Source organism: Stegostoma tigrinum, chromosome 21 (assembly GCF_030684315.1).
Source record: "Stegostoma tigrinum isolate sSteTig4 chromosome 21, sSteTig4.hap1, whole genome shotgun sequence".
NCBI classification, from domain to species: Eukaryota; Metazoa; Chordata; class Chondrichthyes; order Orectolobiformes; family Stegostomatidae; genus Stegostoma; species Stegostoma tigrinum.
The window spans coordinates 8,702,388-9,279,103 of NC_081374.1; the positions used below are offsets into that span (position 1 = coordinate 8,702,388).

Sequence of the window (576,716 nt, forward strand, 5' to 3'; positions counted from 1 at the left end):
GGAGCCATCAGAGAGATGGTGAGCTTTAGGAAGGGAATTCCAGACCATTGGCCCATGTTGGTTGAAGGGAGACATCAGTTCTCAGTCTCTCTATTGCTCCCTGCCCACCCCCCCCACCCCCAACCTAAGAAAGAGGTGGCATTGTGCTCAGTGGTTAGCACTGCTGCCTCACAGTGACAGGGACCCAGGTTCAGTCTCAGCATTGGGTGACTGTCTGTGTGGAGTTTGTACATTCTCCCCGTGCCTGTGTGGGTTTCTTTTCCAGTTTCCTCCCACAGTCTAAAGATGTGTAGGTTCAGTGGACTGGTCATGCTAAATTGTCCATAGTGTCTGGGGATGTGCATGCTAGGTGGTTTTTGCCATGGGGAATACAGAGTTAGTGGATAGGATACAGGGCTGGGTCTGGCTGGGATGCTCTTCAGAGGGTCAGAATGGATTGAATCACCTGCTTCTGCACTGTAGAGGTTCGATGAAACTCCTTTAAAAATACTATCTCTTTGAACTATATTTTGCCCACCTAACCTAATATCTCTCTACATAGATTTTGTTTTACAATGCTCCTGTGAAACACCAAGGGATAGCTTGTCGCAATAAAAGTGTTACATAAATGCATGTATTTGCTGTGGTTATTGTTGAGATTTGAAGAACTGGCCAATCATTCTTCCCTTCAAGTAGCCAATGAACAGATCTAGTGTTCCAAAGACAGATGATCTATTGAGATAACACAGTGAAGCATAGAATTCTAAACCCTGCCAGAGATGATGAAAGTGATATTTGTTCTCCCCAAGGTCATGGTTCTTAAAATGCAGAGATATGTCTGCACCAGTTACAGATCTACTTCGCTGATACTTGTAAAACTGTTAAGAATATCCTTGGTAGTAACTGACGAGAAAGTCCTCTTCAAATGGTTCAGAGTGAGCATCTTGAGAGATTACAGTCAAAGAGTCAGTTTTCAGGATATTATTGAGCTGGAAAGGGTTCAGAAGTGATTTACCAGGGTGTCACCCGGTATGGAAGGTTTGAGTTATACAGAAAGTCTGAATTGGCTGGGACTTTTTCCACTGGAGCGTAGGAGTTTGAGCAGTGACCTTATAGAAGTTTATAAAATCATGAGAGGTATCGATAGGGGTTAGGATGGGGCAATTTCGAGACTAGGGGGCAGACTTTTAAAGTGAGAGGAGAGAGATTTAAAAAATACATTGGGGAAAACTTTTTTATACAGGGTGTGATTCGTGGGCAGAATGAATTTCTTGAGGGAGTGATGGATGTGGGTACAGTAATAACGTTTAAAAGAGATTTAGATAAGCACATGAATAGGAAACATTGCGAGGTATGTGGGTCAGCAACAGGCAGGTGGGACTAGTTTAGTTTGAGATTATGGTTAGCACAGGCTGGTTGGACCGAAGGGTCTGTTTCCATGCTGTAAGGCCGACTCTATGACTGAAGCCTGTCCTGTTATTCAATAAGATCATGACTAATCTGTATGATAATTCCATCCGCTCTTCTTGCTTCGGAAACATGCCAAACAAAAATCTGTCAACCTCAGTTGTAAGGTTTTCAGGTAATCCTCAGGCTGAGCTGCTTTTCTGGAGGAGAAAATTCTAGGCTTCAATTCACCCTTTTGAAGAGAAACATTTCCTAATATCACCTCTGAACAGCCCAGCTCCGATTTTAAATTTATCGGTTCTGCTTCTGAGCTTTGCTGCAATTGCACCTTAAACTCAGATTCAATTCACTGCTGAGAGTTAGAACTGGCACTTAACAGTGCAAGGTACTCATTTAAAGATGCTATAGTTATCAATGAACTGTCAGTTATCCTCTCTGGCCAGAAAAAAAAGGATATTTTTAAACTGTTGAGCCCTATTTTTGCACATTGTACTTTCTCAGTGATTTAGAAATATTACATTTTAAGTCAATTTATAATTTTTGTTCTTACATTTCCTTGCGAACACATTTTTTCCTCTCTTAATCCAATCTATTTCTTTTTCTGTGCCTAATTTGTCTCTAAAGCATTCCCCCCATATTTTTTCTTTCTCCTGTTTCTTTCTTCTTCTTTTAACTCTCTTTGGCTGAGGAGGTAGGCCCTTGGTCCCATTGTACAGCAAGTGTCCAGCTGACCATTGCACTGCGCTGTTATTACTGTGTACTGCAAGCAATTCTCAGGATAAAATATTTTCGAGACAAATCATGTGGCACAACGTCTAACTAATGCAAGCAATAAATGCTGGAGATCACAGTGAGTCAGGCAACATCCATGGAGAGAGAGCAAGCTAAGATTTTGAGTCGTCTAGACTCGAAGTGTTAGCTTGCTCTCTCCCTGTGGAGGCTGTCTGACTCACTGTGATTTCCAGCGCTTGTCATTTTTAAAACAGATTCCAGCGCCTGCAGTAATTTGATCTTACATCTAACTAATGGAACTTGCCTCAGGGTGCCTTGTGATGGCAATGTTTGGGACAATGGCTTACACTTTTGGATCCACTCACACTGCCCAAGATCTGACCTGATAACAGCACCACCCAGCAGCATGACATTAATACCTTCTTGGAAAGTAAGGGAGGCAATGGCCTCGTGACATTGTATCAAGGCTATTGATCCAGGCAATGGTCTGGGGACCTGTGTTCGAATCCTGCCAATGACAGATGGTGGAATTTGAATTCAATGAAAGTCTGGAGTCCAGTGATGAGCATGAAACTGTTGTTGATTGTTGGAGCAGACCCAGCCTGAAGATAATATCTATTAGGGAATGAGATTGCTGGCCTTACCTGGTCTGGTCTATATATGTCTCCAGACCCATAGCAACATAGTTGAACGCCAGCTGGGAATGTGGAGAATAAGCGGAGGGGGAGACACAGTTACTGATCCTGCTAGGAGTGTGGGGAATAAATGTTGGCCTAACCAGAGACACCCACATCCTGTGAATGAATACAAACTGCTTTCATTGGAAACTCATGTCTTCAGCATCTTCAAACTCTTAAAAGATAATGGAGAAAATACTGCATGTGATGAACCTAGATATGAATCATTAATAGATAACAAGGTGTGGAGCTGGATGAACACAGCAGGCCAAGCAGCATCTTAGGAGCCGGAAGACTGAATTTTCAGGTCTAGACCCTTCATCAGAAAGACCATCATCTGAAGAAGGGTCTAGGCCCGAAACGTCAGCTTTTGTGCTCCTAAGATGCTGCTTGTCCTGCTGTGTTCATCCAGCTCCACACCTTGTTATCTCGGATTCTCCAGCATCTGCAGTTCCCATTATCTCTGAATCATGAAGCTGCTTTGTTTTGGAGCAAGTGAACTCACAAACAAGTTATAATTGAATCTCAATCAGTGTAACTTGTCTTCCACAGAAATGAATGCACAACTTTTCTTCGCATTAGTCAACTGGGATGTTTGACTTTGACAAATTCATTTCTAATTGGTCTCTACGCACTCTAATTCTCTTGCAGCCCCTTTGAAAATTCAGGCATCTCATAGTTTCATATTTCAACAGCCTAGGTTATTTGGCCTGAATTTCCTCTATCAGTTGTCAGGCTGGAATCAAAGCCAATGTTTGGGAGTGTGGCTGACAAATTCTTATAGTTTCATGAGACAGCGATAAGAGTAGGAACTCCAGAGCATAGTCTAAGGATATTGGGGTGGACCATTTAGGACTGAGATGAGAAGAAATTTCTTCACCCAGAGAGTGGTGAGACTGTGGAATTCTCTGCTACAGAAAGCAGTCAAGACCAAATCATTTCTGATGAAGGGTCTAGGCCAGAAACATCAGCTTTTGTGTTCCTAAGATGCTGGTTGGCCTGCTGTGTTCATCCAGCTCCACACTTTGTTATCTCAGACCAAATCATTGAATGTTTTCAAGAAGGAAGTAGATATAGGTCTTGGGGCTGAAGGGATCAAAGGGTGTGGGGAGAAAGCCATGATCATATTAAATGATGGAGCTGGCTGGAAGGGCCGAATGTCCTATTCTTGCTCCTATATTCCACATTTCTGTGGAACTTTAAGGGCATATGAGCCAAAAGACTTCTGTGAATAAACATTGCTTTATAAACCTGAAATTTTTAAAGTAAAACCATTTTTCTTGTGAAAATATGGACAAAAGTATCTGGAAATTTGACAGTGGTCAGCTTGTATGTCTTCCTGTTCACTCAAAAGATCACTCGACCTGAAACATCAACTCTGATTTCTCTCCACAGATGCCGCCAGGCCTGCTGAGCTTTTCTAGCAATTTCTGTCTTTGTATTTCTTCAGCTTGATTTAGTTAATGACAGCATTATAGATTGAACCATCAACTTTTTAAAACCTATTTATGTGTTGTGGATATTGCAATGTGAGGCAATATTTGTTACCCACCCCCAAATGCCCTGGACAATCTGGTGGAAAACTGCCGACCTGGACTGCTGCAGTCCTAGCTCTGGGGAAGCAACATTAACCCAGTTTATTCTATGATGTTGGATAGTATGTAAAATGAGCATTTGGCTCTGGTTTGCAGTCCTTGAAAGTGGTTGAGTCATTAGAAGTTTATTACCTTGTGGGAAGTACATGACACTAGGACGGCCAGCATTTATGGCCCACCCCTAATTTGCCTTGATCTAAGTGGTGTGCTTGGCCATTTCAGAGGGGAGTTAAGAGCCAACCACGTTAGTTTTGTGTCTGGAGCCACCGAGACCAGGTAAGGATGGCAGATCTCCTTCCCTAAAGGACATCAGTGAAACAGATGGATATTGCTCGGACTAGCTCTAAATTCCAGAATTATTCATTGAATTTCATTCCACCAATGAGATTTAAACCACTGTTAGAGGTGGGGACCAATAGACTCACCAAACACACATGTGCGTGGACGATAGAGAATACTTAATGTGTTAACAAAAAGGATAGACTTCTCAAACTGTCTGTCTGTAGGAAATGATCTGAATTGAAAATATTTGTAAGCTGTGCTAAACATTGTTGACTGAGTTATGTGGTTCATATCCACTTGGAGACCCCACAGTCTACATTTATAGGTATTGATGATTATAATGACCTTTGGCTGTCATTATAGGTGATCATAGAATGCTAGAGTGCTGAGGAGGCCATTCAGCCCCATTATGCCTGCACCATTCTATTACTTCTGCCAATCTTCTATCTTTTCCTCATATTTTGGCAAAGCTTTTCTATCCAAAGAATCATCTAATGCCCAATTAAATACCTCAACTGAATGCACATCCCTCCAATTCCAGGCAGTATGTTCTTACTGAGCAACGCCTAGATGTTAATTAAGGCGTTGTTAAATGCCTTGTTGATGGTTCAACTAAGCTCATTAATATTCAGTTTACTATCTTACCAAATGGGCCAAACAAGCTGAACATTGAGAAAAATCACCATGGAAACCAGAACAAGTGCCTGGCAGATTCAGGGCACCATTTGCTCTGAATGACCTCCATGTTAGTCAATTGGCACCAAAATCTCAGGGCACATTTTATGGGTCTAGGCCACACGTGTTCCACATCCGCAGACATTGGCATCTGATATGTGCCAGTCTCTAAAAACCCTTATGCCACTTAGATGACACTTTTGCACTTCAGTACTACACTCAGGGCTGGCCCGGCAACTCTCACGGACATGTTACAGCAAGGACATTGTGTGCTCGAGTACACTCACCCAGCTCATTGACTGCACAAGCATTTCTAACACACATTGCCTTACCTTTTTGTGCTTTTGCTCCTCATCAGAAAAGCCTGGCTCACATTCCTCCTGCCTTGCCCTGCTGTTTAGTGCAGACACAAAGGAAGCAGGCATCAGTCAACTCATTGCTCAGCAGTGTTCCATCTCAATAAGTCAAGGCCAGCCCCTGGTACCAGGCTAGGGAGCAGGGAGACACATAGAGAGACACACACTGGGCTGAGAGACACATGAGTTTGGAAGAGCAAGGTGAGGACTGATGAGGGACAGTCAGTGTGGCTTTGTGAATGGGAAACCCAGTGTAACAACTTTTGTTGAGATTTTTGAAGAGGTGATCAAGAAGATGGATGAAGGCAGAGCAGTAGATGCTGCCTACATGGACTTTAGCAAGGTCTATGACAAGGTTCTACATTGTGAACTGGTTACTACAATTAGACCACATGGGGTCCGGGAAGAACTAGCCAGTTGTGTGGTGGTAAAGGGTTGTTGTTCAGACTGGAGGTCTATGACCAGCAGTGTGCCACAAGGATCAGTGCTGGGTTCACTGTTGTTCATCATTTCTATCAACAATTTGGATGTAAAATAGGAGGCATGGTTAATAAGCTTGCGGATGACACCAAAATTGGTTGTATAGTAGACAGTGAAGAAAGTTATCTAAGAGTGCAATGGCATGTTGATCAGCCAACAGGCTGAGGAATGGTAGTTTAATTCAGGTAAATGCAAGGCGTTGTATTTTGGTAAGACAAACCAGGGCAGGACATACAAAGTTAACGGTAGGGTCTCGGGAAGTGTTGTTGAACACTCTAGGGGTGCTGGGATGTAGTTCCTTGAAAGTGGCATCACAGGTAGACATGGTGGCGATGAAAGCATTTGGCCTTCATGGGTCAGAGCATTAGTACATGAGTATGAGTTTGATGTTATGGTTATACAAGACATTGGTAAGGCCACATTTGTAACACTGTGTACAGTTCTGGTCACCTGCTAATACATGAGATGTTATTAAACTGAAAAGTGTGCAAAAAGATTCACAGGACTGGAGGGTCTGAGTTATATGGAGAGGCTGGATAGACAGGGACATTCTTCCCTGGAGCATTGGAGACTGCAGGGTTACCTTACAGAAGTTTATAAAATGATACGGATAAGGTGAACTGCCAATGTCTTTTCCCAGGGGTTGGGGGAATCCAAAACGAGAGGGCATAGGTTTAAGCTGAGGGGTGAAAGATTTAAAAGGGACCTGAGGGGCAACATTTTCAAACTGAGGGTGGTCTGCGTATGGAATAAGCTGCCAGAGGAGGCTGGTACAATTACAACATTTAAAAGGCAGTTAGACATTTAGACAGATACATGAATAGGGAGGGTTTAGTGGGACACACACACGCATGCGCGCACTCACATGCAAGCACACACACACACACACATATGCAAACAGAGAGACAGATGAGTCCTAAGAAACAATGAAGTCCTGTGTTAGCATCACCCTGACCAGGACCTCTGCGCCCATGCCCACAGAGCAGGGCATTGATCTCCCTCAGCTTTCCATGTCAAGAGTTGAGCTTGGCTATCTCTGAATAGTGTGGAACAGTGCGCACTAAAGTGGTGTTGGAAGCCAAAGCGTGCAACATCATTGGGGCGGGGTATGTAATTAATAAAGCAAATTTGGTAAAATATAGAGAAGAAACTCACAGGTTTCGTGGTGGAAATCCTTCCTAAATAAAAAGGCTGTACACAACTTGGGCTTGTGCAAAAATATAAGATTCAACCTTAAAATATTAAGTTGTCCCCTTGTGAAATCAGCCACCTTGAAGCATCGGTCAGAATAAAGAACAAAGTGAACCAGACTCAGACTAGTGATGCGTTTGAAGAACAATATGCTTTTATTTTATGTTTAGTTTGTTCCTATACAAAAACAGTCAGTTTTATTTTTACAGTTTTCCCAGAGGAAACAGTATATCTGGATGGCTTAGCTATTACGACCTCCCATGCAGTCAGTTTAAATAGCCATGTTTATTAGCCTCACCTACACATTCTATGACCATCTCATGTTAACTCTACATTATTGTCTTAGATGCAATCTGTGGGAATGTCAGTTTTCGAGCAATATCTTATTCAGGGAATATATTAATATCTTTATAAACAGGAAAGGAAAACTGTGCAATTTAACCCACATTACACTGTTTGCACAATGTCACACAGATCAAGTTTATTAGAGAGACAGCATTTTTGGTTCATGCCTGTGGGTTAGTCAAACCAAACACAGAAAAAAGAAATCTCCTTACAGAGACAGCATCTTTAATGTGAGTTGATAAAGATGATATCCATTACTGTTTGATGATTCTTCATGGAAGTTACATTTCTCTGGTCCCCTCTGAATGCAGTGGCTGAATGCAGCACAGGAAAGGGACATTCAGCCCATCAAATTTGCCACTGATCCTTGCTAAAGGAATCCAAAGCTAATATCACTGCCCTGCTTTCACATCGCAGGCCTGCTCTTGGTTCAGAGGTTTAGCCGTTCCATGCTCAAATGAAGCAGTGGTCAGTTCTTTTTTGGACTGATGCCCTCAATGATAAAACATCACAAGCTCAAACAACTCCACATGAAGATGTTTTTCCACAGTCCCTTGGTTACAGCTTTAAACTGATGATTCCCCCCTTGGCTTTGGCTTCCCAAGCATGGGAATTGGAATCTCTTTGTTAAGTAGTTAATAAAGGATTCCATGGTACCACATCATTGAACCCAAGCCTGTATCAACATCCCACTTTCAATACTTTACAGGAGACCAGCTAATAGAGACCCATCAATGCACACCACAAACAATGCATTGCCAATTGGAGTATAGAGTTGAGACACACATGATATGGATCGGTATTTTAAGTGCTAGACATGCACAGCAGGGTGGTCTGCACTTGAAAGACTAAGATCAACACGTGAGAAGTTGTGAGAAGTGTGTAAAGCAGTTGTGATTTAAGGAGGTAGGTTTCAACTTTAAAACCAATATTTACTGATATGTGCAGTTCTCACTGAGGCAGAGCAAAGCAGGAGACAGGAAAGTGGAGGGGATGGGGCAGGGGCGATGCTGTCTCTTTTGGAGAGATTCCCGTTTAAAGAAAACATGTTGTTTTATTGCCATTTCCCTGGATTTTAGTGCAGTAAACATTTTACTTAAGGGCAAGAAGAAAGCTCAACTATAACAAACAACTTAATGCAAATCAACTACATGGCCTATCTATAATGACCCCATACATCCGCCCAATGTGGATGAACGGTCAGATCAGTTAATGCAAGGCTGGTGATCTCTTGAAAGAGGGTGTTTGTCCTGCTATAATGATATCTTTAATATACCTGGTTATTGTACCTTCAGGATAAGCTTGAAGGAAACATTCAAGTAAAATGTGGGCAATCCTTAACACAAGTATATATCAATTGAGTCATCGCATTTATTGCCTTGTAAATCTTTAATGCACGTTTCATTAATCTTTAGTCAGCTGTCAAGGCCAAAATCATTATTATCCTCAGGACTTGCATCAGCTTTGCAGTTTCTAATGGCAATGCACAGCAAGAGAACAATTCAACCCTTTTCTCCAGTGAAGAATCAATCACTAAGTGAATACCCCTGTATCTTGGAAAATGAAACAGAAATTGCTAGAGAAACTCAGCAGGTTTGGCAGAATCTGTGAACAGAAAGCAGACTTAGCGTTTCAGGTTCAGTGACCCTTCTTCAGAATCCCTGTTATCTGCATTTATTGGTGGCGTGAAGGTTCAATATTTACCTTGACAGACACATTTACATTCTGCTGATCCATCACCTAGATGTCACGTGTGCTGCCATGTTCTCTAATATACTATTTATGCCACCAGTCATCTCCAGTTGCCAACTGACAAGGCTTTACTCTCAAACTTCTTATCTCAAATCCCTCCATAGCCTCACTGCTCCCTATCTCTCCAACCTCCTCCGGGCCCACTAATCACTATTTTACTTCATTGGTGACTGTGCATTCATGTTACCACATCCTGTAAAATCCCTACAATACAGAGGCCATTCGGGCTAACAAGGCTACACTAACCCTCTGAAGAGGAGCAACCCCCCCCCCCATCCTATCCTATCCCCGTGCCATGGCTTATCCACTTAGGACGTCCATCCCTGGACACTACGACAATTTTTAAACACGGCGCATCTTTGGGTGGTGGGAGCAAGCCACAGCATTTGGCGGAAACCCTTGCAGACACGCGGCAAACATACAAACTGCACACAAGCAGTCACCCGAGGTGGGAATCGAACCCAGGTCCCTGGTGCTGTGAGGCAGCAGTGTTAACCACTGAGCCACTGTACCATTCAAGATTCCAGCGCCCTAAGCGCTGGAGTTCCCTCTCTAAAGATCTGCATCATTCCAAAATCTCTTTTACAATTATCCTCAAAGCTTGTTTCTTTGATTGGTTAACTGGATGATCCCTAGTATGGCGAGATTGTCTCACAAACAAAGGCTAACCAGGCTGGGAACCCTATTCACTGGAGTTTAGAACAATGAGAGGAGGTCTCATTCTAACGTATAGGATTCTTGAGGGAGTTGACAGAGTAAATGCTGACAGGATGTTGTCCCTCATGGGAGAGTCCAGAACCAAAGGGCGTAGTCTCAAAATAAAGTGGCACCAAAATCAGACTGAGATGGGGAGGTATTTTTTCAGTCAGAGGTTTGAGAGTCTTTGGAACTCCTTGCCACAGAGAGCTGTGGGGGCAGAGTCCTTGTGTATGTTTAAGGCTCAGACAGATTGATTCTTGATATGTAAGGGAATAAGGTTAGTGGGGAAAATGCAAGAAAATGGACAGGAGGAAGGCTGGTTCAGCCATGATCTTATTGAATGGCAGAGCAGACACGAGGGGCTGAATGGCCTACTCCTATATTAGATTAGATTAGATTCCCTACAGTGTGGAAACAGGCCCTTCAGCCCAACAAGTCCACACCACCACTTGAAGCATCCCACCCAGACCCATCCCCCTATAACCCACACACCCCTGAACACCACGGGCAATTTAGCATGGCCAGTCCACCTAGCCTGCACATCTTTGGACTGTGGGAGGAAACCGGAGCACCCAGAGGAAACCCACGCAGACACGGGGAGAATGTGCAAACTCCACACAGACAGTTGCCCGAGGCTGGAATCGAACCCGGGTCCCTGGCGTTGTGAGGCTGCAGTGCTAACCACTGAGCCACCGTGCCGCCCCTAAACTCCTGTTTCTTATGGTTTTTTAGCTCATGCCTTCAATCAGCACTTCTAATATCATTGAATGCGAGCACTCCTGCGAGGCACAAAGACACATTTTATTATGTGATAGTTGCTATAAAAATGACGGTGTTTTTTGATTGGAAGAACTGCTTCTAACTACAATGTTGTAGCCATTACGGAAACTTGGTTGAAGGGAGAACAGGGCAGGCAGCTCAACATTTCAGGGTTTAAATGTATCAGGATGAAATAGAGGGATGTAAAAGGGGTGGAGAAGTCACATTACTGATTACGGGGAATGTCACACACGTACTGAGAGCGGTCTTGGAGGCTTATCCAGTGAGGCAATATGGGTAGAGCTTAGGAATAACTTAAGGGTTCTACTATAAACCTGACGATAGCCAGTGGGAGATACAGGAACAGATATGAATGCAGATCATGGAAAGATGTAAAAATAACAGTGTTGTTGTAGGCGGTGACTTTAACTTCCCCAATATTGACTGGGACTTCCTTGGTGACAGGGGGGTTAGAGGTGGCAGGATTTGTTCAATGTGTCCAGGAGTGTTTGTTGAAACAATATGTTGATCATCCAACTAAGGAAGGGGACATTCTATTTGGTTTTAAATGATCTCACCTGTGGCTAGAGAGGATACAAGGTTCTCTTTCAAGTCCCGAGTAATCTCCTCCCTTGCCTCCTTCACAGTCCTGGGATTGATCCCATCAGGACCTGGGGACTTATCAATCTTAATGCGCATCAAGACACTACCACCTCATCATCAAGACTGGAGAATAGCTAGTGTTGTTCCTTTGGTTAAGAAGGGCAACAGGAATAATTCACAAAATTATGGGCCAATCAGCCTTAGATCAGTGATAGGAAAAGTATTGGAGAAGATTCTTAGGGACAGGATTTACTTGCATTTGGAAGGATATGGACTTAATAGGGATAGTCAGCATGGTTTGTGCACAGGAGGTCTTGTCTCATAAATTTGAGTTTTTTTTGAGGAAGTGACAAAGATGATTGGTGAGGTTAGGGTACATAGTTATTTGAAAGTTGTGTCACAGGTAGACAGGGTGGGTAAGAAGGTGTTCAACACGCTTGCCTTCATAACTGAGATCACTTAGTGTCGGAGTTGGAACAGTGTGTTGAAGTTGTGCAGGACATGGATGAGGCCACTTTTGCAGTACAGTGTGCTGTCCTGGTTGCCCTGCTATACGAAACACACTAATAAATTGAAGACAGCTCTGTATGTTTTGGAGAGAGGGTTTGGAGGGAGGAGAGGCTGGATAGGCTGGGACTTTTTCACGAGAGCATAGGGAGGTTGAGGGGGTGACCTTCTAGAGGTTTCTAAAATCATGATGGCCATGGATAACGTGAATAGCGTAGGTCTGTTCCCGAGGATAGTGGAGTTCAAGACTAAGGGCCATATTTTTAAGGTGTGAGGAGAAAGATTTAAAAGGCACCTGAGGGGCAACGTTTTCACACAGAGATTGGTTTGTGCGTGGAATGCACTGCCAGAGGAAGTGGTAGATGCAGGCACCGCTACAACATTTAAAAGGCATTTAGACAGGTACATGAATAGGAAAGGTTTGGAGGGATATGGGCCAAAGACAGGCGAGTGGGACTAGATTAGTTTAGTCAGCATGGAAGAGGGCCTACTTCCATGCTGAATGACTCTATAACTTTACTAAAGCATTTGACATAGTCTGTCAAGGTAGGCTGGTCCAGAAGATTAAGCTATTTGGGATCCACAGCGAGTTGGTACGTTGAGTGTAAAATGAAACAGAGGGTAGACATGAAGGGGTATTTTTCTGACTGGAGATCTGTGACCTGTGGTGTTCTGCAAGGATCAGTACTGGGGCCCCTGTTGTCTTTAAAATATATAAATGATTTGGATGAAAATGTAGGAGGTCCGATTAATAAGTTTACAGGTGTTATGAAAATTGGTGGAGTTGTGGATAGTGAGGATGGTTGTCAAAGGGCACAGTGGGATATAGATCACTTGGAAAGCTGGGAGGAGAAATGACAGAGGGAGTTTAATCCAGGCAGGTGTGAGGTGGTGCATTTTTGAAGGTCAAACGCATGAGGAAAGCTGAGAATAAATGGCAGGACCCTTGGAAGCATTGATAAACAGAAGGATCATGGGGTGCTCGTCCATAACCCTCTGAAAGTGGCAACACAAGTGGATAAGGTGGTAAAGAAGGTGTACAACATGCTTGCTCTCATTGGTCAGGGTATTAAGTATAAAAGCGGGCAATTCATGATGCAGCTCTGTAAGGCTTTCATATATAACTCTATAAACTATAGACAGAGGTTGGACAAACTTGAATTGTTTTCACTACAGCATCAGAAGTGACCTGATAGAAGTATATAAGATCATGAGTGAATAGTTGGAGTCTTTTTCAGTGTGGAAATGTTAAATACTAGGGGACATAGTTTTGAGAGGAGCAGGGGTAAATTTAAGGGAGATGGGCAAGATAAGTTTTTTTACACAGGATGGTAGGTGCCTGGAATGCACTGCCAAGGAAGGTGATAGAAACAGATATGTTAGCAATGTTTAAGGGGCATTTAAACTGACACATGAACAGGCTGGGAATAGGGAGATATGCACCATGTGCAGGCATACAGGATTAGATTGAATAGTATCGAGGTCAGCACAGCCCTGATGAGTCGAAGGCCCAGGTACTGTGCTGCACTGTTCTATGGTTGTAAGCGTAACAGGTAAAACTGTACTGGGCCCAACAAATCCTGTGTGCCCCTTAAGGTACAAAAGACCTTATCATAGGGGCGAGCTTTGACATGTACGGACGCCACCTATTATGGAAATATCGGTAAGGCAGCAAGAAAGAGATGGGACGGGGTTTCTGGATCAGGGCTGCAGATCTGAGGTTTGCCTGGCTACTGCTAAGAACAGGAGGAAGCCATTCAGCCCCTCAAGCCTGTTCCATCATTCAACAGGATCATGACTGATGTGGATTTTAATTTCATCCGGCAAGCATAGCTTGAAATTCTATCAAATGCTTGGCTGGCGAAAATCCATTAATCTTAGATTTGAAATGATTAATTGAGTTCGAGTTCATTGCTCTTGCGATGAGAATTTACCATGCTGATATTGCCTTCATCACTAGTTGCACTGTATTTTATTCTCTCTATTCTTTCGTGGGATGTAGACAGCCAGCATCTGTTGGCCATCCCTGACTGTCTTTCAACAGAATGGTTTGCTGGGCCTTTTTATATTCAATCACATTGCAGTGATCTGGGTCTGGAGTCACACGTGGGCCAGAGCAGGTAAGGATGGGAGGTTTCCTCCCCTAAAGGGATATTAGCAAACTAGATTTGCTTCTACAATAATTATTATATGGTGATTAGGCATTAAATTTCAGATTTATTAGTTGAATTTAAATTCCAGAAGATGTTACAGTGAATTGGGACCAGTGCCCACAGCATCAACTGAAATCTCTAGATTATAAGCCCAGTGACATTAGCACTATGCCACTGCCACTCTGTACTCTTACAACTCTCCCTGCACAATTATTAGAAGGTCTGGTAAAGTGCATCAACCTTCTCCCTGAGACACATTTAAATGACTAGTGGACTGAAAACACCACCAAACAATACATACTCATTTTATTCTCTGTCACTAAATTGCTTCCACAAGGGTTTAATCGTTATTAACTTGGTAAAGCCAATTAGCAAAAAAAAAAATTGGCATGCGTACAGTGAAATATGGCACCTCAGAATATGGGGCAGTCTGTTCAGGATGAAGATGAGGAGGAACATCTTCATTCAAGGGATTTGCATTTCCCTACCTTAGAGGGCTGTGGAGTTGAATCTGTTCAAGGCTGAGATTGATATATTTCTGCATATTAAAAATATTAAGAGATATGGGACTGTGCAGAAAAACGTTGTTAAAATAGATTAGTCATGACCTCACTAAATGGTTGAATAAGATTGATGGAGCTGAATGGCTTTCTCTTGCTACTTCTTCCAATGCCCTCTTGTGTCTGTTATTTGCTGTGGAATATCTTCCTAACCTGAAGCTCGTTAATAACTGACTATATATTTATCAATATCTCTATCTGCGCTCTGTTTTCCACCCCGCCAACCCCCTCCAATGCCCCTACCTCCACCTCAATCCTCAACGACCAGCATTGAAAGTCCTGTGGATAATCCACCGCTGAAATCTCATTAGCTTGGGGAGTGAATGTCTAATGACCAATGCTTGCTGGAGTAAACTTACAAGCAAGGTTCACCAATGAGGTGTGTTGAAAAAGGATTAAAAAATATGCACCTCAATGTGAAAAGCATTGTCTGTGAAACTGTAGACAGAGCTTGATTATCGTTCACGGATTCATACTAACTCATCTCCTGGTGTTTGATTTTCCTTACTTGTTGTCATATACAGCGCTTGTGGTCACAACACACAGACTACGTCAATGGTGCAAAATGTTTCATGGTTATGGTGACATGAATTAGAACAAGAGGTGTTAAGGATAAAGGGTGTAAAGACAAGAATAAATAAAGCACAGTGCATCCTGATATGGTCATGTGCACAATCGGTGCAGCAAAATACATCAAAACAAAATACAATGCGCACATATTTTCTACTACTTGCCTTGTGTTCTGCAGAAACATTCGTTATCACAGAAAGGAGATGAGGAAGAGGTATTTGGGGTAAGGGAACTGTGTGATACAGTCAATGAGAAAGGCATGCTGTTCCCGTGATGAAAGAGCTAGCATTTATTTGTTTAGCATTGCATATTGGTGAAAAGCAGAGAAACACACTTTCAATGTAAAAGGTGCACATCTCTGGGAGGTGGTGGTTGGTAGGCCAAGCCTGGTATATGTGCTAGTCCACAGTCAGTGTGTACTGGACCTGCCCCTGGTATCGCACTATATCTTCAATGCCAATCGTATTTACAAACACAAGCTCTTTTGTTTAATCTGCTGTATCGATCTCTCATCAAATGAATCTGAGAAGAGGTGGGAAGTGGGGATAAGAGGTGGGAGTTGCTTCAGGATAGCTACTGTAAATACTTTCACTCAGACGAAAGTCAAATTTCAGTTGGGGAAGAGTTGATGTTGGAGGAAAGGGAAGGGAGTTCAGCAAAGGGGTACAAATCCCTTACGGTGTATGGGTTAGCTCCTGGCAATGTATTTGTTTCTTAATGAAATGTTTTACAAAGCAAAGAGTTAGTAATCTCTTGAAGGAGGGGCAAGTAATATTTGTTCCATTTAACATGTACAGGTCTAACACTGAAAGGAGGAAGAAGGCATTAATGGGCCATATTAAAGTGTATGTAACTAGATAGATCAACTGGTCCATTGGGAATACACCACTGATCTCAGTACCACACTGGATTCAATCCCTTTTCTAGCATTTAGGCATATAAGAGTTCATTTTATGTGAAGTCACCCAATGGAAAACTGATAGGATCAGTTTGAAAGCTGACATGATTTTAGCCACCATTATAATCAGCAAAGAATAATATTGGTCATATGTAAAACAAACATTCCACCTTATTTCTATTGGATATTCCAACATAGAAAGTTCAATTCCCTCCACCGGACTAACCCCACGCATCTTGCTCCATACTATACTGGTAATGTCTTGAGGTTGGATTTCTAAATGGGAGCATGAGAAATTGACATCCTGCTTTTTAGATTATTCACAGATAAGGTCATCGTGTATGTTTTTGGGAACCCAAACTCTTCAAGTCTCAAAGAGCATTTAAACATCCTTTCCAGGCCTATTTTGCAAAATACAAATCCCAAATGATTTTTCATTATTGTAAATTGAGTCTGATTGATTCATATGTTTAAGTCTAGATACCTCTCTCCTATCCTGCCCGAAGTCAGATTGTAAATGCTCTTTGACCATCCTCCCATCCCTTCTCCCCCACTGTGTCCAGGGAAACTTCCAATCGTTGTCTGGCATTGCTTCCTTGTCTACTACAAGGACATAACATATGGGATAATGGGAACTGCAGATGCTGGAGAATCCGAGATAGCAAAGCACGGAGCTGAATGAACACATCAGGCCAAGCAGCATCTTTGGAGCAGAAAAGCTGACATTTCGTGCCTGGACTCTTCATCAGAAAAAAGGGGAACAGAGGGGAAGTGAGACTCCCTCTCGCATCCCCCAATCAACGCACTACCCTACATGTTATCAGCACTGCCCCAGCATCAGAGGAAGGTAACAGTACATCCAGCATAGGGCCTAGTAGGCCCCAAACCTTTTAGTGAAGGACTGGGTCTAGTGAAGACCCATGCTACTATCAAATTTAGCCTTCAGAATGAACCTCAGTCCCACAATTTAGGCATGGTACACTCTCCAGGGGTATTTTAGGATTTCTCCAAGTCTCCACAGTAACAGGAACCTAACAGTGAGCCCCCTCTGTATGTCGTGATCCTGACACAAGTAAATTGGCTAGGGTCATGACAAAATCAGAGGGATGCTCTGATATCCAACCACATCACCATGCTGTCTCAAAAATCTGAGAAAACTTGATTTTATGTCCTAATATTTTAAACCTGGCAGTTTAAAACTGGTAAAAGCAGAATGTTACTAAAATGCACAGGTGGTGACTCGGTTAAGACAAACAGGTGGAGTGTAGTGTGGTTAACAAAGGCAGGAGGCAGCTTGAGGTTTCACTTTGTTTTGATAAATAGTGACTGCACGTTTTTAACCAGGATGGTTGAGGAATTTAGGAAAAATAAATGTTCTAGGAAATGGGCATCACTGGCAAGGCCAGCATTTATTGTCCATGTCTAAGTTCCCTTGAAAAAGTAGATACTAGTTTCCTTCTTGAGCTGCTGCATTTAGGTGTGTAGGTACACCCAAAGCATTGTTAAAGAGGGATTTCAGCCTGACAACAGTGAGATAATTCCAGGTTAGGATATTGAGTGGTTTAGACAGGAACTGGTGATGCTCCTATGTATCAGCTGCCCTTGTCCTTCTAGATGGTACAAGTCATGTGTTTGGAAGGTGCTTGGTGAGTCACTGCAGCACATTCTGCAGACGGTACACACTGCTGTCGCTGTGTGCCAGTGGTGGAGGCAGTGACTGTTTGATATTATGGATAGAGAGCCAATCAAGTGGGCTGCTTTGGCTTGAATGGTGTTGAACTTAAATATTATTGGGCCTGCAGATGTCCAGGCAAGTGAAGAATGTTTCGTCACACTGACGTGTAGCGAAAGTGACTAGGTTGGAACTGGAAGCTGTTATTTTGAAAATATCTATACACAAACTTGGAGCAGAAACTGGTTTTAAGTGAACATTAGGCATTATTACGTAAAGAACAAAGAAACTCGTCAGGATATGTAGTATCCATGATATATATAGTAGCAATGTGGCTTCGATGGAAAGGAAATATAGTTTTGACTTTCAATAGGGTAATTGAACTTGGCACTGAAATAATTTTTGTCTTGAAATCTCCAAAAGTACCACATTAAGCAAGATTGAGAGCTTAACTAAAGGCCACAACCTAAAGATTAAGACCATGTAAGTCCTGATGTTATTATTGTTTCATTCATTTTGAGTTTTCAGATTTACGTTAAAACTTGTCAACGTTCCTTGTCCCACTTGGAGGTATGTTAGACAAAACTAAATAGCGAGTTTTGTGTTATCATGTGGGGCTTCAGCCTGAAGAAGCTATGGTTGTTGGTTAGCATCGAAGCTGCTATTAATTCGAGAAAATCAACAGTTTACTAGAGAACATATAAGGTCTAGGGTTGATCAGTGGAACAGGTGAGGCATGAGGGTCAATACCCAGAACAGCTAAAGGATGTAGACAAATATTTTTGAAGACTGAATATTGAAAGTTGAGGTTGCGTGGAAAGGAACTGGGTAGAGGCAGGAGGAGGGTAGAAAGCTTACTTTAAAAACATAACAAACATCACTTGGATCTGGTACACATAAGCCAATTATCACAGGACTGCTAACAGTGCAGCTGCTGGAAGTAGAATTTCACTCTTCTGAATTGTTCATGTAAATTGCAAGTGGCATAATGTAAGGTGCCTGCACAGTCCTGGTGCCTCTCCCTGGTCTCAATCTATTAAAGGCCATCTCCGTCGAGAGCAGAGGATTCTAAACTGTCACTGAAAGATGAGAACAAGATATTCTGTTCTGGTCATCGGGGCGGGAAATGGAATTAATTATTCAGCAAACGGAAAAGTGCATCAATCACGATGTCAAAGAATTCATCACAATTTTTTTTACAAAATCGTAGCACCAGGTCTTAACCTGTCAAATGGCACCTTGTCAGAAATGACTTACTTGATTATGCATAACATTTAAGCAGCTCCTTAGGCACTAAAAGCTTGTTTTGCTCTGACTAATCATTGCTCCAACTATATTGGCAACGTTGGCCAGTTTGACAGCTGTCTAACCCTTAATGTTAAGAAGCATATAATTTAAAATAAGGGAGGTCGAAGAGGCACCAGTCAACATAATGACATTTCTCTTACATCATATTAATTATGTTTCACCTTAAAATTAAATACTGTTCAAAAACAAAGCATAATGACAAAAATCTTTGAGTCATATTCATCCTGTGTAGAACTGTGGCCTTATGATATCTGGGGACAAGAGCAGGACTTGCAATTGGAATAAAAGGAATCCCTAGGTAGTATTATCTATACACAATGTTAGAAATTATGTCCAAAATTGTGTCACTTGCAATCTAAAATGGATGGGAAGAAAAATAGCAATATCCAGATTTTTTTCTCACTCTTGAGAAACAGGCTATTGAGCTCATCAGCAATGCATGGAGGCTTGGGAGATCTAGGGCTATGTTTCTCTAAAACCTGATAAATCACTCTACCTTCCACATTGCCCCTTTCATTAATTCTCTTCAAATGTCACCTCTTGCTGGCTTTGCCGCTTGGCCCCTCACGTTTGTCAAAACACACTTTGTTTCAGTTTTCCATATGCATGGATATTGGTGGATAAATCAAATGTAGTTACTGTCTTCGTAGCACCTGTGCCCATACGCTTCGAGTTTTGGGTTTTGTCTTACTTTTCACATTTGTGCCAAGGAATAGGCAGGATTGACTGGGGATGTAGCTTCGGAGCTGTCATTACCCTCAGTCTCCTCTTTGTCCTTCTTGACCGTGTACTGTCCGATGAAGGAGCCGTCCTCACCGAAACGAGAATTACCATCCCCGTCACCGTAGATGACTATGCTGTCATCGCTCTCCTCCTGCTTCACTGTCCCGTCCACTGAAGACTGACTGCCTTGAGGCTTCTTGCTGTCTTCATTATCACTGGATCAGTACAAAAAAAAGGATCCATATTAATAATGGAAAAGGACCTCCCAGCCTCCCTCCTTCCCATCTTGCCGAAATATCACACAATATGCACTTCAGCAATTTACCGTTAGAATTTTTTCCCAAATCGACACAATCAGTGATGCCGCTGGAGCAGGTGGGACTTGAATCCAGGCCTCCTGGTTCAGGGGATGGAGCATTACCACTGATCCCTTAACCCTTACTAAAGAATATGACATGGTATTTGTTAAGTGGATCTACATTTGGTACACTTTGGGCTTTCCTGAACAGTCACCCTTATTGGCCAGCTTAGGTCCGTAATGCAGCCCTGACTTTTACAATGAAACCAGTGTTAGTCTGGTAAACCAGCGCATGGAATAGCTTGCACAACTCAAAGCCAAACATTCCAAAAATACTTCATAAATAACAGCTCTCCTTACCTTTCTAGAGATCTGTGTTTCCCATTAGTGGAATATGTAAAGCACAAAAAGGATGATGGGGGCATGGACAAGGCAAACAGAACAAAAAAAAATTGATTAGTACTTCAGTATTTAGGCCCCGGAATCCATTTTACACTCACTTCCTTCTTTTAGAGATTCAAGAGCTGAAGGATTCCCAGAGTTTGAGAAACAACAAATGATTGGTGGCCGTTGATCACAATCCTGACTTAGGAAAAGTAGAAGTCCACTCTAATTCTAATTCAAATTTAATGCTAATTCTAAACATAAAACACTCAGCCCTGGTCACAGTTAGAACTGTTTAGATTTCCACTGCAAATATGACAGAAATTGATTTTGCTTCAATTTAACCTCAAAGTATTACAGCCCTCAACTTTTCCCATTCTTGAAAGCAGAATCTCAGACATTGAACTGCTTTCCAAATCCTTGCTCTAATCACAGCCCCTTACAAAGCCAGTTCAATCAGGCAATCAAAATGAAAAATCAAGACAGAAATGTCTGCAATACGTAATGACAAATCAACATTCTAACAACAAATCATAAGCTAAATTTTACACCAATGCAAATTTAAGAAAGTACTTTGAAGTCAAATCCATCGCTACAGAACCTCGGCCATTTTGAGCTGTTCATCTAGACTGACAGGAACACAGGAACAGGAGGAGGCCATTCAGCGCATTGATCCTGCTCCATCATTCAGCAACATCAATGACCCAACTCCATAGCTTTGCCCCATTTACTTATGATGAACAAAAATTGATTCATCTGAGATTTATAATTAACAAGTTTCCATTGGCAGAAGAGAATTCCAAACTTCCCCACCCTTTGCATGAAGAAGTGATGACTAATAACCATACTGAAAGGTCAGGCCCTCATCTTTGGTTATGCTCACTAGTTCTTGACTCCCCAGACTGCAAAAATAATTTATTTCCCCAAAATATTCCCATGATATTCATTTAACACCTTAAAACCTTTAGCAGATATGATGAATAGACCTTCAATTGTGAGGAAACCTTCTCTCTGGCAACAAAACCATGGTTTTCATAAATCTTAGCTCCTAACCCTCAGAAGGTACACAGGCACCCCCGAAGATTTCCATGCAAGAAGGTTAAGTGCTCTATTTCTGACTCAATGAACGAATCCAAATCACTTAATGTTAAGAAAAGCGTAAATGAGTTTGGATTTCTTTTGCAAATCAATCATCTTGTCACTCAAGATGGTAGATTCTCATTGCCATTTTAATTCTAGATGCACTTCAACATAAGTTAAACCATTACACTGAGATCTGGGCTCCTCTTTGCATACATAAGCCTGCACCTGAATGGGAATACATACATCATTTGACTTGCTCCAAGCTTCTGAACGTAAAGCTAGAATTTATTTTTATTAAAGACACAGTTTTGTAGTTTTGCACATTTTCTAATTTGGTCTCTCCAGCCCAAAAATTCAGTCCAGAAATCCAAACCAATTACATCATCTTAACTCGGCATTTTCAATGAATAACATGCTTTTATATAATTGCATTGGAAAACAAAGGGGGGCTGCTTCATGCATGGGTACTTATGAACAGAAAACGGTCAATGATTTGGAACAATCAGGAAGTAAACAAAATGTGAACGATGTGATAAAAATCTCTGGGACAACCACGAGGCGCTTAGCATCTAGAAACTAGGTGGTGTTTGTCCTTAATGGGTACCAAGACCACAGTGTTAATTTGGCCCAGATCAGTTTAGTCTGTGATCATTGCCATGGAGACTGCACATGCTTCAATGCTTAGGTACTGCTATGACCATTATCTCCTGAAATCCAAGATCAAGAATGGAATATTATGTGGGGAGTGATTGATTAGGGAAGGACTTCATTTGTTGATAATCCCTCTACATGAATGGGTATTACCAGGATACATTTGCTGATCTCTCACCAGTTATGCTTGTGCAATGTCCTGCTGAGTACTTTATTCAAACTGTTTAGAATAATTTACTTAAAATAGATTTCCTCCTGATTAAAAATCAGCATAGTCACTCTGAAATGTAGGACCACATGATAGAGATCCATCCAAGCTATAAGTGGGTAATAAACTGCAGCTTCTCTCTCCATCAACTCCCTTCCACCTCACACCAAGTCTACTTTTAGTAATAATTTGGAATTAGGAACATTGCTATTTACATGTCAAGATTTCCTCCTTAATTTAAGGACAATATGAATGGACAATCACCCCAAATAAGAAAATAAAGAATAGATTAGATTCCCTACAGTGTGGAAACAGGCCCTTTGGCCCAATAAGTCCACACTGCCCCTTGCAGCATCCCACCCAGACCCATCCCCTTATTACCCACACACCCCTGAACACCACGGGCAATTTAGCATGACCAATCCACCTAGCCTGCACATCTTTGGACTGTGGGAGAAAACCAGAGCACCCAGAGGAAGCCCACACAGACACAGAGGGAAAATGCAAACTCTGCACGGTCAGTTGCCCAAGGGTGGAATCGAACCTGGGTCCCTAGTGCTGTGAGGCTGCAGTGCTAACCACTGAGCCACCATGCCGCGCAAAACTTTTCCCTATGCTCACAGCATTCAGTATTATGATTAATTTGCTACATCAAGTATTGTTAAATCTTCCTTGCTATACTTTGTTGTCTTTCAGGAGTCACCTACACTGTACAAATCCCAACTTGAGAGTCTTTATAAAATGACTGTCAATAAAATTCCCATGCCAATACATTACATTGAATATTCTTTTAACCCTCATAGAGGAACAGCAGGCCTTTCAGCCCCTTAAATTACATGAGGATCAATGGTCGGCACAACATTGTGGGCTGAAGGGCCTGTTCTGTGCTGTACTGTTCTATGTTCTATGTTCTAAATCTGTTTAACTGTTCAACTGGGTCATGGGATATTTTAATCTTAAGTCCATCTGCCCACCTTCATTCCCCAATCCTTTACAGCCTTACATACTGCTCTGACAATCTCAGTGTTGAAATTATCAATTGACTCCTAGCCTCAATGGTTTTGCAAGGGAGAAGGCTCTAGATATATCACTGCTTTTGACAGAAAAGACTTTCCTGGCCCAGCTCTTATTTTAGGGTTAGTCTCACTTTCTCTTACGTCCTTCACCAGCAGAAATAGTTTCTTTCAAGCTACCTCATCAACTACTTTGATATACTTGAACACTTCAATTGGATCACTCTTTATCTTTCATACTGAAAGCATTGTGTGTTTTGTCTATGTCATCCTATTATTATAATTTAATAATTATTAATTATTTAATCTGCAGTATCATTCTGGAAGTGCATGCTGTCCAAGAAATTTCCTTGCCAATACATTAACCTGTGTGGGCATTGACTGGTACAGCTGGCATGGGAAATGGCCAGTGCAATATTTAGCCACAGAGTTGACAAGTTGAGATTTGAAAGGAAAAATCTTGGGATCTTCCTGTGTGGACTTTCAGACCCATAAACTAGAAAATAAATAGTTTTATTCAGCTTCCACCTCAGCAAAGAGAGGCCTTACCCCTGCTTTGCATCAGTGGACGTTCCCTGTGAAAGCAATTCGCTGACAGGGTGTTCCTGCTGCTGTCTGTAGCTATGTGATTGGGTTTTGTAAGTAATACCATTTCTCTCAAACCCCCCAACATCCTGACCTCACTCAATTCATTTTCGAGATGTCAACATCATGGGTAGGGATTGTATTTGTGGCCCATCCTTCTACGGCCTTTGGTAAGCTGGTGGTGTGTTGCCTTCTTGATTTGCTGCTGTGTGGTCAAGGGGTGGCTGCACTGTGATTAGGCACAGAATTGCAAACACTTGTCTTGATGATCATGAAAGAATGACTGACTGATCTCCTACTCGGGAAGGTGTGATACTTCAGAACAAAATCTGGAGGCAGTGGTACTTTCACAGGGAGTTTGGAATAAACAGAAATATGTGTACACACAGTCAAAATTAGAGAAATATTCACTGTGTAGAACTTAGTTACGATAGGCAGTTCATTAGATAGTAAGGCTCATGTTGAAAACTGTGGTGAGCCCCAGAATTAGGGCTTTCAATGGACTACACAGCCTGTTACAATTCAAATGAGATCATGTTGATGTGAGCTAGTTACTCCCTTCTATTGTAATGGACACCATTTAACTTTGAGCACCTTCAAATTCTTTAATCTCCTTCCCATTTCTCACTGAGCAACTTCAAAATTCCATCTTTCGCATTTGAAATAAATCAGGACAAATGTTATATATGTGTCCCTGCTATTCATAAATGAAAGTACTTCATAATTGACCACTACCCACACAATATCTCATGTGTAAGTTATGAAAAAAACCTTTAGTTTGGAATTTATGAACAGGAAAGGCAACTGGCTTGTATAATTCTAAAGATCACAGTAATACCTCTTGTCCAGCCTGGGTCTAGGGAGCGATGAATAAAGAAACATAAAGGCATTGGTGAGTGTTAACATGCACTGAGACACCTTTACAACAGAACAAGATCGGGGCGATAAACGAGGAATTACAACTGCCAGGACATGGAACACAGTAGACAGAGTGGAATGGAAATGGGAACTGGATGGAAATTGGGGTCTCACCATTTCTTTCTGTGGTGGTAGTGGGGAGGGGAGTTGCGAGCGGAGCAACAGAAATCAAATGGGTTTTGAGTGTAACATCACAATCCCGCGCACCCCCCCTGCAACCCCAAACACAGTCCAACCTCTGCTAGAGAGTCCATGAGTAAATGAACAGAGTGAACCAGGAACAGTCGAACCTCATCTGTTGGTTCATGTTGACTCACACACTGATCTCAGTTGGGATATAACTGGGATTGGTCGTGACAGTCCCAGATTTGATAGGAAGTGTAGAAAAGGAGTGTATCAATTTTTGACCTCACTTCCAATTGTTGTATGAGGACCTGTGCTTGGGTCAGTTCTGTGAGAATATGTGTTTCTGAGGGCATTTTGAAAGATTTGACATTGAGAATTAAGTGGCTCTCAGCTTCCCTTTAAAACGACTGCCTTGCAGAAATAAATACATAGCTTTGAACTGTCTTTTGATGTGTGTTGGGTGCAGTATCAAAATGGCCCTGTTATTGCAAAAACGGATTGTTCTTTTTTCCTTGCTGATATAAATAGCCTGTCTACTGCCATATCTCTCACCTCTTTCTACAACCTTGTGTTCACACAAACTCTTGTAAGTTAGAAATACAGTCAACTGTAATTCCCTTTTACTATTTTAAACACGAAGTGTTGTTAGGTGTAAAACAAAAAATAGAAAATGCTGGAGAAACAGAGTTAGCGTTTTGAGTACAATATGACTTCTTCAGAACCTTCCATTTTGTCTCTCCACAGATGCTGCTAGACCTGCTGAGTTTCTCCAGCATTTCCTCTTTTTAGTTCAGAGTCCCAGAATCAACAGTAGTTTTCTTTTATTATAAGCATTGTCAAGTAGCGGTTTAATATTAAGATTGCTTCTCTAAAGGTTTAGCACTTAAGATTTATTCCTCATCTAGCCAAATCAGAAAAAAGTCTTTTAACATCTAAGTGTTATTATATTAGAACTCTTGTTGTCCTGAAGATTCTGGGTGATGTCTTTAACTATAAAAACAGAAAACAAATTTGTGCAGAAAATAAAACATCTACTCAGACTGAAATAATCAGAGGAGGGAGACCCAAGGCTGTGACTGAACACAGAGCTTGCTGCACCTATTACTTTCAACTAAATTGATGCTTTTCACATGCCAACATTTATTGCTTATCCCTAATTAACGTCCAATCAAGTTTGACAGAATCAACAGAAATGCTGAAAGTTTCTTTGGGATTATCAGAAAGAGTTTCTGTACGTATCTGCTCAACATTAGCTGGACAGTCAGTTCTGAGTTTATTTGGAGGGATGAATGGATAAGAACAAGTCCAGTGACTAATATCTGGTTTGCGTGAGCTGGGAGGTTGCTGGAGGAGGATGGTGTGAAGGTGAGAACAACATAAGATTTGGGATGTGGTTAAGATTACATGGTAGCCCAATCTCTAACATAAACCAGGACTAATAAACAGGCAGGCTGAAAGGACAGTGATAATGGGAACTGCAGATGCTGGAGAATCCAAGATAATAAAGTGTGAAGCTGGATGAACACAGCAGGCCAAGCAGCATCTCAGGAGCACAAAAGCTGACGTTTCGGGCCTAGGCCCTTCATCAGAGAGGGGGATGGGGAGAGGGTTCTGGAATAAATAGGGAGAGAGGGAGAGGTGAACCGAAGATGGAGAGAAAAGAAGACAGGTAGAGAGGAGAGTATAGGTGGGGAGGGGATAGATCAGTCCAGGGAAGACGGACAGGTCAAGGGGGCGGGGTGAGATTAGTAGGTAGGAAATGGAGGTGCAGCTTGAGGTGGGAGGAAGGGATGGGTGAGAGGAAGAACAGGTTAGGGAAGCGGAGACAGGCTGGACTGGTTTTGGGATGCAGTGGGTGGAGGGGACGAACTGGGCTGGTTTTGGGATGCAGTGGGGGGAGGGGATGAGCTGGGCTGGTTGTGTGATGCAGTGGGGGGAGGGGACGAACTGGGCTGGTTTTGGGATGCGGTGGGGAAAGGGGAGATTTTGAAGCTGGTGAAGTCCACATTGATACCATTGGGCTGCAGGGTTCCCAAGCGGAATATGAGTTGCTGTTCCTGCAACCTTCAGGTGGCATCATTGTGGCACTGCAGGAAGCCGAGGATGGACATGCCGTCTGAGGAACGGGAGGGGGAGTTAAAATGGTTCGCGACTGAGAGGATGAAAGGACAATTGGCTTTTTTGGTGGCAACAGGGCAGGACAAGGCGAGAGGGAGAAACATGACTCTAAAATAAGGCTTAAGATGGCAAGGCATAAGGGGCTCCTTCTGTGCAGTATCCTGCTTTAACTTTATGATGATCCCAATGCTGTGGGTCAAACAGCACCGATTATGGAACATAATGTGGAAAAATATGAAGTTATGCATTTTGGCAGGAAGAACAAAAGAGATGAATATTTTTTGAATGGAAAAAATTGCAGGAAGTTGCAGCACAGAGAGATCCAGAGGTCATTATGTATGAATCACAAAAAGCTAGCATCTACATCCAACAGGAGGGGTTCTTGTGGTGCAGTGATAGTGTCCTTACCTCGAGGCCAGGAGACCTGGATTTAATTCCTACCTGCTCCAGAGATGTGTTATAAACTGTCTGAATGGGTTGGCTAAAAATAAGTCTACAAGTTCAGCAGATAATAGGGAAGGCAAGTGGACTTTTGGCTTTTATTTCAAAGGGAATGGAGTGCAAGAATAGTGAGGTCCTGCCAAAATGATACAAGGTATTTGCCCTCAGAATCCTGTGAACAATTTTGGTTGCTTTATTTAAAAAAAATACTGTCACTGGAGGTGGTCCAGAGAAGGTTCACCAGGCTGATATGGTTATGGAGGAGTATTTTACTTGGATTGGTTGAATAGATTGGGCCTGTGCTTTTGGAGTTTAGCAGAATGAGAGGCAACCTAATTGAAACATATAGGATTCTCAGGGGTCTTGACAGGGTAGATGCTGAAAGGTTGTGTCTCCTTGTGGGAGAGTCTAGGAGCAGAAGGCATCCTCTCAGAGTAAAGAGTTATTTAAGACAGAGGTGAGCAAGAATTTCTTTTTCAGACGGCAGTGAACCTGTGGAATTCTTTACCACACAGGTTGGTTCATTAAGTACATTGAATGCTGAGATAGATTTTTAACATGTATGGGAATTGAAGATTATGGGGTAAAAGGCAGGAAAGTGGAGTTATGGACTAGCAGATCAGCCATGATCTCAATGAACAGTGGATCGGCCAAATGGCCTACTTCTGCTTCTACTTCTTTATGGTCCTATGGGCTTATTAACCTTTAACATGTGAGGCACGACTGGGCTGGGCCCTTTAAATTTATACACTAGAATCAGTGAGTAAAGAGAGCTCTATGTTTGAATGCCTCTTAAACAGATGAGCACTGACACTGTTGGCCAAGCAGCATCTTAGAAGCTTTTGTGCTCTTAATATGCTGCTTGGCCTGCTGTGTTCATCCAGCTCTACACTTTGTTATCTCAGATTCTCCAGCATCTGCACCTCCCATTATCTCTAACACTGACACTGTTAGTGCCTTATATTTTATGGATATTTTTTAACTATCTATTTGTACCTCGTGTTAATGTCCTGCCTTCATTTCTGATAAACTTTAGTTGAGAGATTCTGAGTATTTTGTGGGGTACTTTGCAGTACCACTCGAGGCTCAGGTACATTCTGGTTAAGTTGCAGACACTTGAAGTCACTGCTGCTAACAAACCTTGCTGTTCTGATTTCGAATATATCCCTCATTAAGATGACAGCGCTAACCGGACTAATGATCCAATTTTTGTGGGTGGGCCATTGACCAAGATTGAGCAAACTCACTTCACAGTTGGTAAGTGAATGTCGTCTGCAGTACTTCCCCCTCCCCCTTCTCCTTGCCAACGTGTGGGAATACTGACTTTTCTGCAGGATGATGTGGAGTTTTGGGGTCGAGATTATACACATGTGAGTATAATGTCTGCAGCTCCTGATGTCTCACTTTTCCTGTATGGTCCCATACCTCAGGCAGATCTTAAAGTATGTTTTTGATGGGTTCCAATGCTTTGAGACACAGGGAGAAGGGCTGAGCTCATAGGGACATTCTAGGAGAGCAGATAGAATGCAATTTTTGGATTTGGCGGATTGAGTTATCATGGGCCCCTGTGGAATAAGTTCAAGGATCAGTGGCCGTTGGTGAGGTGTGTCCCTCTGAGGGAGGGAGGAAAAGGACCACAGTGTGGACTGGGGTCTCAATTCTAAAAAAGAATTCTAACAATTAGATAAAAGCAATAACCTACAGGTATCCATTGTCGTCTTGCGAGGGCCTGTTTTCTTCTGTCGTCTTAACTGAAAGGAGGAGAGGAAAACAAAAGGTGTAAATATGTTAAGAACAGCAAAGAGAAGGCGGAACCTGCACTTTGATAGCATCTTTTTGCAATCGCAGGACATCGCAAAGCACGTTAGAACCAAGTAAGGACTTTTAAAATGTAGACCTTGTTCTAATATTGGAAACACGTGGCAGCCAATTTACACCCAGCAAGCCCACACAAACTGTGATGTGACAGTGACCAGGAAATCTAAAATTTTTTTGTGATATTTGTCCAACAGGTAAGTATTGACAAAGGTACCAGGGAGGTCTCACTAGTTTCTCTTCAATTGCTGCAAATGAAATCTTTTAGATTCACAGCAGCAGTGCATTCCTGTGAGAATGAAGGATAGGTATCGCAAGTTACGTGAACCTTGGATGACCAGGGATATAATGACCTTGGTCAGAAACAGAAAGGAAGCAGACGTAAGGTCTCGGAGGATAGGAATTGACAAAGCCCTTGAAATATATAAGGAAAGTAGGAAAGAACTTTAACAAGGAATTAGAAGGGCTAAAAGGGGTCATGAAAAGTCAGTAGCAAGCAGGATGAAGGAAAATCCCAAAGGATTTTTATACAAAAAGAAGGAACCAGATAGCTAGGGAAAAGGTTGGCCCACTCAAGGACAAAGTAGCGAATCTATGTGTGGAGCCAGAAGAGGTAGGTGAGGTCCTAAATGAACACTTTGTGTCAGCATTCACCAAAGAGAAGGAATTGGTGGAGGATGATCTCAGAGAAGGGAATGTTGAATTTCTAAGCCAAGTTGCTGTTGAAAAATAAAAAGTATTCTGCGTCTTAAAAAGTATTGAGGTGGATAAGCCCCTAGGTTCTGATGGGATCTATCTCAGGATATTGAGAGAAGCAAAAGAACAAATTGCTGGAGCATTGGTGGACATCTTTGTATCCTCTTTGGCCACAGGTGAGTTCCTGGAGGAGAGGAGAATAGCCAATGTTGTGCCATTGTTTAAGAAGGGTAACAGGGATAATCCAGAAAATTACAGGCTTGTGAGTCTTCTGTCAGTGGGAGGGAAATTATTGGAAAAGATTCTCAGGGACAAGATCTATGTGCATTTAGAAGCAAATGGAATTATTAGCAATTGACAGCATGGTTTTGTGTGGGACAAGTCGTGCCTCACTAACTTGATTGAGCTTTTTGAGAAGGTGACGAAGATGGCTGATGATGGAAAAGCACTTGATGTTGTCTACACGGACTTCTGTAAAGCCTTTGACAAGGTGCCTCATGGCAGACTGGCACAAAAGGTAAATTTATGTGATGTCAGGAGTGAGCTGGTAAGATGGATATGGAACTGGTTTAGTCATAGGAGACAGAGGGTAACAGTGGAAGGCTGTTTCTCGGAATGGAGGGCTGTGGCTAGTGGTGTTCCAATGGGAACAATACTGGGACCTCTGCTGTTTGTGATCTACGTAAGTGATGTGGAGGAAAATGTAGCTGGTCTAATTAGTAAGTTTGTGGATGATACAAAGATTTGTGGATTTGTGGATAGTGAGGAGGAATGTCAGAGGATACAGCAAGATATGGATCAGGTGGAAATGTGGGCAGAAAATTGGCAGATGGAGTTTAATCCAGACAAATGTGAGGTCTCAAAGTGTGAAGCTGGATGAACACAGCAGGCCAAGCAGCATCTCAGGAGCACAAAAGCTGACATTTTGGGCTGAGACCCTTCATCAGACAGGGGAGTGGGGAGAGGGAACTGGAATACATAGGGAGAGAGGGGGAGGTGGACCGAAGATGGAGAGAAAAGAAGATAGGTGGAGAGGAGAGAATAGGTGGGGAAGGGATAGGTCAGTCCAGGGAAGACGGACAGGTCAAGGGGGCGGGATGAGGAAATGGAGGTGCGGCTTGAGGTGGGAGGAAGGGATGGGTGAGAGGAAGAACAGGTTAGGGAAGCGGAGACAGGCTGGGCTGGTTTTGGGATGCAGTGGGGGGAGGGGGCGAGCTGGGCTGGTTTTGGGATGCATTGGGGGGAAGGGGAGATTTTGAAGCTTGTGAAGTCCACATTGATACCATTGGGCTGCAGGGTTCCCAAGCGGAATATGAGTTGCTGTTCTTGCAACCTTCGGGTGGCAACATTGTGGCACTGCAGGAGGTCCATGATGGACATGTCATCTGAGGAATGGGAGGGGGAGTTAAAATGTTCGCGACTGGGAGGTGCAGTTGTTTATTGCAAACCGAGCGGAGGTGTTCTGCAAAGTGGTCCCCAAGCCTCCGCTTGGTTTCCGCAATGTAGAGGAAGCCACACCGGGTACAATGGATATAGTATACCACATTGGCAGATGTGCAGGTGAACATCTGCTTAATATGGAAGGTCACCTTGGGGCCTGGGATGGGGGTGAAGGAGGAGGTGTCGGGGCAAGTGTAGCACTTCCTGTGGTTGCAGGGGAAGATGCCGGGTGTGGTGGGGTTGGAGGGGAGTGTGAAGCGGACAAGGGAGTCACGGAGAGAGTGGGGTGGTATGTGAGAATGAGGGGGATCCTCTTGGGGCGGCTGTGGCGGGGGCGGGGTGTGAGGGTTGTGTTGCGGGAAATGCGGGAGACGCAGTCAAGGGCGTTCTTGGCCACTGCAGGGGGAAAGTTGCAGTCCTGGAAGAACGTGGACATCTGGGATGTGCAGGAGTGGAATGCCTCATCCTGGGAGCAGATGCGGCGGAGACGGAGGAATTGGGAATAGGGGATGGAATTTTTGCAGGAGGGTGGGTGGGAGGAGGTGTATTCTAGGTAGCTGTGGGAGTCAGTGGGCTTGAAATGGACATCAGTTTCTAGCTGGTTACCTGAGATGGAGACTGAGAGGTCCAGGAAGGTGAGGGATGTATTGGAGATGGCCCAGGTGAACTTGAGGTTGGGGTGGAAGGTGTTGGTGAAGTGGATGAACTGTTCGAGCTCCTCTGGGGAGCAAGAGGCGGCGCCGATACAGTCATCAATGTACCGGAGGAAGAGGTGGGGTTTGGGGCCTGTGTAGGTGCAGAAGAGGGACTGTTAAATGTGAAGTGATAGATTTTGGAAGATCAAGTACAGGTGGAAATGATACAGTAAATGGCCAAACACTTAGTAGTATTGATATGCAGAAGGATCTGGGTGTGCAAGTCCCCAGATCACTGAAGGTAGCAACACAGGTAGATAAGGTAGTAAAAAAGGCCTATGGCATGCATGCTTTTATTGGAAGGGGCACAGCTTTATCGAATTTCGTTAGGCCACACTTGGAATATTGCCAACATTTCTGGTCACCACACTACCAGAAGGAATGTGGTTGCTTTGGAGAGGGTGCAGAAACCTTTTACCAGGATGTTGCGTGGTGTGGGGGATTTTAGTGATGAAGAAAAGTTGGATAGAGTTTTGGTTTTGTTTTCACTGGAATGCAGGAAGTTGACCAGTGATCAAGTAGAAGTTTATAAGATTGTGAATGGCATGGATACAGTGGAAAGTATGAGGTTTTTTTCCCAGAGTTGGGGGGGGTCAATTACTAGGAGACACAGGTTCAAGGTGCAGGAGGGAGAAAGTTTAAAAGAGGTGTGCGAGGCAGGTTTTGCACACAGAGTGTGGTGAGTGCCTGGAACACATTGCCAGAGGAGATGGTGAAAGCAGGCACAATAGCAGCATTTAAGAAGCACCTGGACGAATACATGGATAGGAAGGGAATAGAAGGATCCGGTTCACATTAAGCGAAAGCAGTTTTAGTATGGAAGGGCAAAGTGAGGCGGCGCAAGCTTGGAGGGCCAAAGGGCCTGTCCCTGTGCTGCACTGTTCTTTGCTCTTTGTTCACTGGAAGCAGCAGAATCTTCATGTAAAGGTTCATTGAGAACAGGACGCCTCCAACATGGCATCTCACCCTCATGTCCCAGGCTTGGGATTGGAAATGAGCACCACCAACTGAGCCACAGGTTAACACTTGCAATCAAGGTGGGAGAGAAGAAGGGGGATAAGATTACTTCCCCGACACACATTCCTCTCACCATCATACCCAGCCCACCCAAATATGACCGCAAGCCCCCCAAATTTTCAGCTGGGCAAAAGTCAGGCAGGGCACACCCAATATGGGCTATACCTGACCCAGTAGAAGGTCACCTGACTATCAGGTACCATGGTCACCAGCCCAGACAAGGCTGTTTCAATATGGAGGCCACCTATTCAGGACGGAAAGGAGGAGACATTTCTTCACTGAAAGAGGGGTGAGCCTGTGGAATTCACTACCACAGGAAGTAGTTGATGCCAAAACATTGAATGTGTTCAAGAGGCGGCTAGATACAGCACTTGGGGCAAATGGGATGGAAGGTTATGGGGAGAGAGCAGGATTAGGCTGTTGAGTTGGACGATCAGCCATGATCGTGAAGAATGGTGGAACAGGCTCGAAGGGCCGAATGGCTTCCTCCTGCTCCTGTCTTCTATGTTGCTATGTTTCCCTGTGAGGGCTTGAGTCCAAGGTCATTCCTGGAATGTTCTGCTGGCTTTGACAGTTTCATCCAACTGTCTCTCCTCCTGAAAAGAGAACAGACAGTTGGGCATCCCCATCTCCAATGCTCCCACCTTTTGGAATTCTCCATTCCAAAGCATCGGAGTGCCCAACCTGAGAGCTTTGCTTGGATACTAAGGGATTAGAAAAAAAAGTGTGGGAAAGTGAAGGTAGTAATCAGCCATCGTCTAATTGAACAGCGGAGCAGGCTTGAGGGTCCGAATGGTCAAATCCTGGTCCTATTTTCTTATGTTCAGCCTCTTTACTTCATTCCCATGGATAGACTGAGAAAATTAGGCTGTTTTTCTTGAAGAAGAAGCGATTTGATAGAGGTGTGCTTGTAAACGATGTACTTAGAATAAAGAGGGAGAAGCTATTTCCATTTGGTCATTACTAAATACAGTTGCAATTCTCCCTTTTGGATTATTGCTTTGTAGATTGTCCTTTGGTATGTTCTTAGATTCTAAGATCCTATATTTAAACTGCTTGAGTACTGCTTTTCATCATGGACTAATCAGGCCAAATACCAAATTCCAAACAAACAGTACACATCAACTTACACAACAGGATAAAATTAGTTGACTCTAATTGGTTGCAGTGTTGCTACAAAGAAAGTAGCTCCATGGCAACATGTCCACCAATCAGGGTCAGCTTACCAACCATCGATGTACCTATTCCTTTGCGATATAAATTGTTGTGATCATATGAAACATGGCACTTGCATTTGTCCAGATGAAGAGAAGGTGAAAAGTTTCAGCAACATGTCTGTCTTCAGCAAGATTAAATGTGCAAGTGCTTTTCCTTTCATGATGAAGATGGTGACCCTATTGAGTGTGGGCCCCCAGTCAGGGGAAAGAGGGGCAGCATTGTTCTAGAGCACTTCTCCTACTGCTTTCCCATCTGGAACTAGCTGGTGTTATACTGAATAGGTGCCACTGCTCAGAAACACCACTTTTTCCCAACACAGATGTCCAATGACCATTTATTGCCTGTGGGCAGATTCTCGTCAAGAGCTCCCACCTTCACAGACCTGATCCCATTACTAATTCTCCATCAGACTGACCAAATGGGCATTGGAGGAAGCCCACATTTGACTTTATTTAACATTGGGATCCTTCACTGTCTGCATGATCTTGACTTGTTGCTGGCCAGATTGCGATCACATGACCAACGATGCTGACAATGATACATCCCTCACAACCTTGTTCCACCCTCAGAGCCAGTGAGATGGACAGTCTTCCTTTGACTTTTCTGCTGTCAAGGAATCTTTGGACCGTGCTTTGTCTGGCATGGCACCCTCTCTCCCTGAAGTACCAGGGGCATGGGGGCTTGCTTAAGGGATTGCTGTACTACAAAACCACATCACATGGTCAATCCATGAAGCGACAATGATGGCATGGATGGGGAATCAGAGGGTACTGATTTAAGGTTATCAACAGAAGTGATAACAACATGAAGAAAAGATTTTTTTACTGCAACATTGGTGTCGTTAGGCTCTGGAATGCAGTGCCTGAGAGGGTGGTGCTGTGTTGTGGGGGAGGGGGTGGGTTGCAGTCAGTTAGCTCAGTCAGCTGGATGGCAGGTTTACAATGCAGTGTGATGGCAACAGCATGGGTTCAATTCGCACACCAGCTGAGGTTACATGAAGGTCCCACTTTCTCAACCTCTCCCCTCAACTAAGGCATGGGTGGCCCTCAAGTTAAACCACGACCAGTCATCTCTCTCCAGTGGGAGAGAGCAGCCCTGTAGTCTGTGGTCCTTTGTGGCTATGGTGACTTTAGGTCAAGACAGGTTCAATCTTGGCTTCTGAAGAAGGCACCCAGATAATTATTTGAAGATAAAAGACTGTTCAGGAAAAGAAAGTAGAGGAATGGCAGTAGCTGAGCTGCAAAACTGAGAGCTGGTATGAACAGAGTGGGTTGAATGGTCACCTTCTGGACAGTAACATTTGCTGATTCCACACATTTGTAGGTTGCACACTCTCCAATGATGTAGAGGACTGGAGGCCCCAGTGAATGAGATAAACAATACAAGATGATGCTCCTCATTCCTGTCCCTTCGAAACCCATGGTTGCATGCCAGACATTACCAATGCCTGTGCCTAGCACTCACCTCATGTAGGTGTTGGAAATAACCATAAAAACATTCAGGTTGATGGCCTTAAGGCAAGGATCAAACTCTAAATTTTGCATCCAGATGTAAGTGTAATCTGAATGCAAAATCATTAATTACCCCTCTCATCACTCCTCCAAATTCTCCACCGAGTTCCGCACCAAACCTTTCAAATTTGACTGCATCCTTCACTTTAGTTTTCAAATCATTGACACTTTCTTCACCAAATTCGACCCGAAGAGGCTGCGTCAATGTCGTGTGGGACTATGGTCACTCCTCGGTTAGTTCAGAGAATGTGGGCTCAGGTTTCCGAGCGGGCTCACTAGCCATTGGCCGTCGATGGGAGGGGCGCGATGAGACGGCCCATTGGCTTCCCAATCTGCCCCTCCCTTTGTATCCACTCCCACCCCACCCACCCCAAAGGTGGTCATGTCATGGCACATCACAAGGTTATGGCTGGGAGGTGAGGGCACCAAGTCTGTGTTGGTTTGTCGTCAGGACACGGGGAGATATTGTTGAAGGGGTGTTGTCACTGGGAGTAGTAAACAAGGATCCTAAGTCCCTGTGTTCAAATAATAGAATCTAAATTCAATTAAGAAGCCTGGAATAAAAAGCTGGTGGTTAGTGATGGTGACCATGTCAACTGTTATTTATTGCCATAAAAAACCTGTCTGGTTCGCTAATGTCCTTAAGGGAAGGAGATCTGCCATCCTTACCTGGTCTGGCCTACATGTGACTTCTAGCAACATATTTGACTCTTAATTGTCCTTTGCCAATGGCCTGAGCCTTAATCTGTTCCAGGGCAATTATAGTTAAACAACAGGTGCTGGCCTCGTCAACACCAACACACCTCCCATTAAAAAATAATTTGACATGGTAAAAGGCTTAAAACTTTGCAGTTTAACCCAAACCCTGACACTAACCTGAGCCCTGACCCTAACCTTAACCCTGACTCTAACCTTAACCCTACACTGGGGCCAGTCTGAATGGGAGAGTGGTTCTCTTCCAACTGGGAATCCCTGGCCCTCTTTAACTGGGAACACTAGGTCGTCTCCCACTGGGACCACCACACCCTCTCCCACTGGGATCACTACATCCTCTTCAACTGGGACCACCACACCCTCTCCCTCTGGGACCACCACATCCACTCCCATTGGGGCTATGACATCCTCTTTAACTGGGACCACCACACCCTGTCCCACTGAGACCACTACATCCTCTTCAACTGGGACCACCACACCATCTCCCTCTGGGACCACCACATCCACTCCCATTGGGACTACGACATCCTCTTTACCTGGGACCACCACACCCTGTCCCACTGAGACCACTACATCCTCTTCAACTGGGACCACCACACCCTCTCCCACTGCAACCACCACATCCACTCCCATTGGGACCACCACACGCTCTCCCAATGGGACTACCACACCGTCTCCCACTGGGACCACCATAACCTCTCCCACTGGGACTACCATACCCTCTCCCAATGGGACCACTACATCCTCTCCCACTGGGATCACCACATCCTCTTCAACTGGGACCACCACACCCTCTCCCACTGCAACCACCACACCCTCTCCCAATGGGACCACCACACCCTCTCCCAATGGGACCACCAGGTCCTCTCTCACAGGGAACAGCAGGGGTCTCTCACTGGGAATCCTAGGTCTTTTTCCACTGGAAACACCAGACCATCTCTCACAGGGAACAGCAGGGCCTCTCTCACTGGGAATCCCAGGGCTTCTGGTGCAGGTCCACCCTCCGTTTCACATTGAGCCTCTTACCTGGGTATTTGCCTCCTCTGCTCCTCTTTATGAAGCACACAATCAGCAGAATTAGCACCAGGAGCGCCACAGCACACATCAGGCCAATGAACCATCCCTGCGTTGCGATGTCCACATGACTATTGGTGAAAGCTGCAAGAAAGTAATACCAGGACATATTTATATCGGAGAACCTGCTTCAACCACATGGGCCGAGCTTACCTGAGAAACAACACCAGCCCAATGTGCAGTTATATTTGTCACTCAATGCTTTTTGCATGTTTTGATGAAGTTTGAAAGAGTTGCAAAATCATGTTTGCTAAAATTCAACTTCTACCTAAGTATTCCTTTTGTTTTCTTAAATGTCACTCTTTCATAGTCTGTCCCTCCCTAATTAATCCCGATCTTATACAATTTAGTCAGCTGCTTCCACACTGTGGTCTGTGTCTGGCTGTTGGACGTGTTGGGCGTTTGGGTGGAGGGTTCTACCTGAAACTTGCCCACATTATTTTTGGAGTGGGAGCACTGGACCTTTGTTCATACATTTCCCCCACTGAGGTGGAGATGAGGAATTTCCTCCAGCAATTTTCCTGCCATAATGTCCTCCATGAATTACATTGTACCCCATTGCCCAGAGGGAGCATTGCCAACAAGGTTAGGTCCTCCAGCGTCATGAAACCCTCTAACAACATGAGGTTCTCCAGTGGAATGAGGTCCTCCAGAACCATACGGTCCGAGATTAAGCAGGTCCTCCAATACAATGAGGATCTCCAATGCCATGGAGTCCTCCAGCACCACGCGATCTACCAAGACAGTGTAGCATCTCAAGCAGTGGCCCATTTGAGCTCAGCTTACTACATTGAGACACAGAGCTTGCGTGTGGAGTCCCTTGATTGAAATAACTCTGTCAACATTTGCTTTATCGACTGGAACATCAGGGGAGCTTAAAGTTCAACATCTACCACATTTATTCTGATTTCACAAGAGAATTGCAACAATGATTAGGTCAACACTGGCAGTGCTAGGCCTAACTAAATTCCACCCTAAATATACTATCAACACAAACAATCTGCCACACAACAGCCAATCTTGTTGTTGATGAGAGATAATGGGAACTGCAGATGCTGGAGAATCCAAGATAATAAAGTGTGAAGCTGGATGAACACAGCAGGCCAAGCAGCATCTCAGGAGCACAAAAGCTGACGTTTCGGGATTGCTGGTTTCATGTCAAACTATAAGTGCAACGTATACTGAAAACACCGGATGGCGGTAGTGTACAGAAGCGGGAATAAAATTGTCCCAGCAATTCTAACAGCCAACATCGGGGGGAGCAGTTTGTTGTAATGCAAAATACGTTAGATATCAGTAAGAAGTATCCTGTCCTTGCAGTTCCAGTAACTCCCTTAGATATGGCTGTGTACTATATTCCATAAAAACATACAGGCATTAACAAATGTGATGCGCCTTTTGCAAAGAAAATTCAGTAAATTTGAAAAATATTGGTGATCGAGGTGCCAGACAGCGATTGTTTGATCTTGCAAACCAGATCAAGTCAGGAAATCATGTTATAAAGCCTCTAGCAGAACATCCAACATGATTGGCAACCCTAGCTGGACAATGGGGTTGCGGAACCCAAATATGCAGTACACAAACAAGATATTTGTTTGCAGCAAGAGAATGGGGTGGGGGTGTCAAATGTAGGGGTCAATGGCCAACACACAGCAATCTGCAGCTCCAGAGCCACATGCATGCACACACACATAAACACTCACACAAAGACACAGAACATGTGCAATGCACAATCACATAATGCATGCATAATATATACACAGTGAACACCCGCCCCGTGTGAAGTAGCATTCCAAGTGCAAAAGGTCCAAAGCTAGCTGTGGGAACACCCTCGATCTCATTCTTGCAATTAGAGAGCAGCAGCAACATTCAGCAGGAACTAAGTCAGTGTAAGAAATGTTTCTCGCAAAGTAGCATTTGCTTTAGGATCTGGTACATAATGAAGTAGCCACAGCCCCACACCAGTTTGGCTGTTAGAAAGTGCTGAGTAATTGCTACTGGTGTGGAATAAGGATGGCATCACCTCAGTCGAAATCAGGTGATCAGTGCTGAGGAGAGAAACGGTGATAATGGGAACTGCAGATTCTGGAGAATCCAAGATAACAAAGTGTGGAGCTGGATGAACACAGCAGGCCAAGCAGCATCTCAGGAGCACAAAAGCTGACGTTTCGGGCCTAGACCCTTCATCAGAGAGGGGGATGGGGAGAGGGAACTGGAATAAATAGGGAGAGAGGGGGAGGCAGACCGAAGATGGAGAAAAGAAGATAGGTGGAGAGGAGAGAATAGGTGTGGAGGTAGGGAGGGGATAGGTCAGTCCAGGGAAGATGGATAGGTCAAGGAGGCGGGATGAGGTGGTAGGTAAGAAATGGAGGTGCGGCTTGAGGTGGGAGGAAGGGATGGGTGAGAGGAAGAACAAGTTAGGGAAGCAGAGACAGGCTGGGCTGGTTCTGGGATGCAGTGGGGGGAGGGGACGAGCTGGGCTAGTTGTGTGATGCACTGGGGGGAGGGGAAGAACAGGGCTAGTTTTGGGATGCAGTGATAGAAGGGGAGATTTTGAAGCTTGTGAAGTCCCTACTGCATCCCAAAACCAGCCCAGCCTGTCTCTGCTTCCCTAACCTGTTCTTCCTCTCACCCATCCCTTCCTTCCACCTCAAGCCGCACCTCCATTTTCTACCTACCACCTCATCCCGCCTCCTTGACCTGTCCATATTCCCTGGACTGACCTATCCCCTCCCTACCTCCTCACCTATACTCTCCTCTCTACCTATCTTGTTTTCTCTCCATCTTTGGTCCGCCTCCCCCTCTCTCCCTATTTATTCCAGTTCCCTTTCCCCATCCCCCTTTCTGATGAAGGGTCTCGGCTCGAAAGGTCAGCTTTTGTGCTCCTGAGATGCTGCTTGGCCTGCTGTGTTCATGCAGCTCCACACTTTGTTATCTTGAGGAGAGAAACATGTTGCTGAAGCTCTGCATTTTGCACTCATTGGGACAAATGCCAAATTTCAAACCGCCCCAGCACTTTATACTACTGGAGCGAAGATTGGCAACTGGGAGCAAGAAGAGCAAGGGAATGGAATTTGCTGAGTTGCTCTTACACAGATAGAGTATTGACTTGATGGGTGCAATAATCTCAGCTTGTGAGGTAACAGCACCATGATTCCAGGCGGGGAGACCTAATCTGCCGTTATAGAGAGGATTCCTCCTTAGGTCCAGCATCAACCTGTGCCAACTCTGGCTGGATCTCCCAGTAATCCATCAACTGATTACACAGCCTTGACTGCCAATGCAATTGACATTCCAGTTGCAGAGGCACAGGTGGGGATCTCAAGCACAAAAATCTGGGTGTCTCTACAGAAACAAAGACCAGGGGAGACTTTCAGCTCATCTGTGCATTGTTCTGTTGGATCCCATTCACAAGGCCAACAGCTACATGAATGGGCTGCCTGCCTCGGTGAACACCCTATAATGTTGCCATGGAGAGCGACTCTAAGCAGCCCAATAACATTCAGACATGGGAGACAGGCAATTTTCTACATTAAAAGAAAACACCAAGAGGCCATGCACAGTTAACTGAGTGCAACAGCATGCAAACTTTGTGGATGAATGGCGGGCTCATCCTGATTCCCAGGCTTGACAGCTCCAGCAGCCAAAAAAAGTTACAGGATGCAGTTGAAGACAGATGTGTTAATGCTGACATGCATCTGGAGTAGCACTCCAGCCTCACCTGGGGGTGTCTCAATGGTGCTGGTGTTGCTGGTAACTGTTGGGAACTGGGTGGAAAACACCCTGATTTTGTACAGCGTGCCAGGTGCTAGACCCACGAGTCGGACAAAATTCTGACCTGCTTTGACATGTTCTTGCTTCACCGTGCCATTGCCTGTGGGAAGTGTATGAGGTAGACAAGAATGTGGGTCAACCTTTTGGAAACAAGCTCAGCAGGCATGGAACGCTACAACCTGACAAATATATCAGTGTCCTGGGTGGCAGTGCCAAGGATCTCAGGTATAATGGGGATAAGAGACAGAGCCGAGCTCCCTTGACTCTACGCCAATCCGGGGGCAACATTCATTGCACCAGTGTAACACACCAGCCACCTTGAGTGGGTGTATTTCTGTGAAAACTGAGTTCAAGGGGGTGGGTGGTAGTGAAAATTGGAAGGACGAGGAACGGAGATGTTGTTTGTGAGGTCTCCCAATACTCATGGTTGTTACTCACAATGGAGAGTGTAAGCTCATACTCCCATGAATGAAAAGCAGATGAGCGTGGTGGGCTGTTGGTCAGGGCAGCATGGAGCAAGGCTGTCTGAAACCATCTCATGCCACACTCTCTTCCTGTGGTCAGATGTGGGATTGGGGAGACCATCCCTTTCCGTATGGGCCACAATGAGGATCTGGGAAGCTGGCAGTCCATGGAAGCCTGTGTGAACCAGATATTAGCCCGAATGGTCTTCATGTCCTGACCCCCTCTGTCCAGCTGGTCCTTCTGTGCTGGACACACGAGAAGCAAGGAGCTGAAATTCCAGCCAAAGGGAAGGCTGTTTTCCTGAGGGAGGAGGGCACACATTGTAGATGGTGGGGGAGCACAGTTGCTCTAAGCTCGAACTGACAAGTATACACACGTGTACACTGGGTTTTCTGGTGCAAACGTAATCAATAACTTCAGAGATTTACAGACACTGTACTCCAGTCCAGCGTTTCCCAGTCTCAACCCTTCCTCAGATTTCTACTCCCTTCTCTTTCCAAGGGACCCTTTTCCTCTTCAGTTTCCAGCCCACTCTAGTGTAACCCTCGGTCCTAACCTTACCCTTTTCCAACCTCCTACTCCCTTGTAATAATCCTGTCCTGAGTCCATTTCTCCCATCCTCTCCATCAAACTCTTCCTATCCAGTATCTCCCACATTCCTGATCAGCCCTTCTTGCTCCTCTCCCTCATCCCGTATCTGCTCTGGTCCTGTTCTCCCTCATAATGCTACTACCCATCACCCACTGTGCCCCCTCACCAGCTCCAGGCGCAGTAACCCTGATCTCTGGAGACACCTCACTCTGCACCAACGACAACCCCCACCACCCACATAGAGGGAGACTGTGAACTTCTGAATGAGCCTTAAACTGTCTACCCCCACTATCTCAAATGAAGACAATCAATGGAGCAGGAAGAGAAGGGCTGAAACCTTTGGCACCTCTCTGGATGGACAATGTCCATTTTCTGATCCCTGATCTCAGTTATACAATGGCTACGCCGGCTGACAGCTATTGGGGCATGTAACGAGTTTTCTGACACAAGTGTTTTCGATACATTCAGAGCTTCACACACAAAGCGCTCCACTTCAGCCTGCCCCCACCCCGTGTCACCCCTTCCCTAGACACTGCTTCTCCTCCTTCCAAAAGTTACTTTTACCCTACAATCTCTTGCCCTCCAGTGTAAGCGTAACGTCTATGCTTAACCTTCTGATCCTCTCCTGAGTCTGTCCTATCCCTCCCCTCACCTGATGTGAACTCGACATTATATCAGTGCTTACTGTGAATGTATTCAACTGTAAACATTGCCATTTCCCTCGGGAAGGTGTGACTCCACGTGATATTGACGGAGTCATTGCCTGCTGACGTAGTGAGATTCCATATTCTACCGTGAGCTTCCACTAAGTAGGCATCAAAAAGAAAGTTACTGGGAGCCCAGTGAAGATACAACAGGGGATGCAACAATCGTTTGGTCCCCAACACCCACCCACTTTGAACATCCTTTCCAATCCATTTCCCCCGGTAGGCAGTCACCGCGTACTCTGGGACGATCACCACTCGAGCAGCAATGAAGACTGTGATAACAAGGTGCGGGGCCTGCTGTGTTCATCCAGCTTGTTATCTCAGACTCCAGCATTGGCAGTTCCTATTATCTCTGAATGAAGACTGATACATGCCTTTATCCTTGGCGAAGTATTTTAAGCATTCAACCACAAAGGGCCTTGTAGTGCGTGGCGGCTCACTTAGAGCATCCAAGTTGCTTTGGCAATGTGCATTTTTACCTGGGCCTATTGACAGTGATAGTAGAGACTCCAACTGCTTCACAAAACACAGCTAACCAGGAATCACTCCCACTGTTACACACTTCCATTTGCAAATGTTAGATGGATTTACAAATTCATAATCAGCCTGTTTGGCTGCATCGTGAGGCAGTTCAGAGAAGGGTCACTAGCATGTACTTGCTATGGACAGATTGCCTTATGAGCAAAGGCTAAACAGGTTGGGACTCTACTCATTGGAGTTTAGAAGAATGAGAGATAATCTCACTGAAACAGATAGGATGACAGGGTAAATGCTGAGAGGATGTTTCCCCTAGACCACAGAGCGTATAGTCTCAGAATGAAGGGGTGCCAATTTAAGATTGAGACGAGCAGACATTGCTACTCTTGGAGGGTTGAAAGTCTTTGGAACTCTGTGCCACAGAGAGCTTGGTGGGGGGAGATAGATTCCTGATCAGGAGGAGAATTAAGGATTACAGGGAAAGGGCAGGAAAGTGGACATTAGGAATGTTGGATCAGCTATGGAATGGCGGTGAAGGCTTGAAGAGCTGAATGGCCTACTCCTGTTCCTATTTCTTTTAGCAGGTCTGTGTCTTGACCATCAAATCCTCGGGGGGATCTGGGTCTCGATGGGAAGACACAATCCATTGTGCCAAGGCCTGCGGTGTATGTGGCTTTGAAATCACTTATTAATTAGACCCATTACCTCTTGGTTACCCTGTAGCTCTGCAATTATTTTAATGCATGCTCTATTCTCCAGTATTGGATCCAACCCTTTTAAGACTCCAGTTGGGGAGAATACAAGGCTATGAGCCACAAACCGATAACAAGATGAGAACAGATAGGTGGCAGGAACTGCCAACGCTGGAGAATCTGATATAACACGTTGTGAAGCTGGATGAACACAGCAGGCCGAGCAGCATTAGAGGACGAGGAAAGCTTGACGTTTCGGATTGGGACCCTTCTCCAGAAAGAATAGATACAGAATAGATAGGTGCTTGATGCCTGGCATTGACACAATGATCCAAAGTGGCTTTGTCCATGCTGTAACAATTCCATGATTCTGTGAGATCAGAACACCTGTGAGGTCTATAAAATCACGAGAGGCATAGATAAGGTAGATAGCCAACAGCTTTTCCCCAGGATATAAGGGTCTAAAACTTGAAGGGGGTAGGTTTAAGGAGACGGAAGTGTAGTGACCCTCAGGCCACAAATGGCCACTTCTCCCTTTAATGGGAGATCAGCCCTGAACAGTGACTTTATTTATATTCAATGTGTTGGTCTATCATGAAACGTGGGTGAAATCTTGTGTCCTGACCTGAAGCAGAAGGTCACTGAATCAGGTGGGGACCACATCAGCATTCTGCCTCCATCACTGTAGCAGTTTATTTCTCCTTTCCACACAAACGGGTAGTTAGTGGCTGAAGAGATAATGGGAACTGTAGATGCTGGAGAATCCAAGATAACCAAGTGTGAAGCTGGATGACCACAGCAGGTCAAGCAGCATCTCAGGAGCACAAAAGCTGATGTTTCGGGCCTCTGATGAAGGGTCTAGGCCCGAAACATCAGCTTTTGTGCTCCTGAGATGCTGCTTGGCCTGCTGTGTTCATCCAGCTTCACAGTTAGTGGCTGGAGGTGACTCGTGCAAATGCCCTCAGCTATAATCAAGGGAGCCTTGGTGGGAGGGTGGGGTGGCAGCTGAGAGCCACTTGCCGCCTCCCTCTGCTGCTGCCACCCACCCCCCAACTCTTTTCCTGTCATCACTCATTCATGCCTGGGTACCTGCTTGATTCTGGGCCCTGGAGTGTGTGTAGTTCTGTAAGCAACTGTTGCGTTCCCAGTCCCACTTCTGAGCTCAAAAGAACTCTGATTGTCATTAGCTTTTGGCAGGAAGGACAGTGCTACCTCTTTTCTACCTCTCCAAATGCCGGGAAAGGTATGCTATTGGTCAATTAAGTGCCTAATTGATACAAAATGCAATTGTCTTTCCTGTAAACAGTTAACACAGTGGATCTCTGAGATAACAAGGTGTAGAGCTGGATGGGCACTTCAGGCTAGGCAGCATCAGAGGAGCAGGAAAGCTGACGTTTTGGGTCTGGACCCTTCTTCTGAAGGGTCAGCTTTCCTGCTCCGCTGATGCTGCCTGGCCTGCTGTGTTCATCCAGCTCCACACCTTGATATGTCAGACTCCAGGATAGGCACTTCCTCACTATCACGCAGTGGCTGTTTGCTGCGTTGTGCACCACAAAACTACCATTAAAACCATTTGGGTCACTAATGTCCTTTGTAGCCTCAAACAGCGTCCCTGAAGTGGCTGAGTAGTTGTAAGGCATTTCAAATATAATTTAGATGGACAATTAATACTGGGCTTGCCAGCATCACACATCTTGGGAACTTCTGAAACGTGGTTTTGAAGCTGAGTTAATAATCTCCAGAACATTCCATCTTTCCTCACAAAAGGAATGCAAGTCAGCAGGGCAACATTTGGCTCTATGATGGAATAGCTTTCTGGTGATTTTTAACTGCTCATTCCTTTATTCTGTCTTATGATGGCTTTCAACATTAGTTAAGGGCATAATGTACCAAAGATTCTACAAAAGAAGTGAGCTGTGGCATTTAACTGATGGAATCCATGTCAGGATTCATGGTGTTGTAGCACTTTTAGGAATAATATCACATTACATTCTGGCTACTGAGAACAGAGAACTCTATACTAGTGCCTGAATTAGGAATTGAGCCATTCAATCATATCAAAACACATTACAATGATCACAATTGGACAGATTAAACAGTGAAGATCATAGCTTGCCTTCAGTTAGGAGGATCAGGAACTGATTTTGTTTTGCTTGGGCGAAACAAATGGTTGTAAATGCTTTCGCTTTCAATTTGCAGACATTCTGGTTGAAGGTACTAGGAGAAATTAACTGGTTAAGAAAAGGTAGGAATTTATAACCTCAGTATGAGCATATTAGCTTGAAAGTTACAGACCAGAAGTGTTCGGTTTGAATATTGCCAAGGTTATTTGAAGCTGAGAAATTTTAAGCTCTGTTGTGTATATATTCAGTGAATAGGTGACCATACTTTCAAGATAGAGAATTGAAAGCATCAGTTAAGTCAAACTTATGGTAAAGAAGGGGAATTTTCTCTGGTGTTTCAGTACTATACAGGGGTGCTGTTGGAATAGGTGGAATATTGTACTTTTAAGGTGGGCTTTGAAATCTTTCAAATTGTGTTACATGTAAATGAATTCATTTGTTTAATTTTATCTTTTCTTGCGCATAATAGATTTCTATTTTATTGTTAAAACAAGATCTGCAGCACTGTGAGCGTAAAAGACCACGCTGTTAAATAAATAAACATGCAATATGATCCATCAACCTAGATTTCTGTCTGAGATCTGATTGTCCAGTAATAACATCCGTTGGGAGTTTACATAACTTACTGTGGGTTGTGAAAATGGCTAGCCAGCACCTTTGAAGAGATAACTTGGGAAGGACAATAATGAAAGCCTTGCCAGCAACATTCGCATCTGCGACATTTTCTGAAGAATTGTTTTAAAGGTCTATACATGCTACAGGTATCCCCCCAGTCTCTGTTGTCAGTTCTGGAAGATAGTGCGATATATATGTTGAATGAGGAGGAGAGCGGTGTGGTTGAAATGATGGAAGCAGCAGAGCTAAGAGTGGGATAGTTTCATAGGCCAAATGGACTCAATCTGGTCTTGCAATTTCCATGATTCTAGAATTAAACCTAATTATTGCTGAAAAGTGACATATCTTGTCAGATATTTTTGTCTTACTTTCTTCAGGACAATTTGCAAGAATACCAATTGAAGGGCAAAAACAACATTTACAGGAAAGTGGGTTCTGATTGGTAGAGGCATTGCCATGGTAAATACACCCATTAATTTTGATTGATGGCCAACTGCCAAATAACTAGGTAGGCTGATTCTGATTGGTCAGGACATTGCCCCCTGAGAAATGAATCAGCAAATATCAATCACTCAATTTTTGGAGTTGAAATAGGCACAGTGTGGGTACATGTTCTTTCTGTTTGCAGAGAACAGAGTGCTGTGCATTAGTAAGTTAGTCCAATTAAAACATATTAACAGAGCTGAAAAGGTCAAATTAGGGACAGTCCCAGTTAACAAGGTACATGGACAAAACAGAGTGTTGCATCCCCCAGGCATTTTCATCAATATCAAATTAATATTACAGCATATTTGAGTGCAAAAGGCAAACAGTTAAAAAACAATTCAGAGTAACAGTGAGTGGAAGAAGCCATGGTATAAATTAACTGTTAGAAAGGAGAAGAGATATTATAAAACACTGGACTCAAAGGCACATTACCCCAGCTCCCTCCACATTCCATGACCCACGGTGTTAACCAGGTACCTCGCTGTATTTTCCATGGTAATTAGCCAAAACATTGCATTGACAATTGGGTTAGCCTAGATTACTGTTGCCACATTCACAACAAGAGAGTGGCAATAAGGTTTGCGAGAGAGTCTTCCGATCTCAACCTCTCCCTTTAATGACAGAGGAACTGGGACAGACATTGAGATGCAGAAGAACATTGGAATCTTTCCTCACAGATGGTAGGCTCCAATTTCCAAGGGAAACGGGAAGGTGGTAGCATGGTGGTTCAAATCACTGAATTTGTAATCCAGAGCTCCGGGTCAATGTTCGGGAAAAATTCTGAGGAAGAGTCACTGGGCCAAAACGCTCACTCAAATTTCTCTCCACTGATGCTGCCAGAGCTGCTGAGCTTTTCCAGAAATTTCTGTTTTTGTTTCTAATGTTCTGGGGACATGGATTTGAATCCTACCTTGGTAGGTGCTGAAATTTGAATTCAATATAAATCTGGAATAAAAAGATAGCTTCAAGGTGATGCAAAAATCCCTCTGATTCATGAATGTCCTTTAGGGAAGGAAATATGTCAATCCTGGCTGGTCTGGTCAACACGGTGGCACAGTGGTTTGCACTGTTGTGTCATAGCACCAGGGACCCAGGTTCGCTTCCAGCCTCGGGCGACTGTCTCTGTGGGGTTTGCACATTTTCCTCATAGCTGCATTGGTTTCCTCCCACAGTCAAAGATGTGCAGGTTAGGTGGATTGCCATATAAGATTATGAAGGGAATAGATAAGGTGAAGGCAGGGAGGTTGTTTCCACTAGCAGGTGAAACTGGGACTAGAGGGCATAGCCTCAAAATAAAGGGAAGCAGATGTAGGACTTAGGTCAGAGGAACTTCTTCACCCAAAGGGATGTGAATCTGTGGAATTCCCTGCCCAGTGAAGTGGTTGAAACTACCTTGCTGAATGTTTTTAAGGCAAGGCTAGATAAATTTTTGAACAGTAAAGGAATTAAGGGTTATAGTGAGTGGGCGGGTAAGTGGCGCTGAGTCTCAAAAAGATCAGCCATGATCTTACTAAATGGCAGGGCAGGCTCGAGGGGCCGGATGGCCTACTCCTGCTCCTAGTTCTTGTGTTCTTATGTTCTTATTCTACATAGCCCACACCATAAAGGGAGTTTTTAATTCATTCACTTGAGGTACATGGGCATTACTGCCTGGGCCCAGCATTTCTCACCCATCCTTAGTTGCCCTTGAGAAGGTGGTGGTGAGCTGCCTTCTAGAACCACTACAGTCCACATGCAGCGGATAAACCCATAGTGCCCTTAGGGGGAGAATTCCAGAATTTTAACCCAGCAACACTGGAGGTACGGTGATATATTTCCAAGTCAGGATGCTGAGTGGCTTGGCATGGAACTTGCAGGGAGTGGTGTTCCCATGCATCTGCTCACTTTGTCCTTCTAGATGGTAGTGTTCGTGGGTTTGGAGGGTGCTGTCTGAGGACCTTTAGAGAATTTGGTGGGTGAGGGTGGGGATGTGGTCAAATGTGACTGCAGTCAAACTGCACCCTTTGCTTTCAACTTGCCAGGATGAACTGCAGATTGAATGTACTCAGCAAGTCAGCCAGAAACATCAATAAAATACTTTTCATCATCCGGGTCAAATTTGCTCCAACAGGTTAGGTGGCATGGGCAAGTATTGGCATGGTTATGGTGGAGTGAATGCCTCAGTTTAACTTTCCCTGGTTTAGGGAGCCCCTGCCAGGAAGCAAACAGAATTCCCTGGCTTAACTCCAGCTAAAACCAGCACAGAAATACATTTCCCTGGGAGATGAAGGTGAGCCGGAGACAATAAAGAATTGAAAGAGCGTTACAATGATTCAGAGGCTTCCTTCCAACATTCTGCCCCAAGAATGTGCAGCCAATGGTGAAGATCTTCTACAAATACAATAATTTGTAAACTCAAAAATCACCAATAAAGCGACTTTATACACTTGAAGCTCAGAGTTAAACAAAAGTCAGTTAATGTTTCCTTGTGTTTGCTGAACAGCGCAGTCTTAAGAGTAATGCTAGACTAGAATATCAACCTGATACCCAATTGTACAAACATTGCATAAAGGTACGGCTGGTGTTAACGATGACACTTGATTAATGTTGACACATAAACAGCAATCCCCAGAAGTCTATTTCAATTACATTAAACAATAAACCTTTAAAAACAGCATTTTGTAGTGAATTGGTTCCCTTACACAATCGCGTCCCACATGGCTCCGTTTCTTTCGGACATTTTGATCAGCTGTGAATATCACTAAAGGAAGATTTTTAATATTTAAAAATGCAACCGATTTGTTGGTGTGCCAATAACTCAGTGGCTCTTTACAATCATCACAGTTAGAAATCTTAGAAGATCCAGGAAAGATTTGATACCATATATATGGGTGCTCGTGACAGCTGGTTGGGCAGACTCAGTGATGATGACAGTCGGGGGAGCAGTGCTGGTTGTGGTAGATACGGTAGTTATGGCGGTGGTCACAGTAGGAGTAGTTGGGACGGGTATGACTCTTGACACGACTAAGAGGAGGGAAAAAGAAAGACAACAGAAATGAACCACCCTAATGCAGGTGGGTTCAGAGAGCCACCGCATCTTCACAGCATTCTCTCCCCTGCCTTCCCCCGATTCCCAGATGCACTGATGGTCCTTAACAATCCTTTGGAGACGGGTAGAGCTGTTGGACACTGTTCAGTTCAGTGATGCAGTGCACTGGAATACCAATGAAAGGTGATGTGGCCATGGGGATGAAAGGAGGAAAACAGGGAAGGACAAATGAAAGAACAATTGATAATCTGCCTCTATATACCGCCTTTCACAAATCTCACAGCAAAGTTCCACAAACAGCAGTAACTGGAGGTTAAATTTGCCAACCCTGCCTCTGGACGTCATGTCTTCCTCTGGCTAACTAGGAAAGAAACACCCTCTTTGTTACACGATTGGATTAATTCTGATTTTCAGTCAGTCCTTCCCCCATATCTCTACCTGGATAGTGAAAGTAAATGAAAAGTACATCATTTGAAAAAAAATGTTCTCCTCAACTTTTGTGCACAGCCACTTTTTGACTGGAAGATTAATCTTCATTTACTGGCGATTACACGGCAATCCTGGATTTAGGATATTTTTTCCGCAGAGGTTCCAAGGTGGGCCCACTGATGGAACTAAACTAAGCTGGCAAAAAAAACTCTCCTAGTTGTGCAAAAACATTGAATGGAGCTGGTGGGCGAAGGAGGACTCAGGCAGCAAATGAAGGAGATAGGCAACATGCTTAGGCTTCAGTCAGTGTTCAAAGCATCCTTACTGAGTGCACACTGCTCTCAACACTGTGTCCCCAGTCCCATTCAAACAATAAGTCACATGAGTGCATCTCGATTTGATTACCGGCTGTTTAGAATCATCACTGCATCGACAACGTGCTCAAAAAAGGGAGATCTGTAACTGCAGATTACAAAATCACTTTGAAGAGGCAGCATCCTTTGCAAGACTCCACACTCAGGTTAAGTTGCACATATTTGTTTGAATGGCTTCAATCTTAATGTAATAATCACTTTGTTCCATTATAGTATAGTGGAGGAGCAATATTGCATACCTCAGACAGAGTTGCAAAATAACCAACCCCAGAACTATATAAGTATGTTATTTTCTTCAAATTAAATGCTCCAATCAAATTTTAAAACATTTCTGTTCAAAGTTGTGATAATTGCCTGCCTTTCTGAAGTTTTTACAAAGGATGCATGTCCCTTTAATTGTTAAAGTTTAATTAAATCCCCTCAAAAAAAACATTGTCCACATCCTGCAAACAGAAGTCTTTTCATATATCAGCAACAGCATGACTGAATTTAGAAATCTTGAGCATGCAGATGAGAGTCAAACATGAATGAGGATAGAAATAGGGTGGAAGGGAGCTTTCAGCAAATCAACTGAGCAATTAACAAAGATTTTTTTTAAAAATCAGGTCATTCCGCAGCCAAAGTGCTGCCATGCCACAGCTTGAAGCCAGACTTTCACTTGTATTTCATCAACACAGCTTTTAAAACAGTGCAGCCAGCTCCTGCCTTATCACCAAGGCTTAGTGTGTAGACATGCACTTGGTCTCTCACACACACACACACACACACACACACATAAGCATAGACAGAATAAAGAAGCCAAATCTTTCACAAGCCAGTGGAAAAAAACACAAGCAGCTTCTGGTTGCTCAGACAAGAGGAAAGTAAATCTATCCAGTTTTTGTTGGGGTCCTCACAAACTGTTCCTCTCTGCCTGGACCCTATAATCAGGGTTCCAGTGATAGCTTTGCAACTGAGGTTAATTATTGTGAGATTGTGATGACATATAACAGTTAGAAACCCAGTCCAACTCATAATGTGCTCCTGCTTTTGCTTTTGCCGACGTTACTGAAATGCTGAGACCTGCCTGCATTTATGTTGGGTAACTGTAAACTTTTTTACTTGTCAAGTTTGGTTACTGGATGTCGCAACAGGACATTGTGAGTGCATCTCGACACTCAGTCCAGTTACACATTTTGGGGCTGGCTTATTCATTAAAGACAGGTCCCAGAGTAAATGACTCATGGGGCTTCAATCAATCTCCAGGAGGAAGCCCCGCCTCACAGAGCTGTCGGCCAATCGAAGGTCAATAGCTCTGTGCTGCCATCAGGAGCAGTGGTTGCTGCCAGTACTGCAGGGGGCTCAGGAGGATAAACGACTGCGGGAAATCTGGAACTCGGGCGTCTGGGATCTTGCGGGGCTTACGTAAGGCCTTGGGGAATATGTGAAGTGGAATAAAGGGGAAGAATTGTGGTCGTGGGGTTTAAGGAGCTGGAAGAAAAAGGGGTAGGCATGAGCTTTCAGTAGGGCAGAGGGAAAGGTGAGGCAGTATATCCCCTCCTCCATTTCACTGGCCTGTACTCTCAGGATCAAACCTGTCAGCACAGGTCTCTCCTGCAAACCCCCCAAAATATATGGCTACATTGTATTACTAACATCCCCCAGACTGGTCCACAAACTTCAGACCAAAGGAATAGTGCTGGAGCACTCAGTCCCAAGTTTTGCACACACACACACACACACACACACACACACGTGCACACACAAATGCATACACGCGTGCACACACATACTCACGTCGACGCATATACACACACTCACACACAAGTGCTTGCACACACACATACATTGACACATACACACTCATGCACTCACACACACACACACACACACGCTCACACACACACACACAGTCAGTGGTTGGTGACTGGTGACGTTGTTTGTCCATTTCTGGTCAAAGTGAGTTGACGTCCCCATTATGAATGTGCCATGCTTTTCATCCCCAACCCATTCTTATGAATCATGAAGTGTAATGGAGGAACAGTCAGTGTACTTAGTGTGTTTAACTTCAGACCCTCTGGTTCTCTAATTGTAACAGACACCACAAGCCAATTTTTATAAAGAAATACTCTTATTTTCTGCAAGTCTTTGGGGTAAGAATGGTGGAATGGGGTGTGGAGGTAGCAGTTACCAAGGAGCCAGTCACGTTGTCCTCTTGACAGCTACTGCAGCTGGCATATTTTACTCTTTCTATTCCATTTAATGAGGGTCTAGGATCTGGTGGCGCACCGGTGTAGCATCCCTATCTCAGAGTCAGGAGATCCAAATTCAAATCCCACCTGCTCCAGAGATGCACAATAACATCACTGATCACATTGTTTAGAAAATATCCATTTTATGAGTGTCTAAAGAAACCAGATCATTCTGTGACTAGTTCTGTTTGTGATAACCAGTGCCCCATGTAGTTCCAATATGAATGCAGAATTGTACAAAGACTGGACCATGTCAGTGGACTTTAGATAAAGTTCAGATGCATAGCTCAATGGATGGGTCTGTGACTATCAAGCAAACAAGAAAGGCTACCCAGTTCCTGGAATATTTTAATGGGAACATGACCAGGCAGAATCGTCGCTGTGAAACTGGGCCTGTAATATTTTGGGTCAATCATAGAACATAGAACTACACAGCACAGAACAGGCCCTTCGGCCCTTCATGTTGTGCTGACTTATTATCCTACTAAGATCAAACTACCCTGCACACCCTACATTAAACTATCACCCATGTGACATCTCAGGTCAGACAATGCATTTTAGGTGTGAGGCCTTGTTTAGAATCTGTGATTTAACTTGCAGACAGACTAGTTTTATGTCCAAAGTAGAAATGTATAAAATGCCTCCCAATCTCGAACCTTGTTCGCAAACAATTCACTGCCTGTACCTCCCGACTGTACTTTACTTCCTCCACCATTAACTACTTAAACTTCTGCTGCTGCTTGGGATCACGTTCGCTCCCTTGTTGAAAATATAGGCGTTTAATGCATGGAGCTGTTGTTGTAAGATGTCTTTCTGTGTGACTGTGTTAAGGTCATCTCTTCAAATAGAAGGAAACCACAAGAATTATAGCAATAAAAACATGGTGAGGGAATGGTGGGGCCAACATTTGGTGCTGACATCAAAAAGCAGTTGTGATGGTCTCCTTACTGAATGCCTGCAGGCTAATCAATTCTAAATGGGCACAGACCCAACACTGCTGTAATCTCGAACTTGCTCAGTGATCGCAGACAGACCACGAGATGGCTGATGTGGGGAATGTAACAGAAGGGCAGGCACGATGGATCAGATACTCTGTTTCCTTCTGTTGTTCCCTTAAGGTCAAAAATGCCACTGGGAGGCATTATATAAATTCCTACTTTGGAAATAAAACTAGTCAGACTCCAAGTTGAATCACAGATTCTAAACAAGGCTCACATCTAAAATGCATTGTCTGACCTGAGATGTCACCTCTGATACACTAATAAAGCCTTTTGTTAACTCCGGGCAGCGACTTGAAAGAAATTTGGGCATTTGCATATTAATCAATTGAAATCTGCATGTTCTTTCTAACCGATTAAAGATTTAACAGCCATCTTATGTTTGTTTGGCACATTTGCATCAGCTGTAAATGAAACCAGATGGATCCAACACACCACGCTTCTACGGACTACCAAAAATTCACAAACCAGGAGCCCCCCTCAGACCCATAGTGTCGCTACCTGGAACACCAACCGACAGATTAGCCAAGGAACTACACCAAAGACTAAAACACCTAGTAGAAGACTCCCACCACTTCATTCGCTCCACCCAAGAATTCCTGAACACCAAAGATACCAAGATAGAAGAGGATGAAATAATGGTCTCCTTTGACGTAACAGCCCTGGACACGTCCATCAAGATCAACCTGGCCAAAGAAACACTGACTACACTATTAGAAGAACAGAAGACACACGCGCCAGACACCACCAACCTCACCAGCAAGGACAACATCATCAAGCCAGTGGACCTATGCCTCACCACCCACTTCACTTTCAATAACAAAACCTACAGACAAACCAACGGTAGACCCATGGGATCTCCGATATCAGGGTTCTTAGCAGAGGCAGTAATGCAGAGACTGGAACAAACAGCTCTGCCAATCATCCAACCCAAACTTTGGGACCGCTATGTGGATGACACCTTTGTCATCACTAAACAAAACAAATTAGAGGAAACATTCAAGACCATCAATAATACCCTTACTGGCATAACATTCACAAAAGAGGAGGAAAACAACAACAAACTGCCATTCCTAGATGTCACAGTAGAGCGAACAGTCAATGGGGAACTTCAAACCAGCGTCTACAGGAAAACAACACATACGGACCAAATACTGAACTACAGGAGCAACCATCCCAACACCCACAAACGAAGCTGCATTAGAACATTATTCCAATGAGCCACCACACACTGCAGCACAGAGGAACTACGCAGAGCAGAGGAAAATCACCTATACAGCATATTCAAAAAGAATGGGTACCCTATGAACACAGTCTGCCGATTTCTCAGCAATAAACCCAAACAGACAAAATGGGCTCAGAAACCAGAACCACTCTCCCCTACATCAAAGACATTTCCGAAATGACTGCCAGACTACTCGGGCCTCTTGGCATCAGGGTAGCCCACAATCCCACCAACACACTAAAACAGCAGCTAATGAACTTAAAAGACCGTATACAGACAACAAATAAAACGAACGTCATCTACAAAATACCTTGCAAGATCTGTGACAAACACTACATTGGACAAACTGGCAGGAAGCTACCCACCAGGATACATGAACATTAACTAGCCACAAAACGACATGACCCACTATCACTCGTATCCTTACACACAGATGAGGAAGGACACCACTTTGATTGGGACAACACATCCATCCCAGGACAAGCCAAACAGAGACACGCACGAGAATTCCTAGAAGCATGGCATTCCAACCGGAACTCCATCAACAAACATTGATTTGGAGCCAATCTACCATCCCCTGAGAAAAAGAACAGGAAATGACATCACCAACACAGGAAATGATATCACCAACCCAAGGAAACCTAACCAGATAAATAGAAAGCGGGACATAACACCAGCGTTTCGTCGGAGGCTCACTAATGATGTTACCTGGAATGGTGACAAAACATCTGGGAACAAACCTTCCAGCTCAGTGAACCAGCTTACATCTCGAACACAATAAAGACCCACTCTCTTGTGGACCGAGAGGACGAGAGTGCTGTCTTGGTGGTGAAAGGAGGACGTCGGGTTGGCTGTGCACCCTTGCGACCAGTGGATCTTAATGCTGGCTTCGGCCTAACGCTGGTTCAGAGGAGCAGCCAACCTGCAACGATGGCTGCGGCAAGTGCTCGTGCCCCAGGTCAGGGGGTCCGGAACACCATCCGTGTTTCTGTAAAGAAGGTGGATGAAGGTGCACCTGTGGACCGCACCTTCTTCGTGAAGAGGGTCCTGTTGGACTGTTGTGGGTTTGCTGCTGCGGACATTTACTGCCTGCAGGATTTCCCCGGAGGAGGTTTTTACGATGTGACCTTCCGGAGTGCCAAGCTTTGCGAGCGCTTCCTGGAGGTTTTCAAGGAGAAAGGAGGTGAGGGCCCCCTCTCTGTATTGACCGCTGTCCCACTGTTTGTGATGCCAGCACAGAGGAGCCGTATGGTGACTGTACACATGTACAACCCGCATGTGCCAGCAGTTGATGTCCTGACCTTCCTCGGAAGGTATGTGAAGGTGGAAGGGGACCTAACTGACATCGTGGACCCCTTTGGCATCTGGACGAGTAAGAGGCAGGTCAAGGTGACGCTGAGGATGGGCGCAGACGGGAATGTCGCACACCCACCGTCCAGCTTCGCGATTGGCGGGAGCAGGGGCTACCTGACCTATGCAGGGCAACCTAAAGTCTGCCATGCCTGTGGTAGGTCAGGTCACATGGCGGCCGACTGCAAAGCCACCATCTGCAGGAACTGCAGGGAGGAGGGACACCTTGCAAAGGATTGCCCACGAGAGAGAAGCTGCAACCTTTGTGGGGAAGCGGGCCACCTCTATAGGGCATGCCCGCGGCGGGGTGCCACCTACGCCCAGGTCGCCGGCAGGGGAAATGCGGGGCCAGCCCCCCCGGAGGAGAGGAAGGCACCAGGGCCCAGCAAGGACCCCACTAATGTGCAGGAGGGCCCAGCCCTGCAGGATGGGCCCGAGGCCAGCAAAGCGTCCCTGCAGGCTCCGATCCCCCCCGACAACCCGGAGCCAATGGAGGCGGCGACAGGTGACCCAGGGGAGTGGACAACAGTCCGGAAAGCGAGGAGGAAGGTGCGTCAACGGGCCCAGGAACCGCAACAATCAGGCGGGAAGAGGCAGCTACAGGGGGGCTATAAGAGCTCCTCTGTCGAGGAGGATTCGGAGAGGGCCCACCCGAAGCAGAAGTTAAAGGTCTCGAGGGGGAAGGAAAGCAGCACCCCGCTTCCAGGTGATGGGAGGCGTCCTGAGGCTCCCTCCGACACCCAGTCAAGTGCCGCTGGAGCACTGGAGGGCCTCCCGGAACTTCCAGGCGGGAAGGAGGAAACAGCACGTCCCCAGCCTGACCCAGAGCCGGACCCTCCTGCCTCCGCACCCCTGACGGGGGGGTGCCACCCGGAAGGCAGCACGGACGGTTTCCTGAGCCCAGAGAGTGTCCAGCAGTTAGCCCGGGCAATGGGCATGAAGGGACAGATGGAGGGGCTGGACCTTGGACTTGGGGAGGGTACTGCGGTCACTGCCCACAATGGGAGTACGAGTTGCGAGCATTAATGTGCGCAGCGTCAAGTCAACCGCGAGATGTGTGTCCACGTTGGCCTACCTGACCACCGTCAAGTCGGACCTCCTGTTTCTGCAGGAGTGCGGGATACCGCACCTCGGCAGTTACGGGAAATGGTCCGGCGCCTGGACCTGTGGGCCTTCGATCTGGTCGGGGGGTAACGACTGTCGCTCCTCGGGCCTGGCTATTCTGCTGCGGGGGCACAACTTCACCATCTCTCAAGTTCAGGAGGTGGTGGGGAGGCGCCTCCTAGTGGCTGACATCACCTACAGGAATGCTCCCCTGAGGCTGATCAACGTGTGCGCCCCAGCGGTACGGAGTGAGCGGTTGGCTGTCCTGCAGCGGCTTCCACCCCTGCTGGCTACGTCCAGGCCGGTCATCCTAGGCGGAGACTTCAACTGCATCATCGATGCAGATGGAAGATCCGGCGTGGGGACAGCTGCTGGGGGGTGTCAACTGGACGTCACGTCCAGATTCCTGATGGGCACGGTGAAGGACGCCAAGCTGCTCGATGCCTTCAGCAACCCTGCAGATGGAGCGCAGCAGAGGTACACCTGGTCGCGGCCAGACGGGTCTATCCGCTCAAGGATAGACTTCCTGTTTGTGTCACGGACGTTCTCGGTCAGGTCCACCAGCGTCGAGCCGGTGTTCTTCTCTGACCACTGCCTCCTGTTGGCTGACTGTCACTTACAGGACGACCAGCCGGCCGGCAAGGGGACGCGGAAGCTCAACACGACTCTGTTGACCCCAGAGAACGCCGAGGAGCTTAAGAGGGAGTACGCCGGTTGGAGAACCGTGAAACCCCTCTTTGAGTCTCCAGGCGACTGGTGGGAGATGGTGAAGGAGAACATCAAGAGGTTCTTTGTCCTCAAGGGTGTTCAGAAGGCAAGAGAGAGGCGGGGAAAGCTGTCGCGACTCCAGAAAAGGGTGCAGAACCTGCTCCTTCTGCAGTTGATGGGGGTCGATGTCACGGAGGACCTCCGCGAGGTGAGGGGCCAGCAAGCCTCGCTCTTCGCCGCGGAGGCCTCCAGGATAATCTTCCAGTCCAGGGTCCGCTCTGTGGAGCAGGACGAGACGAGCTCGCGTTTCTTCTTTCAGAAGGTGCACAAAGAGAGCTCTGTGCTTAGCTGGCTGAAGGAGGACGACGGCTCGGTGACGTCGTCTCGGCCCGACGTTTTGAGGATCAGCAGATCCTTCTATGCCGGACTGTACGACACGAAGCCCACGGACAGCACGGCCTCCGAGTCGTTCCTGTCGTCTATCACGGAGGTCTTAGACGACGGCACGAGGGAGTGGCTGGACCGGCCGATATCCCTGGACGAGCTGGCCAGAGCCCTCAAGGCCTTGCAGAGGAATAGGACTCCCGGAAGTGACGGCTTACCGGTCGAGCTGTATTCTGCTCTGTGGGGCCTGGTCGGCCAGGACCTGCTGGAGGTGTACGATAGTGCGCTTCGGGCAGGGGAAACGCGCAAGTCCATGAGGAAGGGCATCATCACCCTCATTTACAAGATGAAGGGGGAGAGGGAAGAAATTAAGAATTGGCGTCCCATTTCACTTTTGAACGTGGACTACAAAATCCTGGCCAAGGTCATTGCCAACCGGGTCAGGTCTGTCCTGGAGTCAGTGATTCACCCTGACCAAACCTGTGCTGTGCCGGGCAGGAAGATCGCTGAGAGCCTCGCGCTAATCAGGGATATGATTGCCTACGTACAGGACAGGCGGGTGGACACCTGCCTCGTCAGCCTGGACCAGGAGAAGGCCTTCGACAGGGTCTCTCATGCTTACATGAGGGATGTCCTCTCCAAATTGGGGTTCGGGGAGGGCATCCGCAATTGGATCCGGCTGCTCTACGCCAACATCGTTAGCGCAGTCTCGATCAACGGGTGGGAATCAGACAGTTTTCCTGTTAGATCTGGAGTCAGGCAGGGCTGTCCGCTCTCTCCTGCCTTGTTCGTGTGCTGTGTGGAGCCCTTCGCCGCCTCCATCAGGAAGGACGTGAGCCTGAAGGGCGTGACTATCCCAGGCAGCGGAGGCCTTCAGGTCAAGACCTCCCTGTACATGGATGATGTCGCCGTCTTCTGCACCGATCGTCGGTCGGTGAGTAGGCTGTTGGACATCTGCGGCCAGTTTGAACTGGCCTCGGGTGCCAAAATCAATAGGGGTAAGAGCGAGGTCATGTTCTTCGGGAACTGGGACGACCGCTCCTTCATCCCCTTCACCGTCAGGATAGACTACCTGAAGGTGCTGGGTGTTTGGTTTGGTGGAGCTGGGGCATGCACTAAGACTTGGGAGGAGTGTATCGCCAAATTTAAGCAGAAGCTGGGCAGGTGGACGCTCCGGTCCCTCTCCATCGCGGGTAAGAACCTGGTTGTCAGGTGCGAGGGGCTTTCGGTACTGTTGTATGTGGCGCAGGCCTGGCCTATTACCTGGACCTGCGCCGCTGCAGTCACCCGGGCCATCTTCCACTTCATTTGGGGGTCGAGGATGGACCGGGTCCGCAGAGACACCATGTACAAAGACCTGGAAAATGGGGGAAAGGACGTACCGAACGCCACCCTCGCCCTGATGGCTACCTTTCTGTGTGGCTGCCTCAAGCTGTGCGTAGATCCTCAGTACGCAAACACCAAGTGTCACTACTTACTGAGGTTCTACCTGTCCCCGGTGTTGCGAAGGATGGGCCTGGCCTCGTTGCCGCGGAACGCTCCGAGTAGTTGGACCATTCCGTACCACCTGTCCTTCGTGGAGAAATTTTTGAAAGGAAACACCTTTGACCACAAGGCCGTCAGGCAGTGGTCAGCACGTAGTATCCTCAGGACCCTTCGGGAAAAGGAGAGGGTGGATCCCGTCGTGTGGTTCCCCATGCAGACTGCCAAAGTCGTTTGGCAGAATGCCTCATCGCCAAAACTTTCAAACAAGCACAAGGACATTGCTTGGCTGGCGGTGAGAGGGGCTCTGCCAGTGAGATCCTTTATGCATGCCCGGAATCTCTGCACCACCGCACGCTGCCCTCGAGGTGGCTGCGGGGGGGACGAGACTGTTGATCGCCTCCTTCTGGAGTGTGCCTATGCGCAGGAGGTCTGGAGGGGGATGCAGTGGTATTTGTCGAGGTTCGTCCCGAGCAGCTCCGTGACGCGGGACTCCGTGCTCTACGGGCTGTTTCCGGGGACGCACACCGAGACCAACATCAACTGCGCCTGGAGGACCATCAATGCGGTGAAAGACACTCTTTGGTCTGCCCACAACTTGCTGGTCTGCCAGCTGAAAGAACTGACCCCGACCGAGTGTTGCAGACTGGCGCACTCCAAGGTCCAGGGCTACGTGCTGAGGGACGCGCTAAAGCTTGGGGCAGCCGCCGCCAAGGCGCGGTGGGGAAAGACCACCGTATGAGCCCCCTCGTCCAGAAAAGGGAAAAGAATCCTATCTGGTAACTGGGCCCAGCTGGCGCCTTCCCCAACTGGTCAGGGGGCCAACTGGGACTGTGCGGGGTGACGACTGCCGGGGCGGTTTCTTTGCTTTGTTTTTTTTCTTTTTTTCTCTGTTTTGTTTTTTTTTTCCTTTTGTTGGTGTACGTACCCCCTGGGTAACCCGGAGTGGCTTGCATGACTGGGTAGGTGTATAAATGTTTTATTTTTTGTACATTCTACGAATAAAGTATATTTTTTCAAATTAAAATAAAAGTGACGAAACGTCTGAAAACTAACCTTCCAGCTTAGCGAGCAAACTCACATCCAGAACCTCAACCTGAGCTACAAACCTTCTCAAAACTCGCTAGCATCAGCTGTAAGCCCCTTTCATCTTTTACTTATAAATTCTGTGTCTGATGTGTCCTCTCTCACTAACAGCTGGGAGTAGGAGCGAGCCTCTGCAAGCTTGTGTTTTTAAATAAACCCGTTGGACAATAACCTGGAATCGTGTGATTTTTGACCATGTCTACCCCAGTCCAACACTGGCACCTCTACACATTGTTCCTTTGGGGCATTCCTCTGAGGTGGGATTGATGAGCGATTGTGGAGGTAGCAGAGAGAATCGCTGAACCTGACCTGGGGACTCTTGGTGTTAACATTGGACACGCGGTGTGTAAAATCCTTCCCTTATCATCGGTCACAGTCCTTCACCTTGAACTACTCAGACAGAGCCACTCAAATTATCAATCACATGCAATCCCTGCTGCAGATCCATCCCTCCGGGAACTTCAGCATGAAGAAAATCTTGTGACAAAGAACTCCTAGAAACCTCCAGGTCCCTGTGCTGACAAGGAGTTCTTACAGACTTTCCTATCACCCAATGTTACTGCATAGCCTTTCCTCACAGAACTGTACTAAGTCTACACTAGCTGCAGTCCATGTGGACAGATTGGCATTTTTGTTGCTCTTTTACTGAAGGGAGGATTAGGGCGAATCGTGAACAGATATTTTTTAATTGACTAGCTCAGAGATATTATTATACACCTCGAGAGGAGATGGGATTTGAACCCAGGCCTGCTGGCTCAGAGGTTAGGGTACTACCAATGCACCAAGTGGACTTGCATAATGTTTAATGAAGACAGGGTATATATAATGAAGCTGGGGCAAGCAATGATGATGTACATACAGAGCTTGAGCATAGACAGTCAGTGTAGCCCAGTTATAATATACACTGTGTAGGCAATCCCCTGGAATTTATTCTCTGCTCTTGGAAGGTAACACTGCTGCACAAAAAATGTCAAGTCTTTCTCTTGCAAATGTGATGCAAGGGGGGCCAACAGGATTTCGAAAGCCGAATGTTTACCAACCACATAGAAAATTGCTTACAGTATATATTATAACATAGATAGCAGATACTGAGAAGTGAGTTTAAGGCTCTAATCAAACACAAGACCTCAAACATTATTGACAAGTCTGGGTGAACTTTATTTGTCTTGATTCCCAAATGCCGCACTCTCAGTTTAGAGCCTTGCACTCTGTACTTTCTCCGGTATCCGTTTCTCTAGTAATGAACACAGTGCTCATTTTAACTTATAAGCGGTCTCCTTTATCTCCCCCATCCCATTCTCCCATTACCTCCAATTGTTATTGCAATCTCAGGAGTAGGAGTGACTTCAGAGAGAAAGGCAAAGAGGGAAGAAAGGAAGGAAAAAATAGAAGACTACAGATTAAAAAGATAACAAGCACATACAGTCATGGAAACGAAAGGTGAAGATTGAATCATTATCTTGCCAATAGCTCAGTATTTATTCACCTCATTGTAATGGACGTTCACTGCACTGTATTTTGCAAACCCACAGTATTATATAACATTTGCTTTGACTGATATTTCCCATAACCAATTGTAAATGGCCAATCAATATATTTTCAGTGATCGTTTCAGAGTCCTTCAGGGTATATGCGCAACACTGATTATCACCACGAACAGAAATACTAGACCAGGAATGCAGTACCAGCATCCCAAACACGTATCACAAAAATAGCCTGTGTATTTTACAGTAAGTCCTGGTGCTCATTGGGAGAGCTGGTGCAGATGTATGGGCTGAATGGCCTCCTTCTGTACCTTCTGTGAAATCTAATCATGTTAGACAGATTTTATCACAACTATGATATGCTTTTACAGTTTGCTTATCCAAAAACCCTGCTTAGATTGAAGGCAGTAACACAGTTTCAAGTCCTTTATACTACACATGAATTTTCCGAATTGCTTGATTGGATTCCAGCCAGGATTTCTGTCATTCTACAGTTAAAACATCTGAATTAGGTTCACTCATAGTCTTTAATTTATTACCAGATATTGATTAAATAGTGCTACAATCATTGGTATTGGAGATTGCTGAACATTTCTAATTCCTCTACCAGCTCTGAGGAGGCTAAAATGACCAAAAGTTGATATTCATGCTCTAGACGGGTTTGAAAGTCTACATCTAACCTGCTCCAAACTGGATTCAATCTCAGCAACTTCTTGGAGATGGCTATAACATAGACATGCTGACCTCACTTAGTAACTGTCAACTGGCCTGGTAAGAGGTGAAATCTTTGTGGCCCTTACACGGCTGGGGTCAGAGGATGGTGTTGAATACAGAAAGGCATCACTCCATGCTTGTCCTGCCAAGACTGGAGGCCAATATCATATGAGTTAGATGTGGCTGGTCCCCAGAAGGACACAAACAGCTCTACTGTAGCATTTGTAAAATCAGGAAAATCGGAACTCGAACAAATACTATAATAGACATGGGAGCACTCAAATGGCACAGAGGTAGTGCTCCTACCTCTAGATCAAGAAGCCACGTGCCTCCAGAGGTGCATCATAACATTCCTGAACAGGTTGATTAGAAAATATCTACTCTCTGGCATCCGGTAATAGAAACAGCTCTTGTAGCATGGAGGTAGCGTCCCTCCCTCTGAATCAGAAGGTGTGAACTCAAATCCTACCTGTTCCGTGGGTGTACCATAATATGTCTTAACAGGTTGATTAGAATTGCCTATAACATACCGGGCGATATTGGCACAGGACTAACAACACGAGATAAATAGATCAAAGACCCAACTGGTTCTTTTTGACTGGTGCAGACTCGATGAGCCTTTTTCTTAGTTATAGGTTCTATGGCGCTATGAAAGAAGCCAAACTGGAATTGCTGATCTCAATCCACATGCCTTGGTGCCATTTGAAATCTGTTTAATCCTGTTCAAACTGACACAAAGCTGTTTTTATTTACATCAGTAAAACGGGACCCTTAATAAAAGCAGGATGGACATCTTTATTGGGATAAAAGGAAGGATGTAAGTCCATCGGATTTTGGGATCACAAAAGCTCTCTGAAAATTACTTGGCGAATGGTCACATTCTGCATTAACTGTACAGTAAAAGGCAATATTGTTTTATCTGTTACACCAGTTTACTCCGTACATCCACATTAATATACATGGAGCAACACACAGGCTGTACAGAACTAACTGAGAGTGAACCCTTTTCTCCCTCACCTGGACAGATGTACATAGTTACTCACTTGAATGACTGGTCCCTGTGCCCTGACAGGTTGTAGTCAGTCAGCTGAGTAAAACCAGATTTGAAGCCCGAGAAGTTTCAAATGTTAGCTCCACCAGTGTTTCTTTTAAAATTAATGTTACCTTTAGTGCGGGTCACAGTCACAAACCAGCAGGGCTGAAATCTAAATAGAAAAGGCAATTCTAGAGTTACAGAATGTGATCCTAAAACCTGCTGTTCTTATTAGAAAGTCTCGAAGCAATAACTTAGTAACTACGGGTAGGGAGGGACCATGCCATTGCACATAGCGTACAAAGCACGAAGTACAAAAGGTCCATTTAAAATGTGGGACAGGTCAGAGCTGTGTATGTGTGGATGGATTGTAACAGCACAAATGGAGCACAGTACCCCATTGTTTGGGCTGTCTGGCGTTATCGGGACTTTTTCTGTTTCTGCCTTACTACAAACTAGTTTTGGATTAAAGATGTGACCAGCTTCTTGCACAAGACTCAATCTGCTATCGCTCAGACAAAATCTGCTTTTTTGTTTGCTCAGGAAGCGTACCCTTTCAGAATCTCTTGCGATTTTGGACCGTGGCCCGATCAATGTGAAGCATTCTCCCCCACCCCCTCTTACCTTCGTTTTCAAAGTCAGGCGAATCCAGTACAATCGCTTCTCCGAGTCCTTGGCGGGTTTGAGCGAAGACATAGAACCTGTATTTGGTGTTTGCATCAACCCTCTCCAACGTGTAACTGGTCACATCAGGCCCAAGCCTGGGAATGGTGGAATTGCGTCTTGACCGTGAACCAGTCACTTTGGGAGAAAATAAAAGAAACTATGTTAAATTCAAAGTCCAGATCAAAAGACAACTGCTAGAGCAGAAGACTCAAGAGCAGAAGGAGGCCATTTTGCTGCACCATGCAATGAGGTCAAAGCTGATTGGATAATCCTCAATGCCACTTTCCTGCCTTTTCATCATAACCCTCCATTCCCTTTCTGAATAAAAATCTGGCTGCCTTGACCTTGAATATTGTTGATGACTGCTCTCTGCAGTAAATAATTCTACAGATTCACTACCATTTGAAAGAAGGAATTCTTTCCCATCTTTTATTTAAATGTGTGATCTTTTATTCTGAGATGATGGCTCTGGTCCAAGACTTACTCACAAGGGGGAACCAACTCTTCAAACACTAACTCATTCCTATTGATATCACGGTGAAGTGGATCATCAGCGCCTCCTTATCACCTCAGGTCAAGGCCCTGAGCACCAGCTTGTGCAAGCTCCCCTCCAAGCCACGCCCAGTCTGACCCACCAAATTCCAGGTTCTGAGGAAGGGTCACCGGGCCTGAAACGTTAACTCTGTTTTCTCCTTCACAGATGCTGTCAGACCTGCTGAGCTTTTCCAGCAACTTTTTGTTCCTGATTTACAGCATCCACAGTTCTTTTGTTTTTTATTTAGTATTTACCTCTCTATCAGATTCCAGTCCCACATCAATGTGGTTGATTCTTAAAGGCCACCTAAAATGGCCTGACACCTTCACTGATTTCAATCAAACTTTCTCAGGACTACTGCGGATGGAGAACAGTGGTCAGCATGGCTGATGATGGCGACACCCTGACAATATATTTGAAAATTCATGTCTATTCCATTATTTTGATTTGGAGCTATGTCACCACTAACACTAACCCTTCACTTTCAAAATCCTGGAATTGCCTTGCCATTAGTGCTATGGTACGCTACAGATTCTGTGAATTCAAGAGAAGTCTCAAGGGTAATTAGTGAAGGGCGGCACGGTGGCTCAGTGGTTAGCACTGCAGCCTCACAGCATCAGGGACCCGGGTTCGATTCCAGCCTCAGGCAACTGTCTGTGCGGAGTTTGCACATTCTCCCCGTGTCTGCGTGGGTTTACTCTGGGTTCTCCGGTTTCCTCCCACAGTCCAAAGACGTGCAGGCTGGGTGATTGACCACATTAAATAGCCTGTAGTGTTCAGGGGTGTGTGGGTTATAGGGGAATGGGTCTGGGTGGGAAGCTCCAAAGGGCGGTGTGGACTTGTTGGGCCAAAGGGCCTGTTTCCACAGTGTAGGGAATCTAATCTAAGGGCAGCTGGCCTTACTGGTGATGTTCATCCATGAACGCATGAAGAAACCCTCACACCAAATTTGCTACACATCAGCATTGTGCCATGATGAAAGAAAGGACAAACAACTTCAATCACATTTTCATGACGCATCTCAAAGTGCTTTGCATCCAACGATGTACTTTTTGAAGTGATGTCACTTTTTGTCATATAGGAGATGAAGCAGCCAATTTATGCACAGCATGTGCCCTTGGTCCTGTCGCCAATGTTACACGTCAATACTTGTTGCTTGTTTAGCGGCTCTCCTCCTATTTGCTGCTATGGCATTTGACTCACTGCTTGCACTGCCGTTACAAAATCAATGCCATCACATCGTCTGTCCCCACTGCCACTACCTATTAATGCCGATTGATGCTGTACTGTTCCCACTCACCATTCTTTTGATGCTAGCTGTCTGCGTTCTAAATCCAGCCTGTACAATCGGCACTATGAGAACAGAGGTATCCCAGCCAAGGACAAAACTGCAGTATTGCTAAATTCTTCCGCGGACTCCATATCTCTCACCCTCTCGGGGTCTTCTCTTTCAGCTTCTCCAATTGACCCTACTGTCCAAAGCTGAACATCAACAGTTGAGACAGATTTAGAGATTACTGTAATGGAGATGAAAGGAACTCTCCTTCATGGATGATCGCTCTGTCTTGTTTCCAAGGCAGCAAATAGATCACCGCACTCTGACACCCACTAGTGACAGCTAACATTCTATAGTGCGTAGCCTCTGTAATTAAATTGTGTGTGTTGTGTGTTAAAGCTCTGTCCACAATATGATGACAACTTTGTGACAATGAAGGCCAGGATATTCATTCATTCAGCTTTACATTGCTGGATCAGGCAGTCCTCACGATACATACATGGGTGGTACATGATCACATAGCCGGTGATGATTCCGTTTGGATCACGGGGAGGACCCCACTGCAATGTAATGCTCTCCAAGTCTGGCTGTCGGATTCTGAGGTGACTCGGTTTTCCAGGAACTGTGAGAGAAAGAGGACAGGTAATGGCAATTCAGGATGCATTTGTGACAAACATAACTATCACTAAAAGAGGAACTGTTACTGCAAACATCCAGTGTTGTCAGCAAAAATCAGAAAAAACTCTTGCATTCTTGTGCTAATATTCACAAGTCTCTATGACTGGACACTTAAGATCAGTGAAAGAAGACTGGCAGCCCTTTGCAGTTAATTCCTCCTGGCACATTTCAGACATTGTTCTGTCATTTTTATTGCTTCACAGTGGATTAAAGATTCAAAAGTTCCCTTTGAAAGATGCATGAGTTAAAAATAACAGAGTTGAACTACCTTGTGATAAACTTTTGTTCTCCCTATTGGAATGATAAGTAGGGAAAGTAGCTTAAATTCACAGGATGGTGATCAATCAGGTTTGGTTTCTTTCCTGGGTAATATAACTGGCCCAGACTTTGCTGGAACAATAATGGTGAGTTTAATTGTGTATGTCAATATTCATGTGTAACTAACACAGACAGCTGTGATCAGTTAGATGTGGCCCACAAATCACAACTCACTACGATTTGCGAGGCAGGTCATCTTTGCTCAATGATGGACCTTGTGAAAATGGGAATTCAACCTCATTCTGTCATCCTGCCCAAATGAGTGCCAGGAAATTTGTAGCATTAAATAAAACTCACTATAGAAAGTTAGGACTGGTATTTAATAGCACAAAGGGTATTTTCTAAAAGAAAGTAATTTATATTTCAGGAAGTTCCCCATCTCAAAAGGGAATGATGAAAATGTGAATGGTCATGTCATCAAGTAATATATCATTCCTAGGTTTATTTCGCTCTCACTCACACAATTTCTCTCTTCCTTTATCTAATTTGACTCGAATTCAGCTTGTTTCTTCTTCCCTATTCTTTCTCGTATCCTGAGATTCATGGATTAAGGAATTGGCTGTTGGATTCTGTCATTTGAAAGAGTTCCCGATGTTCCATGCTGGCAAAGCCAGTGTAACCAAACAATACGATCGTGACTGTTCTTCCAATTCAGCAATCTGTTCCTGCTTCCTCCCCAAACCCTCTTAGCCCTTATCCCAAGAAATACGTCAAACTCCTTCTTGAAAACAGTCAATGGTTTGGCCTCAACCACATTTCTCTGGCAGGTAATTCCACAGGCTCACTACTCTCCGAGCGAAGAAATTTCTCCTTATCTCAATCCTAAATGGCCTACCCAGTGGGCTCAGAGTGTGTGAACACTGGTTCTGGACTCCCACTCATCAGGAACATCCTTCCTCTGCTTAGCCTGTCTAGTTCTGCTACAATTCTATAGACGTTCATGAGAACTCCGATGAGAGTGAAGGAAGTAATGAACCAGTGCTGTGTGATTATATTTGTTTTTGCAGTTCCCTACCTTTACAGTCTGGCACCATTTAGGATTGAAATTTGGTTTATTTTGTTACAAAATGCAATGAAAGGTGTTTTAGAGTGTCGCAACTCTCCGGTGCCATTTTAAAACACAGCAAATTTTTAAAAAATTATAGAAAATAAAGGTAAAGAGTAAAGAAATAAAGAAATGGTGTTCAAATTTATAGTCCTTCCTGTTGGGTGCTCCACTATGGCCGCCACTGGTCTGCTCGACACTGCACTGGGCCCACTTACTGACAGACACTAGTCTGCTCGAGTCCGCACTGGGCCTACTTACTGTCCGACAGTAGCCTGCTCGAGTCCGCACTGGGCCTACTTACTGACAGACACGAGTCTGCTCGATACCACACTGGGCCTACTTACTGACCGACACTAGTCTGCTCGAGTCCGCATTGGGCCGACTTACTGACCGACACTGGTCTGCTCGATACCGCACTGGGCCTACTTACTGACCGACACTAGCCTGCTCGGGTCCGCACTGGGCCTACTTACTGACAGACACGAGTCTGCTTGATACCGCACTGGGCCTACTTACTGACCAACACTAGTCAGTTCGAGTCCGCACTGGGCCTACTTACTGACCGACACTAGTCTGCTCGAGTCTGCACTAGGCCGACTTACTGACCGACACTAGTCTGCTCGAGTCCGCACTGGGCCTACTTACTGACCAACACTAGTCTGCTCAACTCTGCACTGGGCTTACTTACTGACCGACACTAGTCTGCTCGAGTCCGCACTGGGCCTACTTACTGACCGACACTAGTCTGCTCAACTCTGCACTGGGCTTACTTACTGACCGACACCAGTCTGCTCGAGTCCGCACTGGGCGGACTTACTGACCGACTCTCATCTGCTCGAGTCCGCATTGGGCCGACTTACTGACCGACACTAGTCTGCTCGATACCGCACTGGGCCTACTTACTGGCCGACACTAGCCTGCTCGGGTCCGCACTGGGCCTACTTACTGACAGACACGAGTCTGCTTGATACCGCACTGGGCCTACTTACTGACCAACACTAGTCAGTTCGAGTCCGCACTGGGCCTACTTACTGACCGACACTAGTCTGCTCGAGTCTGCACTAGGCCGACTTACTGACCGACACTAGTCTGCTCGAGTCCGCACTGGGCCTACTTACTGACCAACACTAGTCTGCTCAACTCTGCACTGGGCTTACTTACTGACCGACACTAGTCTGCTCGAGTCCGCACTGGGCCTACTTACTGACCGACACTAGTCTGCTCAACTCTGCACTGGGCTTACTTACTGACCGACACCAGTCTGCTCGAGTCCGCACTGGGCGGACTTACTGACTGACACTAGTCTGCTCGACTCCGTACTGGGCCTACTTACTGACCGACACTAGTCTGCTCGAGACCGCACTGGGCCTACTTACTGACTGACAATACTGTCTCTGCGAACAAACTCTTCAAGAAGAGATAAGTAAAATGGAAGAAAAAGAAAGGAAAAAAAGAGAGGGCAGTAAAAGGGAAACAAAATAGAAACATGGATAAGGGGGCCAAGCCCAGTTCAGAAGCCCGACTCCAGCACCACCTTACCAGAAGGATAACTATCTCCAACCACACCAACCTTTTCTGCCATCACAAATATTTTCAAAACAAGTAAGCTTTCAAAGAAAATATTAAAGCAACACACATGCAATTTTCATTGATTATCTCTGGGATTTTTACCCTCAGTTGCTCACAATCGTGACCACTGATGCATTTTTCAATCCTGGAGATTCCCGCTCTATCCTGAAGGTCCCCAGGTCTGGCTGTCTCATTTTGGAGCCCTCATCACCGATTCGCATGCAGCGATGATTCAGTACAAATTAAAGCTTTCCTCAGGAACAGGCCTCAGACCTCAGGAGAGGATTTCTCACCATTTCACCGTATCCCACTTTCATTTCTGCACATTTTAGGGTGACCATATTTACCGCCAAATTATTAATACTTTGCCGAGTACTGAGGGATAATGCCGGAGAGAACCAATTCTTATTCCATCATTCTGAGAGAATATAGGAAAGAGGAGCAGGGGTAGGCCTTTTACTTGGATTTTCAGGAAGCCTTTCACAAGGTGCCACACAGGAAGCTGCGAAATAAAATAAGAACCCACGATGTTAGATGCAAGGTACTGGCGTGGATAGAGGATTGGCCAAAGGGCAGAAAGTAGAGAGTTGGAATAAAGGGGTCTTTTTCAGGATGGCAGCTGGTGACTAGCGGAGATCCGCAAGTGTTAGTACTAGGGACCACAATTAGTCACATTGTGTATTAATGATCTGGACAAAGGAACTGAGGGCATTATTGTAAAGTTTGCAGATTATAAAAAAGATAGGTGGAAGTTTGGGTCGTGCTGAGGAAGCAGGGAGACTGCTGAAGGTCTTGGACAGGCTAGAAGAGTGGGCAAAGAAGTGGCAGATGGAACACAATGTGGGCAAATGTCAAGTTATGCACTTTGGTAGGAAGAAGAGATATGGACTATTTCCTCGGCATCAGAAATCTTAAGCACAAAGGACCTTCGGAGGCCTACTTCAGGATTTTCTTAAGGTTGGCACATAGGTTCAGTTATCAGCTGGGAGGGCAAATTTATGGTCAGCATTGGCATCAAGAGGACCTGAGTATAAAGGAAAAGGGATGTACTGGTGAGGCTGTACAAGGCTCTGGTCAGACCACATTTGGGATATTATGAGCAGTTTTGGGTCCTGTATCTAAGAGAGGATATGCTAGCATTGGAGGGGGTCCAGAGGAGGCTCACAAGAATGATTCTGGAGATGAAGGATTTGTCATATGGCAGCAATCAAGGACTCTGGGTCTGTATTCGATAGATTTTAGAAGGATGAGGGGGAATCTGATTGAGAGTTACAGAATACTGAGAGGCCTGGATAGAAAGTGAATGGAGAAGATGTTTCCACTAGTCGGACAGACTAGAACCTGAGGACATAGTGTAATAGTGAAGGCACGACCCTTTGGAACTGAGCTGAGGGTGAATTCCTTCAGCCAGACTGTGATGAATCTGTGGAATTCATTGCTGCAGCAAGCTGTGGAAGCCTAGACAGTGAGCGCATTTAAGACAGAGATGGATAGGTTCTTGATTATTAAGGGGGTCAAGTGGGGAAAAGGCAGGAGAACAAAGTTGAGAAACATATCAGCCGTGACTGAATGAGATAACAAGGTGTGGAGCTGGATGAACACAGCAGGCAAAGCAGCATCAGAGGAGCAGGAAGGCTGACATTTCGGGCCTAGACCTTTCTTCATAAATGGGGGAGAGGAAAGGAGTTCTGAAATAAATAGGGAGAGGGGAGAGGCGGATAGAGGAGAAGATAGGTGGAGAGGAGACAGACAGGTCAAAGAGGCAGGGGTGGAGCCAGTAAAGGTGAGTGTAGGTGGGGAGTTAGGGAGGGGATTGGTCATCCAGGGAAGACGGACAGGTCAAGGGGGCAGGATGAGGCCAGTATGTAGGCGATAGAGGTGGGGCTTGAGGTGGGAGGAGGGGATAGGTGAGATGAAGAACAGGTTAGGGAGCGAAGCTGGGCTGGTTTTGGGACGTGGTAGGGGGAGGAAAGATTTTGAAGCTTGTAAAGTCCACATTGATACCACTGGGCTGCATGTTCCCAAGCGGAATATGAGGTGCTGTTCCTGCAACCTACGGGTGGCATCATTATGGCACTGCAGGAGGCCCAGGATAGACATGTCGTCCAAGGAATGGGAGGGGGAGTTGAAATGGTTCGCGACTGGGAGGTGCAGTTGTTTATTACGAACCAAGGTAGGTGTTCTGCAAAGCGGTCCTCAAGCCTCTGCTTGGTTTCCCCGATGTAGAGGAAGCCGCAGCGGGTACAGTGGATACAGTATATCACATTAGCAGATGTGCAGGTGAGCATCTGCTTGATGTGGAAAGTCATGTTGGGACCTGGGATGGGGGTGAGGTGTGGGGGCAAGTGCAGCATTTCCTGCAGTTCCAGGTCAAAGTGCCAGGTGTGGTGGGCCTGAAGGGGAGTGTGGAGTGGACAAGGGAGTCTCAGAGAGAGTGGTCTCTCCGGAAAGCAGCTCAGGGTGGGGATGGAAAAATGTCTTTGGTGGTGGGGTCGGTTTGCAGATGGCGGAAGTGTCAGTGGATGATGCGTTGGATCCGGAGGTGGGTGGGGTGGTATGTGAGGACGAGGGGGATTCTGTTTTGGGTGTTATTGTGGGGTGGGGGTGTGAGGGATGAGTTGCAGGAGACATGGTCGAGGGCGTTCTCAACCACTGCAGGTGTGAAGTTGTAGTAATGAAAATTGAGGACATCTGAGATGTTCGGGAGTGGAATGCCTCATCCTGGGAGCAGATGCGGCAGAGGCAAAGGAATTGGGAATAGGGGATGGAATTTTTGTAGGAAGGTGGGTAGGAGGTGGTGCATTCTAGGTAGTTGGGGGAGTCGGTGGGCTTGAAATGGATATCGGTTTCCAGGTGGTTGCCAGAGATGGAAACGGAGCGGTCCAGGAAGGTGAGGAAGGTGTCAGAGATGGCCCAGGTGAGCTTGAGGTTAGGGTGGAATGTGTTAGTGAAGTGGATGAACTGTTCGAGCTCCTCGTGGGAGCACGAGGTGGCACTGATACAGTCATCAATGTAACGGAGGAAGAGGTGGCGTTTAGGGCCAGAGTAGCTATGGAAGACGGATTGTTTCACGTAACCTATAAAGAGGCAGGCATAGCTTGGGCCCATGCGGGCACCTATGACCACCCCCTTTGCTATAGGAAGCCTCAGCCCACCTCCTTGACTGGCCCATCCTCCCTGGTCTAACCAATCCCCTCCCTAACTCAAACCTACACTCACCTTTACTGGTTCCATCCCCGCCTCTTTGACCACTCTGTCTTCTCTCCAGCTATCTTCTCCTCTATCCATCTTCTATCCACCTCCCCCTCTCTCCCTATTTATTTCAGAACCCCCTTCCCCTTCCCCAATTCTGAAGAAACATCATCTTTCCTGCTCCTCTGATGCTGCTTGGCCTGCTGTGTTCATTCAGCTCCACACCTTGTTATCTCAGATTCTCCAGCATCTGCATTTCCTACTATGTCTGAAGCCATGATTGAATGATGGAATAGACCGGATGGGGTGAATGGCTTAATTCTGCTCGTACATCTTATGGTCTTATTCAGCCCCTTAAGCCTACTGGACCATTCAAAAGGTAACAGCTGATCAGATTGTGCTCTTTATTGTACTTCTGTGCCTGTTGCCTCCATATTGTTTGATTCTTTATTTGATCAAAATCAACTTAAATGGATTCAATGACTCAGCTGCCACTGATCTCCCAGCAAGAAAACTCCAAATACAAGCACCCCTTATTATTTCCTTTCGAGCTTTTAGTCATGTTACATGGGGTCACCACAACAATGTTTGGTACCAGCAATGACTTCGCAATTTGTCAGTTGGTTTTCTCCTTAATGTCCTCCCTATCATCACCAACAGGGAAACCCTTCCACTCTTACCAACTACCTTGGGGGTGCTGGGAGGATTTACACATTGACAATCAACCTGATGGATCACATTACAAACACCCTTTCATTTTTGAGTTCCAGAATTGAACTCAAACCAGGGGCTTCTCGCTTAGAGGCAGAGATGCTACCACAAAACCTCCTCCAAATACTGATACACCTTTGAGAAAAGGAATCCCTCCTCATTTCCTTGTTAAGTTGGAGGCTCCTTGACCTGAAACTGACCCTGCTGGTTTTAGGCCCACTAACAAACAGAAATAACCTCACAATATCTACCTTGTCAAGCTCCCCCCTCAGAATCTTACATAAGGTCTGATTCAATGTCAGAAAAAAGGGGTGTTAATGTGTGGTTACTCACATTGTTAGGTTTGCCAATGTCTTTGTCTAACGTTAAGGAGAATCAGGGGGTGTCCATTGATGGCATGAGAATAGACATACATAGATAAAGTACCTGTGTTGTTACATTGTAAAAAGGAGCTTTGTGACTGAGTTGTCAATAAACTCTATCCACAAGAGAAATGTCCCTTTCTACTTCACCAAGAAGTTTAGATCTGAATTGGCAGAGACAGCATGAACTGAGCTCTTTCTACATAATGTGCTGTTGCTTGGTCTATGGATGGGGAGCAATTTGGGGTTGATTTGCCCACTTACCTCCTTCTGTGGTGTTTATCGCAAACTCCTCACTCCAGGGTCCACGTCCTCTGCCATTGACTGCTGCCACCTGTAGCTTATAGGCATGATATGGCTGCAAGCCTGATACTATGGCACGCGGACGCTGGCCAGGAGACTCCATGACCTGAACACGTGACCTGTATTGGTTGATCTTCAGCAGACTTCCCTCATTCCAATACTGAATCTGAGCAAGAGAAGAGACTCAATCAGTCTGTCTGCTATCACCGTGACGGAATGAAGATGACAAAAAGAAAGCTCAGAGCAGTCAATCCCACTCATACAAACTTGAATCTCGCTGAAAAGGGGCACATGTTACTGAAGCTTCTTGCCTTGTCAGGACACATAAGAATATAAGAACTAGGAGCAGGAGTAGGCCATCCGGCCCCTCGAGCCTGCCCTGCCGTTTAATAAGATCATGGCTGATCTTTTTGAGACTCAGGTCCACTTACCCGCCCACTCACCACAATCCTTAAGGCCTTTACTGTTCAAAAATTTATCTAGCCTTGCAAGATGCAAGAATACCAAATTTCAAATGATCACAATGATTTATACAACAGGAGAAAACAGTGCTGATTGGTTGGCATGCTGACTTTGAATGGCTGTGCTATCGTCATGGAGAAAGCTACCCCACCCCGCACGGTTCCCCCCTCTCCTCTCCTCTCCCCTCCCCCAGCACCACTACCCCTGCAGTGGAAATGCTCAAATCTCTGCACATTGGATCAAATGGTTATACGTGAGGAATGGGATAATGTTGGCCTCCAGAAATTGGAATTTTCTCGGCCTTATGATATGGAGCACCAGGTGATAAATTTGAATCTTGCCTGTCTGATGCTCTATTTGAATTCAAGGACTTTAATCTAATGATATTGTCACCAGAAAGTATTTGTAAGTTTCAGTTCTATGTTCAGAACACAAATGAGGAATAAATTTCGAACTGAACTCTGGACACTGTCAGTAGAAATAATATCATGGAATGTGCGGTGTTAACATTTTGATTTGGTCTTCATGATGCTAATATAGACCATAAAAGACTAGGATTAGTCAACATACAGGGCATAGCCCTAATGCCACTGGACAAGTAATCCAGATGCCCTTGGCTAATGTTTTGGGCACATGGGTTCTACCATACCAGCTCAGAGAATTTGAATTCCAATAATGAAAAGGAAAATGGAATTGAAAGCTACTCTCAGGGGTAATGACCATGACTATATCACTGATTGTTATGAAAACCCATCTGGTTCACTACTGCCCTTTAGGGAAGAAAATCTATCATCCTTGCCCAGTCTGGCCTACATGTGACTCCATGCTCATAATAATGTGACTGACTCTTAACTGCACTCTGAAATATCCCTCACAAGCCTCTCAGTTCAAGGGAAGTTAGGGAAGAGCAACAAATACTGGTATTTAATAAACAAAAACAATGCTCAGATGTTGTATACATGCACAAATATATACATAAGCCCACAAATTATTCAGTCTCTCTCTCGCTCTCTCATGCACATACTCGTGGCTATACACATACACAGAGGTACATGTACACAAATATACATGGTCACATGCACATGCGTGCATGGGTGCACACAAGCGTGCACACACACACACACAGGACACACATATGTATAAATACACACCTACACACACATGAATACATGTAGACATTGCAGCAAGAAATCTATACTGTAATCTGCACTGTATTCATGGTTACATTGTGCATACAGTAATCAATCATGTTTGATTGTAGAATCAAGATCTTGCAGCTACTTACTCTGTGGCCAATGAGATATCCTTGAATCGTGTCTGGTGGCAATGACCTCCACTGGAGTAGAATGGCTGTGCTGTTAACAATCCTTCCAGAAAGGCTTGTGGGTGCTGCAATTGGAACTAAACACAGCCAGAAAACAAGTTCATAAGACAGACAGTGGGACATTGCTGAATTTTATCTACTTATCCGAGACAGTGTCATGTTCTTTTTAATTTCAGTAAAAGGCAATGGTTCATAACTTTGGATTTGGAAGTCTCAGTCATCTGCTACTATCCAGCTCCCTTTCTTACAGTGCCTTGATTGTAAAATTCTTATCCCCATTTCAAATCCCTGCAAAGATTCACATTACCCCTCCAGCCCCATAATCCTTTGAAATCTCTGAACTCTTCCCATTCTGTTCTCAGAATGCAACTTGGATTTTATCTTTAGTGACTGTCCTTTCAGATGCTTAGGCCTGAAGTTCTGCAATTCCCCCACTGCACCTCTGCACCTGTCTATCCCAGCTTTCCTCCATGAACCACTCCTGAAAACCTAACCCTTTGTCCGAACTTTTGGCCACCTGACCTAATGTCTCCACATGCAATTTTTATTTGATAATGACTCCTATAAAACACGATTATTTACAATGCTAATGGGTGCTATATAAATACAATTTTACAACTGCTGATTATCTGCCTGCCTTTATGCTGCCTGCAAAATTCAGACTTCTGAGACTGAAATTTTCCACATTTGCTGCACATCATTTGGAGTCTTAACCTGGACTATTTTGCTCTTAATATTCAAAGCACCCACTCCAATAACACTGAAGAGAAAGGCTTGCCTTTATATAACACTTCATCATGACTTCTGTGTTACCCAAAGTACTATGCGAATATGCAAATTTAGAGGGGTGAACCATTCAGCTTATAGAGCCAGCTCCATCATAAGACCATAAGACCATAACACATAGGAGTGGAAGTAAGGCCATTAGGCCCATCAGGTCCACTCCACCATTTAAATCATGGCTGATGGGCATTTCAACACCACTTCCCTGAATTCTCCCCGTAGCCCTTGATTCCTTTTGAGATCAAGAATTTGTCGATCTCTGCCTTAGAGAACATAGAACATTACAGCACAGTACAGGCCCTTCAGCCCTCGATGTTGTGCCGACCTGTCATACCGATCTCGAGCCCATCTAACCTACACTATTCCATGTACGGCCATATGCTTGTCCAATGACGACTTAAATGTACCTAAAGTTGGGGAATCTACTACCGTTGCAGGCAAAGCGTTCCATTCCCTTACTACTCTCTGAGTAAAGAAACTACCTCTGACATCTGTCCTATATCTTTCAACCCTCAATTTAAAGCTATGCCCCCTCGTGCTCGCCGTCACCTTCCTAGGAAAAAGGCTCTCCCTATCCACCCTATCTAACCCTCTGATTATTTTATATGTTTCAATTAAGTCACCTCTCAACCTTCTTCTCTCTAATGAAAACAGCCTCAAGTCCCTCAGCCTTTCCTCGTAAGACCTTCCCTCCATTCCAGGCAACATCCTAGTAAATCTCCTCTGCACCCTTTCCAAAGCTTCCACATCCTTCTTATAATGCGGTGACCAGAACTGTACACAATACTCCAAGTGCGGCCGCACCAGAATTTTGTACAGCTTCACCATAACCTCTTGGTTCCGGAACTCAATCCCTCTATTAATAAAAGCTAAAACACTGTATGCCTTCTTAACAGCCCTGTCAACCGAGGTGGTAACTTTCAAGGATCTGTGTACGTGGACATCGAGATCTCTCTGCTCATCTACACTCCTAAGAATCTTACCATTAGCCCTGTACTTTGCCTTCCAGTTACTCCTACCAAAGTGCATCACCTCACACTTGTCTGCATTAATCCATTGCCACCTCTCAGCCCAGCTCTGCTGCTTAACTATGTCTTGCTGCAACCTACAGCATCCTTTGTCACTATCCACAACTCCACCGACCTTAGTGTTGTCTGCAAATTTACTAACCCATCCTTCTACGCCCTCATCCAGGTCATTTATAAAAATGACAAACAGCAGTGGACCCAACACCGACCCTTGTGGTACACCACTAGTAACTGGTCTCCAGGATGAACATTTCCCATCAACTACCACCCTCTGTCTTCTTTCAGCAAGCCAATTTCCGATCCAAACTGCTATATCTCCCACAATTCCATTCCTCCGCATTTTGTACAATAGCCTAATGTGGGGGACCTTATCGAACGCCTTGCTGAAATCCAAATACACCACGTCAACTGGTTTACTCTCATCTACCTGTTTGGTCATCTTCTCAAAGAACTCAATAAGGTTTGTGAGGCACGACCTTCCCTTCACAAAACCATGCTGACTATCCCTAATCAATTTATTCTTTTCTAGATGATTATAAATCCTATCCCTTATAACCTTTTCCAACACTTTACCAACAACTGAGGTAAGGCTCACTGGTCTATAATTACCAGGGTTGTCTCTACTCCCCTTCTTGAACAGGGGAACCACATTTGCTATCCTCCAGTCATCTGGCACTATTCCTGTAGACAATGACGAGTTAAAGATCAATGCCAAAGGCTCGGAAATCTCCTCCCTGGCTTCCCAGAGGATCCTAGGATAAATCCCATCCGGCCCAGGGGACTTATCTATCTTCAACTTCTGAAGGATTTCTAATATCTCTTCCTTGTGAACCTCAATCCCACCTAGTCTAGTAGCCTGTATCTCAGTATTCTCCTCGACAACATTGTCGTTTTATAGAGTGAATACTGTTGAAAAATATTCATTTAGCGCTTCCCCTATCTCATCTGACTCCACACACAACTTCCCACTACTATCCTTGATTGGGCCTAATCTTACTTTTGTCATTCTTTTATTCCTTAAATACCTATAGAAAGCCTTAGGGTTTACCCTGATCCTATCCGCCAACTTCTCATGTCTCCTCCTGGCTCTTCTGAGCGCTCTCTTTAGGTCTTTCCTGGCTACCTCGTAGCCCTCAAGTGCCCTAACTGAGCCTTCACATCTCATCCTAACATAAGCCGCCTTCTTCCTCTTGACCAGAGATTCCACCTCCTTCGTAAACCATGGCTCCCGGACTCTACAGCTTCCTCCCTGCCTGACAGGTACATATTTATCTAGGACACACAGGAGCTTTTCCTTGAATAAGCTCCACATTTCAAATGTGCCTATCCCCTGCAGTTTCCTTCCCCATTCTATGCTCCCTAAATCTTGCCTAATCTCATTGTAATTGCCTTTCCCCCAGCTCTCACTCTTGCCCAGTGGTATGCACCTATCCCTTTCTATCACTAAAGTAAACACAACAGAATTGCGATCGCTATCACCAAAGTGCTCACCTACTTCCAAATCTAACACCTGGCCGGGCTCATTACCCAGTACCAAATCTAATGTGGCTTCGCCCCTTGTTGGCCGATCTACATACTGGGTCAGGAAGCCCTCCTGCACACTCTGGACAAAAACTGACCCATCTATAGTACTCGAACTATAGTGTTCCCAGTCAATATTTGGAAAGTTGAAGTCCCCCATGACAACTACCCTGTCTCTCTCACTACTATCGAGAATCATCTTTGCTATCCTTTCCTCTACATCTCTAGAACTATTTGGAGGCCTATAGAAAACTCCCAACAGGGTGACCTCTCCTTTCCTGTTTCTAACCTCAGCCCATACTACCTCAGTTGACGAGTCCCCAAACATCCTTTCTGCAACTGTAATACTGTCCTTGACCAACAATGCCACACCTCCGCCCCTTTTACCATCTTCTCTGTTCTTACTGAAACATCTAAATCCCGGAACCTGCAACAACCATTCCTGTCCCTGCTCTATCCATGTCTCCGAAATGGCCACAACATCGAAGTCCCAGGTACTAACCCATGCTGCAAGTTCACCCACCTTATTCCAGACGCTCCTGGCATTGAAGTAGACACACTTCAATCCAACTTCTTGCTTGCCATGCCATCTTGCTTCCCTGAAACTTTATTTCGGACCACCCTACTCTCAACCTTTTCTATAGTCAAACTACAATTTTGGTGCCCATCCCCCTGCTGAATTAGTTTAAACCCACCCAAACAGCCTTCGCAAATTTCCCCCCCAGGATATTGGTACCCCTCTGGTTCAGGTGAAGACCATCTTGCTTGTAGAGGTCCCAGCTACCCCAGAAAGAGCCCCAATTATCCAAGAATCCAAAACCCTCCCTCCTGCACCATCCCTGCAGCCAAGTGTTCAATTCCTCTCTCTCCCTATTCCTCGCCTCACTAGCACGTGGCACGGGCAACAAACCAGAGACAACAATTCTGTTCGTCCTAGCTCTCTGCTTCCATCCTAGCTCCCTGAATTTCTGCCTTAAATCCCCACCTCTCGTCCTACCTATGTCATTGGTGCATATGTGGACCACAACTTGGGGTGGCTCCCCCTCCCCCTTAAGGATCCCAAAAACACGATCAGAGACATCACGCACCCTGGCACCTGGGAGGCAACACACCAACCGTGAGTCTCTCTCGTCCCCACAGAACCTCCTATCTGTCCCCCTAACTATGGAGTCCCCAATGACTAATGCTCTGCTCCTTTTCCCCGTTCCCTTCTGAGCAGCAGGGACAGGCTCTGTGCCAGAGACCTGTGCCCCACTGCTTTCCCCTGGTAAGTCTTGCCCCCAACAGTATCCAAAACAGTATACTTATTGTTGAGGGGAATGGCCACAGGGAATCCCTGCACTGCCCACCGGTTCCCTTTCCATCCCCTGACCGTAACCCATCTGCCTTGTTCCTGTACTTGAGGAGTGACTACCTCCCTGTAACTCTTCTCAATTGATGGGTGGGAGACGCTATCCGGGTAGTGTTTCGGGTAACGCAACCACACAAATATATTACCTCACTCACTCACCAGTCCCGTGTCGGCTCCTGCTCAGCGTCCCTCTGCCCATTCATGAGGTAAGCTCTTTAACGATTCAAAAACAGTGACTCACCAGCTTCCCGTCAGGCTCCTGCTCCAAGCTCCCGCTTGCGCTGCATCCAACATCCCGCCCTCCACTGCACTCTGCAGCAATGAATTCCACAAACCCACCACTCTCTGGCTGAAGAAATGTCTCATTTCAGTTTTAAATTTACCCCCTCTAATTTTAAGGCTGTGCCCACGGGTCCTGGTCTCCCCGTCTAACGGAAACAACTTCCTAGCATCCACCCCTTCTAAACCATACATTATCTTGTAAGTTTCTGTTAGATCTTCCCTCAACCTTCTAAACTCTAATGAGTACAATCCCAGGATCCTTAGCCGATAATCATGCATTAAACCTACCATTCCAAGGATCCACCGTGTGAATCTCCGCTGGGCACGCTCCAGGGCTAGTATGTCCTTCCTGAGGTGTGGGGCCCAAAATTGGACACAGTATTCTAAATGGGGCCTAACTAGAGCCTTATAAAGTCTCAGAAGCACATCGCTGCTTTTATATAGAACGTATAGAACATAGAACATTACAGCACAGTACAGGCCCTTCAGCCCTCGAAGTTGTGCCGATCTGTGAAACCAATCTGAAGCCCATCTAACCTACACTATTCCATTATCATCCATATGTTTTTCCAATGACCATTCCAACCCTCTTGAGATAAAACGACAACATTACATTCGCTTTCTTAATTACAGACTCTACCTGCAAGTTAACCTTTAGAGAATCCTGGACCAACACTCCCAGATCCCTTTGCACTTCTGACTTGCGAATTTTCTCACTGTTTAGAAAATAGTCCAGGCCTGTATTCTTTTTTCCAAAGTGCAAAACCTCACATTTACTCACATTGAATTTCATCAGCCATTTCCTGGACCACTCTCCTAAACTGTCTGAATCTTTCTGCAGCTTCCCCACCTTTTCACTACCTGCCTGTCCACCGATCTTCGTATCATTGGCAAACTTCACCAGAATGCCCCCAGTCCCTTCATCCAGATCATTAATATATAAGGTGAACAGCTGTGGCCCCAACACTGAGCCCTGCGGGACACCACTCGTCACCAGTTGCCATTCCAAAAAAGAGCATTTTATCCCAACTCTCTACCTTCTGTCAGACAGCCAATCCTCAATCCAAGCCATCCGATAAGATTTGTGGCTGATCTGACTGTGGCCTCAACCCCACTTTCCCGTGCGCCTCTGATTACAATCAACTCCCTTGTTTGTCAAAAAACTGCCTTAAAATAGTCAAACCAGCTTGGTAATATAAAACGTAAACCTTGGTAAAAAGGAGATAAAATGTCATAACTTCTTGACTCACAGTCATCATCCCGTTGACCATTCACAGCAGGCAAGATGCTGATCATGCTCAACTAGCCTGTGTTTACAACCCTCAGAATATTATATAAACCATTAGCTAGGATGCTACGGCTGAGTGCCATTTACTCAATAATCCAGACTGTGCTGAGAATTACATCGGGAGCCAGGTTAAGATCATTCATCAGGCTTTCAGCTTGAAGCACCTGTAAGTGTCTATGTTATGCAGGCAAAAGGGGTCTGTACTACACTGCACTTTTCCCATTGGAAAAAGGGGTAATGGAGACTGTTCCATTCCCATAGCAATGCCCTGACCAGTCAGTGTCAAACAACCTGCCCTGAGAGATAAGATTGACAGTTAACTGGCCCTGTTAAATGTCCATTCCAGCAATGACCCAGGCAATCACTAAACTCTTTTCATGCTGTCTAAGTTGGTGTGCCCCTTTCTCCAGGCTGTTTCTTGAACTAGAAACTCAATGAGTGCAAGATGAAAAGCTTTGACTTTGTGTCTCCTTCTGACAATATTCCACACAATACTGACAACAAAAATTATGCAGTTATTGCATGTAGCCATTCTTATAAAATTGGAAACACTGCAGCTAGTTTCCACACAAACAAACATGTGATACTGGCCAGAAAATTGTCTTTTTCAGTTGAGGGGTAAATATTGTGCAGGACACCAGGCTTCCCTGTTCATCCAATAGTGCCATTGGATTTTATATGTGAAAGGCTGAATGAGCTCCGTTTGGTGTCTTTTTCTGAAGCTCGGACCTCCATCAGGTGTAATGCTCCCTCAAGCCCCATACTGGAATTTCACCTTGGATCATTGGTTCAATTGAGAACTTAAGTTTACCCAAATGTTGTAGCCTAGAGTTGAGAGTGGTTTCCACTGAGCTGAGGCTGAGAGCTATGCAAAATAAGAAAATCACATCATCAACTCACAGACAGACAACTAGAATTCTGTCATTTATGTGTTTAGTGTGTTTAACATGGCAGTCAATAGTTTCTGGATCTGGCTTGCTCCTCTTGATATACTTACAGTCTTCACCCGAGTATCCAATTACAATTCTTGGTTCAGGACCTACTCCAAAGTCATTCACTGCCTGTACTTTAATTTCGTAGGGTGTAAAGAAGGGTGTTGGTGAGACAATGTAACTGGCTCTGGGGACCGTGACTGTTGACCACTCCCCACCCACATCCTTTTGTCTCCAGCTGACTATATACTTGAGATTGGGGCCACTGATTTGCGTTCCATTCAAAGGCTGAAAAACAGAACATAATATCCAGAATAGAAAGGTAGAAAAATAAATACAGTATACAAGCAAGCAAAACCACAATTGTAGAATCACTACAGCATGGAAACAGGGCATTCAGCCCACACAGATGCTGCAAACAGCATCCCAAATAGACCCACACCCTTACCCTATCCCTGTAAACCGTGCATTTCCCATGGCTAATCCACTTAACCTGCACATCCCTGAACACTATGGGACAACTTAGCATGGCCAATCCACCTAGTCTGCGTATCTTTGGACTGTGGATGAAACCACAGCACCCGGAGGAAACCCCCACAGACACACGGAGAATGTGCAAATTCCACGTAGACAGTCACCCGCTCATCACTGTGCGCGCCATGTCACCCAATGATGGCGACTACAACTAGACTTCAGAAAATAGTTCATATTTTGTTTCCCTTCAACCGCAAGTTAAGTCAAACTTTGTAACTGATCTCTCTTTTCGACTGATTTGCTCTCTTTAGCATTCTTTCTCTTTTTGTTTCTTTTCTTTGTCTCATGGCAGACATTCTGATGGCACACATACATTGTTTCCCTTGGGAATGACGTTAACGAATTCTGGTGAGGGAATATGGTATAGTGAATCATGGGAAGAAAGCTTCAATTCTACGGATCATCAGAAAATTTTAAGGAATATCAGTTTGATTTATTTTGGTGTTGTGTTCTTATTGTCTCATTGACTATTGTAAATGCACTGCAATAGGTTTTAGAGTTAGATTTTTGTGAAGATTCATCTTCCTCAATGTTAATTATTCATATAAATGTGATTTTTAATGAACAATCAATTCACCCTCTAAGAATTTCCAAATGAACAAAAGCATATGAATTGAATTGAACCTTCAGCTGCTCTAAATGCTACACAAACAATAGATGTGGGCAAGAGAAATCCATTGTTCCCAGCCTATGTTGCTGGACAGTTAGCAATCTCCGAATGAACTTCCTAGTTAAGTTATGTAACTCTTCTTTGACATCTCAGTTCACAATTCACCAACTTCCTTCACAGCATTCCTGAGTCAGTGGTTAACGAGAGGCTTTTTCAGAGGTGCGTGAAATAACAGGACAAACTGTACTCACCGTCCAACTGATTTGCATGCTTGATTTTGATATTCCTGCCCCTCTAACATCAGATGGATTGATTTCAGGAGCTAGAAAATATAAAATGTTGTTACAAGCCATTTCACTGACTGCAGAGAATAAAAACAGTGAGGTTTTATATCTACAGTGCTGATTAATGCAAAGGTCTTGACACCTTTACAAAGGATATAAGGTGGGTGAGCTTTATATTGCTGTATTAAGGCAAATTATATCAACTCTTCTATAGCTTCAATATTAAATTGCGCTGCAATATGCATTTCTCTCAATATCACCGATCATTTTTTCTTGAGGAGTAATTAGTTTGTTGGTTAGTGTTGACTCCCAAAATCAGAAGAAGCAGGATTCACAGCCTATCTGGATCGATATTGGAGCTCCTGCTCCAATTTCAGGCCCGACATCAAGTGAGATAGTTGAGCCTTCATAGCTTGTAAAAGCCCATAAAATCTCTCACTATTGAATAAATGATGAAATTGCAGAGTATTTGGAAGTGCATGGTAAAACAGGGTTGAGTCAGCACGGCTTCATCAAGGGGAGGGATCCAGAGAAGGTTTGCAAGAATGACCCTGGGGATGAAGGACTTGTCATATGAGGAGTGGGTTGAGGACACTGGCTCTGTGCTCGAAGGATGAGGGGCAGGTCTGATTGAAACTTACAGAAAACCAAGAGGCCTGAATACAGTGGATATGGAGAAGATGCTTCCACTATCAGGAGGGATCCAAGGGCACAGCCTCAGAGTGGAGGGATGACCCCTCAGAACTGAGATGAGGACGGATTTCTGCAGCCAGAGGGTGGTTCATCTGGGGAACTCATTGCCACAGAAGGTTGTAAAGGACAAGTCATTAAGTGTATTTAAGACGAAAATACATAAATTCTTGATTAGCAAGGACATTAAAGGTTACGTGGAGACGGCAGGAGAACAGGGTTGAGAAAAATGTCAATCATAATGAAATGGCACAGTAGATTTGTTGGGTTCAAATGGCCTAATTCTGCTCCTGTATCTTATGGTCTAAAGGTTGTGCCATCAGACAAACCACCAGAGAATGTGAGTTCAAATCCCATGGCAGGTTGACAATTTGAATTCAGTGTGGATACTTAATTAGACTGATATAAACTGAGGTGGTGATTGTCTAAATGCCAAAGAGTGGGAAGAGTTACTGCAAGAGTATAAAAAAAGAGATGGGACAAGACCGTGAAGTCACCATAGAAGTCAACCATTCACAGTGTGCAAAGAGAGAGGGTGAAGTGTGTTAAAGATCGGCCACTCATTCTATTTCTGATCTTCTGATTTGAGATTAACCCCCCATACTGCACTGGTACAAATAAGGAGCATGTTTGTATTGTCCTGTCAGACTGTTCCTCAGCCTGCAGGAAATTTCACACCCTGTCTGAAAGGAGGAGTATGAAGATACAAAACCAATGGCCTTTCTCCTTCTACTGCTCAGCCTACGACCTTCTGCCTTTTGCCTGTTTGCTAGTGCCTAGTTTTGATCCTGCAAATTTTCTCTGGCACTATTATTGCTCATTTCCCTGTCCATGGTGCTGAAGTTGCAGCTGTGGTGAATTTGCAATCAGAGCAAAACATTTGAACCGTTCAGGTTAATGTGGAACTCTCAATGCCGAACACTTGGAGTTGGACAAAATGTCAACAAACTTCCAGCTCAGATTACAAGTGCTGTTTAATATTCTCAAATAGTAGTCAGTGTCAGCCCTGAACTTCCTTGCCACTCACTTACAGGGTCTACCAGAGAACTGATATGAGGAAAGGACTGGTGAACTTCAAAATCTAAAACACAGAATCACTGCCCACAAGAAATCCGCTCTCTAATTAATATGGGGCCATGTGAGGAATTAGAATTGCTAAGCCTCTCGACCTGCCCTGCAGTCTTCAGGGATTTAAGGTTGACATTTTAAACATTGCTTTGGACACGACCCAGGAGAGAAAAATAATCATAGGAACATGAAGAAATGCCTCTATTTCATTCACTTTGAATTGTGCTTGGTAGTGACAAACTTATCACCTCTGTGGATAATAAGGCAATCTGTCCATTGACAGTTGTGAAATTCAGTCGTTATCAAAGCCAGAATTTTCCAATCTCAGCTGCTCCCACCTTTCTCGATGGGGTTGCTGAGGCTGAGATACACACCTTCAGGACCTTTTGACACCCTTCATTGGACTGCTGGACACTGGTAGCCAAATGAGGAAATTTCCCATGGCAAAATCAGCCAAGGCAGACCCTCTGCCTACAGGTGCTGGGTTTTGACCCACCTTTCAGCCCAATGACCAGGTCCTAAAGTCCACAGTGAAATTTAACCACACCTCTTTTCACTGGAAGGGGTTGAAGGTGGGAAAGTGGTTCTAATGACAGACTGGACATACTGGCCAACCAATGACGACGGCTCACGGCAAATAGGAAGACAAAGGTTATATAGTTTGATCTCTCTGAATACATCCAACACAGAATTGGCAAACCTAACAAGGAGTCTGTCTGACTCAAACATGTCTCATTACATTGAGCAAACAAGGCTGAGGGGAGGGATTCCCAATTGGGAGAGTTTGCTTGATGCCAGCCTCATATGTATTCAATCTACACTTCCTTGTGATATAGCAATACAATTTTCCCAAGTGAAATAAAGAGGAGTAATGCATTAAAACAATAAAGATGTTCGCAACTGAATATTCACCTGGGATTTGATCCATGCACAGGGCAGATCCTACAGCCAGATTAAGATCACCACAGTCTTACTAGGGCAGCTGTCTCATCAGAGAGAAAGAGAGAGATGACAAGTGGTAGTTTAACCTGATGATCATTGTGCTTCAGGCAAGGGGAGAGATTGAGAAGGTGGGTCCTTAATGGTAACCTCAGGAATTGAATCCTCACTGCTGGTGTAACTTTCCATTGAAAGCTCACCACCCAGCTGACTAAAACTCTAACAAGTCTATGCAGGCCAAGTGAAGGGAGGATGTTTCCCTGGCTGGGGTGTTTAGAACCAGGGCTCACAATCTTAGGATCCAGGACAGGCCATTTAGGGTTTAGGAAATATGTCTTCACTCTGAAGATGGTAAGACTTTGCAATTCACTATTGTAGGAGGGTGTGAAGGCTGGGCCGCTGAATATATTCAAGAAAGAGGGGCAACAAAGGGTATAGAGAGAAAGCAGGAATCTGACATTGAGACAGAATACCAGCCATGATCATACTGAATGATGGAACAGGCTCAAAGGGCTGAATGGCCTACTCCTGCTCCTAGTTTCTATGTCACATTTTAAAGGCTTTGAGCTACATCGTTGAAAACACAAGACAGAAAAGTCAAGTTAAGACCATCACCTGTTCCAGTTGTTTGATAACGTTCAGAAGGTAAACTGGGGGCTCCTTCTCCAACTTCATTCACTGCTATCACCCGGAACTGGTAATTAACATACGGAGAGAGCTGTAATACTGCAGAGTTGATGTTGCCTGGGATTCGGGTCAAATTGTGCCACTTTCTGGGCTGAAATTTGTTCTCTTCGAACTGCACAATGAACTCTGTAAAAATGGAGAAATGACAAGACTACCTCTACTACTGGTTCCAATAATACATTCAATAAAGAGCAAAGCTGCGCCATTTTAACTCCATTGCATCCTCGGTAAGACAGTTTTTTTATTATCTGAGACAGAAAATGAGACTCCCGAGCCAGGGTACAGTGCAGCAAGGGTATATCTCCTGCCAGGACTCTGAAGCTAGGCATAGATATCTCACTCTGCCAGAAATCAGAGAATTCTAGTCAGGACTAGGAGGAGGATCTTTTATCTGGTAAACCACATCAAGCATGTGCAGGGAAGTTTAAGGGGACTTCCTAAAGTACTCTATGAATTCTGCCAAAGCTGTTCTCATTTGCCCCAGTAGAATTACTGTTTGGTTTACTGCTGGTAGAAGTTCCAACAACAGTAATGATTATAGTCTGGAGTCAAGATGCAGGAAAGCCACATGAGAAGGAATTTTCAAAATTGTCCCCTAACTTCCTCAGCAATTGGATTTGTATGGTTATAAAAGTTGTGCCTTTCAATCTTTTCCCAGGCAGCAGTTACAGGATGAAAGATGTTCGTTCCAGCGTTGACTTGAAGTCTCCTTTACTGAGGGAAAACTAGATTGAGGTATATAAGGTTGTAATGGGGTTTAGACAAAATAGTCAAAAAAAATGCTGCTCTATTCAGTCGATTGTGCAGGAGGGCTACAGGATAGATTTAAGACTTTGGGTAAGAGATGTCAGGAAAATACGGGGAAGAATTGTTTTACATATTGACTATTAATGACCAGGAACTCAGACAACAAGGGATAGTGTCAATGAATTCAAAAAGAAATGGGATGGACACTTGAGGGAAATTATTTCCACAGCTCTGCAAGGTAGGACAGGGAAATGGGATGGACCAGATTGGTCTACAGAGAGCCAGCATTGAGTTGATGGTCAGATTGGACTTCTTCCAAGTTGCAACAACTCCATAAATCTCTGAGAACCACTCTCAGAATTTCAGGGCATTAGGCAAAAGCATGATAATGCTGGAAGCTACTAGTTACTCAATAATTCAACGTTTGTATGCTGTGAAGAGGGGTAGCTATTGAATCAAAAATAGGTGAGAGTCAGGAACATTCAAGACAACTATACTTTTCACTTGTTTTAGGTATTGTACAAAATGATAAGGAGGAACATCAAAATCATTCTTGTAGTCTGTTTACACAGATGCTCATTTTGTACCTGTAATTGGACTGTTGTTGTCATCACCAGGAATCCATGTCAATCTTACACTTCGATCTGCTGGATCCGTTAGTTCCAGATCTCGGGGAGGATCAGGACGATCTAGAATAAGTCATGTCAAAAAGCTTAACCAAAGCAAAGTATTTCAACCAAATCTCTGAAGTTAATTTCCCAAACGAATCAAACAGCATCAACCCTGGTGAATTAGCCCAACATTTAAAAAAAACAAACCAAATCAAGCCATGTCAAGTCAACACGAGTGTCCAAGAGTCAAAACAGGTCAGCCAAGCTTCCTGCATGAAACCAAAACTCAATCTCTTCAATGGAAAGTTATATCAAACTTTTAAAACCAAAGCTAAATATTACCATCCAATGCAAACTAACAATAGAAAATTCTGGAAACATTCAGTGTGTCAGCAAACTCCAATGAAGCCACAAACAGCTATTAGATGCAGGCACTTTTATAAAACTCAATGGGAGTGAAATTCCTCTTGCTGGGTACCATATGCTAGACAGAGAAATGGCAGCTTTTTGTACACTCCCATTTCCTGTTTGATGGAAAATAAATTTATGTAGAGTGAGCTGGCCTGCCAATATGTCTCTCACTATCCACTGCCAGTCCCAAGCCAAATTTTGTTCCATTTTTAAAAAAATGAATTAAGCCCAACCTTGTATAACCAAATGAATTGAAGCATCCTTCAGCCTTCACAAGCCCAAACTAACTTGTGCTAAAGGAAGTGATCCCACCCTAATATCTTTGCTTTCCCATTTCCTCCCAATCTATTGTCCCATGGGGATACAGATGGATATTTGTTTCTGCACAATCTGTAGACACAGTATACATGTTGCTTTAATCTGAGGGCAAGTTTACTTTCAAAAAATACGTAAAAATGACATACCCTTGGAATTTCAGGACTAAAGTGCAAGAAAACCAACTTTAGAATGGAAGGATCAATGCAATGGCATCAAAACAGAATGCTGATTGCTTGGATTAAGGCTAACATGAAAATCCAGCAGGAACTGTTAACTCTTTTAGTTACCTGATAAAATTCAGATGTGGCTCAAACATTGCTCTTTCCTTGCTAAAGTTGTTTTTCTTGCACATCAATTCTGATGTGTGTAAGATGAAAAGTTTTGACTTCACGCCTGTTTTCACTAATATTTAGGTTCAGTGCTACCAAGCATTTATGTCTGCTTTACCATTTACCTGGAGGAAAGCTTATATAAAGTTATAGAATCACACAATCACAAAGTCATACAGCATGGTAACAGACCCATTGGTCCAACTCGTCCATGTCGACCAGATATCCTATATAAATCTAATCCCATTTGTTAGCATTTGGCCCATATCACTCTAAATCCTTCCTAGTCAAATACCTTTTAAATGTTGTAATTGTACCATTTACCCTGGCAGATCATTCCATACATGAATCCACCTCTGCACGAAAACGTTGCCCTTTAGGTCCCTTTTAAATCTTTCCCCTCTCACCTTAAACCTATGTCCTCTAGTTTTGGACTCCCCCACCCCGGGGAAGAGACCTTGTCTATTTACTCTATCCATACCCCTCATGATTTTGTAAACCTCCATAGGGTAAACCCTTCACCCTCCGACGCTCCAGGTTAATAGCGCCAGCCTACTCAGCCGCTCCCTGTAGCTCAAACCCTCCAACCCTGGCAACATCCTTGTAAATCTTTTCCGAACCCTTTCAAGTTTGACAACAACATCCCTATAGCAGGGAGACCAGAAGTGCACATGGTATTCCCAGAGTAGCCTAACCAATGTACAGTCACAACATGACCTCCCAATTCCTATACTCAATACACTGACCAATAAAGGAAAGCATATCAAATGCCTTCTTCATTATCCTATCTACTTGCAACTCCACTTTCAAGGAACTATATACCTGCACTCCACAGTCTCTTTGTTCTTCAACAATCCCCAGGACCTCACCATTAAGTGTATAAGTCATGCCCTGTCTTGCCTTTCCAAAATGCAGCATCTCATATTTATCTGAATTAAACTCCATCTGCTACTCCTTGGGCCAGTGGCCCATCTGATCAAGATCCTATTGCACTGAGAGGTAACCTTCTTCGCTGTCCACTACACCTTCAATTTGGTGTCATCTATAAACTTGCTAACCGTACCTTCTATGTTCACATCTAAATCATTTACATAAGTGATATAAAGTAGTGGACCTAGCATCTGTCCTTGTGGCACACCAGTGGTCACAGGCCTCCAGTCTGACAAGCCATTCTTCACCGCCACACTTTGCCTTCTACCATCAAGCCAGTTTTTTTATTCAGATGGTGAGTTCTCCCTGTATTCCATGTGATCTAACCTTGCTAACCAGTCCATCAAAAGGAACCCTGTTGAATGCTTTACTGAAGTCTATGTAGATCACGTTCACCACTCTGCCCTCATCAATCCTCTTAAAAAACACAATCAAGTTAGTGAGACAAGATTTCCCACGCACAAAGCCACGTTGACTATTCCTAATCAGTTCTTGTCTTTCCAAATACACGTAAATCCTGTTTGTCAGGACTCCCTCCAACAACTTGCCCACCACTGATGTCAGGCTCACCGGCCTACAGTTCTTTGGCTTTCCCTTACCACCTTTTGTAAGTAGTGGCACTACGTTAGCCAACCTCCAGCTTCTAGCACCTCGATGGTGGCTATTGATGATACAAATGCCTTAGCAAGATGCCTAGCAATCACTTCCCTGCTAAGGTCTGGGGAACACCTGATCAGATCCCAGGGATTTATCCACCTTTATGCATTTTAAGGCATCTAGCTCCTCCTTCTCTGTAATATGGACATTGTTCAAGATGCCACTATTTATTTTCATATCCTTCCATATCCTTCTCCATAGTAAACAATGATGCAAAATACTCATTTCGTATCTCCCTCATCTCCTGCAGTTCAACACATAGGCGGCCTTGCTGATCTTTAAGGGGCCCTGCTTTCTTCCTAGTTACCTTTTGTCCTTAATTTATTTATAAATTCCCTTTGGATTATCCTTAACTCTATTTGCTAAAGCTATTTCATGTCCCCTTTTTGTCCTCCTGATTTCCCTCTGAAGTATACTCCAACTGCCTTTATACTCTTCTAAGGATTCACTTGATCCCTGACATCGATATCTGATATATGCTTCATTCTTTTTCTTGACCAAACCTCAGTTTCTCTCCTCATCCAGCGTTCCCTACACCTACCAGCCTTGCCCTTCACCTTAATAGGAACATACTGTCTCTGGACTCTCGTTACCTCAATTTTGAAGGACTCCCATTTTCTAGCCATCCCTTTATCTGAAAACATCCATCCCTCCAACCCCTTCTACTTTTGCAAGTTCTTGCCTGATGCCATTAAAAGTGGTTTTCCTCCAATTTAGAACTTTAACTTTTTGACCCTGTCTATCCTTTTCCATCACTATTTAAAAACTAATAGAATTATGGTTGCTGGTCCCGAAGTGAATTCCCATCGACACAGGCACCTGCCCTGCCTTATTTCCCGAGTGTAGGCCAGGTTTTGAACCTTCTCTAGTAGGTACATCCACAAACTGAATCAGAAAAATTTCTTGTACACATTTAAATTCCTCTCCATCCAAGCCTTTACACTATGCCAGTACCAGTATATGTTCGGAAAGTTAAAATCCTTTACCATAATCACCCTATTATTCTTACAGATAATTGACACCTCCTTAAAATTTCTTTCTTAATTTCCCATTGGCTACTGGGGTTCTATAGTACAATCCCAATAAGCTGATCATCCCTTTCTTATTCTCAGTTCAAACTCAAATAACTTCCCTGGACGTATTCCTAGGAATATCTTCCTTAAGTACAGATGTAATTTTATCTCTAATCAAAGATGCCATTCCCCGTCCTCTCTTGCTTCCCTTTCCATCTTCCTTTGACATCTATACCCTGGAACATTAAGCTGCTAGTCCTGTCCATCCATGAGCCACATCTCTGCAATTGCTATGATATCCCAGTCCCATGTTCCCAACCATTCCCTGAGTTCATCTGCCTTACCTTTAGGCCTCTTACATTGAAATAAACGTAGTTTAATTTCTCAGTCCTACCTCATTCTTTGCTTTGTTCCTGCCTGCCCTGACTGTTTGGCTTGCTCCTTTTCCCAGTGTCAGACTAATCTCTTTCTTCACTATCTCCCTGGGTCCCACTCCAGCCCCCATCCCCTTACTAGTTTAAATCCTCCCAAGCAGCTTTAGCAAATCTCCCCATTAGTATAGTGGTCCCTTTCCAATTCAGGTGCAATCTGTAATTCTTATGCAGGCCACTTCTACCTCAGAAGAGATACCAATGATCCAAAAATGTGAATCCTTCTCCCCTGCGCCAGCTCCTCAGCCATACATTTATCTGCTTTAGCCTCTTATTCCTACCCTCACTAGATCATGGCATTGGCAGTAATCCAGATATTACTACCCTTGAGGACCTCCTTTTTCATTTCCTGCCTAAATTCCTATATTGTCTCCTCAAAGTCTCATCTTTTTCTCTTCCTATGTGTTAGTTCCAAATAACAACATTCTGTTGGTCTCTCTCCCCTTTAAGAATATTCTGCACCCTCTCTGAGATATCTTTGGTCCTGGTACCAGGCAGGCAACACACCATTCTGATGTCTCGCTGTCAGCAGCAGAAACATATCTCTGTGCCTCTGATGAGAGTCCCCTATCACAATTGATCACTTGGGACCTGGCGCATTCCTCAGCACAATAGAGCTATTGTTGGTACCAGAAACCTGGCTGTCTGTGCTACATTTGCCTAAGAGTCCTTCACCCCCTTCATTTTCCAAATCAGCATACTTATTTGAGATGGGGACAGTCACAGGAGACTTCTGCATGACCTGCCTCCCTCTCTTTTTTTTAGAATCCCTACAGTGTGGAAACAGGCCCTTCGGCCCAACCAGTCCACACCGAAACTCAAAGCACCCCTAGCCAGATCCATCCTGCTATAATCCACCTAATCTACACATCTCTGAACAGTACGGGCAATTTAGCATGGCCAATCCAACCAGCATGCACATCTTTGGACTGTGGGAGGAAACCAGAGCACCTGGAGGAAACCCACGCAGACACAGGGAGAATGTGCAAACTCCACACAGACAGTCGTCCAAGGGTGGAATCAAACCCGGGTCCCTGGGGCTGTGAGGCTGCAGTGCTAACCACTGAGCCACCGTGCCACCCCTCTCCTACCTTTCCTGGTGGTAACCCATCTATCTGCAGGTCTTCTCTTTTCCTACAACCACCATCCATCATAACCCTTAGCTCCTGTAAATTCCTCATTGCCTCGAACGGCCGCTCCAACTGATTCATGCGACCCAATAGGATTTGCAACCAAACACACTTCCTGCAGACATAATTATCACAAACATGGAAACTCTCCCTAATCTCCCACATCCAGCAGGAAGGGCACATCACTCTACTAAAGGCCATCTTTGCACCTTAACAATCTACAGATCCAGAAAACTGCACAGTCTCACTGCTCTGAAAAACACCGCTCCAGGCTACTTAGTACTTAGGTTTTATGTTTTTAAAATTTAATCAAGAGACAGATCTCAGTAAAACATACAATCAAAAAACAACCCACTATACTCATGTGGTAGATTTACAAAAGAAAAAAATAGTAAGGTTACACTTAGAATCTATCCACTTAGCTGCACCCCATGCTGTGAGGTCTCCCACATAGATTTCTCCAAGGTCAGCTGTCAATTTTGCTGTTTATTTATTTGTCTGAGATGAGCTGCAGTGGCCAGAGATACTTTAAACCAGACAGCAAAGGGAATAGCTGCAAAGGTTCATTACTGGGTCAGACAATGTGCAGGTTCTTTTCTCTGTGGGTTCACTTCTCACCATGTGGTCACTGCCTTTGTTTCACTTCCTCCTTTTCTAACATAGAACATAGAACATTACAGCACAGTACAGGCCCTTTGGCCCTCGATGTTGTGCCGACCTGTCATACCGATCTCAAGTCCATCTAACCTACACTATTCCATGTACGGCCATATGCTTATCCAATGGCGACTTAAATATACCTAAAGTTGGTGAATCTACTATCGTTGCAGGTAGTTCCATTCCCTTACTACTCTCTGAGTAAAGAAACTACCTCTGACATCTGTCCTATATCCTTCACCCCTCAATTTAAAGCTATGCCCCCTCGTGCTGCCGTCACCATGCAAGGAAAAAGGCTCTCCCCATCCACCCTATCTAACCCTCTGATTATTTTACATGTTTCAATTAAGTCACCTCTCAACCTTCTTCTCTCTAATGAAAACAGCTTCAAGTCCCTCAGCCTTTCCTCGTAAGACCTTCCCTCCATACCAGGCAACATCCTAGTAAAGGGGTAATGGGAGCTGCAGATGCTGGAGAATTCTAAGATAATAAAATGTGAGGCTGGATGAACACAGCAGGCCAAGCAGCATCTCAGGAGCACAAAAGCTGACGTTTCGGGCCTAGACCCTTCATCAGAGAGGATCTGATGAAGGGTCTAGGCCCAAAACGTCAGCTTTTGTGCTCCTGAGATGCTGCTTGGCCTGCTGTGTTCATCCAGCCTCACATTTTATTATCAACATCCTAGTAAATCTCCTCTGCACCCTTTCCAAAGCTTCCACATCCTTCTTATAATGCGGTGACCAGAACTGTACACAATACTCCAAGTGCAGCCGCACCAGAGTTTTGTACAGCTTCACCATAACCTCTTGGTTCCGGAACTCGATCCCTCTATTAATAAAAGCTAAAACACTGTATGCCTTCTTAACAGCCCTGTCAACCTGGGTGGCAACTTTCAAGGATCTGTGTACATGGACACCGAGATCTCTCTGCTCATCTACACTACTAAAAATCTTACCACTAGCCCTGTACTTTGCCTTCCAGTTACTCCTACCAAAGTGCATCACCTCACACTTGTCTGCATTAAACTCCATTTGCCACCTCTCAGCCCAGCTCTGCAGCTTATCTATGTCTCTCTGCAACCTACAGCATCCTTCGTCACTATCCACAACTCCACCGACCTTAGTGTCGTCTGCAAATTTACTAACCCATCCTTCTACGCCCTCATCCAGGTCATTTATAAAAATGACAAACAGCAGTGGACCCAACACCGACCCTTGCGGTACACCACTAGTAACTGGTCTCCAGGATGAACATTTCCCATCAACTACCACCCTCTGTGATCTTTCAGCAAGCCAATTTCCGATGCAATCCAATTCTAAAGTGATGTTGTTTTGATTTTTTTTTCCCAAAGTTCCCAAAGAGTGCAATGGCTTATAAAACAGTAATTCTTGCTACTAGAATTCAAGCAAATTAGCTCCAACACTGAAAGCACCTCAAAAAAGGAGCAACACTTACAGCCATGATTTTTTTTCCTGTCTTCCATCTGGGATTACCCAGAATCCTTCACAGATTTGCTAAATAAATAAACTTGTCATCCAAGGAATTTTTAGATAGCGTTCAGAGGCACCTTATACAATGCAATGAGACCATCATATCAAAGAAGTTAATGAGTTATTATTGGGTTTTCCTTCACAGAACACACCTACGTCAATGTGTAAGTTAAACCACGGGTAAATGCCAGAAATTTGGTCATGTTCTTTCAACAAGTTAACTTGCAAGATGAACATGTAAGAGGAGAGACAAAAATTGCTGGAAAAAACTTAGTAGGTCTGGCAGCATCTGTGGAAAGAAATCAGAGTCTAGTGACCCTTCTTCAGAACTGATGGCACCTAGGAAAATGTTTTTATGCAGGAGACAGATTTGGGGGGGCTGCTGGACTACGTAAGTAATAACTGATAGATGGGGATAATGCCCAAATAGAGAGCAAAACAGTTGGACAGACAAAAGAATGGATAACGATTTGGCTGGGATAATGAATGGCTGCTAATGGGGACTATTAGTGGCTGACAATGGGTTGTGCGCAATAGCAGATCATGAGATAACAAGGCCTGATAATGTAGGGTTGGAGGAATGTGTGGGGAAGGTGCATAAGCTTTAATTGTTGAACCCGATATTGAGTACAGAAGACTGTAGAGTTCCCAAACTGAAAATGAGGTGCTGTTCTTCCAGTTTGTGCTGAGCTTCACTGGAGCACTGCAGGAAGCCTGAAATGGTGTCAGGCTTTGTCAGATGCTCTCTTTGATCTCAAGCTCTGAACTCACAACTGGACTGCCAAGGCTGAACATACTGGACATTCTTGGCAGTCTCTCAGATGCTGTCATCCAGAGGAAGCGTCTGTGTTTCCTATGCCATAGAGTTGGCAATAATCTTAGAGAGAACCCTAGGCTGATATTCAGGAAACTTGGGTTTGAATCCCACCATAGTAAATGATGAAATTTAATTCAACTAAAAAATCCTGGATTTAAAATTAAGCCTATTGCTGACCATATAAACTGTACTGATTGAGATAAAACCCATTAGGTTCATTAATTTTCTTTAGGTTCTTACCTGGTCTAGTCTATACGGGACAAAAACAATGTGACTAACTCCTAACTGCCCTCTGAAATGGCTTGGCAAACTACTTAATTCAAGGGCAGATAAAGAGGGGTAACAGTGCCTTGCAGTGATGCCAATATCCTATGAATGCAAGTGTAGAAAGGGAGCCCTACAGGATGTGTGTTACACCACAGACCTCAATGTATCAGGGATTGATATTATGGTTAGTGAATATGCTAGGTTGTTAGGTAGAGACATTGATGAGTTCTCAATATGAAGCTGTTAATCAGGCAGCTGCAGAGAGGCTAAGCACGTTCCATAATGACTAGATTCCCTACAGTGTGGAAACATACCCTTCGGCCCAACAAGTCTACACCACCCCTTGCAGCATCCCACCCAGACCCATCCTCCTATAACCCACACACCCCTGAACACTACGGGCAATTTAGCATGGCCGATCCACCTAGCCTGCACATCTTTGGACTGTGGGAGGAAACCGACGCAGACACGGGGAGTACGTGCAAACTCCGCACAGACAGTCGCCCGAGGCTGGAACCGAACCCGCATTCCTGGTGCCGTGAGGCTGCAGTGCTAACCACTGAGCCACCGTGCTGCCAGTGATGGCATCACTGTCTACATCAGACAACCAATGTGACATTACTCTACCTCTTTAGTTGTCATGTTAGCTGAGAATGAAGGGTGCTGATACTTTGCATCATGGGCCAGATGGGTTTGGGTTAGATCTGGCTATCTTGACATAATATTTTCAAGTAAGGATAAATTCCCCATTTTTTATGCATGCATGGAGAACAAAAAATTCCAACAAACTTTATTTAATGTTACATTTTAAAGGCTAAGAGAGTCTCTCAACTATTTCAGATGGTGATCTTGATGTTTAAGGTAGCTAGCAGACAGCTTACAGCATAGGTCCTTGTGGTACTGGCTTACTGCACCTTCTTTATCCCTCCAATTACCCTGAAATAATTCATTCCTGATCCAGCTTTGTCGCTGTACGGAAGTGAACTCAGTTCCAAGCCTGTTATTTGCATGACCAAATTGGAAGAGAATCCATTCTCTTAACCCTCAGTTTATGCGTACTGTTTGTGGATAAGGAAGAAATGAAGTGCAAATGTGTGTTCAGTTTGGTGATAGTAATTTTAAAAAAAATCATTATTCTTTCTCAGTCCAATATTAATGCCAAGTTATCCCGAAATGGGGCTCTTCAAAACTTGTGTCAGTAATGTCAGAGATAGTAGGAACCACAGATACTGGAGAGTCTGAGATAGCAACATGTAGAGCTGGATAACACAGCAGGCCAAGCAGCCTCCCTGCTCCTCTGATGCTGCTTGGTCTGCTGCGTTCATCCAGCTCTACACCTTGTTATCTCAGTAATGTCAGTGTTGAGAAAAGGTTCACTTGGCAAAATTTGCACTTGGTGTTAATTTTAGCTGCATCCCTGGTTAAGGGTAACAATGGCTCGGAACAGAGTAACATTGTTTTTACCTTCACGTTGACCCCACAACCTGTCTTAGTTCCAATCTCAGAAAAGTATAACCTGTTTTAAAAAGCTGACATCTCCATGCTCAACACCAATGAATCTTTGTGGCCTGAAATAGACTCATTGGTTTGTACAGCACAGAAACAGACTTTATGGTCCAACTTGTCCATGCTGACCAGCTATCCTAAATTTAATCCTGTCCTATTTGTCAGCATTTGGCCAATATCCCTCTAAACTGTTCCTGTTCATGTACCCATCCAGATGCCTTTTAAATATTATAATTATACCCACCTCCTCTGCCAGCTCATTTTATAATTATGACGGAGACTGGCAAGTTTCACCTTTCCCCATTGGAGTCAAAATACATTCAGATTGCAGAACTTAAAGAAACTTGGTCTCAAAGCATTTTAAAACCAGACAGCACAGAAGGAGGCCATTCAGCCTGTTGTGTCCATGCTGGCTCTTTGATTAAATGAATGCATTTTTGCACCAGTTACCTGCTCTTTCTTCATAGCCTGTATTTTCTTTTATTCTCCCTTCAAGTATTTAACCAGTTCTCAAATGTTGCTGTTGAACCTGCTTTAGTCACTGTTTTCAGCCAATTTTGGACCACAATTTGTTGTATAAAAACCTTTCCAGACTGCGTGGTTGGCCCTTGAGTCGCTGAGCAAAGCAATTCAGTTCTACAAACAAGACAGTCCAACTCCTATCCCTTCAGGGTAACTAGAGATGGATAATAAATGCTAGCATCACCCACATCCCTGGAACAAACAAAATGAGTTTTCTCCACCTCTGCTGCCCCATCCTTACCCCAGAACGATGTTAAGAATAACATCTGTAAATAGTGAGAGTTGTCCGTGCTACTTCTGATCTGATTTCAATAATGCATAGGCTAAAACTTGCCCTCAAAATACCAAGGGTGCTGTTGAGAATGTAGGCCCTGTCTTGGTTAAGATGTTAGGTTATGGTTCACATCCAGGTTTGCTCTCTGACCTCTGGACCACTGATGTTGCTTGCGGTGCTTGACTTCCAGGGCAGAATGTTAATAGATGTGAAGGAGTTAGTAAGCGGATTACCTTTCAGCACAGCAGCAAGCGGGGTAATTTGGGTGGAGGGGACAACTGTGGAGGTAAAAGGAAAGTTGAGAGAGTTTAGTTTCACATTAAACCCTAAAAACAAAACAGTTAAAATTGACACTCCCAATGGAATTGAACAAGAACAATCAAAAGATGCAGTGGGTTACGGCAGGAACAAAATGCAAAGTGACTGATAAACTAGACCCTTGTTCAATGAACAGAACACTTATCCCTTCGATATTCATTCAGAGTTTCTGCTCAGTCTAGGATCTTTCTAATTATTTGTGGTACAGGATAGAGCACTGGTGGCTTGCATGATAGCAACAGGTTCATTTTTCATTAATGTGCTTGGTATAATTGTTAAGAATTGTCAGGATCAGTACAGATTCCAACTGCTCCCTTTGGCTTCATGTCAGAACTCAATTGCCTCTGGCTGAAGACCTGTGACACGAGCAAATTGGCAACACTCAATGTAACTTAAACATTAACTCACTCAGAACAATTACGTATTGCAACATTCTCCCACCAAGCTATTTAACTAATTAATGTATCTGACACTGTTACATTTACCACTATGCATTTCCTTCACCTCCAAGTCTCTGACTTCAAACATAATAGAATCATAGACCACAGAATCCCTACAGTGTGGAAGCAGGCCCTTAAGCCCAACAAGTCCACACCAACACTTGAAGCATCCCACGCAGACCCATCCCGCTAATCTACGCAACCCTAAACAGGACAGGCAATTTAGCATGGCCAATCCTCCTAGCCTGCACATCTTTGGACTGTGGGAGGAAACTGGAGCACCCGGAGGAAACCCACACAGACACGGGGAGAATGTGCAAACTCCACACAGACAATTGACCGAGGGTGGAATCAAACCTGGGTCCCTGGTGCTGTGAGGCTGCAGTGCTAACCACTGAGCCACCGTGCCACTGAGGCAGCCTAGGCTTTTCACAATGTTCCCACAACACACTCTCCTCAGACTTGAAAGAATGGTAGGGCTTAAGCTTGAGGTCTGTTGGCCTTGATTCTGGTTTGTGGATCAGATCTCCACTGGAGGATGTTTCATCCCTTGGATATCCTCCGTGGATAATGTTGTTTCCTGGTAGCCCCAGTCTTTGATCCATTACTTTATCTGAAAGATCTTTAAACTGCTGCACTTTTTTCTGAAGAGAAATTCTTCCTTGCTGACTCAGGTAGCCACTGTATAACAGTATGAGGGGGCATTTAATCTCAAGCATATCTGCAATTGAAAACTATCGCCCTTGTTGAATGAAGTTATTTCTTCATTGCTGTAGCCTGAATTTCTGAAAGAGGCAGTTGTTATTTTGATTTGAATAGGTATTCTTTCTTTGGCAGTTGCCTCGATTTTAAGATCAGGCAATTTATTCTTTTTGAAGATGTCCTGAATCTATGAATATTTATCTGTTTTCCATAGAGACTGACAACACTACGTAATTGTAGATTTCACAACAAGTAGGTTTAAGACTTTTCACCTCCATCGAAATCTTTGGCTACTACTTGGCTGACTGAGCTCTGGTAGCACTCCTCGCAATTCCTGAGGGTTCTCTTTCCAAGAAAACTTCCCACAGGTAAGCTGGAATAACTAGCTTTCCGGCAAGATTTAGAAAGCCATCTATAATTGTGAAATGCTCAAAGTATGTATTCTTAGTCAACTTTCTGGATTGTTGGCGTGTCCAGTGAAGTTTCACTAGTTTGGTACTGGGTATAGAGAGAGAGTGCAAATTATGTAGGCATCTTCAGCTCTCTCACTTTCCTTGTGTTGTGACATAATGTGTACCTTATCTGTGATTTTGACAGTTTTTTTCAGCTGCACCACCGTCTGATCTTTGTACGCTGTAACTTCCGATTCTTCGGTGATGGGATCTGGTCTGACAGGTTAGTCACATTCGTAGATGTATCATCTTAAAACATAACAGGATGTCCAGTGACATCTGTGAAACCTGAGTTGTGGGATCTCAGATTCCTCCTCCTGGTTATCTGATTCAAAGGGGATACCCTTGATCATATTGACCTGTTCATGTGCGTAGCCTTTCCCTTCACTGGAGCTTTGTGAACAAGCACAATCTCTCTTGCTAGTTCTTCGCATGATATTTATTTATTATTTTATCCGTAAAGTTGTTTTAAATCAATGGCATTTCAATACCATTTGCAATCTGTTGTTTTCTCAGCATGTCTTCCTGCATTCATCAATGCTGATTTCGGTTTTGTTTGCTGAAGCTTGTTAGACTCTCGTCACAGCAACATGTCAGTAACTTCTTTGCTAATTCTTTTTAAAAATCTGTGTTACCATAATAATGTATGAAATTCTTCAATAAAGATTTAAACAATATTAACTTGTTGTTCTGCAGTGATTTGCTCCTTTCAAACTTATAAATTCTGTTTCACAGCAATTCTGTCTGTCCATGGTTTTCCATCTTATTAAAGGTTTTCTTGTTACTTTACAGGGAAGCTGGATAGTTTACTGCTTTTAACAGTCCAGAATACAGCATACTTCCTCCTGCATTTCTGAAGAAGGGTCCCAAACCTAAGCGTCAGCTTTCCTGCTCCTCTGATGCTGTCTGGCCTTCTGTGTTCATCCAGCTCCATGCTGTGTTATCTCTACAATTCCTCCTGCATACTGCATTTAAAATTAAGTTCTTTTGGTAGTGCTTTTTTTAAATAAATTTTTGTAATAAAATTGTGGCTTAATTATTGAATAAATCTTTTTTAAGTCTTAAGTTTCTTCGGTATTGTCTTCTTGAGACTGTTTTGGCTAAATTCTGAGGTTTTCCCGATTCTGCATCTCCAGCACTGATTACTTTCCCAGCGTTTTCACTGTCCTTTGAAGTTGTGTCTTGTGGACACTATTCACAGTAGCAGGATGGCTTGTATTTTTACCAAGGGGCTGTGTTATTATGGTTCAAAACATTCTGACACCCTTCATTGACATTAAAGCAATGAGATTTGATGGACCAAAGTATCTTTTTCATACTCATAACATTTTCTCCCACTCTGTTTGTATTTCTTCATTTGTGAGATTGTGTCTTCAGGCACAGTTGGTAGCATCCTTGTTTCTCAACTAGAGGTTCAAAGAATGAGTCTCACACCTAGACGTGATAGGCATGGAAAGTGTAGATTGACTGGCAACTTGCAAGCCCTTCCAATGACCTAATGGAGGCAATAACAGAGGGACTCCAAGACTTGATGAGTAGTGACACCTCTCTAACCTCTCCTCTGGTATCGGGCTACCAACCTATTCCGCAAGAGCTAATATGTAAACGCATGCTTCATCAAACACCTTTAGTTGCAGGAAGGCTAAGAGGACGAATGTGAGCATTCTGGCTTTATAGTACTTGCCTGACATGAATAACGTGAAAACATGTCATTTATGGCAGACACTCTGTTGATAACATGGCTGCCACAACCAACCCTGCATCAATAAGAGTGAACATGTACCATGTAGGGGCTGCACAAGTTGGAGACCACCAAGGTAAAACATTTTAAAAGCACATTCACCAGGTGATCCCTCTGTCCAAGCACACGGTTGTTAGTTTTGAGGTTCTAGGATTAAATAAAAGTAGCCATATCGCACAGGAAATTGTGCTACCGTCTCAGAGGGAAACATGTTGGGAAGGATACTCATTCCACCACAATTTTCCTCCATGGGGCAAACAAAACAGTAAAAGAAAGGGCAAGAGAGATACATCTGATTTCTGTGTCAAAAGCAATGCCATTATTTTCTCAATCTATGGCTTGGAGAAGCAATAAGAACATGAAAGTTACCTAGAACAGTGAGGCGTGCCTTGGCTGAGTCACTGTCCAGTTCTGTGCTGGCTACGCATGTGTAGATGCCTTCATCTCGTTCAGACACGTTAATGATTGTTAAAGAGTCCTCATCCTTCTTCATCCTGAAATCAAAGGTAGTTTTAAATAACTCTTCGCTTTTCTTTGCCTTTCCTCCCATTTTACCCCCTCTCTCCATTTGGGAGCTACTGATCAATGCTGGTGAGGTACTGCCCTTCATTAATGAGACACTGGAATATCCTGATGAACAACTAGCCCATGTTGGTGAGTGACTGGCCCACTGTTATTAAGGGAATGGCCCATGTTAGTGAGGGACTGATCCATTGTTAGTGACGGACTGGCCCATGTTAGTGAGGGACTGGCCCATGTTAGTGAGGGACTGGCCCACTGTTAGTGAGGGACTGGCCCAGTGTTAGTGAGGGAATGGCCCGTGTTAGTGAGGGACTGACCTATTGTTAATGAGGGAATGGCCCATGTTATTGAGGGGCTGGCCTATTGTTAATGAGGGAATGGCCCATGTTAGTGAGGGACTGGCCTACTGTTAATGAGGGAATGGCCCATGTTAGTGAGGGACTGGCCTATTGTTGATGAGGGAATGGCCCATGTTAGTGAGGGACTGGCCTATTATTAATGAGGGAACGGCCCATGTTAGTGAGGGACTGGCTTATTGTTAGTGAGGGACTGGCCTATTGTTAGTAAGGGACTGGGCCATTGTCAGTGAAGGAATGGCCCATATTAGTGCGGGACTGGCCTATTGTTAATGAGGGAATGGCCCATGTTAATCAGGAATTGGTTCATGTTAATGAGGGAGTGGTCTATGCTATCAACATTTGAAAGTATGACTGCTCTCTAATAATTCATCATATTTTCTTGAGTCTATTGAAATTGCACTTGATTTTCTAAACTTACATCAATGGATGAAGATTTGCCATCAGCACACGGTCAACATTTACTCCCTTGAGCATTGATTCATGCTAATACATTGCAATAACCTACTTAGGCTCCTTAAATAGAACCTTTTAAACCTTCACCACCTTGAGGCAAGTAGAAGGTGGTTCACAGTAACACTGCAAATGCAAATTTGCCTCTAAGCCACATACCGTATTGACATGGAACTAAACTGCCATTCCTTCATTGTGGCTTGGTCAAAACTCTGCTATCTCCTTCTCAACAACACGGTGGGTCTACATACAGCATGCGGACTGCAGCAGTTCAAGAAGGCAGCTCACCACAGAAATAACTCCACAGATGCTGGTATCTCACCACCATTTATTCACATACAAGCAATCCATGACTATAGTACTGCCTCGTACAGAATCAGGCACCAGAGTGTCAGTGTCCTTGACACTCACTCTTTTTATACGTCAACCAGAGCTCCCTGATTGGACAAGATTACCAGCCCCAATCGGGGAACTCATAATCTATGGGGTCCACTTGGATGACCTCGTTACAACCACTACCTTCTCAAGGGCAACTAGGGATGAATGAAAATGAAACAGAACTTCCAGAGAAAGTAACTTTAGCAAGAATAGGGGAAACACACTGAGGAGATGATGAAGCAGTAAACAGAAGGAACACTCACCTCCATGGCAAATACAGAACTTTGTCATCTTTGAGCCAGGTCACCGTCACTCTTAATGTTGGGTCGTGCCTCACTTTACATTCAAACTTTGCAGCAAGTGACCTCTTCACTGTGATAGATTCTGGAGCCCTGATGATCCTTGTAGGGTCTGCATTAATGGCATGGGAAATTGTAAAAGGGTGAGAATTGTTATCATTTGAGCAGCTCAAGTAACTGTATGTCAATTAGAGTCTCATCGCCTAGCTGTCAGCCTCCATGATTCCTATGGTAAAACTCAGAAGGCAATGTGAAAACATCAGAATTCTATCCCAAGGTGGTCTGCTGTCTCATATTTTAAAGGATTGTGCCACAGCCCCACAGCAATCCATTTCGCTCTTAAACTGGCCCCTGAAAGTGCCCTCGGAAGTCACTCGGTTCAAGAACAAATAGGAGTGAAGTGCTGGTCATGCCAGAGATGTTTAAATCCCATGAGGAAGTAAAATAAATATGCCCTTCGAGCACTTTCTCATGCTATTCCAAACTTCCAGCATCTGCAAAGTTTACTTTGGTCGAGAAAAGCTGAAATGGTTTTCCCGTTCAAAACTAAAAATTGAGGGAGCAGTTGTCTCCAGCAACGAATGGCAGCTTTCACTTTGGACATGAATCCAAATCCCAGTTTTCCGGGCTCTACAAATCACGTCCAGCCCATAAAGTGTTGTAAATCTCATTTCTTGGCATAAAGAAAGTTACCTTTGACCTCCAGTCGCACCCTGTTCTCAGCCTTGCCCAGTATGTTGGTTGCTACACAGGTATAGGTTCCCTCATCAACCTTCCGTGCTCGTCGCAATTCCAAAGTCCCGTTGTCATGGATAATATAGTTTCCTCCATAAAGGTTATTGCCCTGCCCATCCTTAAACCTCAAGACACAAAAGAACAGAATCAGAGAAAGGATGGGACGTCAGTTCCAATAAATGATAAGCAGTGATACCCTCATCCCCTGAATGTATAGTAAAAACACTGAATGAATTTATGGTACGTTAAGACGGGAACTATTTTCTACTTTGTGACACGATCCCATTTTATTCAAACTTCAAGCTCCATATTGTATTAGTGCTTCCCTACATTTATCTGCTAGGATGTGCTCACACAATATAATGCCTCAGAAACTTGCCACTTACCATCGCAGGGTAGGGATTGGTGAACCGAAGAACTGACAATTGAGCCTTGTTCGGTTATTTTCTATCACTTTGACTATTTGGTTTCGTCGGGACAATATTCGAGGCTGAACATCTGTGAACAAAGAAGATTCTATCAGTTGCAAAGAGGTACTAAAATACTAAAGTCACCATGGTCCCACTGGACTGCTCTATCATTAGACAGTCATCAAACCTCAAGGTCAGTGCAGAGGTCGAGAAGAAGAGTCCCTCGTGTTAATATCAGCTGGTATAGAAATTGGATCCACACTGTTGGGGTTATGCTGCAATGCAAACCATCAGGCGAACTAACTTTCTTCTCAAAATGCTAATAAATAGCAGAGTCTTTTTGCCAGAGGCAATACAGACATCATTCACTGGTACCAATGGCCTTCACAACCCCTGAACTGTATCTCAAGTGTAATTACTGATAGCTTGCAGGCAACATGCACACAGCTAAGTCCTTTAAGTGATCATGAGTGAAATATAAATTAAAATGGTTTGGATTTCATTGTAAACAGGACAATTGCCTATGCTTCTTTGGAAAACAAAGCTACCTTAGGAATCTTCTAAAGATGGTAAGAACTGCAGATGCTGGAGTCAGAGGTAACACAGTGTGGAGCTGGAGGAACACAGCAGGCCAGGCAGTATCAGAGCAGCAGGAAAGTTGACATTTCGGATCGGGGCCCTTCTTCCGAAATGACCCAAAATGTCAACTTTCCTGCTCTTCTGATGCTGCCTAGCCTGCTGTGTCCGTCCAGATCCACACCGTGTTATCTTAGAAACCTTCTATATATCCCACTTTAACATTTCACCTGATTGACAGCATCTCCGCTTGTGAAGCACTGACAAAAGATTTAGCCAAGTTTATATGCTCAAAGTTATGCAGTGGGAGAAGACTGAGAGGCATCCACGGAGACAAGGCTGACATGAGGACCTGGTAGACAGGTGATAAAATTATCATAACCATGTTCCTTTTGTGGTTAGCTCAGTTGGCTGAATGGCTAGTTTACAATATAGAGTGACGCCAACAGTGTGTGTTCCATTCCTGCACTTGATGAGGTAAACATGAAGGATTCTCCTTCTCAACCTCTCCCCTCGCCTGAGGGACCCTCAGGTTAAACCTCTCTGATGAGACATCAGCCCTATGGCCTGGGTGAACTTTTCCTTTACTTAGGATCAATGGTCAGTACAACACTGTGGGCTGAAGGGCCTGTTCTGTGCTGTACTGTTCTATGTTCTATGTTCTATGTTCTATTATCATGTAACTTGACAAGGTGTAAGCACTCTAACAGAAGATTTGGAAGAAGAATAGTTTTTGTTCCTGTTAAACACTGATCCCTCAGTGGCTGGCTCAGATGTTTTGCTGGTGCTTTTCTTTGGGAGAACTAAACTGATAGACAGTGCAAAGGCCAAACTGCTAATATCGTTTCACGAGTCTCTGACTGAACCGCTTTAATGGCACCTCAATCTTGTTTTGAATACAAGGCAGAGAATTGGGAAAAGACAATTCTGTCGAACTCATCCTCACAGTCATCCTCTGACTTTTGCCCTACCTGTTCCTCATGCACCACCCATCCTGACCTCTGATGTCTTTAACTTCTGGCGGAGAAAAAAAAAAGTAACTTTTGGAAAAAAAAATCCTTAACTCCCTAAATCCAAAAAAAAAATTCAAAAGACCATATTTACCTGCACATCATACTCTATTTAACGGATTCCCTCCTGTAGTATTTAGAGTATTTGCTAAAATTTATTGCATATTTTTAAAAAAAGTCATGAGGTACAATTTCAAGCGAATCAATGTGAAATCTAAATAATTGCCATTATCATTTTGAATTTAATGAGGAAACATTGGGTAATTATCAAAGTCATACTCTCATTTACAGTGGAAGTGTTCTGAGGAAGTGTCACCGGACCCAAAATGTTAACTCTTTTTTCTCCTCCACAGATGCTGCCAGACCTGCTGAGCTTTTCCAGAAACTTTGTTTTTGTCTCTCATTTACGGAATGGTTCCCACAATGGACACCAGACAGTCCAGTTATGATAAAATATACCTATGCACGTCACATTAGTGATGAGTGGACAAGGTCTTAATGCAGCATTTCAGATTAATGTGCTACAAGAGTTTTCATTCAATGTGCCCAGATTTGGCAGAATAGTCTCATAAATTCCTGAATCGAAAGAGCAGCATTTCATTCATTCAGTCAGCGACAGCACAGTGAACTTATCATCGACATACAGATTTAAAGGAGGAAGTTGAAGACTTCCTCTCACTTAATCTCTCTTAGTCTCTCACCCTCAGATGTTCAGGCTACCTGTTCCTGATTTGCTTTAAAATTTATCAATGAGATCAGCTCAAAGTTTTGTCCAAGCACCAGCATCCCAGGCACCATCACTATTTTCAAACATCAGGCGTGCAAACTCAATTAAGACCACAAGACCATAAAACATAGAGCAGAATTAGGCCATTTAGCCCATTCAATCTGCTCTGCATTTAATGAGGTCATGGCTGATCTAATACTCCTCAACTCCACTTTTGTGCCTTTTCTGCATAACCCTTCATTCCCTGATTGATTATAAAATCTACCTCAGCCTTGAATATACATAATGAGCCAGTTAAAAAACCATTTTCCCTGTCAAATCCCCAAAGAATCTCATATATTCTAATAAGGTTGCCTCTCATTTCTAAATTCCAATAAGTACAGGCCCAATCTATTCCACATTTCCTAAGGGGCCAATTTCTCTATACCTGGATCAGCCTAGTGAACCTTCTGTGGATTCCCTCCAATTCCAGTATACCTTTCCTTAGGTAAGGGGCACAAAACTTTTCACAGTCTTCCATTATCTACCCCCACTTTGGATATCATTGAGATTGAAACTCAAGGTTGTATCTCAATGAGTTAAGATATCGTGGACTCATGGACAAGTTAACACTTCCAGTTCAACATTAACCATCAAGGAGAAGGAGGCTGTATCTAAACTTACCAAGGATACTGACAAACGCATTGGCGAGTAAGTACCCGTGCTCATTCGAGGCATTGCATTGATACACGGCACTGCTTCCTATCTGTGCCTCTCGGAAGATAATTGTATCACCATCAATTTCACGGCTTGGACTCTGACGGACCTCTTCAGAGAAAGAAGGAGACAGTCAACTAATCATTGTTTGATTAACAGTATTCTTGAATGTTGTCCTGTTAGATATTAATAGACAGGTGCGCGCGCGCGCACACACACAAACTCTGACACAGACACACACATGCATGCACGCAAACACGCGCACACACACATGCACACGCGCACACACACGCACACACACACCCACACACACACACACACACACACATGCACAAACACAGGCACAAACACACACACGCTCAACACACACAGACACACACACACACACACACACACACAGACACACACACACACACACACACACACACACACACACACACACACATACAATGGGGATAAATTTTAATTTGAATAATAGTGTAAAGTCTATGACATCAAATTGATAATCTATTGCAGCAGTGGTCAGCAACCTGCAGCTTTGGAGCCACCTGAGATTCTTCAATATCTTACTCCCACATCAAAGCCCTTTCCAACTGGATTGCGTGATGATGAAAGAAGCCAAAGAAAATAAAGCAAGTAAGATTTTGCATATGGGGTGAAAACTGAATAATTATTGTAACAACCATATCCTTTTATTTTTGTGCTTTTGAAAATTATGGACTGAAATAAGAAAGAATGTTTTTAAAAATTGCGTTTCTCAGAGTTTCTGCATGTATAGAAAAACAAGTCATCTGGCACTCGTGGCAAGCATTGTTTAAACAGCTGTTTGAACAAATACTAATTGAAAATTAGTTGCAGGCCAACTGTAACTGAGGGTTTCTGTAATCAGATGGAGGTTTGTCTGGTAATAAGGTGCTGATTAGTCAATGGGCTAGTGACAAATTGTCAAAGACCAAAGCCTTTTTCCTGCAAGCAACCATGTGTCTGAATCTCAGGTAGGCGAACAGTTCTGAGCTAGGAACAAGATGTAGAGAAGTGTTCAGAGCTTCACCAGGTTAGGGGTTGTCTCTCAGTCTACTGCAGTTAAAACCAATTTTAAACCTGAAGAAAACTGGATTAACTTCTCTTCAACAGTTGCTGTAAGTTGAAAATTTTGTATTGAATAGGGAGAGGTGATGGCTGAGTGGTATTATTACTGGGCTGTTAATCCAGAGACCCACGTAATGTTATGGGAATCTGGGTTTGAGTCCTGCCACAGCAGATGGTGGAATTTGAATCAAATAAAGATCTGGAATTACGAGTCTTACAATGACCATGTCGGAAAAGCCCATCTGGTTTGCTAATGTCCTTTAGGGAAGGAAACCTCCATCCTTACCTGATCTGGCCGACATGTGACTCCAGACCCACAGCAATGTAGTGGGCTCTTAACTGCCCTCTGGGCAATTATGGATGGGCGTTAATGCTGCCCTAGCCAGTGATGTACACGTCCCATGAACAAATAAAAAATAAAATCGATAAATCAGGGAGCTTTTATAAGTGAACCAGTCACTGTGTGCATTGTGGAAGTATTGTGAAAAGGCTTCCTTTTCTCAGTAGAGAGGAGCAAGAACTAACATTACAGATTTTGTCAACAAACATCACTGAGCTGATTTTCTCATTTTTCCTCCCTCCATGTAATTCATTTCCTCCATGTTCATGTCCTGTATCAAGAGTCTAATTACTTGTAGCACAATGTGATTCTAGTGATTAAATACTGAAATCTGGTCTGTGCTTGCTATGTCTGAAAAAATAACACAGATAAATTAGGAATCTTGTGCAATTATTTTAAAGTCTTTCACTTTTCTGATGACTCTGGGTATACAGAGGCTTGATTTCCATTGTGTGCCTCAGTGAGTCTTGAACATTACGCTGTTCCACATGAATTCAAGTGGCATTTTAAACCATTATTATGCTTTAAGTAAATGAGTAGTACAGCTACACCATGATTTTAGTTAATGGACATCTGTCTTGATCTTACTGAATGTAGAGCAGACTCCATTGACCAAATGGCCTACTTCTGATCCTTAAGTTCAAATAATATCTAATGCTTGAAGAACTGGTTTCCTGGTTGGGACCATTACTGTTACTACAGTTCAGTTGATAAATTATTGTGAATGCATTATTAGAAGCAATTTCTTGTCAAGAAAATCATTGGCTAGAAACTGGTTTTGTAGAAACACATCTTAAGCTAATATTTGTTTCAAAGATGACTTTGCTGATTATTGTTGAAACAGACTCAACTTACTGCAAGTCCTGTTATAAAAACACAAAGATATGTATGATTATTTTCAATATTATATGTGAATTTCTTATTACTTTTCCATTCTTAACTACGGACATACTGTTTTTCCAGAAAATTAATATGGTTGACCACTCTTACATTTTCATTTGAATGTGATTGTCCGTAATTCATGCAAATTTATGTGTAAAATCTGAGCATGCATATACTAGAGAAGCAAAAAAAAAGAAATTAAAAAGACACAGCAAATGTTATGACATTTAATAACTCAGAGTTAGTTTTGTCTTAATTTGATTTTTCCTTCCAGGTGATAGACCATTTTATTATACAGATTATAATTATCATGGCACAGATCGATAGACTTTAGAATTGCCAAGTTTTCTTCTTATGGCTCCCAAAAGCTTTTATTTTCATTTATTTTTTTCAAAAGCTCTTCAAGACTCAACAGGTTACTAAAGCTTGCGTTAGATATTACACCCACTCGCAATTCAGTCAGCTTTAGTAGGGAAATTACAATAATGAAATCCAACAAGACACACAGAAGTAATGTCACGGTCATTGTTTACTCACTTTCTATGGGTTCCCCGTTCACCAGCCACTGGATGTCAGGTTTGGGATTTCCATTAGCTTGACACACCAATCTGCCATATTCCCCAGGAGCCAGCACTAAATTTTGCGGCTCATTCAGCCAATATGGAGCAGCTTTGAGAATGAAAATTAAACACAAAATAATTGTCAACTTAACACAACATGGAATGCAGAAGTTTCATTTCACACAGGTACAGCATGTTTGGATTACTCTAATGTATTATTTGGGCTAAATCTCAATCGGTGCTATCTGGTGGGTCAGGCTGCAGCCAAACATATTAAAGATCATATCAAAGACTTCTACTTCACTACATGCTGAAAACAGCATTCAATCCAAGAATGAAATTTCCCCTCAGGATGTGACATTGATGGGACTCCAGCGATCTCACTTAGTAAAGAACAGACAAGAAAGTTTAGGATTTTTGATGATCCATCTCCCTCAGTTCTTGATAAGCATTTGTTTAACATGGATATGATGTTACACTGCTACTGTTCCCTCTGAACACTCACTTAACAACTCTATTCTTGGTTGTCCCAACTGCCCCTGTCTATCCCCTGTGAGTAATGCTCATGAACACTTGCATTTGTCAAATGAAGGTTCTCAGCCTGTTTTAAACGGGGGTGGAAATCATCTTTTACCTGGTAACATCAACCTCATGTTAATTGGATCACATAACAGGGGCGATGTGCATCCGAGAGGAAGTTTCTAAATTTCTGTCTCCGAAACACCCAACCCTCCAAAGTGGCCTGGGATCATATCTCATTTTTCATTTCACTCAGTAGATTACATCACTCCCAAGTGTGACAGTAAGTATTTATATTATATATGCGTGTGCATACACATATATTAGTCATTGCCATTATATGGGTTAAGTTAGATGAACCAGCAAATTTTCTTCTGTTTTTCATAGGTGAGAAGGCAGTGTCTGAAAAAAGTAAGTACTTAAAACTCCTCAAACTTCCCAGTTCTTCAGAAATTCTGAAGTTATTGCTAAGACATTGAATACAGCTGACAGAAATGTGCTCAAGGTCCAAAAGCATCCACTCCCTCCATCACTAATGCTCAGTAACAGCAGTGCATGCTATCTACAAGATGCACTGAGGAAATTCACCAAGGATCCTCAGATAGTACCTTCCAAACCCAGGACTACTTCAATTTAGTAGGACAAAGGCAACAAAAGTATGGGCAGACCACCACCTGCAAGTTCCCCTCCAAGCCATTCACCATCCTGGCTTGGAAATATATTGCTGATCCTTCACTATCACAGGTTCAAAATCTGAAATTCCTTCTCTTAAGGGCATCCCAGACAGACTACAGCAGTTCAAGAAGGCAGCTTACCTCCATTTTCTCAAGAGCAGCTAGGGATAGGCAATAAATGCTAGCATAGTGGCTCAGTGGGTGGAATCAAGGACCTGGATTCAATTCCAACCTCAGGCGACTGTCTGTGTGGAGTTTGTACATTCTCCCCGTGTCTGTGTGGGTTTCCTCTGGGTGCTCAGGTTTCTTCCCACAGTCCAAAGATGTGCAGTTGAGGTGGACTGGCCATGATAAATTGCCCGTAGTGTTCAGGGATGCGCAGGCTAGGCAGATTAGCCATGGAAAATGCAGAGTTACAGGAACGGAGTAGGTTTGGGTGAGATACTGTTCGGAGGGTCATTGTGGGCCAAATGGCTTGTCTCCACACTGTAGAGATCCTATACTTCTATCCAATGTATTTCAAATAAGTAAACTCCTACTTCTGTGTGAAAAGGCGTTGCCTGATCTTATGATTATTGCCCCGGTTCGCGGATTCCCCAAAATTTAGCAATTGAATCACCCTCGATCAAGTTACCTGTCAGATCTAAAGTCTCACTGAAATGTATAAAACTCACTGATGTAAATTGGGATAAACGGTTAAAGGTACTAACACCTCTCTTTAGGGGTGACACTCTCAGAATAAAGGATTGATATTTTAGGACCAATTTGAGGAAAACTTTCTTCACTGAGTTGTTGTATATGTCGGATCCTGAAGGGATTAACTGTCATCACAGGATAAGTTCCACCCACCCAGATACAAAAAGCTGTTCATCAATTCCTAAGCTGTTGCCCTTTGTTTTCATGGCACATCCCTGAATAGTCATGTCCACGTGGTCTTAAGTTGAATATGAGTCTTGCAAACACAATCCTGCGTCATATGTAATTGAACAATATTTAATACGCCTGTTTGCAGTTCATTAAGATTGTGCCTATCTTCTTCTGGCTGTTCAACTTTAGAAGAATGAGAGGTGACTGCATTGAAACATACAAGATTCTAAGGGGCTTACACAGCAGAAGCAGAAAGGTTGTATCCCCTTAAGGGTGGGTCCAGGACTACAGGCCATAACCTCACAGTAAAAGGGTCTCACACTTAAATCAGAGTTGAGGAGGATTTTTTTTCTCTCTGAGGGTAGTGAATTTATAGAATTCCTTACCACAAGGGCTGGGTCATTGAGTATATTCAAGGCTGAGGTAGATGGATTTTTAACCAGTAAGGAAATCAAGGGTTATGGGAAAACGGTTGAAAAGTGGGCTTGAGGATTGTATCCATGATCTTATAGAATAAAAGAGCAGACATAAGAGGTTAAATGGCCTTACTCTGCTCCGTTATCTTATGACCTACTGTTTAAGATTCTTTTGAGTGCAGCATCAGGAGCCTAGACGAATACCAGCGAGAAGGATCAGTGGGTGTGACTCCACAACATATTATAACTTGGCGACAGCTGTGAGGATTTCACCAATTACAAACTCAGTGGATTAAAAAAAATTTAGAATTCTCTACATCAGATAGTAGTGGGTTCTGTAATTGACTGTATTCAAAGTAGTAAATGTTTAGATATCTCGAACATGGGGATAAAATGGGAAAGTGAAATTCAGAGAGAATTTCAACTGTTTAATGAAACGACAGAGTAGGATTGAGTGGCCATTTGGCTATTTTGACAGATGAAAATATTCAATGCGACAAAAGGCAGTGAGCAGGTGAACTGGAGAATGTAAGGATCTGAATAGATTATTTTACCTTTTACTCTCACTGCGATCGTGTGCCGTATGCTTCCCATTTTATTGGATGCCAAGCAAAAATACTCGCCGGAGTTCTCTTCAGAAACATCAGTGATTCTCAATGTTTTGTTGTAGTTTTCAATTCGCACCTTTGGCCACGGCAGTTCACCACCTTTCTTGTACCAAATTATATCTGGTGTGGGTCTGAAAATCAAAGGAATTATTTCAATGACGTAGATTTAAGTACAATGGATGCACTGTGAAGAAATATGCAGTTCAAAGATGGTTCGGTCACAGCTCTCTTGTCCCTGAGTTGGAAGATTGTGGCTTGAAGTCAAGTAGCATTATAAAAATACATTAAAGCATGGAAATCTAGCGTGATACACCAATGTAGAGCTCCGAAACTGCTACACTGTCCCCAAAAGAAACCTCAACCCATACATGAATTTTCACAGCAATACTGAGATTAAATGAATATTCTTGTAAATTTTTTGGTAAGTATCTGAATTGAGTTTACTGAGGGTGAAAGTCCAAAGTGTGTAAAGCAATGCAATTTAAAGAACTTGATCCAAGTTATAAATATCTGAGTTAATGACACTTTTATCATCTTTTAAATAATTGATTGTTTAAGATAGGTGTATTTATTAGTATTTGTGTTCTTTGATTTCTGAGTTGCAAAATTTAAAATGTGAACATCGTGTCTTAATCCTTTTAATAAATATCGGGATTTTCAAGCTCTAAAAATGTTTCAAAGCATCACTGGTCTGTGGCAACAATGAGTTGCTACCAAGAGGTCTTTTGGCACAATGGGTCATGTTCCTACCTGTGAGTCAGAAGCTCCCAGTTCAAGTCTCACCTCAGGATTGATAGTTTTGGAATGTGTATCATAATATGGTCAGAAAGGTTACTTTCCAGCCTGTCCATCCCATGCACCTATGGCAGGCAGCAGGAGTGGAATAGCCTTGTGATTGCTCAAACACAATAGCCTCCCCGGCAACAGGCATCTAAAGACATCGCGCACATTTTTTTTGCCATGAGCAAGTGTTATCCTTATTCCGAGACACTACTCTACCCAGGCACAACACCTACCCAGAGATAACAAGGCATGATGAAGGGTCTAGGCACGAAACATCAGCCTTCCTGCTCCTATGATGCTGCTTGGCCTGCTGTGTTCATCCAGCTCTACACCTTGTTATCTTACATTCTCCAGCATCTGCAGTTCCTACTATCTCTGAAACAACACCTACCCAGCTCGATCTCTGCCGCAGTGTGAAATGTTCATCCAAAATTCCAACTTATCCCAAAGCTCCCCAGGGGAAAGGTTGTGATACACCACAATGAATGTGTACATGAACATGAATGTATGATTACTGAGAATACCCAGAACACTGAGAGAGGGAAGGGAGGGAGTTGCTGGGGTCTTGCGAGAAATCTTTGTATCTCTCCTGTAGCCAGTGGGGGTCCCAGAGGATTTGAGGATAAATAGTGTTGTTCCTTTGTTTAAGAAGAGTGGCAGGCACAATCCAGCTAATTACAGGCCAGTAAGCCTTATATCAGTGGTAGGGAATTTATTGGAGAGGATTTTTTGAGACAGGATTTATTCCAATGGGAAATAAGTGGGCGTATTAGCGAGAGGCAATATGGTTTTGTGAAGGGGAAGATCGTGCCTCATTAACTTGGTTGAGTATTTGAGTAAGTGACAAAGATGATCAATGAGGGTGGGGCAGTGAATATTGTCTACATGGACTTCAGTAAAGCCTTTGACAAGGTCCCTCGTGGCAGACTGATACAGAAGGTAAAGTCACATGGGATGAGAGGTGAGCTTGCAAGATGGAAAAAAACTGGCTCAGTCATAGAAGACAGAGGGTAGCAGTGGAAGGGTGCGTTTCTGAATGGAGGGCTGTGGCTAGTGGCATTCCTCAGGGATCAGTGTTGGGACCTTTGCTATTTCTAATATATATAAGTGATTTGAAGGAAAATGTAACTGGTCTGATTAGTAAGTTTGCTGATGACACAAAGTTTGGTGGAATTGCAGATAGGGATGAGGGCTGGTTAAATGATACTGCTGGATATAGACTGCCTAGTGATTTGGACAGAGAAGAGGCAGATGGAATTTAAACCGGAAAATGAGAGAGAATGTATTTTGGAAGGTTTTATCCAGATGGAATATATACAGTAAATGGCAGAACCCTTAAGAGTATTGATAGGCAGAGGGATCTGGGTGTACAGATACACAGGTCACTGAAAGTGGCAACACAGGCAGAGAAGGTAGTCAAGAAGGCATATGGCATGCTTGCCTTCAGCTGCCGGGGTGCTGAGATTAAAATTTGGCGGGTAATGTTGCAGCTTTACAGAACCTTAGTTAGGCTGCATTTGGAATATTGTGATCAATTCTGGTTGCCACATTACCAGAAGGATGTGGTGGCTACGGAGAGGGTACAAAAAAGATTTACCAGGATGTTGCCCGGCATGGAGGGCATTAGCTATAAGGAGAGGTTGGAGAAACTTGAGTTGTTCTCAGTGGAATGACAAAGGTTGAGGGGTGACCTGATTGAGGTCTGCAAGATTACGAAGGGCACGGGCAGACTGGACAGTCAGAAGCTTTCTCCCGGGGTGGAACAGTTATGGGTTTAGGCAATGGGCAATGTTTAAAGGTGATGTATGAGGCAAGTTTTTTACACAGAGGGTGGTGGGTGCCTGGAACCCGCTGCCGGGGGAGGCAGTGGAAGCAGATACAATAGTGACGTTTAAAGGCAGTCTTGACAAATACATGATTCGGATGGGAATAGGGGGTTTTAGTTGTGATGGCCAGTGCAGGCTTGGAGGGCCGAAGGGCCTGTTCCTGTGCTGTAATTCTCTTTGTTCTACGTGCTTCAGACACATGCACATACACAAGCCTGTTTCAGCAATCATAGGCATGAAGTTCATGGGTTGGTACAAAAAACTAGTTTGCCAATATCTTAGATAATGGGACCTGCAGATGCTGGAGAATTCCAAGATAATAAAATGTGAGGCTGGATGAACACAGCAGGCCAAGCAGCATCTCAGGAGCACAAAAGCTGATGTTTCGGGCCTAGACCCTTCATCAGGATGAAGGGTCTAGGCCCGAAACGTCAGCTTTTGTGCTCCTGAGATGCTGCTTGGCCTGCTGTGTTCATCCAGCCTCACATTTTATTATCGCCAATATCTTATCCCGTTTGGTCCATCTCTGACTCCAACTCTCAAAACAGTGTGGTTCTTTCCGAAGTGAGCTCTGAAGTGGCATTCAGTTGTAGCGAGCAAATAGCCAGAACTGTTTGTCCATCTGCTACCTCTGCCACCTTTTCAGGGCACCAACATCCTGCTCTTGCCCCCCCCAAGCCCACACCCCAATACTGACGGGAAGCACAGTTGGAACTCCAGTTTGACATACATTCCTGAAGCGATGCATTCCAGTAACAGGTCTTCCCCTCGCAGAATGATTCTGCTGCTGGAGGTCCCCGTTGGTGACATGAACTTCGGAATCTGCTCCATGATTGGTCGAGCTGCAAACAAATACACACAGCTGTAAGTTAGAAGATGGCAAACAAAGGAAAAGAATAGCCGTGGAGAACAAAAACACAATGAACTATCTTAGATATAATCACTGGTAAATACAGTCATGGAAATATATTTCAAAACCTGAGGCCCAATGTTTGAAATTTCTGCTTGGTTGATAGTTTGTCAACAGATAGGGAGATAAACTCATCCTTGACTCATCTGTCAATTCTGAATGGGCTGAATGGTAGGCAACATAGTGAGTTTTCACATTAGTGAAGGTAGTGTGTTGGCTGAATGAGCATCCCTTACTCAGAAATAGTATGGGATCATCCCACCCCTTATATTCTTAAAAGGTTAGGCGTGCAGGCCATCAGATCGAGGGGAGGCCAATGGAAGAACTGTTCAAGTCTTCCCCTCAGTTTTCACAGAGCGGATGGATATTGTAAATATCAATGGACTGAAGATGAGTGTGCAGCTGGCAGTCGGATTATTATGGTAAGTTAGTAAATGGCATTACTCGAGTATAAGGTAGGCAGATTGCCAGAAAGCTGGCCATTCACATTGCAAAGTACCCAGGAAAGAGAATTTAAGAAGTCTATGGAAAAGGAAAACATAGTAAGAACCAGTGACCAGAGATGGGGGGTGGGGAAGTGTGGGTGTGTGGGTATCTATTGTCCATCAGGTGTTTCAAACTAGTGACAGGAATAAGCCTGGACATTGTGAGTTTCATAGCCTTGCAGAGTTTGTTACTGATTTCCTGGTGCTCAAGGTCTAGCCCTGCACGGGACAGAGAGCTGGCAACAGTCAACATTTGTGTTGGAACCTGCACCCAGTGGGTGGCACGGTGGCTCAGTGCTCAGCATTGCTGCCTCACAGTGCCACGGAGCCGGGTTCATTTCCAGCCTCGGGTGATTGTTTGTGATCCCCCTGTGCCTGTGTGGGTTTCCTCCCACAGTGCAAAGACGTGTAGATTAGGAGGATTGGCTATGCTAAATTGTCCGCAGGCTATGTCGATTAACTATGGTGAATGTAGGGTTACAAGGATAGGTTGGGAGCGTCAGTGCAGACTCAGTGGGCCAAATGGCATCTGTCTGCACTGTATGGATTCTATCTTCCTGTTGATCAGCCAATTTCAAACTAGGTGAATGAGATTGACAAATCTCAACATTTTGTGAGATGGTACCATATTCACTTTGCTTGATCTTGAGATACATGGGTGTATAAGCTTACTCAAAAGTGGTTCGAGCAAGATGTGACTGATAAGTAAGCACAGAATGATTTTGATTTAGAACTGGGTAGCTTTTTCTAAAGAACAGTCATAGACAGCAATGGCCTGCCTGAAAACCCTGCTTTCTAAAACTGCTTCTCACTATGGTAAAGTTTGCTGTGTTGGCAGTTTTAGCAAGGCTGAGCACTGCAGAAAACCAGAAAAGGTTCAGCTTACATTCAGAAAATACTCTCTTGATAGAGTGAGAATGTGGTGTCACAGGATTAAGGTTAACAATCTACCTGTGCAATGGTAATACCTCTTTAGCAGGAAGATGTTTTAAATGCCCTTGGTTTAGCAGAAATAGCCCAAGTCGGCAGTCCTGTCATTTTGAAGCCGAAGTGTCAGTGCTGTGGAAAACCAGCTGAATGCTAGAAAAATTGTAACTACCGGTGATTTCAGTGGGATTCCAGCAATATTTAATTTCTAATCACTACAGCTAATGTAACAAATGGGCACAGAAACCCACTCCATCATCCTTTCTTATTTTGTAGTGTTTGAAGCTCCAATGATGGTGGTGCAGATAGTTTAAGACCCCAAGAAAGTCTGGGTAATTAGATTTAGGGTTAAGCTTAAATGTGGAAACAGTACCTCACAGTTAATTCCACAGAGGATCTGCAGAGAGGCTGCAATGGTTACTGTGTTTAAAACCAGGAGACAACAAGCGACAATTTGCTCTTAGCAAGAAACAAATTGAGAAATCCGCCATGATTCAAAAGTTTCCGAGACAAATATCTAGAGTAAATGTTTTTCTTACGAGGAAATTGGCATGGAATTCAGAGGGTTGGTGTGGACTTGATAGGCCAAATAGACCGCTTCGACACTGTAGGGATTCTATGATTCTATGAAAGGTTGGACACACTAGAGTTTAGAAGAGTAAGAGTGGACTAGATCAATAAGTACAAGATTCTGAGCGGCTAGTTATGGTTAGAGCAGCACAGTGGTATAGTGGTTAGCACTGCTGCCTCACAGCAAGAGGGAGCTGGGTTCAGTTTTATCCTCAGGTGACTGACTGTGTGGAATTTTCACATTTTCCCTGTGTCTGCGTGGGTTTCCTTCAGGTGGTCTGGTTTCCTCCCACAGTTCAAAGATGTGCAGGTTCAGCAGATTGGCCATGCTAAGTTATCTATTTGCTCCACATCTGGAGTATTGTGTCCAGTTCTGGTCACCTCATTACAGGAAAGATGTGGAAGCATTAGAAAAGGTGCAGAGGAGATTTACCAGGATGTTGCCTGGAATGGAGGGAAGGTCTTACAAGGAAAGGTTGAGAGAGCTAGCGCTTTTCTCTTTAGAATGACGATGCATGAGAGGTGGCTTGATAGAGGCGTACAAATTGATCAGCGGTATAGATAAGATAGATAGCCAGGGACTTTGTCCGAGAGTCAAGGTAGCTTTTACGAGGCGACATAGTTTTAAAGTGAAAGGAGGTAGATATTAGGGAGATGTCAGAGGTAGGTTCTTTACTCAGACGGAGGTAGTGAGTCGGCCTCATTCGGGGCATTTATGCAGCTATTAGATAGGCATATGGATGATAGCATAAGGTAGGGGTGGAGGTTAGATAAACCTTAGGTTCAGGGTAAAAGTTCGGCACAATATCGTGGGCTGAAGGGCCGGTACTGTCCTGTACAGTTCTATGTTCTATCTATTTTATCCAGGGATGTGCACGTACGGTGGGATAGGCATTGGAACTGCAGGGATGGGGTAGATACTTGGGCCTGAGTGGGGTGCTCTTAGTGGGTCAGCATGGACTTGATGAGTCAATTGTCCTGCTCCCACAGCACAGGGGTTGTATGATTATAGAGAAGAGGTTTCCTCTGGAGAATCTAGAAGTAGGGGTCGCTGCATAAAAATCAGTGGTTGCCCACTTAAAACAGATGAGTCTGAGAATTTGTTTTTCTCTCAGAGGGTCACAAGTCTTTGGAAATAGTAAGAACTGCATATGCCAGAGTCAGAGAGAGCACAGTGTGGAGCTGCTGGAGGAACACAGCAGGCCAGGCAGCATCCTGCTCCTCTGAGAGCTGTGAAAACTGATTAGGTCTGGATGCAGGGAGAAACAGAGTTAATGCCTTGACTTCAACAACTTTTTGTAAGTGCCTCAGTTTCTCCAGCATTTTCTTACACCATCCATCCCACCCTCAACATATCCGGAAGAGCTTCAAAGCCAATTACCTGCTTTTGAATTGTCACGGCTATTGTAATTCATGCAAATTCTTTCAAAAGGGGTCAAATAAGAGTGGTCCTGAGGGTGGAAACCATGGTGATACTTCATTCCGCCCAACCCACAACACCCCCCCACCCCCCCAATTACTCTGTAGCTACAGCCCACTTTCACTGCCTGACAGAAAAAGCAACATCATCACAGTCAGTGGTTGAAGAAACTATAAGGAAATTATGCGTGTCACAATGTTCCTGTAGCATTACTGAGATACTGCGTTACACAGGGAACAGTAACCAAGGAGCACTTGCACCGAGTTACAGTATTAGTATGTTAGTGAGTTATTGGGCTAACAGTGAGCAGATCCACATAAATTGTACAATTAAATAAAATCTTTAAACATTTAACTAGCACCATGATCAACATTCTGGGGGTTACCCTGACCAGAAACTGATCTAGACTCACTATATCATTACAGGAGCTACAAGAGAAAGTCAGAGGCTAAGAATTGTGCCATGAGTGTCTGTCTCCTGGCTCGTCACAGCTGGTCTGTCATATACGAGGCACAAATCAGGATTGTGATGGAATTCATTTGCCAGGATGGGCCAGCTCCAACAAAACATGAAGCTTAAAACCATCCAGGGCAAAGCAGCCCACTTGACAGACACCTCATGTACAAACGTCCACTTCCTTCACTGCAAACATTCATCGAAGATCCTTGCACAGCACCTTCCAAACTCACAACCAATTCCAAGTAGAAGGGCTAGAGCAGCAGGGATAATGGAACCCACCACCTTCAAGTTCCCCTCTACGTCACTCCCCATCCTGACTTGGAAATAGATCAGCATTGTTTCAGTGTCACTGTGTCAAAATCCTGGAATTCCCTCCCTCAGGGAACAGTGGGTCTACCTACAACATTTGGATGGCAGCAATTTAAGAAGGGAGCTCACCATCGCCTTCTCAAGGGCAGTTAGCAATGGACAATAAACGCTGACCCAGCCAGCGACACCCATGTCCCACAAATAAACAAAAGAAGTAGGATTTGAAAAGGCATAATAACTTGCGAGCAAAGGTGAAGACCATGGGAACAATAGTCATTAACAGAACCCAAGTCTGATGGTGAAATCCAAAATAAGACATGACTGTTTTCCTTCACAGTAGGTCTGTTCACAGGATGGAGACCTGACAGATCTCTGCCTGCTGTCTGTCAAACCAATGTCCCTGCTGTTTCATTACATACTCTTTTGTGCAAACAATAATCAAAGTAACTAACTTACTGGTCTTTTGAAGGGCAAAAATGTCTTTTTATGCACTTACTTGAAAACCAAATAAAAATTAAATCAATTAAGCCAAATGAGAAGTTAACAACTCCTGAAAATTGCATTATAATTATGACAGGAGTTCAGTGAGCCTTCAAAGTTTTTATTAAAACTTTGTAGATTGAGATAAAGCACTCTAATGGCGCCCACTGCTGGTGAAGGTCACAAGTGAGCCAGTGGACACCGTGTAATCCCTCTCCAAGGCTGCCTGGGTACCAGACATCACCATGGAGCTGAAGCAGGCAGGTTCTTGGGCCTAACAGACCCCTCCACAACCCACAGTCTCAAAGTATTGTTGGCCACCTTGGCATAAGTCCTCCAATCTGCTCACTGCACCCCCACCCCTCTGCCTTCTTTTACACTTTGTATGTGATCCAACTTCTTAAATCAGACAATTCCCATCACTTGACTATCTTTAACAACATGATCAAAAGAACCATTGACGAGGACAGTGAGTATGAGATCGTCTGAGTAGCAATAGATAGGCAGTAGTGATGCAAGGCAGATTTCTGGACTGGCAAGAAGTATGCTGTGAGGTTACCTAGGTAGGAACAGGACCACAATTTTCTTAGCCTGTGTGATTGACATGGGCTCGGGTGCAGTGGGCGACATTTCATTATTTGCAGTGGAAACAAGACTTGGAAATGCTGTGAAATATGAGGGGGGCGTGGTGACAGATGTTGAGAGAATGTAGACAGGCTAGTGGAATAGGCAGACACATGGCAAATGAAAAATTGCTTCTGAAAGTGGTTATAAAGGTTTACAGGATCTTGGGTTTTATAAAGACAGCATGACATTGTTGTGGCTTTAAGAGGTTATTTTGTCCTGGTTTCTTTGAAAGTGAGGTTTTGAGACAGAGGTGCTGAGTTGTCTAGCTGGAAATCCAATAAACAACTTGTGAAGCCCTAGAACAAAAAATGCAGCCTGGGTGGCTGTGGTCAAGCTCCCACAGAACCAGCATCTTCAGGTTTAACTTTTGGCAGAAACTGCCATGATTGTGAAAAACTGGTACATTTTTCTTAGAGATTGCTGGAATTCTCTCTCAGAATTGTCTTTTGATGTTCTTTCCTCGTGTAAGACAATCTGTGTTCTGAATTTGCTTTTTTTGCCAAGGGGTGTGTTTAGGGGATGTTACTATATTGGAACAGTTATGTTTAGTAGCAAGATAATCCATTACTCTGTTAAATTTTCCAACAGAGTTGTTATTCCAAGTTCCTCTTTCTTTTGTTGTAGTGTTACCTGTCGTGTTTAAACAAAGTGTTTTGCTTAACATCGAGTAGTTTGACCAATTGAATTGCACCTAGAACCCAACACCTGACATTTATCTTTAAAATTAAAGTAAAAGTTAAGGTCTAAACGCCTAAAATATTTTGAGCAGGTCTGGTGTCCTTTATTCATTCATGGGATGACAGCACCACTGACTAGGCAGCATTCTTTGTCCAGAGGGCAGTTATGAGTCAATCACATTGCTGTGGATCTGGAGTCACATGTAGGCCAGACCAGGTAAGGATGGCAGTTTCCTTCCCTAAAGGACATTAGTGAGCGAGATGGGTTTTTCCCAACAATTGGCAATGGATTCATAGTCATCATTAGATTCTTAATTCCAGATATTTATTGAATTCAAATTTCACCATTTGCTGTGGCAGGATTTGAACCCAGGTCTCCAGAACACTGTCTGGGTCTCTGGATTAACAGTCCAGCGATAATACTATGAGACCATCACCTCCCAGGGTCATAACAAGAAATATAATAGACAAAACGGAAGGAAGTTATCATAAGTTTTCATTGAGCACTATTTCAGCCTCGAATGGAACATTGAGCATAAACCTGAGTGTTGTATTTTCAGAAGGTGTGCTGACAGTAGAGAACATGCAGACAGCATGTTTCCAGAGATTTCAGTGACATGAGTGGATTGAACAAGCTGAGGTTGTTTTCTTTAGAATCGTTTCAGGGGAGCTTTAATTGAGCAGTTCCAAACACTCAGAAGTTTCTCAAGAGCAGATGGAGAGAAACCGTTCCTCATCGATGGAAAATCAGAAGCCACTGATTTAAGGTCAATGGCAAAAGAACTATTGCTTGTATGAAGAAAACCTTGTTATATGGTAAGTGGTTTGAATCTGGAATGCACTGTCTGTGAGGGTTAGGATTTACTCATGGATTTCAAATGAATATTGGTTATGCAGCTGAAAGGAAAAGATTTGAGAGGTAATGGGGAAAGGGTTGGCAAGGGGACATGCTAAATTGCTGTTGTAAAGAATAGAATCTGATCTGATCAGCCTAATTACCTCTTTCTGTGCTATAGCTATTCTGTGATTCAATAACCCCATGGTTAGGCCATGGCAGAAAGAAGATTCTCTCTTCATCCCAGACCTTGTGCACAGTTCTGTTGAGCACTGACATTGTCTGGGATAGTGGGTCTTATAATTACCCTGCAGACAATGAGCAACCCTACTGGGATTCTTGATTACAGGCAGATTCACCAGCTGATATGTTTCAATCTCAGAAATCGATGGGAAGTAAGGGCTGCAGAATTCCATCATTTCCTGATCAGTCACCTCAATGCATGCCCATGCCATTGGCAGTGAACCTTGAAAATCTCACTTGATGCATTCAAATGCTGAAGTGATTTCAAGGTGATCAGCACAGGAAACCATAGAGAGCAAGCTAAGAGGAGGGAGGATGCCATTCTGCTGTCTACCAAACAGTGAGGTCATGGCTGATTTATACTCAAACTGCATTGAATACCCCATCCATATCCTTTTATATCTCCACCTGGCAAAGCCACTTCCTATTGGACACTTTTGATTAAAACAGTAACTAATGTTTTCTTCAGAAAATTGCAAACTTCCAATTAACTGCTCATGGAGAAGTATTTTGTGATAACGCGCCCTGTTCATTCACAAGACATGGCTATCACTGGCTGAGGCCGGAATTTGTGGTGAATCCTTGAGAAGGTGGTGGTGAGCTGCCTTCTTCAACTGCTGCAGTGCATTTGTCATAGGTACATGCACAATGCCATTGGAGAAAGAATTCCAGGATTCGCACCCAGCGACACTGAAGGAATGGCAGGACGGTGAGTGGCTTGCAATGGTTACTTGCAGGGACTGGTGTTCCCTGGTACCTGCTGACCTTGTCCTTCTAGATGAAAGTGGTCATGGTTCTACCTAACCAGTCTCAGTGAATTTTTGCAGAGCATCTTGTACATAGTCCACACTGTTGCCACTAAGCATCGGTGGTAGAAGGAGTGGATGTGGTGTTAATCAATGGGTTGCTTTGTCCTGAATGGTGTCACATTTCTTGCACTTTGTTGGAGCTGTGCTCATCCAGGCAAGTGGGTATAGTCAATGCCTGGTATTTGTGTGACTTATTATTTTCTGCTTGTCAGTCCACATGTGGATATAGTGCAGGTTCTTGGTGCTTTTGAACATGGATTGCTTTACTATCTGAGAAGTTGCAAATGGTGTTGAGCATTGTGCAAATATGGCCAAACATCCCCACTTCTGACCTTATGATGAAGGTAAGGTCAATCTTGAAGCAGCTGAAAATGTTTGGGCCTAGGACACTACCCTGAGGAACTCCTGCAGAAATGTCCTGGAGCTGAGATGACTGACCTTCAACAACCTTAAGTATCTTCCTATCTGCCAGGTATGACTCCAATCAGTGGAGAGCTGTCCTCGATTCAAATTAACTGCAGTTTTGCTAGGGTTCTTTGATAACACACTCAGTCAAATGCTGCCTTAATGTCAAGAGCAGTCACTGTTCCCAACTTGCCTCTGAAATCCAATACTTTTGTCCATTTGTTAGTCACTAGACCATTTGGTTTGCTCATTGCTTTCCAGGAAAGGAAGCTGTTTTCTTTATATGTTCTAGTCTCCATGTTTCTGCAACCGACAGCAATGTGGCTGACTCTTAAATGCCTATGGGGGAATTTGTGGAGCCTCTTCTTTCAGTGAGTTGTGTAACTGTCCACTACCATTCACGAGTGGATGCGGCAGGACTGAAGAGCTTAGATCCGATCAGTTGGATGTGGAATTGCTTCACTCAATCACTTACATGCTGCTTATGCTGTTTGGCAGCAAGTACTGTGTTTCTTAGGTTCACCAGATTAACATCATAGGTAGGCCTGGTGTGGGTCTTGACTTGGCCTCCTGTATTTCTCATTGAACTAGTGTTGATCCCCTGATAATGGTAGAGTGGGGGGTATGGTGGGCCGTAAAGTTGCAGACCGTGTTGGGATATGATTCTGCTGCCGCAGTGATCCATAATATCTCATAGACGCCCATGTTGCTATATCTGTTTGAAGTCTATTGTGGCGACAGTGCCGTACAACACCATGGAGGGTACTGTCAATGTGAAAACAATGTGAATGATTAGGCTCTGATTCTCAGGTTATGTCTCGTCACAGACTCCTTCATCATATGGAAAACCTCTCCTTATCCACCCTATCAATTTCGCAAACACATGGAAGCTACTTCTTAATTGTTTGTATTCTAGAGTAGTCAGCTGAAAACCTGAGTATCATTGGGTTTCACTTATAAGGAAATAGGCATTGTAAATAACCATTTCAAAAATAAGTAACCCTTTCAGTAATGGCAAACTCTAAATGAATCCTCATCATTTTATTCACATGCATCATCTGTTTCCTCAGGGCTGTGAGTCCTATAGCCTTCAGCTGATGATAAGCCCCAAATAACCCGGGCAAATGAGATGGTTGTTTCATAGAAACAGAAAAGGCTGGAGAATCTCAGCAGGTCTGGTGCCATCTGTGGTGGGAGAAACAAAGTTAATGTTTTGGGTCCAATGGCTTTGCTTCAGGATTTCCAGACAAAGGACTGGAAGCATTAACTCTATCTCTCTCTGCAAATCACAGAATCCCTACAGTGTGGAAGCAGGCCATCTGGCCCATCAAGTCCTCACCAACCCCCAGACCCAACCCCCTACCTTATCCCTGCATTTCCCATGGCCAATCCACCTAACCTGCACATCTTTGGACTGTGGGAGGAAACCGGAGCACCCGGAGGAAACCCGCGCAGACACAGGGAGAAAGTGCAAACCCCATAGTCACCCGAGGCTGGAATTGAGCCGGGGTCCCTGATGCTGAGAGGCAGCAGGGCTAACCACTGAGCCACCATGTTGACAGACACTGCCAGACCTCCTGAGTTCCTCCAGCATTTTCAGGTTTTATGTCAGATTTTCATAATCAACAGAACTTTTTCTTTAATTTAACGTATTTTTCTATCAACCTGTTCAGAGATGTTATTACACACTTCTAGAGCAGATGGGGCTTGAACCTGAGCCTCCTGTTCCAGGAGTAGGGATAATACCACTTCACCATATTTTGCTTTTATTAAAATAGTTGTTCTTTCCTATCTTATTTAAAAAAAACACTTGTGTTCCTAATAGCCCTTGAGATGAATTTTTTTTTATGAATCTTGTCAATTGTGCTCAAAGATGTTAATTCCTGGAACGGCAGCAAAAACAGTTACAGATAAAACAGTGTAGAGTTAAATGAACACAGCAGGCCACGCAGCATCAGAGGAGCAGGAAAGCTGATGTTTCAGGTCGGAACCCTTCTTCGGAAATCATCTTAAAAAATCATTTCTGAGGATGGCTCCCGACCTGAAACATCAACTTTCCTGCTCCTCTGATGCTGCCTGGCCTGCTGTGTTCATCCAACTCCACACCGTGTTAGTGTTATCTCTGACTCCAGCAACTGCAGTGCTTGCTATCTCGAAAACAGTTATGGTGTGGCTTCATTGAAGATAGAGCCACTCTCTCTCTATTACACAGTCCCCAAAAAGGCATCTTATTCTCAATTGTATTGATTCGTCCTTACTGCACCTTTTGTTTTAAACATATTAATTTACTTCTGTTGGCGGACGGCTGGTTTGCTATAGAGTCATGCCAACAGCATAGTTCAATTCCCGCACTAGCCGAGGTTACCATAAAAGCCCCACCTTCTCAATTTCTCCCCCTCAGGTTAAACCACCATCAGTCGTCCCTCTCCCTAATGAGACAGCAGCCCCTTATAATCTTTACTGTTGTTGTTACTGGGCAATTGGGACTATTCTGATGTTGGATGTTTGCTGCTGGGCTCAAGCGATCTCACGTCAGGTTAAAGTTGACTGTTGGAAGAGTGAAGCTCCCTTTATTTAGCCTCAAAAATGTGTTTTTGAAAAAGCATCCCTTACAATGTCCCTTTTCTCTATTCTTAAAACAGCAAGCATCAACAGTTCCAAAGGCGGCACTGCAACAGAGTCAACAGAAGGTCAACAGAAGTTATCAAGTCAAAAATAACATTGTGTGGTGTGATGATGATGACGATGATGTACACCAACCCCAGTGGTGTCTATCAGCATCTAAAGGCCTGAATTGTGCCAACAGACACTGCACACAACCTCTCTAAGGAGTGTGGACATGACTGCAGAAAAGAGGGAGGTAATCGGGCACAATGAACCCCTTCACTCCCTCGACCTATCAATGGCTGCTGTGGCCGAGCCCTGGAGAATGCCCTCTGAATTGCCCACCCCTACCCATACAGGGTACCCATAGATCAGGAGCATGTGCAGAAGTGTAACCGGAAGTTTAAGAGCAGCCCTTTCAAAGAAACTAAAGAGGGGAGTTGCAAACGAAAATATTCATGATTAAATGCGAGAATTTGCTTCCTTGCCTAGGTCACACTGTTTGTCCCCAGACATCTTTGACAATCAACTTATGGCAAAGTAGTGTCGATTTCAGGACCCATGCACAACAGGAGTTTGATTGAAGTAGTTCAATCTCATCTCACACAGGATTTACAGCTGACCACAGGATTGCCAACTCTGATTAGATATTTCCTTAAGTTTTAATCATATGCCTCCCCCGCCTCTAACCTCCCCAACTAGTCAAACAGCCATTTCTCACAGCTCTGGTTTATTCATTGGTATTAAAAATGTTTCCAAAGAAAAGTGAAGTTTTTTTTAACCTTATCCCCCGATGCTTTTCTCTCCTGTTTGTTCCTGGAGACTCCAGCAGAGGCAGAATGGGATTTTCATTCCAAAAGTCAGAGTGTGGAATTTGAAAGGCAAAAACATCCCACGCCTAATCCACCATTTCTAGATTCACGTGGCTTCACAGAGTAGGATTGCTGGTCAGTGCTGACAGTGCAAATTTCTCTGGTGTAGATTTCCAACGATTAAGGATATCCAGCCCCAACTCAATCCAATTGGAATCACTTTGGCAAGAGGCAACAATATTCCATTAGATGGGATCAAATTTCAGCCCAAACCCCAGTGAAAGGCCAGTAACTGGTTTCTGGCATATTGGGTGACAAAAACTGCACGCCATACTCCAAGCCAACCTTCAAAGACCATTTGCCTTAATCCGTCCACCTGAAAAGACAGCCAGAGTCTTTTCATGTGAAGGACAGAGCATCTTCAACAATGAAGCACTCCCTCTGCACCGGGTCCGTCCAGATTTTTATTTCTGGATTGCTACAGAAACCCCAAAGTTCCTTCAGAATCAAGAGCACTACCGACTGACACACAGCTGACAGCAACGCGGTAGAATATTCGAAAGTAATAATAAAATGATGTTCACTGCCAGAATCTATCATTCCATTTTAAGCAACATTGTGAAACTGTTTAATGTACAGGAGCATATGAACAGGTTTAATTACTTGCCCAAATAACTTCAAGATGATTGAAAGAATTTCTACAAGCAAATTTTAGATAGCGACTGTATTACTCTTCAGAAGAAACTAAGACTATAAGAAATAGGGGCATAATTAAGCCATTTGGGCAGTTGAGTCTCCTCTGCCATGTGATCATGGCTGATATGTTCCTGAACCCTATTCTCCTATTTTCTCTCTGTAACCACTGATCCCTTATCAATCAAGAATCTATTGATTTCTATCCTAAATACATATAATGACTTTGCCTCCACAGCCCTCTACAGCAATGAATTCCATAGATTAACTTTCCTTCCATCTCATTGCAGTCCTTCCATCTCATCGTAGTTCTCAAGGATCTTTCTTCAGTCTGAGACTGCTCCATCAGGTCCTAGTCTCTGCTACTAGTGGAAACATATTCTCCGTATTCACTCCATACAGGCCTTTCAGTATACCGTAAGTTTCAATCTGACTCACCCTCAATATTCTAAACTCCATCGAGTACAGACTCAGAGTTCACAACCACTCCTCATATGACAAGCTCTTCATCATTGGGATCATTCTTGTAAACCTCCACAGTATCCATTCCAACACCAGCAGTGATCCTTAGATACATGACTTAAAACTGCTCACACTATTCCAAATGCTATAGTCTTATACATCCCTGCTCTTGTATTCTAGTCCTCTTGGAATGAATGCTGACATAGCATTTTCCTTCCTACGCGCCACTTGAACCTGCATATTAACCTTAAGAGGATCCAGAACTAGGACCCTGAGCCCCTTTATGCTTCAGAGCCTTTCTCCACTTAGAAAATCGTCTACAGCTCTATTCTCCCTACCACCGTGCATAACGTCACATTTTCCAACATTGTATTCCATCTGCCACTTTACTGCCCACTTTTCTAGCCTGTCCAACTACTTCTGCAGCAACCCCCCCGCAGCCCACAACCCCACTTCTTTAACAGTACCTGTACCTCCACCTATCTTTCCGTCATCTTCAAACTTAGCAATCATTTTGAGTTCAGCTCAAGGTTGTTAATAAGACCATGTGAAACATCGGTCCGCTTGGCCATTTATTCCTATCCCACCATTCAAAGAGATCACAGTGGATCATCTATTTTGCGGCATTCCAGCTTCCTGTCCTATGCCCATATCTGCAATTCTCTGAGTAGCAGCATTCTCTCTAAGCTGTGCTGGCATGATTTCATTTAGAATTTAGAACATTACAGCACAGTGCAGGCCCTTCGGCCCTCGATGTTGTGCCGACCTGTCATACTGATCTGAAGCCCATCTAACCTACACTATTCCATGTATGTCATTATGCTTATCCAATGACGACTTAAATGTACCTAAAGTTGGCGAAGCGTTCCATTCCCTTACTACTCTCTGAGTAAAGAAACTACCTCTGACATCTGTCCTATATCTTTCACCCCTCAATTTAAAGCTATGCCCCCTCGTGCTCGCTGGCACCATCCAAGGAAAAAGGCTCTCCCTATCCACCCTATCTAACCCTCTGATTATTTTATATGTTTCAATTAAGTCACCTCTCAACCTTCTTCTCTCTAATGAAAACCGCCTCAAGTCCCTCAGCCTTTCCTCATAAGACCTTCCCTCCATACCAGGCAACATCCTAGTAAATCTCCTCTGTACCCTTTCCAAAGCTTCCACATCCTTCTTATAATGCGGTTACCAGAACTGTACTCAATGCTCCAAGTGCGGCCACACCAGAGTTTTGTACAGTTTCACCATAACGTCTTGGTTCCGGAGCTCGATCCCTCCATTAATAAAAGCTACAACACTGTATGTAACAGTTCTGAGGTTTTGTGCACGCTCCTCGGTTTCGGAAGATACTGCCACACACTGACCTAGGAGGTCCGTGCATTGAAATAATAATGAGTGTATTAATTAATATCTGACAAGCTCTGCCTGAATATATTCTAGAATTGAACATCTACAGATCCTTGGGGGAGAGAAAAATCAAGAAATGACTTCAGAGCCTTACAACCAGTGAAGCACTGTCGAAACGTAGTCACTAGTGTCATGCAGGAAACTCACAACAACTTTGTGCACAGCAAGCAGCCAAAAATGGCTATACTGTAATAGTCCATCCTTTTGATGTTGATTTTTAAATAAATGCCATGTTCCAAAGATTCACAATCAAGCTGCCACTATAATGAAACAAAACAGAAGCTGGAGAAACAAGGAGGAATCTGGGCTGGCTCAGAATCTCAAAGTTCCGTGCAGTTCCGATGTCACATGCCTTTAATGTTTCCAAAGCCACCTTAAATAAATCCTGAATGTACAATCCAAACCCTTTCTACTCAATATCCTCTTGTTCAATGTTAATTTTTGATTGGCTTTAGTTTCTTTTCCCATGCTAGATCCTCTCCTATGGATGGCAAGAGAGACAAATGACCAACTCTTCAGGATTGGCTGGAATCTCTGGGATCTAAAAATTAAACACTTAGCCATCATTTCAAGTAAATCACATGAAGGAAAATCATTTTGGAAAAGTATGTTTTCTTTCTATTTGCTTTGAACATTTTTCTTTCTTTTAATTCTCTCACAGGCTGTGAGGTTCGCTGAAGACAAATTAACACCTTACTGAGATGTGGAGAAATATTTTCGCTCAGAGAATGGGGAGCCTGTGTGATTCTCTGCCACAGAAAGCGGTTGAGGTCAAAACATTGAATGTTTTCAAAATGGAGTTAGATTTAGTTCTTCAGGCTAAAGAGATCAAAGGGCATAAGGAGAAAACGGGAACAGTCATAATCACATTGAATGATAGAACAGGTTTGAATGGCTGGATGGCCTACTCCTGCTCCTATTTCCTCTGCTTTCCCCAGTAGCTTCTCAAATGACATCAAATCAGCTGGTGTAAACAAGATTTTTCTCATCTCTTTGACAGTACTAGTCACTACCAGGTCCATAACACCATAAGAAACAGGAAGAGGATTAGGTGTTCAGGGCCTCAAGCTTTCTCTGTCATTATTAGGACAATGGCTGATTGGCAGTCCTCATGTCCACTTTCCTGCCCTTTTCCCGTACCCCTTGAATTCCTGATGGATTACGGTTCTATCTATCTCACTGCTAAATATACACAAGTACTCTGCTCCCTCAAGGTGTCTATGACAAGGTGCTCCAAAGTCGCTCAACTCTCTGAGAGAAGAAATTCCTCCTCAGCTCGGTCTTAAATTGGCCACTTAATTCTGAGACTTTGCCCTCTGGTCCCAGACCATCCCATGAAGCAACATTTACCCTGTCAAGCCCCTTCAGAATTCTGTATGTTTCAATGAAGTGACTACTCCCTCACTCATCCTGACCATCCAGGGCTGACTGGCTTGCATTTTTGACCAATCCTTTTGGGGATCGACAAATTAATAAAATCCAAACTTGGGGGTTGTCCTACATGCTGCTCTTACATTCACACATCTGTAGCAGTGGCGTCCCAAGAGTTCAAATCCCACCAAGAGAATCTGTAAAAATGATTTATAGTAATTTCAAGGGCTGGCAGCAAAAAAAAACATGATTAATGAAATAAGCTGTTTCAGAGATAGTAGGAACTGCAGATGCTGGAGAATGTGAGATAACAAGGTGCAGAGCTGGATGAACACAGCAGGCCAAGCAGCATCAGCTTGGCTGAGCTTTCCTGCTCCTATGATGCTACTTGGCCTGCTGTGTTCATCCAGCTCTACACCTTGTTATCTCAGGTTCTCCAGCATCTGCAGTTCCTACTATCTCTAATTAATGTAATAAGCTGCTTGGTTTACTGATGCCTTTCAGAGAAAGTTCCTAGCCTTCTAGTTAGTGAGCATAATATGTAACTCAGTAATCTGACCTGGTACTTTTGTTATTCATCCATAGGATGTGGGTGTCAATAACAAAGCCTGGAATATTGGCCATCCTCACTATCATGAAGACAATGAAGATGAGTTACTTCCTTGAACCGCTGCAGTCCATGTCATTTATTGAAAGCACTCTCAACACAGTTTGGACTGGGCTGTAAATATTGCATTGTCCACATTCAAAACATAGAGATATACAACCCCATTACTTCAAAGGTTTGAGACCAATAGCCCTGTTCTGCTCCACAACACTGTTTGTCTCCTTATGCCTCTCAAATGCCACTGACTACACAGGCTACATGCATCCTCTGAATTATCAGAATATACACAGAGAATGTTGGAGAAACTCAGCAGATCTGGCAGCATCCGCGGAGCGAGAAACAGGGTTAACATTTTGGGCCTGTATGACTCTTCTTCAGAACTAAAAGGGGTTGGGAAATGATTTTTGTTATAATTCTGACAGACACAGAGGAGCAGCAAGGGAACAGATTATCTGCAGACCCAGATTGATGTGCTGAAGAGAAGCTGTAAACTCAACAAGCGTTTCAGCAGTATCCTCCAATAACTGCAATGTTTCATTTTTACTCTGAATTCCTGACAATTTCTTATCTTCCAAGCATTCATCCTGATACTCAGAGGGTCTTTAAATCCACCTGGTCAGTCACTTCTTTAACATGCTTTGTAACTTTGCTCCGACACCAGAATATTTTTGCTTCCTCCCTCAATCCCTGCTGCACTTGTGTCCTCTCCCCAGGGAATACATTACACAGTGGAATAAAAATCGAAACCGGAATAATTTCGGTTAGATCTCAGATTGGTTCAAGGCTATTGCATGAGATAGAAGCATTTGTGGACCATTTCCATTCATGAGCTGGAAGACACGACACAAATGCACCATATTCCCAAAAGTTCTCCTGCGCATTTTCCATCAGATACACCTCTCAGAGTTTCACTGCAGTCTGGGACGTTAGGTTAAAACACAGTTCGGTTGAGTAAGGGATTAGAAGGTTAAAACACATGAAGTTCTCCAGAAGACGCATAACTCACCACCAGACAATTCAGTTTCATTCAGAATAGTTGGCACTGATTCATAACTGGTATCCACTGTAACAAATAAAACAACATGAGCGTGCAAAACTAGGCAGGAGAACTGTGGGATCAGGGAAAGGGGAGAGGGGACTAAATGGAAAAGAGAGGGCCCAGGCAAGTGTCTGCAAGCAAGTTATGGGGATGAGGGTCATGCAGCGTGAAAGGGCTGTATGGTAGAGTAGATGGTAGGTAAGACAGACAGAATGATAGCAAGAATGGGCACAAAGGGGAAGGGGAAGAGGGAGGAGAGGGAAATAGTGAGAAGCATTTCAAGTACAGAAAAATATTCAAGGAGAGTTGAGGAGAGGAGGTTGTGTCCGGTAAAGGTGGGCAAGATGTGTAAAGAAGCAAATAGAAATGCATCGGAAAAAGCAACTGCTCAGTTATACATTACTGCTCGGTGAGCTGAATATCAAATACCAAACACAGGTCACATTGAAACGGAACAGGTTAGCGGCAATATTTCAGGATGTGTGATTAAAAACTGTATTAAAAAAACTCAAAACAGCAGCGTGACTAAGCAAAGCTAGCTCCTTGACAAAGAATTCAGATTAAATGATGAGGAACGCATCCCAAATCTTTCAGGGAAAGTTGGCAGAGGTGAATGTGGAATGAGTCTTCTGTCTCTAAAAGATTTGAAGGGAAACCAACTCAGAGAATTGCGGGAGGGAGTTCGAAGAAGGCATCTCCTCAACAACACCCCATCACCAGCCCACCCTCCATGACGGTGAACCCTTCCCTAATGTGACAAGTAATGTTTCATTTGATCCAGCCTTCTACCTATTCTAGATAAGAGGAAGCTTCAATCAAAACTCCATGGAAAAAATCTGAAGATACATAATAGAACATAGACCTTCCAGTTACGCAGTTGCCTGTCAATGAAGTTGGGTAGTGGATAATGTTCAGCATCTTGAGGATCACCAACGGGCTACTAGAAAACTGGACTAAAGGTTGAGAGTTTCAAACACTATCCCTTGCACATTTCAGTTCTTCTGATTGGTGCAAACTTTCTCTACATGTTTTATTTTTCCAGTGTTCCTGGCGATCTTCTTCCTAAGTCACTGAGGGAAAATTCCTGAGGAAATTCCTGACAGTTAGGTTTCAGTTCAGGAGCAAGAAGGAGCCAGGAATTGTTATACCTTATTGCAATTCACAACAACAAAGTACATGGATGGGGTAACTTCTGCTGGAATTCCACACAATAGCAGAAAGAGGCTCAAAGTATTCAAAATCTAAAGAACTGCAATGAGGTCACTCCACTGAAAGCCTCCTGTAAGGCTAATGGATTTCATTGTTCGAAGTTCATATCATGAAGTCAATGGAAAATGACCTGGAGAGTTTGTATTCTTTTTCAATGGGGAATGAACAGAAAATGGTTTAACCATTGAAACTTAATAAAATGAAAATGAATACACTCTGGGTACAAGGTTCCCGCTAGTGTTAAGAAATATTGTTTAGATAACTCATTATGTTACTTGTACGAGTTACATTTACATAGCGCCTTTACTGGGGTAAAACATCCAAGGCACCCTGGAAAAGGAATTAAAAATAAGGATACTGAACCAGAAAAGACAAGATTAGGGTCACATGACCAAAAGTTTGCTAAAAGAAGTTACTGCAAGGAGTAACTTAAAGGAGAAGAGTGAGAGAGTGAGAGAAACAGAGAGCTGTTGTGAGGGTATGGTGGGGCTTGGCAAACCATCAATGGCGGATCGATTAAAATTGGGGATGCTCAGGAGGGTAGAACAGGCGGAGGTAAGTTATTTCAGAAGGTTATGAAGCTGGAGAGATTACAGAGATAGGCAGAGGTGAAGCCATGGAGGGACTTGATGATATGTACAAGGAGATTTATGTAGCCGATGGCCCTGAAAGTGCGCGAGTGTTGATAGTAGTTGTGGGGAGAGGGTGGAATTAGGCGAATAGGGCTTGCTGCAAGCTAAGGAATGGGCTGCAACATTTTGGAATAAACTTGAGTTTACGAAGGATAGAGTTGTGGGGGTCTGCAGATAAGAGTGTGTTGAACTTCAGCAGCAGATGAACTGTGTCATGGGGCTGAAGCTGAACGGGAATAAGGAATTGGAAATGGTCATTCTTAGCCACGAAGCAAATGTGGGGTCAGAGTTTACCTGAGGATCAAATGTAGTGGCTGTAGCACACTAGATTACTAACTGCTGGCTAATGTCCCACACCAATAACACAAAATTAAACACCACTGTTTTATGTTCAAGCTTTTAATCTTAAAAGAAAAGTCAAGCATTCTGATTGCAAGTTCTAGGCTGAAAGGGACAGTGCGTCATATGCAAACAGACCAAATGAGCCCAACAATTGGAAATTTATTATTTTGGAATTACTTACTGTGATCAAGAGATTTAAAGTTTTTCAGTTTACCTCCTCAAAATAAGTAGGAAGTGTGATCCTGTTGAAGTTCTGACCCAGATCTACTCAAAACAAACATTCACTGACCACTGGGTTACTGCATTCATTGCTGTGGGGGATTAAGGCCTACGGAGCTCTCCCCTTGACAACACAAATTGGAAAAATGTTGCCCAGAATCTCAGGTGATCCCTTAGCCACGCTGTGTCAACAAACTGTGCCACATCAGCAAAGACAGAGCTGGCATTTTCTGGTAAGTTCAGCAACTAATGAGTTTGGCAGAAATGAAGGTAGTGGGGCAAATTCAGGTTGGTTCCCTCGGTTGACAATGCAACTGCATTGTATGTCAGGGAAGTACCAGCTACAGGTGAACAATATGGGAACAGCAGGATGCTTTGTGCTGTTACTGTGTGAATCTATTTATGTTGGAATCAACCCCAAAAGGAAAGGGGGTATGTGGACATTTGTGCCTTTTTACCTGAAATTTAAAATAATTCTGCCACCTACTCCTGAAACATCTGCATCACACTAGTTCCAAGGGTTCAATCTAAAACCTCTGGTCAAATAAATCATTCTCTCGTCACTTACCTGGATAGCTCGAATAAGCATACAGTTCAATAACTGTGCTTGAATAAAGCTGATCCTGTCCTCACAAATCCTTCCCACAGCAGGTCACTGAATTGGTGAACATGAGTGGGAATCGTAGGAGGCAGAATTTTATTTCTCTCTCATCTAGCCTGAGATTCACTAATTCCCACAACTAATGCCTTGAGAAGAGATCAGTCTGGTGATTTAGAATGGTGATTCAGTCACTAAGCTGTGTTCTGTCCTTGAGCAGTGAAGCATTCATCGAACAGTTCCAGTGACACAAGCCTTTTGGATTCCCTGTTTTAAAGCCTGGGATGCGTTGTTGAGATTTTACAGATAAATGGTGTATGCAATCATGAATTAATGCAGGACAGATGGAGGTTAGAGCTTTGTTCCCAAGCCAGCTCTTTGAAAGAACTATCAATTAGCCACACTCCCCTGACACTTCTAGGGGGCCCTGCAAATCTCTCCCACTTCTGGTGTTTATTCCATTCCCTTATAAGTATTATCATTGAATTTGTTTCTGCTGTCTTTTCAAGCAGTGGATTCCAAACAGTGCACATTCATTGCATTAACATGTCTCTCCTCATCAACCTCTCTGGTTCTTGTCCAAAAATTGTCCTTAAGTCTGAGTCCTTTACTCACTGAACATTCTGCTTATCAAAAGATTCCACATGGGAACATAGCAATGGGAGTGCGCCGTTCAGCCTATTGAACCTGCTCCACCATTCAGATAGATCATGATCGATCATTTGCCTCCACATGCTTCCCTACACTATCTCCTGTCCCTTAATATCATTAGGCTCCATTCTCTATTGCTGTTTCTCTTAAATATGCTTGATGATCGAACTTCTGCAGCCCTCAAGTATTCACCAAATTCTGAATGAAAAAATGCCTCCTCATCTCAGACTTAGTTTTGTTTTCAAATATTCCGTCATGGGATGTGGGTTCCTCTGGCTGGGGTGCCATTTATTGTCTATTCCCCTTTTTACCCCAGAGAAGGTGGTGGTGAACTATCTTCTTGAACCACTGCGGTCCATGTACTGTAGTGAAACAATGTTGCTCGGGAGAGACTTCCAAGATTTTGATCCAGTGACACTGAAGGAACAATAATACATTTCCAAGTCAGGATGGCATGTGGTTTGGAGGGGAACTTGCAGATGGTCACATATCTACTGCCTTCCTCTCTCAAGACGGAAGTGACCTAAAGTGATCCTGAGATTATATCCTTTTATGTAATTTAACAAAACCTTCAACGATTTTGAACACATCCCAACTCTCCCCATAACCTTCTCAAACTGTAACTGGACAGCGTAGCTAGGGTGAAACTGTACCCTCTCATAAAACAAAAGGGCAGATTTAAAGTGATTTGCGAAAGTGGAAAACACGAAAGGAAAATAAACTTTTAACCTAAGTGGTTAAGGTTTGGAATGCACTTTGGAAGTGAGGTGGAGGGATTCATGAGGGAGTAAGGTATTATCTGAACAGAAACAATTTGCAACGGGAAAAACCAAGAGAGGGACAGAATGCTCATTTGGAGAGCCAGTGGTGACAGGATGAGCTGAATGGCCTCCTTGTATGCTGTAACATGTCTGTGACTCTATGAATCTCCCTGGTGTCCCAATATAATTGATGACCCTCATCCCTGGTATCAGTCCAGTAGATCTCTAGTGTGGCACATTGGTCAGCACTACTGCCTTACACAGCCAGGAATCAGCATTCAATTCCACCCTTGGGAGACTGTGTAGGTTTGCTCCAGTTTCCTCCTGTAGTCCAAAGATATACAGGTCAGGAGCATTGCCCACATTGAGCAGGAGTATGCAACTTAGGTGGATTAGCCATGGTTCACATAGGGATAGGGTAGGTCTGGATGGGATCATCTTTGGAGGGTCAGTATGGGCCAAATGGACTGCTTCCACACTGTAGGGCTCCAATGAAATCCTCTGCACTTTCTCTGATGAAAATATCAACCCCCTGAAACTGCACATTTGTGCACCATTGAAAATAACTTTATCTGCAATCTCTATCAGAAATGTTTAGGCTGTGATTGTGAGCAGTATGCTCAGTGTTGAGAAACTAGAGAACAGTTCAAATTTGCTGCTGAAAACACCCCTTCACTGTGCCTGAAATCCCTGTGGCCCAGTGTCACACTGAGCTGCTGGGCTAGGGATTCCTTGGCATCATATTCTTCAAGTTCAACTCATACTCAGCAAGTGAGAAAGTTACATCATTAAACGTTGATCTACAACTGCCTACCTTTTGGTGCCCAATGAACATTATTGTGAGTGAAAGCTGTTAGAGGAAGAGTTAGAGGGTGGTCCCTTGATACTTACTGGTCATCACCTTGATGGTGATGGGATTTTTCTGTTGAATGGTGTGTGTGAAGAGGAACCGGGCATTACAGATGTAATCAAAGCGAGCATCGCTACGCACCACATTGGAGAAGTACAGGTCTCCATTCAGGCCCTGAGACACACGTTTATTCTGAGGGATCGAATCCATCACTAAAAAGAGACAAGAGATCTTAAGTTCAGGAAAGGTACTTCATGTCCTCACACATTTTATATACCAATACAATTTTATTTTTGCCACCTAGCCATTTCTAAATAATTATTAAAGTCATACAATCATATAGTGCTGAAACAGGCCCTTCGGCCCAACCAGTCCATGCTGACCGTAATCCCAAACTAAACTAGTCCCACCTGCCTGCGCTTGGCCCATATCCTTCCAAACCTTTCCTGTTCATGTACTTATCCAAATGTTTTTTACATGTTGTAATTGTACCCACATCCACCACTTCCTCAGGAAGTTCATTCTACACACGGAGCACTCTCTGTGTAAAAAAAAAATTGTCCCTCATTTTTAAAAAAAAAATCTTTCACCTCTCACCATAAAAATATTGTCCCTAATTTTGAAATCCCCCATCCCAGGGAAAACCTGCTATTCACCTTATCTATACCCCTCATTTCTGCAATATAGTTATCTCCCCAGGAACTCCATGAGTACAGTGTGACCCCACTCTCTTCTGCCCACTCCAAGTCCCACACAATACTGTTGGATGGAGTTGCCTGAGTGACTAAAACAAGTAACATTTTTTGATATGTTTCTCATTATTCACTGTATATTCCTGCTGCTGATCTTTGCTAAAAGGTTCAACCTATGTCCCTCCTGCAGTTCAGCATTTTCCATTGCAGGTTAGTACAGGTCCCTCACCTCAGCTCCTTCCTTCTGGTGCACGCACTAGAGTTCCACACCTTGTGATGCATGGCTACTTTCATGCCTCTCTAAAATGGACGTAATACCACAGACGTTGGAGATTGTAGATGCTTTTTTTAAGAGGTGGCATTAACTGGACAAAGGATGGATGCAGGTTATCAGTTCCCCCATCCTGGCCAGGTGAAAATCCAGGCCACAGTGTTCAATTGAGCTGTGTTTGATTATGCAAGTCTGATAGCTGATCTATACTCACCGTACTTGAACGATTAAGTCTGGGTATAGACTTGGAGCTGAAGCAAGTGAAGAAGCTACTAGAGGTTAGAGCTGGCATTAACATGAGTACAGAGATTTAGCGAGTGCAGAGATTTATGGCACATAAGCAGCTGTGCAATTAGAAATGAGTATCTCCTCGAGATTGAAAAATATAAACTATACAGCAGAAATGGCAGTCAAAGCAACAGGAAGCCAGTGAAATAATCTTGGCCACTAGCATTGAACACAATTATGGTGAACTGCATGTTTTGCATTGATATTAAATGTGCTGTAGGTTCAATATAGTGTTGCACAAGCATTTATTATAGACAATTAATATCTTTTACATCATTGATGAAGACCAACTTGACTAATTTGTTTTATTAATTTGTTGGTCATGGGCATTGCTGGCTGGGCTAGCATTTATTGCCGTCCCTAGTTGCCCTTTGAGAAGGTGGTGGTGAGCTGCCTTCTTGAACCACTGCAATCCATATGTTGTAGGTAGACCCATAACGCCCTTAAGGAGGGAATCCCAGTGACAGTGATGGAACAGTGATATATTTCCCAGTCAGGGTGGTGAGTGGCTCAGAGGGGAACCTGAAGGAGGTGGTGTGCCCATGTATCTGCTGTCCTTGTCCTTCTAGGTGGAAATGGTCATGGGTTTGTTCTGAGATCTTCAGTGAATTTCTGCAGTGCATCTTGTAGATAGTACACACTGCTGCTACTGAGCGTTGGTGGTGGACGGAGTGGATGCTTGTGGATGTGAATATTGTCTTAAAGAGACAAGAGAGGAAACGGGAAGGAGGCAGAGAGCTGAAGAAAGGTAGTCTGACATACCAAGCCATGAAAACACAAGATAACTAATGAACTAAACAAATGGCTATGTGATGCTCATGTTTATGCAGGGAAGTGGAGTTGAAATGCCCATCAACCATGATTAAATGGCAGAGTGGACTCGATGGGCCGAACGGCCTTACTTCCACTCCTATGTGTTATGGTCTTATGGTCTTATTGTTAGTTGATCTACAATTGATTGTGTTGGCCTGTTGTTCATTGATTACAATATTTCTAAACAACTTGTTTAGAGATGTTATTACACACATCTGCAGCAGCGAGGATTTAAAGCTGGGCCTACTGGCTCAGAGATAAGGACACTAGCTCTGCACCAGACAGTCCCTCCTGTTCATTAACTTTTATTTTACATATCCAGGTGTACTCTTGCACACAACTCCGTATGTTTTATTTCTCCATGACCAAATCACCTGTGGTTTTATTTTCATCTATTACCCACCACTACCTTCGGTCTGCCTCCCCCTCTCTCCCTATTTATTCCAGAACCCTCTCCCCATCCCCCTCTCTGATGAAGGGTCCATGCCCGAAACATCAGCTTTTGTGCTCCTGAGATGCTGCTTGGCCTGCTGTGTTCATCCAGCTTCACACTTTATTAACTAGTAAAACACTTATGTTTTTCAATTTATTAAGTTACACACAAATCCCATTAAGGGCAGTGCAGACCCCGCAAAAGTGAGGAAGAGGGAGGGAGTTCAAACAAAATGGAATTGGAAGGGGAAAGACCTGCATTGTTATAGCACCTTTCTGTTCGACATAGTTTCTCAATCAACCTGTTCCGACATACCTCTGGAGTAGGTAGGACTTGAAACTAGGCCTCCTGGTTCAGAGGTAGGAACACCGCCATTGTGTCGCAAAAGCCCTCCTGCTTTCACTTGTTTATTTTCTTAAAACCATTGGCCCTCCTTCTACAAAGACACCTTCTGTCCCGCAAGATTCAACATCTCCTGCAACCCTCTCCCACCATCCCCAACTGCTGGCTGAGCCCCGGCGAACTGCTCAGATTCCTTTGCTCTTTTTCTGCCAGTGCTTTTTGAGACATTTTCTAACTAATCCATTCAGAGAAATCATTAAACACCTCTACAGCAGGCGGGACTTGAACTCAGGGCTCCTAGCTCAAAGGCAGGGACACTACACAGTTCCACAAGAGGCCCCACTCATTGCACTGTGTAATTGTCCTCAATCACTTAAAATTGTGGGTGGAGCTAAAGGGTCAACTGATTGACTCCACATAAAGAGTAAATTGAAGGCAGAAGATTCCAGAAAAGACCATAGTATTTCCTGAAACAACTGCAAGTTTGAAGATGTTAAAAGTTCTGCAAATAAACATAGAAGAACTAAATTCATCTTCACATTTCTCCAAGAAAAATTAGAAAAACGATAGATATAGCAACCTAGTTGGAAGTTGGTGACAAGTCAACACCACAAGTGGTAACGAGGATACACAATGTCGTTAATCCTAAGGAATTAAGTATTTACAGCATTTAAAAGCCTCAAGCAGAAACTTGGCCAAACTTACTGCTGTCCATCCAGAAGATGACAGGAGGAGGAAGTCCAGCAGGGGGCTGGCATGGAAGAATCAACGATGCTCCTTCCTGAACCTGGAAAGGGTCCAAGACCTCCTTACGCCACAGCGGTGCTTCTACAGGTTACGCAGAACACAGAGAGGCAGAGAGAGGGACTGTCAGTGATAGTGGATCACAACAAGTTCAGATGCATCCAGGAACAAACAGCAGCGGCTACAAACAAACTGCGAACCGTTTGCTCGGAATCAAACATCTCCAGAGAGACAATCGTGGGGGACGACAGCAGTAAGGGAGAAAGCAGCATAATGGAAAAGGAGATAAAGTTGAAACACCGTTAACAGGAACATTTACGAACATTCACTACCTGAGGCAGGAGGGAGGGGCATTGGTAGTAAAGATAAATCACAAAATTCTGGAAATACTGCAGGACTGACAGCATCCGTGGGGATCAAAACAATGGGCTGGATTCACGGAGGCAATGCAGTTCTCCAGTTTTAGAGCCTCACATTGCCTCTTTAAGGGACATTTTACTGTGTTATGTGTCATTGGACACACTGGACAGTGCCGAGTCTCTCCTAGGACGAAGGACCTGCAGGGGTGTGAAGCAGACCCCCTGAGAGCTGCTGGCCAATCAAAGGCCTTACTGCACAGTACACCCACTGGCAAGTATTGTTACTGGATTCCCACGCCATTGGATCAATGAGGGATTTGGAGAGGATTCAACCGCAAAGGTAATCATTTGATTCCCAGCGAGACTCCTCGGGTCAAGCGCAGAATGCCTTCGTACACGTGGAATACCCATCTGTGATCCAACAGGGAGCCCACGTGGCATGGTACGGATGTCTGCCTGTCCTGCTGCCCTCATGGCGGGTCGCTGGCCAACTGCTGCGTAACTTTCAGCAGCGACGGCATGAAATCCAAATGAAGGACTTCAGATAATGGGCCAATGAGAGCAGGAAGCTGTCACTCTGAGTCTCCTGCTCATGATTTACTCCTGGTGGAGGCAAACTCTCCACTAACCACCCTTAAAGTGTGGAAGCAGGAGTTTCAGCCCTCTGAAGAGCATTCCACCCAGACCCACCCTATTCCTGCAACCTTGTATTTCCCATGGCTACTCCACCCAGCCTGCACATCCCTGGACACCATGGCTCATTTTGCATGGCCAATCCGCCTAACCTGCACACCTATGAACAGTGGGAAGAAACCAAAGCAGCTGGCAGAAACCCACACGACATGGGGAGAATGTGCAAACTCCACATAGACGATCGCCCGAGGCTGGAATCAAGCCCAGGTCGGTGGTGCTCTGAGGCAGCAGTGCTAAGCACTGCATTATGGTACCGCCCCCAGCCTGATTAAATGCTCCTCACCACAAAATCCAGCAAAGTGAAGGGCGTTAGATGACATCTCTTCTTTCGGACCAATGTATCAGAACTGGGAAAGATTTGAAAAAGCAAGGGAAATGTAATCTTGCATTTTCCCTCCTCATTTCAGATTTCCAGCCTCTGTGGAAACTCAGGGCTCGTTGTCTTTTCTCTCTGTTGAGTCGGCAACTCAGAACAACCCCTGGCCAAACCAGTGAACCAGATGTGGATCTTGGAAAGGTCTTTAAAAGAGATTAAAAAAAAACTTCCCTTCCCAGACTGTCATTCATGCCTCAGGATTCCTAAAGAGCTTTATAGCTGATGTAACACTTCCAAAGTATAGTCAGTGTTATATTGTAGGAAATGTGGCAATTGACTTCTGCAAAGCAAGTTCCCACAAATATCAGTGTGAAAATGGCCAGATCATCTGTTTTAATGAGGTCGACTGAGCAAAAAGTATTAACCTGGATATTGGGATAGTGCTAGCGATGACTCACCTACATTCCTTTGAAATAAAGATGTGGATCTTTACATTTCGTGGAAACAGGGAAAGTGGGAGAGATTTAAGGAGAGAACTCCAGAGGAGTTGTGGATGGTTAGAAAAGAACAATTAATTCAAGAGGGCCCAGTTAGCTTAAGGAAAAAGACAGACGAGAGGACTTATGCCAAGGCAGGGTCAGAGAGTTCAGGGATGTGTTGGCAAGGTGAAAGATTTCATGTTCAGGGAGACAATGAAGGATTGGGCAACATTTACAGCATATCCTTGATATAGTTTAATGTTATTAAGTCTCACTTAGAGAATGTGGACAACACAGCATGGTATCATTTGATCATGCAAGCCCATGCAAAAGCCACCATTGCCAAGGACAACATCTGCTGCTAGTTTCCTAGAATGGAGTGTGTTGACAGGCCAATTCAGAGATCAATTTGGACGGAGAGTGGAGTGCCATATGGATGCGAATGGGCAAAGTTGCCAGATTTCTTTAATGAAAAGTGTATTCACAGGATGCAGGTAGTCGCTGGAAAGTTCATCATTTATTGCCCAACCCTAATTGCCCTTAAACTAATTGGCTTGCTAGCCCATTTCAGAGGGCAGTCAAGAGTCAAACACATTGCTGTTCGTCTGGAGTCAAACGTAGGTCAGACCAGGTAAGGATGGAAGATTTCTTTCCATACGGTGAGCCAGGGGAAATTTACAATAACAAATGACAGTTTAATGGTCATCATTTACTGTGACTAGCTTCTTAGTTCCAGATTTATTCACAAAATGTATTATTTTCTTTTTAAATTCCAGCAGTTCCTGTGATGGAATTTGAGCCCCTCCCTTATCCATAACATTAAACCTGGGATTTTGGATTGTTGGACAGGTAGCTTCACAATGACACTGCGATCTTGCCCGTTTAGTCTTACTGCTGTTGGCTCCTTTTTCTAAACTGAATTCAAATTGTCAAACATCCAAAGTGAGATTGAAGTTCACCTTCTCTGGATTATCAATCCAGAAACATCATCAAAACAAAAGTCCCACCCTGATACAAGATAATAAAGTGTGAAGCTGGATGAACACAGCAGGCCAAGCAGCATCTTAGGAGCACAAAAGCGGACGTTTCGGGCTTAGACCCTTCTTTGATGAAGGGTCTAGGCCCGAAACATCAGCTTTTGTGCTCCTGAGATGCTGCTTGGCCTGCTGTGTTCATCCAGCCCCACACTTGGTTATCTTGGATTCTCCAGCATCTGCAGTTCCCATTATCTCTCTCCCATCCTAATACAGTCTGTACCAAAGAGAGTCACTATTTCAAACTGTAACAGGTTCATCTTACTGGAGACTCGAAGGAATATTTTGTGGGAGAGTGCGGTTCCATAGTCATTTCTGGCTGAGCACTGGTATTCCCCCTCATAGTCCTCTGCGCGGCCACTGTAACGAAAATCCATCGTGAGGGTCCCTGACCGCGATCGCATCGAAACTCTGGAATCTTTTGCGACGTTGAAAAACTTTCCATTTCGAGTCCACGAGAAGCTGCAGAAACATCGTCAGCCAATTGGGGCACCATTAACCTGTCTTAACCAAGTCATCCAGGACAAACATTACACTTCCCATCCTTTTGAGAAATTTGCAGGTGTTAATCCCATTTGCCTGGGCTGATTAGGTCTTGTGGGCCTTACTCTAAACACGGAGCTTTCTCCGAATGCAGGTGCTGATACATTTCTGAAGGCCTGGCTGCAGAAACATGAACTTTCCCCGGGGGCCCTTTACAAACACACATATGGAGATATGAAACAGCGTCAGGCGTAGGGACCCTCAAGCCTGCTCTACCATTCAAAACACAAGCAGATCAGTCATTATCTTTTGAATTCCACATCCCAATTTAAATCTGATGACCTTTGGTATATTTTCCAGTGTGTGGACCGCCAAAGATCCATGCGCGACAGTGTCTTCCAGAATTAGAATTCCAATCAGCATGCACAAAACCGAGTAGCCAAGCAGTTTGGAGAGATGCTGGCTGGAGGGTTAATTATTTTAAGCATGTCTTTGGGCTCACTTCATTTCTTAATGGGGAATAGCTGGGGAATAACTGGGAGGTCATGGGATGATTCCTGGGTCAGCCTAACAAAGTGCATTGTGAACTCGGCTTCTCAGAACAAGGGGTTCTGGTAAGGACTTGAATCTGGAGCTCCTGGCCCAGAGGTAGGGATGCTACCCACTGCACCATAAGACACGCTGGGACCGCAACTATTCGAAATGTATGGGAATGATTTGGAGGAAGGAAGTGTAGTGTACTGTACTGTAGCCAAATTTGCAGATGACATAAAAATAGGTGGAAAGGCAAGTTGCCAGAGGAACAGAGGGATCTTGGTGTGCAGATACATAGATCCCTTAAAATGGCCACCCAAGTGGACAGGGTTGTTAAGAAAGCATATGGTGTTTTGGCTTTCATTAACAGGGGGATTGAGTTTAAGAGTCGTGAGATCTTGTTGCAGCTCTATAAAACTTTGGTTAGACCGCACTTGGAATACTGCGTCCAGTTCTGGTCACCCTATTATAGGAAAGATGTGGATGCTTTGGAGACGGTTCAGAGGAGGTTTACCAGGATGCTGCCTGGACTGGAGGGCTTATCTTATGAAGAGAGGTTGACTGAGCTCGGTCTCTTTTCATTGGAGAAAAGGAGGAGGAGAGGGGACCTAATTGAGGTATACAAGATAATGAGAGGCATAGATAGAGTTGATAGCCAGAGACTATTTCCCAGGGCAGAAATGGCTAACATGAGGGGTTATAGTTTTAAGCTGGTTGGAGGAAAGTATAGAGGGGATGTCAGAGGCGGGTTCTTCACACAGAGAGTTGTGAGAGCATGGAATGCGTTGCCAGCAGCAGTTGTGGAAGCAAGGTCATTGGGGTCATTTAAGACACTGCTGGACATGCATATGGTCACAGAAATTTGAGGGTGCATACATGAGGATCAATGGTCGGCACAACATTGTGGGCTGAAGGGCCTGTTCTGTGCTGTACTGTTCTATGTTCTATGTTCTATGAATGCAAACAGTTTTCAGAGAGATCCGAAACAACTGCTGATGCTGTAGATCAGAAACAAAACCAGAAATTTCTGGAAAAGCTCAGCAGGCCTGGCAGCATCTGTGGAGAGGAATCACAGAGTTCATGTTTCACATTGAGTCATTCTTTCTTAGGTTCTGGAGGTCACAGTGAATATTGACAGGTTAAGGAACAGGGCAAGAAGTTGGCAAATGAAGTAGAATATAAATTTATTCATTTTGGAAGGGAGAACAAAAATCACAGAGCCTTATTTAGATGGAGAAAACCTGCAGAAAGCTGCAACGCAAAGGGACTTGGGGGGGGATTTGTGCATGAAAAGGCAATCAGGAAGGAAATTGGAATATTGGCCTTTATTTCAAGAGGGTTAGAGTTTCAGAGTAGGAAAGACTTATTGGAACTTGAAAAGATGCTGGTGAGACTACATCTAGAGCACTGTGCACAGTTTTAGTCCTAAGAAAAGGTATTATTTCATTGGAGGAGTTCAGAGAAAGTTCACTTGGATGATTCTTGGTATGGAAGCTGGTACTCTACTCTCTGGAGTTTAAAAGAATGAGAGGTGATCTCATTGAAATGTACAGGATTCTTAAAGGGCTTTATGGGGTAAATGCTGACAGGGTGTTTCCCCTCCAGGGAGAGTCTGGGACCACAGGGCACAGTCTCAGAATAAAGTTGCACCATTTTATGACTGAGATGAGGAGGTATTTCTTCTCTCAGACAGTTCAGAGTCTTTCGAACACTTTGCCACAGAGAACTCTGGGGCAGAGTCCTTGCGTACATTTAGGGCTGAGGAAGATAGATTCTCAATGATTCGGGGAATCAAGGGTGACAGGGAAAAGCAGGGAAGTGGGCATGAGGAATGTCGGTCAGCTACGTTTTTATTGAATGGTGGAGCAGGCTCTAGGGGGTGAATGGCCTACTCCTTTTCCTATTTCTGATGGTCTTATGGAAGGTCAGTAACTAAAGGACTCAGATTTAAGGTGGAAAATGAGTGAGAAAGGTGCAATGAGGTGCTTTTTTTAGCGCAGTGAATTTTCCATCTGGAACTAACACCCTAAAAAGGTGGTGGAAGAGGATTATATAACAACACACAAACAGGAACTGGATGAGCACTTGAAAAGGAAATAATTTTCCAGTGTACAGCGAAAGACAAGGGGAGTGGCACTGATCAGTAGCAGGTTCAAAAGGTCAGCAGTGGGGCTGGATGAACACAGCAGGCCAAGCAGCATCTTAGGAGCACAAAAACTGACGTTTCGAGCCTAGACCCTTCATCAGAGAAAAAGGAAGTGCTAATTCCACATTGCTCAGAGGTGGCCATCAGTGGATGACAGTGTTCATTGCAGTACACAGGACATGTCCCCAAATTCTGTGCCCCCATTCCCCTCCATCCACCCCCTTCATCTCCTCATCCCAGGGTGATATGGCATTCCCCTCATGGTAAATGTAAAGAAAGGATTACATACGCAGGAGTTGGGTTACCCTTCCCTTCACAGTAAATAATAACGTTATCTCGTGGATCTACGATGTAATCCTTTGGACTCTGCTTGGTGATGGTTGGAGGCTGGGCCACTGCAAGAAACAAATAAAGACAAGAAATAATGATAATGATCAACATGTCAGTGCTTACAGACAGAACAGCAGTGTAACCTCCTCTCTCTTCCCTCAACACCAAGTTGCTCTGTCAAGTTGCTACCCAAGTTGGAAATTAAGACTCATCTCACTCTGCCCAGCTTGAGCATTTTTTTTGTCTTCAGGTTAAGCTGTGGAATTCATCTGTATTTCCTCCTGCTTCACAAAATTGAAAAAAGTTACCTAGTTGCTTTGTTTAGTTGGGTGGAAGACAATGAATGCGGTGCACGATGGCACTAATGGTGTGAGTTCAATCCTGTACAGTTCACGTACTTCAAGGAGGACTGTCTCCTTGTCTTGCCCTGTATTTGATATTAAGAAGTGCCCACCAAGCTATTCAATTACATGTCTGTCTCCTTCTCAGAGAAAGATGTCTATGGACCCTCATGAACAATGGTTAATTAACAGCATTTTACCTCATAAATGCCTCTACTTTCCCAAACCCTCTCAGCCCATGGACTCATGGAAACATAGAAAATAGGAGTGTCAGTCAACCATTCGGCTCTTTGAGCATACTCTGCCATTCAGTATGATCATTGCTAATCTTTCAACTCAACCACTCTTCCTGCTTTCTCCCTATTTCCTTTTATATAACTCGTGGAGTCGATAAAGGGTGGTCAATGGACATGTTTTAATTGGACTTTCAAGAGGCTTTCAATAATGCTCTAGGGAAGTGATTAGCATGTAAAATTAAAGCACATGGTATCAGAAGTAAAATGCTGACATGGATAGAGAACTACTTAATTAAATCCGAAAGAACTGTGGATGCTGTAAATCAGGAACAAAAACAAAAGTTGCTGGAAAAGCTCAGCAGGTCTGGCAGCATCTGTGAGAACAGAGTTCTGAGGGCTGCTGGGCCTGAACCATTTAACTCTGAGTTTTCTCTTCACAGATACTGCCAGATGTGCTGAGCTTTTCCAGCAACTTCTGTTTTTGTCTGTGGATAGAGAACTGATTGGCAAACAGGAAACAAAGAGAGGGATTAAATTAGTCTTTTTCCAAGAGGCAGCCAGTGTCTGGTGGGCTAGCGCAGGGATCAGAGCTTGGACTCCAGCTATTCAAAATATACGTTCATGGTTTAGATGAGAAAACTAGATGTAATATCTCCAAGTCTGCAGGCAACACAAAGCTTGGTGGGAGAGTGAGCTGTGAAGACAATGCAGACATGCTTCAGTGTGAATTGGAGAGGTTTAGTGATTGGCCAAATGCTTGCAGAAGAGGTAGAATGACGGTAAATGTGAGGTAATCTACTTTGGGAGCAAAACCAGAAGGCAGATTATTACCTGAATGGCAAAAGATTGGGAATGGAGAAAAGAATTAGGTGCCCTTCTGCACCAGTCACTGAAAGTAGGCAATGCAGGTGCAGCGGGCAGTGAGGAAGGCAAATTATATGTCGGCCTTCACAGCAAGAGATCTTGAGTAAGGATATCTTGCTGCAATTGCTCAGTGCTTTGGTGAAACCACATCTTGAGTGCTGTGTACAGTTTTATTCAGGTAAGGAGTTGAAATTTTAACTGTATCTCCCTCCACAGGTGCAGCCAAACTGCTGAGCTTCTTCAGTAATTTCTTAATGGGTAACTATGCACACAGGAATGGTAAGGTGACCGGGGCCACTAGAATGGTATCAAGAGAACAGGAAGGGAAAAGATAAGAGAAAGGGGAGAGTGAGGAGATAAACAGAAATTAACTTTCTCTACTTCCTTCGCCTAGTTCAACATAGAAATAAAACAGGAACTAATATCCACTCCAAGGGAAATGTATCCAGACACTGTGACGCTGCGTGTGTAGCAGTGCAGTCATAGATCCTGAGGCTTTATCTAGAAGCAGCTTTTGATATCAAGAGCTGTATTAAATATGACGCACAGACCATGCACATATAACACCATGGACTCTGAGTTAAGAGCAAGGAGACAAACTGAACAGAAAGGAGATCCAGGTTTAACCAGTGTACAGATGAATCCAGTAACACTGTGCATGGGAATGAGACTCAGCTGTAAACAAGCAGATGGACGGAACAGCAGATTGAAAGGGGACCCAGGTGATAGACAATGCCTAGAAGCAAATGTAGACAGAAGCCAATCCTCACAAGATCTCACTCAGCTCGACAGGCAGGAGTTAATGGAAGACATGAAAATGCACACAAGAGAGACCAAACAGCCTCGTTCGGATTAAACACGGGATGAGGTGGGAGTTAAACTCTCACTGAGATCAAGGACCAACTATAACAGTACAGTTACAGGGCCTCCCCTGGCTACAGTCTCATGCCATAAGCAGCCACTTGAATTTTATATTTGTGATAATAAAGCAATCTTAACGAGATTAATTCAGGATGCACTGATGCAGCAGCAAGCTTTCAACAAACCGCAACTCCACAGAAATAGCTAAGATAAAGAAAAACGGCAGTCCAGGTTGTGGACACAAACGTTTCGAGGAGATATCATTCCATCAAATGTGACCTGACGCTGAGTCCTACGATGCTGACTCCAGGGCCAAAAGGTCAGTACACTGTCATGCCTCTACACTGTGGTCTTCAATATGGTGTCAGCCATGGGCATTTGGCAGGACTCTGACCTCGAAGCCAGAAGGCAGTGGGTACACACCTCACTCCAGAGGCATGAACAGATAATCTAGGTTTAGACTTTGGTGCAGTACTGAGGGAGCGCTGCACTGTCAGATGGTCAGTACTGAGGAAGTGCCGCACTGTCGGAGGGTCAGTACTGAGGAAGTGCTGCACTGTCAGAGGATCTGTACTGAGGGAGTGCTGCACTGTCAGAGGGTCAGTACTGAGGAAGTGCTGCACTGTCGGTGGGTCAGTGCTGAGGGAGTGCCGCACTGCCGGAGGATCAGTACTGAGGGAGCGCCGCACTGTCGGAGGGTCAGTACTGGGGGAGTGCTGCACTGTCAGAGGGTCAGTACTGAGGGAGTGCTGCACTGTCAGAGGGTCAGTACTGAGGGAGTGCTGCACTGTCGGAGGCTCAGTACTGAGGAAGTGCTGCACTGTTGGAGGGTCAGTGCTGAGGGAGTGCTGCACTGTTGGAGGGTCAGTGCTGAGGGAGTGCCGCACTGCCGGAGGATCAGTACTGAGGGAGCGCCGCACTGTCGGAGGGTCAGTACTGGGGGAGTGCTGCACTGTCAGAGGGTCAGTACTGAGGGAGTGCTGCACTGTCAGAGGGTCAGTACTGAGGGAGTGCTGCACTGTCGGAGGCTCAGTACTGAGGAAGTGCTGCACTGTCGGAGGCTCAGTACTGAGGAAGTGCTGCACTGTTGGAGGGTCAGTGCTGAGGGAGTGCCGCACTGTCGGAGGGTCAGTACTGAGGGAGTGCCGCACTGTCAGAGGATCAGTACTGAGGGAGTGCCGCACTGTCAGAGGGTCAGTACTGAGGGAGTGCTGCACTGTCAGAGGATCAGTACTGAGGGAGTGCCGCACTGTCAGACGGTCAGTACTGAGGGAGTGCTGCACTGTCAGAGGATCAGTACTGAGGGAGTGCCGCACTGTCAGAGGGTCAGTACTGAGGGAGTGCCGCATTGTCCGAGGGTCAGTGCTGGGGGAGCGACGCACTGTCAGACGGTCAGTACTGAAGGAGTGCCGCACTGTCGGAGGATCAGTACTGAGGAAGTGCTGCACTGTTGGAGGGTCAGTGCTGAGGGAGTGCCGCACTGTCGGAGGATCAGTACTGAGGAAGTGCCGCACTGTCGGTGGGTCAGTACTGAGGAAGTGCTGCACTGTCGGAGGGTCAGTACTGAGGGAGTGCCGCACTGTCGGAGGATCAGTACTGAGGAAGTGCCGCACTGTCGGAGGGTCAGTGCTGAGGGAGGGCTGCACTGTCAGAGGGTCAGTACTGAGGGAGTGCTGCACTGTCAGAGGGTCAGTACTGAGGGAGTGCTGCACTGTTGGAGGGTCAGTGCTGAGGGAGTGCTGCACTGTCGGAGGATCAGTACTGAAGGAGCGCCGCACTGTCGGAGGGTCAGTACTGAGGGAGTGCTGCACTGTCAGAGGGTCAGTACTGAGGGAGTGCTGCACTGTCGGAGGATCAGTACTGAAGGAGTGCCGCACTGTCGGAGGGTCAGTACTGAGGGAGCGCCGCACTGTTGGAGGTCAGTACTGAGGGAGTGCCGCACTGTCGGAGGGTCAGTACTGGGGGAGCGGCGCACTGTCGGAGGTCAGTACTGAGGGTGTGCCGCATTGTTGGCGGGTCAGTGCTGAGGGAGTGCTGCTCTGTCGCAGGGTCAGTACTGAGGGAATGCCGCACTGTCAGAAGTGCTGGCTTTTGGGTAAAAAGTTAAACTGAGGACCTATCTGCCTTTTCGGGTGGGTATGTAAAATTCAGGGCCACTATTTCCAAAGAGAAGAAAGAAGTTGTCCCAGCTTTCTTGGTCAATATTTATTGTTTAGGTAACACTAAAACAGATTACTTGATCACCAGAGATAATAGGAACGGCAGATGCAGGAGGAATCGAGATAACAAGATGTAGAGCTGGATGAACACAGCAGGCCAAGCAGCATCTTAGGAGCAGGAAAGCTGGCATTTCGGGCCTAGACCCTTCACCTGAAGTGGAGAGAGTTGCAGCGGGAGAGAGTTCCCCTGAGGTTGGTCCGGAGGGAGGAGGGTAACTTCTTCAGGGTAGGCATCCTTAGAAGAGGCTTCGCAGTGAGGTTAACAATGTATCGGTGATAATAGGAACTGCAGATGCTGGAGAATCTGAGATAGCAAGTCATAGAGCTGGATGAACACAACAGGCCGAGCAGCATCTTAGGAGCAGGAAAGCTGATGTTTTGGGCCTAGACCCTTCATCAGAGATGGTGATGAAGGGTCTAGGCCCGAAACGTCAGCCTTCCAGCTCCTCAGATGCTGCTTGGCCTGCTGTGTTCATCCACCTCTACGCCTTGTTACTTGATCACTATCTATTTGGTGTTTGTGAGATCGCAGTATGTACTAAATTGGCCACTGTGTTTGCTATGTTACTACAGTGCCTACACCTCTAATCATCAGTGAAGCACTTTGGGACATCCTGAAATAGCTAAGTAGCTATTTAAATTCTAATGTTTCTTTATCTTTTATCAGAGTTGGACAGTTCATTGGGACCCCATGTTAAGGAAGAATAAAGTTTTACAGTACAAAAATACAGTCGAATTTAGTCGAATTGTTAAAGCTGCCAAGTCGGTCTCTTTTCCTTATAAATGTATAGCAACACAGTCTACCAGAACTTGCTTTGTCCAAATTAGAATGGCAGGGGATACATCCTACAGAAACAGACCAGGTGGATCATTTCTTCTATGCTGACATTTACCCAACAGACTGTGGACTTTATTGCTCTGTAGAATTCTCTTCCCAGAGCATGCCGGAGGCAGGGCCATTGAACATTTTTAAGGATTAAATCAATAGATTCCAGACCAACAAGGGAATTGAAGGAACAGCTACAAGATGCATTGCAACAGTTCACCAAGACTCCTTCAGCAGCACCATCCAAATCTGAAGCCACTTCCATCTAGAAGGACAGGGGCAGCAGATACGTGGGAACACCACCTCCTGCAAATTCCCCGCCAAGCCACTCACCATCCTGACTTGGAAATATATCACCATCCCTTCATTGGACACTGGGTCAAAATCCTGGAATTCTCTCCCCAGTGGCATTGTGGCTCTACGTACAGCAGGTGGGCTGCAACCCAAGAAGGCAGCTCACCCCCACGTTCTCAAGGGCAACTAGGAACAGGTAATAAATGCTGGATCAGCCAGCCATGCCACAGTCCATGAACGGATGAAGGAAAATGAGTCTTAGGCAGGAGATGAGATAAAAGAAGATTGCAATAGTTTTTTTATGTATATAAAAAGCAAGTGAGAGGAAACAGTGGCCATTGGACCACCAGAAAACGAGGCTGGTGAAGCAGTAATGAGCAGCAAAGAAACGGCAGAGGAACTGAATAGGTACATTGCATCAGTTTTCACAGTGGAATGTTCCAAGAACATACCACAACTTCTAGATAGTCAGGGGCAGAGGTGAGTGTAACGGCCATCATGAAGGAGGAATACCATGAAAGCTGAAAGGTCTGAGGGTGGATAAACACCCAGACCAGATGGACAACACCCCAGAGTTCTGAAGGAGATACCTGAGGAGATTGTATAGACATTGGTGGAGATCTTTCAGAAATCACTGAAGTCAAGGAACGTCCCAGAGGAAAGGAAAATAATACCCATATTTTAAAAGGGATGGCACGCAGAAGACAGGAATCTATAGGTCAGTAAGTTGGTGAGATTTTAGAATTTATTATGAAGAACAAGATCGCAGAATGCATGGAAGTGTATGGTAAACTATAGCTGGGTCAGCACGGCTTTGTTAAGGGGAGGTCATGCCTGTCAAATCTGTTAAAATTCTATGAGGAGGTAACGAGCAAGTTAGACACAGGAGAGCCAGTGATTGTGACGATCTATTTGGATTTTCAGAAAGCATTTGACCAAGTGCTACACAGGAGGCTGCGAAATAAGATAAGAGCCTGTTGTCTTAGGGGCAAGATAGAGGATTGGACTGACTGGCAGAAAGCAGAGAATAGGGGTAAAGGGGTGTTTCTCAGGGCTGCAGTTGGTGAGTAGTGGAGTTCCACAAGGGTCTGTATTGGGACCACAACTAATTACATTGTACATTAATGATCTGGATGAAGGAGCTAAGATCATTGTTGCTAAGTCTGCAGATGACGCAAAGACAGGTGGAGGGACAGGTAGCGTTGAGGAAGTGGGGAGGCTGCAGAAGGACTTGGTCATGCCGCGGGAGGATAAAGATGTGGCAGATAGAATACAATATGAGAGAGTGTGAGGTTATGCACTTTGGAAGGAAGAAAACAGGCGAGACTATTTCCTAAATGGGGAAAGGGTTTGGAAATCTGAAGCACAAATGGACTTGCGGTCCTGGTTTAGGATTCTGGTATGGTTGACATGCAGGTTCAGTTTGCTGTTAGGGAGGCATTAGCATTCACTTCATGAGGGCTAGAATATAAGAGTAGAGAGGTACTGCTGAAGCCGAACAATGCTCTGGTCAGACTGCATGTGGAATATTGAGAGCAGTTTTGAGTCTCGTATCGAAGGAATGATGTGCTGGCATTGGAGGGGGTCCCAAGGAGGTTCACAAGATGTGATCCTGGGAGTGAAAGACTTGACATGAGGAGCGGCTGAGGTTGATGGAGTTTAGAAGTGTGAGGGAATATTTGATTGAGAGTTACAGAATACTGAGAGGCCTAGGTAGAGCGGACATGGAGAAGATGTTTCCACTATTAGGAGAGACTAGGACCTGAGAGCACAGCCTCAGAGTAAAGGAACAATTGTTTAGAACTGAGATGAGAAGGAATTCCTTTAGCCACAGGATGGTTAATCTATTGGAACTCACTGCTGCAGAATGCTGCAGACGCCAAGTCACTGAATGTATTTAAGACGGAAATTGATGGATTGGGGTTAGGGTTGATTGTTAAGGGGATGAAGGGTTATGAAGAGAAGGCAGGAGAATGGAGTTGAGAAACATATCAGCCACAATCAAAAGGCAGAGCAAATTCAATAGGCTGAATGGCCTCATTCTGCTCCTATATCTAGTGGTCTTGCAATCTACTCTGATGAGCCAGGCTCTTATTAAGTGGCACAGCAAGTTTGAGGGACTTAACTCTCAAGCATGTTTATTTTCTCTCATATGTGCCATTGAGCATATCTTTCTGTTCCTTTTTCTCTGATGTACTGGTCTTCTGTCCTTTTCAGAAGAACCTCAGTGTGCTTCATGGAGACCCCTACATTCTTAATGCTCTCTCAGGCAATAAATTGATCCCCCTTTTGACAATAGATTTAATAGCAAATTGTGGTTTTACATTCAAGGAAAAGGATGGAAGTTCAAGACAGTGATACAATGTTTAAGCTTCTGGGAAAACAGAAAGTAGAATGGAGGGAGTTACAAATTCAGTTTTACAGTAAGGAGCAAGGGGAAGAGTTGGGAAGGTAGAAGGGTAGGACAGGCATGTTCAAAGGAATTCTGAAGGTCGAGGAATGTTTAGAGGATTTCCCAGGACCTGGGTAGCCCTGGCTTCGGGCTCCGGGACTTTTCCCTAGCCCTGTGCATTTCCAAAGCTTTGGAGCTTGATTCAATAACACTGCTTCTGTGTTGTCTGCCTCAAACCCAATGACCCTCTCTCTCTCTGCACAGCTGAAGGAAGGACAGTAAGTGCCCTCCACAGGACACTTATGAGTTTCAGACATAATGAGAAATGGTAAGAACTTACACTCTCTCCGAAGGTTTGCTTTAGTCCCATTGTTGGCAAATTGAAGGGGCATAAGAGGTGAGGAAATAAATAGGTTAGTAACACAAGCTATGACCATGACCACACACAGACTATTAATACACATTCTTTATTAATACACACAGTTTATTAATATTCCTTTCACATTAATTACACTGCTTGTTAATAAAATTTGTTTGTTAACACATGGTCTATTAAGGCTCTACCCTTGTTAATAAACTCTGCATATCACACATTTATTGACACACACTAATTAGTGTTTATGAATAGAAAATGCTTGTTAACACACCCTGATAATTAACACAGTGATTATTAACAAAAACTATACATTAATATTAATAGCTTGTTAATTTACCTTGCTTATTAATACACACTGATATAAACAGGCAGCTGAGTCAGTGAGGAAAAATGAACTTTGGAGTTTTCCAACCTAACTCTCAGCGTAATCACATTGGTTGCTGCAATGACACGCTTACTATTTTACTATCTCACTGTCTTGTGGTACTTACGATCTAGGGGGACTTCAATGGATGTAACGAGGTGGCACAGTGACACAATAAACACCAAGCCAGTGTTCAGGAGAAATCTGTCCCTTAGCAACATTTCGGGATGTTAAACGTCCCACAAGTGTACAGCAAATCCAACTGCTCCCAGGGTCTGAGTATTTTGTGTCTCACCTGCTGGCAAAAAAAATGGCAAAGAACGTAAAATCAAACAACGCAAAGTGATTTACTCCCACTGTGGAAATCCTCGAACCAGCACTGACGACCGACTGATGCTCCCCCCAAACTCTCAACCCCACATGTCCAGCAAGAATAACTGGGCCAATAAATGTCGCGAATCATCTGGAGGGTTTATACAGGAACACAGCCAGGTGAAAACAGGCTCTGTGCCAAAGAGATAATGGGAACTGCAGATGCTGGAGAATCCAAGATAATAAAGCGTGGAGCTGGATGAACACAGCAGGAAAATGTTACAGGAGGGAGAGCGATGGAGATGTAGGGAGGGAATTTTAGAGTTAGAGGCTATGTGATTGAGAACAGGATGACCAACAGGTGGCTTGAATGGCATGCTGGGGCTGGATTAGCAAGAGGCCAGGATTGGAGAATTCCCAGAGGATTATCAGGCTTGTAATGTGGGGAATGGAAGGGGGGCGTGGTGTCTCGTTTGGTAAAAGTAGAAGAAATTATACAAAAGCAGAAATTGCTGGAGTAACTCAGCAGGTCTGGCAGCATCTGTAGAGAAAATAAAAGAATGAACGTTTTGAGTCCAGTGACTGTTCTTTAGAACTGAAGGTATAGAATAGTGTGGGAAGCAGATCATTCAGCCCTATCGAGTCATACAGACCCTTTGAATAGCATCCCATCCTTCCCTATCCCAGTGATCCTGCATTTCCCATGGCCAATCCAACTAACCTGCACATCTTTGGACTATGGGACAAAACCGGAGATCCCGCAGGAAACCCACACAGACACGGGGAGAATGTGCCAACTCCCCACAGCCACCTAAGGGTGGAACTGAACCCGGGTCCCTAGCACTGAGAGACAGCAGTGCTAACCACTGAGCCACTTTGTCTTCTGAGGGAGAGTCACTGAACTCGAACCATTAACTCTCTTTTTCTTTCCACAGAGGATGTCAGACCAGCTGAGTTCCTCCAGCAATTTCTGTTTTCCGTTTCAGATCATCATTTTGGCAGAAACGACAGGTTGGCAGAGATCAAATTAAACTCAGGCAGTTCAAAGAGCAGCTGTATGCAAACACTATCGTGTGTGTGACTAACAATCAATAGTCCAAATGACCTTTAATTACCCCTGACTTATTTGTACCTTCTTTAGACAAGGCTCGCGATTAAAGCTGCCTGCAGCATCCCTCCGTGTGAAGAGTCAATCCCTGGTCCAAGCCACAAGCCAGGTGCTGTGGTTCATTAACTTTGTGAATGGGTTGACCTTTGGCCTGTGGCTCCTGTGACCTATTCTTTGGAAAGGGTTGCAGCCTGAGCTTTTGTTTGCTCATTTCCCCCTTCCTTCCTCCATCATGCTCAGTGCACAGCATGACCCATCGCCCTGACAACAAAAGACAGGCAGATGGAAGAGACAGGCAGCTGCCTCAGGGTCAACACTTGAACGATAAGCGGGCTTTAGCCTCATTCGGGGAAGGCTGGTGTCAGCACCTCATTGACCCAGCTGTTCAAAGTCATTCCAAGCCCTTTACAGATCAGGGCTTGGATTTTAATAAACATTGATAATATCCCAGCTAGCAGTAAGTCTGTGCCGATTGCTCTCAGCGTTAAGCTCCAGCTGTGGTTCAATGATGGCACAATTGGAATGGTTCTTGATTCAAGTCCAGCTCCGGCAAAGGAGTTAGAACATGACGATTCTGATGAGATACTGCACTGTCAGAGATGTCATCTTTTGTTGGAAATATCAGAAAGTTTGTGTACAACACGAAGATTGAGCAAGCTGCAGATAGTGAGGAGGATTGCCAGAGGATACAGCATGATATAGATAGGCTGGAGGCTTGGGTGGAGAATTGGCAGATTGACTTTAATCCGGACAAAGGCGAGGTGTGGGTTTTGGAAGGTCTAATGCAGGGCAGAAGTATACAGTAAATGGCAGAACGCTCAGAAGCATTAATATACAGAGGGATTGGGTGTACAGGTCCACAGTTCCCTGAAAATGACAACACGGCAGGGTAAAGGGTCTAGAAGGGATATGGTATACTTGCCTTCATTGGTCAGGGCAGACAGCATAAAAAGTGGCGAGTCAGTTGCAGCTGCATTTAGTTAGTGATAGTAGGAACTGCAGATGCTGGAGAATCTGAGATAACCAGGTGCAGAGCTGGATGAACACAGCAGGCCAAGCAGCATCAGAGGAGCAGGAAGGCTGATGTTTCGGGCCTAGGCCCTTCTTCAGAAATGATTTCCTGCTCCTCTGACGCTACTTGGCCTGCTGTGTTCATTCAGCTCCACATCTTGAATGTTAGTTAAATCATATTCGGATTATTGTGTACAGTTGTATTCACCACACGACTAGGAGGATGTGGAAGCTTTGGACAGGGTGCGGGAACGGTTTACCAGGATGTTGCCTACTTTGGAGCGTATTAGCTATGGAGAGAGTTTGGACAAAATTTGCTTTGTTTTCACTCCAACGTGGGAGGCTGCAGGGAAACCCTGATAGAAGTTTACACAAGTACGAAGGCATGCATAGAATGGCTAGATGCAGTCTTTTTCCTTGGGTAGAAATGTCAATTCATAAGGGACATAGGTTTAAGGTAAAAGGGATAAGATTAAAGGAGATGTGAGAGGCAGGGTTTTCACATGAAGGTGATAAGTGCCTGGAAGATGCTGCCAGAGGAAGTGGTAGAAGTGGGTACAACAGCAACATTTAAGAATCACTGAGTCAGATACATGAATGAGCATCAACTAGGGGGATATAAACCACACAGTGCCAAGAAGTTTTTAGCTTAGAAAGGCACCGTGTGTTGGCACAGCCTTGGTGAACCTAAGGACCTGTTCCTGTGCAGTACTGTTCCTGTTCTTTAATGCTCCAAACTCCCTCCCCAGTAGGTTTAATGGATCTGAAAGCACTATTTCAGAAACCAGATCTGAACGTCTCCAGTGTCCCTATCAACATTCATCGTTCTCCAAGTTAAGACCAAGGTAATCTCCCTCACCACCCACGCTATTCATATTGGATTTCCAATATTAACCAGTGATCACACTTTAAAAGTACTTTGTTGGTGCTAAAATACTTTGGAAAGTCCTACATTTCAAAAGAGGCTAGGTAAGTGAATGAGGATGAGGGGAAGTGGGTTATGCCAACAGAGGTAACTGAGGAAGGAGATTGGAGCATTGTACAAATGTCAGCGTGAATGGGAAAGGTTGATTGACTCGTTATTCTCTGAGGTTATGCACGACACTTTAGCAACCTATGTTACTCTTTCTACAGCATCGGTTAAGTTCATATTGACTGAAGCTTTTGAGTCAAGGCCTTTGGAGCCAGACAATAAGTGGAAGATTAGACCATATTCAGATCAGCCAAGACGTTATTGAATGGTACAGCACATTCAAAGGGCCAAACATTCAGCACCTGCTCCTAAATCTGATGCTCCAAGCCAGTTGTGGATTGTGGATCCAGTCACACAGCACAGAAATAGACTTTTCGGTCCAACTTGTCCATGACAACCAAGGTTCCCAAATTGAACGTGTCCCGCTTGCCTGCATTTGGCCAACGTGCCTCAAAACCTTTTCTATTCATGTACCTGTCCAAATGGCTTTTAAATGCTGTAACTGTACTTGCATCTACCACTTCCTCTGGCAGTTCATGCCACACACGAACCACCCTGTGTGTGGAAAGGTTACCCCTCGGTTCCCTTTTAAATCTTTCTCCTCTCACCCTAAAATTACGCCCTCTCATTCCTGATCTTCCACACCTTGACTTTGCTATTCGCCTTATCTATGACCGTCATGATTCTATAAACGTTTACTCAATCCCCTATGCTGTAGGGGAAAAGTCTCGGCCCATCCAGCCTCTTCTTGCAACTCAGACCTTCCTGGCAACATCCTTGTAAATCTTCTGGACGCTTTCCAATTTAATAATATCCTTCCTATAACAAGACAACCAGAACTGTAAACAGTACTCCAAAAATGGCCTCACCAACATCCTGTAAAACCAATGAAGAAATCTGAGTCTACAGCACAGAAAAAGACCCCTTTCCATCCATCATGGTGAGGGCCTCAGTGAGAGTTCTGGTGGAATTGTGTGGCGTTGAGCCAAAGCAGGAAAGAGACTGCCCTTATTTGCAGAGCATTGCAGCGCAGTCCGTTTTGTAACGTGATAAGACAACTCATGCACAGGAAGATCCCACAGACTGCAGTGTGAATTGAATGCACGACACAGACCCCAGTGCTAAATGCGATGGCCCTGAAAATATAAAATGATTGGAAGCGACCTGATGCAGCAGAAATTGGCGCAAGCTGAAAAAAAAAGAACGTTTGGTCTGGTGACAGCAGCTTCAGCTGGGGGCTGAAGCCTCTGTGGATGGTTGTAGGGAGGGGATGAGGGCATCATGGGTGGTCGCTGGGGTAGGGTAAAGCTGAGCCAGCTGCTTGGGTGACCCAGAATCACCAGAATTAAATATTCACGTCCTCATAAACTGGAGGAAAAAAATTCCACATTGTATTAACCCATTGCGATCTGCATCTGACACAGTCAGAAATCAGGAGATACTAGTGGGTTGTGTTCAGGTCTCGATTCTGACCAAACACATATCAAGAACAACTAAATCATATAAAACAAAGGACTGCAGATTCTGGGGATTTGAAACACACAAAATAAAACCGCAATAACAACTGGTAAACTTTGATGTGATAATGGGAACTGCAGATGCTGAAGAATCCAAGATAATAAAATGTGAGGCTGGATGAACACAGCAGGCCCAGCAGCATCTCAGGAGCACAAAAGCTGACGTTTCGGGCCTAGACCCTTCATCAGAGAGCGGGTCTAGGCCCGAAACGTCAGCTTTTGTGCTCCTGAGATGCTGCTGGGTCTGCTGTGTTCATCCAGCCTCACATTTTATTATCTTGGTAAACTTTGATGATGGGTTCTGTTGCGAAGATTAATGAGATTCCAGTATAGCTCTTCATTCACGCATTCCAGACTGATCAAACACAGCTCCAACTGTTAAATGATGAGTTAGTGTGCCTCACTTCCTGTGATGATACATACCAGACTATTTACATATTCAGCAATATGTAAATCAATATAACAAATTGCATGCATGCTGATAAAAGCAAAATACTGAGGTGATGCTGGAAATCTGAAAAAAAATGGAGAATGCTGGAGAAACTCAGCAGCTCTGGTAGTGTCTGTGGAAAGAGGAACAGAGTTAACGTTTCAAGTCCAGTGACACTCCTTCAGAACTGGAAGGAGTTCGAAAATAGGTATTTTTTTACATACTTTTGACAGAGGCAGAGGAATAACAAGAGGGTAGATGCTACAGAGGCCCAGTGCAAAAGACAAAGAGATTATCAAGACATCTGTAAAATGTGTAAATTAAGGTGTGAAGGGGATGTAATTGGTCCTTTTTAAAACTAAATAGAAAGGAAACAAGTTGCAAACACAACATGCCTGTGAGAGAGATAATGGGAACTGCAGATGCTGGAGAATCCAAGACAACAAAATGTGAGGCTGGATGAACACAGCAGGCCAAGCAGCATCTCAGGAGCACAAAAGCTGACGTTTCGGGCCTAGACCCTTCATCAGAGAGGGGGATGGGGTGAGGGTTCTGGAATAAATAGGGAGAGAGGGGGAGGCGGACCGAAGATGGAGAGAAAAGAAGATAGGTGGAGAGAGTATAGGTGGGGAGGTAGGGAGGGGATAGGTCAGTCCAGGGAAGACGGACAGGTCAAGGAGGTGGGATGAGGTTAGTAGGTAGATGGGGGTGCGGCTTGGGGTGGGAGGAAGGGATGGGTGAGAGGAAGAACAGGTAGGACTGGTTTTGGGATGCAGTGGGTGGAGTGGAAGAGCTGGGCTGGTTGTGTGGTGCAGTGGGGGGAGAGGACGAACTGGGCTGGTTTAGGGATGCAGTTGGGGAACGGGAGATTTTGAAACTGGTGAAGTCCACATTGATACCATTAGGCTGCAGGGTTCCCAGGCAGAATATGAGTTGCTGTTCCTGCAACCTTCGGGTGGCATCATTGTGGCACTGCAGGAGGCCCATGACGGACATGTCATCTAAAGAATGGGAGGGGGAGTGGAAATGGTTTGCGACTGGGAGGTGCAGTAGTTTGTTGCGAACTGAGCGGAGGTGTTCTGCAAAGCGGTCTCCAAGTTGGCCCCCAACACCTCATCTTCACCATGGACGTCCAGTCCCTATACACCTGCATTCCACATGCAGATGGCCTCAAGGCCCTCCGCTTCTTCCTGTCCCGCAGGCCCAACCAGTCCCCCTCCACCGACACCCTCATCCGCCTAGCCGAACTCGTCCTCACCTTCAACAACTGTTGAGCTGTTCTTGAACCTGTGGTACATTTTCAAACTTCTACCTTCTGCCTGATGGGAGAGGATGGAAGAGAGTATAACCAGGCTGGGTCTTTAATTTCCCAAGGCACCGAGAAGTATAGATGGAGTCAATGGGTCGAAAGGTGGTTTGTGCGATGGAATGGGCTGCCTTCACAACTCTTTGTAATTTCTTGTAGTCTTGGGCAGAGCAGTTACTAAGCTGTAATGCATCCGTACAGCATGCTTTCTATGGGGCATCTACAAAATTTGGGAAGAGAAATTGTGGACATGCTGAATTTCCTTGGCATGCTGAGGTAGTCCAGACGATGTGTTTTCTTGACTGTAATGACAGTGTGGATGGACCAGGGTAGACCGTTATTTATTGCTAGGAACCTGAAGATGAAGAAGGGTCACTGGAATGTTAACTTTGCTTTTTCTCCACAAGATGCTGCCAGAACTGCTGAGTTTCTCCAGCAATTTCCATTGTAAGTTTTGGTTAGAGCACATTGTGTTATGGCTCCAGTGCAGCCAGGCACCGTACCTTTAAAGTAGTTAGAATCACACAGTCATACAGATCTACAGCTCACAAAGGGCTCTTCAGCCCAGTGTGTTTGTGCAGACATAAACAGCCACCTATTCTAATTATTTTAACTATTCTAATCCCAGTTATATGGTGTCATGACATGTGACTCTGATGTGAAAGGTCTTAGCTTTGAGTCACACAGGAAGGATGTTCCCAGTGACTGGGAAGTCCAGAGCCAGGATGTCACAGAAAAGGACATTGGGTGGGCTATTTAACTGAGATGATTGGGAAATTTCTTCCATCAGAAAGTGGGGAGCCAATAGAATTCTCTGCCATAGAAAGCAGTTGAGGCCAAAACATTGAATGTTTTCAAGAAGGAGTTAAGATATAGTTCTTGGGGCTAAAGCGATGGGAGGGTATGGGGGGAAAGCAGGAACAGGGGACTGAGTTGGATGATCAAGTCGAATGATGGAGCAGGCTCGAAGGGCTGAATGACCTATTCCTGCATCTGATTTCTTTGTCTTCATGGTGCTTTCTGGCAATGGATTCATTACCATGCGCTCAGTCAGTCACTTGTACATATATGTATTAATGATATAACTTTGTCTCTATATATTGATGAGGAGGGACTGAAGGCCTTTGGCTCTGGCTGAAGTGCCAGTGCATTAATGGGCAGGGCACAACATGGCAAAGCAGAGGAAGGGAAAGTAAAGCATGGATGTTGAGAGCAGGCTCTAAGTAAGCAAGCATTGAGAGATGCAGCCTGATCCAATGCATTAGCTGGGTGTTTGGCCCTGCCCACTAACCATCTCACAGCAAAATTACAAAGATATGTGCTGGTGCACCCTGAAAGCTTTCCTCCCATTCCAATCCTTCTCCTATGTGAGTGTGTAAAGCTGCAAATACATACACCTGATGGTAAAGGACTCAGTGCCTGACAAGCTCAGGGGCTACTGACAAATGTGATAGCAGAGGGATAATCACTCATACCAAAAGCATTTCCTGAACCAGAAGATGAGTATTGACTGGCACCATCTGGCTTGTGGGCACTGATGCCAAGCTTTCTTTCTGATGCCAGGAGCACAGGAGCTGCTGCAGCTGCATACAGAATGCTGTGCCAATCAAGAAGCTGGCACAGAAGGGCAGCTGGGGCATTTCTCTCTCTCTATCACACACACACACACACACACACACACAAACCATCTCATCTGCCCGGGGAGCTCTCGTACAGATAATATCCTTTTCAGTCCTGTACAAATAAACAAACTCAAACAGAGACATTAAAAAAGACACTAAGAGGGAGACTCACAGAGACACAGACACACACACACACTGACATAAAAAAGACACACACAGTCATGCACAGAAATGCAGAGAGAGGCACGCACACTAAGACAGGCACGCAGAGACACACACACACTAAAACAGGAACACACACACACACACACACACACACACACACACACACACACACACACTTACACACACACACACACACACATTTACACACACTTACACACACACATACACACACTAAAACAGGAACACACACACACACACACACACACACACACACACACACACACACACTTACACACACACACACACACACACACTAAAACAGGAACACACACACACACACACATTTACACACACTTACACACACACATACACACACTAAAACAGGAACACACACACACACACACACACACACACACACACACATTTACACACACTTACACAGTCACTCAAAGGAACATGCCGAGTCTCACATAGACACACATAGGGATTGGACATCCATAGTGAAAATGAGGTGTTAGGGACTGGGAAATTGGAAGTTCTGGAGGAGGTGGAGGGCGTGGGTGGTGTCACAGACATAGATGGGGAGTTCCTGGACCAAGGGGGAGAAGATGGAGTTGAGATAGGTGGAGATGAGTTCGGTAGGGCAGGAGCAGGAGGAGACAATGGGTCGGCCAGGGCAGGCAGGTTTGTGGATTTTGGGAAGGAGATAGAAGCGGGCCGTGCGGGGTTGGGGAACGATGAGGTTGGAGGCTGTGGGTGGGAGGTCACCTGAGGTGATGAGGTTGTGGATGGTTTGGGAGATGATGGTTTGGTGCTCGGGGGTGGGGCCATGTTCCAGGGGGCGGTAGGAGGTGGTGTCAGAGAGTTGGCGTCTGGCATCAGCAATGAACTTCCAAATCCCCGGTCCCCAACATCTCATTTTTATTACGAACATCCAGTCATAATACACCTGCATTCCCCATGCAGATGGCCTAAAGACCCTCCGCTTCTTCATGTCCCGCAGGCCTGGCGAGTCCCCCTCCACCAACACCCTCATCCGCCTAGCTGAACTCGTCCTCAGCCTCAACAACTTCTCTTTCGATTCCTCCCACTTCCTACAGACAAAAGGGGTGGCCATGGGCACCCGCATGGGCCCCAGCTATGCCTGCCTCTTTGTAGGTTACGTGGAACAGTCCCTCTTCCGCACCTACACAGGCCCCAAACCCCACCTCTTCCTCCATTACATTGACGACTGTTTCGGCGCCGCCTCATGCTCCCACGAGGAGCTTGAACAGTTCATCCACTTCAACAACGCCTTCCACCCCAACCTTAAGTTCACCTGGGCCATTTCTAACACCTCCTTCACCTTCCAGGATCTCTCTCGGGCCCGAAACCTATATCCATTTCAAGCCCACCGACTCTCACAGCTACTGAGAATACACCTACTCCCACCCACCTTCCTGCAAAAATTCCATCCCCTATTGCCAATACCTTCACCTCTGCTGGATCTGCTCCCAGTATGAGGCATTCCACTTCCGCACATCTCAGGTGTCCTTGTTTTTCAAGGATCGCAACTTCTCCCCCGCAGTGGTCGGGAACGCCCTCGACCGTGTTTCCCGCATTTCCCGCAACTCATTCCTCACACCCCGCCCCCGCAATAACCGCCCTAAGAGGATCCCCCTCGTCCTCACATACCACCCCACCAACCTCCGGATATAACGCATCATCCTCCGACACTTCTGCCATCCACAATCCGACCCCACCACCAAAGACATTTTTCCCTCCCCACCCTTGTCTGCTTTCCGGAGAGACCACTCTCTCAGTGACTCCCTTGTTCGCTCCACACTCCCCTCCAACCCCACCACCTTCCCCTGCAACCGCAGGAAGTGCTACACTTGCCCCCACACCTCCTCCCTCACCCCTATCCCAGGCCCCAAGAACACTTTCCACATCAAGCAGATGTTCACCTGCACATCTGCTAATGTGGTATACTGCATCCACTGTACCCGGTGTGGCTTCCTCTACACTGGGGAAACCAAACGGAGGCTTGGGGACCACCTTGCAGAACATCTCCGCCCGGTTCGCAATAAACAACTGCACCTCCCATTCGCGAACCATTTCAACTCCCCCTCCCATTCCTCAGACGACATGTCCATCCTGGTTGACCTGCAGTGGCAAAACGATGCTACCCAAAGGTTGCAGGAACAGCAACTCATAATCCACTTGGGAACCCTGCAGCCCAATGGTCCGTCCTCCCTGGACTGACCTATCCCCTCTCTACCTCCTGACCTACAGTCACCTCTACGGGCTCCATCCAGTTGACTTTGACTCATCTGTCTCCTCTCCACCTATCGTCTCCTCTATCCATCTTCGATCCGCCTCCCCTCTCTCCCTATTTATTTAAGAATCCCCTTCCCCTTCCCCATTTCTGAAGAAGGGTCTCGGCCCGAAACGTCAGCTTTCCTGCTCCTCTGATGCTGCTTGGCTTGCTGTGTTCATCCAGCTCTACACCTTGTTATCTCGGATTCTCCAGCATCTGCAGTTCCTGTTATCTCCAGTGCCAAGACCGATCTTGCTTTGACAGCAGAGGGCAGCTCCGTTATACACAATGCTGTTGTGCAAAACAGCAAAACTGTTGGCCAAGATTTGGAGCAGAGTTTCAGACTAAACAGCTAAAGCAAAAGGAGTTTTAATCGTTCACATTCCACGCTGAGTCGATATGATAGCGCAGAATCGTTCTCTTTGTAATTTTTTTGTTGTTTGAGCAGCTGCTCCTGCCCCCACGCTGAGTAAATCACTGAGGAGAGAGTGCGGTATTCCAGGAGGAGAAATTCAATTAAGGGATTAATGTAATCCAACTTGGACTGACAGTGGGAGGTGATCACAGCCTCTGTTCCACAGCCAGTTTTAAGAAAGGAGCCTGTTCAAATCAGTGGCTGAGTTTCTAGGACAGGTTCAAAATGGGGAAGTGCCACTTTGACATTCTCACTGAGACTAGCATTGTCACTGCAACTGTGCCTGAGTCAGAGACCATTGGAGGTGATTATTGCAGTGAAATAAGATCACAGAATCGTCACACAGGCCAAGGCCAGTCAGCCCATCGTGTCTGTGCCGGCTCTCAAACCTGGCACACTTCTGAAATCCTGTACCACCAGATTAAGCTGGTGCATGGGAGGAAATCCGATTTAGCAAGGGTGGTTCCTTGGAATGTTCCTGAGGTGCTGGATGGCCAGAGGATGGCGTGGGATTGGGAATGCAGAGAAAATCCACTCACCCAAATGAAAATTCAGCCCCTCAAGTCCAAACAACCAGATAATCATTAGGAACACTGCAATCCAATCACAGTCTCTCTGTGCAAAGCAAGATAAAAAAATTATAATCAGGAGTCTGAGTACCGTCGAGTAAAGCTCCCCGTTGACTGTAGCATCAATGCCAATAATGTTAAAGTCTGAGTGTTATATATCAGCCCACGTGGTTTACAGCATAAAGGCTGGGTTCTTGTTGAGACAGATGTCTTGATGTTTATTAGTGACACTGACTACTTACACTGCTATGATACCACACGTTTGCACATCATCTGGGCCTGGTGCTTACTTACGCTACGGTATATTTCATACTTACAACAGATTGAAAACACTACACTAACTCCATTGTACCATGAGAATGACCGAAGATGAGATGAGTACCTTTATAATGCGATGTTACATGTTAGTAAGTGTCAAAGGCTCGTGTGATCTGGAATCCATACAATAACACAGCAGGACCTGTAGGCCCGAAGCATCAGCTCTTGTGCTCCTAAGATGCTGCTTGGCCTGCTGTGTTCATCCAGCTCTACACTTTGTTGTCATCAGGACCTGTTCTTGGTTCTGGTGGGGCTTGGGGTGCAGACAAAATCTCCTGCCCCTGCCCCTACCCCCTAGACTATGGCATTCTGGATGCTACAGGCAGCCTTGTAGAATCCGACAACAAATGGTAAAAATGGTGACAGGCTCCACTTCCTTGGATTAACATCCCTTCCCCTGACCAAGAAAGAACTTGCTTTAAGTCGTCAAGAAAGCAGGGAGGAGAAGGAACAAAACTTGCATTTATGTTGAATCTTGCACTTCAGGAGGTCGGACAGCACTTTCCAGTGAAGTATTTCTGACATTTCATTGTAGCAATGTAGGAAATGTGGTAGTCAATTTACGCACAGCAAGTGTACATCGATAGCATTTTGATAGTGACCCGAGAGTCTGATTTTGGGAACTATGGTTGAAGGATGAATGGTGCTTAGGGATAAATGAATATTCAAACCCTTCAGTCCAATGCTCAAAATGCACAGGGATGCTGTACAAGTAAACCCAGAAAAAGCCTCCAAAACCCTTTGGAAAACTCAGTCTTGGGATGACCCTGTAAATAGAATGGGCAGAAACAGCTAGCTGCAGCTCCTCCAATCACAGGCAGGTACTCCCTTGCATTTGCTGCTGATAGGCCCATAACAGCCCAGAGAAGCAACCTGTGGCCAGAGTAGCATAGACGATATGAGCAGGCTGTCGTGATGGGAATGAGGTCAGAATATGAGTTCCCTGATTGGGGCTTTTAACCTGATCCAATCAGGGAGCCCTGCCTGACAGATGTAAACTGGACTGTCGGGGGGTTTCTGCTCACTCTAGAAGCTGGTTCTGAGCTATGCACATGTATGTAAAGGGTGACTTGGTGATAGGATACTGACCTTCATGGGAGCGAGTCTGGATGTAGTGGGTGGGAGGTATGGGGTGGTTGCGAGTATAAATCTGGCCAGACTGGGGCCCAGTGGTTGAGGTTAGGTGCCTGGGGGATAGTGAGGCTGAGAAGGGGAGCGGGACTGAAAAAAGGATTGTGGGAATGTTGGAACGGTTCAGAGATTACAAGATAATCAAACACAGGCACAAAGGCAGACTATTCAGCCTATTGAATCTGCTACATCATTCAACGAGATCGCAGCTGATTTGATAAGCTTCAATTCCACGTTCTTCCGTTTACCCCATAACTCTTGATTACCTTACTGTCTAAAAAAGTTGTGAGTCTCAGCTTTCAATATACTTAAAGACTCAAAGGAGACCTGAGACTGTAGAGAGGGAAAAACGATTGCGAAGGGGAAGTGGCTGCTTTTAGGAAAGGAGATGAACTTGTGGAGAGGGGTTTCAGTGAGGAGGCTGAAAAGGTGGAGGAGAAGGGGACGATTAGCTCAGTTGACTGGGCAAATGATTTGTGACACACAGTGACAAACAACAATGTAGGTTCAATTCCTGCACTGATTGGGGTTGCCATGAAGGATTCTCTTTCTCCACCTCTTCCCTCGCCTGAGGCATTACTATCAGTTGTCTCTGTCTAAAGAGAGAGTAGGACTATGGTCGCTTTTATTTATTATTGATTGTTTTATTCATTCACTGGATGAGGGCGTCGCTGGCTAGGCAACATTTATTGATCTTCCCCAATTACCCAGAGGGCAGTTGAATGTCAACCACATTGCTGTGGGTCACAAGTAGGCCAGACCAGGTAAGGATGGCAGTTTCTTTCCCTAATGGACAATAGTGAACCAGATGGGTTTTTCCGACAATCAAAAGTAGATTCATGATTAGATTCTTAATTCCAGGCTTTTTTTTAAAATTCAAATTTCACCAGCTGCCGTGGCAGGATTTGAGCCTGGGTCCCCAGAACCTTATCTGGGTCTGTGGATTAATAGCCCAGCGATAATACCACTAGGCAATTGCCTCCCCAATTGTGTTGGAGGCAAATACAAAGCCACGTCACTGGCATAAGACCATAATGTGTAGGAGACCAAGTGGGCCATTCAGCCCATCATTTCTGCTTTGCCATTCAATGTGATGATGGCTGATCTGATAACCCTCAGCCCACTGGTGATGGCTTTTTCTGTATTGAAGTATATGTCAGTTATTTTTTTAAAAACATTTCTTGCTAACTTATGCCCATGATTCTAAAGTACTATGTTATCTCTATATTTAATGTCTCCCATTCTGTTTTAGTTTTAGATCTATTGGAATGGGAATGATAATACAGAATACTGAAGAAGTCTGCCGAATTTACTCCAAAGTGAGTCCAAATATTCCACATAGCAATACAAATATAGAAGACATGTCAATGCATCACATTCTAAAGGTGTTAATGAGAACAAAAATGTAGGTCCCGAACATCTCTTGTCCTTGACAAAATCCTCAAAAGGAGTTCAGACAATTGCTTTAATTCTTCAGCTTCAGTTCTATCGATTGTTTGAAGAATCAACGTTCAGTGCATGGCTCAATAACTATCCAGGAGAGCACAGGCACTCGGATTACGGAATCAGCTTCAATGATTCAAAGAACATTGTGAACACAGCAGAAGTGGGAAGTGATTCATTAGAATCTTTGACATTCTTCAAATCAACTCCAACTTGTTCGTGAGTGAGGCCAGATGACTCCCACGGCAATGCGCAAAGCGAATACATCTTCCCATGCCAAACATTCTCCCCTGGTCAATACAAATACCATTCAGAAAAGAATGATGTGCAACTCTGCAAATACTGGGCGTTAGTCACTATTCCATAGTATTGTCAGCCTGGTCAGTTGCTATTCATGGCTCAGTTGGTAACGTAATCATCTCTGTGATAACTGAGGGTTATCAGATCAGCCAGGATCACATTGAATGGCAAAGCAGAAATGATGGGTTGAATGACCTACTCATGCTCCTACACCTTATGGTCTTATGCCATAAGGCTGTTGTGGCATTAAAGTTCCACTCGTGGACTTGAGCAGAAAGAAAAGGTGCTGCTCCATGCAATTCTGAGGGTCTGCTGGGGATGTGGTCTTTTGCATGAGATTTTGACATTTTTTTGCTCCGTCAGTTGCGTACACTGAACTCCAGAACACTACTTCAAAGTAGAGCAGGACGGTCCTGCTCATTATCCAGAGAGAATACTTACCTGTCAGATGCTGGTGCATAATCTGCTCACTGACACAGTGCTGTTTGTGACAGTTTCCTGTCTGTGCACTGTTTCTGTGTCTTCTGGTTTACAATAACAACCATACTTCATAAAGTAACTTGCTGGCTGTAAAGTATTTCCAGGCATCCAGTGGTTGTGAAAGGCAATGTATAATTGTAAGTGTTACTTTTATTTGCAATGGTATTTGTAAATAGCTGATTTAGAGTTACAGAAGTCGACGAACCTCACATGAGTTGTTAATGGAAGGGATTTTAACAGCACAACAGAGTCAGGATGTCATAGGTCTTTGATCAGTTATTGTTGGTCTTTGTTGCTTGTGCTGGTTTAAAGCTGTCCCTCTGTCTAGACCTGCCATTGTTATCGTCAAAGCTGTTCAGTCTCTCCCAGGCAGCCATATGGTGCCAGCTGTCAATCAAGCGAAGCTTGTCCATCTTCATCATCACCGTCCCCTTGTTCAGAAAAAAAAATGACTATCAATTAGTCATGGCACATCTGCCAAACCAACTCTACACACGGAGCTTCGGTCTGGTGTTCCTTTCCTGCTGAAACGAGTTCTGACACGCCCCTCATTCTTCCAAGCTCCGGCGAAAACAAGCCCAGTCTGTCCAACCTTTCCTCATCATTGTGTTGTCTTCATTGAAGTGTACAGGATCTGGAACAGCCTTGACAAGGGAAAGGACGTTTCCTCTTGTGGGTGAATCCAGGATGTGGGGGCACTGTTTTGAAATCCGGAGTAACCCCTTCACGACAGAAGTGAGGAAAGGCTCGCGTGGCAGGAAACTCTCTGCTGCAGAAGGTGACGGAGTTGGGGGTCACTGACTATTTTTAAAGTGGAGGTAGATAAGCTTTTGTGAGGCAAGGGAATTAAATATTGTCAGGATTAGGTGGGAATGTGGAACTTGGAATATGAATACATCAGCCATGATTTTATTGAGCAGTAGAGCAAGTTTGAGCAGCTGATTGGCCTAATTTGTATTTCTGTAGTCAGCCTGTTCTGGAAAAAAGTTACAAATCCTATTTGGAATAAGAAAAGCACAGGGGTTTCAGTCAACATCCTGAAATAATACCAAAGCAACAACACACATTGTTAAATCATTGTTCATTTTATTGCGCTTTTGTGAGGCTTCATTGTCAGCATTCGACGATGATCACAAATGCTACAAGTGCCACTCAAAAGAAGCCATTTGTTGTCTGCAATGATTTAAATTGTGTTGAAGGTGACTGCTCTGCCCTGGGCCAAAAGAAGTGCCAGAGAATCGTGAACACAACCCAATCGATCATGCAAACCAGCCTTCCATCCATTGACTTCATCTACACTTCCTACTGTATCAGGAAAGCAAGCAACATAATGAAAGACCCCTCCCACCCCAGTAATACTCTCTTCCACCCTCTTCAGTCAGGCAGAAGATATGGAAGTTTAAAAAGGCATACCAACAGATTCAAGAACAGCATCTGTTACCAGATTTTTTTATACGGACCTCTCAAATGATCCTTCTCCCTGCACCTTCTCTGCTGCTGAAACAGTGTAGTTTGCACTCTGTTCTGCTATCCGAATGCTCTTTGTATGATCTGATCTGCTTGTAAAGCACGCAAAACAATGCATTTCACTGTATCACAGTGCATGTTACAACAAGATACTTTATAAGGGCGGAAACTGCTTTCAATAAGGCTTTCAAGGAGCAGCAGAACTGGTGCGTTGGTTCACAAATCTTTAAAGGTGGCAGGGTACCTGTTAATGAGACATATCAGAGCCAGGACTTTATAAGTAGAGCCATAAAATAGTGAAAATCAACAGAGTTACAGTGAAACTTGAATAAAATGCTCAGTTGGACAACTGAGCCAAATTCTGGGAATTTTAGGAAGCATGTGAAGATATTTTCAGGGTCTGGGTTTCTCAATATGCTTCCCTATTTAAGAAGTATGTAAGAAAATTTTAAGTGAGACGAGGCCAACTTTATGATTTTATTGATAGAAATTAGGAAGCAATTCAGTTGAAGGTTGGTGAGAATGTTATCCATGGATAACGGTCTTCAGGTAAAAGGCTGGATTTGAGAAGCTGGAACAGTTCTCCTTAGTGAGGGCTGAGAAGAGATCTGGTCAGAGTTGTGAAAGACTACGAGCCTTCTGGACAGAGTAGATAGTAAGCAACTGTTTCCAACAGTTGAAAGGTTGACAGCCAGAGGGATGTTGTCTTACGGTGATTGGCAAAAGGAATCAGAGGTGGCATGAGGAAGTAGCGAAATGAATTGTAGCTTTTAACTCTTAGTCAGCGATAATTTGGAACTGGAGTATTTCCCTGATGATTTCTGTCCACAATGTTCATGCCAGTCATCCCCACAAACACATTGGCATGGGTCTATTGGATGAACATCATCATCCCACAAGGGAAGAAAGTAAATGAGAATGCTAGATTGGCTGGAAGTGTGGTGGGGGAAAGTTCAATCGAGTCTTTCAAGAGGATACCGGATGGCTATTTGGATAGAAAATAGGGAGCAAGGATATTGCAGGAGATTGGCATGAGAACACATTCAGGCGTGATGGACCAAATGGATGGCTGCCTCCTGCACCCTACGAATTCTGTGATTCTGTGATAATATTACCTTCCCTCAAACAGCCTGTTTAAAAATTTAATAGACTTTAGCTATGTCCCAGGTATTTTCAAGGTCTGGATTTGTCAACATACTTCCCACCTTTAGGAGTATATAAGAAAATCTTAAATGAGATGAGACTCATTTTACAGTTTTAGTAATAGAAATTAGAAAGCAATTCAGTTTAAGTAGATAAACAAACTGCTATGCCAAACAACTATCAAAAGATTTTTAAGCTTTTCTGGGGTAGTATGCTGCAAATCAAGTCCTGTAGTCATTGTGGAAGGTAAAGATTTTAAAAGCATGCAGACTTACCCAATCGAGCTGTATTTGAGACTCAGTTTGACAGAAAGCACAGACTGGGTCTATACTTAAAAGGAATTACTATTTATTACAAATAAATTGATTCTAGTTACAGATAAGCAATTATGTGCTGTTAACATATAGCTGTAATAGTTCAAATTCTAACCCACCGAGACATTCCCCATCACACACGCATAGAGACAGAAGACACAAAACAAATGGATACTTCTGATGGAAGAAAAGACTGGGAAGGCAGTTCAGGTGGTCCCTGTTCTCAGGGTTTGCTGATCCTTTTGGTGATCAGATCTCCAAGCTAACTGTTACCTCAGACAGACTGCACCAAATCCCACTGGGATATCAGTGTGTCCTCAATTGGTTACCAATTTTCTGTCTGGGATTTTTATCATTTCCTCAGCTGTGACTAAATACTTGACAGAATCTTGTTCCTGCACTTCAACAACATCTTGCATTTCACACAGCAACTTTACCAGAGTAAACCATCATCTGGAAATTCCCATGGACTCAATTTGAGAGGGGCTGACATTGGAGCGAAGGAGAAGGAGATATTCGGACAAGTGATGAATAGTTTGTTCAGAGTTAAGGGTAACAAGGTGCTTTGGAGGAGAAGAAAGAGATGGAGACAGAGAGAACGTTCAAGAATTTAGATTCTTGGCAGCTGAAGGTACAGCCACTAAGGGAGAGAAGAATTATGCTCTTTGTACACAGGGCGGGGGCATTACTGGCTAGACCACCTTTTATTGCCCATCACTAATTGCTCTGGAGAAGGAAGTGGTGCACTGCCTTCTTGAATTGTTGCAGTATGTGTGATGAAGGGATACCCATAATGCTGAGTTCCAGGGTTTTAACCCAGTGACAGTAAAAGAACAGTGAGCTATTTCCAAGTCAGAATAGTCTGTGTGTCTTGGCGGGGAACTTGCAGGCCTATAGTTTCCCCATGCATCTCCTGCTCTTTTCCTTCGGGTGGTAGACGTTGAGGTTTGGAAGGTACTGTTGTAGAAGACTTGGTGAGTTGATGCAGCACTTTTTGTGGAAGGTTTGCTGTGCGCTGCGGAAGGCCTAGAGGTTTAAAGTAGTGGACTGGGTACTAATCAAGTGGGCTGCTTTATCCTGGATGGCGTGAAGCTTATTGAGTGTTGTTGGAGATGCATCCACCCAGGAAAGAGAGAAGTATTCTATCAGACTTGCACTTTGCAAATGGTGGACACGCTCTGGGGAGACGGGGCTGAGCTACTTCACTGGAGGTGCACTGACAATGTTACCCAGCTGGGTGACAAAATGTCTGGAATCAAACACACCACCTCGACAAGCAAGTCTGTAACCTCATCCACAACCTGATCTACAAATCTTCCCAAAAAAACTGGAAAGGTGAGTTACTCATTGAAGAATTCTTAGCTTCTGTTCTCTCATATACAGCTGGTCAAATTCAGTTTCTAGTCAATGGTAATACCCTGGACGTTGATTATTGAAGATTCTGTGATATCAAGTCTTTGCATAGCAAGGGAAGATGGTTAGATTTTTGCCTGTTGAAGATAATCATTGCCAGGCTCTTGTGTGGCTTGAACACTGGCACTCAAAAGGGTGGAACTAGAGAATCACAGAGTTCTTAAAGTGTAATAGAGAAAAGTCGTAGGGTTGTGCAAGTTTCTCAGGTTGGTGAAGTTGAAGGGATTTGAGCACAGGCTGAGAAATTTAAATAGCACTGAATGTCAAACAAAGACCTAAATCAGCTCTTAATGCTGAAGTGAAGCCTGTTCAGAGGATATCAAGAGGTTTAGAGCAAGTGGGATTTGTTACAGTTTGGCATGGGTTCTAAGACACAAAGCATCATCCAATTGGCAAGGAAGTCTAGGCAGTAAAGAAAAGCACTGGCTCATGCAGCAGCAATAGAAAGCCACAACACGACTGCTCACAGGCCAGCTCTTAAAGAAGTTGTATTCATTAATTAGTGCTGCTGGCAGAAAATTCATTGAGTTGGTTCTGCCAACATGTTGCTGGTTCAGTAGACGATAACATTTAAACTGCAGTGCACTGAGGGAGTGGGACAACTGTACAGCCAGCAAGTGCGAAGCTGAAATGGTTTATTAACACATCTTAAATGCCAACTTCTGTAACCAGCTTTGAGCATTCTTGAGGCTGCCAAATGGTTATTATTTTCTCAATTATAATAGACATGTCGTATTTTTTGTCATCTTGAATTGCTGGCACTGAGAGGAGGAGTGGAATATTCAGCAAGAAATAAGTTATTATGCCGGCACTGAGTTAACAGGTATATGATATCGTACAATATGAAATCTGATTATTATAACAGCATGCAATAAAATCAAATTAACTACTAACCGTGTGTTGGCTAGTCCAGTTTGCTGGACAGTTAGTGTGCAATGCAGTGTGATGCAAACAGTGTGGCTTTAATTCCTGCACTGGTTGAGGTTACCATGAAAGTCCTGCCTTCTTGAGCCTTCCCCTTGCCTGAGGTGTGGTGACCCTCAGGTTAAAATCACCACCTGTTGCCCCTCTCCTATTTCAGAGTTGGACTATGGTGGTTTTGACGTTACTTTTAACTATAGTATTAGGTCTGATTTCTGATCCCATGCCTTAAATGAGTAAACGGAGATCTCACAGAGGATTAATGATTCCGTATTGAGCAGTCAACTCCACTTAAAATTGGCGCACCCTGTGACATTTTTCAGACTGCATGGGTGAGTGAATTGTTTTAATTTTTAACTATTTTACACATCACATGGGCGTAGTAACTTAGAGGATCTGACTGGTGTGCTGCTTGCACAGGACCGTTTGGGTTTCTGGGGCCACTCAGGAGTATTGTTCTCAATGAGCCTAAAACAAGCACACCTCTTCACCACCAATCCTAGGCCTACCAGGAGTCCAAGACTAGAACTATCTCTCCTTTAACTGTTTTCTCCTAGCTTCCCCCTTCCCAGTGTGGTTTTACCAGCTCTCACCTAATGCACTTTCTGTATGTGTGAGGCCCGAGTCTGAGTCTCGGCAGAGATATTCCTTCCATGAACAGCTCTAGCTAGCCAGTCTTGTTCACCAAGTTAGAATCTTCAGCGGAAAACGATGATAATTAATGGCTCATGCTGCAAATCAGAAACAAAAGAACAGAAATTGCTGGAAAAGCTCAGCAAGTCTGGCAGCATCTGTGGAGAAAGTTAATGTTTCAGGTCGCTTGACCCTTCCTCAGAATGCCATTCTTCCAAAGAGTTTTTCCAGCAATTTCTTTAATTAATGGCACATTAACTATATTACTGAAATACACAGGCAAAAGGGCATTGTTTACGTATTTCCCTGAGACACTTACAAACAAAGATTGTTGGGGTATTTGCAAGTCAAAGCCATGGAACGGGTCATTATAAATGACAATAAACTTTTCCTCCATAGTTACATCCTCAGAAGGGGGTCCTTGGAGAAAGCAATGTGGTGCACACTGTTCTGAATCTTAAATCTACCTCACTGCCTTGTTTCTGTACCCCTGTCTAACCAAATTGTAGGCCTTGATTCTTGTGGTCAAGTCCTGAAATGGGACTTAGCCACACAGCCTTATGCTTTAGAGATGGCAGACCAAGTACCAACACTACCACAGTAAAATGTGACGTTCCCACTCGTCAGATAGCAGTTGGGGCTGGGGTTAATTGAAAATTTCTAATTGGAGATTGCCTTGTTGGGCAACAGTATAGAAACAATACAGTTAGATAGTGCTAATACAGAACAGGCACAATCTATCTAAATGGTAGGACAGGCTGAAGAGGGTGAATGGCCTACTTCTGTTTCTATGTTCCCTTAGATACCTCACACTTAATCACATGGTGTGATGAACTGCTCTTTCTGTTTTTCACTGTTGTCGCCCATAGACTTCAGCATCTGACCGCGTTGCTGGCTGCTGTTTTGCTTTGATTAAATGTTTTGAATACCCAAGTCCACTGAAACACCTAGATCTTGATCAACTTCATCCTCAGCAGTTTCACCTCATTTATGGAGTCTGTGTATTGTGTTTCTTTTCTTCCACTGTGGAGGACTGGACATTGTATCTGTTGATTTGCATCCGACACTGCCTTGCTCCTACTGTGTGGAAGCAGGCCATTCAGCCCATCAAGTCCACACTGACCCTCTGAAGATAATCCCATCCGGACTCACCTCCCTACCCTATCCCTGTAATCCTGCATTTCACATGACAAATCCACCTAGCCTGCACAACCCAGCACGGGGCTAATCCACCTAACCTGCACATCTTTGGACTGTGAGAGGAAACCCACACAGTCACCCGAGGGTGGAATCAAACCCGGGTGCCTGGCGCTGTGAGGCAGCTGTGCTAACCACTGAGCCACCTTGGTATCCAGTAGCTTCCACTGCACTTCTCCAGCTATAGTGCCTTTTCCATTTGAGTGCTAACAATAATTCCGACCATTTTTGCACAGGATTCATGACTCCCCAAGTCATTAATCTAAATGTGAAGCAGTAGTGCTCCCCTGCAACATTCCTGCTAAATTGTTTTGCACTGCACAGGCCCCTGAGGTCCATACGCCACAGTGAATTTCACCTACAAAGGTCAGTGCTGCTACTAACCAATCTGCACGTGGGGGTCTCCCACTGCGTATGCAGTCGCATGGCTTTGAGCAATGTTGGACCTAATATTAAGGCATCCAAATTTGCTAACACTTCTCTCTCTGACATTGTGAATGGTGTAAAACAACAGTTGCAATCACCCTGCGGCCAGAGTGAAGCCAAAAGAGTACAAGGCTACTTGCAACTTCATTATTGGCTAAAATTTGTGCAGAGTTGCGTTGGAAATTTTTTATCAAAGCTCTATCATCTGAAGGTAAAATTAAAAATTACATTGGTATATACATTTACTTAATTCACAGAGCATGTGCAGGTGCAGCAAAATCCTAGTCTATGGTTTGATTGTCATGTCCATTGACTTTCCATTTAAAATGGGATTTCCAAAGTCTCCAAAATGTATTGAGTCATATTAAGAACACAATTAGAGCAGCATTAGACCATTCAGCCCCTTGTGCCTGTTCTGCTATTCAATTTGGTCATGACTCATTTTTGAACCTCATCTCTGCCGTCCTGCCCAACACCCAGAACAAGACTCTGCATTGTCTGTGATTCTTCGATGACAAACTCCTCTTGGACACAGTACATGTCATTATGACCAATTTTCAGATTGCTTTTGCATTCAAATATATTGTAGGTTGACATGAAGTGCCAACAGCTCTCCACTCCTGTAACACTGTACATGCTGTTTAATGACAATGAAATCAATTTTAGTGACATCCTTGCCTTTCCAGCAACCCAATCACCTCACAATTATAAGTAGGGGTTAAATTGAAGCCTGGTGATCCAGGTTGCCATCAGCAGGGAAGTGGCTGGTGAGCCTGGGCTGGACCTAGCCCAGCGCAGGGGAGGGCATGCCCAGAATAGGGAAGAGTGAGCCCAGCATTGGTGGGGGAGAGTGAGCCATGTGTTTGGGGGGGGGGTGCACAGTGAGCCCAGTGTTGGTGGGGGAGTGAGCCAGCATTTGGGGGACAGTGAGCCATGCGTTCCGTGGGTTGGGGGGGCGGCGGTGAGCCCAGCGTTGCTGGGGGTAGTGGGAAGTGAGCCCAGCCTTGGGGGTGGGGGTGGGGAGTGAGTCCAATGTTGTGGGGAGAGTGAGTCCAGTGCTCAGGGCAAAGAGTGAGCCCAGCATTGTGGGGAGAGTGAGCCCAGTGTTGGAGGGGAGTGAGAGCCCAGTGATTGGGGGGGATTGAGCCCAGCGTTGGTGGGGTGGGGGTGGAAAAAGAGTGTGCCCAGCATTGGGGAGCGGGGGGGGTGCAGAGTGAGCCCAGTGTTGGGGTTGGTGGTGAGGAGTGAGCCCACTGTGGGTGAAAACATGCCCAGCATGGGGGAGAACAAGTCCTCGCAGGGAAAGCCCAGCGTGGAGCGTCTGGAAGCCCATGGCTGAAAAAGGACTGAAATGTTTAACTTTTAACTTTATTTCTTTGCAGTTTTTCTTACCATAAAGTAGAAACATAATGTTGAACTTTTTAACTTATATCTTTTTATTTCCATTTTTGCACCTAAGATTTTGTACCTGGGTCCCTTGCACCTAAGATGGTACTGGGAATAGTAACGTTGTACACTATCCACTGTACTCCTCTACCTCTGTACCTGAGTAAATGGGACAATAAAACCTATTCCTAATTCTAATGAAAGATTCAACAGCATTTGAGACCAGCAAACTGGGAGTGAATGGTTTTATGTTTTCCCTCCACCCCTGCATTGCCACCAGCCAGCAGAATGGCTGACAGTTTTTGCATCAGGCACTGCACAAAGCAGGAGGATGTAACTGGAAGTTACTCCTTCAATACCGACATCCAGCTACACGTACTGAAACATTAACATCAAGTTGCTGCAAATCTGTTCTCGTGTTGTGGTGGGAATTTTGTCAAAACAATAACTGGATTGTGTGAAATCGAGCTGGTTCCCACATCAACATTTAAAAGCAAGAGGCTCTGGTCCTGGGTGCTTTCACAAATAAAGGAATACTTCTCTCTGAGTAAAAAAGTATCTCATCCCTCGCCTGCTCCTGACCAAGAGCAACCTAGTGAGTGACCTTAACTCGACTGAATGACCAACAACTCTGTAAGATTACACAGTGAGTGACCGTGACCCTGCTGAATGATCAACAAATCTGTAAAACTGCAGTGTGACACCAAACTTTCAGTCACATGTGGAATGCAGGCACAGTGGTAGCTTTTGGACGAAGTGTGTAACCAATGGCCTGCCTGACTTTTTAGACAGACTGGGAGAAGCCAATGATTCTGTCTCCAAGAGCACAATATCAGATGGTCCAGTCAGGTTACTGAACAAATGAACATTCAACTTGAAAGTTACATGAAGACTTGCCTGATCCATTAGGACTACCCACCTCACCAGGATGCCTCGACGTTCCAGCGGAACATTTACTTTCTCTGCTCACCTGCCAAAACTCCTCACTACTTTCCTCTGCCAAATCACACAAACGCCTCTCCCCAGAGCCAGGAAATTTCTTTGTTTCATGGGCCTTTTGCTCTGTAAGGTTTAGCTGCTGGATTTCCTGTGCTGCAATATTGTACAACATTCTTAATTGGCTATAAAACACTGGAAATGCCTGAAGTTCAAGAAAGGCACGATATAAATGCAAGTGCATACCTTCCACAAGTTTTGAAATTGTACATGCAGGGTTGGGGGAATCCAAGTTACAATTTTAAAATTAGAACTTCTAATTTAATGGTAATTTTCTATTTTGAGTTAAATATTTAGTTTCTTGCCCTTTATTGCTGGGAGGACGCAGGATCAGGACTAGGCCATTTAGCCCTGAAGCCTGCTCTAACCCCCCAGAAAGGTCACTATCTCTGCTCATAGGATACACAGCCCCTCATCTACCAACAACCTATCTAACTCAGTCTTCAATAAGGTCAATGACTCAGCCTACACAGTGTCCTGGATAGAAGAGTTTCCAAAGGCTAATTAATCTGTTAGCGAAATTTTCCCCTCCTCATCCTTATAATAGAGGTGAGACCTCCAATCCTTAACCGTGTCCCCTAAACTTAGCCTTTTCAACAAGGGTAAACAACCTCTCAATCCTCTCAGGGTCTTATAAGGATCAATAAGATCACCTCTCATTCTGCTAAACTCTAATGGATAACCTGTTCAGGCTTTTTCCATAAAGTAATCCTTCATTCAAGGGACGAGACAGGTAAACGTTCTCTGAACTGCTTCTAATGCAATTATATTCTTTTTAAAACATTACATTTTCTAATGTATTTTTGATTTTCTCAGAAAATGGAACACGGAAAAGCCATTCAGCCCATCAAGTTCCAACCCACCTTCCTTACTCACCCCATCCACATAATCCTGTACATCACTGCTAATCAAAAACCTATCAATCTCTACCTTACGCACGCACAAATGTCTTGTCATATTCATTAGCAGGATGTGGGTGTCACTGGCTGGGCCAGCATTTATTGCCCAGATAACAGTTGAGAGTCAACCGTGTTGCTGTGGGTCTGGAGTCACATGTAGACTAGGATGGCATTTTTCCTCCCTTAGGGCATTAGTGAACCAGATGGGTTCTGTTCCTGACAAGGGATTCATGGCCCTCATTAAACTTATAATTCCATCACCTGCCATGGCAGGATTCGAGCCTGGGTCCCTAGAACATTTCCTGGGTCTCTGGCTTAATAACCCAGTGATAATTCTAAGGCTCTGAGGTTCCACAGTGTCCACACTAGAGAATTCCAAATGTTCACAACCTTTTGAGTAAAATCATTTCTCCACATCCTGCTCCTTATTGGCAGTCCTCTCAGTTTTCTGAAGAAGGGTCTAGGCCCAAAACATCAGCCTTCCTGCTCCACTGATGCTGCTTGGCTTGCTGTGTTCATCCAGCTCTACACCTTGTTACTTTAAATTGTGTGCCTGGTTTTAGACTCCCCCATGAGAGAGATATCTAACCAGCTATAACCCTGTATCTCCCTTTAAGCATTTTGTTGGTTTCAATGACCGACAAAACTGAATATTAATCTCTTGGACATTGCTTTAAGTGAGGAAATATGTCCAGGCTAGGGTGGACTGGCCATGCTAAGCTGCCCATAGTGTCCAGGGATGTGCAGGCTAGATGGGTTCACCTAGGAAAATGTGAGGTCGGAGGGTCTGGAGGGGAGAGAGGGGAATGGCGTTCAGTGGGTTTGAGCGGGGTGCTCTTCAGACGGTCAGTGTGGGCCTGATGGGCCGAAAGGCCTGTTTCCACGCTGCAGAAATAAATCAATCTTGTTCACTTTCTGATGGCCTTGTGAACACAGGCAGCTTGTTGTTTTAAATGGCCAGCAACAAGAGGCTAATGGCAGAAGGCCATGCGACGTGGCCCTCCAGATATTGATTCAGGCAGAGGTGGCAACCCAAACGTGCGCGAAACTGCCCTGCCTTGCTTCTGCCTCTTTACACCCCATGGCCAATCATATTGCCATGCCAGCACGGGATGCCCACAAGGTGCCTTTGAGAGAGGATTTAATTGCATGACACCACTGACATCTGACATTCTGATGACCACTTTGTCTGACAATGATGTTTTGTTTGGTGTCAGAACAACAGGTTACTACTGTGTTGATGTTCAAAGTCGTAACAAAGGTTCTGTCTTTGGCATTTATATTTTGAAGGATTCAGGAAAAAGAAAGCGCTGCTTTTATTTTGACTGAATACAAAACCAGTTTTATTTGGCTCCTGAAATCTTTCCTTTTCCTTCCTTTATCCTCTGGATGGCTTCATTGCAAATGTAAGGCTCAGAAACATACCATTCAGCCCAACTTGATCATGCTGGTAAAACTGCGCAATACTTGCAATAGACTTGTACAGGAGCAGCATTTTCTTCAATGGCCTCCTAAATTAATCCAGTCCCATTTGGCCCATATCCCTCTGAACCCTTCCTATTCATATTCCCATCCAGGTGCCTTTTAAATGTTGTAATTGTACCAGCCTTCACCACTTCCTCTGGCAGCTCATTCCATACACGCACCACCCTCTGCATGAAAAAGATGCCCCTCGGGTCCCTTTTCAATCTTCCCCCTCTCACCTTAAACCCAAACCCTCTAGTTTTGGGCTCCCCCACCCTGGGAAAAAGGCCATGACTGTTTATCCTGATGTGCCCCTCAAGATTTTATAAAGCTCTATAAGGCCACCCCTCAGCCTCTGGCGCTTCAGCAAAAATAGCCCCAGCCTACTCAGTCCCTCCCTGTAGGTCAAACCCTCCATCCCCAGCAACCTTTTTGTAAATCTTTTCTAAACCCTTTCAAGTTTCACAACAAAGTGTGGAGCTGGATGAACAAGCAGCATCTTAGGAGCACAAAAGCTGACGTTTCGGGCCTTCATCAGAGAGCTTATTTTTGTTTAGGGAGAGAGGGGGAGGTGGACCGAAGATGGATAGAGGAGAAGGTAGGTGGAGAGGAGAGTGTAGTTGGGGAGGTGGGGAGGGGATAGGTCAGTCCGGGGAGAACGGACAGGTCAAGGAGGCGGGATGAGGTTAGTAGGTAGGAAATGGAGGTGCGGCTTGAGGTGGGAGGAGGGGATAGGTGAGAGGAAGAACAGGTTAGGGAGGCGGGGACGAGCTGGGCTGGTTTTGGGATGCAGTGGGGGGAGGGGAAGAGATGGGCTTGTTTTGGGATGTTGAAGGGTCTAGTCCCGAAGCGTCAGCTTTTCGGCTCCTAAGATGCTGCTTGGCCTGCTGTGTTCATCCAGCCGCACACTTTGTTATCTCGGATTCTCCAGCATCTGCAGCTCCCATTATCATTGATCACAAGTTTCACAACATCCTTCCTGTAGCAGGGAGACCAGAATTGCACGCAATATTCCAAAAGCGGCCTCACAATATCCAGCAATTCACTCAGTTCAAGGGCAATTAGGGATCAGCAACAAATGCCTTACCGGCAACACTCACATCCCATTAAAAAAATCCAGAAGGGAAATTCTGGATTGTGGGACAGGCAGTAGATAGGGGAGCGGAGACACTTTGACTCCTCCAGGATCACTTCACTCATCCTGTCCATGTTCTGGAAGACAGTGGCTTGGACAACATGCTCAAATGCATCCCCTAGATATTTTGCATTTAAAAAAGAAAAGTCTGTGATCTGCACCATACTGGCCACCATAGCCTCATGCAAACATTTGCCACCAATTGTCTCAGTTTTCATTTTCTCCCCAGAGAAACGCTCAAGTCAAAAGAAAAAGAACAGAGAAGCAGATAAATCTTCATTCTCCGTTTCAGAGGTGACATGGGAGAAATGAGGACCCATGCTGCCTGGGGGGGGGGGGTATTCTCAGAAACACTGATCACAAAGTCCCAGAAGAATTGAGCAAAACTGAATTTGCCAGAAAATGAAGGAATGCTGCAGACACCATAGGGATTTCTGAAGATAACATTAGGTGGGTTGGCCTTGTTAGATTGCCCATGGTATAAAGGAATGCGCAGGTTTGGTGGATTATCCATGGGAAATGCAAGGTTATGGGTCTGGGTGGGATGGTTCAGTGTGGAGTCAATGGGTCGAATGGCCTACTTCCACATTGTGGGGGTCCTATGATTTTATGATGCGCATGTTTATACAGAAAGGGAAAATGCTTATCAGAATGATGTAGCCTTCTGAGAAATATTCACGAAATGGGTCTGTCCAATGGCATTACTTTCTCTTAAATTCATTCTTGAGATTTGGGCAATTCTGACATTTATTGTGTATCCGGAGTTGCCCGTGAGAACATGACGGTTCTTGGTTTTAGGTGCTGGAAGAGAGGGACCTCCAGAACTTCCACCCGTGTCAACAGAGGAATGGACATTATGGTTCTGAAACTGGAGGAGGTGTAACTGGATAGACAATCTGGTGATCATGATCTGTCCAGTGGCTGCTACTGCCTCACCTTTCAGCTGTTGACTATGATCAGCTTAAGTTTTTGTCACTGGGTAGTACAGAACTTGAGTACTGCCACACTTCCCTGCAGCTTTGGGTCTTGCACTCATCTGGGCATTCGCAAGAAACACCAATGCTAAGGCAAACAATACACTTATTCGACTTGAGAAGAGCACATGAAGGGGGCCAAGGTCCAGATGAAGTGGGGCAATAGGAGCAGTGGTTAGCTGACAGACGGATGGGTGGGCAACAGGCAGCTGCAAGGAGGGTTGGGGACAGCAACATGGGGCAGCAGTGGGGAGACAGGCCAGCAGGCTCTGTCACAGTTGTGCAATGCCCTCTGTGCATGCCCTTATATTGGCAACACACACTCCATTTGCCACATCCAGCTTCCACTGCCCTCCCCCCTCTCCTCCCACCCAACCTCACAACAGAAGGTGCCTGATATTTTGTGAGGTTGATTGAGGGATAACTGTTAGGTAGGTCACAGAGACAGCTTCGCTTCTTTGAAACCAGGCCAAAGAAGCCTTCCTTCACCTGGCTGTCCTTGTCTCACTTTGACCAACTTCTCCTGTAACCTTTTTCACTTTCTACAGGTCAAGCTTGTGGCAAATGGGAACTCGCATCTGGCCCAGTTATGCCTGTCTCTTTGCGGACATTCATTGTTCCAGTCCTACATGGGCCACCACTCACAACTCTTTCTCTAATTTATTTGCGATATCTGCAGTGCTAATTATGGCTTTCATCCCAAATTGGGAAAGTGCATCAGCTTTGCTTCCAATTTCCATCCTTCTGTCACCTTCAGCTAGCCCATCTGACTCTTCCCTTCCCTTCCTGGTTCACTGTTTCCACTTCTGAGGATAAACTGCCCGCCAATATTCATTACCAGCCCATTGACTCCCACAGTTATCTGGATTATACATCGTCACACCTTATTTCCCGTAAGGATTCCATTCCATTCTCCCAGTTTCTTTCTCTTGCTCTCTCTCTCTCATACATTTGCTCTGATGATGCCACTTTCCACCCAGCTGCCTCTAGCACAGCCTCTTTTTCCACAACTGCTCGATAAGACAGAGATCGCTAGATTTCTAGATATTAAATATAGTGAGGGTTATGGTTAGTTTAGGTAAAATAGTGTCAGCAATGATCATATTGAATGGTAGTGCAGGCTCCAAGAGCCTACTCCTGCTCCTATTCCTTATGAGTATCAACTCGTCAGAACATTTTGTATATTCCAACAATAATCGTGCTTCAAAAATACTGCTTTAGCTGTGAAGAAGATTGAGAAACCCTGTGGACGTGCAAGTCGCCACTGAAATGCAATTTTTTTTATCTCTAGCCATTTACACAATCTATCCCGCTGATGACAAGCAAAAGCATGGAACCCTGCAATACAGTGAAATTATTATATATTCTTTCAACAGAAGGAAAAGATGTTTTAAAGAGAATCTTCCAGAGTCTTGAATCTCTTCCTGCATCTTACCAGGGTTGCTGTGTTGATCTATAACCATCCGATAAGTGGCAAGTCCCATTATGAACACCAAAAAGCATACTCCTGCCTTTCTCGGGATTTGTCACACTCCCTTCACTCTCGCTCCAGATCAAATGTAATTAGCTGTTTGACAGATTTATGATTAAGCCACAAGAATCAGAATGCTAGCTTATCTTCTACCTCCCCATCCTCCATCCCTCCTCGTTCCCCATGACTGTTACCAGCATTATTGATGCTCCCCAGCACCATTCACCATCACTTCCATGTGATAATTAACTCTCGTGCTTCCTTTGTCTGGTGTGTGTCACAGACAATGCCTCTGGGAGCGATGGGTGTTGCTGAGTGCCAAGTCTCTGCTGTTAATCACCTGCTTTACCCACATCTTTACTAAAGGCTTCCCTGAGACTCATTACTTTTGTTCACTTCAGACCATTAAAAGCAGCAAAACAAAAATTCTGTTCATAACCATTTGAGTGTTGAGTGCAGTGCAGTTAATTGTTATTAGCATTATTTCATGAGCAGCCACTTAACTGATAATAAACTAACTAGCTGTTAGCTTTGATGAGTAGAAATCGCTATGCATTCTCTAGATTACACATTCTGACAACATCCATCATCAATACAGTCAAAATAAAGCTAAACAAATGAAATGTGGAAGATATGTACGAGAGTAACAATACACAAGGGAGAGATTTCAAGGTTTGAATCTCATTTAAAGGTTCTAATGACAGAAACCATCTTGAATTTTGCTATCACTATTTAAATCATTGTCCAAATCTGACTTAGGCCTGCATTCATTGTTAAGTATTCATACTTCTATATTGAAACCATTTGAAGCCCTCAAGTCATTCTAGCCAATAACTACTGGTAATTCATAATTTGATCTCAATTACATCCAAGCCTCTCAGTTAGATTGCAATCAGTCGACCATTGTTATATAGTTGTTACTTTATGAAAATAAATTAGCCATATATGCACAGTGATTCAGACTTGGAGTAGAGCCCCTGTATAAATATCAGGAGATGTGCACCTCAAGCCAAACCCACACTTGCACATGAAACCACAAACACACTTGCATTTTCCTCTAAATTTACAACTCTGTGGTCAGTTGTAGCTCAGTACGGTCACACTCTCCCCGGGTCAGTTGTGTGTTGCAGTCTCTCTTCAGAGCAGGAGTGCCCAGGGTTGACACTCATGCTGCGTTGAAGGTCCCTTCAGTTAATGAGACATTTAACTGAGGCCCCATTTGCCTTCTCAGTTGGATGTAGAAGACCCGAATGTGCCGTTTCAAAGCAAGACCAGGGAAACTTCCCATCGTACATAAACAAAATTGCTGGAAAGGCTCAGCAGGTCTGGCAGCATCTGTGAAGGAAAAAACAGAGTTAATGTTTCAGGTCCGGCGACCCGAAACCTGACCTCTGCTTTTTCCTTCACAGATACTGCCAGACCTGCTGAGCTTTTCCAGCAATTTTGTTTTTGTTCCTGATTCACAGTATCCGCAGTTCTTTCAGTTTTTATTGAGCATTCCATCATATCCTGGTCAATATTTATCCTTCAACCAATGTCATTCAACTAGATTAAAATAAAGAACCGCAGACGGTGAATATTTGGAGCAAAAATATTGACTTTGCTTTCTCTCCACAGATGCTGTCAGATGCTCTGAGTTTCTTCAGCAATTTCTGTTTTTGTTTCATTAACCCAGATTATCTGCTTATAAAACACATAGCTACTTGTGAGAGCATGGTGTGTGCAACTGATACTTACCTTTTGATTGTGAATACTATATGCTTCAAAGAGGTTTTGCTGTAAACATTCTGAGGCTGTCACAGCTCTACAGAAATATAAGAAGTTTCATTATGCCTGTGGCTATTAGGAAGGACTGTAATGTTAACTTTCAACTTTATTTCTGTATTATTCTACTTATACTAAGAACAACGATAACTCTTTATTTTTAACTTTGTTTGTCTGTTACTAATCATACCTGAGTTTTTGTGCCTAGGTACTCCGTACTTAAGATAGTGCTGTGTGGCGACGTAGTATATTTTTCACTGTACTTCTGTACCCCAGTACTTGAGTATATATGACAATAAATTTTAAATCAAAACCACATGCAGCCCAAACTGAATGTAAACTTAATAATAGCATCCCTTCAGTGCAGAAAGAGACCATTTGACCTATTGAATCTGCACTGACCTGCCAAAGCCCCAGCACCCCACCATATCTCTAAAACCCCATATTTAGTATGGGTAATCCACCTAGACTGCACATTACTGGATACAACAGGGCAATTTAGCATGGCCAATCCACATCACCTACACATCTTTGGATCTTAACCCAACACTTGAGTTAATACTTGCAGCAATTTAGGATTGAAATTCTAAAAGAAAATCACAAAGAAAATTCAGTTTTTGGAAATCCACATTCACTGCAGTGTTTGTGAATTGCTGGTGTCCATGTTTGTCTGCAAAAGATATTCATGGCCAGTCAAGGGCCATTTAACGTTTGGGGACTTAGAAAATGCACATGTTAAAAGGTAGAATATTTACAAATTTACTGAAATTATTAACACAATTAACAGGCAAAGAAAATGAATGGGAATGAGCAGGATAGAATGAATATGAAAGGCATTAAGAGAGTAAGAGGCAAGTGATTGAGAGCGTGTATGAGAGAAAAGCAGAAAATTCCAAAGCCTCCTTGCTGGAGTGAACATTATCATAATTATCATTAATGAGAAGGAAACTGAAGCCCACTCTAACAGACTAAGAATTAATCAGTAGCTAATTCACAGCTACCTAGATTAGGAACTCAGACAACAGCAGTAAACATGAGGGAAAAGCAACAATAATTTGCACAAAAATGCATCAATCCTGACATTCTGATTTTTTTTCATATCACTGGCTCCTACTGGTTAATTTCATTCCAGTTTCCTTCTCTTTTACAGTAATGGTGTTGATTAATGTTAGAAGATGATTCCCACAGATGCCAACAGCCCTGCAGCATTTCCACTTGGTATCCATCCACACATGTGAGAACAGAGAATGGGGGTTTGCAGGTTACTTATTTTAATCAGAAATAACAGATGAACATTTATAGGCCATTTGTCAAAATTTCAAAAATGCATTTTACCAAACCAAAATCATGCCCAGGATGTGAACATGATTGATAATTTATTCCCCAGCTTCAAGCCTTGGTTATAGTACAGTTGATAGGACTGTCACCACTAAGCCATGGAGTAAAAGCCACATTTCCAAGGCCTGAGTACTGACTGACTCAAGGATAGTTAGCTCTGCTGGCTGGTCTGCAATGCAGCATGAGACAAACAACACAGGTTCAATTCCTGCACTAGCTGAGGTTACTACCCAAGTTCCACCTGCTCAACTTCACCTGAGGTATGGTGATCTCATATTAAACTCACCATCATAGAATCCTTACAGTATGTGGAAGCAGGCCATTTGGCCCATCAAACCCACACAATTCCCCCAAACATCCTCCCACACAGACTCACTACCCTACCGCATCCCTGTAACCCTGTATATAACATGGGTGACCCACCTAGCCCAGGCACCCCTGAGCACTAAGGGCAACTTAGCACAGCCAATCCACCTAACTGGCATGCCTTTGGACTGTGTGAGGAAACTGGAGCACCCAGAGGAAACCCCCACAGACACAGGGAGAACATGCAAACTCCACACAGGCAGTCACCCGAGGCTGGAATCGAACCGGGTCCCTGGCGCTGTCAGGTAGCAGTGCTAATCGCTGAGCCAGTAGTTATCCCTGTCTAACATTAAAGTAGTCCTCTAGGATTATGGCTACTTTACCTTTACTGAGAGAGTGTTGTACTGCACAGAGTGCTGTCTGTTCAATGAAATGGTGAACTGAGGAACCATTTGTCTGCTCGGGCAGATATAAAAGATTACATGGCAGATTTCAAGGTAGAACGGGAGGAGATTCTTGATGCTTCTGGCCAGTTTTTATTACTCAATCAATATGACATAAAAAGATAATCTGGTCATTGCTGTTTGTAGGAGCTTGCTGTGTACAAATTGGCCACCACAGTTCCCTTATGGCAGAAATGACCATACTTCATAACTATTCATGGGATGAGAAGTGCCTTGAGGCATCCAAAGGTGTGCAAGATAGATGGACTGGCCATGCTAAATTACCTGTAGTGTCCAGGGATGTGTAGGTTCGATGGATTCGCCATGGGAAATGCTGAGTTATAGGTCTGGGTGGGATGGTCTTCAGAGGGTCATCGCAAACTCAGGTGGCCAAATGGCCTCTTTCTGCTCTGTAGGGATTCCATGACTCTATGATTCTATTTTCAGTGATCATGAAAAGTGCAATTACAAGTCTTTATTTCATACCTTCAGCCATTCTCCAGAAGGAGCTGGTGAGTATTTTATAACAGTCAGTGTGGTCAAGACCATAGCGGGGTTAACTCCAGGCTGAAGGAGTGTTTAAAGGAGCAATTAATACTTATGCACATCCATTAGGCCCTCTTGGAATCAGAAAGACATGAGGTATTTTCCTTGGGGATGGGGATTGTTAAATTTGCAGACTCACTGTGCTTCTTTTTAGCGATCGGAAATCAGAGCGTACTTTTTTCCTCATCGACTCAACAGTCCTCAGGCAAATTCCTACCACAGTACTGCTCCTATGTAAAATAAAACATATTATAGTGTCCCTACCTCTAAGCCAGGAGGTCCAAATTCAAACCTCACCTGCTCCAGACATATCTGAACAGGCTGATTAGAAAATATCTGCAAGATGAAACATGGGCTACAGATCAAATAGGCTGAGAGTTGACCTTCTAGTTTTTTTGACTTTACACAAGGCAGAAATTCCACCTCTATTTCATTCTGACACTATTTTGCACCATGAGGTTGTCCAGCCAGAATCCCTCTTGTCCACAGGAAAACTGAAAAGTACAATCATCGAGTCATACAGCACAGAAACAGAACCTTTAGTCGAACTCATCCCTGCTAACCAAGTATACAAAACTAAACTAGCCCAATTTGCCTGTCTTTGGCCCATGTCCCTCTAAACCTTTCCTACTCATGTAACTGTTCAAAAGTCATTTACATGTTGTAATTTTACTTGCATCGACCACTTCTTCTGGCAGTTCATTCCACATATGAACAAACCTGCATTTGGAGAAGTTGCCCCTCAGGTCCCTTTTAAATCATGATTTTATAAACCTCTATAAGGTCAGCCTTCAACCTCCTATGCTCCAGTAATAAAAGTCCCAGCCTCTTCTTATAACTCAAAACCTATCGTCCCAGGAATATCCTTGTAAATCTTTTCTGCACCTTCTTCAACTCAATGTTAAATATGTACATTGTTCGGTGTCCTCTGGCTCTGCTCCTGACCAGTTTGGTCAAATGGAGAATCCATGACTACTCACCCACTCAAGCCTCAAGTTTAAAGCAGCAAATTGGATTGGTCATATTCAGTATGAAGTGTCATTTGGTGTTCTGATTTGGGCTCCACATTTTCGGAAAGACATTGAGGACTCAGAGGAGTTGGAGAAGAGGTTTACAAGGATGGTGCAGGATTAAGGACTTCAGTTATGACCAGAGATCTGCGAAGTTTATCTTAAGTGTTCAGAAGGTTGAACAATAGATTTGATAGGTGTGTTCAAAGTCATGAACCACTTTGACAGGGGAAGTAAGGGGAGCTCTTTCCACTGGCAGAAGAGTTCAAAACATAAAAAAACATACACAATTTTCAGGCAGTCAATGAAAGGAACAGATGCAACATGAAGAAACCACCAGAAACAGATGGGCCGAAGGGCCTCTTTTGTACCGTACGATTCTAATGATGGTGGTACAGTAGTATTATCATTGAACTAATTATCCAGACGCCAAACCAATGTTCTGGGGCATGGTTGAAATCCGAGCAAGTGGGCCTCTGGAATTTAGACTTGAATATTAAATCTGGACTTGAAAACATTAGTAATTAAAAATGGTGATAATAACATTATCACCAGTTGTTTGAATGAACTCATGTGGCTCTCCTTAGGGAAAGAAACTGTCACCCTAAACTGGTCTGGCCTACATTTGACTCCAGACCCATAGCAATGGCACTGCTTTTAACCACGCTGTGAAATGGTTGAATAAGCCACTCAGTTCAAGGGTAATTGAGGATCAGCAACAAATTCTAATCTTCCCAGTGATGCTCACACCCATGAAGAATAATGAAAGGGAGCTTTATTTTAATGCAGTTAGGTTTCTTTGTGCAATCTGCAACTCACTGCTTGACAAGCTGGTAGGAACAGCTTCAATGGTAAGTCTCAATGGAGAATTGGATAAGTAATTGATCAGCCACAGAGAAAGAGATTGATTAGGCAGCTGTATCAAAGAGCTGATACATTCATGGTGGGCCAAATGGCCTCTTCCTGTGGTATGTCATTCTATGATTTGAGGAGGACCTCACCAACTCAAAACTGGAGTTGGCCAAATTTGAGGCAGATAATGGTTATGTGGGTTGCCTCATTCCATTCGATGTATTGTACCCCTAGCTGGTATCTGCCTGGGATAGTGAGAGTTAACACTGACCCCACACTCTCTTGTGATATATATCTAAGAACAGCCTAATGTTCCATCAACTTGCCCAAGCAAAACAGTTGAGATGGGCACGTAAGCTGGCGATTGGTAAATCCATCCTAGGAGAGACAGCTCTTCCTCTCTCGGGCAGCTGGAAGTCTCTCAAACATTTTGCCAGTTGTTTCGGTGAGTATTGATTCTGGGCATCACCTTCTGGACGGAGCTCATTCCAAGCCACTCCCCAGCCTGCTCCTTCAGTATCTTTGGTTAGAAATGGGTAATAAATATATAAATAAATAGCCTCTGACCTGCTCTTTCATTTGAATGGCTGGCCCAGTCCAGTTTCTGCCTGGCATTTTTGTACTTTGTAAGGATTTATTTCCTTTGAGTTATTTGCTTTTGAAGCTTCTTCCTTTTTCCATTAAGCGGAATTACAATAAAAATCATAAAACCAACTCTGGGACTTAACCTCAGGGCAGAAGTTCAAAAACACTTCATTGACAAGTCTTTGTGCAGGTTCTGCCAAAAATGACCATTTGCATCTGGCAATTAAGTCACAGGCACCAAAAAAACTTTCCTTTTGAGATTACTGACAGCCCAACTGCCCATTGTATCCCTGATTTTTTGTGCATTTTTGATAACTTTCCAACAATCTCATGATAGGTAAAAAAAAACACTAGTGGGAACAACTGGGGAGGGGGATTGCAGAGCTAGTCAGTGGTGATCACCTACGTTGGAAGTTTTCTGTTCCTGTTCCTCATCAGCAGTTTTCAGTTTTCACAAGGCATTTACTCTGAAAGGTGTGCTCCTGACTGAGAAAACAGGCTGCATTACCAAAGATTCTGAGGATCATTGTTCTATTGGTAGCTGGGCTCCTGTTTAAAATGCTGATTGTATTGAATTTCGGACCTTAATTTGATCAATATCAAAGCTGAAACCAAAATACAATCATTATGCACAAATTTGGATTTTATGTCAATCAATAATCTGTTCAGAATTGATTCCTGACCTGATCAATACCCAATTATTGCATACAGTTCTGGTCACCGCATTGTAAGAAGCATGTGGAAGCTTTGGAAAGGGTGCAGAGGAGATTTACTAGGATGTTGCCTGGTATGGAGGGAAGGTCTTATGAGGAAAGGCTGAGGGACTTGAGGCTGTTTTCATTAGAAAGAAGAAGGTTGAGAGGTGACTTAATAGAAACATATAAAATAATCAGAGGGTTAGATAGGGTGGATAGGGAGAGCCTTTTTCCTAGGATGGTGACGGCGAGCATGAGGGGGCATAGCTTTAAATTGAGGGGTGAAAGATATAGGACAGATGTCAGAGGTAGTTTCTTTACTCAGAGAGTAGTAAGGGAATGGAACTACCTGCAACGGTAGTAGATTCACCAACTTTAGGTACATTTAAGTCGTCATTGGATAAGCATATGGACATACATGGAATAGTGTAGGTTAGATGGGCTTCAGATCGGTATCAGAGATAATGGGAACTGCAGATGCTGGAGAATTCCAAGATAATAAAATGTGAGGCTGGATGAACACAGCAGGCCAAGCAGCATCTCAGGAGCACAAAAGCTGACGTTTCGGGCCTGGACCCTTCCTGGCCCGAAACGTCAGCTTTTGTGCTCCTGAGATGCTGCTTGGCCTGCTGTGTTCATCCAGCTTCACATTTTATTATCTTCAGATCGGTATGACAGGTCGACACAACATCGAGGGCCGAAGGGCCTGTACTGTGCTGTAATGTTCTATGTTCTATGTTCTATTATACATTTTTAAACTAGCTGAAGCCAATTTAAAAGGCATTAAGGAGGAATTTGGATGTTGTGATTTTGCTCCTGTATTAAAACTTCAGAGGTCTAGACTCAGAATGTGTTCACATTGCATTTTTGCAGTCTGTGTATCTGAATTCAGTTTAAAACCTTGGAAGTAAAACAAAATTTTGACATCTGTAAAAATGATCGTGGAATTGTCTGAAAAATCTCACGACTCCAATAAAAGCAAATAAGTATGAATGCTGGAAATCTGAAATAAAAACAAAAATTTTGAAGAACCTCAGCTGTTCTGAAAAAAGGAATCCTAAATCAGGGCAACTCATAGAATGCCTACAATGTGGAAACAAGTCCTTCAGCCCAACAGGTCCACACTGACCAAGAGAGCATTGCACCCAGACCCATTCCCTTATAACCCACAGATCCCTGAACACTATGGGCAATTTAGCATGGCCAATCCACCTACGCTGCACATCTTTGGACTGCAGGAGGTCACCAGAGCAAACCCACACAGACACAGGGAGAATGTGTAAACTCCACGCAGACAGTTGCCCACGGGTGGAATTGAGCCTGGGTCCCTGGCACTGTGAGGTAGCAGTGTTAACCACTGAGCCATCATGCCACCCTTCAATATGGGTAGCTACACTTCCGCTAATGAGTCTGCGATTTCATCTTTAGAGCTCTCCACATTTTCCTCCTCCTTTGCAATGTTCTTTCAAACTTAACTCCTTCACTAAATGTTTTGAGCACCTGACAAAATATCATCTTTCGAAGAAGAGTCATTGGACTCAAAATGTAAATTCTATGTAATTTTTTTTACTCATTCACAGCATGAGGGTGCCACCATTTATTGCCCATCCCCAACTGCCCAGAGAGTCACCCACATTGCTGTGGGTCTGGAGTCACATGTAGGCCAGACCAGGTAAGGCTAATAACTTTCTTCCCTAAAGGACATTATTGAACCAGATGAGCCTTTCCCTAACAATCGATTCACAGACATCATTAGACTTTTAATTCCAAATTTTTATTTAATTCAATTCCACTAAGGCTGGATTCAAACTTGGGTCCCCAGAACTTTATCCGGGTCTCTGGATTAACAGTCTAGCAATAATACCACTAGGCCATTTCCTTCCCTGTGCTGCCAGTCTTGTTACATTTCTCCAGCGCTCTCTTTTTATCCCACTCACTGAAGTCCTTTACTGAAACATAACCAAATGATTTCACCCAGTGTGGTCCATATGTAACTCCTGTCCGAATGCCAATAGAATTCGTGCTCTCTGCCCTGACCTAACAAGTGGCCCTGTTATATCAAACAAGCACAGTGTCAAGGAAGTAATCAATAAGTGCTATTCTCACTGCTGATGCCCAAGTCCCAAGAATGATTTTTTTAAAACTTGTGCATTGACTGATTTTGCTCCATGTCTTAGTGAGTTCAGTGAAGTAGAACATTTCAAACTCTGACAACTACAGTGACGCTGCTGAATGGTATAATCCTACGTTTGTGATGCCCCTCCGAACACATTCTAAATGCTAACAGTTACCGCTATGTGTTGACTACTGGGAGGTGGTGGGGGGAGGAATCAGCTTCAGGGCCTCTGACACTGATCCATGGCTCTGAGACTTAAAATACTTCATTGCTCACAATCGGAACAACTGCGTAATTTAACAAAATGCATTGTTTTAGACATTTACAGACAAGATTTAAATAAATTCACAGTCTAAGAAGGCAAACTCACAATGAAATATGCAAAAATGCAAATCAAAAGCGCTGCAGAATTCATTTCAGCAATAGTTAGAGATCACTGATTCCCTTAGATAATGAAGGAACTCACATTCACAGGGTGATATCGTTATGGTTATAATCCTTGAGCTACTTTTTTCTGCAAGATGCATGAACATGAATTGACTCAGTTCACAAAATCACACGATATATGATGAAATCTATATTGAAGAGGACAAATCAATTGGTATTCAACTGAGCAATCAACACCATCCAATTATATCCACCTATCAGGAGCGCAGAGGAGGTGGGTAATGGTCTTGAATCAGTACTGAGGCACTTTTGTTCATTTGCGAAATGGTATGTGGAAGATCACTTTAACAGTAATCTGACTGCCCACATTCTACAGCTGGTCGGCGACTGACAGAGCAACAAAAACAAATTATGTGCCGGTACATGAGTGAGCCTCTGATGAATAGAACCAAATAAGAAGAACTCAAGCGACATTTTGTTGCTTCTTAACGGTTAACAAAAGATTTCATTAGACAAGAACTTATGCCGGGCAGGTGAAAGATCTAATTGCAATTGCTTTGTTGATTTGGATCTGTCAAGAACAATACATCAGCTTTGCATTTAGATTGTGACTTTAGTGTAAGGGAACATCCCCAAAGACTTCACAAGAGTGTTTTCTGATAGATGATACTTTAACCTCTTAGAATTTAAGTGAGGATTGAGAACTGGAGGACACCAATTTAAGGCAAAAGAAACAATGGCATTTACGCAAAATATGGTAGTAATCTGGAATGCACTGACTGAGAAAGAGTGGTAGATTGAGGCCTTCAAAAAATAATTGGATCATTATCTTAAGAGAATAAATTTCAGGACGGCAAGGGTCAGAGAGAGTTGGTGTTGGGTTGAGGGACTCAGCCCTGAAGCGAGCTAATATAGACACGAAGGGATGAATATAGGCAATGAGCACAAATGTAGGCAATGGTCGAGTGGTATTACGACTAGACTATTAGTCCAGAGACCCAGTTAATGTTCTGGGCTTTGAATCCATGGAAGTTAATGGAATTTGAATTCACTCTTTCTTTGCAATTTCCAACTCAGTGACCTACATGTTGCGGGCATTTAAGTTAGGTGACAAGTTTGCAAGATTAAAAGGAAGCCATGGCAATACTGATTGTTGCCTAATGTTTAGGGGTCCAGAGCTTGTTTAGAACTTATTGGGAATGCCCCTAAAATCATTTTATGATAGGTGATGATCTACATTTACTGATGACTAGCATTGAGCATCCAGGACCCACTTGCCCTGGCTTGCTTCACCTAGAGTTTCCATTTTGAACAAATGTGGAGTGTCCATCAGATCTTCAGTTTTACCATGATTAATCAACATCATCTTAAACATTCAGCCACCCCCTTCACAACTGATACAGCACAGCACTGGTATATACCATCTTCAGGATACATTCATTAAGGACCTTCCACCCTCCAAGGCATTACTATCTGGAAGAACAAGAGCAGTTGATACATGGGAGTATCACCATCTGAAAAATCCATGCCAAGCAATACACCATCCAAACTTGAAATTATTTCATTGTCTCTTCCCTATTGCTGTCTCCAAGCCTGGGACTTCCATTTTGAATGCACTGTGAATATACCAACAGCACATATACTGCAAAGGGTGAAGATCAAAGCTCACCACCGCCTTCCTTCTGAGAACAATTAGCAATGGGAAACAAATTCTGGCCTTGCAAATGATGCCCACATCTCGTGCATGAACAAAAACAACTATTCTAGACAAAAATCAGCAGCAAAACATTCTTCAGGAGGATTCAAGAGTAAGGATGCCACAATGGTTCATCCTTCAGGTAGAATCGTCAGCTTTAGTTGACTACATTTTTGAGTGTTTTGACATGTAGCCTCCTGCTTCCAACTGCCCCAAGGTTGGTCACCTGGCATGTCCATCTTCAGCGGTGATCTGCCTCTTGTGGCCAACTGAGAGGCAGACAGGCTCTTTATTAGCCGACTGGTAGATTTTTAAAAAATCATTCACAGGTCATGGATGTCTCCGGCTAGGCCAATATTTATTGCCATTTCCAAATGCCCAGAGGGCACTTAATAGTCAACCACATTGCTGTGGGTCTGAAGTAACATGAAGGCCAGACCAGGTGAAGTTGGTAGATTTCTTTCCCCACAGGTCTTTGGTGAGACATATGGGTTTCTCTAATAGTTGGCAACAATTTCATTGCCATCCTTGGACTCTTAATTCCAGATATTACTTTTAAAAACATTGATCTCAAATTCTACCATTTGCCACGGTGGAATTTAAACTCAGATCCTCAGAACATTACCTGGGTTGCTGAATTAACAACTTAGGGATAATACCACTAGGCCATCAGCTCCCTGATACTTGATGGCTACTCAAACTGCTTTACTACTCCATCTTCAGTATTTGTATAACAAATAAATATATTCCAAGAAAATTTAAAAATATTAATTAACAAGTTGAACAATAGCTTGGGCCACAATAGCTTCCTGGCATATTTTCAGAGTTGACTTAATTAGTATCTAGCTCTCATGTCGTACAAATTGTTAGTCCCTTTAAAAATTTGGAAATCTTATGTCTGTTCTGCCAATTGCAAGCTTCTACAGCACGTCCTTGCCCAAAAGTACCAAAAACAAGTTGATTTGACAGTGTCGCAATGATTTTTCTCCAGAGCTTTGATCACTAAAATGGCCTGAAGATTAATCTTCAATTCCTGGGAAGTCAAGCCTATCATGCAGCATTGCTAAGCCCCCTCCCGCAAGACACCAGCTTCCAACCTCCTCACGAGACCAGCCTGAGCAAGACCACCAAGATACAGGTTATCAAAATAATTCTACAGATGCTGGAAAGGTTAGGCAGCCTTAATTGAATAATGGATGCCAGACAGTGATTATAAAACATACAATCTATTCTCCAGCTATTTCAGATGTCACTTGGCACCTCAATTATAGCCTGTAACTCGAGGGTACCCATTATTCTGTCTGCAAATCTTCCAAATGCTCCAATTAGTTTCAAGTCTGAAACCTACTTCAGGCCTTTCATTAAAATCTATATGAGCCATCTTATCTCAATTAGTTTTGAATGTGCAATCCAGACCGAGGTATCTACAAGCTTAAATATAAATTTAAATCCATTATTCACATTCCAGCACACAACAAACCCCATCTCCATTAGATACAAAATATATTCTATGGACTGTGTCCTCTCACTTTCTATATGTAAACACATCTATCAGATTCTAGCCTGCAAACAACCCCTCAGATATCCACTAATCTACACATACTGAACTAGCCAGATTCCTTCCAGCTTGTGCGTTACTTCTAGATTTCATTATTCTGCACATTAATCTATCTAGATCCTTCAAATAGATTATATGTATTAACCTATACATTGACCATTCAAATATCTGGATGAGATTCCAAACTAACGATCTATAAATCACTCCCAGTTATCTATTATTCAACATAATAAACGATCTGAATTGCTTCAATAGATTCAAGCTTTTAACACAGTCCTAGATCACTGAGTGTATTTATTTGAAAATCCACAGAGGTAAGGAACAGCTTTCTGAAATTCTTCTCTTGCTGCAATTCCGAGGTTTGATTTTAAAAACTGCCTTCAGCGTGTAATGGCCCTCGCTTCCGTCTGCACTGTCAATATCATCCCCGCTTTCATTCCATGTATTCTTAAGCAGAATTCGCACGGTCCACACAAAGTGCTCCAAATAATCGAGGATTAGTCAACATTAAGGGAAACCAGGAACAGGCTTGCTCGCTTCAACCTTTCATACTTAGTACCTGCTGCAACACTGGAGCATCTTTCTTTACGCGTTTGTTATTAAAAATTAATGCGTCCCCCTCAGCAGTCTTTGTACGCAAAACAACAGTAAACAGCAAGGACAGTACCTGGGATTTAAAATCTTCTCTCAGTGGAGTCCTTCATACGATTTCCCGTGAAATTTTCCTTCTGCGTTGTTTCCCTTCTTTCTTCCAAACCGAGTCTATCTCAGCTCCAGATCACCGTCCCAGCTACGACTGGTAAAGTACAGACAATATAATGTTTTATTGCATGACAGCTGTCCCCTGGTTTACACTCTCAGTCCCACCCTCAGCTCTCTCTGTCTTGCTCTCAGCTGCCTCCTGAATAATTCATCAACCGCAATCCTCTGCACAAAAGGAGTCCGTGCCTTACCACATCAGGCATATATCAGCTGTGCTCAGAGCCCCTCCAACACCGAGCCAGTGATGTGCCTGGGTGCAACCAAAAGATAGCCCCACTGTACCTCCCAGGACTGCCTGCAGGCAACTATCTCACTCCAAACCCTATCCCAGCTGATTACACAGTGAGAGAGACAGAATCCCAACAGTGCAGAAAGAGGCCATTCGGCCCAAAGAGTCTGAACCAACCTTCCAAACTCAGATCTATCCCCTAACCCATCCCCGTAACCCTGCATTTCCCATGGCTAATCCGTCCAGCCTGCACATCCCTGGGCAATTTACCACGGCCAATCCACCCTAACCTGCACATCTTTGGACTGTGGGAGGAAACCAGAGCACCAAGAGGGAACCCGCATAGACATGGGGAGAATGTGCAAACTCCACACAGACAGTCACTCGAGGCTGGAATTGAGCCCCCGGATCCCTGGTGCTGAGAGGTAGCAGCGCTAACCATTGGGCCACCTTGCAGCCCAAATGATTGGCTTACCGGTGATAGGCGCTGCTAAACCAACACGTCTCTTCATGTTCTGTGCTGTGCCCACTCCAGAGAGCAAAGCACACAAAATCTAGGGTTGTCCCTCTCCAGTGCTGCGCTGAAGGAGTGTTGCAATGTCCTCGATGTCGCTGCATAACCCTGAGAAGGTCCCTGGCAAATCTCTAATTAATCTCATCAGAGATTTGTTGAGTATGAGTTCCCTGGTAACAGGTAATGGAGCTCATCACCTGAGCCCTTTATAAAGTAGACCCAGATGCCCCTGTGTCCTTCCACCTCGCAAACAGGCATTTTTGTACAAGCTGCTGCTTAACACCATCCACCTTGACTCTTTCATTTACACACAGCAGTGGGGATCCCCAGGGGGAGGGAGCTCTACATGGGAGTCCTCCCATTTTCCCTCAGTGACACGGGGTGGAGGATGTCGCATGTATCAGGCCTGGATAACTGCAGATTGCTTTGGCTCACAAGCTCCAGGCCATCTGTTTATTTTGTGTTGCTGTTGAACATAGAACGTAGAACATAGAAAAGTACAGCACAGTACAGGCCCTTCGGCCCACGATGTTGTACCGTGGATTAATCCTAATCCAAAAATAAAACAATCTAACCTACATTCCCCTCAATTCACTGCTGTCCATGTGCATGTCCAGCAGTCGCTTAAATGTCACTAATGACTCTGCTTCCACGACTACCACTGGTAAACTGTTCCATGCGCTCACAACTCTCTGGGTGAAGAACCTCCCCCTGACGTTTCGTCTATACCTTCCTCCTAACACCTTAAAACTGTGACCCCTCGTGGCAGTCAATCCTGCCCTGGGGAAATGTCTCTGGCTATCGATTCTATCTATGCCTCTCATTACCTTCTACACCTCGATCAGGTCACCTCTCTTCCTCCTTCTCTCCAGAGAGAAAAGTCCGAGCTCAGTCAACCTCTCCTCATAAGACAAGCCGTCCAGTCCAGGTAGCATCCTGGTAAACCTCCTTTGCACCCTCTCCAAAGCCTCCACATCTTTCCTATAATAGGGTGACCAGAACTGGACACAATATTCCAAGTGTGGTCTCACCAGGGTTTTGTAGAGCTGCAGCAAAACCTTGTGGCTCTTAAACTCGATCCCCCTGTTAATGAAAGCCAAAACACCATATGCTTTCTTAACAACCTTATCCACTTGGGTGGCAACTTTGAGGGAGCTATGCACTTGAACACCAAGATCCCGCTGTTCCTCCACACTGCCGAGAATCCTGTCTTTGATCCTATATTAAGTGCGACCTTCCAAAATGCATAACTTCGCATTTATCCAGGTTGAACTCCATCTGCCATTTCTCAGCTCAGCTCTGCATACTGTCAATGTTTCGATGAAGCTGCAAAAGTCCTCGATACTATCAACGGCACCTCCAACCTTTGTGTCATCAGCAAACATACTAACCCACCCCTCAACCTCCTCATCCAAGTCATTTATAAAAACTACAAAAAGCAGAGGCCCAAGAACACAGCCCTGCGGGACACCACTCAGCACGGACCTCCAGGCAGAATACTTACCATCTACAACCACACTCTGCCTCCTGTCAGCCAACCAATTCTGAATCCAGGCAGCCAAATCACCCTGTATCCCATACCTCCTGACTTTATGAATGAGCCTGCCATGGCGATCCTTATCAAATGCCTTGCTGAAGTCCATGTACACCACATCCACTGCTCGACCCTCGTCAACCTGTCTTGTGATGTCCTCAAAGAACTCAATAAGATTTGTGAGGCATGACCTGCCCCTCACAAAGCCATGCTGACTCCCTTTAATCACGCTATGCTTTTCCAAATAGTCATAATTCCTATCCCTCAGAATTCTTTCCAAAACCTTGCTGACCACAGACGTAAGACTGACTGGTCTGTAATTTCCAGGGATTTCCCTATTCCCTTTCTTGAAAAGAGGAACAACATTTGCCTCCCTCCAATGTTCCGGTATGACTCCCATCGAGAGTGAGGAAGCAAAGATCTTCGCCAGTGGCTTAGCAACCTGCTTTCTCACTTCCCGGAGCGACCTAGGAAAAATCTTCATCAGAGAGGTCTGATGAAGGGTCTAGGCCTGAAACATCAGCTTTTGTGCTCCTGAGTTGCTGCTGGGCCTGCTGTGTTCATCCAGCCTCACATTTTATTATTTTAGATTCTCCAGCATCTGCAGTTCCTATTATCACTAGGATAAATCTGGTCTGGCCCTGGGGACTTATCAATCTATAATGTTTGCCAAAGTTGAGTTTGTGGATCATGAATGCATTGGTTGTGGGCGATTACACTCCCCTTTTAGTTATGGGAAGAAGCTTTTTTTATGTTTTTGGTTGTATTTTAGACCCACACTCCTGATTTTTGGGCACCTGGTGCGGAGGGATGTGAGAAAACTGGAAGGCCTCTTTGTGAGTATGATCCAGGGCCTGGACAGGTTGGCTATAAACAGGTCTAGGTGGCCAGTTGCAGAGGGTGTCATCTCTGCCGACAGCCTGCCCCTTTTCCACCGTTATGTTTCCGCACGGGTGTATTTGGAGAGAGGGCAGGTGGTGTCTATCAATGCTCTCAATGCCGTTAGAGAGAGATGGGCACCACAAAGGATTCAAGGCATTATTTTCACTTCCAAAACAGACAGAAACAGAAACAGACAGAAACGGACACACACAGAAACAAAGACAGAAATAGACACACAGAAAAACAGAGACAGAAACAGACATAAAGAGCAGCAAACAAAGAGACACAAACACAGGCGCACACAGGAACAAACGCACACAGAAACAGGCGCACACAGAAACAGGCGCACACAGAAACAAACGCACACAGAAACAGGCGCACACAGAAACAGGCGCACATAGAAACAGGCGCACACAGAAACAGGCGCACACAGGAACAAACGCACACAGGAACAGGTGCACACAGAAACAGGCACACACAGAAACAGGTGCACAGAAACAGGCGCACACAGAAACAGGCGCACACAGAAACAGGCGCACACAGGAACAAACGCACACAGGAACAGGCGCACACAGAAACAGGCACACACAGAAACAGGTGCACAGAAACAGGCGCACACAGAAACAGGCACACACAGAAACAGGTGCACACAGGAACAAACGCACACAGAAACAGGTGCACAGAAACAGGCACACACAGAAACAGGCGCACACAGAAACAGGCACACACAGAAACAGGTGCACAGAAACAGGCTCACACAGAAACAGGCACACACAGAAACGGGTGCACACAGGAACAAACGCACACAGAAACAGGTGCACACAGAAACAGGCACACACAGAAACAGGTGCACACAGAAACAGGCACACACAGAAACGGGTGCACACAGGAACAGGTGCACACAGGAACAAACGCACACAGGAACAGGCGCACACAGAAACAGGCGCACACAGAAACAGGCACACACAGAAACGGGTGCACACAGGAACAAACGCACACAGAAACAGGCACACACAGAAACAGGCACACACAGAAACAGGCACACACAGAAACAAAAAGGCATGAACACACAGACAGACGCAAACACACCCCCATAAATGGGCACAGACCTACTTGACAGACACAATCCCACAATGTAGTCATACAAATGAGGAATTTCTTCATTCCGAGAGTAGTTAAACTGTAGAATTTAGGTGTATTCAAGACTGAGATAGACTGACTTTAAATTAGTGAGGGAAAAGGCAGGAAGGTGAAGTTGAGAATTCTCAGATCAGCCATGGTCTCATTAATCTCATGAAGCACACTTGGTGGGTAGGATGGCCTTCTTCACCTCCTACATCTTACAGTCTTAAGATCTAAACCAGACAACGCTAGGGGTGACTAACCTTCCTTCATGTAAACCAAATGTTCACTGCCCCTAGTCAACACTAATCAGCTCAGACAGCTCTGGATCTTTATAACAGTGAAAGGAATCTCTGCAAGGGGAAAAAAAACGTGATAGAAATATAAAGATGGAATTACAGAATTTACAGCACAAAAACAGTCCATATGGTCCAATGGTCCAAAATGCTACTGATATCCCACTCGAGTCTTCTCAGTTACTCTGTAGCTGCAGCACATCCTTCTATTCCTTTATCCACAATACACTCTTACAGATTTCCTTCGTGTGGGTCCATGCTGTTTTTCCCAAAACAAATAACATTTCTGACTTCAGAGTGAAGAGTAAGAAGTTATGTATAATCTCAGAGTGTGAGCTAAACGGGCTCAATCTGACTCTGGTATTTTGCTTTGTTGTGAGGCAGTAAGGATTCTGGCAATGCTCCAGAAGAACACACACCTGTTTAACCAAGGTTTTTTAAGAGAAACAGATCCTGGGGCTTCATATGATAAGAGGCTAGTTGTTTAAAGAAAAAGACAGAGCTGGCGGAGTTAAAAATCAGCTGAATAAACAGGACGGTCTGTACATTTTCTTACATGTTGCTGAAATGTTGCTGATCATTTTCATCTGGCACTCATCAGGACACCAGTAAGAATGCCAAATTTCAAACAATCACAACAATTTCTACTATAGGAGAAAAGGGAGCTGATTGGCTGGTAAGTCAATTCTGATTGGCTGATCAGAAGTGTGAAAGGCACCCCAATCTAACAGGAAAATTACAAAAGGCTCCTCTTATTTTGTACAGAATTCTCCCCAGATGCATACGATGAAATCTGCTTCAAAATATTAAACCTTCAAAGCATAACATTTAAACCAATATTTGGGCTGCCTACACTTCAGCTGGTAAAACCCATGCCTCAGAGACAAAAGATTGCAGTGCAGCATATTGTGTGTAATCCAACCGTTCAATGCTATTTCATCGTTAGCACGATGGCTCAGTAGTTAGCATCACTGTCTCACAGCGCCAGGCACCTAGGTATATTTCATCCTTGGGTGACTGTATGGGGTTTGATTGTTCTCCCCAAGCCCAAAGACGTGGAGGTGAGATGGATTGGCCATGCTAAATGAGGGATTACAGGATAGGGCAGAACTGTAGGTGGGATGCTCTAGAGAGGGTTGGTGCAGGCTGAAATGGGCCAAATGGCTTCTTTCTACAGTATAGGAATTCTATGATGGATGTGAGAATTGAAATGAATTATTTGCCTTCTCTCTCTGGTGGAGATAAAATACAACATTTATCACAACAATATTTGGTAGAACATCAAGAGATTTCTCCCCCAGTTCCCTGCCCAAGACTAATCAATTAATCAATACCATCCTTTTATTTAAAAGTCTGGTCAATATCTGTGGGATCTTCCTCTGTGGAAATTGACTACCACATAATCTTATAAACACTTCAAAAATATCTAAAGCACTTTGAATATTCAAAGACCATGAAAGACCATCAAAAGATGGATTACTTCCCTTTTTTATTCAAATGGTGTGTTTTAAAATTCATTTTAAAATATGGGCATCACTGACTGAGACAGCATTTATTGCCTCATACCTAGCTGCCCTTGAGATGGTGGTGCACTGCCTTCTTGAATAGCTGCAGTCCATGTGCTGTAGGTAGAACCACAATGCCCTTAGGAAGGGAATTCCAGGATTTTGAGCCGGTGACACTGAAGGAACAGTGATACATTTCCAAGTCAGGATGGTGAGTGGCTGAGAGGGGAACTTGCAGGCAATGTTCCCATGTATCTGCTATTGTCCATCTAAACGGAAGTGGTTGTGGGTTTGGAAGGTGCTTACTAAAGAGATTTGGAGAATTTCTGCAGTGCATCTTGTAGATAGTACACACTGCTGCGAATGAGTGCCAGTAGTGGGGGGCGTGAATGTTTGAGGATCCAGTAAAAATATTGAACATTAGGCCAAAGGATTTATTGAATTTAGTGATTTGTCACTGCTTGTTCAACTTTCTGCCTTTAATGGGTTACAATTTTCCCCAGCTAGAAGTTAGGAAGGTCAAAGTCAATCCCTTTTCCCCCAATGAATGTCTGTGTCCCTGAAAATGACTTCAATCTCCTTTTTGCCAGTGTCTCAAGCTAAACATAATTATTCACAACCCTGGCTTCCTATTTGACCATGAGCTAAGCTTGTTGTGCTCATACAAAACAAAAGCAGAGACATGCTGGAGAAACTCAGCCGGTCTGGCAGCATCTGGCAGATGGATAAAAGTACAGAGCTAAGGTTCTGAGTCCAGCATGAGCCTTTGTCAGATCTGAGGGAAGAAAGCAGGTACTGTCAAAGGACTTGGCTCACAATCTCCAGCATTTTTCATCCTGTGCCATTGACATGACCTGACTGGGTCTTGCATTGACAAGGAAGTGAGTCACAGAGAAAGGTGTCATAAATGCAATTTTTTCCTCTTCTTTCCTTTTATTACATCAATATGCATATGCACCAAGTGCGTAAAATCTCAGTTCAGAGGTTGAGTCATATTGGGCTCTAAACGTTAACTCTGTTTCTCTCTCCAAAGATGCTTCCAGGCTTGCTGCGTTTCTCCAGCATTTTCTGTCTTGGCTTCTGATTTCCAGCAACCGCAGTATTTTGTCTTCATCCAACTCCTGATCCTAATCCCTTCCCCATCACAAGATTGTCCATAGCATCATTGCTCCATCTTTGTCCCAGTCATATCACTGTTACTGTCAGCCCTCACCATTCCAAAACTCTTCTGCCTTGCCTAGTATCTCTCATCCATTTGTAAACTTCAACTCAGCCAGAACTTTGTTCCTCACTGTGATATTCCCAAATTCTGTTATTCCGAATGTATGAAAAAATAAATAAGGAGTAGTAGTAGGCCACTCAACCCCACCAGCCTGCACTACTATTCAAAAGACAATGGCTGATCTGACTGTAAGCTCAAATCTACATTCCCTTCATTTTCTTTGCACACCCCCCCCTCCATGTTTAATAAAAATCTATTCACCACTACCTGTCAAATACTTGAGGACTCTGCTTTCACTACCTTTTCTGAAAGAGAGTTCCAAAGTTCAAGATCCTCTCAAAAAAAGCCTAACGCCTGTTTTAAATGGAATGGCCCCCAATATTTAGACAGTAACTATTAGTTTTAGATTCTCTCCCATAATCGACTCTGTTAAGATTCGTCCCTGTCTTCACTGATCTATCTTGGCTCTCAGTCACCCTAGTCTCTCAATTCATGACCATGGTCATTACTTTGTGATCTATCCATGGTCTGTCCCCTCCCCATCTCTGAAACCTTCCTCTATCCCTTCGAATCCCTGCATATTGCTCCCCAGCCCCCCATCCGGCCACTGTTTCTACGGCTCCTCCAACTCAAGCTTCTAGAGTGTACAGCTAGAGCAAACTCCCATTCAATGTAATCATTGGTGGGGTGCAGTAAGATCGGGCTTGGGTTGTTGATAAAAAGGCCCTTTTGTGGCACAGTGGTTATGTCCCTCCTCCTGGACTGGGAGGCCCAGGTTCCAGTTCCACCTGCCCCAGAGGTAGGTAATAACATCTCTGAACAGTTTGCTTAGAAAAGAGGTAGCAGGCAGTCACATCCATATCAGTTGCTCCGATGAAGGGTCTAGGCCCGAAACGTCAGCTTTTGTGCTCCTGAGATGCTGCTTGGCCTGCTATGTTCATCCAGCTCCTCACTTTGTAACCTTTTAAGTAAGATAACTGTGCATAAGGGATGGTAAAAGAGGACTTATTTCTGGAACTGCACAGACTTCTGTCCAGTTTTAAATGTGACCTGAAGTCATTATGATAGAGGACTTACACAATTAATGTTAAGGCCCTGGGTAGTGTATTAGAACACAGAGACCTAGGGGTTCGGGTACATAATGCTTAGAAATTTGCACCATAGGTAGACAGGGTGGTTAAGAAGGTAATGAACACATTTGCCTTCATTCCTCAGACCTTTGAGTATAGCAGTTGAGGCGTAATGTTAAGGTTGTACAGGACATTGGTGAGTCCAGTTCTGGTCACCCTGTTACAGGAAGGATCTTATCAAACTGGAGAGGGTTCAGAAAATATTTACCAGGATGTTGCCCGGAATGGAGGGTTTGAGTTATGAAAATAAGCTGGGACTTTTTTCGATGGAGAATAGGAGGTTGAGGTCTGACCTTTCAGATGTTTATAAAATCATGAGGGGCACAGACAAGGTGAACAGCTAGGGTCTTTTCCTCAGGGTTGGGGGGAGGGGGGAGTTCAAAACTAGGGAGCGTCTACAAGGTGAGAGGAGAAAGTTTTAGAAAGGACATGGGAGGGGCAACTTTTTTTTACACAGAGAGTGGTTATTGTGTGGAATGAACTACCAGAGGAAGTGTTGAAAGCAAATATATAGTTATAACATTTAAAAGAATCTGGATAAGGACATGAATAGGAAAGGTTTGCAGGGGATATGGGCCAAATGCAGGCAGGCTGGGCTAGTTCAGTTTGGGAACGTGGTCAGTATGGACTAATTGAACTGAAGGGTCTATTTCCATGCTGTTGGATTCTATGACTCTGTTTGCTCAGTAGATATTCTACCCTCCATAATCTATTTCAAAATGCCCCACTTCAATCAAACTCCTTCTTTGTTCTTGCCTCCTTATTTTGCTATTGATTGTGTCTCAAGTCGGAAATACCTTGGGATATTTTTCCAATACTAAACACACCCCTACAAATGCATGTTGCTGTTGTTTTTGCTCAAGACCTTCATCACCTACTGGGCTTTTCCTGCAATCTAGACGTAATTGGGCAGAAAATAGGACCACATGTGGTACATTGAAAGCCTCACAAGACACTTGACAACACAGAATATCAGAAGGAATGGAATCACATGGCGTATTGATGAGCCAATGTTGTGAAACGGAAGACATCTACATTCAATGTTGGAACATGCAAATCAGGCGCAGGCAGATTTCTGGATATAGACAGCCCAGGCTTAATAAAACCCTTAGCTTTCTACCCGGACTCAAGATCTAAATGAAACTTTCGGTGGATGAGATGTGCTTTCTGCTTCCATTTTGGGGCATGATCCACATTTGAGTATCTCACTGCTGAATGGGTCCATATCCAATTCACAATTAACAGCCTCGACATCTTAATGTACAGTTGTCCCTGTTAATGTGCACCATGTACAATACTGCAGATACAGTCAAAAATTCACAGTTATAGCAATATATTTAATCAAGAAGTGCTTTAGTGCTTAACAAACTCAGGCAAAGCTGTATTGTTGACTTTATCTTTGATGTTTAATGAAATAAATGTCATTAGCAAAGTAATTGCTTCACTCCTCACTAGACACTCAATTAAATCACAGTGATGAGGCCTTCATTTATTTTCCTACTTCACCAGATCAGGGGCATTTTGTCCTTATGTATTTAGGCCACTTTGGTTACCATGACATTTTCCTCAAGAATTGTGGGTAATTGCTGCACAAGAGGACTTTGAACTCCTGTGGAAAACTAACCATCCCCCCACTTCTTCCCACCGTGACAGTTTCTCTGGTTAAATGGAAATGATCCCCTGGAGGGGGTGGGAAGAGGAGGAAGGGTTCAGAGATTGTGGAGATAGACCATAATTCATAGCAAACAGCCACCCAGAGCAAAACAGGTGACCAATGGGAATCAACCATTTCCATGATAACTGGAACACGTGTGCATCCGACTGCACTTTAATGAAACAAAATTGTTCTTCCTTTTCCTCTGGTCTGTTCCTGCTGATTGCCAGCACTGTGCATATACCACAGCCTGGCCTCTCACACACAGTCTGGTCTCTCTGTTTCTTGCACTTTCTGAGACTTCTACACTCCTTCTCTGTGTGGGAGTGATTCACCATATTTGTATAAGATAAAATTGTGAAAATGCAGTGAGCTAAATGTACACCACAATGAGGCCGGTGTAATATGGCAGCCTGGAGTCATAAGCCTCTGTCATAAGATCCCTAAAATGTGGAAAGTGGCCAGTCGGCCCATCAAATCAGCAACGACCCTCTGAACAGCATCCCACCCCTTCACCCTGTCCTCACATTTACTGTGGCTAATCTATCTGCCTGCACACCCCTGAACACTATGGGCAATTTAGCATGACCAATCCACCTAACCTGCACATCTTTGGACTGTGGGAGGAAACCGGAGCACCTGGAGGAATCCCACGCAGACTCGGGGAGAACGTGCAAACTCCGCACAGACAGTAACCCGAGGCTAGAATCGAACCTGGTTCCCTGGCGCTGTGAGGCTGCAGTGCTAACCACTGAGCTACCATGCCGCTCTGAGGTTAGGTTAGATCTTTTAATGCAAAATTTTTATTTAAATTCAAATATCACACTCTGCCTTGGGATTCAAACCCATGCCCCCAGAATATAATGCTAGTAATTGGTGGCTCAGTGGTTAGCACTGCTGCCAGGGTTGTATAGTCACAACACGTCATCCTAACTCCTGACCATCAAAGGCAAGCGCGTCAAACACCTTCTTCACTATTCTGTCTACCTGTGACTCCACTTTTAAAGGAACAATGAACCTGCACCCCTAGGTCTCTTTGTTTGGCCAAACACCTCAGAACCTCACCATTAAGTGTATAAGTCTTGTCCTGATTCACCTTAACATGATGCAAAGCCAATGCATTACATTTGAAAGGAGTAATTCGTTTTGTAACAAGAGGGCAAGATTGACGTATGAGGAGAGGCTGGATCTGACACATTCACTTGATTTCAGAAGAATGAGGAGGGTTCTCACAGAAGGCTATAAAATTTTAACCATACTAAAATGCCGGGCCATAGCTAGCTATGAACCAAGTGCAGGTAACTGGGATTAGTGTAGTTTGGTGTTTTTTGGTTGGCATAGACATGATGGAGTGAAGGGCATGTTTCTATGCAGTATGACTCCACTAGACAGGGTTAATGCAGGAAGGATATTCCAGATGAGTGAGGTGGTCACAGTGTAAGAATACATGATATACCAGTTAGGACTTTGACAAGAAACTGCAACAGCAATGAATCTTACAGTAATCTGCAAACCATGCTGCAGAAATTAATGAGACAAATACGTTCATAGGAATCAATACTAATGACTGCAAGGAATCTCTGAGTACCCCCAAGCAGCAGGTAAATTAAAGGACAGCAGGTCCTTTGTCGTTATGAGAACACACCTCTTCATGACTCCTAACACATAGATTTAGGGCTTTACAAGCCGCCTGAAGACAAATAAAAAATAATTACTTGTTACTTGTGTTACTTAGAGTCGGTTATGATTTTTTGGATAGCACAATCGCCATTCAGAAAGCCCCAGCTTTTTAGATCCATCTCACAGATATGATCAACGTTGATGCTCCCAGGATCGAAGGAATCTGACTTCGTCCAATTGATAAAATCTTGTTCAAGAAAGAGAGGGGGGATTCTCCCTCACATGTTCTGGTCACTAGTTACCCCCTCAATCAATATCCTAAAGCAGATCACCTGGCTATGATCAAATTGCTGTTTGTGAGATTCTGCTGTGCACAAATTAGCCACCATGTTTCCCACATTACAACAGTAATTATACTGAAGAAAGGAAGTATTTCATCCGTTGTAAAGTGTTTTGGGATTGTAGATGGATCAGAGGATCCCAAACTATTTCACACTCTGACCCGTACTGAGGCTTGGCAACTGTTCCAACCTCTCAGTGAGAATGGTGGAATATGGGGGGCTGCAAGGCAAAGGGCCCTTCAAAGCAGAACCACAGCTGTTATGATGTAGTCAAGCTCCAAGGCAATGATTGTTGCTGCCTCCATGACTGGGCCCTCAGGATTACAGTATGTGACACTACTTGGCATCCTGACATCAACTTTAGAAAGCCCGGAGATAGATAGGAGAGCGTTTACTACACTCGCCCTTGGGAGCAGTCCAAACTACTCAAATAAATATCAGCTTTGTCAGAAATACCACATTCCGGCAGCACGCAATCTGATGAAATACACAGATTTAGAATGCAGGACACAAATATTCCAACCCATCTTTCTTTAAATAGCCAGCAAAAGGTACTGCAATGGCGCCTACAGATGGAGTCACCATGTAGTTTCCCCGCCTGCCTCAATCCCCAACAGTTTGTCTGCCGATGTAACAGGTCCACAGTGGACAGCACTTCTCCACTCCTGCACTCATCCCTGGAACATCTGGAGAGCAAGGATCTCTACGTCAGACTCCTGTGCATCAACGACAGCTCCGCCTTCAACACCATCATCCCCTACAGACTGATCTCCCAAATTCCAAGACCTAGGTCTTGGTTCTGTCCTCTGCAACTGGATCCTCAGCTTCCTGACCCATAGAGCGCAATCAGTGAAGATAGACCTGCACCTCCTCCACAGTAACACTTAACACTGGAGTTCCCCAAAGATGCGTTCTCAGCCCCCTACTGTACGTTCTCTACACCCATGACTGTGCTGCCAATTTCTGAACAAATGCCATGTACGTGTTTGCTGACAACACTACTGTAATAGGACAGAAATCAAACAACGGTGAGCCAGAATACAGGAAGGAGATAGAAGGCTTGGTGAGCTGGTGCAATGATATCAACCTCTCTCTCAATGTCAGCAAAACCAAAGAACTGATCATTGACTTGGGAAAGAAAGGAAGAGAACACATCCTCATCTACATCAACAGAGTGGAGGTTGAGAGGGCTGGGAGCATCAGGTTCCTTGGAGTGGTGATAACCAACAATCTGTCCTGGGACTTTCCATGCAGATGTGACAGTCAAGAAGGCATAATGCCTTATCTTCCTCAGGTGGCTCAGGAAATTTGGCATGTCCATAAGGTCCCTCATCAACCTTTACAGATACACAACATTGAAAGCACACTGTCCAGTGTATAATGGCCTGGTACAGCAACTGCTCTGCCCAGGACTGTAAGAAACTACAGAAGGTGGTGTGCACAGCCCAGACCCTCACGGAAGCCAACCTTCCACCCATGGACTCCACTTGCACGGCTCGTTGCCATGGAAAGGGTGCCAACATCATCAAAGACCAAACCTACCCCGGTAATGCTCTCCTACAACCTCTCCCGTCAGGCACAAGATACAGAAGGTTGAATACACACACCAGCAGGTTCAAGAATTGTTAATGTTAATCTTACCTAGTGCACATCCTGTGTGATATAATCTGTATGCCTCTGTCCAAGTTTCTTCTTCACCCTATGATCTGCATGTCCTTGCTTGCTACGATCTGCCCGTACTGCTCATAAACAAAGCTTTTCACTGTACTTAGGTACACATGAAAATAAAGCAAACAAACAATCGAGTATCCCTTCCAACATTTTGTTGCCATTACACTGACAGTATTCCCCCCTCTCCTTTGACCATGAATATTCTAAAGAATCTCTTACACATTCAATAAGGCACATTTCTAACCCTGCGCACAAACGTGTAAAATAGTCCTGGAAATGAAAATGACTCTTATGGAGCTGCGATACAAATAACCACGTTATCACAGAACTGCAGAACAGGTTGAAGAGGCTCAGTGACCAATGTTCTTAAGTTCCCATTTCACTACCACTCAGTCTGCCTTGGTTGCCAATAGTTCCATTATACCCAGAGATGGGGATTGAGTTTGATGATACAATTAGATCAGTGTTCATCAGTCAAATGCGACACAGCTTCATGTTACGTCCAGCTGAGCAGTGACAAGTCGCAAATTAAAGTTAACTTTGTCCTAAAGAGCATCATGAATGGATCATTACCCACCTGGAGGCCAAACAAACTGAGTGTGTGTCGAAAACATGGGCTGAAAGGTCATTAATTTTACAGGGACATATTCCTTTCGTGACAGTCACCCTTTAACAGGAAGCACTATTCAGCTCAGTCAGAGATTTGCAGTTCCATAAGGCCAGTTAATAAGGTTGAGTTTATTTTTAGAGCTGCTCGCAACCAAGCTCAAGCTCCACGTGTCAGGCTAAATAATCCGCAGCTGGGGGTTAATTCTTCATCCATCCAAAGGGTCTCTCAGCTGGTTCCTGGGATAAGGGGCTCGTCACAAGAGGAAAAGGAACATCTAACGGATGTAGAAGAACAAGAAGTGATCTCATTGAAAGATAACTCCTGGGAATGCCGATGAGATGTTCCCCCATCTGGGGAATGGAAAGCTAGTGAACCTGGTTGAAAAAATAAGAGGCCGGCCATTGTTGCAAATCCCTAATTGCTGTTGAACAGAGTGGCTTGCTTGGCCATCCATGAGGGTAGTTAAGAGCTAACAATGAGGAGGACCTCTCCCTCAGCCTGTTACAACAGCCGTGGTACTATTACCCTGCCACCCTTTGAGCCAGACAGCCTGCACCTCCACTATGAACTGCTACCACCCAGCCTCAATCAACACAATCTAGAAGATGGCTCCACAGGAGGCAGATAGCAGGGTCTAATCAATCCGACTTTAATATGTTACCTACCTCCCCTAAAGCATGTGTCTCATACGCAGCTGAGGATTTGAATATATTGCTTAGTCAGGCAAAACTTAGTTGAGAAAGGAAGCTCAGTTCTGGCCTCTTAATGAGCGAGCACAACATGCGAATGCATGTTAAAAAAAGGGTTCCTGATGGCTAGTTGAATCCACCTTCAAATTTCTGAAAACTTAATCGCAAAAGTTCACCTTGCCATTGGGAACCTGATTTTTGGCCTGTTGAGCAATTAAAGTCCCTCACCAGCTTTGCTTCCCACTCCCAGGAGCGACATAACGTTCTGGCTTATGCAGTTCCCACTGTTTGCTACGGCTCTCTCTTCCAGGGCAGCGACGGCTCTAAAACGATTATGAAACTTTCTCTGGGTTCCCAGATGACAACAGAGAGGTCTCCACCACGTACACCTCAACTAAGCAAAGTTTACAAAGTTAAAAAAAATGACTGAGCAAGAAGTCTCACTGACTAAGGCAAACCAACTAATCACATGGTATAACCAGTGAACAGCAGTAAAATTGTAAATATGGGAATCACCGTATCATTTTTAAAAACTAGACTTTTCTTACTCTGCATTTAGACATCAAAGCCTAACACTTTCACACATTTTGTGACTGACAGCAGCAAATTACATTTTTTATAGCACCCTTAATATAGTAAAATCTGAGATGCTTCACAGGAATTTAATGACACCAAGCTAAAGAAAGTTAATATTAGAACAGATCATCAAAACCTTGGTTGAAAAGGTGTGTTTTTAGAGCGAAAAGCATTGCAGAAACTCAACAGGTCTGGCAGCATCTCTGGAGAGAGAAATACAGTTAATATTTCGAGTCCAGTGACCCTTCTTCTTGATGAAGAAGAGTTGTATCAGACTCGAAATGTTAACTGGATTTTGAGGAGCTTCCTATAGAAGGAGGGAGAGTTACAGAGGTTTGGGGAAGGAATTCTGGAGTTCTGGGCCGAGAAAACCAAAGGTCAATGAACAAAGGATGCTTGGAATGTACAGGAGGACTGAATTGGAGAGGTGAAGGGTTGTCAATCTCAAGGTAAGGGTTTCAAATCAGGAAAAATAGCAACAGCTAAGGATCACCTGCACAACCTCCTTTCCAAACACTCCAAAGCAGTGCCTATGATTGGAGTTCCTCATCATTCAACTGGAAAATACATGAGTACCTCAAACATCCACAGTTACATTTCACTGAAATGGAGTGGAACCAGAGTGCAATGGTAATCCAGCAAAAATCATATTTCAAGACTTTTTTAATGGGTTCAAGGATATGATTTTCATCCTGAGTAAAAACAAAGACAATTGTTCTCACAGTTCAGTCTCTGCAGTTGTGATGCTAGCAACAGAAATAACCCTCGTTCATTAAGGAAAACATTATGAAAGGAAAACTAAACTTCAAAGAACAGCATCATCATGTGCTGACACATTGTCATCTTGTGCAATGCCAGATTAGTATTTCATTTGCCAGTTTACTCACACTAATTAGCGAATCTGAGCAAATAGGAGGAGGTTGAAAACACAATCCTGCAAATTCACCACCTCATTTCAACCTGTATTACTTCAAGAGTGCTCAAGATATGTTGCTGAAATTGTTTGATTGCTTTTTATTAAAGTTAAAGATTCACCCATTGTTCTCCGCACCCAGTCTAGTGAGTTTGCTATTTAATGGTATATTGTCTGTAGTTTATAAGATAACCTTTTTTCAGGCATTCCAAGTGAAGAAACCACAAACTTTTAGCTTAGCTACATATTGGCATAGTTTCCCACAAACTTATTAACCACATAAAAAAATGGAAAGAGAGAAAATTGAAAGTATGGGATTTGCATTTAAGCTCTTTTAAGAAAACTTCAGAACGTTCCAACATGCCTTATAGTGAAGAAAAAACTTTAGTGCAGTTTCTCATGTGATGTAGGAAACTGCATTGCCTCCTGTTGTGCTTTAAGCCAATATTGCTACCTGTACATTGAGATCCTGGTCCGAACATCTGTGGGCTACAGGTGTTCACAAACAAACTTCTATCCAGGGTGTTGTGGTGGCTCAGTGGTTAGCATGGCTCCCTCACAGCCATGACCAGGGTTCAATTCCAGCCTCGGGCAACTGTCTGTGTGGAGTCAGCACATTCTCCCCATGTCTGTGTGGGTTTCCTCTGAGTGCTTTGGTTTCCTCTCACAGTCCAAAGATGTGCAGGTTAGGTGGACTGGCCATGCTAAATTGCTCACAGTGTTCAGGGGTGTGTAGGCTAGGTGGGTTACAGGGGGATGGGTCTGGGTGGGATGCTCCAAGGGTCAGTATGGACTCGTTGGGCCAAAGGGCCTGTTTCCATACTGTAGGGATTCTATGATTCTATCATTGATGTGTCTAAAGGTAATCATTCTATCAGAAAGTTGGCATTCCTCACTTAGCGTAAGGCCTCTGCTCTCTAGTACCTTTAACACATTTCGTCACTTTGCTTAAGGATGATTGAGGATGTCATTCATATGGTGAATGGTTTCCTGTTTCTACTCCAGGATTCTAGAGATTGCCTTTTGAAAAAATCTCTGGTGCAGAGAAGGTCTTAAGTGGTGGGTTGATGAAACAATACCACCCAAAAGATATGATAAATGCAGTCCTGACTCTTAGTCACCGGTTATCTGCTAGGGCTCATTTTGGCACCCAGTTTTACCAAAAACTCGTTTGTTACTAATTTGGCCAATCTATCATCAACATGTGAAATAAGATGGGTTTCCCTCTTAACTCCTTTGTAACACAGAGTGAGATCCACACACAATCTCAGTTCTCGATCTGCCTTGGGAGCAGTTACCAGCCTTCAGCATCACTGCATTGGTTCTGTCACTGGTGACAATCATGCCACTTTCAATCATGCCATCAAACTGAGATTTCAGTTTTCCCATCAGAGGATGATGAATTTTGCTGGGAGGGTACAAACAGATGGGTTTAGCATCTTTTTTGCATAGTAATGTGATCTTTCTACTTCAATTTGTTTGAACTTTGAATAGCTTTGGAATTCTCTACTGAAATGTTCTCCAGCTTTCTTTCTGAAATACTGTATCCACTTTCGTCAAGAACCCAGACACAGATCTGAATTTCTGCTCCACAGCGAGTTATTCTGATTCGTCAGTATATATAACCTTTCACTGATATTTCATCCACTGTGATAAAGCTTCTTGCTGATTTGCTTACACACCTGAATGTCTGAGCATCCTGGACTTGGAGTTTTTATTATTTCTGATTTGACTCTTACAGTCTTCAACCAAAACAAATTGTCTATCAGATGGTCAGCTGGTCATGTGCATTGATTTAATATCACTGAATAAATCTCTTTTGGACCTAAATTACATATCGAATGCTTTAATCAACATGTCACACTCTATTGCATTTTCTTCTATGTTTTGTCTTACTAGGATATCATCAGTTCTTGGACTTACAGCATGTAAAAACAGGCTGACCTGATGGTGCTGCACCTATGTGGAGATGTGTCACGCCATTCTAATTCTCTGACTGCCACTTCCAGAGCGTTTAATTAGACATCACTGTGAATCTTTGGCATTATCAGGTGGTTAAGGTAATGATGAGACCTCTACTGGAATTACCATCTCTATGGGTTGTTACCTATTAACAACCCCTGCTCTACCACCAACCCCGATTATTTCTCCCTGCCTTTGAGTAGCAGATTCCTGTCACATCTGCCCTATTAATGGGAGTGGCTCACACCTATTTTGATCTGGAGTGACACCTCGCTGATATCCTAGAGCAAATGCAAACACTTGAAAATGTACAGGGAATATCACACATCAGAGCTGCCTGGTATTAAGTGAAAGATTTCATTTTATTCTTTATTTGCAGCATCCCCTTACCATCTGATCCCTTTGTAATGGATAGCGTTCACTCCTACCTTGAACTAGACAATGAAGTACACAAGTCTATTATTATTCCTTTATCCCTTTCAAAAAGCCTTGCTGTGTAATTCAATTCCACTTGAGAGTTTATTCTTCACCGTGTGCCATATGTTACATTACTCGTCAATTATTAGCACATTCTGTATTAAAATTAATCTCCAGTTCTTTTTGCCCAATTATAACCTCAGCTCCATTCCTCTGCACATTGCTGTCAAAATTGGCTGCTGTGATTGCTCACTACATCTACATCGTCTCTCAGCAGGTGGTATATACGCTTGTTTATTTATAATTACAACATTGTATGAATGAACGGAGGGGAGGGGCAGCTGAATGGGAGATATTGTCAGTCCCAGGTAACAGGGGTCTGTCTAATATTTATACAAGTTATCTTAACCAATCCCTGCAGTGTTGAGTTCCACATTCTCACTGCAACCTGAGTAAAGAAGGTTATTCTGAATTCCCCTAGCTAGGAGAAGGTTCAGAAAAGATTTACCAGGTTGTTGCTGGGAATGGAGGGTTTGAGTTATAAGGAGAGGCTAGAAAGCCTGGGACTTTTCTCACTGGCGTGTAGGAGGTTGAGGTGTGATCTTATAGAGGTTTATAAAATCTTGAGGGATACAGATAAGGTGAGTGGCAGGAGTCTTTTCCCTGGCATGGGGGATTTCAAGATGAAGGGGCATACTTTTAAGGTGAAAGGAGAATGATTTAAAAAGGAAATGAGAGCAACATTTTTTAAATGGAGAGTGGTTCATTTGTGGAATAGACTGTCAGAAGAAGTATGGATACAGGTACAGTTACGACATTTAAGAGACATTTGGATTCGTACATGAATAAGAAATGTTTGGAGGGATTTTGGCCAAGTGCAGGACATTGGGACTAGTTTAGTTTCGGACTATGGTCAGCATGAACCGGTTGGAGCAAAGGATGCGTTTCTGTGCTATTTGACTCTATGACTTCTAAAATTCATTGATGTGATGTGGGCGTCACGGGCCAGGCCAGAACTTATTGCCCATCACAAGTTGCCTTTGAGATGGTGGTGGGGAGCTGCTTTCTTGAACTGCTGCAGTCCATGTGCTAGATAGATCCACAGTGACTTTCAAGAGGGAATTTCAGGATTTAAAGTAACAGCAATATATTTCCAAGTCAAGATAGCAAGTAGCTTGGAGGGGAACTTGTAGTGACTTGTGTTCCGATGCATTTCCTCCCTTTGGCCTTCTAGATGGAAACTGTCACGGGTTTGGATGGTGTTTTCTAAGGAGTATATATGTATTGATGCAGTGCATCCTGAAGATGATACACACTGCTGCTACTGAGAATTTGTGAATCTTGAATGTGGTGCCAATCAGACAGGCTGCATTACCCTGGATGGTGTCAAGCTTCTTGAGTGTTGTTGGAGCTGCAACCATCCAGGCAAGTGGGGAGTATTCCATCCCACTCCTGACTTGTTCTTCGTAGATGGTGGGACAGGCTGTGGGGAGACAGAAGGGGTTTACATGCCATCAGTTCTTTTGTGTGTGTGTGTGCCTTGAGAAACTGTTGAAGGAACTGAAATGTTTCTCACTGGCCTACTTGAAAAGATGGTTAAAAGTGAATCATTTTATTGTGGGACTGGAGTCACATGCAAGCAATGTATTTTTTAAAATGCTGATACAAGATAAGAAGAATCAATCGTTCAGTAACAAAATGTCATTTTCTTATGTATATCGTATTTTCTTGGCCTAAATGTAGCAAAATCATTTAGTCCATTTCTAAAACATACTTCTTCTTCTGCCTTTGAGGAACCAAATCCTCTAAAACCAAACTAAAAGTGCATCATATCACACACCAATGCACCATAATTCATTTCTGATGAAGATCACTGGACACAAAACATTAACTCTGTTTCTCTCTCCACAGATGCTGTCAGACCTGCTGAGTTTCTCTAGCAATTTCTGTTATTACTCTGTAATTTGTTATTCCATGCTGAAGAGAGGTCTGTCACACACTTGGTTATCTGGGATCTTTTCTGTTCAGTTATGAAAATAATTTTCCTAAAGCATTCCACCTCTTCTCCTCAGTCCTTAAAATCTACCCCCCCGCCCCCGACCAAACTTCTGGTTTTCCTTCTCATACCACCTCATGCGGCAAATTCTTGCTCAATAACATTACTGTGAGTTGCTCAGGGTTGCTCTGCTACTTTCAGAGTTCTTTATGAATGGAGAGTGTTACTGCAATGGACGACACAGCCTGTGGATCCTGACCCTACACCTCAAACTCAAGTTTGAATGGAAAATTATAAGTGTTCATTGTAAAGATCCAAGGCTGTTTGTGTACATCTGCCCACAGCCGAACAAAAGGCAGTTAACCCTCATGTCAACCCCTGCCAAAAGTGGCCGAATCAGGTGTGCACTGGGCTTTCTGAGAGCAGGCTCAGGCACATACATCACCAATCCATCTGCCATTCAGTAACACAGGCAGTTACTCAGCTTTGCCCCATTCAGACCTGCAGCTCTGCGCAGGAATTTTCAACATGAAGCCAACTGTCTGCTTGCAGTCTGGCTGGGCACATGAATAGAAAATGATTAAACAGCAGAGATTTCGGATTTCCAAAGGCCAGCGTGTGCGGTATTAATTGGAAAACACTCACATCGCCTCCCATCCGAACAAGTCTTCTAAGCAATTTACTCTTCATTCAATTTTAATTCACCCTGTGCTCCATTGCCCTGCCATCCAATACTCAGCCAAAAACACAGCAGATGGGCTCTCGTGGTGTAGTGGTAGTGTCCCTGCCTCTGACCTGAGGAGGTCTGAGTTCAAATCCTAAATAAAACACCGAAAGAACTGCCGATGCTGTAAATCAGGAACAAAAGCAATGTTGCTGGAAAAGCTCAGCAAGTCTGGCAGCATCTGTGAAGGAAAAAACAGAGTTAACGTTTCAGGTCTGGTGACCCTTCCTCAGAACCGGACCCGAAACGTTAACTCTGTTTTTCCCTTCTCAGATGCTGCCAGACTTGCTGAGCTTTTCCAGCAACTTTGCTTTTGTTCCTGAGTTCAAATCCTTCCTGCTCCACATAATATCTCTGAACATACTGCGTCCAGTTCTGGTCGCCCTATTATAGGAAAGATGTGGATGCTTTGGAGACGGTTCAGAGGAGGTTTACCAGGATGCTGCCTGGACTGGAGGGCTTATCTTATGAAGAGAGGTTGACTGAGCTCGGTCTCTTTTCATTGGAGAAAAGGAGGAGGAGAGGGGACCTAATTGAAGTATACAAGACAATGAGAGGCATAGATAGAGTTGATAGCCAGAGACTATTTCCCAGGGCAGAAATGGCTAGCACGAGGGGTCATAGTTTTAAGCTGGTTGGAGGAAAGTATAGAGGGGATGTCAGAGGTGGGTTCTTTACACAGAGAGTTGTGAGAGCATGGAATGCATTGCCAGCAGCAGTTGTGGAAGCAAGGTCATTGGGGTCATTTAAGAGACTGCTGGACATGCATATGGTCACAGAAATTTGAGGGTGCATACATGAGGATCAATGGTCGGCACAACATTGTGGGCTGACGGGCCTGTTCTGTGCTGTACTGTTCTATGTTCTATGTTCTGAGTTGATTAGAAAATATCCTCAGATAAGTTATTTTGTGTCCATTTGGCCTGGAGCCACAAGAAGAAATAGAACAGAGGATGGAAAATCAAAGGTTTGGCCTAAGATGTTGTTTTTAAAGGGCATCTGAACTTCAGTAGAAAGGTAGAGAGTTGGAGACGTTTAGGGAGGGATGTCCAGTGCTCAGGATGTGCAGTGAAGGCACAAACACCAAGCATGAAGCAAGGGAAACGTGGGACTTGCAAGAAGCCAGACTTGGAGGAACTCTGAGCTGTGACAGAGGAAGGGAGGTGTGAGAACATAGGAGATTTCAATACAAAGATGATAATTTTAAAATGGAAGCATTGCCATAGGTCAAAGCCAACACGTGTGATGGGTGCACAGGACTTGCTGCATGCCAGGACCAGGCAGCAGAGTTCTGGATACACTCATGTTCCTAGAGAGTGTTAATTGAGGATTCAGTTGAGAGAACATCAGAATAGTTGGGTCTCAGAGTAGCAAAGGCATGGATAAAGGTTTCAGGAGATGAGTTGAAATTGAGTTGGAGATGGATAACATTATCGTGATGGACGCTTGTGATTTAATGACGTGTACACGTATTTGAGCTAACAATTCTACCTGCTCATGGCAAGACCTGGTGTGAAGAGTCTTTTAACATGGGAAGCTGTAATATTGCAGGCACCCTACTCCGGTTGCTGACCAGCAAACTCTCCTGTTCTCATTGCCTACTTTGGGAAGGATTTACAAGTTGTTAATGAGCTGGTTCGGTGTAGTTGCAGCACTCCTTTCATGGCCAGGGGTGGGATCTGAACTTGCAGCTCCTGCCCCAGAGTTAGTAATACTATCACTGCTCCACAGGACCTCCTCCATGACTTTGGAAAGAGACTCGGTGATTTTGGTCAGAAGCTGAGCTCCAGAGTTCGCATCTCACCATTCCAGCCATAGTCTCTGCTCCCCCAACCACCCACACAACCCCCAGTGTTGGGAATCACTGCAGGCATTCAAGTGCTTCATACGCAACAGTCAAGAGGCAAACAGGGCCCTGGGGCTGTTTATAAATGACAGCTATGTCAGTCCATCAAGCGTTGAGGTTTCCCAAGGAATAAGAAAAAGCCATCAAGACTACTCTGTTTTTCAAAATGCCCATGGCTGATCCTCCAACACAGCGCCCTGTTTCTGCATTCACCCCTTTAGTACTAAAAACTATTCATTTATTCATTCAATCACAGAATGAGGGCATCACTGGCTAAACCAGCATTTATGGCCCATCCCTAATTGTCTCGAGGACAGTTAAGGTTGCTGTGAGTTTGGAGTCACATGTAAGCCAGATTAGGTAAGGGTGGCAGTTTCCTTCCCTCAAGGGCATGAGTGAACTGGATGGGTTTTTCCAACAATTGATAGTGGATTCATAGTCATCATTAGACTCTTAATTAGAGATGTTTATTAAATGCAAATTCCACAATTTGCTATGGCAGGATTCGAACCTGGTTTCCCAGGATATTACTTTGGTTTTGGGATTAACAGTCCAGTGATAATACCACAGGGACCTTGCCTCCTCTGTACGTAACACTTTCTTGAAAACGTTTTTGGCTTCAACCGCTTTCTGTAGTAAAGAATTCCACAGGCTCACCAACTCTATTGGTGAAGAAATTTCTCCCAATCTCAGTCCTAAATGGACTAACCTATATTCTTAAAATGTGGCCCTTGGTTCCGGCCTCCCTGGCCATTAGGAACATCCTTCCCTACTTTACCTTGTCTCGCTAGCTGTGTTAGAATGTTCAAGATTTCTGATGTGTTGGGATAAAGGCAGGCAGGTTGTGCTGTTTCAAAAATAAAGTAGAAAATGCCAGAGAAACTCAGCAGGTCTGGCAGCATCTGTGGAGAGAAATCACAGTTAGTGATCTTTCTCCAGAACTGAAGTTGTGCTGTTTCAGAAGAGACCAAGGGGTTTCCTCTACTAAGGTGCTGTTTCATGTTGAAACTCTGATGCCAAGATTTTGTACCTGGTACTTGACCTATTTCTTTGAAAGAGTGTTAATTGTGTTAAATGTCACACAAAAGAATTTTATGTCAGGACATCAAAACAGAGAGATGCCAGCAGCCAAATTACACCCACCCGTCTCCCTCCCCTCCCCCACTTGAGATAGTCAAAACCAAGGATAAACAGAAAGACAAAGAGATACTGTGTGCAGATGATTCATTCACATTTGAAAATTATACTGTTGAGTGTTGGAGGATTGTGACAGAGACAGAACACTAAATACTGACACGCTCACCCTCTCAACAGTGCCAAACACCTGCACCAAAAGGGTTTCGTTCACTAATCATGACAAAAATGCGTCATTAAGATGCTTCTAATTTGCAGCGCTGAAGGTGGTTACATGTTGAACGGGCTGCGAGGGGTACCAGTCACCGCAGGATGATGGGCGGCAGCACAGAATGGCACAGGGTGGTACAGAATTGGGGGAGGTGGGGTGGAGTGGGTTGCACCATACACAAGGATGCTTCGTAATCATCCCTGGCTAAAATTTAGTGCTCAATATGACAACTGCCTATTATTTGTCTTAAACTGCCAAAATAGTCCTTTTTTTTCCCCCACATGCACACACACACACATTGCAGTTATGATGAATGCAGCTGTGGTGGGGGAGGGAGAGACTGGTCAGAGTAGGAGTTTTATTACAGGCAATTCATTCATTTTTTAAGCAGAGAACATTCCTATGAATAAGGTGTGTGGGCTTCATTTTAAAACACAACACAGAGTCGCTATCCCAGCAAAATCAAATGATAACTTTCTCAACGCTCCGGCTTGAAACTCAATTTACTTTATTTCATGTTGTTTTTATTGATAATTAAAAACATGCTAATTTGGTAGACACTGGGTAAAAGTTCTATACCACTTCTGGTTCACAGCTTGAATTCTAAAGGTCACGTTATTTCTCCCCATCACTCTGTGGTAGAATCATGGAATCACAGAAACCCCACGGCACAGATAGAGGTTATTTGGCCTATCAAGTCAGCTCTGATCCTCTGAACAGCATCCCACCCAGACCCAGGCCCCAACTCTATCCCTGTGACCCTGCATTTCCCATGGCTAACCCACCTACCCTATGCATCCTCAGACATTACGGACAATTTAGCATGGCCTTTCCACATCTTTGGCCTAAGGGAGGAAACCAGGTCACCTAGAGTAAATCCGCACAAACACAGGGAGAATGTGCAAACACCACACAGTCACCTGAGATAGTAGGAACTGCAGATGCTGGAGAACCTGAGACAGCAAGGTGCAGAGCTGGACGAACACAGCAGGCCAAGCAGCATCAGAGGAGCAGGAAGGCTCACGTTTCGGGCCTAGAAGAAGGTCTAGGCCCGAAATGTTAGCCTTCCTGCTCCTCTGATGCTGCTTGGCCTGCTGTGTTCATCCAGCTCTGCACCTTGTTCACACAGTCACCTGAGGCTGTTCTACTCTTTTGGATTATCGGGCCTGTCATTTTCTTCTTATATTTCCTTGTGTCTACACGTCTGTTCTCCTTTCTTGTTCACTCTGTCTGCCATTCTAGATAATCTCTTCAGTCTTGGTGTTTCTCATTTCTCATCTCTCTGAGGTGTTCCCTTTTTTTCTTCCTCTGTATTTCTCTCTCACACTCTTTTTTTTCTGTCCCTATAATACCTCTGTCATTCCTGTCATACTTTCATTCTCAAGTCCGACATGCAAATGCTGACAACTTGACCTCCAAGTGACAAATTACAATCCAAACCTTTGAAAATATCATGGAACAGCGTAGGTAGAAATTCACACTTAATTAGATGCTTACCCAGTCAACTCGCTCAGAGTTGTTATTACACCACTCAGGAACAGGCAGGCCTTGAACCTGGGCCTCCTAGCTTTCTGACAATAACCCCCCGTCTCACAATATAGAAGCAGCAGTGGGCCATTCAGCCCCTCAAAACTGGTCTATCATTCAATTAGATCACAACTGATTTCCATCTTAATTCCATTTTCCCACCTTGGTGCCTGAATCTAAATGCACCTTGGCCTAAAGATAACTGTTCATTTCAGTTTTAAAATATTCAGTCGACCCCCCCCCCCCCCAGGACTCTACAGCTCTATGAGGCAGGAAACTGCAGATTTCCATCACCTGTATGAAGGAATTGCTTGCTGACATCCCCCTGAATGAGCTGACTCTGAGCTTCAGCGCAGATACGTTTCAAATCAATCTGAACAGAGATGTTATGACAAACCCTTGGAGCAGGTGGGACTAGAACTTGGAAGTCCTGGCTCAGAGGCAGGGACATGATCATTCTTTGTTCTGAAATCATCCCAAAGCCGGAAATAGTTTCACCCTATCAACTCATGGAATCACCTCAAACACTCTTTATCATCAATCCTTAAGGGAACACAGATATAGTTTATGCAGCCCAGTTGAACCCTTCAACCTAATATTTTTCTCGTGAAGATGTATACCAGCAACAAGATGACGGCAGAATACCATTGGTCTGAAAATCTTAAATGAAAACAGAAAATGCTGGACATGGTAAGTCAAGCTTTAATCAAGAGATCGAGTAACTAATAAGAATCATTTTTCCAAATGATGTATTCAATGGAAGGTATTGATTTTTCTTTCTTTATTCATTTATGGGATGAGGACATCGTTGGCTAGGCCAGTATTTATTGTCTATCCTTAACTATGAGTCAATCACATTGTTGGCAATAACTGAGACTGGTAAAAGAATGAGAGACAACAGGTTTGAGAGCTTTTTTTGAATGCAGCAAGTTGTAAGGGTCTGGAATAGTGCCTCAGAGGGCAGGATGGAAGCAGATTCAACCGTAACTTTCTAAAGAAAATCAGACAAATACTCGTAAAGGAGAATGTCTATACCGAAAAGGCACATGAATAGGACAAATTAAATAACTATTTTGAAAATCCAGCATAGGTATGGGAGGCCAAATGGCCTGCTTCAAAGTTGTATTGTCCGATGATTCTATCTGGTTTGGATCTGTTGGTGTTAAGTCTCTATAGGCTAACCCTCTCTCCAGATCGACGTTTCCAGTGTCTATATTTTTTTTTAATCAGTATTTTGTTGATGAAATGGTCGATTGATATGGGTTGAATGAATAGGATAATGTAAAAACTGGAACAGGGAATATCATGAAAACACTGCTGCACTGTGTCAGAGAGACAGAGCAGGAAGGTTTAAAAATGAACTATGACTGCCTTGGTCCCATAATGCTCTGCAGTGTAATAATTGTACAAATAGTGCAGGGTCTGCTTCTGCTGATCACAAATTGAATTCCTTGGGCCCTGGAGAAAGGGCCTAGTTGCTGGTTGCCATGGTTTTGCAAATTAAAAATGCCAATGCAGTGACCTCACACCTCCTCCATCATCCCTGGCTCCCACCCCCTCCATTTCTGTTTAACTCCTGAGGAATAACACTGGAATCTGTTTGAAATGTGCCCATTCATAAAAATAAATGTACCTGCAAAACACTAGATCCGAACTACTTTGTACTTCTTTTCTTTTTTTTTAATTTGTGTTTGTCAGCAGGTTGTGTTTGTGTTACAGAATTAGTTCAAATCCCAGGATGGACCTTTGAATAGTTGGAAATCAATTCAAGAAGAATTGGAAATAAAAGTATTGTATGATTTCAAAATGTGCCCATGAAGATATCGACTTCTGGCTGAGTAATGGATTCCAAGGGAAAAACACGACTGTTACCCTCACTTTTCAGTACTGCCCCCCAGCCAGCATGCGCGCGCGTGCACACATGCACACACACACACACACACACACACACACAAAACTTTGAACACAGGCTACTAGTCGGCAATCAATAATGCAAAAGGAACACTATTGGGTCACATTCAATAAACCATGGCTCTTCTTCAAACACAACACAATTTCTACCCCCTCCCCACTTGCCCATATCCTGTGATTTCCTTCACCCCCCAAAACCATCCATCTCAGCTTTGAACAAAGCCATTGGCTGAGTACCCACAACCTTCCGCATCAGAAAATTCTAAAGGTTCACAATCCTTCGAGCGAAGAAACCTCTCCTCATCTCAATCCTAAACGGGCAATCTATCCTGTCACTGTGATCCCCATGTACCAGGCATCATATCCCATGTAACAAACTCCTAGTGCCTGTTCTGTTATGTCACACCATCAAAATGTCAGTGAACCTTTAAGGAAAACATTCATGATATCATCACTACATCTGAAGATATAAAGATCTCATACTCCACCTCACCTCAGATCACTTGAAGCATGGCTCTTTACTGGAAGCATGCCCCTCTGTTGTAATTTAATAGAGTTATATTAGCCCAGACACTTATGTGCCTGAAGAATGTCATATTAATACACAATAGTTTGTTGCAATACATGCCTGCTGGATTCTTAAATGCCCCAATGGATACAAAATTAGACAGATAAATACATGGCTCATTGAGGTACGGGAAAAATGGGTTCTGGTTCATGGGGTGTTGCAAAACCGGGAAAGTGGGATCTGTACTGATGGGATTGTCTCTATCTGAACTGTGTTGGGGCTGGTGTCCTTGCTGACTGCATTACCTGAGAAGTACTGTGGATTTTAAAGTAAACTAGGGCAGAGAGGGGGATGGATGGGTCAAGATTGGGGAGATGCGGTAAATCAAATCAAATTATAGTGCCAAGGCCAAAGAGAAGGATTATGACACCTGAAATGAGAAACAGACCATGACAGGAAGGGATAGAGAATACGAATCTGGGGGTCAAGCAACAGATAAAATTAGAATCTGTAAGTTGACCAAAAAGATAACAATAAAGTTCTGTACCTAAATGCTTGTAGTATTCAAAGCTAAACAAATGAACTGAGAGCACAAACTGAAGTGAACAAACATAAGATGATCTGATAGCTGTCACAGAATCATGAATGACATTGATTGGGAACTGAAACTTGAAATAGATAGGACATTTAGGAATGTCAAGAAAATAGGAAAAGGGCAGAAGGTGGTTCTGTTAGTTGGTAATGGTTTTAGTACAAGAGAGAGGGTTACCCCTGAAAGTTCAGGAAACCGAGATACAGAAATAGTTTGGACAGAAATGCCAATTCATTTGTGGGAGTAGTGCTCAGGCCCCTGAAAAACAATCACATCTAGGGTGCAGTATAAAGGAATCAAGAATGTTGAAAGGCATTGTGGAAATCATAGGAGGTTATAATCTACATGCAGACAGGAAAAGTCAGATGGATGAAGGTAATGAAGAGTTCATAGAATATTTGCAGGATAATTTCTTGCAAATGCTCCACAGCAGACCATACTGCATCTGGTATTGTGCAATTAGATAAGATTAATTAATGATCTCATTGCAAAGTGGTCTTAAGTAGCCATGATCATTACATGGTTGAATTTAGCATTCAGTCTGAGGGAGAGATGAATAGGTGGGAGACTGTTTTGTTAAATTTGAATAAGAGAATTATGAAAGCATGAAAACAGGGCTGACTAAAGTGAATGAGAAAATTAAATTAAATGACTCTTCAACAGTAATGCAGCGGCAGATGTTTTATTTCTTAATACAGAGAATAGAAAGAAAGAAGCATATAGTTACGTCAGGAAAGCAATGAGTGATCAAAAAATAAGGGGAATGATATTTTTATTCATCTATGGGAGGAGGATGTTGCTGACCAGGCAGCATTTATTGTCTATCCCCAATTGCCCAGAGGACAATTATGAGTCAACCACATTGCAATTGGTCTGGAGTCACATGCAGGCCTAACCAGTTTCCTTCCCAATAGGACATTAGTGAACCAAATAGGCTTTTCCCAACAATCAGCAAGGGGTTCATGGTCATCATTAGATTCTTGTTTCCAGATATTTTATTGAATTCAAATTCTACCATCTGCCATGGATGGATTTGAACCCAGGTCCCCAAATGTTATTTGGGTCTCTAGATTAATAGTCCAGCAATAAGACCACTAGGCCATTGCCTCCCCGATCTTTGGATTGTGGGAGGAAACCGGAGCACCCAATGGAAACCATCTTTAACAGGCTGATCAGGAAAGAGATATTGTGTGTAATAGTACTTCTCATTGTAAAAACTCAAGGGCAATTGAGTTAGCACTGATTGAAGGATCCATCAAATGCAGCACTTAACTAATTGAGTTATTCTGGGGGTCCAAGACTCAAACATCCCAGCTCGTGAATGGGACACAGCTTTGTAATGTCCCCAACTCCAATGTAATTGCCCCCACCAATCCCTCAGCCCCATTCCCCCGCACAGCCGAAGAGGCAAAACAATTCCTTCTAGAAGGCCGCAGGACCTCACGTAGTCTCCATGGTGTCGCGGCTGTTGTTGGTTTGATGACATAAGGAACAGCTGGCAGCTTGCATTAGATTTTGCGTCAGGTTGGGGAGGGTGTGCAGGCCTTTGCAGGCAATTTAACAAGCAGCAACCCATCTGCATCCCGTGTACGTTAGCAGCTGCTTCAGGATCGATAGCCATCTACAGAGAAAATTAGCTGACTCCACAGTGCAGTTACCATGGGTCACTGAAGCTGGAGAAGGGAAAGTTTAATCACACACAAGATTCAAATGACAATAAGCAGTCTTAGCACATGTACGCAAATAGTCACAATCCAGCTGGTGTCACATGCCATTTGTTCTGGAACTAATTAACAGCACCATGGGCTGGAAGACTTCTGACTCCTGCACTCTCAGTCACTAGTAGAGTCACCAACCCTCTCAAGTCAGACCTGGAGCCTCCAGAAATTAAAGGTTTACTTCTATCAACACCACTTGAAATGATATTCGCATCAGAGTTTAAAACTGTTCATTTTCCTTGGACTCAGTGGGGAAAGGAGTGGAAATGGGAGGACATAGCTGCACGACTGGACAGGACACAGGAAATCAGAGGATCAACTGACTAGACCCAAACACTGGCCAGAAGCCATCCATTGCTGTTATTTCCAAACTTGGGTTTCCCATCATTTGGAGTACAATGTGAGAAAATGTAAAGTTGTTCATTTTGGGAGAGAGACCAAAAGGACAGAATATTATTTAAGTGGAGAAAAACTGCAACACAAAGGGGCTTAGGGGAACTTGTGCATGAAACATAGAAAGCTAGCACACAGGTGCAGCAGATAATCAGGAAGGCTAATGGGATGTTGGCCCTTACTTCAAGGGAGTTGGAGTACAGAAGTGAGGAAATCTGGGGAAGTTTTACTGCAAATGCACAAAGTGTTGGTGATCCCACATCTGGATTACTGTGAACAGTTTTGGCCCCCTTATTTTAAAAAAAGTTATATTATTTCATTGCAGGCAGACCAGGGAAAGTTCACTCGGATAATCCCCAGCATAGAGGGATTGTTTTATGAGCAAAGGCTAAACAGATTGGGACTCTACTCATTGGAATTTAGAAAATGGAGACATAATCTCATTGAAACATGTATGATTCTTGAGAGGCTTGACAGGGTAAATGCTGAGAGGATATTTCCCCTCTTGGGAGAGTCTAAGACCAGACGGCATAGTTTCAGTGTTAAAGGATGCCAATTTAAATCTGAAATGAGGAAGAATTTCTTCTCTCAGAGGGTTGAGAGTTTTTGAAACTCCTTGCCACAGAGAGCTGTGGGGTCAGAGTTGTTATGTAAATTGAAGGCTGAGATAGATGCTTAATCAGTCAGGGAATCCAGGGTTATGAAGAAAGTGTGGGAAAGGGAGTGTTGGCTCAGCCATGATCCTATTGAATGGTGGAACAGGATCGAGGGGCTGAATGGCTGACCCTTGTTCCTATTTTTATTGTTTTTATGGTTTAAATTTACTTTCAAATACCAGCCTTTGATTGCTAGGAACAATAGCAATAATAATGAATTCAGATGCATCCCACAATGAGGAAGCAATGGATGAGTATTATTGCTAGACCTAATTATCCAGAAACCGAGCTATTGGTCTGGGGACACAGGTTTAAATCCTGCCACAGCAGATGCCGCAATATGAATCCAACTTTAAAAAAAATCTGGATTTAAGAATCTACTGATAACTGTGGAAACCATTGCTGATTGTCAAAACAAAGATCTGGCTCACCACTGTCCTTCAGGGAAGGAAATCTGCCATCCTCATTTAGTCTGACCCACACGTGTTTCCAGACACACAGCAAAATGTGGCTGAGTCTGAGCTGCACTCTGAAACTCAGTCCAAGGGCTGCTAGGGACAGGCAATAAATGCTGGCCAGCCAGTAACTGTTACATCCCGTGGGTGAGTGAAAGAATTTGTAAAGCACCTTTTGCCCTGTAAAATGTCTTAAAGCACACTCTCACCAAAGATGGTGGTCTGTTATGGTTCAGTCATTGAGTCTGAGTTGGCAAAACAGCATGTGCTTTTATGTGCATGTTGTAATCTGGTGCTATGGATATAGAAGGTGGCAGGGCCAATCTTAGCGAGCAGGAGTCACTCCTGTTCTTGCTACTGCCTCCTGTTTGGGAGAATTTGCAGGCTGATATGGAATACGTTTGATCACGTTACGGATGATCTCCCTTTTCCGTCCTGTCCTTGGTTTTGGACTTGACTCTGCAGCTTCTGGTTTCGAGGCAGGGACATTACCCACTGCACCTTCTCAGTGGGTAGTGTCGTGTTAGTAGGAAAATTAGAAATGGCACAGCTCTGAAATACTAACTCTGTATCCCTCTGCGCAGATGATGATAGACCTACTGGGTATTTGCAGCATTTTCTACTTTTCACTCATATTTAAAAAGATTGGCTGAATAACGAGAAGCAACACAAGGAATGTCTCCCTTAGACAGTAAAGGTTTAGAATGTGGAACACACACTGTTGTGTGCAGATCCAGTGACAGCCCTCAAAAGAAAATTAAATAAGTTGTTTAAGGGGAAAATAAATAAAGGAGGATTGAAAAAGAGCAAAGAGTGGGATCAAAGAAATTGCACTGTGAAAGAAAAGGTGCAGATATGATGGCATGAATGGCCTCCCTCTGTGTAATATATACACTAAATTATATAAATTAACATGTAAAACTCCTTGGCTTTATAAATGCTGATGTTCCTTCTTGACGTGCGAGGGCAGGGGGCAAATTTCGTCTGGTCTTCCTACATTCCATTATTGCTTTGTTTATACGTGTGAACGCACTGTTCATTGAGTTTATGCAATAGATGGGGACATTAGGTGTACACAGTGATCAGAGGCACAGACAGAGTGGATAGACAGATTTTTTTCCTAGGGTGGAGGTAGCTATTACGAAGGGGCATAGTTTTAAAGTGAGTGGAGGTAGATATGGGGGAGACATCAGAGGTAGGTTCTTTACGCAAAGAATGGTCGGGGCGTGGAATGCATTGCCGGAGAGGGTAGTGGAGTTGGCCTCATTAGGGGCATTTAAGCGGCTATTAGATAGGCCTACGGATGATAGTAAAAGGTAGGGGTGGAGGTTAGATAGACCTTAGGTTAGGGTAAGAGTTTTACACAACATCGTGGGCCGAAACACCTGTACTGTGCTGTACAGTTCTATGCTCTGTGTTCTATTAATCTTATGGTGACCTACATACTGATACAAAGGTATATTTTAATCTCGTTCGACAGGAGCGAAGGATTCTGGGCAGACCGAATGGAGTAAGACATTGGAAGGCTCACTGGACACACTCAGGATGTTACCAGCAGGTTCCTTTGAGGCATTTTCTCACCCCTCACCTGTGGCATATTCGCTCTCAGGTTAAACACCTTCAGTCTCTCTCTAATGAAGAAACTGCATATAGTCCTCTGGAACAATGGTGACTTTCACTTTCATATTAAAATATATATGATCTCACTTTATTACATCAGTCTTGGGACAAAGATTTACAATTCTCTCTTTGCATATGTTATTGCTCATTTGATCACATTTCCCTAATTTGCTTTGACAATCTAGTATCATCGTGAAAGGTCCCAAAGTGCCACATAGGAAAAACAGTCAAGAATTGACCCTGAGCTACACAAGGTGATATTAAGACAGGTGTCCAAATCCTGGGCACAGGGATAGGTTTCAAAGAATATCTTAAAGAAGGGGAGAGAAAAGACACTGAAAAGTCGAGAGGCAGAAAGGTTTAGGGGATGAATTCTACAACCTCAGGCCCAACTGTTAAAACCTGACCACGAACAGAGGATGATTAAAACTGGAGATTGGATTAAAATTGTTCAAGAGGTTGGGCTTAATAAGGTGGCATTGGTTAGGCCACTTTTGGAATACTGGTCTCCCTCCTATTGATAGGATGTTGTGAAACTTGAATTGGTTCAGAAAAGTTTTACAAGGATGTTGCCAGCCTTGGAGGGTTTGAGCTATAGGGGGAGGCTGTATGGGCTGGGGCTATTTTTCTTGGAGCATCAGAGGCTGAGGGGTGACCTTATAGAGGTTTATAAAATTATGAGGGGCACGGATAGGGTAAATGGACAAAGTCTTTTCCCCAGGGTGGGGGGAGTCAAAAACTAAAAGGCGTAGATTTAAGGTGAGAGGGAAAAGATTTAAAAGGGACTTGGGGGGCAACTTTTTCACACAAAGGGTGGTGCGTATATGGAATGAGCTGTCAGAGGAAGTGGTGGAGGCTGGTGTTATTATAACATTTAAAAAGCGTCTGAATGGGTACACGAATAGGAGGGGTTTACAGGGATATGGGCAGAATGCTGGCAAATGGGACTTTGATTAATTTAGGATATCTGATTTGTATGGACAAGTTGGACTGTAGGGTCTGTTTCCAAATCATACAGCTATATGGCTCTAAGGTGCACTGATCAAAGAGGTCATTAGTTTCAACATGTGTAACAGGTTTTATTCACAATGCTTTAACACATCTACTCCATTTTTCACCTCCGACTGACAACAACTTATCAAATTTGCTTAATTTTTCTCCGAGCCCATATCCAGGCTTGGGTAATCAAGCATCAACAGTAAACAAACTCACATAATAAACACAAGGCAAGCAAACACTGCAGTCGTAAGAGTGGAGACATTTAGAGAAAAGGATGCACACACACACACACACACACACACACACACACACACACACACACATACAATGTACATATGCATGCACAGACACACACACACACTGTTATGTACATACACATACATCTGAAATGTTTTGTTGCTAAATGTCGGATGTGAGTTTTGAACAGGCAGCTTTCAGACATGGAGGTGAGATTGCTTGAGCCATGGCTCAGGAGTTAACATAAATGTACAGACCACCACAAAACATGGATAAATACACACAGGAATTCAAAAAATAAGTTTAGAAAGACAAGGAAGTGACAGAGTGGAAATTATGAGAGAAAACAGAAGAATAAAGTCAGAAACAAAAATAAGTCAAACACGAACACGCACACAGGTATCGAATAAGGCAGCAACACAATCACAAAGAGGGACAGACAGAAACCCGAGAACATGAATCAAGTGACAGGAGCTGAGAATGCATGGAACCGTGGACCAGTCTAATCACTGTGTAGGTGCAGAGACTGCATCAAGTGACGTCCGGGAGAAAATTCAATACCTAAAAAAACTAGGCCACAAGATTACACATTGGGCAGCAACCACTTCAGTGACACATTTTAACAAACAAGGTTTCAACACAAGAGGCTGGCTGAGGCACACATCAACACATTTATGTTAACTCCTGAGCCATGGCTCAAGCAATCTCACCTCCATGTCTGAAAGCTGTCTGTTCAAAACTCACATCTGACATTTAGCAACAAAACATTTCAGATTTGACCCTCTAGTCCAGTAGAACTGGTGGGGTAACTTGACAATCTGAGGTGCTTCTTCCAAATGCCACAATAAACTGAAGCCCAATCCCCTCACGGAGGGAGGTACAAGATCCCACAGAGCTATCTCAAAGCCAAGCACTGAACTTCACCCAGAACACCCGACCAATATTTATCCCTCAATCAACATCACAAAATCAGAATATCAGGTCATTAGAGATAACGGGAATTGCAGATGCTGGAGAATCCAAGATAACAAAGTGCGGCGCTGGGTGAACACAGCAGGTCAAGCAGCATCTCAGGAGCACAGGTCATTACTGATTTATCACTTTTCAGATCTTGCTCTGTGCAAACTGGCTACCGAGTTTCCTAACTTGCAACTTCAGTGGCTGTAAAGTGGTCATGAAAGGGGTTCCAAAAATGCATGTGATAACAAAGTGTGGAGTTGGAGAAACACAGAATGCCAGGCAGCATCAGAGGAACAGGAAAGCTGATGTTTTGGAATTTGACCCGAAACGCCAACTCTCCAGTGCTCCACATTTTGTTATCTCTGACTCCAGCATCTGCAGTTCTTGCTATCTCTCTAAAAATGCATGACTTTTTTTTGTCAGTAGTAAAACATCCCAAGGTACTTGGATAACCTGAGTTTACCAACAACCACAGATCTGGCACTGGTGGCAATCTGCTGTTGTATGTGCAATCTCGACCATTGTTCATCATGTTCATAAAATTATTGAGTTGTAGAGTCATACAAGGACAGAAACAGACTCTTCAGTCTAACCAGTCCATGTCAAACATAATCCAAAACTAAACTAGTCCCACCCACCTGCTCCTAACCCATATCCCTCCAAACCTTTCATGTAAATGTTGAAACTGTGCCCACTTCCACCGGTTTGTTGGGAAATTCATTCCACATGCGAACCACCCTTTGTGTAAAAGATTTGCCCCACGTGTCTTTTTATAAATCTCTCTGCTTTCACGTTAAAAATGTGTCCCCAGTCTTAAAATCCCTCATCCTAGGGAAAAGACATCTACCATTAACCCAATCTATAGATTAGATTTGGTTCCCTACAGCATGGAAACAGGCCCTTTGGCCCAACAAGTCCACACTGGACCTTCCAGCATCCCACCCAGACCCATTCCCCTATAACCCACATACCCCTGAACACTACAGGCAATTTAGCATGGCCAATCCACCTAACCTGCACACCTTTGGACTGTGGGAGGAAACTGGAGGAAACCCATGCAGACACGGGGAGAACTTGTAAACTCCACACAGATAGTTGCCCAAGGCTGGAATTGAACCTGGGTCCCTGGCGCTGTGAGGTTGCAGTGCTAACCATTGAGCCACTGTGCCACCCCATATTCCTCATGACCTTCTAAACATCTGTAAGGTTACTTTTCAACCTCTTATAATCCAGGGAAAAAAATTTCTGTCTTTCTTGATAACTCAAACCTTCAATTCCCAGAAACATCCTGGTAAGTCTCTTCTGAACCATCTCTAGTTTAATAATATCCTTCCTATAACTGGGTGACCCGAACAGCGCACTAGGAGAGGCCTTATTCATAATTCAACATAAGGTAGATTTAGCTGCCATCCTCTTTCCTGCTAAGGGTCTGAAGAGCTTGCTTGGTCTTGAGTGCTTGAGGAACACCATTTGCTAGTCTAATGTAAAGAGACTCTAATCTTCAACAAGATGTAGTTAATTACAGGACAGCAATATTGTACAAGTTATCCTAACATGAGGATAACACAAGGGGAAGGTGACGCAAAGAGAAAACTGATGGGACAAGTTGTAATGTTTCAAGCTCCAGCTGCTCCAGAAGGCAGAGAGATGAAAGCACCCTGACCCACAGTGCTACAAGTGAAGTTACATTCAATGCCAAATACCCGTCATTCAATCAACTCTTGCACTAAAGGGATTACATTAAACTGGTGCCTTTCAGGATGGCCCCGATCTTCTCACAGCGAGAAACTGTTGTCATTGTTGTCATATACAAAATGTGACGGCCAAAAAAGTACACAGCAAGGCCTCATAAATAATAACGTGACCAGTTAATCTGCTCTTTTAGAAAGAAAAAAGTGATGCTGGAGGGGCTGAAAATTGACCAGGATAACCGGGAACCTCCCGTGCTCTTCTTCAAAGGAGTGTCATAGGACCATTTGGATATTACGCTCTAAAAGTTCTAAAAAAGAAACATTTCAGAGTTTTTAAACAGAATTCAAGTCTGCATCTTTACATGAGAGTTCTATTTCAGTTAGTCATGCTTCATAAAATTCACATCCCATTGACTACTCACACCCCGTATTTATATGAATAATTGAAACCCAATTAACTCTCCATTAATATATCCATCATCTATTGCCTCAATCCATGAGGTTCCAGGTATTACCACTGATTGCATTAGATGATAACATCGGTCTAGCTAAGAGGCAGTGGGCAGGTGTTCCTGGTTTAATGCCTCATCTGAGTGATGGCACCCAGCATTCAGTTCTGAGGCAGGGTCACCGGACCCGAAACATTAACTCTGTTTTCTCCTTCACAGATGCTGCCAGACCTGCTGAGCTTCTCCAGCAACTTTGTTTTTGTTCCAGATTTACAACAACCGCAGTTCTTTTGGTTTTTACCCAGTATCAGAGCTTGATTTTGGAGTGGATTAACACCTTAAGTGTCAAACTCACAATCTGCAGTGTTTGGTCCAGCCTGGCATGATCCTGTCTTGTCCTGATGTGTGCAGAAGGCTATTATCTAGCAGAGATAGAGCTGGAGCAAAGTACGAAGACACTCGAGTCAAATGAAGTACTGGTATAATTCTGATGACCAATATTCATGCTGTAAATTCTATGCAAATAAATGCATTCCCCATACATGCAAACTCAGAGAAACTGCTGCCAGCATACACAATGATAAACAATGCCAAATAAATCCCTCTGAGCTCCTCATTTCATGACTCCATTCATTAACCTGACCTCCTCCTGAAAATATCTGATCCTGAAATTGCGATTCTGGCATTTACTGAACAAACTGGAACCTCATGCCTGATCACTACAAACAGACACTGACAAAAGTGAGGACCAAATCCATCTTGACAAGTGGTGGGTTCAGAACCCAATTAAAACACAACCTGAAGCTGATTAATCTATTGGCTCTGCAGATCCATTTTACAGGCAGATAAACCCAACAGGCAGCAGCTGACAGTTCAAAAAAATATTGACATTACTTCAAGACCTGTAAAAGATGACTCTTGTTCAAGCAGCAGTGTATGTCTCAATATTCTATTTCTGTTTCTCTTCTTCCTCCCTTTTCTCTCTCACCCTTCCTCCTTGCTCCCTCTCACACTTCAATCTTCCTAGCACCTTTCACACTGACCCTCTCTCCCTTAAGAGTCATGCAGTCATACAGCTGTACAGCACAAAATCAGACTCCTTGGTCCAGCTTGTCCATGCTGACCAGATACCCTAAATTAATCTATTCTCATTTGCCAGCATTTGGTACATATCCCTCTAAACACTTCCCATTCACATACCCATCCAGGTGCCTTTTAAATGACCAGCCTCCACCACTTCCTTTGGCAGCTCATTCCATACACACACCACCCTCTGCATGAAAAAGTTGCCCCTTAGGTCCTTTATGAATATTTCCCCTCTCATCTTAAACCTACTCCCTTTGGTTCTGCACTCCCCCTACCCTGGGGAAAAGTCTTTGCCTATTTACCCTATCCGTGCCCCTCATGATTTTATAAACCTCTATACGGTCACCCCTCAGCCTCCAATGCTCCAGGGAGAAAAGCCTAAGCCTGTTCAGCTTCTCCCCACAGCTCAAACCCTCCAGTTCCAGTGACATCCTTATAAATCTTTCCTGCATCCTTTCAAGTTTCACAACATCTTTCCTTCGGCAGGAAGACCTGAATTGAATGCAGTACTATAAATGTGGCCTAATGTCCTGGACAGCCACAACACGACCTCTCACCTCCTATACTCAATGACCAATAAAGGCGAGCATGCCAAAAGCTTTCATCACCACACTGGCTACTTTCAACTGCACCTGCACTCCAAGGTCCCTTTGTTTGGCAACACTCCCAGGGCCCTATCATTAACTGTGTAAGTCCTGCCCTGATTTTCCTTCGCAAAATGCAACACCTCAGAATTATCTAAATTAAACTCCAACCATTACTTCTCAGCCTATGGGTGTATCGGGTCCGGGTCCCAGTGACCTCTTTGCTGTCCACTACAACATCAATTTTGATGTCATCTGCAAACTACCTAACCATACGTTCAAATCATTTATATAAATGCTGAAAAGCAGGGGAGGCGATGGCCGTGTGGTATTATTGCTGGACTGCTAATCCAGAGACCCAGATAACGTTCTGGGGACAAGGGTTTGAAACCAGTCATGGCAGATAGTGGAATTTGAATTTAATAAATGTCTGGATTTCAGGATCTAATGGTGACCACGCATCCATTGTCAATTGTCAGAAAAACCCGCCTGGTTCACTAATGCCATTTCGGGAAGGAAGCCATCTTCACCCGGTCTGGCCTACATGTGATTCTAGGCCCACAGCAAAGTGGTTGACTCTGAACTGCCCTCTGGGTAATTAGGGATGGGCAATAAATGCTGCCGAGTTAGAGGTGCCTTCAATAAAAAAAAACACAACACCAATCCTTACGGCACACCATTGGTCACAGGCCTCTAGTCCGATAAACAACCTTTTTTTGCAATACACAGCCTCCCAGAAATGTTGGTCACAAATAAGAGACCATCTTTTACCCACAGTGAATTTGAGTGTTTAAGAAAGAACAAAGAACAAAGAAAATTACAGCACAAGAACAGGCCTTTTGGCACTCCAAGCCCGCGCCGATTGAGACCCTCTGTCTAAACCTGTCATCTATTTTCTAAGGGTCTGTATCCCTGCCCATCCACGTACCCGTCCAGATACATCTTAAAAGACACTAACATGCCTGCGTCTACCACCTCCGCTGGCAACGCGTTCCAGGCACCCACCACCCTCTGCGTAAAGAACTTTCCATGCATATCTCCCTTAAACTTTCCTCCTCTCACTTTGAACTCATGACCCCCAGTAATTGAGTCCCCCCAGTCTGGGAAAAAGCTTCTTGCTATCCACCCTGTCTATACCCCTCTTACTGCACCTTTCCTATTTCTGAGTTCTACCCGTACTGCCTCACTGCTTGAGTCCTCCATGGGGCCCTCCTTTAGTGCGGCTGTGATATCGTCTTTGACCATTACTGCAACTCCTTCACCCCTTTTACCTCCCTGTCTATCCCGCCTGAAGCATCGATATCCTGGGACAACTAGTTGCCACTCATGCCCTTCCCTCAACCAAGTCTCAGTATTTAACAGTAATAATCAACTTTCATAAAGTTGAATAGGATTCGGCACATATGACAGCTCCATACTATCCAATGACCTGGCAGAAAGAGCATGCAAAGCTTTGAAGGCAAGCTTCAAGAGACAACCTCCAGCTTTGCTAGATACCAAACTATCCTGGTTCCTACTTGATTATAGGGCCACACCTCATGCAACTACAGGTATAGCTCCAGCACAGTTGCTGATGGGGAGAAGACTCCCCACCAGGTCAAATCTGATCTTCCCAGACCTGGTGGGGAGGGTGAAACAGTGTTAGGAAAGTCAGGACCGAATGCCAGGCTCTGTCAAGCGAGAGAGGCAGTTTACAACAGATGGCAAAGTTTGGTGTAGGAATCACGGAAATGGCCCTTGTTGGGTAAGGGGCTTAGTTGATGCAAGGTCAGGACCAGTGACATATCTATTAAGAGGGGTATAGACAGGGTGGATAGCAAGAAGCTTTTTCCCAGACTGGGGGGACTCAATTACTGGGGGTCATGAGTTCAAAGTGAGAGGAGGAAAGTTTAAGGGAGATATGCGTGGAAAGTTCTTTACGCAGAGGGTGGTGGGTGCCTGGAACGCGTTGCCAGCGGAGGTGGTAGACGCAGGCATGTTAGTGTCTTTTAAGATGTATCTGGACAGGTACATGGGTGGGCAGGGAGCAAAGGGATACAGACCCTTAGAAAATAGATGGAGCGACGGTTATGAACAAGCACATGGATGATATGAAAGCTGTGAACTCGCAAATGGCGTTGGAGCAAAGTGTGTCCTGTCCCTTAGAACAGTTGGAAAGGCTGCGGAACCCATGGGGATCTCCCTCTCCTACAAGCGTTGAAATCCTCAGAATCCGAGACGAACATGGAAGATCTCGCCATCTCAAAATCTTTGCCACCAGAAGAGTGAATTTTTTTTCCAAGACACACTGAGTGCTGCTTGCATGTGCCACTGAGTTGGAGGAACCTGATCTGGTGCTAAATTGGCCCCTGAGGCATAGTAAGAGAAAGGGCCTGCCTATGTCCATGGACTCAGAGGTTGATAGATTTAGAGGCTGTAATGAGGGCAGGCAGGTGGACCTCATAGAATATGAGTCCACTGATTGACATTGTTAATCCAGTCCAATCAGAGAGTCCTGGCTGACAGATAAAAGGAGGAATGTCAGACGTTCTGATACTTTAAGAGGTGGATCAGTGTCCAGGACTTTCCACTTGTAAATAAATAGTGACAGCATAATGGCCTCTGTAGAGTTATTTCAGCCCTTGCATGAGCTGGGCTGTACAGTTTATGCACAACGTACAGCTCCACCCCACCCAAGACCAAATCCTGCTTCCCAAACTGGGCCATTATTGAATCAATCATGAGGCAAAGCCCATTCATTTCTTTCCATTCATACCTGAGATGTTGTTGGCTGGATCAACATTAATTGCCAGTCCCTGGTTTCCCTTGGGAAGGTATTTGACGGCAGCCTTCTTGAACCACTGCAGTGCCACAGAGTTGTTAAGAAGGCACTTCAAAGGTTTTGACCCAGTGGTACTGAAGGAACAATGATAAATTGCCAGTTCAGGATGGTGAGTGGTTTGGAGCTGAACTTGCAGATTATGTTGTTTCTGTGTATCTGCTATCCTTGTCCCTCTAGATGGTGATGGTCTGTAGTTTGGAAGGTGCTGTCTAAAAGGCCTTGGTGTGTTGTTGCAATGTATCTTGTGGAAAGCACACGCTGCTGTGACTGAGTGCCAGTGGTGGAGACAATGAATATATATGTGGATGTGGTGCCAATCAAGCGGGCCGCTTTGCCCTGGAAGGTGTCAAGCTTCTTTAGTGTTGATGGTGCTGCACTCATCCAGGCAAGTGGGGAGTGTTCCATCACACTCCTGGCTTAAGCCTCGAAGATGATGGACAGGCTTTGGGGAGTCAGGAGGTGACCTAGTTTTTGAAGGATACCTAACCTACAACTGCTCTTGTAGCCATCATATTAATATGGTTAGTTCAGTTCAGTTTCTGGTTAACAATCTCCAGGAAGTTGATAGTGAAATGTTCAGTGATGATAATGATAATTATCAAGGGTGATAGTGAGATTATCATGTGTTGGAGATAGTCATTGCCAAGTATGTGAGTGGTGTAAATGTTACTTGCCACTTGTCACCCCAAGGCTGTCCAGGTCTGGCTGTCTTTGGCCATGAACTGCTTCTGTACCTGAGGAGTGGTAAATGCTGTCGGCCGTTGTGCAATCATTGGCAAACATCCCCATTTCTGACCTTATGATTGTGGGAAGGTTATTGACGTGGCTAAAAATGGATGGGCCGAGGACACTACCCTGAGGACCTCCTGCAGAGATGTCCTGGAGCTAAGAAGACTGACCTCCAACAAACACGACCATCTTCCTATGTGTCAGGTATGAATCCGACCAATGGAGTTTTACTCCTCTGACTCCCAGTGAGTTGAGTTTTGCCAGAGCTCTGAGATGTCACGCTCATTCAAATGCAGCCTTGATGTCAAGAGCTGTCACTTTCACTTCCCCTCTGGAATTCAGCTCTATTGTCCTTGCTTGAACCAAGGCTGTAATGAGGACAGGAGCTGAGTGATAAAATGTGAGGCTGGATGAACACAGCAGGCCAAGCAGCATCTCAGGAGCACAAAAGCTGACGTTTCGGGCCTAGACCCTTCTGAGATGCTGCTTGGCCTGCTGTGTTCATCCAGCCTCACATTTTATTATCTTGGAATTCTCCAGCATCTGCAGTTCCCATTATCTCAGGAGCTGAGTGAACCTGGCAGAACCCAAACTGGGCATCACTGAGCAGGTGTGGCTTGATAGCACTGTTGATCCTTTCCATCACTTTACTGATGATCGAGAGGTGACTGATGGGGTGTAATTGGGTGGAATTTTCAATGTTTGTGTGTTGTGAAGGCTGTCTAATATTCTGGCATGTTCTGTGTATCTGGCACCTACGTCATCATTTTGTGACCTCTGGTCATGATACAAAAATCCCCGCTCACATTTACTCAGCAAACCCCAAGCACTGGAAACGCACCAGAGGCAAACAAATGTACATGGAAACAAAACTGTAGCATGAGTTGTATCTTCTGGGATTGTTTCTGTTAGCAACAATGAGCAGGATTATGGGTAAAAACGCTCTAGAGAGATTAGCACCAAGCCAAAGTGATTCGAAATCTGATACAGAATATGATGGGCTGAATGGCTTCCATCTTCTCAGTGAGAATTCTGTGATTCTATAATTATGAGGGGAAACTGTGGTATAAATTGCAGATAAAATTAGAAGGCATTCCTTGTCTGTTAAAATTGCTGATTTATGCTTCTCTCAGTCTGGGGTGGGTGCATGGGCAGAAGGGAAGAAATATTAAAACTGGTCTCAGTGTGTCTGCAGTATGACGGAGCATGGTTCTGGTCTAATTTAGTTGAAACTTTTCTCGCTAATTGCCAGGGTACAACACCCCATGCTGGTACCCAATCCAGTCTATCTCTTTCCTCCTTGGATATTTAATTGTCACTACTCCTTATGGGAAATATGTTGGCTTATATCAGCTGAGGCACAGCTATAGCACGTTCACCTCTGAGTCAGATGGTATTGATTCAAGTCTTGATACAACAACTAAAAACATAATACTCTATCCTGAAATTCTAGTGCAGGACAGAGGAGGCGCTGTCTTTCAGATGAGATGTTAAACTAGTTCAACTGTTGACCCTCCAAACTGAAAGTAAAATTGCAGAAAATCCTCTAAAGGGGGTCTCGCCAATATTTACACCAGACAACATCGCTAAAACAAAAAATAAATCAGATCAGCTGATTGTTGTTACATTTGCTGTTTGCTGAAGCAAATTAGCAGCTGTATTTCCTCCAAACAGTGATTACAATTCTAATGTAATTAATTAAGCAGATTTGCAACATTGACGTTGTGAGGGTGACTACATAAATGCAAGTCTTCCTGGTGGCTTTACGTAACAACATTGCAACACGTCCTTCCCAGAAGCCGATGATGTTGCGACACAGGCCACCTTTGTTAATTGGAATTACTGTTTGAGGCATGTACAAAAACTAAAATTGAATTGATCTTTCTCCCATTCATGGGTCATGGGCATCACTCGCTGGGTCAGCATTTACTGCCTGTTCCTAGTTGCCCATTGCGAAGGTGGCAGTGAGCTGCCTTTTTGAATCAATGCTGTCTGCGTGCTGTAGGTAGACCCACAATGCCCTTAGGGTGGGAATTCTAGGATTCTGACCTGGTGACCAAGAAGAAATGGTGATATATTCCCAAGGCAGGACGGGTCACGCAAGGAGAGCAGTTCTCTGACTTGTCTTTGGCTTTATCTGGTTTCAGGCCTTCTGTAGGTAGCAGACGTCTGATGTAACTGATCTCACCCATCCCAGTCTTGCATTTACCCTGTTCAATTTCAAATTGATGCCCCTGATTCTGTATGGAAGTTGCCTCTGTCTCTTGGCATGTTGTTCCATGTTTTCTCCCCATCCATAATGCTTACAATTCCTTCCTGGCCTTCTCTTGAAAAATGCACTTCTCTGGAGCTGTTGATTTGGCTCTCTTCATAGTCCCTTAACCCTGTACCTTCCCGCTGGTGTTCTGAAGGTGCAGGAGTTTGGGGCTTTCATCATTAAACCATAGTTTGCATCTAACACTGAAGACTTTTGCATCTGGCTTCACCACCAGCAGTTCTTCCATGGTGTGTAAAGGATAGGCTTGGTTGCTCTGTTTAAAGTCTTGGGGGTCAGATGCATATTTTAACTTTGTTGGGTTTCACAAAATTTATCATCCTGCTAACCCAGTCTGTGATCCCACTCTGCTTCAAAATTACACTGATATCCTTCCCAGCAGGTTCACTCATGCTGCTGGGAGCCTTGAAACTAATTTGGCAGGGGAACAGGGCACTGTGTCGAATGACTACTCACCTGGGTCTCTGATCTAAAAGAAGCATTTAAAGCAACTAATCCTGGATAAGTGGTTCTGATATTGAAGATGATAAATAGTTTTATAAACATTACAATTTGAGTTGGAAAATGGAATGATGTCTAAGAAAGAGCACAGTGACATAATAGATACCAAGGTGTAGAGCTGGATGAGCACAGCAGGCCAAGCAGCATCAGAGGAGCAGGAAAGATGACATTTCTTTAGAAATGAAGAAGGGTCCAGGCTCGAAATGTCAGCTTTCCTGCTCCTCTGATGCTGCTTGGCCTGTTGCGTTCATCCAGCGCTACACTTTGTTAACTCAGATTCTCCAGCATCAGCAGTTGCTACTATCTCTCTCCCACAGTGATATAATACATGGACAATCTTTGGCTTGCCTTGGAAGCTATTAAAGAATACTGTATATCCTTGTGCAGCTGGATGCAGCTGGTTTTAAAACCACTCTAAGTAAAAATGGAGGTTTCCTGCAGTCACATAAGACACATTAGGCTATCAAGGCAAGATAGGTCAATGAGGTTATTTAATTTTGTAGGGGCCTTTATGAAGAACTTTGTCAAATCACTGCACCCCAACAAGAATTGACAAAAGGACATGTGCTAAAGGGGCTGTATCCATTGTAATTCATTAAGCATTAAATCTTCAGACAATACCAAGAATGAATACACACATTTTAAAGTCCTACAACAGTAACTAGTTCTGAAGGGAACATTCCAGTACGAATTTGGAGTATTTTGCATTGTGAAATGTCTGAAGTAATTTAGTAAGTTTTTTGTTTTACTTTTGGAAACCTGAGATACCTAACAGTAAAACACTTATTTAACAAGAACTGTTAGTGTCTCAGATTATAGGAGTTCGCAGGTCATGTTGCTGCTGTACAGGACATTGGGCCACTTTTGAAATACTGCATCCAATTCTGGTCTTCCTCCTATTGGAAAGATGTTGTTAAACTTGAAAGTGTGCAGGAAAGACTTACAAAAAGATAATTCATTATCAGCTATAGATTCTGGAGTAAATGAGAAGTAAAAATCTCTCATCTCATCGGAGATTATTTGGACCTTAGTAAATTCAAGAGGAAGTCCACCTGTGAAAAACCCATAGATGGCAGCATCCATTAAGTAGAGCATACAGTCATGTTGTAGTTGGATTATATTGAATTACACAGAATGAACAGCACAGAAAAAGGCCATTTGGTTAATGCCAGTCTGTATGCCCTCCCTAAGCCACAACATATCCTTCTCTTCCTACCTGTAAATCTTTCTATCCCTTTCTTCCCCGTGCGTTTATCCAGGGATGTGTAGGTGGATTAGCCATGATAAATGTGGGGTTACAGGGATAGTGCAGGGGAACTGTGTCCGTGTAGGATGTTCTTTGGAGGGTCAGGCCTGACTTTATGGGCTGAATGGCCTCTTTTTGCGCTGTAGGAATTCTATGATTCTAAGTGGGAGATGTTGGAATGCATGTCCACAGGATCTTCAAGATGGCAGGAGAGATTTGTAAGGTGGTAAAGAAAGCACATGGGATGCTTTCCTTCATCAGGTGAGTTATTCAGCGTGTGATGTACATGCAGGGATGCAATGCTGGAACTAAGTTTAAAAAAAAACTGGTTAGACCACAAATAGAATTTTTTGTCCAATTCTGGTCCACCACATTACAGGAACAGGTCTAGAGAGAATACTGAGAAGCTTTATTAAAATGTTTACAGGGTTTGAAATTTGCTGTTCTGAGGAAGGATTGGATAGACCAGGGTTGCTTTCCTTACAATGCAACAGGCTGAAGGTTAACTTAACTGAGTTGTGCAGGATGATGAAGGGATGGATAGAGCGAAAATGGGAAATCTCCTTTCCCCCAAGTAAGGAGGATAATTACCCGTAGGTGCAGATTTAAGGTGACTGTCAGAAGACGGGAAATGAGGAATATCTTTATTACCCAGAAGGTGGGGGTGTCTGGAATTTGATGCCTACTTTGGTAGCTGAAACAGAAATCTTCAACTCATTTAAAAGGATCCTAGATCTGCACTTGAAGCTCTGTAACTTACCAGGTTGCAAATCAGATGCTGAGAAGTGGGATTAAAATGGCTAGTTTATTCAGCCAGCAGAGGATGGCTTCTCTCTGTGCTGTACTTTTACCATGCTTTGTTGGTCCTGTGGGTCCAGTTCCCATGCACTGTAGCTGACCCTTAACTGACCTCTGAATTACATCACTTAGGTGTATCAGAAACCAGAAATTCTGTGTCGAGGACTGGCTTCTGGAGTTCTGATAGCCTATCCACCATCGACAAGACACAAGTAAGGAGTGTAATAGAAAACTCTCCTTTTATCTGCACAAGTGCAGCTCCAATGGCCCTCAAAAAATTGAGCATAATGCAAGATAAAGGCACCTAGCTGGCTGGCACCCCAACTAAAACCATCAATGTTTGCTCTCTGTAACACACAGAGGCAAAAGTGTGTACCATCCACAAGATGCAGTATGGAAACTCACCAATGTTCCTTTGATGACACCTTCCAAAACCATAGCCTCTCCTTAGAAGGAGAAAGAGCAACAGACTAATGGGAACATGCCTCCAGCAAGCTCCCTTCAGAGACAAACATATCTTGACTAAGAACCGTATCACCAATCCTCACCATTACTGGGTCAAAATCCTGTAACACCCTCTTTAATGGCATTGCGGGTCTACCACCACAAGATGGACTGCAGTGGTTCAAAGCAGCTCACCACCACCCTCTCAAGATCAATTAGGTATGGGCAATAAAAGCTGGCCCAGCCAGAGAAAATCATCTTCCAAGAACAAATTTTTAGAAGCTCCACTGCCTTCTCAGGGGTGACTCAGGTTGGTCATAAGCCTAGTCAATGGTGTCCATATCCCAGGAATGAATAACAGATGATAAAAACCCTTCATGTTATTTTTGTTTAAAAGGAAGAAAATTCTCAGTACAGTCAAAGTGAGGTTGGTAGTCTTGAAACAAAAAGCAAAAGGCACATTGCCTTGACCTGACGGGACAGAGGTGACATCAGTGAATCACAGACCATTGAACATGAGACAACACTCTGGAGATTATACAGAAATGAGAAAGACTGTATCATCTCCCTGTGCAAATAGAAGACACTGCAAGATTATAACCTTTAACTTAGAAAACTCCGCTATGGTATCTGTCAGACCACAGCCGTAAGAAAACCTGTCGCTCATGGGCTGATGAATATGTGCCTGATTTGTGGCTGCAAGGACCAGTTTTATAAGCTCAATCTGACAGCACCGTCACTACCTATACATCAATGTCTAATGCGTGTCTTTGGTGCTGCAATGATTTTACATTGTAACAGTGCTGCATTTAATTTAACCCACTCGAAATTCACACTCAAAACAGGAAGGAACCCATTTCCTGACCAAATCCATTCTTAATCCCTGTGTCTACAGGATTTGAAGACACATGAGACCAGGTCATAGTCCAGCAGGTTTATTTGAAATCACAAGCTTCCGGAGCACTGGTCCTTTGTCGGGTGAAGTGTTGCTTCTGGAATTTGATGGAGCACCCCAGTCCTACACAGCACCTCCAAATAATGACTGTATAATTTGGAAAGCTTTCTTTTGGAGACAAGGTCTGTGGTCGGGGGAATCATACATTAAGCACAAACCCTCTGTATGTTTCAATTTCCTTCACTCATTCTGACAACCTCTGCAAATCAGACATGAAAGCAAAACTGAGAACTGTGCAGACTCATGTAATTAATCATCAGGGAGAGGGATTTTATGAATAGTCGCCAAGTAAATTTAGCCCAACTTTTTTAAAATCCTTGGAGTGAATTACTGTTTGCAACGGAGCAGAGAAATGGGGTTATTTCATGCCCAGGCCACTCAGAAGTCCATAACAGTGAGGGACAGTTTCTTTAACAAAAGAAAGCCACAAGTAATTACAATAAACTCTCTAATGCTTTATAATGGTGGGTTCGCATCATCCTCACAATCACTCGTGAATGAGTTTGCTTCTCCCAAAGCAATGTCACTCTACTCAAAGGCTGTGCTGGAAGATGGTTTCATGAGGGATAATCAGGACAGCATTGTCAATTGAAATGGGAGGGGAAGGAAGAAGATAAAGTACAAATGTGTCATGAATTCTAATGGGTTCCAATCCTATTCCCAACACACAAAATTCTATATAGGGAAAAGGTTTGGAAGGAACTGATTTTGTTTTTTAAATTCAATCCACTTTCGGGATGGGGTGACACTGAAAACAACAAGTTGATTAAAAAAATGAATTATTTCATTTATGTAGAGCTCTTCTCAATCCCAAGATGTACCAAAGTGTTTTATGAAGGGCTTTGAGGTATCATTCCACAGGAAATGGGGCAGGAAGCTTCCAAAAACAGCCGTGTCATTATGACCTTTGGTGACATTGATATTCTGTTATTAATAGTTCCTTTACACATTAACATCGCCTGGAGATAAAGTGCTTTGAGGAGAGAGTGGTGCTAATTAAATAGCTTTTACAAAGAACTTGATGGGCTGCATTGTATATGGACTCATAAGTGTTCACAACATGGAGAACGCCATTCAGCCCATCATGTGATCACTAGTCAACAAAAATCTGATTACACTAATCCTACTTTCTGACTCTTGGCCCATAACCCTTGAGATTCTCGCCAAACAAATTAATTTCTAAATACTGCTTAAATGTTTGAGAGTTTCTGACTCAACCACACTTTCAGCCAATGACTTCTACATTCCCGCCACCCTCTGGGTGAAAATATTTCTCCTCAACTCCCCTCTTAGCCTCTACCTCTTACCTCAAATTTATTTTTCCTGGTTATTGGCTTCTCTACCAGCAGAAAATAATACATTCCCATCCATCCTATTTATACTCCTTATAATCTTATACACCTCTATCAGAACCCCTCTCATCTTTGCTGTTTTAAGGTAAACAATCCTAGCTTATCCAATCTTTCCCCATAGCTCAGAGCCTCCAGCACAGGCAAATCCTAGTAAATCTCCTCTGCACCCTCTCTAGTGTAATCACATCCCTCCTGTGATGTGGTGACCAGAACTGTACATAATATTCCAGCTGTGGCCTAATCAGTGTTTTATACCATTCCAGCCTAACCTCCCTATTCTGGCTAATGCAGTTAAGTATCCCACATGCCTTGTTAACTACCATGGTAGGATGGCTTTTTAAAATGCAAAAGGCTGACAGAGAGCATGCTCGAAAGTTGTTAAACTCACCATTGAGTCCTAGAAGCTGTAAAGTGCATAATCAGAAAATGAGGTGTTGTTGCTCCGGCTTGTGATGAGATACATTAGCACACTGCAGCAGTTCCAAGTTCGAAAACCATGAAGAAATCCAGGAGGGCACAGCGGCTCAGTGGTTAGCACTACTGCCTCACAGAGCCAGGGACCCGGGTTCGATTCCACCCTTGGGTGACTGCTAATCTGGGTTTGCTTTGGGTTCTCCAGTTTCCCCCAACAGCCCAAAGATGTGTAGAGTAGGTGGATTAGCCATGGGATGTATGGGGTTACAAGGATATGGTGGGGGCGGAGTGGGTCTGGGTGGAACGATCTTCAGAGGGTTGCCAAATGGCCTGTTTCCATGCTGTAGGGATTCTATGAAATCCATACTGACTGTGCCTGCTTAATCTGTGTCTCTTCAGCTGCAGATATATTGTGTCCCTCAGAATTCTCTCCAAGAGCTTCCTTACCACAGAGATTAGACCAACTGACCTGTAATTTCCCTGTCTACCATCTCCTCCATTTTCTAGTAATGCGTCAATGTTAACCGGCAGAATGCCAGTCCTCTGGCACCGTACCCATGGCACTAATGTTTCATCTTTTTGATTCAGCACAAAACATTTTTTCTTTTAAAAACTCAATCACAGGGCGTGGATATCACTGTCATGTTCGATGCCCATCCCCGAAAGAAAGTGGCAGTGACAAGGGCAGCATGGTGGCGCAGTGGTTAACAATGCTGCCTCACGGTGCCAGGGGCCTGGGTTTGATTCCAGCCTGAAGCGACTGACTGTGTGGAGTTTGCATGTTCTCTCAAAACCAATGTCTCCTCCAGGTGCTCTGAACATAGTACAGGCCCTTTGGCCCATGATGTTGTGCCAATCTATTATCCTAATCTCAGATCAAACTACCCTACATTTTACTGTCCCCCATGTGCCTATCCAAGAATCACTTAAAAGTCTCTAAAGTATCTGACTCCACTACCACTGCCGGCAGCACATTCTACACGCTCACCACTCTCTGCGTGAAGAGCCTACCTCTGACATCTCCCCAAACCTTCCTCCAATCACCTTCCTGTAATAATCATTTCGGCCCATAGTCCAAAGGTGTACATGTTAGGTGGTTTGGCCATGCTAACATGCCTGCAGCCTAAATTGATTAGCTATGGGCAATGCAGGACTGCAGGGATAGGGTGGGGAGTTGGCTTAGATGGGATGCTCTTCAGAGGAGTGGTGAGGACTTGATGAGCCAAATGGCCCTCTTGTGTTGTAAGAATTCTATAAAGTGAATGGCCATTTCAGAAGGCAGTTTAGAGTCAATCATATTGCTCTGGTCTAGAGTCTCTCATTAGAGAGTGATGACTGGTGGTGGTTTAACCTGAGAGGTTGAGAAGGAGAGTCCTGCATGGTAACCTCACTCAGACTGAGGATTAAACCCACACTGTTGGGATCATTGTGCCAATGCAAACCAGCCATCCAACCACCTGAGCTAACTAATCCTTATTACATTAGTGGTGCTATTGCAAGTACTCATTGTTGTTTGTAAGGTTACCATGACCACAAGAAAGTACTGATTCAAGGAGAAGATTCACCATCACTTATTTCAGATAGCTAAGGATGGGCAATATATCCCAGTCTGGCCAACGGTGCCCACATCCTGAGAGCAAATAAAAGGAAGAATTTTCCAACTTTATACCTAAATGTGAATCAGTGCTGTCCTCCAACACTTCACCCAGCCCTCTCCCCTCATTCCACCACACTTCAAAATCATGCTGTGCCGTAAACTGGAAGAGACGAATGTGATAATGAGAACTGTCACAGGATTGTATCAGTGATAATGGGAACTGCAGATGCTGGAGAATCCAAGATAACAAAGTGTGAAGCTGGATGAACACAGCAGGCCAAGCAGCATCTCAGGAGCACAAAAGCTGACGTTTCGGGCCTAGACCCTTCATCAGAGAGGGGGATGGGGAGAGGGTTCTGGAATAAATAGGGAGAGAGGGGGAGGTGGACCGAAAATTAAGAGAAAAGAAGATAGGTGGAGAGGAGAGTATAGATGGGGAGGTAGGGAGGGGATAGGTCAGTCCGGGGAAGACGGACAGGTCAAGGAGGCGGGATGAGGTAGTAGGTAGGAAATGGTGGTGTGGCTTGAGGTGGGAGGAAGGGATGGGTGAGAGGAAGAAGAGGTTACGGAAGCAGAGACAGGCTGGGCTGGTTTTGGGATGCAGTGAGGGGAGGGGACAAGCTGGGCTAGTTATGTGATGCGGCGGGGGGAGGGGAAGAACTGGGCTGGTTTTGGGATGCAGTGGGGGAAGGGGAGATTTTGAAGCTTGTGAAGTCCACATTGATACCATTGGGCTGCAGGGTTCCCAAGCGGAATATGAGTTGCTGTTCCTGCAACCTTTGGGTGGCATCATTGTGGCACTGCAGGAGGCCCATGATGGACATGTCAGCTAAAGAATGGGAGGGGGAGTGGAAATGGTTTGCGACTGGGAGGTGCAGTTGTTTATTGCAAACCGAGCGGAGGTGTTCTGCAAAGCAGTCCGCAAGCCTCCACTTGGTTTCCCCAATGTAGAGGAAGCCGCACCGGGTACAGTGGATGCAGGATACCACATTGGCAGATGTGCAGGTGAACCTCTGCTTAATGTGGAATGTCATCTTGGGGCCTGGGATAGGGGTGAGGGAGGTGGTGTGGGGGCAAGTGTAGCATTTCCTGCGGTTGCAGGGGAAGGTGCCGGGTGTGGTGGGGTTGGAGGGGAGTGTGGAGCGGACAAGGGTGTCACAGAGAGAGTGGTCTCTCTGGAAAGCAGACAGGGGTGGGGATGGAAAAATGTCTTGGGTGGTGGGGTCGGATTGTAGATGGCGGAAGTGTCGGAGGGAAAACCAGACCAGTTCTTCCCCTCCACCCACTGCATCCCAAAACCAGCACAGCCTGTCTCTGCCTCCCTAACCTGTTCTTCCTCTCACCCATCCCTTCCTCCCACCCCAAGCCGCATGTCCATTTCCTACTTACTAACCTCATCCCGCCTCTTTGACCTGTCCGTCGTACCCGGACTGACCTATCCCCTCCCTACCTCCCCACCTACACCCTCCTCTCCACCTATCTTCTTTACTCTCCATCTTCGGTCCGCCTCCCCCTCTCTCCCTATTTATTCCAGTTCCCTCTCCTCATCCCCCTCTCTGATGAAGGGTCTAGGCCCAAAACGTCAGCTTTTGTGCTCCTGAGATGCTGCTTGGCCTGCTGTGTTCGTCCAGCTCCACACTTCGTTATCTCTGTCACAGGATTGCACTGGTAAACCCAGCAAGTGAAGAATCGTTGGCATATCTCATCTTCATTGTGTGCCTTTGGTGCTACGTTTGCAATGAGTGGTTGGTGACTCCATCTAATTAATTAATCGATTTACAAAGGTTCAGGATAGTATCTGCTCTCATTCACTGCAGAGGGGAACCAAATGAGATGCTATTGGTTGGCCAATTAGCTGGTCACAGAGAATTAACATGCTAAAGCTGTCAGATTCAGGGAATAGTGCATCAATAGCACATGTCATGTAAAAATTAATAATAACAGTGCAATAAAATAATGTTAAACACTAAAGCAGGTGACAGTCTGCATGATATGATAAGCACGACCATCAGCAATCTTAGAACAGAGTGACATAGGTCAGAGAAACCTTATAGTGCAGATAGAGACCACTTGGCCCAAGAGCATTTTGTTAATCTCACGCTTACCATGGCTAATCACCAAGTCTACACATCCCAGGACACTATAGGTGATTTAGCATGTCCAATCCACCAAACCTGTGCATCTCTGGATTGTGGGAGGTAACCCACACAGACACAAGGAGAATGTGCAAACTCCACGCAGACTAGAATGAAACCTGGGTCCCCTGCACTGAGAGGCAGCAGTGTTAACTATTGAGACACCCTTAATATTGTCAAGCCAATAATCTGGTGAGACTGGACACAGGCATTAACCGGAGTAAACCATGCAATCCTACCCTTAACCTTGGTTCTGTGCGCTTTTATGATGGAGGATGATGCTTCCACAAAAAATATTCACTCCAAGTTAATGAAATTCGCTGTCATTCTGTCACCTCCCTTTCTGGGCTGACAGCAGCAACCACGGATGTTAACAGAGAAAGGGGTTTTGGGGGTACAGCAACGAGGATGCTCATCGTTAATTCATTACAAGAAAGAGATTTTTGCTTTCCTGTTGTGACTACAAGATGTCTTATTTCAAGTACATTTAGTTACTGACAGAAAATAGGAATCAGAACAGTCAATTTACACTTGGCAAGCTCCCACAATCAATAAATGCAACAATAACTAGACGATTTGTTATAACGATGTTGCTGATGGATAAATACCACAAGACACCAGAGTTAATGCCTCTACCCTCCTCTAGAAGATTCTCTGGGATCTTTAACAAAAATCCAAGCAAGCAGACAAGGTCATGTTTAACATTTAACCCAAACGCTGGATTGCTGACAGTGCAGTACTTCCTCAGCCTTGTGCTGGTGTCAATCTAGAGTACTACCACTGAGTATGTTTCACCCCAGTGAGAGCGTTATAGGAGTCAGTTCAACACTAGAACAACAACCAGCATTTATATAGTTCCTTCAATGTAGTAAAACACACTGTCACACTTAGAACGAAAAACAAAGAAAATTACAGCTCAGGAACAGGCCCTTCAGCCCTCCAAACCTGCGCCAATCGAGATCCTCTGTCTAAACCTGTCACCTATTTTCTAAGGATCTGTATCCCTGCCCATCCATGTACCTGTCCAGATACATCTTAAAAGACACTATCGTGTCTGCATCTACCACCTCCGTTGGCAACGCGTTCCAGGCAGCTATCACCCTCTGCGTAAAGAACTTTCCACCCATATCCCCCACTTGTTGTCAAATACTTTACAAAAAGCCACAGCAGAAATATAAGTTCAGAATCATGCTACAGTTATGGATAGGTGAACAAAGAAAATGCTAATTTTTAGGAATTATCTTAAAGAAGGAGATGGAGTAAAGAGATGAGCAAGGATATTCTAAGGCCCAGGCAGCAGCACATGATACCAGAATTAGTTTATGCAAGATAATCATGCAGATGTCTGAAGCAAAGGAAGAAAGAACTTGTATAGCACCTTTTACAGCTTCAGCAAATCCCAAAACATTTCCCAAAGAATGAATCACAGAATGAATTACTTTCGATGTGTAGTCACTGATTCTGGGAAAGGACAATTCAGGAAAATTGATAATTGTAGGAAGTTGCAACCTCTCATGTTAGTTCGGGGATAAATGTTGGCTATAGCGTTAGAGAAAGCTCCTTTTCTCTTCTTCACAGCAGTACTAGGGGATCTTTCACATCCACTTGTATGGGGAAAACAGGACCTCAGTTTAATAAAATGTGAGGCTGGATGAACACAGCAGGCCAACAGCATCTCAGGAGCACAAAAGCTGACGTTTCGGGCCTAGACCCTTCATCAGAGAGCTTTTGTCGAGCGGTTTCATGGCCGAAGAGATAGCAAGAGAGTTGCAATGGGAGAGAGATTCCCTGAGGTTGGTCCGGAGGGAGGAGGGTAACTTCTTCAGGTTAGGCATCCCTGGAAGAGGCTTCGCAGTTTAATGCCTCTTCTGAAAGGCAGTAACTCTGACAGTGCAACACTCCCTCAACACTTAAATGGAGCATAGCCTGAATGTTGTACTCTAATCTCAGAAACTGAGATCACAGAAACATAGAATCCCTACGGTGTGGAAGCACACCATTTAACCCATTGATCCCATCGACCCTCCAAAGAGCACCCCACACAGACCCACCCCTCACAACCTATCCCCGTAACTCTGCAGTTCCCATGGCTATCCACCTAGACCCAGGCCCACACATCCTTGGATACTGCGGGCAATTTACTGTGGCCAATCCACCTAAGCTGCACATCTTTGGACTATGGAAAGAAACCAGAGCAGCGAGAGAAAACCCACGTAGACACAACATGAATATGCAAACTCCACATGACAGCCACCTGAGGCTGGAGTCGAACACAAGTCCCTAGTGGCGTGAGCCACTGTGCTGCCCAGTGGAAGCTATTTTCCCAAGAAAACAAGACAGATTTCAACAGAACCAAGACTAACACCTGGATAGTGTTGTAAGAGGCAGTTGGGATCTGAAAAGGTTAACTGGCATTGCAAAATAAGCATCAGGAGGAGGTAATTAGTTCTCCACGTGCTGTAGCAGTCTCCTGTGTGTGCTGCAGTGATTGTTCTCTGTGTGAATAGTATGTGGCTAAAGTTGTAATGTAAACTTACTCAAGTTAAGTGTGACAATCGTGCATCATACATGTAATTAGCCACTAAGTAATATAAAATAAACCTATTTACTATTTATCAAGTTAGAGCCTATCTTCTCTTAAAGATGTCACTTGGACATCCTTCACCACACAGCATCAATAACTTAGGCTAATACCAGCAAGAAAGATTGATGGTGGAGAATCCACCCAAGATACCCTCGTCCTATTGATCTTATCAGTGGGTGATAGCAGGAGGCCTTTGCTATAATAATATGATGGTACAGGAGGATCCACCATCTCCCAGTAGAAGACATATCGTCACACAGATACAGGCATGCTTTGTCTCCATCTCTGTGAGAGCTAGGAATTATTTTTCAATTTCACAAAACATCAATGCTGCACCTTCTCTAGCTCTGATCCTGTCCTTACCAGCCAGGTACTGCTTAACTGGATAAAACAGAAATATATCAACAGTTACCACGACAGTGATACAATTATCCTTCCAATTTTGGACTCTGATCACATTATTGGAAGACAGCAAGGTGTAGGCAACGAAGCAAGAACAGTTCCCAAGGCAATATGCTCATTGCACTCATTTTATCTTTTGTTGTGTAAGTCAAGTCTCACAGGATCATTTTTGATCCATTTCAAACCTAGGAATATAATTTACAATGGATGGTTCAATACTTCTGCAAGAAAAAGATTTGAATATTCAAATAAATTAAATGAAGCAGTACAGCCAACACACTAAGACAGAAATACAATGAGAAAATGCTGAAAATACTTAGTGGAGATTTGGCAACACTTTTAGAGAAAAACAGAGTGAACATTTCTGACCTTCCATCAGAAGCAGCCTCATCAATATACGATCTCTGATGAAGGGTCACAGATGTCAATGTTAAACTTCAACTGTTTCAATTTCACACCCTGACTTGCTGAGTATTTCCAGCATTTTTGGTTTATTTCAAATTTTCAGCATCTGTAGTATTTTACTTTTGTCCTGCAGTAAGATAGGAATTTAGTACAAAGTAATGAGTTATCAGATAATTTGAATTAATTTAGCATTCTTCCATCTGGCAGGCAGGGTTGTGAATTTAAGTGCCACTCCAGAGATTTGAGTGTACAATCCAGTTTGATTAGTCTGACGCAGGACTGAGGAAGTGCTGCACAGTAGGAAGCGTGGTCTTTCATTTGAGACCTTGAAAAACCAAGGTTTTGTCTTCTCTCTCACGTAGACAGTACAAGTCAGTAGCTTTCCCATCATTGTCAGTGGTCATTCGGTATTGGGTAGGATTGTTCACCTAGGATGTTCCACACCACTGGTCATGGGCTCTGTGAGGTTTTATGTAGCTGATAAATCTGATCCTGGAGCCTCATTCCGTGTCTGCACACTGTGCTTCAGTGACTAAGGAGAAATAATGGCCTAGTGCTATTATCACTGGACTATCAATCCAGAGACCCACATAATGTTCTGTGGACCCAGGTTTGAATCCCCCCACAGGCAGGTGTTGAAATTTGAATTTAATATTCTTTAAAAAAAAATCTGAATTAAGAGTCTAGTGATGATCATGAATCTATTGTCGACTGTCAAAAAAACACTCCCTGGTTCACCACTGTCCTCTGGTAAAGGAAACTGGTCTGCATGTGACTCCAGACCCACAGCAAGGCGGTTGACTCTTAAGTGCCCTCTGGGCAATAAATTCTGGTTATCCACCAGCGACCTCATCCCATGAATGAACAAAAACTTGTGACTTCTATTTTCAGACTGTGGTTAGATGAGCCCACTGCATGTGGTTTTTGCAGCCAGGTTAGCAATCCATAGGTTAGGAATATGGCAGATGGCCTCGGTGTTCTGGCCAATATTTATCCCTCAGTGAACGTCAAGAAAAGATCAATAGATCCAGCACTCAAAAGGTTGTTATAGTATCAGAGATAATGGGAACTGCAGATGCTGGAGATTCCAATATAATAAAATGTGAGGCTGGATGAACACAGCAGGCCGAGCAGCATCTCAGGAGCACAAAAGCTTTGTGCTCCTGAGATGCTGCTTGGCCTGCTGTGTTCATCCAGCCTCACATTTTATTATCTCAAAAGGTTGTTACCACTTGTGCACAACTTGGCTACTCCTTGTAGTGTTTAATTGCTCTGTACTTCATTATGTGACTCCAGTTCTGTTGATGATTACTGTGCTTCATTGATTAAGTCTGATTGTGAGTAGAGAGAAAAATAAACTGGTAAGAGCCAGATGCCTGAATTAGCAGCATGAAGCAGACATTTTAAAATATAGTGAATAAAACCTGTTACTTGTCAGGAATCTAGTGTCATTTCTACATAGCTCTGAGGTTTCAAAACATACAATACTGTAAGTCACAAATTAGAATAGTGGCTATACTTCAGAAGCAGTTATAAGACTATCCTGAGGTTGTGCAAGGATAATGAAATGCAGAAAGACAAGTCCTTTGCTATAAACTTCATCCTGACATTTAACTCTGGATTTATTCCTGCAGGAGAGTGGTATTGCTTCAACAAATTAAATTTGCTGTTGAGAAATACAAGTCTAGTGTTAATTGCCTTCCAGTGTCACCAGGACAGAGATTATCACAAATGTCACACATTTAAAATGTTCTTCTGTTCACAGCCTCACTTGACAGGACAGAATTGGACTGGTGCTGCTGCAGATTAAAATCTCTGATCATGCGAACTTCACATGCTCACTCGCAATTAACGTTTTAAGATTGAACAGTCTTCCACAGCCTTGCACAGCAATCCCCCTCATTCCCAGGGCTTCTGTCAAACTGATGTCAACGAGCAGACACAAGCTACTCACACTAAGTCACCGCAAATCCATTTCCTGAGTATTGACATTAATGTTTGAAATAGAAGGCGTTCAGGGTCTGTGACCCACCGAATAGAAAAGGAAGAGAACAATTTAAGCGTTCAGTTACAAGGGGGTAATGAATGTCATGATGATAATAGCTTGCCCTTTTCAAACTGCATGCTTGGGAAAAAACACTGAAGGGGAAAACATAGCAAATTCAAGCAGTGGCAGGGGCCCTGTTATTTGACTATCACGTATTGGGAAGCTCTGTACAAAGATAAAATAAAAATAGCAAGTGTTCTCACAAAACGTATCCATTAAAAGGAACAGCACTGCCCTTCATATAAACATATACTTCCTGAAAGTGCTGACTGCACCTCATTAACATAGGCATTTCCTTTTGTGTGTGAATTTCTGAAAGAGTTTATTTTTCAATTGCTGTAATTGAACACTATTATAGATACAGAGCTGCCAACTCTGATAAGGCATATGGCCGGTGACATGACCTTCCTATGTCCAATAAACTGCTCCCACTCTATCACCCAATGCAACCACATCCATAGTGCAGGGGTTGGTTGACTCAGTGGTCTAGATGGCTGGTATATAGTACCAACAATGTGGGTTCAATTCTTGCTCCTTCTCAACCATTCCCCTTGCCTGAGGCATGGTGACCCTCCGGTTGAGCTACCGCCAGACACCTCTCTCTAATACGAGAGCAACCCTCTGGTCTTTTCGGACTATGGTGACTTTTACTTATGGCACGACATCTCCCTGCAACAATTGTAAAGCAAATATACACTGCCTTCACCTGTAGGACAATTGACAACCTGTTCCATTCCTGTCCGAACCACGGGTGGCCATTCAGCCCATTGTGTCTGCCCAAAATCACATCACTTTGGTTTCTTTTGCCATTACTTTCAACCTGTGCCTCTTGTTTTTAATCATTTTTCCCCATGATTGAGTGCAGTCTCTCCTTACCAACTTTATCCATATCCATCATATTTCCATTTACTTTTTAATAAAAAAGGATGAGTGCATCATGTTAATGTTATTGCATTAGTAAGGCAGAGACCTGGAACATTTCATAGGGTAATGGTGTAGAAAGAGTTAATACTGATATTGCAGTAAGCCCCACCTTATTGGATGATGTATTTGGGAGAGAGCTGGGTAATCTAGCACAGTATCTCTAGCTCCTATAAATCTTACATAATTTTGTCTAACCAATCAATGTAAGTTGTACCCATTACTACCATGTTATGTGAGACAAGTCTTTTTCAAAATACTCTCCTGTGATCTATTCTGCACTGATGATAATTAGACAAGCCTTACTAAGACTCAGAACAGAGAGGAGGATTGGTGCCAGATCTTTACCACAGTCATTCAAAGCCCAATATGGAAAAAACTAATGCTCTATAGAGCTCAGTTCAAATGCCATCATTGCAACCGGGGGAATTTAGTTCCAATGAATAAATCGGGAATAAAATGTTTATTCTGTAGCCATTATTAAGGGGGCTACATTGTTAATTGATTAATGAGGTAACAGTTTGTTGTTAAAGCAGGTAAGGTTCCCTAATGTCTTCAGAAGAAGAAACCTACCATCCTTATTGAGCCTGGACTATAGAGGTTAGTCCATACTTGGAGCAGTCTGGTTGCCTTTGAGCCATCCTGTGAGATGGCTGAGCAACCAATTACCTGGAAGAAACTGGTCTGGGAACAGGCACTGTCGGGTGTAGTAACTCGACGAAGCGTAGACGGTGCTGGTTCACCATAATTTTCCAAAGGGCAATGAGGGACAGGCAATAAGTGTTGCCAATTGACCTTCCACACCCATGGGATGATAAATAAAATGGTAAACTTGCCATAGGCTTGCCAGGCAATGGGGCTGCTCTCTCATTACAGAGAGAGGTGTCTTGTTGGTCGGGGGCGGGGGTGGCTAACCTGAGGGTCACTATATCCCAGGTGAGGGGAGAGGTTGAGAAGAAATCCTTACTGGTTATCTCAGCTGCTACAAGAATTAAACCCGTGCTGTTGACATCATTAACCAGTCAACTAAGCGAACTTACCTTCCACTGTGTAGCACTAGTGGGTAAACATTGATAAGCATATGAGACGTTTGATATTTTAAAGGAGGTGTTTGGCCAGCATTGACTTTACACTGGATACAACTACTTAAATACATCCCACTTCTCTACTTGAACAACACTGAATGTGAAACGGGTTTGGGGTTTGTTTCAAGTCAGTTCTTGTGATAACAAAGTCTCACTCCAGAAATGTGAGCGCAGAATCCAGGGTTAACATTGCAGCATAGGGACTTTCAGAAGCAGTCTTTTAGATGAAATGTCACACTGAGACTCCTTCTGTCCCCTCGGGTAAATATTAAAGATTCTGTGTCACTATCTCAAAGAACAGCATGTGAGTTCTCCTGGGGTCTATGTTAATATGTTAACCAACATCCCTATCAACAACATTATCTGATCATTAACACACTACTGTTTAGGGAGGCTTGCTGGGCAAATGTTGACTGCAGTGTTTCCTAACAGCAGTGAGAAGGTAGTGAATGTAACTCCTTTATTCAAAAAGACAGTGGGATAGAAACCAGGGAAAGCTAGTTGAATAACAAAGTGTGGAGCTGGATGAACACAGCAGGCCAAGCAGCATCTCAGGAGCACAAAAGCTGACGTTTCGGGCCTAGACCCTTCATCAGAGGAGAGGGAACTGGAATAAATAGGGAGAGAGGGGGAGGTGGACCGAAGATGGCGAGAAAAGAAGATAGGTAGAGAGGAGAGTATAGGTGAGGAGGTAGGGAGGGGATAGGTCAGTCCAGGGAAGACGGACAGGTCAAGGAGGTGGGATGAGGCAGTAGGTAGGAAATGGAGGTGCGGCTTGAGGTGGGAGGAAGGGATGGGTGAGAGGAAGAACAGGTTAGGGAAGCGGAGACAGGCTGGACTGGTTTTGGGATGCAGTGGGGGGAGGGGTCGAGCTGGGCTGGTTGTGTGGTGCAGTGGGGAGAGGGGTCGAGCTGGGCTGGTTTTGTGATGTGGTGGGGGAAGGGGAGGTTTTGAAGCTTGTGAAGTCCACATTGATACCATTGGGCTGCAGGGTTCCCAAGCGGAATATGAGTTACTGTTCTTCCAACCTTCGGGTGGGATCATTGTAGCACTGCAGGAGGCCCATGATGGACATGTCGTCTGAGGAATGGGAGGGGGAATTAAAATGGTTCGCGACTGGGAGGTGCAGTTGTTTGTTGCAAACCGAGCGGAGGTGTTCTGCAAAGCGGTCCCCAAGCCTCCACTTGGTTTCCCCAGTGTAGAGAATTGACTGGGGCTGTTAATCTGATCTAATCAGCAAACTCATTCTATGAGGTCCAGCTGGCTGACTTTGTTACAATCACTACAAGGGAATACCCATTCTGAAACTGGGAGAGAACCCTGACAGCCTGATGTCTTCCCCAGGCAGCACACCACCAACAGCTCCTTCCCTGTTGCTATTAGACTTCTGAATGGATCTCTCAAATTTTAAATTTAGTGTTGATCTTGTTCTCTGTGCACCTTCTCTGCAGCCTAACATTGTATTCTTTGCTCTGTTCTATTACCCTAGTGCACTTTGTACAGTATGATCTGCCTGCATTGGGTGCAAAACAAAAGTTTTCGCTGCACCTGGGTATATGTGACAATAATAATTCAAATCAAATCATCGTCAACTGTGATATTCCGTGCTGACTGACCAGGTCCACCTATTTCTATCTTGAATGTATTATTTCAAACCAGATGGTGAAGAATAAAAGTAGACATTAATACTTCCTTTATTTATAGAATTCAGCATTACATGTGTCTACTTCCTACCTCCCAATAATGCAGTGTCCAAGCTGCTGTTTACTTTAAGGTATCTTCTAATCAACCTGTTATGACACATCTCTGGAGCAGTGGGACTTGAACCCAAGCCTGCTAGCCTGGAAGAAAGGATACTACAATTGCACCACAACAGGCCCTCTGGGAAAAAAAACACTAGAACAAACTGAAATATACTTTTAATATTTCTAAGCAACCTGTTTAGACATATCATGATCCACATCTGTGGGAAGTGAGACCTGAACCTGTACACATGTTTAAACAATCAAGGGGGATGTGAAGACTTAGTGGTATTATCACTAGACTATTAATCCAGAGATCCAGGTGCTGTTCTGGGGACCCAGGTTCGAATCCTGCCACGGCAGCTGATGGAATTGGAATGCAATAAAAATATGGAATTAAGGGTCCTAATGATGACCATGAATCCATTCCTCCATCTGGTTCACGAGTATCCTTCAGAGATTGTTTCTGGATGGTAGCTTCAATCTGGCCTACATGTGACTCCAGATGCACTGCAATGCGGTGGACCCTCAACTGCCCTCCAGGCAACTAGAGATGGGTAATAAATGTTGGTCTAGCTAGTGTTGCCAATGTCTTGTGAATGAATAATAAAAAAAATACCCTCCACCTGTGTATCTTTACAATATAATTAATGTACCATAAACATGTTATGCTATCTGGCAACTTTCACTGAAACTCTTTTCACATCTTTGTTACCTCTGGGCTGGACTATTCCAACTCACTGAGGCTGGTCTCCTACCTTCTTCAAGTCATCAGATGGTCTGCTAGCCATGTCTATTCTCGGGCTAAATTCCACTTACCCATCATCTCTCTGTGCTCACTGACCTGCGCTGTTATTGAGTGGAGAACAACTCAATTGTAAAACTGTCAGCCTTTCAAATACTCCCACGATCTTGCCCAGTCCTATCCCCATTATGATCTGCGCCCATACATCCCTGCAAGGCCTCGGTGCTCCTCCATGTCAAACCTCCTGACTCTTCCCAAGTTTTCATTACTCCATCATTGGCACCATTGCCTGGGCCCTGAGCTCTAGTATTCTCTCCCTGAAAATTCTCCTCTCTTGCTCTTTTTCCTTCTTTAGAGGTGCTTTTTAAAAGCTAACCCTTTAATTAATCTTTATTCATCTGCTCAATTACTTCCCTATGTGCCTTCTTGTTAAACATTGTTAAATAACGTTCCTGTGGAGCATCTTAGGAACAGAGGGATTAGGAGCGGGAGGAGGCAATTCAGCCCTTCGAACCCGCTCCACCATTTATCATGATCATGGCTGGTCTTATCCTGGTCTCAACTCCACTCTCCCACCTGCTCCCCATAGCCCTTTATCTAGCTTCTCATCAGAAACATATTGATTTATTTCTTGAATCCGTTGATTGATTCTGCCTCTGCTGCACTCTGGGGCAGTGAATTCTATAGATGCACAACCTTCTGCGAGAAGTAGTTTCTCCTCATCTCAGTTTTGAACCTATCTCCCCTCAATCTGCATCTATAACCTCTTGTTTGAGACTGTTCCATAACGATGTAATATCCACCCTATCAATCCCCTTTAGCATTTTATACATACCAATCAGATCCTTTCACTATGTTAAGGCAATATATAAATAGAGTATGCTGTTGCTAAGAGCAGATTTACTGTATAATTCTCTCTGCCCTCAACTGCACCTACCCAGCTTTACTTTAAAACAATCTGTTTGGACATGATGTGGCACATCACATACTGGAACTTGAACTCAGACCCTACGAATCCAACAGAAGGCCCAGCCGTATAAGATTAAATATTTTAAATCACCCCATTCAGACATGTTATGAGACATCTGTGTGATCTTCCTGATGTGGGATTTGAACCTGAATTGTCTGATCTAGAGGGCTTGACCCGAACACTGTGCTACAAGAACCCCTCCTTCCCCGATATTGGATGCAATGCCCAAGCAGTCTCATGGAATTTACCGACGAAGATGATGATACTTTTGGAGATGTTTCTGTTTTGGTGACTGTCACATACCTTACTACGCCTTCTAATGTATCCTATTTCACCTACTTTCACCAACTTTTACAGATGCACCATAGAAACTATTCCACCTGGATGCAGCTTGGCTTGGTATGGCAACGGCTCTGCCCAGGACTGTAAGAAATTGCAGAAAGTTGTGAACACAGCCTGGGCTATCACACAAGCTGACCTTCCATCCGCTGACCTTCCATCCACTGACCCCATCTACACTTCTTGCTGCCTCCAAAGGCAGCCATCAACATCAAAGACCCCTCCCAACCTCTTCCATTAGAGAAGGTACAAAAGCTAAAAAAAGTGTACCAACTGGGTCAAGAACGGCTCTTCCTCACTGTTATTAGATTTCTGAATCGACCTCTCAAATTTCGAATCTAATGTCGATATTTCAATTATTTCGCATCTTCTTTGCAGCCATAACTTCATATTGCTCACTCTGTTGTGTTACCATATGATGTTTGTCTGGTATGATCAGCCTGTACTGCACCGAAAACAAAATATTTCACTGTACTTAGGTACACGTGACAATAATAAATCAAATCAAATATTTGGAACTTGTTACTGTACAGTATGGTTAAAGAAACAGCATGGATAAGTTTTTAAAAGGGAATTATATTAACCCTTAAGGGAGAAAGCAATGGAAGATTATATCTGAAATAAAAGCAAAATACTGTGCATGTTGGAACTCTGAGATAAACACAGAAAATGCTGGAGAAACTCCACAAGTTCAGCAAGTTCCCCGCCAAGCCACTCACCATCCTGTCTTGGAAATACATCACTGCTCCTTCAGTGTCACCAGGTCAAAATCCTGGAATTTCTTCCCTAGTGACATTGAGGGTCTACTTACAGCACAGAGGCTGCAGTGTTTATAGAAGGCAGCTCACTACCACTTTCTCATCCGCAACTAAAGATGTGCAATAAATACTAACCCAGCCAGTGATGCCCACATCACACAAGTAACCAAACAAGAACGTCAAGTATTCAACAACTTCAATAAATTGAGAAGAGGAATTGGAGGAATAATATTCAGCAATAGATATACCGCCATTGATCCAGCCTAGTGATGTCGCCATGAGAGTGGATTCATTAGCCCCTTTAGCGACAGTGTCATCTCTTTGTCATTTGCCTGACTTGCTCACTATATGAGTAAAAAGATCAATCATGGACTTTAAAACAAATGTCAAAAAAATCAATAGAAAAAATTAAAATTATTTAGACGTTATTTTCATCAGACAATTGGAGCTTTTCTTCATTAAAGAGGTATTTCATCAAATCAGCCCTTGTAGTGGGGTTAACAGTGCTCTAAAATGGAAGGAATAAATCAATGAAGCAGTGAATTATTACAAGGAGGTCACTGGGAACCGATTACTGTACAGCTCCCTATTCATCATTGTCTGATTGTAATGATAACATCGGTTTGTGTCATTCAATGTTCCAGGCCTGTTGTGGAGTTGAGCTCCCAGTCTGTTAAACAGCAACTCGAGGATGAGAGAGTCAATGGGGATTTCACAAATGTGTTTTTTGACACAGAGTAAACAATGAAGTATAATGTGCTGTCACAGATGCAAGAATCACGGAAAGCATTCTAATGTTCAGCTAAGATTTCTCACTGAATCAGAGACACAGTAGCCTGGTACACCAGAGACAATTATCTTTCCTCCCCCATCCATGCTCATTCACCACCACTGTCTCTCCCCATAATCCCATCTAATGTCGTTGAGGCCTGATGGTATTCTGGGATGCCACTATAGTGTCAAACAATCGTATCATCCCCAGTAAAAAAGAAGACAAAAAATAAATCAGATACAATCAGGGACCTGTAATCATTGAATATTGTATTCATCCCTTCAACTCAATGAGGTGCAGTTTTCCATCCCATCCAGGCATAACTGACATTATAAGGAACAATTATCATGTAAAAAGTATTAACCATCCTGACTTGTAAATATATTACTGTTCCCTCACTGTCGATGGGTCAAAATCCAGGAATTTGCTCCCTAATAACATTGTGGGTCAACCCACAGCAGGAGGACTGCAACGGTTCAAGAGGGCAGCTCACCACCACCTTGTCAAGGGCGACTAGGGATGGGCAAGAAATGCTGACCAGCCAGTGACACCCACATCCCACAAATGAATGGAAAAGAATAGCACTTTTCACTACTTCAGGATGCTACAAGGAGCTTTCAGCTAACAGTTACTTTTGTAGTCTGACACACGAGTGCTTACGCCATAATGTATATGTAGGAAAAGTTTGTTAATATCCCAATGTATGTAACACTGTTTTGTTAATGTACTTCGTAAGGTAATCCATGCAAAGAGTCTACACATATATGATCTACAGCGTTTATCATCAAACTGTGTGAATTAATGATGTGGACGTGCCAGTATTCTCTGATAGCTTGTGTTTTCAAATAAACCTGTCAGACTATAAGCTGGTGACATGTGATTTATGATTTAAATGTAGAATATAAGTTAAGCCTAAGTTTCAGAAGTTCACACAATATCACAAGTACATTAAAAATCAGCCTCAATACTTATCTATACATATATAAGTGACTGTTGTAAGAAACATATCAAACTGCCTCGCAAAATTATTTACAACAGTCATGTAGCACTGAGCAATAAGCTTGCAGAAACCAAAATCAAAATTTCATATATTGTCTCAGAGATAGTAGGAACTGCCAATGCTGGAGTCTGAGATAACAAGGTATACGACTGGATGAACACAGCAGGCCAGGCAGCATCACAGGAGCAGGAAAGCTGACATTTTGGGTCTGGACCTTTCTTCAGAAATCTGAATCTTTTTGAATACGGGTCCAGACCTGAAACGTCAGCTTTCCTGCTCATCTGATGCTGCCTGGCCTGCTGTGTTCATCCAGCTCTACACCTTCATATCTTGTCTAATGGGTCTGGAATGCTTACTATTGCGCTATAATCTTCCACAGAGGCAAAGAGGTCTCCAAGAAAATACCATGCACAATAAAACTAGAACTTATTCATGTTAATGATCATCCTCCTAGCAGACAGACAGTTGGTTACTTGCAATCCAGGCCTTTGTCTCAATGGTAACCATCCCTTTGACATTTAAAAAGGATTGGTCACATGACTTCCAAAGTACTGAGCCCAACTGCCTTACAGCAGCGTAGCTTTGAAAAAGCAGGCAGCTAGGAATCAACTCTGCTCTGTACAATGTCTCCTGGTAATCCTTCCACAGCCCTTATATTGAGTCTGGCCTAGAGGTTGGGACATTATCAACTGCACCAAAAGACCCCCATGCTCCCGTTTATAGGAGTGAATGTGAATGTAAAATTTGCCTACCACCTGACTAGAACTAAACACTCAGTTAATACACAACTACACTACCGTGGTGGTTAATAGATAAAGAAAAAATACCACAGGTGATTTGGTGAGAGGGAGAAAGACATTTTTTCCTCCCCTTTATTCATTCACAGGATGAGGGCATCAATGACCAGGCAGCATTTATTGCCCATCCTGAGTTGTCTGGAGGGCAGTTCAGAGTCAACCACACTGTCGTGGGTCTGGAGTCACACATAGGCCAGACTAGGTAAGGTTGGCAGCTTCCATCCCTAAAGGACATCAGTCAACCAGATGGGTTTTCCCCCAACAATCGGCTAGATTTTTAATTCCAATATATTTTATGATATTCAAATTCCACCATTCACTGCAGGATTCGAACTCGGGTCTCCAGAACTTTGTCTGGGTCTCTGGATTAACAGTTCAGTGATAATACCACTAGGCCAGGTTTGGATGTGTGTAAGAGTACTTCTGAATATAAAAAGAAATGACACTCTTCTGGAGGAGACATAAACCCTGCCTGCCTTCCCAGGTAGACATAAAAGATCCCACTTAACTATTTCAAGCAGGCAAGTTCTTCTGCTGCACTGGGTCGATACACACACGGCATGAAGTCGATTATCTAGTCATGACCATATTGTCATCATGAGGTCTTGATGCACTGAAGTTACCTGCCATGTTTCCCTGGAACTTAAAATCTTGACTCATTTGCAGTGTTACTATTGCTACATTCTTCATTTATTGTGGAGCTGACAGAGCTGCAAAACAATTTTGATAACTGCAGAAAATGATGCATTTTGTTGAAGCTTTTTGCCTGCACTCAACAGAACAAGTCACAACGAATCACAATGTAAAATGAAGACAACATTTGTATTATATGTGAGGAGGGTGCCATTTGTTTGGCTGTCTTTGGCAAAGGCATTGCTATAGAGAATCTATCAGTTGACAATGCCAGACAGTTAACAGCCAAGCTTACATGAAATTTCAGGTAGGTTGACTCTGATTGGTATGAGAAATTGACCAAAAAATGGCTGTCACCTATTTTGATGAGTTCAAACAGTGTATATGTTATTCTCTCTGAAAAAAACAAGGCCCCATCTATTAATATATCAAAAGTCATATGACACCAGGTTATAGTCCAATAGGTGTATTTAAAATCACAAGCTTTTGAAGGGCTCCTCCTTCATCAGGTGAAGTGACTTCACCTGATGTGAAGGAGCAGCGCTCTGAAAGCTTGTTATTTCAAATAAACCTGTTGAACTATAACCTGGTGTCATGTGACTGCTGACTTTGTCCACCCCAGTCCAACATCGGCACCTCCACATCATTATTAACATATGTAGCTTATCATGCATGCATTCTGCAACCCTGAGTGACAATCCTGAATTGGTTGTCAGTGTAATTCTTCACACACTCAGGATTGTTTAGGAAATGTTGTCCAATCATAGGCTTCCACCTAATGTTGGACATCATGCTGTGAGCTGGTTGGGTACTGCCGACGCTTGCAAATTAAAGCAAAATGTTGCCAAAGCTGGAAAACAAAAACTGCGACAGAAACTCAGCATGCCTGGCAGCATCTGTGGACAGAGAAACCGGGTTAATGTTTTAAATCTGAAATTACTCTGACTCTTCTTCAGAAGATGTTATATTGGATTCAAACACACTGCTTCTCTTGGACAGGCAGTGGCTCAGTGGCAATGTCATCGGATTAGCAATCCAGAATCACAAGGCCAAAGTTCTGGGTACAGGAGTTTGAATCCCACCACAGCAAATGGTGAAGCTTCAACTTTCAAAAAAGAATCTAAATATAAAAAATATGTAGTCTAATGGTCACCATGTAACCATTGTCGATTGCTGTAAAGAACCACCAGGTTCCTTACCTGGTCTCGTCTATATCTGACTCCAGACCCACAGCAATGTGGTAGACTCTTGACTACAGCTGAGAAATTAGAGATGGCCAATAAATCCTGTTCCAGCCAGCGATGCTCACATTTCATTACCCAATAAAAAAATTGATGCTCTCAGATCTGATGAGTTTCTCCAACATCTTCTGTTATATCACTATCAGTACATTGCTTAATGTGAACAAATGAAGGGATGTGTTGTAATCCATCACTCTTTGGGGGCACAATGGATCCAAAAATAGCATCACACCAGCACCGAAATCCACGTATCTAAGTTGAATTCATTGAACTGGATCCTGGGCATGTGAATCTGCTGAAAATTTTGCCTGAAAATGCCTTGAAGTAAATATGGATAGAATGTGGGATTTGAGTAACTAACTCTACCCACACAAATCGAGCCATACTAGACCACAAACCTCCGTCTCACATCATGTTAAAATGATTATTCAGCACCATCATCAGTTCAGCAACAACCAAAGGCAGGCAGGAATAAAGCTGAAACAAATGGGGGCCAGAATTTCAAGGAAAAATTTTCTTCACAGACCCTAATTGTATCAAATCTCATCATCATGAATATTTACACGATCTTGCACCTTGATCAGTGCCCATAAGTCAGTAAGGCTTGAGATAGCCATGGATAAGGCCAAAGCTAAAGCAAAAATAAAGGCTCTGAACTTGGGGAAGGCTGATTTTAACACAATAAAACATGACTTAGCCAACACCTCCCAGTCGCGAACCATTTCAACTCCCCCTCCCATTCCTCAGACCACATGTCCATCATGGGCCTCCTGCAGTGCCAAAGGTTGCAAGAACAGCAACTCATATTCCGCTTGGGAACTCTGCAGCCCAATGGTATCAATGTGGACTTCACAAGATTCAAAATCTCCCCTTCCCCCACTGCATCCCAAAACCAGTCCAGCCTGTCTCTGCTTCCCTAACCTGTTCTTCCTCTCACCCATCCCTTCCTCCCACCTCAAGCCGCACCTCCATTTCCTACCTACCACCTTATCCCGCCTCCTTGACCTGTCCATCTTCCCTGGACTGACCTATCCCCTCCCTACCTCCTCACCTATACTCGCCTCTCTACCTATCTTCTTTTCTCTCCATCTTCAGTCTGCCTCCCCCCCCTCCCTATTTATTCCAGTTTCCTCTCCCCATCCCTCTCTCTGATGAAGGGTCTAGGCCCGAAACGTCAGCTTTTGTGCTCCTGAGATGCTGCTTGGCCTGCTGTGTTCATCCAGCTCCATACTTATTTATCTTGGATTCTCCAGCATCTGCAGTTCCCATTATCAATGACTTAGCCAATGTTGCCTGGGAACAGCTATATGTAGGAAGATCTACATTGGAGCAGTGGGAGCTCATTCAAGAAGGAAATAGTGTAAGTGCAGGACATGTTCCTATAAAGGTGAAGGGCATGAGCAAGAAGTCCAGGGAACCCTGGATGTCAAGGAATGTGCAAGATTGGAATAAGTGAAATAGGGGAGCTTATGGTAGATACTGGGAGCTCAAAACACTGGATGCCTCAGGGCAGACTGAAAATAAAGCTTTAAAATGAAATTAGAGAAGTGAAGTCAGGCCGTGAAAAAGTAACTATGTGCAAAATAAGGGAAAATCCAACAGCATTTTATAAGCTTATTAAGGGCAAGAGGATAACCAGGGAAAGTGTTGGGCCCATCAGGGACCAAATCTGTATGGAGCTGCAAGACATAGCTGGGGATTTAAATGAGTATTTTTCAACTGGACTCACTACAGAAAAGGATAATGTAAGTTTAAAAATGAGAGAGAAGAACTATGTGAATACCTGAATGAACTAGCATTGACAGAGACATGACGTATTAGGAGGTGGTATGGGATGAGATCGCAGGGGCCCTTATATTAATTTTCAAATACTCTCTAACAAAGAAGAGGTGCCAGAGGACTGGGACAGTTAAAGTGGCCCCACTATTCAAGAAGGGTGGTAGAGATAACATAGGAAACTATAGGTCAGTGAGTTGAACATCTTTTATTTTCTGTGGCCTATTTGTACGCGAATTATACATATATGGGATACAAAGCTATTGCAGAGGATCAGAGAGAGGGGCAGTTGGGGCAGCAGATCAGTGATTATGAGAGAAGTAATAAATAAATAATATAGAATACAACTCAGCCTGCCTAGAAATACAGGGAAGGGAAGGTAGCAAAAGAAAGTATTGGAAAATTTCTGAGGGTCAGAATAGATCTCCACTTGGAGCAGCAAGGATTAATCAAGGGCAGTCAGCGTATATTTGGAGATCACGGAAACACAGGGGCGTGGGGGGAGATCATGTCTGACAGGTTTGATTGAGTTTTTGAGGTGGTGCTGACTCAGCACGTAGATGAAGGCTTATGTCGTTCACAAGGACTTCGGTCAGGCTTTCAACAAAGTATTAGAACATAGAACATAGAACATAGAACATTACAGCACAGTACAGGCCCTTCGGCCCTCGATGTTGTGCCGGCCTATCATAACGATCTCAAGCCCATCTAACCTACACTATTCCATGTACATCCATATGCTTATCCAATGACGACTTAAAGGTACCTAAAGTTGGCGAATCTACTACCGTTGCAGGCAAAGCGTTCCATTCCTTTACTACTCTCTGAGTAAAGAAACTACCTCTGACATCTGTCCTATATCTTTCACCCCTCAATTTAAAGCTATGCCCCCTCATGCTCGCCGTTACCATCCTAGGAATAAGGCTCTCCCTATCCACCCTATCTAACCCTCTGATTATTTTATATTTCAATTAAGTCACCTCTCAACCTTCTTCTCTCTAATGAAAACAGCCTCAAGTCCCTCAGCCTTTCCTCGTAAGGCCTTTCCTCGTAAAACCTTCCGTACATACCAGGCAACATCCTAGTAAATCTCCTCTGCACCCTTTACAAAGCTTCCACATCCTTCTTATAATGCGGTGACCAGAACTGTACACAATACTCCAAGTGCGGCCGCACCAGAGTTTTGTCCAGCTACACCATAACCTCTTGGTTCCGGAACTCGATCCCTCTATTAATAAAAGCTAAAACACACTATGCCTTTTTAACAGCCCTGTCAACCTGGGTAGCAACTTTCAAGGATCTGTGTACATGGACACTGAGATCTCTCTGCTCATCTACACTACTAAGAATCTTACCATTAGCCCTGTACTTTGCCTTCTGATTACTCCTACCAAAATGCATCACAAAGTATTGTTGAAGTCTAGTCAAAAAAGAAAGATGGGAATGAGGGCAATTTGGCAAACTGAATCCAAAATTGGCTTAGATACAGGAAATGACAGTTAAAGGTTGTTTCTGTGACTGCAAGCCTGTGTCTAATGGCATTCCACAGGATTCGGTGCTGGGTCCCTGGCTGTTAGTTGTATGCAATAATGAACTAAACATGAATATAGGAGATTGGATCGGTAAGTTTGCAGATGACATGAAAATGATTGACGAGTGAATAGTGAGGAGGAAAGCTTTAGACTACAGGGCGATTTGATGGGCTGAGCAGTAACAAGTAGAATTTAATGTGAAAAAGTGAGTGGCAATGCATTTTGGGAAGACTAACAAGGCTAGGCAGTATGTGATGAATAAAAGGGACTGAGGAACTACAGAGAAGTAGAGGAACCACAGTGTGCATGTCCACAGATCCTTGAAGGAGACAGAACAAGTAGATGAGGTGTTTAAGAAGGCATGTGGACATTGCCTTTATTAGTTCGGGCACAAGAATATAACAGCAAGGAGATTATGATGGAGCTGTTTAAAATGTTAGTTAGGCCATAGTTAGTCACCACACTATGGGATGGATATGATCACACTAAGAGAGGGTGCAGGGGAGATTCATCAAGATGCTGGGCTAGAGAGATTCAGCTATGAAGACAGACCAGGTAGGCTGGGATCAGAGATAATGGGAACTGCAGATGCTGGAGAATCCAAGGCAACAAAGTGTGAGGCTGGATGAACACAGCAGGCCAAGCAGCATCTCAGGAGCACAAAAGCTGATGTTTCAGGCCTGGATGAAGGGTCCAGGCCCGAAACGTCAGCTTTTGTGCTCCTGAGATGCTGCTTGGCCTGCTGTGTTTATCCAGCTTCACACTTTGTTATCCAGGTAGGCTGGGGTTGTTTCCTTTATTACTGTTCTCTTCTCACTATCACTGATCTCTTGTCTCCAACTGTCCTATTCTCTGATCCTCTGCACTGCCAAAAGCTTTCTATCCCATCTCCATTATATATAAAACACATAATTAACATCAAAATAGGTCACTGATTATAAAAGTAAAGATAGCTATACGCACACCCATGGTGCTTCTCCTGAGTTGTTGAAGGGCACTACCCTGGTTTTATTCACTCAAGGGACATTGGTGCCACTGGCAAGGTCCCTCACTGCCCTTGAGAAGATGGCGTTGAGTTGCCTTCTTGAACTACTGTAGTCCATGCTACAGAGGTCGACTGACAATGCCGTGATCCTGGAATCTTGTAATTGTAATGCTTTGAATCTGTAATTCCTTGAGAAGGTACGAAACTAACAAGAACAGAATGCAACCCTCAGAGCGACTTCTCAGAATTATACAGCATAGGACATGGCCCTCTTCAACAAGGGCCAGCATTTGGTGCCCTTCTCAGGTGCCCCTGAACAGAGTGGCCTACTTAGCCTTTGCAAAGGCCTTAATGACAGTGTACTGTACTACACTCATAGTTATGGTCATTCAACATGTTTTAAGACGAACAAACTCATAGTTGCCTTATTCTCAATGAAATGAAAACAACTCTGTATTAAAACGGAATTCACAGATGCGGCCATTAAAAGCCTTCTACAGAATATCAAAGTTAGAGAATTTCATTTTCACACTCAAACAGCCTGTACTGTCCGCCCAGTTATCAGTGTAGACAGGTTTTATTGGACTGCAAGGCTGGGTTCACAGTTTCTGAATTGACAACTGCTTTGCTGTTGATTATGTCATGGAAACTCTCAATAACCACTCAGCTCCAGCAATCCGGGAGACATGGAAATAAATGTAAGAAATAAGTTGAAGTTGATCAGATCAGTCTTGATCAAATTGAATGGCAGAGTATATTTGATGGACTGCATGGTCTACTTCTGGTCCTACATTGTACGGTGTTTTTACTGAAAACTGGATAACATTTTGAAAGGTTGGGAAGAGCTCATTCAAAATTCGGACTGTCCATTCTAAATGTGTTCTCAAGAGCCTGTTTGGAGGCGTCATTATACACCTCTGGAGCAGGTGGGACTTGAACACAGGCCTCCTGGCCCAGAGGTAAGGAATTGGATTTATTTGACCTAGACTCACACTGGGGTTGTTCTCCATACAGCTGGGAAGGTCAGGAGGAGATTTGGCAGAGTTGTTCAAAATCATGAATGGCCTTGATCATGGAATCCATTCACTTTGGAAGCAGGCCATTCGGCCCATTGTGCCCACACTGACCCTCTGAAAGACATCTCATCCCATTCCTGTAACCCTACACATCCCTAGACACTATGCGGAATTTAGCATCGCCAAGTCAAACTAACCTGTACATCTTTGGACTGTCACCTGATGCTCACATTGAACCCGGGTCCCTGGTGCTGTGAGACCGCAGTGCGAGCCACTGAGCTACCGTGCCAGCCCACTAAGAAAGCTGAGAAGACACTCCTTCCAATAGGGGAAGTTCCATTAACCAGAGTAAACAGGATTGTGAAAAAAGAACTCGAGGCAGCATGAGGGAATTTTCTTTTTAAGCATTATGATTTGTGATCTGCAATGCACTGCTTGAAAGAGCAGTGGAAGTAGATCCAATAGTAACTTGCAAAAGAAAATATAATGCATGCTTCAAGGTGAAAATTATGCAGGCCAGCAAAGAGCCCAGCAATGAGATTAATTAGATAAAGTGTTGAAAGAAGGGAATTGATATATACTATAATTTTGGAAGATGCATTTTAGATAGAGGTGTTGAATGTGGTTCATTTCTATGGAAGTTTTTTTCAATGTAAAATTAAGGAGAAAGTCTTATAAAACAATGACTTTATGAAAGCATTTTTCAAAAAGTAAATGGATAGAGACATGTGTTATGAAAATGATCTATACTGTGGTGGTTTTATGATTGTTGAGTAAACATTGAAGTTTCTTTCCTGTTCAGAATCATCAAGGATTTATTTTAGTTCAGAGACCCAGAGATTGAAAGATTTTAGGATGGTTTGGAGGAAACCTGACAGTGATCACCCGAAAATTTAGTTCGGATAGTCCTCTGAAAACACAATCACCTCAGTTGAAAATTTTAGTTTGTGCAGCTTCCAAACCAGGAGAGTTTGTTTAGTAATCTTCAGATTATTATGAAGCTGGTAAAAAATTAAACTGTTGTGAGTATTCATGTAAGAGATTCCATAGTTCATAGGAAAGAAACTAAGGCAATTCAGTTAAACAGAATTTAAATATTTGAAATGGAGGGGTAATTTCTCTGAACTTGAATCTCTGTAAATTGATAGTATTGGTAGGCAGATTAAAACATTTGTTCTGCTGTGTGCTTTACGATTTTTTTTTAAACTGCCTCCTATAACTAGATCACTAATATTTTTCTTTTGGTTTGTCATTTCTATAATAAACTTCTGTCCGGGTGTTAAAGAAACTACAACTTCATGTGATGTTGTTTCAAGTGGCTACCAATAGTGTTAATTGCAAATTTAAAAATTATCTATCGGGCCAGGTTTCATTCAGAAATCTAACTTGTCCAGTAGTACTACCGTCAGCTAGAATAATAACAATCAAGACACCAAAGAGCTGGCACAGGCCTGATGGACTGAATGGCTCTTCTCTGTGCTGTATTGTCATTTGAATCTGTATAAACTGTAAAATTCTAGTCTTGAACTTGGACAAATCCCCTGTTCTCAAGTGCACTGGTAACACCAGAGTTAGCATGTGCCATTGTCCCTATTACACTGAGTACACTCAGATCTAATGTAAATGTAAATTGTCTGAGATCAAGGGAAAGTTTGAATGTCAGCCACAGATGCAGACTGATTCTCTTAGCTTCATATGAACCTCAACTCAGCCACAGTACCCTCAGTTGTCATAAAAACCTATCTGGTTCACTTCACCTATTGGGTCTTAAATAGTTAACTGACATCAATGATAAGCTCTGCCCATCATCAAAGACTAATCATAACGCATGTCAGAAGGAGTTTGTTAAGAATCCCACAGGGTACCAGGAAATGGTCATAATGGACCATTATGTGACAAGTTGGACCACTGTCCCGTTCACATGTTTTACTAGTTTTTCCTTTTGAGGCTGCTGAGGTCCAGTGACTGTTATTAATGTTCACAGCATGTAGCTAAAGCAGTAATATGTTAGCGCTCTTACAATGAGCCCAGTGTCTCACCAGGGATAATCATGTATCCAAGACAATCACATAACATAACTGGCTATTTATGTGGTGAACTCACTTACTGTTCATCAAATTGTACCTAACGTCTGCCTTGTGTATTGTCGAGGTATCCTTACCCAGGGTAGATCAGTAGCCCACACGAATACAAAGAAGAAAGGTAGGTACAGGTGAATCTATCCAAGATACCCCAGATCACAGCCACTACTGTAGTCCTACAGGACCATTAGACAGAAAGAGACAGAGACAGAGAGAAGTGAGAAAGTGAGACCATCATGTCTCCCATTGTAAGATGCCGGCCATGATAATCCCTGAAGTTACTGATGCCTTAAAGATGGGAAATCTGCCGTCCTTTCTCAATCCAACGGAAATGTGACACCAGATCCAATGTGACTGGATCTTAACTGTCCTCAGAAATGGCCTCAGCAAGCCAGTTAGGGATGGGCAAGAAATGCTAGCCTTGTACTGGTGCCTACATCCCAAATTAACACGTGCTTACAGAACAAAATAAACAACACTGCAACAACATAATCTCAACTGACACGCCTGGCGGCCGAGCTGATTTTCAGCTGCATTTCTCCTGGTACTTAATGGCTCAGACTTTAAGGTGATCCTCCACTCTTCTCGGACCCCATTGTGAGCCGCCCTGAAAGGAGCGTAAATAAACGATATCACTTCTCCCAGACCCATCCTGCCCCTCTCTCTCAAACATCAGAAAAAACTGACCCACCAAAGAAATTGCACACGTGTGTGAAAACCAAACAGGTGGAACATGCAAACACTGGATTGTTTGCAAATCGAGCACATAAACCAATCGCGTAAAATCTAATGTAAAATATATTGCATTTACTTCGCCTACTGCTGTCCGCCAGGATTTGAAGGCAGTGTAATAGTTCCGCCGGATGTTAATGCCTGAATTTAATAAACTTTGCGACAAACGTGTTTTCTGAATAAACAGCCCAAGAACACACCGCCTCCCTCTCTGTTTAACTGAGCAAAACAAATTAATGAATTAAACAAGTGCACCGGGCCAGGCTCTGTAGCTCTGACGCTCAGGACATTGTGATCCACCGCAGTTGAAACACTGACCCTCCCCTTGTGGTAACTCGGCCGTCGCTGGCGGAATATTGCTGGCCTGCGCTCATTTCGTTCTTTAGAGGGCTCCGGGACCCACGGGATCCCCAAAACTCACACGCATCTGTCCTCTACTCCATGAGGAGGGGCCTTTACCATGCCCTTTACTGCTACCTACCCCAGGTCCACTGACAGTCACCCACCCCAGTTGCCCACACACCCCCAGTCACCCACCCACTCAGTGTCACCCACCCCCTCACACCGTCACAGCCACTCAGTGTCACCCATGCCCTCACACCATCACCCACCCCCAGTCAGCCACCCCCTCACACAGTCACCCACCCAGTCACCCACCCACTCAGTGTCACCCACTCAATCAGTGTCACCCACCCCCTCACACCGTCACCCACCACAGTTGCCCACCCACCCCCTCACACCATCACCCACCTCCTCAGTGTCACCCACTCAATCACAGTGTCACCCACCCACCGTGTCACCCACCCCTCACATGGTCACCTACCCACACCATCACCCAGCCACTCAGTGTCACCCACCCCCTCACACCGTCACCCAGCCAGAGTCACCCACCCGCTCAGTGTCACCCACCCAATCACAGTGTCACCCTGTCAGTGTCACCCACTCACAGTGTCACCTACCCCCTCATACTGTCACCCAGCCACTCAGTGTCAGCCAGCCACCCAAATAGTGTCACCCTCTCAGTGTCACCCAGCCCCTCACGCCGTCACCTGCCCACACCATCACCCAGCCACTCAGTGTCACCCAGTCACCCAATCACTGTGTCACCCTCTCAGTGTCACCCACCACCCACAGCGTCACCCACTCCTTCACACCGTCACCTACCCACACCATTTCCTTGCCACATTGTCACCCAGCCACTCAGTGTCACCCACCAATGTCATCCACACACTCACAGTCACCCAGCCACAGCCATCCAGCTACTCAGTGTCACCCACCCACTCACCCTATCACCACTCAGTGTCACCCACCCTGTCAAACTGTCACCCCCTCAAACTGTCACCCACCCACTCAGTGTCATGCGCACACCCACTCACAGCGTCACCCACCAGCCCATAGTCACCCACCCCTCACACCGTCACCCAGCCACAGTCACCCACCCGCTCACACCATCACCCAGCCTGTACAGTCCCCCACCCTCTCACCCACCCCCTCACACCATCACCCACCGATAGCCACCCAACCAGTCACCGATCCACCCATACCGTCACCCAACCACAGTCATCCATCCCCTCACACCATCACCCATCCACCCACACCGTCACCCAGCCGCAGTCACCCACCAACTCACTGTTAACCCCATAGTCCCACTCACTGGGAGCCAGGATTCAAGTTAAAACAGGCTATGCCACCAGAAGGTTCCCAAAAGGACTCACTGTATTCTGACTCTCTCTCCTCCCTCCAGCCCACGACACCCCCTAATGCCCACTTGTGGAGGGGTCTCTAACCCAACACATCGGGAAGCCCAGGAGGCCAACTGGAGATTACAGGTGTTCGATACCCTTATCTCCACATGAAGGTGTCTGGTCTCAATGCAGGCCCAGGGGGTATCCTCACACAATGAGCTCCATGTCCCCATGTGCCAGCCCCTCAGGGGGTGGGGGAGGGCGAAGGAATGTTTCTCATCATTTTAATGGGAATCCAATCACCAGATTAAAGGGATCCTGAGGCCAACACTGGGTGAAGGTGGGGAATGAGTGGGGTTGGGGTTCCTAACCTCATATCAGTGAGAATGTATCACAAACCCCTTATGGTAAGGATCCCCAGGAACCCTGCCCAAGGGGCGGGGCGGGAGGCAGAAACCACATCCTCATGTACAAGAGATTCCTCTATCCATCCTGGTAGAGGCACCCTCCTTTACTGTCTCTTCCTGCCCCCACCCACCCCATGCTGAAAGTGTCTCCATCCGTATTTTAACGTTGATATCCAAACTCCCCCAGCCCCTGTCAGAGGGGATCTCCGCATCTCCTTGTTAAAGGGGTCCCCCCCTTTCTCTCTCTATTTCCCTGTGAAACGGGTCCCTCTCTCTACCTCCTTGTGAAAGGAGTCCCTCTGTCAGAGAGGTCTCTCTCCGCATCCTCCTGTTAAAGGGTTCCCTCTCTCTATCCCCCTGTTCAAGGACGTCTCTTTCTGTCCGCCTCTCTGTTGAAGGGGTCTCTCTCTCTCTCTCTCTCTGCTCGTCCTGTTGAAGGGGTCTCTCTAATCCCAGGTTAAAGGGGCCAGGAGCCTTATTGAAGGAATTCCTGACATGTCAAATACAGAGCTCTGTCTGCCTACACACACCCATCCAAGCTCCCAATGCCATAAGGGCCTCTCCTCCTCCTCCTCCAATTCCTCTATTTACAGAAGCTCGGGACTTACCCACGTCAAGCTAGCTCTGCCTCCGACAGACATTACTCCCACCCCGTCCCCAGGTCCCCAATGCTGGGGGTCCCGGCATCGCCGCTACTGCAGGATGCGCAGCACCAAGTCCCGCAGTTAGTGTGTCTCGGACCCCGACTCCCCACAGCGGTGTCCCCCTTCCCTGGCTCTCGCTCTCACCTGGATCCCTTTCGCTTCTCCTCTTCCAGCTGCTGCAGCAGTCAAGCTGCTTTCTCCTGCTTTTTTTAAAATCGTTTCTCTTTCCTCTTCTATTTCTGGTGCATTTCACTGAGGCGCCGCATTACAGCTAACAAACCCCACAATACACATCACCGTGCGCGCCCGCGGGTCCCCTGCGCGCTCCCGCTAGCCCATACGCGCACCCGACAGCCAGCAAGCGCATTGCGTGGGGAGGGAAAAGTCAGCGTGTGCTCGCCCCCGATAGCAGCATTGCATAAAAAGGGGGCCTAGGAGTGAGCTCTTGCTGGCTGAGGAATCTGTTTCTTTAGAAATTATTCTTGGCTGCATTTCTCCTGAAGGTGTAAAGCATAGAAATAATATACCATCCACACCTGTTCTTCACAACAGAGGATTCTGCCAGCGGTCTTCTGAATCCACTGATCCCTGGCACCAAGAGCCAAGTTCAGAACAGCTTTTGACAGTTTCTAGTTTGACCCACCTTTCTCAATATCTGGGCATTCCAAAATGCTTGACCACCTGTGAAAGACTTGTTCTGAAGAAGCAACGACAGAAGTCACAGGAAAAGCTCAGCAGGTCTGGCAGCATCTCTGTGGAGAGAAATCAGAGTTAACTTTTCAGGGCAAGTGACCCTTCCTCAGAACTGATGGTAGCTCTGAATCTGTCAATTTGTATGCAGTAGATTAGGGTGGGCGTGGTGAGGGCTTAAGGAGTAACTGATAAGTGGGGCTGGAGCCCACTGTTAAATATGATTTCTCTTCACAGTTGCTGCCAGACCTGCTGAGGTTTTCCAGTAACTTCTGTTTTGGTTTCTGATTTACAGCGTCTGCAGTTCTTTCGGTTTTTGTTCTGAAGAAGGGTCACTGGGCCTGAAACATAAACTCAGTTTTTCTCTCCAAAGGTGCTGCGAGACCTGCTGAGCTTCTCCAGCAATTTCTGATTTTGTTTCTGATTTCCAGCATCTGCAGCTCATTGTGCTTTTACATTAAATAGTTACTGTAAAGTGGGAGAAGTGCAATGAAAATTGTGCACAGCAAGCTCCCACAGTGTAATGATGTCTGGTCATCTGCTTTGAGTGAAGAGATTGTATTGACCAGGGCACTGAGGAGTTTTCCCTTGGGCTTCTACAGTGCCATGCTTTTAGAGGGCATATTTTTGATTCATTCATGGAACGTAGGCATCGCTAGCTGTCGCTCATGTCTTTACACTCGTGAGAAGGTGGTGGTGAGCTGTCTTTTTACATTTTGCTAGACAATGCAGTGTAGGGATATCCACAGCACAGCACCATTAGAGAGGAAATTCCAGGTGTTTGATACTGAAGGAATGACAATGAATTTCCAGGTGAGGGTTGAATGAAATATGAGCTGTGAATGGATAAAATATGAATGATTTTATTGTCACATGTATTTTACAGTGAGACAAACAGTAAACTGCAGTGAAAGCTTTTCTAATGTTTTCTAAAGCTTTTCTCTTTGTATAAAACCTAGGTTCAGCCACATCTGGAATACTGCATACAGTTCTGCTCGCCACATTAACAAAAGGATGCGGATGCTTTGGAGAGGGTGCAAAGGAGGTTCACCAGGATGTTGCCTGGTATGGAGGGCGTTAGCTATGAAGAAAGGTTGAGCAGATTAGGATTATTTTCATTAGAAAGACGGAGATTGAGGGGGGACCTGATTGAGGTCTACAAAATCATGAGGGGTATAGACAGGGTGGATAGCCAAAAGCTTTTTCCCAGAGTGGGGGACTCAATTACTAGGGGTCATGAGTTCAAAGTGAGAGGAGGAAGGTTTATGGGAGGGTGGTGGGTGCCCAGACGCGTTGCCAGCGGAGGTGGTAGACGCAGACACAATAGTGTCTTTTAAGATGTATCTGGACAGGTACATGGATGGGCAGGGAGTAAAGGGATACAAATCCTTAGAAAATTGGTGACAGGTTTAGACAGAGGATCTCGATCGGAGCAGGCTTGGAGGGCCGAAGGGCCTGTTCCTGTGCTGTAATTTTCTTAGTTCTTGGTTCTTTGTTCTAATGTTGCTATGATTCAGTGCCACATTGAATTGTTTCAATGGATTTTTTTTTTAAAATAGAAAGATGTCTCTTAAAGAGAGTCTATCAGGTGGTTCTCCCATTTATCTACTGCCCTTGTTATTTGAGATGGAAGAGGCTGGGGTTTTGGAAGTCATTTTGGAAGGAGCCTTGGTGAGTTGCTGCTGTGCATGTTATAAATGGCACACACTGCAGTAACTGGAGTGTAAGTGATGAAGGGTGCAAATGTAGAAAGTGGTAGATAAGATGCCAGTCAGGTTGGTTGCTTTGTCCTGGAAATAGAGTATTGTTAATTTCTCATCCAAAGCACTGTATCTCTGCCTGTGTTGAATCTGTTCTGCCCAGAATGTTTCCCAGATTCCTTTGTTTCTCTGAAAAAAGACATGATTCTTTCTGGGGCCATAGGTATTCTTAGTTAATAAGTAATAAAGAGTAGGGATAAATGGGTAATTTTCAGGTTGGCAAGCTCTAACTAGTGGAGTGTAATTCCAAAAATTCAGTAGTGGTTTCAATCATTTGCGGCCTATTCAATAACTCACATGTATGGTTGCTAAATTTTTTTCGATGACACGAAGATAAATAAAAAATGTAAGTTGTGAAGATGACAGAAACAGTTTGCAAAAGGATATGTTACACAACCAGGGCTTATAATCTCAGTGTAAGGGATATGTCATTCAAAACTGAGATGAGGATGAGTTGCACTATTCAGAGTCGCACAGCGTGGAAACAGACCCCTGGGTCCACCGGTCCATGCCAAAGACAAACCCAAACTAAACTAGTCTCACCGCCTGCTCCTGGCCGTTATCTCTCCAAACCCTTCATGTTTGTGTACCTATCCAAAAGTCTTTTAAATGTTGCAGTTGTGCGCACATTTACCACTTCATCAGGATGTTCATTCCACACGTGAACCACTCTCAGTGTAAAAAAAATTGTCCCTCATATCTTCTATAAAGCTTTCTCCAGTCACCTTAAAAAATGTGCCCTCTAATCTTGAAATCCCCCATCCTAGGGAAAAGACAACTATCGTTAACTTTATCTACACCTCGCTTTATTTAATAAACTTCTATCAGGTCACCTCTCAAACTCAAGTTAAAAAAGTCCCAGCCTATCCAGCCTTTCCCTATCACATGAGATAATGGGAACTGCAGAGGCTGGAGAATCCGAGACAACAAAGTGTGAGGCTGGATGAACACAGCAGGACAAGCAGCATCTCAGGAGCACAAAAGCTGACGTTTCTGACCTGGACCCTTCACCAGAAAAGGAAAAGTTTTGCAGGAAGGTGGGTGGGAGGAGGTACCATACTCCTCCTCCCACACACCTTCCTGCAAATGTTCCATCCTCTATTCCCAGTACCTTTGCCTCCGCAGCATCTGCTCCCAGGATGACGCATTCCACTCCCGTACATCTCAGATGTCCTCGTTATTCAAGGGCCACAACTCCCCCCCGCCCCCCGCAGTGGTCGAGAACGCTCTCGACCGTGTCTCCCATATTTCCTGCAACACATCCCTCTCACCCCGCCCCCGCAATAGCTGCCCTAAGAGAAGCCCCCTCGTCCTCACGTACCACCCCACCAACATCCGGATACAACGCATCATCCTCCGACACTTCCGCCATCTGCAATCCGACCCCACCACCAAAGACATTTTTCCATCCCCATCCCTGTCTGCTTTCCGGAGGGATCACTCTCTCCATGACTCCCTTGTCCACTCCACACTCCCCTCCAATCCCACACCCAGCACCTGCCCCTGCAACCACAGAAAGTGCTGCACCTGCCCCCACACCTCCTCCCTCACCCCCATCCCAGGCCCAGGAAGACTTTCCACATCAAGAAGATGTTCACCTGCACATCTGCCAAAGTGGTATACTGCATCCGCTGTACCCGTTGTGGCCTCCTCTACATTTGGGAAACCGAGCGGAGGCTTGGGGACCACGTTGCAGGACACCTCAGCTCGGTTCGCAATAAACAACTGCACCTCCCAGTCGCAAACCATTTCAACTCCCCCTCCCATTCCTCAGACGACATGTCCATCCTGGGCCTCCTACAGTGTCACAACGGTGCCACCCAAAGGTTACAGGAACAGCAACTCATATTTTGCTTGGGAAACCTGCAGCCCAATGGTATCGATGTGAACTTCACAAGCTTCAAAATCTCCCCTTCTCCTCCTGCATTCCAAAACCAGCCCAGCTCATCCCCGCCTCCCTAACCTGTCCTTCATCTCACCAGTCCCCTCCGCTCACCTCAAGCCGCACCATCATTTCCTACCCAATAACCTCATCCCGCCACCTTGACCTGTCCATCCTCCCCGGAGTGACCTATCCCCTTCCTACACCCCCATCCCCACCTCTTTAACTTGCCTGTGTCCTCTCCAACCTATCTTCTCCTCTCTCCATCTTCGATCTGCCTCCCCCTTTCTCCCTATTTATTTCAGAACCCTCTTCCCATCCCCCTTTTCTGATGTAGGGTCTCAGCCCGAAACGTCAGCTTTTGTGTTCCAAGGGTGCTGCTTGGCCTGCTGTGTTCACCCAGATCCACACTTTGTTTTCTTTATCACACAACCCTTTCATTCCTGGCAACATCCTGGTAAATCTCTTCTGAGCTCTTTCCAGTTTAATAATATCCTTCCTATAATGGGGCAACCAGAACTGGACACAGTATTCCAGAAGATGCCTCACCAATATCCTGCGCAACCTCAACATGACTTCCCAACTCCTAGACTCAAAGGACTGAGCAATGAAGGTAAGCATGCCAAACACCCTGACTATATGTGACACAAACATCAAAGAATTAAGTACCTGCACCCCTTGGTCCCTCTGTTCTAGAACACTACCCAAGGCCCTACCACTAATTGTATAAGCTCTACTCTTGCTTGTTGTGCCAAAATCAATACCTCACATTTATCCAAATCGAACACCACCTCACATCATTGAGCTTGTTCAAGATAGAAATTGACAGAGAGATTTGCATTCATGGACCTGGTCAGCTATGAGCTAATTGTCTGATGGCCCAGGCTCCACGACAGAATAACCTACTCCAGTTCCCATGTAAAACAAAGGTTTTGAATCGACACAAGCTTGTAGAAGGAGGATAATACATAAAAATGTAAGCTCGACCTCATTGGCAGGAAGAATGAAAAGTTGCATGTTATTTAAATAGTCAGCAATTACAGCATTGTGTGGTCAAAGGAGTTTGGGTTACCTGGTACATGAATGGCAAAAACGTTAGCATGCACTTACAGTAAGTGATTAGGAGGGGAAATAGAATCTTGTTTATTGCGAGGGGAGTCAAGAGTAAAACCAGTGAAGTTTTACAACAGCTGCACAGGGTATTGGTGAGACCAAATCTGGACGACTGTGTACAGTTTTGGCCTCCTCAATGAAAAAAGGATGTATTAGCATTAGAAGCATTTCAGAAAATGTTCATCCATCTGGTATCTAGGACAAAAGGGTTATCTGTTGGGGAGCTTTTGGATAGGTTGGGCCTGTATCCATTGAAGTTCAGATGAAATAAGAGGCAACTTACTGAAAGATGAGTGATCCTGAAGGGAATTGAGAGTGTGGATGCTGAGAAGGACGTTTTTGCTAATGGAAGAATCTAGAGCCAGGAGACATAGTTTAAAAATAAGGGGTTACAGCTGGAGATGATAGAAAACATTTTCTCTCAGAGGGTTGTTTGTATGTGAAATTCTCCTCCCTGGAAAGCAATAAATCCAGAAACACTGAATAACTTGTAGGCTGAGTTAGATATATTCTTAATGGAAAAAGGAGCAGTAGAGTACAGGAAAGTACAGTTGATGCCACAATCAAACCAACTATGTCCTTATTGAATGGTGGAACAGTCTCAAGGGGCTGAATGGCCTACTCTTCCTCCTATTTCCTATGACCTTATAACATTCCACTGACCAATGTACGAAATAGAATATCAAGAATGGACTTTTTATTGGTCTCCCCATTTCTTTGGAATGAAGTTGTTTGATTGGGTCCTACAAAGACAAACAGGTGCGATGGATTGAAAGGCCACATTCAGTGCTGTATTGTTCTATGAGAATATAAAGAGGAGGTAGGCTATTCAGCTCCTTCAGGCTGTTTCGCTTTTCAAATATATCACAGCTAATCTCTATTGCAGAGATAATGGGAACTGCAGATGCTGGAGAATCCAAGATAGTAAAATGTGAGGCTGGATGAACACAGCAGGCCAAGCAGCATCCCAGGAGCACAAAAGCTGACGTTTCGGGCCTAGACCCATCATCAGAGAGGGGGATGGGGTGAGGGTTCTGGAATAAATAGGGAGAGAGGCAGAGGCGGACCGAAGATGGAGAGAAAAGAAGATAGGTGGAGAGAGTATATGTGGGGAGGTAGGGAGGGGATAGGTCAGTCCAGGGAAGACGGACAGGTCAAGGAGGTGGGATGAGGTTAGTAGGTAGCTGGGGGTGCGGCTTGGGGTGGGAGGAAGGGATGGGTGAGAGGAAGAACAGGTTAGGGAGGCAGAGACAGGTTGGACTGGTTTTGGGATGCAGTGGGTGGAGGGAAAGAGCTGGGCTGGTTGTGTGGTGCAGTGGGGGGAGGGGACGAACTGGGCTGGTTTAGGGATGCAGTAGGGGAAGGGGAGATTTTGAAACTGGTGAAGTCCACATTGATACCATTGGGCTGCAGGGTTCCCAGGCGGAATATGAGTTGCTGTTCCTGCAACCTTCGGGTGGCATCATTGTGGCACTGCAGGAGGCCCATGATGGACATGTCATCAAGAGAATGGGAGGGGGAGTGGAAATGGTTTGCGACTGGGAGGTGCAGTTGTTTGTTGCGAACTGAGCGGAGGTGTTCTGCAAAGTGGTCTCCAAGCCTCCGCTTGGTTTCCCCAATGTAGAGGAAGCCACACCGGGTACAGTGGGTGCAGTATACCACATTGGCAGATGTGCAGGTGAACCTCTGCTTAATGTGGAATGTCATCTTGGGGCCTGGGATAGGGGTGAGGGAGCAGGTGTGGGGGCAAGTGTAGCATTTCCTGCGGTTGCAGGGGAAGGTGCCGGGTATGGTGGGGTTGGAGGGCAGTGTGGAGCGAACAAGGGAGTCACGGAGAGAGTGGTCTCTCCGGAAAGCAGACAGGGGTGGGGATGGAAAAATGTCTTGGGTGGTGGGGTCGGATTGTAGATGGCGGAAGTGTCGGAGGATGATGCATTGTATCCGGAGGTTGGTGGGGTGGTGTGTGAGAACGAGGAGGATCCTCTTTGGTCGGTTGTGGCGGGGGCGGGGTGTGAGGGATGTGTTGTGGGAAATACGGGAGACGCGGTCAAGGGCGTTCTCGATCACTGTGGGGGGAAAGTTGCGGTCCTTGAAGAACTTGGACATCTGGGATGTGCGGGAGTGGAATGTCTTATCATGGGAGCAGATGCGGCGGAGGCGGAGGAATTGGGAATAGGGGATGGAATTTTTGCAGGAGGGTGGGTGGGAGGAGGTGTATTAAACCAGCCCAGTTTGTCCCCTCCCCCCACTGCACCACACAACCAGCCCAGCTCTTCCCCTCCACCCACTGCATCCCAAAACCAGTCCAACCTGTCTCTGCCTCCCTAACCTGTTCTTCCTCTCACCCATCCCTTCCTCCCACCCCAAGCCACACCTCCATCTACCTACTAACCTCATCCCACCTCCTTGACCTGTCCGTCTTCCCTGGACTGACCTATCCCCTCCCTACCTCCCCACCTATACACTCTCCACCTATCTTCTTTTCTCTCCATCTTCGGTCCACCTCCCCCTCTCTCCCTATTTATTCCAGAACCCTCACCCCATCCCCCTCTCTGATGAAGGGTCTAGGCCCGAAACGTCAGCTTTTGTGCTCCTGGGATGCTGCTTGGCCTGCTGTGTTCATCCAGCCTCACATTTTATAACCTCTATTGCACTTCCCTTTATTTCAAATTTATTCCACTTGCCTTTATTTCAAATTTCTTCATTCCCTTATTAAACAGGTGCAAACTTCCAGCCCAGAATTGACTTAGCTTGAGTCCTCAAGTTCTGCATTTCCCTACTGGAGGATTTGGGCTGCAGGGTTTTCTGCTCCTAAGATGCTGCTTGGACTGCTGTGTTCATCCAGATATACACTTTGTTATCTCGGATTCTCCAGCATCTGCAGTTCCCATCATCTCTTCTATACATATAATTGTTTTAGTGTTTCAAATGCCTCAGATAAACTGCCCCTTAATCTTCCAAATTTTCAGAAGTACAAGCTAGGTTTAACATCATAATTTACCCCTTTAGGACGTAAATATAATTATGCAAAGGAACTGACTTACTTTGAGTGTGTGGGCTTGTAAATGTTTGAAGAATAGTGGACAATTTTGCATGTGCATGCGTGTGCGCAAAATCTCTACATGTCCATATATGTGTCTGCTCAAACCACTTGCAAATGTGTGCCAAGTATAACAGAGAACACGTGTCCTGTCTCTGATGTGAAACCCCATTCCTTGAGTGTGAGCCTTCATGACTTCTGCCAGCGTGCATTTAGGGACAGCATTAAGATAAAATTAAAACTGAAATAAGCGCGAATCCACAGGGCGTTAAAGTTTAATGGTGATTTAATTTGTCTGTTTAATTTGGAGTGCAAACATGAATCCTGGGACTGCCTCCTCATTTAAGCTTGCTGCAGCAAGTCTAACATAGCTTCAACTCTGTGATGCGGCTGTGTGATTGCCTTTAGTAGATTGTCCCCTGGAGGTGATAATATGATATGCAGTTATTAATCAGGAAGGTACATTAGCCATACACAAATGTTCGTCATTTTCAGGAGTCCTGCAGAATTCTCTCCTTGATCCAGGCTCATTTAAACTAATTGTTAAATTTAAAATCTGATGGATGCTGGGAGCCTCCCAAGGATGTGAAAAGAATGAAAAAATTCCCCCTTTCTTTACTTTCTCTGCAAGAATGACACTTAGAGCAGAGCATGAGGAAAGTAAGAGCCCCAGAAAATCAAATTGTCTTTCCTCTTTTCCCCAGTTCTAATAAATAACACTTGGGCAGTATGCATAATTACAAAACTATGCTGTGTCATATTAATAAGGCACAGAATCCCCAGGCAAAGATTTTGAATGAAGTGACATTTTCAAAGTACAACTATGAGTGTAGCTCAGTGATTTGAAGTGCATCTAGTGAATGTGATCTTTATGTTTCTTGTTTCACATTGAAGCATTTTGAGGAGGCAGTGGGAGGAGTAACATTATAGAACAGAGAACATTACAGCACAGTGCAGGCCCTTCGGCCCTCGATGTTGTGCCAACCTGTCATACCGATCTCAAGTCCATCTAACCTACACTATTCCATGTACGTCCATATGCTTATCCAATGACGACTTAAATGTACCTAAAGTTGGCGAATCTACTACCGTTGCAGGCAAAGCGTTCCGTTCCCTTACTACTCTCTGAGTAAAGAAACTACCTCTGACATCTGTCCTATATCTTTCACCCCTCAATTTAAAGCTATGCCCCCTCGTGCTCGCCGTCACCATCCTAGGAAAAAGGGTCTCCCTATCCACCCTATCTAACCCTCTGATTATTTTATATGTTTCAATTAAGTCACCTCTCAACCTTCTTCTCTCTAATGAAAACAGCCTCAAGTCCCTCAGCCTTTCCTTGTAAGACCTTCCCTTCATACCATGCAACATCCTAGTAAATCTCCTCTGCACCCTTTCCAAAGCTTCCACATCCTTCTTATAATGCAGTGACCAGAACTGTACACAATACTCCAAGTGCAGCCGCACCACAGTTTTGTACAGCTGCAGCATAACCTCTTGGTTCCGGAACTCGATCCCTCTATTAATAAAAGCTAAAACACTGTATGCCTTCTTAACAGCCCTGTCAACCTGGGTGGCAATTTTCAATGATCTGTGTACATGGACACCGAGATCTCTCTGCTCATCTACAGTACGAAGAATCTTACCATTAGCCCAGTACTTTGCCTTCCGGTTACTCCTACCAAAGTGTATCGCCTCACACTTGCCTGCATTAAACTCCATTTGCCACCTCTCAGCCCAGCTCTGAAGCTTGTCTATGTCTCTCTGCAACCTACAGCATCCTTTGTCACTGTCCACAACTCCACCGACCTTAGTGTCGTCTGCAAATTTACTAACCCATCCTTCTACGCCCTCACCCAGGTCATTTATAAAAATGACAAACAGCAGTGGACCCAACACCAACGCTTGTGATACGCCACTAGTAACTGGTCTCCAGGATGAACATTTCCCATCAACTACCACCCTCTGTCTTCTTTCAGCAAGCCAATTTCTGATCCAAACTGCTATATCTCCCACAATTCCATTCCCCCGCATTTTGTACAATAGCCTATTGTGGGGAACCTTATCGAATGCCTTGCTGAAATCCATATACACCACATCAACCGGTTTACTCTCATCTACCTGTTTGGTCACCTTCTCAAAGAACTCAATAAGGTTTGTGAGGCATGACCTTCCCTTCACAAAACTGTGCTGACTATCCCTAATCAATTTATTCTTTCCTAGATGATTATAAATCCTAACCCTTATAACTTTTTCCAACACTTTACCAACAACTGAGGTAAGGCTCACTGGCCGATAATTACCAGGGTTGTCTCTACTCCCCTTCTTGAACAGGGGAACCACATTTGCTATCCTCCAGTCATCCGGCACTATTCCTGTAGACAATGACGAGTTAAAGATCAATGCCAAAGGCTCGGCAGTCTCCTCCCTGGCTTCCCAGAGGATCCGAGGATAAATCCCATCCGGCCAAGGGGACTTATCTATCTTCACCCTCTGAAGGATTTCTAATACCTCTTCCTGTGAACCTCAATCCCACCTAGTCTAGTAGCCTGTATCTCAGTATTCTCCTCGAAAACATTGTCGTTTTATAGAGTGAATACTGTTGAAAAATATTCATTTAGTGCTTCCCCTATCTCCTCTGACTCCACACACAAAACTTTTACTTCCCTGACCGGGAATCGAACCCAGGCCGCGGCGGTGAGAGCACCGAATCCTAACCACTAGTCCACCAGGGAACTGTACTAAACAAGGGCTGACCCCATCAGTGAGCTCGCATGATGCCGAAACCCGGGATTGAACCAGGGACCTTTAGATCTTCAGTCTAATGCTCTCCCAACTGAGCTACTTTGGCTAGCTAAGAAATAGGCTGCCACGGGACTTGAACTCCGAGCCCAGCATTCACAAACCCACATGCTCACCACTACGCCACGGCCACCATGGCTAATTACTGGACTTTGAGCTGGAGGAACGTTCCAGCAACGTTGTGAAGTTCTTGTGTAGACACAGAATGTTTTCTTTCACAGCTTTGGGTACCATCTGACGTCAGGTGCGGCCTTATCACATTTATATCTTTCATCTGAAACTATGGTTCAGATTTGCAACTGGTTAGAGGGTTGAGATTCTAATGTAGATGAGAGTTGCGTACAGGGACTCTGAGGAATCTCCATTGTAATACAGTCCACAGGAATTGCCTGACAAATTGAAGATTCTGATGATCAATTTCTCTAAACTTGGGAATCTGGGAACCTCTGAACATCTCCTTTGAATCAGAAAATTTGGATGATTCTGACAAAATTAATGAAAGTGTTACTCAGGTAATGTTAGATATTAAATACCTACACTAACTCCTGAGTAAATATTAAACAGATCTCATCCTTACCTCACAAACACCACCCTCACAGTATACCTGCCCTAGACCCTTATACAGCCCGATCCTGATCTGACACACATCCCAACACCTGATAACCCCCACATCCCCCCACCACCAGAACCAACCCCACTCCCTTTCCCTGGCTCCCAGCCTGACCTCGCTTCACTGTTGCCCCTCCCCAGTCAGAGGAAAACAGCAACCCCCCAGCTCCCCAAATTGGTTCTCCTTCCTGGTGTCAGATTAGGCCTGATCTGATTTGCTGTTGGAGCTAACACAGTCAGCACCCAAACCGCACTCCCCCCAAATATCCCAGCTCGGCAGATCTGTCCCAGCCGCTCCTATCCCACTGACCTCAATTCTACCCCTACCCAACAGATCAGTGACTCCAGACCAATAACCTACACTCCCCAGCACCACTCATCCACACCTACATTAAATACATCATCGGTTACCTGCCCCTTTGCCATTTTGCACCCTGGCATTCTGCCTACTTGGCACCTACTCCCTTCCCAACTGGCATCTCACCTACACCCCTGCCAACCCAGCAATGTACTTACCTGCAACTCTACCCAACGTATCTGACTCCTAACCCTCCTGGCACCCTTTCCCTCACACTTCCCATCCGCCCCCTATCGTTTGACAGCAGCTATCAACCTGGCTGCCCGGACCTTTACATTTCAGAACACAGCAGCTCAGTGCTATGTTGTGGATTTGGTTTTCCTTCCTCTGACCATTCTGCATTTCAAAAGGAGCTCTGATTGGAATCATCTCTCAGAAAATGTGGCGCTCCCTTCATTTCATCTAAAAAAAGAAGGGCAATTTGTGTCAGATTTCCATTCCTTGCAAACTCTATTCAACTGAGATATTGGAATCAGATTCAATGTTCACAAATGGTGATTTTAGTGCTATGGAAAATGATAAGCCTTGTGTGATGATGTGTGAACCACAGTGCTTTTTGATCCTACTGTGACAGTCACAACAAGTCATTGAAGGTCAAATGCGTTGATGCTTTTTACTCTGATCAGAGCATTTAATAAGCACTTTATCTCCTGGCATTAGCTGCCAATCCCTAAAGTGAATGTTTCACTCTGCATTTACTTTCTTTTAATCCTCTTGTTCTCATTCACTTTCACAGATTTATTGACTATCAGCTCTTGGAGTAGTCTAGGCTGGCAGAGAGGTAAGACCACCAGAGTCTTTCCAGACGATAGTGCTGCTGTCTCATTAGAGAGAGATGACTGGTGTTGGTTTTGCCTGAGGGTCACCATATGTCAGGGAAAGAGAGAGGTTGAGAGGGAGAAAGGATGTGTAAGGAAGAGTGTAGCTAGAAGATTTTCAGTCACTGAGTGAGGTGTCATTCAATAATTGTGAAGAAAGTGACTCAAAACTTGCTTCCATGACTCTGCTACCAACTGTAGCTGTATTTATCACTAAACATACATTTCACAAGTCCTCCATTGACTCCTCAGCAACACAGTTGGACTTTTCTACATATGGAACCTAAGTAGTTCACAAACATACGAGACTCATTGAGTGGCTAAGGGGGATGTCCATTGTCACTTTTCATCTCTTGGGGGACACTAAACATGGCAAACATCTGGTCAATCTTTGGTTTGACAGCTTTCATAATTGAAGTTGATGTAACTATTCCCGTGATTGGGAATCTGCTGTAGTCATTGGTAATGACAAGTAGTGCTCATAGCTTGGGCATCTTGAAAAATCATACTGATTTGATTCTGTGGTTGCTTGATATATCAAACACACATTGATGTGTGCTCTACTATGTCATCAAGGGCAACCCTCTTTTCTAATGGATTCTTTGGTACTAACAATGTCCTTGTGACCTTCATGGGTTCTATTAACAATGCATTCACTCAATGGCATTGGGATGACATGAGATCTGATACATCTATAATGGTGAGCTCATTTCAAACATTATGGGATTGTATGGTGTGTGTGTGATTTCCTTTCTGAATGTTCCATTCACAGCTTAGCGATTCCATAGCTGCCATACACAGTTGCAACACCTCACCTGGTTTTATTGCTAACTTCAAGTCAACTGGCTTTACAAGTCAGCACTACATTTAGGTGCATGTTGTCATGATAAGTAGGTCTGACTTTGGCATTGGATGCTATGAGAGGTAATCCCTTGACTTCAATGCGCCTGCCTGAAACTCAGTGTAGAACGTGTACTCTAGTAATGTGACTGCATGATTTTCTAAGTGAACTATTGGACAAGGTTACTAATGGTTTGTGATCAGTTAGTATGTTAAATTTGTTCACAAATAAGTAGAAATAAAAGTGTACCACAGCCCATGTGACTGTGAATGCCTGTCTTTGTCTCTCTGGTTGTGAATAACAATGCTTTACATGGTGTTAGAAATTCGCTTCTACAACTGATGGGTCATTTGTCTCCTTCCTACATGAGAACTTCACCCAAGCCACCTGGGCTTGCATTCTCAATTAGCTGACGTGTTTTCTCAGGTTCAAAATAGGTATTAGTGCAACTTACTGACAACTTCTGAGTTGAAGTAATTGTTAAAGACTTTTGGTATTTCTTCCAAATTTACTGTTATTCTTTAATCCCTTGGCGAGCTGAAATATCGCTAGCCATCCTCCCAATTGTGTAAATTTACTTGTTCAGCTTCTGAGTTACCATCTAAATTAGAAGCTATTCTGTATTTCAGAAACTGTTTTCTCCAGAAAGTCAAATTCCATGCTCTGCTCAATCTGAAATTAAATCACCCTGGCAGTATTAATTCTAATACCATGTCTTTCTAATTTGGTTATACACTTTTCTTGCTTAAAATGTTTTTATATTGGAGTGATAGTAGTTTGTTGTTCTTTACTGCAGTACTGGAAGCTTTTCCTGTGTTTTACAGCTTCAATTACGGATTTCTATCCTTTCACAGCAGAGATGGAGGATTTTCTTCTATCACAGCTTAATTGTATGACTTTAATCATGGCTTTAATAAAATGATTCCTGCATTAATCATGGTTTCACTGAGTGATCTCTACTTCTTGCAATTTAAATTAATGATTCCCACATTTCCAATGACCTGAATAAAGTCTTTCAAATCTCTGTCCCTGTTAGATTCGATGTGATCTCCTTAAGCTTTTAATCTGTCCAAAGTTATCACTTCAGTTACTAGGTGCACAATGTCCCCAGAGTCTGTGATCTAGGATTATTTTTTTTCCATAAACCTTTATTTCCCTTTCTCTGGCCATGCCACTCAAATTGCGGTGATGCTTGATCTGAGCTGTAAGTAATTTTTAACTTCTTACCTGCCAGACTGGATTACTGTGCTATTGTAAAGTTTTTCCTGGTGCACTGGGGACTTTAAACATGATTTGCAGAGTCTCCAATGCCTGTTTGTTCACCACTGAGCTCTGACTTGGACAACCCTCATAGACCATTGTCTTACCATGCAGTCTGTTCCTGCATTGAAGTTACTAATGCAATTTCTTCAGCGAAATGTTAACCATCTTGGTGAAGTGTTTCTCTTAACAGGTCTGAAATGCATTTACCATTCTCTGGAGTATTCTTCATTGTCGAGAATAGCCATGAGGATTTATTCTGTTGTATTCTTAAATCTTAAGTTGTTCCCTGCTTCTGACTGTGCTGTTTGATCGATAACCTGAGCTGAGTCTGAAGATCTGGCAACACTGTTCACCATCTGTTGTACGAGCAAATATTTCCAAACTGTTGCCTACTATGTGTCTTATTGACATGTCCAGCTCATTGTACTGTATGGGCTACTGGTCCTGATGAAAGTTGGGGTCACTATCCTTTTTAACTGCAGAAAACTACAGGAATTACTTTGTCTGGTGTGATAGGGAAACTTACTTCCTGGTTTAACTAGAAGAGTTCTCTGTTGGTTAACATGATGGAGCTTATTGCCCATTACCAATTAGTTACTGGTTACATTGCTAAGATAGATATTGTTACAGAGATTTTGAGGAGGACTTGATGTTAGGTCTCACTCCTGAGTTGTTCTGCCCATAAGTTGAGATCTCACCATCATTGAAATCTCACTTATGGGACGCCTCAGAATTAACCCTTTCAGACCCATATACAACAGGTGCCAGTAATGTGATCAGCATGCAGTTTGAGAATTATGTTAGTGTGTGTAGGGGCCACACAAGCGACTATATTCGTCAACAAATATATTGCTAAGTGTAACCTTTTGGCACTCATAGGATAGCGAGTAATATATTGGCATGAATTAAGGCTTTGATAATATCAGTAAAGTTTGATCACATGGGATACAAGGTGAACTTGCCAAACAGATACAAATTGGCTTTACAGGTAGGAGACAGACGGTGGTGTTGGAGTGTTGTTTTCTGGACTGGAGGCCTGTGACTAGCGGTGTTCCACAGAATGTATTGTGTCCACTTTTGCTTGTCATTTATATAAATGATTTGGATAAGAATACAACAGGCATGGTTAGTAAGTTTGGGGACGACACCAAAATTGGTGGCATGGCAGACAGCGCAGACAGTTATCTAAGATTACAAAGAGATCTTGGTCAAATGGGTCAATGGGCTGAGGAGTGCCAGATGAAGTTTAATATGGATAGATGCAAGGTATCACATTTTGGTAAAACAAACAAAGCTAGGACTTATACAATTGATAGTAGGTTCTGCGTAGTGTTGTAGAACAGAGAAACACAGGAGGTCAGGTACATAATTCTTTGAAATTTGCATCACAGGTAGACTGGATGGTCAAAAAGGCTGAAAGAAGAGTTGATGCCGAAATCAGAAACAAAAATAGAAATTGCTGGAAAAGAACAGCAGGTCTGATAGCATCTATGGAGAGAAATCAGAGTTAATGTTGTGGTTGGTTGGCTTGCCGAGATGGTTCATTGTTGTTCATTACCCTGCTGGGTAACATCATCAGTGCAGCCTCCGATGAAGTGTCGGTGTGTTTTCCCACCTGTTATTTAAACTCTGGAGTCCGTTGAGCTGGATTACCTCACTTGCGGTTTTCCTTGGCAATGGAGTGTATAAGGGGCCGAGTTCTATGTGTGTGTTGATGGCTTTCTTCGTGCAGTACCAGGCTTCTAGGAATTCCTGTGCCTGTCTCTGATCAATTCTGGGGAAGGGTCACTAGACCTGAAATGTCAACTCTGATTTCTCTCCACAAATGCTGCCAGACTTGCTGAGCATTTCCAGCAATTTCTATTTTTGTTTGCGGTTAAGGCATTTAACTCAGTTTCTTTGATTGCTCAGGCCTTCGTATAGGAGTCGGGACATCATGGTGTGGTTGTACAGGATGTTGGTGAGGTCTCTTCTGGAGTACTGTGTGCAACTCCAGTCACCCTGATATAGGAATAATGTTAAAGTGGAGAGTGTTCAGAAAAAAGTTACCAAGATGTTGCCGGGGATGGAGGGTTTGAATTATTAAAATAGACTGGATACGCTGGGACCTTTTTTGACTGGAGTGTAGGAGGTTGAGAGGTGACCTTATAGATATTAATAAAGTCATGAAGGGCATAGATAATAACAATAGAATAATAGAATAGCAAAAGTCTTTCCCCTAAGTTGGGGGAGTTCAAAACTAGAGGGCTTATTTTTAAGGTGAGGAGTGATAGATTTAAAAAGGACATGAGAAGCAACTTTTTTACACAGAGAGAGGATAGTGCGTACAATGAATTGCCAGAGGAAGTGTTGGATGTCGCTACAGGTTTCAAAGACATTTCTGTAAGTATGTGTACAGGGAAGTTTTGGAGATTGGAGGGATATGGGCCAAATGCAGACAGGTGGGACTGGTTTAGTTTGGGAATGTGGCCAGCACGGACGAGTTGGACCAAAGGATCTGTTTCCAAGCTGCATGACTCTATGACAACATGACTCTGTGGCTAGGCAGGGGAGAAACAGAGAAGTTGCTACTCTTTGCTGGTTGGCCTAAAACCATACAATACTTTCAGAGCAAGAGCAAGCCATTTAGGACTGAGATGAGGAGGAATTTCTTCACTCAGAAGGTGGTGGATGATGTACACTGATGTTAACAACACTGCATTAGGCATTGTAACTAATGGGGTTAAAGAGACAGTGGTAACACAGATGGTATCACATCTCACAGGAGTAGTATGCAGGAAATCAAACTCTACTATTCCTAGAATCATTACAAAAGCTAAAGATTTCTAAAAAGATTATGCAAAATTCTCAATTGCCATGATTTTTAGGTGAGCCGGGCTGATAAACAGGGACCAGGTTTTGGACTGAACAAGAAATGCTAATTATTACAAGTAATGGAAAATCAGGAAAAACAGTTCAGTGATTCCCATTCACAATAGTTGCTGAGATAATTCTTATGATTCTTGTGCTCATCAAAATGCTGCCTCTCAGCCCTCATTCTCCACTTGCTCCCATTGGCTTGTACAAGGCACAGGCTGGCTGATTCACTAATAAAAGGTTTCTGACTTAATTATTAAAAGTCACAGATTACTGCTGAAGGAAAGATAAATTGGTTTTCTTCAGTCTAAGAGTGGCTTGCTGCAGGGAACCACGAGAAAGAAACAAAGAGCTCCTGAGCTGTGGTGGTCCAAAGACTTCTCTGTATCATGTTCAAGCCCCAATCCGTTCAGCCACCTGAGAACCAATCACATAATTGTTAATAGGCAGCAGATCTTTGTCACTGGTAACTGGTCACTAATCCACAAACCAGTCAGCTACTGATGTCAACCAAATATACTTATGTACATTTATACACCCTTTTACATATATACACACTTTGGCTCCAATTCATCTGCAACAACTGCTGTAGCTCCCATTATTGTAAGTCATGTTCACAAAGAGTGTCAAATTATTTGCTTTCTAGAGTGGTTCAAAGTTGATTCATCCTCCTCATCAACTTCTTTTTGACCAGAATAAATTTTTGTTGAATGTTGTGAAATATCTGCTTAAATATCTGTTCATCTACTGACTTCCCCAGGACACTTTAGACACCTTTCTTCATACCTCTGTAATTAAGTTGAGGACACTGGTTTGAGATCCAAGTTGCTCTCCCTCAAACTGAATTTGACATTTTATCATGTTTTGATTGCTGCCCCCCAGTGGATCCTTCACTACAAGATCTCTCATTAATCCTATGTCATTACACGTCACCACATCTGAAATATTCAGTTTCCAGTTAGGTTCTTCAATGTGTTGCTGTAAGAAACGATCGCTGAAGTGCACTACAAATTTAGCTTCCATACTAAGAACACAGGAGCAGGAGTAGGCCATTCAGCCCATTGAGCTTGCCCAACAACGATAGTTGCAACGGTAGTAGATTCGCCAACTTTAGGTAAATTTAAGTTGTCATTGGATAAGCATATGGACGTACATGGAATAGTGTAGGTTAGATGGGCTTGAGATCGGTATGACAGGTCGGCACAACATCGAGGGCCGAAGGGCCTGTACTGTGCTGTAATGTTCTATGTTCTAAGTTCTATCATTCAATATAGCCATGGCTGAACGAACACTTTAATGTCTCTTCCCCAACCAATGTGCATAACCATTTATGCCACTGGTCATCAGAAATGGATCTATCTCTACATTAAACATACTTAAAGTCTGAGCCCTCTGTGGTACAGAATTCACAACCCTCTGAGCAAAAGAATTTCTCCTCATCTCTAGCTGAAGTGGCATCCTACTTCCTTTTAAATTATTTCCACTGGTTCCAGACTCTGCAACCAGGGGAAACATCTCACCTGCATTTACCTTGTCTATACCTTTAAGAATTTTGCAAGTTTTATTGAGATAATTGTGCATTCTACAAAACTCAAGAGAATAGCGCCCAATTTGTGCAAAATCTCTCCTTTGGACACTCCCATTGCTCTGGAAACAAGCCTGGTGAACTTCTGTTGCATTCCTTCTATGACAAGAATACTTTTTCTGAGATATGGAGACCAAAACAGTACTCCAGGTTCAGTCTAACCAAGCTCCTACAGAAGTGAAGCAAGACTTCATTACTCCTCTACTCAGATCTTCTGTGCTCACTCCCTTCCCTCCCCACTTCCCATCATCAGCTCTAATATTGCCTTTCCTAGTGTCTTATTGATAATGACATTGTTTGTGCATCTACACTTTCCAAACGCTGATATTTAAGAAATATTCCATACATCTGTTTCTCTTACCAAAGTAGCTAATCTCACATTTTTCCACGTTATATTCCATCAGCCATTTTACCCCATTCACTGAACCTGTCTAAATCCTCCTGAAAATGCTTTACATCTTCCTAATAACACATATTACGTAGAACGTAGAGCAGTACAGCATAGGAACAGGCCCTTCGGCCCACCATGCCTGAGCCAACCATGATGCCAATATAAACTAATCCCATTTTCCTGCAGAGATAGTAGGAACTGCAGATGCTGGAGAATCTGAGATAAGAAGGTGTGGAGCTGGATGAACACAGCAGGCCAAGCAGCATCAGAGGAGCAGGAAATGTTTCAGGCCTAGAATGTTCAGAAATGGGGGAGGGGAAGGAAGCTCTGAAATAAATAGGGAGAGAGAAGGAGGTGAATCAAAGATGGATAGAGGAGAAGATAGGTGGAGAGGAGACAGACAGGTCAAAAAGGTGACCGTTGTTTGATCTGTCTGTCTCCTCTCCACCTATCTTCTCCTTTATCCATCTTCTGTCCGCCTCCCCCCTCTCCCTATTTATTTCAGAGATTTCCTTCCCCTCCCCCATTTCTGAAGAAGGGTCTAGGCCCGAAGCATCAGCCTTCCTGCTCCTAGGATGCTGCTTGGCCTGCTGTGTTCATCCAGCTCTACACCTTGTTATCCCATTTTCCTGCGCATGGTCCATATCCCTGTTTCCTACCTGCTCACATGTCTGTAATGTCTCATGGTGTAATGTCATTTTTGGCGCGATGTCACTTAAAGAGTGCAATACGCAGAGGAGCCAAGTACTTGGATGTTATCACATAACTACATACTACCAAATCTCTTCACTGTGGTGCTATAGGCACAGACTGTGCCTGGAGAATACTCTGTGTTTAGATAATAGCTTAGCTATACATAATCCTGCTCGGGATTTTCAAGTAAACAAAACCCATGCACCTCATTTGTGTTACGTTTATATCACACAAGAATATTATTACAGCTGTGTTATGTATCAAGTTGTGCAAAGCATCAGCACAACCAATGTATTAACTCTTTCACAGCAATTACCTGCTATGCAATAAAAGCACTGAAATCTTTGGCTATTTAAATAGAGGAATAGAGAGTAAGAGCAAGAAATTCTTTCATTGTAGAGAATTCTGGGGACCACATTATATTCTTATACAGATTTTATATTTATATTCAAAATATTCTTATTGTTGAGTCTGATGTGATTCTTCAGTTCCAAGGAAAGTGTATTTTTGTGGAAGTTTTTCTTTCTATTTATGATTATTGATGAAGGTGTGAAAAATTACAAAATATTTTAGTGAAGTAAATAAAAATGTTGCTGGCCAATCAAACATTAATTTGTTTTTAAATATGATGTTATTTTAATAGTTAACTGTGGCATGAGGCGTACTTTTGGGCCACCAGATGGCATTTGGTAGCTACCATACTTCTGATATCCAGGAGGTGGCAGAAGCGTCCCAACACTAGGAACTAACTAAAAAAACCACAGACCTCATGCTGTCAACCCTTAACCTGCTCTGCGTTTCCAGGCGTTACAATGCAAGCACTACAGCACAAAGATCCAATATTTACAGAACTAATCGAAAATCCAAACTCAGCCACTGGCCCCTTGAACTGTCTTGTGATTTTGATCTGTACACCACATACAACTGCTAATTTTGCATCATGATCACACACTGAATGAGTTAGAATCTCTGTCCTTCCAGCTGTTCCATTATCATTTCTTTTGTGAAATGTCTAAGGATGGATGAAGGGCCAGCCATTATATTTTACTGTTTCAGTACAGGCAAATGTGCAATAAAAGAAAAGTGAATTTGCCGTTTCCTTTCTGATAGAGATTGATTTCATGCAGTTGTCCGCACAGTGGGCAGTGATATGGGTCAGTCTCAACAAATGAGATGCCAATCTTGACCAACATCCTTGTATCTCTTTCTAATACGAGGGCCAGACTGTCAGTGTCAAGGTCTCGGTGTGTACCTCTGCCTGTGGTACAGTGGGAATCTGGATCTTGGTCCATGCCACTGGCACTGGGGGACGGGGGCAGCACTGCACTGCGGTTTTGGTCTGGCTTTGTGTCTGTGTGTCAGGTCTAGCGACTGTCTGGGTGTGGGGCAGGAGTGAAGGAAAGGTTTGAGGAGGAAATGGAATTGGAATTGAGAAGTGGAAGCAGTACTAGGGAGAGCAAGAAGATAGGGGCAGATAAAAATGAGGAAAAAAGATGCGATGAAGGGAAGGAAGTGAGAGATGAGGAAGGGGTAATAGATAAAAGAATGTTAGGAAGAAAGACAGATGTGGGGAATGATAGAGGACATGAGGAATATTCGAGGGTGTGGAGAATGATAGAAGAGTGTGAGGAAGGATACAGTGATGTGGAGGTCAATACAGAGATGTGGGGAAAGAGAGAGATTTAGGGGAAGAGAGGGATGTGAGGAAGTTCAGAGGCACATGGGGAAAGAAAGAGAGATTAGATTAGATTCCCAACAGTGTGGAAACAGGCCCTTTGGCCCAACAAGTCCACACTGCCCCTTGAAGCATCCCACCCAAACCCATCCCCCTATAACCCACACACCCCTGAACACTACGGGCAATTTACCATGGCCAATCCACCTAGCCTGCACATCTTTTGGACTGCGGGAGGAAACCGGAGCACCCGGAGGAAATCCACGCAGACACAGGGAAAATGAGCAAACTCCACACAGACAATCGCCTGAGGCTGGAATCGAACCCTTCCCTGGTGCTGTGAGGCTGCAGTGCTAACCACGGAGCTACTGTGCTGCCCAGTTGGGGTAGAGCGATAGATGTGGGGAAAATAAAAGGATATGGGGAATGATAGCGGGATGTGGAAAAAGAGAGAGAGATGTGGGGAAAGAACGAGGCATGTGGGAGAAAAGTGTGAGAAATTGGACAGTGGAAGATGTGAGTGAGATTCTGCACCCACTGCATAGCAGTTGTCAACAACTGAGGAGTGGAGTGAGGGAATAGTTTCATAGCTAATAAAGAAGGTGAGCAGTGGGAGCTGAGGGTGTGACAAATGAGCTGCGATTCATTCCTCGTCGTGCTCTCTGGGAGAACTGCAGCTGCAGAGGTAGCCGCTGTATGTGATGAATGACTCACTACACTAACAGTCATCATCAGCATCTTGTACAGTCTTTACCTCTCAGCACTTCTGCAGCCTGCAGGGGCTACACGGCTCCAGTGAGCAGACATGGAGCTCACTTCAGTTTTAACAAGGTTTCTGCAGTGTTTTAGATTAACACAAGATTTAAAAAAAACACAATGATAATGCTGGGAGTGCACATCCATTTGCGAAAGAAATTAGGTTCAGCACATGGAACTCGAAACATTAAAGTAGTACAAAACCCATTGTGACACCACAATCGAGATGAGTCCTGAAACTGTTTTTCATAAATTAGTTGGGAACAGGTTGTGGGGAAAGGATTAATCTGTGAATAATCCAGGACAGAGTCTTGATCTAACCAAGGGGACTGACTCTCTCATGAAGGGGATAACAAGGGAAAGAGCTGGATGAACACGGCAGGCCAAGCAGCATCAGAGGAGCAAAAAGCTGACATTTCCGGTCTGTCCAGACCTGAAACATCAGCTTTCCTGCTCCACTGATGCTGCTTGTCCTGCTGTGTTCATCCAGCTCTACACCTTGCTATCTCAGATTGTCCAGCATCGGCAGTTCCTACTATCTCTGAATCTACAGTGAAGGGGTTAGTTTACCTCAGTTGGCTGGATGTCATACCAACAGCGTGGGTTCCATCCCTGCACTGGCTGAGGTTATCATGAAGAATTTACCTTCTCAACCTCTTTGCCCCCACCTGAGACATGGAGACCCTCAGGTTAAACCATCACCAATTGTGTGTGTCTCTCTCTCTCTGTCTCTATCTCTGAGAGAAAACCCAATGGTCTTGTAAAAAAGACTATGGAGCTTTTACCTTGACTCACAAGGGAAGATTTTTGACTGGGACAGAGACTGCAACTTAATGAAACAAAAAGAAGTTAACACCTCATAGAGACATGGACAATAGTCTTGCTTTCTATCATCTTAGTGAGTCCAAGAGAACTTTTCCAAATGTTGTTTCTGTTCTTTTAATCAGCCCTTCCCTCTCGTTTGTTGATTACCTCCTGAGGTTACATGGCAACAGAGGGTGGTAGGAAACAGCAAAATAGAAATTGGTAGCCCACTTGCTTTTGAGTCACAAGATCCTGGCTTCAAGTCTCGCCCCAAGGCTGGCTCTCCGTTTGGTACGGAAGGAGTGCTGTACTGTTTCTCAGGTGAGGTTCTCAAACTAAGGCCCTTTTTGTAACCTCAGGCACTATTTTGATGAGCAGGGGGATTCTCCCCAATGTCCTGGCCAATGTTTAACCCTTAACCAACACCAAATAGAGAAACACAGAATGGCTTGTCATTACAACATCACTACAATCAAGGCGAAATACCATCCATGCTGGAAATCTGAATGAAACCCAGAAGATGCTGGAGAAACTCAGCAGGTCTGACAGTGACTGTGGAGAGAGAAACTGAGTTACCAAAGATTCATATCTGACTGAAAGGTTAACTCTGCTTTCTCCCTAGATGCTGTCAGACCTATTGAATTTCTCCAATATTGTCTGTCTTTATAATCAGATTGCTGTTTGCCTAATGGCCAATAGATGCCTCCTGTCCTAGAGCAGTGACTGTGCATCAACAAGCAACAAAAGCATTTTGAGTTCCATGGTAACCCTGAAAAATACTGCTCATAGGTACAAGTTCACAGCTGATAGTTACTATTAGGTATCTCCCTAAAGCCTTTTTACTCAGTGTGATTAGATTAGATTAGATTCCCTACAGTGTGGAAACAGGCCCTTCGGCCCAACAAGTCCACATTGCCCACCCAGACCCATCCCCCTATAACCCACACACCCCTGAACACTATGGGCAATTTAGCATGGCCAATCCACCTAGCCTGCACATCTTTGGACTGTGGGAGGAAACCCACGCAGACACGGGGAGAATGTGCAAACTCCACACAGACAGTCACCCGAGGCCAGAATCGAACCCGGGTCCCTGGTGCTGTGAGGCTGCAGTGTTAACCACTGAGCGACTGTGCCACCCTGAAGGAAGGAGATCTACCATTTTTAGCCGGTCTGGTCTCAATGTCACTCCAGACCTACTGAAATGTAGTTGACTCTTAATTGCCCTTTAAAATGGCCAAACAAGCCACAGAATTCAGGGGCAACTAGAGATGGGCAACAAATGCAGATCTTGTCAGTGACATTCACATCTTGTGAAAGAATATTACGTTTGGGGCACTAAATCTTAGAAAGATGCCAAAGGTTTGGGCTGGAAATACAACAGAATTACCAGACTGGTTGCAGGAACCTTCGCTAATGTGGAGAGACCGGAGAAGCTGGGGCCATTCTCCTCTGGACAGAGAAGAAAGGGAGATAATTTGAAAGAGGTGCGCAAAATCATGAATGCTAATGACGTAACACAAAGATCGCTACGAGGGAATACATATTTAAACAAACTGGCAAAAGAACCAGGGGTTTCCAACTCCTACATTGGAATCTGTTTTCCTGGGATGACTTGGGAACATGTGTCAGTGCTCAGTCCCAGCCCAGATAAATGGGAGGGATAGTAGCAGGGCATGCATTCAGTTGTACAACCACTTCCCAAATCCCCAAAACAAATATAATGGCTGCAATGGAGAGTGGAATAGGAGAAAGGAATCCAATATTGTCTTATATGGTCACTGGACTTGAAACATTTACTGTTTCTCTCTCCACAGATCCTATCAAACCTGCTGAGTTTCTCCAGCATTTGATGTTTTTGTTTGTTTCAGATCCTCAGCATCCCATTTTTTGTTTTATTTCTGATATTATGTTTTAATATCTAATTCTGTTCATCTTAACAGTGACATTCAACTGTGAACCTCACAAAAGGAACTGCTTCAGGAACACTTGCTGCATCATTGGATGGTGACCAGGAGCTCTGGCTAAAACTAAGACCATCCCTAGCTCAGGGACGTTTAAGCTAATCATTTTGTTTTGTTCTTTGTTGGGTTGATCTAGTCTCAATAATTCTTGAAGACTTCTGGCTACAAAACTCTCTAACTATATTTTAGTTGGGTTATAGCATTTATACAGCTACGAGAATGCTTAATGATGAAGGCTTATCGTGCATTGTTAGAGTAACGGTTAGTTCAGTTGGATGGATGACTGATTTGCAATACAGAGTCATGTCAACAACGTGAGTGCAATTCCTACCACCAGCTGATGTTTCTATGAAGGAGGAAGGATCACTGGACCCAAAATGTTACCTCTGTGTTTTCCTTCACAGATGCTGCCAGATTTTCTGAGCTTTTCCAGCAACTATGTATTTGTTACTATAAAGGAGTGTCCTTCTTAATCTCTCCCCTTATCAGAGGCATTGCTATCCTCATGTTAAACCCCCACCGGTCAAATGAGATAAGGGGATAAAAATGACTTCAGTAACAGAAGGAGTCCGTGAATTCTATCAATTTGAGGATGTGTGCATTGCAAATGTTGAATTTCCTTCTCTGACAATCCAATTCAAATTCCAGTTGTGACTTCTAGTCTCAAGCAGGAGCACCATCCACTCTAATGAGAGAGCAGTCTTTGGTCAGGTAGACACTGGTGTCTTTACCTTTATAAATTAGTGTTATTATTTGGAAATTTGTGATCTAAAGTAGAGGTAAGTGGATTTTTCATTTTTAATTCTGTGAAGTTGTTTTATTTTTATACAGGTCAGAAACTTATTTGTTTAGTATTCAAAAGGAGGCAATGCCTAGTATATAATCACTAAACTACTAATTTCCAGACCCAGGTAATGTTCTGCATCCCAGATTTGAATCTCACCATGGTAGAATTTGAATTTAATAAATATCTTGAAGTAAAAGTCTAATGATGGCCATGAAATTGTTGCCAATTGTCTGCAAAAATCCATCTGGTTCATTAATGTCTCTTAGGGAAGGAAGCTGCCATCCTTACCTGGTCTGGCCTACATGTGACTCCAACCCACAGTAATGTGGTGGACTGTTAACTTCTTTCTGGACAATTAGGGATGGACAATAAATGCTGACCCGAGTAGGTAAGGCCCCAATACCATGAATGAATAAAAATGAAAGAACAGGCAAATAGAAGAATGGAATGGGACTATGGATTGTGGTCGAAATATGTGGGGTGTTGACTTTTGTTGGACTGACATAAATGGACAGGACTGTATTCTCTTGATTAGCTCAATTATCTCAAATCGATCGTGTCCTGTACATTGCAACATGAATCACCAACATGGAGAGACAATCTATTCCAAGATGGAGCTTTGCTTTGCCATTCCCTAACCATTTACCAAAACCCCCTCCTTTGGTAATAACTTCCCAAAATGTGTACATTCTGGGAGCAACTGTATGGCTAGCATGGTGACAGCATCATATACCATCTAGAAGAAGCACCCAAGCACCTCCTTGGGGGCCTGATAGGGGGCAGTGTTGACCACTCAAGGAAATAGCCTCCCTCCCAGTGGATAGTGCTCCTGCTTGAGACTAGAAGTCACAACTGGAATTTGAATTGGATTGTCAGAGAAGGAAATTCAACATTTGCAATGCACATATCCTCAAATTGATAGAATTCACGGACTCCTTCTGTTACTAAAGTCATTTTTATCCCCTTTATTCTATTCTAGATGCAGCACCGCTTTTGCCAGTCCCTAGGCACCTTGGAGAAAGTGGTGATGAGCTGTCTTCTCACACCACTGTAAGCCATGAGTTGTAGGCTGATCTACAATGTTGTTAGGGAGGGCGATTCAGGATTTTTGACCCAACAACTGTGAAGGAATGGTGATGTATTTCCAAGTCAGGATGATGGGTTTCTTGGAAAGGGAACTTGCAGGAAGTGGTGCTCCCAGGTATCTTCTGCCCTCATCCTTCTAGATGGCAGTGGTCATGGAATTGGGAAGAATGTGTCAAGGGAGCCTTGGTGAATTACTGCAATGCATCATAGGACCAAATTACTGCAGATGTTGGAATCTGTACTGAAAACAACAAAATGCTGGAGATGGCAGCTGGTCAGTCAGCATCCATGGAGAGAGAACAAGCTAATGTTTCAAGTCTTGATGACTCTTCATCAAGAGCCATCTAGATTTGAAACATTAATTTGCTTTCTCTCCATGGATGCTGCCTGACCTGCTGTGATTTCCAGATTTTTGTTTTGTTTTCAGCACTGCATTGCATCTGTATACATTGGGCAGTGCTGCTACTGCGTGCTGGGATGTTTAATGTTTGAATGTTTGATTGGCCTCAATCAATATTGAATTCCCACAAGTTGACTAATGCTCAATTTACCAAACTTTTTATTGATGAACACTAAACATTTCCAGTGACATTTAAATGGAAGTCTAACTAGTTCATTTTTATTCACTGTCAGTGTTGGCAAACACTGGTTTTGAGTTTATAAGGCACATTATTATCAAATCTTGTGCATCACAAATATTGTCAGGTACATACAGAGATATTTAATAGAAGCATCTTTATCCTAGTTCTGCTAACAGGCAGAGGCTCGGTAAAACAGTTGGGAGGGTGGTTGGTTGAGTTTGCAGCAGGTCTAACCATCATTATTTACATTTTAAATATAGATAGTGAAGCAGTCCATTCCCATGTGAAAGACCTGGGTTTGACTTGATACCTGAGCACACATGTTATGCAAGTGCCCGAAGTAATAGTCATCATGAGCAGATCCCATCATGCTACTTTGAAAAACAGGGGGAAATTCTCTTTTTCTGAAGAAATTTTCTGAATAAGGGTTCAGACCTGAAACATCAGCCTTCCTGCTCCTCTGATGCTGCTTGGCCTGCTGTGTTCATCCAGCTCTACACCTCGTTACCTCAGATTCTTCAGCATCTGCAGTTCCTATTATCTCAGGATATTCTCTTTGGTAACTCCTTGACCAAAATCTCAAACATATTGTTTTCACGTTGCTGATTTTTAATGGGGAAGGAGTATTAGTGAGCTAATCAACAGCTGCACTTCCCACAGAGCGATGTCTAAACTTCAGAAAGTATTTCCATGGCTGTATAGAGCTTCGGGATGCCCTGAGACGATGAGTGGTGCTAAATAAACACATGACTTTCATCGAATGATCTTGGATTTGGATTCCAAAGAAGTATTATGAATCAGCCCTTGGCTTTGTCATGACCAGATCATTAAAACTAGAGAGTGGCAGAGGCTAGGTTAATGAAAACATCAATGAGCTAAAAGACTTGCCAGTTTAAATTCGACAAGCGAGCTCCTGAATGCCAGGAGCTTAATGAAAAGTGCTGATTTGAAAACAGTTCAGTGTTATTCTGCTGGTCTACTGTACATTCAAAATAAACCCTTTGAGTACAGTAACAAAACCAACACAGTAACTGATAATGAAGGAACACGAAAATCTATTTTCCAGTTGTGAGAATTTCTTGGGCTTGCATATTTTAATGCAAGTTTGTAGTGAGACCAAAGTTTGAAAATCTTCTGTACTCAGAAATTTCCCTTGACCTTTCTTTAAGTTTGCAAGTCAACTCTAACAATTATTCCAGTTTTTTCAAGTCAAATTTTCTTTGACTATTCTTTGAGTTCTGAAGATGACTCATAATGGCTTTAAAATGTTAACTTTGTTTCTCTCCCAAACATTGCGCCAGGCCTGCTGGGTTTCTCCAGCACTTTTTTTTATTGTGTGTCAAAACTTTAGTCAGAAGTCACGCAACACCAGGTTATAGTCCAATAGGTTTATTTGAAATCACAAGTTTTCAGATTGCCGTTTCTTCATTACCCGAGGTCACATAGTCAGCAATTACACACAACACATTGTTAGCCACTTATAATAATACCTGGTCTAGGCCCGAAACGTTAGCTTTTGTGCTCCTGAGATGCTGCTGGACCTGCTGTGTTCATCCAGCCTCACATTTTATTATCTTGGATTCTCCAGCATCTGCAGTTCCCATTATCACATTGTTAGCCACCAACAGTCTCCATGAACAACTATTCAACCTCCCAGTCAGATCGTTATCCACTCCCTTTGTCCGTCCAACTGTTCTTCTCTCTCCTTGAGCTCTATCCCCAACTCTCGTTTACTCCTTACACCCTCTCCCCACATCCTATCTTCTGCATAAAACCTGACACTTTCCTAGCTACCATCAGTTCTGATGAAGGGTCACTGAACCTGAAATGTTAACCCTGATTTCTCTGCACGGACTTGCTGAGCTTTTCCAGCAATTTCTGCTTCTGTTTCTGATTCAAGGCGTCCACAGCTCTTTTGTTTTTTTATTTACAGAAGCATATGAAATTGAAGCAGGAGTAATAGGTCCCTGAGTCTGCTCCACTATTCAATAAGATCATGGATGACATTGGAGGAAATGTGTAAGCAGGATAATACTCTACGCTGGTTACCTCTGGAGTGCCAGCCTTGGTTCAGTGGGTAGCACTCTCCCATCTCAATTAGAACATTGTGCAATCAAGTCCTGCTACAACACGTTGGCTAGGCTGGCACTTGCTAGGTGCCACTATGAATAGCAGGAGACTAGGAAGCTCAGAGGAACAGAGGGATCTTAGAGTGCTTGTCCACAGATCCTTGAAGGCAGCAGGGCAGTTTAACAGGGTAGTTGCGAAGACAGATGGAACTCTGGCCTTTATTAGTTGTGGCTTAGTTTATAAGAGCAGGGAGGTTATTTTGGAGCAGTACAGATCTTTGGTTACAACACAGCTGGAGTACTGAGAGCAATTCTGGTCTCTGCACTACAGGAAGGATGTGATTGTACTGAACAGGGTGCAGTGGGGATTCACCAGGATGTTACCTGCGATGGGACACTTTACCTGTGCACAGAGGCTGGATAAGGTCGGGTTGTTTTCTTTGAGCAGAGAAGGCTGATAGAGGTTTATATGGTTATGAGGGGCATGGACAGTGTTGAAAGGTCAATAACTAGTGGGGCATAATTTTAAGTTAAGGGACAGCAAGTTTCAAGGAGATTTGAGGTTCTTTTTCTCTCTCAGAGGGTGGTCAGAGTCAGGAATATGCAGCCACAGAAGGATGCAGTGAAACTCACAACCTTTAAAAAGTACAGGAGTGAGCATTTGAAATGTCATAACATTCAAGGCTATGAGCCTACACCAGAAAGTGGGACTGGTGCAGACGGGGTTGGTATAGACTTAATGGGCTGAAGGGCTAGTTCTGTGCTGTTTGACTCTGTGACTCTATGACACTCCAGTGCAGAACCCCAAGGGCTGATTCATATACTTCTTTGGAATCCAAATCCAAGATCATGTGAAGAATGACTTGTTTATTTAGCACCACTCATAGTCTCAGGGCATCCTGAAGCTCTATACAGCCATGGAAATACTTTCTGAAGTTTAGACATCGCTCTGTGGGAAGTGCAGCTGTTGAGTTCAACGCCTTTGATGGTGCCATTGATTAGGCACTGCATTTCTTCTGAGGCAGTCCCTCAGAATTGACAATGACTTGTTTCCACTCCAATACAATGGGTTCTGGCTGATTGGCTCAATGTGTAATTGGTGAGCTCTGCCAGACAAGGGGCGGGTGGTGCTTCAGGGGGTAATTGAGTGGGATGTTCGGAAACATGCGCTGTCTCCAAAACCTCAACTTCATCTCTTCACAGTCTCAAGAAAATGTCTCCAGTGCCTTCCCAAATAAATCTCCTTCTTTTTGGTCAAACATGAATTTGGTGCGGGGATGTTTACCCTCATCAGGGAGACACTTTGAGGACATTCCTTAAAGCATTTCCACTCTTCTCCTGGGAATCCCCTGCCACGACTGAGTTCTGATTGAAGCAGTTACTTTGCAAGTTTGGTGTCAGGATGATAGTGACATGCCTTACTCAGCAGAGCTGGATTTCAGTGACTAGCTTCGAGAGGCTTGCCTTGTTGATGTGGGAGAGAATGCTGCTTTGACGCCACTTTTCATGTCACCAGTTTTGGAGGATCTTCAGAAGGCATCACTGGCCATACGTCTCCAGTGCTTTGAGATACCAGCTGTTCAAGTTGTCCAAACCGCCAAAGCAAGTAGGAACATGGAGAGCTCAGTATCTCAATAAAACTGCAGCCTTTGAGATTGTAGGTTTGAGATCCTAATCCTCAAATCCTCTGGTCCTCAGTAAACAAACGTAGAGCATGCACATTGAAGGTGATGCTGAATTTTCTTGTCTATTCTGCCAAAGTGCAGAGGAAGATCTTAAGATATGGAAAATGGTCCTTATTATCTAGGTTCTTGAGTTAACATTGACCAAAGGAGGATGGCACCCGCAGGAACTGGTTGGAAGAGAACCTTAGTTTGTTTTTGCATGTTTAATGAAAGGCCAATTTTCTCATGGTTGGAGAAGGAGTTGACAGTGACTGAAATTCTGTTCCTGAGTCAGAGTGTACACAAATGATATCTGCAAAAGGGAAGCTCGGTGGTTGGTGTGACTTTGGTTTTTGATTGAGGGCAGCCGAGGTTGAACAAATTCTCGACTGTGTTCAACATTACACTTTCATCTGTGAGTAATTTGCAGGAGGTGAGATGTATTTCTGCAGCGAGCAATGTGGAGAAAAGTGGCTGTGTGAGGACACAACCTTGTCTTTCTAGAAAGAGGGTCTTTGTTGATACTATTGGTGAGGCTAGCATCCTTAAGGAATAAGCAGAGGACAGTGCCAAAATGCTGTGAGCAGACAAGTTTAATGATGATGGTCCATAAGTCTACAAGATGGCGATAGATATAGGCCTTCATGATGTTGAGAAAAGCCAGTTTCTCTGGTCATGCACTTTACTTGAATTTGCCACTCAGTGAAGATCATGTGGTGATTTGTGATGAGCAAAGTCCTCACTGAACTCTGGAGGGAGCTCTTTAGCTTTTGAGAGGAAGTGACTGAGGACCAGCCTTGCAATAATCTTCCCTGTGGCAGATAACAGACGGACCCCTCTGTTGCACAGAATTGTTATGGTGCTATGGAAGACATATATCCCATCGTGTGCTTGCTGGCTCTCTGAACGAGCAATTCAACCAATAGCCACTCCCCCACATTCTCCCCAAAGTTCTTCATATTCTTCCATTACAGGTAACCATCCAACTCCCTTCTGAAAGCTTAAATGGCAGCTGCTTCCACCATAGTCTCAGGCAGCTCCCTAACCATGTGCCGCTGTGAATACATTTTCTGTTTGTCCCGGTTACTTTTGATCTTTTTGCCAATGATGCGTCTCTCACTCTCAAGATGTGCAGGTGAGGCGGATTGTTCATGAGAAATACAAGATTACAGGGATAGCGTGGGGAGGTGGGTTCGGAGAGTCGGTGTGTGCTTGATGGGCCAAATGGCCTGCTTCGACACTGTAGGGATTCTATGATCCTGAAACAGAGCTATTATGTTGTCGTTTTGAGGTGTATGAAACCATTCAGACCAGGATACACCGCTCACAAATTTTACAGCTTATTGTGTTTATTCGACCCACTGTTTGTTCTTGAGGGCATGTGGCTTATGGCAGCCTTTAGGTGCCTGTAGAACTATTGGTTTTTACATGGAGCGCAACACAAAGTCTCTAATTTTTTAATGGGATATTGGTTTTACTGACTAGGCCAGCATTTATTGCCCATCTTTAATTGCCCCTGAGAAGGTGTTGGTGTGCTGCCTTCTCAAACCACCACAGCCCATGGAGTAAATATAGCAGGAGTGCTGTGAGGTCTCAGATTTTGTACCAGCAACCCTGAAGGAATGACAATGTAATTCCAAGTCAGGATGGTGTGTGGCTTGGAGGAGGACTTTGCAATTACACTCATTCAATTCCTGTGTCTCATAGATAGTAGGAAGTTCTGATTTTATGAAGAAGGGTCTGAAGAAGGAAACAAGCCAACCACCCCACAGTGAGTCATGTATCAACCAGGCTGGATAAGGCAGCAGATTTCTATCCCTAAAGGATATCAGTGAACTAGGTGGGCTTTGCATTACAATTTCATCATTACAAGGTCATCATTTTTGAAGAAAGGCCCAGACCCAAAACGTCAGCTTTCTTGTTCCTCTGATGTTGCTTGGCCTGCTGTGTTCATCCAGCTCCACACCGTGTTTCTTCATTGTTTTTCCAAATTGATCATGATATTTCCTGGCATAGGAAGCGAGGGTCTTATCATTCTGGATTTTAGTATTTACGACATGGTTAAAGTCAAATAAAAACTGAAAGAACTGCAGATGCTGTAAATCAGAAAGTAAAATGGAAGTTGTTGGAAAAGCTCAGCGGGTCTGGCAGCATCTGTGAAGAAAAATCAGAGTTAATGCTTCTGGATGGGTTCTGGGGAAGGGTCACTGGACCCGAAATGTTAACTCTGGTTTTTCTTCACAGGTGCTGCCAGATCTGCTGAGCCTTTCCAGCAACTTTTGCTTTTGTCCATGGTTGGAAGCCACTTGGCCAAACAGATCTATGTGTCATCATTAACCACATCAATATTCTTCTGCCCCTCATATGGCTTATTTAAATACACTCATACTGTTCCCTCCAGTTAGCTATCACAGTAAGTTTCATATTCCAATCCTTTTCTATGTTAAAAAAATTCTCCTGAATTCCCAGTTAGTTTATTTGTCTTTTTTTTCATTCATGAGATGTGTGATTCATTAGCTAAGCCATATTTATTGCCCAACCCAATTGCCCAGAGGGCAGTTAATAGTCAATCACATTGCTGTAGGCATTGAGTCACAATAGACCAGAAGAGGTAAGGACAACAGATTTTTAGCCCCTACTTCTGAACATTTAGAAACTTCTTAATGCACCTATTATGAAAGGCTTTTGCAATCTTAACAGATCTCTAAAAGGTCCTCTCTGTTTTTAGAGAAGAGGCCACAGTCATTCAGACTTTAAACCAAAGTCTGTCCTATCAGGTGGCTATAAAAGTGTTCAACAAGGAGGACCATAACAATCAGCTCTATTCAAAAGAAATCAGCTCGCCACTAACTTCTTAAATTATATTTAAGGATGGACAGTAAACACTGGACTTGCCAGAAATACCCACGTTCTACGAATAAATTCAGAAAAGCTACTATTAAAATGCTGGATGACTTTGCTTTGGCGTAAATAACCTGTAGTTTGGTTTGAACTCTACAGTCTCTCAGTTTTGTGTGTTTTTGCCAATTGGAGGGACAAGTTGTTACCTTGTTTAAAAAAAAGCACTAAATAGACTACATCCACTCTATTGCTTCTACCTTGAATTGCACCAAGCCCTGTTCCCTCTTTCTCTTGTGCTCATGGTTTGCATTGACTCTCAGCCCACCATTAACTTGATTTTAATACTTCTATTCCCATCTTCAGGTTCAAATCTCACTTTTCCTTCATCCCTTCCTGACACTGTAGTCCTACAACACATGAAACACTCTGTGTTTCTTTAACACTGACGTCCTGTACTTCCAACACCATCTAAGTTCTAGAATTCCTCTATAAATCTCTTTACGTCTCTACCCACTTCTTTAAAAACAATCTCTTTGCCTGAGCTTTTGAGCACATTTGCTGATACCTCCTTCTTTAGCCCTGTGCCAGTTCTTCTTCAGAGTACCCTGATGTGAAACACCTTAGAGTATGACATTGCCATACTACATAAATGCTACCTGTTGTTGCTGTATTTATGCATCATTTTTCAAAACCAGCGCATGTCTTAAAGGTGCTTACGGCATTTTTGCCTAAAAATGTAATCACCTTTGCAGAAGGGGAAATGCAACAGTGAATTTTCACACAGCAAATCTCCACAGGCAGCAATGCCCTGATGACCAGATCACCTCTTCCTGTGACATTGAATGCAGGTGAATATTGGCTCGGACACCAAGATTGTCTGCCCAGTGTTCACATTGAGGGACTTGAACGCAGATGCAAGAATGCTGCCAGCTGGACTGTGACAGGCATGCACACATAAAATTCAGCTTTGGTTCGTACAAAGTACATGCAGGCTGCCTTAGGCTTTTGGCATGAGCAAAAAGCATCAAAGAGGTGAGACACCTGATGAATTGCTTATTTTTTACAGCCTATGGGGAAACAACTTCAAATTTGGCAGCATTGTCATCTTATCCACCCATCATTTCAGACTTTTAATGAAAATCCGATATAATGCACTGAAAATGAAAGAACTTGCATCTACATAACACCTTTCACGACCCAAAGGTGTTCCAAAGTATTTCACACCCAATGTACTGCTTCTGAAGTGTAGTCACTGCTGTCACACAGGGAATGTAGCAGCCAATTTACGCACAGCAAGACTTCACAAATCAGACAGATAGGTGACAGATGAAAGTTAACAAGGCAGCACATGCTATAATTCCATGCTATGCTGCTCGAGGAGAAACGAGAGAGAAAAAAATGTACCAAGTGGTAAAAACTTCTGAAAGACGAGATGAGCAGAGCAACTGAGGAACTCAGATAGATAAATATGCTGCATTATGTAGGATGTAGAGCACAAAAGCAAGCTATTTGTCCCAGACCTTCCATGCCAGTGTTAATCTCAATTTGATTTTCTATTTCATTTATGACATGTGAGCATCACTGACTAAGTCAACATCCATTATCTTTTCTTAAATACTCTTAGGAAAGTGGTGTTAAGCAGCCGTCTGATCTGTTGCAGTCCGTCTGTTGTACAGACACACCCAAGGCAGTGACGGAGGGTGTTCCAGGACTTTGACACAGTGACAGTGAAGGGACGGCGATATAGTTCAAGTCAGGCTGGTGTGTGGGTTGGCAGGGAACTCGCAGCTGTGCTGTTCCCAGGACTAGACAGGGAGAATGTTCCCGATGGTGGGTGTGCCCAGAAGCAGGGGACACAGTCTGATGATTCAAGTTAGTCTATTTAGGATGGAGATGAGGAGACATTTCTTCACCCACAGAGGAGTGAGCCTGTGGAATTCACTATCACAGCAAGTCATTTATGCCAAAACATTGAATGTATTCAAGAGGTGGCCACATATAGCACTTGGGACGAATGGGATCAAAGGTTATGGGGAGAAAGCAGGATTAGTCTGTTGAGTTGGGCATTCTACCATGACCAGGAAGAATAGTGGAGCAGGTTAGAAGAGCCAAATGGTCTCTTCCTGCTCCTATCTTCTATGTTTATATGTTCCTATGTATCTGTTGCTCTTATCTTCCTTGGTGGTAGAGGTTGATGGTTTAGTAGATGCTGTAAACGGGGCCTTGATAAGTTATTTCAGTGCATTGTGTAGATGGTACATGCTGTCAGTGGTTAATGAAATTAATGTTGAAGGTGATGGATGTAGTGCCAATCCCTTGTTCTGGATGATGTCAATCTCCTTGAGTGTTGTTAGAATTGCATTCATCCAGGCTTTATCTCTACTCAAGTCTCCACTCACCTTTCTTCGTGTGTATATATCATTGTAACCATATTGTTCTCCCTCATATGGTGATCCAGTTCCCCCTAAAATGCAACATTATTATTCACTTTAATCACTCCCTGTGGTGGTGAGTTCCACATTCCCAATACACATTGTGTAAAGAAATTTCTTTTTGATTCTTATTGGCTTTCTTGGATGCTTTTTTAAAAATACATTCACAGTTTGTGGGCATCACTAGCTGAGCCAACATTTATTGCGCATTCCGAATTGAGGGCAATTAAGGGCCAACTACATTGCTGTGGGTCTGGAGTCACATGCAGGCCCTCGAGGTAGGGATGTTAGTTTCCTTCCCTAAAGAATATTAGCGAACCTGGTAGGGTTTTCCCCAAACAATTGGCAACGGTTTCATGGTCACCATTAGACTTTTCTTTCCAGCTTTTCTGTTGAATTCAAATTCTACCAGCTGCTATGGCAGGATTTGAACCCTAATATATTACCAGGGTTATTGATAGTAAGAACTGTCGATGCTGGAGTCAGAGATAACAAGCTGTGGAGCTGGATGAACACAGCAGGCCAGGTAGCATCAGAGGAGCAGGAAAGTTGACATTTCGGGTCAGGACCCTTCTTCAGAAATCTGAGGTCTCTGGACTAATAGTCAAGTGATATTAGGCCATTACTCCCCACAGTAATACAACCCATCCTCTATAATAATGCCTTTAGTTATGCTCTTTCCTAGAGGGAAACATTCTCTCCGTCGCTATCTCTCTTTCTTTCTCTCTCTCTCTCTATCCACTTTCTATGTCCTTTCTCTCTAAACCCTTCAAAGCTGAGAAAAAAGGCTCTGAATGACGGTTCACTCAGCCACTGTATTCAATGTGAAAAACAGATGCTGAAGGGTCCAAAATAGCACATGGAGTGAACATTCATTCCATGAGGAGAGCACGGTGTGCCGGATTGGTTAGGAATATGTGTCAAATTCTTCAAAAGCAAAATGCAAAGCATTTCATGAGACGAAGAAGTGACAAGTGATCCAATCTTCCTCTACATTATAACTTAACGTTGTGGATAGACATGCCCACAGCAACATGGGTGACTCTCACCTGCCCTTGGTCAGTTAGGAACGTGCAATGAATGCTGGTCTGGTCAGTGATGTCCAAATCTAGCGTTATAGACTTGTACAACATGCAAATAGACCCTTCAGTCCAATTCATCCACACCGACCAGATATCCTAGAGTATTCTCGTACCATTTGCCATCTTGAATAAATTAAAAAAACTTACCTTTTTGACTGTCAAAAATCCCAATTATTTTACAGTGTAAGGCAGTTAGTTACTGAAATAATCAACTGACAACACAAGTTGAACTTCACATATTAGGTTGTAAGGGACTATTCCTGGGAGGAGCTGAAGGGTTGTTAATGTGTCTTGATGTTTCACAGTGTTAGTGCTGCAGCTGTTCAGTTCTCTGTAAGTTGTGTACCAGAATGTGTCAGTGGCAGTAAGTTGTATTAATGCTTGAGTTGAGTTTGATGGCTCACGAGAGACCAACATGGGTCTCGGATGTGCTGTAACTAGCTATTAAACACATTGTAATGAACCTGTTGGGGCTGGTTTGCTCAGTTAGCTGGATGGCTGATTTGTGATAAAGAGTGACAGCATAAGTTCAATTCCTGCAACAGCTGATGTTACCAGGGAGAACTGCCCTGCTCGACCTCTCCCCTCGGATTAAACCACCACCAGACATCTCCTGCCAATGAGAGAACAGGCCTATCATCTGGTAAGACGATCGTGGCTTCACTTCTTAATAAAACAGTTTATCAAGGTTGCACCAGTATTCTGCGAAAGACATTCTCTTGGCATCCTGACAACACGGTAACTGTAACCTAGACTAATACCAGCAGGGAATCTACTTAAGTCTTCTTTGCGATACTATTATAATTCTTATATCTCATCATATGATCTGGGTCCAATTCCTGGCTTACAATTTCTGTTCCTTGGGAATCTGTCATCATGTTAGTGATAATGGGAACTGCAGATGCTGGAGAATCCAAGATAATAAAATGTGAGGCTGGATGAACACAGCAGGCCAAGCAGCATCTCAGGAGCACAAAAGCTGATGTTTCAGGCCTATACTCTCCACTCCACCTATTTTCTTTTCTCTCCATCTTCGGTCCACCTCCCCCTCTCTCCCTATTTATTCCAGTTCCCTCACCCCCTCCCCCTCTCTGATGAAGGGTCTAGGCCCGAAACGTCAGCTTTTGTGCTCCTGAGATGCTGCTGGGCCTGCTGTGTTCATCCAGCCTCACATTTTATTATCTTGTCATCATGTTAATTGTTTTATTATTACATGGTACTTGGGCAATGCTAGAAATTCTGGTATTTGTAGACCATCCCTAATTGCCCTTGAACTGATTGGCTCTCTAGGCCATTTCAGAGACCAGTTAAATGCCACCTGCCTCAGAGGTGCATCTGTGTCTGAGCAGGTAGATTAAAAAAAGATTACCGAAAGGAGATAGACGGCTTAGTGATGTGGCACAATGATAACAACCTCGCGCTCTATGTCAACAAAACTAAAGAATTAATGATTAACTTTAGAAATAAAGAAGGAGAACACGCCCGCATCTATATCAGAGGCTGAGAGATGGAGAGCATCAAATTCCTAGGAGCGACAATAATAGACAAAATGTCCTGGACTTCCCATGTGGGTGCGATAGTCAAGAAGGCTAAAGGACACCTCTTCTTCCTCAGGCGGCTCAGGAAATTTTGCATGTCCATATGGACCCTCACCAACTTTTACAGATGCACCACAGACAGCATACTGCCCGGGTGCATATCGGCCTGGCATGACAACAGCTCTGCCCAGGGCTGTAAGAAACTACTGAAGGTGCTGTGCAAAACCCAGACCATAACAGAAGCCAACCTTCCATTCATGGACTGCAATAACATGTCTCATTGCCAGGGAAAGGCTGCCAACATCATCAAAGACCCATCTCACCCCAGTAATGATCTCCTACGACCTCTACTGCCAGGTAGAAGATACAGAAGTTTGAACACACGCACCAGCAAGTTCAGGAGCACCTTCTTCTGGGCCATTATTAGACTGATGAATGGACTCTCTACCTTCAAATAATGCTGATCTTGTTAATGTTGATCTTGCCTCGCATATGTTCTGTGCAACGTAACAGGTATGCCTTACTCTGCCCAAAGTTTTTTTCATCCTATGATCTGTATGTCTTTGATTATTAAGATATGCCTGTGCTGCTCACAAACAAAGCTTTTCACTGTACTTAGGTACAAGTGTCAGTAAATCAAATCAAATCAAATTGAAACAAGCCAACTGCCTCACAGTGAGTCAAATATCAACCAGGCTGGATAAGGGCGGCAGATTTCTGTCCCTAAAGGATATCAGTGAACTAGTTGGGCTTTGCATTACAATTATGACAAGGTCATCATTTCTGAAGAAATGTCCAGACCTGAAACGTCAGCTTTCCTGCTCCTCTGATGCTGCTTGTCCTGCTGTGTTCCTCCAGCTCTACACCTTGTTATCTCACATTCTCCAGCATCAGCAGTTCCTACTATCTCTGGTCATCTTTACAGCTGTTTTTAAAATTCTAGATTTTACTGAACTCAAATTTCACCTTGCCATGATGGGCTACAAACCATGCCCCTCCAGCATTTAGCCTGGATTACAATTGCACTGGGCTGCCACCTCTGCTTACTAATGGTATAAATGCAAATTGCAAAGTAACTTATCTTAAGGTTTGGGAAGCTCTGATGCATATATAAAAGCAGCAGCTTTGCGGTTCATTAAAAATAAGTGTTCTCGCACCTTTTATTGAAGGAGGAATTATATCCCAGTATTGGCTGCCTTCTGCCCTGTTTACTCATTCATTGATTAAAATCTTCCTGCTGGAGTTCAATGGTCTCTGCAATGTTAATGGTTGTGAGAGTTATCTTCAGGAAAGATCACATCATTTCCATTAATGATCTAATGGGAGGAAGATCAGAGACAACAAACAGCAATTAGGAGTTAAGCTATCTCAGTGGGTCTTGAGGGTTTTACTATTAGTTGCTTTGTTGTCCTGGAGCTGTTTTAATTCTGATACTCTCATCCAATTAATTTTCAGTATGTGGGCATCACTAACAACGCAGGGTTTGCTGCCTATTCCTGGTTGCTCTTGTACAACAGAATGCATTGCAACATGCCCAATTTAAAATAAAATGCTTATAATGGAGTGACTTGCTGGACTGCACAGATTGGGTGGTGAAAAAGAGAACAGTGTCAACAGAGTGCTAAAATCAGGAATTTGCAAGTGGACATTTAATGCAGGCAGTGACGTAGGGGGTGTCTTTATAAACCTCCTGTGTCTGATGTGGAAAGCTGAGGCAGTAAGCATTTTTTTTTAATTGCCCACTGCGGAAGATCTAGTTATGGTATAGAAAACAAAACTTACAGCAAATGAGCCATTAATAAAATAAATAATCTAAATTAAGAAATGGAGAAGGTCATATTGCAATATCTTGGACATCCAGATATAGGACCCAGGAGTAGGCCATTTGGCTCCTCTAGACTATTCCACTTTTCAATGAGATCATGGCAGATCTCATTCCAGCTTTAAATCCACCTGGCTACCTATCTCTGAATGTCACTGAATTCCTTGTTGGTCAAGAATCTAGCTACTTCTCCCTCACATTATTCAATAACCTCACACCCACAGTTGTCTGGGGAGGAGAGCCCCTAAGATCTTCTAAGAGAAACAAATCCTCCTCATCTCTGCCTTAAATTGATGCCCCTCATTGTAAACTATGTTCTAGTTTCTCCTGCAAGAGGCAGCACCCTTTCAGCTTCCACCCTGTCAAACCCCCTCTGGATCTTACATCTTTCAATGAAAGCATGGATTAACAATTGGTTAAAAGATAGGAAGCTGAGATTATGTTAGATAAGCATTTCTTAAATTGGTGATAAGTGGTGGTGATTGCCAGGGGTCAGTGTTGGGAGCCTTGTTTTTTTTGCTGAATGTAAACATTATGGAGATAGATCTTGAAGGCAAAATCTCTAAATTTGCATGATAAGCTAGGGCAAATAGTGAAGTGTGAGAATGGTATATTGCGCGATTTCAGAGGGACATTGACAAATTGGCAAAATGGGCAAATACCTGGCAGATGAACTTCAATGCAGAGAAATGTGAGGTAATGCATTTCGGTACAAGGAATATTGACAGTACAGGCTCAATGGTACAATTTTGAGGGGGGCACAAGAGCAGAGGGACCCTAGGGTTCAAGTACATAATTCTCTGAAGGTGGCCAGGCAAGTTGAAGCAGCTATTAAGAAGGTTAAACAGGATATATGGGTCTATAAATAGAGGCAAAGAGTATAAAAGCAAGGAAGTGGTGCTACACCTCTACAAATCATTGATCATAGCACAATTGGAGTTTCATGTTCAATTTTGGGAACCTTACTAATGGAAATTTATTAAGGTCAAAGGGACTGACTTGAATGATACCAGGAATGAAATATTTTACATACAGGGAAAGATGAGAGAGATTAGGCTTATTCTCCTTGGAGCATGGAAGATTAAAACGTTATCTTTTAACCAATTGTTAATCCGTGCTTTCATTGAAAGATGCAAGATCCAGAGGGGGTTTGACAGGGTGGAAGCTGAAAGGACGCTGCCTCTTGTGGAAGAAACTAGAACATAGTTTACAATGAGGGGCATCAATTTAGGGCGGAGATGAGGAGGATCTGTTTCTCCCAGAAGATCTTAGGAGCTGTCTTTTCCAGACAACTGTGGATGTGAGGTTATTCAGATGTTCAAAATTATGAACAACTTTGATGGGGTGAAGAAGGACATTGTGTTTTCACTAGTTGCTACGTTAGTAACTAGGGGTGACAATTTCAAGATTATCAGCAAGAGACCTAGGACTGAGATGTGGGAAAACTTCTTTATTCAGAGAGTTGTTAGGATTTGGAATGTGCTACCTGGGAGAGTGGTGGAGGTGGATTCCATAGGAGGTTTCAAAAAAGTGCTGGATATATATCTGAAAGGAATGAAGTTTGAAGGCTATGAAGATAGGGCCGGAGAGTGGGACTAGCTGGGTAGCTCTTTTGCAGCTAGTACAGGCGTGATGGCTTGAATGACCTCTTTCTGCACTGTAAAAATCTAAAATAATTCCAAAATGATTCCAAAATAATTTCAAGAGTGTGCAAACAATAAGACTGCCAAATCTATAAAATTCTATCAATGATACTGCAGATGCTGGAGAATCCAAGATAATGAAATATGAGGCTGGATGAACACAGCAGGCCCAGCTCTCTGATGAAGGGCCTAGGCCTGAAACGTCAGCTTTTGTGCTCCTGAGATGCTGCTGGGCCTGCTGTGTTCATCCAGCCTCACATTTCATTATCTATAAAATTCTAGCAGGATTAACCAAGGTAAATGTGGGACGGATGATCCTGATGACCGGGGAATCCAGAATCAGGCGTCACAGTGTAAGGATACCGGGATAGGCTATTTAGGACTGAAAAGAGAAGAAATATCTTCATCCAGCCTGTGGAATTCTCTGCCAAAGAAAGCAGTTGACGCCAAAACATTGAATGTTTTCAAGAAGAAGTCAGACATAGTTCTGAGGGCTAAAATGATCAAGGAACATGGGGATAAAACAGGAAGAGCGGACTGAGTTGGATATCAGCCATGTTCCAAATGAATGGCAGAACAGGCTTGAAGGGCTGAATGGCCCATTCCTGCTTTGAGTCTCTCTGTTTCCATGTTTTTAAGCGAACACTTTGTGGTGATATCTTTGTTTTGACTGGACTTGGAGTGACTGAGCTGAACTCTGAACTGGAGACTCTGTGACACACAAAGAAAGAGAAGCTTGTCAGTTGGTTTCAGGGTTTGATCATAGCTCACAGAGAGTTACAGGCTCAGAAAGGGGTCGGTGTGACTAGCAGTGGGCACAGTGAATGGAATCCAGGTGAGATAGAGACCTAGAAGCCTCAGAAACATCCTATCCAAAGGAAGAAGGCCCTTATCACAGGAAGGACAAGGATAAAGATTCCAGTAAGGTCAACCAGAATATTGGCCATGCTAGCACTTTGGAGCAGGAGGCTGTTCAAATGAAGGGATGGTAAGGAGGGTTCATTGTGGTACTTCTAGGAGAATCAATATTTGGTGGACACATTGCAGCCTTTCTAAGTAGCATCAAGAGTCTGAGATGAGTTTGCTGCAAATCTGGTGTCAGGCATCTTGAACTGGTTTGAGCATCTGTAAGATCATAACACGTAGGAGCAGAATTAGGCCATTCTACCCATTAAGCCTGCTTTGCTATTTGATCATGGCAGATATGTTTCTCAATCCGATTCTCCTGCTTTCTCCCTGTAATACTTGAACCCCTACTAATCAAGAACTTATTTATCTTTGTCTTAAATGCACTCAATAACATTGCCTTCACAGACTTCTAGGCGACAAGTCCATGGATTTGCTATCTTCTTGCTGAAGAAATTCCTCGTCTTCTCGGTTTTAAAACGTTGTCACTTCGCTCTGTGCCCTTAGGCCCTAGTCTAGCCTATTGGTGGAAAAATCTTCTCCACATCCATTCTATCCAGGCCTCTCAGTATTCTGTAAATTTCAATCTGATCCCCCATACCCTTCTAAAATCCTTTGAATACAGAGCCAGAGTCCTCAATCACTCCTCATATAACCAATCCTGCATCCCAGGATCAGTCTTGAAAACATTCCCTGGACCCACGCAAAGGCCAGAACATCCTTCCTTTAGAAATGTGGCCCAAATCTGCTCACAATATTCCAAATGTGATCTGACTGCAACCTTATAAAACCTTACCAGGATGTCCCTGGTGTTATGTTCTAACCCTCTCAAAATGAATGCAAACATTGCATTTGCATTTCTGACTGCCAACGAAACCTGCATATTAACCTTAAGTGAATTATAAACCAGAACTCCCAAGCCTCTTTGTGCTTCAGATTTCTGAAGCCTTTCCACCTTTCTAAAATAGTCCACACTGCTATTCTCCCGACCAAAGTACAAATCTCACACTTCCCTGCATTGTATTCTATCTGCTGCTTCTTTTTGCAGGGTTCCAAGCCTAATCCTAAACCTGTCCTCGTCACTTTCTGTCCTTCCATCCTTTCTTTGTGTCATCTGCAAATTTAGCAACAATGCTGTCACTTCCTTTGTCCAGATCATTAATGTATCATGTGATTTGTTGTGGTCCCAACAACTGACACAGAAAACTCAAAGGTCATTGGTTTCTCTCCCCATCAACTATTCTTGGTGGTGTCTGCTAGGGGTGGAATGTGGATGAGGATACGATAGTACAATGGTTGAAAAATGATGGACAGATCAAAACCTTCTGGAATTACCAGCCTGTTCCACACTGTAGTGATATCATGGAAATCATACTGTATACACGCTCTATCTTGCCCAAAACTATGCACTTTCCTAGGATAGATAAAAACTAGATGAAATCTGAGGTTTATTTAAGGTTGGGAGTAGGAGGAGAGATAGAAAAAAGTCTTCTCCTCTCCAACTTAGCAGTTGAAACCAGTCCAGTGCTCTATCCCTAGATAATAAAATGTGAGGCTGGATGAACACAGCAGGCCAAGCAGCATCTCAGGAGCACAAAAGCTGACGTTTCGGGCCTGGACCCTTCATCAGCTCTCTGATGAAGGGTCCAGGCCCGAAACATCAGCTTTTGTGCTCCTGAGATGCTGCTTGGCCTGCTGTGTTCATCCAGCCTCACATTTTATTATCTTGGAATTCTCCAGCATCTGCAGTTCCCATTATCTCAGTGCTCTATCCCTGATGTGTCCCCCTTTTGTCAGAAGTGAGGTCTATCCCAATAAGAGTAAGCTCCAGCTTTCACTAGAAGTGATTCAGTGAGTCAACTTTGACCAAAAGGATAGCCTTCCAATCTTTGAGGCCACATCTCTGGATTTAATATCTCAGATAAGGAATGGCAGTTTAAGCAACACTAAATTCCATCAGATCCTCAAAGGAGTGTGCCTCTGATATGATCTGAATCATAATTAGATATTTAATCATTCAATCTCCAATGGCTGAGCCTTCAATTTTCTGGGCCCTCAAGCTTTGGAATCCCTTCCCAAAAACTCTTTGCCTCTCTGCCCACTCTGCTCTTTTAAGACACTCCTTAAATATTCTTTAACTAAAAATTTGATCAATGATCCAATTAGTCTATTGTGGCTTGGTATCATACCTTATTTTGTACTAAAGCCTGTGAAACACTTTGGCATGACAAATGTAATTCAAATGCAAGTAGTTGTTGTCAACAATCTAATTAGAGATAGGATTAGCACTAACAGAGGCAGCCTCCCACTGATGCTCAGTAGATGCAATGTGTGCCATCTACAAGATGCACTGTCGAAGCTCTCAAAGGCTTGTTCTGATAGCACCTTCCAAACTCTACCACCTTGAAGGACAAGAGCAACAGATGCTTGGAAACACCAACACACACCAGCCAGACTTGGAACTATATCACTGTCCCCTCAAACGTCTTGAACTCCCAATATCATTGAAGGTATGCCTAAACCCAGAGACTGCAGTGGGTCAAAACAACAGCTCACCAACACCCTCTCCAGGGTTTTTGAGATGGGCAATAACTGGTAGCCCAGCCAACAGTTAAATAAAGAAAATGAAAAAGACAGCGGAATGAACACACTCATTTACTTCCTTACCACATCCCCTGAGAATATAGTATTACATAAAATGAATTGCAAATGAAGAAAAGCCTGCATAGCTATAGTTCCTTTTGAGGCATCAGAAATTCCCAAAGCACTTTGCAGCCAACACAGTACATTGGAAATATAAACTGAGCTTTTGCAATATTGGGATGTGCAAAATCAGCTACAGAATCTTAGAAATGTTCCAGCAGTGTGAGACATTCAATATTACGTTAGTCACGCAGCAAGTGGTCAGGAACTGGAATTGCACAACCTGAGACTCTTTTGAAGGCAGGTTTAATTGAAGTGACTAATAGGGAGTTTGATTGCTACCTGAACAGGAAAAAATGTACACGATTGTGAGGAGGAGGAGGAGGAGGTAAGATGTCGCCTGAAATAACTCCACATAGGCTGGTATCCTGTCAGCAAGTCACCTTTCATTTATACATGCAGAGTACACAGATTCTGACCTTTGAGACTTTCCTTAGCATGAGGCAAATCTCTTAGGCTGAGAGAGTAAGAACTGCTGATGCTGGAGTCAGAGATAACACAGTGTGGAGCTGGAGGAGCGCAGCAGGCCAGGCAGCATCAGAGGAGACAAGAAAGTTGATGTTTCGGGTTAGGACCCTTCTTCAGGAAAAGAGTCCCAACCCGAAACGTCAACTTTCCTGATCCTCTGATGCTGCCTGGCCTGCTGCGCTCCTCCAGCTCCACACTGTGTTATCTCTAAATCCCTGAGACTCCTCTTTATATCTGTCAGGCAGGACTCTTTGCTTGGCTCAGTTAACAGCCCCAACTCACACTCACTGAGATCCACCTGGCCATCCCCATTTCCATTCACTACAACACGCCAGGTACACACTGTTAGGTGGAACTGCTGCAGACATGAGGGGATGAATAGCCTCCTTGAATACGCTGTAAAAATCTGGAGATGCTATTATTCTCTGTTCAGTGTGTACAACAGTGAAACAGGGTGTTTGGCTGAACTGGCCTATGCTGTTGTTAATGCTTCGCTTCAGCCTCTAACTCTTCACTGAACTAATCCAAGGTGCTATTTTCAATATTCTAATTAGCCATGGAACTCCCTAATCCTCCTCTAAAAGGGATTTAAGGACTTTACAAATTTCTGCCACAAGTCATTGAACCACACTCACCAACCCCTCATGCAAATACTTACTTCCTGTAATTTTCTTTTTAATTCTATTTACGATTACCTTAAGCTTGTACTCCTGATTTTGATTCAACACATCAACCATTTGCTATTTATCTTACTGTCACCCTCAATAATCGTGAATGTCCCTTAAATTTCTCATCATAAAACCTGACTGTGATCATTAAGAATATGTAAAGGGAAGCTTCAAGGACAAAAGTGAAGAGGGTGACCAAACATAGCTCATTACTGGAAATGTCTACATCCTGTTACCATAACAACGCAAGTGCTAAATGTGTTTTTTTTTGTCACTGCTCAAGTGCTGGAGTTCTGCTCGAGAGGATGCAGATGAGAAAACAAAGCTGCCTTCACATATTAGGTGCTCGTTTTCTGAGGGGAAGCTGAGAAGGTTGATTTTGATTTGTGTGGAAGGGCAGACACTTGGAGCTGACCTTGTTGAAACTTTCAGATTTAGGCAGGGAATTGATGACAAATAGAAACCAGTCACGTTAAACCTGGTGGGGAGGATTCCAAAATGACAGTGCAGCTTGTAGAAGGGAGAGAGGAGCAGAGAAAGTAAAGCATTTGATTATCAGAAAATAAAAAGCACACCTGAGACACAGAGTGAGGATGAGAAAAGCAAAGTGACAAAGGCAGAACAAATGAATTTAGAGACAGAATAAAAGGGAATCTAATTATCTTCTTTTCACTCAAATGGAACTAGATTTGAGAAATGGGTTATTAAATATTATTCGCACAGCATTTATGGGGTGATGATTAACTGGGGGAGGATGCTGAACAGAGATTTCCTCAAGATCTGACATCGAATTCCCACCCGACTTGTCAGTGCCTGGCAGGAGGTCACGTCGGTGGGCAGAGGAAGTGGGAGCAGCCCTTGGCAATTGGGAAGAGCGCAGCCTGCAGGTGGAGTTTGGTGAAGGCATGAGGGCAAGTTAGAGATTCGTATGTGTGCAAAAGGCTGAAGAGAGAGAGAGAGGCCGTGACCAGCAGAAGGGAAGCCAAAGGAGAGGTCAGGTTGAACACTCTAATTCCTCCTGACGCACTAACTATGGTATAGAAAGGCACACACGTTCTCGAGCTAGGAGCCCTTGCCTACCTTTCATTACTGGGTTTTGAAAATCACTGGAAAACCTTGTGCTAGTGATTTAAATGGCATCAGCTTCCCAACTGCTCTGTTCCAGTCTGATTCATATGCTAATAAAATGCCTCACCTCTTGTATTGCTTAACCATAACCTTGAGCTCAGTAAACTGCCATTACAAATATGTTCTTAATTATTTAAGACCTGCAGGTGCTTTTGCAGTTTTAAGCCATGTTTAACGGGAGCTCTTACCACTTACTTGTAAGTGCTGCAATGCGTCCCACTACTTTCTTGTGTTTACAGCTACCATCTACTTTCCTCAACTGAATCCAACGTATCATCCTCCAACACTTCCGCCATCTACAATCCGACCCCACCGCCCAAGACATTTTTCCATCCCCACCCTTGTCTGCCTTCCGGAGAGACCACTCTCTCCGTGACTCCCTTGTCCGCTCCACACTCCCCTCCAATCCCACCACACCTGGCACCTTCCCCTGCAACCGCAGGAAGTGCTATACTCGCCCCCACACCTCCTCCCTCACCCCCATCCCAGGCCCCAAGATGACATTCCACATTAAGCAGAGGTTCACCTGCACATCTGCCTCCGCTTGGTTTTCCCAGTGTGGAGGAAACCACAATGGGTACAGTGGATACAGTATACCACATTGGCAGATGTGCAGGTGAACATCTGCTTAATATGGAAAGTCATCTTGGGACCTGGGATGGGGGTGAGGGAGGAGGAATACTACATTGGCAGATATGCAGGTGAACATCTGCAATACCAGATGATTTTCCATATTAAGCAGATATTCACCTGCACATCTGCCAATGTAGTATACTGTATCCACTGTACCCGGACATTGGGGAAACCAAGCGGAGGCTTGGGGACCGCTTTACAGAACACCTCCGCTCAGTTCACAATAAACAACTGCACCTCCCAGTCGCAAACCATTTTAACTCCCCCTCCCATTCCTTAGACGACATGTCCTTCATGGGCCTCCTGCAGTGCCATAATGATGCCACCCGAAGGTTGCAGGAACAGCAACTCATATTCTGCTTGGGAACCCTGAAGCCCAATGGTATCAATGTGGACTTCACAAGCTTCAAAATCTCCCCCTCCACCACTGCATCACAAAACCAGCCCAGTTCGTCCCGCCTCCCTAACCTGTTCTTCCTCTCACCCATCCCCTCCTCCCACCTCAAGCCGCACCTCCATTTCCCACCTACTAACCTCATCCCACCTCCTTGACCTGTCCGTCCTCCCTGGACTGACCTATCCCCTCCCCACCTCCCCACCTATACTCTCCCCTCCACCTATCTTCTCCTCTATCCATCTTCGGTCCGCCTCCCCCTCTCTCCCTATTTATTCCAGAACCCTCTCCCCATCCCCCTCTCTGATGAAGGGTCTAGGCCCGAAACGTCAGCTTTGGTGCTCCTGAGATGCTGCTTGGCCTGCTGTGTTCATCCAGCTCCACACTTTGTTATCTTGAATCCAACAGTCTGTTTGGTTTTCAGTGGCAGGTAAAAACCACTCGTGCGTCGGAATGAAAAAAGATTTTTTCTTAAAAGTATGACAGCAATCAGGTACGAGATACTTTAGTAAGTTAGATGTTGTCACTGAAATTATTGGGAGACCTATGGATGTCGGCGTTCATTCTACAAGATCCAAAGACATGCTACTTTCCCCATTCATGTTCTTATGACTTCAGCTAATTTAGAGGAGTATAATGCAATCTACAACAATAACTCTTTCAGAATCAATACGTTATAGAACATCTCCCGACCACCCCCCAAGCTTCTCATTCCATAGCTAACATTCAGTATTCATGTTTGTAACTGCATTTGCCACTAACCAATCTCCGGCCAAGTCCATGTCAGGCAATCTGGTGGTTTCTCAATTTGTCAAGAATGTGTTTTCCTTATGCTATAAAACCATTATTTTCCTGATGTTTCTCACTGATTTTGTCCCAACACTTTATTTATACACACACACACTTAGAGCATTCATGTCAATTCCAGACAATATGCAGTACCCCCTGGATTTGACCATGTAACAAACTGACCAAGATGTCCACAGTTGAATAGGGAATGGGTTTTCAGATATATATTAATGCGTGCAAGTAGGAATAATGTTATCAGGAGCAGCAAGCTACCCACTGTAATCAGTGACACTAGGTTTATACAGTTGGTCCAAGGACAATTGGTGACCTCAACAGAAGAGGGATGTTTATTCACAGGCGGCAGGCACTTTCCTGCTCCTCTGATGCTGCCTGGCCTGCTGTGTTCCTCCAGCTCCATACTGTGTTATCTCTGACTCCCGCATCGGCACTTCTTACTATCTCTGAAGTAGTGATCACACATTGTTCATACTATAGAGGGAGTTAGAACATAACATAAGAACATAAGAACTAGGAGCAGGAGTAGGCCATTCGGCCCTTCGAGCCCACTCTGCCAATCAATAAGGTTATGGCTGATTTGTTCGTTGACTCAGATCCACTTACTGGCATTCTCACCGTATCCCGTAATTCCTTTATTGTTCAAAAATAGTGTCAACTACTTCACTGGGCAAGGAACTCCATAGATTAACAACCCTCTGAGTGAAGAAGTTCCTTCTCAATTCAGTCCTAAATCTGCTCCCTCTAATCTTGAGGCTATGCCCTCTTGTCCTAGCTTCACCTGCCAGTGGGAAAATCTTCTCTACTTCTATCTTATATATTCCCTTCATAATTTTATGTGTTTCTATAAGATCCACCCTCAATCTTCTGAAAAAGTTGTATGAAGGAAGCACAGGAATCTGACCTCTTCGTGGAACAATCATTCACCAGAGGAAGAAGTGTCCTGACCGAAACGTCAGCTTTCCTGCTCCTCTGATGCTGCCTGGCCTGCTGTGTACCTCCAGCTCCACACTGTGCTATGTCTGACTCCAGCATCGATAGTTCTTACTATCTCTTAGTCTGAGAGCAATTGGATTAGGCACAAATGACAGTTGAATAATTTGTCAACAGCAACAGGTAGAACATTTCTTTGTGCTTCCTCGACTCATGACAGAACCTAAAAAGGGGAAACAATGTATTGAGATTATCTACACTGAAAAGGAGAAATTTTGTCATGACGTTAACAGAATGAAAGTCTGTAACTACACAGGTTTGACACAAATGTTTTCCACTTGTATTATGACAGAAGAAAATCCAGATGACCGAAACCACCAAAGTTACTCAGAAGATACAGATGAGGAGAAATGGAATGAAACAATTTGAGCTCATTGATCAATTTTAACTCTAATTCAGGCACCAACACAAGGTGATGAACTAAAAATAAGTCACAGATCACATTTGATGTCAATTGCTGAAACAGTACAAGTTGAAAAGTCATATTCAGGACACGGTCGAAAAAAATTTAAATCCAGGATATTGGTAAAAACAAAAACAATATCTATTTCAACAGAACAGCCGTGTTCCAAAAGTGACTTTGTGAGATTAACAGTCTGCCAGATGTTAAGATGTAGCCACTTGATTCTGCAGGGAAAATTCAGGAGATGAATGTTTAGTTTGAGAAAGTATTAGATTGTCTACCTGGATGGGCAGGGACAAGGTCCTCCTCCAAACACATCAAAAATGATATCAGAGATAATAGGAACTGCAGATGCTGGCGAATCTGAGATAACAAAGTGTGGAGCTGGATGAACACAGCAGGCCAAGTAGCATCTTAGGAGCAGAAAAGCTGACGTTTCGTACCTAGACCCTTCATCAGAAAAATGAAGGGTCCAGGCCCGAAATGTCAGCTTTTGTGCTCCTGAGATGCTGCTGGGCCTGCTGTGTTCATCCAGCCTCACATTTTATTATCTCCGTTACATCAAAAATGATAACTCTTATGAGGATTTGGTGGCACAGTGGAAATGTGCTGGTCTAGGTGATATTAATGTCCGAGAGACTGTAAAGGCTTGTAGGAGCAAAACCCCCTGACTGGGGACAAAGACTCAGGAGGCAGGCAGGATTCATGCACATGACAGTCTTTATTCTTATTCAAGCAATCACTGGCTCATGCAGGGAAAAGGGCAAAAATCACCCCCCCCCCCCCCCACCCCGCCCATATCTAGTCCCGTCATGATAATGTAGTTCAGAGATGATGGGAACTGCAGATGCTGGAGAATCCAAGATAACAAAGTGTGAAGCTGGATGAACACAACAGGCCAAGCAGCATCTCAGGAGCACAAAAGCTGACGTTTCGGGCCTAGGCCCTTCATCAGAAAGGGGGTTTTCTGATGAAGCGTCTAGGCCCGAAACGTCAGCTTTTGTGCTCCTAAGATGCTGCTTGGCCTGCTGTGTTCATCCAGCTCCACACTTTGTCGTCATGATAACGTAGTTGTTCCTTTAATCTTCAACTCAGGTTGAAAGAGAGATCAATGATACACGGATTTTAACAGTGAGATACAATGTTTTTATACATTTTGTGTTACAATAATCATGTACAATGTGGTCATTGTGTCCTTCCCCTTACTATATACATGCAATCCTGTGAAACACCTATTCAATGATGGGCACTCCTATAGACAATCCCAGATCCCCATCATCTCATGGTACTAAATAGTCATTGTAATCTCCAGGCCTTTAAATATTTCTAAGCATCCTATTAATTCACATTCCTAACTTACAACCATACTACTTTGGACATGTTCAGTCTTGCTCATCTTTAAGGACTGCTTGAATTCTGTTCACTGTATTCCATGTGCTATCTGTGTGAAATTCTGTTACTCCTCATATATTTTCTCACTGTCCAATTATATATATAAGAATACAGAAGTCAGCTGGTTCTCACTAACTTCTATAAGACTCTTAATATTAATTTCTATTATAATGTTATTTATTTGTAAAGTTTTACAGCTGCTTCTACTATTAGCACTGCTTAGCTAATGAGTTGTGAGCACTTTGTTTCACACAGGGCGTGCCAGGCATCCTTTTGGAGATAAAGAGAAAGTTTCCCAAGACCAATTAACTTTCATAACCATGTTTGAATGTTTTCCTCTAATGCTTCTATTATATTTTGGCTATATACGTGTATCTATAATTATGTTGACATCTATCTCTGTGGTTATCTAAGAATCCTTGACTAGGCTCTATTTCTTAATATTGTGAATAACTTCAAAGAAACAACTGATTAATGTAAGATAACACAATGTGAGCTGGATGAACACAGCAGGCCAAGCAGCATCTTAGGAGCACAAAAGCTGACGTTTCGGGCCTAGACCCTTCATCAGAAAAGGGGGATGGGGAGAGGGTTCTGAAATAAATAGGGAGAGAGGGGGAGGTGGACCGAAGATGGATGGAGGAGAAGATAGGTGGAGGGGAGAGTATATGTGGGGAGGGGATAGGTCAGTCCGGGGAGGACAGACAGGTCAAGGAGGTGGGATGAGGTGAGTAGGTAGGAAATGGAGGTGCGGTGGTAGGAAGGGATAGGAGAGAGGAAGATCAGGTTAGGGAGGCGGGGATGAGCTGGGCTGGTTTTGGGATGCAGTGGGGGAGGGGACGAACTGGGCTGGTTTTGGGATGCGGTGGGGGAAGGGGAGATTTTGAAGTTTGTGAAGTCCACATTGATACTATTGGGCTGCAGGGTTCCCAAGCGGAATATGAGTTGCTGTTCCTGCAACCTTCGGGTGGCATCAGTGTGGCACTGCAGGAGGCCCATGTCATCTAAGGAATGGGAGGGGAAGTTAAAATGGTGCGCGACTGGGAGACAGAGTTGTTTATTGCGAACCGAGTGTAGGTGTTCTGCAAAGCGGTCCCTGAGCCTCCGCTTGGTTTCCACAATGTAGAGGAAGCCACACCGGGTACAGTGGGTACAGTATACTACGTTGGCAGATGTGCAGGTGAATATCTGCTTAATATGTAAAGTCATCTGGTATTGCAGATGATCACCTGCTTATCTGCCAATGTAGTATTCTTCCTCCCTCACCCACATCCCAGGTCCCAAGATGACTTTCCATATTAAGCAGATGTTCACCTGCACATCTGCCAATGTGGTATACTGTATCCACTGTACCCATTGTGGCTTCCTCTACACTGGGAAAACCAAGCGGAGGCTCGGGCCCCAGCTATGCCTGCCTCTTTGTAGGTTACATGGAACAGTCCCTCTTCCGCACCTACACAGGCCCCAAACCCCACCTCTTCCTCCGATACACTGATGACTGTATCGACGCTGCCTCTTGCTCCCCAGAGGAGCTCGAACAGTTCATCCACTTCACCAACACCTTCCACCCCAACCTTCAGTTCACCTGGGCCATCTCCAGCACATCCCTCACCTTCCTGGACCTCTCAGTCTCCATCTCAGGCAACCAGCTTGTAACTGATGTCCATTTCAAGCCCACCGACTCCCACAGCTACCTAGAATACACCTCCTCCCACCCACCCTCCTGCAAAAATTCCATCCCCTATTCCCAATTCCTCTGCCTCCGCCGCATCTGCTCCCATGATAAGACATTCCACTCCCGCACATCCCAGATGTCCAAGTTCTTCGAGGACCGCAACTTTCCCCCCACAGTGATCGAGAACGCCCTTGACCGCGTCTCCCGTATTTCCCGCAACACATCCCTCACACCCCGCCCCCGCCACAACCGCCCTAAGAGGATCCCCCTCATTCTCACACACCACCCTACCAACCTCCGGATACAACGCACCATCCTCCGACACTTTCGCCATTTACAATCCGACCCCACCACCCAAGACATTTTTCCATCCCCACCCCTGTCTGCTTTCCGGAGAGACCACTCTCTCCGTGACTCCCTTGTTCGCTCCACACTGCCCTCCAACCCCACCACACCCGGCACCTTCCCCTGCAACCGCAGGAAATGCTACACTTGCCCCACACCTCCTCCCTCACCCCTATCCCAGGCCCCAAGATGACACTCCACATTAAGCAGAGGTTCACCTGCACATCTGCCAATGTGGTATACTGCATCCACTGTACCCGGTGCGACTTCCTCTACATTGGGGAAACCAAGCGGAGGCTTGGAGACCGCTTTGCAGAACACCTCCGCTCAGTTCGCAACAAACAACTGCACCTCCCAGTCGCAAACCATTTCCACTCCCCCTCCCATTCTCTAGATGACATGTCCATCATGGGCCTCCTGCAGTGCCACAATGATGCCACCCGAAGGTTGCAGGAACAGCAACTCATATTCCGCCTGGGAGCCCTGCAGCCTAATGGTATCAATGTGGACTTCACCAGTTTCAAAATCTCCCCTTCCCCTACTGCATCCCTGAACCAGCCCAGTTCGCCCCCTCCCCCCACTGCACCACACAACCAGCCCAGCTCTTCCCCCCCACCCACTGCATCCCAAAACCAGTCCAACCTGTCTCTGCCTCCCTAACCGGTTCTTCCTCTCACCCATCCCTTCCTCCCACCTAAGCCGCACCCCCATCTACCTACTAACCTCATCCCACCTCCTTGACCTGTCTGTCTTCCCCGGACTGACCTATCCCCTCCCTACCTCCCCACCTATACTCTCTCCACCTATCTTCTTTACTCTCCATCTTCGGTCTGCCTCCCCCTCACTCCCTATTTATTCCAGTTCCCTCTCCCCATCCCTCTCTCTGATGAAGGGTCTACGCCCGAAACGTCAGCTTTTGTGCTCCTGAGATGCTGCTTGGCCTGCTGTGTTCATCCAGCTTCACACTTTGTTATCTTGGATTCTCCAGCATCTGCAGTTCACATTATCTCTTATCAAAGATCCAAGAGAGCCTGGGAGCATTATCCGATTGCCTTTCCTTACATTTTCTCACTCCATTCTGCAAACTAACCCACAATGGGGTTCAACCACAGCAATCAGAATAAAGTCCCACTTAGTCATAGTCATTGTCATAGAGGTGTAGAGCATGTAAACTGCGCCTTCGACTCAACTTGTCCATGCCTCCCAGTTTTCACAATCTATGTAGTCCCATTTGTCAACATTTGGTCCACATCCCTCCATACTTATCCCATCCACGTAGCTGTCCAAATGCTCCTCTAATGACAAAACTATCCTCACCACCACCACTACCTCTGGCAACTCATTCTAGACACTCACCAACCGCTACGTGAAAAAGTTGCCTCTCTTTTTGTGTATCAGTCCCCTTTCATCTTAAACCAATGTTTTTTACTTTTAGACTCCCTGAATGTGGGAAAATGCTGTTGGACAATTACCTTATCTAAGCTTCTCATGATCCTACAGAACTCAATTAGGTAACGGCCTGGTGGCTGGGCGGTTGACCCAGATAATATTCTGGGGGCCTGGACTTGAATCCTGCCATGACAGATGATGGAATTTGAATTCAATAAAAATCTGGAATTGAGTGACTAATGATGACCTCGAAACCATTGCCGATCATCGGAAAAACCCATCTGGGTCACTCATGCCCTTTAGGGAAGGAAACTTCTATCCATACCGGTCTGGCCAATGTGTGAGTCCAGATGCAGTTGACTCTTAACTGCCCCCTGGGCAATTAGGAACAGGCAATAAAAGCTTTCGAGCCAGCGACACCCTCATTCTGTGAATGGATAAAGGAAATAAAAAATAAGGTCACCATTCAGTCACCTGCGCTCCAGCGAAAGAAATCTCAGCTATCCAGCCTCTACTTATAACTCAAACCTTCTAGTCCAGTTAACATCTTAGTAAATCTTTTCTGCATTCCTTCTAGTTGAGTAACATCCTTTCTATAGTAGGGCGACAAGAAGTGCACGCAACACTCCAAATGTGATCCCACCAATGTCTTGCCCACAACTTACCAGCTACCCATTTGTTTGTATTTGTGGGGTTTGGGAATTGATGAGGGAAGTTCCTGTGTTTGAGGGAAGTTTGTGTTTGTGGGGTTTGGGAATTGATGAGGGAAGTTTCTGTGTTTGAGGGAAGTTTGTGTTTGTGGGGTTTGGGAATTGATGAGGGAAGTTTCTCACCTCTCACTAATTACAGGCTGCATGGCTAACTCCTGTGAAACAATTTTGAATAAAACTTGCGTTTTATACAACACTTGATCATCCACGTTGAAACGCCCTAGCACTTTAAACATCGAAGAGTGTTTGATGTGCAACATCAGCTCTTCTGGGAGGCTAGTGTCAGATCTTTCACCAACTTTGAAGAGGTTTGTGCCATCTTTAGTCATGGAAACAGTCACAGTAGCCAGTCTGTGAGCTGAAAAATCCTGCAAAAAGAAAATCCAATTTGGTTATTTTTACGCTGTCTTTCCAGGGATTATCATTGGTAAAGGGACCGACAGACTTGCATCGCCTTCCCTGTGTGCTTGGGGAAGCAGGTTAGGATTTTCCCAGGCCACACAAGGTAGAGACACAGTACCAGGGGTGGGGAATGGGTTGTGGGCAGGAGGGAGTTCGGATCCTCAGGCCAAAGGACATAGCTGGTAGATAAATCATGGAGACTCACGGTGCTTCAATTTTCCCAATAAATTTTGCCATTGCAGAATTTTACCAGAGCAGCAATGGGGCAGGACAGGCTGCCAGAAGACAAAAATCCAATTTAAAAATCCAAAGGTCCAGTTCAGGGGTCATAATACCAGGACGACGGCAATGTGCTAGTGATACATTGTCAGCCAATGTGTGAGGAGACCATCAGCTGTTTGGATGCAGTCTCTCAGGAGAAGGAGGGAAGTGTGTGATGTGGAGGGCAAGGACATCTGGGGCATGAATGAAGGAGGTTTGTGAAGGGAAGGGATTTTTGGAGAGCGAGCGGAGACCAAGGATATACTTCATGGCTCCTGTGATTTCCTCAGTTCCTCTGTTGCTCGAACCTTTTAAACAGTTATTTTCAGTCCACTTCTTCAATGCTGCCTTTCTTCACAGTGACCATTGCTCCTGGTGGCGCTGCTGAGGCTGCCAGCCCTTTGATTGGACCAGAAGTTGTCAATGATGCTTCATGGCTGCACTGTAGTGATCTGGAGCACAGGTGATGTAGTGTTAATGTATTGACTAGTGAAATAACATAATATTCTGCAATAACAAGGTGTAGAGCTAGATGAACACAGCAGGCCAGGCCGCATCAGAGGAGCAGGAAAGCTGACGTTTTGGGTCTAGATCCTTCTTCAGAAAATGATCTCAGATTCTCCAGCATCAGCAGTTCCTACTATCTTTAATAGAACATAGAACATAGAACAGTACAGCACAGAACAGGCCCTTCAGCCCACAATGTTGTGCCGACCATTGATCCTCATGGATGCACCCTCAAATTTCTGTGACCATATGCATGTCCAGCAGTCTCTTAAATGACCCCAATGACCTTGCTTCCACAACTGCTGCTGGCAACGCATTCCATGCTCTCACAACTCTCTGCGTAAAGAACCTGCCTCTGACATCCCCTCTATACTTTCCACCAACCAGCTTAAAACTATGACCCCTCGTGCTAGCCATTTCTGCCCTGGGAAATAGTCTCTGGCTATCGACTCTATCTATGCCTCTCATTATCTTGTATACCTCAATTAGGTCCCCTCTCCTCCTCCTTTTCTCCAATGAAAAGAGACCGAGCTCAGTCAACCTCTCTTCATAAGATAAGCCCTCCAGTCCAGGCAGCATCCTGGTAAACCTCCTCTGAACCCTCTCCAAAGCATCCACATCTTTCCTATAATAGGGCGCCCAGAACTGGACGCAGTATTCCAAGTGCGGTCTAACCAAAGTTTTATAGAGCTGCAACAAGATCTCACGACTCTTAAACTCAATCCCCCTGTTAATGAAAGCCAAAACACCATATGCTTTCTTAACAACCCTGTCCACTTGGGTGGCCATTTTAAGGGATCTATGTATCTGCACACCAAGATCCCTCTGTTCCTCCACGCTGCCAAGAATCCTATCCTTAATCCTGTACTCAGTTTTCAAATTCGACCTTCCAAAATGCATCACCTCGCATTTATCCAGGTTGAACTCCATCTGCCACCTCTCAGCCCATCTCTGCATCCTGTCAATGTCCCGCTGCAGCCTACAACAGCCCTCTACACTGTCAACGACACCTCCGACCTTTGTGTCGTCTGCAAACTTGCTGACCCATCCTTCAATTCCCTCGTCCAAGTCATTAATAAAAATTACAAACAGTAGAGGCCCAAGGACAGAGCCCTGTGGAACCCCACTCACCACTGACTTCCAGGCAGAATATTTTCCTTCTACTACCACTCGCTGTCTTCTGTTGGCCAGCCAATTCTGTATCCAAGCAGCTAAGTTCCCCTGTATCCCATTCCTCCTGACCTTCTGAATGAGCCTTCCATGGGGAACCTTGTCAAATGCCTTACTGAAGTCCATATACACCACATCCACAGCTTGACCCTCATCAACCTTACTAGTCACATCCTCAAAAAACTCGATAAGGTTTGTAAGGCATGACCTACCCCTCACAAAGCCGTGTTGACTGTATTTGATCAAGCCATGCTCTTCCAGATGGTCATAAATCTTATCCCTCAGAATCCTTTCTAACACCTTGCAGACGACAGACGTGAGACTTACCGGTCTATAATTGCCGGGGATTTCCCTATTTCCTTTCTTGAAGAGAGGAATTACATTTGCCTCTCTCCAGTCCTCAGGTACGACTCCAGTGGAGAGCGAGGATGCAAAGATCTTCGCAAGTGGCGAAGCAATTGCATTTCTCGCTTCCCAAAGCAGCCGAGGACAAATCTGATCCGGGCCTGGCGACTTGTCATTAATGTTCTGGACTCATGTGTCCAATCCCCATCTAGATAGCTGGTGTAATTTAAATTCAGTGAATGAATCTGGGCGGGAAAGCTAGCCTTAGCAATAGTGAGTGTGAGAATTATCATCAACTGTTGTTTATAAAAACCCCTCTCTGCCATCCTTACCTGGCCCAGCCTACTTGTCACTCTGGACCCATAGTCATCTGGTTGATGCTTAAATAGTCGAACCATACATTTAGTTCAAGGGAAACTAGGGTTGGACACCAAATGCTGGCTCTGCCAGAGACACTCACTTTATAATAAAGAAAAAAAGATGAAAATAAATTAGCTCCTGGCTGTAAAATTACACTGAACATAGAACAATACAGCACAGGAATAGGCCCGTCGGCCCATTATGCTCATGCCAACCATGATGCCATTCTAAACGAATCGCATCTGCCTGCAATTGGTCCATATCCTTTATATCCTGCCTTTCCTTATGTCTGTCTCTGAAACATTGCTTTTGCATTTATTTCCACAACCTACCCCAGCAGTGTGTTCCCACCCTCTGTGTAAAAATACTTGTCTCGCACATTTCCTTTAAACTATCCCCCTCACCTTAAATTTAAATTGGATTCTTATTTGAAAAGCACAATGTGCAGGGCTATGCTACTGAATGAGATGTTCATTCGCAGGGTCAGTGCAGAGATGGTAGGCTGAATGGCCTCCAACTGCATTGAAACAAACCTATAATTCAGCAATTTCTAAGAATCCAACACTGCATGATAAATTGTAATAAATGTTATTAAGGATTAAATACAAGTCCAGTCAACCATCGCAATTTACAACCTGCTTATTGTAACTTGGCTGACATTGGTTTTAACCAGGTGTCCAATTGGAATAAAAAAGTGAAAGGACGGCAGATGCTGTAAATCAGGAACAAAAACGGAAGTTGTTGCAAAAGCTCAGCAGGTCTGGCAGCATCTGTGAAGAAAAATCAGAGTTAATGTTTTGGGTCCGGTGACAGTTCAGTCCAGTTCTGAAGAAAGGGTCACCGGAGCAGAAATGTTAACTCTGATTTTGCCATCACAGATGCTGCCAGACCTGCTGAGCTTTTCCAGAAACTTTTGTTTTTGGCCCAGTTGTAATAAACCATTTGCTGGTGTTGGAGGATTGTCTGTTACTTCTCATCCTCAGTTGTTTCAGTTTTTGGGAATGGAGGAGATGACTTGTGAAGAGGCCTGGTACAAACCAACCAAATCCATTCCAGGTAGGACTTAAAGAACAAACTGAAAAAGAAACATTCATTCCATTGGTCGAGGCACTTGACATGTGTATCTCCCAGAATTCCCACTGTTTTGGCTTATCCAGATGATGTCACCCGAATAGTGTAGTCAATGGTGAATTCTAGGCTTCCAAGAAAGGTGTCCTCAAGTAGCGCAGAGTTAGTGTCCCTACCCCTGGACCAGGAGGTCAGGGTTCAAGTCCTATCTGCTTCAGAGATGTACCATGATGTTACTGCACAGTTTGATTAGGAAAAATAAACTAAATTAAAAAATCATAATAGGCGTCACATGCCCATAGGTTTAAACTCACTAGCAATAAAATAAAGGTGAAGAGAGAGTTAGCTACATTAGGCTCATAATGGGTAGGATTCTGAAGACTTAGAATCATACAGTGCAGAAATAGACCTTTCGGTCCAACCAGCCCATGCTGAACAAAGTCCCAACTGAACGAGTCCATGTGTCCCTGCCCATATCCCTCCAAACATTTCCTATTCATATATCTATCCAAATGTCTTTTAAATGTTGTAATTGGACCCACATCCACCACTTCATCAGGAAGTTCACTCCACACACGAATCACCCCGTGTGTAAAAACATTTGTCCCTCATGTGGTTTTTAAATTTCTCTCCTCTCACTTTAAAATTGTGCTTCCTTGTCTTGAAACTGCACCTGATGGAAGGGACAACTAGCAATAACTCTATCTATACCTCTCATGATTTTAAAAGCCTCCATGAGGTCACCTCTCGGCTTCCTATGCTCCAATGAAAAATGTCCCAGCCTACCCAACCTTTTTTTATAACTCAAACCTTACAAACCCGGCAGCATCCTGGTAAATCTTTTCTGAACCTTCTCCAGTTATATCTTTCCTATGGCAGGACAATCAGAGCTCACTCCAGAAGAGGCCTCTCCAATGTCTTGTACAACCTCAACATGACGTCCCAAATTCTATACTCAAAGGGCAATGAAGGCAAGTGTGCTAAGTGCCTTTTTAACCATCCTGTGTACATATGGCGCCAACTTCAAAGAATTCTGTACCTAAACCCCTAAGTCCCTCTGTTCTGCAACACTACCCAAGGCTCTGCCATTAATGATATACGTTCTGCTCTTGTTTGTTGTACCTAAATGCAAAACCTTGCATTTATCCAAATTGAACTCCAGCTGCCATTTCTCAGCCCATCGACTCATTTGATCAAGATCCCTTTGTAATCTTAGAAAACCTTCTTCACGTCTATTGTGCCACCAATTTTGGTGTCGTCTGCAAACTTACTAACTACGCCTTCTCTATTCTCATCCAAATCATTTATATGAATGACAAACAAAAGAGGGCCCAGAATCGATCCCTGTGGAACACCGGTGGTCACAGGTCTCCAGTCTGAAAAACAACCCAATACTACCACTCTCTGTCTCCTGCCAGCAAGCCAATTATGTATCCAATTAGCAAGCTCACCCTGAGTCCAATGCGACCCAACTTTATGGACTTAGAGAAGAATCTGGAAGTAAATTGGAAGGTCACTATGGAATGTGAACAGCAGTATCTTTCTATTCATCAGATGGACAATTGGATAGATATTTCAAAGTCTACAGAGATTGTGCATGTTTTGAAACTGTTCTATTAGGAGACCAATGGTTCAGTTTGCACCAAATTTCTCATCCAATTATTCCTTTCAAAGAAAAAAAGCCTGATCCTTCCAGAGACTTTGAATCAAGAGCAAAGCTGTATCTGGCCTAATAGCTGGTGAAGTGTGTTTGATAGATTCAGTGTTCACATTTTCTTCCACCTGTGCTTTCCTTGTTGTTGTTTTAAATTTTGTGGCAGGCGCTCATTAAAGGGGCAAGCTTACTCAGACGAAAGATTATTTTTCTGAACTTGATGGACGGAAGCAATTTGCGTTTTGTCACCTGCAAAAGATGCTTATGTGTTTTCCTGTGCTTTTGCACTCTTTCCTGCCCAACATTCCCATCCATCCTCCAGGAAAAGAGAAGTTCAAAATGCGCAACAAATGAATAGCTATTTCAGCCGCTTCTGTACCAATCATCGATTCTTTTCTTTGCTCTGGATAGTCTTTGATTAGAGGGCATAACCTTAGAATAAGGGTTCATCCGTTTGAGATAGCAATGAGGAGGGATTTCTTCTCTCAGGGAATGGTAAATCTGTAAAATCCTTTACCACAGAGGGCTGCTAAGGCTGGGCTATTAAATATGTTCAAGGCTGAGACAGGCAGATTTTTAATCAGTAAGGGAATCAGGGGTTGAGGTGAAAGCAGCAAAGTGGCGTTGAGGATCTTCTGCCCGGCCATGATGGGGAGGCACGGTGGCTCCGTGGTTAACAGAGCTGGCTCGATGTGCCACATGCCCCGGGTTCAATTCCACTCTTAGGTAACTGCCTGTGTGAAGTTAGCACATTGTCCTCGTGGCTGTGCGGTTTCACTCCGGTTTCTTCCCACAGTCCAAAGATGTGCAGGTTAGGTGGATTGACATTCTAAATTGTCTTTAGGCCAGGTGGGTTAGCCATGGTTAGCAAGATTACAGGGATACAGTAGGGAGGGTGTCTAAATGGGACTCTCTTCAGAGGAGTCAGTGTAGATTCAAAGGGCCAGATGACCTGCTTCCACACTGTAGGGATTCTATTCTAGGGTATTATTGCCTGACTATTAATTCAGAGATGCATGCAATGCTCTAGGACCAGGGCTTGAATCCACTCTGCAGATGGTGGAATTTGAATTCAATAAAAAAGTCTAGAATTACGAGTCTATTGATGATTCATTGTTAGGAAAACCCATCTGGTTCACTAATGTCTTTTAGGACATCCTTACCTAGCCTGGTCTACTTGTGACTCTACACCCACAGCAATGCGGCTGACTCTTCACTGCCCTCAGGGTAATTAAGGATAAGCAATAAATCCTGGCCTAGCCAGCAAACCCTTCATCCCATGAATGGATCAATATGGTCTCATTGATTGGCAGAAAAAACATGATGGGCTCAATAGCCTACTTCTGCCATCTGGTCTCTCCTTCCTCGGTGTGAGCGACAATTCTCCCTGAGTGTGTCACACAAGATTGAACAAAGGGAAATTATCTAAATAATCAAATAATCTCTTTGCGCTAATTTTCATGGGTGCATTGGAGGGAGTACTGTGTATTATTTTGATTGCACCATTTCAGAAAAGATCACAGCTTCACCAGAATTCTTCCAGAGGAGGATAACCATAGTTATAGGGAGAGATTCGAGACTCTTGTTCTCTTGAAACAGAGATTGTGCTGTCTGAGAGTGTGCTGGAAGTCAATTCAAATGTAGCTCTCAAAGACAATCAGATGATTATATGAATAGCAATTTTAAAAAATGAACCTAGCCAGAAATATCACAACAGGTAGAAAGAATTTCTACAAATACTTAAAAAGAAAATGGATAGCAAATGCTTGCTCCAGAGAGCCTGGGGAATTAATAAAGGAAAACAGGGAAGTTGTGAAAAGTTTGAGGAAGGATTTTATGCCTGTCTTCACTGTCAAAGATTTAGAAAGCTTATTAAAGATCCTTGTAAAGCAAATGGCACCAGACAGGGAAAAAATAAAACAATTATCTTCAAAAAGGGTAAAGGGAAAATTATTAGACCAAGATACAGATAAGCTCCAGGGCCTGATAGCCTGCATCCTATGGTCTTAAAAGAAGTAGATGCAGAGATAGTCGAGGTATTGCTTGTAATCTCCTTAGATTCTGGAAGAATTTCAATGGGAGATAGGAAATGTAGCACATTTAGTCAATAAATGAGGGACAAGGGAAGCAGGGAACTGTAGATTAGTTGACCTACCACCTTTCATTGTGAAATTGCTAGAATCCATTGTTAGGGAGGTTAAAGTGCAAGAAACATAAAAGATTGGAGCAGGAGGAAGCCATTCGGCCCTTCAAGCCTGCTCTGCCATTCATCACATCCATTGCTGATCGTCCAACTCAACAGCCTAATCCTGCTTTCTCCCCACGGCCTTTGATCCCATTCACCCCAAGCGCTATATCTAGCTGCCTCTTGAATGCATTCAATGTTTTGACTCAACTACTTCCTGTGGTAATGAATTCCACGGGCGTGCCACCCTTTGGCTGAAGAAATGTCTCCTCACCTCCGTCCTAAATGGTCTACCCCGAGTCCTCATACTGTGACCCCTAATTGTAGACACACACCCACCATCAGGAACATCCTCCCTGCATCTACTCTGTCTAGTCCTGTCAGAATTTCATAAGTCTCTATGGGACCCTCCTTCATTTGTAGAGAAACAAATAGTGGAATTGAAATTCAATACATAAAAAAATGGAATTAGGAATCTACAAATGACCATGCAACCATTGATGATTGTCAGAAAAACCCATCTGGTTCACTAATACCCTTCAAGGAAGGAAACTGCCATCCTCACCTGGTCCATCCTACATATGACTCCAGACCCACAGCAATGTGACTGACTCTCAATTGCCCTCTAAATGGTCGAGCAAGCCATGCAGTTGTACCAATTGCTGCAAAGTCTCAAAGAAAGTAAACCAAATGGATCACCTGCCATTGGTCTAGGCACCGGAAGAGACAACAGCAAAAACAGCCTGTCAACCCTGCAAAGTCCTCCTCACTAACAACTGGGGGTTAGTGCCAAAATTGGGAGAGCTGTCTCGCAGCCTAGTCAAGCAACATAGTCATACTCACAGATTCATACCTTACAGACTTTGTCACAGACACCACCATCTCCATCCTTGGATATGCCCTCACAATATTCCAGCAATAGCACTAAAGACTTGTGCTCTAGAACTTGCCGCTCCCCTGGCCAAGCTGCTCCAGTACAGTTACAACACTGGCACCTACCCAACAATGTGGAAAATTGCTCAAGTATGTCCGATACACAAACAGCATGACAAATCCAACCCGGCCAATTATCGCCCCATCAGTCTACTCTCGATCATCAGGAAACTGATGGACGGTGTCATCAACAGTGCTTTCAAGCAGCACCTGCTCAGAAATAACCTGCACAGTGACCCCCCAGTTTGGATTCCACCAGAATCACTCAGTTCCTGAAATCATTACAGCATTGGTTTAAGTGTGGACAAAAGAGCTGAATTCCAGAGGTGACGTAAGAGTGACAACCCTCGATATCAAGGCTGCAATTGATTAAGTGTGGCATCACAGACCCCCAACTAAGCTGGAATCAGTGGTTAGAGTCATACCTGACACATAGGAAGATGGTCATGGTTGGTGGAGGTCAGCCATCTCAGCTCCAGGACATCTCTACAGGAGTCCCTCAGGGTAGTGTCCCAGGCCCAACAATATTCGGTTGCTTCATCAATGACCGTCCCTCCATCATAATGCACAATGTTCAGCACCATTCACAACTGCTCAGGTACTGACTACTCAGAAGCAGTCCGTGTTCGAATATGTGTAGATCTGGACAATATCCAGGCTTGGGCTGACAAGTGACAAGTAACGTTCAGGCCAGACAAATGCTTGGCTATGATCATCACTAATAAGAGATAATCTAACCTCTATCACTTGACATTCAATGGCGTAACCATCGCTGAATTCCCCACCATCAACTTCCTGGCTGTTATCATTGACCAGAAACTCAGCTGGACTCACCACATCAACACAGTGGCTACAAGAGCAGGCCAGAAGCTGGGAATACTTTGGTGAGTAACTCACCTCCTGACTCCTCAAAGCCTGTCCACAATCTACAAGGCACAAGTCAGGAGTGTGATGGAATACTCCCCACTTGCCTGGATGGGTGCAACCCCAACAACACTCAAGGAGCTTGACACCATCCAGGCCAAAGCAGCCCACTTGATTGGCACCACATCCACAAACATCCACTCCCTCCACCATCGACATTCAGTAGCAGCAGTGTGTACCATCTACAAAGTGCGCTGCAGAAATTCACCAAAAATCCTCAGACAGCACCTTCCAAACCCATGACCACTTCCATCTAAAAGGACATGGGCAGCAGATACATGGGAACACCACCATCTCAAAATTCCCTTCCAAGCCACTAGCCATTCTGACTTGGGAATATATCACCATTCCTTCACTGTCACTCAGTCAAAATCCTGGAATTCCCTCCCTAAGGGCTTTGTGGGTTAACCCACAGCAGGTGGACTGTAGCAGTTCAAGGAGGCAGCTCATCACCACCTTCTCAAGGACACCTAGAGACAGGCAATAACTGTTGGCCCAGCATCTGAAGCATTATGTACTGTTCTGGACACCGTACTTAAGACGGATGTTAATTTATTGCAAGCAGTTGAGAGAATTTTTACTAGACTAATATCTGGGTCCAGCAGATTGCCGTATGAGGAAAGGTCAGACAGGCCAGGCCTGTCTTCTCTAGAGTTTAGAAGAGTCAGAAATTGCATAATTGAAACAGTCACGATCTTGAGGGGACTTGATTGAGTGGATGTTGTAAGGATGAGAATCTCGAACTATGGGTCACTGTGTAAATGTGAGGTCACCTATCTGAGTCAGAGATAAGGAAACCCTTTTCTCTCAATAGGTTGTGAGTATTCAGAAATACCTTCTCAAAGAGGGTGGGTGCAGAATCTTCTAAAATTTTTCAGGCAGAGGTAGGTAGATTTGTGATTACCAAGGAGCTGTAAGATTAATGGGAGTATGCAATAATATTGAGCTGAGATTAAACGCAGATCAACCATGAACTTATTAAATGGTTGAGCAGACTTGAAGGGCAAGTGACCTCTGATGAAGGGTCTAGGCCCGAAACATCAGCTTTTGTGCTCCTAAGCTGCTGCTTGGCCTGCTGTGTTCATCCAGCTCCACACTTTGTTACATATGTTTTTTGTTTGCCTGTGTACTTGGATTTCCAAACACATTCTCACATTGAGCTACACAAACATTTAGTGTGCAAAACAACTGCTTATGTTTTTGGGAGTAATGTGGCAGCATGGATAAAAGACTGCAGCTAACAGGAAACAGAGAGTTGGTAAAAATAAGTCATTCTTAAGCTGAAAAGCTGTAACTAGTGGAGTGCCACAGGGATCAGTGCTGTGTAGTTAAATATTTGCAATCAATATCAAGAACATGGAAAAAGGATTGGATGTATGACAGCTAAATTTTGCAGTGTCACCAAAATAGATAGGAAAGTGGAGATAACCAGGTGTAGAGCTGGATGAACACAGCAGGCCAAGCAGCATCAGTGGAGCAGGAAAGCTGACGTTTCAGGCCTAGACCCTTCTTCAGAAAATTAGGAAAGTGATTTGCCACGAGGTGTTAAAGAGCCTACCATAGGATACCAAGAGGTGGAGTGGGTAATGTATTGGCAGATAGAGAATAATGTGGGAAAATGTGAAATTGTTCATTTTAGTAAAGAGGAATGGGAAACTGTATGTTATTTAAATGGAGAGAGAATATAGGCACAGAGGGATTAGGGTGCCACAATATACGAATCACTAAAGTTATAGACATTAAAAAAGGAGCAGCAGTGGGACATTCAGCTCTTCAAACTTTCTCAGCCATTCAATACATTCATGGCTGATCATCCAACTCTGTACCCTGTTTTAACTTTGTCCCTTTGATTGTTTTAGCCGAACAACTATGTCTTACTTACTAGGAAGAATGTGGAAGCTTGAGAGAGGGTGCAGAGGACATTTACCAGGATGCTGTCTGGGCTGGAGGGCAGGTCTTATGAGGAAAGGTTGAGGGAGCTAGGGCTTTTCTCATTGGCACAAAGATAGATGAGAGGTGACTTGATAGAGGTTTACAAGATGATGAGAGGCATTGATAGAATGGATAGTCAGAGACCTTTTTTCCAGGGTGGAAATGATTATGAGAGGGCTTACTTTTAAGTTGATTGGGGGAAGGTATAGGGGAGATATCAGAGGTAGGTTCTTCACACAGGGAGTGGTGGGCATGTGAAATGCACTGCCAGCAGTGGTAGTGAGGTCAGATGCTTCAGAGACTTTTAAGCGACTCTTGGGTAGGCACATGGAGGATAGTAAAATTGTAGGGCATGCAGGATAGTTTGATCTTAGTAGGATAATATGTTGGCACAACATTGTGGGCTGAAGGGCCTGTACTGTGCTATATTGTTCTATGTTCTCATTCTTGAAACTATTCAATGTTTTGGCTTCAACCAATTTCACACAGAACTCCACAGGTTTCACCACTCTCTGGGTGAAGAAATTTCTCCTCATCTCAGTCTGATATCCTTAAACTGTGATCTCTGATTCTGGACTCCCTGGTCATGGGGAGCTATATATGCAGGTACAGTTGGTATTTTAGTCAGCATGTAGATACAGCAAGTGGATAAGAAGGCAAATAGAATGGGGCAATTCTTGAAAGGGAACGGAATATGAAAATGAAGAAGTTTTAACTCGTGGACCTTGAAGGTCTCCTTATTTGACAAAAAGATATAATTACAATCCAACCAGATTTAAAAATGTTCGCCTGACTCATTCCTGTGACAGAGGGCTTATCTTCTGAAGAAATGTTGAGCCGTTTGGAGGAATGAGAGATCTTCCTGCTGAAACATATAATAATTTGAGGGGACTCAACAGGATAGACACTAGGAAGATTTTTCCTCTCATGAGAAATAAGAACAAGGGATCTGTGTTGAAAGATAACAGTTCTCCCTTTACAGTAGAGATAAGAGGACTTCTTTCTCTCAGACGTTTGTTAGTGTGGAATTCGCCTCCCCAGGAAGTAGCAGAAAATGTCATTGAATTTTTCAAGGCAGAATCAGATTTTTGATCAACAAGGGTGTTAGATAGAAAAGTAGAATTGAAGTCACAATCAGGCAAGCCATGCCTTTTTAATGAAGGGCAGAGCAAACTTGAGGGGCTGAATGGCCTATTCCTGTCTGTAAATCATAATTTCAGATGAAAAGGTTTGCAGGGTTGCAGGAAATAGAAATATAGAAGATAGAAGCAGAAGGAGACCATTTGGCCCTTCGAGCCTGCTCCACCATTCATCACAATCACAGCCGATCGTCCAACAGCCTAATTCTGCCTTCTCCCCAATACCTTTGATCCAATTCACCTCAAGTGCTATATCTAGCCACCTTTTGAATACATTCAATGCTTTGGCATCAGTTACTTCCTGTGGTAATGAATTCCACAGGCTCATAACTGTTTGGATGAAGAAATGCTACCCATCTCAGTCCAAAATGGTCCACCCAGCATCCTCAGACTGTGACCCCTGGTTCTAGACACACCCACCATCTGGAACATCCTCCCTGCATCTACCCTGTTTAGTCCTGTTGGAATTTTATAAGCCTCTATGTGATCCCTTCTCATTTGCTTGAACTCCAGCGAAAACAATTCCAACCTAATCAATCTCTCCTCATACATCAGACCCGCCATCCCCGGAATCAGTCACTGCTTATGCATTGACAGCGGGAAACTGTGTGCAGTGCTGGTGCAGAAGGATGCAATTACACTGGAGGAGGGACAGAGGAGATCCTCCAGGATGTTATCTGAGATAGAATCCCTGCAGTGTGAAACTCAGCCCATTGAGTCACACTGACCCTCTGAAAAGCATCCCACCTAGAAACAATCCCCTACCCTATCCCTGTAACCTTACATTTCCCACAGCTCATCTATTGAACTTACACATTCCTGGACACTATGAGCACTTTAGCACTGCCAGTCCACCCAGTGTGCATGCCTTTGGACTGTGGGAGGAAACTGAAGCACCTGGGGACGATGCAAGTAGTCATGGGGAGAATGTGTAAACTCCACACTGAGTCACCTGAGGGTGGACTCAAACCCAGATCCTTGGCACAATGAGGCAGCAGTGCTAACCACTGAGCCACCGTGCTACGCCTATGTGGGCAAGATGGAGCGTCGGCACTATGAAGAGAGGCTGGATAAGTTCAGGTTGTTTTCTTTGGAGCAGAGAAGGCTTAGGGGCAAACCTAACGGAGATGTATAAGATTATGAGGGACATAAATGAAATGAACAGAAAGCAGCTGTTCCCCATAGTTGAAGGGTCAACAATAGGGGGGCACAGTTTTCAGGTGAGACGCAGGAATTTTAGAGGGGAGTTGAGGAAAAGGTTTTTCACCCAGAGGGTGGCACATGTGTAGAATGCAATGCCTGGCTTTATTGCTGAGACAGCTAACCTCATACCCTCTAAAAAGCACTTGGATGTGTCTTTGAAGTGTCATAACAGTCAAGGCTATGGGCCTAGAGTGGGAAAGTGGGAGAAATGCTGAATTGGTGCATTTTTTGGTGGTCCTGTAGCCATTCTACAATTTCTTGAACAAACAAAAAACTGAAAGAACTGCAGATGCTAGAAATCAGAAACAAAATAAATATCACTGGAAAAGCTCAGCAGGCCTGGCAGCATCAGTGGAGAGCAATCAGAGTTAATGTTTCAGGTCCAGTGACCCTTCCTCAGAACTCAGGAACATTAACATTGACTTCTCTGCACTGATGCTGCCAAACCAACTGAATTTTCCCAACACTTTCTATTTTTGTGTCTAAGATTTCTTGATTCCATTATTGTAAAATAATAATTTTTGAAAAGGAGAGCAACTCAAAGTGATCTGGTCGATATTTAACCCTCTATCAAAAGCAAACAATCTGGTAGCTATTATTTTGCTGCTTGTGTGGGAAGTTATTGCATGCAGTTTAGCTGCCACATTTCCTTACAACACTCCAACATCAATAAAATGATCATTGCAAATGTCCAGATATTTGCAGGTCTTTAATTCGGTTCTTGTTGCTTTTCTTTGAATCATATTTAATGTTCAACAAAACCAAAGGAACGTCACTGCTGAGGAATGAGGAAATGGTTGATAACAGGCCCAGGAAATGAAACATGATGTTCAGTGCAAGTACAAGAAACAGCAATAGGATATAGAAGGTGGTAGGTCGGGGAAGGATCATTGATAAATCCCCTCATTCGGCAGCCATTTCACCCCTTAGAGAGATCCAGTGACACCAACTCAAGGTCTAATGCAGACAAATTGGAATGACAGAATTTACAGATCAGTGACTTGACCCCAGATAGTCTTTGGACAAAGAGATAATTATAGCAGTTAATTATCTGAAGCTGCAACATGCTAATGGATTCAGTGTCCGAGTCAGAACCTGTGTACAGAGAACTCCCTTTTAAAGCTCTTTATCTTGTTGCTGCTGCATTGATTTCCTGAGGTCAGATGAGAAATGTAGATGAGAAAGGCCATTCAGCCCATTGGAGGATGGTGGGAGCAGAGAAACCGACAGTTTCCCTCACAGAGATCACTGCCCCTCATGCTGCTTTTAAGTTCACTCAAATGGAGATTATAACAATCTGGAATTTATGGACCAGCTCCCAGTTTTTACACAACTAAGCCTAATGGCCTGAGATAATGGGAACTGCAGATGCTGGAGAATCCAAGATAACAAAGTGTGGGGCTGGATGAACACAGCAGGCCAAGCAGCATCTCAGGAGCACAAAAGCTGACGTTTCGGGCCTAGACCCTTCAGCAGAAAAACTTTTCTGATGAAGGGTCTAGGCCCGAAACATCAGCTTTTGTGCTCCTAAGATGCTGCTAAACCTAATGGCCTTCCAGTTCTGCAAATGAACTGGATCAGCTGCTGGCTTAAAGGAGATCACTCACACAAGAACACTTTTACTTATAGCACCAATTTGTGCAAACTTCCATAAGTACCTCCTACCCCCCAACACTACCCCCACCCCCCAATATCCCTCCCCCTAAGGCCTATTAGATTTAAATTCCACATTCCTGTCCTCAAACCCCTTTGTAGCTCTATCTCTACAATAACCTTTCTATTACATCCCATCTCATACTCCCTGCTCTCCTGTACACTCTCCCTCCATCTGTTCAACCTTTAGGACAGACTTCCCAATTACTTTTTCAGTGTGTCTGAACCTCTCATTCGGAACCCTATCCCTCAAAATAAAAGATTCTCAACTTGGCTATTGGTTGCCTATATTCTCCAGTCCACTCTCCTCTCCCTAGTGTGTTTTGACTTAAAGCTGTTCAGAAATTTGTGACTTTTTGTTATAAATTCCGGTGGGCCCAGTTTAAAAAGTTCACCTTATCTTTTCTCATGATGTACAGGCACTGGGTCAGCTGCTGTACATTCCCATCATTTCTGTGTCAATTTCAGAGGGTACTTAGTGATTTCTACATGAGATCACTCTGAGTACAGGGATCATTTTCGAAAATTCGATATACCATGTACATGCAATTATGGATAATTTGACCATATGTAACAGAAACATATGGACCAGGTGTTAAAACAGGCCCATCACCGTCCAGGCAGTAATCATATGAAGAAGATCATTTTCCTGTAACAGACCCGATTTCACCATTGCACCATTGAAATTGATTGGGTGCAGAGTCAATGCCTCCAGGAGGTAATTGAGTTGTTAAAGAGCATCTGTAATGTCTCAGAACTTAGGTCGCCTTCTACTGGAATTTAGAAGAATGAGGGGAGATCTCATAGAAATGTATAAAATCCTAATGGAACTGGAAAGGCTAGATGCAGGAAAAATGTTCCCAATGTTGGGCAAGAGGGGTCACAATCTAAGGATAGGGGATAAGCCAAAAGAAACAGGGATGAGGAAGAATTTCTTCACTCAGAGAGTTGTGAGCCTGTAGAATTCTCTCCCACAGAAAGCTGTTGGGGCCAGTTTGTTAGGTATATTCAAGAAGACCTGGACACTGTCCTGGTGGCTCAGGGGAAATGGAGAGAAAGCGGGAATGGGATACTGATAATGCACTGTCAGCCATGATCATATTGAAATGGTGGTACAGTCTCGAAGGGCCGAAAGGCCTACTCCTGCTCCCATTTTCTATGTTTTCAGGCTCTGGGGATCTGTGGCAGTTCCTACCTGGACCATTCCATTCCAGAATGTTTGAACCTTTTGAAAGGTATGATGATGCTCACAAACAGAGGACTAGAAAAAAAGATAAATTACATCTGAGCAGACAGCTTTAAAATGTTAACTGTTACATTTGGAGGAAGAGATTGTATGAAAAGGGGAAACGGTAAATTCAGCCTGTGCTCTGCTGTAATGCCCACGGATAGTGCCAGTTCTCTTGTTTGTGCATTCCATGTGTTATTTGGTCCAAAATATTGGCTTCAGCCAAGGCTGTGTTGGGTGGCACGGTGGCTCAATGGTTAGCACTGCTGCCTCACAGGACCAGGGACCTGGGTTTGATTCCAGCCTCGAGTGACTATCTGTATGGGCTTCGTCTGGTTTCCTCCTATGGCCCAAAGGTGTGGGGGAGGGTTTACGTGGATTGGCGCAGCTAAATTATTTATAGTGCCATGGGATGGGTAGATTAAGTGGATTAGAGGGTTATAGGGATAAGGGTGGTTCTGGGTGGGATGCTCTTCAGAGGGTTGATGTGGAATTAATGGGCCAAATGGCCTATTTTCAGACGGTAGGGATTCTAATGTACTCAGGGTGTTGACTCGCTCACTAAGCTGCCTTCTTCTTATTCAAATGTTTCATCACCGTGCTAGGTAACATCATCAGTGGAGCCTCCGATGACGCGACGTTATTCTACTCCGCTTGGAATTTATACTGTCCAGCCTGTTATGGTGAGTAGCGTCATTTCCCGTTTTGATTTGTATAGGGTCCAATTCCATGTGTTTGTTGATTGCATTACAGGTGCAGAACCATGCCTTTAGGGATTCCTGTGTGTGTCTGCATTGGGCTTGGGCTAAAATGGTTACCTTGTCCCAGTTAAACTGATGGCCTTAATATCAGTACACTCAGACAATGAAGGCCATCAGTTAAATTGGGACAAGGTAACCATAGTAGCTCAAGCCAAACATAGACACACATGGGAATTGCTAGGGGCATAGTTCTCCACCTGTAATGCAACCAACAAACATATAGACTTGGACCCCATATACAAACCCATATGGATCTAAACTGAAAATGACAGTACTCACCATAATGGACCACACAGTATAAATTCCAAGCAGAGTAAAATAACATTGCTTCTTCTGAGGCTCCACTGATGATGTCACCTAGCATGGTGACAAAATGTCTGAATGCGAACGAGCCAGCTTGGCGAGCAAGTCAACAACCTCACCCACAACACAAGCTATAGATCTTTGCCAAAACTTTAATTCCATCGTACTGAACAGGCAAGATAAGTGCAGCTGAATGACATGATTCAGTCTTGACCTGACCAGTATATGTTTATGGTGCTGTTTAGTGTCATTTTTAAGGTATTGGCCCAGAAAGGGGTAATCTCCATATCGCATTGTCCCTACCCGCAGACTGTGTGTGACATTAACAGAATGGTTGAAGTCAAGGAATTCTACTGCAGCTTTTGGAGGGGCAGATAGCTCTGGACCAACTTCTGAGGTTCTTAGCAATTCTGCCTGACCAAATGTAGCTGTACTTATTGATATGACGTAATAAACCCAGCAAAAAGAGTCATATCAGGCTTGTTTCTTTCTCCACAGATACTGCTAGACCTGCTGGTTTTCTCCAGCATTTTATTTCAGGCTTCTAGTTGTTTAAAGGTTTTTCTGACAGCGATTGGCAGTTGTCTTGGTTACCATTTGTAAGACTTGCTTTCAATTAATTAAGCGTTTTAAAAATTCTACCAGCTACTGCGGCGGGATTTAAACCCATGCTTCCAAAATGCTTGCTGGATTACTAGTCCGCTGACATTACCACCACACCACTACCTCATCCAATTTAAACTTGACTGCACTCACCACATAAACACAGTGGCTACCAGAGCAGATCAGATGGTAGGAATGATACAATGAGTAACTCACTTCCTGACTCCCCAAAACCTGTACACCATCTACAAGGCACAAGTCAAGAGAGTGAAGGAACACTCCCCACTTGCCTGGATGACTGCAGCTCCAACAAAACTCAAGAAGCCTGACACCATCCACGGCAAAGCAGCCCAGTTGACTGATGCCATATCCACAAACATCCACTCCCCACACTTCCGATGCTCCGTTGCAGCAGTGCATAAGATCTACTAGATGCACTGTGGAAATTCACTGATGATCCTGAGACAGCACCTTCCAAACATACGATCACTTCCATTTAGAAGGACTACGGCAGCAAGAAAGAAAGGAGCACCACCACCTGCACATTCCGCTCCAAGCCACTCCCCATCAGGACTTGGAACTATATCACCATTCCTTCACTGTCACTGGGTCAAAATCTTGGGATTTCCTCCCCAAGCACATTGTGGGTCAACCTACATGGACTGCAGCAGTTCAAGAAGGTAGATCTCCACCATCTTCTCAAGGGTCACTAGGGATGGTCAATAAATGTTGACGCCTCAGTGATGCATATGTCCCACAAGTGAAGAAAAAAGTTCCTTTTTTTTGCTAAGTTGTCTTGATTTCGGCACAAGACTGGAGAATTAGGTCATTCAATAAGAGGAGGCCCCATTGCATATGAAATGATTCTACCTTCGACCTAATGCTTATATAAGTGAACTTGCCTTCAAGATATTGGAAAGGACTCAGGAGCTGGAGTTCTGGCTGATTTGGTTCTCACCTTGGTTCGGATTAGCCCCTGGATGATCACCCATCTTAGAGCTGCTGTCACATCTTCACACAGAATGAGGAAGCTATCCTCTTACTTCTAGGCCTCAATGGGAAAAAAAAATTATTTATCAATGCCCACTCCTTGCCGCCCCTCACTGCACCTAATTTTTCAAGCAGCTGTGAAGAAAATGGAGACAATCCGCATTTCACAGAATCCCTACAGTGTGGAAGTAGGCCATTCGGCCCATCAAGCCCACACCAACCCCCAAACAGCATCCCATCCAGGTCCACCTCCCCACCCTACACAGTACAGGCAATCCACCTAGGCTGCGCATCTTTGGACCATGTGAGGAAACCAGAGCACCCGGAGGAAACTCATGCAGACACAGGGAGAATGTGCAAATTCCACACAGATAGTTGCATGGTGCCAGAATTGAACCCAGGTCCCTGGTGCTGTGAGACAGCAGTGTTAACCACAGAGCCACTGCACCACTCCATTTCAAAATGTTTTAAATTATTCATTCATGGGATGTAAGTGGGTATCACTAGCTCAGCCAGCATTTATTCCTCGTTGTAAGTTGCTCTTGAGAACGTGTTGATGAGCAGCCTTCTTGAACCGCTGCAGCCATAGAGTGATGCAGCAAGGAAGCAAACTCTTTGGTCTAACTTGTCCGTGCCGACCAAGTTTCCCAAGGTAAACTAATCCCACTTGCCTTGGTTTGCACTATTAACCTCTAATCCTTTCCTATCCATGAACCTGCCTAAATGTCTTTTATATCTTGTCACTCAACCTGCATCCACCAACTTCCTCTAACAGTTTATTCCATTTACAAGCCACCCTCTGTGTGAAAAAGTTGCCCTTCAGGTCCCTTTTCAATCTTTCTCCTCTCAGCAGTCCTCTAGCTTTGAACTCGCCCCAACTTGAGGAGAACACCTTTACTATTCACCTTATCTATGCCCCTCATGATTTTATGAACCTCTATAAGGTCGCCCCTCAACCTCCTACGTTCCAGGGAAACAAGTCCCAGCTTATCCAGCCTTTCCTTATAACTCAAGCCCTCCAGTCGTTGTAACATCCTTGTAAATCTTTTCTGCACCCTCTCCAATTTAATAATATCCTTCCTATAGATGAGCAACCAGAACAGTTCTCCAAAAGTCCATTTGCTGTTTTACACCCGTTAGAGAGGCAGTTCCAGTACTTTCACCCAATGCTACTGAAGGAATGATGATCTATTCCCAAGTCAGGATGGTGAGTGGCTCGGACGGGAATTTGCAGGTAATGGTGCTCCCATATATCTGTCGCCCCTGTCCTTCTAGTGCTCATAGGTTTGGGAGTTTCTACCTGAGGATGTTTGGTGAATTTCTGATGTGCATCTTGTGGATAGTATATACTCTGTTACTGGGATTCAGTGTTGGAGGGAGTGGATTTGGTGGCAGAAAAAGTGGGCTGCTTTGTCCTGTTAAAGCTTTTATGATCTGCGGATCCTGAACTGTTTTCCTACCAATGAACTACAGTTGAAGTGCAGTCATTGTTGTAAAGGAGGGAATGCTGCAACTAATCTGTACGTAGTGTGATCCCACAAGTAAAAATTGGGCAGATCATCAGTCTCAGTTCTTATTGAGGAATAAGTAATTAGTTCTCAACTGGGAAGAAATCGTCTCCTCTGTGGTACCTTGTCCACGAAGCACCTTGGGCCAGTTTCTCTGTTAAAAGTGCTACACAAGTATAAGTTGTTGTTGCACTCCAACTGCATGCTATGGGGTGTCACCACAGTACAGCCTCATTGGTTTTCAGACAGATGACCAATGCTGATTAATTATGTTGTCACAGGAAGTGAAGGGTATTTCTTCCAACCTACTTCCCAACAGCGAGCTGTGGAGACTGAGCAGATATCAATTCCAAACCATCAACTGTCAGAATGACACACACAAAAACAAAACAAAGTTTACATTTTTATAGCACCTGATCACATTTCAGAAACAGCTGTGATGTTAGCATTTAAAGTAGGCAGAATCAAGTCAAGGCTGCAATTGTATCAGAAATAATGGGAACTGCAGATGCTGGAGAATCCAAGGTAATAAAGTGTGAAGCTGGATGAACACAGCAGGCCAAGCAGTATCTCAGGAGCACAAGAGCTGACCTCTTGTGCTCCTGAGATGCTGCTTGGCCAGCTGTGTTCATCCAGCTTCACACTTTATTATCGAGGCTGCAATTGGTCTGTTTGTGGTGAGTTTAGCTGAGGTTAAAATATTGAAAGTTTTTTCTCTTCATTATGGAGCTGTCCTGGACATTTACCTGAAAAGAAGACCGCCAGAGGGAATGTCAAGGAAATTAAGAGAGAAGAATCAGCTGAATAATATTGTGACTTATCAAAGGAAAGCCGATAATAGTGAATAACGTCCTTGTTAAACTCTTACAGATTTTTCTTATCTTATTCAGTGTTGTTTATAGACAGATGCAAACATTTCATTTTTGCTTCATGTGCCTCTAAATACTGTAATTTATCGGAATTCCATGCAGTATGGGAGACCCTAGAAAAAATTACCCATATTCAAATCTACCAATCTTGTGATACAAATATATTGTTGAGCTCAAAAGAACGAATAGTCTTTACCATATTCATTAAGTAAAAAGCTGATGGCCTTGTGGTATTGTGTTGAGACTACTAATCTGTAGATCCAGGTAATGTTCTGAGGACTTTGGTTCAAATCTTGTGATGGCAGATATGGAAAATGATTTCAATAAAAGTCTGGAATTAGGATACATTTAGTCCCAATGGAACCATTGCTGATTCACTTATCTGATTCATTTTAGAGAAGGAAGCTCCCATCCTTCGCTGATCTGGCTACATGTAACTCGAGGAACAACTTTTTTCATTCATTCAAGGGGTAAAGTGTTAACTACATTGCTGTGGGTCTGGAGTCACATGTAGGCCAGACCAGGTAAGTTAGCAGTTTCCTCCCCTAAAGGACATTAATGAGACTGATGAAATTTTCCCTGACAATCAATTCATGGCCATCATTAGACTCCTTATTCCAGATTTTTAATAGAATTCAAATTCTAATTCAAAGAAAAGTCAACAATGTGCCTTAATATTTTCTGCCAATGAATCCGCCATCCATCATTATGAAGTGCTTCGAGAGGTTATTAATGACACACATCAACTCCAGCCTCCCAGATTGCATTGATCCACTACAATTTGTCTCCCTGGCCCTACACTCATCCCTGGAGCATGTTAATAACCAGAATACTTATGTCAACCTCCTACTTATTGACTTTAGCTCCTTCTTCAACATAGTAATTTCAATAAAGCTCATCTCCAAACTCTGAGACCTAGGATTCTGCTCTCCCCTCTGTAAGTGATCCTCAACTTTCTGACCTGCAGACCACAATCAGTAAGAATAGTCCGCAACACCTCCTTCACAATAATCCTCAACACCAGTGCCTCGTAAGGCTGTGTTCTCAGTCTTCTACCATACACTTATGACAGTGTGGCCAAATTCAACTCTAACTCTGTTTACAAATTTGCTGATGATGCTACTGTAGTAGGTTGGATCTCAAACAATGACAAGACAGAGTGCAGGGAGGAGACAGGTTAGTGGCTGAGATGGAGGTGGTTGAGGGCTTCACATTCCCAGGAGTAAATATCATCAGCAATCTAGACTGGTCCATCTGCATCAATGCAAGCCAAGAAAGCAAAGCTTTCCTCAGAAGGCAAGGAAATTCAGCATGTCCGCAATGAGTCTCACCAATTTATATAGATGCACTACAGAAAGCATCCTACCCAGATACATCACAACTGCTATGACAACTGATCTGCCAAAGTCTGCAATAAAATTACAGAGAGTTGGGAACACAGCCCAGTCCATCACACAAACCAGCCTTCCTTCTATTAACTCCATCTACACTTCCCGCTGCCCTGGGAAAGCACTCAACATCATCAAAGGCCCCTCCTACCTCATTTATACTCTCTTCCACTCTTTCCATCCAGCAGAAAATACAAAAGGTGCCTGAAATTTGCTGCCTGAATTGGTGCTGGAGGCTGAGATCCTAAACTTTTTTTCAAAAAGTACCTGGAACTGCATCTTAGGTCCTGTAAGCTGCAGGGCTATGGGCTGTGTACAGGAAGATGGGATTAGAAAAGGCACCTGGCTGCCTTTCGGTGGGCATGGACAATTTGGGCAAATTGTCCCATTCTGTACTGTATCACTTATATGTCTCTAAAATTATGAGGGGCATAGATAGGGTGGATAGGAAGCAAGTTTTCCATGAATAACGGAGTCAGTCGCCTGTGAAAGGTGAAAGGTAGGAGGCTAAGAGGTAAGTTGAAGACAAGTTATTTTTGCCCAGAGGGTGTTGGGAATCTTAAACTCACTGCCTGAAAGGGTGGCTGAATAAGAAACTCTGCTAATACTTAAAAGTATTTATATACTGACTTACATTGTCCTATGCCTTGGGGATTTGGTCAATTGTTGGAAAATAAGATTAATGCATTAAGGTCTTTGTTGGTCGGTGCAGACAAGATTGACTAAATGGTCCCTTTCCATGCAATGAACATCTATGAGAAGTTTTATCATTTGAATCATGTCGGAGGTGGCTCAGAGTTCATGTTGGTTGATGTGGGGGATTTGCATTTCAACTGGAATCAAAGCAGACAAGCTCAGATGGAGCCACATGTGGTCAGTAACCTATGGTCTAGTACAGTCCTGTGTGAAGCCAAACAGGAATTCATTACCACTGGTCAATGCATTCACAGATGTCGCTCTGTCCTTATAAATGAAGCAGCTGAGGGTCCCGCTCTTCTCCCTTTGAGTACTCTTTCCCTGCACTCCAGCCAATTGGCTTCCCTTTTGCTTGCTTTGATCCTACCCAGCAAATTGACAGCTCTGCTCCTGGGAGATGCCTCTGCACAGTGTAGGTGCGTGTGACAACGATGGATTGCAGCCTTGTTGTCTGTCACTGTCGAGCTATTATTGAGCCACCTAACGAATAACAGATGAAAGTTGCTGCAGTGATTTTCCAGGGTGACAGTTGGTTCTTTATTTCAGAGGCTGTGCCTGACCTCAGAGTCCCCAATGTGTCAGTTAGCGTGTAGGTCGTGCAATGTTTTCCTGCTACGCACTTACATTTTAATTCATTTCTCTTAACCAGCACCGGTCTACCATCCTGTCTTTCAGTGGGTAATGCTAAATTTCAGAGATCATATTAAGTAAGTTAGCGTTTTACATGCAACTAGCTATTTGATCATGGCATCACATCCGAGACCAATTCTGTCTTCACCAGCCAGCTTAATTTTCTTGCTCTTGACCACAATCTTTAGCCTACAGGAAGTCAAGTCAACTGGAGTTACCAAGTCTCAGGGAAGGTTATTTAAGTGGGTGATTGAATGTTTACAAACGTAGGAGGAAAGAATTTGTTTCACATTATTCTTTCATGTGATGGGCCTTCGGTTTTTTTAACAGAGGCATAGAGTACAAGGCCAATGAGGCCATGCTGAACTTGTATAAGAAACCTGTTAGACGCCAGCTTGAGTATTGTGTATGGTTCTTGCCAGCACACTAAAGGAGGCATCGGAACATTTTGGAGCAATGGCATTTAACAAGAGCAGTTGAAGGGATGGGGAATTTTAGTGATGAAGTTGGAACTGTTCTTCTTGGAGAGAAGAAGGCTGAGCAGAGATTTAATAGGGATTTCCCACATCATGACTGGGCTGCATAGAATAGATAGGGAGAAACTATTCCTGCTTGTAACAAAACCAAGAGGGTATAGATTTAAAATGATTTGCAGAAGAAGTAACAGTGAAATGAGAAACAGCATTTTCTCACAGTGAGTAGTTAGGATATAGAATGCACGGCCTCAAAGTGTGGTGGAGGCAGGTTCAATTGAAGCATTCAAAATGGCATTGGTTACTTATTTAAATAAAAATAATACGCAAGTTTGTGGGGAGAAAGCAGGAGATTGGCACAAACTAACAATAATAAATGGTGGTTTAGCCAGCAATGCCCTCACCCCATGGATGAATAATAAAATGTGGGATACTTGTTTTCATTAATCAAGGCATTGAATGCAAGGGAAATAAGATTATGATGAAGCTGTATCCAAGATGAGTCAGGCCGTGCTGGAGGACGATGTGCAGTTCTGGTCACCACACTGTAGGAAGGATGGGATCGCATCAGAGAGGGTGCAAAGGAGATTCACCACTAGGCTGGAGCAATGCAACTACAGTGAGAGACTAGATAAGCTGGGATTCTTTTCCCTACAGTAGAGATGGCTGAGGGGTGCCTGACTGAAGTGTACAAAGGAGGGTAATATTAGTAGGATAATAGGTCAGCACAACATCGTGGGTTGAAAGGCCTGTACTGTGCTGTACTGTTCTATGTTCTATGCTCTAAAGTACTGAGTAACACAGAAAGCATTGACAGGGAGAAACCTTTCCCATTCATAGAGGGGTCCTTAACTGGGGGTCGGTTTTAAGGTAAGGAGCAGGAGGTTTCGAGGGGATTTGAGGCAATTTCTTTTCAATTAGGGGATGTGGTTTTTTGGAACTCACTGCGTATAAAGGTGGTAGAGGTAGAAACCCTCCAGACGTTTAGGACCTATGTAGATGAGCACAAAAACAAGGCCACGGCATACAAGGCTATGGACCAAGTGCTGGAAAATGGGCTGAGAATACAAAGGTGATCAATGAGTGGCATTGGCACGATGGGCCTCTTTCCCAGCTGTAAAACAGCTTTTGTGTCTATGTTTTGGTGCTCCGTTGTGTATTGCCACAGTGTCTTTACTACCCTGAAGCCTCGAATGAGCAGGCTGATTTCTGAAGGCAGGTTGAACAGGCTGGGCTAATTTCCACTAGATGTTTAGAACATCAAGAGGTGACTTGACTGAAGTGGATAGGATCCTGAATGGTCTTGACAAGGTGCACATGGAAGTGAATGTTTCCTCCTCGGCATCAACCCTGAACTAGTGGGCATTGTTACAAATTCAGGTTCACACTTTTAGAGATGAGCGTTTTTTTTTCTTTCAGAGGGTTGTGTGATTGGAATCTCTCAAAAGGCAGTGGAGGCTGGTTTTTTGAATATATTTAAGACAGAGGCTGATAGATTATTGTTATGCAGGAAAAGCAAAGAGGGCCAATTGTGAGTGTGGGATTTCAAACACAAATTCAACGGGTTGGTGGTAGCAGCATGGTTATGACACTGGTCTAATAATCTGAGAACCTTAGACAAATGCTCCAGAGATATGGGTCCAAATCCCATTATGGTTAGTAGTGACAATTGTATTAAAGGCTGCCCTAATGGTGACCATATAACTGTTGTCGGTCTTTGCAAAAATCGTCCCGATTCACTAACGTGATTTAGTGAAGGAAATCTACTGCTCTTACCCAGTCTGGGCCTACATGCGACTCCATACCCAGAGTATGTGGAACTGGCTTCCGGGCAATAAATGTTGACCCAGCTCGTAACGCGCACTTTCTGTTAACAGATTTGAAAAAAAAAGTGGCATGATCATATTCAATGGCTGAGCAGGCCAAGAGAGTGTACTTTTGCTCCAATTTTGTATGTTCTCAGTGTTGTCTCTGAGAGGGAAGGTCATGGGTTTAGAAAGTGAAGTACATTGTCAGAGAACTGAAGTACATGATGCTGCAGGGTGGCACTGAGGAACTACTGTACTGTCCCAGGTTTGGATTAAGATGTAAAAAATGGTGATCAGTCTTCCCTGCCTCATTTTAAGACCACAAGACCGTAAGACATAGGAAGAGAAATTAGGACATTCGGCCCACCAAGTCTGGTCCACCATTCAATCATGGGCGATAATTTCCTCAACCCCATTCTCCTGGTGTTCCCCCGTAACCCTTGATCCCCTTGATAATCAAGAACCTATCTTCTTGCTACCTATTTTGCTGTGTGCAAATCAGATGCTGTATTTCCTACAACAGCAACGACATTCAGAATTGTGTTATTGGCTGTGAAATGCTGAGGGAGAAACAAAAATCACAAATTGCTTGATATAAATGTATGTTCTTTTCAGTCTCCTGTTTTGTATGCTGCAACATGCACCGAATGGACTGAAATGTCTATTGCTCTCAGCCTTGGAAGCCCTTGAAAGCTTCAGTCTTTGGGCGAAGCACATGTAAGTGAAGCTTGTAAAGCTGGGACACTTCTGATAAAACGACAGTTTAAGAATAGCTCCACCACCTGAGGATTTAAATGACTTCAAGCACATGCTGTGAATGTCTTAATATATCAGCTGCTTACTTTGGGGCCAGATACAAGGACTATGCACTCCGTCCAATTAGTTCGAGCCATTCTCCCCTGCCTCCAGATCGAGTAACCGTTCAGAGCATTAGCTTTTCTCTTTGCCCTAAAGCTCTCAAGCTCTGTTTAACTTTCCAGAGTCACAGAGCTAATTCCTGCAATTGGGATTGCTGCAGGCGTAGCAAACAGATTAACTGGCATTCCCCTCACTCTCTAGTTTTGGGACTTTTTCAGATTTGTTCACAGGACATGGGCGTCACTGGCTGGGTCAGCATTTACTGCCTGTCCCTAGTTGCCCTTGAGAAGGTGGAGATGAGCCACTGCAGCCCATGTGGTGTTGATAAACACACAATGTTGTCAGGGAGGCTGTTCCAGGGTGGTCTATTTCCATGATGTGGAGGTGCCAGTGTAGGACTGAGGTGGACAAAGTCAGAAGTTACATGACACCAGGTTATTGTTCAATAAGTTTATTTGAAATCACAAGCTTTTAGAGCACTGCTCCTTCATCAGGTGGGATATTTCCAAGTCAGGACAGTGAATGGCTCAGAGGAAGTCTTGCAGAGCGTTTGTTCCCAGATGATGCCCTTTTCTTTCCATATAGAAGTGGTCATAAGTTTGGAAAGTACTCTCTAAGGATCCTTGATGAATCTTCTGTTGTGTACCTTGTTAAAGGTATACATATCTTTCTTGCTAAAATTGTCTGGTATTTTATAAAATCTATAATTATCTGACAGCATCTAATCTGCCTGATAGATCATTTCAGATGCCTCAAATATCCTCTCAGACTCACTCAAATATCTTCCTAAACTCTCTCTCATACACCCTCACTTAGATTTATAAGTGGAACATTTCACATATATTCCACAACTTGAAAAAGAGTAATTTATTCTTGTTTATTTTTATACACCCTGATGTATAAACTCTCACTTTTCCTTTTTTTCAAGTGACTGTAAAACTGGTCTACTGGTTTTGATGTTTCTTTCTTTCATGCTATTACTAGAGGTATTTCTTTGCCCTTTTCTCTTTGCTGTACACCCTTGTTCTTGCTGCATCGACTCCTATCAGTCTTTGTTCACTCTTACAAAGAACAAAACCCACGGAAACCCCTTTAATTATTATTCAGCGTCATCAAAAATTCATGGGAAGGAAATAGGGCCCTGTATCCTTTGTAAGACAGGCTGTCACATCATGAGGTGTCTGTGTGTGACTAGCTGTGCTGTATCCTTCAGTGCTCATACATCTATAGTTGTAAATCGGCAACATAACAGCCTGGAAAATAAATCTGGTGTCAGAATTCATCAAATCCACTCAGTTTCATGACTGCATGAGCACAATTTTACTGAAGCTTCAAACTTTAAAGATCTTTTAGGAAATTGGCAAATAATCCTACAGCTAAGGACCACAAACAAGGGAGGCTCAATTGTAGAAAAACAATGTTAAGCAGAAAAAAACAAATCTACCTGAGTGATGAAAAGTAATCAGACAAAGTCATCAGGAAGTTGGTTGATGGGCAATAGGTTAACATAAAACTCCGAAGGGAAAGCGCCTCAAAACAGGTGAATTAAGTGATATTGCAGGGTTTTGTAATTGAAGTGGCTTTACCAAGCAATGTTATTAATCATTGTTCACCTCATCGCTGTTAAGTGGAATTTCACCCTTCCCAGAGATGTTAATAGGCAACAACTTAGCATATCACACATTGTTCCAGATGTGCACAGAAAGACAAGGATCCCGCAGGGAGAGCTGTTCAAGCAAACGGTTTTTTTTGGCGAATTCCACAGGAATTAATTCCTATTATTCTCATGATAAAGGAGGGGCTGTTGCACTCACTGCAGGGTCTGAAAAGATTGTATTTTTGGAATTATAGGTTCCCTGCCTGTTATTTTGCCTAAAATACAATAGGTTGCTTGGGAGATAAATTAATTTTCAGAACTCTGTGTTATAAAGTTGATGGGAAAGTCACTGTGCAGGCACACCCACTTCACTGAAACACCATCAATCGATAACAGTCTTGATTCCGAGTCATATTGCCATAGATTCATAGAAGTCTACATCACAGAAAAAGGCCCTTCAGCCCATCAAGTCAGAAACAAACAGGTAACTATTCTCATCCCCTTTTTTCAGCAATTGGCCCACAGTCTTGTATGCCTTGGCATTGCAAGTGAACATCTAAATACTTTTTAAATGTCGTGAGGGTTTCTGTCTCTACCATACTCGCAGGCAGTGAGCTCCAAATTCCAACCATCTTCTAAGTGAATGGTTTTTCCTCACACCCCCTCTAAACCTCCTGCCCTTCACCTTAAATCTATGCCTCCTCCATCAAGGGGAAGACTTCCTTCCTGTCTCGTCTATCTACACCCCTCATAATTTTGTACATTTGGATCATAACCCTCTCCTGATCTCCTCTGTTCCAAGGAAAACATCCCCAGTCTATCTAAGATAACACTGTGTTCAGCTGGATGAACACAGCAGGCCAGGCAGCATCAGAGGAGCAGGAAAGCTGACGTTTTTCTGAAGAAGGTTCCAGACCCACAACATTAGCATTCCTGCTCCCCGGGCCTGCTGTGTTCATCCAGCTCCACAACTTGTTATCGCAGACTCTAGCATTGGCAGTTCCTACTATCTCCCAGTCTATCCAATCTCTCTTCGCAATCAATACTTACGAGGCCAGGCAAGATTATTAACTACGAATCATAGAGTCATCAAGCTGTGGTGTTTGAGGCCCAATCCAGAGACTTACACACAACAATCTTGGCTGAATCTCCAATGCAGTGCTGAGGGAGTGCTGCACTGTCAAATGTGCTATATGGTTTAATAAAATAAAACCAAGAATTATGGATGCAGGAGATCTGAAACTTGTAGCTAACTGGCCTATGAACTAGTGACCAATTATTGACGACAAAGGCTTAAACCTGCCAACAATTATGTGATTGGTTCTCAGGTACTCAAACAGCTTGGGACTGTCTACAAGATACAGAGAAGCTGCTGGATCTTCACCAATTCTGGAATTCACTTTGTTCTCTGGATTAAAAATGAATGTCAGCCTGAATAAAACCAGTTTATTGTTCCTTCAACAGTTGTTGTAAGATGTGACTTTTAATTAATAAGTCGGAGAGCTTTCGGAAAAGAATAAGTCATTCCACTCTTCTAGAAAACCAGTGGAAGTATTCAGAAAAGGAAGACCGGAGACCAGAGTTCAGATCAGCACAACAATTATCTCAGCAGATCCTGTGGACAGAGAATGCTGAATGTGCATGCATGTGTGTATTTGTGAGTGTGTGTGCATGTGTGTGCACCTGTGTGGTATGTGTGTGCACATGCATATGTGCGTGTGTATATGAGCGTGTGTATGTGCATGTGCTGGTGTGTGTGTGTGTGTGTGTGTGTGTGCGTGAGCGTGTGCTGGTGTGTGTGTCTGTGTCTGTGTGTGTGTGTGTGTGTGTCTGTGTGTGTGTGTATGTGTGTGTGTGAGTGTGTGTGAGTGTGTGTGTGTGTGTGTGTGAGTGTGTGAGTGTGTGTGTGTGTGTGTGTGTGTGTGCATATAGGTGCATATATGTGTGTGTGAATGTGCATGCATTTACCTATGTGCTTGCAGGTGTGCCTGTGCAGATGCATGTCTTTGTGTGTGTGTGTTGCATGTGCATGAATGTTTGTGAGTACATGCATGTATAAGAGGGAGTTTTTAAGGGGTTTAGAGATTTAATCAATGGAGATACAGACTGATGGCTCATCATTGTTTACCTGTAGCTGGAGTCTAATTACTTTAGTGGATAGTGATTGTTGTTAAGTACATAAACCTGGTGCACGCTTTCAGTGAACTCTGGTCTAAGAGACAGGTAGATCAGTGAATTTTACATGCTTTTTAAAATCTTTGACTTTAGCAATGACTTTGGGAACAGAGGGGTCTTGGTGTTTAATGTAGGACCTCAGTGAGTTGTAACATTGTCAGCGTATTGGACAATGCTTAATACGTTCCTCAGTATTAACGCTTACATCTTTATACAGGACTTAGTAAAACACAAACGAGAGAATGCAAAGTTAGAACAGTGTTGTCAAATTGAAATCACTGACTAATGGCTGATGTGGCACCAGCACCACTTCTAACGATACGCAGAAATCCGATTTCTTTTAATTCCTTCATGGGATGTGGGTGTCACTGGCTTTGGCAACATTCATTGTCCATCCCTAATTACGCAGAAGACCGTTAAAAGTCAACTGTATTGCTGTGGGTCTGGTGTCACATGTAGGCCAGTCGAGGCAAGGATGGCAGATTTCCTTCCTTAAAAGATGAGAGCACCCTGATGGGTTTTTACAATGATGGACAATCGTTCCATGATTGTTAGCTTTTTTTATTTCGGCATTTTATTACATCAAAATTTCACTGTCTGATCCAAACCTCCTGAACCAAAGCCTATGGGCCCTTGTTACCACCCCAGTGAAATTCCACTTAGCCAACGCATCATCCAAATATTACAGAACAATTTGCATGCATAACTTGCATTTTTATAGCACCTTTAACAGAGTAAACCACCTGAGGTGCTTCACTATCACATCAACTGCCATTGAACACAACTCATTGTTAGCTACTAACAGTCCCCATTAACAGCTATTCACCCTCCCAGCCAGATTGTGATCTGGTCCTTTGTCCATCTAACTGTTCTCTCTCTTTGAGCTGTATTTCCACCTATCGTTTACTCCTTCATCCCTCACCCAACTCCACAGTCTACATAACAACCAACATTTTCCTAGCTCCCAATAGTTCTGAGGGAGGGTCAAGGGACACAAAACATTAAGTCTGATTTCTCCTCACAAGTGCTGCCAGGCCTGCTGAACTTTTCGAGAACTTTCTGTTTTTTGTTTCTGATTTCCAGCTTTCACAAGTCTTCTGTATTTTAATCAGGCAAAGATTGACACCAGGTTTATATTTTCAAATTTCTTTGCATTTCAATTTTGCATCTTGGACCTCCCCCACAACCTTCGCTTGGCCTCACAATTGGTGGCCATCACCTTTGTGAATGTAATCCTTTGAGCTCAGTTATTCCTTTTCAAAATTTCTGTGCTCCACCATCTTACTGTTCAAATCTATCGCTCTGACCAAGCTTTTGATCTCTTGTTCTGCTACCTCCTTCCCTGGCTTGATATCTACTTTTTGATTGATTATGTCCATAGTACTATGAAATATATTTTGCATGCAAGTATTTATTTAACAAATATCTATCACCCTTCAGTAACCAAAAGTTTGAAGCACTCATGATGAATAAGAATCATTCACACAATCTGCTTTTTGGCTGATCATTTTGCCAACAGATGAATAAAAAAGATTAAAAGTCATATGCATATGGCATGCAAATGACCATTGAGGGTGCATGATTGTTGACTATGTCCCTTACTAAGCATTCATTTACTTATCAAAAATGCAATTAGACGCATCAAAATTCTCAATGAGCCACCAATGACTGGTGTGTGGAAAGTCACTCATTTACGGTAATCACCAGAAGAATCAAACTCAATGCTGGAAAAAATATCCTTCACAGAGGGCCGTCAGATTGGGAAATGCTCTGCAACAGAATGTTAAAGCAGAGTGTCAATTTTCGTAAAAAGAGATTTCGTGGCGAGGAGAGGAAGAATTTAAAGGAAGCAATGATTGTAGACAGACTGGAATTTGATGGCAAGTCACAAAGTGGAGATTAAGAAATAGAATATACTAGAGGGGCTGATTGGCCTCTTTCTGTCCTATTACACTCTGTCCAGGTCAATATTTATCCCTTAACCTACATTCCTAGAACAGAGAAACTGGTCGTGAATTCATTGCTGTGTTGGAACTTTGCAGCAGGAGTAGGCCATTCAGCCTTTCATGCTTGCTCCACCATTCCAAATGAACATGGCTGATTATCAAACTCAGTCCCCTGCTTCTGCTTTATCCCCAGGCTCTCTGATCCCTTTAGTCTTACAAACTGTGTCTAATTCCTTCTTGAGAAATTCACCATTTTGGTTTCAACTGCTTTTCTGAGGCAGAGAGGTGCACGGGCTCACCACTGTCTGGGTGAAGAAATTTCTCCTCATCTCAGTCCTAAATGGCCTAGCCCAACATTCTGTCCAAGCTACAGGGCTATGCAGCCTCTCCAAGGTTCATGCACAACTATCGAGATGTTGACTTTGAGTTCCAGACATTGCCGCTGTGCATGAATCTTGGGGGCCCAGGAAGCCCGAATAAAAATTAGAGGGAATGCTGCCTACTCCATATCTTTTCACCATGACACCTGGTTTTGGAAAGTGGGCATGACAATGTCTGATGAGAACAGCATCAAGCTGGTGAACTTCCTACATCTCTCTATGCATTCTCTTCTTCTCCGTAAGACCGTAAGACCATAAGACATAGGAGTGGAAGTAAGGCCATTCGGCCCATCAAGTCCACTCCGCCATTTAAATCATGGCTGATGGGCATTTCAACTCCACTTCCCTGCACTCTCCCCGTAGCCCTTGATTCCTTCTGAGATCAAGAATTTGTCGATCTCTGCCTTGGAGGCATCCAACGTGCCAGCCTCCACTGCACTCCGTGGCAATGAATTCCACAAGCCCACCACTCTCTGGCTGAAGAAATGTCGTCTCATTTCAGTTTTAAATTTACCCCCTCTAATTTTAAGGCTGTGCCCATGGGTCCTAGTCTCCCTGCCTAATGGAAACAACTTCCTAGCATCCACCCCTTCTAAACCATACATTATCCTGTAAGTTTCTATTAGATCTCCCCTCAACCTTCTAAACTCAAATGAGTACAATCCCAGGATCCTTAGCCGTTCATCATACTTTAAACCTACCATTCCAGGGATCATCCGTGTGAATCTCTGCTGGACATGCTCCAGGGCTAGTATGCCCTTCCTGAGGTGTGGGGCCCAAAATTGGACACAGTATTCTAAATGAGGCCTAACTAGAGCTTTATAAAGCCTCAGAAGCACATCGTTGCTTTTATATTCCAACCCTCTTGAGATAAACGACATTACATTACATCCCCCTACTCCCCACCCTGCATTCCACCCCCACCATCTTCTTCTGCTGCTTGAAACCTTCTGGCTGCCCCCTTGCTGCCAACTGCCCTGTTGAACTCTCACCAAACTGCTGTATGAGTTCCTGAATGTATCGAGTTGGTGCAGTGAATGTTTCTGCCGTAGCAGTAAAGTGCCATTAACTGGTGCCTTGCAGAAGGGGTGGAGAACTGCCATTAATTCTCCATCCAATATTAATCTAAGGAGCAGTTTGGCCATTTGTGGTGGAGGATAGACTACAAATAAGTCTCAGCAAAGAGGCTCTAGACCTTATGGAGTCATAGAGTTGCACAGCATGAAAACAGATCATTTGGTCCAACAGGATTGTTCAGACCAGAAACCCTGTATTAATCCAGTTCCATTTGCCAGCATTTGGCCCATATCCCTCTCAACCCTTCTTATTCATATACCTATCCAGATGTCTTTTAGATGCTGTAATTGTACCAGCCTCCACCACTTTCTCTGGCAATTCATTCCATATATGCACCATGCTCTGCATGGGAAAAGTTCCCTGTAAGTCCCTTTTAAATCTTTCCCCTCTCACCTCAAACCTATGTCATCTAGCTTTGGACTCCCCACCCTTGGGAAAAGGCCTTCACCCTATCTATGCCCCCCATGATTTTGTAACACTCCGTAAGTCCAGTCCTCAGCCTCTGATGCTCCAGGGAAAATAGCCCCAGTTGATTCAGCCTCTCCCTATAGCTCAAACCCTCCAACTGCAGCTATATCCTTGTAAATCATTTCTGAACCCTTTCAAGTTTAACAGCATCTTTCATGTAGCAGGGAGACCAGTATTGAATGCAGTTTTCCAAAAGTAGCCTAATCAATATCCTGTACAATCCTGAACAACAAGATTATTTCACTTCAACTGCATACAGGTTACGTTAACGCTTAGGCACATTATGTTCCTTCACTATTACTAACAAGAGGTGGAGAAATAAACATGTATCTCCATCAGGAAGCTGTACCAGATTCCAAGTCATTCTCCGGTCAGAGGCCATGTGATATTTCAGACTGGACAGAGCTCAGCACAACTCAGACATTAACTCGTTCAGACGCTTTACCTAATGCAAAAATTATTAGCACTATATCGGAACAAATTACTGAAGATGCTGCATCACTTAATCTGCATATCAGCAGCCTTTCTCCTCAGTACTGCACCCATCTGCCCACTATTGCATAAATGCTGCCCCGCCACACTTCACTTCGGCTGGAATGAAGAGTCGTGTAAACTCAAAACATTCGCTTACTGTCTCTCCATGGATGCCGTTTGACCCATTGTGATTTGCAGCCTCTTTTGTTTTCAATTGTAAGCGCCAAGTTTCCCTGTACATCATCTCAATTTGCAAATACGATTCCATGTCCTCTTTCCAGTGGGTTAAAATCCTCGAACTCCTTGCTTAATGGCACCTTCAATAAACAAACTGTGGAGCTTCTCAAAGGCAGCTGAGGATCAGCATAACAATATAAATCAGTGACCATATACTAAGAATGAATAATTTTAAAAAGATTCCAGTGCTCAAACTATGAAAAAATCTTGAAACTCTCACTAAGGAGCAAACAGAAGGTGTGTGTTGTACGTAAGCATCATTTGTATTAGAGTTTGGGTTTTGAACTAATGGCATCAGGGTTTTGGTGTGTGCGTGTATGAGGGGTTTAGCGTTTAACTTATTAGTATTTCTGGGCCCTTTTTCTTAATATGAGAGAGATTTTATGGGGTGATAATGTGAAATTGTTTACATTGGGACAGTATATCAGCAGACGGTGTTAGCACTGAAGAACACTAGCTTGCTTTTAGATAGAAAAAAAGATCAGGAATTAATTTTTCCTGGCTGAGGGGGAAAACCCCATAACTTGGACTGTTTTTTTGACTTTCAGTCACAAAATTCCTGATTGAAGATGGATACATGGAACAGTTTCTCCTGAAAAAGGAGCTGCTCAGAGAAGTTAGTAAACAGGTTATCTCAGTGTAAGGATTTTAGCTTGGAAGTTCCAGATCAGAAGTGTTTGGTTAAAACCCTAAAACAATTATTTGAAACTGAAAAAAAATCTAATCTTGGTTGTTTGAGCAATCAGGAAGTGACTATTTAACTTTCAAACCTGGAAATCAAAATAAACAATTAAGTAAAAATAATAGATATGATATAGTAGTGAAGTCTTTTTGAGATTGGGTATTGTAAAATGGTGATGTTGTAATAAACGGATTTTTACTATGTATTTCAAAATCTGTAAAATTGTGTTATATGAGGGCCTCCAATTAACAAACATCCAATTTATGAACAAAGCTGCTCTGCAGAAGGGTCACCAGACCTGAAATGTTAATTCTATTTTTTGCTTTCACAGATGCTGCCAGACCTGCTGAGCTTTTCTAGCAACTTCGTTTTTGTTCCTGATATACAGCATCCACATTTTTCTCATTTTTTATCAAACTTATGAAAGTTTGTACTTATGACCAAATCCCACACAAGGGTATAATTTTAAATATCTGACATATGAACCTTTCCTATGCTCATGAACAGCTGCCCTATACTGCCCTTTATAGTGTCCCAACTTGGCGCAGAAAAATATTACAAAAATGTTGTCGGGTCTGGAGGGTTTGTGTTATAAGGAGAGGTTGAATAGGTTGGGACTTTATCCCTGGCACCTCACCTGCTGAGGGGTAACCTTGTAGAGGTTAATAAAATCATGTGGGACATGGATATGGTGAATAGCCAAGGGCTTTTTTCCTAGGGTGAGGGAGTCTAAAACTGGAGGCACAGATTTAAGGTGAGGCCTGAAAGATTTATAAAGGACCTAAGGAGTAACGTTTTCATGCAGAGGGTGGTGCATGTGTATGGAACAAGTTGCCAGAGGAAGTGGTGGAGGCTGATACAATTACAACATTTAAAAGGCACCTGGATAGGTAAATGAATAGGAAGGGTTTAGAGAGATATGGGCCAAATGCTGGCAAATGGAACCAGGTCAGATTGGGATGCCTGGTCAGGATGGGCTAGTTGAACAGAAGAGTCTGTCTCCATGCTTTAAGACTTTATGAATCGATGACACTAAGACTTGTGAATAATCTCCAGAACGAAACCTGATGGCAAATTGGGGTGTGTCTGTAAATAGAGATAACAAGGTGTAGAACTGGATGAACACAATGGCCAAGCAGCATCAGAGGAGCAGGAAGGCTGACGTTTCAGACCTAGACCCTTCTTCAGAAATGGGGTAGGGGAAGGGGGTGCTGAAATAAATAAGGGGAGACGGAGAGGCTGATAGAAGATGGATAGAGGAGAAGATAGGTGGACAGGAGACAGACAGGTCAAAGAGGCGGAGATGGAGCCAGTAAAGGTGAGTGTAGGTGGGGAGGTAGGGAGGAGATAGGCCAGTCCAGGGAGGATAGACAGGTCAAGGGGGTGGGATGAGGGTAGTAGGTAGCATATAACAAAGTGTGGAGCTGGATGAACACAGCAGGCCAAGCAGCGTCTTAAGAGCACAAAAGCTGACATTTTGTGCCTAGACCCTTCATCAGGGTCTAATGATTCATCTTTCTGATGAAGGGCCTAGGCCCGAAACATCAGCTTTCATGCTCCTGAGATGCTGCTTGGCCTGCTGCATTCATCCAGTTCCACACTTTTGTTATCTCGGATTCTCCAGCATCTACAGTTCCCATTATCTCTTTAGTAGGTAGGAGATGGGGGTGGGGCTTGAGGTGCGTGGAGGGTATAGGTGGGAGGAAGGACAGGTTAGGGAGGTGGAAATGAGCTGGGCTGGTTTTGGGATGCAGTAGGGGGAAGGGGATATTTTGAAGCTTGTGAAATCCACATTGATACTGTTGAGCTGCAGTGTTCCCAAGCAGAATATTAGTTGCTGTTCCTGCAACCTTCGGGTAGCACCATTGTGGCACTGCTGGAGGCCCAGGATAGACATGTCATCTAAAGAATGGGAGGGGGAGTGGAAATGGTTCGTGACTGGGAGGAGCAGTTGTTTAGTGTGAACCAAGTGTAGGTGTTCTACAAAACGGTCCCCTAGCCCCCCACTGCAACTCTGTACCTGTAAATAGTTTGGTTTATTCTATTTCATTCTTCCTTTTGCATAATAAACTTAGGTTTTATTGTGTAAACAAGGTGTACAGCATTGTGTGCGTGTGTTTCAATGAAAATCCACCTTGATAAAAAAAATCTATTAAATCCGAGTTTGGTGTGGGATCTTACTTGCCCATCAGCTATCATCAGCCATCATCTGGCTTGACTGGGATTGTACCACCGATTTGACTGGTAGAAATATCAAAAGTTATGGCATACAGATTAAAGGCCATTAGCAAAAGAGCCAGAGGGGAAGGTGAGGAGATTTTGTAACTTGTTAGGAACAATTTTGATATGAATGTATTATCTGAAAGGATGGTAGGCAGATGTAAATCTTAGAAAGTCTGCATTGTTAGAGATAATGTAGCTGCTGTCCATGGTCCTGGACAGTGAGATAGAAAGACTATATCATGTACAAGACCTCAGCGATTATCACTCCGGATAGTACTCAGAAATGAGGACACCAACTCATCGATTACACCTTATTTGCCCAGATACAGAGCCTGACTGTAACTCCCTTCTTTCTTAGGAAATGTTATCTAAAAGTTTCTAAAGTTGAGCCACACTTAGAATCAAGCACAGTTCTGGTCCCCAGAAATCATTGTGGTATTCCTTGGGATGCATTTATTTCAGAAATTGCATTTTGAACTAGTGATATGTGACTCTGGACTTTGTGAATGAAGGGGTTTAATGATTAACGTGTAAGTATTTATGCAGCCTTGAAGCTTTCTAAAAATAATGGGTACTAAAAATAAAGGTATCTCGCCAGTATAGTGGAGTCCAGAACTGGAGAGCATAGGTTTAATGTGAGGAGGGAAAGATTTAAAAGGGGTCTAAGGGGCAGCTTTCTCACACAGAGGGTCGTGTGTGTGTGGGATGAGTTGCCAGAGGAAGTGGTGGAGTTTGGTATAATTACCACATTTAAAGTGTAGCTGGATGGGTATGTAAATAGGAAGGATTTAGAAGGATATGGGCCAAATGCTGGCAAATGGGACTAGATCAATTTAGGACATCTAGTTGGCATGGATAAGTTGGACATAAGGGTTTGTTTCTGTGCTGTACATCTCTATGACCCTACGGTTCACAAGGATACCAGAACTGAGTGGGTATATCAGGAAATTGGGAGAGGTCTGAGGCATTCATAAAACTGTCATGTGGGTTCAGCATCAGCTTGAAAGTGCTGTGAACACACACCAGTGGCAGGCAGTAAGAGTGGGAGGTGAGCCAGGTCCACAATATGATGGACCCTCCACTCTCATTATTCATAGTTCCAGACTGCAACATGCCATAGCAACTCAGACACGTTGTAGTGGAGGGTGGGGTTCCCGACTCTCCCTGACCGAGTAGCCAATGATGATCAGATTGGTGCCAATAGTGCAAGGGTCAATTCGTTTTTTAGATGTGTTAGATTTGGGGATCTGCCTCCTTCCCCTGTCTGTGGTAAGGGTTGGAGCTCTATCAGTCAGGCCTACTGTCTGACAGAGAATTGAAAAAGAAAATCAAGAAGTGCTCAACAGGCTACTTGCATATCCAATCACAGGGTCTGGATTTTGCCCATCCCTAATTGCCCTTGAGAAGTTGGTGGTAAACTGCTTTCTTGAGCCCTGCAGCACACTTGCTCTAGGCTGACCGACACTCTCTAGGGAGCGAGCTCCAGGATTTTGACCCAGTGGCAGTGAAGGAATGGCGATACATTTCTAGGTCAGGACGGTGAGTTCTTCCAATCGAAAAGAGAATGCTGAGGGATGGCCGAAAATAAGGATCTTGAGGATGTTGGATGGAGTTGATGTGGAGAAGATGTTCTACTTGTGGGGATGTCCAAAACAAAAGGACATGAAATCTCAGAAGAAATTCAGCAGACTGTCTCTACTTGACAAGAACGTGGAAGTGACAAAGTGATCAGTATAAATGAGGGAGAAGACATATAAGTACAATGGAAAGAAAGGAATAAAATGATAAAATAAGGGGACTAATCAGAGCTGAAGGAGGCTTATGGAGCATTTGAATACCAACATGGAAGAGTGGTACAGAATGGCCTTTTGCCACTATGTTTGCTTTCACTTGTATGGAACTTTGATTTCTATTTGAAGAAGGTGGTAGAGCAGAGTTTGGAGTCGAATTGATGCTTTAAAAACGCTGTTAAATTCTGAAACAATCATCTCCATGGAAATAGGCTTCGTGTTGTTTGTTTTCCCTCAGGGCCCAGCTAGATCCGATTCATCAGAGATTGGACACCTTGCTGTTCATATTGCTTTACATTTGTATACCAAATAGCCATGTGAGAGACAGCTTTCTGTAGTTAACTTTATCTCTGATGCTCATCAATAACTGCCCTCCCCCAGACAGTCTTCCAGCTACAGAACCTCTATTCATCCCTTTTGCCGAAAGTAGCTAATATCCATTGTAGTATCCTCTTGCTTCTAATGGCTTTATTTTATGTGATATCTCCCCTTCAAACACAGAGCATGTTTTCTTTTTAATAGCTTGTTTTATTGGCTCTGTGTGTAGAATCATCCTCGCCTCAAAGCCAGAAACATGCATGTTAAAGTTTCACTCCAAAGTTTGAGCACTAGGTCTATACTGACAAATCTCATGTAGTACTGAGAGAAAGGTGTTATGTCACATATAAGACATTAAACTGTTAACCTGTCTGGCCTCTCAGGCAAATTTAACAGATTCCATTGCTGCTATTTTGAAGAGGAGCAGGACATTCTCCCTGGTATCCAGGTCCAATATTTGTTCCTGAAACAACGGCACAGAATCTGGTCTTATTGTTCTCTCTGGGATACTTTACTGCAGGCATTGACTACTGTGTTTCCTGTGTCTGAACAGAGACACTTCATAAATACCAAAAATAAAACAAAGAACCTCGCAGCTGGAAATCTGAAAACAAAAACAGACAGTTGCTGGAAAAACTCATCAGGTCTGGCAGCATCTGTGGATAGAAAGCAAGGTGAATATTTCAAGTTGAGTGATTTTTTTTGCATGGGACTCCATACCTACGGAAATGTGATTGTCTCTTAACTGCCCTCTGAAGTGGCCTAGTAAGTGACTCAGTTCAAGGGCAAGTGGTGGGCAACAAGTGTAGATCTTGCTGGTGACATTTATTGCCCTGGAAAGAACAAAAAGATACAAGAACAAAAATAAAAAATAATCAAGAACAGCTTCTTGTCTGCTGTTAGCAGACTTATGATTGGTCCTCTCATATATTACAGATGATTTTACTCTGTACCTTCTCTGTAGCTGTAGCGCTATATTCTGTATTTTGTTCTATTAACCTGACGTACATGTAAGGTACGATTTGTCTGGTTAGCTCGCAAAACAATACTTTTCACTATATAGAACATAGAACATTACAGCACAGTACAGGCCCTTCGGCCCTCGATGTTGTGCCGACCCGTCATACCGATCTCAAGCCCATCTAACCTACACTATTCTATACTATAATATCTCAGTACACATGACAATAATAAAATCAAATTAAATCAAGGTAACAATGGAAGAGCATCCTGAGAACCATGCAGTGTGCTATATAAATGTTATAGGTGCTATATAAATACTTTTAGTTTTTTGTCATGTGCTACAGACAGCCCCTAATTATCAATGGTTTACACACAGCAGGTCAGGATAGGTGACCAGACAGTATCTAGTGGCCAACAGCAGAGAGGATACAACATCCAGCCATGAAAGTCTCTAAAAAGGCAGTATCAGAGCTCTTCAGATACATTAGCGATATGTTTTAAAAGCCAGGTTTTAATGAGAATGAAGGTTCTAAATTGATTGGAATTGTATCAAAGAAAATGAACAGCCCAGACACATCTGTTCATATTTTGAAAGCTGAGAGTACTGCCAGATTGCAGAATCACCGAAACCCTACAGTGTGGAAGCAGACCACTCAGCCCATCGAGTCCACACCAACCTTCCAAAGAGCAACCCTATTCCTGTAATTCTGCAGTTCCCACAGCTTATCCACCTAGTCAGCTCATCCCTGGGCACTACTAGGCAATTTAGCACAGCCAATCCACCTAACCTGCATAACCATGGAATGTGGGAGGAAACTGGGGTGAACCTGGAGGAATTCCATACTGACACAGGGAGAATGTGCAAACTCCACACAGGTAAGGAGCTTGAGAGTTGTCAGGGAAACTTTGAGTTACACACAGTTCCATTTCATAAGAAGGTCCAGTGCTCACCCAGGGCAATATATGGCACTATTAATCTGGGGGAAGATCTTACATTGCATGCACTCTTCCACCACAGTATGAGGAACTGAAATGAACATCAGCTCTGTCCATTCCACCCTCGTAGGATCATATCATCATAGGATGCCAGAAAGTAGAAAAGGGCCCTTTAGCCCATCAGGACCATGCCTGTTCTTTCAGATAGCAAACCAATTAATCTCAATCTTAAAATAATAAAATGTGAGGCTGATGAACACAGCAGGCCCAGCAGCATCTCAGGAGCACAAAAGCTGATGTTTTGGGCCTAGACCCTTCATCAGGGAGGGGGATGGGGTGAGGGTTCTGGAATTAATAGGGAGAGAGGGGGAGGCGGACCGAAGATGGAGAGAAAAGAAGATAGGTGGAGAGGAGAGTATAGGTGGGGAGGTAGGGAGGGGATAGGTCAGTCCAGGGAAGACGGACAGGTCAAGGAGGTGGGATGAGGTTAGTAGGTAGGAGATGGAGGTGCGGCTTGGGGTGGGAGGAAGGGATGGGTGAGGAAGAACAGGTTAGGGAGGCAGAGACAGGTTGGACTGGTTTTGGGATGCAGTGGGTGGAGGGGAAGAGCTGGGCTGGTTGTGTGGTGCAGTGGGGGGAGGGGACGAACTGGGCTGGTTTTGGGATGCGGTGGGGGAAGGGGAGATTCATCCCACCTCCTTGATCTGTCCGTCTTCCCTGGACTGACCTATCCCCTCCCTACCTCCCCATCTATACTCTCCTCTCCACCTATCTTCTTTTCTCTCCATCTTCGGTCCGCCTCCCCCTCTCTCCCTATTTATTCCAGAACCCTCACCCCATCCCCCTCTCTGATGAAGGGTCTAGGCCCGAAACGTCAGCTTTTGTGCTCCTGAGATGCTGCTTGGCCTGCTGTGTTCATCCAGCCTCACATTTCATTATCTTGGATTCTCCAGCATCTGCAGTTCCCATTATCACTAATCTCAATCTTCTCCTCTTTCAACATATCCCTGTAATGGTTTCTTCTTCATGTATTTGTCCAATCATCATCTGTAGTCCATTTTTGATTCATGTTACCTTTAGCTTATTTTCACAATTAGACTGTTCCCTCTAAATATTGACACTTAAGCTACAAGATAGTTTCCAACTTGCAATAAATCCTTCTTTTAAAACTCACTATCATATCTTGACTTAGCCTCCTCCTCTCTAAGGAGATCAACCCCAGCTTGTCTAATTATCCAAGCAACTCCTCATTTCTGGAACAGTTCATAGAATTACGTCTCATTTCAACATACTGTCGTACTTTTAAGGGAAACATTCATGCTATATCATAGCACACAATCTGACGATACTAAACTCTCATACTTTATCTCACCTCAGATCACTTGAAGTGGAAGCAAGCTCCCCTATAGTAATACAATAGCTGAATATTAGCCCAGATATGTTTGTACCTAAGAAATTTAGTGTTTGTGTATCATAAATATCTATTGGATTCTTCCATGTCAAAAGATCTATGCTCAGTTGCTTAAGTTATGAGTGATAACACAAATATTGCTGTATCAGGGCCCAGGTCGAAGATGGCTACTGTTTCGGAACTGATGGAGCCCAGTTTGGCCATGTGGAAGCCCTCATAGAATAATTGTAATGTCTAAATTTTTAGCTTTATTTCTTATTTTCCCTGCATTATATATATCTGTAATGTAGTGTAACTTGTTTTCTTTAACGCATCTATTTTTTGTACCTAAGATGACATTTTGTGTTGGTGACGTTGTACACTTTTCGCTGTAATCCTGTTGTTTTGTAACTTGAATGCACATGAAAATAAACTTCATTTTAAGTGCAATTCTATTGGAGGCAAATTCACACAACTTTTTAAAATGTCCTCTCCAGAACTGAATACTCCACTTAAACTTACCAGCCATTGGCACAAGTCTTGTTAGCCCACTTCCAGAGAGAAAGAATTATTTTTACTTTATTCCTGGTGTATTTTGCCAATTCAAAATTCAAGGGCCAAAAGCTGGCACATTTGGATCTTACATGTGAGTTGATCCTTTAAGAATGAAATATAAACTTATGAATCGCTATTTGCCCACATGGCTGGTAATATTTACCTACTTAGGGGCACACTAATATATAAAAAAAAACTTTTCACTTCTTTTTCTCCTCATTTCCATCGTGTGGTGACCCACACGGAGCTGAGGGTCCACATCTTCTCATTAGTCCCCATAGTCCTCCTTGATAAACAAAGGGCCTGAAAGGATATTGGGGGTTGACGGAAATGCGGAGTAATCAGATCAGCCATGATTTATAGTGTAGTGGAACAGGCTCGAAGGGTAGAAAGATCTATGCCTATTCCTATTTTATATATTTTTCCCATTTGTGAGCACTTCTTCCAGCCGAGTCTTCAGAATCGCTGAACCAGGCTCACTCATGAGTCCTACTTGTCATAGAGCCATGGGGCTGTACAGCATGGAAACAGAGCCTTCGATCAAACTCATTCATGCCAACCAGATATCCTAAATTAATCCAGTCCCATTTGCCAGCATTTGGCCCATCCCTTTCCAAACCTTTCCTATTCATATTCCTATCCAGATGCCTTTCAAATGTTGTAATTGTAACAGCCTCCACCACCTCCTCTGGCACCTCATTCACAGATTTGAGAATCAGAGAATCCCTACAGTGTGGAAACAGGCCACTCGGCCCAACAATTCCACAGCGACCCTCCGAAGAACATCCCACCCACACCCATCCCTCTACTCTTTTCCTGTTACCCTGCATTTCCCACAGCTAACCCACCCATGCTGCACAACCCTGAATGCCATGAGCAATTTAGCATGGCTAATCAATCTAACTTACTCACCTTTGGACTGTGGGAGGAAGCCAGGGCACCCAGCAGAAAACCACACAGGGAGAATATGCGATCTCCACACAGACAGTCGCCCGAGGGTGGAATCGAACCTGGGTCCCTAGCATTATGGGGCAGCAGTGCTAATCACTGAGTCACTCATACATGCACCACCTTCTGAGTGAAAAAGTTACCTTTAGATCTCTTTTACTTCTTTCCCCTCTAATCTCAAACCTGTGCCCTCTAGTTTTGGATTCCCACACTCTGGGAAAAGACCCTGGCTATTCACCCTATTCGTACCCTTCATGATTTTATAAACCGCTATAAGGTCACCCCTCAGCCTCTGATGGTTCACAGAAAATAGCCCCAGACTATTCAGCCTCTGCCTATAACTCCAACCCTCCATCCCTGGCAACATCCTCGTAAATCTTTTCTGAATCCTTTCAAGTTTTACAACATCTTTCCTTTGTGACTAACAACAATAGTTTGCCTTTATGTAGTACTGTCAGATAGCCCAAGCACATCACAGGAAAATGATCAGAAGTAGTGAGCCATATAGTAGATATGGAAACCCAAGGCTTGGTCAAAGAGGTAGGTTTTATGGAGTGTCTTAAAGAAAATGAAGATTCACAAGAGACCAACTCAGCGAGAGAAGAGAGAGCAATAGTTTGTACAGAGGAACAAGAGAGTGACTGATGCTGATAGCTCCTCAACTGCTCACCTTTCCCCTAATTCGTCAATGAATGGATAAAACAGGCAGATCAGGACAGAAGAGTGCAGCAGGCATTTAAGGGAAATGGCTAAAAGCACAATTTATGAAAAATAGATAATCAATCAAAGCTATGAAGAGGGTTCCTGTAACAGATGTAGCCCCAAACCACTAAAGTGTTTCAGATTCGAAAGGCTAATGGAAGGCATTCTTGATATTTTACTTTGAAAAGGCAACTTCTGTGAGGCAATAGTAAATATAGTGAAAAAATCAGTGGAACGATTTATTATCCAGCAAACATAAAGAGTAGCTATTCAGAGTGTGAGAGAAAAGAATCACCCTGTCTTGTTATTGAAAAGAAAACAGAAAAAGAAAAAGAAAAAGACACACACACACACACACACACACACACACACACACACACACACACACACACACACACACACAAGCACACGCACACACGCACACACGCACAGATACATGTATGCATGTACACACACAGATACATTCAGACACACACAAACACACACTTACACAAACATGCGCGTACAGACTTGCATATATATATATAATATGTGTGCACACACAGTCACAGACAAACATGTGTTTGAGCACAGAGAGACACACGTACACATACGGACATGCACACACATGTATGCAAATAGGCACATACATGAACACACACATGTGCACACACATACACACACTAACAAATACAAACACGCACAGTCACACACACTTGTATACAGATAGACACATGCACACATGTGCCTATGTGTGAGCATACACAAGCACACAGAGAGACAAACACAGACATAGATAGCCATACAAACACAAACATACACATGTGCATGCATAAACACACATGCAAACAAGCACATATACACAAAGACAGATATACACACGTATACACATAGACACAGACAAATATCCGCACAGGCACACAGGAACCCTCATCAATACGTACACAAATAAGCAGTCGCATGTGTACACATTTCAGCACAATCAAGTGCATGTGTTGGCACACACACACACATAGATTCAAACATGCATATGTAGACAATACATACAAAACAGCAATATCAGATTTCCCATAAAGCTTACTTGCTAAAATACAAACCCAAAAAGCAGTAATCTGCATTTATTCAGCATCCTAAGGGACTTCACAGGGGTGTAACAAAGCACAATTTGACATCATGCCCCGTGATGGGGCAATAGGATAGATGTTTAAATGTTTAATCAGAGTTTTAAGGAGCAGCTCAGAAGAGGAAAAAGTAACTGAGCAAATACAAGAGCATAGGGTCTGAAAGCAAGGCCACCAAAAGTGGAGCAATTAAAAAGGGGAATGTTCAAGAAGCCAACAATAGACAGTTGTGTGCCTGGGGAAGATCACAGTGATAGGGAGAGGTGTAGGATAGTCATGGGAGAGAGTAGATGGAGGTAAAAAAAAACTATGAGAATTTTAATCCAGCAGCAAACATTACCTCAGTGTTGACTTTTGCTGTGAGAATCATGGAACCCTTAGTGAGGAAAGAAGACATTTGGCCCATCACGTCTGTATCATCCCTCCCAAAGAGCACGCCCTCCATCCCCAAACCCAAATATCTCTGGACAATTTAGCACAGCGAATGTCCTAACTTGCATATCAGCGGACTGTGGGATAAACAAAACAGAGCAAACCTACACAGCCACAGGGAGAATGTGCAAACTTCACACAGATAGTTACCCAAAGGTGGGATTGAACCGAGGTCCCTGGCACTGCTAACTACTGAGCCTCCATGCCACCCACTCACTTGTTGTAAATTTAACATCCGGTCCAGGGCTTTCAGTTAATCTGGTGGGCAGTGTCCAATATGGCTGGGCTAGAGCTTCAGCTGGACATGTGTTGGGGTTGGAGAATTGCTAAATGTGAGTTTCACATTCAATCATATGCTTGTCCAGGTAAGGGTAAGTTATTAATCTTACGTGAACTAAAAGGTGCTCACTGTGTTGTGTTGAGAGATACGTAGGTTGCATTTTAAAATCTACAATCATCCTGTTTCAGCTAATTGAAGACTGGGATCATGTGGAAGCAGGAGACGCCCTTAGCTCATGTTTCAGCAGGACTGAGGGGAGTTTATGGAGCTGTTGCCCTACTGCTAGAACCTGGCGAACACCAGCTCTGGCTATTAGCTATTACAGAGAGGAGAGGAGTCTCCTCTTACCATAACTCACCTATCACTTTATTCACGAGTGATAAAAAGTACAGTGTATGGTTTAAACGTTAGACAAGACACGGATAATTCAAATGTTCCCCCAAAAAAGTAACACCTATTTGGACACCCACTACAGTCTCCTGGCACTCCCTGAGTAGTCACAAAATATAAAAGCTACTACCTGTGCAGGATAACACCTACTGCTGAGGATTGACATTGGCCAGACGCCGTACTCGATGCTGTCACCATGTACCTGACAGGGGACATGTTTCTGGAAAGGTTGGTCTTTGGAGTTTTTGCTGGCTGCATGCCCTAGGATCCACTTTTATCCTTTTACTTTATCTCTCTCAAGTCATGTGTCGTTTTCCTGTTGGCTCAAGCTAACTCACTTATGGCATGCCTTTACCTTGTTGCCCCTGGACCAGAGATTTATGTAGATTGCTTCATTGCCTCTCATCCAAATTTGGCTTCTGGATTACCTCATCTTTCTCACTTTCTGCAGAACTTGGTTGGCACTAAATGGTTCCAATCGGCTCAGGCCAGCTCCTGGACCTGAGTCATCCTCAGTTCACAAGCAGTTTTATTTCTCTTCGTACCTGCACTTTTTGCACCTAGTATCTCCTGTTAGTGACATCGGCAGCTGATACCGTTCTATCTCTCTGCAGCCTCTGTCTCATGTCAGCGATGTCAGCAGCTAGTACCTTTCTCTCACTGTCTCTCTGCAGCCCCTGGCTAACACTGCCCTGGCAGCGTTCCAAGGAGGGGTCTTTGACTTTTGAACTTGAGTTCATGAAACTCAAATTAATACATTATTCTAAGGAGGGTTTCTGGACGCAAAACATTAACTCTGTTTTTCTCTCTCCACAGATGCGGCCAGAGCTGCTGAGGTTTCAGCAATTTCTGTTTTTGTTTCAGATTTCCAACATTAGCAGCTCTTTGGCTGTTTTGAATGCATTATTGGATTTGTCTGTTCCCTTGAGCTTAAAGTGAGCTTAAATATTGTGCATTGAGCATGCAGATTGCAGCTATGATTGTAATGAGCCAAACTTCCTTTCTTTTGTAACTAAGTGCTGGGGAGGTGTAAAAGTGGAGTAGTCTTCTACTCAGGGATGGAGCAGGCTTTCCCATAGGATTACATTCTTCTCAGCTCAATACACAATCAACAGTTTTGGGCCCTTATCTCAAGAAAGATACACAATGCAATCGCAATTTATGATCATCTGACTCATGAATTCCCGCAGTTATAAATGCAACTCCATGCAGGGGTATATTACTATTCATTTTAAAGATCAGACTACAAACATTTTCTCATACATTTGAATGGCTACTTGATATTGTCCTGCATTGGGATCTGACTTGCGTATGAATCGACTTGCAAACAGTAAAGAATTCTACAGATTCACGGTTCTCTGAGAGAAGAAATTCCTCCTCAACTCTATCTTAAATGGTAACCCCTTATTCTGAGTCTATAGGGTCTGGTCCTAGATTGTCCCTTGAGGAGATATAACTTTCCATATCTACTCGGTCAAGTCCCTTAAGAATCTGGCATGTGTTTGAAAATAGAACTCAGAAAATGCATTTGAAATAAATTTAACAAAAACATCTTAGGAATAGATTTCAGTTGTAAGATTTTATATATATGTATCTTTGGTAATTTGGATATCTACCAAAAGAAAAATAACATAGAAAGTGTTCACAAAAATACCAGCAATAATGTTACTACCTGACTGCATGTCTATTCGAGCAAAAATGACAGAAATAGACTCTCAAAAATTAAAAGTATCCATTTTCACCAGAAAAATAGAAAGGAAAATTAATACTTAAATGGAAAGCAGATTCAAACTGCATCAGTGCAGAGGGATCTGGGTGGCCTCATGGCTGAGTCACAGAAAGTGGGAATGCAGGGTCAGCATATAATAAGAAAGGCGGATGGAATCTTGGCATTTATTACAAAACGATTGGATTATAAAAGTAAATTATAGAATGTGTTGGCAAGTCCATGCCTGCAGTATTACGTACAGTTTTGGTCTCCTTATTTGAGGAAGGATGTGGTGTCACTGGCAGTAGTTCAGAGGAGGTTCACAAGGTGGATTCCAGGGATGAAAGGACTGTCATATGAGGAACAGGTGAATAGCTTGGGCTTGTACTGAAGTTCAGGAGAACTAGGGTGTATCTGATTGTCGTGTATAAAATGCTAAAGGGGATTCAAAATGTAGACATAGAACAGATGCTCCACCTTGTGGGACAGTCTTGAACAAGAGGTCACAGATATAGAGTGAGAGGAAGTAGGTTCAAAACTGAGATAAGGAGAAACTGTTTCTCTCAGAGGGCTGTGAACCTGTGGAACTCACTGCCCCAGAGCGCAGTGGAGGCAGAATAAATCAACAGATTCAAGAAAGAAATAGGTTTGTTTCAGATGAAAAGCAGGATAAAGGGCTATGGGGAGCAGGCAGGAGGGTGGAGTTGAGACCAGGATAAGATCAGCCATGATCATGTTAAATGGTGGAGTGGGTTTGAAGGTCTGAATTGCCTCCTCCTGCTCCTAATCCCTTTGTTTCTACGTAAAATATAGCTGCCAAGAAATTTTTATGAGAAATCTCGTAAGGCATCCTTGAGAAAAGATACTTTGATGAGATATCCATGTCTTTATACACCAGACTTTTACTTCCTTGCAGTGTTATTTCCAAGCTACAGTTTTGTTGAAGTACACTTTGATGCATGTTCTCAAATCTTGTTATATCACTGCAATCTCCTGCCTTTACATTACCTCTGTTGCAATGAAACGCCTGTGCTCTAAAAGCTTATACATTTCAATGTTAATAATTCTTTAAACTCAACATCTCCTTTCCTAGCTTATTTATTTATACATGCCTGTCTTTGCAGCATAATGTCCCTGGTCCTGAAATTCATCTTTCTCTAATGTTATCAGGATCATTGAAAGAAGAGACAGGCTTTTTGAGAAAACAATTTAAACCAATTCTATGTTACTGTTTTGTTTTGTTGAAAACAAAAGCAATATAAAATCATACCAATATTCCTATAGCAAAGACCTCACAGTGAGAACATTGTAGATCACCTGCCTGTACTGTTTAAAATGGGAATGGTAGCATAATGTTCAATATTACTAAATTAGTAACCCTAAAATCTGCAATTAATAAATCAGAGACATCCGTTGTGGGGAATGTAAATTCAATTAAGTCACTGAACCTGGAATGAACAGCTATCATCCATAATTACAATCATGAAACTCATAGATTATTGTAAACGATGGTCTAATTCATTTAGTACCTCAGAAGCAGAATTCCACAACCTCATCTGGTTTCACCTCCACATAAATTCAGGTTCACTATAAAGTGACTTAATTTTATTGGAGGGTGGTTAATTGTGTGGCAATATTTAAGAAAGATTGCAAGCAGAAGTCAGCAGTGGGTAGATTGTTGGAGGGGATTCTGAGAGGCAGGATCTATATGTATTTGGAAAAGCAAGGATTGATTAGGGATTGTCAACATGGTTTGTGCTTGGTCATTTGTGACTCACAAATCTTTTTGGGGTCTTTTAAGAGATGACTAAGAAGATAGATGAAGGCAGAGTGGTGGACATTTTCTACACGGGCTGTAGCAAGGCCTGTGACAAGGATCTACATGGTAGACTGTTAGTAAGGTTAGATCACAAGGGATCCAGGGATACCTAGCCAATTGGATTCAAAATTGGCTTGACAGTAGGAGATGGAGGATGGTGGTAGGAGGTTATTGTTCAGACTGGAAGCCTGTAACGAGCAGTGTGCTGCAAGGATCTGTGCTGGATCCACTACTGTTTGTCATTTGTATTGACAATTTAGATGAGAATATAGGAGGCATGGTTAGTAAGTTTGTGGATGACACCAAAATTGGTGGTATAATGAACAGTGAAGAAAGTTATCTAAGAGTACAATGGGCTTTCGATTAGCTGGGCCAATGAGCTGAGGACTGGCAGATGAAGTTTTATTCATTTAAATGCGAGGTGTTGCATTTTGGTAAGACAAACCAAAGCAGGACCTACACAGTTAACAGTAGGGCTCTGGGAAGGGTGCCTGATACTATCTTGTAGATAGTACACTATACTGTCACTGAGCATCAGTGGTGGAGGGAATGGATGTTTGTGGATGTTGTGATAATTAAATGGGTGGTTTTGTCTTGGACGGTGTTGAGCCTCTCGAGCGTTGTTGCAGCTGTACTTATCCAAGCAAAGTGAGACTATTCCATCGCATTCCTGACTTGTGCCTCGTGGGTGGTTGACGACTTTGAAGAGTCAGGAGGTGAGCTCCCAGCCATTGACCTGCTTTGTATGTCGGGTATATGTCTGGTTCAGTTCAGTTTCTGTCCAATGTTGACCCACAGAATGTTGATAAAAGCAATGGGGACTATCTATCTTTATATGTTTGATGATGTGACTGCGAAATTGCTTAAATGCAAGTTCCTTCTGACTTTAGTTCACACAGAGGTAAATGGTTCCTATGAAATAATGGTAGAGATTTAAGTAAAATCAGCGATCCAGTAACATCAACATTCAGTTAACATTTTTTGTCTGCACATTTGAAGTAGTTTTATAACCCTTCACGATAATTTCTTCATCAGAAATGAAATTTGGAACAATCACAATTAATTATCACTGACTGTGATAGACAGCAAAACAGTTTTGAATTTTTACCCAGTCGAGCACACCTGAAATCTAGCTGGGAATATTCAAACACATATTAAAATAAAAACTGTATGGTATACAGTTTGGGCAGCACAGTGACTCAGTGGTTAGCACTGCAGCCTCACAGCACCAGGGACCCAGGTTTGATACCAACCTCGGGGGACTGTCTGTGTGGGTTTGTACATTCTCCCTGCGTCTGCATGGGTTTCCTTCGGGTGCTCCAGTTTCCTCCCACAGTCCAAAGATGTGCAGGGCAGGTGGACTGGCCGTGCTAAATTGACTGTAGTGATCAGGGATGTTTAGGTTAGGTGGGTTGGACATGGTTAATGCAGGGAAAGGAGAATGTGTCTGGGTGGGGTGCTCTTTGGAGGGGCTGTGTGGACTTGTTGGGCTGAATGACCTGTTTCCACACTGTAGGGCTGCTATGAAAAATACACAACAGGGTCGGATGTACTGAGTTTTACTTTTATCTTGGATTTGAATGGTTATGAAGTTAGGCTTCAGTCCAAGGATCTGAGCATTAAATCAAGGCAAACGCTGTGGAGCAGCACCATACTGAGGGAGTGCTGCATTGTTGAAGATGCAGCTTCTTTCGGTCAAGAGGCTGCAGAGGATGCTTTAGCGATGTAACTCTTTCCTTTCTCTTTCTAGCAGATAGGAAAGGTGGCGCTTTAGGTGTGAATATTGTGTCAAAACAGCAAGTTGGAAAATGAGTGAATTATTTATTGAATCTGAACAGATCTGAAGTATGGGGGTGGAGGGTTGGGGGATGGTGGTAACATGTCAGCTGCTGAAAGTTTGACAAATAGATGAAAACTGGCAGCAGTGTTCCTTCAGTATAGCAACGAGGAGGTATTAATAGAATGGAAATGTGTGAAAAGAAACTAATTAGAAAAACTGCAAAACTGAAATAAAAATAGAATGTGTCGGAAACATAAAGGAGGACATCGATAGTTGGGAAGACAACACAATTATAGGGGGGCTTTAATGTTTTTGGCGTAGTAAAATGCCCTAAGCCGCCTCACAGGGCTTTTATTAAACAAAATTTGACACTGAACCACATAATGCTGATGATCGGAAGCTTTGACAAAGATTTAGGTTTTGAAGGGCAAGAGTGAACCCTGGTGGAAAGGAGGGTAGAGATACAGAAAGATTTTGAGTGAGAATTTCAGAGCTAAAGGTTGAGGGAATTGAAAGTATGATTTTATGAACCATGGCCTTGACTATAGCCATCCAGGTTTTGAAGATGCGGTCATTAAGATGGAATGATTAAAACTGATGATTTACAAGATGCCAGAATCTACCAATACATCACCATTTCACAGGCACAGTGCTGCAGCAAAGGGGTATTAGCTTCATCAAAAATCTGGCCCTGCCTCCTTAATGACAAATGATCTAAGTTCTGATGAAAGGTCATGAACTGGGTTTCTCTCTGCAGATCAAACCAGGCTTGCTGAGTACTTCCTGGTTTTATACTAATTTTTTGTGAGGCAGCCTGTCCTCCGGCCTTGATGAGAGTTGCTGAGGTTAATGCCCCGACTTACTGAGGGAGTTTCAGATACTTCTTTTCATTCATTGATGGCAGGTGGGTGTTGCTGAACTGCTTCTTGAACCAAGGGGGCCCACATTCTGCAGATAGACCAAGAATGCTGTTGGGGCAGAGACCCTGGATTTTGACCCAATGACACTGATAGAATGGCAATATATTTCCAAGTCAGGATAATAAATGACTTGAAGGGGAAGTTGGAGGTGGTGGTGTTCCCATGCGTCTGCTGCCCTTGTCCTTCTGGGAAGTAATGGTCACCAGTTTGGCAATTAAACGGAGATCCCAACAGCTTTCTCAGGTGAATGTAAGTCATTATTTTGAAGAATAACAGGGGAGGTCTCCATCACGTCCTGGCTGCTATGTATCCCTACCTCAACAAATATAGATTACCTGGTCATTTTCATGTCATAGTTTGTGGGATCTTGCTCTGCGTAAATTGGCTGCCTTGTTTCTTAAGTTACAGGAGTAACTAAGGTGAAAACTTTTACACAAATACAAGTCCCTCCTATCTGTCTTGTTGTGATTATATTTTGGTCAGAAGTAGATGTGACATATGTAGAAACTGTATTGCGGCTGTATAAATCTACACAGTGAATGTCAATGGGTTATTACACTATGGGATGAACACTGCTCAATCCTGCCCTTCAGTGGTGTTTAATTGGATCTTCCAGTACTGGTCACTAGACAGTACGGAAGAGTATAAGAAATAAGAGAAGGATGAGGCCACTCAGCACCTTGAGTATGCTCCACCCTTCAATATGAACGTGGCTGATTGGATCAGATTGTGGTCTTAAATCCACTTCCTGTATGATCCCTGTGATCCTTCATTAACTTGTCTTTAATGCATTCATTCATGGTGTCATGTCTCAATGGATAAACTAGCTATAGTCCTATTGGACCATCAGGTTACTTGTTCATTAGAGGGAGGTGATTGGTGAGGGTTTAGCCCGAGGGTCACAATGTCTCAACGAAGGGGAAATGTTGAGGAGGTGGGGCCTATACAGTAACTTCAGCTGGTGCAGGAATTGAACTCATGCTTTTGGATGCTGTCTGCATTGCAAACCTGCTGTCCAAGCTAGCTTCCCATCCCCCTCCCCTAGCTGTGCGCTGGAATTCAACCCGTTTCTCTAAAGGCATTAAAAAACAGGATGTTATGAAAGTACACAAAATTCCCCACTTTTCCTGCCTTTCAGACCAAGGCTAACTGAAAGAACAGAAGAGGTTTCTGTATTTAAATAGTTTCCATCAACAGTTTAACATTTATGAACTATTTAGATATAACTCTACTAGCGAAAACTCTAACGCCCTTATAAAACTCCCCTGCACACACATACAAACAGACACAGGTAGACAAAATAAAAGCATTGGAATTCTGGACAGAGCGAATATTGAGAATGGTCCCTATCCACAAGGCTCACTGAGATGATCCTTGCTCGCTGGGATTTGCTATTTATCAATCTCTCTTCTCCAGGTACATTTCACTTGCTTACCGAGCGACTGGCACACAAATTGCAAACTCTTTTGCTTACTGGTTAAAAGCCACAATATACAGCAGCTGGTGAGGGAAAATAAACCTGATTTTCTTCAGGCTTTAGGTTTTTTTATCACAGAGAAAACGAGAAAGAGACATTATTTTCCTTTTCAGAGGTCTGAAGGCTTCTGGTCCTATTGTTCACACTTACAAGCTATTTAGTTATCTGGAACCAATCACATAGTTATTGGCAGGCAGAAGGTCACTCCCACAACCAATCAGCTACTTGTTGCTGGCTGAATCTCATATTGTGCGCACGCTCTGGTGCCAGCTTGTCTGCAACTCAACTTCCTCTACACCGTAGTATCAGTAATCTGCTTTTAGAAAGTGCAGCAATTCCTTCCAGCATCCTTGGTTGTAAACAATTCTTTTTTCATTCCAGTCCACAATCAAAAATACGGGAAAGCAAAAAAAAAACTATGATCTTTACAGTGGGACCTGGGTGTTATTGGCAAAGCCAACACTTATAGGGTATCCCTAATTGCCCTAGAGAAAGTGGTGGAGAGTTTCTTCTTGAATTGTTGCAATTCCTATGGGAAAGGCATACTGCTATTAAGGAGCGAGTTCCAGGAATTTAACCCGGTGACAGTGAAACAACATTCAATGGCTCTGCTCACTGCAATCGAGAATTCTAAAGATCATTGAAAAGGAATTCCTCCCCTTTGTTATCATAAATAAGAAATCGTTTATTTTGAACTATTCCCTCCAGTTCTGATCCCCTTACAACATCATCTCAGCATCCATCCAGAGAGAAAACCAATGATGCTTGGAAATGAATGTACTGTTGTACTGGAACTCCACTCTTAAGTATACAAGATGAATTCGCCTGTGAGTCTTACTGGGTTTTTTCCTTCCATGTCCAACCCCCTCAAAATCTTGGCTGAGTCTGGGATATTCAACTGCTTTCCCCCTTCCATTCCAACAAATTCTGGTATTGAGTCACGTAATGAGATGGTAGGATTGACTGTCAGAGGACATGGGGAGCGACTTCAGTATAAAGGAGCATTACTGGGGAGGTAGGCTGGGTAAACGGGCAAAGAGATTCATGAAGGGTATTTGTAGAATGAAGATCATAGAATCATAGAATCCCTACAGTGTGGAAGCATGCCCTTTGGCCCAACAACCCCACACTGAATCTCACAGCAACCCACCCAGAACCATCCCCCTGCAACCCACCTAATCAACACACCCCTGAACAGTATGGGCAATTTAGCATGGCCAGTCCACCTACCCTACACATCTTTGGACCGTGGTAGGAAACCAGGGCACCTGGAGGAAAGCCACGTAGAGACGTCGAGAATGTGTAAACTTCACACAGACAGTCGCCCGAGGGTGGAATCGAACCTGGGTTGCTGGTGCTGTGAGGCATCAGTGCTAACTTGCAGCCCCTATTCTAGAGCTTTGTGTATGGACAAAAGAAGCCAGCGCTGTCAATGGTGGAGCACTTAAAATGTGGAAAGCTCAAAAGAATTGAACTTAATGAAGAGCAGGAAAGCCTTCCTGCTCTTCATTAAGTTCAGTTCTTTTGAGCTTCCTGCTCCTCTGATGCTGCTTGGCCTGCTGTGTTCATCCAGCTCTGCACCTTGTTATTTCAGATTCTCCAGCATCTGCAGTTCCTACTATCTCTGAACTTTATGAAATCAGTTATCTCAGAGACAAAATATTTCAATCGGTTGTTGCCTCTGTATTGTCTGGTCTCTTCACCACCTTTACAAGAAAATTGGGAACAGGCAATAACTGTTGATTTTTTCAGCAACACCAACATCCTATAGATGAATGCATTTTAATTTTTTTAAACAATAAGTCAACCTAAATATCCCTTCCAGTGTGACAAACAGCATGGACTGACACTCAGAGTTCTATTTTCTCTGCATTGTACACTTCAGATTTATAAATCAATCGAAGGATATTTTCCTTTTCTACTTGCAATTTCTCAGCTGAAACGTTTCATTTCATCTTGACATAGTGGTTATCCTATGACCCAAACTTCTCATAGTAGCAGTCATTCAATCAATCTCAACAAGTTGTTGATAAAGACAGATCACCATCGGAGTCAGACTGATGGTCTGTAGCTTGTCATCGAAAGCCTTTGTATTCAATACAATCCTTGCACAGCCTACCTCACACCAAATCCTGCTGCCATTCAGAACTGTTAGCTACCAGTTTCTTCATTTTTTCTGGGCAACGGATTTGTTCCTCAGATTCTGAGGAAGGGTCACTGGACCCAAAACATAAACTCTGACTTCTCTCCACAGTTACCGCCAGACCTGCTGAGCCTTTCCAGCAATTTCTGTTTTTGAGATTCATGCCTCAGTTGCCTCTTACTTGGCTTCGCTAAACTTCCCTTACCACTTCACGTTTGTCTCCTCTTCTCTTTTAACACAGTCCTTTACCAGGTATTTGCTCATGGGTACGAATATTTTTGGTGCCAGATTTTGTTTGACAACACCTTGAAATATTTTAATAAACTGAAGTTGCTTTATCAGTGCAAATTGTTCCACTACGCTTAAGTTCCTCTTATGTATGGGTTAACTGTTTGTCTGATAATTGCTCAGTTGTACAGAGTCGAAGAATGGTAAAAGGAGGCACAAAGTCAAAGCGTCTCATTCTATGCTCAACAGGACTGGGATGCACAGAACAGTTGAAAAGGGAACATCAATTTATGCAGCATGAAAAGGGAATACACAGATTGGCAGGGATACCTTTGCCAAGAGAATGTAGTTAAGTGTCAATCTTATATCTCAGAACAGACAAGTAAATTCTGAAAGGTCAGGGTGGTGCTGTGAGAATACAGCAGAGGTTGACCTCCTTCCCAATGTAAAGGCATAAGGTTTGTGTTAGTTTCCTAGCACTATACAAAGCAGGGTCCTAGGTGTAAATATACGTAGCTTCTAGCAAGCACAAATGTGTCATTATCATGGACCTGACTAAATTGACTTCCAACTTTATCTCTCAGTTTGACTGACATAAGAACACCCTTCTTTTGGGAAATTGTATCAGAGATAATGGGAGCTGCAGATGCTGGAGAATCCGAGACAACAAAGTGTAGAGATGGATGAACACAGCAGGCCAAGCAGCATCTTAGAAGTAGGAAAGCTGCCATTTCGGGCCTAGCCTCTGATGAAGGGTCTAGGCCCGACACGGCAGCTTTCCTGCTCCTAAGATGCTGCTTGGCCTGCTGTGTTCATCCAGCTCCAAACCTTCTTTTGGGAAATGGTAGGTTTGTGTTTTAAAGAAAGGCTGGATAGGCTGAGACCTTTTTCACTGGAGTGTACGAGGCTGAGAAGTGACCTTATAGAGATTAATAAAATAATGAGGGGTATAGATAGAATTAATGGTTGGGTGTCTTTTCCTAGGACGGGGAGATTTCAAGGCTAGGGGGCACTATTAAGGTGAAATGACAGAGATTAAAAAAGGCATGAGGGGCAAATCATTTATGCAGAGGGTGGTTTGTGTGTGCAATGAACCGCCTGAGGAAATGATGAATTACGTTTAAAAGACACTCAGATAAGTATGTAAATACAAAAGTTTTGGAGGGATACAGGCCAGGAGCAGGCAGGTGGGACTAGTTGAGTTTGGGATTATGTTCAGCATAGACTAGTTGGACCGAAGGGTCTGTTTCCCTACTGAATGACTCCATGACTATATGATGTCTCTCTGCATCGTACCTTCACTGTACCTTGTGTCAGATTTTCCCATCCTATTACACCTGTTTGCGGCACTGACTGATGCCATAGGCTTATAGGAAATGACAGCACAGAAAGAGGCCCTTTGGCCCATCATGTCTGTGCCTGTCGCCAAGCACTCCATTATTCAAATCCCATTTCCCAGTATTGGGCCATAGCTTTGTACAGTAAAGTGCTTCAAGTATTCATCTAAATACTTGTTAAATGTTCAATGGTCCACATCTCTACTGCCATTTGAGTTCCAGATACTCATTACCTTCTGGGTAAAAACAATTCTCCTTAAACACCTTCTGAATGTCCTGGTCATTAGCTCAATCTATGTTACCTCGTAAATAACACCTTTACTAAGGGGAAACATTTATTTCCATTGACACTACGTGAGCCCTTCATAATGTTGTAGACCTCAATCAGGTCCTCTCTCAGCTGTCTCGACCCCAAAGTAAACATTCCTAACCACGATAGCAATAACCAGTTATGCCATCTGAGCTCAGTTCAGGACTTGTGTCTTTTTTAACATTTACTTTTCTTTCTATCTTTCATTGAAATCTGAGGTAATGTTGATTTCTTTATATTCCAATCTCAAAGGAACAATGCTTCAATATTCACTCATTTGTTAAATCTAAGTGATGAATCCATGATAACACTTTTAGTTACAAGTACTGCATCTTTATTTTGTTCCAAATTTCAAAGCTGTTGGCGCTGGTCTTTGCTGATCATTGAGGTCATTGAGTCATGGGGATACACAGCACGGAAACAGATTCTTCAGTCCAATTTGTCCACACCAACCAGGTATCCTATATGAATCTAGTCCCATTTGCAAGTATTTGGGTAATATCCCTCTAAATCCTTCCTATTCAGTTATCATCAGCTCTACGCCTTGTTATCTCTGATTTTCCAGCATCTGCAGTTCCTATTATTTCTGATACAATTCATATACCCACCCAGGTGCCTTCTAAATATAACTGTGCCAGCCTCCACCACCTCCTCTGGCAACTCATTCCATACACACACCACTCTCTGCATGAAAATCTTGCCCCTTAGGCCCATTTTAATTATTTCCCCTCTCACCTTAAATCTATGCCCTCACCCTCTGGGATAGGCCTTCCCTATTTACCATATCCATGCCCTTCATGATCTTATAAACCTCTACAAGGTCACCCTTCAGCCTTTGATACTCCAGTGAAAATAGCCCCGGCCTATTCAGTGTCTCCCTATAACACAAACACTCCAGTCCTGGCAACATCCTCGTAAATCTTTTCTGAACCATTTCAAGTTTCACAACATCCTTCCTGTAGGATGGAGACCAGAATTGCACACAATGCTCCCAAAGTGGCTGAACCAATGTCCTCTATACCTGCAACATGACCTCCCAACTCCTATACTGAATGCAATGACCAAGAAAGCCAAACATACCAAACACCTTCTTCTCTTCTACCTGTGACTCCACTTTCAAGGAACTATGAACTTGCCAAGATGTCTTAACACAAGGAATTGATTTCTAAGGAGCAACCACTGATGCAAGCAGCCACGGGTTACGCTGGAAAGAGTGATTCTCATCTTTAGCTATTAGCGGTCAACAGGCTTTCTCAGGAACTAAGTTGCATCTTCATTTACTACTGAGAGAGACAAGAGACATGGTTTGCAGAGCCTTCAGTAGATTAAAAACGGCAATATCACAGCATGAAAAGATAGCTGATGTGACCAGTGTATTTTTGAAAAGGGCAGGAGATCAATCCCTGCTGGCTTGACGTCTATAGAAGGAAAAAGGATGGAGTCTGCTCAAAAAGAAACAACTGGAACGTTGGGGATGAGAGTACAGTTGATAAATGCAAATGATTGTGAGTTTATTATGAAAAGCAGGCTGTGTCCAGCAAATTGATGGCAGTTGCTTGAGCTCTAACAGTGGACTGGTGAAAGCGAGGAAGCAGCGAAAGGGAACCCAAATTTTCAGTGATTACTCGGGAGCATTCCTACCAGTGAAATAACTCCACAGAGGTCAGTATCCCATCATGAAGTCACTCTGCATTTACACTTGTACAGTACTTGATACAGGTCCAGCTTCCTCAGAGTCAGCTCTCAGAGAGAACTGAGCCTCTGACACAAATAAGAGATAGTAAGAACTGCTGGTGCTGGAGCCAGGGATAACACAGTGTTGAGCTGGAGGAACATAGCAGGCGAGGCAGCATCAGAGGAGCGGGAGAGTTGATGTTTCGGGTCGGGACCCTTCTACAGAGCCTCCGACAGTCCTGTTTATATCTCTCAGCCAGGGCTCCCTGATTAGCCCAGATTAATAGTCCCAATCAGGGAACTCATATTCTGTAAGGTCGACCTGACTGATCTCATTGCCAGAATCAGTGATCTCTATTTTTAGGCATAACAGGGCAAATGATTTCTAATTAAACTAAGGCAAATTGCATTGTTGTTTGAAAGGTAAATTGACTAGAATAATAGTCTCCTGTATCGAATCGTTTGCTCGAGACCTGAAACTACATAAGTTAGAAACATGCTTAAAATAACTCCACAGAGGCCGTTATTCATCGCCAAGCCACCCTTTATTTACACATGAACAATCCATGACGAGAGTACTGTTTCATACAGAATCAGGCATCAGAGTGTTGGCATCCCTGACACTCACTCTTTTTTATACGTCAGTCAGGGCTCCCTGAGTGGACCAGATTAACAGCCCCAATCAGACAACTCATATTCTATGATTTTCAGCTAGCTGACCTCTTTACAATTAGTGAAATGTTGTTGCTTTCTTCTTTTATGGGAGAAAATTTCTTTGATAGAATCCATACAGTATGGAAACAGGCCCTTCGGCCCAACAAGTCCACACTGACCCTCATACCATCCCACCCAGACCCATCCACCTAAGCCTAAACATCCCTGAACACTATGGCCAAGTTATCATGGCCAATCCACCTAATCTGCAGATCCTTGGACTGTAGGAGGAAACCGGAGCACCCAGAGGAAACCCACACAGACACAGGGAGAATGCGCATATCCACACAGACAGTTGATTGAGGGTGGAATCGAACCCAGGTCCATTGTGCTGTGAGGCAGCAGCGCCAGCCACTGAGACACCGTGCCACCAGGGTGTGGACATTGTTGGCAAATCCTGTACTAAATTAAACTAAATGACTTGCTGGGGCCGTTTCAGGGGGAAGTTAAGACATTGCTGTGGGCTACAATTGGAAAGGACAGCAGAGTTCCTTCCCTGAAGGCCGCTGGTGAAATAGATGTTCTCACAACAATCAATGGTAGTTTCACGGCCTCACTGCGGAGCCAAACTTTAATATTAATTCAAATTCAATCAGCTGCTATGATGAGGCTGTGAGCCAATATCTCCAGAGCATTAGCCCAGGCTTCTGGGTCACTTACAATGACATGACCGCTACTCCATGTCTGCCCCAACACAGGAATGCGAGAAAAACCCAGGTTCATCGATTTCAATTTCTCCCATCCTGAATATGACACAATGCAATAATAATAGACTAGTGGACTAATCCTAGCAATAAGTCCCTATCAGTCAGTCTACAACAGGCGCAGATAGAACCTTACCCCAAGAAAATGTAAGTGGAGGCCCTGTTTCTTTTGAGATTAGGTTTAGGATTTGCAGGCAAAGCTCTCAATAATGGGAGAGAGCCACTCCAGTGACCACTATCCAACTGGCAAAGTGGGTTCTTAAGGCTTTAGGTCCAATGAGAATGGCATGTTGGCATTAGAAGGACAGCAACCCGACTGCAGATGTTCAGTATTGACACTGCAGGAGAGATTAGCTCAGTTGGCTGGACAGCCAGCTGTGACACAGAGTGATATCCACAGCATGGGTTCAGTTCCTGCACCAGTTGAGGTTACCATGAAGGGCTCTCTTTCTCCATTTCTCTCCTTGCCTCAGGTGATGTACCTGTCAGGTTAAACTACCACCACTCTCTAATGAGAGAGCAGCTCCATGGTCTACTGAAACAATGGCAGCCTTCCTTTTGTTTTGTGGCACAGTGGTAGAGTCCTGACATCCACGTTAAAAAGGCCAGGTTCCATCTCCACTTACTTCAAAGATTCTGAAAAAGAGCCATACTGGACTCAAAAATTTAACTCCGTTCCCTTCTCCACGGATGTTGCCAAACCTGAATTTCTCCAGCATTATCTGCATTTGTCATAACATATCCTCACAGGTTGGTAAAAATATGTAGAACAGTCAGAGGTTAAAATTTCAATTCTATCAATAGACCATATGCACTAAAATTAATGCTAGCAAAATGTTTTGTATTTTTTAGCATAGTGAGTATGTTCCTGGATTGGATAACTAAGAGGTCTGGGCCGATGCTGTTTGGTCTGCTGTGTTCATCCAGCTCTACACTTTATTATTTCGGATTCTCCAGCATCTGCAGTTCCCATTATCTCTGGGCTAATGATCTCATCCCTAAGTCTCTCTTGGCACAAAAACAAAGTTGCTGGAAAAGCTCAGCAGGTCAGACAGCATCTGTGAAGGAGAAAGCAGAGTTAACGTTTCGGGTCCAGTGACCCTTCCTCTGAACAGACCCTTCCTCCCTCTTGCTACACCTGAAGTGATGCTGAAGCACTCCCATTGCAGGGATAACAGAACCATGGGTGCTTTATACATCTGGCTAGTTGTCTCTTCAATTGTTTGAACAAGAAGGGCAGAGCATCTCTAATTCTGTGGGTGGAAATGTCTGTGATACCTCTGCACTCGACCAATTTTGGCATCCCCTTTGTCACCTGTCCATCATCCATATCCAAGCCTTCAGCTGTCTACACAATAACTGGGGAACACGGGGCCAGGAGTATCAAAGAATGGGAGACAATCCCACAGAAACCTACAAAATACTTAAAGGGGTAAGCAGGGCATGCCCATTTAAGATGTTTCCCCTGGTATAGGAGTTTAAAATCTCAAACAACTTAAAAATAATGGGGTGGCATTTGGGACCAAATTGGGAGAAATTGTTTCTCACAGAGAGTTGTGAATATTTGGAATTCTCTCCCCCAGGAGGTTGTGGAAGCTCAGTCTTTGAGTCTGTGTAAATAGAGGTTGATAAATCTTGATTATCAATGGTATGAAGGGCCAAGAGATAGTGCAGTAAAAGGTATTGAGGAGTTCGATCAGCCACAATAGTGTTAAATGGTAAATCAGGCTCGATGGGCTGAATGGCCTGCTCCTGTTGTATCCCCACTTTCACTCACTGATCCCATTTCTAGGCTTGAAGATCATGGCAGTTAAGTGAGAGCTTTGAGATGTGGGCCCGGGTGAACCTGTGAGAGTGCGGTTTGGGGTAGGGCTAGTTGGAGGTGAGAGGACCTATGAGAGCAGATGCTGGTTGGAGCATCAATGCACCTGCTATAATTCAGCCTGAGACCCATGGTGATCACTAGCACCCTGGAGCTCAGGATCTTAAAATGTCAGCTTGCGTACCTGTTTGGGGGCCTGACCTCCCCAAGTCTTGTCTCTGGGCCCTAAGCTCTGAAATTCCTGCCTAAGCCTCTCTGCTGCTGATCCCTTGCAGATTTTCCCTAAGATGTTACTGTTTCCCCAAGCTTTATGCCACCTGCACTGATGTGGCTTTGAGTGTCAAACATTTTCTGATAAGGCTGCTGTGTGTCATCCTGGGCTATTTTGTGATGTTAAATGTGCCATATAAATCTACTTGCTGTTGGTAACTAAAATGTATGAGCTGTTGCAGGAAAGCTTCCATCATGATACATACAATGCACACAACAACTCACAAATACCCTCCACAGCTTCATGTGCACTGTTTTCGCCATAGAGTCACAGAGTCATGCATCACAGAAACAGACTCTTCAGTCCAACCAGCCATCCATAATCCCAAACTAAACTTGCCCCATCTGTCTGCTCCTGGCCTATTTCCCTCAAAACCTTTCCTGGTCATGTACTTATCCAAATGTCTTTTAAATGTTATAATTGACTAACATCCACCATGTCCTCAAGAAATTCATTCCACAAGTGAGCCATCCTCTGTGAAAAAAAATTGTCCCTCATGTTTTTTTTAAAATCTCTCCTCTCTCACCTTAAATATATGCCCCCGGTCTTGAAATTCCCTATCCTTGGGAAAAGACAAGTATCATTAACCCCACTTACACCCCTCGTGATTTTATTAACTTCTATAAGATCACTTCTCAAGGACTGGCCTGTTTGGTTATCAGTAAAGGAGCGCTGTATGAAGCCATCTCTTCTCAAATGGAGTTGGTAGCTGCCTATTCATCATCTGCTGTTACTAAGAGGAACAAACACAAAGATTGTTGGTGAAACTCTGCAGATATAGCAACAACTGTGGAGAGAAAGCAGAGCTAATGTTTCAAGTTTGATGAGGCTTTTCTTCAGAACCCTGAAGAGAAGACGAGAGGGTGCACATGAGGGATGTATATTGTCTTCAGTAGTGGCTTAGTCCCTGTTCTGCTTCAAAGCACAAACGTTGGATCTTCTATTTTCACCTGTAAGTACAGGCATAGTCTCAGTTTTACGTCTCAATAGAAAGACAGAGCCTCTAACCTGGCAGTGCAGTACTCACTTGGGGAGGCAATGACCTAATGAAGTTATCGCTAGATCAGTAATCTGGAGACCCAGGAAATGTTCCGGGGATCTGGGTAGGTTTGAATTCCACTCCAGCAGATGGTAGAATTTGAGCTCAATAAAAATCTGGAATTAAAGTCTAATGATAACCATTGTGGAGAAAAGCCTTCTGGTTCACTTCCTTTAGGGCAGGAAGCTGCCATTCTTACCTGGTCTAATCTATATGTGACTCCAGACCCACAGCAATGTGGTTGGCTTCCCTCTGGGCAATGAATGCTGGCCTAGCCAGTGACACCAACATCCAATTAATAATTCTATTGGAGTATCAGTGCAGATTTTTAATAAAATAAATGGGCAGCTGTTAATTCCACCACCAAGTAATTACTACCCCAAGCTTTTGAATGGCTGCCTAGTCTAGGGAAACAGGTGAGAAGCCAAGCCTTAAGTTTAAGGTTTTATCTGACAGCCTGCACTTCCACTGGACTGCACTGAAATATCAACTATGGTCATCGGAAACTCGGGGAAGCTTGAGTGGGGTTGTCCAGGTTTATGTGTAAGATTGCAAAACTATCCCTTTGCTATTGAGATGCTGGAGTGGGGCCGGAACACCTGAAATTCAGACTTGGAAAACAAAGCGGTTGAAATGTAGTTAGGATGTTTATCAAGCAGGAACTGGTCCAATTCTTTAAAAGTCAAATATTCCATTTGTTTTCTTGCATCTTTGCTCCATAATATGTGACAACGTTCTTCAGATTACTGCAGAGTTTATTTCTGTGACATGCTGCAAAAACCAGAGATGAATCGATCAAAATAGGGGGAGACTTGCATTCTTCAGAGGGTCCCAACCTGAAAGACCAGCTCTCCTGCTTCTCTGATACTGACTGGCCTGCTGTGCTCCATCAACTCCACGCTGTGTTATCTCTGACTCCAGCATCAGTTGTTCTTACTATCTCTTGCATTTACATAGCTCCTTTTGCAACACCAGGATTTCCCAGAGTGCTTCACAGCCAATTGGACAGTCTTTGAATTGCAGTTGTTATTGCAATGTAGGGTACAAAGCAAGAGGCCATAGTGAACAAGTGATTTGATAATGTGCTTCAACCAATTCCGCTGAGTGATAAACATTGGCTGGAACAATGGGCGAGATAACAAGGTGTAGAGCTGGATGAACACAGGAGGCCAAGCAGCATCTTAGGAGCAGGAAAGCTGACATTTCGGGCCTAGACCCTTCATCAGAAAATATCCTTGTTCTTTTTCAAATCAGAAAGACCAGCAGGGTCGTTTTCTACATTTCATCCTGAACAGCAGCAGTTCAAGAGTGATTATCAATTCATTGCAATTTACTTTGCTGTGGGATCTGTTAAAGACCCACCAGCTTTCATGTGTGTTAAATTGAATAACTTACAACCTTTAACTCAATTAGAATTCCCCACACTGCTACACTGAAGGCTTTCTATGGATATTGGAATTAGATCCCAGAGAATTGTGTGCTAATCTCTGACTCTAATCTTCAGCCACTCAGTTTTCCCTAGTATGGATTCCACAGCTAATTGTAAATGATTCCTTCCTTATTATTAATGAACCTGCAACCTTAGTGAGCTCATTTGAAATTTAAATGGCTCAGGAGCTTCGAATGTTTAGACAACTTCACTAAAGGGAACACCTTCCACGAATAAGGCTTTCAATGGAAATTGGCACTTAGCAGAATCGAGTAGAATGTCTTTTTCATCCTTCCTTTTTGTCAACACAGAGAGTGTCCCAGAAACAATTAAGAGATTGAAAGGGATGTCTTGTGTCAAGGATGAACTCGGACTGCAATGAATGGAAGGTTATTCATTTACAATCAGTTGCACGGGTAAGTGAAAGCAGAAGGGGGAGAGTTTATAGGTTCCTGGGTTCCAGATTCAGCTGCTCAACGGGGATAGGATCGCAGGCCCCGCTCTGATCCCTGAGTCTGCTGGTTGAAGTCATCCTGGCAGGAGGATAAACATCTGGGAGATGGTGGCATGATGTTCAAAGGGGTGGTTTGGGGATTTCTCACATTCTGACACATTTACTTCTTAATCTGCAAATTACTACCATGCACGGACCACAGAGGCCCATTCAGTGGCAGAAATAACACCAGGGAACGCAAATAGTGGTCATGTCACCAGACAGGTCATCCCGAGACCCAGGCTAATGGTCTCTGAATGTGGGTTCAAACCCCCGGAAGGTGGAATGTAAATTCAGCGAATAAATCGGGAATTGAAAGGCAGTTTTAATGTACGGCCCACAGAAAACTATCATTAATTGTTGAAAAACTCACCAGGTTCACTAATGTAGTTTAGAGAAGGAAAGGTCTTAGCTATCCTTACCTGCTCTGGTTTACACATGACTCCAGTCCCACAATAATGTGGCTGACCCTTGACTGCTCTTTGCAATGGCCCTGACCACTCGAGGTGGATTAGGAATTGGCTACAAATACTGACCTTGTCAGTGATACCAACGTCACATGGAATAACTCAGAACATGGTCCATACTTGAGCTGTCTAGAAATCTAGCCTTGGGATATGGGCACCTGATAACAGATGACATAAAAATAACAAAAAAAGAACTGTGGATGCTGGAAATCAAAACAAAAACAGAACTTGCTAGGAAATCTCAGGACCAGCACCATCTGGGAAGAGAAAGCGGATTGGTTTGATTTGATGAATTATTGTCCCATGTTCCTCAGTATAGTGAAAGGTTTTGTTTTGTGTGCAGTACAGGCAGATTATATCACACAAATGGCATTAGGGTAATAGAACAGAGCAAGGAACACAATGTTATACTGTAGAGAAGGTGCACAGAGAGTGAGATCAACATTAAATTGAAACTGTGAGAAGCTGTTCTTGAATCTGTTGGTAAGTATGTTTAAACTATTGTATCTTCTGCCTGATGGAAGTGGTTGGAAGCGATTATAACTGGGCTGGGAGATAATTCACAGATGACTGCCTGACCTGATGAGATTTGCCAACCATTTCTTTTTCATTTTATATCTCCAGCATCTGCAGTATTTTGCTTCTGACCCCAGAACACTAGGCTGAGGTCTTGGATTACCAGTCCGGCGACATAACCATTATGCCAGCAACTTCCCCCTTAATTCCACCCCATCTTCTCCCCCTGGAAGATGGCCCTGAAAATCTGCCCGTTTGACCAAGCTTTTTGGACACATAGCTAATCACTCTTTTATGCAGTTCCTCCAGATTAAGGGTGATTTCTTGCTATTCTTGCTTGATGGGTTCAGAAGTGGCTGATGAATCTATAGTATGCTCTGCAGATTTCACCTCATGAATGGCAGCTAGGAGTTGGGCAGAAGGACAAGTAGTCTGAAGGCTTGTGCACATACTCCAACTTTTCAACTTTGCCCCAGTATAGGAAATTGGGGTCCTCTTCAAACCTGAATTCACTCAATATTCCATATTTGGTATTTCCTGCTTGGCCTGAAACCTCATTTAACTATGCTACAGTAATAACCAGCCTGGATTTCCCACAAATCATCCCTCACACCACCTACCTGCAGTAACAACAAAGACAGGATTCCCCTCATCCTCATGTTTCACTCACCAACCTCTGTATCCAATGCATCATCCTCCGACATTTCTGCCATCTGTAATCTGACCCCACTACCATTTTTCCCTCCCCACCCTTATCTTTCTTCTGGAGGGACCACTCTCTCTGTGACTCCCTCATCCGCTCTATACTCCCCACCAGCCCCACCACCCCCAGCACTTTTCCCTGCAACCACAGGAAGTGCTACACCTTCCCCCAACACCTCCACCCTCACCCCCATCCCAGGCCCCAAGAAAACTTTCCACATCAAGCAGATATTCACTTGCACATCTGCTAATGTGATATGCTGTATCCGCTGTTCCAAATGTGGCCTCCTCTACATCAGGGAAAACCAAGCGGAGGCTTGGAGACCGTGTTGTAGAACACCAATGCTCGGTTTGTGACAAATGACTGCACCTCCCAGTCGCGAACCAGTTCAACTCCTCCTCCCACTCCTTGGATGATATGTCCACCCTGGGCCTCCTCCAGTGCCACAATGATGCCCCCCCGAAGGTTGCAGGAACAGCATCTTATATTTCGTTTGGGAACCCTGCAGCCCTAGGCTCTCAATGTGGACTTCACAATCTTCAAAATCTCCTCACCCCTGACCGCATCCCAAAACCAGCCCAGCTCGTCCCCACCCCCTTGACCTGTCCGTTTTCCCTTGACTGACCAATTCCCATCCTAACTCCCCATCTACACTCCCCTTCACTGTCTCCATCCCCGCCTCCTTGACCTGTCCGTCTTCTCTCCACCAATCTGCTCCTCTGTCCACCTTCCATCCGCCTCCCTCCATCTCTCTATTTATTTCTGAATCCCATTCCCTTCCTCCGTTTCTGAAGAAGGGTCCAGACCCGAAACGGTAGCTTTCCTGCTCCCCTGATGCTGCTTGGCCTGTTGTGTTCATCTAGCTCTACACCTTGTTATTTCAGATTCTCCAGCATCGGCAGTTCCTATTAGTACCCACTATCTCTTATCGAGTTGGATGTTCAGCCATGATTGCAATCATTGAGGGAGCAGACTCGAAGGATGAATGGCCAACTCTTGCTCCGATTTTCCATGCTTCTATCCATTAGGATTGGGGCTTAATGGTCACATATTTGTCTGGTGTCCCTGCTTTATGAAAGACTTTGTGAAACTTGAAAGTTTTCAGGAAAGATTTACATGATGGTTGCCGGGGTTGGAGGGTTTGAGTTATAGGGAGAGGCTGAATAGGCCGGGGCTATTTTCCCTGGAGCGTTGGAGGCTGAGGGGTATCCTTTTAGAAGTTCATAAAATCATGAGGGGCATGGATATGGTGAATTGACAAGGTCTTTTTCTCCTGGGAGGAAGAGTCCAAATCTAGAGGGCATACTTTTAATGAGAGAGGAGAAAGGTCTAAAAGGGACCTAAGGGGTAATATTTTCATGCAGAGGAAGGTGCACCTTTGGAGCGAGCTGCCAAAGGAAGTGGTGGAGGCTGGTACAATTACAGCATTTGAAAGGAACCTGGGTGGTTATATGAATAGGAAGAGTTTAGACAGAGATAGTGGGGACTGCAGATGCTGGAGAATCTGAGAAAACAAAGTGTGGAGCTGGATGAACACAACAGGCCAAGCAGCGTCTTAGGAGCAGGAAAGCTACCGTTTCGGGTCTGGACCCTTCATCAGAAAAGGGTTTAGGCCCGAAACGTCAGCTTTTGTGCTCCTAAGACGCTGCTTGGCCTGCTGTGTTCATTCAGCTCCACACTTTGTTATCTCTGAGTTTAGACAGATATGGGCCAAATGCTGGCAAATAGGACTGGATTTATTTTGGCTACCTGGTTGGAGTGATCAAGTTGGACCAAAGGGTCTGTTCCTGTGCTGTACAACTCTATGACTCTATGATTCTGTAATATCATGTTGCTAAGAGAAAATGGAGCCTGATCTCATGGAAGACATACACTGAGCTTTTGTGGATTCTCCTCTGTGAAAATTGTCTTAGGCCTCGCTGTTGGAATATACGCAGGCTATTGCAGAGGCATTTAAGAGACAATTCCTCTCCCTTCCAGCCTGAACAGAAGACGAAACAGAGTGTTTTGCTTGATCAGTCTGGGCAGCATTTTAATTTATGTTCTAAATATTAAAGACTAAGGCTTTTACTCACAGCTCCCATAAATTCTTCACATGCACCAATAAAATGTTGTTAGAACCATAGTGTTGTAGCCCTGTAGTTATCTATTAAAGAGCATTTGTAAGGCCAGTGCTGAATATGTTACGCAGGAAATGCTCACTCAAGAGATTCAGGTAATATCATTCAGAAAATATTGGGTTACAGTCCTTCTGGAGTGGGAATCCCATGGCGTATCCTGTTAGCTAGGCATTAAAATACATGCTTAAGTGAACACATATTCTGTTTGCAAAGCAGCAAGAGCAAGCTATTAACAACAACAATTATACATAGTAGTGCCCCAAACATCACGAAGTTTTGCACCACATGGTTTATCAAAAATTGAATGCCATTCATGTGGAGGAATGTTTTTATTCATTCATGGGACGTGGCTGTCTTTGGCAAGATCAGCATTTGTTGCAGGGTGGGCAGCTCGGAGTCAAGCACATTGTGGTGAATCTGGAGTCACATGTAGGCCAGACAGATGACAGATTGGCTTACCTAAAAGGTTTCAGTTAACAGACTGGTTTCTCTGTAACAACAAACAATAGAAGTGAAAGTCACCATCATCCCAAAAGCTGCTCTCTCCTTGAAGAGGGCCAACTGGTGGCAAGCTCAATCCAAATGTTGCAAGGCAGGCCATAGATGACAGCAGTCAGTCATCGAATCCCTACAGTGTGGAATCGGGCCATTCAGCCCATCAAGACCGCTACAACTCTCTGAAGAGCATTCCATCCAGGCCCACCACTCCCCCGTAAACCTGCATTTCCCATGACTAATCCATCTAGCTTGCACAACCCTGGATACTATAGGCTATTTAGCATAGCCAACCCATCGAAACTGCACATTGTTGGACTGTGGGAGCAAAGTGGAACACCCAAAGGAAACCCACACAGACACAAGGAGGATGCGCAAACTCCACGCAGACAGTCACCCGAGGCTGGAATCGAACCTCAGTCCCTGCCGCTGTGAGGCAGCAGGGCTAACCACAGAGCCACCATACCACCTCAGTCCTTCATGATTCTTACCTGGTCTTTCCTACACAAGACTCTAGACCTACGGCAATTCAGTTAATACTTAGTTATCCTCCAACAGCTTAAGGCAGAACAAGAATTGAACTCACACTGAGTAACTCAACTGCAAATTTGCTGCCTAGCTATCTGAGCTAACCATCTCCCAGTAAATGATGCAATTGTCATCAATGAGGCTAGTTATCACTGAGCCTGGCACGGGGTCTTGTGGCACATTGGAGTGTCCCTATCTCTGGGCCAGGAGGCCCAGATTCAAGTGTATATTAACATCTCTGAACAAGTTGATTAAAAACAAAGTTGCCTTTCCATTTTGTCAGCTGTTGTGGTGGGATTTGAGCCTCTTTCTCCATAGCATTATCCCAGACCTCTCAGATAGGTAACATATCCATTAAACATGACTGTCTTCCCAGGCCTGGGCTCATGATTCATGTTTAGTTAAAAGTTTACTCTAAGGGGGCAGGAAGAAACTTCAAACACATCCTGGCTTAAACATTTAAAATCAAGAGATGGCAAACCAATTGTAATTACTTCATCCTTATAACCTGATCTGGTGAGCTTAGGTATCACTCTGATGGGTTTATGTTGTACCCGTTCAAGACAATTGTACTTTCATGCCATTTTTTCATCAGAAAACCACTTTTCTTTCCTAAATGTAAAGATTATGTCAGACCAACTAATTTTCTTAAAAACATTTCCCTTTTAAAATAAATCCTTGTTACAGCCAACTCACGCTCTTAAGCTCTTAAATCAATAGGATTTAAAATGCGATTTGAGTTTTAATCTTGCGCTGCCAAGTGCGGTATTTAATTATAAAACTTCTCAATATTAATTACATTTTTAATTGACCATTTGCCTGCTTTTCTCTTTATTCTAGTGACTGCCTTGAACTTTTCAGATTAGGACTTAAAAAGTTATTAAAATTTGATGGAAGGCAAACACAGTAGCATGCCTCATCTCTCTGTCAGCCAAGTCCCTTTACCCTCATCTAGCTAGCACCATCCCTGCCCGAATCACTGCAGGTAGCCAGGTTTTCAAAATAAAAAGGAAAATTATCAAATTCACAGCAAATTAAATGTTTAAAAGCAATGCAAACTGTCATTCTGATGTGGGTAATTTATTTTTAGACCTCTGTTGTTTCAAATACAAAATTAATTATCGAGTGGTCTTAGATTAAGTTAGAAATCCAAGGTACATTTCTTGCAACCATAGCCAAACACCAATTTGCAGTTGGAACACTGCAGATGAGTTGGCCATCAATAAAGATGTAAAAATCCGCATTATAGTGCATTAGCTCAAGATCTCAGGACGTCTGCGGAACAAGGAGTCATAGAATCATAGAATCCCTACAGTGTGGAAACAGTCTATTCAGCCCATCAAGCTCACACCAACCCTCTGAAGAGCAGGCCTTTCAGCCCTCTCACCTATCCGCGTAACCTTGCATTTACCATGGCTCATCCACCTAGCTTGTGCATCCCTAGACAGCATGGACCATTCAGCATGGCCTATCTGCCTAGCCTGCACATCTTTCAGGAAGGTTATAATTATCAGGAAAGAGTTGCTATCTGGAGGTATATATATGAAAGGCTGGAGATGATATCTCTAAAAAAGGAAGAGATTGATAGATGCCCTGATAGGTGTGATGAATGCATACAATAAAGTTGATGAGAACATGCACCTGAAGTAACTCCACAGAGGCCAGTATCTCTGACACTCCCCTTTTTCATCTGTCAGCTAAGTCTCCCTGATTGGACCAGATTAACAGCCCCAATCAGGGAACTCATATTCTATGAGGTTTAGCTTGATGACCTCATTACAATCACTACAGCTCCTACTTGCAGGGAACCTAAAGAGATGGAGAAGGTCAAGGTGGGGAGGAGGAGCAGTTTGATCAAAAAGAAATGGATGAGTTTGGATCAAGTGAAAGTGTTAAAGCCTTGAAAATGCAATTCCCAACCCAGAAGATGCAATGAGCAGATTGCCTTATGAGGAAAGTCTGGGTAGGCTGGGCCCGTATCATCAGAGATTAGATAATTCAGAGGCGACTTAATTGAAACGTACAAGACCCTGAGAGGACCTGACTGGGTGGATATGGAAATAATGTTTCCTCTTGTTTGGTTGGGGTGGGCGGGATCTACAACTAGAGGTCATAGTTTAACAAAATTTTAAATTCTCTCAGAGGGTTGAGACTTTTCAGAATTTCCTTCCTCAAAAGGCAGCAGATGCAGGCTCTTTGAAATATTTTTAAATCAGAGGTAGAGAAATTCTTATTTCGCAAGGGGATGAAAAATTATCAAGGATATGCAGGAATGTAGAGCTGTGGTTAAAATTGGATAATAAACCATTCAGTTCAATTCGATTCATGTTCTGCTTAGATATCTAGGCCTTTTGGACTCAACATTGAGTTGAGCAAATCAAACTTTGCAAACCTCCTTCTGTGTCTATTGCCTACACCCCACAACCCCAGGCCTTGGTATGGAATGGATTGTTTTCAATCAATCCATTTTCAACCACTCAGAGTCCACATTATCATCTACTTGGCATCTTTGGCTTACTACCAAAAATCCATTTGTCTTCTTGCCCTTTCGCTTTCTCTCTCTCTCTCTCTCTCTCTCTCCCCAACAATCGGTAGAGTTGTGGTTGAAATAGGATCAGCCATAAATGGCAGAGCAGGCTTGAGGGCTGAATGGCCTACTCTTGTCGGCCTACTCTTGTTCCTTGCTTTTAATTTTCTCTGTCCAAATTCTGTTTCTCACTCGCTCACCTACAGGTGGAAGTGGGAGGGAAAGCATGGACGCTTGCTGGCATTTTAAGGTCGATGAATCACCTTTTACTTGCTCGGGTCATTTCAGAGAGCAGTTAAGTATCAACCACATTGCTGTGGTCTGGAGGTACGTGTAGGTTATGCCCAGTAATGAAGGCAGATTTCCTTCCCTGAAGGGCATTAGTGAGCCAGATGGGTATTTACAGCAGTTGACAATAGTTATGTGGTCACCATTGGGTGAGCATTGCATTGATCCAAATTTCAAAATTTGCTGCAGTGAGATTAAAACCTATGATCCCAGAATATTAGAATTACTGGCTCAGTGACAATATTACTGCCTCCTCTTAAGCAAGCTCACTACTTTGCTGCTACTTAATTCTGAGCAGTCAGCTGAGAACGGAAATATCCTTTCCGTTTAGGTCGAGCCTTGATTCACTGGGCGGCTCTCTTGCCTGCAAGTCAAATTTATGGTTTAAAGTTGCCCCAGAGATGGGAGCTCAGAAATCGAGCCCAATGCTCCACTGTTGCTATGAGAAAGTGCTGTACTGTTGGAGTTGCCATCTTTCAGATTTGATTTTTTATCTCTCACATAACCATTCCATGGCATCAGTTTTTATAGAAGATGGATGGAGATACGTGTTGACCCGGTCAATAATTAACTCTCAATTGACACTATTACTACAACTGAACTGGCCATTGCCACGTTACAATTTGTGAGAGGTTGCTGTGTACACATCAGCCAACTGCTTCGCAACATTGAAGTATTTAATTAGCGGCAGAGTGCTCCAGGTTGTCCTAAGTTTCTGAAAGGTGCTACATAAATGAAATGCCCACCTTTTTATTCAAAATGGGCTGGATTCTCATTATCTTTCCCTCTGGTGCCCAAGTAATAAATTAAGGTAATAACAGTGCCAGATCCATATTATATCTTTAATAAAAAAATGGCCTTTCCTAGGAGGTGGCTGTTATCGTAGAATCATCGAGTCATAGGATACTTGCAGTGTGGAAGCAGGTCATTCGATCCATCAAATTCAGACGGACCCTCCGAAGACCATCCCACCCTGACTGACCCCTCTCCCCACCGTATCTCTGTAAGCCTGCATTTCCCATGACTAATTCACCTAGCCTGCACATCTGTGGACACTATGGGCAATTTAGCATGGCCAATCCACCTCAGCTGCAGCCAGCATTTGTAGCCCATCCTTAATTGTTCTTGAACTGAGTAATTTGCTTGTACAATTAAGCGCCAACCGCTTCGTTACGGGTCTGAGTCACTTGTACTGCAGACTGGGCAAGAACGACAGATTTCCTTCCCAGAAAGACATTGGTGAACCAGATGGGCCTTTACAACAAAGAAAGGTACAACCAAAGAACTGGAGATGCTGAAGGGCCAAAACAAAAATGGAATTTGCTGGAGAAACTCAGCAGGATCAATTCATGTGTATCCGGAGTATTTTTAACCAATGGGATGTTTTATTAACAGCAAATGAGAAACTAAACATAATGCTTGATTATTCAATGGCTATATGTCTATAGCCATAAGGTGCAGCAGAGCCAGAGATTCCTGGCTGTGGTAGTTGAGCAGAGACCCTAGGTATTGGCGAGGTGATGGCGACAATGAAACAGGGGCATCCTGGCAGGGAATGGGAGATAACAATGTATGGAGCTGGATGAACACAGCAGGCCAAGCAGCATCCCACTGCAACTCTCCTAAGATGCTGCTTGGCCTGCTGTGTTCATCCAGCTTCACACTTTGTTATCTCGGATTCTCCAGCGTCTGCAGTTCCCATTATCTCTGATAGGGAATGGATTGCTTTCAGCACAGTCAATTCATTTTCAACCACCTGGAGTCCACATTATCATCTTTGTAGCTTCTCTTCTTCCCTGGCTTGCTAGCAACAATCTATCTGTTTTCCTACCCAATTTTGTCTCTCCCTTTCTGGATTCCATCTCCAATGATCTGTCCACACTTTGCCCCTCTTTCCCACCCCCTGGTCAACAGCATTTAAGCCACCTTTTCTTAGCTGCATTTAGACCTGCAGAAAGATCATTGGTCTTAGAATCATAGTCATACAGCATGAAAATAGACTCCTCAGCCCAACTCATCCATGCTGACCTGGTTTCTCAAACTAAATTAGTCACAATTGCCCATGATTGGCCCATATTGCTCGAAGCCTTTCCTACATTTAAATGTTGTAACTGTACCTACATCTACCACTTTTCCTGGCAGTTCATTCCACGTAAGAACCACCTTCTGTGTGAAAGTGTTTCCCCTTAGGTTCCTTTTAAATTTTTCCCCCTCTCACCTTAAAATTGCGCCCTCTAGTTTGGGAGTCCCCTAGCCTAGGAAAAGATCTTTGCTATTCACTTTATCTATGGCCTTCATGATTTTATAAACCTCTATAAGCTCCTACACTCCAGGGAAAAAAGCTCCAGCCTATCCAGCCTCCCCCTATAACTCAAAACCTCCAACCCTGTAAATCCTTTCTGCACCCTCTCCAATTTAAAAATATCCTTCAACAGCACAAATGTACACAGTACTCCAAAATGCCCTGCCCTGCTTTCCTTCTCTTTCCTCCCCTCAAGGTGTCAAGACTGACTGAATTCCTAGAACTCTCTCCACAGTTGCTGCCAGACCTGACCAGTTTCTCCAGCACTTTCTGGTTCTGTTTGCCTGTAACTGATGCAGTCAAGTGATAATGCTTGCAGTTATAAATCGGCAACGGGGTGAACTGTTTGGGACTGAGATGAGGAGACATTTTCACACCCCAAGGTTGGTCAACCTGTAGAATTCTCTACCACAGAAGGCTGCGGAGGCCGGGTCACTTAAGTATTTTTCAGACATTTATATATATTAGATATCAAATGCATCAAGGGGTTTGGAGAGAAAGTGGTAGTATGGTATGAGATAGAGGATCAGCCGTTATCATGTTGGATGGTGGAGCATGTTTGAAGGACCTGTTCTCAGTTTCTATGTTTCTGTGACCCTTGGTCAATTGTGTTGTTATGGGTCATTGGGAATGATCTTGATTGGAAGCTTCGTTTAGTGAAAATTTGGAGTTGGAGCAGGGAAGGTGAGAACTTCATGAATGGCTCAAATATATAGTCATCTGTTGTTAATTTGCATTGGCTTCAGTCAGGCACTTGATGAGTTAATATGTAAAGGCAGTGATAACTGAGGGTTTTCTGTTGATGTTGAATTAAATTTTTTCTTTTTTCTTTGCACAGAAGCTGACGACCCATCACCAAATCACCCCTTATTTACTAGTGCATAGTACATAGCCAGCCAGCTGTTGGATTATATTCGTCACGTAACAATTGTACGTATTTATCAGCACATGAAAGGTCATTCATTACAATCAGGGCTGCTAGGCATGTGACTGACAGACACAGAATGGATAATCCCAGGGTTCATCGATGGCTTAACAGTGCATGTAATTGGGGAAACGAGAGCCAGTGCTAGACACTGACAAGATGTGATTGGGAAAGACTTAATGACTAAATTACATGTCAGCTGTCAGCTGAAACCAAAGATTAAACTTGAATTTGGTGAAAAGGCTATTGTGTTGTTCACAAAATTGCAAAAACAAAGGAGTCATACTTCATTGTCTTCAGGAGCTGAGAAGGCGAACAGTATGTAATACATGTGAGTTTGTTTCAACTCACTCGATCTTGCTATTTTTGCTTTGTCATTCTCGGAGTTTCTCCTAGTCGTCCTCTAACTCCTTCATCTCCTGCTGTTTATCTTCGCTTCTTATCGAATCCTCTGTTTTTCATCCTCTCTTTGCATCAGTCCTAAACGTCATTACCCTCAGCACATGGATAATACAACACAACATTCAGGTTTTAGAGAAAGGAAGTGGCCATTCTGAGAAGTTCAAAAGTCAGTCAAAGTAACCACTTTGGTGATTCCTTTTTTTGCTTTATTTTGGCGAGGCTGTGGAACGCAAAGACATACTTGAAGACCCCTAACTATTCCCCTACCCAATGAGATGTTAGGTTTAGATTTTATAGTCATGTGTATGCAAGTACAGAAGTACAGGGAAAAGTATGTAATATCACCACACGCAGTTCCATCTTAGGTACAAAGGTCCCTAGGCACAAAGTAACAAGAGAAACAAAGTTAAAAAGTTGAGCTATAAGCTTACTTCATAGAATAATTTGAAAAAATGGAAAAATAAGGTAATAGTTAAAATTAACGTTCTTCTTAATTTAAACTGGAAAACTAAAAGAATGAAGTTGAAAGTTTAACAGTTTTAACGGGCCCTCTGCTTATCTCGCTCTCCGGGAGACGTCAGCTGCATGTTCTCAACACCGTCACAGATATCAGAGAAACTCCCAAACCATTATTTTCCAAGCCATTCACAACCTCATCACCTCAGGTGACCTCCCACCCACAGCCTCAAACCTCCTTGTTCCCCAAACCTGCACAGTCCGCTTCTTTCTCCTTCCCAAAATCCACAAACCTGCCTGCCCAGGTCGACCCATTGTCTCTGCCTGCTGCTGCCCCACCGAACTCATCTCCACCTATCTGGGCTCCATTTTCTCCTCCTTGGTCCAGGAACTCCCCACCTACGTCCGTGACACCACCCATGCCCTCCACCTCCTCCAGAGCTTCCAATTGCCCTGTCCCCAACACCTTATTTTCACCATGGACGTCTAGTCCCTATACACCTGCATTCCTCATGCAGACGGCCTCAAGGCCCTCCGCTTCTTCCTGTCCCGCAGGCCGGACCAATCCCCCCCCCACCGACACCCTCATCCGCCTAGCTGAACACGTCCTCACCCTCAACAACTTCTCTTTCGATTCCTCCCACTTCCTACAGACAAAGGGGGTGGCCATGGGTACCCGCATGGGCCCCAGCTATCCCTGCCTCTTTGTAGGTTACATGGAACAGTCCCTCTTCTGCAACTACACAGGCCCTAAACCCCACCTCTTCCTCCGTTACATTGATGACTGTATCGGCGCCACCTCATGCTCCCAAGAGGAGCTCAAACAGTTCATCTACTTCACCAACACCTTCCATCCCAACCTCAAGTTCACCTGGGCCATCTCCAACACATCCCTCACCTTCCTGGACCTCTCCGTCTCCATCTCAGGCAACCACCTAGAAACTGATGTCCATTTCAAGCCCACCGACTCCCACAGATACCTAGAATACACCTCCTTCCACCCACCCTCCTGCAAAAATTCCATCCCCTATTCCCAATTCCTTCGCCTCCGCCGGATCTGCTCCCAGGATGAGGCATTCCACTTCCGCACATCCCAGATGTCCACGTTCTTCAAGGATCACAACTTCCTCCCCGCAGTGGTCGCGAACGCCCGCAACTGTGTCTCCCACATCCCTCACACCCCGCCCCTGCAATAACCGCCAAAAGAGAATCCCCCTAGTCCTCACATACCACCCCACCAACCTCCGGATACAACACACCATCCTCCGACACTCCCACCATCTACAATTCGACTCCACCACCAAAGACATTTTTCCATCCCCACCCTTGTCTGCCTCCTGGAGAGACCACTCTCTCCATGACACCCTTGTCCGCTCCACACTCCCCTCCAACCCCACCACATCCGCCACCTTCCCCTGCAAGCGCAGGAAGTGCTACACTTGCCCGCACACCTCCTTCCTCACCCCCATCCCAGACCGCAAGATGACCTTCCACGTCAAGCAGATGTTCACCTGCACCTCTGCCAATGTGGTATACTGTATCCACTGTACCCATTGTGGCTTCCTCTACATTGGGGAAACCAAGCAGAGGCTTGGGGACTGCTTTGAAGAACACCTCCGCCCGGTTCACAATAAACAACCGCACCTCACAGTCGCGAACCATTTTAACTCCCCTTCTCATTCCTCAGACAACATGTCCATCATGGGCCTCTTGCAGTGTCATAATGATGCCACTCGAAGGTTGCAGGAACAGCAACTCATATTCCGTTTGGGAGCCCTGCAGCCCAATGGTATCAATGTGGACTTCACAAGCTTCAAAATCTCCCCCTCCCCCCACTGAATCCCAAAACCAGCCCAGCTCATCCCCACCTCCCTAACCTGTTCTTCTTCTCACCTGTGCCCTCCTCCCACCTCAAGCCGCACCTCCAATTCCCACCTACTAACCTCATCCTGCCCTCCCCGGACTGACCTATCTCCTCCCCACCTCCCCACCTATACTCTCCTCTCCACCTATCTTCTCCCAATCCATCTTCAGTCCACCTCCCCCTCTCTCCCTATTTATTCCAGAACCCCCTCCCCATCCCCCTTTTCTGATGAAGGGTCCAGGCTCGAAATGTCAACTTTTGTGCTCCTGAGATGCTGCTCAGCCTGCTGTGTTCATCCAGCTCACACTTCGTTATCTCAAACTCCCTCACCGCTCACTTGTCCCATATTGGCCCCTGATTCAGTAGCTGCTGCCAATGCTGCTGAAGCTGCTGACTCCCCAGCCTTCCCCCAGTGCCACAGGCAATGCCCGGGCAGGACACACTTGTCCGCCAAGATACTGCCATGTCGGGCTGAGAGACCACCACGTGCCACCGGGAGACCAGGTTGAGAGACCAGCACAAATTGCTGAGAGGCCAGGCTGAGGCATTGCCATGGGTGCTTTGTTGGGTCCGTGCTGAGGCTGGGAGCGAAGGAAGGAAACACCAAGAGAGAAAGAAAAGGGAAAAAAAGAGAGAAGGAAATGAGAAAGAAACAGATGGAGCAGATGAGCTCTGGCTGAAGCGTCCTACTCGGCCACCATCTTGAAACATCTAGTGTTTCTCTTCTCTTGTGTTAAGACATATATCTAAGATACTTCAGGTCTCAGGTGTTTCAAATCTTGTGTGATGCATCCTATGGCACCCTAAACTCAGCTGGCTTTCCCGCTGCCTGTCACTGCAATAACTTGCATTTATTTAGCACCTTTGATATCATAAATCCTCCCAAGGCAGGGATGTTATCATACAAATTTTGACATTAGCCTATAGACAGAGGTGATAAGAGTTGGTTTTGATTTTTGAAAGTAGAGAAACAGAGAGGATTAGTGAAATCTAAAATATGAGGCCTGGATGGCTGATGGCTGTCAATGGTAGAATGATTAAAATCAGCATCCTACAAGTTCGCCAGAATTAGCGGGATGCGCAAATCTCAGAAGGCTGAACCCTGGATGAATCTGAACACAAAGATGAACATTCTAAATCCAAGATACTTTCAGATCTGGAGACAATGCGGATGTGCAAGCCCAGGGGTGGTGGGAGAACAGGGTTTGGTGATAGTTAGGGTGGGGCCAGAGTCTTGTTGAAAGCTACCTTCGTGGGAAGGAGTGCGGCAATGATCTGGTTCCTTAACCATGCCTATTCTCTTGGGAGCTCAAGAGGTGAGTGTTGACAGGTTGTTCGGCAATTTTGTTATGATTTAATGTATGCCAATTCCTGACGCCAACAGATTACCTCCTTAGTTGCTGAGTTTAAGGGGATTATTCTGCAGAGGGAACACTTCTCCATAATAAGCAAATTTGTGGCTCTCCATAAGTGCATAAGGGGTCTGTACAGAGGACCCAATAGTGAACATTTAGCTACACTGGTGCCTGTGCTGTTCTGAACTGGTTTAGCAAGGCCTACTCTTGCTATTGTAACTCAAGGACTGCCATTCGATGGGATTTAACACAAAGAACAAAAACAAAGTTGCTGGGAAAGCTCAGCAGGTCTGGCAGCATCTAAGAAGGGAAGAAAACAGAGTTAACATTTCGGGTCTGGTAACACAGAGATGTTGGTGATGACTTCTGGCATGTTCCTTTTCTTGATCTGAAGAATGTCTGCTAGTAGATCTCTATATGGAGCATCCAGATGGAAAGCAGGCAGTAAATGGATTGGACAGGTCACCTTGATGAGGATATGTGATGTGAAGTATGAATGAGTTCAATCAGCTTGGGGGTTTCTGTGAGCCACCTGATGTTTGCAGGAGTGTTGTTTCAACAATGCAGGACATCACAGCTAATTCAGATTATATCCTCATTTTACCATCGCTGTGAAGGGAAAAGCATAATGCCCTTATGGTGGTACAGTGGTAGTATCACTACTCCTGGACCAGGAGGCCCAGGTTCAAATCCCACGTGCTTCATAGGTGCGTCTTATCTCTGAACAGGTTGATTAGGAAAATATGTAAAATCCATATGGTCGAACCCATCAGAGTAAACACAGAGAGATCTTTCAGATGCTTAGGCTACATTTGTTCAAAAGAGTTTATTTGATTAGTACGTAGTGAGTTATTGTGTGTGCATACACACATGTGCCAAGGTTAATTCTGACAGATAATGCAATCTTAACATCAATTTGAGAATGTTACAACAGCAGAGAAGGGAAAAAATGAATCTATGCTAATCCAAACAATCAACTGCACATTCTCAAGATAGACAAACAGCTTGAAAAACTGCTATTCTTCCTCCATTGTTGAAACTTAGAAACAGGGATAGGCTGCATTCCAAGATGCCATCTCCTTCCTGTTAAGTACATGTCAGTTTCTGCAAGCACAATTCGATTCTAAATCAACATTACTGCTAAAAGCTGTCATTAACAAACCTGAAGGACATCGGGAGGAAAACATTTGGAGTATAACAGGAAATGAACATGTTCCAGCTGATATTGTGAATGAAGATACCACTGTTGACATTAGAGAGAGAAAACATTGTGACTGAAGCTTGAGGAGGAGCTGAAGACAAGTTAGACTAACAGGGAGAATATTCACTGAAAAGTATGTTATAGGTTAAATAAAGACTTTACAATTAGAAAAAATGAATCTAAGTTAGCATAGACCAGAGATGTAAGGGAATCAAAATATTAGCAGTCTCGTGAGACAATGCAGTCTCCAGGAGGACAGGACAGACCACTCAACATTCAAAAGAACTCAGAGACTATAGAATCCATGAGGAGATAATAATTCAATTCAGAGTCTGTGGAAGAAGTTCAATGCATAGAGGCATCTACAATCATCCAATGCAAAGTCATTGAAGAGTTCACTCAAAGCATGACAGTTTGTTCAAATGACCACCTTCCATTGAGAGCAAAACAGAAGTTTCTGGAAAAGCTCAGCAGGCCTGGCAGCATCTGTGAAGAAAAGAATCAGAGTTAACATTTCAGGTCCGGTGACCCCTCCTCGGCATCCGCAGTTCTTTTGGTTTCCCCTGAGAGCTTATGTCATTGTCAGCGGTTGGTTAGCTGGAGGAATGCCACTTTCCTGGCAGAGGGATCTGGCTCCACATTGGATATCAGTGACTGGAATTCATAATCCAGATTCCCACTGAGGAAAGTCAAACTTTAGTCAGGCCACATTTGGTGTATTGCATGTAGTTCTGGTTACCAAACTTGGAAGGATGTGAAGGCGTGCCAAACAACTTTAAGAGGATGTTGCTGGACCGGAGTATATCAGCTACAAGGAGAGGTTGGACAAACTTGGATTGTTTTCATAAAAATGTTGAAAGCTCAGGTGACCTGACAGAAGAATATAAAATGTTGAGAGGTGTGGATATGGTGGATAGCCAGTGGAAATATATAGGGTTATAGGTTTATGGTGAGTGAGGAAAGTTTAAAGGAAGTGTGTGAGGAATGTTTTTACACAGAGAGTGGTAGGTGCCTGGAACACACTGCTACAGGAGGGGGTTGAAGCGTATACTTTAGCAATGTTTAATAGCCATTTAGACAGATACACGAACAGGCAGGGAACAGAGGGTTACAGGCAGATAGGATTAGTTTAGAATGGCCAGAACAGACATGGTGGGTTGGAAGAGTTTGTTCCTGTGATGTATTATTCATGTTTTATGTTCTACTTAAGAACTACACCCTTGAAGGTGCTGTCTTCCACATGGGCTTATTGCAGCTTCAACTACCACCTGAGCAAAAGATCCCATGGTAGTTTGCAAAGAAGAGAAAGGGAACTAGTCCCAGATAACAGCTATCTTTAATTCACTGACTATCATGGCTAACAACAGCTTATCTGGTCACTTTTCTCATTGTTATTTGTTGTGATTTCCACGTTATAAAATGTACTACCCTGGGTCTACATTGTTCTCAACAACCCTGAGGTTCTGAAGGGTATTTTGTAAATGCAAGCTCTACACAAATATTCTGTAGCAATTTTTTTTCTCAGTTGACAATGTTTAAGCTGTGAGACACTGTCTTCAAAGCTGCTGGGTCATTCTATTAACCTATTCTCAAAGATTAAGTTAGCTGTTAGACATGGTGCAGTGGTGTGTCCATAGAGCTTGAATACCAGAATTTTAAGAAGATAAGTTGGCAAGATTTTTCATTGTGAAATAGTAAAAACTTTCAACCCAAATTGAACTTCCTCTCAACCATTCTCTTTAAGAAACAGAAAGGACAAAATTTTATAGGTCATAGGTTATGGTGAGGTTTTTGGCAGAAGCTGGGTACCATCTGATGAGGTTGAGACCAGGAGCATTTGTTGAGCAGTGTGGTGTAATTCGTATAAGGCAGCAGTAAGTTGAAAATGAAGCAGTGTTAGGGATTGTAAAACTCCTTTTTAACATACCTTAGCAACTGTGTAATTCCTTAGTAACTTGCCTCATGAAAATTCAGCTTTCAATCTTGTCAAATGCACCGACCAAGCTTGACATCAAGAAGTCCCAGTCAGTGCAGGTACCTGGTGACTTCACCTCACCAATGGCATGGAAGACCTCCATGCTGGAGGCTACTCATCATCATCTAAGGCCATAGTCCATGGGCACAAGACACATTCACTCCATGGGCATTGCCTTCTGATATGTACCAGTTATTGTTTTATTGTCCATCCCTAATTGCCCAAAGGGCAGCAAAGAGTCAACCACGTTGCTGTGTGTCTGGAGTCACATGTAGGCCAGACCAGGTAAGGATGGCAGTTTCCTTCCCTAAAGGACATTAGTGAACCAGATGGGTTTTTTCCTGACAATTGACAATGGATTCACAGTCATCATTAGACTGTTAACTCCAGATATTTATTGAATTCAAATTCCATTATCTGCCATGGCAGGATTTGAACCTGGGTCCCCAGAACATTATCTGGCTCTCTGGATTAACAGTCCAGTGATAATACAATGAGGTCATTGCCTTCCTCCCTCTAATGCTGCAGCAAAGACACCGTGTGCTCAGGGACACACACCCAGCTCAATATCTGGACCAGGCTGCACCTATTCAATCAGTGACGTAGCGCTCACTCACTCTGAGTCAACCTGATGCTCCAGCATCCCTGCCTCCCATTGCCTCAGCCAGTGATACAGGCTCAGACTGCTTCTGTCTTGTCTTGGAGTTTAGCATGGGCACTTAGCCAGGAAGGTTGCCATGGTTTTCAGCAGTCTCTAGCCAGATCGAGAGAGACACTGTTCGGCCAGGGAGTCCTGTGACTGTAAGTAGAGGGCAGCCTCCGATCTAGTCCAGGGGCTTGGACACAGCCAGGTAGTCACTTGGAGCAGGATTCTCTCTATATTGGAAATGAGGATCTGAATATCGAGCAACCCATGGAGGATGAAATTGGGTGGCACAACTGTTACAGTTACAGGATGTTAGGGTGAGGGGAGGTGGCCCCTGTGAGTGAGTGAGTAGGCAGCGCAGCCATGCAGTGTTAGTGGAGTCAGGTCTGGCATTGGTGAGAGCGAGTAAGGGAAGATGATGCAGACAATAGTGAGAAAGACAGAGCACAAACCTCAGTACAGTACCTTCCCTGGGCAGTGGGTACTGTAGCAGATGTTCAGTGAGCATGAGGTATCAAAGAGAAGTTGGTGGTACTTATACAGGCAGAGTGGAGAAGGTCATTAAGCTCCTTCCTGCAGTCGTGGACATTCCTCCAGACGGCTGAGACTACAGTGACCCAGATGGCAACCTCAGACCAAGCTGGCATGGTCTGGGGTCATGGGCTCCACTGCCAGCCCTGGGAGAAGTGATTGTCCTACCTGTTCACTAGACTGTCTTGTCAGGGGATACTGTGCCCTGCCCACAAAGCTTGGTGCCAATTTCCCTCACTCTGCCATGTCTGGGCGAAATGTTAGGGCAGTTCTGAACCAATGGTGCATGTTGATTTGCACAACATGTTCGTAATGATTGCATGCATACCAGGAATGCTGGTGTTTTAGTGGCTATCCATTGACTGGCACATTGTTAAAGGAATGGCACATGGTAAGATGGGTTCAAAAACCTATATGAGGGGCAGGGTGGACAGTTAATGAGATGCATTTCGTAAAATATGGCTAGAATCCGTCAAGAGAAACTTGATACAACTCGCATTTAGCCGAAAAGATGTAAGATTTCTGTCCACGTGTCCTGGTTCATTGTAGTATATATTGTGTGCTAAGAATTTTTTAAAGTTATTGATTAAAGACTGACTTGCCGTGATATAGTCATCGCAGAATGAAGGCATACAATTTCCTTCACTGAACAGTTGCACAGAATCACACAGGAAACAGCCGATTTAGCTCAGCAGGTCTATTTCAATATTTCATTGGAAATTAAAATCATTTTGCTGATGATTTTCATCTGGCACTCATCAGAACAAATGCAAGAATGCCAATTTTCAAAATCACGACAATTTACATGACAGGCAAAATGCATCACTGAGTGGTTGGCAAATAACTGCTGATTGGATGAGGTATTGCTATGGAAACAGGTTTCGTATGCTTCCTGCCCATTTATGGAAGGCATGAGCTAGAAAATGTTATTTCTGTTCGCAGAGAATGTGTTCCTGTATATCAAAGTATGTCACTTCAGATATCCATATTTAAGCATACTATTTAATTACCTTAAGTTGTTTATTGGTTTAGCTGTCAGCACACCCTGGATTGTTCAGCATGTTTAACTGTAACTGTATCTAACTATAGATATTGCCTTTTGGGTTTTGTAAATATGGATTGGTTGAGTATGGCTTGTACTCTGACTTATATGAACAGCCAGAGGAACATATTGTTTAATTCAACCAGAGTTGATCGCCAATCAACATTTTTCCCATAACGTAAACTGTCTTGATTGTTTGAAATTTGGTATTATTGCATTTGTCCTATCAATGCAAGACTAAAATCTTTTGATTCAGCTACACTCAAGTACAGAATTTCCTCGATTTGTGCTATGATGCCTGTGTCCATGGAGCACATTATTCCCAAGGACCCAAGCCTGCATTATTCTACCCTCATGGACTCTGCTTTCCATTGGCCCTGAGTTTTGGGTATTTGTACCGCATTCTTGAATCTTCTCTACTTAGCTAGGCTGACTCTGCAAAGTCTTTATTTGCACTCTAACTTGCAGAATTCTGATTCCAGTTCACTAATACAGTGCTTCCTTTCCTCTTTTCTGTGTTTCTGTAACATGACTGTTAATATGGCTTATATCATTAGCAATAGCCACTATATTGCAATATCAAGTGACCATTTTGGTACTTGTGCTCCACTTCAGCGTCATTCTACCTTAAATTTATCTAATGATGGTGGAGAACCATTCTGCTCTTCTTCAAATATCAACACGGGATCACTTCTGTCTATCAGTGAGGGAAAGCAGGGTCTTAGTTTAGCATCTCAGCCTACATCCAGCACCACCAACAGCACAGTACTCCAAGGTTTTGGAGTAGACCTGTAGCTCGGGCTGTGGGTGTTGAGGTTGGTTGGCTCGCTGAGCTGGTTTGTTGTTTCGCAGGCGTTTCGTTTCATTGTAACAAAACGTCTGCGGGACAACAAACCAGCTCGGCGAGCCAACCAACCTCAGCACAGTACTCCCTTTGCACTGCACAGAAGCATAAACCTAGATAACAAAATGTGGAGTTGGATGAGCACAGCAGGCCAAGCAGCAATAAACCTAGGTATGCTTCTACAAACTGATGGTGTGGGATTTGAACCCTATAACCTGTGGAATGAAGGTGACTGTACTATCCACAGGGTCACAGCCAACAGTGGCCCAATGACTAATCATCACTAAACAACAATTTGGACAGTGTGTAGCGCTATAGTCCAATAGGACCATGGCCTCAGCTGCATGGCACCACAATATGGGGAATAGCAGACAATGTGAAGAAAAAAGCCAAAGTGAAGAGGTTTCAGAAACATCTTACACGATATTGACAGTGAGTAGGAGGTCAATTTTTAATTCATAAGAATCTGGAGCCAACTGTTAAAGAGCTTACGTGGAGAGTTTTGCCAGTAATCCTGACTGTGTTATTGAATGGAAAAGGAAATGCTTATAATACTTGGTGTGTTGTTAAACAGTGATGGAATGATAACCTCATATTTAATTTGGGTTTTCCATTCCAGATGATTTCCAAACCATATCATCAGTTAATCTTGGTGGCACTCCTCAGCCTTTAGTACCATCTGCCCCTCGAGGCTTTCGTTCAGTTCCAGCTGTTCCAATACCGAGTAAGGGATATATAATAATTGGACTTTTGATGAATATTGCCTCATTAAGCTCCCACTTGCTGTTGACTCAGTCAGTCACAAAATAGAGACTGAATTGCCATTCAATGTTGCAATATTTGCTGTAAAGGCAATTATCACTGACTTCATAGTGACAAGGATAGGATTCTTGGCAGTGTGGAGGAACAGAGGGATCTCGGTGTGCAGATACATAGATCCCTTAAAATGGCCACCCAAGTGGACAGGGTTGTTAAGAAAGCATATGGTGTTTTGGCTTTCATTAACAGGGGGATTGAGTTTAAGAGTCGTGAGATCTTGATGCAGCTCTACAAAACTTTGGTTAGACCGCACTTGGAATACTGCGTCCAGTTCTGTACGCCCTATTATAGGAAAGATGTGGTTGCTTTGGAGAGGGTTCAGAGGATGTTTACCAGGATGCTGCCTGGACTGGAGGGCTTATCTTATGAAGAGAGGTTGACTGAGCTCAGACTTTTTTCATTGGAGAAAAGGAGGAGGAGAGGGGACCTAATTGAGGTATACAAGATAATGAGAGGCATAGATAGAGTTGATAGCCAGAGACTATTTCCCAGGGCAGAAATGGCTAGCACGAGGGGTCATAGTTTTAAGCTGGTTGGAGGAAAGTATAGAGGAAATGTCAGAGGCGGGTTCTTTACACAGAGAGTTGTGAGAGCATGGAATGCGTTGCCAGCAGCAGTTGTGGAAGCAAGGTCATTGGGGTCATTTAAGAGACTGCTGGACATGCATATGGTCACAGAAATTTGAGGGTGCATACATGAGGATCAATGGTCGGCACAACATCGTGGGCTGAAGGGCCTGTTCTGTGCTGTGCTGTTCTATGTTCTATGTTCTATCTTACCTAGCGTTTTAAATGACAAATTAATTACTGAGTGCAAAACCGGTGTCCTTTATTGCCATCTGACTATTAGATTAGATTCCATACAGTGTAGAAACAGGCCCTTCAGCCCAACAAGTCCACACTGCTCCTTGGAGCACCCCACCCAGACCCATCCCCCCATAAGCCACACACCCCTGAACACTACGGGCAATTTAGCATGGCCGATTCACCTAGCCTGCACATCTTTGGACCGTGGGAGGAAACCGGAGCACTCTGAGGAAATCCACGCAGATGCAGGGAGAATGTGCAAACTCCCACAGACAGTTACCCGAGGCTGGAATCGAACCTGGATTCCTGGTGCTGTGAGGCTGCAGTGCTAACCACTGAGCCACAGTGCTGCCCTAAACTATCAGTGAACAACATCCAACGCATAATTATTTTTTAATCCAGCTTTCTGACTGTGCCATTGAAATTTACCCCAAAAGTGGGTCAACTGACCACCATCGATAAATGTGATATTATCCATTCAGTGCCAATGTTCCTGATAGAATCCACAACTTGTAACATTGTGACATTGCACCAGTTTAAACTGTACCAGCGGGTCATAGCACCGCTTTAGATGTTATTGGGAATTACTTTGCCATCCTGAAGCAGAATGTTCCAGGAGTTAAGAGCGAACTCTATAATAAAGGAAGTGATTTCCTGGAGCACTGTTGAAGATTTTTTTCCTTCTCTGTTTGCAAAGTGGTTGTAATTCACTCCCAAACATCCATGAATTTTACAGAGTTCATTAGCAGGAAGAGAACAAACCTGGAGCACATGATCATCAAAGAAACAATTGTAGAGAGCAGTGTCCAGTGTTTAGAATATTATTAAATTACACCTTCAGTGATGCTCTATTCTTGCTCAAACTTCATTTCTAAAAATTGAGAAACAGCTACATATAATTCAGAGATTTCTCTTGATCCCCATATGGTCACTGGTTAAATGCCCTCCCAGAGTTAAGCACAGCCACTTTAATCTCCCCTCTTCCTTTCCCCTTCTTCCTCTCCTCTCTTTCCCTCCCTTCAGATCTTGTGCAATTTACCTTTTCTCACCCTGCCTCCTCTTACGCCTATTCCCCACCTCCTTTGCCTTAATCTGTCCCTCCCTTCTTCTCCTTTCTCTCTTCCACCCGTTCATCTCTCCTCTCCCCTCCAATTTGTCCCCCGCATCTCCTTCTCCTCACCCCATCTGCCGCCCCTTCTTCCCTTCATTGTCCTTTGATCCTCCTTCATCCACTGTTCACCATCTCCCCATCTCCACTCTCCTTCATCCCTTTCTTTCCATCTTCCCACCTCAGCAACCCCCTCCTCCTCCTTTGCCCTCTCCTCTCCTTCTTGCCCTGTCCCTGTATGGAGAAGAGCACAATATCAAAACTGACTCTAAAGTGCAAGGTTCCAGATGAAGCATGTCAGAAGTACTTATTCCCATGGTGGGATTTGAACCCAGGCCCCCAGCACATTAATTGACTCTCTGGATTAATAGTCCAGTAATAATACACAAGGCCCGAATAAAGTAGAGCGTTGATGAATCCTTGAGATTAACCAGCAAGGAATACATTGCATGAGATAAAGGCCTTCAAGAAAATGTCAAGTCTGTTCTGGACTCATGTAAATGATCCTAACTTCAAAACTAACTTCAAAAACAGACATTACCTGGCCACGGACACATTTATATTTTCAATTATTTTCATGAGATGAGGGTGTTACTGGCTAGGGCAGCATTTATTGCCCATCCCTAATTGCCCAGAGAGCAGTTAAAAGTCAACAACATTGCTGTGGGTCTGGTCTGTAGGCTAGCAGTTTCCTTCCCTCAAATAAAAAGGACATTAACAAATCAGATGGGTTTTGCCTGACCATCAATGATGGATTGATTATCTTCATCAGACTCTTAATTCCAGACTTTTATTGAGTTCAGATTCAACCACTGCACAAAGTGAGGTTTGAACACAGGTCCCCAGGACATTACCTGGCTCCTTGGATTAATAGGCTAGCAATAATACCACTAGGCCATCACCTGATTGCCATGCTTCCTACATTGCAACAAAGACTACACTTCAAAAGAGAATGCAGTTGGCTGCAAAGTACATTGGGAAATTCAAGGTCATTAAAGAAATGGGAATTTTATTTCTTGTAAAGACAGCGAATTAACTGAAAGGTACAGAGCTCCTAGGATCCAAGCTAAATCAGTATTAGTCAGTTTAGAAATAAGAATGCGTTGAGAATGTATTAAATGTTTGTGTGCAATGTATACTAATCAATATTCTCACAATGCATTTATTCAAAGAGAGCTGAGCAAATTTCTGCTTCTTTCTTCATATCCCAGGCTCATCCTTAACTGCTGTTCTTAATTTGGATGGAAAGTATTCTGCCAAGTTTCCAATAGATAAAAGAGGAGATGAAGGTGCAAAGCTCTGTAGGGAACGTTTGAACTAATGAGCCAAATGAATGCACAGAGAACAGGCATTCCCAAGCTATTAACAGAAGTAGTGTGAACTCAGGCAGTAATTGCCTTTAAAAAATGCTAGCACTCATTATGAGTGTTAAGTATTGCTATCCTTCTCCCTGTGACTTTACCTGATTGTTCACCATTGATTGCTCTGCTCTTTGCTGTTCATTAACCTTGACCAGAGGCATCATTGCTCCAATTGCTTGGTGCCTCCTTTGAGCGTTGGTAATGTGGCTTAAAAGAGTCCAGGGAGGGGATGTTGGAAGAAAAGACTGGCATTTGCACAATATTTTTCCTGAACACGGACAATCATGAACACTTTGTGCCCACTTCTGAAGTAAACTGTCATTTATTTTATATTTCTGAATTATTCAGAGGAGACCATATGACAAAGGAGCAGAAATAGACTGTTTGGTCTTATCGTGTCTGATTTGCCATTCAATAACATCGTGGCTGATCTAATAATCCTCAAATCCACTTTTTCGCCTTTCCCCCCCCTACTTATTTACTGATTAAAACAGAGATCAATGTACTTACTGATCTGCATATATCAGCCTCAAATATACTTAATGATCCAACCTCCATCATCAGTCTTTCACAAGCTATCAGTCAAAGAATTGTACAGATCTACTACCCTCTGAGGAAAGAAATTCCGCTTTATCTCTGTCTTAAATGTGTGACCACTCATTCTGAGTGATGCCCCTCTGGCCCTTGACTTCCTACAAGGCAAAACAACCTTCCTGCATCTATCCTGACAAGCCTCTAATATCTATCTTATATGCATTAATAAGGTTGCTTCTTTTTCTTCTAAATTTCTACAATGACTACAGATCCAATCTGCACAACCCTCCCTCATAAGAAAAGCCCCCATACCCAGAATTAACCTAGTGAACTTTCTCCAGGCACTCTCCAATCCAGGTATATCTTTCCCGAAAAAGGAGACTGAAAATATCTGCAGTACTGTCAGTATGGTCTGACTAGTGCCTTATATAATTTTAGCAAGATGTTGCTATTTTCATACTCTTTGAAATAAAGACCAGCTTCCATTTGCCTTTCCTATTAACTGCTAAATTTATGCACTACTTTTCATGATTTATGTACAAGGACTCCCAAATATCTCACTGTATTTTATTCGCTCATGAGATGCAGGCTTTGCTAGCTCGGCCAGCATTTACTGCCCATCCCTAATTACCCTGTGGGCAGTAAGTGTCAGCAACCACATTGCTGAGGGTCTAAGGTCACATGTAGGCCAGACCAGGTAAGGATGGGTTCCCTTCCCTAAAGTGAGCCAGATGGGATTTTTTTCGACAATCGACAATGGTACATGGTCATCATTAGACTCTTACTTTCAAATTCTTTATTGAATTCAAATTCCAGCATCTACCATGGTGGGAGTTGAACCCAGGTCCCCAGGACATTAATTGACTCCCTGGATTAATAGTCCAGCAATAATACACAAGGCCTGAAATAATGTGGAGTGTGACGAATCCCTGAGATTAACCAGCAAGGAATGCATTGCATGGGATTGAGGTCTTCAAGAAAATGTCAGAAGTCTATTCTGGACACGTGCAAATGATTCTTCTTTGCTTTGTTACTAATGACCCTTAAAACCAGAGGGATTCTCGTATTTCGGCAGATGAGTCATTTGGTTGGTTCTGTTTAGCGTAGTAGCACCCGATGCTGGAAACCCCAAAAACTACAGAGTGAGACTAAGCTTATTAAGTCAGTCAAATCTGCTCCATCCAGATCATCTCCATGATCAGTCCATCGCAAATTTCCTTCTTTCGGTGTTATCAATTAATAAAATGACATGCATTTACTAAATATTTTTTCTGACCACTGGAAATCTCAAAGCTGTTTACCACCAATGGCACGTGTCACTACGATAAGGAGTTGGAGAAGTTCAGGATTCATCAAGTTGCTGAATGCAATCGTAGATGACTGATTGCTATGCAGAAATGAAGGCATGACACAAACCCACCATATTGCCCCACATTTCGGAACCTTTTTCCACCTTTTCCTTAAATTTTCTGGTTTGTCACAATTTTAACCTCTGATGCTTCCATCCTTAATGCCATTCAGTGTGTGTTAGCTCAATGACAAGTAATGGGAATTTTGTTGGAATGTTCCTTGATGAACTCCAATGTTAAGATGGCTAATCGGTGAAAATTCACTTCGTGTGTCTATTTGAAATATCTACCAATCTTGTGGTATATTTGAGGTGACCAACTGAGTCCAAAGTAATTTCCGATGAAAGTTCCAATAGGTTACCTGCTCCTGATGCTACTTTCAAAGAGTAGTAAAGAGTGGCACCTTAGTGATTTGTTTTTTTTTAATTTAAATAAAGCCTTTTCCTTGCCCTGCTATCCAGAAAGCCATTGTAGCACCTCCAACAAGGGTGGGATCAGATTGACCAATTTAACAGAAGTGAGGATCATAAAATTGTAGAATGCCTACAGTACAGACACAGTCTATTTAGCCCATTGAGACTATACTGAGCCTCCAAAGAGTGTCCCCCCCAGACTCACCACCATTCCCTGTAACACTGCATTTCCCATGGCCAGTCCACCTCACCTGCAAACCTTTGGACTTGGACTTAAACTTTGCTGACTCCTTTCCTTTAAAGCCTCAGGTCCTGAGAGACACATCCTACAATTCACTGGAGGACTGGGGAGATGTGTGAGCAGAGCTGATACACCGAGCGTCACTAGTCAGGTCATTTCTCATAGTCTCGCTTCACAAACATTGAAAATGTCTTCACCATGGTAACAATGCTCCTTTAACTGTGTTCTTCATCACCAGGGCAACTCAAGTATAGCTGAGACCATGGAAACGACAGCACTTAAGATAACAACCTCAGTTTGGCTGGGTATGTAATTACTTAAACTAGAGCATTAGCAAAATTACACCTTGCTTTGTTGTTTTATTGCTTCTTCAGTGAACAACAAGTGACTTTTTGTTTTCCTATATCCAGTTGAGGTGTCGCATCACCTGCTGTATCCGGTTACAATGACAGGTCTGACATGGTGTTACCTGCAGAAATGGGCATGCCTCATACCTGGATTGGCACCATTTACTGGGCACACATTCATCATTGGTCACCTCAAACTGGGCAACTAAAGAACAACAGACTTTGTGAAGTATGTCACACAACCTTCAAACCTTGCAAAGCACCTGACAGCCGATAAGTACTTTATTAAATGAGGGATGTGTGGCAGTCAATGTAGCACATAGCAAATGTCCAGTAATGACCGAGAAAATGATTGGATCTGCTTTGTTGATGCTGGCGCAGGGATAAATATTGACCATAATACCAGAATGGTCTCCTCTGCTCTTCTTCAAAATAGAGCCTTATGAGCTTTTACATCCTCTTGAGTAGGTAGACAGAGCTTCAGTTTTACACCTCATTCAGAGAACTCCAACAATGCAACGTTCTCTGTGTCAATCTGGGTCTTGTCTGCAGTGGCATTTGAACTCATGGCCTTCTGACAAATATTGGATAGTTCAACCATTGAATCAAGGCCAGCATTAGAACTAGGGCACCAACAGCATTTAATTGTTTAAAAGGAGTCGGCATTAACTGGGGAATCATTAGTCCTCTTTTATATTCAATTGTGGGATCTGGGTGTTGCTGGCTGGGCCAACATTTATTGCCCATCCCTAGTTTGCCCTTGAAAAAGTTTCTGATGAGCTGCCAACTTGGACTGCTGTAGCCTATATGTTGTAGGTAGACTCACAGTGCTAGTAGGGAGGGAGTCTCAGGATTTTCACCCAGTGACAATGAAGGAATGGTGGTATATTTCTGAGGTAGGATGGTAATTAGCTTGGAGGGGAAATTGTTGGTTGTGGTTTGTCCTTGTCATTCTAGATGGAAGTGGTCATGTGTTTGAAAGGTGCTGTCTAAAGGAGCCTTGGTGAATTTGTGCAGTGTGTGTTGTAGACAGTACACACTGCTATTACTGAGCATCGACGGTGGGTGGAGTGAATGCTTGTTGATACAGTGTCAATCATTTGGGCTGCTTTGTTCTGGATGGTGTTAAACTTCTTGTGTATTGTTGGAGGTGCACTCATCCAGGCAAGTGGGATGTACGCCATCACACTCCTGACTGGTGCCTGGTAGACGGTGTAGAGGCTTTTGGGAGTCAAGGCTGTTACTGCCTGCAGCATTAGAGCCTCTGAACTGCTGTTGTCGCCATTGCATTTATATGGCTAGCCAATTTAGTTTCTGGTCAATGGTAACCCTCAGGACATTGACAGCAGGCAATTCAGTGATGGTAACACCATTAAATTTTAAGAGGTAGTGGTCAGCCTATCTCTAATTGGAGAAGATCATTGCATGGGTTTGTGCGATGCAAATGTTAATTATGCTCCTATAATTGAAACAGACTGAAACTGGCTGGGATTGTCAGGATAGATAGCATATGCCTTGTAATATGTATTGTGAAAAATAAGTGTGTGTAAAGATTGGCTCCAGTTCTGTCCTACACTACCAAGCTTTTTGGAGTTGAACACTGTGTATATCACACCTAGATGGTTGAATGATTTGGTTGAAAGTCAATGCCTTCACTTTCCCAGTAATGGGGAATTTCAGTAAGTTTTCAATCCAGCGTCTTTTTCTTTCAGCTTGTCCCATTTTACGAGGGATCACCTCACTACTGGTTGATCATCCATTCATCTAACAATCACTGTATTTAAATCTCTCACCAATTCAGCTTTCAACCTCATCTTGTGTCTATCTTTATTCTCCCTCTTCCTGGCTGTCACATCTATACCTGCATCACCACATGTTCCATCTCCCAGTGACAGAGAGCTATGTTATTGCAACCTGTTACTGCATACCTTCCCTGGAGCTCCCACAATCTTTGTTGATTCCTGGTTTGCTGGTTCCTGATATTTTTCACTTCTTTTAGTTCTTTAGCATTCAGTTCTCAGTCAGCATTGGGTTCTTCTTGATGTGACCCAGGGTTCTGCATTACATAACAATCTCAATTTCACAACTGTCCTTTCAGCTTTCTCTACCAGGTAACATTTCTACTGTATCAGAGATAATGGGAACTGCAGATGCTGGAGATTCCAAGATAATAAAATGCGAGGCTGGATGAACACAGCAGGCCAAGCAGCATCTCAGGAGCACAAAAGCTGACGTTTCGGGCCTAGACCCTTCATCAGAGAGGGGGATGGGGGGAGGGGACTGGAATAAATAGGGAGAGAGGGGGAGGCGGACCGAAGATGGAGAGTAAAGAAGATAGGTGGAGAGGGTGTAGGTGGGGAGGTAGGGAGGGGATAGGTCAGTCCAGGGAAGACGGACAGGTCAAGGAGGTGGGATGAGGTTAGTAGGTAGCTGGGGGTGCGGCTTGGGGTGGGAGGAAGGGATGGGTGAGAGGAAGAACCGGTTAGGGAGGCAGAGACAGGTTGGACTGGTTTTGGGATGCAGTGGGTGGGGGGGAAGAGCTGGGCTGGTTGTGTGGTGCAGTGGGGGGAGGGGATGAACTGGGCTGGTTTAGGGATGCAGTGGGGGAAGGGGAGATTTTGAAACTGGTGAAGTCCACATTGATACCATATGGCTGCAGGGTTCCCAGGCGGAATATGAGTTGCTGTTCCTGCAACCTTCGGGTGGCATCATTGTGGCACTGCAGGAGGCCCATGATGGACATGTCATCAAGAGAATGGGAGGGGGAGTGGAAATGGTTTGCGACTGGGAGGTGCAGTTGTTTGTTGCGAACTGAGCGGAGGTGTTCTGCAAAGCGGTCCCCAAGCTTTGCAGAACACCTCCGCTCAGTTCGCAACAAACAACTGCACCTCCCAGTCGCAAACCATTTCCACTCCCCCTCCCATTCTCTTGATGACATGTCCATCATGGGCCTCCTGCAGTGCCACAATGATGCCACCCGAAGGTTGCAGGAACAGCAACTCATATTCCGCCTGGGAACCCTGCAGCCATATGGTATCAATGTGGACTTCACCAGTTTCAAAATCTCCCCTTCCCCCACTGCATCCCTAAACCAGCCCAGTTCATCCCCTCCCCCCACTGCACCACACAACCAGCCCAGCTCTTCCCCCCCACCCACTGCATCCCAAAACCAGTCCAACCTGTCTCTGCCTCCCTAACCGGTTCTTCCTCTCACCCATCCCTTCCTCCCACCCCAAGCCGCACCCCCAGCTACCTACTAACCTCATCCCACCTCCTTGACCTGTCCGTCTTCCCTGGACTGACCTATCCCCTCCCTACCTCCCCACCTACACCCTCTCCACCTATCTTCTTTACTCTCCATCTTCGGTCCGCCTCCCCCTCTCTCCCTATTTATTCCAGTCCCCTCCCCCCATCCCCCTCTCTGATGAAGGGTCTAGGCCCGAAACGTCAGCTTTTGTGCTCCTGAGATGCTGCTTGGCCTGCTGTGTTCATCCAGCCTCACATTTTATTATCTTAACATTTCTACTGTAGTTCTTTCAACTACTTCAACCAGAACTATTTCGTTTAAAGCAAAATGTAGTGGATGCTGGAAAGCTGAAACAAAAAGAAAAGTTCTGGAGAAATTCAGCAGATCTGATAGCATCAATGGAGAGAGAAACGGAATAAATTATTTAAGCCTAACATGGCACTTCTTTAGAAGCGAAGGGACCTGAGAAATTATAGTTTTTATGCTGTTGACAAAAGGAGAAGAGGAGCAGCTGGAAGAGAGGGTGAGAGTGCCCAGAGGGAAAGGCAAAATGAGTGCTAATAGCAGTCAAGGAGTGCTATAGATGAAGAATAGGTGTTAATGTTAAGTGTCAATAGCAGAAAATAACTCAATTCTGCTGAAAACAAACTCAAAAAAGACAAAACAATTAAGAGAGCCAAAAAGATTGCGGATGCTGTAAATCAGGAACCAAAACAAAGTTGCTGGAAAAGCTCAGCAGGTCTGGCAGCATCTGTGGAGGAGAAAACAGAGTTAACGTTTCGGGTAAGGTGACCCTTCCTCAGAACAATTAAGAGATTGGGGATGGATCAAAATGGAGGTCAGAGTTCATGCTCTGAAGTTGTTGAACTCAAAACAAAGCACTATGCACGTTGGAAATCTGAAACAAAAACAGAAATCGCCGGAGAAACTCAGCAGGTCCGACAGCATCTGTGGAGAGAAATCAGTTAATGTTTTGAGTCCAATGGCCGTTCTTCAGAATGTATGTTTCTCCAGCAATTTCTGTGTTTTTGTTGAGCTCAGTGTTGTATCCTGAAGGCTATGAAGTGTCAAATGCAGGAAGAGGTTCAGTTGCTCCAAACAAAAAAAAGTATTGCTGATGCTGGAAATCAGAAATACAAACCAGAGTTTGCTGGGAAAATGTTGCAGGGTCACTGGCATCAAAATGACAAGCAACTGGAAGGTTGGGGTCATTCAGACACAGAGAACAGACATGTTCTGCAAACCAGTCACCCGTTCTGCATTTGACTTCACCAGTGTCAAGAAGATTGCATTGTAAGTAGCAAATGCAGTGGACTAGGCAGTAAAAGATTGAGTTAACTGCTGCTTCACTTGCAAAGTCATCAGAGAGGACTTAAAATGGCAACTGTTACACCTTCTGCAATTATATGGGAATGTGGCAGGGTAAGGCTGGAGGGCGAGGGGAGGACTCTACATTGATGAGGCATTAACAGTGACAGAGGAATTTACCAGGGCGTTGTGGGGGTGGGGGCTGGAATGTAGATTGCTGACAGTTAAGGGGAGAGGAAAATGTGTTGGGTGGTGGCATCCTGCTGGAGGTAGTGAAAATGAGAACAGTTTATCCTTTGAATGCAGAGGCCAGTAGAATAGAAAATTCGAGCTAATTTGTTCTCAGTTTCCATCTTCTGCCTCCATTGGCTGGAGGGACGTGAAATTATTCATTTTCTCCAGGTTTTCATAAGGGACTGTTATGCTATCACTCAGGCCCCTTTCATTAGTCTCAAACTGACAGTCGGTCAATTGGGGGTTTTGGCTGACTGGTCTTCTTCGCCCTGTCTTCCAATGCTTTTATCCAGTTCTCCTATTACTTGGTTAGGGTTAGGGGTTACATTTTAGGGTTATATTTACATTTGTAACCCTAAAATGGTTACATTTTCATCATCACCGTCTAATACTTCAATACCATCAGCAAATGATATTGACCATGGTACTTCCTCATCTCACTTGCTGTGTTAGAACATGCTTGACAATCAAGGAAAGAAGGGGCCCTGGGTAATCCTTGGTGTAACCCAACTTTGGCCTTCAAACATTCAATATTCTCCCTTACTGCATCTGACTCATGGCTGGTAGTCCATGTTACCTGCCCAGAAAACGTTTTGCACAGTTACCTTGAATAGCATTTTATGTGTGTGTCTGAGTTGCATGTGTGCATGTCTTTGTATGTATATGTGTGTTTATGTGTGTATGTTTGTGTGCATGTGAATGTGTGTATATGGACATGTTTGTTTATATGTTCAGTTATCTGGTCCCTCTAGGTGTCAATGTCATCTCAGTTCAATTCTGTTCTCTGAAGAAACAAAAACTCTTTCATGAAAGCTAAACTATTTTATTGATCACAACTTCAGTACATTCACTCCGGCATCTGGGATGTGTGGCAGAGATACTTAGTAAGAATAGCTGTGTAGTGACTGAGGGGAATAGCACAGATGCAATTAAAGGGAAGTTGAATAAGCACATAGAGGCAAAGGAATAGGTGATTCTGAGAGAGTTGTATGAAAAATGAATGAACCGATTGAAGTGGAGCGAAAACCCCAGTTGGGCTCAATGACTTGATTCCACACCGTTAATTCTACATGAAATATTAACCACTCAGAACTTGTTAAATAATCTGAGCCAGAAAATGTTAAGAGCCTTATTTCTGTCTTGTCTGTCATCAGCATGTTTTTAAGTGTTTTATAATCAATGAATTTTTACAAATTAATGATATTAGACATTTATAAACGTTCTGCAGTTTTGCAATATCTTTACTGAAGTATAATTTTTAATGCAATGGGCTATTAGATATTTTTAAGTAATTATTTATAGCAAATTGTAATACAGTGTTCATGTTTTATTGTTGGCATATTACAGCATTGCTGTGCATGAAGTGGTAATTTCTCACAATCACTTAGAATGTCCACTCCTTAATTTAAATTCACCAAACTCAGCGACATGTTTCATATCGTACAGGGCCCACCTCTTAAAGAAATCTTGCATTCTTACACAGAAAACAGTTATCTTTCATAAATACAATTGACAAGCTCTTTGACAAAAAATAATTCACTGGAGGTGGACATTGCTGGCTGCGGCAGCCTCAGAACTTAATTGAAACATATAAAATAATCAGAGGGTTAGATAGGGCGGATAGGGAGAGCCTTTTTCCTAGGATGGTGACGGCGAGCACGAGGGGGCATAGCTTTAAATTGAGGGGTGAAAGATATAGGACAGATGTCAGAGGTAGTTTCTTTACTCAGAGAGTAGTAAGGGAATGGAACGCTTTGCCTGCAACGGTAGTAGATTCGCCAACTTTAGGTACATTTAAGTCGTCATTGGATAAACATATGGACGTACATGGAATAGTGTAGGTTAGATGGGCTTCAGATCGGTATGACAGGTTGGCACAACTTCGAGGGCCGAAGGGCCTGTACTGTGCCGTAATGTTCTATGTTCTATGTTCTAACACATCTCTCTAATTGTCCTTGAGTAGGTAGTGGTGAGCTACCATCGTGATTTCTTGCGGTCCACATGTTGTAGGTAGACCCACATTGCCCTTAGGGAGGGAATTCCAGGACTTTGACCCATGGACGCTGATGGAATGGCTATATATTTCAAAGTCAGGATGGGAAATGATTTGGTGGGCAACTTGCAGGTGGTAGTGTGCCCCTGCCCCTGATGGTGGAGGCCATAGATTTAAGAGATGGAGCCTAGGGAGCCATGGTGAGTCGTTGCTGTGTATCTTGTAGATGGTACAAACACTGTGCTGCCACTGTGTGTCTGTGGTGAACGGAGTGAATATTGAAGGTGATGGAGGGAGTAAATGTTTGCAGATGTGGTACCAGTCAAGCAGGCTGTGTTGTCCACGAGGGTGTCAAACTTTGCAAGTGTTGTTAGAGCTGTACTCATCCAAGCAATTTGGGAGTATTCCATCACAATCCTGACTTGTGCCTTGTAGATGGCGGACAGGCTTTGGGGAGTTGGGAGGTGATTACTTGCTGCAGAATGACCAGTTTTTGTAAAGACAGTACTTACATGTGTAACCCATTCAGTTTAGTTCATTGGCAATCCCCAGAACATTGATCATGGATGATGCAGCTATGGTAATGTATTTGAATGTCTAGGGGTGGATGGTTGGATTCTCCCTTGTTAGAGATACCCTTATCAAATTAGCAAATTAGGGGTTATCACGGTAGATGCAAATGTGTAATTTGAAACCCAAATTGATCAGGCACGATGTTAATGAAAGTTGATGTAGGCTGAAGGGGCAGAATGGCCTATTTCTGCTCCTAATTAGCATTGCTGGTTCATTGCCTGGTATTTGAGAGGCACAAATGTTACTTACTACTTATCAACTAAAATCTAGATGTTTTCTAGGCTCTTACTGTATATGAACACAGGTTGGGTCAATATCTGAAGAGTGGTGAACGGTGCTGAATGTTGTACAATCTTCAGCAAATGTCCCCAGTTCTGCCTTTATGTTGGAGGGAAGGTCATTGGTGGAGCAGCTGAAGATATTTGAGCTGAAGACACTACCCCGAGGAACTCCTGCAGAGATGTCCTGGAGCTGAGATAATGGACCTCCATCAACCATCTTTCTGTGTGCCAGATATGACTCCAAACAGTGGAGAGTCTTTTTGCCTGGTTTCCATTGACTCCAGGTTTGCCTGGGCTCATTGATGCTGCAATGAGTTAAATGCTGCCTTGTTGTCAAGGATAGTCACGGTCACCTCCCCACCCTCTGGAATTCAGTTCTTTTATCCATGTTTATAGTAAAGCCGTAGTGAGGTCAGGAACTGAATGATCTTGGGGAATCCAAACTAAATGTCAGTGAGCACCTTATTGCAGCACAAGTGCTCTTTGATGGGAGTGTTACTGACGTCTTCCATCACTTTGTTGATGATTGAAAGTAGGCTGATGGGATGATAATTGCCTGAGTTTGATTTGTCTTGTTTTCTGGGGACTGGATATGCTTCAGGAATTTTCCATATTGCCAGGTAGATGTCTGTATTATTGACAAAATGGAATATCTTGTCTAGGGAGCTACTAATTCTCAAAGACAAATCTTCAGTACCTTTGCTGAAAGGTTGTCAGGGCCCATAGCCTTTGGAGTGTCTAGTGACTGCAGCAATTTGCTACAAACCATGCACAATGGATCAGATTTGCTGAAGACTGGCATCTGTGATGCCGGGGAAGTCTGGAGGAGACTGAGATGGATTATCCAGTCAGTACTCTGTCTCAAGATTGTTGCAAATGTTTCAGCTCTATATTTTGCATGATATACTGTGCTCCTCATTCATTGAGAATTGAATATTTGTGCGGCCTAATCTGCTGCCCATGGTGACAGTCAAACCCCTCTCCTTACAGTATTAGCCTGAGCGCCTTGATTACCGGCCCAGTGCTATTACCACTGTGCCATTAACTCCCAACAGTGGCATTGATAATGAATTTTTCACAACCTTAGGATATCCCAAAAGCATTATAGTGAGTTATAAGTCAGAGTCCCTACTGTAATGCAGCAAACATAAGAGTCAATTTGCATGACCCATACTAAGACACTGGTCAGAGAATTTCTTCTGTTCATATTACCAGGGTTTGGTTAGGTCACCAGCTCAGCACTATCCCTGGATCTTGTTTGAAATAATATCATGTGATCTTTGAACTACCTTGACTTTGACATTTCACTTGAAAGACAGCATTGAGACAGAGAAACTTCTCCTGGGCATGACCCTGGGATTATCAAACTTGATTACATGCTTAGACATAACTCTGAATTCTCTGAACTCATAACTCTCTGAACACCCAACTTTCTGACAGAGAGAGTGCATTCAACTGAGCTGTAATGGTAGCCTTCAGGGAGAAACCAAAACTGATTCTGAGGAAACATTGGAGAAATGTGGACTTTTCATGTCTGAAGGGAGGAACTGGTCAAATCCTGGTGGACATATAAGAAGTAACAACATAACTGTGAGTGAAACCATGTTAGTGAGGTGAAAAAATACACGTTCAAGAGAGCGATGTACAATATGTAATGATGCCAGAAAACGTTTACATGAATAACATTCATTGAGCAAATGTCTGAATAAGCAAAATCAAAAACACAGAATCAAAGTAGCTGATGATGTGATAGAGCTAGGATAGGGTCATTCAATTTATCTCAAATCAAAGATCATAACGACTACTTAAACCACCTTTTGTTGAAAATGTGGCATTAACTAGACAGTTAAATCCATGTCTTATATCCATTGTTTAGATCACCCAAAAACATGGTAGAACCCAAAGGGGCCCCTTGACCAACATACCCTGTAAACTTTGCAGCAATTGGGAGGTTCCATACTTGCCAACTGAGAAAAAGAGCAGGAAAAAAAACATAGAGGGAATGTTGCCCTTGACTATTTGTTTAATTCTGTTTGATGACTCTCTTCTTGGAATATATTTCCACACTGCAAAATATTATGTACGTGCAAATTCTTGTTGTCAAAATCAACTTCTCTGCCTTAATATCTCTTCATGTGGCTTGGGTGTCAATGCTTGTTTGATCACACCCTTCGGATGTACTGTGGGAGGTTTGTTACTTTAAGGGTGCTAAGTAACTGCAATTCGATGTAGTACTTGACACAAGAATGGTCAACTGCCTGAGATTCTTCTGGTCTCTATGAATTGGGACAACACTGTTAAGCACACAAAATCTCTTGGGGTGTTTAGACACCTTTTAAAAGTTAATTATTGACATAAAACTCACCATATGGAACCCATGTCACCATGCTATGTCCAGCAAAAGCTATTTGCTGTGAGATGCAAATAAGCTTTAGATTTATCCATAAGCAAGCATTTCCCACCCCCACACAGTGAGCCAAAGAATCCTTCATAATTACTCAACCTATTGCTGTAAACTACAAGAACATTCATATCTCAAAGCAATTAGCAAGGTCTCAAGTTTTTTTTACTGCTGTTTGGCTGCTTAATTGCATCCACATAGTCTGACAAGAGGCAGCTGTGCTAACAGTTACCATCAGCTTTTATTTGCGCACCAACAGATATTAATCAGCTTTGGTGGACTTGGTCAATCATTACATCACTGCTGACCCGTTAGGAATGGCCTCAGGTATCCAATCACTCTGCATCCACCATCTCTCCAAAGTGTTTCTTCCCTGTAAGAGTGTGTTCCTGAATCATGGAATCTGTATTGTGCAGGTAGAGGCCATCTGGCCCATTGGCTCAGCACCAACATTTCAAAGACTATCCCACCCCATCCCCATATGAACCACGGCCAGTCCACCTAACATGCACGTCTCTGTGCCTGTGGGAAGAAACCAGAGTACCTGGAGGAAACCCACATGGACACAGGGACAGCAAACTCCACACAGACAGTCGCCTGAGGCTAGAATTGAACCCAGGTCACTGGCACCATGAGGCAGCAGTGCTAACCACTGAGCCACCATATCACGTATATTATTGTATCGTATTATGTTGGCTAGTTTTATTTGTTCATAATACTAAAGGCCAATTAGAGGAACCAGTTTCAGTTATTATTTTCATTAAGAATCCACCTTTGTTCAAAAAAAATGAGGCTCTGTTACATACCAACAGCCAGCATTCAGTCCTGAGTCAAACTGAGCTATCTCTGACACAAGAGGCCTGGCTGACCTTATCATTGGAGGAGCTCTATGGAGAGCCTAGTGTCATTTTGTGGGGAATGATATACCACTGCCTGTTTTCACACACCTTGCAGAAGGTTTCATTTGGAAAGGGGCTCAACAATGGGCTCCTACAATTTATGCCAGAAGGCTGTGAACTGACACTGTAGTAATGTTAAACAACAATACTGGGATGCAACATCCAATTGTAACGCAGTAAAAAAAAATCAAAAAAAATGTGTTATCTGTTTCCCAGCCACTCCCCCCTACCTCTGCCTCAGAGCAAAAGTCAATCTGTTTAACAACAACAACAAAAACAAAGTTGCTGGAAAAGCTCAGCAGGTCTGGCAGCATTTGAGAAGGGAAAAACAGAGCTAACGTTTCATGTCAAGTGACCCTCCTTGAGAACTGAGGCTGCTGAGAAAGTTTATATGCAGAACGAAAATGGGACGAGGATGGGATAGGGAGTGAATCTGTTTAAGCTTAGAGCTGTTGGAGGATCAAGTGTTTTTGCAGCATGGAATGAAGAGGTGGCGTGTCTTGCATCTCGTAAGGGAAGTACCTGAAAGTTGAGGAAGATACGGGATTATTGGAGGCAAGTAGGGCAACCTGGAAGAGGAGAGAGTCATTCAGTCACTCAAGCCTATTCTGACAGTCATTTAAAATAGAATTGGCCTGTATTTGAATTACATCTGTCCTAGTCTTCTCGTAATAGCTCTTTACACACTTGCTCACAAAACTCTATCAATCTTTGCATGGTAAATTTCAATTGATCCCTGCTTCAATAAATTGTTGGATTGACAGAGTCATCTCAATTTGTTAATCTCTTTATTCAGAACAAACAGAAAGGCTAAAGGAAATGTGTTTTTACTTCCTTTTTAAGTTCTTTCATGAGAAATGAACATTGATGGCAAGTTTAGCATTTCTTGTCCATCTCCAGTTGCACTTGAGAATATGTTGGTGAGCCACCTTATTATAGTACTTGTTAAGTCTCATAATTGTCTTCTTGTTGTCATGTGTTGGAATTACATTTCAAGTTTGGAATGGTTGAACCTTATTGTTTAATTGTAGCTTTTTGTGCTACCCAGGTAGAAACTGCTTGAGCTGGTGTTCGGGTACACTAAAGCTGACTCTGTAGTGCAGCCATGAACATTGCCAACTGGAACACTTACACATGCAACCTGTTTCAAGCGAGTCTTATTCTTTACGTCTTTACAGGCAATGCAGCGACATATAACATCACTGAATTCACATGGTGTAGCTATAGAAACAGTGCCATTGAGGAAGCAGTTTCAAAATGTTGACCCAGCGACATTGATGATGTGGTTCCAAGTGGAGGGTGGGGATTTAGTGAAGAACTTGAGGGTGATTGTGTGCTCATTTATCAACTGGATATTGTACCTGGGTTTATAATAGCATCTTGTATTGCAGGAAAATGTCCCACTACACTTCACTAGGTCAAACAAAGAGACATTCAGACAAATGACCAGAAGATTTGTCAAAGAGGGAGGTTTTAAGAGAGGTCATGATGTGATGGGGGAGCAGGATGATTTAGAGAGAGCTGCATAGTTTAGAAGAGGGACACCTGAAGACAGAGGAACTAAGTAGGCCCAAGAGAAAGGGAATCCACAAGAGGCCAGAGCTAGATGAACACATAGCTCTCAAGGGGTTGTCATGGTAAGATTTTTAAACTATTAATCCACAGACCCAGGTAATATTCTTGGGACCTGCCTTTAAACTCCTTTATGGAATTTTATTTCAAACAAAAAATCTGGAATTAAGAACCTAACGATGATCATGAAAGCATGAGTTAATTGTCAGAAAAAACCCCATCTGGTTCATTAATGTTATTTAAGGAAGGGAACTGTCATCCTTACCTAGTCTGACCTAAATGCAACTCCAGACCTACAGCAACGTGGTTGACTCTTAACTAAATTAAGGATGGGCAATAAATTCTAGCCTAGCCAGTGATACCCACAAATAAAGAAAAGAAGCCTACATTATGTAGCTGGTTAGGAACAGTGTGGTAGATTGTCAAGACAGGTCTCAACACATTAGAGCTTAAGTGCTCTAAGGACACCCCGGGGCAGTACAAATGTCATCTGTGCAACACCTGCTCCAGGTTCAATCATATTCCAATGTTAGTTTATAACTCAGGAGTGTTTTAATTCAATTACCTGCAGAGACCTTTAAAGTGATTTCTCATATTACTTTCTTGATAGTCATAAGTAAACATTACTTATCTCTCCCAGGAGATGGCATCCAATGGGGACATTGTTTGACATGAGAGGGTATAGATGGGTCCAATGACTTCTCCATTTTAAGTTGTTTCTTAATTTCTTATTTTGTCTGGCTAGAATTATCTTTTGTACTTCTTTTAGAAGAAGTGTCTGTTGGAAATGGAAGTAAATGGTATAAGTGGCTCAATCTCAGAATTATGTCCACTGCTTCTTTCAATTTTCAATATAATTAAGTATCATAGAATCAAACAGCACAGATAACACAACATGCATGTCTGTGTAGGGGATCCAATTACTCCCAATGGGTCATCCCCATTGATTTGTGGAACATCTCCTTTTTGTGTATATTTTTAATTTGTTCTGGAAATTTTGCTTTTACCTCTCTTTTAGATACAGAGTTCCTAATTACAGTTCAAAACAAACAAAAAAACATTCAGTTCCCACTGGTTCTTTTGTCAATTCCAAAACCAGAACTAGGGATTACTATTAATCTCACACAGATGTGAGTTATGGCTTTCTTGATGGAATTTTCTGGATTCTCACTGCAGTGAAGAGAAAGGAAGGCTTGAATTTACATCAGGCCATTCACAACCTCATAATATTGCAATTTGCTTTACATCCAATAATGTACAATGTGACACCATCTCACTGCTGCATTGTAGAATCATAGAATCCTTTTAGTGTGCAAGCAGGCCAATTTGATTCTATGAAGAGCATCATACCCAGGCACATCCCCTACCCTATCCCTCTAGCCCTGCATCTCCCATGGCTAACCCACCTAGCCTGCACATCCATGGACACTATGGACAATTCACCATGAACAGTCCATCCAGCTTGCACATCTTTGGAGCGTGGAAGGAAACCAGAGCACCTGGAAGAAACACACTCTGACACAGGCAGAATGTGCAAACTCCACACAGACTGTTCTCACGGGATTGAATCGAACTTGGGTCCGTGGTGCTGCGAATGCAGAAAAATGCACGCACAGAAAGCTGCACTAACAGCAGCGAAATAATAAATACTTGATTGTATCAGTGATAATGGGAACTGCAGAGGCTGGAGAATCCAAGATAATAAAATGTGAGGCTGGATGAACACAGCAGGACTAGCAGCATCTCAGGAGCACAAAAGCTGATGTTTCGGGCCTAGACCCTTCAACAGACAGGTTCACCTGCACACCTGCCAATGTGGTATACTGTATCCATTGTACCCAGTGTGGCTTCCTCTACATTGGGGAAACCAAGCGGAGGCTTGGGGATCGCTTTGCAGAACACCTCCGCTCGGTTCACAATAAACAACTGCATCTCCCAGTCGCAAACCATTTCCACTCCCCCTCCCATTCTTTAGACGACATGTCCATCATGGGCCTCCTGCAGTGCCACAATGATGCCACCCGAAGGTTGCAGGAACAGCAACTCATATTCTGCTTGGGAACCCTGCAGCCCAATGGTATCAATGTGGACTTCACCAGCTTCAAAATCTCCCCTTCCCCCACTGCATCCCAAAACCAGCCCAGTTCGTCCCCTCCCCCCACTGCACCACACAACCAGCCCAGCTCTTCCCCTCCGCCCACTACATCCCAAAACCGGTCCAGCCTGTCTCTGCCTCCCTAACCTGTTCTTCCTCTCACCCATCCCTTCCTCCAAACCCAAGCCGCACCTCCATCTCCTACCTACTAACCTCATCCCACCTCCTTGACCTGTCCATCTTCCCTGGACTGACCTATCCCCTCCCTACCTCCCCACCTATACTCTCCTCTCCACCTATCTTCTTTTCTCTCCATCTTCGGTCCGCCTCCCCCTCTCTCCCTATTTATTCCGGAACCCTCACCCCATCCCCCTCTCTGATGAAGGGTCTAGGCCCGAAACGTCAGCTTTTGTGCTCCTGAGATGCTGCTGGGCCTGCTGTGTTCATCCAGCCTCACATTTTATTATAATAAATACTTGATGTTGGTTGAAGGCTAAATATTGGGCAGAACAAGGGTCTGCCAGCTCTTCTCTGAATTGCAGTGTGGAATCTTGTAAAACCATTCATAAGGACAAAGAAGCTCTTAGTTTGATTCCTGTTCAAAAGACATCAACCTCCAATGATGCAGCACTCTCACTTAGTATTCAGGTGTCATTTGATTTCTCAACTTTCCAATCAAGGAGTGGAAAGAAGTGTGGGAAAACCAGTCATATTTGACAACAAACATACTGATGAGTGTGCTGAAGTGCATTTTGAGGAGTACCACACACAACAGAACAGTTTGTCTCAATCTCCAGTTTTACTGGATTATTCCTGTCAGGAAAGCTGACCCCACACAATAGTGTAAAACATGCTGTGTCTTGTTAAACACATTACAATGCAATATGCAAATTAGTAGCAGGAGTTGGACAGTATCAATTTTGTACCTTCCCGAGTAGGACCCTCTATGTACTGATTTAGGAAACTTTCTTGGACACATTTGATAAGATTTCACCCCTCTGGGCCCTTTACGCTCTGGGTGGTCCAGCCAATATAGGGGAAATTAAAATCTCCAATTAACACTACTCTGCACTGCATTATTTCTGCAGGTATCTGCAATCTCTACACATCTGCTGCTCTAGTACCTGCTGGCTATTTGGGGGTCTGCAATACAGTTCCAACAGCGTGACCATTCCCATCCTGGTGTCTCTCTTGCAGCCACAGAATCCCCTGTCTGCCCCCTCACAACTGAATCCCCTATCAGTATCGCTTTGTCTGACTGCACCCTTTCACTCTGGGCCTCAGAGCCAGTGTCTGTGCCACTGGTGTGACCGATGTTGCTAGCCCCTAAAATGTCACTCGCTCCCGACAACCGTAACCAAAGTAATATACTTGTTATTGAGGGAATGGGCACCGGGGAACCCTACACTATCTGACTCCCCCCATTATCTCTACTGGTGACCACCCAGCTACCTGCAGCCTGTATCTCAGGAGTGACCACTTCACAATAGCTCTTATCAATGATGTTCTCTGCACCCCAAATGATCCTGAGCACAGGACCCTTAACCACACCTTGACACCATGTTCTGTCTGACCTCCTGGACAGTTGTGTTGACTGTGGCAATGTCTCCCAGAATTCTACTGTGATGACTCTCAGCTGCCCTCTAATTCACTAAATGTTGCAATATATTTTCTCAGAAAGAGGATATGCACCAAGGGTATAAGTTCAGTAGTTACCTGGAGAGAGAGAAAGAGAGAGAGAGAGAGTGAGAGAAAGAGAGAGGGAGAGAGTGAGAGAGAGATGGGGGGAAAGAGAGAGAGAGAGTGAGTGAGAGAAAGAGAGATAGAGAGAGAGAGAGAGAGAGGGAGTGAGAGAGAGGGGGGAGAGAGAGAGAGAGAGGGAGAGAGAGCGTGTGAGAGGAGCTCTGGAATATCACACCTGTTGAGGCGTCAAAGGAGCTTTACATAGAGAAAAGTACAAACTGAATGTGTAAACTTCAGAGAGTTTCTTAGAATGTTAACGCAGTGGTTTTAAAAAAGGCAGTAGTCTGGATGAGACACGTTTTTATGCTTTTACCCTTTCAAGAGTACATAAGGATCAAAAATGCAAACTTCAACCCCAGTTTGCGTGTGTTAGTGGCCTGATGTGCTAATGTGTGGACTACAGAATCACAGCTCTGAGAACAGCTATGTAAAAACTCTTGCACTGTAAGTGAAGAAAGGAAATAAAGTCTCTCACACTCTGAATTAGACTGGGTAACTTTTCTCATTGAAGTCAATTTTGACAGGAAAAATAATTAAGAAGATTTTCTTAAGTTTGCATAAAAAATACCCAATGCTAGTACATTTCTATCAGAATTAGGGCAAGTTATTTTTGAGAATTTAAAAGCTCTGTACTCTGAACAATTAAATGCTTTAATGAAACCAAGAAACTCTACATGTTAAAAGGAGTGGCTAACTGTTTACAGATGGAACTGGAGGACAATGAAATGGATAGAGTAGCGGCAGAAAGGCCAAAATTGGGCAGAAAACTCATTGTAACACTTCCTCTGTCTCTATTGGCCAATCCCTTATTTCTAAGTGGTGACACCTAATTCTAGATTAGGGTTACTATAAAGGATTCCCTACAGGACATTCAGCCCAACAAATCCACATCACCCCTCTAAGGAGCATGCCACCCAGACCCATTTCCCTACCCCTGCATTTCCCATGTCTAACCCACCTAGCCTAACCATCCCTGAACACTATGGGCAATTTGGCATGGCCAATCCACCTAGCCTGCATGTCTTTGTGCTGTGGGAGAATGCAGACGAAACCCACGCAGACATGGGGAGAATGTACAAACCCCACACAGACAGTTCCCAAAGGTGGAATTGAACCTGGGTACTTGGTACAATGAGACAGCAGTGCTAACCACTGAGCCATCGCTGTAGTTTGGCGTGTATTGGTCAACAAAGTCATGGTGGGCCGAAGGGCCTGCTTCTTTGCTGCATGACTCTATGAATCTGTTCTTCCACAAAAAGGAAGATCCTTTCTGTATCCTTCCTTTCAAGATCTTACGCTTCATTCAAATCACCTCTTACTCTTCTGAACCCCAGTCAAAACAAGCTAGCCTATCCAATCTTTTTAAAAGATAACCTGCACATTCCAGACATTACTCTCATAAATCTTCCCTGAACCACTTCCAATGTATTGACATCCTTCCTTAAATGAGGAGACCAGTAGTGTACACAAAATTTTAGATGTGGTCTCACCAATGCCAAGTAACTAAACCCTAACCCTTACTTTTGTATGCAACTCTCCTCAAAATAAATAACAACATTCAATTAGCTTTCCTAGTTACTTACTTCACCTGCATATTAACTTTTTGTGATTCGTCCATTATATACCCAGATCTTTCTGCAACTCAGAGCTCTGTGTTTCTCATCACTTAGATAAAATGTTTCTTTTTCACTTTCTCCCAAAATGGACAGTTTTATATCGGGCAACATTGCACTCCCTTTGCCGCATCTTTTGCCCCCTCATTGGCAAATGCGATGTGGAAAAATATGAAACACTCCATTTTGGCAGCTAGAAAGCAATAAAAGGCTGTGCAATGTAACAGGCATATTTCAAGAGCTTTGAAAGTCTTCACTTGCGCATAAAAGAACAGATTCTTTTTAAATGTCAAAGCTGCTTTTAATGTATCAATTTCACACATTTTTCAATTTCATTTGTGCCAAGAGTAATCAAAAGTACTGGAAAAAGAAAACACACCCTGGCAGCGTGACTGTTGAATAAAGACAGTCGTTTTTTTCCACATGAACTAAGTTACATTTATATTCACTGCCTGAAGCAGTACAACAAATAAAAGGAAACATGAGAGAACAAATATTCTTCCCATGTACATTAAAAGGCAGCAAGATCATCAAGGCCCGGTAATGATCCACGAGAACGCTAATAGCTGCGCAGGGCAAATGACAGGACGGTTAATACAATACATCGTGTTGGCTCAGCGGATAGAACTGCTGCCTCACAGAAACAGGGACCCAGGTTCGATTCCGTCAACAGGTGGCTGTCTGTGTAGAGTTAGCATGTCCTCCCTGTGTCTGTGTGGACTTCCTCCCACAGTCCAAAGGTGTGCAGATTAGATGGTTTGGCCATGCTAAATTGCCCATAGTGTGCAGGCTTACAGTGACGGGGTAGATCTGGGTGTTGTGCTCTTTGGAGGGTCAGTTTGGATTTGATGGGCTGACTGGTCTGCTTCCCCACTGTAGGGATTCTACGAGCTATCACTCTGCATGGGAGAATGTGAAGTGGAATAGGCAGGATTGTCCAACAAGACTAGGGTGAGCTGATCTGGCCAGATGGTTAGCAACAGGGTGGGCTCTGTGTGCAAGATTAAAAGAAGTAAGGCTGAGTGGTTGGGCAGAAGTTGCTGAGGGAAGCAGCAACATTCAGTGAGAAGAGCTGACATTCACAAGCCATTCCACAAAGTACTCCATTAAATGTACATGTATCTGCCCACCCTGTCACATTCACAAAGAGCAAAGGCTCTAAGCTGGTGTAATAGCTGCCCATTGCGTGGAGGGTGCATTAGAGAATCATAAATCTCACTGTTCACTATTTATTTATCATGTGCATTAAGCTTCAGTGAGCCCAAAGCCAGAACACAGGCAGAAAATACAGATCATGTTAATCAATGTCAGAGAAAATGTTCCTTTTCAAATGTGAACGCATCTGCTGTGTGACTACTCTCCTTTCAAAGATGCTCCCAGTCTTTAAGATTTCACAACATTTTAAATTTACTTCTTCATCCACAGGGGATGTCCCCCTCAGGTTCAGTTTCTGATCTAGAGGTCAGAAGGGTGCTTCAAAAGAATGGTGTTTCTTCCTCTATGCCTTGACCTGTCATCATGCTTTCAGGTGTATTCATCAGCTACTGAATTGCCCCCTTCGGTGTTGCTTGCCTCTGCAGAGATATAAACAGCTTGACAGCCTTTAGTCTATTAACCTATGCAGCTGAGCCCAACTGTATGGGTCCCTGGCTCACAGCTCTTGAAGGAAGGGGGGTGGGTAGTACTGAATTCAGAATTAATCTTGGAGACATTGGTTCAGTGAGCGAGCGGTCAAACTGTAGAACAGGCTGCTTGGACAGATGGTAGGAACAGACCTCATCCATTCATTCGAATAAGATGCAAATTTGTTCAGATTTCTGTCAGTGAATATTCTGGAATTTTGTGTTTGAGTAATTAGAGGCATAGTATGTAGCACAGTGGGGAGCAACAAGTGAATTTAGACCCATGTTTCCCACCACTGGAGGGTATCTGTCTCTAGGTCCATAAATGAAAGATTAATTGACGCACTTAGTTAACAACTCCATGACCATATACTGCAATGGGATCCTACAGACAAGGTGAACCTTGGAATTTCTTTAGATTTCAATTCCTACGTCCCTGCATTGATCAACCCACAGCTTTCTTGAATTGCTCACATCTTCTACACCAACCACATTTCTTTGTTCCACCTCTAGAACTTTTTGCAATCTTTGGTCTTAATTTCTCCTCCATTTCTGCCAATCCAAGGCCAAGCCTTTGTCATCAAGCATCTTTGGTGTTGGGTTGACATGGTCGATCACTGGCTAGCACTGTTGCTTCACAGTACCAGGAACCTGGGTTCAATTCCACTCTCAGGCAACTGTTTGCACATTGTCCCTGTATCTGTATGGGTTTCATCTGGGTGCTCTGGTTTCGTCCAACAGAGCCCAGTGATATGCAGGCTAGTTGGGTTAGCCATGGGGAATGCAGGGTGACAGGGAAAGGGAAGGGGAGTGGGTCGAGAGGGATGCTCTTCAGAGGATCAGTGTGGACCTGATGGGCCAAATGGCCTGCTTCCAGATTATGTGGGTTCTATGTTTCAACTGGTTTGTGCAGACACAGTCCAGTCCTGTAAAGCTGGATTTTTATCTATTCTCCTCTCTCTCAGCATTTGCCATTTGGAAGTACTCAGCTGGTTGGACACTTTGTAACTCCCTGCCTGGCCTGTACAGTTCTTTCAAAAAGAATTTCAAAACTCTTCAATCTTTGCTTCAAACCTAAATCTCTCTTAATTTCTATTTTACTTTTCAGCACCCATATTTTGTTCTTGATGCAATGAGGACCACAAGTGTGCGGAAAGCTGCAGGAATATAACTAGTTGATGATTGTTGGCAGCAGTGAGGGTGGCACGGTGGCTCAGTGGTTAGCCCTGCAGCCTCTCAGCGCCAGGGACCTGGTTTCGATTCCACCCTCGGGCGACTGTCTGTGTGGAGTTGCACATACTCCCCGTGTCTGCGTGGTTTTCCACTTACAGTCCAAAGATGTGCAGGCTAGGTCGATCGGCCATGCTAAATTACCTGTAGTGTTCAGGGGTGTGTGGGTGATTGGGGAATGGGTCTGGGTGGGATGCTTCAAGGGGCGGTGTGGACTTGTTGGGCCAAAGGTTCAGAATTACTCTAAGTTTCTCTCTTGGGTGTGACAAAATAAAATTGAAACTGGTATCTCGGTGCATTTACTGAGGTGGCTGTATTGTCTTGGTGTCATTAATCCAAGGCATTGTTAATATGGATACAAAGAATCCAATGGCATTCGTTCAAGAGGAATTTCAAGAAAGCTATTCTACTACAGGAGCCCTCCTTCAACAAACACCAATGTGAAAGATTTCTGATAATGGGAACTGCAGATGCTGGAGAATCCAAGATGACAAAGTGTGAAGCTGGATGAACACAGCAGGCCAAGCAGCATCTCAGGAGTACAAAAGCTGACGTTTTGGGCCTAGGCCCTTCATCAGAGAGGGGGATGGGGAGAGGGAACTGGAATAAATAGGGAGAGAGGGGGAGGCAGTCCGAAGATGGAGAGTAAAGAAGATAGGTAGAGAGGAGAGAATAGATGAGGAGGTAGGGAGGGGACAGGTCAGTCCAGGGAAGATGGACAGGTCAAGGAGGCGAGATGAGGTGGTAGGTAGGAAATGGAGATGCAGCTTGAGGTGGGAGGAAGGGATGGGTGAGAGGAAGAACAGGTTAGGGAAGCAGAGACAGGCTGGGCTGGTTTTGGGATGCAGTGGGTGGAGGGGAAGAACTGGGCTGGTTTTGGGATGCAGTGGGGGAAGGGGAGATTTTGAAGCTTGTGAAGTCCACATTGATACCATTGGGCTGCAGGATTCCCAAGTAGAATATGAGTTGCTGTTCCTGCAACCTTCGGGTGGCATCATTGTGGCACTGCAGGAGGCCCATGATGGACATGTGGTCTGAGGAATGGGAGGGGAAGTTGAAATGTTTCGTGACTGGGAGGTGCAGTTGTTTGTGGCGAACTGAGCGGAGGTGTTCTGCAAAGTGGCCCCCAAGCCTCAGCTTGGTTTCCCCAATGTAGAGGAAGCCACACGGGGTGCAATGGATACAATATACCACATTGGCAGATGTGCAGGTGAACGTCTGCTTGATATGGAAGGTCATCTTGGTGCCTGGGATAGAGGTGAGGGAGGAGGTGTGGGGGCAAGTGTAGCACTTCCTGCGGTTGCAGGGGAAGGTGCCGGGTGTGGTGGGGTTGAAGGGGAGTGTAGAGCAGACAAGGGAGTCGCGGAGAGAGTGGTCTCTCCGGAAGGCAGACAAGGGTGGGGATGGAAAAATGTCTTGGGTGGTAGGGTCAGATTGTAGATGGTGGAAGTTCCGGAGGATGATGCGTTGTATCCGGAGATTGGTGGGGTGGTATGTGAGAACAATGGGGATCCTCTGGGGGTGGTTGTGGTGGGGGTGGGGTGTGAGGGATGTGTTGCGGGAAATGCGGGAGACGCGGTCAAGGTCATTCTCGACTACTGCGGGGGAAAAGTTGCGGTCCTTGAAGAACGTGGACATCTGGGATGTGTGGGAGTGGAATGCCTCATCTTGGGAGCAGATGCGGCGGAGGCGGAGGAATTGGGAATAGGGGGTGGAATTTTTGCAGGAGGGTGGGTGGGAGGAGGTGTATTCTAGGTAGCTGTGGGAGTCAGTGTGCTTGAAATGGACATCAGTTTCTAGGTGGTTACCTGAGATGGAGCTGTGGAGTCAGTGGGCTTGAAATGGACATCAGTTTCCAGCTGGTTACCTGAGATGGAGCTGTGGAAGTCAGTGGGCTTGAAATGGACATCAGTTTCTAGCTGGTTACCTGAGATGGAGCTGTGGGAGTCAGTGGGCCTGAACACCACACCCGGCACCTTCCGCGGCAACCGCAGGAAGTGCTACACTTGCCCCCACACCTCCTCCCTCACCCCTATCCCAGGCCCCAAGATGACCTTCCATTTCAAGCAGATGTTCACCTGCACATCTGCCAATGTGGTATATTGTATCCATTGCACCCTGTGTGGCTTCCTCTACATTGGGGAAACCAAGCTGAGGCTCTCAACTCTCCCTCCCATTCCTCAGACCACATGTCCATCATGGGCCTCCTGCAGTGCCACAATGATGCCACCCGAAGGTTGCAGGAACAGCAACTCATATTCCGCTTGGGAACCCTGCAGCCCAATGGTATTAATGTGGACTTCACAAGCTTCAAAATCTCCCCTTCCCCCACTGCATCCTAAAACCAGCCCAGTTCTTCCCCTCCCCCCACTGCATCCCAAAACCAGCCCAGCCTGTCTCTGCTTCCCTAACCTGTTCTTCCTCTCACCCATCCCTTCCTCCCACCTCAAGCTACACCTCCATTTCCTACCTACCACCTCATCCCGCCTCCTTGACCTGTCCGTCTTCCCTGGACTGACCTATCCCCTCCCTACCTCCTCACCTATTCTCTCCTCTCTACCTATCTTCTTTTCTCTCCATCTTCGGTCCGCCTCCCCCTCTCTCCCTATTTATTCCAGTTCCCTCTCCCCATCCCCCTCTCTGATGACGGGTCTAGGCCCAAAACGTCAGCTTTTGTACTCCTGAGATGCGGCTTGGCCTGCTGTGTTCATCCAGCTCCACACTTTGTTAATGTGAAAGATTTGCCTGGCCATTCATCGCACTGTTATTTGTGTGGTATTGCTTTGTGTAATATTCCTGTTGAGTTCAGGAAGCTCAGTAACCACATCACAGAAAGGAACTGATTGGCTGTGAGATTTTGGGATGTTCTCAGAATATAAAAGCCACTATGGGCCAGGAATATAAATGTGGTGTGACATTAGTAAATCAAAAGCTGGGTATTCAGGGGCAAGTGGAGCTCTTCCTGATTTCTCAAATCTCCGTATCATCAATGATGAACATCTGGGCAAGAGAACTCCTCTGTGTTCTGTCATTCAAGGTGAATACAGATGAAGTATTAACCATTCTGGAAACATGGCACTATCTACAACAAAGCAGATTGCTTGATTGGCAGCCCATCTGCCCCCTTAATCCTCCACCCAATCACTAAGCCTCCCCCACCCCAAAATCCCCACCTCCAGTGATTGTACCTTAGCTGTATACTGTCTACACTAACGTTTTTTTAAACTGCATCTCACGAACCCACACTTTCCACCAGCAAGAGCACTGTAGGAAATGAACTCTGTATCCCCCCGTTTCTCAATAATTCACACACCATCGTGACTTGGAAGTGTGCAGCCTATCATTCACTGATACTAATTCCAATGCTTGAATCCTTTCCTAATAGCACTGAGCATGCGCCAAAACCACACAGAATGTAATGGCTTGAGAATGTAGTTCACCACCACTGAGTATTCGGAAACTAGGCATGGGCAACAAAGATTAATTTGCCAGTGATGCCTACATCAAGTAAGAAATAAAAACAGAGAAGCATAGGAGCAGGGATTGGCCATTCAGCCCACTCAGGTCTGTTATCAATGCAATCATGGTTGCTCATCCATTTCAATGCTTTTATTCCTCCATTAACCCCATACCCATTTATGTCATTCATGTTAAAAATGTGCCAATTTCTACATTAAACACAATCAGTGACTGTAACACAGAAGTACAAACATGTTTTTCTCTCTTCCATGGGGAAGTGAGTGCGGAATGGTAAGTAAAGGTGCAGAAAACTAAGAAAATGTCTCACATGGACGGGAAAAAAATGATGATTCTGTTACACAGCTCATCATAAGGCAGGACAGTGAATCCCGTGAACCCCAGGTAAGGCACAATGGTGAAATATGCCCAAAAGGTTAAAGCCCTTGGAATTACGTCACCATGTCAGAAGGACAAACAGCAGGTTTAAATAAATTGAATCGAGAAAAGATGCTCAGCTCTCACACAGAGAACCTATTCTGCTTTGCTTGGCTATGGAACCTGTACACAATTCCCAGCAGCAGCTGGAATCAGAATCCTGGATTCTTGGCAGAGTGTTCACAACCAGCTATAAAGAGAAGGAAAGAGTGAGGGCCTGTAATTTAGTTGCTGTGTTTATCTTAGCATGAAGTAGCTTCGGTATATACTCTCTTTTAATGAGATAATAGGAACTGCAGATTTTCCGGTGAAGGATCAAGGCCTGAAATGCCAGCTTTCCTGCTCCAAAGATGCCGCTTGGCCTGCTGTGTTCATCCAGCTCTACACTTTGTATTCTCTTTCAATGATTCTGCTTCACCATTGGGATTGGAGGCTCCAGTAAATTCTGGGGCTAAAGGCTTCTAATGCCAGGGCATATTCGCAAACAGGGTGAAATGTTTGCTGTTTAAATATAGGCTGGAATCATTTTAATAATAAATTCAGATTTGTGAGTAATCATGTGAAAAGGTTATCATTCTGGGTGTGGCTCCTTCAGGTTAAATTGAAACCATGGATGGCCTCCATCAAACATTGAGGGGATGAACCTCCTCCACGTCTTCCACTCTCTCTTGGATGAAGGCATCACAGGCCAGGGCAGCATTTGTTGCCCATCCTTAATTGCCCAGAGGGCAGTTAGCAGCCATCCACATTGCTGGTGGGTCTGGAGTCACGTGTAGGCCAGACCAGGTAAGGATGGCAGTTTCCTTTCCTCAAGGATATTAGTGAACCAGATGGGCTTTTTTCTGAAAATCCACAATGGATTCTTAGTCATCATTAGATTCTTAATTCCAGATATTAATTAAATTCAAATTCTCCATTTGCTGTGGCCGGATTCAAAGCCAGGTCCCCAGAACACTTTTCTGGGTCTCTGGATTAATGTCCAGTAATAATACAACAAGGCCATTACCTCTCCCTACACAGTATCCTCAGTCTCCTATACTGTACCCTGACTGTCTATACATCCATACTATCTCCTCGCCTTCCACATTACTGCACTACCCTCTCAAGCTCCATAGCTGTATACCATCTTTTGGCCCTCTGTATTTAAAAGTTTTCTCCTGACGCTCCACCTGCACAATTTATCCATGTCCCCAGCTCTTCTGATGTAAGGTGTAATATTTATAGATGCATACATATAAATACAACCTTGTTTTGAATTTGGATATTTTGAAGTTAAACGGGTGGTATATAAGCTTTTCCTGTATGAGAAGCCATTCAATGATTACCTTGTAAGTATTTCTGTAAGCGTGGTGATTTCTTTTTAAGAAACATGACATAAGAGAAAGACATATTGAAGCATAATGGATTTTAATTTAAATTGGGAGAATTTTACAAGTGAAATGGTAAACAGTTTTGCATGATGCTCAATTTAGAAGGTCAGGGATTGATTTATTTTCTTTTGATTAGGGGAAACACCCATAGTTCAGTGAAAAAGTATCCTATCTCAAATGGGAAGTATTTCCTTATTTTACAAATCAAGGATATAGTCCAGCAAAGAAGTTGAGAACACAAAGATATTAAGAGACACTGGAGTGAGTCAGTCACTGATTATCTTAATAAAAATAAGATGTTTTGAGGAAGGATCACCAGGCCCAAAACTTTAACTCTGTTTTTACTTCAGAGATGCTGCCAGACCTGCTGAGCTTTTCCAACAACTTCTGTTTTTGTTCACTGATTATCCAATTTATCTTCCAGAGGGGCTAGTAAAGGGAAAAAAAAATTAGAGAAATGCATGATGATTACAGATCTGTTTCATTATACTGGGTTGCATCAGAGAATGACTTAATAAATAGAGAAGTTGTAATCAGAGTAGAGGTACAAATTCCTAATGAAGGAATTGACTCAATGTGTTCAAGAATATTGACTTCGCCAAGGATCGAAAAACCAGTGAGATAGAATAAACTGAAATGTTCCAAAAGGAACATCCTGGATAGATTCCTGGTTGTATTCTGATTAGATCTCAGTCCCACAGATTTAGGCAGGAAGAGAACAAACCATGGAAACAGGAAGATATTTTGGGAGTTCAGTTAGTGGATATAATTTTCAAAAAATGAAAAGGATGAAAGTAACAAGAATGGGGTTGCGATGTTTATCCCATCTACTTTAATAGACATACTAATGAATTTAGAATTGAAAAATTTATACCAAACACTGTCAGAGGTTATCTCAAAAAAAAAGCTGATTTTTTTTAAAGGAAAAGAAAGAACTGCGGATGCTGTAAATCAGGAAAAAAAAATCAAGTTGCTGAAAAAGCTCAGGAGATCTGGCAGCTGCTGTGAAGAAAAAAGCAGAGCGAAAATTTTGGGTCCGGTGACCCTTCCTCGGAACCCAGTTCTGAAGAAGGGTCACCGGACCTGAAACATTAACTCTGTTTTTAATTTCACTGATGCTGTTAATGGGGAAGGTGATGGCTTAGTGGTCTATCATTAGACGGTTAATCTGGAGACCCAGATAACGCTCTGGGGTCCTGGGTTCGAATCCTACCACGCCACATGGTGGAATTTGAATTCAACATGCATCTGAAATTAAGAATCTAATGTTGACTGTGAATCCAGTGTTGATTGTTGGGGGTAAAAAAACATCTGGTTCACTAATGTCCTTGAGGGAAGGAAATCTGCTACCCTTACCTGGTCTGGCCTACGTGTGACTCCATATCCACAGCAATGTGGTTGGCTCTTAACTGCCCTCTGGGCAATAAATGCTGCTTGGCCATTGACGCCCACATCCCATAAAGAATAAATGGACCTGCTGAACTTTTCCAGCAACTTTGTTTTTGAAGCTAAATGTTATTACTTGAAAAACAAAGTGCTGATGAGGAAATGGAGACTACCTCAAATACAAGTTAATGAGGAATGGTCCATCAGGTGTTAGTCCCATCTGAGTACTGTAACCAAGCTTTATGAGTGCTTCATGAAATTCCAATGGTAGGTCACATAGCTATTAGGAAAATACTGGCTGAGAGTTTAAAGTAGACTGCATTAGAAAGATGGCTCTAAACACAGTAGTCAGTGTTCAGCGTTTGTTGCCAAGAAGGCCCTAATCATTGGAATAAGGGAGTGCCTTTGTTACTATTTGTAATCTATTGGCCAAGATTAGTCAAAGGTGTAATCAAATTCTGCCAGGCATGCCATATATGTCAGTATTGGCGAATCATCAACCCACAAATAAACCTTCTACTTTAATCCAACAGAAGTTTTTGATAACAAAGTGTGGAGCTGGATGAACACAGCAGTTTTTGATGACAGGTTTAGCGTGATATTAATACAATAAGTGGCACCCCATCAGAAACCGGGAATGAGAACCAGCACCTTTTAACAGTTATGACATTTCCAATAAATTTCCTGAAGCAGAACCCTTTTTAAAAATTATTGCAAAAGTGATGGTAGAAAATGAAGTTGATTTTGTTTTACAAAATATGGATTACCTATAGGAATACAATCAAATCAGGATTTGAATTTTATGTTGTGAATACTCAAAAAAGTGATGACCAGTTTGGGAATAAAACAATTTACATCTTTCACTTCCCAAACACAATTTCTGAATGGGCTTCAAATATAGCATAAAACTTGAAAGACCATGGTTGGAGTTTATTGCCTTGTAATTATTTGGGATTAGTGATACACCAAATGAATCCCCAGAATTTAGTACTTTCTCAACAATATATGGACTTAAAGTGAGAGGACCATTTAAATTGATTAAAGCAAAATTGATAAATCAAAGCTCAGAATTGATGTTTCCAATCCATCTTTCATGTTTCAGACAAAAACGAACCCAATGCCATTTAAAGGATGTACAAAAACTATGGAATCTACAGGAGACAAAAGAGGCCAAATATCAGTATTTTGCTACAGTTGTGAAGTCTGTTACCTGTCTATGGACAATTACTAAGCAGAAGTTTCACCTGATTTTATCAAATCAAAAGAAATTCAACGTGTGTATTTTGTAATTAATATTCCAGACATGAGAAAGATTCAGCAACATGTTAAAAATATATTATGGCAGGGACAATAGTAAAAAGGGGAAAAAATGCTCAGTGAAAAAAAGAGAAGTAAAATTGAAATGCCTGAGCAATTAGAGAGAGAACTAAGTATCTAAAATTCAAAAGTTGACTTTCCAACAGTCAGTTTGGAAATACAGAAATGTTAGGTAGCATCATGTTTTATTTCCTAAAAACTATCAAAGTGACTTAAGATGGCTATGACAGAATTATAATTCAAGTTGCATCAATTATTGCAAGGTTAGCATACTTAAAAAATAGGATTCATATCTCATTCTGAGACTGGAGGACTGTATTGAATGAATTGGACATACGCAATTTGTTACAAAACTCACCTTTCTAAAAGAATGTTGGCAGGCTCCATTGACTGATAGACCCAAATCACTTTTGTAACACTGAATGCATATTATCAGCACAAAGTCATGTTGTTTGTCAGAAAAAATATATCAGACACATTCCAATGATTCAGCAATTGAGTCATTGAAGGTCAATGTAATTGTATTGTTTACATCAACAGTTTGCTTGTTTTCAGCCAAACCTGGGAATTATGTTTACACCACCTGAATGAAAAGTTAAATCAGCCACAAAAAATCCAATTTAGGATTATCAATACAGTGAGGAGCTGGTGGATCACAGCAGGTCAGGCAGCATGAGAGCAGCAGGAAAGTTGACGTTTCAGATCTGGACCCTTCATCAGGACTGGATGGGGGTAGGGAGCTCGGAAATAAATAGAGGGATCAGGATAAAGCTGGGGAAGGTGGGTGGGATGGTGATAGGTGAGTGAAGGTAGGTGTTAGTGGAGATTGGTCACTGCGAAGGGTGAGAAGTGTAGGTAGGAAAGAAGATGGACAGGTCATGTTCGAGTCAAGGAGGTTGGGATGAAAGGGAAGGCTGGACATGGGATGAGGCCAGGGATGGGGAGATTTTGAAACTGGTGAATGTTATATTGAGGCCATTGAGCGGTAAGCTCCTGAGGTGGAACATGAAGTGTTGATCCTCCAGTTTGTGTGTGGTGTCATTGTGAGACTGGAGGAGGCTCAGGACGGACATGTTACCCAGGGAGTGGGTCATAGGTGACCTGTTTGGGCAGAAATGGGACAAGACTATGGAATGCATTTATGGGCTGTTTGGGGTTTCCCATGCTTCAGAAGAAATGTGAAATTTTGTGTTATGTTGGCATGAATGTATTTTCTTGCAAGTTTGTTCTGAAATTCAACATTGTTATGACAGCTTTAACAAACTTGTTGAAAAAAGACATAAAAATTAAAGGTTCACAAGAGTGTTCAAGTGCTTTTGAAAACTTGAAAGCTGTGCCCAGTTTTAGCCAAATTAATGTATAAGAGGCAATTAAAACAAGCTGTCAATGGCAGCAACATCAATACCAGTGCATGATGGCATGATGGGAACCAAATAGCCTGATAGATATTTTTCAAAGAAATTAGCCATAAGTCAAAATAGGTATTCCATGGTAGAGAAGCAGGTGTTGAGAAGACATTATAAAACTATTAAAAAATTAGTCACTTTAACTTAAATAGTTTAGTAAAATATCCAGACCAGAAGTCTTTGGTCAAATTCCTGAAGGGGTTATTTGAAGCTGAGTGTGTTTAAGTTTAATTATATGAAGGCCCCTGAAGGATGCTGTTAGATCATCAAGCCATGAAATTGAAACCACAGTTAAATTAAGCCTTGTATATCTGAGAGAGATATAAATTCTCTCCAGTGTGAGTATTATAAGAGAATGTTATTAAATTAATATTATATATTATGGTGTGTTTCAACGTCTCTAAACTTGCATTATATGCAAATTTGTTCCACTGTTAGAGCAAATCTGTAATATTGTATGTTTATGTTTCAATGAGAGACTACCTTGTCAAAACCAAACTGAAATAAAGTATGCTTTGGTCAGTTTCCAGCAACGCCAGCTCTTTATAAAGGCTGACAGCATCAGTACAGTCTGTGGCACAACTTCTCCCATTTCAAAAGCAACGACAGAGATGGTGCAAATATTCTAGGAATTTTCACAAGGATTCTGTTTGATGGTTAACAGTCTCCTCACTGACGACCTGGGAATTTGAGATTGAGTGGCTCAAAATGATAGTAAAACTGTGCTGTTTAATTTCCCTCTGTTGTCACAGATGGTCTCGGAGATGGTGGGGTATTCTCTGTGATCGAGTACAATAGCTGAGAAGACTTTTCAATGCAAATAGGTTTCGTTTGTAAAGCAAAATGCTAGCAGGAGGTTTACAAAGACACACACAGGACTCCTGAACCAATTCAAGGCTTCTTCTTAGTGGCAAAGGTACCCAAGGGCCAGGGACATTCTGCAAGTACAGATCTGCATAACGTAATTTGTCGCTTAATTGACATATATTATGTATCTTTTAGTTAATTTAACAAGGAAGGATTATCGTAAACACATATAAACAGATTTTGCGCAGAAACCTAAAGTAATGGGGAGGCTTTCCCATGTAACATTTGACATTAATCATTTATCCCTCGTGAGATGTGAGTACTGATGGCTGGGCCAACATTTATTGCCTACTCCTAACTGCCCTGGAGAAGGTGGTAGAGCATCAGTTGACTTGGAATGGATTTAAAATTCATCCATTGCACTCACCCATTCAAAATAGAATTAGTTTGTTCGTGAATTCTGTGTATTAGAACAAAAGAAGTAGGCAATGCAGTCTTGCCGAATCCATAATTGGTATGACGATGGCTGAGCTCACCTCAGCATCTTTACCACTTTCTTGCCTGCTCCCCATAACCCTTCAACCTGTCACTAAATAAAACCTGTCTATCTCCTCCCTAACTTCCCAACATCCACCACACGCTGAAGCAGTGAATTCTACAGATTGATGACCCTTTGAAAGAGGCAATTCCTCCTCATCTCTGTTTTAAATTGGCCAGCCCTGATACTAAAATGATGACCTCTCATTCTAGATTGACCCACATGAGGAAACATTCTCAGCAGTCAAATGAATGCTCTTAGCTTATCCATTCTAAATATCTGTCCTCGTTGCATTCACAAGCCACTATTGATAGACCAAGATCAAACACAATCAGATGCAAAATGTAGAGCTGGATGAACACAGCAAGCCAAGCAGCATCTTCGGAGCAGAAAAGCTGACGTTTCGGGGTCCCCCATTTCTGATAAAGGGTCTAGGCCCGAAACATCAGCTTTTCTGCTCCGAAGATGCTGCTTGGCCTGCTGTGTTCATCCAGCTCTACATTTTGTTATCTCGGATTCTCCAGCATCTGCAGTTCCTATTATCTCTGAAACAATCAGATGTAAGTTCTGATTCATTCACAGCCAAGCTGTAGTTACCCCACCACTCCGAATTCTCAATCTGCACAGTTTGATTGATATAATTTTATTATGCCCCAAGGCAAAAAAGTAAAATCTGTCTCCCAAGCTTGTCAAGCTTTTCTGTGCTGGATGTTTCCATGGCTTTCAAAATGTTTACAAAAGCTGATGCACAGCAGTTGCAAAAATAAAATGATGTTCACTTGCTCTGATGCTGAAAGTTTATTGAATGGCAGAATCACACCCCACTCTCAGCCCAAGTGTGGAAGGATAAAATTCTAACCAATTTTTTAATAGTGAGAAGATCAGTTTTGGAAAGAATGTCGCTGGTGTTTGTTACTTTATCTTTTTGACAGCCATCAAACCCCTCAGAGAACATAGCTTGTATTTGAAGGGGGCCATCCTTAAACTAATCTATGAAAAGACGATTTCAGAGTGTGTGTGGTTATCTACAGAACAGGCCCTCCAGGGAGATGACAGATAGCATTGACTCAAATGCAAATTATATGGATTTCTTTCAGAAACTAACAGTTTGAGATTCAAAAGCAACAAATTACAAATGCTGGAGATCTGAAATAGAATGAAGAAAAGTTAGAAATATTCAGCAGTCCTTTCGAAGTTAACATTTCATATTCGTGAACTTTCATCAGAAATGGAGAAAGTTTGCAACAGTTTCAGAAAATGAAGGTGCAGGACATGGAGAAATGAACAAAAGGGGCAATCTGAGATAGGGTAGGGGAAGATGATTTCAAATGGCAGGAGCTTTCAGAGTGCCGGGCCAAAGGAAATGGAGCAGGACAGGCAAAGTCAGGACTAGAGGAGATGTAAACGGCAAGGTACTGGACAGCTGTCATCCCAAGTCAAAAGAAATTACAGAAAAACAAGAGGGAACAATGAAGCAACTGAAAACAAGTTCAAAATGGGGTCTGACTTATGATGTAAAAGTATTGCACTCAGAACTGAATTCATAAGGTAATAGGATGCTGAGTTGAAAGATGAGGTCTTATTTCTGAAGTTTGTGTTGGACTTTAATGGAACATGTTAGCAAGTCAAGGGTAGTAATGTCAGAGTGAGAATAAAGTAGAGAATTATGCCCCAGAAGACAAAGTCTGAAGTTTTAACATCCATACAAACAGTTAATCGCACAAGTCTACAAGTAGCCAGACTTAAAACCACTACAAATGGTAAAAGTACAAATGGTAGAAAAAGTAACTAAGAATAGACTCTGAAAAGATTCATTCTATGTTGAATCCCAAATAGTCTGGTTCTTTCCATCAAAGAACAAAGAGCAAAGAACAAAGAAAATTACAGCACAGGAACAGGCCCTTCAGCCCACCAAGCCTGCGCCGATCGAGATCCTCTGACTAACCTGTCATCTATTTTCTAACGGTCTGCGTCCATTTGTTCCCTGCCCATCCATGTACCTGTCCAAATATATCTTAAAAGACACTAACATGTCTGCGTCTACCACCTCCGCTGTCAACGCATTCCAGGCATCCACCACCCTCTGTGTAAAGAACTCTCCACACATATCTCCCTTAAACTTTCCTCCTCACACTTTAAACTCATGGCCTCTAGTAATCGAGTCCCCCACTCTGGGAAAAAGCTTCTTGCTATCCACCCTGTCTATACCCCTCATGATTTTGTAGACCTCAATCATGTCCCCCCTCAATCTCCGTCTTTCTAATGAAAATAATCCTAATCTATTCAACCTCTCTTCATAGCTAGCACCCTCCATACCACGCAACATCCTGGTGAACCTCCTCTGCAACCTCTCCAAAGCATCCACATCTTTTTGGTAATATGGCAACCAGAACTGTACACAGTACTCCAAATGTGGCTGAACCAAAGTCCTATACAACTGCAACATGACCTGCCAACTCTTTTACTCAATACCCCGCCCAATGAAGGAAAGCATGCCACTTGCCTTCTTGACCACCCTATTGACCTGCATTGTCACCTTCAGGGAACAATGAACCTGAACACCCAGATCTCTCTGTTCATCAACTTTCCCTAGGACTTTTCCATTTACTGTATAGTTCACCCAAAGAGAATCCCCCCAGTCCTCACATACCACCCCACCAACCTCCGGATACAACGCATCATCCTCCGACACTTCCACCATCTACAATTCGACCCCACCACCCAAGACATTTTTTCATCCCCACCCTTGTCTGCCTTCCGGAGAGACCACTCTCTCCGCGACTCCCTTGTCCGCTCCACACTCCCCTCCAACTCCACCACACCCAGCATCTTCCCCTGCAACCACAGGAAGTGCTACACTCGCCCCCACACCTCCTCCCTCACCCCCATCCCAGGCCCCAAGATGACTTTCCATATCAAGCAGATGTTCACCTGCACATCTGCCAATGTGGTATACTGTATCCACTAGTACCCGTTGTGGCATCCTCTACATTGGGGAAACCAAGTGGAGGCTTGGGGACCATTTTGCAGAACACCTCCGCTCGGTTCGCAATAAACAACTGCACCTCCCAGTCGTGAACCATTTCAACTCCCCCTCCCATTCCTTAGACAACATGTCCATCATGAGCCTCCTGCAGTGCCACAATGATGCCACCCGAAGGTTGCAGGAACAGCAACTCATATTCCGCTTGGGAACCCTGCAGCCCAATGGTATCAATGTGGACTTCACAAGCTTCAAAATCTCCCCTTCCCCCACTGCATCCCAAAACCAGCTCAGCTCGTCCCCGCCTCCCTAACCTGTTCTTCCTCTCATCTAACACCTCCTCCCATCTCAAGCTGCACCTCCACTTCCCACTTACTAACCTCATCCTGCCTCCTTGACCTGTCCATCCTCCCCGAACTGACCTATCCCCTCCCCACCTAAACTCTCCTCTCCACCCATCTTCTCCTCTATCCATCTTCAGTCCGCCTCCCCCTCTCTCCCTATTTATTTCAGAACCCTCTCCCAATCCCCCTCTCTGATGAAGGGTCTAGGCTCAAAACGTCAGCTTTTGTGCTCCTAAGATGCTGCTTGGCCTGCTGTGTTCATCCAGCTTCACACTTTGTTATCTCAGATTCTCCAGCATCTGCAGTTCCCATTATCTCTTATTGCACAATGACTTCTGGCAGCTCACTCTCCCCTTGAGAACGTTCTGCAGCCGTTCCAAGACACCCCAGACCCTGGCATCTGGGAATCAACACACTATCCTGGATTCCCGTCTGCGGCCACAGAATTTCCTGTCTGTACCACTAACTATTGAATTTCCTATCACCAAGGTTCTGTTTAGCTTTACCGTTTCCTGCTGTATCCCCGAACCAGCTGTCGTGCCACCAAACTATGGATCATCTGTGTCCTGACCATTTCATATTGTAAACCTACCATTATTCCAATCATTTACAGGGCACGGGTATCACTGACTTGGTCAGCAGCTTTAGCTCATCGTTCATTGCACAGAGGGGAAGATAAGAATGAACTACATTGTAATTGGTCTGGAGTCTCATAGGCCATTTAGGGTAAGGGAGGCAGATTTCTGTCCTGAAAGGAAATGAATAAATCAGATAGGTTTTTTATAACAATTAACAGCGGATAGTTACATGGCTGCCATTAGGCGGGCTTTTAATTCCAGATTTTTATTGAATTCAAATTTCACCATTTGGCATGGTGGGATTCAAACCTGCACCACAGAACATTAACCAGGGTTTTGGCTGGACTACTTGTCCAGTGACATTATCACTATGCCACCAACTCTTCCTAATGGCTTCCAATTAACTTCAGAAACCCTAGATTTTCATTAAGTAGGTTGGGGCAGGGGTAGGGGGCACATTTATAGTCCATTGTTGGCTTGTTTGCCAGGGGTGGGGTCATAGAACAGAACAGGAGACTATTACATCCCCTTTCATTCCACTCCGGGGGTATCTCCCACAATTTCAGGGGTGGGCAAGGTGAGATGTACAGGGTATTCTTTTACCACCCTGGGCTATATTGTGGGAAAGAAAGAACTGTGTAAATAGTTTGATGTCCATCAAAGACATCTCCGAACCCACCCGAGACTGTATCTACTCCACCACTCACCCCCATCTCCTAAACCTGAACCTGAACTCCTAACTCCCCTACCCCATTCCCTCGGAATGTGCTCTCCTCAAATCCCGGATGTAGCTGAATAAGGGACTCGTCTTTTTCTGGTACTTCCTCTTCATCCCAGAGATGATCATTCCTTGCTCCTGGCACAGCTGGGAATATTCAGTTGTGGACCAATTAAATTTGCTAGCAGCTCCTGAGTGTGAGATTCCTTTTCCTGAAGAGGCAGGCGTCCCACTTTCAGCTCAAACAAGGACAATTCAGGACAATCTTTTTCAAAGTTGGTCAGCTCAACACTTTTCTACTGTGGAGACTAGATATGAATGCAAAACGTTATCCAAACTTCTTTGAAAATCCAAGCTAATTAAGGCACGTGGATTTCACTTGACATTTTCTCATGAATACTAGAACTTTTTAAAAAGCTCAGTGGATCTTTATAGGATAGCTACTGTGTGAGTGTTTTGTCTGTTTAATGTGTCTTTTACATGAGGATTACAGGAATAGTGGAATACTCTCAGGTATATATTAGCCACAACTGAGCCCCCCCCCAACACAATTGAACATTGAGCATAGTTTCTCTCAGTTTTGTCGTGGTGGGCCCTGGGTCTCACATGCATGGTTGAGGGAAACAATTGGCCATTTCAGTCGCCTCCATGCAAATCAGATTTGGAATCCGTGAGCTCTGGAATCCCAGTGGTGGAGATTAGGCCAGGTCTATTCTCAGAATAATTCCTTTGGACAGCCAGGGTACTCCATTGGAGAGCTAAGATAAATCCCTGTGGATGTAGTCCCAGAGCACCTGCAGGGATGCATTCAGAAATCTTTTGGAGATAATAATCTCAAAGGGCACTTGATGCTAACTATGTAGAAAATTGTGGGTAAAACCATCTGAAATGTCAAGACACGTAAAGACCCATAAACCCTTGTAAAGTCTTATCAAAACTTGTCAAAATGTGTTTTTCTTAGGATTGAGAGTGTCTTGCTCACTCCGGCGTAATCTGCATATATAATTTGATTAGAACTTGATTATTTTCTCCTGAGCGTATGGGTGCTTGCTGATATTAGATGACTTAGCATGCACTGTATCCAAGAATATAGCTTTTTTGTCCAATTCTACCCTTCTTTGAGCCAGGCCCCTGTAATTGCCACAACCTTATATTTTCACGTTGTTATTTGTACAACCCACAAGTCTTATTTGCTGCACTCCATGCATTCACACACATGAACAGTATGTTATGGACCAGACCAGACCATCTCAAAATAATTTAAAAAGGTAGCCCAGACACAATTTTTTCTTATTTTAAAGGTAGATGTGAAGTGTGTGTTCCAGATATGATGTGACTTGTCAAACTGTTCAATGTTAAGCAAAACATAAAAAATACAAACAAACGAAAGACGAATAGCTGCTGGAAAGCTTAACTGAATAATAGATACATTACCTATCACTCATTAATTGTTCCAATATAGTAACATCCCTTAAACGCAACCCCTGGCAAAAAGGCTAACTCAGACTCTGAATTTTACATGCTGTTCCCCAACTCAGGAGGAAGAAACTTTAAGAAAGTATAGCAGCCAAGAAGTATTCACTGAAGCTCTAACTCTTTTGGCGCCCCAAACAGCTTCTGATTTACTGATAAACCAAAACTCAGAAATCGGGATCTGAGAGAGCTGGCCACACCCATTCAGGCTGCTTCCATTATTCTAAATTTTAAAAAAGCCTAAAGACCTCACACATTGTTTACTTTGGTGGACAGCTCATCACCTCTGCCTTGCAACACCTCTTCAACAAAAAAGGCAAAATAACCTTTTAAAGTGACAGCATCATCACAAGTAACGCTAATTTAGACTGTCAGAGATAGTAGGAACTGCAGATGCTGGCGAATCTGAGATAAAAAGGTGTCGACATGGATGAACACAGCAGGCTGAGCAGCATCAAATGATTTCTGAAGAAGGGTCCAGGCCCGAAACATCAGCCTTCCTTGCTCCTGCGATGCTGCCTGGCCTGCTGTGTTCACCCAGCTCCACACCTTGTTCGCTCTAATTTAGACTTTATTGCTTTTCCTCTCGTGCTGATCCAATCAAATACCCTACTGTTTCTGATTTTGGGGATTCCGGTGATTTCTATCTTTTGTGCCTTGTACAACTTGACATTCCTCTTGGATATTATCTCCTGGTTCCAACATCTTTGCCAAGTTAGCTCAGGCCTTCCCTGGTGGCTATTGCAGATTACCTGTCAAGAAACTGATCTGCCTGGGTGCAATTCATCAGGTCAGTACAGGTTCTGCTAGTTTTACCTGAAACCAAGACAAAACAGACAATTGTGGATGCTGGAGATCTGAAACAATCTAAAACAGAAAGTGCTGGAGAAGCTCAGAAGATCTGGCAGCATCTGTGGAGAAAAAAAGCGCTAACCATTCAGGTCTTGTGGCCTGTCAACGTTCTGCCAGACCTGCTGAGTTTCTCCAGCACATTCTGTTTTAGTTTATGTTTTGCTATAACTAAACTGTTTTCCTCGTGAAGTCTCCTCGCTCTCAAGAACTTTTGAACAAAGTAAATCTTTAGTAAAACTTTTATGAAGATATATGTTTGTCCTCTTGGGGAGCCTAGAACGAGGGTTACAGTAAAGCAAAGCGCACAGAGAATAAAACATTTCTTCAATAAGAAAAAAAGAACATGCACTACATTTCAATGAAATAAATGTGAAATACTGTAAAATGCTGAAAATAAAAATGAAAATGCTGGAGAACCTTAGCAGATCTGACAGCATGGTGTGGAGAGAGAAACAAAGTTACGATTTTGAGTCCAATATGACACTGCTTCAGAACTGTGAACCAGGGCCATAATTTCAGAACAAGGGGCTTTCATTTTCTCATCTTACCGATGGTCCCCTGCAACTAAAGATGTTTCGCTTCCACTCCCATGGTAAGCCCGTAGGTAAATGTATAGACCGATGTGGCTACCACAGACTGCCGTGGCTACCACAGACTGATGCGGCTAACACAAGTCGATGTGGCTACCACAGGCCGATGTGGTTACCACAGGCCGATGCGGTTACCACAGGCCGATGCGGCTACAACAGGCCGATGCAGTTACCACAGGCCGATGCGAGTACCACAGGCCAATGCGAGTACCACAGGCCGATGCAACTACCACAGGCCGATGCGGCTACCACAGGCCAATGCGAGTACCACAGGCCGATGCGGCTACCACAGGCCGATGCGGCTACCACAGGCCGATGCGAGTACCACAGGCTGATGCGGCTACCACAGGCCGATGCGGTTACCACAGGCCAATGTGGCCAGCACAGGCCGATGCGGTTACCACAGGCTGTTATTTTTGAAGCAGAAGGCGGCTGTGGGAAGTAGTGGGTGGGGTGTTGGTGTGGCAGCGTGCTCCTTTCCCTGTTTTAGTCCAGCTTGTATCTTTTCCTGATGGCAAGTCTCGAAGTGCTCAAGGCTTTCCCGAATACTATTCCTCCACTTTGGAAGATCTTGGGCCAGTGACTCCCAGGTGTCCATGGGAATGCTGCACTTTACCAGTGGTTATCCCTGCAGCACTTCCTCTGTCCACTTGAGGGATTGCCTCCTGTATTGGTGCTGGGAGTAGAGCACCTGCTTGGGGAGCCTCGTATTGGTCATGCAGATGACATACCCAGCCCATTGCAGCCAATCAAAGGTACTTAGTGCCTCGATCATCATTGTAAGACAGAAATAGCTGTGGCTTCTTGCCTTGCACTTTCTGCTATGATGCTAGTTGTAGTAAGTTCTGTGCAAGTCAGTTCTCAGAGTGAAACCTGGCTTGTTAGATCCTAACTTTGCATTTTTTTTTTAATTTTGGAGGTCACATCCTGAACATATTTGCAAGAAGCTTTTAACACAAAGAATGAAATATTTGTTGGACGAGGAAAAAGAGCATGGACTACATTGCAATAAATGAAGGTAATGGTCTGTGGTTGCTGGAGAACCAAAATAAAGTAAAGAAGGTTCTAGAAAAAATCAGCAGGTCTAACAGCATCTGCGGAAAGAGAAACAAGAATGAATGTTTCTAGTTAAAAATGATATTCTTCCGAACTATAGCACATTGGGCATAAGAAGAATGAGGGGAGATCTTATAGAAACATTTAAGATTATGAAGGGAATAGATAAGGTGGAGGCAGGGAGATTGTTTCCACTAGCAGGTGAAACTAGGATTGGAGGGCATCGCTTCAAATTAAAGGGAAGCAGATGTAGGACTGAGGTCAGGAGGAACTTCTTCACCCAAAGGGTTGTGAATCTGTGGAATTCCCTGCCCAGTGAAGCGGTTGAAGCTGTCTCGCTGAATGTTTTTAAGGCAGGGCTAGATAAATTTTTGAACAGGAAAGGAATTAAGGGTTATAGTGAGCGGGCGGGTAAGTGGACCAGGGTCTCAAAAAGATCAGCCATGATCTTATTAGAGATAATGGGAACTGCAGATGCTGGAGAATCTGAGATAACAAAGTGTGGAGCTGATGAATACAGCAGGCCAGGCAGCATCTTAGGAGCACAAACACTGACGTTTTGGGCCTAGACCCTTCATCAGAAATGTTACACTTGCCCCTACATCTCCTCCCTCACCCCCATCCCAGGCCCCAAGATGACTTTGCACATCAAGCAGATGTTCACCTGCACATCCACCAATGTGGTATGCTGCATTGGCTGTACCCATTGTGGCTTCCTCTACATTGGGGAAACCAAGCGGAGGCTTGGGGGCCGCTTTGCAGAACACCTCCGCTCAGTTCACAATAAACAACCGCACCTCCCAGTCGTGAATCATTTTAACTCCCCCTCCCATTCCTTAGATGACATGTCCATCCTGGGCCTCCTGCAGTGCCATAACGATGCCACCCGAAGGTTGCAGGAACAGCAACTCATATTCCACTTGGAAACCCTGCAGCCCAATGGTATCAATGTGGATTTCACCAGCTTCAAAATCTCTCCTCCCCCTAATGCATCCCAAAACCAGCCCAGCTTGTCCCCGCCTCCCTAACCTGTTCTTCCTCTCACCTATTCCCTCATTCCCCTCAAGCCGCAACTCCATTTCCTACCTACTAACCTCATCTCGCCTCCTTGACCTGTCCGTCCTCCTCGGGCTGACCTATCCCGCCACACAACGCCCCCCCCCCCCCACCCCCCATCCCCACCTACACTCAACTCTACTGACTCCATCCCTGACTCTTTAACTTGTCTGTCTCCTCTCCACCTATCTTCTTTACTCTCCATCTTCGGTCCGCCTCCCCCTCTCTCCCTATTTATTCCAGTTCCCTCCCCCCATCCCCCTCTCTGATGAAGGGTCTAGGCCCGAAACGTCAGCTTTTGTGCCCCTAAGATGCTGCTTGGCCTGCTGTGTTCATCCCGCTCCACACTTTGTTAGCCATGATCTTATTAAATGGCAGGGCATGCTCGAGGGGCCGGATGGCCTACTCCTGCTCCTAGTTCTTATGTTCTTATAACGAAAGGTTAAAAAAAGGAAGTCTTGTTACAAAATCAGAAAAAGATTCATTTCCAAATGATCCTTTGTAATCCAACATTATTGTTAAAAAGTCTCAAATCTCAGTGAAGAATCGTCACAATCATCACACTACAGCTCCTTGCTTTCTCAGACTGGGATAACTGCATTGGGCTTCCTTGCAGCAAATTTCTGTGCAGTTACTAAATACACTTTCTATTTATTTGCTGTCACTACCCAACTTAGCCGACATCAACTGCAAACTAAACTCACTGATACTTCTAATTTCCAACTTACAAATAAATAAATGAGTTTCTTAAACTTCGCTACCCAGCTGCCTTGCTTCTCCTCTGTGTGAATCCACACACAAACGCATTAACAATTTCTGTAATGTTTTGTTTCCCTACCCGTCTGTGCCCCAGCCACCAGGCAACGACACATCTCCTCCCTCTTCCTCTACTCCTATTTTAAAAATACACTGAACTAGCCAATTAGATACAGAACTGGCTCAAATGTAATAAAGAGATGGTGATGGTGGAGGGTTGCTTTTCACACTGCCGGCCTGTGACCAGCGGTGTGCCACAAGGCTTGGTGCTGGGTCCACTGCTCTTTGTTATTTATATAAATGATTTTGAGTGTAGGAGGTATGCTTAGTACCTTTGCAGATGACACCAAAATTGGAGGTGGACTAGACAGTGAAGAAGGTTAGAGATAATGGGAACTGCAGATGCTGGAGAGTCCAAGAAAACAAAGTGTGAAGCTGGATGAACACAGCAGGCCAAGCAGCATCTCAGGAGCACAAAAGCTGACGTTTTGGGCCTCGGCCCTTCATTTATCTCAGAGTACGATGGGACCCTGATCAGATGGGCCAATGGGCCGAAGAGTGACAGATGGAGTTCAATTTAGACAACAATGAGGTGCTTCATTTTGGAAAGGCAAATCAGAGCAGGACTTACACACTTATTGCTAAGGTCCTGGGGAGTGTTGCTGAACCAAGAGACCTTAGAGTGCAGGTGCATAGTTCCTTGAAAGTGGAGTTGCAGGCAGATAGAATAGTGAAGAAGCATTTAGTATGCTTTCCTTTATTGGTCAGTGCATTGAGTTGGGAGGTCATGTTGTAGTTGTACAAGACATTGGTAGGTCATTTTTGAAATACTGTACACAATTCCTGTCTCCCTGTTGTAGGAAGAATGTTGGGTTCAGAAGAGATTGACAAGGATGTTGCCAGGGTTGGAGGGTTTGAGCGACAGGGAGAGGCTGAATAGGCTGGGGATATTTTCCCTGGAGCATCGAAGACTGAGACGTGACCTTATAGAGGTTTATAAAATCATGAGAGGCACAGATAGGGTGAATATCTAAGGTCTTTTCTCCAGGGTGGGGGAGTCCCAAACTAGATCGCATAGGTTTAAAGTGAGAGGGGAAAGGTTTAAAAGGGGCCTAAGGAGCAACTTTTTCACGCAGAGAGTGGTGCGTGTGAGGAATACGCTGCCAGAGGAATTGCTGAAGGCTGGTACAGTTACAACATTTAAAAAGCATCTGGATGGGTTTATGAATAGGAAGAGTTTAGAGGGAAATGGGCTCAATGCTCAAATGAGACTAGGTTTGTATTGGTAGATGGTTGGCAAAGATGAGTTGCACTGAAAGCTCTGTTTCCATGTGGTACAGCTCTATGACTCTATTCACCACAAACTTTTAAACTCTCTTTAAAATGTATGTAACAAGAAGCATCTCTAGACTTGTCACCACCACAGCTCCCAAGCTCACAACTGACACTGTGAAAATGCACTTTTTATTTATTTGTGGGACATGGGCATGGCTAGCTGGCCAGCATTTACTGCCCGTCCCTAGTTGCCCTTGGGAAGTTGGGGGTGAGCTGCCTTCGTGAACTGCTGCAGTCTACCTGCTGTGGGTTGACCACATTACAGTTCGGGACAGAATTCCAAGATTTTGACCCAGTAACAGTGAAGGAACAGCGATATATTTCCAAGTCAGGATGGCGAGCGAAAAAAAAAACCTGGCTGCTGCATATTCCCATTTACAACAGGGACTGTACTTCAAAAATCTTCGTTGTAAAGCGCTTTTGAGATGTCTGTTATTGTGAAATGTGCTATAGTGATGTAAGTCAGCCTTTATTTTTATTTTCTTTGAAGTGCTTCTTAGCCGTCATTATTACCTTGCATTCAATGGCTGTGTTTCACACTTTAATTATTGGGAGTATCGGTAATTGGAGCACATAGAATTAACATTACAGGCAGATAGAGATGAGGAGGCTTTCTTTCATTTGTGGAGCTGGAGGAACACAGGTCAGGCAGCATCAGAGGAGCAGGGAAGTTGACATTTCGAGTTTACGCCCCGTCCTGATGAAGTGCGTAAACCCAATATGTCGACTTTCCTGCTGCTCTGATGCTGCCTGGCCTGCTGCGTTCCTCCAGCTCCACACTGTGTTATCTCTGACTCCAACATCTGCAGTTCCTGCTGTCTCTGACTTTCTTTCATTTAGTGAGTTGTTATGATCTTGAATGCGCTGAAAAGTGGTGGAAGAAAGTTCGACAGTAGGTTGTAAGATGAAATTGGATAAATACTGGAAAGGCAATAATAAAAGAGAAGAAGGTGGCTGTAACTAATTAGGTGGATTATTCAAGTAACCAGAACCGGAGTGACACGTTAAACAATTATATGATACTATATGTTGAACCTCATTTACACAATTTTGTTAAGAGTGTGAATTAATATTAAGAGAGCCAGTAATTTCTTATTGATAAAGAAAGAACCGAAGATGCTGGATATCTGAAACAAATAAACAACAAGAATTGATGGAGAAACTCAGCAGGTCTGGTAGCAACTGTGGAGAGAAAGCAGAGTTAGCGTTTCAAGTCCAGCGACCCTTCTCCATAACATATTTTTTGTTCACTCATGTGGCATGGGTGTTGCTAGCTGACAAGCATTTATTGCCTGTACTTAGCTGCTTTTGAACTGAGAAACTTGCCATTCATTTCAGAGGGCAGCTGAGAGTCAACCACATTGCTGGAGTCAACATGTCGGCCAGATCAGGTAAGGAAGGCAGTTTCCTTCCCGAAAGGACATTAGTGAACCAGATGGATGTTTCCAACAATCAGAAAATGGTTTCCTGATCATCAGTAGACACTTAATTCCAGAATTTTTTGATTGAATGCAAATTCCACGATCTGCCATGGTAAAATTCAAACACGAGTCCGTGGAGCATTAGCTGAATTTCTGTATTAATAGACTAGTGATGATACCACTGGCTATTTCCTCCCAGATTCCAAATTCAGGGTTGGACCTGAGAACACAGAGTGCAGCTAGTTCAGAGGGAGACAGGTTGAAATTGCTAAGGGGAGCAGAGAAAATAAAATGACCAATGTCACTTCAACAATTCTCAATGAGTAGGACCAGTTCTGAAAAAGGGTCTCTGGACTCACAAGGTCGTTTCTGATTTCTCATCATGGTTGCTGCCACATTTGTTGTCTTTCTCCAGCAATTTCTGTTGCTGCTTGTTTCATTTCTTATCGATGTTTCCTGGCCTTTAGGGAGAAGTAAGAGTTTACAAGCAGGCTCTAATTTACAGTTTGGGAACCCTGCAGCCCAATGGTCTCAATATGGACTTTACAAACTTCAAAGTCTCCCCAACCCCAACCTCATCCAAGACCAGCCCATCTCATCCCCGCCTCCTTGACCTGTCTGTCTTCCCTCCCACCGACCCGGACTTCCCTCCTCACTGACCAACCCTATTCCACTCCCTACAACACTCACCTGTACTGGCTTCACCCCAAATCCTTGACCTGTCTGTCTTCTCTCCACCTATCTGCTCCTCTATTCACCTTCTATCATTGCCTCCCCGTCACTATTTATTTCAGAACCCCCTTCCCTCCCCCATTTCTGAAGAATGGTCCAGACCCAAAACATCAGCTTTCTTGCTCCTCTGATGCTGCCTGGTCTGCTGTGTTCATCCAGCTCTACACCTTGTTATCTCAGACTCCAGCATTGGCAGTTCCCACTATCGCTGTTGTCCTCAGGTTGGCCTTAGAATGGGTCTACATGCAACAATTGGATTCTGTATGAATAAAGGGGAAAAATAAAACCTAACTGAGGAACTGAGCAGCAGAATGACAGTTTGTACGCAAACCCCCTGTTTCTTTCAATTTACAATGGGCAATGCATCAGAGGATCTTCAATTGACAGTGCTCTGCAATGTTATCAAGCTACTCAGATTTTTCTTTCATAAAATTTAACTGAAAGAGTGTGGAGTTGCATTCTTATTAGCAAGCTTTAATGAAGTTTAATGGTTGCAAAAGTGATGGGAAATTAATATTTGTGCATATAAAGAAAGTAAATTTGCAAACAAGCGTGAGTCAGGCAAAAACTTAAACCTGATTTATTAAAAACTTTGTCAGCAAAAAAAAAGACCTTTACACAATGAGACTCACTCATAGTAGTAGGTGGTAGTCTTAACTAGTGTTTTAGTTAATTCTTTGATTAAATTAAGGCTTATGTGAATGCCAGGTGGAACAATAATGACTGGGGCCTGGGAATGATTAACGTCATGTTCGTATATCTCCACCACATCAAATATGTAACTAACAGAAGGGAGTTGTGTCTGCTACACTGTATTGGTACAAAAATGTAGGAGGATGAGGAAGTCATTCACCCTCTTGAGTCTTTTCCATCTTTTAATGGGATCACATCTATCTTCATTCCAACCTTAGTAATTGTGAATAATACTGTCTATGACATTGGTGGATTGGGGTGCAGTATTAATGTCACTGTAGTGGCATTAGCTAGTAATTCCTTAGGGAAGGAAACCTGTTATCCTGAAAAGGTCTGGCCGACATGTTATTCCAAACCCAAAGCATAAAATTCCTACAGTGTGGACGCAGTCCATTCCACCCAGCAAGTCCACACTAATCCTCCCAAGACCCTTCTCTATCCCTGTAACCCTGTGTATGCCATGGCTAATCCACCTAGCCTGCATACCCTAGATTGTGGGAGGATACTGCCACACCTGGAGGAAACTTATACTGACAAGGGGAGAACATGCAATCCCAGGCTGGAACTGAACCTGGGTCCCTGGTGCTGTGGGGCAGAAGTGCTAAACACTGTGCCACCATGTCATCCACAATGTGGCGGATTTTTAATTGCCCTCTGAAATTTCTGAGCAACCCACTCAGTTCAAGGGCAATTAGGGAGTGGCAACAAATGATGGCCATGTTAGCCACGCTCATACCATGGAAATAATGAAGAAAATCTCAAGCATCTTCCAACTGCAACATAGATTTTCATGTAATGCCTATTAGCATTTTCTCCACAACAGTGACTTAACAGAAGAGACTCTGTCCAACAAATATTTAACATTACAGTAATAACCAGCAACCCTATTTTACCAATACTTAACATTACAGTGATAACCAAAAATACAGCATGTTTTTGTACACAATTTAGAAAGTGAACAACTTTTTTAACTTTGTTAGCTCACGGCCAATAGCCTTGAATAAACACTAATGCAGCCACCATAGAAATTATCCAGATGAGATTTGTTAAGAGATCAGGAGTAATCTCTGAGAGACAGGAAGTGGTGAGAACTGTATACAACCAGAACAAACAAAGATTTGGGTCAGACAATGCAGATCACAGATTCAAAAAAATTTTAGGAGGCAGTAGGAGGCCATTCATGCTTGTACATGCATTACTACCTACTGCCAATCTACTGCCTTTACCCCATATCCAGATACACCATTTCTATCCAAATAATCAACCAACCTCTTGAATGCCTTAATTAAAGCTGCCTCCACCGCATTTCCGGGCAGAATATTCCATACCCAAACTGTATGTGAAAAATCCCATTTTGACATCATCCTTGTTTTGTTTGTACATTATGTTAAGTATAATCCCCCTTATTCTTTACTTTTTTACAAGTGGGAGCAATTTTACCCTATTTACCCTATCCAGACCGCTCGTGATTTATAAAACCTCCATCAAATCTCCTCTGAGCTGCCTTTTCTGTGAGAATAACAATCCCAACTTCTTCAATCTAGCCTCATCTCTTGCATCTTTAGACATGAAGAACAGAATGATCAGAAGCATTTTAAAAAAGAATTGATACAATTCCTTGTCAACCATTAATTAACATGATGCATAATACTAAAACCTGATCACATCAGTTCAGTCAAATCATAATTTTATTCCTGTGTCAGATTCTTAAAGAGTCATAGAGATGTACAGCACAGAAACAAACCCTTCGGTCCAACTCATCCATACCAGCCAGATATCCTAAATTAATCTCGTCCCATTTGCCAGCATTTGGCCCATATCTCTCTAAACTCTTCCTATTCATATACCCATCCAAATGCCTCTTAAATGTTGCAATTGTACTGGCCTCCATCACTTCCTCTGGCAACTCATTCCATACATACACTACCCTCTGCGTGAAAAAGTTGCCCCTTGGTCCTTTTTAAATCGTTCCCCTCTCACCTTAAACATATGCCCTGTAGTTTTGGATTCCCCTACTCTGGGGAAAAAGGCCTTGGCCATTCACCCTATCCATACCCCTCATGATTTTATAGATCTCGATCAGGTCATCCCTCAGCCTCCAACACACCAAGGAAAATAGCCCCAGCCTATTCAACATCTCCCTGTAGCTCAAACCCATCTTAATCTTGAAAAAGCACATATTTTTAAATTAAGATAACATATTAAATAAATCCACTGCAGTTTTGCAATCATCACGCTTCACAACATTTTTTACTTTTCTTTAAAACAATTCTAAGTAGCTGAAAAGGGAAACATTTTGCTTTGTGCCTTAGATTCATCAGGACAAATGTTAGAATGTCAAATCTCAAACAATCACAAGAATGAATATTGCAAGGGAATACTGCAGAATGCAACATAATCTGTTAAGATCATCTGAAATTTGGCATTCCTGCCTTTGCTCCTTACTTATTTATGGGATATGGATGTCAGCAGCAAGATCAGCATTTATTGATAACCCCTAATTGCCCCTGGACTGAGGGGTATGGTAGGGCAACATTAAAGAGTAGTTAAGAATAAGCTACATTGTCTTGATCAACCTTTCAGGTTTCAGCAATAAATGACCATAAGAAAGAAGCCATTCAGTCCATCAAATGGTTGATATGTTTCTCAACCCCGGTCTGCTGCCTCCTCCCATAACATGCCTCTCCTTTTAGCACTATTGCTTTAAATATGCGTTAAAAATTAATATTTATCTTTGTTTATAACCCATTCCAAACTCCATTTTTTCCAAAAGCTTATTTGCTTGGTTCTTGCTTTCCTGTGGTCTATTGTAATGTATAAACACTGTCCACAAAAATGTATCAACTGTTTGATTGAAGCATTGGAGTAAAAGGTTAATTTCTGAACCAATGAAGTACCAAAAGTATAAAGATTGGCAAGGGCCCCAAACTGATCAAATGTTTGCTGCCTGACGCTTCGGGATTTCTGGGCACACCAGGTTGAAGAAGATAGGTGCAGAAAAATGGTACAATTTTAATGCGGAAAACAAAGATAAATCATTTGATCAATTGTTTGTCTAACGGTAATAAACCACAGATGAATGATTGCAAAGATGGCTTGAGATGCACAGCAACAGATGTCTGCCCATTTTGCATAACCATACAATTTCCTAGTCAGGCTCTTACTGGCATTGAATAGCTCTATTGCTTGCAGTTAGTTCTGCTGAAATGTTTCCCCAGTGAAACCATTCGCAGGTCCATCTATTTGCTGGTTTCGATTCCAATGCAGCAGTTAATGGATGTGAGTTTGCTCGCTGAGCTGGAAGGTTAGTCTTCAGACGTTTCGTCACCATTCTAGGTAACATCATCAGTGAGCCTCCGACGAAGCGCTGGTATTATGTCCTGCTTTCTATTTATCTGTTTAGAAAGCGGGACATAACACCAGCGCTTCGTCGGAGGCTCACTGATGATGTTACCTAGAATGGTGACGAAACATTTGAAAACTAACCTTCCAGCTCAGTGAGCAAACTCACATCCAGAACCTCAACCTGAGTTATAAATCTTCACAAAACTCCCTAACAGCAGTTAATCATTGGCATGCCCATATAAAATGGCAGTGTGATATACTGCTTGTTTATTGCCGCAATTTTAATAATAACATATTTGTGTTAAAATTCTACCAAGCCTCGCCTGTCCTATTCTGAGTAACTTCCTCCAGACCAACAATTCTCCAAGGTTAAAAACAAAACATTGTAGACGGTGGAAATCTGAAACAAACACAGAAAATTTTGGAGAAACTCAGCAGATCTGGCAATATCTGTGGAGAAAAGAATGCAGTTAATGTTTCAGGTCTGGTATAACTGAAAGTTGTTGGAAAATGAACTTTTGTTCTAATTTTGACAGAGGCACAGGGGGGCAGATGGTGTAGACTCAGTGCAAAGAGGAAGAAGAGACGTAAAACAAACATAGGTTTAAGTGTATCAGAGATAATGGGAACTGCAGATGCTGGAGAATCCAAGATAATAAAGTGTGAAGCTGGATGAACACAGCAGGCCAAGCAGCATCTCAGGAGCACAAAAGCTGATGTTTCAGGCCCGGACCCTTCATCGTCATCCTCTCTGATGAAGGGTCTAGGCCTGAAACGTCAGCTTTTGTGCTCCTGAGATGCTGCTTGGCTTGCTGTGTTCATCCAGCTTCACACTTTATTATCATAGGTTTAAGCGTGAAAAGGAGTGATTAGGTCCTCTTTCCCGAGGGCAGAGTAAATAAGGCAGACGCAACAAGGCTTTGAAGGGGAGGTGGGTGAGAATGTAACAGAAATGGCAAACAGACATAAGATGATAACTTTCTGAAGTTATGAAATCTGATGTTCAGACATTGAGGTTGCAAAGTCTGAAGTCTTGAAGACCGAACCCTCCAAGATTTCTGTGCTCCTCCAATTCTGGCCTCTTACACACCTGAATTTCATTTGCTCCTTCAATGTCAAGTCTTTAGTTATATAGCTCTTGAACTCACTGTCTAAATATCCTTTTCACTGAGTTTTTGGTTACCTAATATTTTGTTAAATGTCTTGGTGTCAGAACTTTTCTAATAAAGATCCTGTGAAAAGTTCTGGTGCTGCATAAACACATGTTTGCACACAATTCCTGTGGTACAACATTTTTTCAGAACATTGAGACAATTTGTGAATCTTTCTTCCCGCTTTAGCACAATTGATCAGACAGCTTTGAGTCCAAGACCATAGATCCTGTTAAGATAATGGGTTTCCCAACTGGAATTCTCCTCTCCAGGAGAGACAAAAAGAGGAATACAAGGGATGCTAAGAATCACAGATGCATTGCCTCCTCCTTGTCTACCAACCACAATTACTTGGATGTGATCAGACTGCACAGCCCTCAAGAGGCCCTGACAACAAAGTAACTGCTCCTTTTTATTGCTGCTGCATTGTCTATCCAGGTCATTGATTGGTATGGAAATATGTTAGACCAGGGAGAACTATCTACATGCTCATTGTAGGCCCAGGGTGCAGATTACTACATCTATCACAGAGTAAGACCATAAGATGTAAGAGCAGAAGTAGGCCATTCAGCCAATTGTGTCTGCTCTGCTATCCAATAAGATCGTCACTGTCCTGATAATCTTCAATATTACTTTCCCACCTTTTCTCCATAACGTTTGATTCACTTAAGGATTTCAAAGCAGTCTATTTCAGCCTGGAATATACTTAATGACCCAGCTCTGATAGCCCTCTTTGGTAAAAAAAATCACAGATTTGCTACCCTTTGAGGAAAAGAAGCCTCCTCATTTCTGTTCTAAATGACGACCCATTTATTCTGTGATCATGTCCTCTGGTCACATGGGAAACAAACGTTCCACATCTACCTTGTCAAGGCTCCATAAGAATCATACATGTTTCAACTGGCTGCCTCTCATTTCTCTAAACTTCAACGAGTGTAGGCTCAACCAACTCAACCTCTCCTTATAAGACAATCTCGGAACACCCACAGTCAGTGAACCTTCTCTGGATTGCCTCCAATAATGCATTTCATTAGAGAAAGGGGCCAAGTTGATAACTGGGGTCTGACTAGGTGTCACTGTATAATTCAAATATGATCTCCATGTTTTAATATTCCATTCCCTTATAAATAAAGGTTAACATTCCATTTGCCTTCCCTAATTATTTCCTTTCACAGAAGTCTATGAAAAAATGGACAATTATTTTGTTTGACACTTCCCAATGCAAAATACGCTAATGTTCTCATCAAACTGAAATGGCACAACAATGGTCAATGATGTAGATTTGACCATCTCAAGCACAGGTCACTATCTCCATTCATCCATCACCCTGAAGTAAGTGCAGAGAGAATTAGTAATGTAAAGCTGCTACCAGAGTTCTTTCTAATTAACAATCACTTAAATTAAACTGGAGCAGAGATGAGAGTCTGACCACATAACGGAATATTAACAGAATGAAAATCCTATAGGCGTAAATTCAGTATTTCAATAAAAATGAAGTATGGAGTTGCTTAAGATGTCCACTTATTAATGAGCCTGAAATTGAATATGCAAATAAGATCTAATTAGCATAGTTCAGAAACAGTTTCTTCATCACAAAGCAATGAGTAAACAACCAAATTTTTAGTTGGTTACTCCCAGCAGTGTTTAAAGTTATTGGTTAAGGTCTATGTTGTAATGAACATAATTAATGAATGCAAATCAGATTTGATTCATGTATTGAATAAATAACATTGGATGGGTCAGGGCTAAGGTAAAATCCTCACTGAACAGAATATTTGACGCCTCACTTCCCCTCAATGGTCAAATCTAGGAGTTATTACAGTCCTATCTATTCTATGTTCTGCTTGTACTGTTATTAGTATGAAAAAGAGTCAATTAAATGGTAATTATCTTTTCAGATATAAAATAACAAATACTGAGATGCAATTAAAATATGGTAATCTTGTTTAGAGGTTTAAATTACACCATGAACTGTAAGGTAACCACTTTATTTTCTTACCCCCTTTTCCAACTCTCTTTCTGGGCCAGGAGAGAGTTTTAACACTTTCGTTCCTGGATGTTAGCAGTGGGCTGTTGGTTTGCTAGAGTTTGTGCCCTGTACATGTGCTCTGTGGGCTGATCCACGGCATTCTGCATGCCTAGGTATTCCCTGATGTAGCTGAAATCTCAATAATACCTTTTATTTGTACAGTGGAATATTACAAGGTGGTCCACAGAAGGGTAATGAACCAAACTTTGCCATCCAAGGCCCATGTGAGGACATATTAGGTAGGTAGGTGACCTAAAGATTGATCAAAGAAGTATGTCTTACAGTAGAAGGGAGAAGAAAAGTGATCTAGAGATGTGGAGAGATTTAGGGAGGAAATTCCAGAATGAAGTTGAAGGCTTGGCTGTCAGTAGGTGGGTAAAGAAAACTGGAGGACATGTTAGCAGCCAGCACCAGAGGAGTTCTTCATCTTGGAGCCTCTCTGTCAAAAAATTATCCAAAATCTGAGGGTAAATTGTATCAGAGATAATGGGAACTGCAGATGCTGGTGAATCCGAGACAACAAAGTGTGGAGTTGGATGAACACAGCAGGCCAAGCAGCGTCTCAGGAGCACAAAACTGACATTTTGGGCCTAAAGGGTCTAGGCCTGAAACATCAGCTTTTGAGCTCTTAAGGTGCTGCTTGGCCTGCTGTGTTCATCCAGCTCCATACTTTGTTATCCCAAAATCTGACGGCACCTGATTCTGCAGAGAGACTGAGAGCCTCTGGTCTCTCTGAAGTGATGATGCTGAAGTTGGTGTTTTATCCGTTAGTTATTGGTCTCCTGCAATTCTAACCTTGCTCCATATTAAATAGAATTAAAAATGTCCTTCAGTAAATTTCTCTGACAACGGGCTTTAAGATGGTTGAAAGAGCAGGCACATTGTAGGACCTTTTAATGGGAAATGAGATTGCTGCATTTCAAAATATATCACCAGGGTCACCAATCCATATGTGTGGCATTAATATACGAAGCATTTTTATTGATCAACTGAAATATTTAGCTAATGACTGTACTATATAACAGATAACAGTAGATTATCTTGTCTGGATTTAAGCAAAGTCTATTTCAAGGTGAAACTAGAGTTTTAACACACAGCTCCTTTTATACCGTTTACTGGAGAGATACCTTCACACTCCAATTTAATCTAGCAGCAGAGATAGGGATTTCCACTTTATATCAAGATAATAAAATGTGAGGCTGGATGAACGCAGCAGGCCAAGCAGCATCTCAGGAGCACAAAAGCTGACGTTTCGGGCCTAGACCCTTCATCAGAGAGGGTGATGGGGAGAGGGAACTGGAATAAATAGGGAGAGAGGGGGAGGCGGACCGAAGATGGAGAGTAAAGAAGATAGGTGGAGAGAGTGTAGGTGGGGAGGTAGGGAGGGGATAGGTCAGTCCAGGGAAGACGGACAGGTCAAGGAGGTGGGATGAGGTTAGTAGGTAGCTGGGGGTGTGGCTTGGGGTGGGAGGAAGGGATGGGTGAGAGGAAGAACCGGTTAGGGAGGCAGAGACAGGTTGGACTGGTTTTGGGATGCAGTGGGTGGGGGGGAAGAGCTGGGCTGGTTGTGTGGTGCAGTGGGGGGAGGGGACGAACTGGGCTGGTTTAGGGATGCAGTAGGGGAAGGGGAGATTTTGAAACTGGTGAAGTCCACATTGATACCATTAGGCTGCAGGGTTCCCAGGCGGAATATGAGTTGCTGTTCCTGCAACCTTCGGGTGGCATCATTGTGGCAGTGCAGGAGGCCCATGATGGACATGTCATCAAGAGAATGGGAGGGGGAGTGGAAATGGTTTGCGACTGGGAGGTGCAGTTGTTTGTTGCGAACTGAGCGGAGGTGTTCTGCAAAGCGGTCCCCAAGCCTCCGCTTGGTTTCCCCAATGTAGAGGAAGCCGCACCGGGTACAGTGGATGCAGTATACCACATTGGCAGATGTGCAGGTGAACCTCTGCTTAATGTGGAATGTCATCTTGGGGCCTGGGATGGGGGTGAGGGAGGAGGTGTGGGGACAAGTGTAGCATTTCCTGCGGTTGCAGGGGAAGGTGCCGGGTGTGGTGGGGTTGGAGGGCAGAGTGGAGCGAACAAGGGAGTCACGGAGAGAGTAGTCTCTCCGGAAAGCAGACAGGGGAGGGGATGGAAAAATGTCTTGGGTGGTGGGGTCGGATTGTAAATGGCGGAAGTGTCGGAGGATAATGCGTTGTATCCGGAGGTTGGTAGGGTGGTGTGTGAGAATGAGGGGGATCCTCTTGGGGCGGTTGTGGCGGGGGCGGGGTGTGAGGGATGTGTCGCGGGAAATGCGGGAGACGCGGTCAAGGGCGTTCTCGATCACCGTGGGGGGAAAGTTGCGGTCCTTAAAGAACTTGGACATCTGGGATGTGCGGGAGTGGAATGTCTTATCGTGGGAGCAGATGCGGCGGAGGCGGAGGAATTAGGAATAGGGGATGGAATTTTTGCAGGAGGGTGGGTGGGAGGAGGTGTATTCTAGGTAGCTGTGGGAGTCGGTGGGCTTGAAATGGACATCAGTTACAAGCTAGTTGCCTGAGATGGAGACTGAGAGGTCCAGGAAGGTGAGGGATGTGCTGGAGATGGCCCAGGTGAACTGAAGGTTGGGGTGGAAGGTGTTGGTGAAGTGGATGAACTGTTCGAGCTCCTCTGGGGAGCAAGAGGCGGCGCCGATACAGTCATCAATGTACCGGAGGAAGAGGTGGGGTTTGGGGCCTGTGTAGGTGCGGAAGAGGGACTGTTCCATGTAACCTACAAAGAGGCAGGCATAGCTGGGGCCCATGCGGGTGCCCATGGCCACCCCCTTAGTCTGTAGGAAGTGGGAGGAGTCAAAAGAGAAGTTGTTGAGTGTGAGGACGAGTTCAGCTAGGCGGATGAGAGTGTCGGTGGAGGGGGCCTGGTCGGGCCTGCGGGACAGGAAGAAGCGGAGGGCCTTGAGGCCATCTCCATGTGGAATGCAGGTGTACAGGGACTGGACATCCATGGTGAATATGAGGTGTTGGGGGCCAGGGAATTGGAAGTCCTGGAGGAGGTGGAGGGCGTGGGTGGTGTCACGGACATAGGTGGGGAGTTCCTGGACCAAAGGGGAGAAAATGGAGTCCAGATAGGTGGAGATGAGTTCGGTGGGGCAGGAGCAGGCTGAGACGATGGGTCGGCCAGGGCAGGCAGGTTTGTGGATTTTGGGAAGGAGATGGAAACGGGCCGTGCGGGGTTGGGGAACAATGAGGTTGGAGGCTGTGGGTGGGAGGTCCCCTGAGGTGATGAGGTTTCTCAGGTGTGGGGTCATGATCGAGGAGGCGGTAGGAGGTGGTGTCGGAGAGTCCGTCTCCTTCCCAAAATCCACAAACCTGCCTGCCCTGGTCGACCCATCGTCTCAGCCTGCTCCTGCCCCACCGAACTCATCTCCACCTATCTGGACTCCATTTTCTCCCCTTTGGTCCAGGAACTCCCCACCTATGTCCGTGACACCACCCACGCCCTCCACCTCCTCCAGGACTTCCAATTCCCTGGCCCCCAACACCTCATATTCACCATGGACGTCCAGTCCCTGTACACCTGCATTCCACATGGAGATGGCCTCAAGGCCCTCCGCTTCTTCCTGTCCCGCAGGCCCGACCAGGCCCCCTCCACCGACACTCTCATCCGCCTAGCTGAACTCGTCCTCACACTCAACAACTTCTCTTTTGACTCCTCCCACTTCCTACAGACTAAGGGGGTGGCCATGGGCACCCGCATGGGCCCCAGCTATGCCTGCCTCTTTGTAGGTTACATGGAACAGTCCCTCTTCCGCACCTACACAGGCCCCAAACCCCACCTCTTCCTCCGGTACATTGATGACTGTATCGGCGCCGCCTCTTCCTCCCCAGAGGAGCTCGAACAGTTCATCCACTTCACCAACACCTTCCACCCCAACCTTCAGTTCACCTGGGCCATCTCCAGCACATCCCTCACCTTCCTGGACCTCTCAGTCTCCATCTCAGGCAACTAGCTTGTAACTGATTCAGAGATAATGGGAACTGCAGATGCTGGAGATTCCAAGATAATAAAATGTGAGGCTGGATGAACACAGCAGGCCAAGCAGCATCTCAGGAGCACAAAAGCTGACGTTTCGGGCCTAGACCCTTCATCAGAGAGGGGGATGGGGGGAGGGAACTGGAATAAATAGGGAGAGAGGGGGAGGCGGACCGAAGATGGAGAGCAAAGAAGATAGGTGGAGAGGGTGTAGGTGGGGAGGTAGGGAGGGGATAGGTCAGTCCAGGGAAGACGGACAGGTCAAGGAGGTGGGATGAGGTTAGTAGGTAGCTGGGGGTGCGGCTGGGGGTGGGAGGAAGGGATGGGTGAGAGGAAGAACCGGTTAGGGAGGCAGAGACAGGTTGGACTGGTTTTGGGATGCAGTGGGTGGGGGGGAAGAGCTGGGCTGGTTGTGTGGTGCAGTGGGGGGAGGGGATGAACTGGGCTGGTTTAGGGATGCAGTGGGGGAAGGGGAGATTTTGAAACTGGTGAAGTCCACATTGATACCATATGGCTGCAGGGTTCCCAGGCGGAATATGAGTTGCTGTTCCTGCAACCTTCGGGTGGCATCATGGAGGCTTGGGGACCGCTTTGCAGAACACCTCCGCTCAGTTCGCAACAAACAACTGCACCTCCCAGTCGCAAACCATTTCCACTCCCCCTCCCATTCTCTTGATGACATGTCCATCATGGGCCTCCTGCACTGCCACAATGATGCCACCCGAAGGTTGCAGGAACAGCAACTCATATTCCGCCTGGGAACCCTGCAGCCATATGGTATCAATGTGGACTTCACCAGTTTCAAAATCTCCCCTTCCCCCACTGCATCCCTAAACCAGCCCAGTTCATCCCCTCCCCCCACTGCACCACACAACCAGCCCAGCTCTTCCCCCCCACCCACTGCATCCCAAAACCAGTCCAACCTGTCTCTGCCTCCCTAACCGGTTCTTCCTCTCACCCATCCCTTCCTCCCACCCCCAGCCGCACCCCCAGCTACCTACTAACCTCATCCCACCTCCTTGACCTGTCCGTCTTCCCTGGACTGACCTATCCCCTCCCTACCTCCCCACCTACACCCTCTCCACCTATCTTCTTTGCTCTCCATCTTCGGTCCGCCTCCCCCTCTCTCCCTATTTATTCCAGTTCCCTCCCCCCATCCCCCTCTCTGATGAAGGGTCTAGGCCCGAAACGTCAGCTTTTGTGCTCCTGAGATGCTGCTTGGCCTGCTGTGTTCATCCAGCCTCACATTTTATTAGCTTGTAACTGATGTCCATTTCAAGCCCACTGACTCCCACAGCTACCTAGAATACACCTCCTCCCACCCACCCTCCTGCAAAAATTCCACCCCCTATTCCCAATTCCTCCGCCTCCGCCGCATCTGCTCCCACGATAAGACATTCCACTCCCGCACATCCCAGATGTCCAAGTTCTTTAAGGACCGCAACTTTCCCCCCACGGTGATCGAGAACGCCCTTGACCGCGTCTCCCGCATTTCCCGCGACACATCCCTCACACCCCGCCCCCGCCACAACCGCCCCAAGAGGATCCCCCTCGTTCTCACACACCACGCTACCAACCTCCGGATACAACGCATTATCCTCCGACACTTCCGCCATTTACAATCCGACCCCACCACCCAAGACATTTTTCCATCCCCTCCCCTGTCTGCATTCCGGAGAGACTACTCTCTCCGTGACTCCCTTGTTCGCTCCACTCTGCCCTCCAACCCCACCACACCCGGCACCTTCCCCTGCAACCGCAGGAAATGCTACACTTGCCCCCACACCTCCTCCCTCACCCCCATCCCAGGCCCCAAGATGACATTCCACATTAAGCAGAGGTTCACCTGCACATCTGCCAATGTGGTATACTGCATCCACTGTACCCGGTGCGGCTTCCTCTACATTGGGGAAACCAAGCGGAGGCTTGGGGACCGCTTTGCAGAACACCTCCGCTCAGTTCGCAACAAACAACTGCACCTCCCAGTCGCAAACCATTTCCACTCCCCCTCCCATTCTCTTGATGACATGTCCATCATGGGCCTCCTGCACTGCCACAATGATGCCACCCGAAGGTTGCAGGAACAGCAACTCATATTCCGCCTGGGAACCCTGCAGCCATATGGTATCAATGTGGACTTCACCAGTTTCAAAATCTCCCCTTCCCCTACTGCATCCCTAAACCAGCCCAGTTCGTCCCCTCCCCCCACTGCACCACACAACCAGCCCAGCTCTTCCCCCCCACCCACTGCATCCCAAAACCAGTCCAACCTGTCTCTGCCTCCCTAACCGGTTCTTCCTCTCACCCATCCCTTCCTCCCACCCCAAGCCGCACCCCCAGCTACCTACTAACCTCATCCCACCTCCTTGACCTGTCCGTCTTCCCTGGACTGACCTATCCCCTCCCTACCTCCCCACCTACACTCTCTCCACCTATCTTCTTTACTCTCCATCTTCGGTCCGCCTCCCCCTCTCTCCCTATTTATTCCAGTTCCCTCCCCCCATCCCCCTCTCTGATGAAGGGTCTAGGCCCGAAACGTCAGCTTTTGTGCTCCTGAGATGCTGCTTGGCCTGCTGTGTTCATCCAGCCTCACATTTTATTGTCTTGGAATCTCCAGCATCTGCAGTTCCCATTATCTCTCCACTTTATATCATTTGGTTTTGTATTTGGGGAGCGTCCTTACACATCCAATGATGAACCAGATAAACATCCTCATATTAGATCATGTAGCAAAGTACTGTAAAATGGGTGTCATGCATCGTACCATACCATGGATGATATTTTCTCCACAAAACAGTGACAAGTCTAAGTCAGGCAGAGAGAACCTTTGCCTAGTATCACCAATTCCATCCACAGAGAGAGTGAATCTTCATAACATATTAGGCTTACTCAATAATAAAAATAATCTTTATGTTGCAACAATGGCTCTCACAATATGGGCACCTTTCCATTGTACCATTGTTGTCCAAGGAGGAAATGATTATCTTGTGGAATTACCCCTCGACTATTTAACCAAAAACCTAGGTAATGTTCTGGGCACACAGGCTTGAATCCTACCATGGAATCTAAATTCAATTCAAAGTTTGGAAATAAGAGCTTAATGATGACAAAGTTGGTCAAATCCTTTTGGAAAGGAAATTGATGATGTACATGGACTCCAGACTGCATAGCAATGCGGTTGATGATTAATTGCTCCCTGGGCAATCAGAGACGGATAGTAAATTCTGACCCATCTGGTGACACCCACATCTTGTGAATGAATAAAAAAAAATCCTATCAGCACAATGAGGTGTCCTTTCTACTGAGGTAACCACCACCAGAGAGAAACGGAGAACTGTCTTTGGCGTCAAGGAACTGCCCACGTGAGGTAGCCCTGAGAAGCGCAGCTCCAATGAGAATGCTTTGAAGTGAGGTTTGCAGCACTTTGCAAGCTCATGAAGTCAGGAACTTAGTCCTGCCACTTGACCTCAGTAATCTCAGGCAGCGAAGGCGCAATACAATGAAGGTGAAAGTGGATCAAGATCCTGGAATTGCCTCCCTAAGGGCATTATGGATCAGCCCACAGCAGGTGGGCTGTAGCGGTTCAAGAAGGCAGCTCATCACCACCTTCTCACAGGCAACTAGGGATGGGCAATAAAATGCTGGCCCAGCCAGTGATGCCCAGATCCCTCAAGTGAATAAAAACAAACTTCCAGCTGCTTCATCCAGAAACTTTGCCAAAGTCATGCTTCTTGTTACTGAACACATTTTGGTGTTTAAGTTTAAAAATTTACTCATGAAGACAAATTTATTAATGGTGGGCATGATCTAGACCCCATCCCAAGGCCTATGTATTTTCCATATTGTCCATTGCAAGTGCCACCAATTTCATTTCCAATCCCAGTTTCAACTTTGCAGAAATAAGTCTTCAACATAAATCAGTGAGTGGCATTGAATATGCTTTTGTTGAAGCATTATAAACAGTTTTTATTTAGGTTCTTAGGGAATAAATAACAACCAGGTGCTTTATTCATTTCATGGGACATAGGAACAGGAGGAGGCCATTTAACACCTTAAGCCTGTTCCAGCAATCAGTAAGAAAATGGTAAATCTGTGACCGATCTTCGGGGAGATGATGATACAGTGATAGCATCGCTGTACTATAAATCCAGGGACCCAGACTGCTGCTTCAGAGGCATGAATTTAAGCAGCTGATGGAATTTAAAGTTTAATTTCATAATTCTGACACATAACGGTAGTCTCAATGTTGGTGACAATGATGACTGTTGTCATTTCAGGGAAGGAAATCTGCTATCCTTGCCTGGTCTCACCTACATAGGACTCCAGACCCAATTGACTCTTACCTGCCCTCTGAAATGGCTAAGCAAGTCACTAAAGGCAAATGGGGATTGGCAGCATTGCCCATGAAAGAACTTGAAACCATATATACCTCCTTTTGTCCTATACCATTCTTTTGGTTAACCAAAATCTATCAATCACAGATTTGAAATGAACAAGCCAGCCGCTGCTTGTGAGAATTTCAGAGGCCTACCATCTTTTGAATGTAGAAGTATTTCCAGTTATAAATTTTATGCTAAGTTCTAGATTCCCCGTTATCATTGGCTCTTCTTTTGCTTCTTCCTGTATGGACCTCCAGGATTTGTGTGTGACAGTCATTATTCTATGCAGATTTGAGAGAAACTTGCTCCCAATCAGCAGAAATACTTTCTCCCCATCTGGCTCCCTTGTTATCTCTAAGGCATTAATTGAGTTATTCCTTAACTTTCCCCAATTCTGGGTAATGCAACATTATGTTGCATAATTACTTGTACTTTAATCATGGTTAGCAACCAAGTAAATCCATGCTGCTCCCTTGGAGCCTGATGTATTGTTTTTGACATGTGGTGCCCAAAATTACTCCAAGTCTAACCAAAGGTTTTTATTATTGAGTTACGACTTCCAACTACTTGTATTCTCGTCCATTAGATATGAAGGCTAACGTTCCATTAGACTTTCTGATTAGTTTTCATATCTGTCTGTGATATTTTAATAATCTATGACCCTAGATCTCTGTGTCTCATTTGTGACACCCACTCTATGCCTCAAGACTCCTGATGATGTTCATTTTCCACTCCTCCTCAACCTTTGAAATGCTACTTGCAAATTATTATTGTCCTAATTAATTTGTAGATTGTGTTGAAAGATGAGTTTAGCCAGGCCTTTCATCAGACCACAAACATTTTGACATATGTTATTTTTTAAATGAAGCAGAGCAAATGTCAAGTCAGAGATGCATTGAAGAACATTCGCTGTTTGCTCTATGTACGCTCCACATCGATCCCTTAAAGCAACGGTGTGTCAAAATGTGAATGCAGAAGAAAATTTAGTTTCCCTTCCCTGAATAACCCAGAACTATTGGCTCTTAGCAGACAGTCTCTAATACCCAACCTTGATTGCTCAAGTTCACACTCTTCCAGATAACATGATCAAGGCTAAAGGCTGCCTATTTTAATATGTCATACACAAGTCTCCAGACTTAGAGGAGCTCCATTAGGCTGTGGGGCTGGAGGAGGTTAGCAGAGATAGGGAAGAACATCAGATCAACAGGCACATTTATGCAATGTGTATAATGGTTCAAATGACTAAGGTGGAAAAACTTGCAGCAGAGATGGTGTTGGGAAGCCAGCTAACATACTATGTCCAAACACATTTCTCTAAACAGACTCATTTCCATTAAAAAAAACTACAAGTGCAATCATTTGCAATTTCAAGTTACCAAAATTACTCAGTATGTGTGATCAACAAAGAAAATTATCATTCCTAATAATACTATGTTAATTCTAAGCAGCTTCTCTTTCATTAATCTCTGCACATGTGACATCTGCTAGTCTACCTTCCAGTGGTCAGAGTAGTAGCTGATGGTGACAAGATATTCAGTTTCTGCCAGAGTGAAAAGGTCTACTCCAAATTTCTTCCAGGGTCTGGGATGCTGTGCATCATAAGCGCCCTTTAGTTTGCTGACAAAAACAGAAGTTGCTGGAAAAGCTCAGCAGGTCTGGCAGCGTCTATGAAGAAAAAGATCAGGCTTAACGTTTGCTCAGCTTGGTAATCATTACAAGCAATACACTACCTGATGTGATCCTTAATTCCATTGCTTATGTCTGGCCAGTAAAGCACAACTCTTTCCCTTCCTCAGACTAGATTTAATTCTTTGACAACTTATATGGATGTGCTTCAGTACCACTTCTCTCATTTTCTTCGGGGTAATAGCTTTATTTCTCTTATGCAAAGTGCTACACTGGACTATCACCTTCATCTCCAAATGCTAAACATTCACTTATAGCAACATTTGTGCCCTAGAATGTTTCAGCCATCTTTTCAACAGTAATTCAGCAGAACCTGGAGAATTGCATCTTAGAATAATAGAATCCCTACAGAATGGAAACAGGTCATTCAGCTCATCGTGTGTATACTGACCCTCTGAAGAGCATCCCACCGAGATCTCCCCCCACCCTATCCCACCTAGCTAACCCACCTAGCCAGCTCATCTCTAGACACTGTGGGCAATTCAGCACGGCCAATGCACCTAAACCTGCATGTCTTTGGACTGTAGCACTCGGAGGAAATCCATACACACACGGGGTGAATGCGCAAACTTCACACATCGGCCCTTCCTGCTGTACAACTGCACTAGTCATAGTACCACTGTTCTGCCTGCTGCTACTTTCCCTGACAGCCCATCCCTCCCCGGGATAGTTGCCAAACTGATGTACTTGTTTGAGAGGGGAATGGTCTGTACTGCCTGCCCATGCTAACTCATCTTTCAGGTGGCCACCCGACTCTCCTCGGACTGTGTGGACCTTACTGGTGGCATGATCAGCTTGCTAAACGTGCTATCCTCAACATTGTCAGCCTCAAGGGTACTCCATAGTGAGTTCAGTTGTAGCTCCAGGTGCTCCACATGGCAAATCAGGAGCTGCAGCTGAACACACGGCATATGTAGTCATCATGCAGGCTGGAAGTGTCCCTGATTTCACACGTATTAGAGGAAGGGCCTTCTGTGGGGCCAAATTCTCCTGCCAATTAGAACCTTATCAACTAGAGGCAACAATCCAGGAACTAATTACACAGCCTTATCCATTTGTCACCAAATTCGGGTCTCCCACTCCTGACTTCTGTTCCTAACAGCCTACACTTACAAACAATTAGTACTTTATCTCTCTCCAGACACTACTCACTCAGAATGCAAACCTGGATCCTGTGCAGCCAAGCCTTGGTCACTTATTGAGTTGTGACGTCAGCTCTGGAGTTCTGCCCCTGGATTCAGTTCCACATTCATTAGCAATTGTACTTTCTGGTGGGGAATTCCAAACTTCAATTACTGTTTGCAAGTAGAAGCATTCCTATCTGCACAGCTGACAGAAGTCAGTTAGGATCAATTGAAAACAGGTATTTTTGCTGGTTTTGAATCAAAAATTAGAGGAGATATTCTAAAAAAAAATTGGAACCTGACTTCTGTCAGCAGTGCAGATAGGAATGTTTCTACTTGCAAACAGTAATTGAAGATTGGAATTCCCCACCAGAAAGTGCAATATATAAATCAAATGTTTGGGAGGGACAAAGTTACAGTTGACTGTGACCACCAGTCACTTCAAAGAATATTCCTCAAACTGCTTCTTAAAAGAAACTGTAAATAATGTCATTTCAATTTCAAATATATCATCTGGTTATGATATACTATCAAGGGAAGAAGATGCACATTGCTGTCAAAGCAGCTCTCCCTCTGAAGAAAGTTGAGGATGTTAAGACCGCATGTGAAATCTCACAGCTTCAAGAGAAAGAACCAGTTCAATGTACACTGAAAGCATCAATCCAGCAATGGCATTTAATCTGAAAGACGAGCATCTGGCTCAAAGCTAGGAAACTATGCAACAGGATGGGGCAGCACAGTGGTTCAGCAGTTAGCACTGCTGCCTCACAGGGCCAAGGTCCCAGGTTCAATTCCAAATGTGGGTGAGTGATAATGACAGGGGACTCTGTAGTTGAGGGCAAGGACAGGTGTTTCAATGACTGCAAACAAGACTCCAGAATGGTGTGTTTCCTCCCTGATGCCAAGGTCAAGGATGTCTCTGAGTGGGTGCAGGTCATTCTGAAGGAGTGGAGTGACCAGTCACAGATTGTGAACCATATTGGTACCAATGACATAAGCAGAAAGAGAGATGAGATTCTGCAAAGGGAGTTGGGGAGGAGCTTGAAAAGCAGGAGCGCTAGGGTTGTAATCTAAGGTTATGTCCTCTATCACATGGCAGTGAGGCTGAAAGTAGGAAGATAGTGCAGTTAAATAGTTGGCTAAAAAGCTGGTGTAGGAGAGAAGGCTTCAGATATGTGGATAATGGGATGTTTCCCAGGGCAGGTGGGATGTGTAGAAACAGTTTGGGTTGCTCCAATGCTGGAGGAACATCAATATCCCGGCAGGAAGGTTTGCTCATATCACTGTGAATTTTTAAACTAGTGTGGCATGGGGACAGAACCAGATCAACAAGTGAAATGATGAAGGAGGAGTTAGAGGCTGCGATCAATAAGGCAAAAAGGAAGAACAGACAGGGAGCTCCTCAGCATTCGAAACCATAATTCTGTAAGGTTGAAATTACTTATGGATTGGATAAGGGCATTTGGGTGAAAGTACTGCATTGGGGGCATGTTACCTGCCACAATATCAGGCAGGAACTGGGGAATGTAGATTGGGGGGTGGCTGATCAAGGGTAAATCCACATCTGGCAAGTTGACAGCTTTTAAAGGCCAGTTGATAGGAGTTCAAGCTTTCACGTTGCAGTGAAAATGCAGGATAAGTGTGGCAAGATTCAGGAACCTTGGAGAACAAAAGAAACTGAGAGCTCAGTCAAAAAGTGAAAGGAAGCATACTTAAGGTTTAAGAAAATGAAAACAAACAAGAGCCCTCAAAGAATAGAGAGAAGGCAGAAAAGCACTCAAGAAAGAAATTACAAAGAATAAAAGGAGAAAATTGAATTATAGAAAATCCCACGACATTTTATACATTTATAAAGAGCAAGAGGGTAGCTAAGGAAAAGATAGTCCATGTTGAAGTACAAAGGAGGGAATTTATGTGCAGACGCAGAGGAAGTGGGTGAGCTCCTTAGTGATAACTGTACATATGAATTCACAAAGGAGAAGGACGTGGTTAATGGTGAGTCTCAGAATGTTGATATTTTAGGACATGTCAATATAAAAATGGGAGAGGTGTTGGATACTTTGAAAAGCATTAAGACCTGTGTCCTAGAATGCAGAGGGAGGTGTGGGAAGAAGTTGCTAGGCTAAGCTCTTGTGCAAAGGCTTTATCTGCTCTTTAGACACAAAGGAGCTCCCAGGGAATATCTGACGTTGTTTGTTTGTTTAAGAAGCGAAGCAGGGATGATCCAGGAAATTACAGGCCAATGATCCTTATGTCAGTGGTGAGGAAATTATTGGAGAAGATTCTTAGGGGTAGGATTTGCTCACATTTGGGCAAATGGAGATTTATTAGCAGCAGGCAGCGTGGCTTTGTGTGGGAAAATCATGCCTCACAAACTTGATTGAATTTTTTGAGGAAGTGGCAAAGATGATTGATGAGGTGAGGGTGGAAAATGCAGTCTATATGAACTTTAGCAAGGTCTTTGACTAGGTCCCTCATAGTAGGCTGATACAAAAGGTGAACTCACATGGGATCTCAAGTGATCTGGTGATATGGATAGAAATGGTATTAGTCAAAGAAGACGGAGAGCAACATTGAAAGGGTATTTTGCTTATTGGAGATCTGTCACCATTGGGGTTCTGCAGGGAACAGTGCTGGGTCTCCTTTTGTTTGTAATATATATAAATGATTTGAAGGAGAATGTAGCTTGGGGAGAATATAAGGATTGGGGAGCTATGGATTGTTAGGAGGATTGTCAGAGGATACAACAGGGTTTAGAGAAATTGGGTGGAGAAATTGCAGATGTAATTTAGTCTCAACAAATGCAAGGTGATGTATTTTGGAAGATCTCATGCTGGGGGGAAATAGGCAGTAAATGGCAGAACCCTTAGAAGCATTGCCATGTAGAGGGATCTAGGCATACAGATTCACAGTACCCTGAAAGTGGCAACATAAGTGGATAAGATGGCTGGATAATGTGGTCAACTAGGCATATGTAATGTTTGCCTTCATCAGTCAGGAACAGAGTATAAAAATGAACAAGTCACATTGCAGCTGTATAGACCTTTAGTGAGACCACATTTGGAATATTGTGTACAGTCTGATCATATTACCAGGAGGACGTGGAGGCTTTGGAGAGGGTACAGAAAGGTTTACCAGGATGTTGCCTAGCTTGAAGGGTAGTAGCTATGGAGAGAGATCGGACAAAGTTTGTTTGCTTTCACTTGAACATCAGAGGCTGAGGGATGACCTGATAGGAGCTTTCAAAATTATGAGAGGCATTGACAGAATGGATAGGCAGAGTCTTTTTCCCAGAGTAGAAATGTTAATTACTAGACAGTGTAGGTTTAATGTAACAGGGGATAAGTTTAAAGGAGACATGAGAGGCATGTTATTCACACAGAGGGTGGTAAATGCCTTGAATGTGTTGCCAGGGGAGGTGGTGGAGGCGATACAAAGAGAGACATCTTGGCACATACATGAATAGGCAGGAAATAGAGGGATATGGAGCATGTAGCGACTAAAGGTTTTTAGTTTAAAAAGGCATAATGTGTCACCTCAGGCTTGGTAGGCCAAGGGAGCTGTTTCTGTGCTGTACCATTCTTTGTAAAAACAGGAATGGTGTAAAGCTGCAGATTAGCTGAGATCTTATTGAATGGTGGACTGGCAACTGGGGCTAACAGACCAAGCATTCATAGGCAGAGGCATTACAAGCTGGTTGGGTCTTAGAAGACAGAATTCACAATGACTGAGAAATCCTCTAATGACGATCTTGAGATGCAGTTTGGAGTATTAGTTATGTTTTTCAACACTGCGATTTACAAAACCGAACATATTAAAAAGGTTAAGGAATACAAAGATAGTGCAGCAAGTTCTTCAATGGCTATGTAACGCCTTTGGGATCACCCTGAGACTGTGAAAGGTACTATATCAGGGCAAATCTCTCCTCCTTCATGACCTGCAGCAATTATGCATGAAAAGAGGCTGCGTTATCCACATATCTCAGCTCAGATCAATCACTTAAAATTCTCGTCCTGCTCCAGAACTAACCATAGAGTCATAGAGACATACTGCACAGAATCAGACCCTTCAGAACAAACAGTCATAATACCAAACTAATCTAGGCCCACCTAGCTGCTGCTGGCCTATAACCCTCCTATTCGTGTATTTAGCCAAGTGTCTTTTAAACATAATGCCCAACTTCAGCCTTTAAGAGTTGCTATCCCATCAGATTTCTTGAGTAAGGATGGATGGTGATATATTAGTGTTCATACTGAACTGATCATCCAGAGCACAGACTTAATGCTGTGGGGACTTGAGTTCAAAGCACACAATGTCTCAGTGATAGACAGTATGTTGTTGTTCTTTTTTTAAGATGAACAAACTGCTTCATATTTCAGTTAGGAAACAAATCAAACCCCGCCCCCAACCTGGTCTAGTGTCACCAGCTCATCTAGCCTACACGTAACACAGACCCACTACAATGTGACTGACCCTTAACTTCCCTCTGAAATGGTCTAGCAAGCCAAGTAGTTTCAAGGTCAATGAGGAAGAGGTTACAAATTTAGGTCTTGATGCCCAAATCCCATTAAAGAAGAAACAAAAAAATGCACAACAGACTAAGTTGATAAATGAATATTCAGAAGCCAGCCGTGGAAATATCTGAGCCAGCCAGTTTTCAGTGTTGTTAATTGTTCTGGATGCTTTTGACAGATGAGAACAGGAATTTGGGTACGTGCAAACATTTATTAACAACTTACATTATTTACAGAGAGATGGGTCAATCAGATGTCGCATTTTGTTGACCTGATAGAGGTGTATAAAATGATCACGGTATAGATAGAGTGGACAGCCAGAGACTTTTTCCTAGATTGGAGGTAGCTATTATGCGGTGGCATAGTTTTAAAGTGAGTGGAGGTAGACAGAGGGGAGACATCAGAGGTAGGTTCTTTACTCAGAGAGTGGTAGGTGCATGTAATGCATTGCCGGAGAAGGTAGTGGAGTTGGCCTCATTGGGGGCATTTAAGTGGCTATTAAATAGGCATATGGATGATAACAGAAGGTAGGGGTGGAGGTTAGATAGACCTTAGGTTAAGGATAAAAGTTCGGCACAACATCATGGGCAAAAGGGCCTGTACTGTGCTGTGCAGTTCTATGTTCGTCTAACATCACTGATAATGCATAGCCTTACCACAATAGCCATTACCTCCTGATGTGACACAGGCACAGGCAAATTTCTATATTGAGCTGGTACAACCCAGTTCCTTCCATTTGATTTAATTCCTACAATTGCGGGTGTATGGGCTCTCTGCACATTCCCGGGCCCGTCAATGTTCAGAACCATGGGAAGGAGCTAGATGGATTGTTATATGTGTGATTGGAATGTCCCACCAACACAGCAAGTCCCCCAGAATGCAAGTGGCAGGAATATTTCCACGTTGGAAATACAGTGACTAGGGCTGGACAGCAGGAAATGTGACCCAAGGATGTTTTTAACTTGCACAGTGGATTTTCTGAAAGTTTCCAGAAGTATGTAATTATGATTAGGCAAGATTGAATGATATCTTCCAGGTTATAGTAAATGTGGCTGGCTACACATTCAAATGATTTCCACACTACTCAATCTCATTTATCCCAAGGGAGCAAACACCTGCTTACGTGGAAAATAGAAACAGGAATAGGCTATTCAGCCCATTGAAACTGCTCTGCCATTCTTTATGAAAATGGTTGATTGTCCAACTCAATAGCCTGTTCAGAGATAGTAAGAACTGACTGTATTGGAGTCGGAGGAACACAGCAGGTCAGGTAGCATCAGAGGAGCAGGAAAGTTGATGTTTTGGGTCGGAATCCTTCTTCAGAGAAAAGAAAACCTGTTTCCACTTCTCTCACATATTCTTTGATCCCTTTAGCCTCAAGTGCTTCTTGAAATCATGCAATGCTTTGGCCTCGATTGTTTTCCAGGTAGCTCACAACTCCACTTATCCAACGTATCCTAATTCCTAAAGTCTGCCATCCCTAGAACCACTCTGGCAAACCTGCTTTACAAACTATTCAGAATTTTCACTTTGTTCCGAACAGCGGATTGATCAGAACTGAGTACAATACTCTATTTATAGGCGAACTAGAGTGCTATAAACATCCAGTCTTTATAACTGTTATTCATACTCAATATAATTGCTATCATTTTGGATTTTACACTTTGGTTATTATTCAGAACCGTCTCAGGATATTTTCTTCTAAATTGAAGAAACCATATAAATATGAGTTGATATTTTTGTTCCCTGAATGGAAATGATGAGAGAAATTTTCTCATTCCATTCATTTATTCGGGTGCTGTGCTTTCTTCAATAACTAATTCTCAGTTTGCCAAGAATGGTGGAAAGGTAAAGCAGTGGCCAATTCCAGCAATAGGTTATTTCCTGTGTTATGGAAATTATAAACATTATTTATTATTTGTCTGTTCAGACACATATCTCAATGCCATTTGGGACTCTGAACATGGACCTACAAAAACTTACCCTGGAATGGAGATAGCAAAGGCAAATAGGGCCAAATGACCATCAAACTCTGCTGTGAATACTTCAACTTTGGGGGAAGTAAGTAACTGTTTTCCTGGGAACATAGTATGTGTTGGCCAGCACAGGAATCGAACGCATGGGCTAGGCATTATTAGTCCCAAATTGTAATCACCCACATTAACTGCCCTCCATAATGAATGATGCTCAGCATCAGGATCGAACCCATGACACCAAGGTTAAGGGTCAACCGAACAATCTTACTGACATTCATGGAAATGCTATGACATTGAATGAAGTGCATGAGCGATTAAATTGGCATTACCTAAATTCATCCCATTTAGATCAAAACATCTGGGATCGAGTAAATGTTACCAGTGACTTTGCAACCCACCAGCTTCTCACAACTTTTATCTGCTTTGTCACATATATCATATAACAGTGACTATATTTCTCCTCTCGCCATCTCCGTGTTGAATCTAACCAGGACTATTCAGGGAAGGATTACATCAGCTGATTCCTTGAAATACCAAAATGTTGTGACTGACATCAATCTTCACGTAACTTAAAAAAACATTACATAATTAATCTTTCGCTCCAAGCACTTTTGCATAGCCTTTAATTAAACATGTAGAATTGAGGCAGGAGGAACAATACAACTTGTTTTGTCAAACATCTGAAGACAGACGAAGCTCATGGTGGGTGTGCAGATGTCTCCAGTTAATTAAAATTCAATCTGCAAAACTTCCATTTAGTGTTTACTTCTCCACTTTCAAATGGGCAAAATTCCAGCTCGGCCCTGGCACTGCTCTTGACTGAGACATCAGAAGAATAATGTAGTGTTCTCTGAAAGAGTGACAGCAAATATGTTGCAGTCAAAAGCCAAGGCTTCCCTCAGCTCAGTGGCAGCCACTGTGATGAATCTATAAATGACTTGTTTAATGTTTCTGTCTTCTTTGGATTGCAAATTTCAGAAACTGGTTCATGTGTTTTAGTCAATGCTAAATCTGCATAAAGGTACAGCCTATATAATGTCTGTTTCTCCATGTGTCCTGCTAACGCCAGTGAGTTGGCATTCTCTCCACTTCTATCTCACTGAATATGATGGTAAGGCTACAGACCAGCATGCTCCAAGCTCCACATGATCCAACTCCTTAGCAGAATGCTCCAGTTGTGATGTCAGATTGAATAAGTTCTCCCTGGAGCCAAGAGGCTGAGAGAAGATTTGACTGAAGTTGTCAAAATGATGAGCAGGCCATGTGGATTAGATAGGGTGGAGCTCATAGAATCCCCACAGTGTGGAAGCAGGGCATCGGCCCATTGAGCCCACACCGACCCTCTGAAAGAACATCTCATCTAGCCCCATTCCCCTGCCCCAACCCTGTAACCCTGCATTTCCCATGGCTAACTTGAACTTCCTTGGGCAATTTAGCATGGCCAATCCACCTGAGTTGCACATCGTTAGACTATGGGAGCAAACCAGTATACTTGGAGGAAACCCAGATGGACACAGACAGAATATGCAAACTCCATACAGACAGTCTAAGAGTGGAATCGGAGCTTGGTCCCTGGTGCTGTGAGACAGCAGTGCTAACAAGTCAGCCAGAGTATTCTACTATACTCCTGACACATGCCATGTAGATAATGAACAGGCTTAAGTAAGTCAGGAGATCAGGCAGTTAATACAAAATTCCTAACCTCTAGCCTGCTTGTGTAGTCACATTATTCATAAGACTAGTCCAGTTCAACTTCATAACTGGCCCAATGTTGATTGTGAAGGATTCAGCTATGATAATGCCATCAAACGTCACATGGAGGTGGTTGGATTCTGTCTTGTTGGAGATGGTCATTGCCTGGTACTTGAGTAAGGTAAATGTATCTTGCTATTTATCAGCCCATATCTGAATGTTGCTCAATTCTTGCACCATCTTAAATGTTAAAAGTAATTAGGAGGCACACTTGATTATTGCGCGATTTGATACTTATAGTCTATCTATAAATTTCTCCAATTCCTCTACTCTCCTTAAGGTGTTTCTTCAAACTTACCACTTTGACCAAGTTTTTGGTCACCTAACCTAATATCCCTTATTGTGGCTCATGGTCAAAAGTTTTTTACTGATTGCTGCAGTGAGGCAACTTACAATATTTTCTGATTGCGACGTAGTAGTGTAATTAGTCACAGTACACTAACAGCTGTAGGCATTCTCTCTCCATTAGAGACAAGCAATTGGTTATAGCCTGCAGGGCAGCCGTCTGCATTCAGGCAAGGAGGCCTCACTGATCTACCACAGCTTTGAATCATAGAATCCCTGCAGTGTAGAAGCAGGCCATTCAGGCCATCAAGTCCACAATAACCCTCCAAAGAGAATCCCACCAAGACCCAGTCCCATAACTCTACATTTCCCACAGTAAATCCACCTAGCCTGCACATCCCTGAGCACCATGGGAATTTTAGCCTGGCCAATCTGCCTAACTCTGCACATCTTTGGACTGTGGGAGGAAACCAGAGCACCTGGAGGAAACCCGCAGACACAGGAAGAACGTTCATACAGACAGTCGCCTGAGGGTAGAAGCTGGGTCCCTGGTGCTGTAAGGCAGCAGTGCTAACTATGGATTGAAAGTATAGCCAGTGCCATGATTCAGCACCAGACATTAGCCACCTTAACTAACTGGTGTCCCACTGGGTAAAAGCAAGCTATGACTCATAGAGGTAATGTTGCAATGATCAACTACAATCATGCTTCATCATTGATGTACGAAGCAGGCATGAAAAATAAAACCTCTAGTTAGAAGAAATGACGAACAACTTTATATCCTGTTGTGCAGGAAGGCTATCATTGTAACCAGATCATCCATGATCTAATTGAATGTCAAAACAAGCTCGAGGGGGTGAATGGTCTTCGCTCATTCCTATATTCCACTTTTCACCTAAACCACCTGAAGGACTGTGCAGCTGTTGGAACCTCTGAACAAACTCATCATGCAGGAGCTCTCTAAGCACGTTCTGTGTGATTTCTCTGCTGATGTATGATGCCAGTTTAAGAAGAATATGTCCGATTACATTACAGCAGTTTTTGAGAAATTACTTGGGATTGATTTTACAAGCAAATTCTATTATCTTTTCCAATACGACAGAAGTGGCAAACACTCTCATTAAATGTACTATTTGCATGGTTGAAAGATGTTGCCCCAATGAAGTAATATATCACGGTTTTACACCAAATATGAAAGATAAGTAAATCATACTTCTGATCCTCATGCCTCACATTCTGTCTGTTTTAAAAGTTTCTGCTTTGAAAATATGGAAGTACAAAATAACGTCTGATTAATACCAAAACAACTTTGTTTTCTGCAGATTTATCCATTGAGAATGTCAAAGTATGATGTAGAGATGTGCGATTAATCACTTGAGTGAATAAGTGCTCTTTTACTTCAAATATCAAACAGCTTCTGACCTATATTTTTATAATGTTGGCCTACATTAAAATTCCCACAAGGATAAGGCAGATATTTACCACAAGGTGCAGACTTCTGAAGGACTTCCCAACTTGAATTTTCATAAACCTGAGCTCATCCCAAAGTAACAACAAGTTTGAATGGATTGAAAACAGAAGATCAACCATGATCCTATTCAATGACAGAACAGGATCAAAAGGACCCACTGTCTAGCCCAGCTCCCGGCTCTTGTGTTCTTCAGAAGCAGAAGTCAACAGAGATGAAGACAAACTGAAGATGCTGGAGATTTGAAATAAAAACAAAATAATGTTGGAAATACCCAGCAAGTCAGGCAGAATCTGTGAAGAGAGTAACCAAGTCAATGTTTACATCAATCATCTTATATAGATGTTGTCCACAAAGATAAAGAGAGCTTAGGGCGCTGCTTCATATCTCAGATAGACAGGGTAGTGAAGGAGGCATTTAGTATTCTTGCCTTTATCGATCAATGCACTGAGAATAGGAGTTGGGAGGTCATGTTGCAGCTGTACAGGATATTGCTTAGGCCATTTTTGGAATCCTGTAACCAACACTTGACTCCCTGATGTCAGAGAGATATTGTTAGTCTTGAAAGTGTTCAGAAAAGATTTACAAGAATGTTGTTAGGGTTGGAACTACAGAGAGAGGCTGAACAGGATGGGGCTATTTTCCCTGGAGTGTCAGCCTTAAAAGGGATCTGACGGGCAACTTTTTCATGCAGAAGCTGGTGCATGTTGGAATGAGTTGCCAGAGGAAGTGCTGGAGGCCGGTACAATTACAACATTTAAAAGTCATCTGGATGGGTATATGAATAGGAAGGATTTTGAGGGATATGGGCCAAATGCTGGCAAATGGGATTAATTTAGGGTATCTGGTCAGCATGGACAAGTTGGGCCAAAGGGTCTGTTTCCATACGGTACATTTCTATGAATCTATGAGAAGGCATGCCAACTCTTGATTATAGAGTGAGTGAGGGTTACCTTCTCTGGTTGAATGTACTTCTGCAGATTTCACTGTACAGCGACCTGACTCAGATGAACCCACTTCCGCAGTCTCACCATTGACTGCATAAACTGTCAATCCTCACAGTATCCCGCCAATTACAAAGGAAAAAGCCTATATTCTCCAGACGGTTAGTTCTTTACTCTTTGCTAAATAATTTGCTTTATCAACCACAAATATTTTTATATTTGGTAAATAGAACTACTCAAAGGAAATGAAGAAAAGCACTTCTTTAATGTTCATGGCATTATCCTGGAGATTAGTCTCCAACTCACAGAGACTGCACAATAATCATAGAATCCTAGAATCCCAATGGTGCAGATAAAAAGCGGTTCAGCCCACTGAGTCTGCACCAACCCTCCAAAGAGAGTCCTGTGTAAATCCAGTCCCCTACCTGATCTCCCATAGTTAATCCACTTCATCTGCACATCTTTGGACTGTGGGAAGAAACCAGGGCACCCAAAGGAAACCCATACAGGCACAGGGAGAACATGCAAACTCCACACAGATAGACAGACACAGACAATGGTCAGACATCGACAACAATTTGCGATTGCATGGCACATCTAATGAAGTAAAACACACTCAGGTATTCCGAAACAAAATCTGCTGCAAATCCTCATAAGAATATTTCAGGGCTGATGACCAAAGGAGGAAAGGGTAGTGAGGTAGTAAGGGACATCCAGAGCTTAAGGTCCAGGCAGCTAAAAGCACAGCCATCAACAGGTGAATGGTGAACATTATGGAGTGCTGAAGAGGACAAGATCGCAGCAAGGCAGGTATCTCGGAGGGTTTTAGGACAAGAGGGGATTGCCATAGTAGGGAGGAACAAAGGCCTGAGACCCACGGAAACAAGATGAGGATTCTATGCTTTATGCGAGGTTACCAAGATAAGTTAGGGGATTGGGTTTGCATGGGATGCTTTTGGGAGAATCAGTGCAGACTCAATGAGTTGAACTGCCTTTTTCACACTGCAGGGATTCGAGGATTTTATGATTGTCTTGCAATTGCAGATCAGCTGCATTGCAGATTGGGAGGGGTGTCATGAAATCATAGAGTGTATTTTAAAGCACCAGAGGACCCTCAGCCTATTGGGTCCTCAACCATCAAGCATCCATCTACCCAAATCCCATTTTCCAACACCTGGACCCTAGCCTTGTGTTCTCTGACATTTCAACTGGATACCTAAACATTGCTTAAATAACCTTGAGAGCTTTTATCACCCTTTTAAGTAGTGAGTTGTTTTTCAATTGTTCCGACTTATTTAGACCATCACTCTGGGAATAATTTTATCTCTTTTTTCTGAACTAATATTTCTCCTTTTTAAATTGCCACATCCAAGCAAGGCAGCTTCTGGGCAAACAGCTTCCAATTTTGGAGTCCTCACCAGCCTAAAAATAAAATTCCATCCCCTATTCCCAATTCCTCCGCCTCCGCCGCATCTGCTCCCACGATAAGACATTCCACTCCCGCACATCCCAGATGTCCAAGTTCTTCAAGGACCGCAACTTTCCCCCTACAGTGATCGAGAACGCCCTTGACCGCGTCTCCCGCATTTCCCGAAACACGTCCCTCACACCCCGCCCTTGCCACAACCGCCCAAAGAGGATCCCCCTCGTTCTCACACACCACCCCACCAACCTCCGGATACAACGCATCATCCTCCGACACTTCCGCCATCTACAATCCGACCCCACCACCCAAGACATTTTTCCATCCCCACCCCTGTCTGCTTTCCAGAGAGACCACTCTCTCCGTGACTCCCTTGTTCGCTCCACACTGCCCTCCAACCCCACCACACCCGGCACCTTCCCCTGCAACCGCAGGAAATGCTACACTTGTCCCCACACCTCCTCCCTCACCCCTATCCCAGGCCCCAAGATGACATTCCACATTAAGCAGAGGTTCACCTGCACATCTGCCAATGTGGTATACTGCATCCACTGTACCCAGTGTGGCATCCTCTACATTGGGGAAACCAAGCGGAGGCTTGGGGACCGTTTTGCAGAACACCTCTGCTCAGTTCGCAACAAACAACTGCACCTCCCAGTCGCAAACCATTTCCACTCCCCCTCCCATTCTTTAGATGACATGTCCATCATTGTCCTCCTGCAGTGCCACAATGATGCCACCCGAAGGTTGCAGGAACAGCAACTCATATTCCGCCTGGGAACCCTGCAGCCTAATGGTATCAATGTGGACTTCACCAGTTTCAAAATCTCCCCTTCCCCCACCGCATCCCTAAACCAGCCCAGTTCGTCCCCTCCCCCCACTGCACCAAACAACCAGCCCAGCTCTTCCCCTCCACCCACTGCATCCCAAAACCAGTCCAACCTGTCTCTGCCTCCCTAACCTGTTCTTCCTCTCACCCATCCCTTCCTTCCACCCCAAGCCGCACCCCCATCTACCTACTAACCTCATCCCACCTCCTTGACCTGTCCGTCTTCCCTGGACTGACCTATCCCCTCCCTACCTCCCCACCTATACTCTCTCCACCTATCTTCTTTTCTCTCCATCTTCGGTCCGCCTCCCCCTCTCTCCCTATTTATTCCAGAACCCTCACCCCATCCCCCTCTTTGATGAAGTGTCTAGGCCCGAAACGTCAGCTTTTGTGCTCCTGAGATGCTGCTTGGCCTGCTGTCTTCATCCAGCCTCACATTTTATTATCAAGGATAAAGTATATATTGCTGTCCCCAACCATTCTTGTAGGTTGAGTCAGGAATGAAAACTGAATGCACTCAAGCAAGCAGCTTTATAGCGATAGTTCTATTGCATACAGTAGACTTCTCCAGAGCAAAATCTCAATGGGGTCTGAACATACAGTCAATAACAGAAATGATTAAAATTAAAATCCATACTCCATCAAATTCCAAGATTATTTCTAAGTAATCCCAATCATTTGGGCCGAATATGTAGTGTTAACATTTTAGGGGGATTGGATTCAATTTTGTTAGTTGCCTGCTGAAAATACATTAAATTCTTTTTCTTCCAAAACTCAGATAAGTTCCATTTTCAGAGTTGCCAATAAGACCTTTAAGCTGCATTTTGAATTTGATAAGGGTTGAAGGCATCCTGTCTTGAATACAACCACTATCCCCTTAATCCTATCTGCCCTTCCCAGTTCCTTTGTCTCTGTCTATTCTGTTGGCTCTTCTGCCATTTTCAATTTATCAGACAGTGATAGGCTTGCTGCCTGAGCGAGCTTAGAATTGGAGGAGCTCCAAAAAAACTCTGTCATTCATTTTCGAAAAGAGTCAATGTCTGTGAAATGCTGTTTGCTTTCAAAACCAAGCCAATGTCCTTTCTGAACTCTAGCTTCAAAATTTATCGTCAAGGTGACAAACAAAATGTTGACAGCTAAGTTATTTAAATATTCTACAAGTTTGTCTGAGCACTTTCTTGCCTGGATTTGCTCCTAAAGATGCGGATCTATAGTATGGAGTGTGTCCCATCTAAAGTTGTCATAGTCCCAGAGAACTGGGGTGGGGCTTCTCTCACTTTAGAGAGAGCCAATTGCTGGTGGTTTAACCTGAGGGTTACCACTTCTCAGGTGAGGTACAAAGTTAAGAAGCCGAGACCTTCACAGTAACCCCGGCTAGTACAGGAATCGGACCTGTGCTTTTGGCATCACTGTGTGGCACAAACCAGCTATCCAGCCAACTGAGCTATTTGACCTCTATAATGTGCCTGATAAATTCTATAAATCGAGACCATGATAGAGCAGAATGATCTGAGGGTTCAGGAGAGAATACTGTGTATTCACAAATCCTTCAAAAAGGAATGGCAAGTTGACAAGATGATTGAGGATGTCTATTGGATACTTGGCTTTGTGAATATGGACTTGAACACACAACCTCTGCAGATCACAAGTTCGGTGTTAGCTGGACTACAATGTCCAATTCTAGGCACCACACTTTAGGAAGGAAGAGGCCCAAAGGAGGTTTACCAGCAAATTTAAATATTTATTCGTTCGTGGGTTGTGCTAATCATTGGTAAGGCTAGTATTTGTGCCCAAAGCCAATTGCCCTTGAACTGTGTGGCTTGTTTAGTTGTTCAAAGTCAACATGTTACTGTTGGTCTGGAGTCACATGGTGGCCAAGCCAAGAAAGGATGACAGATTTCCTTCCCAAAAAAGTATCAGCAAACTGGTATGCTATGTGGTGGCTCAGTGGCTAGCACTGCAGCCTCACAGCGCCAGGGAGCTGGGTTCGAATCCACCCTCAGGCAACTGTCTGTGTGGAGTTTGGACATTCTCCTGGTGTCTGTGTGGGTTTCCTCTGGGTGCTCTGGTTTCCTCCCACAGTTCAAAGATGAGCAGGTTAGGGTGGATTGGCCATGGTAAATTGCCAATAATATCCAGTGATGTGCAATTTAGGTGGATTAGCCATGGGAAGTGCAGAGTTACAGGATGGCCGTGTTGGGTCTGGGTGAGATGTTCTTTAAAGGGTTAGAATGGATGCACTAGGCTGAATGACCTACTTCAACATTATGGGGATTCTATGAACCAGATGGGTTGTAATGAAAATTGATAAAAGTTAGTTAATGAGACAAGTATTATATTTCAGATTAATCCATTCTAAATCTGGCAGCCACCATAGTGGATGTGAACCCCTGTCCCCAGAGCAATAAGATGGACTTCTGGATTACTCAACGAGTGGCATTAATGTGTCACATCCATCTGCCCAATGATGCCAAGGCTGAGGGCCATCAGTTATGTGAGTCTTTAACATTGCTGGAAATGTTCTCCCTTGCTCAAGAAGGCAAGGAGGTAATCTAAAGGAAGTGTTCAAAATCAGGACACATTTTGATGGTTTCTCACTCCTTCTCTGCTTCTCAAAGAAGTGGATTGGTAAATGAAGGTGCGAGTTCTGAAATAATTCTCAAAAAAAACTAGAGGTAAAATAAGAAAATAAATGCCACACAGACGGTGATTGCATCTTGGAGAATTTTGAATAAATTAGATTCGATAACAAAGTTCAAAAGACAACTGGTCACGCACTTCAAGAGGACTAATCTCATTCATTGCTCCAAGCTCTCTGCACACATAAACTATCCTTTTGCACATTTGTTATTTCTGTTGTTCTATAAGGCAGCAAATTCTTTTGTTGCCTGGCCCTGATCTCTGAAAGTCCTTCCCTTATGGTCTTGTATTCCCTTTCCCTTTAAGCAGGGAGCTAGTGACATTGTAGTAATGTTGGACTCGCGATCTAGAGCCTTAGGTATTGGTTACTGCATAGTAAACAGTAACACTTGATTTCAACAAAATCTGAAATTAGAAGCAGTGCTAATGGTGAAAATGTAACCATTGATGTTTGTCACGATAACCTGTCTGGTTCACAGATGTTCCTTTGACAAGTAAATCTTCAATCCTTACCTGGTTTGCTCTACATGTGACTCCAGGCCCTCAGCAAGATGGCTGACACTTAAATGTCTCTGGAAATACCCGAGCCAGCCATTCAGTTCAGGAACAATTAAAAATGTGCGACAAATTCTGATTTAATTAGTGAGGCCCACATCCCATGTACAAATAATAAATAGTTCCAAGAATCTACAATTTGACCACATTTTTAGTTAATTTTACTTACATCTCTTTGCTTCAACTTGTACTTGGTGGAGGGGAGGCAGTGTCGTTATGGCAACATTCTTGGACTAATAACCCAGAGATCCAAACTAATTTCCCTGCTGTAAGGGGTTTAAATCCCACTACAGCAAATGGTCAAACTTGAATGCAATAAAGTGTTTAATTAAGAAAAAAAAGAGCCCAATTGTTTCTATTAATGGTTTTCTTCACAACCCACCTGTTTCACTGATTCCCTTTAGGGAAGGAAACCTACCCTTCTCATCTGATCTATACGTGACTCCATGCCCACCCACAGCAATGTGGTTGACTATTAACTGGCCTGGAAAACAGACAAGCAAAGCTGCTGCAAAGTATCGAAGGGAGAGCATTATGCTCTTGAAGAAGATGATTCATAATCACATTCTCAAGGGCAATTAAGAATGGGCAACAAATGCTGGCCTAGCCAGGGATACCTATTTCATGCGAATTATTTTTTAAAAAACCACGTGTCTTGGAACATTTCATTTTATCAAAGGTGCTATGTAATTGCAAGTTGTCTTTGATGCAGTGACTGACACATTGTGCAGATCAAATGCAGATTTCTTCAGCATGCAATCATCACCATGAGTGTGACAATATTTGCCTTTAAGAGGGATTTGTTCTGTCATATTTTTCTTGAAGAGGGATGTTTTAAACCTGATGATGAGGTGCTTGCTCCTTGGAAAGCCAAGGAAATAGTTTTGGGTTCATTTATTTAGATGAAAAAAAAAGCATGAATGGGTGGAATCGGGCACACACAGACCCAGGGTTTCAGTTTTGATTTGAGTTGCTGAATTTGCGGGTTTTTGGAGTTAAAGCTGCTAGATACAGCTCTCTCTCTGCTACTGCAAAAGATTGAGTTCTACCTGCTCATAGATCTATTCAGTCAGTGTTCCTTGTCCTGGACTATAGGAGATAGAAAGTGAGGGAAATCAATTTTGCTGAAATATGCCTTTGTCAAGGGTGTGTTTATGGGATGCTGGTAAAGCAGAACAGTTGATGAGTAGCAGTTAAATAATATACTATTTTAATGACTAATGAACTAATGAACAGCTAATGAACTTAAAAGACCCTATACAAACAACAAGCAAACGAACATCATTTACAAAATACCTTGCAAGAACTGTGACAAACACTACATTGGACAAACAGGCAGAAAGCTAGCCACCAGGATACATGAACATCAACTAGCCACAAAATGACATGACCCACTATCACTCGTATCCTTACATACAGATGAGGAAGGACATCACTTTGATTGGGACAACACATCCATCCTAGGACAAGCCAAACAGAGACATGCACGAGAATTCCTAGAAGCATGGCATTCCAACCAGAATTCCATCAACAAACACATTGAATTGGAGCCAATCTACCATCCCCTGAGAAAAAGAACAGGAAATGACATCACCAATGCAGGAAATGACATCACCAACCCAAGGAAACCAAAACAGATAAAAGCGGGACATAACACCAGCACTTCACCGGAGGCTCACTGATGATGTTACCTAGAATGGTGACGGATCGTCTGGGAATGAACCTTCCAGCTCAAGGAACCAGCTTACATCTGGAACAAAATAAAGACCCACTCTTTTGTGGACGGAGAAGAAGAGAGTGCGACTGTGTTGGAGGTGGAAGGAATACGTTGGGTTGGCTGCGCACCCTTGCAACCGGTGGATCTTATTGCTGGCTTTGGCCTAACGCTGGTTCAGGGGAGCAGCCAACCTGCAATGATGGCTGCGGCAAGTGCTCGTGCCCCAGGTCAGGGGGTCCAGAACATCATCTGCGTTTCCGTGAAGAAGGTGGATGAAGGTGCACCTGTGAACCGCACCTTCTTCGTGAAGAGGGTCCTGTTGGACTGTTGTGGGTTCGCTGCTGCGGACATTTACTGCCTGCAGGATTTCCCTGGAGGAGGTTTCTACGATGTAACATTCAGGAGTGCCAAGCTTTGCGAGCGCTTCCTGGAGGTTTTCAAGGAGAAAGGAGGTGAGGGCCCTCTCTCTGTATTGACCGCTGTCCCACTGTTTGTGATACCAGCGCAGAGGAGCCGTATGGTGACTGTACACATGAACAACCTGCATGTGCCAGCAGCTGATGTCCTGACCTTCCTCGGAAGGTATGTGAAGGTGGAAGGGGACCTAACCAACATCATGGACCCCTTCGGGATCTGGACCAGTAAGAGGCAGGTCAAGGTGACGCTGAGGACGGGCACAGACGGGAACATCGTACACCCACCATCCAGCTTCGTGATCAGTGGGAGCAAGGGCTACCTGACCTACACAGGGCAACCTAAAGTCTGCCATGCCTGTGGTAGGTCAGGTCACATGGCGGCCGACTGCAAAGCCACCATCTGCAGGAACTGCAGGGAGGAGGGACACCTTGCAAAGGATTGCCCACAGGAAAAAAGCTGCAACCTTTGCGGGGAAGCGGGCCACCTCTATAGGGCATGCCCACGGCAGGGGACCACCTATGCCCAGGTTGCCAGCAGGGGCAATGTGGGGCAAGCCCCCCCTGAGGAGAGGAAGGCACCAGGCCCCTGCAAGGACCCCCCTAATGTGCAGGAGGGCCAGGTCGGGCAGGAGGGCCCAGCCCCGCAGGACGGACCCGAGGCCAGCAAAGAGCCCCTGCAGGCTCCGCTCCCCCCGACAAACCGAAGTCGATGGAGGAGGCGACAGGTGACCCAGGGGAGTGGACGACAGTCCAGAAGGCGAGGAGGAAGGTGCACCGGCAGGCGTCGGCACCGCATCCATCAGGTGGGAAGAGGCAGTTACAGGGAGGGCTATAAGAGCTCTTCTGACGAGGGGGATTCGGAGGGGGCCCACCCAAGGGAGAAGGAAAGCAGCACCCTGAGTCCAGGCGACGGGAGGCGTCCTGAGGCTCCCTCCGACAACATGCGCCGCTGGGGCCCCAGAGAGCCCCCGGAACCTTCAGGCGGGAAGCAGGAAACAACGTGTCCCCAGCCTGACCCAGAGCCGGACTCTCCTGCCTCCGTACCCCTGATGAGGGGATACCACCCGGAAGACAGCACAGATGGTTTCCTGAGCTCCACTGAGGCTGATCAACGTGTACGCCCCAGCGGTACGGAGTGAGCGGTTGGCCGTCCTGCAGCGGCTTCCACCTCTGCTGGCTACATCCAGGCCGGTCATCCTAGGCGGAGACTTCAACTGCATCATCGATGCAGATGGAAGATCCGGCGTGGGGACAGCGGGTGGGGGGAGTCAACTGAACGTCACGTCCGGATTCCTGATGGGCACGGTGAAGGACGCCAAGCTGCCTGTCTTCAGCACCCCTGCAGACGGAGCGCAGCGGAGATACACCTGGTCACGGCCGGATGGGGTCTATCCGCTCAAGGATAGACTTCCTGTTTGTGTCACGGGCGTTCTTGGTCAGGTCCACTGGCGTCGAGCCGGTGTTCTTCTCTGACCACTGCCTCCTGCTGGCCACCCCGTCACTTACAGGATGACCAGCCGGCCGGCAAGGAGACGTGGAAGCTCAACATGACTCTGTTGACCCCAGAGAATGTCGAGGAGCTTAAGAGTGAGTACGCCGGTTGGAGAACCGTGAAGCCCCTCTTGAGTCTCCGGCTGACTGGTGGGAGACAGTGAAGGAGAATATCAAGAGGTTCTTTGTCCTCAAGGGTGCTCGGAAGGCGAGAGAGAGGCGGGGAAAGCTGTCGCGACTCCAGAAAAGGGTGCAGAACCTGCTCCTTCTGCAGTCGATGGGGGTCGATGTCACGGAGGACTTCCGCGAGGTGAGGGGCCAGCAAGCCTCGCTCTTCGCCGCGGAGGCCTCCAAGATAATCTTCCGGTCCAGTGTCCGCTCCTTGGAGCAGGATGAGATGTCCTCGCGTTTCTTCTTTCAGAAGGTGCTCAAAGAGAGCTCTGTGCTTAGCTGCCTGAAGGAGGGTGACGGCTCGGTGACGTTGTCTCAGTCTGACATTTTGAGGATCAGCAGATCCTTCTATGCCAGACTGTACGACACGAAGCCCACAGACAGCATGGCCTCCGAGTCGTTCCTGTGGTCTATCACGGAGGTCTTCGACGATGGCACGAGGGAGTGGCTGGACCGCCCGATACCCTGGATGAGCTGACCAGAGCCCTCAGGTCCTTTGAGAGGAATAAGACTCCCAGGAGCGACGACTTACCAGTCGAGCTGTATTCTGCTCTGTGGGACCTGGTCAGCCAGGACCTGCTGGAGGTGTACGATAGTGCGCTTCGGGCAGGGGAAATGTGCAAGTCCATAAGGAAGGGCATCATCACCCTCATTTACAAGAGGAAGGGGGAGAGGGAAGAAATTAAGAATTGGCGTCCCATTTCATTATTGAACGTGGACTACAAAATTCTGGCCAAGGTCATAGCCAACTGGGTCAGGTCTGTCCTGGAGTCGGTGATTCACCCTGACCAAAGCTGCGCTGTGCCGGGCAGGAAGATCACTGAGAGCCTCGCGCTCATCAAGGATACGATCGCCTACGTACAGGACAGGCGGGTGGACACCTGCCTCGTCAGCCTGGACCAGGAGAAGGCCTTTGACAGGGTCTCTCATGCTTACATGAGGGAAGTCCTCTCCAAATTGAGGTTCGGGGAGGGCATCCGCAATTGGATCCAGCTGCTCTAAACCAACATCGTTGGTGCAGTCTCAATCAACGGGTGGGAATCGGACAGTTTTCCCGTCAGATCTGGAGTCAGGCAGGGCTGTCCGCTCTCTCCTGCCTTGTTCGTGTGCTGTGTGGAGCCTTTTGCCACATCCATCAGGACGGACGTGAACCTGAAGGGCATGACTATCCCAGGCAGCGGAGGCCTTCAGGTCAAGACCTCCCTGTACATGGATGATGTCGCCGTCTTCTGCACCAATCGTCGGTTGGTGAGTAGACTGTTGGACATCTGCGGCCAGTTTGAACTGGGCTCAGGTGCCAAAGTCAATAGGGGTAAGAGTGAGGTCATGTTCTTCGGGAACTGGGACGACCGCTCCTTCATCCCCTTCACTGTCAGGACAGACTACCTGAAGGTGCTGGGTGTTTGGTTCGGTAGAGCTGGGGCATGCACTAAGACTTGGGAGGAGCGTATCACCAAATTTAAGCAGAAGCTGGGCAGGTGGACACTCTGGTCCCTCTCCATCGCGGGTAAGAATCTGGTTGTCAGGTGCGAGGGGCTTTCGGTACTGTTGTAAGTGGCGTAGGCCTGGCCTATTCCCTGGACCTGTGCCGCTGCGGTCACCCGGGCCATCTTCCACTTCATTTGGGGGTCGAGGATGGACCGGATCCGCAGGGACACCATGTACAAAGACCTGGAAAATGGGGGAAAGGACGTACCGATCGCCACCCTCGCCCTGACGGCTACCTTTGTGTGCGGCTGCATCAAGCTGTGCGTAGATCCTCAGTACGCAAACACCAAGTGTGACTACTTACTGAGGTTCTACCTGTCCCCGGTGTTGCGAAGGATGGGCCTGGCCTCGTTGCTGCGGAACGGTCCGAGTAGTTGGACCATCCCGTACCATCTGTCCTTCATGGAGAAATTTTTGAATGGAAACACCTTTGACCACAAGGCCGTCAGGCAGTGGTCAGCATGTAGAATCCTCGAGACCCTTCGCGAAAGGGAGAGGGTGGATCCCATCGTGTGGTTTCCCACGCAGACTGCCAAAGTCATTTGGCAGAATGTCTCATCACCAGAACTTTCAAACAAGCACAAGGACATTGCTTGGCTGGCAGTGAGAGTGGCTCTGCCAGTGAGATCCTTTATGCATGCCCGGAATCTCTGCACCACCGCACGCTGCCCTCGAGACAGCTGCCGGGGGGGACGAGACTGTCTATCACCTCCTTCTGGAGTGTGCCTATGCGCGGGAGGTCTGGAGGGGGATGCAGTGGTATTTGTCGAGGTTTGTCCCGAGCAGCTCCGTGACACGGGACTCCGTGCGCTACGGGCTGTTTCCCGGGACGCACACAGAGACCAACGTCAACTGCGCCTGGAGGACCATCAATGCGGTGAAAGACGCTCTTTGGTCGGCCCGCAATTTGCTGGTCTTCCAGCTGAAAGAACTGACCCCGACCGAGTGTTGCAGACTGGCGCACTCCAAGGTCCAGGACTACGTGCTGAGGGACGCGCTAAAGCTTGGGGTAGCCGCCGCCAAGGCGCGGTGGGGAAAGACCACCGTATGAAACCCCTCGTCCAGAATAGCAAAAAGGGCCCTATCTGGTAACTGTGCCACGCTGACGTTTTCCTGAACTGGTCAGGGGGCCAACGGGGACTGTGCGGGGTGACGGCAGCCGGGGTATTTTCTTTGCTTTGATTTTTTTTCTTCTTTGTTTTGTTTTTTCCTTTAGTTGGTGTACGTACCTCCTGGGTAACCCGGAGAGGCTTGCATGACTGGGTAGGTGTATAAATGTTTTATTTTTTGTACATTCTGTGAATAAAGTACATTTTTTCAAATAAAATAAAGTGACGAAACGTCTAAAAACTAACCTTCCAGCTCAGCGAGCAAACTCACATCCATTTTAATGATTATTTCAATAGAGTTAAAGTTATGTCAATTCTTCATTGTTTGTTTGTATTTTAACTGTGGTGTAAGAAGAAAGTGCGGTTTGCTTAAAGCCTAGTAGTTTGACCAATTGAGTCACATCTGAAACACACTTGTCTTTAAATAAGATAAAAGTTAGGTTCTAGGCTATCTCCTTGATCTGTTTTGAATGGACTTGGTCTGCTCCATATCATCAGTTATCTCTTTAACTCACCATCCGTTTCTGATTTCTTTCCTTTCTTAGCTTCCTATACTTTTCCAAAGAGGATTAGTACAAGCTTTAGAAACAGCAGCTCAGCTTCCTTTGAGGTATTTGCCAGATACATACTATTAGTTGTCAGATTTTAACCTCTCATTTTCACTTGGATATTCTGTACATGCATACATCTCTACTGGACTCAACCTTTGTTTTTTTTTTCCTTTATCACTTTCCTTTGACTTGCATCATGGTTTTTTTCTAGTATTTTACATTCTTATAACTATGGCTCTTTATTTATTTATTTGCTCCCACCCTTCATCCCATCACTGATCTTTCCCTTTTGTTCTTTGTTTGTATCTCCCTTTCCCTGTTAACTGAATCCCAAGGCATATCGTGAAGTGTGAAACGAGGCACAAATCCTTTCAGAATTATAGAAATCTACAGCACAGAAAAGATCCTTTGGCCCATCACATCCGCACCAGTCAAAAGTAAGCACCTAACTATTCTAATCCCATTTTCCAACATTTGGCACATAGCTTTGTGCACTTATGATGCCAAGACATATATTTATATCAAAGACAATAGGAACTGCAGATGCTGGAGAATCCGAAATAACAAAGTGTAGAGCTGGATGAACATAGCAGGCCAAGCAGCACAGCCTTCCTGCTCCTATGTTGCTGCTTGGCCTGCTGTGTTCATCCAGCTCTACACCTTGTTATCAAATATTTATATTCTACTTCTTTAATGCTATGAGGCTTTCAGTCAATACAAACTTTCCAGGCAGTGAATTCCAGATTCCCATCACTTTTCAGGCGAACAAGTCTTTCCTTATAACTCTCAATCTGCTACCTTAAGTCCATATCCCCAGTCATTGATCACTCCATCAGGGGAAAACGTTTCTTCTTGTCTATGCTATCTCTGCTACCCATAATCTTATATCTCTCAATTCTTTTGCTCTGAGGAAAAAAAATACTCCAGTCTGTTCAATCTCTCTTTGTAACTGAAACACCCCAGCCCAAGCAACAAGCTGGTAAATCTCCTCTGCAGCCTCTCCATTGCTATCATATCCCTCCTGTAATGTGAATTCTAGAACTGAATTCAACACTCAAGCTGTAGCCTAACCAACATCTGATACAGCTAAGATAACAAAGTGTGGGGCTGGGTGAACATACCAGGCCAAGCAGCATCTCAGGAGCACAAAGGCTGACGTTTTGAGCCTAGGCCCTTCATCAGAGAGGGGAATGGGGAGAAGGAACTGGAATAAATAGGGAGAGAGGGGGAGGCGGACCGAAGATGGAGAGAAAAGAAGATAAGTAGAGAGGAGAGTATAGATGAGGAGGTAGGGAGGGGATAGGTCAGTCCAGGGACAAGAGCGTTGCAGTGGGAGAGAGATTCCCTGAGGTTGGTCTGGAGGGAGGAGGGCAACTTCTTCAGGTTAGGCATCCCTGGAAGAGGCTTCGCATTGAGGTTAAAATTGTATCAGAGATAATGGGAACTGCAGATGCTAGAGAATCCAAGATAACAAAGTGTGGAGCTGGATGAACTCAGCAGGCCAAGCAGCATCTCAGGAGCACAAAAGCTGATGTTTCAGGCCTAGACCCTTCATCAGAGAGAGGGATGGGGAGAGGGAACTGGAATAAATAGGGAGAGAGGGGGAGGCGGACTGAAGATGGAGAGAAAAGAAGATAAGTATACAGCTGGTGGCCCTTCCTCAGAACTGTACTGTTTCACCGGACCCGAAACATTTTCTCGTCACAGATGCTGCCAGACCTGCTGAGCTTTTCCAGCAATTTCTGTTTTTGGTCACTAATTTACAGCATCTATGGTTTTTTTGTTTTTTTTTATCTTGTGCAGCTCCTGTGTAAACTCCCGGTTCTTAAATTCTGTGTCTCGACTAATAAAGTCAGATATACCATATAGAACATAGAACATAGAACATAGAACAGTACAGCACAGAACAGGCCCTTCAGCCCACAATGTTGTGCCGACCATTGATCCTCATGTATGCACCCTCAAATTTCTGTGACCATATACATGTCCAGCAGTCTCTTAAATGACCCCAATGACCTTGCTTCCACAACTGCTGCTGGCAACGCATTCCATGCTCTCACAACTCTCTGCGTAAAGAACCTGCCTCTGACATCCCCTCTATACTTTCCACCAACCAGCTTAAAACTATGACCCCTCGTGCTAGCCATTTCTGCCCTGGGAAATAGTCTCTGGCTATCAACTCTATCTATGCCTCTCATTATCTTGTATACCTCAATTAGGTCCCCTCTCCTCCTCCTTTTCTCCAATGAAAAGAGACCGAGCTCAGTCAACCTCTCTTCATAAGATAAGCCCTCCAGTCCAGGCAGCATCCTGGTAAACCTCCTCTGAACCCTCTCCAAAGCATCCACATCTTTCCTATAATAGGGCGCCCAGAACTGGACGCAGTATTCCAAGTGCGAATATGTCTTCTTAACTATTTTATACAACTGTTCTGATTTCTTAAGGGACTGCTGTACATGAACAACAAAGTCTCTTCGATCCTCAATGCATTCCAGGGTCCTACCACTCAACACACTTTTCTTAAGAATTGTTTTATTTACAGAATACAACATTATATGTCTTCTAGCTACTCAGCAGTCTCTCCTTATAGAGTGAGAGAGATAGTAGGAACTGCCGATGCTGGAGAATCTGAGATAACACAGTGTGAAGCTGGATGAACGCAGCAGGCCAAGCAGAGTGTCTGGGTATTTAACTAAGTAATGTCCCTCACTGGGCTATGTGGATAGTATGTTTAACATATCACTAACCTTCTTTGACTCTATGTTTGCTTTTAATCTCTAGTATATTTAAAATCTGATGCCAAGTCATCAACTTGAAACTTTTGACTTCTTTATACACCAGGGCAGCACAGTGGCTCAGTGTTCTGTGCTGCTGCCTAACAGCTCCAGGGACTGGCAATCCTCAGGCGGGAGTTTGCATATTCTCCTCGTTTGTGTATGTGTTTCCTCTGGGTGCTCTCGTTTCTTCCCGTAGTCCAAAGATGTGCAGGTTAGGGTGGATTGGCCATGTTAAATTGCACAGAGTCTCCAGGGATGTGCAGGCTGGATGGGTTAGCCATGGGAAATGCATGGTTAGAGGAATAGCGTAGGAGTCTGGGTGTGATACTCTTCGCAGGGTCAGTGAGGACTCGATGGGCCAAATGGTCTGCTTCCACACTGTAGTGATTCTACTAACTAATGTTGTTTCTCCATCCATAGGCACTGTGCATTTCTATTCACAATCTTTCAATAACAATATATGTCAGTATAGTCCAGGATTCCTCCCACAATCTGTGGTGAGACAGTACCACAGAGACCACCGTCAACATTAGTACTCACTAATAAAACTCTCACCCTGGATAGAACAAGAACATCCAGGATACTTGTTTCTGACTGCAATTCAGTGACATCTCCGGATACAGATCTTGGATGTGTTATGAAGTACAAATGTCCACATGAGTGGAGAGGGGACTCTGAGGTATGGATGAGGCTTTGGACAGATGTGAAACTGTATTCCAACAGGAAGCAAAACCAGACCCTGCTTTTTAGCAGAAAACAGAGTGAACAGCAAAGCGCTTTTAGTCAATGTGAATGATCTGTGGCGATGAGATGCTAGAAATTTTTGCTCATGTGAAGAGATGGGAATTTAGATCTCATTATTGTCCAATGTTTCTTTTATGATTCATCTGACGTTGCACAGCTCTCATGATGGAGGCTTGACAGTTATTAATGAACAATCTTACGAAATAATTATACGCTGGAGTACCCTGTTACTGTCAAATGTATCCATTACAGACAGAACAGTCTTAATGGTGCGAGCTCCCTGCTGGTCCTGTCATCTGCAAAGCTCTTTTGTAAACATTACCAGGCTCACCACTGAGGTATCTGAGTGACAGGTCAATGTTCTGACGATATTTTCACACTGACTGAGAGGCACTGCCTAGCTCTTTTGATATTGGCCTTATGTTGAGTGTAACAGGAACAATCAAAAGCTGAACTCACTCCAAATGCTTATACTTAATTCTAGCTGAGCTTTTAATTTGTCCGATGAAGATGACAGGAGCTGGAATTTCTCAATGCCCTCTGGTGCTCCCCTCTTCCCCAAATCACCTTCGCATGTCTTTTCCAGAGACACATTAGGGAAAACTGGAAAAAAACACAGCAATCAGCAGATGACCTATTGTCAGGGGCTAACTGGTGTTGTTCCATTAGCTTCTAAGTCCCTGAAGGCAGTGGGGTTCAATGCCAATACTTGGAGATTGCATCCTGGTGGCAGACCAGGTCTAAGACCTGCAGGAAGGTTTGAAGAACCTGCTCACCTGTTTGGAACCATAAGACCACAAAACATAGGAACAGAATTAGGCCATTTAGCCTATCAGGTCTGCTCTGCCATTCAATTATGGCTGTTGTGTTTCTCAGCCCCATTCTCCTGCCTTTTCCCTGTAATCCTTGATCCCCTTACTAATTATCGCTAATTATACATTACTTATCACTGCCTAAATACACTCAACGACTGGGTCTCCTCTGCAGCAATGAGTTTCACAGATTTTCCACCCTTTCAGTTCATCATGTCAATTCTAACAGATTGTCACTTCACTCTGAGACTGTGACCTCAAGTGCTAGTCTCTCCTACTGGTGGAAACATCTTCTCCACTTCCACTGTATCAAGGCCTCTCAGTATTCTATAAGTTTCAAAGAGAAACCACACCCCCCACCCGCCACCTTTCTAAACTCCATTGAGTACAGATCCAAAGTCCTCAAACACTTCTCATATGACAAGTCCAACATACCCAGGGTAATTCTTTTAAGCCTCCTCTGATCCCAGACTGATTCAGATAGAGCCTGTCCTGTTAGAACAGCTTCCTCTTTCCCCAGTTCTGGTGCCAATACCCCATGAATTCAAACTCAGTTCTCCCACTGATCTTTGATTCACGTGTTTACTTCTTTAATCTTGTTGATCCTCTGACAATTTGTTTCAGATCATTACTTCGTTGGTTCCATTTTATAATTTAATCCTTAGCTGCTTATATTCCCTCAGCAGAACCTTTTTCCTCTATTTACATACATCATTGGTATCTACGTGAACCATGATTCAGCTGCAACAATGGACCACCTCGTAAAGTGGATAACCTCTCACTCCACCACACTTCACAATGGTGGCATATTGCAAAGATCTTTTGGTCATTTTAAACCAGAGAAAGTTGAACAGTGGGCTTTACCATCTGGGGCTTCCAAGGTATTTGAATAAGTTTCACTCCATAAATCTTATCGTCTATCCAGTAAGAGACTACGGGAAAGTATTTAATTAGGGGGGAGGGGGAATTACAATGCTATTAGGTGGGAACTGTGGAGCAGAAAGTGGGATGAGATGTTCTCAGGGAAATGCAGGACAGAAATGTGGAGGTTGTTTAGGGAGCACTTGCTGTCAGTGCTGGATAGTTTTGTCCCACTGAGGCAAGGAAGGGATGGTAAGGTGAAGGAACCTTGGATGACATCACATGTGGAACATTTAGTCAAGAGGAAGAAAGAAGCTTACTTAAAGTGGGGGAAACAAGGATTATACAGGGCTCTGGAGGGTTACAAGGTGGCCAGGAAGGAACTTGAAGAATGGGCTGAGGAGAGCAAGAAGGGGCCATGAAAAACCTTGTCAGGTAGGATTAAGGAAAACCCCAAGGCATTCTATACTTATGTGAGGAACAAAGGATGGCTAGAGTGAGGGTAGGGCCAATCAGAGATAGTGGAGGGAACTTGTGTGTGGAGTCAGAGGAGGTACGGGATGTCCTTAATGAAAACTTTGCTTCAGTATCCTCCAGTGAGAGGGACCTTAACGTTTGCTAGGACAGCATGAAACAGGCAGATATGCCGAACAGGTTGATGTTAGGAAGGAGGGTGAGCTAGAAATTTTGAAATACATGAGGATAAGTAAGCCCCTTGGACGGGATGGGATATGCCCAAGGTTACAAAATTTGATTAGAGACAGTCAGCTTGGCTTTGAGAGGGGCAGGCCATACCTCACAAGCCTTATTGAAGAAAGCACATTGATGAAAGTGGAACAGTGGGTGTGTTGTATATGGATTTTAGCAAGGTGTTTGATAATGTTCCCCTTGGTAGGCTCAATCAGAAACTAGGGAAGCATGGGATTCAAGGAAATTTGGCTGTCTGAATACAGAATTGGCTGTCCAATAGAAGGCAGAGGGTAGAAGATGTAAAGTATTCAGCCTGGAGCTCGGTGACCAGTGGTGTTCTGCAGGGATCTGTTCTGGGATCTCTGCTCTTTGTGATCTTTATAAATGACTTTGTTGAGGAAGTGGAAGGGTGGGTTAGTAAGTTTGCTGATGACATGAAGGTTGATGGAGTTGTGGATAGTATGGTGGGCTGTTGTAGGTTGCAATGGGACATTGACAGGATGCAGAGCCGTGCCAAGAAGTAGCAGCTGCAATTCAACACAGAAAAGTGTGAAATGATTCATTTTGGATGGTTGAATTTGATTGCAAGTTTAATGGCAGGATTCTTGGCAGTGTGGAGGAACAGAAGGATCTTGGGGTTCACACCCAAAGATCCCTCAAAGTTGCCACCCAGGTTAATAGGGTTGTAAAGAAGATGTATGGTGTGTTGGCTTTCATTAGCAGAGGTATTGAGTTTAAGAGCCGTGAGGTTATACTACATCTCTACAAAACCCTAGCTGGACCACACTTGGAATATTGTGTTCAATTCTGGTTGCCTCATTATAGGAAGAATGTGGAAGATTTAGAAAGGGTGCAGAAGAGATTTACCAGGATGCTGCCTGGACTGGGGGGCAAGTCTTATGAGGAAAGGTTGAGGGAGTTAGGGCTTTTCTCACTGGAGCGAGGAAGAACGAGAGATAACTTGATAGAGGTTTACAAGATTATGAGATGCATAGGTAGAGTGGATAGTCAGAGACTTTTTCCCAGGGCAGAAATGGCCATCACAAGTGGTCATCATTTTAAGGTGATTGGAGAACAGTATAGGGGAGATGTCAGAGGTAGGTTCTTTACACAGAGAGTGATGGGCGTGTGGAATGCGCTGCTGGCAGTGGTAATGGAGTCAGATACATTAGGGACTTTTAAGCGACTCTTGGATAGGCACACAGAGGATAGTAAAATGTAGGGTATGCAGGGAGGTTGATCTTAGTGTTGGATATTTGGTCAGCACATCATCATGGGCCGAAGGGCCTGCACTGTTCTATGTTCTATGATGCAAATGATCGTTAGAATGTTTAAACTAAATTGTGATTAGATGCTCTATCTAATCCTCATCCTGAAATTCAATGAAGCTGAGGACCAAGTCAAAAGAGGTCAGTCCCTGATCAAAAGAATTAGAGAGCCAGATTATCACAGAGCTTGCAATCTGCCATTGACTTCCATTTACATGTTGGACATGTTGCTTTTATCATTAGATCTGTTGATAGGTTATTAGCCTAACTATCATAATCAATCTTTTATATCTAAAGGATGGGTTTGGGAAAGGGTTCAAATTGCTAGTGCACAGGCTTAGGACAATTTACTCAAGTGGAAGATAAATGTCCCAGTCGATCAGGACAACATGTTTTTTATTTGTAAGTTTCAAAGTATATATTTTTGCATTTATGTAGCGTCATTCATTAGCGCTGGCTGCCCTGTAGCCTTTCACAGCCAATAGAGTTCTTTTTAACAAATTCACAGCTGTTGTGTAGAAAACAGCATCTAATTTGTACGTAGCAAGGTGTCACAAACAGAATTGTGACAAATGAACAGGGAATTTCTTTATATGATGTTGATTTCAGGGATAGATATTGAACAGAGGGTAAGGGAGGGGTTTACACTCCCCTTCTGTGACGTTTTGTTTTGGGATCTTTATGCCCACCTGAGGGGTCAGTGCTGAAAGGGTCGTTTTCTGTGCTGTATGATTTTATATTGTTTCAAACAGTGCAGGATTCTCTCAACACTAAGACAACTAATTGAGTATCAAAAAATGAAAGTTTATGTCACTTAATATCTTTTAATCTTGCCAAGATAAACTCACAGGCATAAAAAAACTTGACCAAAGTAAGAAGAACTTGTTACCAGCTCATAAAGATGTCAATCATTCAAAGCCAATGTTCTCCTCTGGTCTGTGAAAACAAAGCTCTGTTGATACTCCCCATGCTTGAATCCTGGAGCTCAGCCCAGCTTTCATAATGAGACCATGTGGGAACTTTATCAACAGAAACATATAGTCAAACATCTGTTATCCAAATATCATGGGACAGACATGGAAGGGGCATGGAAAAGAGGGCACATGGTGACGTGAAAGGTGGATGGGGATATAGGAGGTATGGTTTCAGAGCCTCATAGCCCTTAATACAACTGATGGAGCAACCTCGCAGAGAACTTGGCAGCGTGGAGGAACAGAGGGATCTTGGTGTGCAGATACATAGATCCCTTAAAATGGCCACACAAGTGGACAGGGTTGTTAAGAAAGCATATGGTGTTTTGGCTTTCATTAACAGGGGGATTGAGTTTAAGAGTCGTGAAATCTTGTTGCAGCTCTATAAAACTTTGGTTAGACCGCACTTGGAATACTGCGTCCAGTTCTGGGCGCCCTATTATAGGAAAGATGTGGATGCTTTGGAGAGGGTTCAGAGGAGGTTTACCAGGATGCTGCCTGGACTGGAGGGCTTATCTTATGAAGAGAGGTTGACTGAGCTCGGTCTCTTTTCATTGGAGAAAAGGAGGAGGAGAGGGGACCTAATTGAGGTATACAAGATAATGAGAGGCATAGATAGAGTTGATAGCCAGAGACTATTTCCCAGGGCAGAAATAGCTAGCATGAGGGGTCATAGTTTTAAGCTGGTTGGTGGAAAGTATAGAGGTGATGTCAGAGGCAGGTTCTTTACGCAGAGAGAGAGAGAGATAATGGGAACTGCAGATGCTGGAGACTCCAAGATAATAAAATGTGAGGCTGGATGAACACAGCAGGCCAAGCAGCATCTCAGGAGCACAAAAGCTGACGTTTCGGGCCTAGACCCTTCATCAGAGAGGGGGATGGGGGGAGGGAACTGGAATAAATAGGGAGAGAGGGGGAGGCGGACCGAAGATGGAGAGTAAAGAAGATAGGTGGAGAGGGTGTAGGTGGGGAGGTAGGGAGGGGATAGGTCAGTCCAGGGAAGACGGAAAGGTCAAGGAGGTGGGATGAGGTTAGTAGGTAGCTGGGGGTGCGGCTTGGGGTGGGAGGAAGGGATGGGTGAGAGGAAGAGCCGGTTAGGGAGGCAGAGACAGGTTGGACTGGTTTTGGGATGCAGTGGGTGGGGGGGAAGAGCTGTGCTGGTTGTTTGGTGCAGTGGGGGGAGGGGATGAACTGGGCTGGTTTAGGGATGCAGTAGGGGAAGGGGAGATTTTGAAACTGGTGAAGTCCACATTGATACCATATGGCTGCAGGGTTCCCAGGCGGAATATGAGTTGCTGTTCCTGCAACCTTCGGGTGGCATCATTGTGGCAGTGCAGGAGGCCCATGATGGACATGTCATCAAGAGAATGGGAGGGGGAGTGGAAATGGTTTGCGACTGGGAGGTGCAGTTGTTTGTTGCGAACTGAGCGGAGGTGTTCTGCAAAGCGGTCCCCAAGCCTCCGCTTGGTTTCCCCAATGTAGAGGAAGTCGCACCGGGTACAGTGGATACAGTATACCACATTGGCAGATGTGCAGGTGAACCTCTGCTTAATGTGGAATGTCATCTTGGGGCCTGGGATGGGGGTGAGGGAGGAGGTGTGGGGACAAGTGTAGCATTTCCTGCGGTTGCAGGGGAAGGTGCCGGGTGTGGTGGGGTTGGAGGGCAGTGTGGAGCGAACAAGGGAGTCACAGAGAGAGTGGTCTCTCCGGAAAGCAGACAGGGGAGGGGATGGAAAAATGTCTTGGGTGGTGGGGTCGGATTGTAAATGGCGGAAGTGTCGGAGGATAATGCGTTGTATCCGGAGGTTGATGGGGTGGTGTGTGAGAACGAGGGGGATCCTCTTGGGGCGGTTGTGGCGGGGGCGGGGTGTGAGGGATGTGTCGCGGGAAATGCGGGAGACGCGGTCAAGGGCGTTCTCAATCACCGTGGGGGGAAAGTTGCGGTCCTTAAAGAACTTGGACATCTGGGATGTGCGGGAGTGGAATGTCTTATCGTGGGAGCAGATGCGGCGGAGGCGGAGGAATTGGGAATAGGGGATGGAATTTTTGCAGGATGGTGGGTGGGAGGAGGTGTATTCTAGGTAGCTGTGGGAGTCGGTGGGCTTGAAATGGACATCAGTTACAAGCTGGTTGCCTGAGATGGAGACTGAGAGGTCCAGGAAGGTGAGGGATGTGCTGGAGATGGCCCAGGTGAACTGAAGGTTGGGGTGGAAGGTGTTGGTGAAGTGGATGAACTGTTCGAGCTCCTCTGGGGAGCAAGAGGCGGCGCCGATACAGTCATCAATGTACCGGAGGAAGAGGTGGGGTTTGGGGCCTGTGTAGGTGCGGAAGAGGGACTGTTCCACGTAACCTACAAAGAGGCAGGCATAGCTGGGGCCCATGCGGGTGCCCATGGCCACCCCCTTAGTCTGTAGGAAGTGGGAGGAGTCAAAAGAGAAGTTGTTGAGTGTGAGGACGAGTTCAGCTAGGCGGATGAGAGTGTCGGTGGAGGGGGCCTGGTCGGGCCTGCGGGACAGGAAGAAGCGGAGGGCCTTGAGGCCATCTCCATGCGGAATGCAGGTGTACAGGGACTGGACGTCCATGGTGAATATGAGGTGTTGGGGGCCAGGGAATTGGAAGTCCTGGAGGAGGTGGAGGGCGTGGGTGGTGTCACGGACATAGGTGGGGAGTTCCTGGACCAAAGGGGAGAAAATGGAGTCCAGATAGGTGGAGATGAGTTCGGTGGGGCAGGAGCAGGCTGAGACGATGGGTCGACCAGGGCAGGCAGGTTTGTGGATTTTGGGAAGGAGATAGAAACGGGCCGTGCGGGGTTGGGGAACAATGAGGTTGGAGGCTGTGGGTGGGAGGTCCCCTGAGGTGATGAGGTCTTTATGCAGAGAGTTGTGAGAGCATGGAATGCGTTGCCAGCAGCAGTTGTGGAAGCAAGGTCATTGGGGTCATTTAAGAGACTGCTGGACATGTATATGGTCACAGAAATTTGAGGGTGCATACATGAGGATCAATGGTCGGCACAACATTGTGGGCTGAAGGGCCTGTTCTGTGCTGTACTGTTCTATGTTCTATGTTCTATGTTCTAACTAATGTCGGCCTTCTAACCAGATTTCATATTGATCCATGGAGTGTGAGTTCTCTGATTAGGGCTGTTAATGTGGTCCACCAAGGAGACTTGGCTGATATAAAACAATGAAAGTCAGGGATATTGGGGGCCTGAATCAATGAGAGATAGAGAGTTCTACTGTCAAAGGCTATGCATTGCAAATAAAGGGTGATTGGTGATGGGATACCAGCCTGTGAACAGTTAATTCAGAGTTTCGAGGAAAGTCTCTCAACAACGAGAGACAGTGACAAACTGAGGTCAGACTTTCAGGGCAGGCTGTTTCACTCCTCACTGTGATCAAGGTTAATCCATGAAAGGAAAATTTCAGTAACTGTCCCTCAGCACAAGAGAGAGTCAGCATCTCAGAAGCCTCAGTCTATATAAAACAAAATGTGTCACAACTTGTTTAATCACTCAGAACTGGCTCAGCACAAACAGATCAGAGTGGAGCACACAAAAAGGACCTTGAACCTGCCAATAAAGATCGTACCCTCTCTTTAACTTATCACAATCGTGTCATGGCAAAGCAGCGAGTATAAAGTTTGCAATTTTTAAAGGATAACTTGAAGAGTTATTTTTTTCTTCCAGCTTTTTGCCAATGGATACAATTGATCCCAAGAAAGGCATCCATACAATCATAGAGTTGTACAGTATAGATGATGCTCTTCAGCCCATCGAGTCTGTACTGACCTATCTATGCTAATCCCATTTTCTGGCACTTGGCCCAAATGGCATCCTGGGGCAGTCCACCACTGGCCCCCAAGTAATTCCTAATGTCCCTGTCCATGTCTGTATATATCAGGGAGTCACCAGATAATGTTCAGTAAGTTGAACGTAAGTAATACAAGTAGCAAAGGTGAGCCAGGAAACTACAGATAACATCCATTCCATATGAAAAGAAAGGAAAAGAATGCAGCAACTTTTACAAGCTTAGTGCCACAGGAAGTGCTTAGCTACCAATGAACTACTTTTGGAATACAATCACAAATGTTTCTCAAGTACACTAACCAATCGGTGAATAGAATAGACTCACTCATAGCAGGTGAAATAATCTGCATTGCTCTGAGTCCACACTTAAGTGAAATTAGGCTTAACTAATCATGTACAGTGTACACAGATCCAGTACAAGTCTCACACAATCAAACATAGAATAATTGAAACATCAGAACATAGAACAGTACAGCACTGGCTCTTGATGTTGCACCGAGCATATGCCAAATTAAGTTAATTCCTTGTGCCTGCCCATGGTCCATATTTCGCTATTCCTTGCTGAATCATGTGCTGATCTAAAAGGCCCATAAATGTTCCCATTGTACCACCACCACCCCTGGTAGCACATTCCAGCCACTGGCCACTCTCTGTGTAAAAAAGTTGCCCCTCACATCTCCTTTGAACTTTCCCCCTCTTACCTTAAATGCATGCCCACTATATATGCTAGTATTAGACATTTCAACTCTAGGAAAAATATTAAGACTGTCAACCTTATCTATGCTTCTCATAATTTCATAAACTTCTCTCAGGTCTTCCCTCAGCCTCCATTGCTCCAGAGAAAACAACCCCTAGTCTGTCCACCCTCTCCTTATAGCTCATACCCTCTAATCCAGGTAGCATCCTGGTAAACCTCTTCTGCACCCTCTCCAAAGGCTCCACATCCTTCCTGTGATGTGGCAACTATTAACCATAAAAGGTTGCAGAAAAAGATCAAAGAAATGTGAAGAAAATGTGTATTTCATCATCGACCATTTAGATAATAGACCTACATAAGTGAATGCATATAATGGACATATAAACAAAAATAAAGTAGGCACTGTGGAAGTCCCTCAGGACTGCCCTGCCATCAAATAAGATCATAACTGATCAAGTTTGTGATCTAAATTCCCATCTGCCTCTGGTAGCCTTTGATTTCCCTGTGTGGCAAGAATCTGTGTCTGGCTTGAAAATGTTTAATAATCCCATTTTTATAACTTTCTGAAGCAGAACCTATGAGAGAAAATATTCCTTCTCGTGTCTGGCCTCAATGTCTCTTAGTTCTGGACTCACCCACAACAGAAAGCATTCTTTCTCAGTCCACTGTTAAGACAATTCAAGGTCTTTATATCTTTGAATCAAGTTTCCCCTCAATTTTCTAAACTCTCCTGGAAAAAATCCCAGTCTGTCCAACCTTGCCTCATAGGGTAACCTCCCCATTTCAGATGCCCGTCTAGTAAACCTTCTCTGAACTACCTCTAATGTAGTTCACTAAATAATGAGAACATAATTATACACAGTACTTCAGATATAGCCTCACCAATACCCTATATAAGGTGAAACATAACATTAATTTTTATGCTAGTTTCTTCTTATTATAAAAAGGATAGCATTCCATTAACTTCCTTAATCACCTGCTGTACCAGCACATTAATTTTTAACAACTCACGAGAACACTCAGATCTCTTTGCACCTCAAATTCTGCCATTGGTCTTAATTTAAGTAACACACTGTTATTTTGTTCTTCTGCTGATGTGAATAACTTCACATGTTTCTCCCAATACTCCAGCTGCCAGAGTTTTACCAACTCTCTCCATCTATCTATATCCATCTACAATCTTGTCATACCCTCTTCACAATGCACTTCAGTACTTAACTTTGTGTCATCTACCTACCATTCCTTTGCTGCCCTCATCTAAGTCACTAATAAAAATTCTAAGAACCTGACAATCTGACCCCTCCAGGTCTCAACTTGTTTCATCTTGCTAATCAGAAAAAAAGTTTCATTTATGCAGTCTGTTTTTGCCAGTGTATCTTCTATCTATACTAAGATGCTATTCCATACGACTTGACCTTGCAATAACCTATTATTTGCAAATTGTCAAATGCCTTTGGGAAATCCAAAACAGAATGTCTGTGGACTGCACTTGTCCCACAGCACACAGAATACTCCATACAAGGCATACATTTAAAAAAAAAATTGTTCACTCACAAGATATGGACATCACTGGCTGGGCTAGAATTTAATGCACCTTGCTAATCGTCCTTAACAAGTGGCATGAGCTGCTTCCTTAAACTATTGCAGTTTATTCCATAAAGATGCTGATACACTGCTTCACCATGACACCAACCATGCAGAAACCCAGACACCGACAGTGAGGACACCCTTCCCAGAAAGTGTTACTGTGACACAGCCTGAGGAGATACTCTTCCCAGAATGCTTCGCCGTCACACCGACAGTGAAGACACCCTTCCCAGACTGCTTCACTGTGACAGTGACTGTGAGGACACTTCTCAGGGACTCCTACATGTATGCAGTATTCCCAACAAAGTGAGTGTAGCTTGGTGGCTCCTATTTTTAAAATGTGAGAAGTGGACTGTTTTGCTAAACACAGATTCATGGTTTTAAGATCTGCTCATCCTACTCTCCAGTTCATGGGAAGGGCTGAAAGTAGAACAAAAGTGGACCATGTTGATGGGTGATGCAAAGAGACAATGTTTTATTATAATCAAATAGCGCTTGTAATAAAAGCTCCAGGGCACAGCAAGAGTTGACATGTTCAACGCTGCTAAGTTCAATGGCAATTCAGATCCTATCAAGATTGTGCATAAGTATTGTTAGACCGGAATAATAGCTGTGCTTGATTGTGAAAAGGGCACAAAGCACCTCCATTGGGAACCTCATACACTGGGTAAGGAGTATTGTTAGACTGTTTTCTGTGAGGTCATTTTCAGGCATCTATTCAATACCACAGCAAGAGATGCCAGAGGGGTTTCTGTAAGCAACATTTCTACTATTGATAGAAAACAGTACATCACTTCCATTGTAGGACTCCTACTATCATCTTCTTCAAAGAACAGTATCACCCTTTAGGGGGGATTAATATTTTTAGGCATCAAGCTCTTAAAGAGGAACAAAATAACCAAGTTGGATAAATATCAAGGTTAAGATTATGAACAACTTGCTCACCATCACCAACAGTCAACAGCCAAGATATCTTAACCATACATCATGGCAGGAAGGTCTGTTGGAATATTACCAGGTATTGGTAGTGAGGGTTATGGAACCAAGGCAGGTAAATGGATTCAAGGTGTGGATCAGCCATGACTGAGGGCTGAAATGGACTTGAGGGCTTGAACGTCCTAGCCCTGTCCTTATAGATATGTCTCTAGGGTTTTCCCCGTTTGCCTCCATGCAGAATGGCAGATTAGAAACTCATTGGTTGCAGATGATGAACCCTACCACTTCCTATGTTGATGCCATTGTGATTTGGTGTTTTACTGAGATGACCTATACCTAACGGTATCTACACTTCTCCCTCAACAATACCATGGTAATATCATGGCTAATTTCAAGTCCTCATCTATAACCCAAAGACCCAAGGAGATCATTTATACTTAATGATCACTGCAACCCTGTGCATCAATGTCTTTCTTCATACAGCCGAATTCTGCTGCATTTTTGTCACTGAATTACTATAGTCCTTTTTCTATTCAGGCTTTTAACGTTGAATTATCAAATCAGATGCACACCAATCCTGTTGGACCACACAGCAGTCGATTATGCCAATTCATGTCACGTTAGGAAGGTTGTGAAGGCTTTGGAGAGCTACAGAAGATAATTAGTTGAATGGTGCCAGGAATGAGGAACTGAAATCTCATGGGTAGGCTGGAGAAGATGGTGCTATCGTTTTGTTTTATTCTTTCATGGGATGTAATCTTCGTTGGGCAGGCAGTCATTTATTGCTCATCCCTAATCAAATTTAAGAAGGTGGTTGTCAGTTTCCTTCTTAAACTTCTGCAGCCAATGTGCTTTCGCTATACTCACAGCACTGCGTGGTTGGATGTTCCAGGATTTTGACCCAGTGACAGTGAAGGAATGACAATAAGATTGAGAGGCAACCTTATTGAAGCAAGCAAGATTCTTAGGAGACTTGGCAGTGTAGATGAGAAAAAGGTTGTTTCCCTTCACAGAAGAATCAAAGACCAGACAGCATCATCTCAGAATAAGAGATTGCATATTTAAGACAGAGATGAGGAAAACGTTCTTCTCTCAGAAGATGGTGAAACCGTGGAATTTTTTTCTGCAGAGGGCTGTTGAGGCTGGCCATTAATTCCTTGCAAAGCTGAGACTGACAGATTTTTAATCAGTGAGGAATTAAGGTTGATGTGGAAAAGACAGGAAAGCGTAGCTCAGGAACTATCAGATCAGCCATGATCACAATGAATGGTATAGTAGATCTGATGGGCTGAATGGACTACTTTTGCTCCTATGCCTTATGGTCTTAAGTAAGGGTGGTAAGTGCTTTCAAGGGGAACTTGCAGATGATAATGCTCCCAAGGTATATGCTGATCTTCTCATCACAAGTTCGGAATGTGCTGTCAAAGCTGTGTTATAGAACCATTGACACATAGAGATGTACAACACAGAAACAAACCCTTCAGCCCAACTTGTCCATACCAACCAAATATCATAAATTAAGCCAGTCCCATTTGCCAGCATTTTGCCCAAACTCTCTAAGCTCTTTCTATTCACATACCCATCCAGATGCCTTTTAAATCTTGTAATTGTACCAGCCTCCACCACTTCCTCTGGCCGCTCATTCCATACACACACCATCCTCTGAGTGAAAAGGTTGCCCCTGAGGTCCCTCTAAAATCTTTTCCCTCTCACCTTAAACCTATGCCCTCTAGCTTTCGACTCCCCACCGCGGGGAAAAGAACCTTATCTAATCAACCTATCCAGGCCCTTCATGATTTTATAAACCTCTATAAGGTCACCCCTCAGCCTCTAACCCCTCAGGGAAATTAGCCCCACCCTATTCAGCTTCTCTCTATAGCTCAAACCCTCCATCTTGTGGATTATATATTCTGCTGCCACCGTGCATCGCTGGGCCTCTGCTGCAGGGAAAAGGAAGAGGAGATTTTCTTGTGATGTTCAAAGTAGATAAAGAGAAACTATTCACTGTCACTGAAGTGTATGTAGTGACTGTAATGAGGTCAGTCAGCTGGACCTCATAGAAGATGAGTTCCCTGATTGGGGCTATTAATCTGGTCCAAGCACAGAGGCCAGGCTGACATAAAAAAAGTTGGAATGTCAGGGATACTGACACTGTGGTGCCTGACTCTGTATGAAGCAGTAGTGCAATGAGGGATGGTCCATATGTCCGTAAAGAGGGACTTGGTGAGCAGATACCGGCCTCTGTAGAGTTACTTCAAGGGGGTAGAGTGATGAGTGGTTTAGCAAAAGAGTCAAAGCTGATAGGAGGAAATATTTATTTTATGTGACTAGTTTTTATGTATATGTAATACACTGCCTGACAGCATGCTGCTTTTGTAGGCATTGTATTTACAAGCCTAGCCCAGAACAACTTCTGGTCCATGGTAACCCCTCAGGACGTCGGGAGGTGATTCAGTGATAGTAATGCCAAGGGATGATTCTCTTTTGTTGGAGATGGTCATTGCCTGGCATTTGTGTGGTGCAAATGTTACTTACCACCTTTTAGCTTTTGAAAGTCCCACTTGAAAAATTAACCAGCAGTTAAGCTTTAGTCTTACACTAGATAAAGGTTAGTTTATTACATTTTGTTCTTATTTCTACATGATTCCAAATAATAGTCATTAGTTAAAATACAGCCATAAAGATTTAAAATTAGGTTTGGATAAAAGATACAACAAATGTTTTATTAGCTGACACCTATGGGATCAGGAGCATGCCGGTATTCCAGATAATGAAGAGGTAGACATAACCACAGTAAAGCCTTGCCATAGAAAGTTTTAAGATATCAAAATCCCTCAAAAATATCTATGCAAAAACATTAACACACCTCCTAAAATCAATGTAAAAACACACAGTAACAGAAATGTAATGCAGGGGATATACACATCACTATAATATTTTATTAACAGAATAGGAAAAACAACGTTTGCTGTATTTATAAAGAAAGAATAAAACTTTTTGTTATTGTTGCAAGCCTGTTCTTTACTAGAAGATTCTCTCTTCAAAGTGAAGCCTTTAAAAACCTGAACCTGAAGACAGTATTCTGCTGTGATGGCTTCTCCAGTGAAATAGTTGGACGTTGCCTGCGCTGGTGGTGTCAGAAGGTTTCAACAGGTTTACAGAGAGGTACGCAATAAAATCAAAACTAAGCAAAGCAAGTGAGGTTTTCTTGTTCCTCACTAACACCGCAGCTAAATTATTCTCCTTGCTATAGTAAGAATGTTGTGGAACTTGACAGGGTTTAGAAACGATAGTCAAAGACATTGCCAGGTTTGGAGGGTTTGAGCTCTAGGGAGAGGCTGAATAGGCTGGGGCTATTTTCCTTGGAGCATTGGAGGCTGAGGGGTGACCTTATAGTATTTTATAAAATCATGAGGAGTATGGACAGGGTGAGTAGCCAAGGTCTTTTCCCCAGGGAGGGGGAGTCCAAAATTAGAGGGTACAGATTTAAGGTGAGAGGGTAAAGGTTGTAAAGGGACAACTTTTTCACACCGAGGGTGGTGTGTGTATGGAATGACCTGCCAGAAAAAGCGATGGTACAATTACAACTTTTAAAATGCACCTGGATGGGTATATGAATAGGAAGTGTTTAAGGGGATATGGCAAATGGGACTAGATTAATTTGGGATATCCGGTCAGCATGGATAGGTTGGACCGAAGGGTCTGTTTCCGTGCTATATGACTCTGTGAGACAATGGCTGTATGACTTGATAGCACTTGCAGATTGCCTGGACTCTTTCAACTGAACGATGGTTCATTTCTGAAAGCCTTTCTCCCTGTGCCCTTTCGGCTGAGTTATCTCACTCTGACAGTGTCTGTCAGTGTATTTCTTGGGGAGTTCTAACAATATAGAGACTCACAGTCTGTCTTATAGAGATACAGACTTGAAGGTGGTTGCTATGTTAACTTTGATGAATCATTTTTCCTCAAACCAATGTGTTTTATGCTGGAATTTCCCGTGGTGCCTTTCCAGTCTTCTGTTTTCCCTGAAGCTTTGAATTATCACACCTTTTGAAGGAGCCATTGTGTTGTCCAAATGTTAATTCAATTCTGAATTTCTCCCTCTGTGTAAAGATGATAGATCAGTCTGCCTTTCTGGGTGACAGTAAATTGACAATGGTGGTCATGTGACTTCTAGGGAACAATTTGCAAGACGCTGTGTCCAGTTTAAAAAGCCAGGTTGGCAAGGGCACTCTTACATTGCACTAGTAGTGTCCCTGCTCCTTGATTGGGAGGCCTGAGTTCAAGTCTCACCTGCTCCAGAGGTGTGTAATAACGTCACTGAACAGGTGGTTTATAAATATGTAAGATGTATTTGGCCCTCTGTAGAAAATGCACTGGATTATAATTACACAGTTTTGACATACTTTAAGGACAAAACATTGCAAGGAAAGTTCAATTTCCTGAATTCAATGTTTTGCTATTCAGAAGTGCTTGATGAACTGAATAGCCTCTTTCTGTACTGAATTCTATGATTTTATGAATCAATTCAAGAACAGAATTGGAGAGCATGAAATTTGCTTTAGATTTCTGTGGATGTTCGCTTAGGCCACACCTGATGTACTCTGGCTTCCATGCCAAATGTAAGAAAAGGATAGGGACACCAGAGAAAGTGAGATAAAAACTTACCAGAATGGAGATAGAAGTGAGAGATTATAACTATTAGGCTCCTTTCTCCAGAAGAGGCAAGACTGAAGGGTGACAAATACGGTAGAGATGTTTAAGCTTTTAAAAAATGTCAATAGGGAAGACATAGAGAAAGAGAAGTTCCATTTGCATGTGGTATAGGAACTAGGGACCAGAAATATTATATTGTCACTAGTAAACTAATTGGATATTCCAAGAATAAATATATCTAACATGATAGCTTGGATGTGTAACTTGCAATTGTAATAGTAATTGAGGAAACTAGTGCCAATCCATTTATAAGGGATCTACATGGGGGAGAAGATTATCAGGTTATGTTGATAGAGTTAAATGAAGAGGAGTGGAAAGGGCTTGCATGAGCCCTAAACACTGACATGGGCCTTTTGGGATGAATGATTTATTTCTGTTCTGTAAATATTTTCTAATACTTTGTAATATTTGAACAGACTAATATACTCTGTGTAATGCCTGTTTATGCATCTTTTATGGGCAGACAATAGCAAAGAAATTGCACAGGGACTGCAAGATATGGAATTTGGATCCGTCACTCTCTACTGCTTTGAACTCCCTGGTCATGTGACTGATTTCAATCCATGCTTCCAGGTTATGTATTTATACAACACATAAATAGAATAGAATAATCCCAGGAAATCTTTAATAATTTTGCAATGGGTTGACTTTACAATGTGGCTGATAATGTAAATCTTGAGTTTTGCATCTAGAGAGAATGAATCAAACACAAAAGGATGTTATATCCTAATGTACGCATTTGAAAAAATCAAATATAATTCATGTGAATTCTTATCAAGCTGGCATGTTACTCTGTGTATTTTATTAAATGGGGGCATTTAGCTTGGATGGCTGGTTTACAATGCAGGATGGTGCCAACAGAAGTGGTCCAATTCCCATTTGGGCTGTAGTTATTATGAAGGATTCTCTTTCTCAACCTTTCCCTTCACCTCAGGCATGGTAACCATCATGTAAAACCACCACTGGTTGTCTGTCTCTGTGAGAGAACACCCCTAAGATCAGGCAAGATGTTGACAATCTTACCTTTACTTTTAATACATTTTAATTATTCATGTTTTATTCAGCTAAGCTGATGTTAGCTTCCTAAACCAGTTCCATAATAAATGATAAAATAACTAGCGTTTTGGAATAAGCACATTGATGTGTAAAAATTCCCAATGTATTTCACAGGAGGATTATCAGACAAACATTTACGTTGACTCAAAGTTGATGACATTAGAATAGGTGTCCGTGGATAATTTCAGAACTTCAAACCCATTTGTGAGTTGGAGAAAGGGGCTGGGATACACAATTACGGTTATGTGACTGCATAACTTTGAATGCCATTATCGTGACAGTCAAATACACACAGTGGACATAATGGAATTGAAAACTGGAGGACCAATTTGTACTAATTGTCTTAGTTGTTGTGTGATTCCACAATCAGCAACTCTGTCCATTGTAATTAGTTGTACAACAAGTGCTCCATTCCAGTGTGACTCCACCATGACATGACCAGCACAATCTGCTAGGAACATGTTATTTACGATTACTCTTGTAGTCACCCACTATAATCACAGACAAATTGTTGTCATTAACGTAGAGAGTAAATGGACAATTTTTAACCAGTGTGTTAAAACCGGGGTTAAATTGTTAAAAATAGGAATTCTGACCGAATTTGCCTCTCGAGCTTCAGTGAAGCAGGTGTGGTTATACCCAAGCAACCTGCCCTGGAAAGGGGTATTGGTAATTATAACGTTTAAATGAGGATCATATCTGTGCTTGTTCAGCAATTCAACACCTCCAACAGAGATTACGCAGACTGGGCAGCATCTCAGGAAATATTGTTTATAAGGTAATGGTTTTCAAACGGTTAACGTTAGACGCCGTACTAAGCCTCACCCAGCCTGATGATGACAACGTACAGGCTTGGGTGTGGATAAATCCTGTGGAAAGGGACCACTAGTCTGTCTTCCCAGCATTTTTCCCCTCTGCGCAAAACACCCATACTTTATTTTTATGTCTGTCTTTATGTTTGTGGAGAGAGGGAGTTTATAAATGGGCTAGTGTTTTAAATAGTTTTTATATGTCAGTGGCCCAGGCTTGTTTATCTGTAGTCAGAGTTGTCATATTTGTATTTGTAACAAACAGAAAACCTTACAAAGTGCAGATAACTGGTCCTTGCTTTCTATCAACCTAGATCTAGAAAACAGGTGACTTAAGGAATTCTGTGCAAAAATCTCTGACTTATGTGACAACTGCAGGAACAGAGTGATTTCTTTTCCAGCACAATACCCCAATGAGACATTCATTGCTGCAGTGAGTTCAAATCCCACCGTACAATGGAGGTGTGCCATAACAGGGCTTAAAGATGGTTAAGGTTGTGGTATAATGGTAATGTCACAAGACTAGCAAATTTAAAACATGGGCTAATGATTTCAAGATTGAGTTCAAATCCCTCCATGGCAGGTGGTGAAATGCACTGAATGAATAAATAGAGGAGGCACGGCATACTGGTAACATTACAGGGCTAGTATTCCAGAGACCCAGGCTAATGCTTTGGAGATATGAATATGAAGATCACCATGGCATGGGGGAAGGTAATTTGAATAAGGTAGTCATCCAGGGATCAGGCCAGTGCTTCAGAATATGCGCTCAAATCCAACCATCTTAGTTGGTTGGGATTTAAAGTGCTATGTTTCTGTAGTGTATATCAGAACTGTCCCCACATACAGGAAAGGCCTCCTGTTTAGAACTGTGTTAACAAAAAGCATTGTTGAAGTTTGAGAATTATCACGTGTGTAAAGGACATTTCATGAACAGAATCCATTTCTGACTCAGTACAGCTAGCTGGCTCAGTCAACAGAGCATGCAGCTCCTAGTTTTGGGTTTGTGCGTTCAAGTCCTGCATTGGGCAAGTAGATTCAACAAAGCTCTTTGTTCATATAATAATCAGAATCCCAACGTGTCAGACAAGAGCCTGGAGTTCAATTCCCTGCTAGGGAGAGATGGATCGCTACGTGATTGGCTGAGGACAGAAAAGGGTTTGTTTTTACAGGTCTTCAGACACAATGGAGATGCCTCAAAGTTCCAAGTTCCAATCCCACATGCCACAGAGGAGTGTCATGACAGGTTGCCGAAATATAGTTTAAGGTCTTGCAGCATAGAGGTTTTGTTTCCAGACGAAGATCTGGGTGTTCAATTCCCTCCTGCCCTCAAGCTTATTATACAGGTTGATTAAAATAACTAACACACCTCATCAACTTGAAAGATTAGCTGGCACCATTTGACACTCTAGTATATACCACAGATAACTTTGCTCCATCTGTAGCTCCATGAGGAGTAAAATGTTTAATATACCTTTAAAAATCAATGCACAATAACTATGTAAAAGGCTGTATTACAATGACATCAGATCATAGGGAACTGACACCAAGCTCTGTAGGATTCCACAAAATGTCCTCTCTGATCATAGTTATGTTCAATGAAGCCTGTTCATGGCCACTCCCCTGATCTTACTAGACCACACCACTCAAGAGTAAAAAGGGCAACGATGGCTGGAATTTTTAGTAACACCCGCATCACAGGAAAAATGTTTAATAAAACACAGGTTTTGCAGGGTTCTGAAAATTCGGCACTCAAATGGATGTGAAACTAGATTTTGCTTGGTGAAGATGGTTCAAGTTCAGGAGTCCTGTTATGAATAGAAACAGCCCCTCTGGGAAACTGTTTGGCGGGAATGTTTGGCATGGGAGACCCAGTCAGAGATCGTGGAGGAGTTTGCACAGAAAATGCTCGGCTGGATTGCTTCACCTGGAATTTCAGAACACGTCGACTGTGACAGGAGCACATTGTGGAGGGAGCTGCAGCTAGAAAACAGGGGGAGGTGGGAAATGGAGCTGCAGAGGGGAATGAATGGCAGAGAGAAAGGAACAAGGGAAGGATAGAGCCTGCAGCAGAAACAGCCTCAGAGATAATGGGAACTGCAGATGCTGGAGAATTCCAAGATAATAAAATGTGAGGCTGGATGAACACAGCAGGCCAAGCAGCATCTCAGGAGCACAAAAGCTGACGTTTCGGGCCTAGACCCTTCATCAGAGAGGGGGATGGGGTGAGGGTTCTGGAATAAATAGGGAGAGAGGGGGAGGCGGACCGAAGATGGAGAGAAAAGAAGATAGGTGGAGAGGAGAGTATAGGTGGGGAGGTAGGGAGGGGATAGGTCAGTCCAGGGAAGACGGACAGGTCAAGGAGGTGGGATGAGGTTAGTAGGTAGATGGGGGTGCGGCTTGGGGTGGGAGGAAGGGATGGGTGAGAGGAAGAACAGGTTAGGGAGGCAGAGACAGGTTGGACTGGTTTTGTGATGCAGTGGGTGGAGGGGAAGAGCTGGGCTGGTTGTGTGGTGCAGTGGGGGGAGGGGACGAACTGGGCTGGTTTAGGGATGCAGTTGGGGAAGGGGAGATTTTGAAACTGGTGAAGTCCACATTGATACCATTAGGCTGCAGGGTTCCCAGGCGGAATATGAGTTGCTGTTCCTGCAACCTTTGGATGGCATCATTGTGGCATTGCAGGAGGCCCATGATGGACATGTCATCTAAAGAATGGGAGGGGGAGTGGAAATGGTTTGCGACTGGGAGGTGCAGTTGTTTGTTGCGAACTGAGCGGAGGTGTTCTGCAAAGCGGTCTCCAAGCCTCCGCTTGGTTTCCCCAATGTAGAGGAAGCCACACCGGGTACAGTGGATGCAGTATACCACATTGGCAGATGTGCAGGTGAACCAGTTTCAAAATCTCCCCTTCCCCAACTGCATCCCTAAACCAGCCCAGTTCGTCCCCTCCCCCCACTGCACCACACAACCAGCCCAGCTCTTCCCCTCCACCCACTGCATCCCAAAACCAGTCCAACCTGTCTCTGCCTCCCTAACCTGTTCTTCCTCTCACCCATCCCTTCCTCCCACCCCAAGCCGCACCCCCATCTACCTACTAACCTCATCCCACCTCCTTGACCTGTCCGTCTTCCCTGGACTGACCTATCCCCTCCCTACCTCCCCACCTATACTCTCTCCACCTACCTTCTTTTCTCTCCATCTTCGGTCCGCCTCCCCCTCTCTCCCTATTTATTCCAGAACCCTCACCCCATCCCCCTCTCTGATGAAGGGTCTAGGCCCGAAACGTCAGCTTTTGTGCTCCTGAGATGCTGCTTGGCCTGCTGTGTTCATATAGCCTCACATTTTATTAGCAGAAACAGCCCACTGTTCAGGTTGTACTGACAGAGGCTCAACTGCACCGACTCCTGAGATGCTGTGCAGGTTGAGATTATTATATCCATTTGAGTCAGGCTTCCTTCTCCGTGCTGGATCTATTCATCACTAGAGGCTGCAAAACTCATCACCAACATCAATTTCTTTGTATTTGGTTCCTTTCAGGTACTACTGGAGCTCAGAAGGCCTTGCAGTTGGCTGTGTCTAAATGCGTAAGGCGAGAACCACTAATTGTATACTAGAACTACAAGGTAAGTATTAATCCACTGTGTTGACGATTGCAAGAATGAGTGGACTCTGGGTTTCATGTGTGTGGCCATGTGTTTCTCTATGAATCAGACAGTGTCTCAGACTGTAGACATCCAGGGGAGTAACCACAATTATCAAATTCCTCTTCTGGGTAGAGATGCACTCTTCATTAATCCTTTTGATCCTAATTTGACAAATGTCTAAAAAATATTCCTGGCCTTTTTAAGCTTCTAGTCATGCACACTGGCCACTGTTGAATCATAAAATCCTAGAAATGATTCAGCAAATTTCCAGACCATCATCAGTCTGTTTGCCATTCAGCCTGGAAATGCTGCTGATAGATCCACTGCCCATTTCTTGATGTCAAGATGAATTTTGGCTATCTCCTTTCTCAATATGATGATGAAAAGAGGCCAACATGTATTGTATAAGATAATGGTTCTGAAAGAGTTAACTTTGAATTTGCATTCAGCTGCATCCAAACTGATGTCACACAGTATTTGGACAGAAACAGAGAATTCTATAACAGCCTTCATTGAAAGCAGATGTATTCTGTACAACTCCTAAGAGTCCTCAGTAATTAGGCCTGACTAAAAATGTGAACTGTACATGATTCAGTAACCATCTGCCACTTCAGTTTAGACTCACCAGTGGCCCATCCTCTACCACTGATCAATAGCTAGGCCCTAGACCCAGTAGAGACAAAGGAGGATAGGTGGCAGCGATATACCACAAACCACTATTACCCTTAGCCATATTCTGGCAGAGGTGGTAGATATACAAGGTGCTAGCAGTGGTGATCCAGGCAAACAGCACCGCAAGTTCTAATCTCACAGGCTGCAGAAGCTAAATAACAAAGCCAGCTAAAAAGTTGAAGTTACTCTGGGAATGAACAACTTTAACTGTTTTTCTATTTCCAGTAAATGAAAAGAAAGCAAAAACACGAATCACATGAGATAATACCAACTCCTAATCCTACATATACAGGGCTCCAGTATCTTGGTTGAACACAGTTAAAGGATTAAGTTTGCTGGCCATATGGCTGTCAAATTCAAATTGTCTTATACTTGGCAAAAGCTTAGAGACTCACTGGTGAGGCAGATTAGAGTACTGAGTGGCCAGGTTTCAAATTCTCTTTTTGTTTCAAAACAATACAGTTCTTTGATGGCCCCAGAAGAAAAACATTACAATTTAATAAATTCTATTTGCCTTGTGCAATGATTAGTAGTTTGAAGAGGTACACCAGGTATTTCAATAACACTGCAATCAAATCCATGCTGAGCCACATTTTTATTCAATACATCAGTTGATGATTGAATATGAACTATTTAGGGCCAATATTAATTGTGAAAATGGAGAATCCATAACAAGGAGTGGATGTATTGTCTGAATTGGACTACACTGTATTTTGCAACGCAACTATTTGCTGTAAGCTAATGAGTAGCTTGAATTGACTGTTGGGTTACAGTAGGATGGTTAGTAACACATAACAATGACAATTTGTATCTATACTGTACCTTCAATGACCATCCAAAACACATCATAGGAACATTGTCCTGTGAGTCTGAAAAAATAGGCAATCTGACCAGCTGAGAATTCATGAAATCAGATGATTTTAACTCTGAGGGCATTCAGTTTGAAGGATGGGGCTTGCTTTAGGCAACTTGATTTTTAAGCATTGTTGAAGGTCATGGAGCACCAAGCGTAAATATTTATTGCTGTAACTTACTCACATGCCAGTTCCATGTTAGTTCCATTTCTTGTGCTGATATCTGTTTGGAAATCATACTGAAACTTACGGATGCCTCGCTGGGTCTGCATGTAATATTGAGGTCAAACGTCACCTCTCTTGAGTTGGAAGATCTCAGCTAGACAGTTAATAGAATCCCTGGCTGACTGAGAGGAGTGAAAACACTTCTGGCCATTGCCCAGTGCATATGCGGACGTCAAGTCTCTCCAGAGTTGGCTGAGGTCAGTTGAATAACAACAATGTAACACAGTTGAATAAATTTCTCACAATAATTAACCAAGTCTGAAGATTAAAATAATCACTTATACAAAGTAATAGAGGATAACTCTATTTATAACTGGGGCGGCACGGTGGCTCAGTGGTTAGCACTGCAGCCTCACAGCGCCAGGGACCCAGGTTCAATTCTAGCCTCGGGCGACTGTCTGTGTGGATTTGCACATTCTCCCCGTACCTGCATGGGTTTCCTCCCACAGTCCAAAGATGCTTGCAGGCTAGGTGGATTGGCCATATTACATTGCCCATAGTGTTCAGGGGTGAGTGGTTTATAGGGGGATAGGTCTGGGCGGGATTCTTCAAGGGGCGGTGTGGACTTGTTGGGCCGAAGGGCCTGTTTCCACACTGTAGGGAATCTAATCTAACCTAATACCATCATCCAAGGGCTAGCATGCACGTCCAGCAGGTCATAAGAGAACAAAATAGTCAACAAGGCAAATGGCATGCTTGCCTTCATTTGCTGGGACATTGAGTTTAAAAATTGGCAGGTAATGTTGCAGCGTTACAAGATCTCAGGCTGCATTTGGAATATTGTGTTCAATTCTGGTTGTAACACTAGGACATGGTGGCTTTGGAGAGGGTGCAGAAAAGATTTACCAGGATTTTGCCTGGTTATGGAGGGCATTAGCAATGAAGAGGGGATGGAGAAAATTGAGTTGTTCTCACTGGAATGACAGAGGTTGAGGGGGCACTGGATAGAGGTCTACAAGACTATGAAGGGCATGGGCAGACTTGACAGTCAGAAGCTTTTTCCCAGAGTGGAAGAGCCAGTTACCAGGGGTCTTGGGCAAGGTTTAAAGGTGATGTACAAGGAAATCATTTTACACAGAGGGTGGTGGGTGCCTGGAACCCGCTGCTGGGGGAGGTAGTGGAAGCAGATATAATCGTGACTTTTAAAGGGCGTCTTGACAAATACATGATTAGGATGGGAATAGAAGGATATGGTCCTCAGAAGGGTAGGGGGTTTTAGTTGTGATGGGCAGCATGCTGGTGCAGGCTTGGAGGGCCGAAGGGCCTGTTCCTGTGCTGTAATTTGCTTTGTTCTAAATGGAATGTTGGGATTTATTGCTAAAGGAATGGAATATAAATGTAAGGAAGTGTGGCTGCATCTATACGTTAGTGAGATTGGAACTCAAATATTGTGTGCACGTTTGGTCCCCATAATTGAGGAGGGATGTGGTTTTCTTAGAGTTTGGAGGAGGTTCACTATATTAGTTCCAGAATTGAGGTTTTTGTCTTATGCAGAGAGATTGAACAGTTTAGGCAGATGCTCTCAGGAGTTTAGAAAAAGGAGAGATCTACTTGAGAAATAAGCTAAGGGGATGATGAAGTAGATATACTTTGAGAGGATAATTTCTCATTAAGTGCAATCTCGCATCCACAGTTCTTTCAGTTTTATTTAGAATGAGAGGTCACAGTTTTAGGATAAAAGATAACAGGCTTCAAACAGAGTTGATGGGAAATTACTTCTCCCAAAATGTCATGAATCTATGGAATTTACTACCACAGAGTAAGTGGAATACAGGACATTGAGTCATTTTAAGGAGGAGCTAACAGGTTTTCAATCAATAATGGCATGAAGAGTTATTGGACAGCAGACAGGAAAGCACAGATAACAAAGTGTGGAGCTGGATGAACACAGCAGGCCAAGCAGCATCTCAGGAGCACAAAAGCTGACGTTTTGGGCCCAGACCCTTCATCAGAGAGGAAAGCACAGTTGAGGCTCAGATAAGATCAACCATGATTGTATTGAATGGTTGAGCAGGCTCGACTCCTGTTCCTAGCTCTCGTGATCTCAGGAACCACTCCTGGCATGAAAGTTTAAAAGAAGGATACGTGCCAGAACATTCCATTGGGATCTGTGTTGGAGGGTGTCAACATGGTTCAGTTGCACACACTTTCCCTTTGAAGCCCCGTTACAAATCAGTTTCCCATATCCATGTTTTCAATTGAGAGCACAGCAGAGACAGAATATTACAAAGCTGCAATTGAAGAAAATCAATAGTGCACATAAAACCGCACTTGACTAAATGACAAGAACCAGAGTTCTCAAATAGGCAGGAGTGAAAGCACAAACATATCAGCAAACTGCAGGGAGTTCATTGAAAAAGAATATGCTGCAATAATCCTGGAGAATCACCAGCCAGGAATCTGTGAATACGCAGATGATCAAAAATTGTGCTCACCTCTATCTTTGCTGAAAGGACTTGTGCAAACGTTGGTTGCTAAAAAATACATGAACAGCCTCAATTAGTTTGAAAGGAATTTCTTTCAAGATGTAATGTATGTATTTATTTTGTTGCAAAACATTTTAAAAGGATATTTTTTATTTAAATTTGGAAATCCCTGATTGTCCAGAGGGCAGTTAAGAGTCAATCACATTGCTGCGGGACTGTAGGCCAGTCGAGATAAGTATGGCAGATTTCTTTGCCTAAGGGACATTGGTGAACCAGGTGGGCTTTTATGAGAATCAACGTGCTTGCCATTAGACTAGCCTTTTAATTCCAGATTTTTTTTTAAAGCCAAGTTCAGTTCAACTTTTACCAGGAGTTCTGGATATCTAATCCAATGGTATTACCACCTCTTCACCAACTCTCCTAACTGGATCAAGCAAGGTAAATAGAGCTTTTCCTATTGTACCAATCAAATCTTTGTTAGAAGGATATACATTCAAAACAAATCACACAGTCACTATTTTGCATTCAAACTGTGTGATTCCTTCATTTGAAGAACTGTGAGCAGTTCCAGGGACCAGCTGTTACAGACGTTAGATATATTGGTCATTGAGAGAGAACAGCTTCAATGGTGCCTGGTCTCCCAGGGCCAGGCATGGAGATCTCTTGGTGGCATGTGACGGTCTCCCTCTCTGGTGAGGCATCTCCCAGCCCAGCATGGCAGTGTCTTGGCCCAGCATGGCTTTCTGTCGGCTCAGCACGGCGGTCTCTCCATGGTATATGGTGGTCCCTCGGCCTGGTGTAGTGATCTCTTGGCCTGGTGTGGCCTCAGCATGGATGTCTGGTATTAAGGAGATTCCAGAGTAGTCTCCCGGCCTTGAGAGCCTCAAGGTAAAACCTGACATGATCTGGAGTCAAGGCTAGGTGAGGACTGGAAATTAGGTGCCAGTTTGGACTGAGTTAGATGCACTGTTGTTCTGAACTTCTTATTTCTCTGTTTTCTTATTTATTCTTATGAACTGTAGCGCTGGACCTTTTACAATTTCTTTATCTTTATACTTTTTATTTTGTAAGAACTTGTACCGAAGAACCTGTACCTGGTTACCATGTACCACAGATGACGCTGTAGGTAGCCATTTGTAAATTTTTCACTGTCCTTCTGTGAGTACATGTGACAATAAAGCTATTTCAGTTGTAATTACAACGAGAGATTAAGAAAATCAGCAAAATAAAAAGAAAACACAGGAAATATGCATCAGGCAGCATCTGTAGAGAGAGAAATCAATACCTATTCTAGGCCTTTATATCTCTCCTTATACTACTGAGAATTTCCAGCATTTTCTCTCTTTTTTTCAGATTTTACTTTTAGCTTTTAGGTCTCAGATTTAGGTTTCCAGTCTCATTACCTGGACATCAATAGAATAAAGAATTCTGAATGCTGGAAATCTGAAACAAAAACAGAAATTGCTGGAGTAACTCAATCGGTCTGGCAGTATCTGTGAAGAGACAGAGTCTCTCCATAGATGCTACCAGACATGTTGAGTTTCTTCACCAAGGGCTGTGTTGGTTTCATGAACTGGATAGCCTGATATTAGCAGCCATCCTCCCACTGTATCTTCAGTATGGCTGGAATGTAACCCATTTGGCATAGATGAAAAGCCACTGGTTTAGTGCACTGAGCTTTGGGACTTTGGTATCTGTTAAAAGGTTTAACTCCTTTTTATATCATTTTAGGCTCATACTGACATCTTGTCCACATCACTCTATGGCAATTGTTAGAAAATGTTCACAATCTATTGCAGCCTGGAACATTAACCAAAATACAGCACAGTAAGTCCAACCCCTTCACCCTTGCTCTCAGTTTCATTTCCCAGAAATATTCATTTGTCAGAAATGCACTCAAGTGGAATCAGTCATATATTAGCCAGATCAGAGCATTCTGAATAAATAAATCTTATTTGGCTCTTCAATAGAGGCACTCGGAAACCAAATATGCTGAAGCTCAATATGATGTTTTTAATGCCCCACAGGTATGTCACTTTTGATTTATTTTACAAATAGAACAATTTATTTACTTTCATCATGATATTCCTTTCCCTCTCCAGGGTGCCTGTTTGAGAAGCACCAAACTTACTGGATTTCAACAGCTGAGATTGCACCCTACCCCAGGTGCCATCATTTATGTGCTTAGACACAAATACCAGAGGGATGGGGTTAGGAGGTGGAGGCGTGAAGCTTTCGATGGGCAATTCAGAAGTCTAGTGTTTCCTGAAATCTGTGAAGTCTTATTTTCCAGTCTCTGAGAACTCTGATCTCGAGAGGAGTCCAAGCTTGATCCTGGGGGATTCCAAGGGGCTGAGAGGGGTTGGTATTGGGAATAGAGGACCAGGTCATGTACTTCTGTCTGCCACCTTATGTTTTAAATCCGGGGGATGAGGGCATTGCTGACTGGCCCAGCAATTATTGCCAATCACTAATTTCCCAGAACACTGTTAGGAGACAACCATAACACAGTGTTGACCTGGATGAACACAGCAGGTCAGGCAGCATTAGAGGAGCAAGAAAGCTGATGTTTCGGGTCGGGACCCTTCTAGGGTCAACCATATTGCTGTGGGTCTCGAATCACAAGTAGACCAGACCAGATAAAGATGACGATTCCCTTCTCTAAAGGGCATCTGTGAACCAGGTGGGATTTTCCAACAACTGATTTGTGGCTGTCAGTAGATTCCTAATTCTAGATATTTAGTGAATTCAAACTCTACCATCTGCCATGGGAGGATTCGAACCAGGGTCGCTGGATTAACAGAGATAACAAGGTGTGGAGCTGGATGAGCACAGCAGACCAAGCAGCATCTTAGGAGCAGGAAAGCTGACATTTCAGACCTAGACCCTTCATCAGAAAAAGTGCACTGATGAAGGGTCTAGGCCCGAAACGTCAACTTTCCTGCTCCTAAGATGCTGCTTGGCCTGCTGTGTTCATCCAGCTCCACGCCTTGTTATCTCAGATTCTCCGGCATCTGCAGTTCCTATTATCTCTGGATTAACAGTCCAGCGATAATACACCTAGGTTTTTACCTTCCTAGCCCAGAAGCAGTGCTGGGAATTGTATTCTTGCATAGCTTGTCCTCACCTCATTTTAGCTGCTGAATGTCCTGGGGGTTTGAAGAATTTGTCACAATAGTTCAACACCACAAAAGAGGGTAAATTAAAATCTTGAAGTTTTTAATTGTTTTCTAACATAATCTTCACAGACCAGTCTCAGATTCTTAAATTTCAGCTTCACTCTTCTGTGTCTATGGATGACCTGGAGTAGAATTACTAAGAGGTACACATCATGCTGCCATTTATTCTGCTCTTTAGCCTTTGGATCCCTGCATCTCATTCAGCAGAAGACCTGAACCTTGGGTGACCCCGGTGGCACGGCTGGCCCACAGCACCAAGGACCCAGTTAAATTCCAGCCTCGGGTGACTGTCTGTGTGGACTTTTCGCATTCTCCCGGTGTCTGTATGGGTTTCCTCCGGGTGCACTGGTTTCTTTCCACAGCCCAAAGATGAGCAGGTTGTGCTGTATTGCGCATCGTGTCCAGGGATGTGTAGGCTAATTGGATTGGCCATGGGAAATGTGGGGTTAAGGATTACTGTAGGGGGATGGGTGTAGGTAGGATGCTCTTCAGAGGGTCAGTGCAGGCTCAGCAGGCTGAATGGTCGCTGTCTGCACAGTAGGGATTCTATGACTCCATCCTTTTCTCCCTTGAAATGCTGAAAGTTGAACTTTGAATGAACGTGATTAGGAAAAAGTGAGTCTTTGGGCTGGGTGCTTTTCCCTTCACTATTGGAAATAATTTCCAATAGAAACCAGTCAGCTCTAAATGTTGTATTTAGGGAAGGTGATAGTACAGCAGTAATGTCACTGGACTAGTAGTCTAGTAACCCCAGGCCAATGTTCTGGGCATGTGTGTTCAAAGCCCACTGTAGACAGGTAGTAAGCCTAATATAAGTCTGGGAAAAAGAGCTGGCCTAATGGTGACCGTGTAACCTCAGTTACTTGCCATTAAAAGCCCTTCTGGCTCACTGAAGCCCCTTACAGAAGGAAATCTGCCATCCTTATCCCTGGGCTAGTCAACATATGACTTCAGAAACACAGCAATGTGGTCCACTCTTAGCTGCCCTCTAGTTATTAAATGCTGACCTAGCCAGAGATAGCAAGAACTCACAGCGTTGTTCACACCCAATGAATAAAATTAAATATGGAGCTAAATGCTAAGGTGTGGCATTCTGTGTGGTTGATGGTGCTTTGATAGGAAGGGAAAGCCAGGTGATGTTGCTATTATGGCTGGAGCTGTGAGCAGTGCTGGAAATGCAACTACCTACCACCAGTATCGCCCACATTGACATTGTAGTATATTGAAAATTTCATTGTACATTTTGCCTACTTATGGTTGTAATATATGTCTGTGTCAGCAAAAAGAGCCTGCTAGGAAGAAAGGATGATCGAGGGCCCATATCCAATACCACGTGTGGTTCTCATTCTACATGTTTCTGGCTCAGAAAACTTATCTCCCCTCACAGGCTTGTCAACTCTGGCTGGACACCTTCCTGCAGAGTTCATCATATCACTTCCTCAATCAAGTCATCCCATCACCCACCATTGGGTTACCTGTTAAATTGATCTTCCACCTTTCCCCACCAATTGCAATAAATAGGCAGCCATCTTTTACAACCACTGAGGAGCGCAGATGGGGCTGACATAACTGCACAGAGGCCGGTATCCCATCACCAAGTCACCCTTTATTTACAAGCACACAGCATATGGGCTGAAGACCAGCCAGCAGAGAGTTAAGAGATTCTCTGTATCTCTCGGGAATTCTTTTTGTTTTGCACAGTACTCTGGCAGTGGACACCCATTTCAGGGTCAGTCCCTGAGCTGAAGAGGCTCTAAATCCCCTGTTTATATGTTTTTTTCTTCTTCTCACCCCCTACAATACTGCTGCACAGAATGACATTATGTTGCATTTGGCAGACTGGAAGGAAACTAGCCATAGGGATTTGTGAACACCAACTAGCCATCAAGAGACATGGCCAACTATCACTCATTTCAATACACATGGAGAAAAAGGGAGAACAGTTTGACTGGGACAACATAACCAATTATGGACAAGTCAAGCAAAGACATACATGAGATTTCCTGGAGGCCTGGTACTCAAATTGACACTCCATGATAAACATGTAGAACTGGACCCCATATAACATTCACTCAAACAGATCTGGAAGTGATGTCAACCATCCCAGCAATCTGAGACACATAAACGGCAAACAGGACAGAACATTTAACTGGAGGCACACTGGTGATGTTACCTAGCATAGTGACGAAACATTTACATCCAAACTTACCAGCTCAGCGATCACATCAACAACTGCACTAGTGTTTATTTCTTCCTCATATTACCTGTGTTTGTGCTTGTGTATAGTGATTCAGTAAAAAACATCATTGTGGAAGAACTTTATTCAATATTTCCACCACCAGGAAAAAACACCCACATGGTCAGTGAGCTATTAACTAGCAAGGCCTGATAAGGATAATGCTAATCTCCTGTTTATAGCTGTCAGCCAGGGCTCCCTAATTGGCTCAGGTTAAGAACCCCAATCAAGGATCTCATAGTCAATGCTATCCCCCTGGCCCTGGTTCCAATCGCTACAGGGGTCTCGATGTAATGTCGTGTAATATTGTAGCACTGCACTGGAGTATCAGCTTAACTGCATGGGGTGAGATCAAACCTATAATCCTGTGACTCAGAAGAGTGCAAGCTCTCAATGGAACTCTGTCACACAACTGATTAGAAGATAAGCATATTCTTCATTATCTGATTGAATGGCCTTTTGGTCAATTAGTAGTCTTTTACATCAATTCTCTATAAGTAATGAGCAAAATTCCTTCAAGAATTCTTTTCAAAGCAACATACAGATCTTTTCATATTTTCTGAGATTTTTTTTGTTTTGCCCCTGGAACCATGCCAGATTTTAGTCCTTAATTCCAGGAAACTCCAGGGTAATTTCGGAGGATTGGCAACACTAGTTTAATTTAAACAGCACAGGCACTATTGATCATTTCCAATCACAATATTAACAGGGATTTGAGTAATTCCGTGTCCCCAGATGTATGAGCAGCAGTCTGCTTTCCAAATCTCCATTTTCACAATAATGGCAATAATAATAATTATCCTCATTAACCAGCTTCTCCATCTGAGTGATAACTGCTTGCTCTGCTAATTAGGCATTGAGCTTTTACCCATGGATGGGCTGAATTGGAGTGGTAATTATTTGTACATAATCATCCCTTCCTTGTATATCACCTGTCTTTCAAAGTTAGACATCATAAAGATTAATAGCTCACTCGCTTCCTGTTTTCTTTCTGTGAGTAGAGACCCGCTATTTTATTAAGACTTTTAATCAGATAATGTTGTTTACTATTGGCCTGGAGCCTGTCATGGTAACCTGTCTCATTTCGGATGGATTACAGTCTCAGCATTATTCTTTTGAAACCCAGATGTCAGCCCTCCATCAGGTTACAGTAGGATGTGATCTATTAGTCTCTTCTGGGACATCTAATAGCATTAAGCAGCATTCTGTGTGCCAATGAACAATCTCCAATAATGGGGTCTCAAACAGAGAAAGTACAGAGACTTACTTGAGCTTGAGGGACAGGAGTCAATGATTTTTTCACCTTTAAAAGTGAAAGCAAGTCTGCCAGTGTTAAAAGTGCACCCTGGCTGCCAAAAATCTGCATCTTGTTCGGTGTCTTTGTTCCTAGATTACCATGTATCCTGTAACTGTTGTGCTGATCAAGTTGTTCTTGCCTCCCCAAATGAAGAAGTTTGGACATTGTAGCAACGAGAGCACCCTGCTGTAAAGACTGTATTGTTTTTTACTTTCTCTGTATTATCCATTGCTAGCTATAATGTGTAAAGAGCTGTTAGTTAAAAACAAAGGATTGCTGACAGCTTGCTGCATATGTTTGAAAGTAAATAACCTCACATTCATTGTCAGTTTCAGGTCTGTTTAGGAATTCAAGTATCTGCTCTATTTTGATTTTCTTTGATGGGAGAGTCATTGTATCCGATTACCTACCACCTTTCCTGAGTAATGTGATAATGGGAACTGCAGATGCTGGAGAATCCAAGATAACAAAGTGTGGAGCTGGATGAACACAGCAGGCCCAGCAGCATCTCAGGAGCACAAAAGCTGATGTTTCGGGCCGTCTGATGAAGGGTCTAGGCCTGAAACATCAGCTTTTGTGCTCCTGAGATGCTGCTGGGCCTGCTGTGTTCATCCAGCCTCACATTTCATTTTCCTGAGTAATGACTGGGTCTAGATGTGCCCGGAGAGGGATCATGCAGTGTCCACTAGCATGTTTGAGGGCTTACGAGATGGGAGAAGGGTGTCATCAGCCCTGGGAATTACAATTTGATTTAGCTCAGATAGGTTTCTTTGGACAAATTGATTTTATATGGAGTTTTTTTAAGGGGTTTTCACAAGTTAATTTTGTTGAGCTATTGTGCACTTGATATTTCAAGTCTAAAGATGAGGAGGTTGGGTGGATTGGCCATGCTAAATTGTTATCGTGTCTAGGGATGTGCAGGCTAGTTGGAATGGTAATGGGAAATGCAGGGTTTTAGAGATAGAGTAAGGGGTTGGACTGGATGGAACACTCTTTGGAGGGTCAATGTTTACTCAATAGGCTGCCTCTACACTATAGGAATTCTATGATTCTGTGAAAAGAACATAAAGAGACACACACTGAAACCGGTTGTGGTTGAGTTAGGTACATTCTTGTCATGTCTCGCTGTGTAAATAAACATTGGATTGAGCCAACATTAGCTCTGGTTTTCACCTTCACCAGCTGGTTTTAGCAAATATAGCAAGTGCCAACTAAATTTAGTTTGATTAAAGCGCTTAGTTCTTTATAAAACAGAATAAAATGCAACCATGTCTGATCAGCCATGGTCCCACTGAATGGTGGAGCAGGCTTGAGGGGCTGAATGGCCTACTCCTATTCATATTTCTTATGGTCTTGTAGGCATGGCACTCAGATGAAAGATGGAGTCAACTTTCTTCAGAGATAATGGGCACTGCAAATGCTGGAGAATCCAAGATAACAAAGTGTGAAGCTGGATGAACACAGCAGGCCCAGCAGCATCTCAGGAGCACAAAAGCTGATGTTTCAGGCCTAGACCCTTCATCAGAGGGGTCTAGGCCCGGAACGTCAGCTTTTGTGCTCCTGAGATGCTGCTTGGTCGCCTGGTAATTTAACTTGGTGCAATTCATTTGAAAGAATTCTAATGGGTTCCAAGACATTAATTTCAACTAGGTGTAAATTTTTTCTTAATCACTCCTGGGTTGTGAGTGTTGCTGGCTGGGCCAGTGTTTATTGTTTCTCCCTAGTGGCTCCTTGAAGATGGAGGTGAGCTGCCTTCTTGAACCACTGCAGTCCATGTGCTGTAGGTTGACACACAATGCTATTATGGGGGTTGGGGGGAGTTCCAGGATTTTTACTCAGTAACACTAAGTGAATGGCAATATATTTCCAAGTCAAGATGGTGACTGTTTTGGAGGGAAAATTGCAGATGGGCGGTGGTCTTACTTGTCTACTGTCCTTGTCAATTTCTATGGAAGTGGTCAAGGGTTTGGGGTGTTTTCTCAGCATATTTGGTGAATTTCTACTGCTTATCTCATAGATAGCACAAACTCTTGTGACTGAACATTGGTAGTGGAGGGAGTGGATGCTTGTGGAGGGAGTGGATACTTGTGGATGTGGTGCCAAACAAGCGGCTGCTTTGTCCTGGATGGTGTCAAGCTTCTTGTGTGTTGTTGGAGCTGCACTCATCCAGGCAAGTGGGGAGTATTCCATCAAATTCTTGACTTGGGCCTTGTAGATGGTGGACAGGCTTTGGAGTGTCAGGAGATGAGTTCGTTGCAGCAGTATTCATAGCCTCTGACTTGCCTTTGTAACCATTGTATTTATCTTGTGAGCCCAGTTCAGTTCCTGATCAATGGTGACGCCAGGATGTAGATAGTGGGGGATTCAGTATTTAGGGGCTGCAGTGATTTCTCATTATCTTCCATTGGAGTTTGACACACTGGAGCTTGAAGATGTTTCTTTTGTAATCATTGAAAAAATTCTACTGTTAGCATTCAGACCTATGCCCAGTCCCAATTTGTGAAGGATTTTGGAAGATCTATTTCTGCTCTTCCACATAGAGTGTTGGCCTAATTTGTTAAGCCGCTGAAGAATATTCTTCAAGACACAAGAAATAATCAGTGAGACTTATCTATGTCAGAGGACATTGTTCAGTGCTCTTTGGGTTAAAGAATGAGCGTTCGAACAATTTTCATCAGCTCTGAACAAAACAATCAGTTCAGCCTCTTACAACTGCTTTCACTGCAGCCCATCAAAATCTTCCTCAGGTTAGGACCATGCAACTGGATCAAGGTGACAACAATAGACTGCAACTGATTGTAAAAGGTGCATTCCTTCTGTCAGTACACAGAAAAACAGCAAATGTGGATTCCAGAATCAGTTCTGACACATCCTGAGGAGTAGTGAACTCAGGAACATAAAATGCAGCCAGTCACCAAACAGAACATTGTTATATGGGGATTGACATCACTTCACTAACAACTCACAGTCTTTGCTTCCAACCAGAGAAAGGGTGAGAGAGTGATCTAAATGAATGCTACATTCCATTAGGAGCAAGCAATGCCAGTGCCAGGGATAGATTTTAGTGAGACTAACAGGGAAGCAACTACAATTGAAAATCTGAATCTGAAGTGGAATACACTATGAGTTGTATGTTAGAGATAAGGGGAACTGCAGATGCTGAAGAATCCGACATAACAAAGTGTGGAGGTGGATGAACACAGCAGGCCAAGCAGCATCTCAGGAGCACAAAAGCTGACATTTTGGGCCTAGACCCTTCATCAGAAAAGGGGAAGGGGGAGAGGGTTCTGAAATAAATAGGGAGAGAGGGGGAGGCGGATCGAAGATGAATAGAGGAGAAGGTAGGTGGAGAGGAGGTAGACAAATTAAAAGGGGCGGGGATGGAGCCTGTAGAGTTGAGTATATGTGGGGAGGTAGGGAGGGGATAGGTCAGTTGGGGGAGGATGGACAGGTCAAGGGGGTGGGTTGAGGTTAGTAGGAAGGAAATTGGGGTGTGGCTTGAGGTGGGAGGCGGGGATAGGTGAGAGGAAGAACAGGTTAGAGAGGTGGGGACGAGCTGGGCTGGTTTTGGGACGGAGTCAGGGGAGAGGGTATTTTGAAGCTGGTGAAATCCACATTGATACCATTGGGGCTGCAGGGTTCCCAAGTGGAATATGAGTTGCTGTTCCTGCAACCTTCGGGTGGCATCATTATGGCACTGCAGGAGGCCCAGGATGGACATGTTGTCTAAGGAATGGGAGGGGGAGTTGAAATGGTTCACGACTGGGAGGTGCAGTTGTTTATTGTGAACTGAGCATAGGTGTTCTGTAAAGTGGTTCCCACCCGTCCCCGCAATGACCACCAAAAGAGAATCCCCCTCATCCTCACATACCACTCCACCAACCTCCGGACCCAACGCATCATCCTCCGACACTTCCGCCATCTGCAATCTGACCCTAACACTAAAGAGATTTTTCCCTCCCCACTCTTGCCTGCTTTCAGGAGAGACCACTCTCTCCGTGACTCCCTTATCCTTGAAAGTTGCCACCCAGGTCGACAGGGCTGTTAAGAAGGCATACAGTGTTTTAGCTTTTATCAATAGAGGGATCGAGTTCCGGAACCAAGAGGTTATGCTGCAGCTGTACAAAACTCTGGTGCGGCCGCACTTGGAGTATTGCGTACAGTTCTGGTCACCGCATTACAAGAAGGATGTGGAAGCTTTGCAAAGGGTGCAGAAGAGATTTACTAGGATGTTGCCTGGTATGGAGGGAAGGTCTTACGTGGAAAGGCTGAGGAACTTGAGGCTGTTTTCATTAGAGAGAAGAAGGTTGAGAGGTGACTTAATTGAAACATATAAAATAATCAGAGGGTTAGATAGGGTGTATAGGGAGAGCCTTTTTCCTAGGATGGTGACGGCGAGCACGAGGGAGCATAGCTTTAAATTGAGGGGTGAAAGATATAGGACTGATGTCAGAGGTAGTTTCTTTACTCAGAGTAGTAAGGGAATGGGACGCTTTGCCTGCAACGGTAGTAGATTCGCCAACTTTAGGAACATTTAAGTCGTCATTGGATAAGCATATGGACGTACATGGAATAGTGTAGGTTAGATGGGCTTGAGATCGGTATGACAGGTTGGCACAACATCGAGGGCCGAAGGGCCTGTACTGTGCTGTTATGTTCTATGTTCTATGTTCTATGTTCCACACTCCCCTCCAACGCCACTACACCTGACACTTTTCCCTGCAGCTGCAGGAAGTGCTACACCTGCCCCCACACCTCCTCCCTCACCCCCATCCCAGGCCCCAAGATGACTTTCCACATCAAGCAGATGTTCATCTGCACATCTGCCAATGCGGTATACTGCATCCGCTGTACCCATTGTGGCCTCCTCTACATTGGGGAAACCAAGCGGAGGCTTGGGGACCACTTTGCAGAACACCTCCTCTTGGTTCGCAATAAACAACTGCACCTCCCAGTCACGAACTATTTCAACTCCCCCTCCCATTCCTCAGACCACATGTCCATCATGGGCCTCCTGCAGTGCCACAATGATGCCACCCAAAGGTTGCAGGAACAGCAACTCATATTCTGCTTGGGAACCCTGCAGCCCAATGGTATCAATGTGGATTTCACAAGCTTCAAAATCTCTCCTCCCCCTACTGCATCCCAAAACCAGCCCAGTTTGTCCCCGCCTCCCTAACCTGTTCTTCCTCTCACGTCAGCTTTTCTGCTGCTAAGATGCTGCTTGGCCTGCTTTGTTCATCCAGCTCTACACCTTGTGATTATGAGTTGCATGTTCCTTGGTGCTAACTGAGAAAAGAGGGAGGGCTTGTGACAAGGTGGTGTGTTCAAGTCTGTCTCTAGCTGTCTGAACATTCCATACATTATCCTTTTTATTTCCTAGAAGGAAGAGGATGAAACTTCTATTAAGCATAAAGCCTTTTGAGTGGAAAGATCGGTTTCTGTGATGTGCATCACAAGAGTACAACTTAATATTTTGCATCTTATACATAATGTATCCCTTTAAGTCCTGGTATAATGCTTTAAAATAGTCCTTTGGTCACACAAAACTTTAATAATGCTGAGAAAAGATAAATTCAACAAACATTTTTATTTCACTCTCATCAGTATAATTCACAAAGATACCAATTCAAGGGTAAAACCAGCATGAACTCATCCTTCATGAAATAAGAGTCTTAATTAGTTGTCTTAACCAATAAGAGTGGCATTGCCTGGTTAAAAATGTAAACAATACCTGGCAGTTAACTGTCAATCAGCATTGATGGGTACATTCTCCATGGCAATGCCTCTACCAGAAGAACATAAGAAATAGGAGCAGGAGTAGGCCATCTGGCCCATCGAGCCTGCTCTGCCATTTAGTAACATCATGGCTGATCTTTTCTTGGACTCAGCTCCACTTACCCGCCTGCTCAGCATAATCCTTAATTCCTTTATTGTTCAAAAATCTATCTAGCTTTCCCTTAAAAACATTCAACATGGTGGCCTCAACAGCTTCACTCAGAGGGAATTCTACTGATTCAAAACCTTTCGGGTGAAAAAGACCCTCATCAACTCAGTCCTAAACCTGTTCCCCCTTATTTTTAGGCTTTGCCCTCTCATTCTGGTTTCACCTGCCAGTGGAAACAGCTCTGCTGTTTCTATCTTATTTACTCCCTTCATAATTTTATGTATTTTTATAAGGTTCTCCCCTCATTCTTCTAAATTCCATTGAGTATAGGCCCAGTCTACTCAATCTTTCCTCATAAGCCAAACGTCTCAGTTCTGGAGGCAACATAGTGAATCTCCTCTGCACCCCCTCATGTACCAGTATATCCTTTCTCAAGTAAGGGAACCGAAACTGTAAACAGTACTACTGTCGTATAATCTCCCTGCTTTTAAACTCCATACCTTTCACAATAAAGGACAACATTCCACGTGCCTTCTTAATTACCTGCTGCACCTGCACACTGTATTTTTGTGATTCATGCACAAGGACACCCAGGTCCCTCTGCACAGTAGCGTGCAGTAATTTTTCACCATTTAAATAATAATCCATTTTGCTGTTATTCCTACCAAAATGGATGATTTCACATTCAACAACATTGTACTCCATCTGCCAGACCTTTCCCACTCACTTAAACCGTCTATCTCCTTCTGCACACTTTGGTCTACGGCTTATTTTAGTGTCATCTGCAAAGTTTGACACACTACACCTGGCCCCCAACTCAAAATCATCCATGTAAATAGTAAACAATTGAGGTTCCAACACTGATTCCCAAGGAACACCACTAGCCACTGATCCCCAACCAGAAAAATACCTATATATCCCGACTCTTTGGTTTCTATTAGTAAATCAATCTTCTAGCCATGCTAACACATTATCCATAACGCCTTATATCTTTATCTTATGCAGCAGCCTTTTGTTTGGCACCTTGCTGAATGCCTTCTCGAAATCCAGAGATACCACATCCACCGGTTCCCCATTGTCCACTGCACTTGTAATGTCCTCAAAAAATTACGGTAAATTAGTTAAACATGGACCTGCCTTTCATGGGTCCATGCTTTTTCTGACAGATGGGACAATTTCTACCCAGATGTCTCACTGCTTCTTCCTTGATTATAGGTTCAAGCACTTTCCCCACTACAAAAGTTATGCTTGCAAGCCCATAGTTATCCACATTTTATCTACCTTCTTTTTTAAATAGTGGCATCATATTAGCTGTTTTCCAATGAAAGTACACATGTCAACCAATTACTACTCTGCTATCATGCAGTTTAAATGTTCATTTTCTACTGAATTGGTATTCTTGTGAATTATCCTGATGAGTCCTTCCTTTCTATCATTAACACTTACTGAGAAGCTGAAGGAGAAGGTGGTTTCTAAATTATACACAGATTTGAAGGGGCACCAGTCAAAATGTCAGTTGGGTCAAATTAATAATGCACATCAAATTAGTTTCCTGGTGGCTGAAAATCCGGGGACCTTTGGACCCATGAGCCCGGCTCTGGAGCTGGACATGCCTGACACTGGCCCCAGCAAGGTTTGCCAAGGAGAGCTCATCTGCACTAAATGCATCTTGAAAAGGTGTCAAGTAATAAGCGACCTTGCTTATTCCAGGTTGGTTCCAAAACTCCAACTTCAGAGGGAATTGTGTCTTATGTCCAGTTGACATAGCAACAAATGCTATTGGATAAATT

At 43.9% G+C, this 576,716-nt stretch overlaps 1 protein-coding gene and 2 non-coding genes across 3 annotated transcripts; all 3 read right to left on the reverse strand.

Moving 5' to 3' along the window:
* Positions 1 to 7,514: 7,514 nt before the first annotated feature.
* On the reverse strand, positions 7,515 to 290,904 carry nfasca (neurofascin homolog (chicken) a). The gene is made up of 34 exons (XM_059653208.1): positions 290,752 to 290,904; positions 207,763 to 207,891; positions 162,689 to 162,856; positions 153,748 to 153,853; positions 150,561 to 150,757; positions 147,376 to 147,498; positions 143,873 to 144,043; positions 138,537 to 138,593; positions 121,149 to 121,260; positions 117,756 to 117,940; positions 114,703 to 114,834; positions 111,822 to 111,965; positions 108,822 to 108,933; positions 108,394 to 108,560; positions 107,665 to 107,812; positions 106,062 to 106,186; positions 102,273 to 102,317; positions 91,264 to 91,365; positions 89,858 to 90,055; positions 86,513 to 86,583; positions 85,183 to 85,405; positions 77,894 to 78,009; positions 76,108 to 76,312; positions 68,465 to 68,587; positions 66,113 to 66,289; positions 63,566 to 63,601; positions 50,718 to 50,861; positions 43,444 to 43,563; positions 41,650 to 41,802; positions 37,881 to 38,012; positions 29,451 to 29,499; positions 24,984 to 25,001; positions 20,582 to 20,683; positions 7,515 to 20,138 (listed from the first exon to the last, which is right to left on the reverse strand). The coding sequence occupies exons 3-34, from the start codon at positions 162,780 to 162,782 to the stop codon at positions 19,895 to 19,897; spliced, it is 4,131 nt and encodes a 1,376-aa protein (XP_059509191.1). The 5' UTR covers positions 162,783 to 162,856; positions 207,763 to 207,891; positions 290,752 to 290,904; the 3' UTR covers positions 7,515 to 19,894.
* Positions 290,905 to 301,752: 10,848 nt separating this feature from the next.
* On the reverse strand, positions 301,753 to 301,824 carry trnae-cuc (transfer RNA glutamic acid (anticodon CUC)). Its single transcript has one exon. It is a non-coding gene; the product is annotated as a tRNA-Glu (tRNA).
* Positions 301,825 to 301,867: 43 nt separating this feature from the next.
* On the reverse strand, positions 301,868 to 301,940 carry trnaf-gaa (transfer RNA phenylalanine (anticodon GAA)). The gene has a single exon. It is a non-coding gene; the product is annotated as a tRNA-Phe (tRNA).
* Positions 301,941 to 576,716: the final 274,776 nt, after the last annotated feature.

Coding starts and splice junctions, on each gene's coding strand:
- nfasca (XM_059653208.1), bottom strand. CDS start 162,782: ATGTTGCTAAGGGACAGATTTCTCCTGAACACTGGCTTGGTGTTTATT. Junction 102,318..106,061: donor GGCACGCCTCACTGTTCTAG/GTAACTTTCATG, acceptor TTACCTCCACAG/TTGTCCCCTCCACCCAAATT. Junction 20,139..20,581: donor AAACACAGATCTCTAGAAAG/GTAAGGAGAGCT, acceptor GTACTGATCCAG/TGATAATGAAGACAGCAAGA.